Source organism: Triturus cristatus, chromosome 2_1 (genome assembly GCF_964204655.1).
Source record: "Triturus cristatus chromosome 2_1, aTriCri1.1, whole genome shotgun sequence".
Taxonomy (NCBI): domain Eukaryota; kingdom Metazoa; phylum Chordata; class Amphibia; order Caudata; family Salamandridae; genus Triturus; species Triturus cristatus.
Genome location: NC_140581.1, coordinates 1,092,997,291 through 1,093,574,006, shown reverse-complemented (window position 1 = coordinate 1,093,574,006; position 576,716 = coordinate 1,092,997,291). Strand labels below are relative to the sequence as shown.

The following is a 576,716-nucleotide window of genomic DNA, read 5'->3' as shown; positions in this document are numbered from 1 at the left end:
AATCTTTGAAAAGCGACTGTAGAAAGAAAAGAGCATGAATTATCCCAGGGGCAAATTGGAGTTGTTTCTAAAGTTATGAACAGAGTTGTGCCTGTTTGTGAGTAGCTGGTGAAGAGGGCCTGACTACCTTATTGAGAAATCAGTCGCGACCCGAAGGGCTGGTCCAACAGGTCAGTGTCTGGGGTGTTTTTTTGTGTCTGTTTGTGAGCCCGCTTTATTGCCTGCTGGGCCGGTTTTATTGCTGATCTTCCTGAAATGACCGCAAAGATTGCCTGCAGCAAGCACAAATGCATGCAGTCACCCACGCCATGCAAAGCCCCCATACAGTGTGGGGCTTATTTACAAGCCCCATGGCACCACCGGTGCCTCACTTTTTATATAGGAAAAAATGACCTACCTGGGGCACAAGAGGCTTGTAAATAAGCCCCTGTGTCTTTACAAGTAAGCTATAAAGTGCCCTGATTTGCATAGGATGGCCAGGCCACCTATTTAGCAATCTGATTTGCGAATGTAAGCCGCACTTATGTTGGTGCCCGGGGCCTGTTTCCGTCCCAGCCCGAGCCTGCTGGCCAGGGAGTGTTGAGGCGTTTCTGTCATCTATCACTCTGAAATGAGGGGAGGCCTAGAAAATCACAATGCACTGTGCTCTGAGGACACAGGAGACATAGCAATTATACAGTTCGGACAGGCCAGCTGCTCAGAGGGCAGCAGCCTTTCAAAAAGGAAGGTACAGCTAAGTTTTGTCAGATGGCCTACCAAAATATCTCATCATATCCAAACTATTCTGCAAATAAGATATTTTCGTAAATATTCGGACAACCACAATATTGTGAAGGTTAGTATAGATTTACTAGACTTAACAGCACATCTATGTATTTTGATGATATATTTTTGAGGTAGACAGATGAGAATAATATCTCTATACTAACAATAATACACATTTGTAAAGCGCGAACAATCATCCGTAAGGGTCTCTAGGCGCCGTTGGAAAGATTAAGAAAATTACTGCCGGGAGTCACATGGTGCCGGGCTAATCTGCCGCCGGGGATCGAACCGTGATCCCCAGATTCCGGAGGAAGTCCCCCCGGCCGCGGCGCCACTCCTCTATATCGTTACCTTTAAAATATTGCGCAAGTGGATATGTTGGCTATGATATTTTTGTAGTACAATATTTTTGTCTCAGCCTGACATACAACCGTTTTGGGGGTTCAGAGTGCATAAATCATTCGATGTAGCCGAAGGAATGAGCGAGACATGCAAGATCGTCCAGAGTATTTGGAATACAAGGAGTATATTAATTGTATAGTTCGGGTATTCCTAAAGTGCGGGTGGCACCAAACAATTCACTAATGAAGTATAGAAGTAAGGAAATAAAATAAAGTCTAAAACTGCTATTCAGAAATTCAGGTGCTTTTTGTGCAGTTTTTTATAGCGCGAACCCGACAGGAAGGTATCAGAGCGCTTTACATGAGCACCGGTTGCGTTACAGAAGGACACTTGTATTTTTTAGGCACGGGGAGATTAAGTGATTTCTCCAGAATCACAGGATGCCTCCACCAGACTCTAACCAGGTCCATTGGTCCAAGTACTTCCGGGTGAAGGACCCAATGGTAATGTGGTTCGTGTACTTTGTGCTCCATGTGCCTGGGTCACACCACATCTCTCTAATAAGCAGCGCAGTGCAGAAAATAGTGGTCCTGTAGGAGGAGTAAGGCAAGGATAGGTTGAAGCGAAGGAGGCCTTGGAAGCCCCAATTTTAGAAGGTGAGCTGGAGAGTTAGCAGGTCACCCGTCCACAAAATAATGGTTTGCCCGAGCAGCAGGCTACGTCAGGTCTGCCTGATCACGCTGCAGGGAACTGCTGTGATGTCAGTCAGGTTGTGGCAGAGCTGATGCTACCGCTCTGCTGCCCTTGTTTCTGAGGATGCTGCTTTGCCCGCAGAAGAACTCGGTACCTTTTTACCATTATGTGAACACTATGCATTGAATAATAGCTTAGAGCCTTCCGGTGGTGGTTCAGACAGTAGGACTGGTTCACAAACTGCACTTTGTCATACATTTTGTAGTACTACAAAACATACTATTACTGCAATTCACAAACTACGTCAGTGTTTTATGCCTCTGCATCACCTATACTTATGTGTGCAGAGTTTTCCTCTCCAACTGCATATTTAGGTATAAGTTTAGTAGTAAATATTGGTGGGACCTGAAAGGAGTGGGTTTAAGAAGAGGCAGATTTACTACTATAGGGGATGGGATTGGGGGGATTAAGAGGGCTCTAGAGAGGGCAAGGGAGGGGTTAGGGAGGTGCGTCACTTACCCACACATGAGTAAGCCAACTGCATAACTCTGGGGGTGGAGACATGTACCTTACCCTTTAGTTGTAAGTTTACACTGAGAGTTTGAGAACACTGAATGCAGTGAAGTTACTCCAAAGCGTAAACTTACATAAAAGTATAAGTTACCTTTGTTAATCAGGCTCAAAGTTGGGATTTTACTTTTTGCCATCACATCAACATACCTTGCTTTATTGTTCTCATCATTGTTTATTTTATAAATTCTGCACAAAGTTTTTTTAACCCCAAATATCCACCCTCTACCTTTGCTGTTTACAAATGTTATAATGTTCCTGCTAGTGTACTGACCTATTTGTATAGTCCTGTCTATCCCCATTTAATGTGTATATTCTTTTATAATCATGCTACCATCTCTGTTGTAGCACACTCTTAAAACTGCAAGGCTTTGGTCCAGGCTACCAAAACAAATATCAAAAATAAAAACATTTATATCTGTGGTGTCTTGGTTGTTGCAAGCAGGTATCACAAAGCTGATTTCTCTGCAAGGTAGGCAGATGTAGCATTTTTCCCCAGCAGGACACAACCTGCAAGCTAAGGTCTTATTGGTGGAAGTGTCTTGGTCTGTACAAAAGAAGAATGATGACAGCCACCCATGGTCATGAAGAGGTAAGGCAAGGGCAACAGTGTGTTAAGTGGACTTCGGCTAAAGGCCCACGGGGCATTTAGGATACTCAAGAGCCAATGATGAGCTGGGGGGGGGGGGGGGTGGAGGGGTTTCATCCTTCAGGCACTCAGAAGGACCATAATGTGAGGAATGCTAAAAAGGGGAGAGGATGTAGCCATATGGCGAGAACGGTCGACCTCGAAGCTGGGGAACCGGGTTTGAGTCTCGGCAATGATGATTAACATCCTGCAATTCTGGGCAAATCACTTAATCTGCCCGTACCTAACATACATGTATGTGTCCTTCTGTAACAAAACTGGTGCTCATGTAAAGCGCTCTGATACCTGATGTCTCGGGTCTAGTTCGCGCTAGATAAAACTCTAAAAAAAAAACTTTAAAAAGACACAAATGCTTTGCATACACCTTTTAATCTTATCAGAAAAAGTCTGGAATTCGACATTACTAGAACTATCAAAATCAATTGGCTCCCCTACTAGAAAATCCGAATTAATAAGATCCCCAGTAGACATGAGAATTCATCAATTCCCCACTAGACCATCAGAATTAATCAGCTTTCCCGCTAGACAACCAGAATTAATAATCTCCCCATTGGGTAACTCCAGGCCGCTGTGTAGATGCTGCAGCTCAAATGAGACTTTTCCAACACTCCGGACCATAACATTTGCAATTGCACAGCCAGATAAATAAAATGACCTAAGGAAACGTCAAGGCTATGCACACCAGCCAGATGACTGGCAGCGCTGATTGTGTTGAAGGCCAGTGTCAGTAGCTTGCTTGTTATGAGACTCCTTAAGCCCAGACCCATTAATTATTCAAAACTTCTGAAACCTTAATTTTCTGTTCACATTACAGGTGCTTCCATACATTCCTCAGTTTTTCATGTTGTAGGGGGGCTGCAAGGGGAGAGGAAGCAGGGGACTGCAGTGATCTCTAGAGTCATCGATAGACTCTGTATTAACTTTTCAGTGTCCGTTGGCGTAGGAAGGATGCCCTGGGTTTATCACAAACTAGAAAAATGTGCCTCACATACTGCAGGTTTGGTGGTAAAAGAAATCCATAAATGGTGTACCGTGGGCCCATTACCTCAATGGAGCTCTTAGCATTGAATCTTCTGCAGCAATGATAGTGAATCCCCTGGCAGTGAGTGCCAAGTATCCGGTGTGTTCTACTCTCTCATTGGTGGATGACAGCGACTTCTGTTTAGGACTTCTTTGAGGCGCCCTAGGCCTATTTCTGTGGAGATGTGTGACTTGGAAGTGCAGGAAGGGCTGGAGCCAGATCACTGGATTGAGGATGGGCAAGTTAAGCTGCTCAGAGCACTATGGACATGAATGTTGATGGGCCAGTTTTTTGTGACAATGGCAAAAATAGTTTTAAAGTGACCTTTTTTAACTCAGTGTCTGTTATAGTCTTTCCAATTCTCAAACAGGATACCTATGGTCAATGAAGTGTGAGATGTTTCGATGTCCAACGTAACTGATGGCATGGAGTATTGGTTACCAAGGTTGAACTACATGGATGTCTTCACCTTCTGAGAGGTGACTGGTATCAAGCGGATCCATCCTCCCTCAGTATCAGTGCACTGAATGTCTGTGCAAGTCATGGCTCTAATTCACCGTCATCCCATATGCAATTTATTTTCAGATCCCTCCTGTTAGTAATAATGCTGAGTCTAACACAAGTTTGAGAAAAAAGATTCATTGGTTCAGATCTTCAGCCGGTAGACATTTACAGAATAGAGACCTTTGTGTTATTCATATTTTTGAGGAGTGTGAATGGTAAATGTCTTTATTCCATTGTGTTTTGACCATGAGGATTTTCACCTTCTGGGGGTGTCTCCTGAGGATTCCCTTCATTTTCCCCTTTTTGGCATATACTGTAGAGCCCCAGATTCGCACTGGCTATCAAACTGCAAATGTTGTGCACCTCAGAGAGCATCCATTGATTTAGCCATAATTTAGTCTATAAGGGATGACTCCTTTGGCCCCTGTGTCTAGGAACTGGCAGGTGCCAGCAGTTACAGAATTTTGAGAAACAGTAGCTGCACCCAGGATTGACAGGGTTTGACCTTCCCTTTCAAATGAAGTCTAATGGTTTAGGGAAAATGGTACCCATTAATTTATATATTTGTTTTAATAAATGGGAATATTTGGGTACATTATGTGTGCTTATCTTCCCCTCTACAGGAGGCCCCTGGAGATTGTACCTGGTTGATCGCACACAGGCATGGGTTACCCCTGTGCATCCCGGAGGAGAGCAAGGAGTGTCCTTCCAAGACCCCCTGTTAGGATGGAAACCCTGCCCCAACCTGATTGGTTAGGTTTTTGAATGGAGATATTCAATGCGCTGCCACTGATGGGATGCCGGACAACCGCCAAGGGCTGAACATATACAGTGGTTCTCCACTTGAGTTCGAGGAAGCATGCCGACATCAAGATGACCTGCAGAAATCCTGCTGTGGTGCATAGGACTGAGTGCTGGTGGTCACCTCATTTACTACGATTGAGCATGAAAATCCTTCCGAAGATTGTCTGGTCTGTCCTTTCACTGCTGAATGACTTGCCTTTGGTGAAGCCACCAGAGCAGAGACATGAATATATTGTCGTTGAGGCCTCTCCTCACCAAAGACCAGAAGGGAGCTGCATCAAGGATGTACATCTCGCACACTCACATCACTTAGGACTATGTCCTTTTGCTCACAATGGGGTGTTGAACTAGGGAGGGGGAGGGAGGGGGAGGAAGGGAGGGAGACCTCGGTTTGGGGCCAGCGGGGGGGTCAGGGTGGGACGGTTAAAAAAAGGGGAAACAGGGACCACGGGTATAATTTGTATTGACTGTGTGAAAATAATGCAGGATAGGTGGCAGAGTGTTTCTATTTTTTTTAGAGCTAGAGCAGATGGCAGCTAGAAAGCTAAGAATAGGTACACTAAATGTGAGAGGTTTGAATGCTTTAAATAAAAGGCAACGTGTTGCCCGGGAATTGCAGTGGCTTAACGGTGATATTATCGCATTGCAAGAGACACATCTTGCATGGTCTAAGCGAAAGTACTTAAACGAGCTTGGCTATAGAGTGCTGGTGTGCACTAAGCAGTCGATTACGTCGCGGGGGGTTGCTATATTGGCTAAGAGAAATCTAATTGAAGGCGGACGAGTTTTAGAGGATAATGCTGGAAGGTGGGCAATCACTGAATGTAAAGTAGGAACTTTCAAATGTACTGTTTGCTCCGTCTATGGATCTAATTTTGATGAGGCAGCAGTCTTGGAATATTTGAATGTTGAATTAGCAACCTGGGCCGCCCCTGTTATTCTTTGTGGTGATTTGAATATTAATCTCCACTCTGGTACATTTGGCAGTGATTAATATAGGTATGTAGGTAGGAAACCAAAGGTTTACAGGGCGTTAAGCTCATTGGTGAAAGCACATGGGCTAACTGATGCTTGGGCTTATCTTAGAACGACTGAGCCCGGTTATACTTTTTACTCGGCTCCTCACCAAAAATTATTTCGCCTAGATTATTTTTTAGTTACACATAATCTACTTTACGATGCACAAATACAGGTCTATCCTCGAGCAACGTCTGATCATGGGCCAGTTGTGCTGTCCATCCGGGCTTTATTTCCACCCTGCAAACCCCGGGACTTTTCTTTTGACCGCAAGCTGCTGTTGGATGTCAAATTTCAAGAACATATGAGTGAGTGGATTTGTGAGTTTTTTAATTTAAATAGGGGAAGTGCAGGAGTTGGGATAGTCTGGGATACGTTTAAAGCAGCCTTCAGGGGGGAGGTGTTCAGCTATGGTTTGTATGTTCAAAAACAGATGCGAAAAATGCTAGAGGATCTTTATCAGGATCTAGGTATGGCTGAAGAGCTTCTGACACAAGACATTGCACATAATAGGGATACTTATAACACATCAGCCGCGGTGACGCGATGTAAGGCCAAGGTTAACAACTATTGGAGTAAGGAAGCAGCAAAGACTTTTGAGGTTAAGAGACAGGTGTTGTATGAATACGGGGAAGCAAGTGGGAGGTGTCTAGCCCAGAGAATGAGGAACAGGGAAACTGCTCAACGAATTAAAAGTATGAAAAATGAGGCTAGGCACTATGAAGAAACCGAGAGTCGCATCTTAGAAGTCTTTAGAAGTTTCTATGCTAGTCTATATACAGCAGAAGAATATGATAGTAATAGAGCTTTATCCTTTCTCGGGCAAAACCTTGGGCCGAAATTGGAACCAAGGACTGGCAGATATATTGGAGACCCCCATAGAGATGATTGAATTAAAAGCGGCTCTTAAAGCATTGCCTGTGGGCAAGGCTTCGGGTCCTGATAAACTTCCGCTTGAAGTATATAAAAAATGTTTCCAAGTTTTAAAACAAGATATGTTAGCTACATTCCGAAAGGCTCAGCAAGGGGAGTATCCTATAACATGGGGGGAAGCGAGTATAGCAGTGTTTAGGAAAAAGGAAAAACCGGCGGACTTACCAGGCTCATATCGACCTATTTCATTATTAAACACAGACGGGAAACTATATTCTAAGATCTTAGCTACCAGATTATCAGAAGTGATCACTCCTCTGGTTTCTATTTATCAGCACGGGTTTATCCCAAAGCGTGGTACAACCGATCATGTTAATCGGGTGATTACTTTAATTGATCATGCAAATGTGTCGGGGGACCCACTGAGTCTTATATTACTGGACGCAGAGAAGGCCTTCGATCAAGTATCGTGGGCCTTCTTATGGGACCTGCTGAAATTACAGGGATTTGGGTCAAATTTTATTAAATCAATACAGGTGCTTTATCAACAACCTAGTGCACGGATTAATGTAATGGGTCTTCAATCCGCTGCGGTATTAATACAATGAGGGACTAGGAAGGGATGTCCATGCTCTCCACTACTGTTCGCTCTGTATATAGATCCCTTTTTAAGAATGATTGAGCTGAGCAGTAGGGTACCTCCAGTTAGGATACAATCACAGCAGTACCGGGTATTGGCGTATGCTGATGATGTTGTAGTGCTCTCACCAAGACCGTCTATGGCTATGAATGAAATTGAAAAGCTTGCAAAGAAATATGGATTGGTATCGGGATACAAATTAAATACAGCCAAGACTCAAATACTGTGTATAAATATTAAGTCTTATGCTGACCCACGAGTCTTAGATGAGGTTACTTATTTGGGAGTACAGATTTGTGCTAGGGCTTCGACTACGGTTGAGGCTAATTGGCAGAAGTTGATGCATGGGGTTCGTAAACAGTTGGACCAGCTTGAATGTTTACATTTGACACTTGTCGGCAGATGTAACATCTTGAAAATGATGGAATTGCCTAAGGTGTTGTATCTTTATAGATGTTTACCATTAGAGATTACTTCTGTATCTATCTCACAACTGCAAGCAATATGTATGAGATTTATGTGGTCTCAGGGGAAAGAGCGACGGGCTAAGAAATATATGATGCTGCCTAGAGCAGTGGGTGGCTGGGCAGTCCCTGATTTTCTTTTGTATTATTATGTGTGTATGTTGCAGCGAATGAATGTTTTATTAATCGGTCAGGGACCAGTGGCGCCAGCACTACAACCTTCTATATACTCTTTGCTTCTAGGGACTGACGCTAAGAACTGTCTTTTTATTAACATAGACTGGAACTACTACAAACGCACTAGGTTTAAGGTGATAGCTGCCGCATATAAGGTTTGGAAAGTAATAAGGAAGCTATATAATATTCAAAATGTGTCTTTCTATTCCCCTTTAACTGCACCGGTACTGCATCCCAATATATGTTGGGATTATGTCATAGTTAACTGGCGTTTAAGAGGTTTAACAAATGTGGGGGATGTATATACACCAGACGGGTTAAAATCTTTCTCCCAATTGAAGAAACAATATCTGTTACCCACTGCACATTTTTTTAAGTATCTACAGCTGCGTGAGTATCTTGCTAAATTGAAAACTGTGATTGTGTCTAATCCTCTTATTGAGGCAAATGAAAAGTGTTCCCGTATAGGAGTATTATATAATATAATTATCGAGACAATGCCTAACAACTTGGAAACTCATCGTATGAGGTGGGCAGAAAGACTGGGGTGCTCTGAAATACCGTTGGAACTATCGATTGAACTGGCCTGCCGTCTATTTATGTCGGCTAATCTTAAGGCACAACATTATAAGACTCTGTTCTATCTTTATCGCACGCCTGATAAAATCGCAAAGTGGGGAGGAGATCCTAATGGAAAGTGCTTTAGGTGTAATACTTTACATGCTGATGTGGCACATATCTTTGCCACCTGTGCTAAACTATCAGAATAGCTCAGACATATAAATAGGTTTTTGTCTGAGATTCTAGGTGTCACTATACAAGTGTCAATTAGTGAGATCTTACTGGGTATAGATGTAGGTGGTGTACGTACAGACCCTGGTAAGGAAGTCAGGTACCTGATATTTATGGCAGCAGCAGTGTTAAGGATTTGTATTGCCTCAGTGTGGTTACAAACTGATGCCCCCCCATTTGAGATGTGGAGAACTCGTTTCTTGTTTACGTATAATATTGAATATAACCTATATAGTGTTAAGGGGAGGCGGAAAATGGCTTTGGGGCAGCTAATTTGGGGTGCTGTATGTACATATATGGACAAGTAGGATGGTTATGAGTTATTTGGTGTCCTTTATTAATTATCTGTGTTCTTTTCTCTGTAATGGATGATATAATGGAACTACTTCCTTTTCTTTTGTGTATCAGATGTATCAGCCGTCTTACAACTGTAATCTGCCGAATATTACTGTAATTCAATTTAACTGATTCAAACCTGCATTGTATAACCAATGGAATGGTGGGTTATGTTCCTATTTTGTACCCGTGATCTCTATTTAATAAAGAAATTAAAAAAAAAAAAAGGATGTACATCTCCCACTGCTACCCATCGGTAAGTGGTGAATGTGTTTGGCAGGCACACTCTCTTCTTGCACTTGTTTTTATTCCTTTGCACTCCTAACCATACCTTTTGTGAGCAGTTTCCACAATCTCGTTGGCCACTGCACTAGATGTATTGAAAAGGCCCAGAGGGGGTCATGAGATGTCCCAGTGTGTGCCCTGTTCTCCTGTGCCAAGATATCACATTGTTTCAGTGGGTCAGCCCACAGTCTGGCCCCTAGCATCAATGAGATTGATCCCCCCTCAGATGCAACTGATGACCCCAAAAACATAGATCACAAAATTCTCCATTCCTAGAGTGTTCCTGCTCCTAACGCTAAACTGGGAGGTATGTTTGTGAGCCTGTTACGTGGTGACCACGTTTTCGTGGGAGGATTGGGAGTCTGCCTTCAGAGCGAGGTGTTGTGATGAGCACTATATTTTTGGAGTTTGTTGAATCTTCCAACTTCTTTCACAGTAACCTCATTACGTCACACGCGTGTTCCTCTCTGGAGGGTTCCAGTGTACATGAACATTTAGTAAATGCAAACAACTAAGACTGCATAGAACCAGATGACATAATTTACCTCTATATCATAATTTCATTGTGCATTTGACGTGTGTAATTTTTATTTTATGACTTTTGTTTTCACTATACATATATTAATCTATTTGGATATGTGATGTGTCTTCACAAAAGTTCACACTCCTGGCTGGATGTTCATATCTGTACTGTAATGTTGATTGATAGATTTCTTGAGCTGCATCCCAACTTAGCCTTAAATACCCTCCTTTAAGCTAAGTCTTGACCACTCACCCACAGATACCCAGAAAGTCAAGGGTACATGGAGGTCAGCATTCAATTGCAGACAGTGGTCTCATTGTCCTGATTATTGGATAGTACCAGCAAGCTAACCTTTGATAATACTTGGCTGCAAGGTTCTGATGAAAGGTGTGACAAAGAATATAAATTGTTACCTATGTATAGTTATCAACAAGAAACACAGACTCAATTTGACGGAGCGACACAGAGCTTAATGGGAGCTGATGGGTTCAGGTGGAGCCCACCGGCACTCAGTTTTGGGGACAAGCGCTTACTTTTCCTCAAAAGAGCTTTATCCAAAGACAAAGAGAGAAAGGCACAAAAGTGGGAAAGAAGGAGGAAGAGAAAGACAGAAAAACAGTGGCAAAGGGAGAAGCAGAGATGAAAATCAACCTGCAATAGTAGGATAAAGGGCCCAGGAGTGTCAGGTGGTGGAAGAAAGAGGCTTGAGGTGGAATCAAGACTAAACAGCTTTGATATTTAGCACACTGACATTTAGTAACACCTGCAGCAAATCTATGAACAAAACTGTGGGCCCGGAAAGGTGTTCTTTTACAAATTTGAGCACTGGACAGATATGATTCCCAGGACTTAAGTTTTTCCTTTCTGAAAGAATGATTTAGTCAGGAGTTTGATGACAGACATGGCAAATGTTTTGTTTTCATGGACGTCGATTCACCAAAATGCCAGAGATGTTGTGACATCATACACACCTTGACCTATAATGGCATTACAGCGTTGACCATTTTCCCTGCCCCTAGCCTCCAACATCCTCCTATTTGCTACTGACGAGCTAGGAGATGGAGAGCTTTGTTTACTCTCTGTTCCTAATGTTGCAGTCATGACCATGTAAGCAAGGGGGTAAGAAGGGAAGTGCCAAAGGGCTAGCCATGGGTAGAAGTCACTATCCTTGCCTATCTCCAATTGATGTCCATGATAGCATTTGACAAACTTTGTGGTACACACGACATCTTTCATACCTTGCAGTTCCCTCATTATAGCAGTGCTTAATTTGAGCCAGTGGTTGCGGGTCTGCTCCCCCAGCACTCATTTTTGGGGACGGGCACTTTTTTTTCACTCATCAGACTTTAGCACAGAGCAAGAGAGAGAAAAACACAAATGGAGGAAAGAAAAAGAAAGATGAAAAACAGTGACAAGGAAAGAAAGCAAGGACCAAAAACAACTTGAAAGAGTGAGATAAAGGGAGAGAGAGTGTCTGTTAGTGGAGGAAAGAAGCATGCGCTGAAATCAAGTCTACGAAGCCTTGGTATTCGGCGACACTGACATTCGGTAGCCTCGGCTGCGAACTTGGGCAGTACTTTGGGCAGCTGCACATATTCCTTCACATATTAAGCACTGCATCACATGAACCAGAAACAAACGTATGCTCTACCAACTCTTCTGCAGCCATCACCCTCCATACCATATTAAATAGCTGCCATTTTGAGATGCCATGTTGGCTGTTTAAAGGTGAAGCAGTATCAAAATGGCCTCAAATGTGTCTGTGGTTTTCCCTTTCTTGACAGTTCTTACATTGCAAACCATTATTTCAAGGTACTGGGCATGGTCAAAAACACTGTCTCACTTAGGAATCGTAACCATTGGTTTTATTAAAATAAATATATAAATACATACTTGTTAAAATATTATAATCTTGCAACACATATTATGAAATTATTTTACAAACATTCCTCGACGAAGTATTTTTTCAACCAGTGCATTAAATAAATATTTTCTATAATACATATATAATAAATAATTTAAATAAAAATGCTGAAATGCTAATGACCATATTCAAACAAAACAACATCGAAAACTCTAGCACATAAATTAAAAGAGTCACTTTTGTTTAAATAGCCCCTTCTAGAGGTAGACCCCGAACTCTCACATTGAGAGGGAAGTGGGGGCGCTGCCCGCATCCGGGCAGAACAGGGCCTTTGAGTCTCTGGCACTTTTCCCTTTTCACAGCATGTCTTCACGTGGACACTTCTGTTCTTGATGTCCCTTTGACCACTGGCCAGCAGGGTCTAGAAAGGGTCTCCCATGTCCCAGACAATCCTAGTGGGGGCGTCAAGGGTCAGGATTTCCGACTCCTCCCTGTGTACACGATAAACAGAGTCCTGGAGTCCGCCTGAACACACGCCTTCAAGGAACCACAGAATGCTTTGCAGAGACGTAAAAACGCAGACGTACAGTCATTTAAACTCATCTTTCAATTGAAAGCATGAATAAATAGCATTTGAAGTGTCAGTGTAGGCGCTATAAAGAGCTGGCTTCTTTTTCAAAATGGGTTCCTGGAGACAGAGCAGAATTGTCGAGCCTCCCTTCACTGGCGGCCTTTACGATTCTTCTTTTTGGGAACTGCAAAAAATTAAAGGGTGCTTGCGTTAAAAAGTGTGTAAATACAACAGAAGCTCACCACGATATTTCAACACACTCCACTCAAAAAATATGTGTTTATTTGTGTGTGAACGGACTTGCTTCTGACTAATAGTCAGCGGGCACTCCGAAAGCACGTGTATGTACAGCTGATTGGTAGATTTGATAGACACCTTGGGGCAGATTTCCAAGACCCTTGCGCCACTTTTGCGACACTTTTAACATGGCAAAAGTGACGCAAAAGTGGCGCAAGGGGCTTGTAAACACCCCCCCTTGTTCCTGATGCCAGTTGGGCTCTGGCAGAATGCTGCTGGATTGCCACAAACGGCGCTGAAATTGGTCACTGAGCACAGTGGCATAATATTCTGTCATTCAGTTACATCGACCTCTTTGTGTGCTCTGTTTCAGTATAAACACGGTGCTCACACACAATCACACACTAGTAGAGCAAAAAATGATCTCAAAGCCTGGGTGATAAATGTAATTGAAGCAGACAGCAGTGGAAGGGAGTCTCCCGGATTTAAAAAAAACACACATGGAAATCTCACTTTAAATTAATGCCTTTAGTACTTTCAACATATTAGGAATTCTAAAGCATGCTGGGAGGTTTGACTAATGCGAGTAGAGGCCAGCCAGCCACAGCTATGTATCAATTACACTAGAGATCGCTCAGATTGCAACTACTTCCGGTTCAGAATCTATGCAGCATTGCACTCATTGGTTTATACTACCTGCGTAATGCAAAGGGATAGGGGAATAGATGGGATTCAGAACAACCTAGGTGATCTTTTCTTAATGCACTTTGACGCAATGTGCCCTTGCATTCAATAAAGCATGGAACAGCAGAATAAAGCGCCAAGTTCTTGCTCATCTTAAACTTCATAGCTACAGATGTTTTTGCTTCTTTCTCCAATATTTAGCCCACATTATTTATAGGGAAAAATCATTGCCTTTGGGCTGGTACAGAATGGCATCTTTGGCAACTGGCAGTTCAGCACACTAGCATCGGTGGCATAAGGAAAACTGAGGGGGGGCCTCCAAACTACATGCAGGGTGCCCACCTATGCTGCACACATAGTCCAGAGCTCTCAGGTCAGGGTCCTGCCAATGCTGGAGGGGCCCCTGGAGCTCACCCCCCTCCCCTGCATCACAGGGGGTGCGAGGCTTTTGGTACACCACTGACTACCATCTGGTGACCAGGCAGATACTGCAGACATTCACTGCCCCCTTCGTGAGTGAGGAGCCACTGGAGATAACCTGGATGGCTAGGCAGTCATTGAGTTATTCATTGTCCTCTGGAGGAAGTCACTGGAGGCCCTCTGGAGGAGGTCAGTGGAGACATGCAGCACTGCCCTCTGGGTGAGTAGGTAGTCACTGGAGTCCCTCACTCCTTCTGAAGGGAGTCACTGGAGCCCCTTACTGCCCTCTGGAGGAGGTCAGTGGAGACATGCACTGCCCTCTGGATGAGTAGGCAGTCACTGGAGTCCCTCACTCCTTCTGAAGGGAGTCACTGGATTCCCTCACTCCTTCTGAAGGGAGTCACTGGAGCCCCTTACTGCCCTCTGGAGGAGGTCAGTGGAGACATGCGCTGCCCTGTGGATGAGTAGGCAGTCACTGGAGTCCCTTGTTACTTTCTAGAGGGAGTCACTTGAGCCCCTCACTGCCCTCTGGTTGTCTAAGGAGTCACTGGATCCCCTCACTGCCCTCTGGTTGTCTAAGGAGTCACTGGATCCCCTCACTGCCCTCTGGTTGTCTAAGGAGTCACTGGATCCCCTCACTGCCCTCTGGTTGTCTAAGGAGTCACTGGATCCCCTCACGGCCCTCTGGTTGTCAAAGGAGTCACTAGATCCCCTCACTGCCCTCTGGTTGTCTAAGGAGTCACTGGATCTCCTCAGTGCCCTCTGGTTGTCTAAGGAGTCACTGGATTCCCTCACTGCCCTCTGGTTGTCAAAGGAGTCACTGGATTCCCTCACTGCCCTCTGGTTGTCTAAGGAGTCACTGGAAACCCTCCCTGTCCTCTAGAGGACCAGGGACACACCTGAGACCCTGGCTGTTCTCTGGTGGACCAGAAGGTCAGTGGAGACCCTCGATGGAAAACATTCTGCCTCTGGAAAGGTAGAACACCTCAAAGTTCTATGAGCAATTCTTGAAAATATAGAAATCATTGCAGCTTACCTCTCCAGGATCCTCCTGATGATCTTCTCCACCCACTTAGACGCGGGATCCAAACACACAACCTGCCCAGACTTCATCGTGGCACTGCGGGGGAGAAAGAAGAGGAAACTATAAGCCGCGTTTCAGAGTCATGAACTTCAGTTGTTTGAATGCTCATCCGTAAGAGTTATAGAGGCTGCAAATCTATTAGAGTATTTTACAAATTGATGTTATATTTGAATTGATGGACTGTTAGTTTCTGCTCTGTAAATGCTCACTATTGACTCAATGTACAGACAATGTCTACAGGTGTACGTGTGACTTAGACCTGAAAAAAGGTTCAATTTATGCATAATGTATGCATACCCCACAGAGACCTTTGTATGTGACATAGGTAACCCAAGACGTGGGACACACCCGTTCCATGAGTGCAATGCTATGAATGTTTAAATTGTGATAAGATATGTGCGGATGTTCTCATGAAAGACTGCGGGGCTCATGCATTCTTCATATGAGTTTCATGTGCATGCTTTGTGAGCGGGCGGAATTCAGCAAATATTAATAAACTTTAAGGGAAAGCTCTACATTTGCAACTAGTGAACGAGTCAACGACTAACAAGCTTGCAAATCCGATTAGGTGAATCTCAAAGCATGCAGGGCATCTCTACCTTGTCTACTGAATTTAGCCAATCAAGTGCCAGAACCTCTTATAGTATCAGCCATCCCTGCCCAGGACCTTTTGTGAGTTACACAATGTGGCCAGATCGAGGCCCAATCTGTCTTTCCATCGCCTGTCCTCTGTCTCCTTAAAAGTTTATATCATGGATAAGCCAAACGGAATGCAGCTCAAGACGCTGGGCCCCCTCCATCATCACATCTGCAAACTAGGCACACAATGCATGCCTTGTGCATGGCGGAGTAAACAGTATTTAATTAGAATACGTGTTTTGTCTTTCCTCTAATCTTTTTAAATCCCAACTCTAATGTTCCTTTACCACTGCCAGGCGCTGCTATCTACCTTTGTCACTGTTGTTCTAGCTTTCGTTCCCTCTGCTGCTCTTGGTCAAAGTCTGATGATGTAAAATAAAGTACCGGTCCCCAAAAATGAGTTCCAGTGCCCAGTACCTGCACCCGCGTGCACAAATTAAGCACTGTCCAAATGACTGGATGAGCAGGGATTTATTTGCGTGTCTCTAGTCCAGACCACCAGTGCACTTTCCTTATGGAAGATGCAGTAGAGGAAAATGTAGTGCCTCACATTAACCTGAGATCTACTGTTCCAACTTTTGTCCCCCTTCCACCCTGAAAATTGAGGATAGCAAGTCTGATTTGTAGAAAAAAACCGAATACATTAATTTAATGGGCAGAATGGCATTAGTGAAGAGAAAAACACCCCAGCGGAAAGTGGGCACTTTCACATAGCGCTATTTATCTCATTTACACAAGAGCACAAGCAGTGTCTGAGGTACTCACATGACTTCTAGGTTCTGGCAATGAGCCCCGCTCTGGATGAGCTCCACGGTCTGAATGTGCTTGGGGTGGATAATCCTGGACTCCGTCTTTATGCACTGACAGCGCAGCTCCGTTCCCATTCTTGCCAATGACATACCTGGAAGAACAAGGCAGACTTCCATGAGTCAACAAAGGAGGCTGTTTTGGGAAGCGCACAACAGATTTCTAGGCCCACACTACAAAGTAAACGGTGAAACTACAAATCCCAGCATGCTTGCTGGATGAATCAAAGGCTGTGAATGGCCGAGTACACGGGGCCTGCTAAAAAATGTGCACTTTGTTGTAGATCTTAAAAAATTTCAAGAAACTGTCCGCTTCTCTCATAGGATGAACACAAAACGAGATAACTTTTTTTTAATTAAACAGTTTATAACAAACGAAGTACCCACTATACTCAAAACGATGTTTTACGTGCAGGTGAAAACTAACACTACACATAAAATAGCTGGGAGCATTTTCTCTGATTTATTGGCCTTTACTATACATATTCACAAATCTACCTAACCGTTAAAAAATATTTATTTCAGGAAACAAATATATTTCGGGTCTCACCTTCAGTCACGGCAATGGAGAGCAGACAAATGGCTAAAACAGCGAGCACGCACTTTCCTTCCATTTCAGTGGTTATGCGAGTATTTCTTCTTGGCTGCTAAGATTTTCTTTTCTCAGCCTTCCTAGAGTTAGCTTTTAGGGCTCCGAGGAGTTCTGTTGTCTCAGCTCTCGGAGTGGCCCCTTTATACTGCAGGCAGCAGGGCGCGCCGCCACATTATGCTGGCATTACGCAACAGGAATTTCCAGACTTTCCTCGCAGAGGCAGACCCATGTCACTCATCCGGCTCACGCGCTTCAAGGGCTGCGCATCCTGTCTCGAGGGCACGACGCCAATATGTTCCTCGCTGCTGGGCATTTCTCCCCAAGAATGTTCAGCCCTTTTAGGTCGAAGCCTACCTGCAGCAGCTGTCTGGTTTGCTAAACACATTTTGGGGGCATTTTGAAAGCTTCCTTGGGAAAAAGCACTCCTCTCATTGCTGAACATTGGCTTCGTAGTTTGTAACTCACATTTGTAGCTTTCTATTTTCTGGCTTTATTTGTTTTTGGCTGACCAGCTTGAGTTCTCAGTCCATGGAGCATCATTTGTTTACTGTATTCTTCCGAGGCCTCTTTTTCTGTAAACAGGCCTTTAAATCTTGTTCTTATCCTATCAAATTTGCTGTGCATTTAATGATAAAGGCCAAATGTCAGGTTCTGTCTTCCAAGGGAGCTTCATATTTACTTTTCTTTCTCTGACTTCAAGGTGAAAAAAAGATGCTCCTATCTTTCTGTAAACAAAAGCCTTTTTTCTAGCACAAAACAAAAGTGAACTGTGCTGATATTTCAGAATATATCAGATTTATGATAGTATAATTTAAGTTTATTATTTTGTATTGTGAAAATAAATATTTGAATATGATCAAAACTCATCAATATAGTAAGCAATGACATTTCCACACGTTATTTCATGTGCTCAGTAAAACTGTATGTCTGTGCAAATATACTGGTCATGTCAACTAAAAATGTGTTGTTTGTAATGGCAGTGCCCTATCACCCTATGCATTATCCACATTATGCCACTCCACTCTACACTACTCCACTCTACAACACTCGGCTCCACTCCATGCCCCTCCTCTATGCCACCCCACTCAACTCTATCACATACCATTCCATTCTACAAGTTTTCATGTCACTCCACTCCATGCTACTCCACTCTATGCCCCTCCACTCTAAGGCACCCTATGACACACCACACCACTCCACTCTGCACCACTCCACTCTATCTCTCTCTACTCTGCGCCCCTCCACTCTAATCCCCGCCACCCCACACCACTTACTCCACTTCACTGCACTCCAATCTACACAATTTCAACTCAAATCTACATCACTCCAAATCAATGTATCCCACCCCAATCTACTCCACTCCACTCCAATTTACCACAATCTATTCCAGTCTACCCCAATCCACACCAATCTACCTCACTCCACTTCACTGCAATCTACCCCAGTCTTCCCCCTTCCACTCCAATCTACTACACTTCAGTCAAGTCTACCACACTCCTCTCCAATCTACCCACTTCACTCTATCCCACTCCACTCTACCCGATCTACCCCACTCCATTCTACTTTACTCCATTCCAATCTACTCCACTCCACCCCATTTCACTCCATCCCACTTCGTTTCAATCTACCCAACTCCACTCAATCTACCACAGTCTATCCACCTCCACTACAATTTACCCCACTACACTCTACCCCAATCTACCCCACTCCATTCCAGTCTATACTACTCCACTCCAGTCTTCTCCACTCCACTCCAGTCCACTCAAGCTACCACAATCTACCTCACTCCATTTCAATCCATGCAACTCCACTCCAGTCTATCCCAATGCACCCAACTCCACCTCAGTGTGACACAATACACTCCAATCTACCTCCACACCCCTCCAGTCTACCCCACTACACTTCAATCTACCCCTCTCTACCTCACTCCACTCCAATCTACTCGACACCACCCAAATCTACCCCAATCTACCCCACTCCAAACTACCCCACTCCAATCTAATCTATCCCACTCCACTCCAATCTACCCCACTCCACCCCACTCCAGTCTACCCCAATCTACACCACTCCAGTCTACCACAATCTACCCCAAACCAGTCTACAACAATCTGCTCCACTCCACTGCAATTTACCCAACTCCACTCCAATCTACCCCAATCTACTCCACTCTACCCAATCTATCCCACTCACTCTACCCCAATCTACCCCACTGCACTCCACTCTCTCACTATCTAGCCCATTCCACACCATTATACCTAACACCAATCTACCCACTCCACTCCAATCTAACTCATTCCACCCCAATCCAACCCACTCAAATGTACCACAGTCCACCTCAACCTACCCCACTCTACCCCACCCCACTCCAATCTACCCCGATCAACCCCATGCCACTCCAATTTACCACGCTCTACTCCACTCCACTCTACCCAAATTTGCACTTCTTCACTCTAACCCAATCTACCCCCTCCTCTCCACTCTACAACAATCTATCCCACTCCAAGCTACCTCACTTCACTCCAATCTGCCCCAATCTACCCCACTCCACTCCAATCTACCCCACTCCACTACAATTTACCACAGTCTATTCCAGTCTACCCAAATCCACTCCAATCGACCTGAATTCACTTCACTGCAATGCACCCCAGTGTTCCTCCTTCCACTCCAATCTACCACACTTCACTCACATCTACCCCAGTCTACCACACTCTTCTCAAATCTACCCACTTCACTCTATTCCATTCCACTCTACACCAACCTACCCCACTCCTTTCTACTTCACTCCATTCTAATCCACTCCACTCCACCCACTTCACTTCAATCTACCCAACTCCCCTCAATCTACCCGAGTCTACCCCACTCCACTACAATTTACCCCACTCCACTCTACCCCAATCTACCCCACTCCATTCCAGTCTATACTACTCCACTTCAGTCTACCCCACTCCACTCTAGTCCTTGCAATCTACCACAATCTACCCCACTCCACTTCAATCTACCCACCTCCACTACAATATACCCCAATGCACCGAACTCAACTTCAGTCCAACACACTACACTCCAAGCTACCCCCACGCCACTCCAGTCTACCTCACTACACTTCAATCTACCCCACTCTACCTCACTCCACTCCAATCTACTCAACACCACCCCAATCTACTCCACTCCAAACTTCCCCACTCCAATCTAATCTACCCCACTCCACTCCAATCTCCACTCCAATCTACCTCACTCCACTCCACTTCTGTCTACCCCAGTCTGCACCACGTCAGTCTACCACAATCTACCCCAATCCAGTATATCACAATCGACTCCACCCCACTGCAATTTACCCAACTCCACTCAAATCTACCCCAATCTACTTCACGCTACCCCAGTCTACCCCACTCTACTCTACCCCAATCTACCCTACTCCACTCCGCTCCCTCACTATCTAGTCCATTCCACTCCAATCTACCTAGCTCGAATATTTCCCAATATACCCACTCCACTCCAATCTAACCCAGTCCACCCTAATCTACCTAAATACACCCCACTTCTATCTACCTGGGTCAACCCATGACACTTCAATCTACCACACTCCACTCCACTGTACCACATTCTGCACTACTCCACTCTAACCCAATCTACCCCCTCCACTCCACTCTACACCAATCTATCCAACTCTAAGCTACCTGACTTCACTCCAATCTGCCCCAATCTACCCCACCCCACCACAATATACCCCAGCCCACCCCAATCTACATCAATCCACACCAATCCACCCACCCCACTCCAATCTACCCCTCTGCACTCCAGCACACTCCAGCCCACCCCGTCCAAATCTACCCCATGCCACTCCTATCTTTCCCAGTCTACACTACCACACCCTACCCTAATCTACTCAAATCCACCTCAATCTACCCCACTCAACTCAATCTAACCCACTCTACCCACTCCACTCCAATCTTCCCCACTCCACTATACTTCAATCTGCCCCACTCTCTTACAATCTACTCCACTCAGCTCCAATCTACCCCATTCTCTTCCAATCAGCTCTAGTCTATCCCACACCAATCTACCCACTCTATTCTATCTCATTCCACTACAACCTACCCCACTCTACTCCATCTACCCCAATCCAACCCACTCCACTCTAATCTACCCCCACTCCACTCAAATGTACCCAAATGTACCCCATGCCACTCCTATCTTCCCCAGTCTATACTACCACACCCTCTCCTAACCTACCTCGCTCGACTCCACTCCACTCCACCCCAATCTCATCTACCCCACTCTGCTCAATCTACGCCACTCTATCCACTCCCTCCAATCTACGCCACTCAGCTCCAATCTACCCCAATATCTTCCAATCCTTTCCAATCTATCCCACGGCAATCTACCCCATGCTAATCGATCTCATTCTACTCCACCATACCACACTCTATTCCAGTCTACCCCAATCCATCCCATTCAAATCTACCCAACCCCGCACTCCACCCCAATCTACTCCATTCCATTCTAATCTACCCTCTCCATTCTACCACAATCTACCCCACTCCACTCCACCACAGTCTGCCCACTCCACTCTAATTTACCCCACTCCAATCCCCAAATCTACCCTACTCCATTCCAATGTACTCCACTCCACTCTACCATAATATTCCCCACTCCACTCTACCCCAATCTACCCTACTCCAATCTACCCCACTCCTCGACCATCTATCCCGATCTACATCAATCCACACCAACCACCCCACTCCATCCCACTCCAATCTACCCACCATACCCCACTCCAATCTACAACACTTTAATTTACCCCAATCTACCCACTTTACTCCAATCTACCCTAATCTAGTCCAATATAATCTACCCGCTCTACTCCACCACAATCAATCCAGTTCTACTCCAATCTGCCCCACTCAACTTCAGTCTACTACAATCCAATCTACCCCACTCCACTCCACTCCAATCTACAACATTCCACTCAATCTAACCCACTCTCTCCACTCCAATCTACCCCACTCCAATCTACCCCAATCTATTCCATTTCACTTCAATGCAACCTACTCTTCCCCAAACCAATCTACCCCACTCCACTCTACTCTAATCGAACCCACTCCTCTTCAATCTATCCAAGCCACCCTATTCTACCTCACTCCACTCCAATCTACCCAACTCTACTCCAGTCTACTCCACCTGCCTCAATCTACCCCACTCCAATCTAATCTCCCCCACTCCACTCCGATTTACCCCTTTGCACCCCAATATACAGTTTCACTCCAATCTACCCCACTCCAATCTATCACAATCTACCCTACTCTTAATCTACCACAATTTGCCCCACTCCACTCCAATCTTTTGCACCCCACTCCACTCTTACTCTATTTCACTCCACTTCAGACTACCCCACTCCACTTGAACCTACCCCCACTGCACACCACTCCAGTTTACCCCACTCCAATCTACCACAATCGATCCCACTCCAGTCTATCTCAATCTACCCCATTCCACTCCACCAAAATCTACTCCACTTCACTCCAATCTGTTGCACTCCATTTGCCCACGTTACCCCATTTCACTCCAATTAACCCCACTTCATTCCACTCTACCCAAATGTACCCAACTTGTCTCCACTCTACCCCATCTACCACACTCCACTCCAATCTACCACAGTCTGATCCACTGCACTCCAATCTACCCAACTCAACTCCAATATAACCCAATCGACCCCAATCTAACCAATCCACTCCACTCTAGTCTACCCCACCCCACTGACCCCACTCCACTCTAACACACCCCACTTCAATTTACCCTATTCCAGTATACCCCACTGAATCTATCACAATTGGCCCAACTCCACTCAAATCTACTCCACTCCAATCTGTACCACTCCACCCCAATAAACCCCAATCCACCACACTTTACCTCACCCGCTCCAATCTGCCCCACTCCAATGTATCCCACTCCAATCTTCCCCAATCTACCCTACTCCACTCCACTCAGTCCCAATCCATCTCACTTCACTCCACTAAAATCTACCCCAATCTACCACACTCAATTCCAATTGACTCCACTCCAATTCCCAACTCTAATTTACCCTCACTCCAATTCACTCTACTCCAATCCTCCCCACTCCATTCCATTCTACCCCAATCTACCTCGCTCCAATCTACACCAATCTACCACACTCCATCCGACTACAATCTACCCCACCCTACCCAATACAATCTATCCCAATTTACCCTACTCCACTTCAAAATACCACACTCCACTCAAATCTAACCCAATCTACCCTCTTCACTCAAATCTACCCCACACCACTCCACACTACCCCAATCTACCCCACTCCACTCTACCCTGATCAACCCCACTCCACTCCAATCTAACCATTCGACTCCAATCTACCCAATCCAACTCCCTCCAATCTACCCACCCCACTCAATGTTGCAAGCCACCCACCTGAAACTCCAGGTGGTTCTGATTGGGCGAGACAGTTGCATAATCCTTCTGAGGACTAACTGCAGCCAGCAGTGATAATAGACACACTGTGTCAGTAGTAGTCCCCAGAGGTAAGGGGGTTGCAAAGAGAGAGAGAGAACCCATACTGGCTGTTCAAGACCATGGTCTGCCCCACCAGACTGTGTCACTTGATTCTGGGTGGTCAGTTCTTTTGGGTTGGGACATTACTAGGTCAACTTGCAAGAGTAGCTCAACACCACTACCTGTAATTAATGAGCAGACACAAACTGTTACCAATTAGTACACTGAATCTGCATTGACCTATGGTACACGTTACGAATGCCATGTACTATACATATTATATATGTTCATACCAACAATTTAGCCATCCCTGGTCGAGAGTTCCTTAAGTTCAACATATTGCACCATATGTTGTATCATAACTGTAATAAAAATCACAGTTGATTTGTCCTTTCTCTATTGTCCTGAATTGCTAAACTTTGTTACAGTACTACATTCTCAATGACAGGGATCGTACATGAGACACACTTGGCTCAATACTCGAGTTTGCGCAGTAATTGCATGAAGAACGTCTTTCCGTGCTTTTACTGCAAGCACAATCGTCTCCTAGTGTAGCCTGTGTATTTCACATCCCTATAACTGTCCTTGCAGTCTCATCCCAGAAAATATGCAAAAGCTCTGTTACCTGATTTCGTCTGTTGTCTCAGTTACGAGAGATTTGACATGGGGCTGTATTACAGACAAGGTGCATTTTTATTGTTTGCGCCAGGCGCATCTTTTAAAAGGTCTGTCAGAGGCAAACAATGAAAATAGGCCCACTTGTGATGAATGCCCTGCCCCAGGGCAGCTGCGAACGTACGCTGACGCCAGGGCACCGCATTCATTGAAGAATACGGAGCTGCTGCTTTACAGTGAATATATGACGTTACTTCGCATGCGTTTAGTACGCATGCCATTACTACGCGGTCGTTAGTACGACCGCGTTTTTAGTTCGCATTCCTTTCCTACGCAATTCGGAACAACGAATTACAGTAGGGGGTGCTGGATGTTGGAATAGTATAATTTACTATTCCAACTCCAGTCTATGCGGACACTAGGGAAGGTGTTGGATTTTAAATCCAACACCTTCCACTCCCTAACGCAAGTCGCTGTTCCAACTTGCGTAGTAAAGGTTTTCTAAGTAACAACGCGTGCGTGCTAACGTCCACGTAGTAATGGCATGCGAAGTAACGCCTGCTAAGTAAACGCCGTTTACCCTTTACGACTATATCAGTCACTCTGTGTTTTCACTGTGCAGGCAGTAAACCGCCTGCACTCTTAAACGGGATCAGAGATCTCCTTGCAGGCGAGTGCAGTCACTGACTGCACCCTCCTGCAAGGGTATGTCTGGGGGGTCCATGGGACCCCCTTTACCCCACCAGAAGGCTGTTCTTAGGGGGGTGCACTCACAGTGTGCCGCCTTCTAGGTGGCGCACTGTGAGTGTGTCCCTGAGAGCTTATTTGCCTCTGTGCCCGCGTTTGTAATACTGCAGGGGTGCATAGGCAAAGTGAATGCTTCATTTGCATGAGGCACGCCCCCATGCAAATGAAGGAACTCCCCCTGAAGATAGGGCTGGCGATTGATGTGCGCTAGCACTATCAATATCACAGAAGGGGCTGCATTAGCGTCTGCGTCCCCTGCTGTTATATAAAAAGTGCCCTGGGAGGGCGCAAAGCAGTAGCACATGCACTTTGCGCCCCTGGGGCACTTCCTGAAATACGGGCCCAGATGCGCTCGTCCGTCCTGACTTTTTAGGTCTCGCCTGACCCAGCGCATGCGCTGGTCTGGCGAGACTTATTGAGAGGGCTCCAAAAAGTGCTACCAGGCAGCCTAGAGCTACAGTGCATGTGCGCGGGCGCGCGCACCGCGCTTGACCGCTTTAATGTTTGATCGCGATCACTTTCGCGGCCGCACGGCCACTTGGCATAGCCAATAGTTCTCGCTTTTGGGACCTTATAAGTATTTAGTTATGCAACTGTTGCATGGCTAAACACTTATAAGGTCTCAAAGGCGAGACCTATTGGCTATGCCAATGCTTGTTGTCTTTTGTTCTCTCTTTGCAGGAAGTTGCTTAACTCTGGAATGCTGAAGGAACAGGAAGTACAGGGGCATGGATGTCGACGCAGCGGAGAAGCCAACGACTGGATGAGCTGAGCCGGGATGCTGGAGTGGCAGGTAACTGCTGACATCAACGAGGCTAAACAAGAAGTCTACGTGAAGGGCAGTTTATTATATCCACTGACCACACAGGTGCAACTTGCTACGTGGAACATGATAATGACTTTTCTAATTATATCTGCCCGTGCACATGGGTGAAGTTGCAGTTTGCATGCGTCACATGTGCATGCATTGGGAAGCTGTCTTGAGTCGCTGATACATACTTAGTGAATCCTCATAGCCAAGCGGCAGTTGACACATGTCTTCTTGTGCATAACTTGTGAATAACTGTTTGCCACCAGTTAACATATCTCAAAGTGTACAGTTTGTATTTCATTTCTAGTTTTGCCCAAGGGCCATCAATGTCACTAGGGAATAAAGTATATGCATGGAACATAAAAAGTAACTACCACTGCCACCAGGGATGCAAGATATGTTACTCATAGTGGAGGGGTGCTATCAAGGACTCAGCTCCACACCACTCCAAGCTAATGCACCCCACTCCAATCTACACCACTTTACCCCAATCTACCCCAATATACCCCACTCCACCCCAATCTACCCCACCCCATTCCAATCTGCCCCAGTCCAATCTATACCACTCCAATCTACCCCTATCTACTCTATTCCACTCCACTCCACTCTATCTCACTTCACTCCACTAAAATCTACCCCACTCAATTCCAATCGACCCCACTCCAATTCCCCGATCGACCCCACTTTAATTTACCCTCACTCCAATCCACTCTACTCTACCCCAATCTACCCCACTCCAATCTACCCCACTCCACTAGTCTACAATCTACCCCACCATACCCCAATTAAATCCATCACAAACTACCACACTCCCCTCCAATCTACCATACTCCACTCAAATCTAACCCAATCTGCCCACCTCCACTCCAATCTACCCCACACCACTCCACACTACCAGAATCTACCCCACTCCACTCTACCCTGATCTACTCCACTCCAATCCAATCTAAACCATTCCACTCCAATCTACCTCAGCCCACTCAATGTTGCAAGCCACTCACCTAAAGCTCCAGGTGGTTCCGATTGGGCGAAGACAGTTCCAAAATCCTTCTAAGGACTAACTGCAGATAGCAGTGATAATATACATACTGTGTCAACAGTAGTCCCCAAAGGGAAGGGGGTTGCAAAGAGGGAGAGAAACAATATTGGCTGTTCAAAACCCTGGTCTGTGCCACCAGAGTGCGCCACTGGATTCTGGGTGGTCAGTTCTTTAGGGTTGCCAGAGTAGCTCGACACCAATACCTGTAATAAATGAGCAGACAAATGTTACTAATTAGTACACTGAATCTGCATTGACATATGGTACACGTTACGTATGCTACTGACTGGCATGTGCGATACACATTATATATGTTCATACCAACAATTTAGCCATCAATGGTCGAGAGTTCTTTCAGTTCAACATATTGCAGCATATGTTGTATCATAACTGTAATAAAAATCACAGTTGCTTTGTCCTTTCTCTATTGTCCTGAATTGCCAAACTGTTTGTTAAAGTATTACGTTCTCAATGACAGGGATCGTACATGAGTCACAACCACACTTGGCTCAATACTCAAGTTTGTGCAGTAATTGCATGAAGAATGTCTTTCCGTGCTTTTGCCGAAAGCACAATTGTCTCCCTACGTATTTCCCATCCTGATAAGTGTACTTGCCGTGTTATCCCAGAAAATATGCAAAAACGCTGTTACCTGATTTTTGGAAAACGAGGCCTGCACAAATAACATGACTACATTTGTCCTTCACTGGGAACCTAACACCCCATAGTAGTACGTGACTCTCAGAGGGTAGCGTTCCAGAGCAGTCTGAGGCTTACTCAAGGGAGGTGGTGTGGGCTAGTAATCGCCATTTACCAGTAAGCAGAAATAACACTCATTAATTGATTGTCCAGTCTGTACTTTGCTTTATAAAAGGAAGAGTACATTTATTAAACACACACACTACTACTAATACTATGCAACAATTTACAAATGTACATAAGCTGTTGGAATTACTTTGTGACATTGCATAACTTTTCCACCCCTCCTGCAAGGGGTGGTTCTAGTACTACCACTCCCATGTATGTATATCATCTTGCCCCCTAATGCAGTGGGTTGACCATACCTGGAGCGAGGGCCCTTCCCATTGGCACCATACCAGTGGCGGCCCACCCCATTATCTCAACAAGTCAGGGGTGTAACACAGGCCCACGTAGCCCCCACGGTGTGGGGGGCCGCAGGGCCGGCTTTAGGGCGGTGCGACCTGTGCGACCGCACCGGGCGCTGACTTTAGGTGGGGGCGTCGTGTTTGCAAGTTAATAATAGTTTTAAAAGCACCTTCTGCCAGCGTTCTGGCCTCCAGCAGTTTTCAGCCATCAATAAAATGTCAAGATAACTCCCGTGATTAATTTTCTTTCTACAGAAAGATCGGAGGTTTGTCTAGTGGAAGCTTTGAGGATAGCGCAGATGGTTAATATGCCTACTGCAAAGGACCTGTAACAGCAGATCACAAACGAACCTGTACCAGCAGATCACAAAGTGCATATAATTTAAATAGATCAGTAGGTCATTGCTTTTGTCTGAGAGATCCTTTTATTACTTGCAGTTAATAAGTTAACATCCTAGCATAGAAAAGTGAGCTATTAACTGTCATCAAAAAGCGGCATGCAACCTGCAAGGTATAGATGAGAGCGTTATGATTTCCCCCGTCTTTCATTATTCTAATGTTGGAAAAAGGATTAATTTGGATATAAATCAATTCTGATTATTAAAAAGAACCCCCAACCAATGTTCCCTCTAATTCTTTTCCTCTGTGTGCGGCAGTGGAGGGTCTCTGTCACTAAACGTTTACTTAAAAAATTTAAAAGATGGTGCATTTGCACACATACAGCGCCACATTAAAGGTCTTAAGGCGGGTTTGCAAATTGGATAAACACGCCATGACATGAATTGGTTACACAGACATGTACACTTCAGGTTTAGAAAAGCACAAGATGCCAACGGTGGTACCATCATATATCTTAGAGTTTCTGGCTGCTCAAAAAGGTGTAATTTCTAACATTTATATGTCTCCCTTATCTTCATTGCTTGATTTTTGCTCACGAGACGGTGTCACTCATAGTTGTTGAATGTCACTCAAAATTGCACAGAATTTATGAAAATGTCACATATAGCAATCTGAAACCTTGGCAGCTATGTATGTTTTTGCTGCTATATCAAAGATGAGTGCACTGTTGCCTCGCTGCAATGGGTGCTCGCGGCGGCTGCTTCAAAAGCAGAAAGGATTTGCGTTGACCTGGTACCCAGTCCTGCCAAGTATCACGCATCACGCGTAACACTAACGCATTTCAGTGTGGTGTTCCGCATCCACGCACTGAAATGGTTTGTCACGCATTTTTAATGCCATTGAAACTGGCTACCGCGCTGGTGCTAGCGCGCCGGCTCTGCTGCTCCAGACTTGCCGCCAGCAGCTCTGGCAGTGTGGCTCATAAACAGAGCCTGCTACAGCTCTACTCACGCCCTGTCTCAGTGCCCGGTGCCCCGTGTGCCACCAGTTCGCTCCCGACTGGGACTCGTGCCCGGCAGCCTTTCATTTCGGTCCTGACCGGGACTCCCAGGCAGAAAGGGCCACATCGGCATAGTATCGGTGGTGACAGCTGATCCCGCCCACCCGCAGCGAATCTCGGGTGACACAGGCCAGAGCACCGCTAGGTTCCCCGGTGCAGGACAGAGTTTGCAGCTGTAAAGCTACTCCTAACCCCATAACTGCACAGCGAGGAAGCCTGTGCCCTGGAGGGTAAAAGGGGTTGTGTCTGGACCGGCCACTATGAGAGAATCTATAGCTAACTTGGCGCTGGACAGGTGGGATGCCCGGAGCTTCAGTGAAGCCTACACTGGCCTCAAGTTTGTCAGCGCACGAAGGGTAGAGCTGAGACCATGGCGATTTGCCCCCTGAGATGAGGTTGCAGCTATCTCTTTCGTTGATGTTCTGCCACCAGTGCTTTCTGATCTTGAGGTGGCAGGTCAGGTCAGTGTTTTTTCTGTTTGTGAGCTTATCGAGCTAGGGCTGGACTGGACTGAGGATTTTTCTGAAGAAAATAAAACCCCTGCAGTAAGCTTAAATGGACGGAATCTGACATGCAAAACACGTACATAGCTATGAGGACACCATGAAACCGTGTTTGCTGTGGTGTAAGTCCTGATCTCCTACTGTTGCACTGACTTGCTATGCTATATAAAATTGCTTTTGGTGTAACAGTCACGTTGCTCAAATGGGTGTAGTTTCTGATATTTATGTATTCCGCGTTTTCATTGCTTGCAAAGAAAGTGTCACTCATAGTCGTTGAAATGTCACTCATAATTCCACTAAAATTATAAAAATGTCATACATAGCGATCTGAAACCTTGGCAGCTATGGTTACCTGAACCTTAAACTTGCCTCCTTTTTCAATCAATCAATCAATCAATCAAGAAATTTGTATAGCGCGCTACTCACCCGGAGGGTCTCAAGGCGCTTGGGGGAAGGGGGGAAGGGGGTCCGCTACTGCTCGAACAGCCAGGTCTTGAGTTGCTTCCTGAAGGAGAGGTGGTCTTGGGTCAGACGGAGGTGGATGGGAGGGAGTTCCAAATCTTGGCTGCCAGGTAGGAGAAGGATCTTCCTCCCGCGGTGGCTCTTCGAATGCGTGGAACGGCGGCGAGGGCGTGGCTGGTCGAATGTAGCTGGCGGGTGGGAGTGTAGAAGGTCAGGCGGTCGTTGAGGTACCTGGGGCCCAGGTCGTGGAGGGCCTTGTGTGCGTGGGTGAGGAGTCGGAACGTGATTCTATTGCTGACGGGGAGCCAGTGCAGGTCTCTCAGGTGTCCGGAAATGTGGCTGTGTCGGGGGATGTCCAGGATGAGTCATGCGGAGGCGTTCTGGATGCGCTGGAGTCTTTTCTGTAGTTTGGCTGTGGTTCCGGTGTAGAGGGTGTTTCTGTAGTCCAGTCAGCTGATGACAAGTGCCTGGGTGACCGTCTTCCTGGTTTCGGTGGGAATCCATCGGAAGATCTTTCGGAGCATGTGTAGGATGTTGAAACATGACGATGAGACGCCATTGACTTGTCTGGTCATCGAGAGGGAGGAGTCCAGGATGAAGCCCAGGTTGTGTGCGTGGTCCGTTGGTTTGGGTGCACTGCCCAGGGCAGGGGGCCCCCAGGAGTCGTCCCAGGCAGAGGGTGATGGTCCAAGGATGAGGACTTCCGTCTTGTCTGAATTCAGTTTCAGGCAGCTGTTCATCATCTACTCGGCTACTTCTTTCATCCCTTCGTGTAGGTTGGTTCTGGCGGTGGCGGGGTCGTTGGTGAGGGAGAGGATCAGCTGGGTGTCGTCGGCGTAGGAGATGATGTTGAGGTTGTGTTGGCGTGCGATGGCCGCGAGGGGGCTCATGTAGATGTTGAAGAGAGTGGGGCTGAGTGATGATCCTTGTGGTACGCCGCAGATGACTTCGGTGGCCTCGGATCTGAACGGGGGGAGGTGGACTCTCTGGGTTCTTCCGGCGAGGAACGAGATGATCCACTCCAGTGCCTTCTCTTGGATTCCAATGTTGCTGAGGCGCTGCACTAGGGTGCGGTGGCAGACAGTATTGAACGCTGCGGAGATGTCCAGGAGGATGAGGGCCGCTGTTTCCCCGTTGTCGAGCAGGGCTCGGATGTCGTCAGTGGCTGCGATGAGGGCGGTCTCGGTGCTGTGGTTGGTTTGGAAACCGGACTGCGAGTGCTCGAGGGATCCGTTCGTCTCGAGGAAGGCAGCAAGCTGTCTGTTGACGGTCTTCTCGATAACTTTGGCAGGAAAAGGGAGGAGCGAGATGGGGCGGTAGTTCTTGAGGTCGGTCTGGTCCGCTGGTTTCTTCAGGAGGGCGCTGAGTTCGGCATGCTTCCAGCTCTCCGGGAAGGTGGCGGTGTTGAAGGAGCAGTTGATGATGTCCCGGAGTTGGGGTGCGATGACGGAGTCTGCCTTGTTGAAGACGTGGTGGGGGCATGGGTCGGTTGGTGATCCAGAGTGGATGGTGTTCATCGTGCAGATGGTGTCTTCGGTGCTGACCCGGGTCCAGGCACGGAGGGTGGTAGTGGGGGGCGTCGGTACGGTGGTTGGGTGCGTGGTCTGTGCGCCGAAGCTGTTGTGTATGTCGGTGATCTTGCTGTGGAAGCACGAGGCGAGTGAGTCGCAGAGGTCTTGCGAGGGAGTGATGTCGTTGTTTCCGGCGCTGGGGTTGGAGAGCTCTTTGACGATGCTGAAGAGTTCCTTGCTGTTGTGGGCGTTGTTGTCTAGTCGTTCCTTGAATGCTGTCTTCTTGGTGGTGTGGATCAGCTGGTGGTGTTTGCAGGTGGCGTGCTTGAGGGCGGTCATGTTGTCTGTAGTCGGGTCTTTGTGCCAGGCTTTCTCGAGGGTACGGCAGTTCTTCTTGGAGTTCTTGAGATCATCGTTGAACCAAGAGGCTATCTTACTGCCGGGCTTGCTGGGATGGTTTTTCAGTGGTGCGAGGTTGTCTGCGCAGTTGGCGATCCACTGTGTGAGGTTGTTGGCTGCTTGGTTGGGACCCGTTGTGCTCGGGGGAGGGTTCTGGCTCAGGGATGTGGTGAGCTGGTCGGTGGTGATCTTGTTCTAGCTCCTGCGGGGAACCTGTTGCGGGTGGTGGTGGGTTGTGGATCAGCTGAAGTGGACGCAGTTGTGGTCTGTCCAGTGTAGTCCGGTTGAGTGGCTGAAGGAGATGTGCTTGCTGGAGGAGAAGATGGGGTCGAGCGTGTGGCCGGCGTGGTGGGTGGGGGTGTTCACCAGTTGCTTGAGTCCGAGGTTGGCGAGGTTCTCCAGTAGGGCGGCAGTGTTGCTGTCATTGTTGTTCTCCAGGTGGAAGTTGAGGTCCCCTAGGAGGATGTAGTCAGCGGAGGAGAGGGCGTGTGGGCTGATGAAGTCTGCAATGTCTTCGTTGAATTGTGTGCAAGGTCCTGGGGGTCTGTAGATGAGGGTGCCTCTGAGTGTGGTCTTGGGGTCGGTGTGTATCTGGAAGTGCAGATGATCGGCGGCTGTGAGGGTGTCGTTGGAGTTGGTCGAGATGCGGATGGTGTTCTTGTGGACGATGGCGCTGCCTCCTCCAGTCTGGTTGACGCGGTCCCTCCGGGTGATCTTGTATCCGTCCGGGAGGGCGATGGCGATGTCGGGCGCTGAGGAGGCGTTCATCCATGTTTCCGTGAGGAAGGCGACGTCTGGGGATGTGGTGTCGAGCAGGTTCCAGAGTTCCACGGCGTGTCTGTGGACGGAGCGGGTGTTGAGCAGGATGCACTTCAGGTGGTTGCTGCTGGTGCTTGGCTTGGCGGGTGCGGTGCGGGTCCGGATGCAGGAGAACTTGCAGGAGTGGCAGGTGAAGGGTCCGTGGGTGCGTCTTGGGGTGGCTCGGTAGCAGCCGGGGATCCGGCCTGTGTTGAGTGCGATGAGGGTGGCGGCATCGTAGGTCTTGCGGGTGGGCTGGCATCTGCGGGGGCCAGGGGGTCTGGCGCTGGGCGCGGTCCAGGCGCGGACGGGCGCAGACGGGCTTGCCTTTGGCGTGCCTTCGGCGCACCGTCGGCGCACCGGCTGCGCGTGAACGCTGCGCGTACCCGTGCACTCCGCCATAAATGGCGAAGTGGGAGGGAGGAGCAGCTGGGAGGCGGGAGCGGGGCGGCGAATGGGAAGGGACACAGAGAGAGAAGGGGGTGGGGCCGCAGGGGAGCAGCGGCGGGGAGCAGCGGCGGGGAGCGGGGAGAGGGCGGGAAACGCGGCAGGGGCTGGGCACAACAACAACAACAAGTGGGGAAAAACACACGATAAACAGAGGCAAAATACAAAATGCAAACGCTACAGAGGAAAAATGCAAAATGCAACATTCAAGGACCAGGAGCAGAGCTGCGGGCAGCGGCGGCACTCGGGGGATCGGGGGCAGCCTGGGCTCACTCACGGGGAGTGTGCGTGGTGCGTGGGGTGATCAGCCCAGAGGGTCAAGGGTCACTGCTCACCACCGCGTGCACTCCGCCATAAATGGCAAAGTGGGAGGGAGGAGCAGCTGGGAGGCAGGAGCGGGGCGGCGAATTGGAAGGGACACAGAGAGAGAAGGGGCGGGGCCGCAGGGGAGCAGCGGCGGGAGAGGGCGGGAAACGCGGCAGGGGCTGGGCACAACAACAACAACAAGTGGGGAAAAACACATGATAAACAGAGGCAAAATACAAAATGCAAACGCTACAGAGGAAAAATGCAAAATACAACAGTCAAGGACCAGGAGCAGAGCTGCGGGCAGCGGCAGCACTCGGCGGGATCGGGGGCAGCCTGGGCTCACTCACGGGGAGTGTGCGTGGTGCGTGGGGTGACCGGCCCAGAGGGTCAAGGGTCACTGCTCACCACCGCGTGCACTCCGCCATAAATGGCCAAGTGGGAGGGAGGAGCAGCTGGGAGGCGGGAGCGGGGCGGCGAATGGGAAGGGACACAGAGAGAGAAGGGGGCGGGGCCGCAGGGGAGCAGCGGCGGGGAGCGGGGAGAGGGCGGGAAACGCGGCAGGGGCTGGGCACAACAACAACAACAAGTGGGGAAAAACACACGATAAACAGAGGCAAAATACAAAATGCAAACGCTACAGAGGAAAAATGCAAAATACAACAGTGAAGGACCAGGAGCACAGCTGCGGGCAGCGGCGGCACTCGGCAGGATCGGGGGCAGCCTGGGCTCACTCATGGGGAGTGTGTGTGGTGCATGGGGTGACCGGCCCAGAGGGTCAAGGGTCACTGCTCACCACCGCGTGCACTCCGCCATAAATGGTCAAGGCGGAGGGAGGAGCAGCTGGGAGGCGGGAGCGGGGCGGCGAATGGGAAGGGACACAGAGAGAGAAGGGGGCGGGGCCGCAGGGGAGCAGTGGCGGGGAGCGGGGAGAGGGCGGGAAACGCGGCAGGGGCTGGGCACAACAACAACAAGTGGGGAAAAACACACGATAAACAGAGGCAAAATACAAAATGCAAACGCTACAGCGGAAAAATGCAAAATACAACAGTCAAGGACCAGGAGCACAGCTGCGGGCAGCGGCGGCACTCGGTGGGATCGGGTGCAGCCTGGGCTCACTCACGGGGAGTGTGCGTGGTGCGTGGGGTGACCGGCCCAGAGGGTCAAGGGTCACTGCTCACCACCGCGTGCACTCCGCCATAAATGGCCAAGTGGGAGGGCGGAGCAGCTGGGAGGCGGGAGCGGGGCGGCGAATGGGAAGGGACACAGAGAGAGAAGGGGGCGGGGCCGCAGGGGAGCAGCGGCGGGGAGCGGGGAGAGGGCGGGAAACGCGGCAGGGGCTGGGCACAACAACAACAACAAGTGGGGGAAAACACATGATAAACAGAGGCAAAATACAAAATACAAACGCTACAGAGGAAAAATGCAAAATACAACAGTCAAGGACCAGGAGCACAGCTGCGGGCAGCGGCGGCACTCGGCGGGATCGGGGGCAGCCTGGGCTCACTCACGGGGAGTGTGCGTGGTGCGTGGGGTGACTGGCCCAGAGGGTCAAGGGTCACTGCTCACCACCACGTGCACTCCGCCATAAATGGCCAAGTGGGAGGGAGGAGCAGCTGAGGGGCGGGAGCGGGGCGGCGAATGGGAAGGGACACAGAGAGAGAAGGGGGCGGGGCCGCAGGGGAGCAGCAGCGGGGAGCGGGGAGAGGGCGGGAAACGCGGCAAGGGCTGGGCACAACAACAACAACAAGTGGGGAAAAACACACGATAAACAGAGGCAAAATACAAAATGCAAACGCTACAGAGGAAAAATGCAAAATACAACAGTCAAGGACCAGGAGCACAGCTGCGGGCAGCGGCGGCACTCGGCGGGATCGGGGGCAGCCTGGGCTCACTCACGGGGAGTGTGTGTGGTGCGTGGGGTGACCGGCCCAGAGGGTCAAGGGTCACTGCTCACCACCGCGTGCACTCCGCCATAAATGGCCAAGTGGGAGGGAGGAGCAGCTGGGAGGTGGGAGCGGGGCTGCGAATGGGAAGTGACACAGAGAGAGAAGGGGGCGGGGCCACAGGGGAGCAGCGGCGGGAGCGGGGAGAGGGCGGGATACGCGGCAGGGGCGTGTGCGTGGTGCGTGGGGTGAAAACGTGGGGTGGAACATAGCGCTTTACTCAAAAGAGTACAGCAAGTTTAAAAACACAGCATGTACTTTAAATTTATTTTGAAAGTACACTCTGTGTTTTTAAACTTGCTGTACTCATTTGTTAGAAAAACGCGGTGCGGGGCATATTGTGCACTTTAGTTTAAATATTCAGGTTAATCACAGCCCCTCACGAGCTGTGATTAACATGAATACTTAGAGAAAGGCACACACAACGTGCCCCACACCGCGCTTTACTTACAAGAGTACCGCAAGTTTAAAAACACAGCATGTACACGCTGTGTTTTTAAACTTGCGGTACTCTTGTAAGTAAAGAGCGGTGCGGGCACATTGTGTGCCTTTGTCTAAGTATTCATGTTAATCACAGCCCCTCACGAGCTGTGATTAACATGAATACTTAAACTAAAGCGCACACTATGCTCCGCACCACGCTTTCCTAACAGCCCCAAGCCAGACAGCCAGCCTTACCTGCACTTCGGAGTCCAAACGCCGCATCCAGGTAGTTTTTCGCGCCGCTCGCTTTTTTAAAGCGGCGGCGCGAACCCTCTCCGGATGTCCGGTGTGTGCGCCCGCTCCAGACGGCAGTGCACGCTAGCAGGAAGAGAGGTTCGTGCGCGCGCGCACCTTAAAGGGAACAGTGTCCCCAACTATGGTGTTATGTTTTAAATTCTGAGTTTTTGCTTCTCCAGACCAAGCGCTATTAAACTATACTGTCTACCAGTGTGGATGACATGCGACTCCTACACCTTATAGTCCTCTGCTTTATGTAACATTTCCTATACACTGATTTGCACACCTATGATTGATTGTCTCTGTGTTTTGTGTGTGTGATGTAATGTGTTCTGACACCCTACACTGGTATGAGTGGCGCTATACAACTAATTTAATGCATCTGAGCGATGTGGTTATGGAGACTTGAGGGGCACTGTTAAAGGGTGGTAGTGAGGGAATGCATGGCAGAGGTGGTCACGAGGGGGCGTCAACAACCACTATCGCACAGGGCGCCACCAGCGCTAAAGCCGGCCCTGGGGGTCCGTGAGCTGCAGGGGGCGCCCTCAGCACGATACTCAGGCCAAAGAGCTCGGATTAGATCCGGAGTGGGGGCCCCTCCCTGTATGTGGCAGGGGGCCCCCTCAACTTTCGTTACGCCACTGCAACAAGCATTTACAACAGGAACACCTGCCCTAGTGACACATAACCCTGACTGAGCATCTCATACTTGTAGGCGAGTGGGATCTGCTTCTTATAGTTACCCCCACTTTTTTCTGATGTTTCACTGTTTTTCGACTTTAGTTGTCAAGAACGGCAAAACGTGTTCCTGCACGGTTTCCCCTGGTTCTGATCGCAAAAGAAAACTTTTCAATTACCCTTGGAGTCGGCTGTTTCACTTCCCTTCCTTCAGACGTTCCCAAAAGAAGACTAGTCTGTTAAAAACTATTACCAACAGGGCGCCCGTTCTCAGGGCGGTCTGTGGGTTAGCGGTCTAGTGTTTGACAGGCAGTTGTTTGAACGTGCGCGCGTTCCCTGACCGCGGCGCACTTCAACTGTAGAAATTTGTGAGGAGGCTGTGTCGTTCGAGTCTCTCACAGAACTTCCAGAAAGTATTCGTTGGGGGTTGAGAAAGTTATTCTTCGCTGCCCAACAGATTCCGGAGGTGGAGTTAGTAGTCTTCTATCTCATCTCGTGTCACAAGAACTTTCCTGTTATTTCCAGTGAGTGGAAATTCTCCAGAGTCTCTACCAGCGGTGTCTTGTGGAAGGTCTTTCAAGGCAGGAACTATTTCAGAGAAAAGGTCAACAGTCATTCCTCGGTGAGTGACCTAATGCATAAATGCGCTGGTATAAAAGCAGTGTAGCGTATTGAAGCATAAAACAACTTGAGACTGTCAGGCTGCTAATATTCCCTTACAACGTTCCTGGTTGTAGAACAAGAAGCAGTCCCCATAGACTTCCTTAATCATTGTTTGGGGTTCCTGACAGAAATTTCAAGAGAGTACAATTCAGGCTACAGGCTTCTAGTTTCCTTGAGGAACTTTCTTCTGCAGTTCTGATAACAAGAAAAGAATCTACTTCATCTCGTTGTATGTTAAATATATATATATATATATTGCTTACCACCAACTGCCGCAGCAGTAATCATCAAGTGTAGCAGCAACCATCAAGCGCAGCAGTAACCAACAAGCGCAGCAGCACCATCAAGCGCAGCAGCAATCATCAAGCATAGTAGCGCTTGCTTAGCGCGGAGCACAGAAAAAGCAACTAAAAGAGAGAGGCAAATCCACAGTAGAAATCAGGTAAAGGTCAGGGCGTAGGGAGTGGGCAGGGAGTAGTGAGGGCCTTTAAGGGGACTTCCACTAATTCTCTGTTAACTTCATTCACAGATGCCAGAGTAACCATACTAGTCCAGGAGAAGCAGGCATCACAGTGGAGTCTCTCTATTATCCCATTCCCCTTTCCCCCTTCTTGCTGGAAGTGAATTTTATTCGCTGTAGCGAGGCAGGGGAGCTGGGAAATTATCATCAATTGAGTCCAGGTCTTCAGTCCAGCTGTTCCCGTGGTGGAAGGGAATTTCAGGTGCGTGGTACCTTCTTTCGCTTGTCTTGACAGATTGAAGTGCCATTCAACTAAATCCCACCTGAGCAGTATGGCTGAGGGTCTGGATGTTAAGACATTGGCAGCAGTGCTAGAAAGAATTCAGGAACAGTTAAATGTCACCATGGAGGCAAATAAGACTCTCAGTGAGGAGGTCAGGAAGTCTAGTCAGGAAGCGAATTTCCTTAGGCAGAGGGTGGAAGAATTGGTTTCCGGAGATAGTGCTGAGTTTAAGGCCCCAAAATCTTTCCATTTCTCGCCCACGTCATCTACGTCTGAACTGACCACTCAGGTTATCCATGCCATGTCTCCCACTATACCTTTGGCAGCCCCAGAAAGATTTACAGGTGACCCCCATAAGGCGCAAATTTTCCTCACACAATGCTCTTTGCATTTCCTTTGCAAGCCTATCGTTTTTAAAGAGGACCAATCCAAGGTGGCCTTTGTACTGTCTTACCTGAGCGGAGATGCGGCAGCCTGGTCTATGCCGCTTGTGAGTTGCAATGACTCAATTCTGTATAACTTTGAGGAATTCAAGGAAGAATTTCTTCGCATCTTTGATCGGCGCACAGTGTCACAAACGACAGACAATGAACTTTTGGATCTCAGACAAGGGAGTCGGGAGTTAGTAGCCTATATTGCCCAGTTAAATAAACTAATAGTGGAAACCAAGTGGCCAAGGGAAAAGAGGGCGGCCATTTTTTATCGAGGACTGAAAGATGAAATAAAAGATGGGTTGGCACAAATCCCTAGGAGACCCACAGATGTGTCAGAATTAATGGACCTTGTACTTCAGATTGATTCGAGGCAAAATGAGAGGCGGAGTGAGCGTCGCAAGGAGGTACGGCCTTTCCTTCCGCGTTTCGACAGAGCCAGGTCTGATCCGGTTAAGTCATCTGAGACAACTTCGGGGGAAGAACCAATGCAAATTGGGTCAATTAGAGGCCCATTAACTAAGGAGGAAAGGGAGAGGCGACGTAATGGAAAATTGTGTATGTATTGTGGAACTGCCGGGCATTTTGTCAAGGAATGTCCACGAAAGCCTAAGATTAGCACAGTGCCAAAAGACAAGCCCCACCAGTAGGAGGAGTTGCTCTGGTGGGCGCAGAAGAGAAGTCAACTCCAGATCCACAAATGCTTGCTAATACCCTTCAGTCCGCGGCCCCTCATTTGATTATCCCCTGTGGGATTAAATTTGGAATAAAAGCTATGGAGAACATTTCTGTTATGATTGATTCTGGGGCAACAGGGAATTTCTGCGACATAAAATTTGCCAAATCCCTAGGAATCCAGTTTGTCCGCAAAATCAAGCCGGAACCGGTGCGGGCTGTTGACGGAACAAATCTCTCTTCTGGCCCCATCACTTGGGATACTGAAGAAATCATCTTGGAAGGTCCAGGGAGCCATAGGAGCATTTTAAAGTTTGCTTTGATTGATGCCCCTCAGTTTCAGCTGATTTTGGGTTTGCCCTGGCTCACGGAACACAACCCAAGGATTGACTGGGCAAGAAGATCGGTGGAAATGAGCTCGGATTATTGCAAGGAACATTGCTTTCAAGGAGAGGAAACCCATCTCCAGCCCTCCCAAGCAACGTTATTGGCGGAGCCGTCTTTGGTGGTCTGTGCTTTGGAGGTTCCAGCGATTCCAAGCGAATATCTGGATTTGAGAGATGTTTTTGATGAACAGGAGGCCAATAAATTGCCCCCACATAGGGAGTATGATTGTACCATAGAATTGGAACCAGGGGCACTCTTGCCGTGCAGTAGAATCTATGCCCTCTCTGAAGCTGAGAATGTACATCTGAAGGAGTATCTGGATCGATATCTAGCTAATGGATTCATCCGACCCTCTCAGTCTCCGGCATCTTCTCCTTTATTTTTCATTCCTAAGAAGGATGGGAAGCTTCGCACATGCATAGATTATCGTGCTTTGAACCAGGTGACAAAGAAGAACCGATACCCGCTACCACTGATTTCGGAACTTTTAGATCAGGTGAAGGATGCTTGCATCTATACTAAGTTGGACCTTCGCGGAGCCTACCATTTGGTTAGAATGGCTGAGGGGCATGAGTGGAAGACAGCTTTCCGGACGCGATTCGGCCTCTTTGAGTACCAGGTAATGCCATTCGGCCTGTGCAATGCCCCAGCTGCCTTTCAGCATTTGGTAAATGATATCCTTCGAGAATTCCTTGACCGCTTTGCAGTGGTATATATTGATGACATCCTTGTTTTCTCTGCTAATATGGAAGAACATGTACAACATGTGCGCGCCATTTTGAAGAAGTTGCTAGATCATCAGCTTTTTGTCAAGTTGGAAAAATGCGTTTTTCACACCACAGAGGTTGAATTTCTGGGATTCATTTTGTCTCCTGAAGGAGTGGCCATGGACGATTCCAAGGTAAAAGCAATAAGAGACTGGCCCCCTCCACAAAATGTCAAGGAAATACAAAGATTCATTGGATTTGCTAATTTCTACAGGCGATTCATTTCAAATTTTTCGGAGAAAGTTCGTCCAATCACTCTTCTTTTGAGGAAAAAAGAACCTTTTGTGTGGGGACCAGTGACTGAGGAAGCCTTTCAGTCTTTAAAAAGGGCCTTCATTTCCGCTCCAATTCTGCAGCATCCAAACATAGAGGAACCATTCTATGTGGAGGCGGATGCTTCTGATCAGGCGATTGGAGGAATTTTGTCGCAGAGACATCGAGAGACTGGCCAACTTCATCCCGTTGCTTACAGGTCACGGAAGTTAACAGCGGCTGAAGTCAATTATTCCATTGCAGACAAGGAACTTTTGGCAGTGAAAGATGCTTTTCAGGACTGGCGACATTACTTATTAGGGGCCAAGCATGAAGTAACAGTCTATACAGACCATAGAAATCTGCAGTTCCTGAAGTCTGCGCGAACACTCTCGCCACGACAATTGCGATGGTCATTGTTTTTCGCAGATTACAACTTTGTTTTGACATACAAACCAGGAGCAGACAATGGAAAGGCGGATGCCTTGTCCCGGCTAAATTCAAGTGAGCAAAGAGAAACTTCCCGAGAAGTTCACATAATTCCTGAGGAAAAGATAATTGGGGCAATACTTTACTCAGAATTGGAAGAGAAGATCAGAGATTCAATGTCGCAAGAAGATCTGGCAAAATGGTTGAAAGAGGACCCAGAGAGAGAAAGCAGAGATGGGAAACCCTATCATCACGGAGTATTGTTCGTTCCACAGGCTGATCTACAAGAAAGAGTCATACAGCATTGTCATGATGATCCTTTGGCCGGCCACAAAGGGGTCACGAAGACCATTGAATTGATCAAACGAGACTTTTGGTGGCCCGGTCTGGAAGCTCAGGTGAGACAGTATGTGGCATCTTGTGCTAGTTGTGTCAAGGGGAAGGCCGTAAGACAAGCCCCACAAGGGTTACTTCAACCTTTGCCCATAGCACCAGCTCCTTGGCACACCATCTCAATGGATTTTATTGTGGATCTTCCTTCTAGTCAGGGGTTGTCCGTTATATGGGTGGTGGTAGATCATTTCACCAAGATGGCTCATTTTGTTCCATTGAAATCCCTCCCAACTTCAACTCAGCTTTCCACTCTGTTTACTCAACACATAGTCAAGGCACATGGGATTCCAAAGGTGGTCATATCCGATAGGGGTCCTCAATTCATTTCACGATTCTGGAGAGCCTTCCTAGGCAAATTAGGGGTGGACTCTCGTTTGTCCACCAGTTTTCACCCACAGACTGATGGGCAAACGGAGAGAGTAAATCAAGAACTGGAGCAATATTTGCGCTTGTACTTGATGGATCAGGAGGGAGATTGGCCAGAGTTAATTTGGGCAGCTGAATTTGCATATAATAACGCAGTTCACTCTTCTACCGGATTTTCCCCGTTCTTTTTGAATTCAGGTCGACACCCCAATACCTTAGTGAATAGGTCTGAAAGTCTAGTACCAGCTGTGGAAGAGAAGGTGCGTAAATTACAAGAGACTTATAAGGTAGCAACTCAGAACTTGATTAAGGCAAAGGCAACACAGAAGGTGCAGGCAGACAAGAAAAGAAGGAAGAATCCCGTTTTTGAGCCAGGGGACAAGGTTTGGCTATCCACTCGATACATGCGCCTCAAGGGGAATCGTAAATTCCAGCCTAGATTTGTAGGTCCATATGAGGTAGAAAGGATGATGAACTCAGTTACAGTGAAACTCAAGCTTCCCATTAGTCTAAAGATTCACCCAGTGTTCCATGTATCGTTAGTAAAGAAAAACCCCGTGGGTATGAGAATGGGTTTGCCTCCAGCTCCAGTTCACAGACAGGCTGGAGAAGAATTTGAAGTCAAGAGGATTCTAGACTCAAAACTGAAGAAAGGAGAAGTTTTCTATTTAATTGACTGGAAAGGGTTTGGTCCGGAGGATCGTTCTTGGGAGCCCAGTTCAAATATCCATGCCCCCAGATTGGTTCGTGAGTTTCATAGGACATATCCCAATAAACCAAAGGAGAGCGGAGGGGAGTTCTTGGTGGGGGGTACTGTCAAGAACGGCAAAACGTGTTCCTGCACGGTTTCCCCTGGTTCTGATCGCAAAAGAAAACTTTTCAATTACCCTTGGAGTCGGCTGTTTCACTTCCCTTCCTTCAGACGTTCCCAAAAGAAGACTAGTCTGTTAAAAACTATTACCAACAGGGCGCCCGTTCTCAGGGCGGTCTGTGGGTTAGCGGTCTAGTGTTTGACAGGCAGTTGTTTGAACGTGCGCGCGTTCCCTGACCGCGGCGCACTTCAACTGTAGAAATTTGTGAGGAGGCTGTGTCGTTCGAGTCTCTCACAGAACTTCCAGAAAGTATTCGTTGGGGGTTGAGAAAGTTATTCTTCGCTGCCCAACAGATTCCGGAGGTGGAGTTAGTAGTCTTCTATCTCATCTCGTGTCACAAGAACTTTCCTGTTATTTCCAGTGAGTGGAAATTCTCCAGAGTCTCTACCAGCGGTGTCTTGTGGAAGGTCTTTCAAGGCAGGAACTATTTCAGAGAAAAGGTCAACAGTCATTCCTCGGTGAGTGACCTAATGCATAAATGCGCTGGTATAAAAGCAGTGTAGCGTATTGAAGCATAAAACAACTTGAGACTGTCAGGCTGCTAATATTCCCTTACAACGTTCCTGGTTGTAGAACAAGAAGCAGTCCCCATAGACTTCCTTAATCATTGTTTGGGGTTCCTGACAGAAATTTCAAGAGAGTACAATTCAGGCTACAGGCTTCTAGTTTCCTTGAGGAACTTTCTTCTGCAGTTCTGATAACAAGAAAAGAATCTACTTCATCTCGTTGTATGTTAAATATATATATATATATTGCTTACCACCAACTGCCGCAGCAGTAATCATCAAGTGTAGCAGCAACCATCAAGCGCAGCAGTAACCAACAAGCGCAGCAGCACCATCAAGCGCAGCAGCAATCATCAAGCATAGTAGCGCTTGCTTAGCGCGGAGCACAGAAAAAGCAACTAAAAGAGAGAGGCAAATCCACAGTAGAAATCAGGTAAAGGTCAGGGCGTAGGGAGTGGGCAGGGAGTAGTGAGGGCCTTTAAGGGGACTTCCACTAATTCTCTGTTAACTTCATTCACAGATGCCAGAGTAACCATACTAGTCCAGGAGAAGCAGGCATCACAGTGGAGTCTCTCTATTATCCCATTCCCCTTTCCCCCTTCTTGCTGGAAGTGAATTTTATTCGCTGTAGCGAGGCAGGGGAGCTGGGAAATTATCATCAATTGAGTCCAGGTCTTCAGTCCAGCTGTTCCCGTGGTGGAAGGGAATTTCAGGTGCGTGGTACCTTCTTTCGCTTGTCTTGACATTAGTCTGGCTAGGGCCCTGCTAACCAGGACCCCAGCCTAGCTGCTTCCTCCCTAAGTTGATTACCAGTACTTTAGGTACACTCCAGATTGGATTCTGGGTTACCCTTATAAGTCCCTAATATATGGTATACTATGTACCCAGGGCATAGGTACCCCAGAGGCCTACAAGGGGCTGCAGCATGTATTATGCCACCCCTGGGAAGCCTTCCAAAATGACACCACAGGACTGCTACTGCAGCCTGGGTAAGGTGGTGCATACACCCCTTACTGAGATATAGCTTCACTATATCTCCCCATATCACTGCAGATATAAACCTATCAGTCACCCCTATGGCAGGCCTTACTAATCCTGAAGGCAGGGTGCTGGGTTTTATGTGAGAGGGTGCCCATGCATGAGCAGAGCCCCTCTGCAGCTTTCGGAACCTTTATTCCGGGGTTGTTTGTGATGCAGCCAAGCCCTATACTCTTAAGTGCATTATAACTAAGGCTCCCGGTTTTCCTTTTAAACAGATTTTTGCATATAAATACAGACAGAAAGATATTTTCCCCTTGTCTGTATTTATAAATATAAACGGAAAAATGCTAGTAAATATGGTAACTGAGAGGTATTTTGTAGCTACAATAACGTAACATGTTTGCATTTGTGAATTGGTCAGCCAGATTTCAGGTGTTTTGGACGCTAGCTTTTTGGATACAAAAAAAAAAGAAACACTTTTGCTGGAAATGTCATCTTTGACATTTTTCTCTTGCAAAGTGCAGCCTCGGGACGGAGAAAAAAACAGTTCAAAGCATGTAAAAATATATAGATCAAGGTACAGCGGACGCAAAGTGGCCAGACTGGGTGTATTCACACTCAAACACATTAGCACCTCTTTACAGAGTTTGCCAGTTAAGCGCTACTTTTGTTTTCTTATCATTCTTTGAACAGCATTGAAGTGCACCATTCCTGGAGGTGCCATAACAAAGGCAGACAGTAAGGGGCCATCAGGCCTCCGTTTGTTGTAGTATCTGGTTGGGCCATTGGGGTGGGGAGGAGATGCACACCTAAAAGCAATGGAGGGAAAACAAATGCACACAGCTTATCACTTTTTCAGGCACTTAAAAGAGGCATGCTCTTCAGTCTCTGTATAAAAGAGATAGGTATACACTGTAGGAATGTTAGATGTGCTGGTGTGCACCAGTATTTACATAAATAATAATTTAAATACCTTTATTTTGCTTTATTTCTTTTATAGTGTTATAGCGCTACTTATCCCAATGCAGGGTGTCAGAGCGCTTTATATCACAGCTACCCATTCTACATTGACAATAAATCAAATGTGTGTACATCAATGTGGAGGATGTGTTAATTAAGACAGTGGGGGTTACAAGGTGTAGGAGCCACATGTCGTTCATAGCTCACTGTGCTATATTAGAAGGATTACAATTTATGAACTGCATGGAACAAAAGGACCTCTTTGTTCAAAGCAATAACCCATTTACCCATCTACATAAATCTATCTAAACCTATAACAGCCAAGTGCCCATTGTCTATTTAAATACATGTGAAAACATACTAGCTGCAGCATCTTTTTTTGCCTGTGACAAAATTAAATGTGGATAAATACAGATAAAATGACAAAAAAATAAATGTGGATAAATACAGACGGAAATGTTAAAAAAATAAATACCATAAAACCGGAAGCCCTAATTATAACATCGCGGTAAATGCTAACTTTGGGATGGCTGCACGGAAACATGTCGTGTTTGGTGTCAAACACCTTAGAATCATACCCCTACTGGTGTGGGAGTATGATCCCACCCTTCAAGAGGGAGAGACATGACTGTACCAGTATACCTGGTACCAGCTAACAGAGCCCTGGCATCACAAAATGGATGCTACCAGCCACAGACACAAGTCTGCCCTCCTGCTGCTGGATGAAACTCCGGCAGGGGAGGCCTGGACAATAGGTTTCCTGTCACAGGGAGGTGTCACCACCTCCCAGATAGGCTTTAGTGTATTAGCACTGAGTGGATGCACTCCATGAGTGCTTGGAAGTTCAGCACTGGGGGCACATTTGGTGTCCCTGTGCATAGCCCAATTCAAACAGGTTGCAGGGGCTACCAGCCCCTGCTCTGGCGCGAAACTGAACAAAAGAAATGGGTGTAGCCACCCCTCTTTCCTGACCCTCCAATAGGCGGGTCCCCAGAGTATGTCCAACCCCTTCCTTGGGTATAAGAAATGCACCCCTGGCTACAGGACTTTAGATTACACTTGGACGAAACTCTGATACTGAATCCTGGAACTTCGACGATCTACAATGAACTAGATGACTGAAGAATCTCCCTTGGAGTAAAGGAGTTACTCCCCTGCTTGGCAGGCACCAAAGACGCATCTGTCCGGTTTGCATCTCCGAAGCTCCCGCCGGACTCCGAAGAATTTTGCAACACAGGAGGTGGGTTTTTGTGGTCTCTGAGGTCGATCTGTGCACTCAGCAATTCTGAGGCCTGTATCCCTCGTGGAAGACCGTGCAACCCGAACCCCTGGACACAGCAGAAGCATCAGCTTTCCAACGCCTCCTACAGCTGAGCTTTGGGTTACTTGTAGCCCTGAACCGAGCAGCATTTGCACTGAAGATTGTCCGCCTACAATCCATGAGTGTTCCGTGAGCTGGCCCTTTGTGTTTTCTCTTGAGGTCCCTTCGCAATCCCTGGTCTGTCAACTGGTGGGTCCCTGTGAAGGTAACTTTAACTTTAATTAGGCTTACCTGGTTGCTCCAGACATTCCCTGACTCTCCATTGCTTGGGGAGTCCCCAGGACCTTGCTGGTCCGCACCAAAGCATCTTTTCTATTCCTGCGTGGGTTGCTGTTGCCAAGGCTTGTTGGGTCCAATCCGGGCACCGACACTGCAGCACTCGACATCCTTTGTGGGACAGCTCGAATCCAGCTCCTGGTTGTCTTCGATGCCTCCTGGTCCTCGTGGCTGCAGAGTCAAGCTTCGCACCTGAAACACCTGACATCGGTGGACTTTTGTCTATTGTGCCCCTGGTCACAGGCAAGTGACCCAGACTCTGTCCCCTCTGCTTTCAGGTTCTTCTGATCTTTGATCCAAGCTTGGATCACACTGGACACTTCTCTCCTTCCCGGCAGCAGCACTCTGCAGCTAATCGTCATTGAAATCAACAACGATTCTCGACACCATTTGACACCTATGCACCCGGCTTCCCTGCGTGAGGTAATTTGAGTACTCCAGTGCTCCCTGGGTGCTGGCCCTAGAACCCCCTAAGTCTAAAGGGGTTTGCTCAAAGTCCACTCCTAAGCATCCTTAACTTCTAAAATTACACCCGCAACTTTCCGATAGAATAGTACGGGCTTGCGGCTGTGTTCTCACACTGCACACGTCCTCTGTGGGTCTCCTGTGTCACTACCTTGGGTGGTTCCTTGGTGCTCTAGGCACTGTGTCTAGTCAAGTCGTGGTTCTTATACTGCTTTCTTCATATATATGGTTTGGTCCACCCCTAGGGCCTATTGTATATTGTGCTATGAACTGTTGCTTTTAAACGGTATTATTGTGTGCCTTGCTCACTAATCTCTTAAAGGGATTAGTAGAGAGTGTTTAGAAAGAAATTTATATATTTTATATATATACCTTGTGTGGTTCTCCTTTCATTTAGTTATTCAAGAGGATATAATCTGGTAAACAAAGCTGCTTTACACTCCTTCAAGACTTAGCCTGAAGGCTGCTCTCCATAGCTACCACTAGGATAGCTTTCAATAAAGGTTGTCTTTAAACCTATCATCAATAAGGGTTGTTTGGACTGGTGCAAGGTGCCCACTATAACTAGCAGACAGCATATGCCATGCCAACTTCTCACAATACTGACCATACATTATACACCTCTACATCTTAGTGGCTAACTGTCTGGGTTGTTCTTCACCTAACGCAGCAGCAAGAATACATGTTTAGGTATCACTTAAAAGGACAGTACTTATCATAGCTGATAACAGTTATAAGGCATTGCAAATAAAGCCCCTAAAAGGCATATCCATTACTATCACAGGGTTAAGCATGTACAGCCAGACACCCTAGCAGAGCTGTCCAGCAACGTCACCCCACTTTGCTTATGCTTTCACATTACTCAAGTGACTTCCAGTCCCTCAAAAGAAATAACCTTAGGTACATTCACCTCTCGTGCAATTGCACCTCTTCACCTCCAGGAGATGCCCTTCTCCAGACATTCCCAGTTCAGCCAATCACACCTTCGTGCAGTCCTAAACACACTCCAAGCCCAAGAACAAAAGTTCCAGCCACAAGTTACTGTTGGAGCATGGCTGAGCCCTTCAGGGGTTGTTTCTTGCAAGTCCCCTTAGAGACTTAGGGAGGGATTTTCCTCACTTCGTGCTGGGGGAGTCTGCATGCTCCTGCAGCTCCCCCTGCACCTTTGTTAGCATTTGGCAGTGACCCCATCCTCCTGGGGCCACCACTCGCCACCAACAAGCGGGTTTCACCAGCCCCGCTAGGCATTATGGAGCGCTCTCTCTCTGGCCCATGCATATTAGAGTAGCGGGGGAGAGCCACGCTGCGATCCTGAGTGGCCTCACGCCGCTGCCCGATCTCCTTGGGGGCCCCGACCCACCAGGGCCAATTATCGCCAGGTGAGCTTGTAGCAGCTCGGGGGGCCAACCCCGGCTGCTCCTGTCACTTCTCCTTTTCTTGGGGGCTCGGTCCCACCCGGGCACCCTGCATTTCAGGCACATTGGTGAGGAATGCAGTTCGGGGAGCCCACCCCCGGCTGCTCCGGCTGGATCCCCACCCGGCCCTCACCCTCCTGTGCGGACATGGCAGCCAGTGCTTCTATTCTGGTCTGCCCACTCCTGCAGGCACTCCCTCCTCCTTCCTCTGGCCACTGGGGAGTGCGGCAGCACTCCCCCTACCTTGCTGTCTACATCGGGCACCCGGAGTTGGGATCCAGGGAATCTTCGTGGGGAGCACGACAGCGCTCCCCGGCTTGGCTTCTCTGCTTCGGGGCCTTGAGTTGAGATCCCGGGCCCCAGGGAATCCTTCATGGGGAGCATGACGGCGCTCCCCAACATCCTTCTTCATGGGGGCGCGACGGTGCTCCCCGACTTCTGTGGGACCCGAAGTTGGGGGTCCCGGGCCCCTCTCACCATTCCCAGGGGGGCACGACGGTGCTCCCTTACCTCCGTTTTTGCCGGGGGCCAGGGTGGGCTCCTGGCATCCCTCTTGGGCATTTTCACGGGGACAACAATGGCACTCCCAACTTTACTTCTTCTGGGGGCAGCCCCCGGGATCTGACCCACCCTGGGGGGCCATCTAAGACCGGTGGCGTAGCCCCACGTGCTTCGTCGTTGGTCACCTCAGAGGTCAAAGGTTGCCTACCTTCTGGGGGGCATATCACAGACCCCAGGTGGCCGATTCCCACCATTTTGGCCTCTTCTTGCTCCTGATGGCCAGCCCAAGCCATCTGGAGCACTTTCTGCCACCCCCTGGCCTCCAAGAGGGTGGACTCAGCAGGGAGCTGTCTTCACTGGCTCCCTGTACCAGCCTTTCACCTAGCTCTCCTCCTGGGCCTCTCTTCTTCTTGTGCAGAGACCCAGGCTTCTCCTCACTGGTCCTGGACTCCCCCACAGGCGCAATCCAGGGTTCTGGGACAGTCAGGGGGTTCCTCCTTCCAACTGCCCATGGCGCCAGGCTCCAGCACCAGTCTTCCTCCGCAGACCACACTCCAGAGAGAGCTCCTCTTCCTGTGCAAGACCTTTTAAAAGAATTTGGAGGGGGCTGGCATGAAGCCTCTTCTGCCCTATTACATCTCTGCCCTTGCTCCCTCCTTTCTGCACAGGCCTCTGGGATAGTTCAAAATGGCTTCATCCAGGGGTCTCATGCCACATGGTCTCTGAAAAGCCCCCTTTCTTCCTTTTCTGTCTTCATGGTCCCAAGCAAACCCGGTACCTGGCACCGAGTGACAGCTGCTGATGGATTAACTGGCAGCTCCACCCCCCTCTCTCCTTCCTGGAGAGGAGACCTTCACCCTTGAATGCTTGCAATGAAGGGCTAGGCCTCTGATGCTACACCTTGGGGGGGGGGAAGGTCATTAATCCAGCCTAGCAGGGTCACACCCAGCCAGGCTCCGTTTATGAGCTTAGTCAGAGGAATATGACATTTCTGGATAACCCATAAGCAGTACAGATATCGCTTTGGAATCAGCAGAATACTTCTTTTTACACAACTTACAGTGTACTTTGGTGCGTGTCTCGAATCTATAGGCCCTAGGGAAGTTAAACTACCCCATGTGGTCCCCATCTTCATATGAGAGTATTGGAGTGTTCCTATAGTGAAAACAGTAAAGCACACTGACTTTCCCTCACATGTGTCTCCCCTCATTATAAAGCCTATTCCATGTCACCATCCAACTCTGCATAATTCCTGCCACACCATTCCATCTGTACCTGCTCCAGGGCTGCGCACGACAGGAATCTCCCACGCACAGCCCTTACATGGGTGCACACATGTGTGCACGCATGTCTACATGTAACTAGTCCGGTGCCCCTTACCCCGGATGCAGCACAGCGTCCTTCTCTTACAAGGGAGACACCAGTAAAATCCACATGCAGTCTCTTTCATCATGAGTTCACTGTGAGTGAGTCCCAGTTTATGAGACTCTCCCACAGAAAAAGCTCGAAAATTATGTATTCAAAAAACAAAAAATCCGGTCTGCTCAGATGGTCAGAACCACCTTCTAACACTGATTTTGTCTGTTGTCTCTGTTACGAGAGACTTGACACAGGGCTGCATTGCAGACAAGTTGCCTTTTCATTGCTTGCGACGGGTGCATCTTTTAAAAGGTGCACCCGAGGCAAACAATGAAAATATGCCCTATTGTAATAAATACGCTGCCCCCAGGGCAGCCGTGATCTCTACAGACACTCTGGGTTTTCCCTGTGCAGGCAGCAACCCGCCTGCACTTTTAAAGGGGATCAGAAAACCCTTTGCAGGCGGGTGGAGTCACTGCCTGCACCCGCTTGCAAGGGGATGTCTGGGGGCCCCCACCAGAGGGCTGTTCTCAGGGGGGCGCACTTACAATGTGCCACCTTGTAGGTGGTGCTCTGTGAGCGTGCCCCCTGAGAGCTTCTTTGTCTCTGTGCCCGCGTCTGTAATACTGCGCGGGTGCTGATGCACAGAGATTCCTTCATTTGCATGGGGCATGCCCCCATGCAACTGAGGGAACTCCCCCTGAAGATAGCGCTGGCGATTTATGTGTGCCAGCGCTACCATTATTGCAGACGGGGCTGCACATGGGTCTGCGGACGCTTCTGTAATACCAAAGTGCCCCAAGGGAGAGCAAAATGGGCGCACACGCCCGTTGTGCCCCTGGGGCACTTCATGTAATACGGCCCCTGATGCGCTATTCCGGCCTTACTTTTTGTCTTTTGTTCTCTCTTGGCAGGAAGTTGCTGAACTCTGGAATGCTGAAGGCACAGTAAGTACTGCGGCCTGGATGTCGACGCGGCAGGGAAGCTGACGACTGGATGAGCTGAGCCAGGCTGCTGGAGTGGCAGGTAACTGCTGGCATCAATGAGGTTAATAGGGGAGTCTACGTGTAGGGCGGTTTAAATATTCCCTGACCGCACAGGTGCAACTTCCCATCTTGTGCCTGATAATGGATTTTCTAATTATATCCACCTGTGCACATAGGTTAAGCTGCAGTTTGCAAGCGTTTGCATGTGCATGCATTGGGAAACTGTCTTGAGTTGCCGATACATACTAAGTGAATCCTCATAGCCAAGCAGCGGTTAACACGCGTCTTCTTGTGTGACTTGTGAACAACAGTTTGCCAACCAGTTAACATGTCTCAAAATGTACCGTTTGTATTTCATTTCTAGTTTTGCCCAAGGGCCATCACTGTCACCAGGGAATAAGGTATATGCATGGAACATAACAAGTAACTACCACTGCCACAAGGGATGCAAGATATGTTACTCATAGGGGAGGGGGGCCTTCAATGAATCAGCTCTACACCACTCTAATCTAATGCACCCCATTCCAATCCACCCCAATCTGCCCCACTCCACTCCAATCTATTCCACTCCACTCTAATCTACCCCAATCTACCCCATTCCACCCCGATCTACCCCAATCCACAGACTTCACTGCACTCTACCACACTCCAATCTATCCCACTCCAATCTACCCCACTCCTCTCCAATCTCCCTCACTTCACTCAAATCTACCCCGCTCCAATCCCCCAATAAACCCCACTCCAATCCAATTTATCCCACTCTAATCGACTCTACCCAATCTTCCCCACTCCACTTTACCCCAATCTACATATTGCAATTTACCCTGGTATACCGCACTTCACTCCAGTCTACCCAACTCCACCACAATATACCCCAATGTACCTTACTTCAACCTAACCTACCTCTATTTACATCAAACCACACCACCCCACTCCAATGTACGCCACCATAACCCACTCCAATCTGCCCCACTTTACCCCACCCCACTCCAATATACCCTAATCTACTCCTCTACAATCTACACCAATCTACCTCACTCCACCACAATCTACCCCACTCCACTCCAAACTACTACACTCCAATCCACCCAATCTAATGAACGCCACTTCAATATATCCCCACTTCACTCCACACTACCCAAATCTATCCTACTTCACTCAACCTGATCTACCCCATTCTGTTCCATTCCAATCTACCCCAATTTACCCCATTTCACTCAAATCTACCCCACTCCAACATACTCCACTTCCATCTAATCCAATCTTCCGCAATCTTCTCCACTCCACTCTAATCTACACAAATCTACCCTACACCATACCAATCTACCAAAATCCAACCCACCCCACTCAACCCTACTCCGCCCTACTCTTACCCACCCGACTCCAATTTCACCCATTCCAATCTACACAACTCCAACCTATCCCAATCTAGCCAATTCCATTTATAGCTACTCCACTTCACTCAAATCCACCCCAATCTACCCCACTCCATTTCACTCCAATCTACCCGCTCCACTCCACTCCAATCTACCAACTCCACCCCAATCTACCCAGTCCAATCTACCACTCCATTCTACTCCTTGCCCCACTCCAATCTCCCCCACTCCAATCTACCCTACCCCAGTTAACTCCATCCCACTCCAATCTACCCTAGGCAACTCCAGTCTACCCCCTCTACTCCACTTCAATCTACCCCACTCTGCTCCATTACAATCTACTGGAATCTACCGCATTCCAGTCTACCCCACTCCACTCTACCCCAATTGACCCTACTCCAATCTACTCCAATCCATCCCACTCCACCCCAACCAACACCCCTAACTTTTAGTCATGCTGAATAACGGGCACATGTTTGTACAACATGGCAAAAGCACATTGCCAAAGCCAATAGCTCTCACATAGGCAAGGCCTATTGGCTTTGCCAATGCTTGTTTTGGCTATTAGGGATAGTTTGTTCTTAGACCTTCTTTACAAACAAGACAAGGATTCTAAGGGTTGTGGAATCCCTAGAGAGGACCAAGAAAATAGCCAAAATAATGCTAAATTATGGGGTTTTGGAGAGAAAATGGATCAAAGTGCTGCACAAGAAAATGTCAGTTTTTTTCTCTAAAATGGCATCAAAAAACAGTTTTTTACCGCAATTTTCACACTTTTCTAAGAAGTAGACCATTTTTTTCTCATTTTTGTACTTTCAACCTTCTTCAAGCTTGTGATGGAAACAGGTGTGAAACTCATGAGTGATGCCAGAAAGCTATACATTTCTGGAATGTAGGCACAATCCTAAATGAATCTAGGGGCCATTTGTTCAGATTCCTCCAAAGAAACAAACTGTTGCAATGAAAAAAAAATGAAAATGGGTAGGAATAAACCAGCCATTTGAGATGTTTTCCTCTGAAACTTCTTACCACAATAGCCGATTCACAAAAGCAATATACCATTACGTCCACTAGACCCTTCAAGTCACAGGAATGGGTAGGATTTGTAGGCTCTTCAAGAACCCAAGGTACCCAGAGCCAACAACTAAGATGCACCTTACAATGGTTTTTCAATTTTTAACGACTACACAGCAATTCAGATTGTAAAATATACAGTGTGAGCAATGGTAAAGGAAACGAACACCAGATGCTGAGCTTAGGAATAGGACTTGTTTGTACATCTTTCAATTTGTGGCCACCCTCACTAGCATGTGACTCCGAGGGCATTCTGTAAAATGTCTTCTTTCCTACACACTGGCTTACACTTGGAAGGCACAAATGCAGAGAAATCCAATTGATGATAGCAAATGCTGTACTGTTTTGTGTTTCCACATGTCTCCTAATACTTCACTTATGTGGCAGGACCAAGCAGCTGTGACACAATACACCCCAACATGTGACCTGAATACATCATATTTCACACAGAAGAATCAATGTTTTTTTACAACATTGATAGCTGCAGATTTTGGGCCTTAACTCCGAAACCATCATGGAAACCTAGTACCCATGACAGGGAAAGGGCCAAAGAGCAACATAGACCCATTACATTTTTCCACTGAAAACCAAACTTTTTTGCAGTTTGTGTAGCTGTGGATTTTGGGCCCTAGCTCAGCCGGCGCATAGGGAACCTATCCAACCTGCACATTTTCACTTGAGGACTCCCATTGCTTTGACACATTCCTGTTGTAGGGACTAGGCCCAGCCACACAACTGGGGTCGCGTTTTCATCGGGACAAGTGGGACAACGGTGGGTGGTGATTCCTGATCCTTACGTCACAGAAATGCAAGAAACATGTGTGATTTTAGGCAATGTTTCAGTTTTCAGGGCATTGTGGGTAAGAAAACAACGCGGGATCCACATAAGGCACACCACTCTGGACCCCCCGAGTATCTAGCTGTCTGTGTTTGGTACATTTCCCTAGGCGGCGGCCAAGCTTGCGCCTAATTACCACAGCTGCCCCTATTGTCAATGTCATTGCATTTTGAGCCTTTTTTCTGTAACAAGTGCTGGGCTCACCCACACCAGGTAACATATTTATCAAGAGTGGTAAGAAAGTGCTGGTGGCAGTAAATTATAGGCTTCCTGCAGATTCCACAACTTTCCCTCACAGAAATGTAAGTTATATGTATGCTTTTAGCCAATGTTAGACATTAGCAAGAGCTTCTACATAAGAAAACATTATAGGATCCATGCGAGACTGACCACTCTTGTGTCCCATAGTGTCTAGTTTACAAATATGCATGGGGCTGGTAGGTTTTCCATACAGACAGCGTACGCAGTAAAGAGTCAGAAAAGACAAACATTATTGCAGACTCATCCACTACTCATGTACACTTTCATACTTTCTGATATGGAACAAGCGTGAGAGAAAAGTTCAAATTTTAAATTTTATTAACAAATGATTTCCGGAAATGAATTTGCAGAAATTGCTGTTAATAAGATAACTGTAATTCCAGAATACTGAACCTACAACCACAGCTCGTGAGCTCTAAAGCAGTGTCAAGCCACTAACCGCTTTACAGGCCATTCACACACCTTTCATGAGTCGCACACAGAAAGCTATTCACATTGCCAGCTGTAAGACCAACACATTACATCACACACATCAACAAACCGAGTCATTCAACGGCCCATCACTTTCATATGCCCAGAGGACTGACACACCATTCACACTGCCAATCACCTAGACATTAGCCAACTTAGATAAAATACCATCAGCAAGTCACAACACACATACTACCTATCAGCTGCCAAAACACCCACACATCGCCAGCCAACCACCGCTACGCACCTGTGATCCTGCATCAGGAGTGCACTTCTGAAAGACACCGGGGCAAAGGAGAAACTGTTCCCTTTCCCCTTGTGTCTCTCTGCCCAGCTAATGCCCTTCCTAAGCACAGTTCTCGTTAAAAAGCAGCCATCTCCCGATCCATGCTACAAGCAAATGGCTTCCAGGCCATCCCCAGTTCTTGTTAATGACATTGACGTGCTGTGAGTGCGCTGACATCATCAGATCATCCGGGTAATAGTAGTGGGTGGCGGGGACACACGCAGAGGTAGCAACAGCGTTTCCCTCACGGATGGATGCCTACACGTGCTGGAGCCATCCTCAACACTTGAGTGCCGGTGCCATGAACAGCTCCAACACATCCATAGCAACCAACGGGTCAAGGAAAAAAATCCAATCTAATACACTATGTTTGGTTATTTAATTTAAATACTGATTTTAAATTGTATTTCCTTTATTATTTATCCTCCCACCACAGTGTGTTTTAACTAAAGAAAATGAGGTCATGAAGGAGAAATCCTGCAGCTCAGTCTGTTGGGGTGAAGAAACCCATTGCACAATGCAGAGTAAGCAGGTCATAGCAAGTCATGAGTAGACCTGCAGCGAGAGGGGCGTATGGCATCAGGCCGCGTTAACACGTTTCTACTGGTGTTAACACGTTTCTGCTGGTTTACCTCAGTTGTAAAGAGCATGATATGCCTGTAAATACATAATGCAGACTTACTAAGGGTGCATGCAAACATAGCCAATAGTGAGCAAGCAGAGAACAGTGTTTTGCTGAAAATTGTCTTTAACAAGGACACTAATGCATGTGACAGAACGAATAAAATGATACAAATATTAGGACTTATCTTTTAGCATTTTAATAACAGATACATTATTAACCAGATAAATTGTAAAAAATGGAATTGGCTTCAGAAGAAAAAAGAACTGACTCTATCCTGCGACAGACAAGCAACATTGACCTTTTCCCACTGACCTATCCAGTAAAGACATTCTTATGCCTGATTAAATGAGGGTGTCAGAGGCGATTCTATACATATCCCACATATATTAAAGAGCATATGTTAGATATAGTATGGAACTGCAACACCAACATTAATAATCTCATGGTTGGCCCATGTTTATGATCTGACCAATACATGATTACATTTGATCTTCCTGTATGATCCAGTAAACACTTAGGTTACTCAGGTTAGAAAACATAATTGAATTGGCAACAACGTTATCTTGCATCCCTAATTGATATGTTAAAAGATTCTAAGTCAGAATTAACTTACCCAGTCGAGGCCCCTGATTACAAATTCTCAGACTGACTCTTTGATGGCGTAACACACATGCACAACTTCAAAGATGTAGAACTACTAATCACATTAAAACAACTCCCTGGTTTTTCCCTGACTTAAAAGTAGCTAAGCTTCTCTTACACAGATTTGTACGCCTCTGGGATAAAGATTACAAAGAAGCGTATACCAGGAAATTTAAAACAGGAATGATAGAATATAAAAGGATATTGCATAACAATATTGCTAGCTACTGTGTAACTCAAGGCTACAAAGAAACAGAAGGAAAGTGTTAAAAAAATGAATGAATTATCTCTATCATCATCATTTTTTGATGCTGTTTCTCATAACATCCTGTTCGGCTTCAAGATTGTGAGATTGAGTGTGGAATCCTATGGCGTTCATATCATATTACTCTATTCTTTTATGCCCATGACACTCAATTAGTGTTTTCCCTCTCCCTAGGAACATGGAGGCACTGAAGCATGCCTGAGGTCTTGGCTCCTGGCAATCTCCAATTGGATGGGGATTTATTGTCTACAGCTCAATGGAGAAAAAATTGAAGTGTTGAGTTGTGGGCAATAAGTCTACACTCTGGTTGCTGGCATGGTGGCCAGGTGAACTTGGCCCTTTTCCCTGCCTAAGCCTGCTGTAAAAGACCTTGGGATTTGGCTCAATAATGAAATAATGAGGTAAGGAGGGACCTCCAGATTAAAAAAGTTGGACATATATTGTTTTGGTCTACTCCACAGTCTGAAAAACATCTTATGTGCCTTACCCGACCATACGCAAAAGACCATAGTCCAGGCAACTATCATCTCTCACCGGACTATGGCAACATGCTTCATATGGGGGTCTTGCAGTCCTCCCTTAAATGACTGTAGACAACACAAAATGCCTCAGCACAGCTTCTACTTCACATACCTAAATATCATTCAGTGTCTGTTCACTTGCCCCGGCTCCACTGGCTTCCTGTCAAAACAAGCATTTAAAATGCAACAGGTCTCGCATTTGTGAGAGTTGGAGCTATTGGCATTGTAAATGACAATGTCTTTTACCCACATGCTTTTGTTTGGAGTGGAGTGGATGTATGTGGTGTGAAGTTGAATTGTGTGTGCTGAATTGGAATTGTTAGTGGTGGAATTGTGTGGGGTGTAATTGTTTGGTGTGTTTTTTATATGTGTAGTAGAATTATACAGCATGGTGAATAGATAGGGGTGAGAACTGAACAGAATAGATAGAAAGGTAGATAGAGAGGGATGTGTAGTTTGTGCACAAAGTGGTAAAGGAACTGCAGTCAGAGGAGCAGAAAGAGTATGTGAGAAAGATAGAAAGAAGGGGAGAGCAGGAAAAAGATGCATAAAGATGTACACAGATGACACCCAAGAAGAGGATGAGAGCGTGGGTTTGAGGGTCGGACATCTTGAAAAGGTATGAGAAAGAAACTGGGCTTGAAGACCTGAAGTGAACCACATGAGAGGTGGAAAGAGTGTGTGAGAGAGCGAGAGAGAAGTGTTAGAGAATATGAGAGTGTGAGGGATCAATGGGAGGGGCACCGGTGGGTGAAGGAGAGAGGTGGACCAGTGCACAGCATGATGATGTATAGGAAGGCAGCATGTGTGAGCAGGCAGTATAGAGAGGAGACAGGGAGATGACAGGGTTGGCAGAAGTGTGATGTGGAATTGTATGGTATGGAATTGTGTTTGGTAGTATGAAGTTGTGTAGTGATAATATGTGGCATGGTGTGCTGTCGAATTATGTGGATAGGATTAAATGGTTTTAACTGTACTGGAATTATGTAGAGTGTGGCTGTGTGTTATGGAGTTAAATATGTGGAATGGTGTTGTGGAGTTGCATGTTGTGGAGTTGAATTATGTGGTGCGCTGTTAAGTTTAGTGGTTTGATGTGGAAATCTGTGGTGCAGTTTGGAGGTATATGTGTTTTGTGCAATTGCGTTGTGTTGTTGAATTATGTGGTTTGGTGTGGAATTATGTGTTGTGTATTGGAACTGTGAGGAGTTGAACTGTGTGGTGTTGAGTGAAATTATGCTGATTGGCTGGCTCTGTAGTGCCTTGACACCAACAACTGACATAGTACGAACTACTAAACGAAAAGTTGGAAATTTGCTTTCTCTCAAATCGTAACATAATATAGAAGGTAGGCCTGGAATAAATATGCCAGTGGGAAATCAAATTACATTAATGGAAATAATGTATGTTGTTGACAGGAAAATTTGGTATTACGCAACTGGCATTTTGTGCACCAGGCTTTAATTACTATAATTTATATAAGTAAATTCTGGCAACTTGTAACACAGCCTATTGCAACAGCATTCATAAATAAGAAGGCCAAAAAGCACCTCGAGACAAATACCATATCCTCAGAAGTATTTTGACAGAACTCTGTTCAAGAATGTACACGGCTTGAACCTCCCAAACTAATAGCAACAGCAGATATGTAACTACAGTGCAAAGATATAAGGAGACGTGTAAGCTGTCAGCACAGAAGATGGTGGTCCATGTTCACAGCACAAGATGCTGCTATCGATTATAAATGTGTCCTGTAAATGTGTTGTTATGAAAAACAACTTGCTGTAGCACTCACATTCGGCCCCACACATGAAATACCAGCAAGGCCTTGAAGCTAGCCTCTGAATCCGTAATGTCAAATGTAATTAACAAGCGAGGGTAGCATCTGTCTAAGGCGCAGCCATGGTGCACTCTCTAGAACTATAGGGATCAGAATTCGGAAGAGGTTAAATGTGAATACATTAGAAAATAACTAGGGGGCATATTATCAAGCCAGGCGATAAAATTATCGCCGCTTTAGCGGCAGAAAACTGCCGCTAAAACGGCGATAATGGGCTTGATAATATGCTCTATGGAATTCCAATTGAAACTCAGGTTAGACGTCCTTCACATCTAACATGGGCTTCAATAGGAATTCCATAGAGCATATTATCAAGCCCATTATCGCCGTTTTAGCGGCAGTTTTCTGCCGCTAGAGCGGCAATCATTTTATCGCCTGTCTTGATAATATGCCCCAAAGTTTTTATGTAAACTGTGATGAAAAAGTTTTGTTTTGGATTCTAGCATTGTCTCACGCAAAAAACATGGCACAGTGTATCCGTACGTACATTGTTAAACTTAAAGGGAAATAATGGTAAAACTAGAGAATAGGAAGGGCATACACACGTGTTTAACATATTCAAAAGCCACATAGAACGAAATATTCTCAATTGAACACATTTTAGAAGTGTTTTTCTTAACCCATGATGCAGTTGAACATTTTATCAGAAAGAAAAAAAAAAGCAATAAAGCTGAGGATTACATCTGCGTCAACTAGCATTAGAAAAAGCTATGCTTCTAAGGGCTTCCATTCTTCTTTTAATGATATCCTGCATTCCAGGCAAAGCAAACGTCAGAACCTGAGCAGGCAACACTGCAATGTCAAGCATAGCGCTTCAGTTGGGAGCGTTTCTAAAAAGCAGATTATTTAAAAAAATAACTGACCTCTACCTAACGCATGGTGATGCCAAAATAAAAATAATACATGTGTGTGGAGACCCACCAAAAGCTATGCAATTGATACTGCCAGAATTTTCCTACAGCTTATTGTTATACGTACGCATTTATATTTGTGGAAATGAAAACCTTTCCTCAGTCACATCAAACTTGTGGAGAATGAGTGTGACAAGCCCCTGCTTGACAGATGCGGCTGCTAATAAAAGGCTTGTTCAAGGGGCATTGTAGCTGTTATTTCCTAACCACAACACACATAGGGGCATATTATCAAGGACGGCGTTAAAATTATCGCAAATTTAGCGGCAGGAAAGCGGCGATAATGGGCTTGATAAAATGCCACCGAGAATTCCAATAGAAACCCATGTTCTGGTATGAACCTGGGCTTCTATTGGAATTCTCTGCGGCATATTATCAAGCCAATTATCGCCGCATTAGCGGCAGGAAACTGCCGCTAAAGCGGCGATAATTTTAACGCCGTCCTTGATAATATGCCCCGTAATTTGCAACAGCGGAGCTTACAGAGTGACTTAGTCAGTCCTATTTCTTTAGCCATTCTGCTGGGGTATTTCAAGTCGCATTCTCAAGCACAGCAAATTGGACTGCTGAATAAAGGGAGCGTGCAAAGTAGCACCACGGAGCAGTTTTCACAATTTTGTTAAATTACCTGCCACTCAGAAAAGCGTGCCAACACTAAAGATACCGGTATGCATTTGTTTGTCTTTTTCTATGTTGTAAAAATTACTGGGAGGGATCATGTTGCCTATACATTTTTAAAATGGATAACCTGCTCCACCCTTACCACTAAAATAAATAAAATCAAGCAAGGCGATCTTGGAGCGGTGGCGCGTTTTAGATTAAACAAAACACAACCTCTGCTGGGAAGTGCTTGTCCTGAGCACAGTAAATAAAAGTAGATAAAACACAGCAATCGTGTCCTTGTGTAACGTAACTAGTGAACATGTAAAGCGCTCCAATACCTTTGTGTCGAGTACGCGCTATATAAAACTACAAAAAAAAAAAAAGACTTGTGTAGTGGGAGACACGTTAACAGTGAAAACAAAATGCAGTGACTGCAGAAGCTTAAATGTTAATCAAATATAAAAATGAGAAGAAGCGGGAGCCTTTGTAGCCCAATATATGCACTGAAACGCCAATACATTTTAATAACAAGCATTGGCATAGCCAATAGGTTTCGCCTTTGGGACCTTATTAGTGGTTAGCCAGAGGTTTTGGCTTTGCCTTTGTTTTTAAGCTATGTTGTGGAGCAGTGTGGCTGCTGTGTAGCATGTTAAAAAATTATAATAAAGAAGACTGGCAACATTATTTTGTAGGCCTTTTGCATGCACTTAAGTATGCTTAATAGTTCCCACATTGAAATTGTTGTTACTTGGCGGGTGTACATCCTGAAAGCCACTGCAACCTTAAAAGGAATCCTACTTATTGAAGTGTATCCGGCTGTTTTACAGCAACATGGCTTTCTCCTTGGTGTGCTCTTGAACGTACCATAGGGGTTTATAATTAGAGTATAACGATGCTTGAAACATATGACTGCAAGAATTTTCAGGAAGGGAAAAAAAACACAAGACTACGGGCATATTTACAAGGGCTTTATCTCCACTTTTTTTAAGCTCCTTCCCGTGGTTGAGAGAAAGCTGTGTCCGTCGCTCCTGCACGTGTGGAAGTTGTGGCGAGTTTCTTGTCAGCACTGCCGCTCAATGGGGCTGACAGCTGTGCACCCAGCGGGGTGTGTCACTAATAAACTCTGGAGCCTGGGTGGAAGAATGCAGTGCTTGTGAAGAGGCCAGTACTGCCTTAAAGTGTCGCTTCTGTCCCATTGATGTATAGCAGCCCTTCTGACAAGCGTTGTTACAGGGAGATTTAAAATACGGTAGCTCTGCTGAGAACCGCCACTGCCGCTCATCATAGTGTAGCAGCTCTTCTGAAAAGTGCTGCTATTGTCGGATTAGAAAGTGCGGTCATCCTCATGAGAAATGCAGGTACTGCCCCATAAAATGATAACGGGGCTACCGAAATGTACTGGTGTTCTCGCATTAAAATAGAGCCGCCTTGCTTACAGACGTTTCTCCCAGTAAAAGTATGTTAGCTCTACTGAAAAGTGCTGGTACTCTCCCAATAACGTTTAGAAAAGTGCTGCTTTTGTCACATAAAAAAGTAAAGCCACTTTCAGGCACATTAAATGTGTCTCAGTCCTTTCAAGAAGTATTATTATTGCCACATTCTGAGTACTGCAGCCCAGCTGAGAAGCATGGGTGCTTTATGATTAGTATAGCCGTCCTGTGAAGTGTTTGTACTATCACCTCAAAAGTAAAGAGGAGAGGTGTGGTGCAGCACCCAGGGCAGCTGACTTCGGAGCTCACAGTTCGATCCCCAGCTCCGGCGGCAGCTCAGCTCAGCACCATGTGACTCTGGGCAAAAGCTCACTTGATTTCCACACCGGGCCCCAGCGCCTTGAGACCTGTAAGGGTGAGTAGTTTGCGCTTTACAAAAACTGATTTATGTATTTATTATTTATTTATTTAAAGCCACCCTGCTAAGTAGGGCTGGTACTGTCATATTATTTAGAAGCACTTGAACGTGAAAAATCCTTTTAAAAGTATGCCAGCTCTGCTGGGAAATTCTATTGTAAACCCCCCCAAAAAAGCCATGCTGAGAAGTGCACGTGCTGTCTCCATGAATGGCTTCCACAATATGCACACCTGATTAAAAGTGCGAGCACTTTACCATGCACGTATTTGTGGACTGATAAGAAGTGCTGGTTGCATCATTCATGCACTGATACCCTGTTGAGACGTAGGAGTGTTCCCCAGCTCCTAAGTGGCTCTGTTTAGATGTGCCACCATTGTCCACTAAATGCTATTACCACATCTTAAGTTTAGTGGCCCTGTTCCGAAGTGCCGGAACTGGCTCATTAATGTCAAAGAACGCTATTAAGTGCACGCACTAAGCGCCCTCCAGGGACTGCAAATTCAATGTGTTGCTTTCAATGAAATGTCTACCTCCCCCTCCATACTCCTTAAAATACGAAGATCAGAAAATTTCCTTTTCTAATTTGTGTTTCCTCTAAATACACTTCATAGGTCCTGCCTACAGGAAAGGAAAAGCTGGAAACCATGTAGCAGGAATGTTGACAACAATTTAAAAAAAAAGAGTTCTGCCAACCAGTTGTTCAACAATGAAAGCATAAGGAAACTGTACTTGACCAGTGCTCATCTGTCTTCGAACGGAAGTGATGCATGGGCTGCCAAACGAGTTAGGAGGCAGCAAAAAAGAACAACACTGGTGTGAATGTAAGGTGAGCTGCATGCAGGACCAAAGTGAATAATGACTACAGCAGGTATTGCAGACAACGCATGCACGCTGCCTAGGCTCGACCTAAAAATGATTAAGCTCAAGGCATTATGCATTGTTTACATGGCCTTCTCAGACTCTGGGCCTAAGTTAATCAGAGGTCTCCTTCAATCTTACGAGCCGTCCGTTGTTCTGTGACCAGCAAAGTGCAATCTAGCAGTACAACCTAAGTTCAGGAGAGCCAGAGCTGGAGGATCCTTGTTTAGTTATCTGGCCTCCAAACTCTGGAACTCCCTTCCACTTCAGCTTTGACTAAATCCTAGCAAAGCTTTGTTCAGGAAAAATCTCAAAACATGGCCCTTTTATGTCAGCCATACTGGGTTAATCTGTACTGTATTAGCTCTGGTTGGGTAGCTATGCACTTTATAAGAAAACTAAGCAAAACTTCCAACCAAGATATTTTAACTATAGAATCGTCCCAAGATTTTTGTGATATCCTTAATATTTTCTTTATAGATAAAATTGAGTTAATAAAATCAAGCGTTACAAAAAGAGCCTTAGATTTTCAAATTGCAAAAGAAGATACTAATCCTTACCACCTTCACTCTTCTAAATATGAAGATGAAAGTGGTCTTCAAAAGCTAATGAAAAGAATGAAATCAGAGTCACCAACCGAGCCATACCCCTTGAGTATAATGAGAAACACAGCTGAGATTATTGAAGCCCTGCTTATGAACTTACTCAACAAATCCTTAATGCAAGGATTCATCCCTGAAACCTTTAAAAAGGCCAGTTATCCCACTGTTGATGAAACAATAAGATGACTTTAGGGTGCTATAAAACCTATTGTCACATTTCCCTGTTGCCTTGTTCTGCAATACTCTTCGGGGCACATGTAACACAGGAGATTTGCAGTTTTGTTCCCCTCATAGCACTGCATCAGTGATCTTGGCAGCAGTCCACTGGATTTATCGGCTGCCTTCGAAACATTGAACATAAAATCTTTAGTCAGCCAGTTGAGGGCAGCTCATTTCAGGAACCTAGCTTTGAATTGCCTGGAATATTTTCTGAAAGACAAGGCCTACGCAATTTAATTGGCACCCTATACTGCAGCCCCTATCTCCATAACTTGAGGAGTCCCTCAAGGATCATCCTTATCCCCACATCTGTTTAACATATACATCAGCACGCTCAGTGCCTAATTTGTAAAAGATTGAGTACTCCTGCACACAGTTCTGCTTGGCGGTGCTACTGCTAGTAAAGATCGATGTGCCTGAAAATCGATGCATGGATGTGCTGCATAGTGTTAAATTCACCTTAGGACTCTTTGATCCACTACCAGACACTCCCTGCTCCTTTATCTGACTCTTGCAGGTTCCTGCTTTCTTTTTTTGTGCACCCATTTCCGTCTCTCTCTTCCTTCTTCTTTCCCATTTGTGTTTTTCTCTCTCTCGCTTGGGATCAATATCTGAAGAGGAGAAATAAGTGCCAGTCTCCAATAATAAGTGTCATTGGCCCCACTGGTAACCACCAGCTCAAATTAAACACTGAGCACCCTAATAAAAATCCTGATTTCAAGGAGATGCAGAGTGTACAACTGTGCAGATGACAGTCAGCTCCTCCTTTGCCTATGTAACAAATTGGCAATGCTGCAGGAATACTCAAATATCCTGATGTACATCTGGGATTGGATAAAGAACAACGAATTAAAACTAAATCCAGAAAAAACAGAGACTGTGACACTAAACAACGGGATAGATCTCAGAGATAGCAGCTGTTGGCCCTCTGACATGGGAGACCTGCCTCTGCGAAAGACATCACCAAATAACCTCGGGATAATGCTTGATGGTGGGCTCATTCTGTCAACCCAGACTGGAGCGGTGGTCTCAAAATGTATCTTCCTCTTGAAAATAATCAGAAAATGTTCTTCTCTTCTTTCTACTGAGGCCTTGAAAACAGTCATTATGGCCTCTATTATATCAAGGTTACAATGCTCCAGCTCAGTTTATACTGCTCAACCAAAAAATGTTGTTTACATGCTCCAAGTAGTACTAAATGAAGCTGCACACCTCTGTTGTAGATTCCCAAGGGACATGCAGCACCCTTATTAAAATTGCTGCATTGGCTTCCCATTAAGGAAATAATACAATTTAAGATATGCTGTATCACCTTGAAGCCACTGAAGAACTGGTACCTCAGTTCATATCAAACATGATTAGAATATACATCCCCACCCCACTCAACTCTCATCAAAGGCCAAATGTTTAGAGACTCCTAGATTTTGGAAGAAACTAATGGACGGCCCAGGCACCAACCCTTTGGAATTGTCTTCCTGATCACCTCTGTTTAGCAAGTGCGTTTAAAGCTTTTAGGAAAACTCTTAAAACATGGTCATTCCAACAGGCTTACGGTGTTAGGCCTGCCTTTTTTTATTCTACCTTGATAATTCCTCAGTTACTTAGCACCAAGAAACCTTTCTGTGAACATGTGCTTTATCGATTATTCTCATTTACCAGGCCTAAGCATGAAAATCCTTCTGAAGATGGTCTGGTCTGTCCTCCCACTGCTGAATGACTTGCCTTTGTTGAAGCCTCCAGAGCAGCGATAGGAATATTTTGCCCATGAATCCTCTCTTCACCAAAGACCAGAAGAGAGCAGCATCAAGGATGCACATCGACCACTGCTGCCCTTGAGTGGTGAAACTGCTTGGCAAGCACACTGTCTTCTTCCAGCATTTTGTATTGCTTTTGTAGTCCTAATCCTAACTTTTAGGGGCAGTTTCCAGCATCTGATTGGCCACTGCACCAGCTGTATTGAGATGGACCTGAGGAGGACCTGAGATGTCCCACTGTGTGCCCTTTGCTTGTGAACATAAAGGTAAGCATATGCTTTTGTGTAAGTTTACTACTGTGTTGGTATTCACAAACTACCAGTTTAATTTTACTAAAAGCAACTTTACGACTGCGAAGAGCCCACAGTTGGGGCTGAGAACTCATAAATAAAAGAGGGCCTATCTTTTTATGTGTTGAGTTCTCCGCCCTGACTGGTGAGTCCCCGCAGTTGTTAAATTATTATTAATAGAATTAAACTAGTAGTTTGTGAATACCAAATAAAGAGTAAACTTACACAAAAGGTAAGTTTACCTTTGTGAGTCAGGCCCTTAGTGTATGCACGTTGCTTGTGAGCCTACAAACCCTTTGTTTCAGTGGGTCACCCCGCAGTCTGGCCCCCTTCATCAATGAGGTTGGTCTCCTCTCAGAATGCAACTGATGACCCACGGTATGGAGCTGGTGAACCAAAAACCCAGATCACAAAATGCCTCCATTCCTAGAGTGATCCAGCTCCTAACGCTAAGCCAGGAGATAAGCGGATTTTCCCTGTCTCTATTTTAAACCACAATTTGAGCGTCTGTTACGTGGTGACCACATTTTGGTGGGAGGATTGGGAGTCTAACCTGGGCTTCTATTGGAATTCTATAATGCATATTAGCAAGCCCATTATCAGCGTTTTAGAGGCAGTTTTTTCCTGCTGCTAAAACTGCGATAATTTTATCGCCGGTCTTGCTAATATGCCCCTTAGTGTCCTGATTAGTGGATAGCAGCAGCAGCAGGCTCGCTTTCAATATTACTTAAAAAAAGGTTTGACATAGAATAAAATTGATACCTATGATCAGTTATTGATAAGAGGCACAGACTCAATTTGACGGAGGGACACTGAGATTAGTGTGAGCTGATGGGTTCAGGTGGACCTCACCCGCACTGATTTTACGGACCTGCACTTATTTTTCCTCAAAAGATATTGATCAAAAGAAAAAGAGAGAAACACACATAAGCAGGAAACAAGGATGAAGAAAAAGAGAGAAAAATTGCAGCAATGAGAGAACGCAGGGTTGAAAAAGAACCTGCAAAATAAAGATAAAGGGCCCAGGAGTGTCAGTTGCTGGAAGAAAGAGACATGAGGTGGAATCAAGACTATGCAGCCTTGATATTTGTCACACAGACCTTTGGTAACGCTGCAGGGCTCTGAACAAAACTTTGGGCCTGGGCACTTATCCTTTTTAGGTCGAGCCTAGCGCAGCGCACATGCGCTGCACTATGGGAGGCTTCATGTAATCACTCTAAACTTGTGTGTGGATCTAACTCCCCTCACGCATTTGTTTGGCTGTGTCACTTTAAAATGGGAGGCAGCAAATGGCTAAAGGCAGGCACATGTCCCACCTCTTTTACAAATGCTCACTCCCACAGCCTTTTGCTTGCAGGAGCGAGCAGCAGCGGGCACGGTGGCAGCTGCATTCCTTAAATTCCTTGCAGCGTGCACCACTTGCAGGATCGTTTTTAATGGCAGTGATCACCACTAGGTGGGGGAATAACATCAGAGCTCCTACTGTCACGCACATAGTCACAGAGGCAGACAGGGGAGAAACATCATCTCCCAGCCCCAGCTAGGCCCATAGGCAGGTTACCATCTACAGGGTGTGGGTTAACATGTCAGTGCGCTCTCCTCTTGTCAGAGTATTAAATTCCAGGCTGCGCACTAGCCCAGAAGGCTTTGACTTGATTTCTTTGCTCTGGTACTTGCAGCCACGGGTTTCTGAAGGCTACGTAGGATTAAAAACACCAGCAGGTGAATAAACTAATTTGAACTGGACGAGTTACTCGGGCACGGAATCGGGAAACACAAGAGCCCAGTAAAATCCCCAAATATACCATTTTATGAATCGTCCCAAGTGTCGAAATGATGGGTCTTCTATTTACAAGACGAATAAGTAAATGATCCGTGGTAGGAGTGAGATATGCCTCTAATCTTCTGATTGCTTTTTGGAAACTGAAGGTGTCAATGAATGCTAATTTGCCTCTGTAACAAAGGAAAATAAAGTTTTTTCAAAAGCACTGTTTCATACATTGCGATCAGTACTCACAGTTAGCCTTCATTGAAGCATTCACAATTTAGCAGATACAGGGATAACTGAGAAACAGGAAAATAAAGTAGTCTGCTCAGGATCACACAGTTCTCAGACCTCGCATGTGCTGGTGCCATAGCTGATGCACTAACCACTGGTTCAGATCTCTTTCACCGAATGCAAAAGCTCACAGTCTTGATAGGCTTTGTCTACACCCATTATAGCCTTGCGGTGGCATCAATGGTACAGGGGTGCTGGTGGTACAGGTGGGGCTCACCGGGGTTCCCGCTTTGAGGTGCCCGTCTGCCAACCTCCGACATGCTGCCTGCATTGGAAACCCTGCAGGAGTCCAGTTGGAGAAGTTGTAGGATTGGGGAGGTTTCCTGTCGTTGAGGACAGGCACAGGGAGGTGGGTCTCATGAGATAGACGTCCCCACTTCCTGATGGTAAATATACTCCAAGACCGAGCAGCAGGGGGAGGGCAAGGGGGAGCCATGATTTGATCAAAGAAACGAAGAGGAGGATGCCCTTAGCAGCCCTCAGCAGCGGCGCTTTACCCAAAGCACACATTTCAGCGCTGACATTAACTAACGTGTGTGGATTAAAACCGAATGCTTTGTACTGTTGCCCTCAGTTATTTCTGCCCTGCGTGCCGGATTTCACTGACAGGGACCTTGTGTTGCCTAAAGCCCGGTATACCTAGAGTCATAAAAGAGCGGGGGTGGTACGATGATAAATCGTATATTAGTGTTCTGAAATTGATGCTCGACTCTGAGCCACACCGGATTTGGTTGCACATTTGTAAAAATAAATTATGTTTATCTTCTGGCTTGGAATCGAGTATTCTCAATACCTGATCACCAGGTGTACACATATGAAGTGTCCATCGCACGAAGTGCACGAACACGGATGTAAGCTCAGTCTTTTAACCCATCTGTGCTTCAATCAGTCAAGTGGAACTGGTGATCTCAGTGCGCTGATGCAGCATTATTTCATAATTATGGTCTATTATTATTTTTATTGTTATTTTTATAAATCCTATTTTTTTATAATCCTCCCTATTACAGCTTCATAGTGTGGGGTATTTCCGAATGACAGAGTGTGTATGCATAAGTAAAGATCATTTAACCAAGAACACCAAGGGGAACAAAAAATTATTTGATTATCTATTCTAAAGAAATAATTGAAACTCTCTGGAGAAATTAAACCTCTCTAAGCTAACTACTGCGCTTACTCGAAAGAAAGAGATCTTGAACCCAAGGGGAGCACGTTTACAAGCTCAATTTATATGGCAAAGTATAATGAATGCAGTACCTATGTGTCGTGACAGGTAGTTTGAAGAGTAACGCAGAAAACGTGCTACATAGCGCTTTGAGCCGCTAGAGCTTTAGGAAGCCATGCAACCCCAGCGCTGGTACATGTCGCATGCAGAGTGTTGAATATTATGCTGAGCAACAGTGTCACGCGACAGACACCACTTATCCTTTCTGGAAACACTTGCATTGTGCTTGCCTTTAAAAACAAGCATTTGCAATGCAATAGGTCTCGCATTTGCGAGAGTTTAAGTAAGATATTGGCTTTGTAAATGGCAATGCCTTTTATGTATGTCTTAAAAATCAATACATAAATAAAAGGCATTGTCATTTACAATGCCAATAGCGCAAACTCTCATAAATGCGAGACCTATTGCATTGCAAATACTTGTTTCAAATTAAGGGATGTGTTTCCCATGTCTTAAGTTTTGCATTTCTGAAAGAATAATGCATTTGGGAGTTTGATGGCAGATATTGTTAATGTTCGTTTTCATGGACATCGATTCACCAGAATATCATCGATGTTGTGACATCATACACACCTTGACATATATATATATATATATATATATATATATATATATATATATATATATATATATATATCTGTTTTTTGCAGAGTTTTATATAGCGCGAACTTGACCCAAATCCAATCAGGAATACCTGATTGGATTCGGGTCAAGTTCGCGCTATATAAAACTGCAAAAAAAAAAATCTGAGATGTAATGTTGGCTGTTCACAGGCCTGAAATAGTACCGAAATTCTCTTAAATTTTTGTGGGGTTTTCCCCATCTTGACACTTCATACTTGAATTATAATCAATTGTCTCGCAGTAATGAGCGTCACCAAGAACACTGTCGCTTGAGTATTGTACCCATTGGTTTTATTACAATAAATTAATAAATACATATTTTTACATATATATTATTCGTTTCACAAATAATATAAAGTTTTTTTACAAACAGTTCTCCTTCCTTACAAAATTCCTCCTTCCTCATACTTTTTTAAACCAGTGCATTAAATAAATATTTGTCAACATATATTTATAATAAATTAATTTAAATACAAATGCTGAAATGGTAGACCATATTCAACCAAAACATCGAAAATTCTAGCACATAAATTAAAAGAGTCACTTTTGTTTAAATAGCCCCTTCAAGAGGTAGACCCCGAACTCTCATAATGAGAGGAAAGTGGGGGCGCTGCCCGCATCCGGGCAGAACAGGGCCTTTGAGTCTCTGGCACTTTTCCCTTTTCACAGCATGTCTTCACGTGGACACTTCTGTTCTTGATGTCCCTTTGACCACTGGCCAGCAGGGTCTAGAAAGGGTCTCCCATGTCCCAGCCAATCCTAGTGGGAGCCCCAAGGGTCAGGATTTCTGACTCCTCCCTATGTACACGATAAACAGAGTCCTGGAGTCCGCCTGAACACAGGCCTTCAAGGAACCACAGAATGCTTTACAGAGATGTAAAAACGCAGACGTACAGTCATTTAAACTCATCTTTCAATTGAAAGCATGAATAAATAGCATTTGAAGTGTCAGTGTAGGCGCTATAAAGAGCTGGCTTCTTTCTCAGAATGGGTTCCTGGAGACAGAGCAGAATTGTCGAGCCTCCCTTCACTGGCGGCCTTTACGATTCTTCTTTTTGGGAACTGCAAAAAATGAAAGGGTGCTTGCGTTAAAAAGTGTGTAAATACAACAGAAGCTCACCACGATATTTCAACACACTCCACTCAAAAAATATGTGTTTACATTTGTCTGTGAAAGGACTTGCTTCCGGCTAGTTGTCTGAGGGCACCACAGCAGCATTCAGCCTATGTACGTACTACTGATTGGTAGACTCGATAGACGCCCTGCTACAGATGCCAAACACTGAGGCTGAAATTCTCAAGGCTGAGCCATCACTGTTACTTTGACAGAATGCTGCTGAATTACCACAAATGTAGCGCAATTTCATTGGCACAAAAGATATATTGGGGCTTATTTACAACCCCTTTGTGCCACCTGTACGTCACTTTTCCCATGTTCAAAATGACGCTAAAGTGGCGCAAGCGGCTTGTAAGTAAGCCCCATTGTTTCCAAAAGGTTACACTTCTGTCCAGACTCTAGAATCTCAAGGGGCCAGTGCAAATTACTGCAGAAACAAAGATTTAGAGCAATGTGAAAGAAAAATGAATGGGGCGTAAATTGGTCACTCAGCACAATATCATAATAGGCAGTGATTAAATTACGTCGAGCTGTGCTCAGTTTTAATACACAGAGCTCGCCCACAAACAGGCTGGCAGGACCAAAAACGATCCAGGGCGAGAGACCGGATCGTAAAACATGTGACCCTCCTCGATTTTCAGAAAAGCAACTGGAAATCTGATTTTGAACTAATGGCTTTATTACTTTCAACATATTTTGAAGCCTAAAGCATGCTGAGAGCAGGGGCGCAGCCATCAGTAGTGCAGCAGCAGGTGCAGTGACACCTGTTCCCAGGAGTGAGGAGCAAACTGAACACGAATTATAGACTATAAAACAAGGTGATGGGAGCCCAGTTTCCTTGTTTGCTCTGTGGCCCAGTTAACACTTGTGACGCCACTGGCTGGAAAGTTTGACTAAGTGCATGTAGAGGTCAGGCCAGCCACAGTTGTGTATCAATTACGTGGAGATAGCTCAAATTGAAAATACTTCCGGTTCAAAATCCATCCACCATTACAGTCAATGGGTGTTAAAAGTGGCACACTGTAGAGGGTGGATGATATAGGGGGATGCAGAACCACCCGGGAGATATTCTGTTAATGCACGTTCATGAAACTGGGTCTTTGCATTCTATAAAGTTTGGCACATCTGGATGAAACGCCCAGTTGTTGCTCACCTTAAACTTAATTGTTAAGTGTTATTTTATTTGTTTCCCTGTCTTATAGCCCTCATGGTCTGTGAAGGAAAATCATGGCCTACATGCCGGTACATATTGGCTTCAGAGTTTAGAGTGGTTGAAACATCCAGACCATGGGACTCCATTTTCCTCTAATAAGTCACCACTGGCATCTGACACAACTGGTGGTGCACCACACTGCCTTTTAGTGACAAGGTAATTAGTGGAGAAGCTCACTGCCCTCTGGATGACTAATGGAACCACTGGAGACACTTATGGCCTTCTCGATTAGTAGATAGTCACTACCTCTTGGAGTAAGTCGCTAGAGTCCCTTCCTACCCTATGATTGACTTACAAGTCCCTGTAGACACTCTGTCCTCTTGCTGATTAGAGAGTAAGTGCCTGTAAAGTCTGAGTAAGCTCGGACGACCAGGGACTCAATGGAGACCTAACAGTTCTCAGATGGACCAGGAGGTCGATGGAAAACTTACTGACTCTGGAAGACTAGAACGCATCAAACGTTCTACATGCAATTCATGAAAATAGAAAAAGCATTCTATCTTACCTTTTGAGCATCATCTTGATGATCTTCTCCACCCACTTAGCCGCGGGATCCAAACACACGACCTGCCCAGACTTCAGCATGGCACTGCGCAGAAGAAAGAAGAGGAAACGCGTTATAGGTCTTGTTTCATTGGGCCGTGTACGACTTCACTTATTTAATTATCGTCAGCGAGAGTGATATCCATACTGAATATAAAGTACTGACCTCTATTATAGAGTACAGATCACATTACATTACGATATAACTAAATGGACAGGCTTGGTGGTTTCTGCTCAGTAAATGCTCATCATTGACCCACTTTATCAATTTTTAGGTCTCGCCTGACCCAGCGCATGCGCTGGTCTGACGAGACTTATTGAGAGGGCTCCAAAAAGTGCTACCAGGCCAGCCTAGAGCTACAGTGCAAGTGCGCGGGCGCGCGCGCCGCGCTTTACCGCAATTACTTTCACTTTCGCGGCCGCACGGCCGCTTTGATGTTTGATCGTGATCCCGATCGCGATCACTTTAACTTTCACGGCCGCAAGGCCGCTTTGCATAGCCAATAGGCCTCGCTTTTGGGACCTTATAAGTATTTAGTTATGCAACTGTTGCATGGCTAAACACTTATAAGGTCCCAAAGGCGAGACCTATTGGCTATGCCAATGCTTGTTATTTACAGATGCATAATCTGTGCAGGATTCACAAGGGCCTAGATGTGTGACAGACACTACATACCCATGGCTTAAGACGCATATGTTTTCAAAAACAGACACTGTGGTCAGAATGCTGTGAAATTGTACTTTGTCAGAAGTTTTATTGAATATTCTCAGGGAAGAGTCCAGGGCTCAGGCAACTTTTATTTGGATTTTATTTGTGTGATTTGTGAGAGGGTAGATAGAATTCAGCAAATATCACAAAACTTTAAAGGAAAGATCTGTATTTTTGACAAGGGAGCAACCAACGACTAAATCGCTCACCACTCCCATTAGCTGAATTCCAAGCATGCACTACAACTTGCTTTGTAACAAACTACTTCTATCTGCTGAATTGAGCTAATCACGTGCCTGAAGGGCTTATCATTAGCTGCCATCCCTTCCCAAGACCTGGGGGCTTCTTTGAGTTACACAATGTGATCAGATCGAGGCCCAATCTGTCCTTCCATCGCCTGTCCTCTGTCTCCTCAAAAGCTTACATCCTAGACAAGCCAAATGGAATGCATCTCCAGACAGCGAGCCCCTCCCCCATCACACCTGCAAACCAGGCACACAATGCACGCCTTGTGCATGGCAGAGTAAGCATTATTTAATTTGTATGCATGTGTTTTATCTTTCTCCTTATCTTATCAGTCCCAACTCTCATTTTCCTTCAACACTGCTTATCACTTTGCTAAAGCCTTGGAGCTCTCATGCTCAGGCCTGTGTCAATTTAACTCTGTTTATGGCCCTTGGCCTTCAGGTTCAGCCTTGTTTTGGAGGGCAAAAGGTGTGTTTGCTGCTCAGCGGTATATTACAGCAATAAACCTATTAACAATACAGCAATAAACTTTAACCGAGTGCACAAATTAAGCGCTGTCCCAATAACTGTATGAACAGGGAGGTGCCTGTACTTTCGAACAGGGCACAAGTCCTAAACAAGCATTGGCATAGCCAATAGGTCTCGCCTTTGGGACCTTATAAATGTTTAGCTATGCAACAGTTGCATAACTAAATACTTATAAGGTCCCAAAAGCGAGACCTATTGGCTATGCAAAGCGGCGGTGCGGCCGCGAAAGTGAGAGTAATCGCGGTAAAGCACGGCGCGCGCGCACATGCACTGTAGCTCTAGGCTGGCCTGGTAGCACTTTTTGGAGCCCTCTCAATAAGTCTCGCCAGACCAGCGCATGCGCTGGGTCAGGCAAGACATAAAAACAGAAGTGGGGGACTAACCTAGTTAATCAGAATGCAAGTGGCATCACGACGCGTAACATCGTGGCGCGTGACATCACAGCACGTGACATCACAGCACGTGATATCACAGGAAGTGGCATCAGATCTTAAGCCCTTGCATATATGTTTAACATGTCTATCACATGAGTACAGTGGAGCATATTTCGAGTATACACGGAAACTCCCCCGATTTAGGCAGAAGATTCACACTTTTGTAAGCTACACATAAAACAGTGTTGCCTTTTGTCAGTGTAAACTTCCTTTACCCATAGTGCTTTAAAAGAAAAAATAGGGGTACTTAAATTATTTCAACACCTCCTCAGGGGTAGCAAGCACTATATAAATTACATTTATTTTGTGTAAATACAAGGAAAGACCAACACATCTGACATTCTTACAGTGCATATCTTGTGAACAGGGACTGATCTAAGTGAAAAGCTGCCTCTCTTAAGCATGTGTGAAGTGCTAACAAGGGGTGAGCCTTTGTTTCCCCTCCGCTGCATTTGCATCTAGGTGTGAGGCTCCAGCCAGGAGACTCCAACAAAAGGAGGCCGGATGACCCCTCAGATTCGGCCTTTGTTATGGGCCCGGCAGGAGTCTGAACTAAGAAAGCCCCGTCCCGCACCGCTTGCAGATGGGAAGCAGAGAATGTGCAGAGGCTGCTGAAAGTGTCCCGGTGTTTGGAAATTACACCGGGACGAATGCAGCACATTAGTAGAGCAGATCTTGTGCACAACTACTATCCCTCGAGCTACGAGGGATTGCAAGCAGTGCACGCGGGCAAGGAGAGAAGGGCTCGTGGTGACAGCAGGTGGCATGATTCAGAGTTCAGTGACTGACCTCCAACTTCTTGGGGAAATGGTAAAAGTGGGTGGGAGTCCATCTGTGCACTTTCCTTATGGGTGGTGCAGTAGAGGAAACTGTAGGGCCTCACATTACCCCCGGATTTACTTTAGGCCTTATGTCCCCCCCCCCCTCCCCCTCCCCCCAGAAAACAAAACAGAGGATGAAACGTCTAATTCGCAAAAGCTTGGGAAAAGCAGGAACAAAAAAATATAATAAAGGCCAAAATGCACCCGCGGTCGGTAGTAGGAGTACCTGCAGGGCGGTGACGTGGGGAGGGGCAGGGTGGGGGGTAGTAAACTATGGATTACGTAGGTTTACATGCAAGTTAACATATAAATTAATAAAACGAATTTCGTTGCGTGCACTGCATCCCCAAATGCGATGCAGTGCACGCAACGAAATTCGTTTTATTAATTTATATGTTAATTTACCTGTAAAACTCCATAATCCATAGTTTACTACCCCCCACCCTGGCATTAGTGAGGGGAAAAACACCCCAGCAGGAGGTGGGCACTTTCACATAGCGCTATTTATCTCATTTACACAAGAGCACAAGCAGTGTCTGAGGTACTCACATGACTTCTAGATTCTTGCAGTGGGCCCCTCTCTGGATGAGCTCCACGTTCTGAATGTGCTTGGGGTGGATGAAATTAGACTCCGTCTTTATGCACTGACAGCGCAGCTCCGTTCCCATTCTGGCCAATGACATGCCTGGAAGAAAATGGCGGGATTCCATGAGTTAACAGAAAACGCGATTCATGAAGCGCACGTCAGATTGAGATTTCTAGGCCTGTACTACAGAGTAAACAGTGAAACTACAAGTCCCAGCATGCTTACTGGGTGAATGAAAGTCTATGAATGGGAGAAGCTCACCCTCGTGATATGAGACTTGCTGACAAATATGCTCTTAATTGTATATCTTTAAAAATTGCAAGACTGTCCGCTTCTCTTATGGGATGTGACCTAAATTAGACTAATTTCTGAAAATGCACCTTTTTTTTATTACAGTCCAAATACCCCTTGAAATAAATGTTACTATACTTAAAAAAAAAGTTTTACATGCAAGGCAATATAAAACATAACATATAAAAATAAAATGACTTTCGCGGTATTACCCGTTTTCTTATCATTTACTATACATATTCAGAAAACGACCTAAAAGGTATGAACATTTTATTTCAGGAAAAAAAATATGTTACTGGTCTCACCTTCAGTGACAGATACAGAGAGCAGACAAATGGCCACAGCAGCGAGCACGCACTTTCCTTCCATTACAGTGGTTATGCGAGTGTTTCTTCTTGGCTGCTAAGACTCTTTTCTCAGCCTTCCTAGAGTTAGCTTTCAGGCCTCAGAGGAGTTCTGTTGTCTCCGTTCTCAGAGTGGCCCCTTTATACTGCAGGCAGCAGGGCGCGCAGCCACATTGTGCTGGAATTACGCAACCGGAATTTCCAGACTTTCCTCGCAGAGGCAGACCCGTGTGGCGCATCTGGCTCACGCGCTTCAAAGGCTGCGCATCCTGTGTCGAGGGCACAAAGCCAGGAGCTACTTTTCCTTATAATACTTAAAAATAAAAAAACATGGACACATGCCTCTTAAGAAAAATTAAATCCTATCTAAATCACTATGTTTGTTTATTCAATCTAATTAGCGATTATATATCGCGATGCCTTTATTATCTACCACTCTGTTTTCAATGAAGGAAGCAAGGAGGTCGTAGAAGGGGAAACCCCGCCATGAGTCAGCCCTTGAAAAACCTTCATTGCTCTGAGCTGAGGAAGCAGCTCACCGCGAGGCATGAGTGGACCCGCTGAAAGGAGGTCACGCACAGGTCGCCTTCACACGTTTTTGCTGTTTTATCTCACTTGTATAAAGAGCATGACATGTCTGTTAAACCCTTAGGGGCAGATTTATGACGTCTGGCGCATCTCTGCTAATCAGCAGAGATGCGCCAGAAGAGTTGCGACGCATCTGCCCACCCGTGCGCCACCGTTGATGCGCCGCATTTACAATGCGGCACACCGTGGCACTCGGATGGGCAGATGCGTGACGCATCTCCTGTCGGAAAGGCGGCGCATTGCTGGAGTTGCGTCGCAAGCGCGACGCAGCTCCAGCAAGGCTCGGGGGCCCTATCATTACAATGCTGCGTCAATCCTTACGCCTGCTTCAATCAGGCGCAGGGTTTTGACGCAGCATGGGCTCAAAAGTGACTGAGTGAAATCTTGTAGATTTCACTCAGCCACTTTTAGGAGGCGTTCCTGCGACGGAACGCCCCCCCCCTGCACAGGTACGCCTACTGCTGGCGCAGGGCTTTACAACGTGATGCATCTCCCAGATGCGTCACGTTGTAAACGCCCCGCAGTATGGCGCAGGATTTGCGCCGCCGCTGCGTTACAAAAGTGACGCAACTGCGGCGTAAATGAGGCACAAGGGGCTCATAAATCTGCCCCTTAGGGCATATTTACCAGGCACTAGCCCTGCCGAAGCGTCACCTTTTGTGACGCTCTGGCGGCGCAAATCACAAAATCAAATCTTTGAGGCCACGCAAAGCCACTATGGGTGGCTTGGAATCGCCTCATAGACATGGATTAAGGCAAGAAGGCACAAATCACTGCGTTGCCTTCAGTGGTCGAAGTGGGGGGAAAAAAGTAGGGGAACTGTGGGCGGAGAATCAGAGGGCGGGAATAACCCAAGTATTGGATCAGTGGGCGGAGCAGGAGGTGAGGCCAGAATGCGCAAACATCCCAATTTTTAGTATTTGTTTGGCAATTTACTGCCCAGTTTAATCAACCAATGGATACACATGATTATTTAAGGTTATAATGAGTTATTGACATTAAAACACATTCACAAAGTGGGATATGCTTCTAATCACAGAATGTCCCAAATACGAGAAAATGTGGAAGCACAAGCCATTTGTCTCCGAGCCATGGAGTTTGTCATCAGCACTTCTCCCTTTTTCCACAACAGCAGTTCAAACATGAATGGCAAAATATCCTAGTTTGCAAATGTTTTCTATATAATTATGGCTCTGCCATATTTGCCTCCTATTGCAAGATCTGCTGCATGATCTGACCATTTAAACTAATAAATTGTTTATAGCTCAAACGCATCCAACGTTAATAAAAAAATTTGACTTGTTTTGCTGCGGAGTAGATGGCTTATTGCAAAGGTTGACTGATCACCTTTCTCACTGTTGCATTTGTATGTTACACTGGTACTAATAAGGCAACATCTTTCCTGAGACTGTTAGCATGTGTACTCATGTCAAAATAATGAAATATCAGAAAATATACTGCATTACTCTGCAGCCTTTTTTTTAATGCATAATTTAGTCAACACTGCGGCATAATTCCAGTGGCCCCACAGCAAGCAGCACATGTTAAAAGTGCTTGTGAATGAAGCAGAGAGGCTGTGACGTTTGTGAACTTAATTTGGTGTGCGTGCAAATTCTGCTTTGCCAATCCCTGGTGAGTTGCCGCTACTACTTCTGAAACAAGGCCAATGGAGCTACCTATGGGTGAGGCAGACTGGCCTCAAGGGCAGGTCCGGCCTTAGCACTGGAGGTGTCCTGTGCATTAATGTTTGTTATTGCCCCCCAATGACCACCTCTGCCATGGATTTCCTCACTACCACCCTTTAACAGGGCCCCTCAAGTCTCCATAACCACGCTCTCTCTGATGCATTTAATTTGATTTACAGCGCCGCTCATACCAGTGTAGGGTGTCAGATCACTTTACATCCCACACATTACTCAGAGACAATCAATATGTGTGTAAACCACTGTATAGAAATTGTTACATAAGACTAAGGACTACAAGGTGTAGGAGTCACATGACAACCATACTAGTAGGCCGTATAGGTTAATAGTGATTGGTCTGGAGAAACACAAACTCAGAATTTAAAACGTACAACCGTGGTTGGGGGTTCTCTTTAATAATCAGAATTGATTTCTGTCCAAAAGAACACTTTTTGCAACATTAGGATAACCAAAGATTGGGGGAAAAACACAATGCTCTAATTTATATCTTGCAGTTTGTATGCAGCTCTTAGATGACAGCTAATAGCGCACTGTTCTATGTTAGGATTTTAACTTATAAACTGCAAGCAACAAAAGGATTTCTCTGACAAAAGCAGTAGCCCACTGACCTATTTACATTATGTGCACTTTGTGATCTGCATGGTACATGTTCTTTGCAGCAGGCACATTAACCCTATGTGCTACCTTTCCATGAGTCAAAACTTCCACTAGAAAAAAACTCTGATCTCTCTCTAGGAAGAACATTAAACACCAGAGTCATCATGACATTTTTATTGTTGCCGAAAAATGCTGGAGGCCAGGAAGGAGGCAGCAAACGCTTTTAAAACCTTAATATACTTGCAAACATAATGCCTCCACCCAAAGTCAGCGCCCGGTCACACCGGTTGCACTGCCCTAGAGCTCGCCCTTCTCAAGGGTCCTGTGACCTCAGTGACAGAGTCACTGTTGTTCTTGGCTGTGCTGCTTCATAGGCCTGCCCGAAAGACTGGAGGTGAACTTCAGTATGGATTGTGGTGGACAAACCTTGAAGGTTAACCCAGACTTGCCAGTGCTACGGTCCACCTGCTGGTGCTAAGACACCAGCGCTTCTAAGGTCTTGCGAAAACTTCTAAGGTCCAGCATGGTATTGTGCTCTCTCAGGAGAGTCGTCTGGTGGACTGGTTATTAAGGCTGAACTTGGTTCCCCAGTTCCAAATTCAGCAGCTCTGGCCATAGTGCCACATCCTCTCCCCCACTGAACACCATACTGCCCCACTGAGAAAAACTCACACTGCCTTCAACTACAACCCAATTGCTGCCGGCTATAAACACCTGGATGAGGTTAAGTTTAAATGATGCAATAAACAAGAGCAATATGCGGCCTACAAAAAAAAGTAACAACATCCTGGAAAAAGCAAACACTCATAGGGAATGCAAAATTTAGCAAACCATGTGAAATGTAAGCAGGAAAAACATGGTTACCTTAACGCTTTTACACGCACTATTCAGAAATCAGTGAGTGCTTTTGCTTGAAAACTTAAGGACATGACTACAAGGCCTTGAATGGACCCATTTCAATGTCCATTGCTGATATTCTTACAAAACGTTAGCAGTATGGTAAAAAGACCACATCCCAGTACACATTTTGTTTTCCAATCCACACTTTGCAGTACATCAAGGATTGGTGCACTAGTTGCAAGCCCAGGGAAAACAAAGACAAGAAAACAAAAATAGCACTTTACTGGCAAACTCTGAAAAGTGGCGCTAATGTGTTTGGGTGTGAATAAAATCAATCTGGCCAGTTTGCTACCATCTGTCTTACTTTATTTAGTTATGTTTCAGATTTTTAACCTTTTATTCCAGATGCTGCACTTTGGAATTAAAATATGACATTTCCAGCAAAAATGATTTTCTTTTTTGGATCCATTTCACAGGGGAGCAAATAAAAGAAAGGAAAGAGAGTGAGACCCCATCTTGAAGTCACGGTTTTCAGTAAGAGAAGAACTGCTAGACAGAAAGAGAGGGAAGAATGAAAGAGTGGGGGGGGGGCAGCTGAAGCGGCAGAGCAGAAGTGGACACTGTATTTTTCTTCTCTGAGCAAGAAGGAAAAGACAGAGGCCTGTTACTTCTCTGCTGCCCGTCCTCGAATACCAGGAAATGCCGAGGTTTATTTAAAGGCGATGGTGATTTCTTGCGTCCTGGGACGCATTTTCAAAATAAAAAAATAGGGGAACGGAATCCTTGGAATTGAAGAAGTAGGGGCACGCAGTGCCCTTCCGATCCCGCCTACTTCGACCACTGGTTGCCTTACTCTGCGTTCCCTAGGCGTTGATGTGGGTTTTCCCACACCACACCCATGGATTTTGATTCTTAACCAGATTTACGAGAGCATGTAAACCTGGGGAAGTGCCAAAACCTTACACCTCCTGAGGCGAGGCATAACGAGGAGAAATAACGTTATTTCTCCCTGTTTCTTCCTCTTTCTATGAAAGAGGGAAACGCCTCTTAGGATTGTTTCTGTGCAGGAAGGTGGCCTTGAGGCACAAAAACAATCCATCAGACAACACAGGCACCCTTGCTCCATTGGCGCGAGGCTGCTGAAACTGTGCTAGCGCAGGGGGAAATGACTGGTATGCACTGTATTTCATAAATACAGGGCATTCCTGCCCTTTCACATTGGCGAAGGACAGCGCGGCAAGGTGACTTCGGCCATGACCTCATAATGCTGTGTCTGATGGCTGAGTGGACCAATGCGTCCATTGCAGGGGCCTGTGTTTGACCTGATGGTTACTGCTTCAAATCTGGGTTGGTCTATTCAGTTTTTCATCCTTCTGAGGCCGATAAAATGAGTACAGTTGGGTAACAATAAACAGCTGTTATTCAGCACCTAGATACCCTTGGGCGAGTGTGCGCTTTACAAATGCATGTTATGTTATAAACGAGGGCCTTAATGCGTACATATGAAGGATGCATGCAAATATATCAGCCACTGGTAAGCAAGCACAGACGACACTGGTTCGTTCGTAATTGCCCCTGACAAAGACACCAATGCATGTGCCAGGACTAATAAAAATATTATTCATATTTTGACTTGTCTCTTAGCATTTTATTACAAATATTAATAACCAGATTAAAGGTTTTGATTTAACCAGATTCAAATGAAAGGAGGGCTGAAAGTTAACCATGTGACATTCAAACAACACTGGCCTTTACCCACTGAACTATAAAAACAAGCATTGGCATAGCCAACAGATCTCGCCTTTGGGACCTTATAAGTGTTTAGCCACGCAACAGTTGCATAACTAAATACTTATAAGGTCCCAAAAGCGAGACCTATTGGCTATGCAAAGCGGCCCTGCGGCCGCGAAAGTGAAAGTGATCGGGATCGCGATCACGATCACACATCAAAGCGGCCGCGCAGCTGCGAAAGTGAAAGTAATCGCAGTAAAGCGCGGCGCAAGCGCCCGGGCACGTGCACTGTAGCTCTAGGCTGGCCTGGTAGCACTTTTTGGAGCCCTCTCAATAAGTCTCGCCAGACCAGCGCATGCGCTGGTTCAGGCGAGACCTAAAAAAACAATCTTATGACCAGTGTGGGGATGGTGGTGGAGGGGTGATGGAGAAGAATATACATACCATAATCTTGATTGTGTCTTGGTGGTTTCCAAGGTCAGAGAATTCACAGTGTTGCAGGCCACGTCTGTTGTGTTTTTTGACGCCGCAGACTGAAGACCCAGGAAATAACTATAAATGTATGAACCTGCAAAGAAGAACACTCATTAGGTCGAGGGACCGTCCGGTCTGCCGAAGGCAGAACCGGAAGTCCGGAGCTCTTATGATGCTTAGAGTGGCTATTTAGCCCGCCTCTCTTTTTGGCTCTCCTCCATTGGCTTGCTTCCTAAACGGAGGCCAGCCATTGGAGGAGAGAGCCATCCCTACAAATAGGCTCAGTCTTTTTCAGATTCGGGGGCGTGTTCCGTGCTTTTCTTTCCACTTTTTAGCCACGCCCTTTTTAGGTCTCGGCTCGAAGGCTGCGCTTGCGCAGTCTCGCTCCGAGATTTAACGTTTTGGAGAAGAGGGGTTTGAACCCGCCCCTCTTCTCTCCTCTTCTCATTTGGCTGGCCTCTTAAATGCTGGCCAGCCATTGGAGAAGAGTCTTTGTCTCGCAAAACAAGCCCCGTCCTTTTCGGATTCGGGGGCGTGTTTTTTCGCTACTTTTCGTTGGGCGTGTTTTTCTCTTCTCCAGCCAATGGCAAGAGGAGAGAAAAGAAAAACACGCCCCCAAATCCGAAACCACCGCTGCGTTTCTCCGAGGCATTTCTGCTTCGCCTCGGAGAAAGGCGGCGGTGTTCATGGCTCTCGCTGCCCTATCCTGGCAACCTGGAGCTTGTGGTAAGTTGTGCTCCGATGTTTATGTTTCCAATTCAGGTCACAAACCATAACACGTTTAAATCCAGGTTTCTCCACTTGACACCAACCGTGTGATCTTGCGCAAACCACTTTAACTCCCGGTGGAAAGTTCTGGATTCCCCGGGAACGGTCTAAGCTCCAATATTAAGCCTTATCTTGGAAGACTGCATCCTCCTGCACTGGAGCCGCACTGTTGGGGTCCCCCGTACCCCAGGATGTCCTCGGTGCTGGCAGAGCTGCAGAAAGGAGGTCCAAGGGTCCGTCCCTGCCGCGCCGCTCCTTATGCGCCCTTGGCTCCTCTGTGCACTGCACCCTCAGCTGCAGCAGGTGGAGAACGAAGGATCCGCGGAAGAGTGGGCGCGGTGCCCTGGCACCCCCGGGTCCGCACGGGTCCAGCTGGGAGTGCGAGGTGAGTGTGTGGGGTGCCACAGGTGCACTCTTCTTCCCCTGCAGTTAGCCTTGCGGAGCTCTCAGCTATGGCACAGTACCGGTGCTTGACACGGATCCTCCCCCCTACCTTTAAGTACAGTGCATCCGCCCTATCCAATTACAGCGCCATTTCCACCCCCCGCGGCCCCTCCCGGCCCCTTGTGCGCTCTATTGTTTGCTAACAAGCTTCTGATGCAATTTAAGAGCCGCCAGACTCTGCCAGGCCGGGAGGATGTGTCTTATTTATGAGGCGCTGCGGTGGCAAACCTTCAAGTCTTGGCACCTCCCACAGTGCCCTCGTGTGATGGGCAAGGCGCTATAGGTCACCCCTCTAAAGGCAGCTCAGTGTGTTGGGACCCTAGTGCAAAGAGTACCGTTAAACCCAGGCTGTCATGATTGGGCAGATATAGGCCGCAATCCTTACGAGGTCGATATATTTACAGCCATATGTGAAACTCAACCCTTTATCCTTCGGAGATCTATATAATCAGGGCCACTTGAATTATGCGACTCTGCAGCCGCAGCGTTTTCCACATAATTATAGATTTGCCCCATTTGCCACTTGATCCATCCACTGCTGTATCTGCAGATTTTAACCAAACAATGCGTCTAGCTGAATCGCATCAAACGTTACTAAATATGTGGCGACCCCTGTTTCCGCACAATAGAATGCCACCTGCAAAGGTTGACTGGTTATCCATCCTTCAGTTGTTTATGACCGTATTTGGTTGTTAAACTGGTACCAATGAGGTCAAATCTTTGCCCAGAAAATGTTAGCAAGTATAAAAAAAACACAAAATAATGAAGCAATACTATAAAAAAGTGCCTCATTATACTGCATAGTTGCCTTTTTTGCCTCCTAGTTTGGTCCTCCCTTTCTGCGTCATTCGAGTGGCCTAAGAGATAATAAATATCATAATTCAAATTAGGCATGTCATCTTTCCGAGGTCGATAAAAATAGTCCTGCAGGTGACACAGCCTTTAATCCTTCTGAGGCTGCTAATGTGAAGGACATTCTACTCACTCCCTTCACTGTTCAACAGCAATCTAGATGATACCATGAAAGGGGCAGGGGAGGGGGAAATAAATGCTCTATAATTGTATTATCTTAGCTTTTATTTGTCTCGAGGATTGTATTTACAATGTTAGCATACACTATACATTGGCTCTTTTCTCTCCGGCAGATCTAGCATCTTTGAGCTTACCCCTTTACTGCACCTCCTTTCAGCACTGAAGTTGGCAGACATAGTGATTGTGGTGCGGCTGTGGTGGGAAGGGAACGTTTGGGAGTACTTGTGAGGGGGGAGATTAAAGTTAACAACCTCTGACTGTTCGGGGCAACGCGTTCTGCTTACATGATGAGTGTGAGCTCAGATGCATGATGGGTCGTGTAGTTTCCTTGGTCCTTGCGAGGGTAGTTAATCCTACCCAGATTGTATTTTTGTTACAGGTTCGGATTTATTATTCTCCTGTAAGAATGAGTTAAAAGTAGGGCTACAAGTCTTAGAAGGCACAGCGAAAAACATGAACTCGGCGAGCTGCTCACGCATGGATCAGGGCACACGAGAACTTAAACAAATTCGCCTTCAAAGTCTCCTAAGTGGTCGAGGTCAAGAGGCAGGTCAGTGGGTCCTATAATTCAAACAGAGGACGTAGACTTAGGGCTAGAGCAGCCGACTTTGGAGCTGACGCACAGGGTTCGAGTGTCGGCCTTGGTTCAGCATCCTGTGATATCTTAATCTTCCCGTGTTTATAAAAAATGAATGTGTCTTGTGTAAGGTAACTGGTGGTCATTTAAAGCGCTCCAATACCTTCGGGTAGAGGTTTCGCTATATCAACCTGCAAAAAAATAAACAATGGATTTAGGAAGAGAAGGGGGCCGCAGAGGTGGGTGTTCATAGCTCTCTGACTTCACAGACTGTGAGCGCTTTGTGAATATACACATCGTTAGTTTAAACAAGCACGCGCCTCGCGCTACAAGTGGGAGGGGTGGGGGGGGAGTGCAAGAGCACACAAAGCGTTTCCCTTGCAGGAGCATTTGAGAGTGATTAAGCTATTGACATTGTAAATAACAATGCCGTTTCTTTAAATCTTTTAAAAACAACAACATAAACAAAAATAATGTCATGAGCAATGCCAATAGCTCTAACTTTAACAATGCCGAGACCATTGCATTGTAAATGCTTGTTTTTTATTAGCTTTGGAGAGTCCAAAAATAAGTTCAGACTAATATCATGAGGTATAAGCAGCACCTCTTTAAACATGACTTTGTCAGTCAAACACTAAACACAATCATCTTGAGAAATGGCAGCGGATAGAATAACATTGGCAACTTTACACCTCCACCTTTAAAGTCTTAATATACGGTCACTCTGAAAATAAGTCAAGAAAATAGACTTGGGCAGTGTTTTAACTTGGCTCTTACCGAGTCTGTGCACTTTTTAGGTTTCACTTATAATATGCTTACTCCATTCATGGCAGATATATTATATTGTAATTATTCCATATATGCCCCATATTTCGATTCATCCTCATTCGCCCATTCACTTCTTTGGCTCAGAAACTTTCTTTTACTGACTTGAGACATTATCATTCATATTTGGGTCAGTCCACAGGAGTACTTTATTCTCACCTTCTTCCCATTGGCTGTTTAGGTGTATCGTCTCATCTCTACTGGAATGCATGATGGTGGACTATTTTACATCTGAAAAGTATACTATGTCATCATACATGTAATTATTTCTATCATTGATGCATTGCACAAAAAAGCAGTACTTTTCTAAATTGTTTTCCTCTTTAGCAGGCTTTATTTTATTATTTCAAGCAGCATTCAAGCGTCAAAATCAAACTTCTTTCATTTGCCAATGCTTATTAAATTTGAAGGAAGTGCCAGCATTATTCATTGAAGGTTAGCGCACCAGCACTATTCAGCAGCAATGCAATACTTTTAATGGGACATCAGTGGCACTCCTCATTAACAAAACAAACAAAGACGTTTCTACCTGTAAATTGGAACACAATCATCTAATTGCACTTATACTTAATTGCAGCTTGTATAAACAGAAGCTGCTCCAGGAGAATTTAATGTCTCAATGCGAGTTAATGAGCACATGATCGTTGGCTAAATATTGTTACAAGCCCCCTGTTTGGTCCTGCACTGCTCAGGCGTGCGGGTTCCAGCTGGCCTGCCCCCACTCCATTTATATTCGCCATAGGGTTAGTAGGTACCCTCAGGCATCGCTGCCTTTAATCAAAAGCGCGTGCGCCCTTAATCATCACATGTCATTATCCCTTGCAGATTCATTTCAGATCATTTGTAGACCGAAATTGACTTTTCACATTCTCATTTCTACCAAACGTGGATGTGCTTCTCTTTTAAGCCATATTCACCAATGAGCGAGCTCCCACCCGTGCTACCTTGATTACTGGAGCCTTTCTCACACCTTAATGTAACCAGGATGTTAGGATTTGTCTTCTACAACCCTTTGAACAACTGCTTCCTTGATCCAATGTCGCTCATATCTTGAAGGACAGCTTGTTGACCCCCTCACTCCTCCCTGGTGATCAGCTGGGCTGGGCCAGCTCTTGGCATATATGCTCTGGAGGTTTCTTTCACATGAGTGTATTGACCACACTTTTAATGTGGATTTTCCTGGTCAGTCATGTCCCCTATCTTGGACCCCAACGGTTCTATATGCATGTTACAAGTACATGTATGTTCCCTCCAGTTCCAGTTTCTAAGACGCAAACATATGTGTGTCTACCGTCAACATGTTCTCTGTCAGATCCGCCATCAATGGGCTGGATATTCGATTCCTAAGTATAAAAGGCCACCGACTTTATATGGCTAAGTTACTCCATTTTTACAGTTCAGGCGAGTAGGCCCGATTCTGTCCTCAAAGCCTTTCCCTGCTCTCTGCCTCTGACAGCTTCAGCTTGAGCTCGCATCTGTGACCATGAACTCTGTCTCATTCTCTGCGCGGCCCACGAAGCCTGACATCAGCCTATTCTCTGCCAAGAGCTGTATTTCACCTTCGAATTATCTGCTTCCCCCTCAGTCGATGCATTCCTGCCTAGTAGCTTAAGTAAACATTCCTCCAGTTACCAAGCAAAAGGCCAGGCTTCTCTGTCTTCCTGCAAGTAATTCATAGCCCTGTTGCTATGGAAAGTTTTCTGCCCCTCGCATCTCATATAGACACTAAGACGCTTGTACACGCACATAGTCAGTATAGAATAGATTCTGTCCGAGAGTCTCTTCCTTGTGGATAACATAGTTCTCTAAACATAGGATATTAGATATGATTTGGGATTAGGTTGACTTGACCCCAGACTTCTCGTCTCCACATGTAGAGCTAAATGTCAAGTCCCCTTCACCCCCTAGTTACACGTCAATTACACGTCATGCTGCTGCGCGCGCATCTATGCCAAGTATTATCTTATAGATCCACCTATGTCTGATAATCCTAACCAATCATGTTTCTTTTATTCCTTATTACGCCTAGTTTCGATTATGTCACTGTTACGTCATTTTTCTTATCAAATGTTACGCCTTCTACATTCGTTTCATTGTAATGTACTTATTATAAAAATACATGTCTGTTAATAAATTATTGTACTTCACTTCCTGAACCCTCGTGGTGACGGAACCTGAAGGCCGCCACTCGAGTCGGCCATTTTTGAATGGAATAAAGCCCATTAGAGAACCTCTTATACCACGGATTCTGCCTCTTGTTATTTTGAGCTATTTTACTTTATTTTAAGACTCCGTACGAAATTCAGTCAGGTAATATTTATTTTATTTACCACATAATGGCGCCCGAACAGGGACACTTTCTCATCTCACGCGCCGGCGGTGCGTTGCAGGCCCGGTCTCCTGCCACAGCTGGACGGACCATAAACGCGTACCAGCAGGATTTCCTGTAAGCTCCCTCCGGTCAAGCGGGGGCGACTGAGGCTGCGATCAACCCAGACGAGGCGGTGAGAAGTGCGAAGTATCCCGACCAGAGCCTAGCTGAGAGAGCAAGATCCGAGGTATACAGAGGCCCACCAGGTTTTCCGAAATCCCGATGTGCAGAGGGTCCGATGTCCACAGTCGTCGAGTCCTGTCCATTCTCTGAGGCCTTCCGTTTCAAGGAGCTACTCGGTGAGTACCATCGCCGGGGAGGCGTGTTGACGTGCACATAGGTTGTGCCGGTCAAGACGGATTTGGGTACACAAATCCGGTCTGCACTGTTTAGCAGTGTATATGTACTGTTTAGCAGTATATCAAGTATTCCGAAGTATTCAGTTATTGTCAAGAATTCAGCGTGGTGATTAGTTAAGCAGACTGTCATCATTGTCGACCATTATTAAATGTTTAATGTTTAATGTTTAAAGTATTCAGAAAATGTCTTGCATATTGTGGTATGAATGACTGTTCATTGTTCACTGTTCATTATTGTGTTTCTCGTATTAAGTAAGTTCAAGAGTAAGTATCAGATCAGTTGTTAATATGCCGCTCTTCTCGAAGTTAAGACAGATTACCACCAGAAAAGGGGTGCTTGAAGAAGCAGTTCCTATTCCTCCTAGAGACACTCCAGGACATTTCATGTACCATAAACATGGCTTAGATGCCATATTGTTTCTTGATCTATGGGTAGATTATACCAAGGGATTACCAGAAAGTCAAAGGTGGCCCGCAGCGGGAACCTGGGATGCAGAGTGCATCATGAAAGTGGAGGAAGAGTTATGGAAAAGAAAGGTCAGACAGTCACAGAAAGACGCTATCGAGTTATGGCGTAAAGAATCTCATAGACGAACAGAAAAAGCACGTAGACAAGAAGAGAGGAGTAAAGAAAGTTCAAATAAAGTTCAAGAAAATCTATTAATTGAGGAAGGGATCCGAGTGAAATCAGAACAAGTCAATAGACAAAGTAATGCTCTTATGAATGGTATGTATCCCCTTCTAGCCGAAGGACTACCTAAGGCTGCTCCAGAGATGCCAAAAGACTTGCCACCCCCATTATTTCCAATTAAGGTACATCCAAAAGGGCATCCCAGAACCGCAGAAGACGTTTTCCTTTCCTCATATCTAGATGATGCAGCCCCCGAGTATGCTAACGCCACACCACATAGACCGTCTGGCGGAGGGGTTCAACGTCAGGATCAGGTATCTGTCCCCGTGCAACAGCAAGTCCCGACACAAACGTCGGCAAGCACATCTATTTCCGCATCTGTCTCCGCAGTCGACTCTACAGGGGTAACAACACCCATAGTTGCTGTGTCACGTTCAACGAACCCATTCACACCCGACGCCCCAGATGGGGCCACGGGAGGTGCTAGCAGTACTTTTACACCACCTAGAATAAATAAACTTGTCTTTCAAGAGTCAGCACATTCACGTACACCTAAGTTCGTAAGTGAACGTACGCTTAAGGAACTCCTTGTAAATTGTAGATATGACCCAGTGGTTGGTAAAGAGGACGAAATGGTCCTGGCATCATTACGTATTAGGCGAGCCGCAGAGTATTTAGCAAGGTTACCAGGGATGATTACGCATCTGGATAACATATATCATTTTGTTCAAACAGGACGAGATCCAGGATGTATTAACAGAGCTATGGAATTCCAGAAAGTAGAGATACAGGGGGAACTGTTACGTTTCCTCATAAACTGTGTGATCAGAAATCAAGATCGTCCGGGGGTAGACATGAACGTAATGCTTACTCTTACAAGATGGAGTCAGAATATATCAGAAGGGAGACACGATAAGCAAAATTGTATAATAGCCATGTGCCGAAAAATCCGTAAAGAAATAGAACGTATTCATGAAGAGAGATTGGGAACAGACGAGTTTGAGCAAGATGAAGTGTCCGAATCAGAGAATTCCGCAAGACAGTCAGAAACCATAGCCTATGTAGGCAGAGGAAGATCCTGTGAAAATACTAGATGTTTTTCTGATCCCATACATTCTGTATGTCCAAATAATAGCAGAACGTATCCAACGCCTGTAATAAATCTGAAGTCTCCTGAACATTCGTTTCAAGCCGCAGATAAAATACTACGAGAACGAAGGGGTTACCACCTCCTCGATTCCATGGATGAGCAAGAATTAGCCAGATCAGCCGTTCACTGGATCGTTAGTCCTGAAAAATATGGTGATGAGACCGTAGCACACACGTTTCTCAATCTCAGTACAGATGAACAACGTTTAGCTGGAATCTATATGATTCAGCAACTCCTCATATTATATAAGAGCCAACATGCTGATCCTGGTCCTTTACCTGATATATTAACGGAACTACTCACGAACAGATGGAGAGGTTCTAGTAACAAGTTAATTAAAGAGATATTAGTGTCACGTAAACAGTATGTCCTTTTTGTAAGTCCGGATTCTCTCTCGCTGCCCCACAAAGAAAGAACGCCGTACTATATAGATAGACAAAATCCTTTACGAGAAGTGCACCCAATAAAAGGCGAAGACAATGAGTTTCACCGTGTATTTGTTTACACACCTATATCAAAAATGGAATTATTAGAAATGAAGAAAGTAGTACCTAGCCATGATAAAGACCCAGCGGGTTTCCACCGAGAAATTAAAGACATGTTACTGATGGGAGAGTACACCTTTCCTGATATTATGACGATATTAAAGGTGCTTTTGCCTGCTGGCATTTATGAAAAACTGAAAGAAAAAGAGTGGGAAGTGGGAGACCAAAAGATAGACTGGACAGCATTAGCAGAGGAAGAAAGGACCCGAGCTGCAGGTTCAGGGCTCGGGGATAAAGTTAAATTGTTACCAGGTTTACTAGTACAGGTACTGCCACGTTTATTAACTACAAAAAAGGAAGATTGGGGTGCAATCACAGCCTGCAAACAAAAGCAAGATGAAGACACAAGCGATTATTATGCTCGATTTGAAAAATGTTTTGGTATAAATAGTGGTATAAAAGCAAGTAGTGACTCATATCCACATTTATTTGTGACAAAATTAGTGGAAAATGCATTACCTCCAGTAAAGAATAGAATATTGAAATTCGAGAGTACCTGGCAAAGTAACACTCCGTCGCAAATGCTACAAATGTTACAGTATCATCACAATAGAATTAGGGATGAACAAGAACACGAACATAGACGCATGAAGGATACAAAAATGAAAATGCTAGTTTCTCAGACAGTACCAGCAGATGGTCACAAAAAGGGTGTGACACATTCTGGTGATTCTGCAGTTCCTGTAAAAGGAACCTGCAATTACTGTAAACAACTGGGCCATCATGTACACGATTGTCCAGTCCTGAAACGTAATATAGCTACAGGCATTACAAAGGAGAGACCACGATTAGTTAGACAAGATCAGAATGAACAAGGAGCTATGCAGCATGGACAGTCCATGCCAGCCTCACAGCAACCCATACAGTTTGTGCCAGCTGCACCACCGTTGCCTGCTACTGCCACACAAACCGCAACACGACAACTGTATCAGACTGCACAGTATGAATACCCTGAATACCAGCGTTACGCATGAACCAGCCTAGAGAGGGAAGTTGACTTACCACTTATCGAGATTCCTGTAGATCAAGAAGGACCTTATGTACATAGTGAATTATTAGGTCAAGATAGAAAATTCTTACTCGATACAGGGGCAAGTCGAACAACTATAAAACGTAGCGAAGTTCCAGGGGCACCCCTCTCAGGCTCTCAAAATGTTTCCCTTGGTTTTTCAGGAAAACCTATTGTTAATGAAGTATCAAAGCCTCTACCACTTACAATAGGACCTTTGACACGAACTACAGATTTATTGCTTACTAAATCATGCCCAGAAAATTTGTTAGGAATTAAAACTCTGAAAGCACTAGGAGCCATAATATGTTGTTCTCCGGAAGGAGTAAGGTTGTTTTTACGTGATTTTAAAGGTCACTATGTGTCTAGAGACATGGATCCCCGACTACAGACTTTACCAGTACATCTATGGGCACAAGGCCCTACGGATGTTGGCTGCATGAACATTACACCCTATCGAGTCACACTGAAAGCAGGAGTGGTACTACCACGAATGCGACAATACAAGTTACCGCATGATGCTGTAGTGGCTTTGCTGAAAATCATTGATGAGCTGATTGCCCAGGGAGTAGTTGTAGAAACAGACTCCAATGTATGTAATTCACCGATAATTCCGATTCTTAAACGAACTGATCCTACTGCTCCACCAGTGTACCGATTGGTTATTGATTTGCGTGAACTAAACAAGTGTATTGTACCACAATTCCCTGTGGTCCCTGATATATCATCATTATTGACAGCAATTGATTCCGAAGCAACATTTTTTACTGTAATTGATCTCAAGAATGCCTTTTTCAGCGTCCCAATAGATCCGGAAAGCCAATACTTGTTCGGATTCAGTTTAAATGGGCGCAGCTTTAAATTCTCACGCGCTCCTCAAGGATTTACAGAAAGTCCCAGCATCTACAGCCAAGCACTGAAACGAGAACTTGACAGTATCCACATGCCAGTCAATACAGCACTGCTTCAATATGTCGATGATCTGCTGATCACCGCGAGAAGCGAGCCAGAATGTGAAAAAGCTTCTCTGACAGTTTTACATTTCCTAGCCGACAAGGGGCACAAGGTGTCCCCTTCTAAGCTGCAATTCTGTGTTCAGCGAGTTATTTATCTTGGTCACTCGCTGTCCAAGGAGGGAAGGCAGCTTACACCAGATCGCATCCAGTTAATTGCTAATATGTCAATACCCCAGACACAAAAGGAGGTGCGGGCTTTTATAGGCCTCACTTCATATTGTAGGCAGTGGATCCCTCAGTACGCATTTCTAGCAAAACCACTCATTCAGTTAACCACACAGGAGGCAGCCACATCGACTGTTCTCCCTTGGACTCAGGAACATACACAAGCTTTTGAAAGCCTAAAGGAAGCTTTATGTCAAGCACCTGTTTTAGCAACACCATGTTATAGCAAACATTTTACACTCTTTGTTACAGAACGCGAAGGTACTGCCTTATCAGTACTCACTCAGGATCAAGCAGGATCACGCAAGCCATGTGCTTATTTTTCCAGTACACTAGATCCCGTAGCTCAGGCTTTGCCTGCATGCCTGAAATCAGTGGCAGCGACAGCTTTAGCAATCAGACAAAGCGATGCCATAGTTTTAGGACACCCATTGACAGTACAAGTACCACATGCAGTAGAGGTTCTTGTGAACCGAACACAAACACAACACTTGACCATAGCAAGACTTACTGGTTATGAACTGACATTGTTTCAACCACACATAGAGATCCGACGGTGTAATACATTGAATCCTGCTACACTATTACCTGTAATTGGAACAGACCCACTAGCTCATGATTGTGTTGAAATCATTGAAATAAAGACGAAACCTAGACAAGACTTGACAGACGTTCCATTGTTAGATCCAGACCTGACGTTGTATGTAGACGGATCGTGCATGAGAACAAATACAGGAGATTTAGTGGCCGCGTATGCAGTCACAACAGACACTGAAGTTATTGAGACAGATTGTATAGATACTTTGTCAGCCCAAGCAGCAGAACTTATTGCTCTAACACAAGCCTGTATTCAAGCCACAAATAAGAAAGTTAATGTATACACTGACTCACGTTATGCATTCGGAGTTGTACACGACTTCGGCGTACTATGGCGAGAGAGAGGTTATTTAACTTCCCATGGTGCCCACATTCAGCACGGACCCCTCATTCATGCCTTGTTAGACGCAATACATCTACCCACTGCTATATCAATTATGAAATGTAAAGCACACACGAAGGTTACTGATACCATTTCTCAAGGCAATGACTTAGCTGACAGAACAGCTAAACAGACTGCTCAGAATCGCACATTAGACATGACAAAGCCAATAGTTCAGACACCAACACAGTGTATGACAATTAAGGATCCCGCACTTGACGTAATTGACATACAGACACATGCCACAGCAGAAGAAATAAAGAAGTGGACTGAACTAGGAGGGATCCAGACAGATCAAGGATGGATGACGAAGGAGAAATCTGTATGGTTTCTCCCTGATTCCATGGTTCAAGCCATTATAGCTACAGTTCACAGTCCAGCACATTTAGGAGAGAAGGCTATGCTAGACAGCATTCAGCACATTTGGTTCAACAAACATTTACGAGCAGCAGCTAAACAAAAAGTTCGTACCTGTATGATATGTTGTCAGTTTAATCCAGGAAAGAGTGTTCCCGTAGAGCAGGGTGGATTTCAGCCTCCTGACCATCCTTTTGAAGTCCTCCAGATGGATTATATTCAGATGGAACGTTGTCGAGGATTCAAATATGTCCTCGTAGTTGTCTGCGCTCTCTCCCGTTGGACAGAGGCGTATCCCGTATCAGATTACACTGCCCCGACTACTGCCAAGCAGCTAGTTCGAGAATTCTTCCCACGGTACGGTTTACCACGTGTTGTATATTCAGACAACGGCCAGCCTTTCTCATCCGAATTAATGAAACATGTCTCACTTTTGTTGGGATATCAGTGGAAATTCCACTGTGTCCGACACCCCGAGGCAGCAGGTCTCGTGGAACGACATAATCAACTTTTAAAAATCAGATTGTCTAAAATATGTCAGGAAAAAGGTGTGGACTGGATAGTAGCCTTACCAGTTGCACTATTCTACATGAGAATGGTAGCACACTCTCGAACAGGGCTATCCCCGTATGAGGTGATCTTTGGTAGACCACCGAATATGTGGGGGACGCCTATACCCCGTAAAATAACTGATGTTGACTGTAATATGCTGACAGATTACCTGGCTTCCTTGATGTCTGCACTACAATCTTCTCGTTCACAGGTGGTCGCAGCTTTTCCTGACAACACTGAGGTGAAACCCCATGACGTGGTCCCCGGGGACTTTGTCCTGGTTCGGAATTTTGATAGGAAAAGCCAATTGGATCCTAGGTGGAAGTTGCCTAAGCAGGTCCTGCTGACGACCAGAACAGCTGTGAAGATCGAAGGACGGAAAGGATGGGTGCATTCCACCCATATAAAAAAATTTCATGGACTACCTTCAGATATAGACACTGTGCCCTGCACTCCCTCACAGACTGATTCAAAACTTCCTTTTGTTGAACAAAATGACTCTCAGTGCTATAAACAGAAACTCAGGTCCAGATCTAAACTGTCGGACGATTTGATTGTTTAAGTCCTCTCCAAGGTGAAGCGGTTGAATCTGTCCCGACATGTATCCCTTAGGTCTGAATGATGTAGAGTCCAGAATCATAATGAAACGACATGCTTATTGTAAATTACTGCGTAACCACTGTATTGTGACTTTATTAATTTTGTTTTCCTTGAGTTTTTTAATAGTTATTGCAAGTATATTGTTGCATATGTATTATCCTGTTTCTAAACGTGTTCTCAATATAACTGATGAACATTCTTTTAGTGACCTACCGCCACATGAGTTGTCCTATAGACTTGCGCTGCGCAATAACACATTCATTAGTATGTTACATCATTCCCATCAGACTAGTAATGCCACCAATTGTTGGGTGTGTGGCCGACTCCCTCCCTATCAGAATAACAAAGGAGTTCTGCCTTTCTTTCCACATCCATTTACACGCAATGGCTCCTGTGGAGCATGGTTTAGTTTATTAAATTCCATAGACCCAGACACAGCAGTTTATCAACAACATTGGATATGGGGAAATCTGAATCTAGTTTTATTCAAAGTCTGTCACCCTAATAAGGAGGGTCACCCCAGTAGAACAGGAACTGATTTAGAAAATGAAGTGTATAAATTAGGTAATTTTACGCCTAATCTTATGATTTTGAATGTCAAATCCGAAGTTGAACTAATTCTGCCCACTATGTCAGTATTTCCAGTTAAGGGTGAATTATGTGTGAGAAAAGTTGGTTCCATACATATGGGCCATAGCCAATGCGTTACTACAGTAGAATATAGTGATCAAGGCAAATCTTCATTTAGAGCTTCTCGCCATTCTTACTTTATATGTGGTCAGACGGCATATATGCGTCTGCCTCTAGATTGGGATGGTACCTGTTACATAGCATTCCTTCTGCCACCTGTTTTCCTAGCTCCTCCTGATTATTATCGAAATGTTCATTTAGTACACAATAGAGAGCGAAGAGATCTCCCAGTCGTCGATTATACTGAGACGGCATGGGACAAGTATGTAGATTTCAATAAAGGTATCTTTCCCTATATAGGTACAATATCAAATAGTAAGCTGATACGCAGACTCACCAAGACTCTTGAAGCCGTAGTAAACGAGACTATAGCCGCCCTAGGCAATCTGACAGAGGAACAATCAGTGATGAGAATTGTTGTTCTCCAGAATCGTCTTGTCCTTGACGTCATCCTGGCCGATAGGGGCGGAGCTTGCAGGGTCATCGGATCCAGCTGCTGCATTTTCATACCAGAAAATTCGCCATCTGTATATAAAGCTATAACACGCCTTCATAAGATTGTAAGCCAGATACACGAGAATCCAGGCACTTGGACGTGGTCCGGGTGGTTTTGGAGTGTGATATCAGCCTGGGGATGGAGAGTTCTATCCTTCCTAGGTATTGGCCTTCTTATGCTCTTCAGTTGTTGTCTATGCCTGCAATGTGGACCAGCGATTTGTGGTCTGTGTGCCACATCGTGTATTCCACATCAAGGTTTTCGCTCAAGATCCCGGAAGAAGAAGGAAGAAGAAATGATGCTCCATGAGCAAATCGATGGAATGATGAAGATTGATGTCTCGTGAAGGGCAAGAAGGGGACAAGGAGGGAATGTGGAAATGTGGATTTTCCTGGTCAGTCATGTCCCCTATCTTGGACCCCAACGGTTCTATATGCATGTTACAAGTACATGTATGTTCCCTCCAGTTCCAGTTTCTAAGACGCAAACATATGTGTGTCTACCGTCAACATGTTCTCTGTCAGATCCGCCATCAATGGGCTGGATATTCGATTCCTAAGTATAAAAGGCCACCGACTTTATATGGCTAAGTTACTCCATTTTTACAGTTCAGGCGAGTAGGCCCGATTCTGTCCTCAAAGCCTTTCCCTGCTCTCTGCCTCTGACAGCTTCAGCTTGAGCTCGCATCTGTGACCATGAACTCTGTCTCATTCTCTGCGCGGCCCACGAAGCCTGACATCAGCCTATTCTCTGCCAAGAGCTGTATTTCACCTTCGAATTATCTGCTTCCCCCTCAGTCGATGCATTCCTGCCTAGTAGCTTAAGTAAACATTCCTCCAGTTACCAAGCAAAAGGCCAGGCTTCTCTGTCTTCCTGCAAGTAATTCATAGCCCTGTTGCTATGGAAAGTTTTCTGCCCCTCGCATCTCATATAGACACTAAGACGCTTGTACACGCACATAGTCAGTATAGAATAGATTCTGTCCGAGAGTCTCTTCCTTGTGGATAACATAGTTCTCTAAACATAGGATATTAGATATGATTTGGGATTAGGTTGACTTGACCCCAGACTTCTCGTCTCCACATGTAGAGCTAAATGTCAAGTCCCCTTCACCCCCTAGTTACACGTCAATTACACGTCATGCTGCTGCGCGCGCATCTATGCCAAGTATTATCTTATAGATCCACCTATGTCTGATAATCCTAACCAATCATGTTTCTTTTATTCCTTATTACGCCTAGTTTCGATTATGTCACTGTTACGTCATTTTTCTTATCAAATGTTACGCCTTCTACATTCGTTTCATTGTAATGTACTTATTATAAAAATACATGTCTGTTAATAAATTATTGTACTTCACTTCCTGAACCCTCGTGGTGACGGAACCTGAAGGCCGCCACTCGAGTCGGCCATTTTTGAATGGAATAAAGCCCATTAGAGAACCTCTTATACCACGGATTCTGCCTCTTGTTATTTTGAGCTATTTTACTTTATTTTAAGACTCCGTACGAAATTCAGTCAGGTAATATTTATTTTATTTACCACAAGGTGACTACTTCATTGAAGTTATACGAGGGTTGTCTAATATAACCTTCTCTCCTTTTTTCCTCTCTTCCAGTTGCCTTGCATTCCCTTCAGGTTCCTCAAAACATGAACCACATATTTATTTGTATTGATTTAAGTTTATTTGTTGCTAGGGGTAACTCCTATCTTGTTCCTTATCAGGCAGCAATCAACTTCCTTGTGTGCCCTTGTCCTGATGATGACCTCAAGTTATGAAGGTCGAAACGTGGTGGACTCATAATAGCCTAATTGGGATTGCTAATGATATCATGATTTTTCACTGCTTCTATTATAAAGTAAATGTTCATGCATAACAGTCTTGTCAAATGTCCCCAAAAACGCTGCTTTACATTTTTAAGTGTTTCACTTGCCCTGTTTAAACACTTTTTCATGAGCGACCCTTGACCCTGCATTCAGGCAGGTCGCTCTCCCCACACCGCACAGCTCCACCAGTGCCTCTGTGTGCCCCCGCTGCCTGTCTCCGCCACTACTGCAGGTTCGAGGCCCCTCTGCCTCAGTGGTCTGGTAGGCCGGTACTGCTCATTTTTGTCATCTGCCTTTGTTACTTTGCCTGTGTCATTTTTTTCATCTGCCTTTGCTTACTTGCAGTGTAAACCTTATTTCCTGCGTTTTCCCCTTTTCACTGTGCCCCCCTGCCTGTCTTTTGCCTTCTGTACCCCTTGCTTCGCCTGTTTTCCCCGCCGCTGCGTCCCCTGTGTCCCCGGCGGCCCCACCCCCCTGCTTGGCCATTCGCCGCTCCCGCCTCCCAGCTGCACCTCCCTCCCACCTACCCTCAAATGGTGGCCGCTGTGCGGCCGCGCCGAAGGCACGCCTACGGCAAGCCTGTCTGTGCCCATCCGCGCCTGGACTGCCCCCAACGCCAGAACCCCTGGCCCCCGCGAACGCCACGACACCCAACGCCGCTACGATGCCAGCATCCTCCACACACTCAACATCGGACGATCACACACCTGCTTCGTGGCCGCCCCGAAACGCACACAAGGCCCCTTCTCCTGCCGAAACTGCAGCTTCACCAGCATCCGATCCACCAATCCACCCACCGTGAAAGAACGCAACCACCTCAGATGCATTCTTCTCAACACCCGCTCCGCCCGCAAATACGCTCTTGAACTCTGGGACCTACTCGACTCAACCTCCCCAGATGTCGCCTTATTGACGGAGACCTGGCTGAACCCCTCCTCGGCACCCGACATCGCCATAGCCATCCCGGACGGCTACAAGATCACCCGCAGGGACCTCACCAACAGAGTAGGAGGAGGAATTGCCATTGTCCACAGGAACACTCTCAGAGTATCGACCAACACCGACGACACCCTCAGCACCGCCGAACACCTGCACTTCCAGATCCACACCGATCCCAACACCACCCTCAGAGGAATCCTCGTCTACAGACCCCCCAGAGCCCGACGACAGTTCAGCGACTCCATCACCAACTTCGTCAGTACACACGCCCTCGCCTCCACAGACTACATCCTTCTCAGGGACCTGAACTTCCACCTCGAGAACAACAACAACCTCAACTCCACCACCCTGATCGACAACCTCGCCAACCTCGGACTCAGACAACTCATCACAACACCCACCCACTCTGCTGGCCACACGCTTGACCCCATCTTCTCTGCAAGCTCCCACGTCTCCTTCAATCACACCACCGAACTCCACTGGACCGACCATCGCTGCATCCACTTCACCTTCCGGAAACCCACCACGCACCGCCACACCCAACATATCCCCTGCCGCTGCTGGAGCAAAGTCACAGAAGAACAGCTAACCACCACCCTCGCCCAGAGCCCACCCACCGACCCCACCGACCCCGACACCGCCGCCCGCAACCTCAGACAATGGATCGACGACTGCACCAACACCCTCGCCCGATCAAGAAACCCTCCAACAGACACACCAGCAAGAAAGCCAGTTGGTTCACTGATGACCTCCAGGCCTCCAAGCAAACCTGCCGAAAGCTAGAGAAGAAATGGCACCCTGAACAGACACCGGACTGCTACGCAGCCCACAAGAACGCCACCCGCACACACCATCACCTCATCAGATCCACCAAAAGGGCCTCCTTCAAAGACCGCCTAGACAACAACGCACAAAACAGCAAAGAGCTCTTCAACATCGTGAAGGAACTCTCCAACCCCAGCTCCAAATCCAACGACATCCCACCTTCGCAAGACCTGTGCGACTCCCTTGCCACCTTCTTCCATCGCAAGATCGCAGATATCCATGACAGCTTCAACGTCTCGACCACCTCGACAACCAATGAGACCTTCGTCCCCACGGCCACCATCCGCACCAATCCCCTGCTCTACTGAACCAACATAAACGACAACGACACCATCGCAATCATGAACACCATCCACTCCGGAACTCCGTCAGACCCATGCCCACACCACATCTTCAACAAAGCCAGCACCATCATCGCACCCCATCTCCGGAAAGCCATCAACATCTCCTTCGAGACAGCAACCTTCCCGGAGAGCTGGAAGCACGCCGAGATCAACGCCTTACTCAAAAAACCCAAGGCGGACCCCAAGGACCTCAAGAACTTCCGGCCCATCTCCCTGCTCCCGTTCCCGGCGAAGGTCATCGAGAAGACTGTCAACAGACAACTGACCCGCTACCTCGGGGAGAACATCATCCTGGACCCATCCCAGTCCGGGTTCCGCAGCAACCACAGCACCGAAACTGCCCTCATCCCTGCCACTGATGACATCAGGGCCCTGCTGGACAATGGAGAAACCGCGGCCCTCATCCTCCTGGACCTGTCAGCCGCCTTCGACACTGTCTGCCACCACACCCTACGCACATGCCTCCACAACGCTGGGATCCGAGACAAGGCTCTGGACTGGACCACCTCCTTCCTCTCTGGCAGGACCCAGAGCATACTGAAGAACCAGAACCTTTTGGACCTGGCGGCGCAGGGTACGCCTTAATCTCCTGGGTTCTCCTGCTTAGCTACACAGAGACACGGGGACACTCTGTCGGCGTAAAAGATCAGATTTATTAGCTGCAGCTAGTACAGTTGTCCCAGAAGTACAGGAGGTAGGTTCTCAGGAGACTGCCACTTCACTCCATGGCGCACAATCTTATATACCACATATGTAAAATATACATGAACTAAATACACACCCAGAACATATAGAAAAGAGCCAATAAGAAAAGTTGGAAAACAGGACAGCACCAATAGGAAAGGTTTGAAAACAAAGTATCAGATGACTCGAAGAAACCTCTCCTCCAACTGTGTTTGTCACCCCTCCCTCAAATTAATTCATTAACAGATCCACAACTAACTTGCAGGTGGCGAGATACGTTTGTGTGTGTTGGAGGACAGTTGTGAAACGAGAGAATGCTAGCAGAGGACAGCGAAGGCCAGACGATAAGATAAAGTCAGAGGAGAATAGTGTGAACCAACAGATAGTTGAGACGGAGATTAGAAAAACCAGACAGGGATTAGTGTACTCGGCCAATCCTAACACCAGTTTTGCAAATAGAGGCAGAAGACTTATTTTGACATGTAGCTGCAAAAAAAGCAGAAAAAGACTTCGATCGTCGTGCTGCCTGAGTGAGGGCAACACAAGATGGCGGCGGAGCACAAAATGGCGGGTCGATACGATCACAATCGAAAATCGAAGTTCCTCAGTACGCCTCCCCCTTTCTGCTCCGAAGCCACCGAGATCATCTGCGGCGTACCCCAGGGCTCATTTCTCAGCCCAACATTGTTCAACATCTACATGGCACCGCTCGCCCACGTCGCCCGACTGCACAACCTCAACATCATCTCCTACGCTGACGACACCCAGCTGATCCTCCCCCTCACCAAGGACCCCCCTCACTGCCAAAACCAACCTCCACGAAGGAATGAATGTCATCGCCGAGTGGATGAAGAACAGCCGACTGAAGTTAAACTCGGACAAGATGGAAGTCCTCATCCTCGGCTCCACCTGCACGGCCTGGGACAACTCCTGGTGGCCGACCGCACTGGGAACAGCTCCACACCCACTGACCACGCACGCAACCTGAGGTTTATCCTCGACTCTACTCTCACCATCACAAAGCAGGTCAACGCCGTCTCGTCCTCCTGCTTCAACACCCTCCGCATGCTCCGCATGATCTACAGGTGGATCCCCACAGAAACACCCAAGCCCTCGTCAGCAGCAGGTTGGACTACGGAAACGCCCTCTACGCAGGAGCCTCAGCCAAACTCCTGAAACGACTTCAACGCATTCAAAACGCCTCTGCATGCCTGATCCTCGACATCCCTCGCCACAACCACATCACACCCCACCTGAGAGACCTGCACTGGCTCCCCGTCTAGAAGAGGATCACCCTCAAGCTCCTCACCCACGCACACAAGGCACTCCACAACACCGGTCCAGCATTCCTCAACAGTGGACGCAGCTTCTACACCCCCAACCACCAGCCCCGCTCTGCTGACCTCGCCACAGTGCCCTGCATCCGAAGAGCGACCTCCAGCGCCAGATCGTTCTTCCACCTCGCCGCTAAGACCTGAAACACCCTTCCCATCCTCCCACCTCAGACCCAGGACCTGCTAACCTTCAGAAGACACCTCAAGACCTGGCTATTCGAGCTATAGCAGCATCCCCCCCCCCCCCAGCGCCTTGGACCCCCCACGGGTGAGTAGTGCGCTTTACAAATGTTCTGATTGATGATTGATTGATGTGTTCACCTTGCACTTAGTACACAACTAAAAAACCATGATTGGTGCTGCTTTATAAACCTCTGAAAAAAATATTTATACCTCTTTCTTTGTTAATATAATTATGTTGAAACCAAAATTTGGGGCATTGTGATTTAGTGTAATCAATTTAGGTTTTCAATTGTATCCCCTCTTTGACTCCCATTGAGACATTATTGTATGATTCTGTACCCACCCAGGTCTCAACTGGGGTTACATGACTCTCCTGTGGCTTTTAATAAAGATTAATTTCACCCATCATTTACAGAGCCATAAAAGTTGTTAAAAAGCCACCAGTAGATTGGCTACCTTCTTTAGAGATTTGTGTTCGGCCTGAAGGTCACAGGTTTGAATCCTGGAACCGTGATGGAATTATATCAGGCTCAATTTAATGTATGAATTAATAATATATCTCAGTGATGCTGTGCATCGCTTTAGATGAATAGCAGTTTGTGCTTTCCCTCTCTGCGACCTGCAGAGAGGTTCTCAGTGCTAATATTATACACTTTTCACTTTTATCTACTCGAGAAGGATGGAACTACGAATTATCCCTGTCTGGCTTTGAACCCAAAAGATGTAGGTGCATCGGTTTTATTCGTACCCAATTTAATGTCCAAATCAAAATTAGTTTATTTCGGGCCATAAGACCCATAAAATCAATACAGTATTTCGTATTACAATAAAATAGATCCAAGCAATTTCAAACAAAATTTCACATCCTTTTAAAAAGTGCATAAATTAATTCAGAAAGTGCAATGTCTTAGAGCTGTTCTCAACCATCAAAAATAATAACGCTGATTTGCACCCTTGCCCTATACCACATCTCATTCAATGACATTCATTAAAAAAAAAAAAAAACCTCTGTACAAAAAATGCAGAACAGTTTAATGCAGTGATCACCAAGGCAGATTGTTCAATGTGTATGTTTTGACAAATCTTTGAGAGATATTTATATACCTTCGCCTCAAGCAGGGCTGTCAAGTTTCCCAGATTTTTGTGAGTAATTCATCCAGCCCAGATTGTTTCTTTGTATTCTGGGATTTATAGTTCTGTTATACATTTAGAAAATGAGGGCCCAGGGTTCAAGAAACTGGGCTAGATGAGCTCCCAGAGTTGCCACCTAATCAGTATTTTATTTGATAGTCATTATTTTTATGTGAAAGCCATTAAACGAAACTGTAAAAATTGTAAACATCTGGTATTTTTCCTCTTTGAAAAATACACTTAAAACAGCACATACAAGATGAGACTGCTTCAATTTTTTTAGAACTAATGTAACTATTCCTTAACGAATAAGCAGAACACATAGATGCACACTTTTATGGTGCATAAAATAAAGAGGATATTGCATGAATCCTTTTTAAAGTACAAGATTCTTGCCTTTTAGTAATCACAAACCTTAAACAAATGGGCAATATTATTACCTTTGTGAAGAGTCGGTTCCTTATGAGCTGTATGCATGAACCTGGAAACGTGAAAAGTCTGCTGACTGCCCACGTCAACATTAAAGGCCCGATTACGATGTCAGGCGGAAAGCCTCCGACCAGCAGTCGGAGGCTTTCTGCCCGACATCTTAGGTTTCATTCCGACCACCATATTAGGATGACAGTGGTCAGAATGAAACCAGCGTGGGGGATTCTGACACAGTTCCGATGAGCTCAAAAAGCCCGTAGGAGTGTTGGAAGCCAGCATAATCCCCTAATGACGGCCGAGCCAGGCCTGTCTCCGCCATCAGGATTATTAGGCACTTTCCAACTGCCATTTCATGTTGGCCTTTCCGACATGAAAAGTCTATTCGATAGTGTCTTTGAGGCCCCCTATCAGGGCCCCCTTTCCCCCTGGTGCTCCGCAATGTGGCCTGGGGGGCATATATGGTGCTCCCCTAAACATCCCTGCACCATGTGACAAGCACCGCGTAATGTTTAATTTCTCCTAGTTTTTGCTGTTTTCTTGTGTGCTGCATTGTGCAGCACACATAGAAACAGCAAAACGCCATTGATTGTTTATGTGAAGGAAGGTGTCCCTTCCTGCACATAAACAATCATTTAAAAAAGAAAAAACGAGTTGCAACTTCTATGTGCTCTGCACAAAGCAGCACACAAAGAAGTTACGTATTGCCATTTCAGATTGTTTATGTGCAGGAAGGGACACCTTCCTGTACATAAACAATCCTTCCCCTCAACGCAAGCACCCTTGCACTATGGTGCAAGGGTACCTGCGTTGGCGCTACGCAGCTGTAATTAGCGCCAGTGCAGGGGAAAATGCAGGGCTGCACCATATTGTTGTAAATATGGTGCAGCCCTGCATTTCAGAAGTGGCAGAACGCAGCGTTAAGCCAACGAGGCTAACACCGCGCTCCGCCACTTCACTTGTAAATATACCCATAAGTGTTACCCCCTACCAAGGCCATTATCTTCTAAACTGCAGTTTGACAAGTAAGGTTAGGGACACACGATGTATGGGTTTTGTTGTCTTGCAATTGTGGACGATGATGTACTTGACTGTTATGCTTAATGATATGCTTATTCAGTCTTCATGTTACATCTGAAGAAAATTACTGCGCTTGGCTTGGAGTGGGTTTTGTGAGCCTGACTCTCCCGGTGGCTTTAAGTTTGTCCATAACCCACCAAATCTAAACACTAACCACATTTTTATGTTTTTTGATGACATTTGCATTCTGATACACACACTGCATTTTAAACAATGAATCATATACCTAAAGCCAGAAACAAGCATCCTGGGACCGGTTTAGGTAACAGCATGTTTGCTTTGTTCACCCTAAGTTGGCAGGGTATGCCCAGACGTGGGTCCCTTGCTCACTTTGCCTCTGGATTCAAGCTAGCCTGGCTGATGAGGGCTGTTAGCCCGAAACTGGTCCCAGGATGCTTGGTTCCGGTCCATGGAAGACATGGCTTGGCAGTTCGGGCTGGACTTTTCCCATGAGGCACAGGGTCAAGACTGATTTGCATATAGCTGTGTCTGAACTGGGGTGGTGAAGTGAGCTAAAGAACGATGATGGATTCAACCCAGATCTGTGACTGGGGGTGAGTGTCTGAAAAGTTTCAGCTCTCCGTTCATCATCACCTTGTGGTTGCTTTGTTCACCCTAAGTTGGCAGGGTATGCCCAGACGTGGGTCCCTTGCTCACTTTGCCACTTGATTCAAGCTAGCAAGGCTGATGAGGGCTGTTAGCCCGAAACTGGTCCCAGGATGCTTGTTTCCGGTCTAGAGAAGACATGGCTTGTTAGTTGGGGCTGGACTGTTCCCGTGACGCACAGGGTCAAGACTGATTTGCATATAGCTGTGTCGCTCTGAACTAGGGTGGTGAAGTGAGCTAAAGAACGATGATGGATTCAACCCAGATTTTTTACTGGGGGTGAGTGTCTGAAAAGTTTCAGCACTCCGTCAATCATCTCCTTGTGTATGCTTTGTTTGCCCTAAGTTGGCTGGGTATGCCCAGATGTGGGTCCCTTGCTCACTTTGCCAATGGATTCAAGCCAACCTGGCTGATGAGGGCTGTTAGCCCGCAACCGGTCCCAGATGCTTGTTTCCGGTCCAGGGATGACATGGCTTGGCAGTTCGGGCTGGACTGTTCCCATGAGGCACAGGGTCAAGACTGATTTGCATATAGCTGTGTCTGAACTGGGGTGGCGAAGTGAGCTAAAGAACGATGATGGATTCAACCCAGATCTGTGAGTGGGGGTGAGTGTCTGAAAAGTTTCAGCACTCCGTCCATCATCTCCTTGTATATGCTTTGTTTGCCCTAAGTTGGCTGGGTATGCCCAGATGTGGGTCCCTTGCTCACTTTGCCAATGGATTCAAGCCAACCTGGCTGATGAGGGCTGTTAGCCCGCAACCGGTCCCAGATGCTTGTTTCCGGTCCAGGGATGACATGGCTTGGCAGTTCGGGCTGGACTGTTCCCATGAGGCACAGGGTCAAGACTGATTTGCATATAGCTGTGTCTGAACTGGGGTGGAGAAGTGAGCTAAAGAACGATGATGGATTCAACCCAGATCTGTGAGTGGGGGTGAGTGTCTGAAAAGTTTCAGCACCCCGTCCATCATCTCCTTGTGTTTGAAATGTCTCTGTAGACACAAGTTTGTAATTTGACATTCAGGTCACATGCACCATTTGAACACGCCTAAACAGCTGATTTACAGAATGGCATGTTGATTTAATAGGAGCAATTTTTGCTAAAGGCAATACGTCATGAAAGCGAGACTTGTTTGCTTTGCCTGTGCTTGGTAGTGGACAAGGTCTCGTGGTGGTGTGGTATTGGTAGCAGTATTGGAATTCTTGTGGTGGTATTGGTAGTATTAATTGTGGTGGTGGTGGGAATGGTGTAGTACTGGAGGTTATATTGGTGACAATGGTAATGGTAATGTTGGTGTTGGCATTGATTGTGGTGTTAGTGATGGTGCTATAAGTGGTAATGTTATTGGTGAGAGATGTATTGCTGATATTACTATTAGTGGTTCTGTTGGTGGTTGTAGTGGTGTTGGTCATGATATTGGTGCTGGTAGTATTGATGATTGTGAAACTGTTGGTGTATTGGCTTTGGTGTTGGTGGTAACTGCATGTTGTCAGTGGGTGTATTGTTATTGGGGGTGTTGGTGGTATTGATGGCAATGGTACTGGTCTTATGTTTGGTGGTATTGATGTTGTTATTGGTGATGTAACTTCTGATGGTATTGCTGTCATTGGCATTAGTTAGATGGTACTGATAGTTGTGGAATTAATTATGTGGTATTGTTAGTGGATGGTGGTGATAGTGGTGATATGGTTTTGGTGATGTGTGATACTGGTGGTGGTGTGAAATTGGCAGTGTTATTGATAGTGGTGCTGTTAACATAGGAGGTGTCATTGGCGTTGGTGGTGTTGTATTGGTGCTGGCGTTTATAACATGGTGTGGTTTTGTATTGGTGATGGTAGCAGTAGATTGGTATTTTAGTGATGATATTGGTGATATTGGATTGTTGGTAGTGTTGTATCAGTGATGGTATTGGTGGTAGTAGTATTGGTGGTGGTGACATTAGTGATGTTGGTGGTAATGGTGGTGTGGTAATGATATCTGTGGCATTGGTTGTGATGATTTGGTGCTTTTGGTAATATTGATGAGGGGGATTTGTGGTGGTGGCATTAGTGCTGTTATTGGTCTTAGTAGTGTGGTATTGAAGGTCGTTTTGCTATTGCAATTAAGGTATTTGTGATATTGTAATTGATAGTGGTGGTGGTATATGGTGAACTTTTTATGGAAAATATAAAATATGGTTCCATGTCTGTTATGCTGCTACTGTATAGTGAATCAGCAGTCTCTGTTTTGACCCCAAAGGTGTTTTCGCCACAGAGGCAGGAGCTGCTTTGATAAAATAAGCCTTCGAGACCCTAAGGAACTCTAGATATGTGAGCACACTATATTCTAAATTGAATTTTCCACATTGGATGTTGACCAGTTTTCATAGATTGCATACTTTTAGAGGACTCAAAAATGCCAATGTAGTGTTATAGTTTTCAGTCGATTTGAACTTTGTTTTAACCTGTGTTTCTCTAACAGGAAAACTATTTGTCAGTGGAGAATTCCATTCCACTAGACTTGCATGAAATATTGGAGTTTTCCATATTGTTTACCACTAATGAAATACTGCGGTCTTTTCCAGTAGTAAACATATTCATGTTTGCATTGTGAGAATAGTCATGAAAAAGGCTGTGAATACTTGCAAAAAATGTTGGATGCTCCAAGCTTTTGACGGAGATATAGCTCCCCCAGGCCCCCTGCTTGTGTCCCTGCACATAAACCTTCAGCTGTGGAAAAAACATCAGACATTTTCCTTATTTATATGTAATGAGCACCCAGAAGAAACAGCTAAACCGAATTCTGTGGCTCAGAATTTACACAATTTCTGACCACAAATTAAACTTTTTTATGCTCTCAAGTCAGAATTATGTACATAAAAAAGTTGTGTTACTTATTTTGTGTTGTTTCGGTGTTTGGGGTCTTTTCCATTGAATACTTTTTAGGTCAAGTCTGTCTGTGCATGTGCTAGCGCGTGCGATTTCGCTTGCATAATTTCGTGTTCAAATGGGCTTGGAACCCGCCCATTGCGTACCATTCGTTGGCATCATTGTCCTCTTCTTTGCTGCTTGCTAATTGGACAGCGCATGCCTAGCGTCCTTTCCTTTCCTTTCTGTGGCCATTGACCAAGCAGAGATTAATTTAGTTTGATTAGTGTCCCTCCGCGCTCCATCCACTGCTCGCGCTGTGGTTCAGGTGCTATTTCTTCTCCCCCTCCTACTCTTTTCATGCAGCTGTGTGCTTAAGGCAGCAAGACCGAGCACGCCCGCGACTTTGCCCTCAGCAGGACAGATATCACCTTTGGCTCACACATCCTTGATGACTACGAGGCGCTGTAAATAAACATCACTTTGCACTAGGGAAGTGTAAAGGGAAGCCTCATCAACCCGAATGCTAATGTCTGTTTACATTGTCCCTGACATGTGTGGGAGGCTTCCTGGTAGAAATTTCTTGAGCTCAGTTGGAAATCGTGGCTCTTGCAGGACGAACTTATTTTTTATTTGGTTATTGAATGATGTTTCTTAGGGAATTTCAGTTATGAACGCTTAACAGGGATCTGGCTTAGGTCGATTTCTGAAATCTTTGGTCGGATCTCCTATCCACTAATGCAGAAAAATTAATAAGTATTTTAATGTAGCCAGAAGAAAGGCTTTTTACTGATTTGTAAAACGAAACCTTGCGCTTTGTTTTCTAGTTTTAAGCCATCCATTGTTGAGGGAGTTACACATCCGTTTTAACATGGCGTCATCCCCAGCTGAACTAAAAACATGATAGCTTTATTTATCCTTCCTTTAAGGGCATTTTTATAAGGTTTTGCGTCGCCCCTGCGGCACGCAAGGGGTCACAAGGGTGGCGCAAAACCTAAGTGAGATTTATCAAGCCACTCAAGGCTCCCTGCCACGCAAGGGTCCCTTGCGTGGCCCTGCATAGTTTGATAAACCAGGAGCAATGCAAGGTTGCCCTGGGTTACTCTGAGGCAGGGAGGCATTCCATGGGTGGAGCAAGGGTGTTCCCATGCATCCACCCATGAATTTATGTGCACTCCCAGATTTATCATTAGTACTAAACCTGGGAATGCGTCAAGATGCAAAATCTCCCTAGGTGAGGAGTAATGAGGAGTTATATCTTTATTTCTCCTCGTTTTTTCCCTCTTTCTTTCTGCAGCACACATAGAGAGAGGAAAATGTCTCTCAGGAATGCTTTTGTGCAGGAAGGTGTACCTTCCTGCAGAAATAAAATCCTGACTACAACGCAGACACCCTTGCACCATGACGCAAGGGTGCCTGGTTTGGTGCTAGGCAGCCAAAAGTGTGTCAGCACTAGGAAAGGACATGAATACACCACCCGCGGTCGGTAGTAGGAGTAACTGCAGGGCGGTGACGTGGGGAGGGGGAGGGGCAGGGTGGGGGGTAGTAACCTATGGATTACAGAGGTTTACAGGTAAGTTTACATATAAATTAATAAAACGAATTTCGTTGCGTGCACTGCATCGCATTTGTGGATGCAGTACACGCAACGAAATTTGTTTTATTAATTCATATGTAAACTTACCTGTAAACCTCCGTAATCCATAGTTTACTACCCCCCACCCTGCCCCTCCCCCTCCCCACGTCACTGCCCTGCAGTTACTCCTACTACCGACCGCGGCTGGAATACACCATATAATGGTAAATAAGGTGCATTCCTTCGCTTTCCCAAGGTGGCTTGCTGCACTGAGCTGTGTGAAAGACTCATAAATATCCCCCTTAGACTTTTTATGGGCTTGTTTGACTAAGCTACAAAATTGTTTTATTTGAAAGCATTTGTGGTTTTATAGTCCTTAAAGCTACTCGTAAGCATTTCAGCTTTCACATTTTTTTGTAAATGCTTCCTGCGGTTCCTTGTTCATTGCAGCACCCCACGGCTCCCTACCATTTTGTTCATTCCCTCATTTGCTCTCAACATCTTATGTCCTCGTCCCACAAATCCCTGCTCTTTTCCCTCCCTCACTTGCTATCACCCACACTGCCTGTGCTATGTGTTACTCCTCTCCCCAATCATTCAGTGCATTGATAAGTATACCAAATTCATGTATTTAATGTGGAAAGTACAGATTGGCCGGCGCCTCTGTTAACACCTGAATTGTCTATAGATGTCTGCTTCTAACATGCTCTTGCTTTATGTATATGACTGTTTACATCTAAAAACAACTAATACCCAAATATTACTGTTCTAGGTTAGCTTGACCTTTTGAAAGCACCGATTTTTTTTATACTAGCTGAGTGCCCCTATAATTTTCGCATCTTTTCTTGCTATTACCACTGTTCGTGTTTATTGTCTATCATAAAGCTCTTCATTGATTGTTATTTTGCTTGTGAAGTCACATTTTTGGCCATGGTTACCTTAAAAAAGCAAACTAACTTTTTTCCTATATATTAGCAAATTAATATCCATCTTCTTTCTTTTTGCTGATGCTGAACAGCATTAGCTATAGCTAAAAGCATTTGCAAAGCCAAAAGGGTTACACTGGCAAAGCCAAAAGGCAATAACCATTGGCTTAGCCAGTGCTTGTTTGGTTTGTGCAGAGGGTTTTGAATGGCACTCACACATTGACCATGATCACTGGAGGTATTTCAGTCTCAGAGAGAGAAAGTATCAGGACTCTTTGTTTGCCACCACTAGTCTACCAATGGAGAACTGGACTACGCATTGGTTAGACATTTGGGGCATTGGGCGCCTGTAAATTTGATACAATGGGACCACAAACTCATAGCTGATAGTTGTTCTTACTACTATTGACTGGCGTTTTCAGGTGCTGAATAGAATATGTTTATGGAAGACAGAGACAGTAGCGAATTCCACCGACTAGAACTGGGAGTCTCTCCAAGGCTTATAACATTGAAGCTGATGCTGCCTTATTGTGCTATAATAGGTAGAAAAGTCTTATCCAAGGGGTGGTCTCTTTAAGGTCTGAATTTTGACCTATTGATAACATTATTGTTACTATTAATATATGTAGAGTGAGTTCTGCCTCTTGAAACCATTGGCTTTCTTTGGCCAGCCTTTTTCGGCCATTGTCTTGAGACCTGGTCAATCCATTTGGCTTAGTCAAATGAAGCAATCATCTCTGACCTAAGGCTATTGGGTGATTGAGTGGCTTTTTCCACCTCCACTCGAGTGTTTGCATTGAGCTTTGTATAACAACTTCCAGGCACATTATTTCCACCATTGTTCACTGACGCTGCTTGGAATTCAATCATGTTGCAAGAGTCTGTATAGCACCAAAAATTCTCCATCTGTGCAGACACTGCACGCTGTACAAAATTGTACCTTTTGCTTAAAAACACAGCAGACTCTGAAAAACGATGTGGCTGGAACACCATCAACTGGTTGTAGTGAAGCTACCCATCCAACTCACCAAATCCTTTAATAGGAAACAACGTGGCTGGAACACCAGATGTGGCTGTAGTGCAACTACTCCACCAACTCACAGTAATCCATTATGTGGCAAACGTTGTGGCTGGAACACCAGATGCAGCTGTAGCTTAGCTACTCCTCCAGCTCACTGTAGTTCTATAGGTGACTATTTTAGAACTAAAGCCTCTCTGTCCACTTCTGTTGGCTCCTGATTGTGTCTCGCTTTAATTTGCTAACGTTCCATAGGTTAGCAAGTTAAAAGCTGAGCCTATTTTCTTTGTCACTGCTTATTTTTGAATTTGTTATGTTTTAGAAACTGATGGACATCTTTAATTGATTAAAGGCAGGCATGTTACTATGGCTTGCTTTTAATAGTGTGTGGTGGTAATGTGTAAGTGGAGACAATTTTCACTTTAAATAATTCGACCAATTCAAGTTCAGGAAAACCACCATGAAAACGTGTTTAACAAAGTCATTGAAATGTTTCAAAACATTGTACATTTTATGTACACCACTTTACAAGTGCGATTTCACAATGGCTCTTCATTGTCAATAAACATGTTTGTGTGCATTTATTCTGCCAAGAGAACATCTTTTGTTTCAGTTTAATGTTAGCGGAGGGATTATTGTTGGAAGGTGTGTCTGCCCTATAATACTGTGGCACCGCCTGCAGGATGTCAAACATCACTTTGTACCTCATAAACCTCCACCTTCCAAACATATGCCAAGCCATTGTGTGGGTGAGCACAGCATAGAATTAAAATGAGTCAGTGTGGGTGGGGTTTTGCCCAAATAATACGTACCTTATCAATATGATATTTTAATAGAGTGGTAAACTCCAAGATACTGGGGCAAATGGTTACAGCTCTTACACCATCCACACAATGGCAAGCAAAACTCTTTGTGTTTACCACAATGTTAAGTTCAGAAGGTTCTTTCTCATGCAGATCACATCACACAAAAGAAGTGGGAAATGCCAACAGAAGCATAAATTATGTGTCTGCTTTACAGAGGGATGGTTAATGACAGCATTGTTCGAACTTGGGCTACATAGCCAAGACCATGTGTGGCGCAACCATGGTATCGGTTCTAAAAATAGCAATGGCGACAACCTACAAGTACCCGTTCAAGTACATGTACCTCAGCACAGGAAGCACTATGCAATATTGGGATCAGCATCCGATTCACGTGCATATCTTTTTCTATACCTAGTTACACACAGTTGGTACCATACTTGGGCGGGGCAGATTTCATAAGAAAATTGAGCATGAGCTTTGATCAGTGCAAGTCAAGCATGTGTCAAGCAAAGCAAGTAATGAAAGGATCAGTCATGTAATGTTATTGAATACACATTAAACATATTGGTGCATAAACAAGAATAAAAAGACAAAATATGCATTTAGGATAACATCTGGTCAAAAGTGCTGCTTACGTTTTTTTGCATTGCAAATATGGGGAAAGCGAATGTTCTTTCCATGATAAAATGGATCATAGAGTTGTGATTTTTTTAGAGGTCCTCAGGGTTGCATAGTAAAAAGTATTAAACCCTTAAGTTCAATATAAAAAAATTATAAATAGTCTAGGTTAACTTCTGGGAAAGAATCAAGCCTTCAATCTAAACTCCATGCATGGTGAAAAAGGGTCACAATTTACAATTCCCTGCATCCATAGTACAACCTATACGAATATACTACTACAAAAACAATCAGACAAACCTTACCCCTGACTCCTAGGCAGCCTACTACCTGGGTTGTAGACGAATCAACATAATAAACCTATCACAATACCTATTCTGAAGCCTCTCTGTTGATCGTGAGATGCATTCTGTAGAATTTTAAAGACTCATCAAAACCTACTTAACCCTACGTATAATTGTCTCGGTCTCAACGCTTGATTCATATACGAAAACAAGCCCTGTAATATTTTATTTTTATTTATTTTAATTGAAAGTTTTATATAGTGCTAGCTAGACCCGAAGGTATTAGAGTGCTTTACAACAGTAAATGTTCACATCAGAGATAACAAGTCTATACAGAGCATCTGAGTCAGAGTGCTTTACAACAGTAAATGTTCACAAGATAGATAACAAGTATAGTAGACATTTATTATAGCGCTAGGTAGGTACATGAGTGTTTCACAGGAGTCACAATTGAACAACATAGCATCAATTGGCCACAAAGTCACACAAGTACAACACAAGGACGCATCAAGAAATGGCATCGGAGACAGAATCGGAGACTGAAAGAGTCATGTGTCCGTCCTGAAGGAACCAGTCAAAGAGGGAAATGTAGAACAGCTTGTGTGCGTGTTGAAGTACTTGTTGATAAATTATGTCACTCCACCAGCCCTCGCGTATGTTCCATACTTGAGTTCTTGAAGTACCACTGAGTCACTAAGGATTACAGAGACATATATTTCCCAAGATGTGGCCCTTCAGCTGCATTGATTGCTCCGCATCATCTGAAATCTCAAGCGAAAACCCAAGACTTGTTAATTCCCTAAATGAGCATGAGCGCCATCTTGTTGCTGATGTATATATAAATGTAGGCATTTCTAGTCTTTATAAATTAAAATACTATCTGTCCTGTCCCTCTGTCCCTTCATGCATGTCATTTTGGGGTAAGCAAGGAAAAGAGCTGCTACTCCTAGCCTGTCACTACCAGATGCGTGGAGCACCTATGTGTCTCCAAAGTAGATCGAGAAGATTATGAGATAACTGATTCCCTGCTGTAGTCAAGGTCACCCCCATCAACAAATTCCCCACCAACCCAATCAGCAACCTGCACTGCTCAGCAGCAACATGGCGCCATCCTGATAATCTTTGTATGGAACAGGCAAGGCAATGTGATCAAACCAAAGCAGAGACACCTGAAACCCTGTGTCAATATTAACATGTTCCATCACTGTGCCATCCTTCTATCGCTACACCGCGATGTGCTTTAAATCATTGCTATGGAACTACAATGAACTACACTCAAAAAACACAGAACGTTATCATTTGCTGCTTCTGATTGAAGAATGTATTTCAGGGGGCGCCTGGTTAGCTCTTGGTGACATTAGGCTGACATGAGGAACCATCGCAGGGGGATGTGGACTCAAGGCATGCAGACTTTAAATGCAGGTGATGGTGACAAGAGGCATGCAAGAACCAGCCTCAACTAGCTGATCCAAATGGAAACTAGTGAGCACAGTGTCGGCTGGTGTGAGTGTTGGCAAGAAAGATGGGCAGCTAGCCTGCAGCCAAGGTGTGTGTGTCTAATTTCTAAAGACAATGGTCCCTAGACATTCCCTCGCGCTGCTCGCCGCCGGGACCGCAGATTACTGACAGGAGCCGAGAACCCCTCAGTACTCTCCCATTTCAAAACCACGACAGCGGCTCCATTTGGATCACCGCTCTGCACTGAACTGGGATAATGAATTCCCCGCCAGCGATCTCGGCAGCCATTCGGACTGTACTCGCAATTCTATGGCAATTGCCAATTGCGCGATTAACCTGGCCTGAACCCCTTGAAGTATCGCAAATTAACTCGAACTCATCATTTCCGCCTTGTGCACTTTCAACACTAACGAGAGAACGATCTGCGCTCTTTATCTGAGCTCAAATTAGCAATAACTGCTATCTGTACACTGGCATGACAACTTAAAATGTCCTGATGATGATCCCGCCATCCATTAAAGGGATCGAAACGCCGTTGACGTAATATACACCATATGCATATACTATACTGTGATGTTAAATATGTAATGGTGTTTTCACTTATTAGGCCTGGTTTATTCTTAAACTTTTAGGCAGCCACGTCCCCCCTTGCCTGAACCCTACCCTAAATATTGTTTGTGTATCTTTGTCAGAAGGACGCAGGTTGTGTCCCATTTGGATTTATTTCTTACTTAGTGTCATCCATTTATTGTATATTAAAAATCTGTCTGGCTGGACAAAGAATATAGTACGGATTGAGTCTATATTTATTAGCAAGTATCTGATTGTCTAGGGACCAATGTCTTTAGAAATTACAAACATACGCAAGATCCCTGACCAATTGCATACTGGGGTCCCTTGTGTTTTTTCAACAAGGTGTATGTGTCAGCATCAGCAGTCAGCTCAGCAGCAAACGTTCACGCTGCTTCTTGCCCCTTGTGATACCCTTGATCACCAAACTAAGCAGCTCAAGGAACATACCACTGCATGCCCACTAAATGCGGAGACAGCTAAAATGTTGAATACTGACATCCTTCTCTTTTACTCTGCTGAAAATCTGAATTTCAAAGAGCCCATGGTATACTTAATTCCCCAATGGGAGGTTTTAAGGTGACACTTTTTTTACAAGATGGTAACTAACATAACTTTATTGGCAGGAGTTATTTAATTTGTAGTTTTGTGAGCCATTTATTCAATCTTGGACAGTGTCCAAACTCTGAGGTGAAAAATCACTTTATACCCATCCACAGTACATGAAATAGGGCGGTCATATTCTTATAAACAAAGTCACAACGACCTCACAGCAACTCCAAACACGTGACAACATTGTTCCTGTTTCTCAGTTTGAGAGTGAAGTGATGACTTGACGAATATCTCCTTTATTGATGCACATGACTGGGATGAAAGCACAAGGCAAATGATGACGTTGCTGTTGACACACTGTGTAGCATTGCTCTTTTTCTGTAAACAAACCACTACTTCCCCAACCCTCAGAAAAAAACATAATGGATCAAAGATACTACTGAACAAGAAGATGTGCAAGTGTAAAAAAAAAAATTCTGTGTCGGACAAATGATGGGCTTTCAAATGCCATGTGCTTGTGCACTAACCTCACACTCAAAGGGCTGCAGCTATGGCACCATCACATACTTGCATTCATTAAAGAGAACAGAGCAAAATTCCAATGGAAAATAAGCATACAATGCTCACACAGCAGACAAAGAATGTGACAGTCATGTCTCACATCAGTCTCTCTGCTGGTGGCAGTCATTTGTTAACAAAAGGCAGTCTGGGAACTACAGATGTTAGTGGCAGAATGTGGGGTTTAACGTACTTGGCATAGTAGCTCTGTGCTACACTACTTCTCAGTTCAACATTTGAGCCAAATCCAGCATGTATGCCTGTGCGTGAGGATGGTAACACGTGCTCCCTGGGGGTGGTCTACATGGTTTGGGAACAGGTTACTCCTCAACAGAGGGCCTGACTCAGGTGGAGATGAGTGTCTATCAACGTTGACCTGTTTCATCATGGGTCACTTCCATATCCTTGACCAGGCCAAGAGAAGACTAACAGTTGATGACGCCTGAAATACTATTGAAGGAGACCTGCCCTTTTACCTGCACTTCACAATTTGTGAGGCTGTCTACTTGTCCTCCATCTTTAAAGTGTACTCTGTCGTGGCTGGAATCCCATACTTTCCTTAGTTCGTGGAATGTGTCTCTGTGTGTTGCATGTTGTGGTGTACATGAGGGGTTAGGCTAACCATACGAGGACCTCCAATGTATGTGTTGCCACAAGAGAGATGACTGCCTTGTCAGAGAACTTAGGCCTTGAGGTATCTGTCTTCGTTGTTCCCTTTCTACTCTGACCAATTCGCTTCTTCCTCTATTCTCCTGAGCAGGCCATGGTGGGCATACTGTTGTGTGACTAGTTTCAATGAAAGAACTCTTTAATGAACTATAGAAGTACTCTTGGTGCTAGCCTCATTGACTTGGGCCAGTTCAGACAAGTCTGCAGTGGCAACACCCATGGTTATCTCTGGTAGAGGAGAAATGAGCTCCGGCAAACAGTCCTTGTCTGGCTTTCCAACTGTCTGAAAGAGGATGCACATTTCTTGGTGGCATTAAGGAATGTATGCTATAACCGCAAAATCAGAGAAACTGGGAATATGATGGGATTTTCTTTTACTGAAGTGAATCACTCTTGAACATATATTTCACCTGATGTTATTTGGATCCCACTACCTCCATCAATTACAAGTCGCAAGGTTGCCTGACACTGGCCCATTGGCCTTCCTTTGAGAAAATAAGATGTCCTAGCTAGTCAGGTATTCAAGGTTATTTTTTGAGTTTCATATAGCCGAACTCGACCCGAAGGTATCAGAGCGTTTTACATGAGCACCAGCTACATTACAGAAGGACACATTCATTTTGTTAGGCACGGGGAGATTAAGTGATTTGCTCGAAATCACAGGGGGCCTTATTTATGAGGCCTTGCGTCACTTTTACGCCGCCGGTGCATCACTTTCTGTGACGCACCAGCAGTGTAAAAAAAATGTGCCATGTTGCGTCATATTTACAAAGTGACGCATCTAGGTAGATGCATCACTTTGTAAACCCCTGCGTCACATTATACCTGCGTCAGGTGTAATGTATGGGGGGGGCATTCCGATGCAAGAAAGTGTCGTAGAAGTGACGCAGTGAAATCTATGAGATTTCACTACGCCACTTCTAGGACGCAAATGCGTCAATATCTTACGCCTGCCTCATGGCAGGCATAAGACTGACACAGGCACATTTAACATGGGACTTGTCCATGTGTAATGACCTATTGCTGGAGTTGCGTCACTTTTGTAACATACTCCAGCAATGCGTCATTTTTGTGTCTACAGATAAGTCGGAAATACTGACGTATCTGTGACTCCTTGCGTCATACTGTAAATATGACGCATCATTGGTGTCGCAAGGAGGGCGCAATGAAAAGTGACGCATCGCTGTTTTCACGCAGCGATGCGTCACTTTTCATAAATGAGGCCCAGGATGTTGAGCGTCCCTGTCGAGACTCCAGCCCGGTTCCCCAGTTTCAAGGTCAGCCGCTCTAGCCGATGTGCACCACTAGTTTACCAAAAAGGGGAAAACAACGGACCATCCCCTAGGCTTCCTCGAGTATGAGGTACCTCCAGCTCATCAAATCATGTAAAGCCCATGTCCGAAATATGAGATATACGTGGCATTTGAATTTTCCGTTCTGTGTACGAAAAGAGCTACATTCAACTCTGAGCAGGGAGACAGGTGATTGATGTGCTGCCCCGGTAAGCCCAAAGTGTGGGGAATCATTGAGTGAGGTTGCTTTGACGGCCTCGCACAGTCTGAATTGTCATACTTGTAGCAGTGTGATGGTTAGTAGTTGTGTTCGTACAGTGGTAATGTGTGGTGCAAACTGCGGTGGCCTACGGGCGAGGACCCATCACTTATTTCTTTTGCAAATTAAGCACTGGGCATCACCTGTATCTAACTTTTTTACCCTACATCACCCCAGGGCGCAAAGTAAGCTTTGACTGATCACCTTCACTAGCTCTGAGAATGAAAGGTTAAAGAAGGGATTGGGGTGTTTTCAGAGGGGAGGCAGAAGTATCTGGTTCATGAGTAAGGCTTCCTGTTTTCCGTTTTTACGGATTTTTACAGATAAATACAGACAGAAAACAATGTGTTTTCTGTCTGTATTTATTTTTAAAAGTGGATCAATACAAAAAATGTTGCATCTTTTAAGTGACTTTACGTGCTGTCTTTCATGAACTATAGGCCAGCAGCTGAGCAGATGAACAGCATGGTTAATTAAAAAACAGTATGACATTTCTTTAAATAATATGTATAGAGGAATGAGTGGACCTGCACACCAATTTTATACAAGTTATTCAAAAGTGTACGAAAAAGGTAGTAAAAGCTAACTGATGATTTTTTGCGTGCATTCACGTTGGGGATGTGAGCCTATATCCCTACTTAATATGAAATAGTTTAAAGAGGTTTAAGGAAAACCCAAACCTACGTGAAGCACAGCAAGGACAAAGTAGTCTCAACTAATATAACTCCAATACTCCTAATTTAATCAATGCTGTTACAATGTCGCTCATGTGCATAAAAACTCAAAACGTTTGACACAGTAAACATTAAATGTTTATACCACGATGTGAAACATTTTTTTACACAATAACTGTATTGGTTAAACTGAAACATAGGCACATGAAAATGTTCTTCATCACATTATTCATTTAGCAGTTGTTTGTCTATGCCTTAATAAGGATCAAAACTCATAAAAAAGGCAATCGCAATGCATTTCGGGTTTTTCCAAAACCCTTCGTCAGGGGATGTATAAATCACATTAATCATTTGAATGCGTGTAGTCGTTTCCAAAGAATTATCTTCCAGAGCTACAACAACAAGAAACCTTATGAATATCCATAGCGAAATACATAAATGTAAATTTACAAAACTTGCCTATAGGATTTGCACTCGAGGAGAAACCAAGAAGCCCGGTTAAAAAACAGCAGTGCTCTGGATTGTATAATAGTAACCCAAATGTGCTCAAAGTATAGCTCAACAGCGTGAGTCTCAAAAGTTGGAAAACATTGCAAAGTTTGTGACAAATGAGATTGTGTTAATCTCAATATACCAAAAATCATCTCCATTCCGTAGAGCATAAAGAAAAATCAAAAGAAAGCCATGAACCACAAGGAGACGTGTAGGTGTGTTCCACTAATTAGCATACACCGAATTAAAGTGCTTTATAAGCTGTGCGATACGTGCTATTGAGTGCCCATACATAATACTAAATGTCTGCTCACCAACGAATGAATAAAGCTGGACTCTGCTTTAGTATTTAATCTGAAAATAGATGCAAAGGTCAACACTCGGGAGTCATCGAGTATATCGAAGGAATCACTACTAGTAGTTAAAACTAGTGCCTAAGCATCAGCTTACCGAGTACAATTTGCCAAATGTTAAAGTGGAGCCTACTCCGCACTCGTAGCCAAGGGACACCTCTCTAGTCTGAAAGTATATAAAAAATGTATCCCGGGCTCAAAATCGTAAAGTGTAAACGAAGATAAAATTACACGTTAGGAAATAGCGTCCCCGCGTCTCACCTGGATTGTGAAACGCCCAAATCCTCAGTAAGAAAACCCGGCTACAACCGCATACGTGAAATTGTGTGCATTCAAACGGTGGGCAGTGGCTTCTTTATACTGGACCGAGTCAGAAACGGAAAACAGACTCATGGGGTATAATAGAATAGGCTTTGTCTACCCAAATGTCAGTGTTGAAAAAAGGCTACCATTTGCGCTTTGTGGTAAAAATAAAAATGAAAAAAAGGAGATGGGAAAGTGTATGTTACCCCAAAATTAGGGTGAAGACAGAGTAAAGATAACAAGAAGAAAAGTGCAAACCTAACGAACGAGTGCAAATCCTGTACAGTCTCAATAAAGAATGATAGTTGAAAAAAAAGTGCCACAGTCAGAATCATGTCTACACAAAACATAACAGTTCATAGTGGTCATTAAGGCCCCCGGGGATCACAGTTCCCAGGAATTTGATCCAATGTGTCTCCCTACATGCTAGAACTGTGTTCACATCAGTACCTGTAGTTATATGAATACGTTCTAAAATGGTAAATCGCAATTGAGGGATTGTGTGTGTCACTTGAACCCAATGTGTGACTAGAGAAGAATTCATGTTTTTATTGCGAATTCTGCTTTTGTGTTCAATTATCCTTGTTTTAATTTTTCGACTCGTTCTTCCTACATATACGAGTCCACAGGGACATTTGATGGCATAGATTACCCCTTCTGTGTTGCAATCAGATGTGTGATGAAGTGTAATCTTTTGACCTGTGCGAGGATGTGTGAAAATGTTGCCAGAAATTACATTGCCACATTGCCCACAGTTCTAACATTTTTTCATGCCTGTATGGTGCACACTTTTGATATTGATCCTTGTTTTGAGAAGCTCCCGTAGGTTTCTTGAACAAGTATGCGCAAATATGGGTGGTTCATGGAATACTCCAGCGAAGTCTGCCTCCAGTTCAATTATGTCCCAACGCTTCCTGATAATGGATTTGATAAGGGTTGCTTGAGCTGAATACTTGAGTACAAACACTTCACGTTTAGCTGGATTCTTAGTGGTGGTTGAGAACAGGTCCTCCCGTTTTTTTAAAGCAACTTTCTGCTCAGCTTCCATGAGTATGTCATCTGGGTAACCCCTATCTCTGTATTTTTTCAGTTGGTTCTTTATATCCATTTCACAATGTAGGGTGTCCGAAGTTATTCTTTTGATTCTTGTCAATTGTGATACAGGCAAATGTTTTTTCAGGGAGTGTGGGTGTGCACTCTTAAAATGTAGGGTGTTGTTAACATCCGTAGTCTTCCGGTCCTTATTAAGGCATAGACAAACAATTGCTAAATGAATAATGTGATGAAGAACATTTTCATGTGCCTATGTTTCAGTTTAACCAATACAGTTATTGTGTAAAAATTTTTTTCACATCGTGGTATAAACATTTAATGTTTACTGTGTCGAACGTTTTGAGTTTTTATGCACATGAGCGACATTGTAACAGCATTGATTAAATTAGGAGTATTGGAGTCTATATTAGTTGAGACTACTTTGTCCTTGCGGTGCTTCACGTAGGTTTGGGTTTTCCTTAAACCTCTTTAAACTATTTCTTTATATAAGACATTTATGGTATAGTATATACCAATGGATGTATTGTTATGTAATATTTGGCAGCTTATATAGCTAAAACACGACAGACATCAAAGTAAGAGGTGCAAGTCTATCAGTTGAATAGATATGGAAATGTACAGTTTAACAACTTAGGTGCCGATTCCGATCCTGGAAAAATTTTCCCCGTACGAATCGTATCCGGATTTTTTTCCGTCCGAATCGTACAAGTACCGTACAAACTGGCAAGTACGATCGCATGGGAGAAAATACATACGAATCGCATTGGGAAAATTCCCCCACACGTCCTCGGGTCGGAAAAAGTGTCCGACACGTCCCCGGACGATTTTACGTACGAATCGGAAAACTGAAGTCCGAGCGCGCAAGTATGATCCATCCCGTCCGTCCGATTGTACAACCGTATGGAAAAAATACCGCACGGAGCGAACTTCAATAGCAACCATGGAGACATGTGCCCGCATACGCGCCGTCCCCCCAGCCCCCCCGCGGATGTACGCGCCGTACCCCCAGCCCCCCCGCGGAAGTATGCGCCGTCCCCCCAGCCCCCCCCGCGGATGTACGCACTGTCCCCCCACCCCGTATGTACGGTGCGTACCCCCACCCCACCCCATATGTATGGTGCGTACCCCCACCCCCGTATGTACGGTGCGTACCCCCACCCCACCCCGTATGTACGGTGCGTACCCCCACCCCGTATGTACGGTGCGTACCCCCACCCCTGTATGTACGGTGCGTACCCCCACCCCACCCCATATGTACAGTGCGTACCCCCACCCCCGTATGTACGGTGCGTACCCCCACCCCGCCCGTATGTACGGTGCGTACCCCCACCCCACCCCGTATGTACGGTGCGTACCCCCACCCCCGTATGTACGGTGCGTACCCCCACCCCACCCCGTATGTACGGTGCATACCCCCACCCCACCTCGTATGTACGGTGCGTACCCCCACCCCCGTATGTACGGTGCATACCCCCACCCCACCCCGTATGTACGGTGCGTACCCCCACCCCCGTATGTACGGTGCGTACCCCCACCCCGTATGTACGGTGCATACCCCCACCCCCTTATGTACGGTGCATACCCCCACCCCACCCCATATGTACGGTGCGTACCCCCACCCCCGTATGTACGGTGCGTACCCCCACCCCACCGCGTATGTACGGTGCATACCCCCACCCCCGTAGGTACGGTGCGTACCCCCAGCGCTACGTACCTGTCCCCCAATTCCGCTCGCATCGCGGCGTACTTCGCTTTCCCGGCACTTTTTGGGTGCCGTAAAAATATTGCCGTCCGGACTGCTGTCGGTTCGAATCGTACTTCCTGGTTCGTGAAACGCAGCCTGAATGCGTCCCGACGTCACGTCGGCGCTGTTCCGGATCACATTGGTATGTATTTTTTCGTCGGTCGGTGTTTTTTACGATTCGTACGGAAATGGTGTTTCCGTGCGAATCGTACTTGTATGTTTGTAATCTTTTTTTCCCGGGTACGAGTCGGACGGAGAAAACGCTCTGACCGACGGTTCGTACCCGGTTTTTCCAGGATCGGAATCGGCACCTTAATTTATACGCAAAACACAAAATAAATATGGATAAATACAGATAAAATAGGCAAAAAATAAATATGGACAAATACAGACGGAAATGGCAGAAAAATAAATACCATAAAACCGGGAGCCCTATTCATGAGGTACCAGGGACACCTGGCAATACTTGTTTCAAGGCTTGAACTCTTGCCCCTGAGTTTACTTACCCTAGAGATCTGTTCTTAAACAACCCACAGTTAAATTGGTACCTTAACAGCAGTTGAAGTGGGCACTAATTTTGGAGTTTCACTCCATATGAAAAAATGCTTAAAATTTATCAGAGGCAGACCTGTCAACTTCTGAAAGTTTTTCATTGTGTGAAGAAGGGGTGGGGCTTTGGAGCGTCTGGAGCTGGGGCACTTTAACTCACTGCTTGTTCCCTCGAACACCAAAAAACCCCAAAGTTTTTTAGACTCCCGGTATTGGCTGCGCAAAGCCTCCAAACAATTTGTTGGAAACCTGCTGACTGCAGGAGTTTCCATTTAATTGTGTGCATGCAACACTGGTTTATAATGCTCTGCAGAGACAAGCGCTGCATGGCTGATGGTGCATGATGCACGATATCAGGGCTTTAAGCTGGCCGGGTCCTGCCGGTGGTCAGTCCCGGCAGTTTTAAAAAGTAGGTGCTGAGACGGCTCCCTATCGGGTTCTCCATTTTTGCCATCCCCCTAAGTGAAAAAAAAATAATCGTACCTCTGCAGTAGTAACACCCTCCACTGCCATTGATGTGACTTTAAAGAGGCTTGTTATAGGTATTTCAAAGTCTCATCATTTCGGAACTGAAGCATTTTCAATATTCTATACAATGAAGCCATAGTTGTTGCTTATTTGCCCTATGCAACTAACAGCCATTGATAAAGCCAATAGTCCTTGCTGGTAGTAGGTGGATTGTTACTTGTATCATATATCTGGATTCAATGACAGAATCAGCAAAATACCAGCAGAAGCAGCAAAATACCAGTGGGACGGTGCACTATGTTAAGCACTATCTTAATCACAGGTTTTTTGCTTATGTGGTTTTAAGCTATGTCCTTAATTACACAGGCCACGCCCCTTTGAGAGTCCCCCCAGTTTTTTCGTCCCACCTAAAGCCCTGCACTTTATCAGGGGCATTGTGAGCCCTCACCCCCACATTTATCAGCTACAGCAGATTCTTTATGGGCCTCTTTTATCTGCAGCTTGGCTGATAATAGCTCATAATTAGCTCTGCAAGGAAGGACCGAAAGATGGGCTGATAGAAAAGGCAAAGAAGGATAGACAAGAGGGTGAATTCCACACGTGGGTGGATGGATGAGTGGGTGAAAGAATGGTTAGATGAAAGGATGGATGGATAGAAAGATGAATACATAGGTGAAAGGATAAATTGGTAGATGGACGAATGAGGGGTGAAAGAATGGGTGGGTAAAAGGATGGATGGTTCTGTGTGGATAATAGAATTCATGGGTGAGTGTGTGTGTGGGTGGGTGAATGCATGTATAGATGAGTGGGTAGAAGGATGGGTGGGTGAAAGGATGGCTTGATGGGTGAAAGGATGGATGGTGAAAGGATTGATGAATGAATATGTAAAACAATGGGTAGATGAGTGGGTCAGAGGATGGGTGTGTGAAAGGATGGATGTGTGGAATGACTGATAAATGAAAGGGTAAAAGGCTGGGTGAATGAGTGGGTTAGATAATTGGTGAAAGTATGGGTAGATGGGTCAATGAAAAGATGGCAAAGTAAATAGAAATCTGACAAAACAGTAGATGTATTTTAGATGGATGGATAGGTGGATGGAAGGGTGGATGAAAGAAAGTAAATGCAAATCTGAGAGGATGGGTGAATGGGCAGGTTAGTGGGTAGGTGTGTGTGAAAGAAAGTCAGAGTAAATGGAAATCTGAGGATGAATTGATAGCTGAATCAATCAGTCAATCAAATGGTATTTCTATAGCACAATATGTCACCTGTGAGGGTATCTAGATGCTGGATGGATGGTGGGTGAAAGCATGACAGAGTAAATGAAAATCTGAGAGAATGGATGGATGGATCAGTGGGTAAAAGAATAGCAGATTAAATGAAAATTTGAAACAGTGGATAGATTTTCGAATGATAGGATGGCAGAGTAAAAGTAAATCTGAGAGGATGGATGGATGGGTTGGTGAAAGGTTGGAAGAGTACATGGAAATATGAGAAGAAGGATGTATGACATAATCAATCGAAATCTGAGATGATGACTGATGGGTGGATGAATGGATGGGCAAAAGAACAACCGATGGATGAAAGGTTGATGAATCGGTAAGTCAATGGATGGATGGAATGGTCAATGGATGCATGGTATGATGAAAGACTGAATGACGGTTGAAAGAATAAACAGATAACAGAATGTAAAGGTCAAATGGTGCATAACAGTGTGTGAACAGTAGGATTAACGCATGAATGGACAGATGCTTGGATGGAAGAGACCAGGAGCTCTTCCAGGGAGTTTTGGGCTTTGCTTGCTTGGTGCGATCAGAGCATTGGTTCAAAGTGGTGGACATTTTGATTTTATGGCATCTCCCTTGTTTTGTGTTATTGCTTTTAATTGTTCTATTCTTGCTTCTTGTGGCTGCGGTACATTTACATACACATTTGGTTTTATGCCTTTGTGATATCTTTGTATGTTTTGTGGAAAAGTGATTTGTTTTCACTTACACGTAATGCAAAGAGCATGCTTTGCTGACTTGACATTTAATGCATTTTTGTATCTTACCATCTTTTTTTATCACCTGTGAAAGTGAACATTGCAAAAGTTAAATTTATAATTCTAGGTTTGTTTGGTAAACTTTTCTTGCTTAAAAAGACTTATCGACCAAGAATATTTTTGGTAGGCAACTTGCAGATAAATTGTGACAGGCACTTTTTTCAATAACTGCACACATTATAGAGGGAATGTTTCTTGTTTAAATAGGAAATATGCAGTGCTTAATTTACGCAGGTGGCTGGTGGTCGTGAGCACTGGTACTCATTTTTGGGGTCAGGGATTATTTTTCTTTATCACCTTGTCCATCTTCCTCGCCCCAGTCATTACAAGTGAGCTTGTCTCCTGTTGACAGAAGCTCTAATGAAACAATACTATACATTCTAGTTTCCCATCCCTCCAAGATGTTGTCCTTCCTGCTCCTCATTATTGATATAAGTAAGAAGTCATCACCCATCACTTCCAGTATTCCATTATCTTCTGTTTGAGTTGTACCTCTGATGATCAGGCAAGTGTAGAATTGTAATATGATACTGAATGTAAGGCCTGCTGTAGTTTGGAGCAGATTAATTAATAACCGGCTGGTGCAGGGATCACCACTTCGCCACGGGTTCTTATCAAGTAAGGAGGAATTGACACTGGAGCGAAGTCAAACCATGTATAGTTTATTCAATCATTCATGAATGGGTCTCCATCCGACAAGTACCATCAAGATACCCAAGGATAGAGCACCCTGAACGATGGTTACATGGGTTTATATAGGAAAAATCACAAACTAGGAATGCCCAGAGGTAAATAGAGCTTTGGGAAGAACACACAAATTAGACAATAGGTAAGAATCAACAACCTTGGTACCTTGTGTAACTGTCGCGTCTTGAGGCTGCACAACAAGATAGGCTTATCTGAACAAACTTTATCTAAGGCTTTACCATTGTTTAAAACACACAAAACCCACAGTGCAGACATCAGCTGTTCTTCTGTGCTGACTTTGCATGTTTACGCAGCCTACAATGTCTCAACTTTAGATTTGTGACCTAATGTTTATGCAGATGTGATGTCAAGGATAGAGTCATGCTGAAAACAGGTCAAAGGTGAGCAAGGATGAAGCACAGCTGAATTAGAAAACGAGAGATTCAGATTTTAAGGTTTCACAGTCCTTCCTTTTCAGCTGTGCTGAATCTATTCTACAGGATATATGTATTAATCGTGTACATTAATATTCATAAGGTCATGGATTTCAGTAAGCATAATCATTTCTCTATTTGATTCATGAACATTGACTGGGGAAGGTTTAATACTATTACAAATGGCTATACAGGCTGTACATATTGTGGGGGCACATTGAATGCAGCAACAGCAAGTGAAAAAGATGGCCCCTATGATTGCTATTCCCATTAACAATTTCCAACCCCAAGTGGAGATAAGTCCCCGTAACCAGTCAGACCAGGACCATGTTCCTTGGTCTTGATGTATTTCTGCAGCTATTTTATGAAGTTTTGAAATAGCATTATAGACAGAAGGGGCGTGGTCAGATATGAACACACAGCAACTACTACGGATGATACGGCATGCTCCACCATGAACGGCGAGCACTACATCAAGCACCATTCTATTTTGAAGAGTTACAATTCTTGGAGTTCCTCTGTAATATTTCCTAGGGCAATTGATGTCTGGTTAGTTACTGCTTCTACTACTCGGGTCTTTCTACTGTCTAGGGCTGCACCAAAAAAAAAAGAGTCCCAAATTAAAATCTACACATTGCTGCAAGGCTGTATCGGTCTGATCTACTTCATCACTATTTATGGTCGGTTTGAACCTATTTAAAGAGATGTCATTAAATAATTTTAGGTCTTTGTGATAAGAGGCAGGTGCTAAAAACACAAGGGGAAGTAGGAAAGACATGAAACAGATGCCAGACCAACCAATTGGCAAATGATAGTATCCCTTGTTTCCACAGATAAAGTAAGTATTGTGTGAGGACAAAAAGCTACTGTTATATTTTCCCGTAATGTTTAGTACTGTTGAACAGTCACTTTTTCCAACAGGAATACGGCCAATACTGCTCACACAAAGTTCTGCTCGGGCTCTGGTTACAGCGATAACAGGAGGCCCATTGCCCTTGGTCGTTCGGGTATTGGGGAAAACATAGTCAGTGGAGGAATTCCCTTTGCGATATTCCTCCATTTCCCATACAGTTCCTTTGGCTTGGGGATCTCCTTCTTCATTGGGGTAACAAACCTTGTTGAGTTTTGCATTGAGACCTCCCACACCAGCATAAACTTTGTAACTTATTTCAGAGGCCCACAATAGGGCAAACCAGGCTCTGCAGGAGCCGTTATGCGAGAATGGCAAGGGGATAAAAGGCGTTCCTCCCTTCTTCTGATGAGCTGGCATCATTCCGCACACCCAGCAGTTGGTAGTGTTCATAGCATTGTGGGTATGATGCAACATCTGTATGAAAGTGTTGTTAAGGTAGGTCATACGGTGTTTTAGTTCATGGTAGGGAAGAGCATAGTACACATGTTCTGTGGGGACAAGAGTAGTAGCGAGAAATAAGGTTCAGGCTGGAATCATTTTCTCCATTGTCCAAAAAACTGCTGCCAAGATTATCAAGAGTATAATCAAAATCACCATACACAGAGGCTTGTCTTTGTTTTGCAACTGCAACTTGGATCCCAATTTCTTCATTTCTCCTACTCAGTATCGATTTAACCACAGGTTGGAGCGAGATCCGGGCAACACTGAACACGTATCACAATCCCCTCTGGACCTAGTTTATCCGATTCTGTGATCCCACCGTGTCGCAGCCGAACCGTTCCACTAATTGAAATCGGCCCTCCGGTATCTCTATCTGCTCCTTCCCTTCCTTGGTCGTCAATCGTACTTTGATGCCGACTGCACAGTTTGATCTGGGAACACGGTGTCTTAGTTCAGAGGAGCAACGCTTTTCTGAGTCAGCAAGATGTCCTTTAGATCACTTCTGCCTTCTGGCTGGAGAACAGTTGCTGCAATTCGTTTGCAGTGGGATCCATGTATCCAGTGACATCTGTTTGTGACACGGACAGCAGTTCGGGTTGCCAGTAACACTTGCTCGATGTTCTTCCAACGAGGTTCCAGATTCTTAGAACGCTGGAAGTTCTTTACGACAACAAATTCTCTGGGATGGAGACCATGAGCCAGACCCTCTGATTTGTCTGGAATAGCTTCAAGCACCTGCTGATGAATCAGAAACAATTTTTCAGTCAAGTTTCCAAGATAATCACTCAAAACAGAGTACTGTTTTTCTTTAATCTTGGGGGTCCCCATACATTCATAGATCTACCAAAAACGATCTCATAGGGAGGAAGTCCAATCTTACTGTGTGGGATGGAACAGATAGTAAGGCAAGTGGCAGGGCATCTGGCCAACTAAGGCCCGTTGTTGCCTGAATCTTTGCTAGCTTAAGTTTCAATGTGGCATTGTACCTTTCTACCAAACCCGCTGCCTGAAAATAATTAGCAGCATGAAACTTCTGTTTTACCCCCAAACCCTTCATCAGTTATTCGATTATCTGGCCAGTGAAGTGGGGACCATTATCGCTCCACAGGACTCTACAAACCCCAAAACGGGGGAAAAACTCTTTTAATATAACTTTACCTGTTTTCAAGGCTGTGTTGTCTTTGGATCTTTGGTGGGATAGGCTTCCACCCACTTACTGAAGGAACAAACCACAACTAGTACGTATTTAAAATTGTTGCAGATTTCTAGTTGAATATAATCCATTTGGAGTGCTTCAAAGGGAAACCGAGGTAGAGAAAATCCACCAGTAGGGGTTGATAATCCCTCCCCAGTATTGTGCTGTAAGCAGATCATACAATTTCTAACCAAATGCTCAGTCATTTTCCCGATGAGTGGACTATCCCAGACTGGATTCAATTGGGAAATGATGTTTTTGGCACTAACGTGAGCAGGCCCATGAGCCATAGTCCCAAAAGGCAATATATAGGCATAGGACAATTTCCATTTTAACAAGTCTTTTGATCTCCAACATCCTTCATCATCTAATTCTCCTTTCTTTTGCCATTCTGCCCTTTCCTGTTCAGTGGCTGACTGCTGTATGTCCTTAATCTCTGTATACATGTTTTCCCAACTTTCAGCTTGGGTTCGTAACACATACATCTTACTTGCGAGTGTACTTCGTCAACAAAAGCATTTCCTTGTCCCACCCTGTCTGTAACTTTCTTGTGGGCACTACATTTGATAATGGCTACACTCTAAGGCAATGTAAAAGCAGTAAGAAGACTATTCACTAATTCACCATGTTGTATTTTAGAGCCATGGGAGGTTAGGAATCCCCGTTCCTTCCAGAGCTTGCCAAAATTGTGTGCCACACCAAATGCATACTGACAGTCTGTATAAATATTCACTCTTAATCCATCACTAAGTTCACAAGCCCTCAAAAGCGCAATGAGTTCAGCTGCTTGGGCAGATTTTTGTGGGATACGGGCTGTCTCTACCACAGTCTGTAGGGTGGTAATGGCATAGGATGCAGAAGTCGCGCCATCAGACAGTCGTAAACAAGAGCCATCTACCCATAGTTCTCCCTCAGGGTCTAACAAATGTGTGTTCTTTAGATCTATTCTTCCCTTAGTCTGTTCTTCTGTTAGGAAAATGCAATCATGCAAGTCATGCGCCTGTTTAGCTGCCAAAGGTAGCAATTTATCTGGGTTCAATGTTAAACATCTCTTGAGTGTGATGTGAGGTGCCAAAAGTGTAGGTTCGTAGCCTGTAAGTCTAGCACTACCCAAATGCTGTGTTTTAGTCTGATTCAAGAGTGCATCTAACGAATGGGGTACCATAACCATAAGCTTGTTGCTCAACACTATCCCCTCGAATTGGTGTATAGAAATCGCTGTGGTAGCAACCGCTCTGAGACAACCTGGGAGTGCTCTGGGTCTAATACAGCTGAAAAATAAGCACAGGGACGATGCTTATTACCATATGGTTGTGCCAAAACTGATAATGCACATCCTTCTCTCTCGTGTACATATAGTATGAAAGGTTTTGCATAATCTGGAGTGCCTAACACTGGAGCAGAACAAAGGGATGCACGGAGCTGCTGATATGATTCCTGACTTTCAGATGTCCTTGGTAGAGGAGAGGGAGTGTCTTTGGTAACAAGGGACAAAAGAGGTTTGATAATAAGGGAGAAGTTTGGAATCCACTCTCTACAGTAGGAAGTAATACCAATAAGTGCCCTGACTTCTTTTTGGGTACTTGGAATAGGAATTTTTAGAATTGTTTGAATCCTGTCCTTAGTCAGAGAGCAGCCTTCCTTAGACAAGAGGTGACCTAAATAAGTGACCTCAGATTGACAATATTGTAGCTTATTCTTAGAGACCTTATGTCCCTTGACAGCAAGATGATGCAATAGAGAGAGAGTGGCTTCTTTACAATGCTCAACTGTATCTGCAGATAGCAGAGTGTCATCGACATATTGCACAAGGGTAACTCCTGGTGGCAAAAGAAGTTCATCCAACTGTTGCTTAAGTGCCTGACTGTAAATGCTAGGGCTTTCTGTATAGCCTTGTGGAGCCCTACAAAATCTGAACGAGCGGCCCCGTAATGGAAATCGAAAAAGATATCGTCTCTCTTGATGTATAGGGATAGAGAAGAAGGCATTCTTAAGGGCAATGACAGAGAATACAGTAGCTGTAGATGGAATTAATGTCAACAAAGTCGTAATATCTGAGACAACAGGATATTGAGGGATAACTATTTTATTGACTTCTCTCAAGTCAATCACAAATCTGTAAATTTTATCCCCTGTTCCATTGCCCCGTTTTAGAATGGGGAGAATGGAACTATTGCATACATTAGAGGAAACTTCCTTAACAACTCCTGTACGTATCATGTCATTAATTATAGAAATTAATGCATCCTCGCCTTCTTTCGCTATTTTATATGGCGGGACCCTTGGTAAAGAAGCATCCTCCTGAACCTGTATATGTACTGGGGAAATGTCCTTTCTTCCCACATCTGTGTCAGCAGTAGCCCAAACACATGAAGGGTAGAATCAATGTCCGCACATAAAGAAAAATTATATTGTTTAGGTAATGCCTTTTTCCCAAAAATGACACGTACTCCAGATGGGGAACAATGTATAGTATCATGGAACTATTTCAAAAGATCAAGTCCCATCAAATTACCTGGAGCATGTGGGGGAAGTAAAAAGGGGGCTGTAGTGATGAAATTCTTCTTTCGCTATTTTATATGGCGGGACCCTTGGTAAAGAAGCATCCTCCTGAACCTGTATATGTACTGGGGAAATGTCCTTTCTTCCCACATCTGTGTCAGCAGTAGCCCAAACACATGAAGGGTAGAATCAATGTCCGCACATAAAGAAAAATTATATTGTTTAGGTAATGCCTTTTTCCCAAAAATGACACGTACTCCAGATGGGGAACAATGTATAGTCTCATGGAAATATTTCAAAAGATCAAGTCCCATCAAATTACCTGGAGCATGTGTGTTGTAAATTGAAACAGCAATATGATTAAGCATTTACTAAAGACATTAATCCTTTTGCTTTAGATCATGTTTTCTCCGTTATGTTGACCGAAGTTTGGACTCCATTTTGTATTATCATGCTGCCACGTGTTCGCCACGAGGCGAGTCCGACCTCTGTGTTAGTTGCTCTGTAATCTGCCTAGTAACAGTTTATAAATAGCTCTCTTGTCCATCTGGCGCATGCCCAGACTTGACCACATCTGTTATAATTAGCCTTGCTTGACCATGTGTTTCGCGGGCTCAAGGAGTGTGTTGGCTCCGCCCATGTATTGATTCAGTATCGAGAATGACCATAAATGGTAATGTTCTTCGGCCTCATGTTGTATCCACCCACTTATGAGCCCCTCTGTTGTGTATAAAAGGGGACTGTGTACGAATGTTCTTTGTGCTACTCCATGCAATACTGAAGGGTGTTGTGTGGATTGTAGGACCACCCTTAAGGGTTAATAAATGCTGTTTTTGTACTTTGCAGTTTCCGTGCCAACTTCCTTATAGATTCCGTTACAGGAGAGCGAACCCTTGTGCCTTGCGGGCCTAGCTGGGGCCTGTATTCATCAATTGGCGCCCGTCACGTGGGGCTCATCGGCGACTCGGATGCTCGAAGGACTGGTCGCGACGAAGGTGAGGAGTTTGGCCGGGGACGTGATCACTGCCAGCGGCGTCTTAGCCCTGGCATCCCGAGGTTTTTCTTCCTTCCCTTCCGAGCTGACCGTCTGGGTGGCGCCGGTCATCGACTGAGACCTCTTCTGTCGGTCCTGCCGTGAGAGCCGTTTGGGCGATTGTGGAGCTTGGCAGTTGGAACCTGGACTCTTGATTGGTAAGAACCGTTGTACGGTACTTGCTCCGAGTTTTTGAAGCCTGGGTTGGCTATTTGAGTTTGATTGATGATGACTAGTCATAATTTGGATTTGTCTTTGTGAAAATATATGCGTTGCAACACATATAGGCAGGTAATGTGGAGAGATTTCTCCAGAGTTGTGTAACTTTGAACGGCGCGACGATTAAGCGCCATTTTTTATAATATTGCATATTTTGCATTATTTCTGAGCATGCCTGCTTTCAGCGCACTCTGTAAGTGGTGCTGCTGCTTTGGACACCGGTTGAACCTCGAGGAATCTGCTCCAGCTCCCCCAGAGGGGACGCCTAATAGGGATATGTATGTGAAGCATGGTCTTTCTTCCATAATGTACAGCACAGTATGGAGGAAATACACGAAGAAGGATCCTGAGTTGCGATGGCCTTCGTATGGATCGTTTGATATACGTAAGATTGAGTATGTGGAACAGTGTATGTGTAAGCGACGTGCTCGTCAGGATATGTTTGAATGTGTGCGATTATGGGTGAAGGAAGTGCGTGAGCGAGAGAAACGTGAGAAAGCGCTGTTTGATAAAGAGCAACGGAAGAATGATCATGTGCGAGCGCAGGAAGCGAAGCGTCGGGAGGACAGAGAGCAGACGGACAGACAAGAGAAAGAGCGTAGGCTACAAGTTTCGGGTCAATATGCTGTTCGCCAGCCACTTTATCCTGTCCTTAATAATCCTGATGATGATTTTTATTTACTAGATCGCTCTCCGCCCCCTTATGTTGGCGCATCCGCTCCGCGGCCGCAAGATTCTGGCCCGGCTTCGGGTAAGGTAGACACACGGTCCATGTTATCGGCCGAGCATATGGCTGAGCTTCGGAAACTTTCCCTCCGTGCACTTAAGGGCAAGATGTCTAAGGAGGAGTTGTTCCATACTTGGGGGTCGTGGCAAGATAGAGAGAGGGTGTATTTTCTGTCTCATTTCGCGGATGAAGTAATTGCTGCTTTCCGAAAATATTCTAGTGTCCTTGAGCCTGACGAAGTGTCTTCGGATGCCGGAGCATTACGTAATGGTGTTTTTTCTCCCCCTAAGGCTCCTGAGGCGGCTCGGCGGCTGTTCGCTTTGCGGGACGAGGTGCTGGCCCTTAGAGAGAAAGCACGCCAACAAACGGAGGAGGAGAAACAGTCGGATTCGTTTGCAGCAGGGGGCCACCCATCCACCTTCCAGTCAGATAAGGATGACGTAGTGCATGCTAAACCAATGCGAGAGGCGGCGCCTTTGTATGTTCCTCCTAAAGGAGCGGGGACTAGCTCGGACATTAACTCCGCCGATGCTAGGGGATATTTTGTGTATAATTGGGTTTATACTCCATGGCATAGGGCCGATGTGATGGCGTTAAAGAATGCATTGCCTGACCCCCGCAAGAATCCAGCGGCCTTCTATGAAGAAGTCGAGGGGGCCTTGAATTCTTGCATTATGACCTTAGCGGATATAGACCTGTTCTTTGGTCTTATTCTACCACCGGACACGTGGCGGTCTGTCCGAAAGGTAGATGATGTGGTTGCCTTCAAGGCCCGGTGGTCTGAGCTTGAGGATGAAGACAGGGAGAGGAAGCCCGCACAGAAACCACCCCAGAATATTTTAGATCTCCCTGCTGCTATTGTGGCTAAGTTGAAAACAATTATTCCCCCTAAAAAGATTGACTGGAATATGTTAGCTGCATGTAAACAGAAAGTTGACGAGTCAGTTGCAGATTTCTTCACGCGCTTTGAGGAAACGTTTCATGATTTTAGTGGCCAGTCGCTTACTGACGACACGGGCCGCCACCTTTTCGCGGACAAATATGTGGCTAATCTGCTACCGGCAATTGCGGCCCGTTTAAAAGCGAGCGAGAGTTCCTGGTCCTCCGCGACGCCGACGGCCCTTCTGACTATCGCTCAGTATTATGAGCGTCAGGAGCACGAGGCGAAGGGCCAGGAGGAAAAGAAATCGAAAGATCTTAAGACTAAGGTAATGTTGGCACAAGTATATGGCCCGCCCCGACGGGGTAATAATAGAGGAAGGGGAGGATCTTATGGTCCCCCTTCGGGCCGATCTGATTTGAATAGGAACCAGTGTGCGTATTGTAAGCAATTGGGCCATTGGGCCAGGGATTGCCCAGTGTTGCGTGCTTCGCGTCAGGGGCATACTCCGGGTGGCCCGAGAGGTAGAGGGGGTTCCTCGAACTTTCGAGGGAATTCTAACGATCATGCTCGTTTCGATACCGCTGGGCAGCACCGAGATAGCTCAAATGTTTTCGATCGCCAGCATCAGTATCATGTATCGGAGATTGATCGATCAGGATATCATGATTCTCAGCATGCATAGGAATGCGTTGGATGGGGGTCTGAATCAGTTGAGGTGCCGGTCGATCAGACGGGTCCTTATGTATCGGCTGAGGTTTTAGGTTCTACTGATCAGTTCCTAGTAGATACAGGAGCGACACGTAGTGCATTGTCTAGGTACTTGGTTCCGGGGGCTCCCCCATCCGGCTCAGTGGTTACATCGGTAGGGTTTGACGGTACACTCTCCCGAAGCCCTCTTTCACAGCCCCTTACATTTAAGGTTGATTCTTTTTCTGCGCCCTGTCCGTTTCTGCTTGCTCCGTATACACCGGATAACATTATGGGCCTTGATATGTTAAAGCACTTTAGGGCTACGATCCGCTGCTCCCCTGAGGGTGTGAGGGTGATCTTAAATGACAACTACCCCCGGTCAGGGCGGATGTGTACGATATCAGAGGATGCGTTGTTGGCTACCCTCCCTCGTGCTTTATGGGCGACTTCGGACACAGATGTGGGACAAATGGTGATTCCTCCGGTCCACATTAGTGTCCAGGAGGGGGCGGTGTTACCACGCCTCCCGCAGTATCGTATTTCCCAGGAGGGCGAGGAGGCTCTCATACAGATTGTGCAAGATTTGATTGCAGTGGGAGTAGTGGAAGAAGTTCCCTATAATATCTGTAACAGTCCGATTCTCCCTATTCTGAAAAAGGACACGGATGCAAAGGTCTATCGGTTCATAATTGATTTGAGGGAGGTAAACAAGATCGTGATACCTCAGTACCCGGTGGTTTCCGATATCACGACGTTGCTTACCTTGGTCCCGCCTACGGCGACCATGTTTTCAGTGATTGATTTGAAGAATGCCTTCTTTTCCATTCCCATTCACCCTGATAGCCGATTTCTTTTTGGGTTCACATTAAACAATAGATCTTATCGTTTTTGTAGAATTCCCCAAGGCTATACAGAAAGCCCTAGTATTTATAGTCAGGCTTTGAAGCGACAGTTGGATTCCTTTGTTTTACTCGAGGGGGTCGCCCTCATTCAATATGTCGATGACATCTTGTTGGCGGCTGACACCCTGGAGTTGTGTGAGAAAAGCACGTTATCCTTACTTTCCTTTTTAGCATCCCACAATCATAAGGTATCTAGGAAGAAATTGCAATTCTGTAGACCAAAGGTGACTTATTTGGGTCACCTTTTGTCTAAGGAGGGACGTGCACTCACACCAGATCGTATCAAAATAATTTTGGACACACCGAGACCATCCACGCAGAAGGATGTGCGTGCATTTTTGGGCCTTGTTTCTTTTTGTAGACAGTGGATATTGGGGTTTTCACACATAGCTAAGCCATTACTAGCGCTTTTGACAAAAGACACGCCTATCCCAATCCCTTGGTCAGATGAGTGTGATGCTGCTTTTCAGCAACTGCGACAGGCCCTTTGTTCAGCACCAGTGTTAGGGACCCCTGATTATGCAAAACCCTTTTCACTGTATGTGCATGAGAAAGACGGATGTGCATTATCAGTTTTAGTGCAGATGCATGGCGATAAGCAACGCCCTTGTGCATACTTTTCGGCTGTGCTTGATCCTGTCGCCCGAGCATTACCAGGGTGTTTTCGCTTGGTAGCGGCGACAGCTGTGTCAATACGCCAAAGTGAAGGAATTGTGTTGTCCCATAAATTGTTGGTGTTAGTTCCCCATGCTGTGGATGCCCTGCTTAATCAAACAAAGACGCAGCATTTGACCAGTGCCCGCTTAACGGGATATGAGTTGACGCTTTTGGCTCCTCATATTACGTTGAAAAGGTGCGTAACGTTAAACCCGGCCACATTGTTGCCATACCCCGAGACCCAGCCTGAGGCGCAGAAAGCGCATGATTGTATTCTTGTGACTGAGGAACAAACAAAGGGTCGTATTGATCTCCAGGATACGCCCTTTCTAGATGTAGATGGAGAACTGTGGGTGGATGGATCCTGTCTGAAGCTACCAGATGGTACGACTTCAGCAGCGTATGCAATTACCACGTTACAAACGATAGTGGAGACAGCACGCATACCACAGAAGTCGGCTCAAGCAGCGGAACTAATAGCATTAACACGAGCATGTGAGCTTAGTACAGGATTGTGTGTGAATGTTTACACAGATAGCCGCTATGCCTTCGGAGTAGCGCACGACTTCGGCCTACTCTGGAAGGAGAGAGGGTTTCTAACGTCACATGGAGTACAGATAATGCATGGAGAGTTAGTTCACAATCTTTTAACCGCATTGACATACCCAAAGAAAATTGCCATTGTTAAGTGTAGCGCCCATAGGAAAGTGGTTGATAAAGTTGGAGAAGGGAATGCGTTAGCGGATCGAGTAGCACGGGAGACTGCGATGCAGCCCGGTACTACTGCCATGTATGTAGTAAAGTCACAGGTGGAGAGATGGCGTGATGCGAAGGAGGAAGTGCGAGAAATGCAAAGGACCGCTTCTGACAAAGAGCGGGAACAATGGGCTAGCGAAGGAGAACTGGATGACGAGGGTTGCTGGAGAAATAAGCAGATGGATAGATGGAAATTACCCACGGCCTTTGTACAACCTATGGTTCAGATGGCACATGGGCTAGCACATGTTGGAGCTTCCGCAATTGTGAAATTGCTTACCCAAGTCTGGGAGCATCCAGAGATTGCTAGCACAGCAAAGAGGGTGGTGCAGACCTGTATGATCTGTCTGAAGTATAACCCAGGAAAGGGTACTCGAACCCCAGCAGGAGGATTTGCGACGCCCACTGCACCCTTTGAGGTTCTGCAGATGGATTACATCCAGCTTGAGCGCTGTAACAATTTGAAGTATGTTCTAGTAGTGGTCTGCGCTTTCAGCAAGTGGGTTGAAGCGTACCCTACGAAAGACAATACTGCAATGACTACTGCGAAGCTGCTGCTGAAAGAGTTCTTCCCTCGATATGGCGTCTGTAGACTTCTGTGGAGTGATAATGGCCCTCACTTTGTAGCGGATGTTATAAAGTATGTCTTGAAGGGCCTGGGCATCACTCAGAAGTTCCACGCCGTGTTCCACCCTCAGTCTGCAGGATTAGTCGAGAAGTATAATGGTACACTGAAGCTTAAGATAGCCAAAATCCAAGCTTCAACGTCTTTGACTTGGCCAGACGCCCTGCCATTGGCGTTATTGTCAATTAGATCAGTGCCACACTCTCGAACCGGCCTTACGCCGTACGAGATTGTTTTTGGACGCCCAATGAATATTTGGGGTCCACCAAGACCTAAGGCTGTGTATGATGTACCTTGTGTAATGATGAGCGATTATCTGGCACAGTTAACGGATAACTTGGTTTCTATTCATCAACAGGTCCGAGAGGCGCTCCCTGATCGGTCTACCGGTGAAGGACATGGTCTCCGGCCTGGTGACCATGTGATGGTGAAAGTCTTCGACAGAACGAACAGTTTGGAGCCCAGATGGGTGGGCCCTGAGCAAGTCCTCCTTGCAACGAGGACGGCTGTGCGAGTCTCGAACAGGAAGAATTGGATCCATTCCTTGCACTGTCGAAAGATACCGCCCGGATTGGTGGAGTCTGCCGTGCTGACCGATCAACGAGAAATCCTGGCAGCAGAGACAGGCCGTGCTGCGGAGCCGGGTGACACTGAGGAGCTCTTTCCGGACCACGCGACTTCTGGAGGAAGGCGATATCATCTTCGACCGAGGAAGTGAGGTTTCCAGTACCGGGACATACTGTCAGAACGGCCCTTGGGTTAGTGAAACGGAGAGCCGATGAGGCAAGGGGGGGGGATCAGCCCTGCATTAGTGTAGTGACACCCGTCTTGGCCCGCTGGTGAAGAAATCAACCGCTGCCCAAGGGGAAGAGTTCTGACAGACTTTTTAGTTTCAGGAAGATATCAGGGTATTGTTTCTTTTGACATGGAGAAGAAGAAAATCCTTTGTGCGTTGGGGTTCGTGCTAACAGTAGCTATTGTTGGGATAACCACATGGTTTGTGGAGGAGGTAACTCCTGCTCTGGGAACACTTGTGTTGACAACTCCGATGCCTGAGGAGCACTACTTTTATACATTACCGTATCAAGAGTTGAAGCATCGCCAATCTTACTTGAACAACACTTTCATCCAGATGCTGCATCATACCCACGTTGCTACGAATGCTACAAACTGTTGGATATGTGGGATGATGCCGGCCCATCAGAAGAAAGGAGGTACGCCATTCATACCACTTCCTTTCTCTCATAATGGCTCTTGTAGAGCATGGTACACTTTGCTTTTTGCCACTCGGAAACCGACAGTGGGACGATTGCTTTTCAGACTTAATAGAGAATGCCATCAAGACAAGAATGGGTATCCACAAGCGAATGGGACAATTTGGGAATGGGAAGAGTACCGACCGGACAATGAATCCATTCCCTATATCTTCACGAACACCAGAGACACTGTGGGGAAGGACAAATTCGTGATCCAAGTGGCACAAGCTCAAGCGGACTTGTGTGTCCAGAGTGTGGGTTTCATCCCTGTTGGTGTCAGTGATTGCCTTACTGTTCTAAACATTGATGGGTTGAACAACAGTACCTTCCTAGCGTCCCATAATACCTATTTTGTGTGCGGAAATAAAGGTTATTACCGTTTGCCGGCTGGGTGGTCTGGGGTATGTTATGTATCATTCCTATTACCTCCTGTATTCCTAGCACCCGCATCATATCATAAGGATTTGAAATTGTTGAATAATGTGACTGTAAATAGGTATAAACGTACTTTATCGATTGATGATGTGGATCAAACTGATACCAGCTTGCAACAGTATATTGATTTTAACTTAGGACTGTTTTTCTTTGTTGGAGCCGCTTTGAATAGTAGGAAGATCCGAAGATTAACAAGAGTGGTAGAAGCTGTGACAAATCAGACTGCTGCTGCTCTTGGGAATCTTACGGAAGAGTTACAAATAACTAGGATTGTTGCATTGCAGAATCGTATGGTATTAGATGTAATGTTAGCTGATCGAGGTGGAGCTTGTAAAATTATTGGAAGTAGCTGCTGTGTGTTCATCCCTGATCATACGCCATCCGTTTATAATGCCATTAACAAGCTGCATAAAATAGCAGCTGAACTCCACACAGAAAACGGCACTTGGTCCTTTTCTGGATGGTTTTGGGCATTGGTTACTGCCTGGGGATGGAAGGTCTTAACTGGTCTCTGTATTATTATAGCAATTCTGTTCTTTCTCTGTATGTGTGTTCAATGTGGACCATTGTTCTGTTCCGTATGCATTTCATTCTGTATCCCAGATAAGAAAGCTATTGCCGATGTTGCTCATCAGAAGCGTCTAGCCAAAGAGGTTAAAGGAATGATGATAATTGACATATATGATGATTTTTGGAAACCGGATGTCTTCAGTAAATGCTGAAAGGGTCGTCTGTTGTAAATTGAAACAGCAATATGATTAAGCATTTACTAAAGACATTAATCCTTTTGCTTTAGATCATATTTTCTCCGTTATGTTGACCGAAGTTTGGGCTCCATTTTGTATTATCATGCTGCCACGTGATCGCCACGAGGCGAGTCCGACCTCTGTGTTAGTTGCTCTGTAATCTGCCTAGTAACAGTTTATAAATAGCTCTCTTGTCCATCTGGCGCATGCCCAGACTTGACCACATCTGTTATAATTAGCCTTGCTTGACCATGTGTTTCGCGGGCTCAAGGAGTGTGTTGGCTCCGCCCATGTATTGATTCAGTATCGAGAATGACCATAAATGGTAATGTTCTTCGGCCTCATGTTGTATCCACCCACTTATGAGCCCCTCTGTTGTGTATAAAAGGGGACTGTGTACGAATGTTCTTTGTGCTACTCCATGCAATACTGAAGGGTGTTGTGTGGATTGTAGGACCACCCTTAAGGGTTAATAAATGCTGTTTTTGTACTTTGCAGTTTCCGTGCCAACTTCCTTATAGATTCCGTTACAGGAGAGCGAACCCTTGTGCCTTGTGGGCCTAGCTGGGGCCTGTATTCATCATGTGGGGGAAGTAAAAAGGGGGCTGTAGTGATGAAATTCTCAACCTGCAAGGGTAGTCTTTGGGACAAGGGCCTAGGAGTTGGTGTTCCATCAAACCCTATCGATGTGTTCACTTGGTCAGACAAGGGTGTCCCAGGGACCAGTTTCTGAGATATCACACTACGTGTTGCCCCTGTATCCACAAAAAAATTCTGATCCTGCCCAAGTATGGTGGCTGTTATATAGGGCCCTGACTAGTCTTCAGGAATCTCAATTGGTCCTCCTTGTCCTACACTGTCCTAGGCAAATTGTGTTCCCATAGTTTCTTCTGATTCCCAATCTTCCATAGAATATTGATTATTTCTTTGATCAAAATAATTTCCTGACCTATTCCTCTCTGGGGCTTGAACCTGCTGTGGTTGCTCTCGGGGAGCTAAAGTCCCTTGACTCATGTTCACCTGTCCCCTTCCTCTTCCACCAGCAGCTAAACTGGACATTCAGAACGCCAATGTCCCTTCTCCTTGGAATAAGCACATTGATCTAGCCCTAGTGGAGTTTGTCTACGCGGTGTCCCTACTGGAAGTGGTTGTCTATAATTCTGACCATAATTCTGGCTACGGCCCCTACCTTGAGGTCCATAGGCTTTATCCATCATTACCTTAGTTTTCAATTCTTCTAATTTTCCTTCTTTTCGTTCTCGTTCAGTGGTCACCTGATTCTGATAATACTGAGCCATATCTAATATAGCTTTCGGGGTTACTGAAGCCCATGTGCTCTCTGAATTCTTTAAGCGAACAGATATTTCTGGGAGTAAATTCCCTACGAATCGGTCTACAAATAAATGTGCACCTGTAGGTATAGATGTATCTTGTCCACTAAAATCATGGAACACTTCCTCAAAGTGAGTAAAGAAATCAGGGATGGCCTCTCCCTGTTTTTGTTTACAAGCAGTAAGGAGTGCCCAATCTATTTTTCTGGCTGGGACTATCGTTTTTATGTAAGTAAGTATGTTACCAGGAATATCCAGTATAAGCTGACTAGGTTTCTGACCATGTTTCCTATCTCTATCAGCTGCTAAGATGGCAGTCCAGTCTCCTCCCAAATCAACAGCATGATCCTGTTTCCGGGTAAGTCGCCAATATCAGGTGGTAGGATCATACCAAAAAACATATCAATATCTGCTAAGGTCATGATACAAGAATCAATGGCTGCCTGTACATGTTCATAAAATCCCCTAGGATTTTTCCGTATGTCAGGTAAAGAGGCTTTTAAAGTAAGCACATCAGCCCTTTTCCAGGGCGTACATATCCAATTGTACATAAAATATGCTCTAGCGATAGCAATATTTGGGTCATCATCATCTGCATTCCCTCTTCCAGGGATAAGCTGTGGCGCGGCTTCCCTCATAGGTGTTGTTCGGGGAGAGGAAGAGAGCTCATTACGGTATCCAATTATCGTTGCCATTGCAGTGTTAATTCTATTTACAGAAAAGGCCCCTATCTGACACTGTCTATTAATTGCTCTAACATCATCTGGGCCATTTCGCCCTGTAGTCATCTCCCATTGAACCATAAGTTGATGAGAAAGCTTATTTATAAGACAAAGAAGCTCGCCTTCAGAAAAATCCTGAATCTGATCTATCATTTCTTCTACTTCCATTTCTAGATCACTTAACCAATTTAAGAGCATCAACCTTATCGCATCCTGACGAAACTGAGGTACAGTAGAGTGAAGAACTCGAGGGGTCAGGACATATGCAGGAAGTACAGAATCATTAGTCATTTTAAATGCAGTGGCCTGAGGTGGAGGCGTGGAGACTTGGGGTGAGGGTGCAGTGGCCTGGGTTGGAGGGGGTAAGGAATGTACCGGTACTGGTTGGAAAATAGGGAGTTGGACAACCGCGGGCAAAGGAGGTAGAACCTGGGGTACAAGGGGAACACCATTTAGTGTCCAGGGGGAAGAGGTGTTAAAGGTACATATGGGGTGGGGGTCGTTCTATCAACAACCCATCAATATCTGAATCCACATCTTCTTGGTGGACCTGAACTGCTACAGTTGGTCTAACTATATTTTCCTTAGATGTTAATAATCTATGCTCCCTATCTATACATTCCTTTTTCTCCTGAACTTCCTTATCCTTCAATTCCTTATACTTTTGATACTCTGTCTTCCTTTCCTGTTTCCTTTTTACCTTCTCTGCCTTGAGCTGCCGCTCCTTCATCTCTTTCCTCCACATACGCAAACTGTCAAACATAGCTGGCCTAACTTTCTTTAAAAACAATTGTTTCTCTAGATACTCAAGTTTGTGAGGGTCCCTAGTTCCCTCTAATGGCCATCTCAGCTGGGGATCCTCTTCCGTATATGTGTTCCACAATGTATTATACATGATGGGACAAATACCATATTTAGCGTGCCTTCTGGTGGCACCGGCTGACTTGCTTCCAAAATGCTCTGCCTATCACAGCAGCAACGACAAAACTTCCAAAGGGTACTAAACACAATCATGTTATATAAGATAAAAAAACTTATAAACAGAGAGAAATGAAAAATATTCTCACATTTACCTGAAAGAAAAAATGTTAGTCAAAACAAATAGCAAGTCTCAAAACAAAACTTAGATCTCAAAATACTAATCAGAACCTAGGTTTCAAAATTCAAAACAGAGTCCGAACGGATTATCAAATTCCGAACAGATTACCAATCAAATACCAAGTCAAGACGAATACCAAGACAAGCAAAGATCAAATATATCCAAACCACATGAACAAATGAACCGGTTCAATACAGATTTACCTTATGCGTAGTCTTCGCCTCCCACCTGTCGATCCTCCCTGATCCAAAGAAAATCAGCGACCGAAGGCCCCAGTCAAGGTTATCAGCCGCCAGGAAGATCAGAGTTGTAGAGCTGAAAAATCACCTTGGACCACGAGCAACACTAATCTCATCAGGTGGTGCGCCCTTCAGCGAAGTTCGTCTTACTGACCTGATCTCCTCCCCTGGTCCGACTGCAAGCCCTTGATGGGGTCCCACTTTGGGCGTCAATTTGTAGAGCAGATTAATTAATAACCTGCTGGTGCAGGGATCACCACTTTGCCACAGGTTCTTATCAAGTAAGGAGGAACCGACAGTGGAGCGAAGTCAAACCATGGATAGTTTATTCAATCATTCATGAATGGGTCTCCATCCAACAAGTACCATCAAGATACCCAAGGATAGAGCACCCTGAACGATGGTTACATGGGTTTATATAGGGAAAATCACAGACTAGGAATGCCCAGAGGTAAATAGAGCTTTGGGAAGAACACACAAATGAGACAATCGGTAAGAATCAACAACTTTAGTGCCTTGTGTAACTGTCACGTCTTGAGGCTGCACAACAAGATAGGCTTATCTGAACAAACTTTATCTAAGGCTTTACTATTGTTTAAGTGAGTATGGATGAAGCACAGCTGAATTAGAAAACGAGAGATTCAGATTTTAAGGTTTCACAGTAGCGCACTATGTGAAGAGGCTTACTTTAGCAGACCCACAGCAATCCTTCTTTTGAAATTATGGCTTGGAGACAGCATTACCACTGAGTTGCGCTGCAAGAGCAAAATCGTGGGCAGGTTCTACTTGAGCTTAAAATGCGGTAAGTGCCTTACCTGTTGGCACCTCTTTCTTAATTTTAGTGGCAGAGAATTCCACAGTTTTGGGGACAGATAAGAAAATGATCTGCCACCCCATCTGTATCTGTGAACACGTGACACCCTCAAGAGACCTACATCAGAAGATCTTAAACTCCTATTGGGAACATTAGCTGATAGAAGAGCACTTATCAGTGGAGGTTCCCTATGATACACACTCCTGTGAACCATGCAGAGTGGCTTAAATGTTATCTTTTCCTCCACTGGAAGCCAGCGCAGAGAGCTCAAGGCACTTTTCACAGAGGAATGCTTAGGCCCCTTGTAGATAGTTGTTGCAGCAGCATTTCGTGCCACCTGAAGTCTTTTAATAGCTGACTTTGGGAACCCATATGAGAGTTGCCATAATCCAGGTGGGAAAGATTAAGCGGCTGGACCACAATTCTCCTCAATTGTGAGGAAAGTAGATCTAAGATATTGCCATGATATGAGCAAGGTTTGTGGTTGCTGGGAGACAGGGGGTGTGAACGTGTTCACGTCGCTCACGTCTCCTAGCAACCATAAGAAGCGGGAAGTCTGCTTCTTTTGGCATTGTGAATGCTGATTTTGCTCATTGAGTCAGAGAGAGCAGCAGAACAGGCTATGGGATATGAGTGATCCTCCAGACATTCCCTCAATGGCAGACATCAGAAGATTATTACAATGGCAGTTGAGATGGCCTTTAAGGAAAGGAAAAGACTAATTTCTTCTAGGAGACCTTGTGGGGAGGTGATTTCAGAGCCATAAGATGGAGATGAGGAGGAGGTCAGAGGTAGACTGGTGCAAGGCCCAGAGTTAAAAGCAGTTTTGCAACACATTAGAGAGAACATTGCCTGTCTTAACACTGCACAATTTGAGGAAAAGGAGGACTTTTTTGATCACTATCAGAAAAAGAACCAGAGAATATACCATTACACCCTTCAATCAGGAGAGTTTTTGGAGTCGGAGTGGAAAACAATTGACAAGTCATCTTTTCCTAGGTTTCTGGTTCGAAGGTACTCAATTCAGGAATTTGCAGATGAACTTCCTACAATGGTATAGGTGGATTCACTTATGGTGGGTTTGCCCTCCCAGAGTATTATTATTTTGGAGGAAGCAAGTCCATCTGATCCTGTGGACAAGACAGTGGACAAAGTTGCAAAATGCACCTATGCGGGCGCTAAGTTTTCTATTAGAACTGCATCATACTCCTCATATAATAGTCAGTCTTTGTCAAGAGACTTACAACGTTTTCACTGATCTTATCGTCCAAGGAGCAGACTTAATGGGAATTTAAGCTCTCATGGAGCAGCAAGTGCAAACTTTGTTGGGCATTCCTTGAAGTCGCAGCATCCACAGCAGGGTCAGCCATTTGCTGCAAGGTGTCAGTTATGGCTTAGATCATGGAAAACAGATGCTTCACAAAAGTCTTGATTGATGAAAATCTCGTTCTCGGGTTCAAAACTGTTGACTCACAGCTTGAGGAAATTGTGAAGAGATCGTGGAGGATAGGACATTGCTGACTCCATTGAGACCTCCGCAAGCAAAATGTTTTGGTTCCAAGAGAGCATTTGGTTAATTGGCTCAAGGAAAATTTAATCAGACCTTTTGAAGGAAGGGACGGGCCAGGGAGTCCCTCCCTCAGACAAAGCCCAGCTGCAACTTCCAGGAACCTTACCTCCAATTCAACAGAAACCAGTCTTGTGGGAAGGCAGTCATGTCCAGTAGGAGGACGGATTTCATTCTGACAATATTCGATCAATGGATCCTGGACATTGTGGGAAGAGGGTTTAGAATAGAGTTAATTTCTCTACCTCCAGAATTGGGTTGTGTAACTCCAGGTCCTACAAATTCTCAGAAGCCCCAACCTTTAAAACAAAGGACTTAGAAGGTCTTGGAAAAGAAGGCAATTGAGCCAGTGACAGTTTAGCAACAATGCAACGGGATCTACTCAATTCTATTTTTGGTCCAGAAACCATCAGTAGAAAATAGACTGGCCCTAGATTTGAAACCAGTGAACTGGTACATTCCCTATACGAAGTTCAAGATGACAACACTGCTAGGGATTCGCCCTTCATCAGGCTGGGGGACTTTTTGGCGTCTTTGGATCTGCTAGACGCATATTTTCATATGCAGATCGATCCCAGCTCACAGAAGTTCTTTGGCTGTGTACATGATCCTAAATAGCAGTTATAAGTACCTTTCGTTGGACTTTTTTCCTCTCTGAGGTTATTCACTAAGGTGTTGCCTCCTCCTGTGGGATTGTTACACTCTAAAGGAATCCAAGTATTTACTTATTTTGATGATTAGTTGATCTCTTCTTCTTCTTTTTCTAAGGTGAAAGCACATGTTCAAGAAGTATGCTGGGTTGTACAGGAGCACAGATTTTTGTTAAACACAAGGACTTGTGCTTCATCAGTGCACATTTCAGAGCAGAGGTGGGGAGAGTGCTACTTCCTGAGGACAGAAAGATCAAGATCCGACCAGATATTGTGTCTTTGGTGAAAACGTCTTTGGTCCCAATCAGACAAAGATTGAGAGTGCAGGGCCTCATGGCATCATCGCTGGTGGATCTCCATTGGGCCCGCCTCCGTATGTATCTGCTGATAAATTCAGTGTTGAGCCACTGGAATCTGACTTCTCAGCATTCCGAGTAGACGGTTCCAGGGAATTGTCAGGTACAGAAGGACCTGGATTGGTCAATGATGGAAGACAATCTGAATAGGGGTCAGCTTTTTATGGTTCGGCTAACAAAGTTTGTGGATGCAACATCATACACCAGCAAGCTGGACTGGGGGACACTTTGGAGTTAGCAACAGCTCAGGGCAAGTAATCTCATTTTCAGGCATAGAATTATTTAAATTGGAGGGATCGGACGGGAGAACATCTAGTCCTGTTAGAATTTTCCCTGTAGTTGATCCACCAACATGTTGAGATCAGGACAGTCAGCAGGGTGGTGATAGGGTATGTCAACCTACAGTGTGGGTGCAGATCGCAGAGCCTCAGCTCTCTGGCCAGGGATGTCCAATCTGAGTTCTTTAGCCACAATTTACCTTCCAGAGAGGGATAAATGGGCAGCAGACAGGCTGAGCAGAGTGTTTACTTTGATGAGTGCTTTTTCATTAACAAAGTACCTCCTCTTTCTGTTGCAGGAGAGATTTGGCTATCTGAAAGTGGATCTGTTTTCCACCAGGGAGGACATGCTCCTTCCATGTTTCTCTCAATCATAACTTGTCCAGAGGCATGGAGGGTAGATGCATTGTCTTTCAAATGATGATGATGAGATCTCCTGTAAGCTTTCCCCCCTGATCCCAATGATCCCCAGGATGCTGCACAAGATCAGGAAGGACAAGACTTTGTGTGACTGGTAATTCCAGGATGTGACAGGCAGTGGTGGCTGGCATCAACAGAGATGGGGCGGGCAGGCACAAGTGCAAAAAAATAACAAAATAAAAATAAAATGAAAACACTTACAGAGACGCACCGGACATCTTCCTCTTCTTTCTACATCTGCAACCCAGCAAACCAGGAGATTATCTTGACCAATCCTGGCACTGCTTTCATACCATGAGAGCACCGCCCTGATTGGAGGGAGCAACCTCACTCGGCACTCCACAGCACTCTGGAGCCCTGCACTTGCTCTAACCCAGTTGTCTTAAGACAGCTGGGTTAAAGATGTTTAAAGTGCCCATGTGTCACTGACAGTCGCAAGACCGTTGGCCAAAAAGATATGCGCACTTGACAGCCACCCTCCTCTCTGTGCTGTCATTCAGCAGTAGCCGCACCACATCCTGATGCTCCATTCAGGACAGGGGATGAAAAATAAAACGGTAATGAATTACCATTTTATTTTTCATCTCGGGGGCTTTGGGAGTAATTTAAGTGGAACACCACTCCTCTGCTTCACTGGAGGAGCCACCCCTGGAGAAATGTGTTCTTGGTATCCCTTGGTGTTACAGCTTGGGGTAGGTCCTCAATTGCCAATCCCATGGGATCCATATACATTTGTGCGTCCACCCCTTCCATTGAACGTGCTGATGGGCTCTCATCTTTAGGTATGGCTCTGAACCTAATAGAGCAGTGTTGTTCATCTGAGGTGGTTGAGGTGATTAAGCATTCTGAAGGCATACTCGTGTCATTGGCAATCTATCTCCAAATGGTGTGTGTCAAAAGGTTGGCAACCTGCGGTAGTAGATTTGATGAGGGTGTTGAATTGCCTTCAGGATGGTTATACAGTGTCTACGTTGAAGGTTCAATGGGCAGCAGTGAGGGCATTCACAAGGTCTCATTGGGAGGAAGTGGAAACTTTGGTAGGCAGATTGGGTGAATCCTTTTCTTTGGAATACCCTATGATGCTTTGTCCATCCCGGCCTGGGTTTTACCTTTAGTTTTACAGACTCTTCACCATTCTCCCTTCAAGCCCTTGGACTCAGTGGAACTCAAGTTTCTGACTTTCAAGGTTCTTTTTTGGTAGCTGTGTCATCGCCTAGAAGTGTGGGGAAACTAGATCTTTGTTGAATCTGAACCTTTTTTAAAAGATTTTTTCGGAAAAATTTGTTTTGAGCTTGGATCTAAGATATGGGCCCAAAGAGTTGAAAAGAGTGTAAACTATTTGGAAAAAATTGAGAAGTTTAAGAAAGTGGATAACTTCTTTGTGAATTTTGGGCCATTGGAGAATGGCTTGAAGCCTTATACCACTACTTTAAGTAGGTAGGTTAAGCAGGCTATTCTTTTGTCATATGAGGCTCAAGGGAGATAATTTGTCTGTAATGTGCAAAGCAGGTCAAAATGTGATGTGTCATCTTCATGGGTGTCTTTTAAGGGGCATCCGTGGAGGACATTTGCAATGCAGCCACTCCGGTGGGCCTGCACACTTTCTTGAATAATTTTCGTCTTCAGTGGGCAGTACTGCATCTTCTCATTTTGATTTATGAGTACTGAATGCAGAAGTGGATGTGTAGTATGAGCAGTTACCATATGAAATGTTACAGCAGTTATGGCTTTTGGCATTAAACTAGATGTATATCAGGCACTGTGATCTGAAACAGTGCAGTGAATAAACGTATTGAATCCAATATCCACTTTGGTGTCAGCTCACTAGTAATGACAAGGGCGATGAAGGTGTGCGAGGAGGTAACAACCCTGTAACTTACCGGTTATCTTCATTACTCTGAGTCCAAGTCTTCCTCACCATAGTCGGGCTTTCCCGTCCCTGCCAGCCCATTTTAGGCAGCTCCAATTTGTTATAGCTTGGTATCATCCAAAGCGGTGGGTGTCGACTTCCTACTTGTATCGATAATGAGGCGCAGGAAGGACGCCATCTTGGAGGGATGTTAAACTAGAACATTTTGTATTTTTTCTTTAGAGCTTCTGTCAGCAGGAGACAAACTCACTAGTAATGGCTGTGGCAAGGAAGAGTTGGACTCGGAAACACGAAGACTACCATTAAGTAACCAGAGCATTATCAAACTTTGAGCCAGAACAGGAAAGGGAGAAAAAGGGAGGAAGAAATATCATATACAAGAGAAAGATAAGAAAATCGTAACAGAGAGAGCAGAGATGAAAAAAGAAATGGCAAGACTACAATAAAGAGAGAGAAAGCTAAACATTGTTGAGGAAAAAGACATCAGATGGAATCACGACAGGGCAGTCCTGGCACACGGCAAAGCTGGAATTCGGTAGCGTCAATGACAAGTGCCTAAGAAAAAATGTTGAGCTCCTCCACTTATATTTTCACAAATTACAAACTTGAAAGTTCACTCTTCTGCAAATTATATTTGACTCCACCCACGGTAGTTGTTGACCTAGAGTGTTTTCAAGCGGCCTAGAGACTCCATGCAAAGCCTTTAACCGCAGATCCAAATATTAGCTGAAGAATGAGAGCATGGGATACAATGGTACACACGGCACAGAGACATACTTTAACAGAGCACATCACGCATCTCAATAATATGTGTGTAGTGCATGATCCCTCTTGAATCAGCCAAGATAAACGATGCTTTCTGCAACCAAGCTTCGCCTTGAGGGGGACATCCATCATGCTTTTGTGCAGGTTTCTCCTGAGATGGCTTCGCAAACAATATCTCAAGTTAAACACATTCTCCAGCCAAGATAGTCATGTGGAAACTCCAGCTTCCTCAAGGCAATTTGGCTCACCAAATATTCGTTAGCAATAATGCTGTTGTTTATGTTCAAAATTTCCCACTGTCCATATAAAACATCTATATGTTTTTTTCGCTTTGCATAACACTCTTTTAACATAATGGAAAAACTGAAATAAGATTTCAGAAAAGCAAAAGCACTTTCATTTTTTTTTTCAAAGCCAAACGAAAGAATTCACATGTGAAGGGTTTTATGTTGCATCGAAATACAAAACTAAGGAGCATATTTACAAGGAAATGGCGGAGCGCGACGCTGCAGCAAATTTCGCAGCGCTGCGCTCCACCATTTCCAAAACACAGGAAAGCGCCGTGTTTACAACAAGAAGGTGCACCCCTGTGTTTTCACTGGCGCTCAAAATAGCTGCCTAGCACCCTTGCGTCATAGTGCTTGGGTGCCTGATTGGAAAGAAATTATTGTTTATGTGAAGGAAGGTGTCACTTCCTGCACATAAACAATCAATATTGGTGATTTGTTACTTCTATGTGTGCTGCAGAGCACACATAGAAGTAGCAAATAGTCATTATTTAATGATTGTTTATGTGCAGGAAGGGGCTCCTTCCTGCACATAAACAATAGTTACTAGCATTTTGTGCTTTCCATGTGTGCTACAGAATACAATACAATGTAACTTTGTTACACAAGGTAGCAGCAAGAAAGACTGGGCTAACATTATTCTGCTTGAGCTTTGTTGTTTAGGGATTCACAAAAATATTGTTTCTTCTTCCTTTTGCTTTATCAGTTTTGTGGTCTTTTAGTTTAAAGATACAGGGTTTAGAAGCATGTTTTATGTCTTATTTAATTATTTTCAGGAAATATCAAAATCACATTTGACATTCAGGCTACTTTTGATTATTTTACTGATAGGTAAAATGGCTGGTTTCATAACAATATTTCCCAATATGTACCATCACATTTACCCACAGACAGAGAATGGGTAAAACCCTTTACTGTATCATTGCCTTTTTCTAGTGAGTCAGTATTGATAGTAGGTGAATTGCCAAACACCCCAGGCTTTAAACATTCAATGCAAGGTGTAGTGACAGGTATATAGGAAATGAGTGCTGTCACCAAGCATCTGGCATAGTGGTGTTAACATGACACCAGACTTTTGGAAAACATGGAACGCAGTGTCACTTGGAATGCTGATGCAAAAAGTTCTTACCAAGTTCAACAAAGATTTGAATGATATTGTTTGTATTTGCAGTGATTCAACTACTTATATGAAAAGATTTTGTGATGACCGGTCAAAATCGATACCTGAGCGAAGTGCTTCCGCGTAAGAGATCCTTGCCAACTGCTAGATGGTATGCTGAAAGTCTCTATACAATCTTAAGAGTTGATGAAGAATGCTATTGACTTTGTAGTTAATTCTGGTACACTGTTTTGTTATGCAAAAATGCAAATATTTCTCATTTTGTGCTTTTGTGGCAGCAAACAGAGAGTCATTTAGCGGGTGGTTCTCAGTCCTAGAGGCCGTGCATACTATATTATCCATGTGGTGACCTTTTTACAGAATGTTTGCTTAGCAGTGATGCTAATGGCAAGACATGTGAGGCTCTTCGGTTGCATATTGATAGTGATGTGAAAAAAGTACACTCTTCTGCATTCTTAGATTTTTACAGGAAAACATGACTGCTGTAGTGGACATACTCATAGAACTAGAGTCTGAAAACACCCTTGTCTACCAAGTGTTCAATGTATTTGGTGTAGATGTGAAACATCTCCTTGAGAGTAGGCTGGGCGATACTTTCAGTGACTTTGGCACTGCAACATGTCCCATATTAGATTGCTTGCCACTTGGTAAGCAAATAAATGTTGAGGAGCAATTCAGGAAATGTTACTTTGCAATGCATGAGAAATAGCTTGCTATGATACACAGAAATATCACTTCACCAACCACGGCATTTGAAGTCAGTGAAGCCTCACTGTGGTACTCTGCACAAGTTGTAGATTCCATCCATTATGGGGAATTTTCTCCCGACTTTGAAAAGTACTGCTTAATTTTTGACCGCTTCAATAACTTTGAGTACATATGCCCCCAGTTCAAAGCATATGTTGCACAACCTGTCCCAGAGATTTGCAATCTTCAGTTGCACCAGTACTGGCATGGATACCTATGTCAGTGGCCAGAGTTTGCAAATGGTGTATTGGCTGTTTTGGTGTTGCACGTCTCAAGTTCCAATGCTGAGAGGGCCTTTTCACAGATAAAAGTTTACATAGGAAGGAAAGTGCGAGCACGTATGACCAAAGATGCCACACGTATGAAATCGGAAGAGAGAAGACACTTGTAAACTCTGAATGGAACTCAGAAGCTGAATATTAAGCATGAAAATGCCCCCGTCTCTCTTCTGCTACTAGCGCGAGCCTTTGATACACATTCAAAAGCTGAACATTTAGCATGAAAATGTCCCCGTCTCTCTGCTGCTACTAAGCACGAGCCCTTGAAATACTTCCAAGCAAATATACACCGTGTGAAGCGATTACATCCGTTCCAACGCTTGATTCTGGAACTACGTGTATTATACAGAGAATAGAACTTCAGTGAACTAGTGATCTTGAAGAAAGTCACACGACAAGCACATTGAACAGTGCAGCTCATCGGGTTATTGAATGCCAAATAACTTACCTCTCTTTTTAGAAGGAGACCGACCAAATCCTGGTCCTGAAGAGAACCCCTAAATGAAAATAGAGTTCAGAAACGCGTCGATCACCACACAGAGCTAGCCGCAACCACTACAATCCCACTGAATGATACAGAGTGTAAACAAGGCATTTAGCCTGTTGCAATCTTATTGTCGGCTAGCTAGCTCTAGCAGGTTGCAGTGATCTAAATTGGAAATAAGTCTGCACTGCTAGTGTCTCTTTACTTAGTTAAGGACTGGTCATTCATGTTGCTAATGAATTTTTGCCATGGATTTTTGTTATGTATTTGTTATTTGTTAATTGTTAATTCTATCGTATTTATGATTCGATGGAATGTCGAATTATAATTTATGTCTTTTCCTTGTGACATGATTTAATGTCTTTTATTAACATAATATAACTAACATTGAAAGTAAAAGGTGAAATAAATACACCAAACCTGCTTTATGTGCTAAAAGGGATTATTTAAAGACACTTCGCAAAATAATACGTCCACACATTTCTTTGTTATTAGTTTATTGGTGGCCCAGTTTGGACGTGAATATAGGCCAAACCCCCCATTGTCAGATAATTCTGGGCAATGCGGCTGCTCCAACAGGTGGTCGGAAAATGACCGCCTGTCGGAACCGTTTCCGCCCGCCATGGCAATCTGGCCGGCACAAAACCACAATAAGATGGCGGAGGGCCCGCCACCGACAGGCTGTCAGTGGCGGGCCTACCACTATCATAATCAACCCACTGTTTCTGTTGTTTTTATTGGCGTAAAATTGAGAAACTACAGATAACCACTGTTTTTTTAAGGTATTGAAATCACTGGAAAACACTGAAAAAAACACCAGAATTTACCACAAGTAGAAACTGAAAACAGGAATGCCTAGCAATAATCCAGCCTCTGAAACTGGTAAAATGCTCAATTACGCAGATGGCAAAGATCAGCCTTTCTCAAAACATAGCCTTCCTTGTATCAAAAAGTCTCTATACTAAAAAAACCTTTGGCTTGAATGACTTTGAAAAGGGACTAATAAGTGGGCAGAAGCATCTTTAAAGATGAATGATCTCTTATTATGTGTGTCCCAAAATGAATACCTTGTATGTAGCTCAGTGGACCAATGCATCCACTCCAAGCATCTGTGTTTAACCTCATAATCACAGGTTCGAACTTTAACGGCTTCCCTCAACCAGTCATCCTTTCGAGGGTGATAAAATTAGTACATTTCTCTTGGGTAACAATAAAACATCTCCTGTTTCAGTGAGAAGAGACTGAAAACCTGGGTAAACGTGTGCTTTACAAATACACGTTATGTTGCTTTCAGTTTCTCCTTAGTTGAGATGGAGGGAATTTCAATCATCCAAGCTCCAACTCTCCTCCAACACTGACCAGCTACTTCACAATAGCTCAGCTACTTCACGATTCAGTGCCAAATAAATCTGAGTTTCATCCACATAGGAAGGGCATGGCAGTCAGAAAGAGAAGATCATATTAAAAAGGAAGCAATGTATTTATTGAAAAGGCATAAGGAGATGGAAGACATGCATGGGACCCAGCAATATATGAAAGAATCTAAGGTAGTGGGGCTTTTACCTTTGGCCATCGGGGAGGCAGAGGATATTACATTCGCCAGTCTAAAGGACAGAGGACTTCTATAATTAGAGGTCATCGCTGAACTAGCAGTGGTCTCTGTGGGGGCAATTCACAGAACTAATCTGAGACAAAATCCTAAACTTACTACTTTTGGTATTCACAGAAGGCATTTAGTAGTAGTAAAGTTAGTAGTCCTAACTTTACTACAACTAACTTGAGACAAAATCCTAAATTTACTACTTTTGGTATTCAGAGAAGAAATTTTGTAGTATTAAAGTTAGGACTACTAACTTTACTACTACTAAATGACTTCTGTAAATACCAAAAGTAGTAAGTTTAGGATTTTGGCTCAGATTAGCTCTGTGAATCTGCCCCTGTGTGTTTACAGGAGCTGCCGCACCGCTCCTCCTTTGTAGGCACAGAAAATGTGGTGCATCGGCCGTCATCTTTTAGGCACTTGGACATCAAACTTTAAAAAAAAAAGAAAAATTACAAAACTCAAAGTTTGTTTTAATACAACAAATAAATAATGACCTTGACACCGTAGGAGTTTTCTCCCAATGTGCATGGGGATCATTATTTTTTTCTATTTGTGACTACCAGATTTTCCCTTCCACCAATCTTCTAAATCAATTCCTAAATCTTCCCAGACCCTATCAGCTGACTTCTTCCAGAAGGTCGATAGTGAACTGCATAAACTGTGGAATGGGGCAGTTCAAGGATTGTTCTCTGTAAGCTCCTAAGAGGGTTGTACAAGGTCCCTGATGTATGCAAGTACTACTGGGCAACCCAGTTAATAACAATCAATGACTGTGTGTTTGCCGACAGGGACGAACCAGCATACCGGGTGGACAGAGAGGCCATGGGTAGTGGCTTCTACCCACCACTTTTGTACAAGAAGGTAAGAGAGGGAGCACTGCAAACTTACACTCAGGCGGTGGGAAAGACATGGTGAGAGGCCACTAAATTCTTGGGATGGGAGACTGACAGACATGACTGCGCTATGGGACAGTGACCTCCTCCTATAAGTTGGGAACCTGATGGGATTTTCCAAATGGGGGTTGCAAGGTATTGACTACTTAGAGGTGTATGGTGAGGGCAGGCTCTGATAACCTTTCAGGACCTACTAACTGAATATGAAATGGTGGAATCAGCGTGGTTTAGATTCTTACAATTGGGGACAAGCACTGAGGCAACATATACTAAAAGGAGAACAGCTGCCAGAGTCGGCACCATTAGAAGAGCAACTATTGCTAGATCCCATGGCGTACAAAGCAACCTCCCTGACATAGAGGAAATTAATGAGCAATTCACCTAACCCTCTCAAGGCTCCAAGGGAAGCATGGGAGGGGGATATTGTACATGTCAAAGACGATGACTGGGTGGAGGCTATTCAGAATCCCAGTTGTTATACGAGCCCGTTTTTGCTTAATTGAGGATAATTCACAGATCGTACTTCTCTAGATCACTCTTATATTAACTAGGGAGATGAGACACAGCCCTATACACTTGGGGATGTGGCATGTTGGGTTCCTTTTTCCATATGTTTTGGGATTGCCGGAAAGGCAACACTACTGGAAGGGGTGAAACAAGTTATGGTCCTGGTCACGAGCCTCATGGCGCTGCTAGATCCTCGGTGGTATCACCTAAATGTAACGGGTGAGGACGGCTGGCCCAAATACCAAAAGATTATGTCCTGCACTTGCTGATGTGGTCACTAAATGAAACATTGCATGGGCCTTGGGAGCGAGTCGGCCCCCATGTGTGGCGGACTGGGAATCCGATTTCAACTGGTGCCAACAGGCGGAGCTGGTGGTGTATCAGAGTCAGGGCTGCCCAAAGAAATGGGAGAAGGTCTGGGAACAATGGTGTGCCTACAGGGGACATTGAGTGGTTTCCATAACTGGGCAAGTGATACTCTGTGGGATGGGCTCCGAACATGTATTGGACATTACCATAATGTATTGCTTATACAACTGTATGCTGTAAATTTCCATCTGATCTCACCAAAGACCGTAAAAGTGCTGTATCTTTTTCTCTGTATTGCCCGCAATACAATAGATCGATCAACCATGTGGTTATATACTGAGCACTTTTGACAATAAAGATTACAAAAAAAAAATCTTCCCAGACACAAATACAAGAACCTAATTAATATAAAATGAAAACCAGAGCAGGGTTGGAATCCCCAATGTAGTGACATCCGATAGGCAGTACAGGAAGACACCGTGTGGTTGTGTTTTTGACATTTGGAGAAATTATTAAGTTTTAAATCTTGTGATACAGAAACATCATCCAAAAATATCCTTACTACAAAAATGTACAGAATATCGCTCTCAAGAATATCATTTTGTTTGGTAAGAAATATAATTTTCCAAAATATTGTTGCTTTTAATATTGTTTTCATTAATATAGTTGTCGAAAATATCATTTTTAAAAATTATTTTGGTATGTTTTTGTTAATATATTAATTTTAGGTAATAATATTGATAGTATAATTGTTATTTATTTTTAAAAAGATAGTTTGTAATTTTAAATGTGTTAATATTTTTTTTAAATGTAATTAGTCATTTAAAGATTAGTAACAGGGTTTTGGCTTCTTAGGGGAATAGGGTGGGAAAGAAATTAATTAAGATTCATTTGAAATTTTCTGGTAATTATTTTTATTGTAAATTAATTATTTAATTGATTATTAATTATTTTAATTGTTTAATTGCTGCGTTATAGCTGTTTATTTTATTTACAATGTATATTTTAATTTCATTACTATTAATAGTATGTTATTTTTTAGTATCAGGTTAATGTGCTTGTAGGGAAATTGCGTGGGAATTAATTATATTATGGCAATTATTTGTTTTATTGTACTTGGGTCATTCATTGGAATATTAATTAATTTAATTGTTTAATTGTTCATTGTATTGTTTAATTAATTTTGCTAATTGTAATGTATATGTATATATTTTAATTATATTATTAATAATAGCTTGTTACATGATAGTACTGGGTTGTTGGGTTTGAGCGGGAATAGAGTGGGAAGTTAATTAAATTAAACCTTATTTAAAATTAACATTCAGTTTTTTATGTTAATTAAATATCTAATTGAATATTAATTATTGAGATTACAAATGTTTTATTTTTTATATTTTTGAAGCGTTTCATTCTTATGTGCATTTTAATATAGTTGTTATGTAGTTTTGTATTTCTTGTTTATGGGATATAGGGCTGGAACATGTTAAAGTTGATTACATGATACTTGATATGTTTAATTTTAATGCTGTATTTTCTTTGTTAATTATTGTGTAGCTTTTTATTGATTAAATATTTCACTTGTGTTTTTGGAATTTTGCAATATTATAATTGCTTTGTAAGTCAATGTGATTGAAGTAATTTTATTGTTTTGTTTTTTACATTTCTAATTTCTATTTTACTTTCATATTTTTCCTAATGAATACAGCATTACTTCTTTTCTATGTCCTGTAATTTATTAGGTTTTAATATGCATTAAAATTAATTTAATAAATGATTTGAACTTTTATTGTTAATGTAATTCTTCCAAAGTCCAATGATTTCTCTACCGCTGCTTAGACTGGAGTGTGAATAGTAACTCTAACCCCTCCAAAGTCCAATGCTTTCTATACTGCTGCTTAAACTGGAGTGGGAATAGTTCATGTAATCCATCCAAAGTCCATTACTTTCCGTATTGTTGTTTAGACTGAAGTGGGAATAGTGAATATAACCCATCAGAAGTTCAAATCTTTTGCTACTGTTGATTCGACAAGAGTTGCAATAGTAAATTTAACCTCTCCGAAGTCCAACCCTTTCAGTACTATTGCTTAGACTGAAGTGGAAATAATAAATCTAACGCCTCTGAGGTCCAACCCTTTTCCTACTATTGCTTAGGCTTGAGTGGGAATACTAAATTTGATCCCTTCAAAGTCCACTGCTTTCCCTACTGTTGCTGAGATTTAAATATTTAAATATTTATTATAGTGAGATTTATTGTTATTATTGTTTTAAAATATTTTGTGTTTAGAACATTTTATATGATTTGTAAAAACATTTTGTTTACTAGATTTCTCCAGTTAGCAAATGTTTTACTTATAGTGATTTAATTTTTTTAATTTGTAATAATATTTTTGAAAATCTGTAAAATTACTAAACTATTCTTGATATGTATAAATTGTTTTTGTTTCAAAATGTAGTGTAGAGTATAATAAATAAAATGTATTTATTTTTTCTTAAAAATATTTCAATATTTTGGTTGGTAGTATATATGTTTGTTAATTTTTAATAATTTTACTGTTATTATTTAACATTTTAAAGACACAAACTTTGTTCATAGTTTACATTTTTAAAATATTATATATATATATTAAATATGCTTAAAAATGTATACACATATAATTTAATTAATATTATATTACATTTAAAGAATAAACTGTTTTAAATGGATTCATTTAAAGTCTATATGTATTTAAAAAACATTGGCCCTAATTATAATGTCAGACAGAAAGCCACCTCGTCAGATGCTTTCCACCAGACATCATGGGTTTCCATTTGCCCACCTATAACAATACTGGCGGTCAGAGGAACACACACAGGGGAATTCAGCTCTGCAGTGCTGCTACGCAGAGTTCCACGGAGTTGGAAAAAAACTCTGTGGAACTCCGCTCCTCTCCACCCTCCCTAATTTAATTATATATAAAAAAGGCACTTACCTGCTGGGGCGTCTCCAGGCTGCCCCCTTCTCGCCATCACCTCTCTCTCCTCACCCTCTCGTCCATGGAAACCCCCACATTGTGCGTCATGCGCACACGCATGCACGTACAACATAGGGGTTTCCATGGATGAGGATGGTGAGGACAGAGAGGAGAGAGAGACGATGGCGAGGAGAAGGCAGCCCAGAGACGCCCCAGCAGGTAAGTGCCTTTTTATATATATATATATATATAATTAAATTAAGGAGGGTGTCCGCCACGAAGTCAGAGTTTTGCCTGAACTCTGCATTCTCAACGGAACACGGAGTAAGCAAAACTCCGTAAACTCCGCTGGCGGAGCGGAGTTCTCCGCCCGGGTTAATAGTAATCCCAAAATGGCAGTGGACCCAGCCTCTGCTCTGCCATCGGGATTACGAAGTTGCTTTCCGCCTGCCCTTTCATGGCAGTACGCCCCCTTGAAAAGGCAGGTGGAAAGTGACATTGGGGGTCCCTAGCAAGGACCCTTTCCGCCCTGGCCCTCCGCTATGGGACCTGGGGATCACCTATGGGACCCCCCTAAACATCCCTGCACCATGTGGCAGGCACCTCATGGTGACTGCCACACGGTGCAGAGATGTTTAAAAACATCAATTTTTCTGTAGCAGCTTGTGCCGCAGCCCTTTTCTGGCTGCCTCACAAGCTGCAATAGAAACATTTATGTTTTCGACCGACCATAGGGCGGTTGCATCCTAATGCTGTGGGTGGAACCGCCGACTTATAGTCGGGAAGTTCCATTCTGCTATGGTGTCGATCAGACGCTCGTCCAACCGGCATCGTAATCAGGCTCATTATTGTTATCTGTTTTGGTCGATATTCTTCTAAATTATATTTTTGACACAATATTTTTGTCATTTACATTAGAAATATAGAACGACAATATTTTAGTTAATGACTTTTTTGACACATTATTTCTGCCCCTCAATATTTATGATCACGCTATTCTGTCAGTGCTCCATATTTTGGATTTCCACTGCAATCTTAACTAAGGTGTGCCTTAATATCTTCCGCCAACCTTAAGTATAGGTTCCTGAATTACGTCGTCATGAGCAGTGGAGAAGTCGAATGGCTGTGTGGGGACAAGATATCCAATGCAGCCAGATGGGTAACAAGAAGAAAAGACAACAAAGTTGCTGTTGCATGGCTTTTAAGAAGTGTGTGCTGATTATAATAGAGGACAAGGAAAGATGTCCTAGATACTGGCTGCGACCTGGATCCTTTGGTGCACCTGTGGCATGGCCAAACAAATACCTGACAACTTTATTCGGCATCAGTGACTAGTAGGAGCTTTCAGGGGTGCAGCAATCCTCAGAGAGTTTGTTGCCCACCAAAGGCTCATGCATGAGCCATATACAACTTTCTGTTTCCTCAGGGTCCCAAATCATTACCAAATATAAACTAAATATATATTCAGCATCCTACCATCCTCTAGCAACCTCCTACTTCCCCTCTTCACCTGCCATTTGATTTCTTCAAATCATTGAACATTTAAAAAAACAAAACCTGACATTATAACACCTTCTGCACATCCTCAGCAACTCTCAATTTCAAATTATTCAACTTTTCTTGTGCCCTGAGACAATCATCCACTGAACTTCCTTCTAACTCTTCCCCAAGAGCAGGAGTTGTGCTGGCCTTAACTCTGTCTCATTTACTGCAGAGCAGAACAGACATTGTCTCACACAGATCACTTCACACCTGCAAGAGACAGGGAAGAAGTCGTATAGCACTGGTATAGCATCACCTACCATATCCCTACCTCTCTCAGACTGGTAAAGACCCAAGTATGCCGGGACAGGTAGGTGAAACAGCGTTTGCGATCTGCTATGCCACCACCTCATTGGATAGTTGAAGACCAAGAATAGGTGGTGGGTCAGCACCTACCATCCAAGTCTTAGGAGAGCTTCACAAGGAGTGGGAAACAAGGCAACCAGTTGCTTCCCTCTTCTGAAGTCACAGCAGTGAAAAACACATTTTGTTATTCACTGTTGGGGTGTCAACACAGTGAATAGCAGCGTATCAAATATCTCGTTCACGACTGGGGATGTCTATGGAAACCACACACAATATACACAGTTCTTTTTCAGCTTAATAGAAATGCTTTGTAGTCGTGATGAGACATCATTCTTCCATACCATATCACATCCTGGTGGCTAAATTGTTGTAGTCTTGTAGTGCTCTTCAGCAATTTAAATTATTAAAGGAACTACTTTAGAAGTATACTTCCCACTAAACTTGCACCTTTACAATTCATTCCCCCCTGTCTCACATTCAGGGGCTTATTCACAAGAACCGGCGATATCTATCGCAAACGCCAGTTGGCGGCAGTTTTTTTATCGCCGCCTAACCCTGAAAACTATCGCCATGTTAGCGGCGTATTAACAAGCCGTCGCTACATGGCGACAGTATCAGGGAACGGCGGAGGAAACTGCTGCTAACATCAGCTCGAAGGCGATAGGAAATCCGGCGTTAGCTGGCGAAAACTACCGATAGGCCCATTAGCAGCAAAAAAACTCATGTTAGTCAGCACAACGTGAGTTTTTTTTTGCCTCTAATGCAAACAATAGCCTATCAGTCAACATCCAATAGAAGATAAGCATAAAAACCAAAAAAATGCAGAATGGAGCAGCCTGGGCCAAGTGCAGCACACATCAACAACCCCTGCAAACCACACAACATCTAGAATGAGAGCCAGGATATCTCGCTGGACCTGCGTCTGAATGCCTCGCTGGACCCGTGCCTGGAGCCTGGATGCCTCGCTGGACCTGCGTCTGGAGCCTGGATGCCTCGCTGGACCTGCGTCTGGAGCTTGGATGCCTCACTGGACCTGCGTCTGGAGCCTGGAGTGGGATGCGGAGGAGCTGTTGAGTCGTTGAGCCCTGGCGGGAGACATTGAGGCGCGACAATCGCCCATACCTGGTGGTGAAGTCTGACAGGTTGCATGGAGACACATTGCTGACCTGTGTGAGAAGACTGCCTTGCGCACCTTGGAGCTGTTAATAGTAGAGGCGCTCATGCACCCCAACGTAGGGAGGTCTGCATTGCATACTACAATCCACCACTACACCGAGGTGCATGGAGGGGATTAACAACGGTGGGTGCCGCCTCTCTGCATCACAGGCCGGATGATGTTGGGCTGGCCAGACGCTGTGGAGGGCGAGGCCCGAGCTGCGCCGAACTTGTGTGGAGGGAGCACTGCAACTTCACGCCTAAGGGGGCCCTGCTGCATCAACTGTATCGGGAGGTTCACCAGCGGACTTGGTGGTGACTGCTGTACCCAGGCTTGTGAAATCCCACTTGGCTGAGGCTCCTGCTGGCTGAGTCACAGATTTGGGGAGAGCTCTGTGGATTGCGCCACAGTGTCAATGTCCAAGTAAGGAGAAGGTGGGACGCGTAGCACAGGACGCCTGGGGGTCAAGTTGCCCAGGCCTAGCACACGTAGATGACGCACCCCAGTGGCGGCTCATCCGCTATGGCATTACAGCCTGCATGGAGAACATGCCCACCCCTCCAGCTCCTGGCTGCATGCCTTGTCCCGTTGCTAATTACCAATCCCACTGCTGCATCGCAGCGTTGTGATTGGCTTAGGGGAGGGAGCCTGGCTGCCTACTTCCTGTTCCTGGAAGCAGACACAGGAGAGCAGGAGCAACGAAGACACGGGACCCGGCTTCGAGGTAAGACTTCCCTTACTAAAATATTTACAACAACCGCTCACACACACATTCCCGTGTCCACGCCCCATCTAGGGGCCGATTCCGATCCGGGTCGGAAAGCACTCTGACCGAGCCGGATCCGGAGTCTTTTCCGACCGAGCCGGAGGCCTGCAGTCCGACCCATACAGTACGATGCGGCCGTATGCTGCCGGACTCGGTTCGGTCGGACTTCCATAGAAGTCAATGGGAGCCGGTCGTACGACGTGTACATGGGCTCCCATTGGCTGAATGGGTACGTTGCGGACAAGTGCACCCCATACAGTGGGTACGCGTCGGTGCCATCCGCACCGTACATGCCTGTGTTGGGGAGACCCATAGGTCTCCCCCTGTGTCCGAGTCGTAGGGCTGCAGGTGTCAGGTCTGACGCGGACCCCCCAGGTCAACCACCCGGATGTTTTGCGAGACGGACACTCCAGCTCGCACAGGCTGTCCGACGCGTGCATCGTACTGGCTCGGTTGTAAATCGCATCCATTGCACGCCACGGTTAGCTTCCGACCGAGATGTACGGAGCGGTTCGGACCCGAAGATGACTCGGTCAGTGAATCTCACGTAGCTCGCATCGTACTTGCTTGCTCGTACAGCTGTACATTCGGCCGGAAAACACGCGTACGTCTCGTAGTTTTTCTGGCTGGATCGCGTTCGGTGCCCTTCCGACCCAGATCGGAATCGACTCCTTTGTGCTCTTTCCAGCGTTTACCACCTCACAGCTGTCCAACCCCTCCCCAGCTCTTCTCAACGGCGGCCGCTGTGCGCCCATGCACAGCGGGTATACCACTCGTGTGCCAAAGGCACATACGTGGTTGCGATGCATACCATAACATCGCTTTCCATTCCAATGCATACTAATACTAGGCACATTGCAACAGTAGAGTAGGTGTTGCATAGCAGAGACATTAATATCACTATTCCCACTTCAGTGAGTGCAACCCAAAACTAACCTTTACACCCCAAACCCAACCGTGAACCCTGGAATTCCTTTTTGAGCCCCCATAACACACCCAAAAATCAAATTTGACCCAAATGCACACCCCAATTTCCATATTTTACCCCAAAACACACCCAAATTTTCATATTTTACACCCGAAAGCCATAACCACCAAATTACCCCATTACTGACCTCACAACGCATTGTAATCAAATGCAATGTAAAGGCACCTGCATTGTCAAGTTGCGTTGTTAATGATGTACTGCCTACGTTGTAATGGTCGTCTCCTATGCCAAAGGCAACCCGTAGGCTACGCCGTTTGCATCCGTCTGCCCCTGGACCGCGCTCAGCACCAAGGAGCCTCCCTCTTGGACACTCCGTTGCTACGACGCCAGCACCCTCATTGCCATCAACCCTGGACGCCACCTCGCCTGCCAGGACCAACCTCTGCTCGGGACCGAAGATCGCCATCGCTATCACTGACGGCTGCAGTATCACCCACAAGGAGCACCCCGGCCATCAAGGAGGAGGCATTGCCATCACCTACAGAAGCACACTCCGCCTGACCACACACTCTAATGACCCAAGGGTGACCATGGACCACTTTTTTTATTGGAGAGAAACACTCCTTTATAATCTGATTAGATTCTTTAGTTCTATTCTCTTTTTTAACTTAGCGTGTCGCAGTGGTAGACAAACTGTCCTGTTATGCCTTTATTCTACTCAATTGTGTTCAAGTACTGCTACTTGACCTCTGCGCACTGTTTCTAGCGTGCTTTTGCTAGTGTGTATTCTCTGTACATTCAATTTCAAAACTCGCTTTATCAATTTTAACACTCTTATTTATGTTCAGTTCAAACACATTTTTTTTTTATAAACAAACCATTGCTCTACAACATAAAATTTAATCTGTTATAATCACAGAAATCCAATTCTTAATATATACAAATGTGTGACAGAAATTTCAATTTATGTTTGAGACATATTCTTGCTCGTGCCCAATGCATTTCGGGCCCTTCTGGCCCTTCTTCGGGGGCTGTATCTATAAATAACATAAACGTTGATTTGTTACAATTTCATTCAATGTGTAGGAAAAAATTATACACAGTGATTTCTAGTTAACGTTACGTTGTGCATCACTTTGGAGGTAACAAAAACTAATCAAATGAACATGTGATTGTGAATAAAAAGAAATGAAAAAAGTGCAAGGAAAAACAATGAAAATACAAGAAATCCCGACTTCTTAATGAGAAAATGACAACAAAAAAACTCAATCTCCTGTGTCTGTCACACTTAGTTTAGAAACCATCACTGTACACCTTAGACCATACGTGTAAAATGCAAAGTACCTTAGTCCTGCGTAGAGTATATGGAATACTAAAACGTGAAACAGAAAAAGACACTCTGAAATCGAATTTACGACCTTAACCCAAACTCTCATGGTATATTAAACCGTTCTCTACCACTTGAATACTAACCTGTCTCTATCTGCAAGTCGCTGGAGTGCACGTGAATGTAGAGACCAATGAGAGCCGAAACCCTAAAATTACATCACAAATCACCTCAATTACTCACTCGGATACAATACAGCTCTTACTGATACTACCAATAAACCATGAAGATGCTACGAGGCTCACCTCTCCGCGACTTTCCCGGGATCTTTTACGTGTACGCCATCTCCTTCCCAAGCCTTTGATAATTCTTCCTGCAACTGACGCGCCAGATATACGAACGCGAACACAAATCACGTGCCTACTAGTCAAGCACAACAACGGACTAACCTCCACTCTGCAATGCTGCAATGTAGCTTCCATGGGCTCTATCTTTAAAGAATAATGCTGTATCTGATGGACTACGCAGTCAACACCCAATACCTACTATGAACCATTGTCTAACCCTATCATATATCGTCGCATTCTGCCAAATGAAAACATACTAAAGTCTCGTGAAACCATGCTTAAGAAATGTGCTATAGAAAACGAAACAAAACTTTATAGAAAAAAAGATTATAGAAAAAAGTGTAAGTATGTTGTGCGAATTCACATAAACTATATGAAATGCACTGCATCATTTCAATAAATACCCATATTTAAAGCAGTGTACCAGTGGCTCACATCCATGTGTACTGAACAGTTGTATGATTCCTGATTACCTTCATAAAAAAACAACCCAAATCTACTTTCTCATCAATACCTCTGGGGTCCTGCGTATCTAATCTCCTGATCCAAAATATTTCCCTCTGAAGCAATGATCTAGTGAGATCTTTGCCGGGTGTCGTTTGAAATATTTCAATGACTTGAAATTTGATTTGGGCGATGGTATGATGATTTTTCATCAAGTGGACTGCTAAACTGCTGTTGATGTTGGAATTCCGAATGGTACTTTTATGTTCAGAAATTAGCGTCTTAATTTTGCGTTCTGTCTTACCAATATATAAGAGTCCGCACTGACACTTTATACTGTAGATTAAGTTCTTAGAATTGCAATCTGCGTTATGTCTGAGTTTAATTGATTCTCCTGTTGAAGAGTGTTGTAAAAAGTTCCCACAGATCACGTTGTTACAATGTACGCAATTCTGGCACCTCCTGGTGCCTTTAAACTCTTCAGTGATGACTTCTGGAGGTTGGGTCAGCATTTCTTTAAGGTTTCTAGACCTTTTGTAAGCCTGTAAAGGTTTGTTTTTGAACATGTCCTTAAAATCTTTTTCATTTTGTAGGATCTCCCATCTATTGTTAACAATCCTTCACAGCGTTTTTGAACAGGTGGAATATGTAGACACAAACACTTGTCTGGACACCCTTGATTTGGGTTTTGTTTTGAGAAGATTATCACGTGTTTTACTTTCTGTTTTTTTCATGGCTTGGTCAATGATGTTAATTGGATATCCTTTGGAAATGTACCTCTTTCTCAGAAATTTGAAATTCTTCTGCAGTGAATTGTCATCTGAACAAATTCTCTTTGTGCTCAGAAATTGGGAATATGGAAGATTTTGAATAAGGCTTTGAGGGTGGAAACTGTTGAATTGTAATGCATTGTTCTTGTCCGTTGTTTTATGAAATACTTCTGTGTGAATAACATTTCCTTTCTTTGTCAGAAGAACATCTAGAAATGATAGAGGTTACTTGTGGTGCTGGTGAACTGTATATGATCTTTATACGTGTTTAATTGCATGATTTTTTCAACCACTTTTTCCATGCTGTTATTCCACAAAATAAAAATATCATCAAGATAACAGCAGTACATCAACAAATTATCTGTACAATCTCTATCACTGTAAATGTGTTCTTCCTCATATTTAGCTATATAGGTATTTGCATATGCTGGGGCCCCAGCAAAACCCAAAGATATTCCAGTGAGTTGAAAATAATATTCTTCTTCCCATTGAAAATAACTGTGATGGAGGGAAAAGTTCAGCAATTCCAACACAAATACTTTATCTGCTCCTATTTCTTGCTGTTTTAATAGTGCCCACTCTACTGCTTCCATACCACCAGAATGTGGGATGGAAGTGTACAAGGATCTCACATCCAAGGTGCATAAAATAGTGTCTTCATTAGGCCTCAAGGTTTGAATCTGCTGAAGAAAATACGTGGTGTCTTTCACATATGAATCCCAATTTTGGACAAAAGATTGTAAAAAGTAATCTATATACTGCCCAATGGTTCGAATATAGTACCACAGCCTGTAACAATAGGTCTCAATGGTGGATTTTGGGAAGCATATAGAGTCTAGGTCTCCTAGGATTGCTTTCTGTCAAATATGATCGTGTCACTGAAGTTATCCATCGCATTCCTCAGGATAATTTCTAGAGTCACAATCAATTGCTTGGTTGGATCTTGGTCAAGTAAAAGATACATTTTGGAATCGGAAATGTGTTCTTTAACCTTCTGTACGTAAAATGTATTGTCCATGATCACAATGGCCCCTCCCTTGTCTGCTTTCTGTATCACCTATCTGAGATTTTCAATGAGGGACTTCAAAGTGGCTCTATCATGTTTGGTAAAATTGGTGCCTTTTGACCGCTTAGTGCTCATCTTCTGAAGGTCGTTCTTAACTAAATTTTTTAGACTTTATGTGATATGGGGGCTTGAAATGTAGACTTGGGTTTAAATTCGCTGAATTCAGGTTCCGGTCGATTCTACTGATGTTACTGTGGAAAAAAATTATTTCAAGCATAAGATCCTCATAAATTTAAATAAAGCTACTTCATTTTCCAAAGCGTTCGATTGGTATGCAGGAACATATCCTAATACTTTATTGAGAAGATTAGTTTGATGAGATGTAAGCTCTATTGACGAGATGTTGACAATTAAGTTAGTCTCTGGCTCCTCAAGTTTTGTCAAATTTTTTCTTTTGCTTTTCCTTGTTTTCCTGCGGGTATCCCCAGCGGTTGGCTGGTATCCACCACCTGGGCTAAAAAAAGACTTAGATATAGATGAATGTACTGTTGGTTCATCTGGGGTTTCACCCGGTTTTTCAATCTGTGGAGGTGCTCTGTTAATATTAGTATCTCCTTCTGTAACCACACTCTCCTCTGAGGACGTGTTGGTATTTTTCTTGAAAGATTTTCTTCTTTGGGCATAAACATCCGCCCAGGTGTACATCTCATTTAATTTGTGCTCCAAAGTGTCTCTTTTATATTTACGGAGCTTCCCTTCCTGTAATTCTTTAGAATAGATGTCAAGCTTTTCATTAGTATCATCCAAATTTTTTTCCAGTCTTCAGCGTCCATTCTAGTTTCCTAATCTGTTTTAATAACTGCGATCTCCTCTGTGATTTCTTGAATTACCGTTGCCAATTCTTCAATTAACAATAAGGTCAGATCAAGTGAGCACTTGTTTAAAACTGCATACCAACGCTCCATAAGATCCTTTTAAGATGGAACCTGAATAACATTGGCTTTATTGATAGTCGCAATCCACGCGGAATCCTTTTAGCATGATGGTATTGGACCAATGTTGATGCATGAAGACGCTGATTCAACTGTCTTCTGGTGAGAAATTCCATCTGTTTTAGTTGTTGTTGAATTGTGCTTCCCTGCACATTGAAAGTTTTCATCATCTTGTATTAGTGAATACATTTCTGATGCTTGTTCAACCGTATAGGCCAATGTGGTTGCCCGGTTTTCTGTAAGGTTTGAAATTGCATCGAGTGACATGTTGGGTGCTTCCTTTAGGGGGACAGAAACTGAATACACTTTTTTTATTGGAGAGGAGCACTCCTTTATAATCTGATTAGACTGTTTATTTATATTCTCTTTTTTAACTTAACGTGCCGCAGTGGTAGACACACTGTCCTGTTATGCCTTTATTCTACTCAATTGTGTTCAAGTGCTGCTACTTGACCTCTGCGCACTGTTTCCAGCGTACTTTTGCTAGCATGTATTCTCTGCACTTTCAATTTCAAAACTCGCGTTATCAAATTTAACACTCTTATTTATGCTCAATTCAAACAAAAAAAGTTTTCATTTTTTTATTTTTTTTATTTTTTTATCAAGAAACCATTGCTCTACAACATAAAGGGGCCGATTCCGATCCTGTATTTTTTTTTCCCGTCCGACTCGTATCGGTACATTTTTCCATACAAGTCGTACAAGTCCCGTCCGACCCGTGAAGTACGATTCGTACGGGAAAAATACAACTTTTCCCGATCCGATTTGTACGGATCGGCCCGATCCTTACAAATCGTATCGGGAAAAGTTGGACCGGACGGACCCGGACATTTTCCCGTACAAATTGTAAAAATGCAGTCCAACCGTACTAGTACGATCCGGACCGGCTTTCCGATTTACGATATGTACGGAAAACGTCCCGTACACGGGGAATGCCATTACCCGCTACGAAGCGAACTTTGTACAACTCGTATCCCGGGAAAAGTTGTTCCCGGGGTGCGAGTTGTACAGGCATACACCCCCGTGCATTGTGTATGTACGGTGCGTACCACAACATCGCGTACCCCAACATCGCATACCCCAACATCGCATACCCCAACATCGCATACCCCAACATCGCGTACCCCAACATCACATACCCCAACATCGCATACCCCAACATCGCGTACCCCAACATCACATACCCCAACATCGCGTACCCCCACATCGCGTATGTACAGTGCGTACATACGCGATGTTGGGGTATGCGATGTTGGGTACGCGATGTTGGGGTACGCGATGTTGGGGGTACGCACAGTACATACGTGGTGTTGGGGTATGCACCGTACATACACAACGCACGGGGGTGTATGCCTGTACGACTCATACCTCTGGGGACTCTGCTTTTACAGCTGTTTTTGGCTCCCGTAAGAATAGAGCCGTATGGAGTGCCGTAGGGACGAATCGTACTTGCTGGGCTGGAAACCGCTGCTTAAATACATACAGACGTCGCGTGCAAGCTGTTCCGGATCAGAATCGTCGGTTTATTTTAGCTGTATGGTCTTTTGTACGATGTGTATGGAAAGAGACTTTCTGTACGAATCGTACTTCCTAGGTTGTAAGAAAAGTTTACCGGGTACGAGTTGTACGGGAAAAATGCTCCATACAACGATTTGTACAGCCTTTTTCCAGGATTGGAATCGGCCTCAAAATGTAATCTGTCATAATCACAGAAATCCAATTCTTAATATATACAATGTGTGACAGAAATTCCAATTTATGTTTGAGACAGAGGGCCCGATTCACAGAACTAACTTAAGACAAAATCCTAAACTTACTACCATTTTGGTGTTCACAGAAGGCACTTACTCATTTTGGTATTCACAGAAGGCACTTACTCATTTCGGTATTCACAGAAGCTAACTTTAGGACTCCTAAATGCCTTCTGTGAATACCGAAAGTCTTAAAATTAGGATTTTTCTCAGTTTAGGAGTCCTAAAGTTAGGACTCCTAACTTTACTGCTACTAAACTGAGAAAAAATCTCATTTTAAGTGATGGTTTCTAAACTAAGTGTGACAGACACAGGAGATGGTGGTTTTTTGTTGTCATTTTCTCATTTAGAAGTCGGGATTTCTCGTATTTTCATTGTTTTTGCTTGCACTTTTTTCTTTTTTTTATTCACAATCACACATTTGATCAGTTTCTGTTACCTCCAGAGTGATGCACAATGTCATGTTGACTAGAAACCTCTGTGTATAATTTTTTCCCTACACATTGAATGAAATTGTAACAAATCAACCTTTATGTTATTTATAGATACAGCCCCCGAAGAAGGGCCAGAGGGACTGAAATGCATTGGGCACGAGCAAGAATATGTCTCAAACATAAATTGAAATTTCTGTCACACATTTGTATATATTAAGAATTGGATTTCTGTGATTATAACAGATTACATTTTATGTTGTAGAGCAATGGTTTGTTGATAAAAAAAAAATTGTTTGAACTGAGCATAAATAAGAGTGTTAAAATTGATAAAGCGAGTTTTGAAATTGAATGTACAGAGAATACACACTAGCAAAAGCACGCTAGAAACAGTGTACAGAGGTCAAGTAGCAGTACTTGAACATAATTGACCATGGACCACCTTAACTCCCAGATCCGGACCAAGCCCACGCACATCATCTGCGGCACCCTTATTTGCAGGCCCCTCGGGCCATGGCCCCCATTCTCCAATACCATTGTAGACCTCATTGCACCCCAGGGTCTCCCATCCACCGACGACATCCGACTCGGTGAACTCAAGTTCCATCTGGACAACCCCAGTGACCAGTACACCACCCCCTCCTGGGGAAGATCCCTACATCAGACGCAAGCAGCTAGTCACCTCAACAAGCCACATTGCAGGACACATGGTCGAGAACATCACCTCCACCAGTATGGAACTTCAACTACAGCCACAACACCGGACTCTCCTGCACCGACCGTCATTGGTAACATCGCGTCTTAACCTTGCCCAACGGACGCCACCGCCATCATCACACCCCCTCGCAGCTGGATCAAGGCCACCGAAGAACATCTCGTCGACTCCCTCCGCACCAACACTCCACCATTGCTTCTAAACGATGACACTGCAGCGCGCAACCACCACTGATGGATCTCCAACAGCGCCGACATTTGGGCCCTCCTCATGAACAGCACTGCATCAGTACCTTCCGACTGCCTGATGGCAGGCGTGAGGGTGACACAGTGCCACAGGGATAGGCTGGCCCCATGCATTGATGGAGTTGCGTCATGGTAGTGACACGACTGCAGCAATGCGTGACTTTAGCACAGACAGATACATCAGGATTTCTGACGTATCTTTCATTACTTGCGTCATGGAGCGCTGTCCAGTGAATACAGTGCATCCATGCTGTCGCAAGAAGGGCGTAGTGAGTAGTGTTGCAACGCTGTCTTGTCACAGTGCTGCAACACTTTTCGTGACTGGGGCCCAAGAATGCGCACTATCTTATTGATGGTGTGCATTCCTGCACTGTAGTTTTGTCGTAGGGCAGCGCTGCAACATTGCTTGCAGCGCTGTCCAGCACCAAAACCTGCTGAGAAGAGGCCCCAAGTGTTATCCCCATTTTTAAGACCAGCTATTTTCTGGTCTTAAGTAACTGGCTCTAACTGCAATTAGATACAGTTTTTTTGGTCTTCAGATCTTCAAAGATCCCCTTGTGAATATGGACTGGTGGGGTTTGCGGCTGTTTATGCACGGGAACGCCTTTTCTGCATATACTTATCGCTAACGGATGTAGCGATCTTTAAAACTGATGTTTTCGCCTCAAAACTGTCGCTAACGGCTGTTAGCGACAGCTTGGTAATAGGGCGATAAAATTATCGCAGCATTAGCGGCAGAAAAGTGCAGCTAACGCGGTGATAACTCCTTGTGAATATGCCCCTCAGTCTCTTACATCCTTGTGGAAATGCGGCAATTCTCTGACACCCTGCCACACTAGCTTCACGGCACATCAATTGCTGAAGAGTACTATGTGAAGAAATAGCAGGTATCATGGCTTTTCAGTTCCTATCTATGCGCCACATCTCCATAAGATAACAACATCAGCAACACCACCTATAGCATCTCTGGCTCCCTAGTGAGGATATCAAGCCATCTGTCACAGGTCTGGATGCAGGTACACTACACTCTCTTCACCTTCTGCATTCCCACAAGTATTTTTCTCATCAGGTCTTTCATCACCCAGTGAAGAACCTCTAACTCTCTATTTCTCTGCACCCAACATACTGAGGAAGGCATACCACATCCTGCTTCATAAACCTCATACTCCTTGACACTATTGTAAAAAATGTAAGGGGGATATTTAAGATTTGGTAAGTGAGGTGTCCAACTGCTGGGGTGCAGGATGCACCACATATGTTGCCCCAACCTCAGTCAAACCACCAAAAATAGAAGTGTGATGTTTTATCCCTCAAAACTGCTTACATATAGTGGGGTCACTTTCAGCAAACTATTACAATGCCAAACAGCAGCTCACCATGCCAACCTAGCAAGACAGACAGGGCTGCATTTGTTTTTGTTTTTCAAGTGTCTCTCAAAATAGGCCCTAGCACCATTCATCAGCCAAAACACAACCAGAGGAGTGCAAATTAAGCTTCCAGCATGTTGGTGGAATAAAGTTGCACAGCCCTCAGCTAGTATGGTTTTGGGAATTTGGGTGTATGGAATGCTACATTTTGTGCAAATTGTTTGTGCACAGTGGTACTGAAGAGAATAAAGAAGGTGCCTATGTACCCCACACAGGGGAAATAAGCGATATATAAATGCTGCAATACAATACAACTGTAATCTCAACGTATATATATTCTGCTGCTTCACCATTTTCAGCATTTTTTATTGAAACAAGTGGATTCAGGTTTCTTCATTATTCTGTTTTCAGGTTGAAGACCAAAGACGAAACTATTTTCAAATTTGCAAAAGCTCCCATGGAGATATGAACGTTTGTGAAAACTTTGCAACTTTTAACACCCTTATAAACACTGTACTGATATTCCATTAAAAGGAAGCATACAGCATAAGAAGGCTAAGCCAAATACCCTGACCTTGAAAACATGGTCACTAAAGGATATTTTTCAATTTCCAAGGGACAATACATTTATGCTAAACCCAGGACTGTCCATGAACAACCAGCGATGGTGGTAACCTCTTTCTAGACATTACCAAGTAATCAAAAATACTGACAAACGTGCAGCATCTTGGCCATTCACACATAGATAGGGAGTGCATCACCACTGTCAAACTTTTAACTACTTCAAAGCTCTGGAAACTGTAGGAGGTTTTGACCTGATCCTTAAAACGAAATCATCCAAATCTATCAAGGACCCTTGCTTATCTGCAGGACTCACATCACTCTTATTTCTATCAGTAGAAATAGCCTACACTATAACAAGTCCATTCTCACTGGCATCATTCCTGGCTCCATGAAACATCCCACCATTACTTCCCCCTTGAAAAGAAAACATCTGCCAGTTCCAACATATTGTCATGGAGTGACCTATTTCACACCTCCCATTTTTCAACAAAATCATGGAAAGGGAGTTGATGAGCAACTTCAAGAGTTTTGTGGAACTAAATCACCTTTTCATCGAACACCAATCTGGCTTCCATCTGGGAATGGGAGGTGAAACCACTTGGCCAAGATGAAGGAAGAGTTCCTTCTAGCTTTGGACGAGGACAACAAAGGCTTTTGACTGCTGAAAAGATTCAAATAGAAGGCAGGTCCAACCATTTCTGCCCTGCACTGAGTCCACCAATTTCTTACCAACCATATTGAAAAGGAGAGGACCAGAGCAGTTGATCTGTCCACACACCCAGGGTCTTGCATCATCCCTCAATGATCGTCCCTCTAATTTCTTCTCAATATATCGACAAACAGCCCAGATCCTTTGAATAGCATCAAGTGTATTTTCAATGTATGTTGATGACACACAAAGGGCCTAATTTTGAGTTTAGCGGACTGATTACTCGGTCACAATCATGGATATAATGCATTTGTAATAGGGTGGATGGGATATCCATCACGTTTCTGATGAAGTAATTGGTCCGATCAACTTTAAATCAGGCCCAAAGTCTTTGCTTGGACAACTGTCCAGAGAATCCTATTAACATCTCTTCGTGCTTGGGCCATGTGCTCACTGTTTGAATGAGAGCTTCCTGTGCATGAACAGTGCAAAGTTTGAGATAGATTCTAGCACTTGGAAACAATTAGCCCAAACGATTAGACTTTGACTGGCTCTCGGGCTTTGGCATTACTCTGCCCACCTCACAGAAGATAATCTGTGAATTTGCTGTGACACAGTTATCACTTTTGCTCCTCAAGTTAGTGCCCTGGCACCACTCGCTTCTGAAAAAAAAAGTATTTTACCTACTCAAAGACTGCAGAGTTGAGCTGATAAGAGCCCGCCTCCGAGCATGACTCAACTACTATGATATCACATGCTCCTGTCTTCCAAAACCTATTTGTCAGATTCCAAACCCTTCAGAAACAAGTATCCAAATTGTCTGATCCTTTGTGAGTGGTACATACCAAGCTGGCCTTTAAAGCACAGCATTTGCTTACAGTAGGTGCCAGAATTAAAGCTGAGGTCTTGTGCATCTTGTATAAAACTTCCGGGGCAAAGGTGCTGTATATATTTCAAACTGGCACCCCACTGTACCCCAACCAGAGTCCTTCACTAAATGTCAACCCATCTGACTAAATATCAATAGTTCAGAAGGATGAAACACACAGGCAGATCACTGGGCTTGCAATGACGAAGGCACCGGAATGTCATCTATTTGCATTTGAGATCTGAAGCTGACCACATCAGGCCCTGGAATCAGCTGGCCATTAACTGATGTCAACATAGAAAAGGGGTGTCAAGTAAAGTATTTAAACACAGTTCACGTGCCCTCTCCAAAAGGGCTACCATCTCCCCTGCTATCAGGAAGCTGGTATTTCCTTCCGTCAAGCCCTCTGAAGTAGCCAAAAGCGACACCAGGTGCTTTATAAAACTCTATAATAAATGCATAAATAATTCTGTTCCATTGACACTGTGTCTCTGTTTCAGGAATGTAATGGTGGCAGAAGGCGGCTTTACACAGGATCAACCTTAGGTGGAATACATTGCACTGATGCTTTCAAAGACGTCTATTTTATGAAACAATGAAGAACTTGTACTAAATGAGCATTTGTATTTGACACAAGCTCTGACCATGCGCTCATCGTTTCTATTAAGTGTGTAGGAGGCATTTGGTTCCTGCTTTGTTTGGCTTAACTGTGTGTTTTAGTTGGTGACAACATTTCTAAAATCAAAACAATGGTTAATAAAAATAAGTTCCATATATTTACATGAATGCCAGAAGAGCAGTACCTGGGATTAGGGCCTCATTACGAGTTTTGCGGTTCCCCTGCCGGGCCACCACTGCCGCGCCGACAGAAGGACCGACAAGCCCTTAGTGCGGCTGCCTGCTGGATTATGAGTGTAATCCATAGTGGGTAGGGCTGCGGCGGGATCACAGTGGTGGGCTGTTAGGCTCACAGGAGAGCTTAACATGCAGCCTGCTGCTGTGACAGCGCCTGCAGCACATTCCTCCATGGTGTAGCATGCATGCCACACTGTGAAGGAACGGGGGTGCAATTACAGGGGACTCTGTTAGGGCCACCTTTGTTACCTCTCCACCACCCTTTTCATGGCGGGATCACCGCCATGAAAAGGGCAGTGTAAAGGCACCGCCAACATATTCAGGCCGGTTGCAGACTGCCGGCCCAGCGGGATCCTTGTCGGTGGTCTTGTGGCTGTCCGACTGCCACACTCAGAATACTACGGGCGGGCCCCCAGTGTGGCAGTGGTCGGACCGCCATACCCGTAATAAGGACCTTAGTCTCCTATACTTAGAAATATTGTGGGAAGGAATGGAAGCTCCCATGTAGTCAGCAAATGATGGCAGGGCCAATAGGTTTGAAGGTCCAACCTCAAACCCATTCAATATATCAACTATCAAGGAGTAACCTATGCCACGGAAAAATATTGTCATTGTTAACTAATATGTGGGTCGAATTCCCCCTGAAAAATGATTTCATTTTCCTCACCTGACACATAACCACTTCATGGAAAAAACATCCCACAGCCTGAGAATGGACTACAGTGGCATTTCGTTGTTATTGTCTGCAAATTGTATACAGTACAAATAGAGTTTTTTTTAAATACAGGTAGAAATAATCAGTGTTGTAAGTCCAGATGTAATCTCCACATTTGTTTTATTCTGAAACTGATTACTGAGAGAAATTACTTTGACATTGTCGAATTGTATTGTGCTTCCGATGCCTTTTGCTCAATAACATTGACAAGAGTACAGAGCCAATAGTATAAAGTGCATAGTCAATAGCCATATCAATAATCGGCACTTCCATTGAGTAATTATTACCTAACACTCTTGAATTCCGAATATTGCTTGGTTAATTTGAAGTTTACACTCAGCAATTAAAGATGCACAGATTTCCTCCATTCTTTCATTGAGAAATAACAAAACACATAGGCCCTAATTACGATGTTGGTCGGACGAGCGTCCAACCGACATCATAGTGGAAACGGGACTGCCCGACAAGGAGTCTGCGGTCCTGCTTCCATTATTACGATTTTGGAGAGGGTATCTATATTTGAGTATCTTGGGGTCATTGTAACCGAAAAAATGGACTGGGGGGCCCAAATGAATAAACTAGCTTGAAGTTAGCACAGAACGCAGTAGGGTTGATCAAGCTATTTAGGAACTCTTCTTACAAACCTATTTTTTTTTTAAAATATTTTTATTGGGTTTATCAACAAAACATAAAACAAACACCACTCGTTTAGTGCAAGGCATGGCATACAGGGGTTACAAGGTACCGGAGCAATGACAGTACAGGCGTCACAGAGAGAAATAAACAGCCCAATGACAACACACCATCGCTCCCTTCCCCGCCCATCTCCAGCAGTGGAGCCATTAATCCTGGTCACTGAGATCCGAGTCCGCTGCATCCGGTGGGGGCTCACAGATATTTCCCCTGTATACATTCCATCCACCCCAGACCTGGGACCATTTCTTGGGGCACCCTCTATGGACATACACAGTTTTTTCGGTCACCATTACAAGGTCCATATCTCGGATCCACTGCGTCAGGGTAGGCCCCAGCCCCGATCCCCATTTCTGGGCTATATTACGCTTTGCAAGCATGAGTCCCAAAGTCACCCAAAGCTGGGTCACCTTCTTGTGGTCCGTCTGTTCCCAGACATTAAGGAGGCACAGCCGAGGTTCCGGCAGCGTGGGAATTTTTGTTACCTGGGAGAGAATACGCAACACCCCTTTCCAATACGTCGCCACGACAGGGCACTCCCAGAGGGTATGCAAGAAGGTCCCCTCGTGGCCACAGTTCCTGAGACACAGCGGGGACTCCACCCGGTGGAGTCTGAATAGGAGGGTGCGGGTGTAGTATGTGCGGTGCAAAATTTTGAGTTGGACCAGTCTGAGCTTGGAAGATATGCCCACCTCCCTGGGGGATGAGAGCGCGGAATTCCAGTCCGTCTCATCAAATTCTCCAAGTTCTGCCTCCCACTTCCCCTTGAGGGCGGAAAAAGGGTCGGGCGGTTATTTAGTATCTTCCGGTACGTTAGGGACGTCGCCCTCTGGAGCAGATGCTCCATGAGGAGCCGGTCCTCCAAGGGCGATGACTCAGGGAGCCGAGTCCCACGTGGTATCGCCGCCTGAAGAGCGTGTTGAACTTGTAAATATCGGAAGTGCTCGGTGTCCGCCAGGTCGTAGTCCGCTTGCAGTTGGGCAAAAGTGATCACCTCTCCCTTGCGCCAGAGGTCTCCCACCCTGGAGATACCAATAAGATCCCACTGGTGGAACCCCTTGGTAGTGCGAAGTACCCCGAGCTGCCTGGTGTCCCAAAGCGGCGTTGCCTGGGTAATCTTTCCAGCCCATCCCATCGCCCGCTGCGCCGCGTGCCATATCCGGAGGGTATGGGCTGCGGGCCCCGCCGGAACGCGACCCCTTTTTGGGTTGTAAAGGGCTCCCATAACCCCTCCGGGGCCAAGTAGTTGTCGGTCCATACGGTATGCGGGGTCATCCCCCGGCACATGGAGCCACTGGTTAATAACCATGAGGTGAGACGCCCAGTAATAGGTCTTCATGTCGGGGAGGGCTATACCTCCATCATACCAGCCACTGGTAAGCTTATGGAGGGCGAAGCGAGGCGACTTGTCCTCCCAGAGGAGACGAGTGATCTCAGCGTTAATCGCCGTGAAGTAGGAGGGTGCAATGGGGAAGGGGGTATTTTGCAGCGCATAGAGGAATCTCGGGAGGGCGAGCATCTTAAAGAGCGAAGCCCGCCCAAGCAATGTCAGCGGCAATGTGCGCCAGTGTTTAACGTCGGTGCGAAGCCGTTGGAGGGGCCTCATTAGATTTTCCGCGACAAATTTGTCCCGGTCGGCCGTGACATACATGCCAAGATATTTGAACCCGTCGTTAGCTAGTAGAATGTTACAGCCTGACGGAAGCCGCGGTGGGGAGCCTCGGAGCATATATAAGATGGATTTCTCCCAGTTTATATCGTATCCGGACCTACTACCATATGATTCACATATGTTGAGGAGACAGGCGATAGAGCGCGCCGGCGAGGCGAGATAGAGGAGCACATCGTCCGCATAGAGGGATATGCGATCCTCCCAGTCCAACGTCCACCTAAGGCCACGGATCATCGGATCCTGTCGCACCCACACCGCCAATGGCTCGAGAGCCATAGCAAATAGGAGCGGGGAGAGGGGGCAACCCTGCCTAGTCCCTCGACCCAGCGGAAAGGCGTCAGAGACGCGGCCATTGACCACCACCTGTGCAAGTGGCTTAGTGTAAAGCAGCTGGATCCACGCGCAAATCCTGGGGCCGAGCCCCATATGGCGGAGGACGGCAAAGAGGAAAGGCCACTCCACTCTGTCAAACACCATCCGCGCATCTAACGACAGTATGGCCGCATCTTCCTCGATCGAGGAGCGGCCGGCAATGATGCCATGGAGACGCCGCAGATTCAAAGCGGTGTTCCGGTGGGGCATAAATCCCGACTGGTCCGGGTGTATTAGGGTCGAAAGGTAGGGCTGCAGCCACGTTGCTATCACCTTGGCCAGGATCTTCGCCTCGGCATTAAGCAGCGAGATCGGGCGATAAGAGGAGCACTCGTGGGACGGCTTGTTGGGTTTAGGGATCACCACTATTGTAGCCATCCTCTGATCACGGGGGAGCATCCCCGTCGATAGACCGTCCTCATACATGGCTAATAGGTGAGGGACCACAAGAGCGGAATTTTGCTTGTAGTATTCGATTGGGATTCCGTTGGGCCCCATTGCCTTACCACTGCGGAGGGCCAGAATCGCCAGCGTGATCTCCTCCGCCGTCAGATCAGCCTCCAGGGCCTCAGCCCCCGAAGCGGCCAGCCGAGGCATTGCGATGTCCCTGAGGAAGAGCTCATTGTCTGCCACGGTGGCCGAGGCCTCCGGGGTATAGATGCGTTGATAATGGGCCGCGAAGGCCCCGGCTATGCTCTGGGGCTCCGAGGTAAAGTCTCCTTCGCCCAGGCGAATCCGCGCCACCCACCGCGACGCACGGTCCCCCTTCTCCAGCCAGGCCAGGAGTTTGCCAGCCTTATCACCGAGTTCATAGATGGTGTGCTGGGTGGCTACTTGTCGAGCTCGGGCCCCCTCCCAAAGATGGGACCTATATTCTTGCTGCGCCATATGAAGGGTGTGCGCCGAATCTCCGTCCCCCCGCAGTGTATGGGATGCTTCCGCCTCCACTATCGCCCGTTCCAGCTCCAGTACAGCGAGCCGCTGGGTCTTAGTGTGGTCCGTAATGATGGAGATGGCCTGGCCACGAAGGACGGTTTTAAAGGCCTCCCAGAGGGTTGCTGCGCTCTCGACCGACTCAGCATTCTCGGTAAAATAGTTCTCGGTCGCCTTTTTGAGGGTCTTAGCAATTTTAGGGATTTTAAGATATCCGGGGCGGATCGGGAACAATGTGCGCCTTCCTGGGTCCCCGGACGCAAACGTGATGACCACCGGCGAGTGATCCGAGATGCCCCTGGGTAGGTGCGACACCTCCGTCACCCCTTTGTACCCGGCCGGTGAGGTGAAGATGTAGTCGATACGGGAGAGGGTGTGGTGTACCCCGGAGAGGAAGGTGTATTGTCTCTCATCAGGCCAGTATGCCCTCCATGTGTCTACTAAGCCAAGCGCGGTAGCAAAGTCTGCGAGCGTGGAGGCGTCGGCCCCAAGAGTCCTGTGTGCAGACCTGTCCAGTGCAGGGTCCATGGCTGCATTGAAGTCTCCGCCCATGATGAGCTCCCCAGGCGGGAGCGCCAAAAGGAATTCGCCCAGTGCCCTGAGGGAGGCTTGGTGTAGCGTCGGGGGGATGTAGACAGAAACCAGATTATAAACCCTCCCCTCCCATTGACAAGTGAGTGCCGCGAAGCGGCCATATTCGTCCCTACGGGAATCAAGAAGAATCAGGGGGACACGCTTGTTCACCAGTATGCCCACCCCCCGGGACCCTGTCGTAAACTCTGAATGTGTTGCCATCTTAAACCCCCACCTATCCAGGGCTTTGGTGGACGTACCCACTAGGTGTGTTTCTTGCAAGAGCGCCACCCCGGGCCCCTTGCGCTTGAGATATTGAAGCACTAGCCCCCTCTTAATCTTGTCTCCCAGGCCGTTAACGTTCCAGGAGAGGACCGCAAAGGAAGGAGAACGCTGCTGAGCAGGGGCGTCTGGCAGTGAGTCAGAGGCCGCTCGAGGCAAGCTATGTGACGTCGTCTCCAGGGGAGGGTGTGCTAATCGCGTCCTGCCCTGTGCCACCCCTGTGCACCTGTACCTGCCCAATCTGCCGTATGTACCCCTGAGTGGTTGGTGAACCTAAAACAAAACAAAAATCAACATTTAAACGAACTCCCCATCCCCCCACCCCCCTCCCTGCCTCCCTGCCCAGCGGATTTACAACTACCCGCCACCCCAACACAGCAGAGTGCTTAGTTCCCATAAACTTGGTACGTGCGTACGGGGGAAAGCCGCTCAGCACACAGCCGCCACTCCCCATATCGTAAGTTTGTCCCCTTAAGCAGCAGACTGTCAGATGAGAGAAAAGGAAAAAGGGGGATCCGGGGTCATCCGCTCCTTGTAGGTTCAAGGCCCCAGGGGCCGACAGCCACTGCAAGGTCCCAGGTCGCCAAGCGTCCAATAGTTCGGTCACATCACAGCACCATGCCTCAGGGCACTTCGTCACCCGCGCCTGAGTCCTCAACGTTCAGGGTTTGGCTAGAGTCAGGAAGGCCGCCCAGGGCGCGCTCTCCCCTGCCCCTCGCTCTTGCTGGACGCCACCCCTCGAGCCATTCCGAGGCCTCCGCCGGCGACGTGAAGAACCATGTGCGCCCCTCCGCCTCCACTCGCAGCTTTGCAGGGTACAACATTGAATATTTTAGCTCTCGAGAGCGGAGGTCTGCCTTAACTGCCATGAAGTCCTTACGTTGCCGCACTACTGTAGCGGTGTAGTCCGGATAGAGGGTGACCTTAGCGTTGTCCACCCGCAGTGGTGGGGCGGCACGCGCCGCCTGGAGGATCGCATCCCGGTCTCGGAAGTTGAAAATGCGGGCCAGGATCGGGCGCGGGGGGGCCCCAGGCTTAGGCCTCCCACCCGGCACCCGGTGCGCCCTCTCGACCGAGAAGAACTTGGAGAGCCCGCGGGGCTGCAGCTGTTCGGTGATCAGTTTTTCAACAAAGAGGTCTAAGGCAGGGCCGCGTTCACTCTCAGGCACACCCACGACCCGCACGTTGTTGCGCCGAGACCGGCCCTCCTGGTCGTCCAGCTTGGCCAGCAGCTGCTTTTGCACCAGTTCAAGGGCTTGTATGCGCTTGTGGTGGTCTGCCGTGCCCCGCGTGAGGGTCTCCGTGGTGGCCTCGACCTCAGTCAGTCTGGAGTTGATTTTGGCGACATCCGCCCGGAGGAGCGCAACATCTGTGGAGATAGTGCCGATTGAGGCCTGCATCTGTGTCAGCGTGGCCATGACGTCCGCCAGCGTGTACTCCGCAGGCCCGTCCGGGGGGGACCGTTTCTGATCCTGACAGAACGCGTACTTTTCAAGCTTCGCCTGTGCCCCACTGCGGTGGCCCTTCCCCCCCATGGTGCCAGGCCGTCTCCGCGATCACTCCCGGCCGGTGCAGGCACAGGGCTACCGCAGGAGCGACCGACCCACGTGCAGGGCAGGCCCAAGGGCGGCGCCGCCCGACCACGAGTGCCGCAGCGGGCCGAGATATCTCCAGGTCGCCCCCACGGCGCGGCCGCCGATATCCGAGGCGCCCCAGCGCCGGCAAGCCGCAGGCAAAGCGACGGTCACCACAGCAAAAGGTCAGAGTATGGCCGCAGGCACTGGGGCGATGCACCGTATCCCAGGACTACACGTGCTGGCCGGCAGTCTGCGTGAGGGCACCACCCGGGTCAGGCGCTCACAGTCCCCTCAGAAGGCCGCAGTCCAGAGCGGCAGGGCGCCGCCAGCCCCGCGTAGGTCAATCCCAAAGTCCGATCTCCACTAACCTCCCTGTAGCCGGCGAGTCCACCCCTGCTCCTCCTCAATGCTGGTTGCCTCGAGGCGCGGGCCGCTGCCCAGGTCCCTCTAGGCACGGAGATGGACGGGCGGCTGTACCAGGGTTGTCACTCAAGGAGGCGCCGCAGGTGGCTCAGCTCACACGATCGATCCGCGGGGCCAGATCGTTCCGCGGGGCCAGATCAGCACCCCGTCTTCGCCCCGGCGCGAGTCCGCCGAGGGCCCTCGAGTCCTGCCACAGGTCGCTCCGGGGACCGGCCCGTCCCAACAGAGCCCGGCCGCACGCAAGGCGACGCAGCCACGCCCCCTGTCTACCAGGCCCCGGGGATGCGAGGCCCAGCAACGCGCCAGAGGCCTCGCCTCACAGCTCCGGAACGGGGGGGCCACCAAGAGTCGAAAGGCCAGATCTGGGACGTCGAGGCCCCCGGACCCAAAAGCAGTCGTCCAAAGATGATTTTTGCCTGAGGGGGTGTCGGATAAATACAGGATAGTAGGCCGGTGCGGAGGAGCTCCGGGCTCAGGCGGCCATGTTCGTCGCGAGCCAAGCTCCCCTTACAAACCTATTTGACCAAAAGTGGAAATGTATAAAATGCAAACTAGGGGTTCTGCAATGTACAGGGCTGAACTTTGGGGGTACACTTCTCTAAGAAACACTATTAAGTCTGAGAACTCTTTTGTCAGGCAGCTATTTGGTCTCCCCCTCAGCTCTCCCCTCACACAGCTTCGCCTGGATCTGGGGATAAGGCCAAGTGCTGACGAAATTGCTCTTAGACCCCTAATCATCTGGCGCCGACTATGGGTAACCCCGGAATTGGCTGTGTATAGGGATGAGCTAAAGTAAATCTTGGCCCTGCATAGTGCTGGGAAGCTACCATGGCCAGCACATGTTTGGGACTCATTTCTGAACATGGCCAGAAAGGAACTGGTTCAGAGCTACGGGTGGGACAAATTTGCCCGTATACAGGGGTGTTCAGAAACAGGTCCATTAAAGTTGTATTTTAGAGAACAAAAGATTAGTACAGCCTAGAGTCTGCCGTGGATGAGATACAACCCGCATTACCGAGGAAATTGTATATTCAATTTAGGCACGGGGTTCTCCCGCTGTGCGCTTTCTCCAACAAATGGGCAGATACACTCTCTCTAGGCTGTCCGGCCTGTAACGATGCAGAGGAATCAGAGTTGCATGTTTTCTTCTTCTGCCCTGGCTATAGAGAATCTAGACGCTGCTGGTTGACCCAACTATGTAGAAACTTGGGGACCAATCACTGTGTAGAGGCATTAAGGCTGCTGAAATAGAATACTTCATCCACAATTGTATTTGCAGTGTCACACTTCCTACTTTCCATGTGGTGTGTGCGCAGGTCACTTTTGAAAATTATTGTATAGGGTAAAGCTGACTAAATTTATTAACTGGGCTGGTTCCATTTTTAAACTACTTTTTTTACGTTTGATTTTATAGAGTGCTTTTTTAGTATTTTATTATTACGAAATGTATCAGCTCTAGCTCTGCCGAATAACTGCATAGTTTTTATTAATCTGGTACTTTGTATGTGCTGCTCTGCATTTTGTCCATATGTTGGGGTATGGGTTAACAGTGAAAATGTATAATTCTAACCTCGGACTCTGGGGCTTCGATTTCATGCGTCAGAGAAAGTTTTTATTTATTGTTAGTTTACTGCACTTGCACTTTTATGGTCTATTGACCGCAATAAAGTATTTTGAATTGAATTGAATTATTATGATGCAACCGCCTTCATAGCGGTTGGGATGTTTATTTTTTCTATTGCGGCTTGTGCAGCGTGCTGCAGCACAAGCCGCAATCGAAAAAATACACTTTTAAACCATCCATTCACCGTGTGGCAGGCACCAAGCTGCCTCATACTCCATGCTCCTCTTTATCTCTGCACAACAGGCTCCCAGAGCTCCAGCCAGCAACTTCCCTCTACAAAATCCTGGCACTGCTCTCATGCTGCTAAGGCTGCATGAAAGAAGCACCAGGATTGGCTGGAGTGTGCTGGTTCAGCGCTCCTTGAAGCACTGGGGGCCTGTGCATTCTCTCCACCAGCTGTTTAAGACAGCTCGGGTTGGAGTGTTTAATGTACGCATGTGAGGGTGGCCATCGCAAGACAGCCCGCCAAAGTGACATGCGCACATTAAACTGAAAGGCAATCTATTCTTCCTGCTTCTGCCTCACCCTCAGACTTGGCTGCTACAAGCACGGAAATATAAAATGGTGATTTACCTTTTTTTTTTTAAGTTTCCTGCTCTCCAGCAGAGGGGAACGCTCCTGCGCTCTCATGGAGGCACCGCCTCCGATGAACCCTTGCAGCTCTGGACAGACTCTAAACAGGAATTACATAATCTGATGGAAGGTGTTAAGGTGTGGTTATAAAAGCTATGACGCAATGCGTGTAGTTGGCGGTTTGATGCTGAGGAATAAAGACATATGTACGGCATATTTCATTTGCATGCTACTGAGCGGGGGAGGACGCTACAGCTGTTTCTCTTCGTCTTCTTACTCTCGGTTAGCACAAAAGTAATATTTGACAGTGGGCGCCATTTTGGAGTTCACTCCTTGAGATGCACTTTCATCTCTTCATGTGTAAGATGCGCATAGTTTTTCAGTTACTGCACCAGTTCCTATGGAATGTCCAATTATCTTTGAGCAGTTGAATTATGGCAACATGAAGAGAATGGACTATTACTGGTAGCCAGTTGGTGAACTCGAGACAAGAAATTACTTTTCATGTTGATTCAGCAAAATGTTTGTGGTCCTTGCATACCCACAGTGATACAGTTCGACCGTAATTAAAAACCCCTGACCGCTCAGCAAAAACAAAACAAAAAAAAAACGATGCCAGTATTGCATTAAATTCAGATGTAGCCACGTGTGGGAGGGATAGACAGGAAGTGTAACTTTGCGGTGGAAATAATCATCGGAGAACCGTGAGATTTGTAACACACGAGGAACCAAAGCAGACAACACAAATATATTGTGTCATTTCTGATAATAGAGGCGCCTACCTTTCCTTTGAAGCAGGATTTTCTCTTGTTTATTAATAACCTTTTTAAATTCGATGGGGAAATACCCTGGTGAGCCCTCGAACAATGGAATATTTAAAAGTATATTTCCAGCTCGGGGAAGTTACGTGATCTGACACTGTAAACCAAATAAACTCACATGTGGAGTTGACGTGACCTTAAGGGTATGCCCTAGACAGAAACAAGGAAATGCCGCCAAGTTATGGACATAAGCCAATGACACTTGAAAAGAGCATATTTTTCCTTTCTAAAGGTTCATAGTGGCCATAATGCTCCTGACCACTTACAAACATAATTTAAACAATTACTTCTCTTCTCCTGCTTTAGATTAAACGTTTTCAAAACATTTTTTTTCCTTCAAGACGGGGAAAAACAACATTGGTTGTGGAATTTATGAAGGAAATTTGTGAAATGGTTACAACAGTGATCCAAAGTTCGATAGTGATTTTTTAATGTGCTGTTTGTGATATGTTATAAGCAGGGCTAGCTCAAGTGTGGTGGCAGGGATGAGGCAAGAAAAGGTCAATTCTGCGGCATAATGCAGCACAGCGTGTCAGTTTTGTACCCATGTTAACATTCTCTGGACAAAGGGTTCACTTCATTAGTACCAGTTTTACACCCACATACTGCAATAGCAACTGAGAAGTGATCAGTTCCCCTTTGTGAAGAGCGTTCCACTGCACAGCAACACGTGTCACTGCGTTTATAGTAACTTTTGATCTGTTGCAGTTGATGGATTTTGAGGCACTTGAGACAAATCCATAATTATGCAGAAAATATAAAGGATGCAGAATTGAATAATTTCTTAATTCTAATGGCCCTGGTTGTAAGAGGCTACTACACCGCCAAGAGGATTCCTGATCCACCTTCACCTTAGGATCTGGTCTAGTGAAAGAGACCTAAACACTCTATGTAAATTGTATCTGCCCTATGTTCCACTCGAATCTGAGTTCTACTGGCTTCTACAGAGATGTAATACGCTGATGTGGAAAATAGGGCATTCAGCACTACCAACATTTCCAAACTAAAACATTAACTAATCATACATTTATTGCAATTTGTGTAATTTTAGCAGCTAATGTGCCCTATCAGCTCTTCATCCTGTCTTAAATTCACCTCAGACAAGTTTTATCAATGTATGGGCTTACAATACATGAGATTTGTATAACATTTTTCAATCTCCAGGATGATTTACATTATATCTCGTTCGTATCTTTTCTCATTGTTAAACATTGAAAACAGCAGAGAGAGTTATATGCAGGTTACCGCCTACAAAAACATTATTTTATTAAACCAGTGTATCACATCCACCCACAACCAACATCGCAATCTCTTGCACAAACAGATCATTTGAAAGCTGATGGTGTAACAACGGTGCAAACGAATCTCCACAACAAAAATTGACATCTTAGTCTCTAAGGACGCAATAATAAAACCACATACAGCCATTTATGAGTAATACAAGAAGTCTGGTTAATAGTGTTGTCTAATCAAATGTAGAAAATTGTTAAGGCATCGCAGAGGAACAACTATTCGTCCCATCCTCGTCAAGATCTAAAAATAAACTTGTATTTCTACTGGCTTATGATAGTCGAGGGTCAAGGAAAAATGTCTTAAAAAAAGACAGCAAAAGGGCAGAAATTAGATGGCAAAATAGGTTGTTGAGGGGGGGCAAAAGTCTTGGAAAGGACCTAGGGGTCTATTAGGATGGTGGGCGGACCTGAGTCTGCCCACAATCCTCGCGGTGTTGGGACCGGCTACCAGACGTGCGGCGGTTCCGCACAGGTAATTAGGATGAAACCTCCACCCTGGCGGTCGCATTCCGCATTTTTGACATTGCGGCGGGTACTGCTGTAAGCAGCACCCGCCGTAAAGCCAAAGTGCCATGGTGTGCATTTCCATGCACAACGTGGCAGGCACCGCGCGGTGCCTGCCACCTTGTGCATGGAAATGGAGGGGGGTACCATGGGTACCCCCCAAATGCACCCCCACCACCCACGCCCTATGGGCCCGCAACAGGCCCCCAAAGCACATCCCCACCAGCCTTTCCATGGCGGCATCACCGCCATTGAAAGGCCTTCCACCGGACTCATCATAATATGGATGGCGGTGCCTGCTTGGCACCGCCACCATATTGTGGCCCAAGTCCACCCGGCCAGCAATCGGAATGATTGCCGACCGGAGGCAAAGCGGCGGACGCACTTGTATATTATAATGCCGGGGGGTAAATCAGGTTACGATGGTGGGCAGATCGCCACCGCAGGGCCGGCAGTGGTGATCCGCCAGCCATCGTAATCAGCCCCCTAGTCAGTATTCAACAGAGGATAATCTTCAAGGGGTAAGCCAACCTAGGATGTATTTAGCTCGAAGTAAAGAACTCCTAAGCATTGATAGGGTACTTTTTTTTTTTTTAAGTCTTGCTCTGGGACGTTAGAGTGCAATGCGATGAGAGAAAACAATGCATTGACTGAAAAAAGAAAGTGGAAACGTGACACTTAGAACATAAAAGGGAATAGAAGATACATTCCATACGAAGGTACAAGGTATGTTCAAGAAAGAGCAGTAGTGAATCCAACGTCACTTATATTGAGGGGTCACGGATAAAGAAGTAGACAATATTAGGGAATACATATTTATTAATAGCTGCATCGATACACCTGAGTTGTTGTGGGAAGGAAGGAACAGAATAGCGTGCAGAAGTGGTTAAAGTCTAATCGTAAGAGAGAGGAGAAGATGGGAGAGACAATGTTTGGTAAAGATTTAGTATGAGACATTATAGATGAGATGTAGCGAATGAGCAGTAGTTGTAAATAGTTGATTTACCTCTATATATTTACCTATGTGATATATTGATAGTTAATATTCTGGATGCTATATTTTGAAGAAAGGTATTGTTTGTCGATATTTCGACATACGACCACTCAGGCATCGGACCCTTTGATTTCAGTGTAGTCTTAGAACCTCTTGAAATTAACTGAATGGACCTTATGTAATAGAAACAGACACTGATTTGAGAAAACCAGTGGCAAAGACCAGATAAGAAAAGTGGACCAGTAGACTCATTCAGCAATGATTCCTACTTGTTAATTAGTAAATGTAAGGAAATGAGTTCTTCCCATCAAATTCAGCAGACTTTTTTGCTTCTTGACCACCTGGTATGCAACCTTTTTAACATGGGTGAGCCTCCCAACCTGTAACTCACTCACGGCAAACACATGGTAAATCGACTGGGTGAGTTTACCGCCAGTGTCCGCCTTTTAAGGCAAGGCCGCTCTGACGCAGTAAGGGTAAGGGGCAGTCAGCAGGTTGCACTTGAACACATGTGCACACAGGTGTGCACATGTGTAAGGTATGCATGTGGGAGACTCCTGTCATGCGCAGGCCAGTAGCTGCACACAGGTAGCCCGGCGCAGAGGGACTCTGCAGGACTGGATATTGACCAGGGGTAGGCATCATAATGTTAGTGTTCACTCATAGGGAAAGTCAGTGTGGTTTACTGTCTTGTCTGCAGTGACACACCATCATACACTTATGAAAAGGGCTGCTTTAGAATGCAGCTTTGCCTCCCCTTTGGCCGACAGAGACTAAAGACATATTGAATTAGGTTGTAACCTGCATTGGAAAATCAATTCTGCAAGTTCCAAAAAGATATCTGCACATCTTATGGGTCATCCAGGAATGTCATATTTCTCTGGCTCAGCTCAGGATCAGAGTCCAGTCCTTTTTTCACCTTGCTATGCTTAGGTAATTGCCTTTCTCTCCGGAGGCAGAAACAATGGCTTCCCCACACAAAGAGAGCATTAAACAGTGCTTCACTCAACTCCTGAGGAGGAAAGGGATGGGGTAAAATGCTCTGCATCAATCAACTCGCTGTCACACTATGCCAGGGATATGCCTGCCCAAGCTGACTAAATAAGAGAGGGAGCCAAGCCTTCTGGAACCAACACAGAAGGGGGCACCCTTTGAAGATTTGCTTGGAAAAGCCCTAGCAGTGATGTCAGTGAGGGGCGGAGCTGAGGCCCCCCAGAGCAGAGGTAGCAAGCGACTCCTGGGTGACTCCATTTTAAAATATCCCAGCAGGCTGTGAAGAAAGTTTGGGACATGGGCGATGATGTGGCACACAAGGATAGGCCAGCGGTACCTCACTACTGGAACCTCCCACCCCCACTTAAAAGTTCTTCACAGGGGGGAAAGCTCTCTCTTGGTTGTGACTTTCTACTGGACACTAGACCTGGAGAGGGCAGCCATCGACAATTGGAAGGTAGAACCACCTAATGGCCATCTTGACTAAGGACTCTGATTTCAGTTTACCCCAGGACCAGTGGGGCTCTCCCCAGGACCACTGATGCTGGTCCCCCTACACCCCCTGAGAACTAGTTGGGGGGAAAGACTGGGCTTCAGCGCCAAGGAGGAGAGATACCCTGAGGAAACCAAGGACAAAGGTTGGCACAGGGAGCCAGTGAAATCAGTTACTTGCAAAGTTTGTCACCATTGAAGCCATAAGACCTAAGGAAAGTGCTCCAGGTGGCTAGGGTTTTCCAACAGGAGCAAAACGAGGCAAAGGTCTCACAAAATGGCCCAACGTGTTGTGTTTACTTATTTCTGAAAAATGTGGTTGCTGACTGTTTGAGTCGTTTACCTTTGCCTTGTACAGATGACTCCGTAGGAGAAATCGAATCTTTTTGTGTTGCTAAAATTCTGGATGACATTTCTTGTATTTCGCAACATGAATGGTTATCAGCACAAGCTGGAGACACTACTTTGTGCCAGATTGGGAAGTATATTGTTGAGGGCTGGCCCATAAAGAAAGACTTACCCCACAGTTTACGTACTTTCTGGGAATTGAGGCACGAGTTGTCATTGGAAGATGGTCTTATCCTCAGAAATGGCAGAGTCATACCCCCTACTTCCCTTCGATCCAAATTGCTCGATATCTGTCATGAGGGGCATCTTGGTATTGGGAAGACTAAGAGTAGGGTTAAAACCTCTTACTGGTGGCCGGGGTTGGACCTGGAAATAGAAAGGAGAGTGAGAAACTGTCTGGCTTGTGAAAACTCTGATAAGTCACAGCATACCTTGAAACCACCCCTTCAACCACTGTCCAATCCTTGTATGCCATGGACGAGACTGGGAGTTGACATTTTTGGGCCTATTTGGGAAAATGGTGAGCAGGTTTATCTCATTGTCTTAGTGGATCATTTTTCTAAATGGCCAGAAGTGGAAATTGTACAATCTGCTGATGCTAAAGCCATCATCAAGTTCTTAAAGAGTGTGTTCATGAGGGAAGGGTTGCCCAAGTGTATTGCAACCGACAATGGCCCACAGTTCGTTTCTGACAGCTTTAAGCGGTTTGTCAATGACAATGGCATTTCTCACAAGACTACCTCCCTGTACCACGCTGCTGGTAATGGTGCAGTGGAGAGGTTTAACCATGTTGTGAAGGGGATTGTGCAATTGGCCAATCATAATGATCTCTCGTGGAGGAAGGAATTGACTCACAACTTGTAAGCTTTCCGTGTGACACCCTGCGAGTCTACTGGCTCTAGTCCTTTTGTGTTATTAGGAGGCAGGACACCTATCACCAAAGACTGCATTGGGTGGTCATTCCCTAAGAATGTTGATTGGTCTGTGGAATCGGTTAATAACAAAATTACACGTACACAGCAAAGGAGTAAAGACCATTATGATTCTAAGCATGCATGCAAACATGTCAATATTCATGTAGGACAGTGGGTTAGAGTCAAGAGTAGTGGTTTTATCAAAAAAGGATTTAGCCGCTATTCGCAACCCCTTATGGTCAAGAAAATCTTTTGCAATTCTGCACGTTTGAGTGATGGGAAGGTGTGGCATTTGTCGTCCCTGTCATTGTGCCGGGGAGATGGTACCTTGCCCCCACAGTACTCTGATCCAGGGTTGCACCTCTTCTAGATATGATTGGATTCTTGACGACGACATCCACCAGGGATATTCCCATGTAGGTAGCGAGGTTCCACCTTTAAACGATCCTGGGGAGGGCACCAGTGGTTGTTCTGTCTTGAGGGAGAATTCCACCAGTCTTAGTGACTCTAGTGTTGTTTTCAATGATCAACCTATTCCTGAGAGTTCCGCTGGGGAGACCATTGTTCGCACGTCATTTGATTCCACTACTCGTAGTGCTGACGATACTCCCCAAGTTGGAATTCCTGATACGCCACAAGATGGTTTTCCTCCTCATGAGCTTGACGTTGGTGTTTCCAATGTTAAAGAGTCCACCATGAGTAGACACGGGAGAGAGATAATTCCTCCTAAAAAGTTACAAGATTTTGTATGTGATTAATTACATATTGTTGCACCTTTTGCTTTTGATATTCCTGTAACCTTATTTTCCCTATAGTTCTTACACTACTTTGTGGTTCCACTTATCCTGTTTTAATTTTATTCTGTAAACGAGGAGATGTGTTGTGTTTACTTATTTCTGTCCTCGCGACTTGCCTCGCGCTGCCTTCTGCCTCGAGCCTTCGCCCAAGGTTCCATGACGTTTCCCCGTTCTATTCTGGAACCTTGGGCGAGGGTGACGGTTGGAAGGACAGTTGACAGTTTGCCAGTGAGATTGTCAGACGCCTCTTGGTGTCAGGGCTTTACCGGATTAAACTTCATTATTATAACCTTACCTGGTTCCGGATTTCATCCTTACACAACGGTGCCCAAGATATCAACAGAAGAAGGATTTTGACCTTTGACCACCAGTGTGATACGGAACACATGAAGCTCTGCTGCCTGGCTGTGTTTAAGCCCCCAGGATGGGCCAGGGCCCAGCGGTCTCTGCAAGAAGAATTACCCTTTTCACGCCAGACAGGGGCATGTGTGGTGCCTCCTCCCCAGCATCCAAAGGGCAGAGGGACCCCATGCCCCAGGTCGGTGTATTTATTGGGGGCCCTGGAACCCTACCTCCAGGCCTCCAATGGTGGCAAATATGAGGAAGCACCATTGCGATTCCGCCGAATCAGGAGACAGAAGGGAGGGGCTAGAACCCCATCCCTGGGCCCTGAGAGTAGAAGGAAATAGGGGGAGCACCACCAGTTTCCCCCAGATGTGGCTTGCCCAATCGCTCCCCATGCCTGTGTCTGGACGGAGCGGGAGTCAGGCCACCATGTGCCACACCACCCTGCCCGCAGGAGAGGTCAGGGCAGAAGAAACCTGGCAGCTCCTTCCACAGCACAAAGGTGTGCTGCACATGTGGGAGCTGGCGGGGGCAACCACCGTTGGGCTCCCTGGGTCACCCAATATCCTGGGAATGCGGCGCGTGCCCCGGTGGGACCGGGCAACCCCAAAGATAAGAAAAGGCCACATGGCACGTGGCTGCGCCGCAAAGATAAAAAAACAAAACAGCAAACACCGGAGGTGGCTCTTCCCAAGGCAGCAGGAGAGCCACTCATCAAGTATGCATGTGGTCGCAAGTAGAGTCCCATAATGACCTGAGAAATCCATTTCTCCCTCTATGGTGGCCCCAGAATTACTGGTAAGAAATTACTTGAACAAATTCAAAAGACAGTTGATGACTTTCAAAGTATAGAACAAAACAAGAAATCAGTGAAAGTTCGTAAAGATATCAGAACATACAACATTGAACGCACCTACCCATACCTCCAGAAAGACTTTTACACAAACAGGGCATACTCTAATCCACAAAACAGCAGACCCTGGGGACGCTACAACAGACGCCAAAATCTAGTGGGCTTTTCCGATACATCTGCAGAATCCTCAGACAACTCAGACCCAGGTGAGGGCACCAGTGGAACAAATTGCCCTCCTGGGCCTTCCCACCCTGGTCCCAATAGCAATTTTTTAGGCCGAGGCCACAACGAACCACCAAAACGTGGCCGTGTCAAACAACACCAAAGATGGTACAATCCTCCAGGCGAACGCCAAACCCGCCAAAAATTCTACCAATGGTAAATGAGGTTAATTCACAATGCATACCCATTTTCAATTTGTCCCAGCATGTACTCACTGACCCTGAGGTTTCCTTATTGAGCAAAGGGTTGTCCTTTGTCCCCACGACTCATCCGAATTTCCTAGAATTGCACACTGAATTACTCAGATTTTTTAGACGACTGCGTCTACACACCTTCTTTCTTCTAAATCCTTCCACACCACCCACTGGCAACACTCCCTTCAGGCCTCCCTCCACCTTCTCCCCTTCCACTAGTATGGTACCGAGTGAAATCCCCACCTTTGAGAAATTGGTTCTAAGAGATCTATCCACTTTGGAATCTAAAAAACGTTTTATCCCTTATAACATTACTCTTCCCGAGAAAAACGCAATCTCCTCGCTGAAATTGAACCAATCACTTATCATCAAATCAGCAGATAAGGGCGGTGGTATCGTGCTGCAAGAGAAGGATGCATATACAGCTGAAATTCTGAGACAGTTATCAAACACTGATCACTATTGCAGACTGCTCACTAATCCTACTAAGGAATTACAGACCTTAATTCTCCAACTTACTACTGAAGCTAAAGCACAGGGCTTCCTCAGTCCCAAGGAATTTATTTTCCTTAATGTTAAGGCTCCGCGTACCCCAGTCATCTACACTCTCCCAAAAGTGCACAAAAACCAGAGTAACCCACCCGGACGCCCCATAGTTTCGGGTTGCGGTTCTATTCTCGAACCACTTGGCCAATATATAGACCATTTCATTAAGGACTTTGTCCCCCTCACTGAGTGCTATATCAGAGACAGCATGTCCATGATTAACCTTATTGAACACCACCCGTTTGATCCTGACAATGATCTCCTATGCACCATGGATGTAGAATCCCTCTACACCAATATTCCACAAATCCCAGCACTCCTTGTAATTCAACAGGTTCTAGACTCCAGACCACGCCCTCACTGTGTCCCCACATTGTTCATTATCCAGTTATTAGAACTTTGTCTAACTCGCAATTTCTTTTCTTTTGAGAATGAATTTTATCAACAAGTGAAGGGTACATCGATGGGGGCTGTTTTCGCGCCGAATCTGGCCATTCTGTATATGGATCACTTGGAAATGTCTTCCATCCTTTCCCCCACAAACCCTTTCCTCTCTGGTATCACCCTCTGGCGTCGATACATAGACGATATTTTTCTAATTTGGCATCACAATGAAGCAACACTCTGTCAGTTCAATCATTGGTTGAACAATAACTGCTCAGGCCTCAATTTTACCAATACACATGACAGATCACACATTCCTTTCCTGGACCTTACCATATATCATTGTAATGGTGAATTACTCACTAAACTTTACAGGAAAAGTACGGAGAGAAACACCTTACTACGCTATGAGAGTCATCACCCCAGAGCCTTAAGAGACTCACTACCATACTCGCAGTTTCTGCGCATTAGACGCAACTGCTACTCCAAGGAAGATTTTTTCCTTGAGGCCACTACCCTTAGCAACAAACTCAGAGACCGAGGGTATCCCAAGAGACTTGTAAGCAATGCGAAAAAACGAGCATGGTATTGCCCTAGGGAAGTCCTTCTTTCCCCTAAAAACAAAAGCAACACGGACCGCATAGTCTGTGTCACCACCTTTTCCCCCGCCTCCAATCGAATCAGAAAATCCATCCTGCAACACTGGCCAGTGCTAAATGTGGGCAACCTTTCCATAGAGCGACCCCTGTTTGCCTTCCGAAAGAGCCGCAATCTCAAGGATCACTTGGTAAGGGCCACCCTGCCAACCACTCGTCCCTTGACTACCTTGGATGAACACTGGGGGCTCACGCCCCTCATTGGTCATGCTAAATGTGGAAATTGTAATGTGTGTAGCATGACTATTGAAGGAAAAACTTTTCTATTTAATAATGTACTTATCACCTTGACTTCATTTTCTAATTGCAATACCAGTAATGTCATTTATCTGATCTCCTGTCCCTGTAACAAAGTTTATATTGGCCAAACTACCCAAAAGATCAAACTACGCATTGGCCAACACAGGAGCAGACTGCGCTGTAAAACTCCCAATGCTCCCCTTGTTGAACATTTTTCTGAAATGGGACACACCGAGGATGACATTAAGTGGACAATCATCAAGAGCGTCAAACTACCCCCAAGGGGCGGTGACATCGCCAAGATTCTAAATAAAGAAGAGCTGAGAATGATCATTCGTTTGAACAGCATCAAGGATGGTTACAATCGGAATGAGGACTGGACTAATCTCATTTGAACAACAAACTTTGATCCCATATTCTCTCTCAGACTGTTTCCTGAGATAATTCAATCGGAAACGCCGGTTGCTATGACAAATGTCACATGATGCCTCCCACCACACAATACTTAACTCGAACTTAACGGAAATGTGATTGCTTCGTTGTTACACTCCTCACAGTTCTTGATGCTCGCACTTTATTTTTTCCTTATGTTCTGTTTCACTGCTTTCCTTGGGTTCAGCCAAGTAATTATGATGTATTGCTGATGAGCCTTGGCTCGCTTTATAATTAATTGTATTTTCGTCTTATTTGTATAAATTGTCTTTTCGTAGTAATTATGTACCCTCAAACTGTCCGCTTCTGGTCAATCTTTCCTCTATTTTTACTATCCTCTTCCATCATGGCGGCGTAATCTCACGCTCTAGTGCTCCACACGAACGCGTTGCATGTATATCTTCGCGCTTTTTTGGCCCTCCCCGTCACTCGTTCATTGTCAACTGAGGACGCCACTTGATTACGGTAAGCACCTGAACCTCCACCCCGTATTGGTTTTCTCACTTTGGATCCCTTGAGTTAACTGTAACCTTCCCTTCTAGTGTATCTCCACGGATTCCTCTTACCCGCAATTCTATTATGATTGCGTGTCTACCCTGGATTCGCAGATTGTTCACTTTGACCACGGACCGGAGCTAGAAATCCCCTTTGCCCGTCTACATAATTTAACAGGTACCTGTTCTGTCCGCATCCCGTCACCTTGGCACTACCCTCTCACTCGCCCCCCTGCCTCAATTGCCTCCCTTCCTTCCCCAGCAATTGTTGCGGTCTTAGCCGCACACGCCAGCATCTCCAGACCTCTTGGCACCTCCAGACGTGATTTTTATTCCGGCACATGACCACGCCGACAGTCCCTGGTAAGCGCACACTTCGAGACCGGTTATTTATATTCATTGCGGCCACACACTCTACGCCTCGCCACGTCACGGCCTTACGTTCTAACTAGATTACTCCTCCACCGGCGCTAAACTAATGCCTGCCAATTCTTGGATACCAGATCGTCCCATCTAGTTCACTAGCTCACTCGTTTGCATTCTAGCAACTGCATGAAGTCACATGTGGCATGTGCACTGAACACTATTACGGATATTTATCCCGCGCTGCCTTATTCTGGTTTAAAATTTCTTAATTTTCTTGCTTTTCTCCCTTCTTTTCTTCATTATTTTCCTCAGGCAATTTCTCTAAACACCAGGCTTGTTTATTGTCTCGTCCTGATGATGATCCTTGTATCCGTGTAATAGGATCGAAACGTCGTCGACCCCATTCTAGACAGCATGCACATTAGTCTATTATGGAAAAAAGTGCACTGTTTGTAGAAAAAAAGCTTATAACATTGGATTTCGTAATTAAGCTTCGCTTGCCTTGCCTGTAATGTTTGTCTGCTTTGTATTTGTTTTCTTCCCCCAACGGATACAGGACTGTGTCCCACCTTTGTTTTGCTGTTCATTATTGTTATCTTTTTCATTGAAGAATTAAATTGGATGTCCGGCTGGACATTCCTAAATATAGTTCCGATTCTGTGCTATATTCATCCCCCTCATTCCTTAAATTGAGGACCACTGTTTGCTTAAAATTAACAATTACCCAAGGTCCTCAACTACCTATTGGGTTCCCTTGTTCTGTATAAATACCAGAATTACTGGGTCACTGTCAAACAAGTTAAAGAGTGCCGTGGGAGCTGCAGGAGTAGCACAGCCTCCCCCATAAGGATTTAATAAGTTCCCACTCTAAGTTTGGTGGGACTAGGAAATGATGACCATCCCATGTTTTCTCTGGAATTTAAGCACTCCCTAGATTGGAGCATGTGTTTTCAACTAGGAGTGCAGTGGCCTCTATGAGTGAAGTCTCTGGCTACAAGTACTTTGGCCTAAAAGTGCTTAAAACACTACATGTCCTACAAAGCCCTCTAGGGGCAAAGTCTATGGCTGCAATTATGTAGCCTTAAGTTTGTTAAAGAAATGTACATATTTTACAACACTGTTATGTTTATAAATGTGTTTTCAATTTTGCAAGTATATAAAAAGCACACAGACTCATGAGAAATGCATATATAGATTGGGTGAAATGCTTTATTGAAGGAATGATATTGACAATAGTTGCTGATCAAAAGGTACATGCTTTATTATCCTTTTTAAATGCGTTATTGAAAGAATTATATTGACAGTGATTATTGGTCAAAAGGTATATGCGTTATTAACAGTATTAAGTGCATTTTATCCTAAAATGATGCTATTCTGATATGTGGTTTATTGGTCTGGACCCCATAAGGTGGCCACAGGTGATTACACAATGTTATCACCAAGTATTTTTTCAGCAACCTTATGTATATTAGTAAATTATAATATTGAGTAGTGTGTGAGTAGAACATGTATTTTCCTTTTTCAAAAGAACAAGCACAGAGTGGACAATCATGAGTGTTATTATTGTTTGCCAGCGAATGGTGATTACAATCCTGCATCACCTCCCTTGAGCACGCCTTGGACTGCTCTGCTTCACCACCCTGAAAGTCAAATGCTAGAATGGGGTGTTTTGTTCCCAATGGAGTAAAAATGTGGGCCAATTTCTTGTGCAGGCCACACAATTAATGGCCCGTTTTCTTACAGTAAACAAAAAAACAAAATCATGCAATTGTAAATTGTGAGTGGGTAATCCAAAGAGAAAGGGGGAACATCAAAACATCTTAGATAGTATGTGTCAGATTTCCATAATAGAGTAAATGTCTGTGAGCATATGTAGAAATAGAAATGGCTTAGCTTGAGATGGAAAGGAAGAGTGGATATATTTTCCAAGCTACTTAGAGCAATGGCCAAGAGGGGACCTCACTTAAATTCTGATAGTCATCAGCATTTATTTTCACCATAGATATGTACCTATCTTTGTGTATTGCTTTGTGTAAACATGTAGAATAAATATGTTGTTAAAAAACAAAGCATTGTTGGTCTCCATGTACTTGCTTCCATTGTGCATCTATGTACCTCCATGTGCTTGGATCTGTGTGCCTGTTACTTTTCCCCTGAAAAAGCATATACAATGCACTACACTATTTCTTATCCTGTACCTCTATCCATATCTTTAATCTACATATACTTACCTCCTTTATGCATCTATATAATTTCAATGTACTTATGGATCTATATATTTATCACTTTCTTCGAATTTGGCATTTCCAATGCACTACCCTATTTCTCAGCCTATACTTCTCTCAATATATCCTCTACATCCACTCTCTCATTTATCCTAAACCCCATACCACTACTATGATCCCCAAAATAACTCTTGCTAGACTCTCTCCTACTCTACCCCTCCTTGAATCTTCTGACACCTCTTTTACTATACCGATCCCCCAAAACAAACCTTTCTAAATTCTAAATATAAAAAAAAGCATTCCTTCACTCTTCTATCCCTCCACTACTCTTTTCAATCAAAATAACAGACTAACATGTTCACTTCTCAAATTCCATATTCCACTATCCTAATTCACCACTAATACTTTATGGGTTCCAGAGTAGAGTGCTACTCGCCAATAAAGCGTTTCAACACCCCATCAGGGTTACATGCGCTATATAAATGCAAACCTTTTTCCCTTTTCTACCCCTCCCCAAGCCTTCCCAATCCAAATAACTGACTAACATATCCACCCCTCAAATTAATTTCATGTTTCACCATCATACTAATTCAACACTAATCCTTATGGGTTCCAGAGTAGTGTGATACTCGCCAAAAAAGTGCTTCAAAATCCCATCAGGGGTAGCAAGCGCTATATAAATACAAACCTCTTTCCCTCTCCTATCCCGCCACCTGCCCTTCTCTATCCAAATAACTGAATAGCATATCTACCACTCAAATTACTTCATATTTCACTATACTTATTTTCAACTCTACTCGTTTATGGGTTCCGGAGCAGCGTGCTACTCGCCAGAAAAGCGCTTCAAAACCCATCAGCGGTAACAGGTGCTATATGAATGCAAACCTTTCTTCCCCTTCTATCCCTCCGCTATCCTTCTCACTCCAAATAACTGACTAATATCCACCACTAAAATTACTTTTATATTTCACCATACTTATTCACAACTAATCCTTTATGGGTTTCTGGAGTAGCGGGCTTCAACACCCATCAGGGGTAACAAGCGCTATATAAATACAAACCTTTTTCCCTCTTCTATCCTTCCGAATCCAAATAACTGACTAACCTATCCACCACTTAAAATGTACTTGCATGTTTCACTATACTAATTCAACACTAATCCTTTATGGGTGCCGGAGTAGCTGCTACTCGCCGAGATAGCGCTTCGACGCCTCGTCAGTGGTAGTAAGCGCTATACAAATGCAATTACAATTACAATTTTGAAAAAAGTCATTTTAATAGAGTTAAAAATTGTAAATTTCTGCTTTAATTGACATTGGTTTGCTCCAACTAACCCCATTCTGGACACCAAAGTAACCTTGCCCCAACATTGCCTAAATTCATTGCATGACAACCTGTGCATCTGCCATTAACTCTGCTGATCAGTTCTTTAGATCTGGTTGATTTAGAAAGAGAATTCCTTTAAGTTGATCGCTATCTAATCGTATGTGTTTGGTCTACAGAAGCAGATTTGGCATTGGGTTTTCTATGGGGAATGACCGTTGGTTCCCTCATTGGAACTGCCTAATATGTTATCGAAATTCAACAGAAAATGATCCAGGTTCCAGCCTGTTGTCAAAACTAGAGGTGGGCAAACCAACAAATTAACAGGGAGAGCTCAACCAGAGCCGAGCCAATGGACGACTCTGTCTCTAAGAGCGTGTGTATGGGACGAGCCTTGAAAATATTTGGCACCTTAGTACATCAGATTATTTGAGAAGTATTTATTGAAGTGAACGTTTTAAACATGAACTAAGAATCATTCCTGTCCTGATGGCAATGCTGTTAGTAAACTAAGAGACAAATCAGAGGTTATGTGTACCTAATATGTGGCTTAGATTCTTATTATAGATGAAGCAACATTGTGGTCTATTAAAGAAAACTCAAGAAAAGTGCACATTTAAACTCGCATATTTGAAGGTACTCCCATATGTGATACTGAAGAAAAAGGTGGATCAGTGAATTAAATTATTTGCCTAGGGTCATACAGTTCTGTCAAGCAGGAAAGCTTGGATAGATCCAAGATTTTTCAGATTAACACTGCTATTAAGCCACGTGATATGTATCTCTTTCTGATATCAAAAGTTGGTACTTCGTCCTTAATTCTTGGAGGAAGAGATTAGAGCTTGGGTGACAGGCAAAAAGTGCATTTTATTTTTGGTGCAAGCCTTGCTGAAGTGCATAAGAGCGCCTCACAACAAACACAGACCACTTTACAAGGTGATTTCCTGGGATTCACAGATTGCTGGGCTGAGGCCGGATTCAAACTTGGTTCATGTTAAAAAGTCAGTATATGTAACCTCTAAGTCACATTGCCTCCCATGAATGATTGGCTCATTTTGGACTTGAGGTTCCAAGAGGACCTCAAGCTGCCCCAGAACCAGGCATCTGGCTAGAGCCTGGCTAGCGATTTTAGTGGCTCGCCCACCTCTACTCAAGACCTGCATAATAGTGCAGCACATATCAGTCATTTACATTTTCAGTATTTCTAGCAACAGTATTTCTAGCAAAGAACATGGGTGCAGTGGTGGGAGCCATATTTTGCCGCAGTCTCGGTATTCTTCTGCTCGGGGTCCCTGCACACTGTGCAGGCTCCTAGACGCCAATCAAGACGCTGCTTTCACGAGAGCAGTGCCATGATTGGCCTGAGCGGGCTTATTTACCGCTCACTCACATTCTAGGAGCCTGTGTGTCTACTCCACCGAGCTGCACAACACAGCTCGGGTGGAGAGAGCTCAAAGTGCGCATGACGGTTTGGACGGCCTTAGACAGCCGGCCAAACCGTCATGCACACTTTACAGTGTGCATTACTCCTTCCCCTGCACTCCTCATAGCCCCACCTCGCCCACACTTGGCTGCCTGCAGCAGAAAGAAAAATACAATAATAAAATGGTTTTATTATAATTTTATTTTTCCCGTTTCTGTCTGCTGCCTGACACTCAGCGGGGTGGGGGGACGCTCCTTCGCCACGGTGGAGGAGCCGCCGCTGCAGTGTAGATAACACTGAAAAAAACAAAGTATCTCTGATATTTGGTAAGGGGTTTTTGTGAACATTCTTATTTTTATTATCTAAGGCAGATGTGAAATCAATCTCAGTGTCTGAACGAAATACGAGGGCAGAGGAAAGGGGAGGACAATGCCAGTATTCTTTACAGTTGTAATAATACTGCTTAGCTCCTATCTCTTTTTCATATTCTTATGGTGCACCGTTCCCGCTTTTAACTGAAATTACCAGGAAAGCTCAGCCTCTCAATTATTCTGGTCCATACTGTCCAATCATCTGCAAGCTACCAATCATAGAACTCAACCCAAAGACAACCTTACCTTCCGGCATCTATTATATAAGACACCTGCTCCTTTGTAAGCAAGCTCTGTGTACCCTGCCTGACATTAAGATGGCCACCCTTGGACTGCACTAAGCAGGAAGAGTGAGGTCTGCTGTTCCTTGTTCAAGAGCTCGCTAAGCCATGTCACAAGTCCTTGATCATTCACAGCATTCCTAGGCCATCTTGCTCACCAGGGACCTAGGAGAAAATTGGGGAGGCTTCTCAATGCAGACCATCTTCTAGGAAACGTGGTACCCATAGGGAGGTGCAGTAGAGATGCCTTAAAACACAGTCAGAAAAGGATTTGAGAAGGCCGGAAGAGGAAATTACAGGATACGCTCTGGGATTAAAAAAAAAAAATACATGTTTAAAACAGTGAGCTGCACTGGCGTTTAAGAACATCCTATGGAATGACTACAACTAAGAAGAGGGATGTTGAGATAATGAAAATCTGTGCTAAATTTCAATCTACTGCAAATGAAATCTGTAAACGTAGAAGAGGTATTTGTGCATTGCATGCTTGCATTCGTATGATGTCATCAACTCCTTTACAAATTGGTTCTCAACCAAACTACACCATCTATGCCATTATGTTTGGGAGTCTCCTGCAACAACGTTTGCCTCACATAAGCTATGCACATTGTGAGACCACTGTGTCACTACGTAAACACCTTAAATAAATGGGTGAAGAGAAGGCACCTGAGGACCAATTACAAGCTACCACAGTATATGGGGGGTGTAATAATGAATGACCAGTAGTCACTGGACTGAAACTGCCCTTTTCACAATATGTTCTCTTTAACTCTTCCTTTCTGAGTTACCTATGTCTCTGCTATCAGTAACTCCACAGTGCAGGCTAAGTCCTGATTGAAAGTTGCTTGATACTGGCAGGGAGCAAACTCTGCACAAATATTTACCATTACTGCATAGCCACACCCAAACTACCATGCACTTATGAGATAAACTCCCTGCAATAGGGAAACACTGTGTGAACAAGGAATTATTGTGTGCCATTCACTTTTCGAGGGGTTTAATTCACATATTTACCACCTGCTGTAAGCAGATGGTAAATGGGAGCCAGAATTCTGGGTGAGGCAGAATTGGAGGAAGGTGTATGGGAAAGGTAGAAAAGGGATTAGTTATGGCGGTGTAGGCAGGGAATATCGAAAGCCAAATATCGACGGGTCACAATATAATGACCATAATATCATGGGACAAATGATCAACACATAAGTTTCAATATATTTTCTATAACTAACTGCACATATATATACTGTGGTGATAATATATATATATCTATAAAGAACATAGATGTGGAGTTAAGAATAGTAAATCCTTACCTCCCTCTGTGCACTTCCCTGTTTAGTACTTTGTCCCTTAATATTTTGGTTACAATACTGTGACCCGTCGATATTTGGAATTCAATATTCCCTACTACAATCATTCCGGTTGGGAATCAGCACTGAATGCTGACCCCTTTCTAGAGAAAAAGGTCAGGGAGGCTTGATTGCTGCTGTTGGGTTTATTGGCTGGAAAGATCGAGTGTGGTGTTCCTGCAACAGAGAAAAAGCATTTGCAAAGCCCATAGGTCTCGCCTATACAAGAGATATTGGCTTTGACAATGTGGCTTTGCCATGTTGTACACCAGTGTGGTTGCTATTCAGCATGGTTAAACGTTAGTGGCGTGGAGTGCCCTAGAGAGGAATGGGGGGAGTATAGTACAGTAGACTAGATTTGTTGGAGCAGAGTGTCGTAGAGTTGAGTAGAGTTCAGTGGTTCAGTGGCAGAGAGTGTCCTAGAGTGTCCAGTGTCGTAGAGTAGAGTACTATAGCATGGAGTGAAGTGAGGTGGAAGAGGCTGGAGTGGGGTGGAATAGGCTGGAGGGGGTGAAGTGGATTGAGATAGTGGGGAGGATTGGATTGGAGCAGGTTGAAGTTTATTGGACTGGGGTAGAGTGGGTCTGATTGAGTGGAGTGGAGTGGATTGGATTGAGTGGAGTGAGGTGGATTGGAGTGGGTGGATTGAGTGAGGTGGATTAGTTTGGGGTGGATTGGAATGGTGTGGATTAGATTGGTTCGGGGTGGGGTGGAATAGAGTGGGGTGGGGTAGATTGGATTAGAGTACGGTGGTTTGGAGTGTGGCATATTAGAGTGGAGTGGAGGGGTGGATTGGACTGGGCTGGACGGGGTGGATTGGAGTAGGATGGATTGGATTGTAATGGGGTGGATTGGATTGAATTGGATTAGAGTGGGGTGGATTGAAGTGTGGTGGGCTGAATGGACTATATTGAGTGAGGTGGACTGACCTGCGGTGGGTGGATTGGATTGGGGTAGAGTGTGGTGGATTGGAGAAGAGTGGATTGGACTGCAGTGGAGTGAGGTGGATTGGAGTGGGGTGGACTGGAAGGGGTGAATTAGATTGGAGTGGGATGGATTAGAGTGCAATAGATTAGATTGCAGAAGGGTGGATTGGAGTGAGGTGGATTGGTATGAGGTGGATTGAAATGGGGTAGGGTGGGTTAGATTTGTCTGAATTGGGGTGGTTTGGATTGGTGTGGGGTGGGGTGGATTGGAGTGAGTATATTGGAGTGGGGTGGACTGGATTGAGGTGAGGTGGATTGAAGTGGAGTGGGCAGATTGTTTTGGGTTGGAATGGGGCTGATTGTTTGGGATTGTAGTGGGCAGATAGTTTTGGATTGGAGCAGATTGGTATGCAGCAGATTGGAGTGGGGCACACTGTTTTGGATTGGAGTGGGTGGATTAGTTTGGAGTGGGGTGGATTGGGGAAGGAGTGGGGTGAATTGCATTGGGGTGAGGTGGGTTGGAATAGAGTGGGGTAGATTGGATTTGCCTGGATTGGGTAAATTGGATTGGTGTGGGGTGGATTGGAATGGGGTGGGGTGGAATGTGGTGAATTGGAGTGGCATAGATTGTGGTGGACTGTAGTTGGGAGAATTGGGATGGAGTGGGTGGATTGGAATGGAGTGCGGCAGATTGTAGTGGGGAAGATGAGAGTAGGGAAGATTAGAGTGGGGCGGTTTGGAGTGGGGCAGATTGTTTTGAATTGGAGTGGGGAAGATGGAGTGGGAAGGATTGGAGTGGGGCAGATTGTTTTGGATTGTAGTGAGGCAGGTTGGAGTGGGCAGATTGGAGTGGACAGATTGTTTTGGATTGGAGTGGGGAAGATTGGAGTGAGGCAGATTAGAGGGGGGCAGTCTGTTTTGGATTGGAATGAGGTGGACTGGAGAAGATTGGAGTGAGGCAGATTGGAGTGGGGCATATTGTTTTGGATCAGAGTCAGCAGATTAGAGTGGGATGGTTTGGAGTGGGGCTGATTGTTTTGGATTGGAGTGGGGCACATTGGAGTGGGGCAGATTAGAGTGGGACAGATAGGAATGAGGCAGATTGTTTTGGAGTGTAGTGAGGCAGATTTAGTGGGGCCAATTATTTTGGATTATAATGGAGCAGATTGGAGTGGGGCAGATTAGAGTGGGGCAGATAGGAGCGGGGCAGATTGTTTTGGATTGTAGTGAGGCAGATTTAGTGAGGCAAATTGTTTTGGATTGAATGGGGCAGATTGTTTTGGTTTGGGGTGGGACAGAGTGGAGTGGATCAGATTGTTTCAGATTGGAGTGCAGCAGATTAGAGTGAAGCAAGTTAGGCAGACTATTTTAGATTGGATTGGGGCAGATTGAAGTGGAGCAAAATGTTTTAGATTGGATTGGGGCAGATTTTTTTATTGGAGTGAGGCAGATTATTCTGGATTTGAGTGGGGTGGGTTGGGAGGGTTGGAGTGTGGTGGATTGGATTGGATGAGTAGTTTGGATTGGAGTGGGGTGGATATGTGTGGATCCAAATGGAGCGGATCATAATGGGGTGGAGTGGGGTGTACTACACGATTATGTGTTAAATCATCATTTCAGAAATTACAGATGAGCAAGAAACAATGTCGCTTTGCAATAAAATAATCTTCATCTTTTGAGAACAGTAACCATGAGCAAAAGCAAAAGAAAGCATGAGTTCAAAGTGTGAAAAGAAGACTTGACAAAATAAAAGAAAGTTAATTATAGATAATAAATGTTTGCAGTTTTGTTTGTCCTGCATTTTCTTTCGCAGGGCACTAAAAGTTAAACAGAACAAAATAGTACCTCAATCATGATGGGAACAGCGGACGTGCACTGATTAAGTTGAATCCATCAGTGCTTGGTTCCTGCTCCACAGAGATGCACAGAAATGATGTTAGGCCTGCCTAGACAAATTATGAGGCTGTAAAGAAGAGTGCCACGCAAGCCAACAACTAGTAAGCAACGGCTGGCTCCAAATCCTTTTTGTAAACAGTCTCTTGCAAGCGAGATGCATGCTGTAACGCATGGTCTCGCAGAATCGACCAGGAGATAGCACTCCACCTGACTTGTAGTCAGGCCTTCAGTGATGTGTGATTTCAAGATGCAGATGGAAACAGGCAATTTATGATCGTGCCACAGGGGGATGTTGGTGAGTTACACTAAGGGACTATAGGAATTTGTGTTGCGGCAGCATTGAAAGTGAAAAAGCAGGATCAGCGCACACCTTGTCCACTGCAAGCTAAAACTAACTAGGAATAATTTTAAGCAAAAGACTGCGTGCAACCTAGAACAGGGCAGCCAGCCAAGTAAGATACAAATACTGCTGGTGGGAAAACCACCAGTATACTGGGTGCACAGCGGTTACAAGTATGTATAATTCACAATTTTAACACAAAAGGCATCAGATAATAATCTCTGAATGAAATAAAGCAAATGTATCAATCTGATATCAAAAAATAATCAGTTGTTGTACACGAGATGAGAAGAAAAAATGACAACCATATTTATAAATATTGCGAAATAAATTGCATTCATTGATATTTACACAGAAAAATCTAAATTCAAAAGAATTTGTATGTCATTATACAATGAGCATCATGGAAAGTGAACCATACACAAGCGGGTTTAATGTAACTTTACTACACACACAAACTAATGTCCTGAACGTTCATCATCGCCCCACTTTAGAATACGATTGTCTGGCTGTAGACCTTTCATATTGCACTTCTGTGTTCATCTTTGAAGGCCCCCATACTAAGCATTAAGGATATGTTTGCACCCGCAGTCCATGCTTCTGTTGGTGTAGCCCATGAACACGGGACACTGGCGGTCATCACCAGAGTACATGACACATTTGAAGGGATGAACCAATAAAACAGCAGGTCCATTGATAAGGCAGCTGCCAGTTCATTCGTGCTGATAGTGCAGAAAGTTACAGTCGAAGACCGAACCAAGCACAGAAGCTCTGAGATGTTTCAGGTTCCACTGTGCTATGTGCAGGCTCATGTTGATACGGCCAGTCCATGGGTTGCTTTCAACTTCGGGTGCAAGTTATTCGACCTACAAGAGAACAAAATGAGATGGTAAACCATCACATGGCCTCTGTACAATGCTTAGTTTGAGCCGGTAGTTGCAGGTGGGGCCCATCTCCACTCATTTTTGGGGAATACCATGTATTCTCCTCATAAGGCTTTCATCCAGAGCAAGAGAGAGGGAAAAACAAAAAAGGTTGGAAAGAAAAATAAAGAGGAAGATGGAAAAACAGTGACAAAGGGAAAAGCAGAGATTGAAAAGAACCTGAAAGAGTGAGATAAGGGGACAGAGAGTGGCTGGTGGTGGCTTAAAGAGGCATGAGGTGGAATCAAGACTCTCTGCCTTGGTATTTGGCACCCCAACCTTCAAAAGCTCCAGCCAGAGTCTTTTGAGCAACACTGGGGGCACTAGCCCAGCCCTTTTTCTTTCACAAATTAAGCACTACCTCTGTCGATTGCTCATACGGCAGAACAAAGTGATTCTGTGGATAATGTTTCTCATTGGTGGAAGGAGTATCAAAGACAAGTGGATGAGTAGCGTGACTGTTGCCATGGAGACAATACTGAGCAATGCGAAAACACCCTACTTTATTCAGCACCACCTGCTTGTTGCTTCTAAGAGCTTCCTGAAAGTAGTTCATGATGGTTTGATGAACCTGTTAGTTAAAAAGTCTCACAGTAGACTGTTGAGAGCATTTATTGTGAGCATTTCATCTAAAACCCACATACCCTAGTATATAGTCAAATTACTCCTCAGTACCTTTACTGAGTACCTCCACTTACGTAGGCTATTATACACTCATCTCGTTGGTGCAGTCGAGAGGTCACTTCTCTCCTCCAATGTCCTGTAGCACCAGGGGTTTAGCCTCAGCAATAAGATGCTTTCTTTGGGTGAACATTGCACCTTTTAATCTCCTCAATAAGAATTGTCATAACCAGCAGAATACAAAAGTCTAGGATTCATGACACATGGAAGGGACTGTAGGGATCCACTTTTCCTTTCCTCCCCACATGTTTTGTTACTCAGTATTTATTAACGGAGCATGCTATTAATAATAACAACCAGTAAATGGGTAGAAAAGCACTACATATGAATAAATAATTATCACTGCACACTTTTAAAGCATTGATTTCATGAATATGTTTCTCCATAGGGTCTATTCTCACTTCAATCCTTAGGAGCTCAAACCCCTTTTATGGACTGACTCACGCAGATTAATTGTTTGTTCTGCTTTAAATACATGTATGATTGAATGTCAACAGAAGCCATTCATATGGGGGTGACATTGTTTAGTTTGCATGCGATACATCACATGCCATTACAATGCGGTTGTTACAACGACCGCGTTGTTACATCGCACACGATTACATCGCAAGTCATTACAACGACTTGCTGTAGAGGGCAGAAGGTGTTGGATTTACAATCCAACACCTTCCCTGCAGTTGCACAAACTGGAGTGGGAATAGTAAATCATACTATTCCTAAGTCCAGCACGCCCCCTACAGCAAGTCATTGTAATGACTTGCGATGTAATTGTATGCGATGTAACAACGCATCGTTCTAACGACCGCGTTGCAGTGGCATGCGATGTATCGCATGCGAACTAATGTCATATATTCTTCATATGGTTCTGACACATCAACACCCCCACACTTCTATAATAGCTAATGCTCACAGAAGTAGTCCTTTCTCACTGTCGACAAAGCATCAGCCAAGCTTTACTTTATCTAGAGCGTTCAAATAGTGACTATTAACTTTTAATGTACGAAAATATTTAAAAATAATGGAAAACACCTCATTCCTCTGCAACTACCGTAGGGTAGTCTGAAACAGTATGGCAAAATGTTATTATTTACTGATTGCTTTGAAACAAATATGTTCCAAAAACACTTCATCGTTTAACTAACAGTGAAAATTCTATACACACAGCCAAATTATGCAACTATCCCAGCCTATCTGGTTATATTCCTGTCTCAATAGGAAATTAAAGATTGTGGACTATATTTTATAAGCATCTGATTTCCTACCTTTGCAAGATCCTCTCGAGAATCTTTTTCACCCAGGGAGCGTTGGGATCAACACATACTTCCAGACCCGATTTTAGGACGAGTCTGTGAATACAAATGTATGGATGAAGTATAGGTCTCTTTACTGTAACCATTCACACGTTCCATAGTGTTGCTCTGCTTGCATGCAATTCAAACACATGCATGGACATGCAGGTCCCCGTCGTCCATTTCTCTCAGTTTGGGTGTACAGCACAATCATTTAGTAAGCATCTCTCTATCATGATTTCAGAGCCCCTTGAAACCTCACAGCAAAACCCGTGAAAGTTTTTAATTTTTTATTTGAAGTACAACATTGAATATGTGAGTAAAATCAGGCTAAAAGAATTACAACTGTAGAATGATGCATGACTTTGGTATTTTAGTCATGCTGGCACATCCTATGTTCCTGTTTTCTTTGTCTAGCAAGGAGCATGATTCATTTCCTTGGATACGCACTTGATTTCCTCACTGTAACTTCCAAAATCATTTCTGCAGACTTGTGGTAAATCACGCACTGCATATTGCAAATTAGTTGAAACAATATCCCTCTATCCTAACTTTTCAATTTTTTGGATTTCTTTTTAAATATTGTTTTATGTGTGTTAGTCCAACAGGTTAATCTGAATAAATGAAAACCTCAACTCCATTGAATTGTTAAGCAAAATTCAGAAGGTAGACACAAATGGGGTAAATCTACTAAAATGTGACGCTACACAGCTGTCAAAGTTGTTGGGCTGTGCTGTGTTGCGTCAAAAGGAGAGTGAAAAACAGCACCATATCTATTGAGATATGGTGTTTTCTTTATCTCACCCAGATAACGTGCACTTGCCATGCACCAACACACACACCCTTGCTCCATAGTGCAAGGGCGTGTGTGTTTTGCCAGGCTCAGGTTTTGTACTGGAGGGGTACTCTTCGAGTACAAAAATTATGCTTTAATGCTTTTCCCTCTTTGCATGTGTGCTCTACAGTGCAGCATACAAGCTAAGTGCAAAAAGTAAGGAGAAATGGAAATATGTATCCTCTGTTACTCCTGTCTCGAGGAGGTATACACTTTTTTTGCAAATCCCTCTCTACAGGTGTTAGAAGATAGTGATTTGCGGCAAAACCCATTGGTGGCTGCATGGGAAAGCCCATGGAACTCCCATGGAACATCCCTTTGGCACAAAGTAGCACAAAGGTTTACTTTGACCAACTTTCCAGTGCAACTCCTGGTTTGCATTGAAAAGCAGATACCAGCAAAACACTTTGCACGGATTTGCATTGCAACAGCAATGAAAACCTGGCACAAAGTGTTGGTTATTTGGTCCTGGTGACCACACAGCTAAACCTGGAGCTGAGCTCGGGGTGGGAGGACGCTGTATTTAGAAATGTCTTATTGGTTTAAAGGCACCTGCTACAGAAATCCTTCTGTGTCCAGAGGTTTTCAGGCAACAATAAAAAATGTCAAGATAACTCTGGTGAGTAATGTTCCTGGAATTTTGTCTAGTATTGTATGCTAGCCCAGTGTGTTACTGCTTTTTTTTATATAGATCCTTTTGTTACTTGCAGTTCATAAGTTACAATTGTTATATATCAATAAAGTGATCTATGAACTGTCATCAAAAAGCTGCCTGCAAACTGTATGGAATAGGTTAGAACGCTATGTTTTTATCCCAATCTTTCGTTATCCTAAAGTTGCTAAAACGAGTTAGTTTGGGTAGAAATACATTTTTATTAGTTAAGCCATCCCGAACCACTGTGGTACATTTTAAATCCTGAGTCTGACCATCTCCAGAAAAAAAACACTCTAAAAATATATTGCCTACTATTGTGGATGACATGATTCCTACACCTTGTAATCCTCATTGTCCTGTGTGACATTTTAGATGCATAATGTGTGTGTGATGTAAACTGCTCTGACACCCTATACTGTTATGAGTAGCGCTATAAAACAAATAAAATGCCTGTGAGAGAGAGTCTGTGGAGCTATGAGGGACACTGTTGGAGGTTGTAGTGAGGGACTCTGTAGAGAAGGTCATTGTGGGGGACGCCAAAAAAGACTGTCGCACCGGGTGCCACTAGTGCTGAAGCCGGCCCTGAGCTGGGCCAACGTGTCTGGTAACATAGAGCAATCATTTAGCCCTCAAAGATAAGACAATGGGTAGAAGAGAGTAACCCTGGACGGAGTTTGTGGAGTTTTACTACGCAGAACTCTGCGAAGTGCAAAAAACACTCCGCAGCACTACGTGGAGCTCCGCATGAGTATGATAGAAAAATGCCGTTCGCGTTGATTGCACAGTGCCGGATACTTGTCTGCACTGTGCAATCATCGCGAACGGCACCATGCACAGCACAGCACAAGTGGTCCCTGCTTTCCTTTTCTGCCGCTCGAGTAGATTTTTACTCAAGCGGCAGCTTTCTCAACGCGAACGGGTTGTTTCTCAATGAGAGCAGTCGCGAGCCTACGTGACCACTTGCAATGAGAAACCTGAACCCCCCGCTTTGAGAAATCTTGCCAGGAGGTTGATTTTTCACGCTCGTGCTTGCCAACTTCATGTTGGCGATCGAAACGAGGACAAATCTCGCTGGGAGGTTGATTTTCCTCGCTTGCGGTTGCCAACTTGATGATTTTCGGAACTCTGTGAGCTCCGCGTAACGCGGAAAACTCCGCAAACTCCGCGAGCGGAGCAGAGTTCACCACCCAGGGTTAGAACAGAGTCAGGATCTTTGTGGGTACCAACCTGATGTTGGCTAATGATCATAGAATACTAGAAAATTTCCACCTGCTCTGTGAGTTCCTTTACCTACTCATGGTGAGAGCATATTACCGGCTATGCTTCTCTGGAACTACCAGTGCGGAGAACTCCACTTTTTATCCAGCTTCCGCCATCTCTTCCTGCCTAGGTGTGTCTGCCTATCTCCTAGTTCCTTTCTTTACATTACATCATATATGATAACTGACAATCTACTTGAGACTGGCAGTTAAGCACCTAAAACAGTTGATTTGTATATTTGCTGACTTTAAAAACAATGCAAAAACGAATTTCTTTTGCAATGCATTCACTTTAAATAATTCCTTGATTGTGAAAGATTAATTTGGTCACTTAAGGGGCATATTACATGAACGTTTCTGTATGTGACAGTAAAGGCTTTAGAGGTATTTTCTCTTTTCCAGATATAGGGGAGAAAACGCGTGGTGTAATTTGTATTGGGAGCCTTGGTATACGTTTTACTTTTGCTATGAGACTCTGTGGTGATTTGACAGTATTCATTCTACTGCTATGCATTCTCCGTGTCTCAGCCTGTAGCTTGTGATTACTGTCTGTGAAAACATAGAGCGATCACTGTTTTAACACCAGTCCCAATAATGTGAGATATTGCAGTCATCTTTTTAGACAGTTTTATTTTAGCATTCCTTGCTGTCCTAAAGTTTGTGTTATATGGCACAATGCAATCTTTGGCAATGATAGTTAGTTACATAATGTTTATAAAGCAGTTTGTGTTAAACATACTTTAAATTTCATTATGTGTCATTTCAAGATGCAGTTTGACTTTTTAACGTTAAATTTAGAGTTTTACATTATGTTAAATGACATATTCATTGTGTGAAACGTTGTTGAAAGTACAAAACTTCTGCATTTCCGGAGAATCTTGCTGTGTTTTTGATAACTTTTACATGGTAAATTGTGAAACTTTTTTTTTTGTTTTCATTTTTTTCTCTTGCAATCTTTCATATGGTGGATTTTTGTGTTTACCTCATCAAAACTGGCATGTTCTGGTAAACACTGCCCATTTTTCCCCTGATAAATATTGACCGGTTAGACCTGTCAAGAATTATCAGAAAACGCAAAATTCCATTTTTTAAGAGCACCATTAAGTGAAAACCCTTGTATTCAAATTGAAAACAAAACCTTTACTTTTGCCCACTAGCTGTTGGAGTGGGGATATATCTAAATGCTTCTATTACCAGTTGCGGCCAGTGCAGGTAAGAGCGGTGAGGCGGGGGTGGAGCGAGGGGGGAGTCGACAGAAGAGGGAAAACAAAAGAAAAAAAAAAGAAAAACACTTACCTTGCGCTCGCCGCATCAAGGGAAGTGATTTTCCTTTTTTTTATTTTTTATTTTCCCTCATCTTCGTCTGTCGACTCCCCACCACGCTCCACCGTTCTTACCTGCACCAGCCGCGACTGGTAATAGAAGCATTTAAATATATCCCCACTCCAACAGCTAGTGGGCAAAAACAAGATGTTCACTCCATGTATGACTTTACACACAAGAAACCATTATGCCTCTAGATGAAGAGGCAATTTGCAATGTAAACCGCAACTCCCTCTTTCATTGAGGCACTCTACTCAGATGTGAAATGCCAGAATTTTCGTGTGTTCTGGGAAGAGTGTAACCAGACACGCTATCACTGTCCCTGTCTGTGAGTAATACAGACCATATGTGCTAGAAATGTCCCACTAAGTGTATTTTTGCATTTTCCGCAGGAGGTGATTTGCAGATTTTTCTGCAAAGTCTCCAAATGTCCAAAATGGTCTGTTATGAAAGCAATTAATTCCATGCCCTTGATAGATTCTGAAATTTGTAGGGGTGTATCATATTCACCGTTAGTCAGCACCCGCATATTAATCAATGTATGTTTAGAAGTGTCATAGAAATGTATTGATGTAATCGTTTAACTTAGAGGTGATTAGAAATGTAATAATGCTGTTGTGAGGATCAATGTTGCAAGTTATTGTGAATGTATTCAACAAAACAAATAATCATTAGTTCCGTATAATGCAATGTATTAGGCTAAACGTGTGCCATGTTAAAGTTTACGCCTAGGTTGCTTATTCACGTACTTGAAAATAGTGAACTAATGCTTAGAGTGAGGTTTAATAGAGTGTTTAATGTGTAAAGGCCTGATCACATAGAGGCTAAAGAGAAGGCTTGTTCATTCCTTATGTTAGCTAATGTTGTAGGCCGAAAATGATTCCCTTGCAAAAGGCTTTGGGTTGCAGGGAAATGTAAAATCTTAAAGATGTGAAATGGCCTTTTTTGTTCCCATGTTTCTGTTGCAGGTGCAAGGACATTTAGCTCGTTAGCGAGAATAGATCTTTGCTTTAGGAGTTAGGATGCTGTGAGAAGCCAACAGGGGAGTGCATTGGAATGCAAGATAGATACTTTTGCTGCGCAAGGTGCCTGGGACCCAAGGTCAAGCTAACCGTCGTTGGATGCAAGACAACTTTGTGGAAAACTACAGAGAGAAGACCTGGCTGAAGAGGTGTGCCGAAGGGCGTGTTCTATGATTCTGGGGTTGTATTAGGGACAGTGCCCCGTGGGTTGAGCAGATGAGGTTTAGACAGGAAGCTAGAAGGAGCATCTTAGAACGAGCTCTGACTAAGTGAATGTACTTCTTAAAGGAGTCCTCACTTCTGACACCTTTCCCTTGATTCTCTTGCCTGAGATGGGAATGCTAAGTAGGGATGTCACCTTAGAGGTAGAGTAGGGACAGACTAACGCTTTTCTTTTTGACTAATGATTCCCAATTTAGACATTGGCCTTACAATCGCCTTTCTGATGATTTTAGAATCTGTAATTCTTTTCGTTCTGAGTCGGATGAGAATCTTATGTAGGCTTGCATTTGTATTAGTGCCCATTTACCTTTTACACCTTGTTTTGAGGTGCTTGTATGTGCAGTTATTTTTGGTTGTAATAAAATCTTACAAATTTTAGATTCGGAGTCAGTGGTCCTTCCCAAATGAAGTCCAATTGTGGTAGATATATTTTGATAATTGTGTTCATCCCCTCTATGCTATCTGGCAAATAAAAAGATCCTGGCGACCTGTGAGGTTTCTTGGAGATAATCAGGTAGGCAAGAATTCGGCCTTATCACCCTCAATCGGCAAACAGTATACCATTAAATGTGCAGGTAACAGAAGACTGTTTATTGCATCTGCCCAAATATAGATACATTTTTTATTTACATAATACTCAGAATGTTCTGAAAAGAAGTACACGTGTTTTGCAAAAGTACATAAAAGAAACTGTCCACGTGTTAAATACACTGGATTTCTGAACAGCAGTAGCCTTTGGTACTTTTTGAAAAATCCTTTACAAGCCTTGGCCTATATAAACAATGTGCATAAAACTGCAGTAAATCAAACAAAAGCAAAATACCATTTTTTGTGATGTTTTGGCAGCAACGTTAAATGGTGCAAATGTTATTTGTGCCTAAAGGTAAGCGTTTTGCCTTTCTGTCTGCACAGACAGAGTCTTGTACATCTTGTTGACTTGAGACTCCTTCTGTAGGATTTCACTAATCCAGAGCACAGTAATTTTTAGGCCGAGCGTGGTTTGCAAAGACATCTTGTGGCAATCTGAAAGCTTCCCTGTGAATGCATTCCACCCATTGCTTTCCATTGGCTTTGTGGCTTGTAACTCACATTTGCTTGCTTCCTATTTTCTGTCATTGTTTGTTTTGAGCTGTCCAGCATGTTTTTGTCCCTCCAGTGGCTCATAGCCTGTTCACCATTGCTCCTTGTATTCTTCCCCACATGTTCCCTTTCTGTAAACTGGCCTTTAGATTTTCTTCTTATCTTGTCCTATTTGCTGTGCTTTTAAAGACAGAGGTCAAATGTCAGACCCTGTCTTCTGAGGGAGCTTGGTGTTTACTTTTCTTTCTATGACTTCAAAGTGAGAGGATTTATGTGACAATCCTGCTGTGCACCCATGTGAGTTGAAAGGATGTAGGATGTTATTTTTTGTAGCACACAGCAAAAAATTAGAAACAAATATTTTAATACGATTAAAACAAACCAACACACTTGGTGATACCATTTCCACACATTATCATTTGTGTGCTGTACAGTTTTGTCAGTAAACCTGTATGTCTGAGTTACTGTAATAGTCATTTGAATTGAAATTGTATTGCCTGTAATGGCAGTGCACTACCACACCATGCATACTTCACTCTGCGCTAGTCAACTCTAGACAAGTTCACTCTATGAAACTCTACTCCACTCTACTCCACTTTACGCCAGTCCACTCTACAATACTTTGCTTCACAACACACTTTGGTATTCCACAGACCTTTACGCTATACCACTCCACTACATTCTACGGCACTCCACACCACTCTATGCCACTCCACTCCACTCTACGACACTCTACTCACTCTCTACTATACTCTACGCCACTCTACTCTACTCTACACCAAACTACTCCACTCTACACATCTCCACTCCTCTCTACACCACTCGGCTCCACTCTACACCACTCCACTCTACGCCACTCCACTCCATACCACTTCACTCTATGATACTGCACCATACAACACTCTACTCCACTTCAATCTACAACACTCTACAACACACTACTTCACTCTAAGCCACTCCACTCTACCCCATTCCACTCTACTCCACTTTGTGGCACTGTTGGCCACTCTACTCCATTCTAAGCCACTCCACTCTACGACACTCCACTTCACTCCATTCCAAGATACTCCACTCTATGACACTCTGCTCCACTCAATGTCAATTTACGCTGCTCCAATCTACAACACTGTATGCCACTTCACTCTAGGCCAATCCACTCTAGGCTACTCCACTCTATGACACTCCAATTTACAACATTCCACCCTGTTACACTCTATGGCACTCTACGCCATTCCACAACACTTCAGTCTGACACTCCATGACACTCCACTCTGTGACACTCTTAGACACTCCATGCTATGTCATTTTACGCCCCTACACTCTACATCACTCCGCACTATGGCACTCTACTCCATGCTATGACACTCCTCTCTGACACTTTACTCCACTCTGCACTACGCCACGCCATTCTACAGCACTCCACTCCACTCCACACTATAGCACTCCACTCTACTCCACTCTATGACTCTTTACTCCACTCTATGCTATGCCACTTTACGCCCCTTCACTCTACATCACCAATCTATGGCATTCCACTCCACTCATTCTACTCCACTTGATGCCACTCCACTCAACACCACTCTACCCACTCTGTGTCACTCTACGCCACTCCACTCCTCTACGACACTCAATTCCACTCTACTCCATTCTAATCCACGCCCCTCCACTCTACAACCTTCCACTCTACATCCTCCACTCTACACCTCTTTACTCTACTGTACTACACTACGACATTACACTCCGCTCCACTCAAAGCCACTTCAATCTACGCCACTCTATGACACTCTAGGCACCTGTATACCACTTGACTCAATCCCACTATACTCCATTCTATTACACTCTACTCTCCGGCACTCTACTCCACAATACTCCACACTATGATACTTTATGACACTCTATGCCACTCTACACCACTCCAATCTATGACACTATGCCAATTTACTCCACTCTATTCAACTCCACCCTATGCCACTCCACTCTATGACACTTATCTCCACTCCACTCTGTGACATTCCGCTCCACTCTACAGCACTCCACTGTACTGCACTCTACAACACTTTCTTCTACTCTATGGCACTTTACTCCACTCTATGCTGTGCCACTATAGACCCTTCTATTATACATCACTCCACTCTATAACACCCTACCCCTCTTCACTCTACGCCCCTCTATTCCACTTTATGCCACAAAACGTTACTCCCCTCCACTCTATGACACTCCACTTTGCAGTACTTCACTCCACTCTACTCCACTCCATTCTATGCCCCTCCACTGTGTGCCTGTCCACTGTACAACCCCCCACTTAATGACCCTCCACTCTACGACCCTCCACAACACTTTGTGACACTCCACTCTAGTTCATAGTACACCACTCTTCACCACTCTATGCTGCTCCACTCTACGCCACGCCACTCTACACCACTCCACACCAATCCATGACACTCTATGACACTCAACTCAACTCTACGTCACTCCACTTCACTATACGTCACTCCACTTTACGCCAGTCTACTTCACTCTACACCACTTCACTCTAAGCCACTCTATACAACTCCAGTCTTCTCCGCTCAATGCAACTCCACTCTTCCCCACTCTACTCCACTCTACAACACTTTACTCCACTCTATGACACTTTAGACATCTCGATGGTAAGCAATCCGCATTCCTCCACTCTACACTCCTCTACTGCACAACAGTCCACTCCACTCTACCACACTCTACTCCACTTCACTCTATGCCCCTCTACTCTACTCTATGCACCTCCACTCTATGCCCCTCCACTCTACGCCACTCCATGTTATGCCACTCTACTCTAAACCATTTTATGCCACTCTACACCACTCCACCTCACCTCACTCCACTCTAGTCCTCTACACTCCACTCTAATCCATAGCACCACACTCTATTCCACTCAATGACTCTCCATTCTATGACACTCCACTCTACGAAACTCCCTAACATGCCAGTTCAGGACACTCCACTCTATGACACTCCACTCTACGAAACTCCACTCTCTGACACACTACTCTATCACACTCCACTCTACAACACTCTATGCCACTCTCCATCACACCACAACACTCCACTCCAAGACAGTCCATTCTATGTCACTCTACACCACTTCACTCTCCTCTATGCCACAAACCTTTAGCCATTATGAACAGCAGCTACAGTGGTGTACAACACGGCTAAAACACAGTGGCAAAATAGGCGAGACCTATTGACTTTGTCAATGTTTGTCTGTTCTAAGCACATGTTCATCAGGTTTGGCCCATGCAAAGAGTGACGATGACCGTTTTGGTGTCATATTACTGGACACAAACAGTGCTTTCCCCAGTGCAGGTGCATACTCAAGAGTTGGCATGAGGCCATGCCATGCAACTGAGAGCACACCCCCATAGTATCTCATGGATGTAGGACTTGCACCAGTGCATTACATACTATAGAGGGGGCACGCAAGCGTGTGCAGGCCTTTCTGTTATACCAAAGTCAACTAGTGTAAGCACATCTTGCGCCCTAGAGGCACTTTGTGTATGCCTGGCTCAGCATGTTAAAAAAAAGCAAGCCATATGTAATATGTAGGTGCAGATTATACTGACGTGTGTCAATTGTGAATATCTTGTGAATGGTCGAGTCAGATTCACATATAGGTTTGTAAAAGCATGACCCTCAAGCTGCTGCTTACATCACTTCCTGTTGCGCGCAGTGCGTCCCACTCTGGATGACCTCCACTGTTCTTATTTGTCGAGGATCAATGAAGCCGGACTCGGTCTTGACACACTGGCAGCGCAGCCTCTCTGCCGCTATGGAAGCATCGATGTGGACCTCCTCTTCCGGCTCTAAAATGGACCATACATGGTTACAGCAACACTGCTCATGAGAACATTGTCTGCCACTCAGTTTCTACTTCACAAGACAAAATGCCTCTCAACGAGGAAGACTGGTAATATCCTAAAGAATACGTCCCCTTAGTGCTCCACTAGAACATGCCCTCTGTGTTTAAAAAAAAAGCCCTGCTCAGAATTTAGTTTTAAAAAGCTGATATGAATTTTCTGCTTTTCTGTACTTTATATACTAAGAAATGTTTGTTCGTGGAGTTTTGTTGTCATGCCATAACGAGTACTTTGAGAAGAGCTAAACAGAAGGGCAAGCTGAACGTTAAATTATTACATTTACAGATTCAGCCCTTGAGAATAGGCATTTGTTGCTTGTTAATGCCCTTATTTGAAGTAAACTGATAGGCCAGCGGCTCCCAAACATTCCTTTACATGTTCTGGTACCATTGTTGCTTTTATTGGCAGTCTGGTTAATCGACCATTAAAAATGTGTATTTTCAACCTTTTGTTGCGAAGTGCTAGTCAGTGCCTTTTCACCTTGATCTGTCAGAATTCGCCTTGTGGTACTCACCAAAGTCTGTTTTAATTGCTCCACATTTAAAGCTGATGCGTACTGTACCTTATCATTAACCTCTAGAAATTAACCAATGTGCAGAGAAATAGAAAACACGCCTCCCTATAGTCAGGGCCACTGGAATTATGCGGCAGGGGAGGGCCAAATTATGCGGATTATGAAGCACATTTTTTGATTATATTACTCTTGTTAGCACTATCTGGGCATTATTTGCATCCCAAATATAGCAAGAAGCTAGAGAAAGGCGACCAGTCAACCTTTCCACAGGGCCTTCCCATATGCAGCTACATGTTTCGCTGCGTTTTTACTAACTTTTGAACCACTTGAGCTAGAAATAATTTTTGGGGGTTAAAATCTGCAGATTATGCAGCAGCGGGTGGATTATACAGCAAATGCAGAAAATCTGTAATTATGCGGAAATTGCTTTGGACGCACAATCACATAATTCCAGTGGCCCAGCCTATTTTTGCTAATAACCTTGGGCATTGAACAGATAAAGAAACCTGGAAAATATTCGAAGACATGTTTTTATAAGACTCCTATCCCTTACTACCTACGCATAAGCGCAATGACATGAAACAAGCAAAGAGCACAGCTTGGTCCTCCCACACGGCCTCTACATTACCCACATATGTCATGTGGCAAACACATTCATTCAGCCATGACGCTCCCACGAGGCAGTGTGCAGCCCATACACAGAAAAGATTGAGGGCCTTATCATCTATATAAATGCAGATGCTATACAATAGGCATCCACTATGGACTGAAAAATAATTTAGGAAAAATGCATCTTACTTGCAACCTCATCTCGACCTTCAATCAACACAACAGCCAGAACCCCAATGATCAGTCTGGCCAGCATGCCTGCCTGAGTGCTTCCTCTCTGCTCCTGCACCGGTGGAGATTGCAAAGTCTGCCTCGTGTGTTTGCCTGACTGGCAAGATGCGTCTATTTATACTGAAACCAGGTCATGTTTTGTTGGCATGGAAGGATTAACCAACAGACTTTACCCTGTTACCTGGCTGCATGAAATTGTGCTGCCTCGGGTAGTGAGTCAGCTGAACACCTAGTAATTGACAGGATGGGCGTGGCCCAGCTGACAATAGCACGCATTCGTGTAGGAAGCAAATAGCATTCTGCATGAATCAACGGTTTAGATTGGTTGGTAGAAGCAGCTGGATGTGGTTTAGCAAATGTGATGTCCTCTATCAGGATCAGGAAGTTAACATGTTTGCTTCTCTCAGGGGTGGGGTATCCGTGAGGGCTGCCCTGTGCGTGCTTCAACGCCTCACCAGGGTCATAAGCAGAGGCGCAACTAGAGCCAAACTTCGGTGGCGCCTCAGAAAAAATTTCGGGGGTGGGGGGGGCTGAATCCTTAAGCAATAGGCAGAGTGGAGCTGATTTCGGGGGAGGTGTCGGGGGGCTGAATCTTTAAGCAATAGGCAGATTGGAGCTGCAGGGGCTATTAGAAGGGGTGAAACAACAGCAAGGCCTCATTAACATGCAAATGGTCTTTTAAAGACCTGTGAAGTGTTCGGGTGCGGCTGTGTGGGTGCCCGGAAAGCTGTCTCATCAGGGCCGGACTGGGAACCGAAACCGGCCCTGGCAAAGTGCTCTGGACGACGGGGGGGCTGAAGCCCTTTGAGTCCAATGGGTGTTGCGCGCCTGGTCATAAGCACTATATAGATAGATGCAAATCTAATGCATGAGATTGTGGGTTTGGTCATCAATCCGTGTTGTGGGAAGCTAAAAGGATGTCCTGCATTGTAGGTAGTAGATTATCATCTCACTGTCACCGCACTGTTTGCAGTGCACGCGCTCCAACCTTGCACCCTATGTGAATGCTCATGTTTATTAACTGCGGTCTTGAGACCAAGTGTGGGGATTGTGGGCCTGCACTGAGCAGAAATACTATATGTTTTCAAAAGACTGTCATTGTTGCAATCTCCGCTGACCAAGCACAGGATCAGAAGAGATGTGTTCCACCATTCTAGACATGCCCTGCAGCAGCATCTTTGTAAAGATTTGCCACAAAAATCACCTTCTGAGTTCGTCTCTCTCCACCCCGTTAGGGCTTATTTACTATTTCCCTGTTGTCTGAAGGATTCTATAACACGTGCTGCTTTTAGTTTAGTTTTCTAAATTTACAGTTCAAATGAGCATGTTGGAGCGGTTACGTTCTTTAGCATTGACAAGGGATGCGGTGTGTCGCTGTATTACTAGAACCATCACCAATTGAAATACGGCCGTTTAATGACTATTTATCTGTTTCCTTATTTATTTATTTTAATTGTTTTGTATATCATCAAATACGTTGGCCTTCAGCTTCCTCAAAGTGCTTTGTGGTCTCTTGGGCACTAACCTTAGCACATCAAGCTTACATCCCTTCTTTGATCTTTATTTCGCATTACTCTTGGGATTTGGGAAGCCACTGAGACGCTTATCACAGAGACGTAGAGCGTAAGTCAGAGCAGGGCACGGCGTGCAGCAGCAGCGAGCCAGGCTGTTTGTACGCGAACTGGTGAGCTGGGTATCGATGGGGGCATGTCCCGGGCCACATATTTCAACAGCCAGCAAGCCAGCTGCCCCCACTCCCCTCTCCAGTGAGGGATCGCTGATCTACTGGCTGCCCCCCGCTCCCAGCCATAGATCCCGGAGAGCTGTCTGCCAGAGGGAATTGTTTTAAGTTGTGGGGCCGCCCATGAAAACGTCAAGACTACTAGAGTGTGCCAAGCGCCATCTTATAACCGCCAAGTACCAAGTGGCCACAGAAGCACCACAGCGCACTTGTGCCCCTCCACATTTAGGAGAGTATTCAATTTACAGCAGAGCTCCTCTCCAGCACAAATCCGCCTAGAATTTGGCCTCATTAAACAGGATCTATCCAGAAGAGCGTCAGCTGTAAAAAATTGGTACAAAATCAGCCTTTCACCTAATTGCCTAAATCAAGCCTTATGGTCAACACTTCAACACAATCAGTCATCGGAACACTATAAGTACCTGTATACTTCCATCAAACAATTAGATCTCATGGAACTATGGGCATCAGGTGCAACGTATATGATATATTCAGAAGAGCAACAGATAGAACTACAAAAATGATCTCCATGGTAGTGGACAAAAACAAGTTCAGCACTCGCTCACATGCATGGATGGTAATAAAGCATTACACCGACCTGCCTGCTGCCCTATACATGCCTACTCATTTCCCACTACATATAAAACACAGATTTCTCTCTTTATGTAAGGGAAACATGCCAGCATTAGAGACCACGCCATCATGGAAATACACTGGTCCGATACTATGCAGACATTGTAATGATAAGAAAGAAGATCTTATACATCTGATCCAGGGGCGGCTCCTCAGCTATGGCGGAGGAGCGTCGCCCCACTGCTTTTAAACAGTGGGAAGCAGAAACATAAAATGATAATTACTTGGCGTTATTATCATTTTATGCTGTTTCCTGCTGCTTTGCGGGCGGGGGAGTGGGCGGGCTGCTTTGTTCTTGGTGCAGGGGAGGAGTGGTTTGCCTACTCCTAAGTGTACAATGACTGTTTGGTAGGCCCTCTCGGGCCGCCCAAATCAGTCATGCGCACTTTCCCCTTCACCATGCAGGCTGCATTACACCCTGCATGGAGAACATGCCCAACCCTACAGCCCCTGGCTGAGCGCCGTGCCATGGATTGCAGCGTTGTGATTGGCTTAGGGGAGGGAGCCTGGCTGCCCGTCTCCTCTTCCTGTGAGAGATGTAGGCAGGAGAGCAGGAGCAGAGAAGATGTGAGGCCCGGCCTCAAGGTAAGTTTCTTTCTTTTTGTTGTTGTAATTGAGATCCCTAAAGCGACCAAGACCCATGACCCCCCTCGCCAGCGCCGTCTCCTGTGAGCCATGCCGGCTGCCACTGATCTGATCTGTATTTGACCAGGACTGCAAAGTTTTAGACGAAAATACTTAAAACGTTGTTTTAATGAAACAAAATATATGTACATGCAGGGAAGCCATAATAGCATGTTTCAATCCCTGAGATCCTCAGCTAAACTGTAAACTCTTAAAGTTTTTAGACATAGCCTGCCATGATCAGCCCAAGTACTCCTCTCTGGCTGACGGAAACTTGCAACAGACCATCCAAACAGGCCATTGATCTTTGACCTTCCATTGTCCTTAGTCGGAAATTGTCAAAGAACCGAAAAACAAACCCTAATGATGGTTGTCTACCTTCAAATTTAAGCTGTTGTTTTATTGTTGGGATTTACATTTCACTCATAAATGCTTCTTCACTTGCACTCCCCACATTCCAATCCGCTGGAGCAGGCGTGTATTTTTTATGTATTTTATTAGCACTATTGAGTGCATAGTGAAATATCAAGGAGACGATTGCACAACGGGAAGAATGTATCCTTTAGCTCTATTTTAGAAGAAGTTTAGTAAATATCATGTGCATTTGTAAACATTTTTATGGTTTCAATTAACTAAAACAATAAAGACTTGCCTTGTGATAGAATCAACAACACACTGGGTTATTCTACACAGCTGAGCGAGTTACACTGCAACGGGTGAGAGTGCAGCCGATGGGAGAAATGTCTTGATTCTTGATGTTGGGTCTGGCTGTGCTGGCAGGTTGGTCGTTTATTTGCTCTTGTCATCTATTATGTAATTCATAGCTGTGTTCACTTCCATATGCTTGAAGGTGGGTATAGATTAATGTATGTGGAATGGAGCTAAAGGGTTTGGTGTTGGGGACTAATTGCAAATTTCTCTCTGATATTCTCCTGTTTTTCCTTGCAAGAATATTATTATGTCCTCACTGTGCTGTTGGGTTGAGCAGGGAATATTTCTTGGAGATTCTGGGCTCCTCAGATGAAATGCATTTTTTTGCAATATTTCCCAAGATTGGTTGGCTATGTCATTGATGCAATTGGTCAGTATTCCTTGTTAAATTTTACATTTCCTGTGTATTTTGTAACATATCTTAATAAAATCGCTTTTATTGGCACTTCAGAGACTTGCACATTGAACTGTGAGGTGCGTTATACATTTGATGCTTTGCTCCCTTCTTCTTAGAGAAGTGACATTGTCAAGTACCCTGTAATTCTTATATTTCCTCTGTTTTTTTCAATCTACGGGTGTAGTTTGTAGTGTTTTTTAGGTAAGAAAGCCTTGATGGTTTCCTTTAAAAAGCTGCATAAACCAAACACGGCCAGGCCAATATTTGTTGCTTGGTTGATGGTGATATATTGTCACAAAGACCATATTTGACCTTGAACAGCAGTGTTTCATTAGGAAATGTATTGCTACATGATTTACTTCACATTGTGTTGCAAATGTGCATAGTTTGTTCTGCAGTGTGGGTTCATGTGTTGGAAAACTTCATTTTTTGACTGAGAGCCACATCTGCCATGCTTTCTAGTAGGGTTTGTTTTAAGGGATTCCATCATACATGGGTTTTTTTAGTTTTAAATAGCGCGAACTAGAACCGGAGGTATCAGAGGGCTTTACATGAGCACCAGTTGCGTTACAGATGGACACATTCATTTTTGTTAGGCACAGGGAGATTAAGGGATTGGCCCAGAATCACAGGAGGCTGAGCGTCCCTGCCAGGGCTAGTAGCCGGTTCCCCACCTTCGAGGTCTACGACCCTGGCCGTTAAGCCACATCCTCTCCCCATTAAGTTCTCCTATTGTCTGATGTTTAAGTTGACAGTGCACTGAATGACCATGCCCTCCAATGTAGTGTACATGGCTACGTGGATCTCAGTGCACCTGATTTTTTAGCACACGCCACAACTACTCTGCCTCCTCTCACATGGTTTCTGTTTCATATGACTTTAACCTTGGAAGGAGTAACTGGTCACAAACAGTTAATCCCTGTGAAGGAAGTTCTTGTCAAACTTATGACATGGCATACTAAGGGTATGATGTAAAGTTTGGTGCACAGGATTCTGAGTTGAAAATGCTACAGATTGACCTGCCCACTGAACCCTCGGTCCGCCTGCCTCATTCAGAGACAGGCGAACCATAAGTGTTCCATTGATGGAGCCCCCATTGCATCCATTGACTGAGTACTTCCTCCGATGGCCCAACGGAGAACAGGCTGTTGGAGGAGGGACATTACACCATCCACCCTATTTAGTGTGCCCAGCATAATGCTTTTTTTTAAACACCAAGAAAAGCCTGCTGTGAGAAACAAGAACAAACAACAATGACCTCCATGCCCTGGGAGAAAACTCCCAGGATGTGGGAAGTGATTTGTTTTTTGTCTTTCTAGAGCAAGGGAATTTGTTTCTGAAAAATGAAAAAATTACAACAGTGTAGTGGATAGTCATCCAAACCGGTGGTTCGCTTCAATGTACATAGGGCCGATATTGTCAAATCCTCCTCAGCAACATTGCTGCATGTCTACTTAGCACACAAGGAATTAAATACATCAGACAACACTTAGTTCAGGTTTATTTCATAAATTAAATTCGCCAACGTGGTTGGTTAACTTACGTGCGATTCAAGGGCAGGCAGCGATGAGTAACCTAAGCTGTCCACCCGCCTGATGAGCCAAGCGGCATCGTGGTCCAACCTATTCGGTGCATCCATTTTATTTGTGAAGTTTTTCTCCCTTAAATACCGTGGATCGCCAGTCCAGGATTATTACTCACAACGTTTTAGGGGCGGAGAGTCAACCAGACCAGCCCTTGGTTGCTCATGCTTGCAACCACCCGAAGTACTAATTGGGCGCCGGCACTTACATCCAAGGGTCCTGCTGTAAAGACTCCTGGGGTTTGCCATTGACCCTGTAACTCTGCCTGCAACCCTTATAAACAATTAACAAGCTATGCACAGGAAGCAAGACTCTGCCGCTGGCACGCTGGGTATGTATGGCATAGGGTGGGTGACAGCGTTTCCAACAGGAAGCAAAGAGGCCTGCACCTGGGTGGGACAGGGACAAATATCTGGCCTCAGCCCCCCCCCGCTCCAAGTGCTGGAAATGACATGGGTTAGCGCTGGAAAAAAGGGGCTCCCATGGGGGTGGTCTCAACGAATAGAGCAAGGGTACAGGTGACAGCACTAAGGGGGTTGCTCTCGTAAGAGGGCACACAGCGTACACCGCGGGCAGCCGCAAAGATGACCAATGGGGCAAGTTGCTGGACGGCATATCATCAAAATGATGGAAGTAAAGTCCTCGCCGTCCCGATGGACACTACACAATCCACCAAACACTAAATCAAGCCCTGCGTCAGGAAGCATACAATTCTGTATTCCAATAAATTAGAGTTTTTGTATTCTGCTTAAAGTGATTATTTATGAAGAATGTTTAATGTTGGTTGATTACATACACTAATGTAATCTGATGCTGTGCATTGCTTTAAAGGTAAAGGGATTTTAAAACAGAGTTTTAAAAAGTATCAATTGTGGTTTTAAGAATTCTAAATTACAGCAAGTAGCAGTACTACGAAAACTAGCAACAAGCTGTTTTAATTTAAAATGCTTCATGTCCATGAACAGGTGCAATAACTGCTATTCACGACGTGTGTCACCCCAAATAACCCTAGATACCACAACACAGATGGTGAAGTTTAAATGACCCTGTGGTGAGAACAACCTATTTAGTAAGAGGAAGTCCCGTATACACATGCTGCTACTATAATTAGAGTCACAAGGGACTGAAACGTGAGATTAGGCGGTGTCCTTAACAGTAAAGAGGTTGATGTAGTGAAAGAGGAAGTATTGGCAGCAGGTGGTGTGGCAATAACAGATCACAGAAACACAATAATCCGCAAACTCATATTACTTATTAACTGAAACTGAAAAACGTTAGATGTAAGGGCGTGCAACACTGAATAGCCGGCTGTTTATCACATTTCAATTTTTCTGGGTCATCCTGTGTGGTTGCCAGGTCGATGGTGCACTCAAAGTGTACCTCCAATCATAGACAAACAGGATAGCCCTTCTTTTCCAAGCCACAGATGGGCTGATGGTCGGTGTCAGTAGTTTGTATTCTGGGGTACCACATGCCTCTTTTGCAATAGTTGTGCTTTGAGCAGAGACTAAATACTATCTCTGTCAAAAACCTATTTAAATCCACAAAAAACGAGTTCTCCTCTCTACCAGTTGTATCATTTTTGTCAGCTCCTAGTTATATGGTGTATGTACAATATCACCGGTATCATCAATCAATACATTTAACCCTATTCACTATTATTTATGCCGGGCATGTTCCATTCTCAGCTCTCCTTGCCCTCACCCCTACCCTTTTCTCATTTCCTCTTTTACCCTCACTCCCATCTTAGCTTCCTTCCCCTTTTTCCTATTTCAAATTCATACCATCATCCTCTATTTTTCCCTCTTTCCCTCTCTCTTCTCTGCCCAACTCTTTGCTCGCACTTCCCTTCCACTTTCTCACTCTATCCTCAGCTCTCACTCCCCTCCTAAATTTCTTTCCCTCATCAGCAGGCCTCTATTAAGTTGGAATAAGGGAGCATGAGTTTTGTGTCTTTGTTGAAGCACAGCTCAAGTGAGATATGTCCCTCTCTTCTGCCTCTCTCCCAGCACACCTTCCTCGCCCTCTTCTCTACTTTCCACAAAGTCCTCTCTTCAACTCTCCAACTCTCTGTTCTTTCTCCCCCTCTTCCCTCTTTTTCTCTTTCGCCTCTGCTCACACTCACGTCCAATCCTTCCTCCCTTCCGCCCCCTCTCTTCGACCTCTCTCACTGTCCTCCTTCCTAGCCCACTCACTCTTCCACTGTTTTCTATTCAATTGTTACGCTATTCCCGTTTCTTCCCCTCTTTTTCCATGTCTTTCCCTTCCTCCCCATACTGGTCTCTCACTTTTGTTCTGTTCTAACTCACCTCCTTCACTCTCCACCCTCTACTACCCGCTCACTTGTATCCATTTCTACTTCTCTCTAGTCCTCTTTTGCATTCCCTTCTCCTCCCCATTTTTACCACTCCAGCTCCTCCTTCTTCGCCAGACTGCGCAACAGATACATTTTGCAGGCCCGTCTGTTCCTTTGATTCATTGATATACACCATAAAGTGCAACCAGCTTGTGAGTTTTCCAGAGCATCAGGGGACTGCCAGGGCTTCACATTCATCACCTCATTGGATAACGTCAAGCCTACTGAGACTGACCAGTTCATTTAGCAGTTACATGCACGAGGACTGACCGAAAATGTCAAGTCCATCGCTGGGCCAATAGCCCGCGGGATCAGTTCAATGCTCAAGGACCTCACCTCAAGGCACCAATGACTCTGCTTGCTAATAAAGCTGGGATTATCAGATAGTGAGGGAAGGGACTAGGGGAAGGGTCCGCGGGGAAGGAGACCTGTAACAACAAAGATAGTGAGTTAGCTGGCCCCAGACCTAGGACTCACCTCCCACCTCAATTGGTACATGGTTATTAACCTGAGTTTTGACCTATTACAGCATCCACTCTCTCAGGGTTACACTATCTTGTGCATTACATAGTACAACAACAAAGAAATATATGGGTGCAGACTATGCTCAGCCAGTGAATTTAGACTGTATGCTTGATTACTGATACAGAAAGGCAACGTGTACACATCAGATGAACAAGCCAAGCATGTGCAAAGGAATCATCAGCAACAGAGACATTTTAAGGCATGGGCAAAGTGGTCTGTGGACCGGGGCCCCAAACTTTTGGGGCGGGGGGGGGGGGGGGACTGATAGAACCAGCTGTGTTCTGCAGAGAATTTTTCCCTGGTGACCTTGGATTATTTTTAGACCGATTGTTTCAAATACAGTTTTCTTTTAATTTGTTTTTAATGTGGGCGATGTGTGAGTCTATTACATACATTTTGCAGAGAAATTTTGTGTCTATGTTACATGCAACAAGCATAAAATCTTTCTTTTAGATCAAAACGGGACCTCACATATGAGAAATGGGAGGGGTCACACAGATTATTTGTGGTAATGTTAGTAAGTTGCTGCTGTGTTACAATATTGAAAACACGTCACTATCCCCAAATATTATATGTAAACACATTTAGAATTTGCATGAGTGTGCCTGTGCACTCTCAGTGTCCTGGCCAGAGAGGATTTGAAAGAGCTGAAATTGGATCATAAATTCAAAGGTGTTCCCAACAGGGGCCCCAAAATACGTTTGTCCCAGGGCCCCCAAAATCCTTAAGATGTCCCTATCAGCAATGTGACATTTTAGCATTTGAAGAATCGACTGTAAGCCTCAAAGATTTACTTAACTCTGCTTCATTACATCATTGTAACAGCAATCATTTCTTGAAACCAGTGATATGAATCATTTATTGACACCAGCATTATGGTTTTCAGTTCACCACAACTTAACAAATCAGAAGGCTTTCCAGTCTACAATTTCCAGTGTATCAACAACTTAATGCCAAAGATTTTCGTAGTCTACGATTGTTGTGCCATTTTGCCGGCTGTAGATGCACTCTACCTACCACTGAACTATTAATGTAAAGCTGTGGCATCACATACTTTCCTACCAGTACGTCAGTGAGCACCCACAAATCCTGTCTGCTCTCCTGGACAAATGAAAACTGCTTCAGCAACATCCGGCGAAGAAAACTCTTTCCAGTACTTCTTCTGGGAGACCTGAAAATACTGAGCAACATGCTCATGGGTGGTTCTTCACTCAGCCTCTGGGATTTGCAGCTGCTTTAATGTCTGCCATAGCAACACCACACATTCCCAGCTCCTAGGGGTGCAAATTGTTTCTTACCACTGCATTTCCAGCCTAAATGTTGCCCAATACCAATATACAGACCCCAAGACTCCCCAAGTGGCAGCTTGACAGCCCAGGGAATTTAATCTCATTACATGAGCTGACCTCTTCCATTGGGTAAGTGCTGATGGCGATGCATACCTTTGATTCATGGCAGAACACATTTACTGTTATCTCTCTGCAAAGGTCACCCCTTACTAGGACCTTTTATGGTTCCAAAAAGGGTCTGCTTAACTTTGGTAGACCATATGGGATATGTCTCTCTTCCCTAGGACTGAGTACTGAACTGTAAAACCCCTGGCTTCGGGCAAGTCGATAGAAATGAAGCTCATGTCCCCGTCATAGATTCTGAATTTTCTTTTTCAAGGCCAAGGCAGAGCATATAGGGCTGAATAGACTACCCACTCTACTGAAGAAGGATCCATGCCCTATTGTTCCACCCCAATCCCTAGAGATCGGAGTGTATCAATCTAGAAGAGTGCTCACTGGGTAAGACGCTGTGGGTAAATGCAGTTGTCGGTAAGGCCCTGACTTCATGAAGGACTCAGGAACAGCTATACCTCACTTGAGCGGTGCTTGAAAAGGGACACAGAACTCATGCTCCTTTATACAAACTTATAGAGGTCTGCTGCTGTGACCTATTGGGCAAGAAAGACTGCTTTGGTATACACCAGCCACAAAGGCCAGCCTTGGTGGATCATACGTATGCATTCCTTAGGGGATAGGCCCTTATCTGGGCAAAGTTCCCTAGAGATAGCAGACTCTGCCTCAGAGATATTTCTCAGTTGATCCCCAGCCCCTGAGATGATGACTTTGCACAACATTGCGACTATCTGGTCTGTATCTGGGTCACACATTCCCTTCTTCCACTTGTTGACCCCTTGTCGGGTGCTAGAGTCCACAACATAAGCCTTTCTTCATTCTTTCATTGAGGCTTGCGGGGATGTCTGCCAACAACATCAGTGGCTCCCTGGCTGAACCTGTCTAAGAATTCCTCTTTAGGTTGCTCCTCTCACGGGATGTGGTGATGGGGCAAGATCTGAAAAACATTGTTAGATCTAGAAATGCATTTTTAAAGTTAACTCAGATAATGAACATCTCTAAGAGAGGCACTGACAACATTGTTTAGGTTAGCAGCCAACACACAGGTTAACAATTGCGTGAATCCACCTGGGCGTCCATCATCAGAACAGTAAGTCACTTTAGTACTCTTAATGACACCCTCAAAGTTCCTTCTCAAATTGAAAATAAAAAAAACTAACTATAAGAATTTTCGTCAACATGTGATGAATCTTTGAAAGGAGACTCTCCCAGCGCCCATATTGGGCATATCTTCTGATGCAGACCATCCGGCGAGAGGATGTAGCCTTATGGCTAGAGGGTCGACCTCAAATCTTTGGAACCGGGTTCGAGTCTCGGCAATGACGCTCAACATCCTGTGATTCTGGTCAAATCACTTAATCTCCCCATGCCTAACAAAAATGAATGTGTCCTCATGTAACGCAACTGGTGCTATGTAAAGCGCTCTGATACCTTCGGGCCAAGTTCGCGCTATATAAAACTCCGTAAAAAAATAAAAAATCATGCCTGTTTTATTTTTGAAAGAAACAGCCCACTATGAAACCCAGTCCTGCAGAAAAAGAAATGTGGAACATATAATAATATTTTCCAAAGGGTGAATAGTCTACAACAAATCCATAATGCTAGCAGTGTCATTAATTTGACTCTTCGTAGACGTTAGCGCTTGCATTGGTAATATCATTTCTGTACTTCTAAGGGCATCCAAACATGTTTTTGCTGCTTCCTGACCTGTAACCTCTGACTTTTAAGGTTCTTGAGAACCCGGGGGCAGATTTATGACGACTGGCGCATCCCTGCATATCAGCAGGGATGCGCCAGTTATTATGCGCCACAGCTGCGCCACCATGGATGCGCTGCATTTATAATGCGGCGCACCATGGGGCAAAAACGGCACAGATGCGTGACGCATCTGTGCCGAAAAGTGGCGCATTGCTGGAGTTGCGTCGCAAGCGCGACGCAGCTCCAGCAATCATCTGGGGGGCCCTATCTGTACAATGCTGCGTCAATCCTTACGCCTGCTTCAAGCAGGCGCAGGGTTTTGACGCAGCATGGGCCTAAAAGTGACTGAGTGAAATCTTGTAGATTTCACTCAGCCACTTTTAGGAGGCGTTCCTGCGCCGGAACGCCCCCACCTGCCCTGGAACGCCTACATGTGGCGCAGGGCTTTACAACGTGACGCATCTGGGAGATGCGTCACGTTTGTAAATACCCCGCACCATGGCACAGGATTTGCGCCGCTGCTGCGTCACAAAAGTGACGCAACGGCGGCGTAAATGAGGCGCAAGTGCAACATAAATCTGCCCCCTGGTGTTTAACTTTTTCTTCTTGGTTCATCTCCATTTCCAGGGGGGCGATCTTATCTGCAGAAAATGTAAAGATTACCGGCCTCATTTAGAGATGTAGGATAACAGTGCAGCTCTCAAACATCAGTGGACACCCCACTCACCTACACTTGGTCCTCCACTCATTAAGAGGTAGAGGAACTGGTTTGTTTCCAACAACACAGCCAACATAAACCGCATCTCTTTGTCCCATCTGTCAAACAGAGTGAAGTCATAGGGGGCACCCTTTTTAAGGTAGCCCCCATTTTTTGTTATCAGTTAGTGTCATGTGGACCATATCAGTCCCAGACCTCAAAATGTGAACATGTCCTCCATGCTCTGAGTGAACATTTTTAGGCAACGATTACTGGGGGAAGAGGTGAAACTCCGTTCTCTGAGTAAAGAGACATTTTCGTAGGGATTGGAATTCTGAATAATGCAGTAACTACTTCTCTCATAAACTCACAAATTCCACTGCCCCGTTTTAGGAGGTCTAATTTTTGGAGTTTATGGAGGAACATGATGTGCAGCAAGTTCTGATAGCTGTAGCATTTTATGCAGTAAACATAATGACACGTGTAATTGTCATTTTTAAGAAAACTCAGAACATGACGTATTTATTACACCCAGTGATTAAGGTAATGGCATTTACTGAGTGTCCTAGAAAGTCTACCTTTCACAGACGTCCTTGTAAATATTCCTTAATGCATCCGGGAAATGTATTCTTTATTTTTACTGACCTGCCCCATCACCATAGTATGACGGGTTGGCTGTCCATGTTTTCTCTGTTGAATCTCCTCCCTGCCATGTTAGTGGAAGGTATGTTGGCAGAATGACCTTTGCCAAACGTGTGAAAACTAAGCAGGGGGAACAGAAGCAGCTGCTAAGTCCTTTATGAAGATTCACATAATATGATGATATTTTGAGGTGGGTCCCCTGTCCTCTATACAGCAAAACCTCAATTTGCTTCTCAAAAATGAGCAGTAAGTCTTTGCTATATGATTGCTTTCATCTCCCAAGAACACCCCAGCGCTTAGAATAAGGTGATTTAATCGCACAAAAACCATTATTAAAAAATGTATCACAAAGCGAGGGACAATAAATAGCCAACAGATATCAACCCCCCCCCCAAACCAAGGAGACAGGGTCACTAAAACAGAAACAACAGAAAAGTTGCCCTAGATATCGATGGAATTGCAAGATATAATTCAATCCACAATAACACTTTTAGATATGAAGCTGAGCTCAATGTAAAAAACTAACATGAATACCACATATATAGATATTATGTTTTATTACATTTATATATGTTTTGTTTATATACATATAATTAATTAAAAACACGTATGCTAAATGCAGTAAAACATAACCACAGAAAAATTGAAAACAGCTAAATTCATCAGTGTTTAAAAAATAATCACATTTCCCATAATACATCATTGTACAATTAGGAACCACTTTTTCAAGTAAAATTGTTCAGGAAGATTGTGAAATCTAAATCGCCCGTGTGTTTCAGAGGGATGGTCTTATACTAGCCAATTTCTTCAAGAAATGTAATTTTTTTTGTCTTCCTTTTCTTATATATTCGCATTTAATAACTATCAAAATAGTTGTTTAATTATTTTTCTAGCTGTTTCGATTCCAGAGATACAGAATTAGTGTTTTAATCTGTACTCCGTTTTTTTATCGAGAGCAGCGTGGCCTGCCACAGTGAAAATAGCTTTTGGGTGCTAGTCACTGTAAGGACTTTAACATACATTTCTACACGTCATACTTTTAAATACCATTCATCCTGCCTTGTTGGCTACTAGGCCGACGTAGGGGTGATTTATTAATATTAAAAGCAGAGGTGTTTGCTTGCCAAAAGGATTTATTTTGACAGGTCGAATTTCAGTTTTTACACTGCTACAGTCAGACTACAATAGTAAACCTGAAGTAAGCCTGAAGCCATGCTTGCACTACTAATGAACTGGTTGGCACAACAGATCGTGCATTCCACTAGTGGCATTAACCTCTTCAGTGCCCCGCCCTTTCCCCGCCCTGTGCCGGGCGTTGAATTAGCGGGCGGGGTTCATGACGAGATAGTCTCGTCATGGGCACAGCGCAACCGTGCTCCATGACGAGACTATCTCGTCATGGGCACTGAAGGGGTTAAACTTCCAGGCCCTGGGTACGTTTTGCACCATATACTAGGGACTTATAGTCAAGTGAAATATACCAATTAGAAGTATACCAATTCAACCTGGTTTTAAGGGAGAGCACAGGCACTTTGCTACTGGTCACTAAGGGTAAAGTGCACAGAGTTTTATAGCCAGCAGCAATAGGGTTAAGCACAAAAGTAAAAAATCCAGGGAGACTTTACAGAAAAGGCAGATTTCCTAAAATTACATTTTTCATTTAGATGAAAACTGAGTGGTAGAACTATTTAAAAAAACACATAGAATCAAAAAAAGTATCTATAGCACCTTTACACCTGAACATTTGCACAGAACCAGGTGAGTCTTGAGTGCTGCACTACAAGAAAAGCTTACAGCACTGAGTCTAGATAAAAGTTCACATTGAGCGCATTAGTCCCATACCCATTTTCAAGTGTGAAACTGTGATGTGTTAGAGAAGCACATGTACTGAGTCCCTAACTAGTTTTAGTGAATTGACGTCAATGGCAATGACAATCATAAACCAATTGCAAAAACGAGTTTTACTGAATGAAAACTAGCACCGGTTACAGGAATAGCTGAGCAGGTGCCAACCTTTGTTAGTGGAAAATGTTTACAATTTTATATAACTTCATGCTTTCTTGAAGCCACACATACCTTAAGATTAGGGCTCCCGGTTGTATGGTATTTCTTGTTTTGACATTTCCATCTGTGTTTATCCATATTTATTTTTTGCCCATTTTATCTGTATTTATCCATATTTGTTTTATGTTTTGTTTATAAATGATGTTGTACAAATGAACATTTCCATATTTAATTAACTGCTAGAGACGCACTCATTCTTTGATGTCTGTCGTGATTTAGCTAGCTAAACTGGCAAATATTACGTAACAATACATCCGCTAAATAGTAGCATTATACCACAAATGTATATTGACATACGCCATTATTTATGGTTTAAATCTTCTTATTGAAGCAGGTGTCAATTGTTGTATACCAGCAAAAAGGAGCTATGAGGTCAATCGGGCCTCGCAGGGCCCCAGTGCAATGTAATGACACACGAAATTACAAAGAAAAAAATCTATGGAAATAAGAGTAGCAACACAGCCCCCCAACCCTAGCCCAGAAATAGAAAGAGAGGAGGAAGAAAGAAACAGGATAGCGCTCGTCTACCTCTTCCACCACCACCCCATCCCTGCATGTTTAAATGAGAGCAGCACCCTAGCTCGAGCGGCTAACCTCTGAGGTGAGAGTGTTCAGTGTCATCAAGCATAGAATGTGCAGGTATCTTGGGCATGTCAGTTCCCCAAAGTCCTGTGCTAAAAGAGCCAGAAATGGCTGCCATAATTCACTAAACCCGGAGCCTTTGCCTGCTATGGTGGGCGAGATCTTTTCCATGCCTAGTATGTGCCACAGTCGATGAAGCCGGGTTGTTTTCCAATGTGTGAGGATGTTTTGTGTGGCCGTGCCCAACGTGAGTGCGATCTGCTTTCCTCGCCTGGATTTCAACAGGTAGGTGAGCGAGTTAGGGACCCCTAGAAGCACATACTCCGGGAGCGGAGGAGCTCTGTGTCTAGGTACTGGTCGATTTCGTCAAGGACTTGAGTCCAACAGGGAGTTAGGAGTTCACAATCCCATAACAGAGGGACAAGTGTACCCACCTTCCCACATCCTCTCCAGCAATCTGGGCTATGCGTACAATCAAAATGGCGCAGACCCTCGGGGGTATAATACCAATAATATGCTAGTTTAGTATAGGTTTCAGTGAGACCGGTGTGAGTCTCGGAGTGTCGTGCCCTGTAGCAGAACCCTTCCCATTCCTTACTGGTGAGGTCACGGCCCAGGTTCTTTTCCCATCGGGCCCGACCTGCGTGGAAAGTATGAGTGTAATGAGACAAAAGCATTCTGTACAGGTCTGAGATTAACTTCTTGTCTAAGGAACGCGTTATCAGCCATCGTTTATATTGGGTGAAATGTCTATGAGCCTGCGATCTATTGTCAGGGTGGGAGGCCCAGTGCCGCAACTGCAGGTAGTGCATACGTTCGGATTCAGGTAGGCCATAGTCAGTGCGCAGCTGTGTGAAGGGCACAACCCCATTCGCATCATAGAGAGTACCAAGCGCGCGGCAATTAGTGGTTCTCCAGAGGGGGAAGAAGGGCTTTCCCATCCTCGGTCTAAAGTCAGAGTGGCCGAAAAGAGAAGTAAGTTGGGAAGGGAAAGTCGTCATTCCGTGTCGTCTGTTCGTCTGGTCCCAGACCAACATGGTGGAACGGGTCACATAGGAGGCATAGCGATTGGGGGGACGTTGGGGCTTCCGAAGAAAGTGGATCTTCATCAGAAAGGGGTGCCCGCTACTGCACGGTCCTGGAAGAGCCAGTGTTTCTCTGACTCAGCCCGACTTCACTCCACTAGGTGCCGTAACTGTGCAGCTTTATAATAAAGCGCGTGATTAGGAATCCCCAGACTACTTTCGTTTGGAGGGAGAAAGCTGACCAGCCGCTTCATCCTTGGTCTGCAACCCTTCCAGATGAATTGAGAGTGTTCTGATTGCACCCACTGGAGCCAACCGGTGGGAGGCTGGAGAGGGAGTGTTTGAAAGAAATAGAAGAGTTTAGGAAGAGTCGTCCTTTTGACTATGGCGATGTGTCCCAGCCAAGAGATGGGGTTAGTGTTTCCAGCGCCGTAGGTCAGCGCGGATGTGAGATTGCAGAATGTTGTAATTGACCGACCTTGTCGCTTGAAGCGCGGGGGCGAGTCTGATACCCAGATAAGGGACTGTGTCAGTAGACCACTGAATGGAATAACGCGCCTGCAGTTCTGCCAGCGTCTGAGGTGGTAAAGAAAGATTTAAAGCCGTGGACTTCGTAATGTTAACTTTGAACCCAGACGCCTTCCCAAAGGAGTCCAGCTCCTCCAGAAGGGTGCCCAGGGCCATATGCCATTATTTAAAGAAATTTCATCTTGTTTTTTAAATTTCCCATGCAGTCCTTCTGCTCAGGTGTTGGGCTACAATTCATGAAAGACAGCATGGAGAGTCACTTTAAAGAAGCCCAATTTTTTGCATTTATCCACCCTTAAAAATTAATCCAAAAAAGACATTGTTTTCTGTCTGTATTTATCTGTAAAGATCCGTAAATATGGAATACAGGGAGCCATGCTTAAGATACATCCCAAGGTAAGCCCCGGTGGACAGGATGGTAACTGCCCTCAGAGCCCAGGGAGTTTGGGAGTGAGGAAAGATATGTGTAGTAATGCAGTAGGCCACGTGCCCGCCACATCATGACATCTCACGGGGCATGTGGAGAATCCCTTTTCTCTGCGCCACAAAGGAAAAGGATGTAGGCGTGGTGGCTCTATCAGAATTGAAGGTAGAGCACATGCTACAGCTGTTCTGGGTGGTGCCCACCCAACTCGAGAGATGGAGGCATGTAGTGAGATGCCACGCAGCTAGGTCTCAGCGGCCCCTATAGCCCTAGTCTTGGCATGTAAGTATACCCCAGGAAGGAAAAGGAGGAAGGGAGGACTGAGGGCCAAAGGGGTCTTTTGAGACCAGTGGGACACAAAAAGGGAAAAGCCTATGGAAGATTGCGGGAGGCACATGATGACTTCACATTTCGGGTGCAAGAGAGGACTTGCATGATGGATTAGCCTAACAAAAAGGTGCCACAGCAGTTCCCAAGGGAAGAGTCAGGAGTGCAGGTAAGCCAGGCTTGGGAGGTACTACCTTTATAGCAAGAGGACTCTTTGGGCAGGGGCCACAAGAGCACATGGTGGCAGAGGCACGGACCTGGGTGTCGGACGGAAAGAAAATGGAGGCGGCACGTAGAGGAAAGGACAGAAGGTGTCAGAGGGCAACAAACAGGCGGTGGCAGAGCAAATGAGGAGTAGGAACGTGTGCATCGACGAGCAGCCCTGCTCCGGGGGACTTGGATGAGGTGACCAGAGGGGAGGAGCAGCAGGGTGGGGGCAGACAGAGATCCAAGCCCAGCTGCAGCCCACAGAGAGGTGGAGTGGAGGAGCAAGTTGTGAGAATGGGGCAGACCCCCACAAAAGCGGCCCCAATCCAGGATCACAGTCCAAGGGGCAGGTGACACAGTGCACCCACCTCTAGCTTATTTGTGACCTACGATGGATATCAACCTGGGTCTGGTCAGTGGCCGAGTGAAAGATTGAACATTGACACAAGAGAACAAAGGAACGGAGCAGAAGAATGGAGGGGGAAGGGTACAAGAGAGAAGAGGTGTGTGATGAGGACAGAGGCGTCTCTGTAGCAGAGGAGCACAGGGCTGCTCCAAGACCAACTGTGGTAAGGGTCGGTATCAATAAACAAGGACAAAGGGCCCGGAGCAGCACAAGGGGGCGGCGAAACTGGGTGATGGGGAGGAAGAGCTGATGAGCACAAATAGTGATGTGATGGAATATGACATTGTAGGGACAAGGAGGAGAGGCAGGAGCAAAGGGAAAGAGGCAGGAGAAATGTGAGAGGCCAGCGCCAATACAGAGGGAATAGAGTTGGGAGTGCAAGGACGAAGGGGGTTGGGGTGGAGTTATAAGTCTAGTGTAGAGGGTGCTGGGAGCAAAGAAACATCGTTGGACAGAAATAAGAAGATAAGCTCCAGTAGAAGGAGCAGGAGAGTGAGTAGGGGGATCATATGGACAGAGGTATAGGGCAACAGAGCAGAAAGGATATAAGTAAGAGTGAGGAAGGCAATCATATAACAGACGGTGAGGGTGTTGAAATGTTTCGTATGCAGGGGGCATGGTGTGAGATGTGGGAAATATGGATGTTGCAGCGTCATAGGATGGTGGACAGTGGGTCCTAGGCAGAGAGCACAAAGGGAACATGGATGAAAATGGACGTGTGGGAGTTGGTTGGAGGTGGGGTGCAACAAGGTGACATCGGTAAGACAGCAGACAGACGTCAAAAAAAGGAGGAAGATGAACTCAAGATGGTGAACGGGTGATTATAAACCAGTGTAAAAGAGTCAGTGGCTGGAAAGATTGATGCTCCTTGGTGTAGCAGATCCACTCGTAGATCACCTACTTACGAGCACAAAAAGATACTATGGAAGCATGACTAAGTAGGCCTATTTAATTGCTACATAGAGAATCCAGGTCTAAATAAGTATCAAAGGCTGAAGAGCAGGAGAAGCATCATAGAGTCCCCATGAATATTGATTGTAAATGTTGAGTGGCGGCACTCAACATTTACGCATGCGTACTTTGTGAAATGCCACCTGAGAGTAGTTTAGCACTGTGGAGGTACATTGACATTTTTAGGATGGGTTGCATAAGTTTTGGCGACCTGGTTTGGATTAAATATGATGAAGAGTTCAGGACCTCAACAATGTAATTAGAGGAGCTAGATAACAAGTTATGGCTCACATGCATGACGCCTACCATCCCCATACATTCTTCTCATGAAAGCAGGGACCAACCGGTACACGCTGGAATTTTACCAAGCCCATGCCACAGGTACACCTGTAAATTCAGGTATGACTGCTCCAAGTGCAGAAGGAGGCACCCACCAGTGCAGTGCTGGAAATATATGGGGAGATGAAGTAGGGGAGACAGCACAGGGTTGGTGGGGAAAGGCAACAACACTGGTTAAGCCAAAAGATATGCATCTTGGTTATTGGGGTATCTGAATTGGGAAGCGTCTAGACTGTAAGGGGGGATTTAAACAGGGTTTTCGAATCCCATCCAAGGATCAGCACTTAGGATAAGGTGACAATAGCCTTGGGTCGTGAAAGATGGCCCGGAATGTGCCATGCATGAAGCTGTTGAAGAAGGTAGAAGGAGGCAGGAGGGCAGGCCCTTTTGACGGGCCAGCCATGATGAACTTTATTGTGCCCCCATTAGAAGTGGTGCCATAAAAGCAAAAGGAGAATCCCAGCTCCTACTCTACCTATTGTGTCTTGAAGGCAGTTCCATGGATGATTATATTGATCAGGTGGATTACTCATGGAGGTATGTGAGTACTGACATGGCCATAGACCTAGTGACAGGGATGGGTATGGAAGACATCCAGTCAGTTATTTGACTATTACCAGTCCACCCTGCTGATTTTCAATTGCAAGGAATACAGTTTGAAGGACTAAACAATATAGATAAGGTGATTTCCATTGGGTGTTCAGTGCCCTGTGTCATATTCAAGATGTTTAGCTCATTCCTAGAATGGGTAGGTCGACCAGTGGCAGAGATGGACCAGGTGTTGCATTATGTACAGTCGCGGCCGGTGTAAGTAAGCGCAGTGGGGCAGCGGGACAATGGCTGGGTGGGGAGATTGGAGGTAAGTTGACAGACAATGGTTTTATTTATTTATTTATTTTATTTTCCCTATTCCGTAGTATTTCGACTTCTCTCCGCCCTACCACGCTTACCTTCACCAGCTTTGCCTGATTACTTGGATGATTTCTTGATGATTGGGAGGGTGGAGAAAACAGGTGACTGTGGATGAAGAATGAGAGCACTTGAGGTGGCTGCTTGGGTATTTGGTATCCTCTTGGATCCGGTAACAATTGGAGGAGCCGAGCATGTGCAGTACTTTTTTTTGGTATAGCGCTAGACTCGGTGGAGATGGTGTCTAGATTGCCAACAGGTAAGCAGACGACATTAAGGAGATTGGTGGAGACTTTGCAGAGCATAGAAAAGTGTGAAGTGCAACTCATACAGCAGGTTTTGGGACATCTCAATTTTGTGTGAAAAGTAGTGGGCCCTGAACCAACAATTGCCTTTTGCCATTAAGGGCGTGACAAAATCGCACCAAAGAGTATGGATCACACAGAGAGTGAGGCATGACTAGCATCTGTCGATGACTTTTTTGAATACTATAATGGTGTTTCCATGTGGCTTTAGAGTGACCCAATGGCATGTACAGTTGATTCTTGTCTTAGATGAGGCAGGAGAGGGAAGATTAGGAGTGTTTTGTAAAGAACACTGTTGTGCCGACAAACGGCACAGGAACAGAAGTGGAAATGACATGACATGGCATTTATGATATTGTTTCTGCTAGTGGTGACCATGTGACTGTGGGGTATGGAGCTGCAACATAAGAAGGTACATTTGTGAGTGACAATCAGGTAGTGATAGATGTGATCACCAGGATGAAGATGAGAGACAAATATGTGTAGTGGTTGTTGCGAAAACAGGTACTGATGGGGCTGGAGTTAAACATAGTTTTTATCCTTGGCACATTGCTGGTTTGAATAACAGGGTGGTTAACACATTATCTCTGTTGCTATGGCAGAGGTTCTATGGTTTGGCCCCCTGAAGCAGATGGGAGAGGGATGCAGGTGCCTTGAGATCTCTGTATATTTGGGCTGTGAAACCCATGCAGAAAACTCATTCACAGTGTCTATGATGAGAACTTACACATTTGTCTGGAAAGAATTCTTGCAGTCCAGTGAAGAGACAGAATCACTCAGCCAAGTTGATGACAGACAGGACTGTGGATATGGTGAATTTCCTCTTTGAACACATTTGAAAAGGTCTGGTATCAGTTACCACAGGAGGGAAATGGTGGGGAATGTGTTTGATGGGAAATGTTTTTTGGGATTATGACCCGGTTGGAGATGAGTTGGGTATAAGGATACTGGAAGGTTGAGCAAGAGAAAAGGGGAATGTGTCCAAATTGAGCAAGCCAGTGACAAGTGTGCTGAAGTTACTGAGGGAACAGGTGATATTTCCATGCACACCCACCTAAGAGATGGAGCTAATCATAGTTGTCTTTGTGACATTATTATTTGTGGCATTCAGGTTATCGAAACTGGTAAGCACCAGGGAAAGGGATAGTATAGCTAGGGCCGACATTGACTAGCACATAGGAAAGATGTGTTTGCACATAGCCAGGAGTATGACAGACCAGAAAGGGAAGGGCAAGTTGTATGGTTGGGGATGTCAGGAGATCAGTCAGTTTGCTGGGTAATGTGGTTGGACTGTTTTTGCCGCTAAGGGCCTGTATTTACATGAAGATGGAACAAGTATCACAGGGAAATAGGGGCTTGGAGTGATGGGTTAATGCCTACGACAGACAAGGTTTGTGGACAGGGAGCATGGAATGCATGTGTTCAGGATAGGGGCGGCCACAGAAAGTTATCCATTGGGCATGGATGAATGCATATTGAAAACTGAGAGATGATGAAAGAGTGATTGAATGTTGGATTATCTGAGGTAGGATGGCATGGAGGCAAGAAAGGAGGTAACAGCTGTTTTGATTCTCAAGCAAAGACAATGAAAATGGGTAAAGAAGATTTGGATTTTCATCGATTTGCTTGTGAGGTGTGCTGGGGAACAAACGAGGAAGCACAGTGTGGTCAAGAGCTGAGTTTGAACTGGGACAGGATGGTGCTCTGACGGGTTCAGCTTAGGGGAGATGAGGTGGGGGCAGTAGATGTCCACCTTGTGGGAACTGAGAGAGAAGTAACCAAGGCTGACCATGATAGTGATACATTTGAGAAAGAATTACCAGGCCCAGGGCAGGGAGTTAAAATTGATCAAGATAATGAAGAAGGATCTAGGGTTTATGAAGGAAAGGTGGAAGGGGGTGTTGTGCTGGATGGTCAAGTGGGGAGCCCTGTGAGAGGATTCCCGAGCAAGATGTGAGGCTGTGCACTGGACTAGCCATTGCCCATGTGCTGTGTCAGCTCTGTGACCCCCACATGCCAGGAGAGCTGTGGACTGCGCAGATATCGAAGCAACATGCAGGCCTGGACGAACCCGTGCCGCTGAGCTGTGGTGACCCTGTATGCCAGAGGGGGCCACCAGTAAAGTTATCACTGCTGAATCACTGATGCCTGTGACCATCTCAATGTGGGCATTTGCACCAAGAATGTCGATGCTGTGTTTTCAAAGTACAGCGGCAAACCTGCATGCCAGGAAGGGCTGCCAGTACAAATGTGCCGAAGGATTTGGGTCATTACCCCAAGGAGAGACTGAGGCTACATCCCATGTGCTGGGCCGGCACTGTGAGGGAGGTGCACCTGACAGACTGGAGGGCTGCTGAAGATGCCATGGATGATGTCTAACCCCCACTGGGATCCAGTCGGGAGTGAACAAAGGATTCCCCAATCCCCCCAGCCGCTGGGTAAAGCCAGCTTCCTACATCTTCGCATGCCAGGAGCAGCTCAGACATCTGAGGAAGATTCCGGCAGTGCCGCTCGGGAGAGAGAGCCTGCGCCGCGGGGTGCTGCCACTTGAGCTGCGAGCAGCCTGACTTTTCTGAACTAAAGGCACCCGTTGCTCCGCTGAACTCCTCCATGTTGTAATTGTGTATAAGATGTGAACTGAAACAGTTGGAATGGAATGAAATGTTTTTTATGTAGCGCATGGCTGCCTGGAAGCATCCCAGCGCTGTAGTGATTACTATAGTTGGCCAGGACATCTAAGGAAACAGCCACGTCTTTAGTTGTTTCCGGAATGCTAAGTGTTTGGGTTCCCTACGCATATGCAGCAGCAGGCTGTTCCATAGTTTTGAGGCATTATATGAGAAACGTCGGCCGCCACTTTTGGCCTTCTTAATCCTAGGTACCAATGTTATATACAACTCATCAGAGCGAAGGCTTTGATTGGCCTTGTAGGGGTGAATCATGGCTTTAATAATAGGAGGTCCATTCCCTCCTAGAGCCTTAGGGGCTACGCAAAGGGCTTTAAAATGTATTCTCTCCTACACCGGTAACCAGTGGAGGGCGCGTAGTGCCGGCTTTGCCGAGCAGCGATTGTGGGTTCCCATAAGCAGTCTTGCGGCGGTGTTTTGTACAATCTGCAATTTGTGGTGACTGCATTTGGGGCACCCAAGTAAAGGGTGTTACCATAGTCTAACCTGGAGAAGATAACCTCTTGGACCAGCGTTTTCTTTGCTTGATCCAGTAGGAGGGGAAGCACTTTGCGGATCATTCTTAGCATGCCATAACATGAAGCAGCGGTCTTCCTGGCTTGGACTTTACATGTAAGATCTTGGTCCAACCAAACACCCAGGCTTTTTATCTCAGTTTTAGGGCTAGGTGCAGGGCCTATACACACTGGCCACATGGTGTTATATTTGAAATGTAACTGGTTGCCAAGCAACAGGAGCTCCGTATTATCACCATTAAGTTTTAAATGGGACAGGATCATCCACTTGGTAACTTCCTACAGACAGGCATGGAGATCGGAGGATATATGGTCGGCCTGGGTTAAAGACACAACTAACTGAGTGTCATCAGCATATGTTACTAAATGAATCCCAATGGGGGAAACAATATACTCCAGTGGACATTAAAATGGGTCGGGCTCAAAGATGAGCCCTGTGGGACTACACACCTAAGGGGGATAGGTTTAGAGGAAATGTCACCTTCAAAAAACTGGAAGCACCAATCCCTCAAAAAGGATTGGAGCCATGATAACGCCTTGCCGGACACTCCTAAGCTCCTAAGATGGTGAGCCAGGATACAGTGATTCACCGTATCGAAGGCCGCACTTAGGTCGAGGAGTATGATGGCCGACGTACCTCCAGTGTCAAGGATTTTTCTCGCTTCTTCCACCACTGCTAATAAGGAGGTCTCAGTGCCTTGGTGCGAGCGGAAACCAGTTTGTGAGGGGTAAAGCAGGTTATTAGACTCAAGAAAAGTGGAAAGTGTGTGGTTAACATGCTTTTCTGCAATTTTGCTGATTACCGGAAGTAGCGAGATAGGACGATAGTTGCCCAAATCTGCAAGGTCCAGGTTGGGTTTCTTTCACCATTTTCCATTCCGTGGCGGCTATGCCTAATGCAAGGGAGGTGTTAATAAGGCTGGTCATGATGGGGGCAACTATGGGCACTACCAATTTTAAAATGTTAGGTGGTGCAGGGTCCAGTGGTGACTCCGATTTGACAGAGGTTAAGGTGTCTAAGAATGACTCCTGAGTCATCGGGATATAGGTCTCCAGATGGTGTATATTTCCAGGCTGGCTTGCGGCCGTCGGTTCAGGTGTATCAACATCTCTTTGTGGGAGCTGCGTGAGAATATTATGTACTTTGACAGCAAAGTATTTCGCGAGTTCGTTGCAGCGGTATCCTGAAGGATCGGGTGCCACTGTTGGGTCAGGGACTTTGAGAAGCTTTTTGGCTATAAGAAAAGTCTCTCTGGCAGAAATGGCTGCAGAGGAAATCCCTTCCTGATAGTAGGTGGCCTGGGCTTGTTTTAGTTCAGCCTTGCAGGTTCCGATGGCTGCCCTATATTCCTGTTTCTTAATGTGTGAGAAATCTTTCCTCCATGTCCTCTCCACGTTTTTTGCATTGTTGTTTTAAAACGCACAGCTTAGGAGAAAACCATGCAGATTTGTTAGCAACTGTTTTCTTCTGGATTGATTTCTTAGGGAGCACTGTGTTCAGTGACTCCTCGATCCAGTGTGTGAAATTTTGATAATCCGTGACTGGGTTTCATGCCATGTTTGGTTTGAAGTTTTCCAGTTCCTGGATCCACCCTTCAACAGAAAGTTTAGGCCATGGACGGATTAAAATTCGTGTGGACTGGGTGTGCACAACCGGGTTCAATGGGTCCCATACAAATGGAATTAAAAACTGATCTGACCATGGCAAGGGGCTGGGGCCTTCCCCTGTTAGTTCTGCCAAATTTGAGAAAACTGGGTCAAGAAGGTGACCTTTAATATGGGTTGCTTGGGAGACCTTCTGGTGGATTTGGCATGCCATCAGGTCATGCGTTAGTTCGATCGCCGTGAATGCCAAAGGGTCATCAAAGTGAAGGTTAAAGTCTCCAAGGAGAGTGAAATTCGCCAAGGAGCTAGCCTGGAGAAGCTAGTTGGGCCCCAGGAAATTTGCTGCTGACATTGCTGTTGCGCCATAGACAGTTTTGACTCAAATCCTGAAGAGTCAAAGAGAATTGAGCCCTGAAGGGGAATTGTGCGGTTGCTTCTGAATGTCATATACCTTTGCACGTGTAGAATTAGCAATAAAATACTTATTTTGCTTACATAAAAGCACATATTTGACTGGACAATAATTTATTGTTCATACTGTGTGACGTTTGAGTTATAATTTGTACTCACTAACCTGTATCTACATCTTCCCATGAGGGAGCCTTGACTGTTCAACCACAGCTACCACTGAGAGTCAAGTGCAGAAGGGGCACTTGGCCCAGTTGAGCTGGATCCATAGTAGGTTGGGCTCTGGGACATCAGGAGTAAAAGGCCTCCACCACCACAGTTGGTCCCACAAGCCCCAGTGTGCCCTGTGACCCCCTGAAAGGGGTTCTGGCAGTTATATAGGCATAATAGCATGTGCAGTTCTGCTGATGGAGGCAAATGTGGCCCATCTTGCTTCCCAATAAAGCAGTTATTTTGCACATTCTTAGAATGGATTGGCATAGTGATTTCCATTTCAAGGTGGGCCCCAAAGGATCGGGCAGGAACCACCCTCTAAGCCAATGTTCTTCAATCTGTGGGTCGCGCCCCCCCAGGGGGGCGCGCACTCCACCCTGAAATCTTACCTTTGTTTGTCTTTTCCTGTCCCGCGTCGCAAGTCTTCCCTCAATTCAAATGGAAATTTTTGTTGGGCAGAACTCCAGTAACAGAGGGCTGGAGGGGGGCGGGAGGGAATTAGATGGGGCTCATGCTTTGTCCTGTTAAGAGCGAACAGTTCTTTTTAATCGTCCCAGGAGGGGGGTTAATTCGTAGCGCTGAAATGCTTCAGATGCAGTGGAAGGTGAAAGTCTCCTCTGATAAAATCGAAAGCAAACAGACAGTCCTTTTCCTTTGGTTTGATTTCATAGAGCAGAGGAGACTCCTAGCCTTCCACCGCAGCTGAAATGACTGTTACTTTCTTTCAGTTTTAGGAGACATCCTGCCTCCCACTGCACCTGAAGCATTTCAGCTCTATTAATTTAACCCTGTCCTGGGAGGGTTAGCTCTTAGCAGAAAGGAGACAAAGTTTCTTTTACAATTACACAGGCAGGCACACAATGCCCCACAGGGCTAAAGGGCTTCAAGGTGCCAAAAGAAAAATGCCAGCCAGCCATGTGTTGTTTAAACAGCCTGCAAATTACTTGTCTTGACATTAAATATGCTTATAAATAAAGAAGTATTTATTTCTTTGTACTGTTACGTTTCTGTCTTTCTTCCCTTTTATTATCAGTCATGGATCATTCAAGCAGCCCTAGAACATAATGAAAAGTGCTTTCTATTCATATGTGCTGTTCGAAGTATGCACAGACAAGTGCTGACAATACAGCTTTAGGTGACTGCTTATTTTTATACCACCTGGGACATCAAAATAATGAGCTGGCAACCCTAATTATAAAACTGGAAGTTTTTTGCAAGATCAGCACATTTATTTCCTCCACCCTGAACCCTGGTTAATGCCATAATAGCAATAGTTTAACATATCTGAAACCCTACACTGCTGTCAATAACCTGCTGAGTTACTTCAAGTGTCTGGGAATGCACCATCCATTCAGACAACTCGCTCCTCATTTTCACCCTTCACTTTCTTGCTCACCCTGCACTCACAGCGATCACAATACACTCACACTGATTACCATGCACTCACACCATTCACTCACTTACCCTGCCCTCACAGTGACCACACTGCACGTATGCCACTCGCCCTGAACTCACACCAATCTCCCTTCACTTACCCTGCAGTCACATGAGCACACCGCTCACTCCGCACTCACAGTGATCACTCTGCACTCACTTGCGCTCTTCACCCTGTACCTCACCCTGCAGTCACACGAGCACACTACTCAACCTGCACTCATATGACACTTCACTCACCTGTCCCCCTCACTGCTCAATCTGGAATCTCACTCAAATAAGCCCATCATTACCCATACATTCATTCGTCCCACTCTGCACTTACATCCGCACCCAAATTCATATGGTCATCTCACTCACCCTGCAGTCACTCCTCTTACCCTACTTACCCTGGCTCACCGTGCACTCACATGGGTAGTCCTGCCACCCACACAGCGCAGAGGGTTAATGTGCCTGCTACAAAGAATGTGTACAATGCAGATCAAAGAACTGAGTGTGAGTAAACTGTGGTAAATAAAATAAATATTACCTGACTGAATTTCGTACGGAGTCTTAAAATAAAGTAAAATAGCTCAAAATAACAAGAGGCAGAATCCGTGGTATAAGAGGTTTTCTAATGGGCTTTATTCCATTCAAAATGGCCGACTCGAGTGGCGGCCTTCAGGTTCCGTCACCACGAAGGTTCAGGAAGTGAAGTACAATATTTTGTTGATAGACATACATTTTTATAATAAGTGCATTACAATGAAATGAATGTAGAAGGCGTAACATTTGATAAGAAAAGTGACGTAACAGTGACATAATCGAAACTAGGCGTAATAAGGAATAAAAGAAACATGATTGGCTTGCATTATCAGACATAGGTGGATCTATAAGATAATACTTGGCATAGATGCGCGCGCGGCAGCATGACGTGTAATTGACGTGTAACTAGGGGGTGAAGGGGACTTGACATTTAGCTCTACATGTGGAGACGAGAAGTCTGGGGTCAAGTCAACCTAATCCCAAATCATATCTAATATCCTATGTTTAAAGAACTATGTTATCCACAAGGAAGGACTCTCGGACAGAATCTATTCTATACTGACTATGTGCGTGTACAAGCGTCTAAGTGTCTATATGAGATGCGAGGGGCAGAAAACTTTCCATGGCCGCAGGGCTATGAATCACTTGCATGAAGACAGAGAAGCCTGGCCTTTTGCTTGGTAACTGGAGGAATGTTTACTTAAATCACTGGACAGGAATGCATCGGCTGGAGAGCAAAATAGATAATTCGAAGGTGAAATACAACTTCTTGGCAGACAGGCGAAAACTGGCCGAGGCAGGCACCGTTAGCTGCACAGGGAGTAGGACAAAGTTCATGGATACAGATGCGAGCTCAAACTGAAGCTGTCAGAGACAGAGAGCAGGGAAAGGCTTTGAGGACAGAATCGGGCCTACTCGCCTGAACTGTAAAAATGGAGTAACTTAGCCTTATAAAGTCGGTGGCCTTTTATACTTAGGAATCGAATATCCAGCCCATTGATGGCGGATCTGACAGAGAACATGTTGACGGTAGACACACATATGTTTGCGTCTTAGAAACTGGAACTGGAGGGAACATACATGTACTTGTAACATGCATATAGAACCGTTGGGGTCCAAGATAGGGGACATAACTGACCAGGAAAATCCACATTTCCACATTCCCTCCTTGTCCCCTTCTTGCCCTTCACGAGACATCAATCTTCATCATTCCATCGATTTGCTCATGGAGCATCATTTCTTCTTCCTTCTTCTTCCGGGATCTTGAGCGAAAACCTTGATGTGGAATACACGATGTGGCACACAGACCACAAATCGCTGGTCCACATTGCAGGCATAAACAACAACTGAAGAGCATAAGAAGGCCAATACCTAGGAAGGATAGAACTCTCCATCCCCAGGCTGATATCACACTCCAAAACCACCCGGACCACGTCCAAGTGCCTGGATTCTCGTGTATCTGGCTTACAATCTTATGAAGGCGTGTTATAGCTTTATATACAGATGGCGAATTTTCTGGTATGAAAATGCAGCAGCTGGATCCGATGACCCTGCAAGCTCCGCCCCTATCAGCCAGGATGACGTCAAGGACAAGACGATTCTGGAGAACAACAATTCTCATCACTGATTGTTCCTCTGTCAGATTGCCTAGGGCGGCTATAGTCTCGTTTACTACGGCTTCAAGAGTCTTGGTGAGTCTGCGTATCAGCTTACTATTTGATATTGTACTTATATAGGGAAAGATACCTTTATTGAAATCTACATACTTGTCCCATGCCGTCTCAGTATAATCGACAACTGGGAGATCTCTTCGCTCTCTATTGTGTACTAAATGAACATTTCGATAATAATCAGGAGGAGCTAGGAAAACAGGTGGCAGAAGGAATGCGATGTAACAGGTACCATCCCAATCTAGAGGCAGACGCATATATGCCGTCTGACCACATATAAAGTAAGAATGGCGAGAAGCTCTAAATGAAGATTTGCCTTGATCACTATATTCTACTGTAGTAACACATTGGCTATGGCCCATATGTATGGAACCAACTTTTCTTACACATAATTCACCCTTGACTGGAAATACTGACATAGTGGGCAGAATTAGTTCAACTTCGGATTTGACATTCAAAATCATAAGATTAGGCGTAAAATTACCTAATTTATACACTTCATTTTCTAAATCAGTTCCTGTTATACTGGGGTGACCCTCCTTATTAGGGTGACAGACTTTGAATAAAACTAGATTCAGATTTCCCCATATCCAATGTTGTTGATAAACTGCTGTGTCTGGGTCTATGGAATTTAATAAACTAAACCATGCTCCACAGGAGCCATTGTGTGTGAATGGATGTGGAAAGAATGGCAGAACTCCTTTGTTATTCTGATAGGGAGGAAGTCTGCCACACACCCAACAATTGGTCGCATTACTAGTCTGATGGGAATTATATAACATACTAATGAATGTGTTATTACGCAGCGCAAGTCTATAGGACAACTCATGTGGCGGTAGGTCACTAAAAGAATGTTCATCAGTTATATTGAAAACACGTTTAGAAACAGGATAATACATATGCAACAATATACTTGCAGCAACTATTAAAAAACTCAAGAAAAACAAAATTAATAAAGTCACAATACAGTGGTTACGCAGTAATTTACAATAAGCATGTCGTTTCATTATGATTCTGGACTCTACGTGATTCAGACCTAAGGGGTACATGTCGGGACAGATTCAACCGCTTCACCTTGGAGAGGACTTAAACAATCAAATCGTCCGACAGTTTAGATCTGGACCTGAGTTTCTGTTTATAGCACTGAGAGTCATTTTGTTCAACAAAAGGAAGTTTTGAATCAGTCTGTGAGGGAGTGCAGGGCACAGTGTCTATATCTGAAGGTAGTCCATGAAATTTTTTGATATGGGTGGAATGCACCCATCCTTTCCGTCCTTCGATCTTCACAGCTGTTCTGGTCGTCAGCAGGACCTGCTTAGGCAACTTCCACCTAGGATCCAATTGGCTTTTCCTATCAAAATTCCGAACCAGGACAAAGTCCCCGGGGACCACGTCATGGGGTTTCACCTCAGTGTTGTCAGGAAAAGCTGCGACCACCTGTGAACGAGAAGATTGTAGTGCAGACATCAAGGAAGCCAGGTAATCTGTCAGCATATTACAGTCAACATCAGTTATTTTACGGGGTATAGGCGTCCCCCACATATTCGGTGGTCTACCAAAGATCACCTCATACGGGGATAGCCCTGTTCTAGAGTGCGCTACCATTCTCATGTAAAAGAGTGCAACTGGTAATGCTACTATCCAGTCGACACCTTTCTCTCTACATATTTTGGACAGTCTGATTTTCAGTGTCTGGTTATGTCTTTCTACGAGACCTGCTGCCTCGGGGTGTCGGACACAGTGGAATTTCCACTGATATCCCAACAAGAGTGATACATGTTTCATTAATTCGGATGAGAAAGGCTGGCCGTTATCTGAATATACAACACGTGGTAAACCGTACCGTGGGAAGAATTCTCGAACTAGCTGCTTGGCAGTAGTCGGGGCAGTGTAATCTGATACGGGATACGCCTCTGTCCAACGGGAGAGAGCGCAGACAACTACGAGAACATATTTGAATCCTCGACAACGTTCCATCTGAATATAATCCATCTGGAGGACTTCAAAAGGATGGTCAGGAGGCTGAAATCCACCCTGCTCTACGGGAACACTCTTTCCTGGATTAAACTGACAACATATCATACAGGTACGAACTTTTTGTTTAGCTGCTGCTCGTAAATGTTTGTTGAACCAAATGTGCTGAATGCTGTCTAGCATAGCCTTCTCTCCTAAATGTGCTGGACTGTGAACTGTAGCTATAATGGCTTGAACCATGGAATCAGGGAGAAACCATACAGATTTCTCCTTCGTCATCCATCCTTGATCTGTCTGGATCCCTCCTAGTTCAGTCCACTTCTTTATTTCTTCTGCTGTGGCATGTGTCTGTATGTCAATTACGTCAAGTGCGGGATCCTTAATTGTCATACACTGTGTTGGTGTCTGAACTATTGGCTTTGTCATGTCTAATGTGCGATTCTGAGCAGTCTGTTTAGCTGTTCTGTCAGCTAAGTCATTGCCTTGAGAAATGGTATCAGTAACCTTCGTGTGTGCTTTACATTTCATAATCGATATAGCAGTGGGTAGATGTATTGCGTCTAACAAGGCATGAATGAGGGGTCCGTGCTGAATGTGGGCACCATGGGAAGTTAAATAACCTCTCTCTCGCCACAGCACGCCGAAGTCGTGTACAACTCCGAATGCATAACGTGAATCAGTGTATACATTAACTTTCTTATTTGTGGCTTGAATACAGGCTTTTGTTAGAGCAATAAGTTCTGCTGCTTGGGCTGACAGAGTATCTATACAATTTGTCTCAATAACTTCAGTGTCTGTTGTGACTGCATACGCGGCCACTAAATCTCCTGTACTTGTTCTCATGCATGATCCGTCTACATACAACGTCAGGTCTGGATCTAACAATGGAACGTCTGTCAAATCTTGTCTAGGTTTCGTCTTTATTTCAATGATTTCAACACAATCATGAGCTAGTGGGTCTGTTCCAATTACAGGTAATAGTGTAGCAGGATTCAATGTATTACACCGTCGGATCTCTATGTGTGGTTGAAACAATGTCAGTTCATAACCGGTAAGTCTTGCTATGGTCAAGTGTTGCGTTTGTGTTCGGTTCACAAGAACCTCTACTGCATGTGGTACTTGTACTGTCAATGGGTGTCCTAATACTATGGCATCGCTTTGTCTGATTGCTAAAGCTGTCGCTGCCACTGATTTCAGGCATGCAGGCAAAGCCTGAGCTACGGGATCTAATGTACTGGAAAAATAAGCACATGGCTTGCGTGATCCTGCTTGATCCTGAGTGAGTACTGACAAGGCAGTACCTTCGCGTTCTGTAACAAAGAGTGTAAAAGGTTTGCTATAACATGGTGTTGCTAAAACAGGTGCTTGACATAAAGCTTCCTTTAGGCTTTCAAAAGCTTGTGTATGTTCCTGAGTCCAAGGGAGAACAGTCGATGTGGCTGCCTCCTGTGTGGTTAACTGAATGAGTGGTTTTGCTAGAAATGCGTACTGAGGGATCCACTGTCTACAATATGAAGTGAGGCCTATAAAAGCCCGCACCTCCTTCTGTGTCTGGGGTATTGACATATTAGCAATTAACTGGATGCGATCTGGTGTAAGCTGCCTTCCCTCCTTGGACAGCGAGTGACCAAGATAAATAACTCGCTGAACACAGAATTGCAGCTTAGAAGGGGACACCTTGTGCCCCTTGTCGGCTAGGAAATGTAAAACTGTCAGAGAAGCTTTTTCACATTCTGGCTCGCTTCTCGCGGTGATCAGCAGATCATCGACATATTGAAGCAGTGCTGTATTGACTGGCATGTGGATACTGTCAAGTTCTCGTTTCAGTGCTTGGCTGTAGATGCTGGGGCTTTCTGTGAATCCTTGGGGAGCGCGTGAGAATTTAAAGCTGCGCCCATTTAAACTGAATCCGAACAAGTATTGGCTTTCCGGATCTATTGGGACGCTGAAAAAGGCATTCTTGAGATCAATTACAGTAAAAAATGTTGCTTCGGAATCAATTGCTGTCAACAATGATGATATATCAGGGACCACAGGGAATTGTGGTACAATACACTTGTTTAGTTCACGCAAATCAATAACCAATCGGTACACTGGTGGAGCAGTAGGATCAGTTCGTTTAAGAATCGGAATTATCGGTGAATTACATACATTGGAGTCTGTTTCTACAACTACTCCCTGGGCAATTAGCTCATCAATGATTTTCAGCAAAGCCACTACAGCATCATGCGGTAACTTGTATTGTCGCATTCGTGGTAGTACCACTCCTGCTTTCAATGTAACTCGATAGGGTGTAATGTTCATGCAGCCAACATCCGTAGGGCCTTGTGCCCATAGATGTACTTGTAAAGTCTGTAGTCGGGGATCCATGTCTCTAGACACATAGTGACCTTTAAAATCACGTAAAAACAACCTTACTCCTTCCGGAGAACAACATATTATGGCTCCTAGTGCTTTCAGAGTTTTAATTCCTAACAAATTTTCTGGGCATGATTTAGTAAGCAATAAATCTGTAGTTCGTGTCAAAGGTCCTATCGTAAGTGGTAGAGGCTTTGATACTTCATTAACAATAGGTTTTCCTGAAAAACCAAGGGAAACATTTTGAGAGCCTGAGAGGGGTGCCCCTGGAACTTCACTACGTTTTATAGTTGTTCGACTTGCCCCTGTATCGAGTAAGAATTTTCTATCTTGACCTAATAATTCACTATGTACATAAGGTCCTTCTTGATCTACCGGAATCTCGATAAGCGGTAAGTCAACTTCCCTCTCTCACTAATGAGTAGTGCTATAAAAAAATGAAATGTTTGCCAGAAAGGTGCTATAGAGAGATGAGGTGCATTGTTAGTGAGTGGTAGTGAGGGAATTCATGGAGAAGGAGGAAATGGAGGAGGGGCACCAAAACAGACTGTTGCACTGTGTGCGATAAGTGCTAGAGCCAGCCTTGGCTGGCAGTCTTAGCCTCCACCTGAAGTTCGGGTCTAGTTGCGCCCCTGTACACATTTATGGGTATGTCGTGCCCCATCAAGGTTTTTGTCCTAAATTACAAAAGGATACATTTACATGCACTGCAATCCAGCCTTTCAGGGGCCCCCTTGATAGAGGCAACTTTGTTTTGCCCTGATGGCCTGGAATAATTCCTAAACAGATTCTTGTAAATATCGTTTTGTTTCATTTCTGTTTAATGTGATTGATATGAGAGAGTCTATTACTATTTGCAGAGAAATGTTTTGTTTCTTGTAACAACCATAAAAAAAGTTTAGATCAAAATGGGTCCTCGTCTATGAGATATTGGAAGATATCACAGATATTCGCTGTAAAATTAGTGGGCTGCTGCTTTGTTACAACAGTGAAACCACACATCACTATCTGAATATTAGATGTAAATACTTTTAGAATTTACAGTCACTGTTTTGGCTGAAAATGTCTGCAGAATATTCAGCTTTGAGAGAAACTGCTATCAAAACTCTCTTGCATTTCAGCACGTCCTATTTATGTGAGATTGGGTTCTCAGCACTTGCGGTATTAAAGAGTAAGTACCGTTCAAGACTGGATGTGAAGCACAACCTGAGGAGGGCAGTAGCAAAAATCCATCCACAGATCGTCTCTGTGGCAAAAAGCAGGCACACCGTCACATTTATGTTGGTGGTGTTATTAATAATCTATGTCATGTGTAAAACAAAGCATCCTAGTAAAAACAATTTGCGCACATTTTATCTTGGAAAATTGTGTTTTGAGCTGTGTAATAAGCCTCTGTCATTTCACCACACCCACTCACAAACCTGCAGTGTCCTAAACACACTTATTGTGTTGAACATTATTTGCCGTATATGGCCCATGATACGCGTGTGGCGGCCAATTGTGTAGTGTCCCAGGTTCCTGAAATTTATGTTAGGCGGTGGGGGGGCCCAACATCTAAAAATATTCAGCAGGGGGGGCTCAACCGACAAAAGTTTGAAGACCTCTGCTCTAAGCCATGGAAGTTTGGGAGCGAGGAAAGCGGTGCGTAGTGATGTGGGCGACAGCATGACCGCCTCATCGCGTTCAGGGCATGCTGGGAATCACTTTTCCCTGCACCTCAAAGGGAAACCCCACCACCCACCCTAGTGCAAGGCAAAAGTGAGCTAGTTTGGGCAGCAGTAAGAGTGGAGGGGTGATTGTTGCAGAGGAACAGAGGTATGAAGGAACAAACAAATGGAGGGAGGGATTAACAAAGGGACAGGGGAAGTATGGGATGAAACATAGAGCAAGGAATCAAGGAGGTGGGCTAGGTCCAGGAGCGGTCATGCCATTCAATCAAGAGAACAGTGGATAGACGGATATGAGAAAGAAGTTAAACGTTTGTGAGATTGTTGATGTTTAAAGGAAAATAGGAGGGGTATGTTGGAGTGGAAAGGGTTTAGGGGCGGTGGGAAGTGTTAGGAAGTAAATGTTAGTTGATTGTATAGGGCATTATGCATCCGCCAAAGGAGATAAGTGTTGTCTGGTTTGCTAACCAATCTGCTCATTCATTGAACAGAGTGATGCAGTGATTTCCCTCCCAATTTATTCCAAAGGACTGTTGACCTATACATGTGTCCTATATAAGTTCTGCTGCGGCCTTTCTGCAATTTGAAGTACAATGTTGCACACACGTGGCAACTGCTGAACCTTTCCCCATATGGCTGGTCACAGACAGCCACTCCCAATGAAGTGCAGTAAAAAGTGGCACTTTGCACCAACACAGGCATTAAAGCCTTGCATTTCCCCGAAGCCTTCTGCCAAGTAACAGTGTAGTAATTTCCACAGAGAGCAAAAGCGAAGATGATTCACCTTGCAACACGTGCACCAGTTCTTGGTGGAGATCCAAAGTGTGTAATGTTAAAAGCAACCGCCAACATGAAACTGACCTCAGTTCCCTCCAAATAATGAGGCTGCACTGCAAATGCATTGGAATGAAAGCAAAGAGCCATATGCGTTTCTTATGAAGTGAAATTCTTTTTTAATGTCAAGTTTAAAAAATGTAAACAAGTTTCATACATTTCAGAAAATATTACAATAAGGAATTTGAATTATTAACCAGAAAAAAGGGAGCATGGCAAATTAATATAGATAAACAAGTCTTAAGTTAAATAAATAATAATAATTATGATAAAATATATATGTACTGGATAAAAAGAAAAATGCTGTTGGGCCACCAATAAATAACTGCTTTATTGTTACTGCTGGATGTCTAACTCAAAATGCGCCATTCTTTAAAAGCAAACTAGCCCAAGAATTCAATTTTACTGGCTTTTGTTCCTAGTTTTACTGTGTTCTTTACCCCCATATTATTTTCACAGGACAATAAAGTTAATCTGAATTTACTCATACCAGAGCTTTCCTTTTCTTCAGTGTGGACTGCCCAGACTTTTGCATGCCTAGTAAAAAACTTCGACTTTGAGATTTTCCTCTTCTGGAGAGCCATACAGCCCTAAGTGGAAAGGTATGACAATATTCCAGGCATACCAGCCTTACTCAAAATCATATCCCTTTAAATGCTACAGATATATTTGTGGATACAGCCTTATGTTAACAATCACATCATAAAACTAACATTAATTTTGCCAGCGAAAATGTGTGGTACTTTTGCAAGAAAAAACAAGACAAGAGGCCCTTTCCATCTATGCACCCAGGATCTGGAACAACATCCCTTTACTCATCAGGACCGTCCCAACGCTGCACGAATTTAGGAAAGAATGAAGACTCATCTCTTTAAAGAACACTATATCACAATGAATTAACTGTCCACAATTCAGCTTCCTCTTCTATTACTCGCTGACCTCCCTTTCATGTATAGTGCTCCCCTGCTTTTGGCTAGGTTTGCCCTATAGAAATACGATATACATACATACATACATGTAAACATACATACATACATAAATAAATACATACATACATACAATATTGTAAATTAGATAACACAAAAAATACACATTCCCTATTCTCCTAAAACAACTGCCAGAATGTGGAGTTTCAGCAAAGTCTCTTGGCACAACAATGGGTATATTCAGGGTCTTCTTTAAATTCCTTTATGGCTTTTCTTCATTTATGGACACATCCCTAAAAGGAAAAACAGTGGATAGTAAAAGCAATCAGCAAAAAAACCTCAATGAAAAATCACCCATGAGCAATCAGTCAAAATGCAAATGTAAGTGGTTATTCCAAAGAACATCAATTGGTATTAAACATTATATAACGCTTCTTATCCAGAGAGTGTAAGTGCAATCCACTAAAGTCGTTATGCCTGTTTGATGAGTTTTCATATCACCTATACAAGAGCTATTGGCTTTGGCAATGTGTTTTTGCCATGTTGTACACCAGTGTTCAGCATTGCTAAAAGTTAGTGGCGTGGAGTGTCATAGAGTGGAGTAGGGGGAGTGGTGTGTCATTGAGTTGAGTAGAGGGGAGTAGAGGTTAATGGATCAGTTGTAGTGTCACAGAGTGCAGTGTCATAGATGCAGTGTCATAGAGTGGAGTGACGTGAAGTAAAGTGGTTTGGAATATGGTGGAGAGGGTTGGAGTGGATTGAAGTAGTGGGGTGGATTGGACTGGAATAGATTGGGGTGGATTGGGATAGAGTGGGTTTCATTGAGTGATGTGGGGTGGATTGGATTGGGTTGACTGGATGGAGTGGATTGAATTGGGTGGGTGGATTGAAATGGGGTGAGGTAGATCGGATCAGGGTGTATTGAAGTGGGTGGATTAGGTTGGTTTGGGAGGGTGGGGGTGGATTGGGGTGGGGTTGATTCAATTAGAGAAGGGTGGTTTGGAGTGGGGTGAATTAGAGTGGAGTCAAGGGGGTTTGATTGGACTGGACTGGAGGAGGGTGGATTGGAGTGGGATGGGAATTAGATTGGAGTGGAGTGGGGTGGTTTGAATTGGAAGGGGTGAGGTGGATTGGACTGGAGTGAAGTGGTGTGGATTGGATTAGATTGGAGTGGGAGGATTGGGGTGCGGTGGGCTGGATGGATTGGATTGAGTAGGTGAGTAGGCAGAACTGGGGTGGGGTGGATTGGGGTAGAGTGGGATGGATTGCAAGAGAGTGAGGTGGATTAGATTGGAGTGGAGTGAATTGAAATGGGGTAGGGTAGTGTGGACTAGATTGGCTGGGGTGTGGCAGGGTGGGGAGAGTTGGAGTGTGGTGGATTGGATTTGAGGTGGATTGGAGTGTGGTGGATTGAACTGGAGTAGGGTGGACTGGAGTGGGGTGGAATGGATTGGGGTGGAATGGAATGAGGTCAATTGGAGTGAGATGGATTGGATTTGTCAGGGGTTGGGTGGATTGGATTAAAGTAGATTGGATTGACTGGGGTGGATTGGATTGGATTGGGGTGGATTGGACTTGGGTGGATTGGACTGGGGTGGGGTAAACTGGATTGTGATGGGTGGATTGGATTGAGGGTGTTTGGATTGGGTGGGATGGATTGAAATGGGGTGGATTGGGCTGAGATGGATTGGGCTGGGGTGGATTGGAGTGGGGTGGGTGGATTGGAGTGTGAGAGATTGGATTTGACTAGATTGGGGTGGATTGGATTGAGTTAGGTGGATTGGATTGGGGTGAGGTGAGGTGGATTGGATTGGAGTGTGCGGATTAGAGTGTGGCAGATTGTTTGGATTGGAATGGGTCGGATTGAAGTGGCTCCGATTGCTTTCGATTGGAGTGGGGCACTATGTTTTGGATTGGAGTGGGGAAGATTATTCTGAATTGGAGTGGGGCTGATTGGAGTGGGGTACATTGTTTTGGATTGGAGTGGGGCAGGTTGGAGTGGGGAACATTGTTTTGGATTGGAGTAGGACAGATTGTTTGGACTGGACTCAGGCAGATTAGAATGGGGCAGACTGTTTTGGATTGGAGTGGAGCAGCTTCTTTTGAATTTGAAAAGGTCAGATATTTTAGGATTGGAATGAGGTGATTGTTTTAGATTGAGTGGGGCAGATTGTTTTAGGTTGGAGTGAGGCAGTTTGGTGTGAGACAGATTGGAGTGGGGAAGATTGTTGTGGATTGGAGTGGCATGGATTGGCTTCGAGTGAGGAGGATTGTTTTTTAGTGCTGTGGATTAGGGAGGGAGTATGGTGGATTGAATTGAGGTGAGAGGGATTGGATTGGTTTGGGGAACATTGGATTGGGCTGGATTTGTTTGGACTGGATTGGTGTGGGGTGGATTGGAGTGGATTGGAGTGGAGTGAATTGGGATGAATGGGTGGATTGGGTTAAGGTGGACTGGAGTGGGGCGGATTGGAGTGGGATGGATTGAAGTGGGACAGAGTGGAGTGGGGCAGAATCTCTTGGATTGGAGTGGGGCAGATTGGCGTGTGGCGGATTGTTTTGGACTGTAGTAGGGAAAATTGGCGTGAGATGGATTGGAGTGGGGCAGATTGTTTTCGATTGTCATTGGGGAGACTGGAGTCAGCAGATTATTTTTGATTGGAGTGGGGCTGATTAGAGCACTGCAGGCTATTTTGGATTGAGTCGGACAGACTGGAGTGAGGCAGATTGGTTTGGGGCAGATTGAAGTGGGTGGATTGTTTTGGATTAGAGTGGGGCAGATTGGAGTGGGTGGGTTAGTGTGGGGCACATTTTTTGGATTGTAGTGGGGAGGAATGGAATGTGGCAGATTGCTTGGGTTTGGAGTGGGGCAGATTGTTTTGGACTGAGAGGGGCAGATTGTTTTAGTTTGGAGTGGGGCTGATTGTTTTGGATTGAGTGAGGCAGACTGTTCTGGATAAGAGTGAAGTCTCTTTTATGGTGCTGGGTCATGGGTGAGAGTGCCTAAGAAGGATTAGCAACCTTAATCATTAATATTTACAAGCACCAACTACAGTCGATAATGCTACTAACACAATAATTAGTCAGTAATATGCGATTTTCCCTTCTCTCGTTTTTCCCCGAATCAGTTATATTTTGTGGGAGAGCTCGAGTTTAGGGCCTGTGCCAGTAGTTAATTAATGTCACGCAAAGCATTATAATTTATTGCCCTGTTCTAAGCAATCAAATGGTTTATAGTTATTTTCACCATCTCCCTCTTTAATTACTTATCTTAATAGCTGTCTTTCTAAGTGACTCCTAATACATGTCTTATTCAACACACTTCAAGACTGACAGGGACCACACACACACACACACACACACACACTCTCTCTGCCTGAAGCAAGTCGTTGTAACGATTTGCGTGGTAAAGGAACGCGTGGTAACATTGCAGTCGGGTTACTGACTGCGGTGTAAAGGCAAGCGTGGTAAATGCATGCAGAGTTCCCTCACGCAACCCTCACACATGTTATCATCTATTACCTTTTTGAAATCCAGTCCATGATCTTCTTCACCCATGGGGCTTGGGGGTCCACACATACTTTCTGTCCTGAATGTAGAACCATGCTGCAAATGAAGAGATTAAAAAGTCAAAAATCTGTCTGGAGCGCGTACTGGCAGCAACCTGTAACCCCTGTGCCAAAGCAGAGACAGTGCCTTAGTCACCTTCAGTGTTACACGTGCATTATTTTTACTGGATAGTTTAACATTGTTTTTCATGTTGCACAATCCAGAGTTCAAGTGATAACATAACGGATTGTGTTCTTTGTTCTATACAGTACTATACTGGTGCCAGTGCACTTCTAATAAAATAATAAGGGGCAGATTTACGATCCCTGGCGCATCCCTGCAAATCAGCAGGGAAGCGCCAGGGAAGATGCGTCACGCAAGTTTGCCCATGCGCCATTGCAGATGCGCCGCATTTACAATGCGCTGCATCATGGCGCAAAGACAAGCAGATGCGTGACGCATCTGCTGGCGTAAGGTTGGCACAGTGCTGAAGTTGTGTCGCAAGCGTGACGCAACTCCTGCACTGTTCCAACCTGCTCTCTCCCTAACATGGTGCGTCACGCCTTACGCCTGCTTGAAGCAGGCGTAAGGATTTGACGCACCAGCGTCGGAAAAGTGACTGCGTGAAATCTCGTAGATTTCACTGCGTCACTTTTCCGAGGCTTTTTCGACGTAACGCCCACCCTACATACATTAAACCTGACGCAGGTTTAATGTGGCGCATGGCTTTACAACGTGACGCATCTCCTAAGATGCGTCACGTTGTAAATCTGTCACAGCATGGCGCTAGCTTTGCGCCGCCGCTGCGTCACAAAAGTGACGCAACGGCGGCGCAAAAGTGGCGCACAGGGCTTGTAAATCTGCCCCTCAGTATACATCACTGCCGAGTGAGCAGGAGGCGGCGACACAGATTCCTTTTCTGAGTGAGCTGCAAGCTATTACGTCATTCCCCATACGTTTGCATCGTTCGATCCCTGGGTAGCCAAACTGACTGGAGCAGCAAGCGTGCAAGTGTGAACTCGTCGTGCAGAAGAATGCCGCCAACGACAGCAAATGCGTGTCTTTTTTCAAGGAGCTTTGCTCGGCAACCAATTAGATAGTCACTGAAGCTAAAATGCAGGCGAATATTTCTCTAATGACAAGTGAGAAGGCATACTCTTCAGCTGTTTGATGACGCTGTTTATTCCGAAAGTAAACTACCTGCTTGCTAATTTGATTTTTTTTCCTAGGATGTCATTATATTTTCCTGTTTCCAAATGTTATGTGAAATGACTGCAGCATCATACATTGGATTGTGATTGTATCACATGCAAACTAGCAACTACTGGCAAAGCCAAACGATCTTATTTTGCCATTATTGAGCGTGCGACGTGATTGCCTTCGCAAATGCTTGACGGCAATTGTTAAAAGTTTTGAAAACAATACATTAAAACATTATTTTGTGTAATTTCAAGTTGACTGCTGTGTCGCATGGTGCAACGTGCATCGCATACTCCTGCAATTGCGTGACGTGACCTTGCACTGCACGTGCTTCGCTCAACACAACGGCCATCTTGAAAGTACAGAAAACAATGGGGCAGATTTACAAGCCACTTGCGCCACTTTTGCGTCACTTTTCCTATGTTAAAAGTGACGCAAAAGTGGCGCAAGGGGCTTGTAAATCTGCCCCAATGTTTTCATTGCTTTAGTTTTAACATGCTGGCGCAGTTTTTTGTGACATGTGTAATATAATCAAATTTCATTGTGGTCACAACCGATTAATCTTTGATTAGGCGATTTCCCTTTCTGAGTAGGAATAACTTTCCTGTTCTTTTCTCTTTTTCCCAATTTTTGTTTTAAATTTTCTGTTGTGTATGAATATTGATTATTATTGTTGGTGTTTTGCTACATTATGTGTTATTGAATCATATATAGAAGTTTTATTGATCTTTTATCTTTTATGTTTTTTTTAAAAATTTTGAACAATTGTTTTTTAACGTATGTGTACAACTTCTTACATTCTGTGAGACATATGTGATTAACTTGAATAAACTTGTGATCAAATAGTTTGTTTGCTTCGTTGATGCCGAATCTCACCCTGCTAATTTAAGATTTGTGTGTTTGAATGATTGGTGACATATACAGATCCAAGGGAGGTCTTTCTTTTTTGACTACAGTTGAAATGCCTCCAGCAATGTTAAAGCCAATAACAGCTACTGACATGGAGAGGGGCAGCACTGGATATTACAGACATTACAAGACATTACCAAGGCATCTATCCAATGCTAAGCGGGTCAAGGAAGAGCATTGTGTGGGTGGATGAGCAATGAAGAGCGCCAACCGGCGCTTGGTGCACAACGGAGGTGCATTGGGAGGGTTGGTGGATGCGGAAAAATTAGGTGAGTCGCGGGAGCGATGAAAAGAGTGCGAGGAAGTAGGTTTTAGGTTTTCAGAGAAGAAAACGTGCACATATTTTCCTAACCCAGTTGTTCTTTGACATTGCAAAAAGTCAAGAAGACTAGTCAGGTTAACATAGGACTACGCAGTTTGTTAATCTTCTCTTAGTCAAAGGGAATGCACCGGCCTCTGCTGGTGTGCTATGTTAGTCAGTCATATTCAACTGCCTAGCAATTAGTACAGCTGTTCAACAACTGCCTAGAAATTAGTGCAGCTCAAACACTGGTCTTTAGGAGCTTTTGGTGAGCAATTTCTAAGAAATGGCAGTGCTGCACATCAAGGCGTATATTTACAAGCGGAAATCGCCACTAGAACGTCACTTTTAGCGACATTCTGGTGGAGCTATGTCCTTCTCCATATTTACAGTGCGGCATTAAGCCACTTCTTGTGGCTTAACGCCACCTTGTAAATACTGCCTCGTTACACGCATCACTTTGCGTGAAAGAGGCGTTCAATGGGTGTTGCTGCAGGCGTTTCAACACAATACCCATTGCCTTTTGACGCATCCTGCAGCACATATAGAGCAAAACACCATTGATGATTGTTTTAGTGCAGAAAGGGACACATAAACATTTGTCCCCTGCAATGCAGGCCCCCTTGCACTATGGTGCAAAGGTGCCTGAATTGTTGCTAGGCAGCTCATTTTAGCCCCAGCGCTAGGAAAAACACAGGGGTGTGCCGTATTTTTGTAAATATGCACATCCCTGCGTTTCGGAAATGTCAGAGCTTAGCGCTGCCAAATTTGGGGCAGTACTGCGCTCCGACATTTCCTTCTAAATATGACCCCCAGGTATTTATCAGAGGGCTCTGTGACTGCGTGAACAGCACTCAATAAAGCTTGCCCACATACCAGGCACAAGAAAGAGCAAAAAGACAAACCTTTTCCTAGACTACAGTGGGAACCAAATGAATTCCATACCTGACGGGCCGCCACTGGAACACATTGAGTGGCCTCATATGCACATTCATTTCATTTTCCAGTGTACAGCTGCTGCCTTGCAGAGCGCTGCTCAGCATGAAATGGTTAATTTGGTGGAGAATCCTTAATTCCTTTTGTACATGTTGTGTGCCCAGTCTGGGATGGGTTGGAGATCAAATGTGGCACATTTGGAACCTTGGCTCCAGTTCCAGCAGCAAACACACGTTCAGTGGGGTATCACGAGATGTATAGGTAAGAATGTGTGCGTTGGAGGAGTGTCAGGAATAGCTGAGTAATAACGCTAATACCGATTAATATAGCACACAGAGCAAAGTGAATGTTTTGAGCAGTCAATAAGAAGCAATTAATGCTATCCATTCCATATGATCAACCTTAGAAGATAGTACATTGAGTTCAAACCTGCAAGGATTCACAGTTATACCTTTAGGTTGCATGCAGGTGTTTGGAGTAAACGCAGAAGTCAGTGAGCTATGTTACCTAATTGTACCTCCTAACCTGCATAGGATGTAGCAAAAATACTAACCAACTGAGCTTGCTGGCATAAAATAGAAATCTGTGACCTGCATTTTACGTTTAATTTTCTGCAAGACACACATAAACCCTAATAGTTGCAGTAAAGGTTATTGATTCAGCTTTACAATAAAGCCATACAATAATATAAACACAAAATATCAAGTATGAACAAACCCCTGATATGTGTAATCATTGTACAGTTCAAGCCACAAACGGTACAAAGGACTGAAAGGGAAAGGAAAAGACATTCCTGTCCACATAAGCCCTTTTTACCAGCGTGCCTCCTTTCTTTGGTTTCAGGAAATCACAGTGTTATCTGCTTAGCTTAAGATGGCTTAGAGGACAAACAGTAAAGCTGCATGACTTTCTGCGCTAGCATAGCTACGTCCTCCGTGCTTAACTACAGCACAACCTATAGCTACGCTCTTATAGGGGAACAGTGAATCAGGTCATAAGTACCATACCAGCCAACTTGAAGAACAATCTCACTGTGTGAGGAGGGAGCGGGGCCTTGAAGGGGGCGAGCGTCATGCCGAGAAGTTCCTACGAGTGTTACAGCAAACAAATGAGGAACCTACGAGGCGCTTTTGAACCCCACCCACCTCCTAATCCCCCTCCTTCCATAAAAACAAACAAGCATTGGCATAGCCAATAGGTCTCGCCTTTTGGGACCTTATAAGTGTTTAGCCATGCAACAGTTGCATAACTAAATACTTATAAGGTCCCAAAAGCGAGACCTATTGGCTATGCCAAGCGGCCGCAAACGTGATCGCAATCAAACATCAAAGCGGCCGTGGGGCCGCAAAAGTGAAAGTAATCGAGGTCAAGCGTGGCGCGCGCGCACATGCACTGTAGCTCTAGGCTGGCCTGGTAGCACAGTTTGGAGCCCTCTCAATAAGTCTCGCCAGACCAGCGCATGCGCTGGGTCAGGCGAGACCTAAAAAGCTTGCTGAGGCTGGTGTTGATGTCCTGGGGTGTTTTCACACCCCTTAATGGACATCAGCAGTTCAAAGCCTCAGAAAATACCAGCTATTTACAGTGGTTTTCAGCTCGTTTTCACTGCTACCAAGTGATATCGCCTCCTCACCGGGAGACCGTGTGATGGGAGCCGATATTGTGTGTCACACGGTGGCATCATCTGAGTTGGTAGGTATGACGTACGTTAAAACAAAGATGCAACTCCTGTGCAAGAGGGAGTTAGACAAGGAAAGTCCTGTCTAGCTGCAGGCGCGCAATGCCCATTGGGCTCAAAGGGCTTCAGCGCCCCCCCCTTTGTTTGTTAACCCGGCTGAGACAGCTTCCTGGGCTGGAGTCCGTCTTATTGCAGTTGCACCTGAGTACTTCTCAGGTCTTTAAAAGACCATTTACGTGTTAATGAGGCTTTGTTGGGAGGCTTTGCTGTTTTTCACCCCTTCATCTCCACTCTGCCTATTGCTGGAAGAATTAGCCCCCCCCCGTTAATTTTTAGTAGCCCCCCCCGAAATTTGGCCCCAGTTGCGCCTCTGTCTAGCCGCAATTAAAATGTTGATGCGATTTTTAAAGGCTTCGTGAGTCTAAAAAGTGGTGCAGCAGCTGAGCAACAGGCAGGTAGGGAAGTCATGAATAATCAATGATCATGCCAGCTGAGACTTAGACAAAAAAACAAAAACAAAAAGTAGAACCTTAAAAGCTTGTATCAGGAGGAACCTCAAAAAGTGTAACCATGCGAGAGCAGAATTAGTTGGGAGGGATATATATGCCCATGCAACATGCAAAATATAGTGCAGGATGTGATTACCAGCATAGGCACCTAAAGGATATTGGCCTTGGAGGCATGTGTGTGCAAAGACCTCAAAAAACCCCCTCTTAGTTATTTAATGACCGGAATCTATAACTAGCGATTAGGCACAAATAGCTTACCAGTATTATGTTTTATAACATAGATCTGCAGCAGGTGCCTTAGCCGCCTGATCTATCTTAAAAAGCAGTCTATTTGTGAACACTTAAGCTAGATAGACTATCTTTACTTGCTCCTTTTTTCCATGTTGCCAATTAATGTACAAGGGCCCAATTTACTATATTTTGGCATAGGGTGGGCGTTGCAAGCCCTATGTCAAAGGAAAACAAAGAAAAGGCCAGGAATTTGTGGTATCTCTGAGAAACAGTGCATTCCTGTCCTCTTCCATAGTGCTGGTGCACAAATGGCTGACATGGGCCAATGAAGGCACCCTTGCACCATGGTGCTAGGGTATGTGCATCAAAATCAGGTTGTTTTTGTGGGGGAAGGGACACCTTCCCTCACAAAAACAAGCCTTACGTGTAGGCTTTTAGAAATTTCCAGTTTACAGCATGTTGTAAATCTGGGAATGTGTGGAATGCAATGGGTGTTACGTGGGAACATAGCACTCATGATACGCCTCCCCATCGCAGTGTGAGGCAATGCAGCGACCTGCGCTACATCACCTCACACCATATCTAGGAGGCCATAAAAAGCCATGCAGGGTGGATTCAAGTGGCCTTGTAGATATGGGTAAGCCCAGTGTGCTGCTGGAGCGTCATAAAAAAGTGACTTTCCTTCAGCACACTGGGCTTGTAAATAAATAAGCCCGAGTTTGTGAAAAACAGCAACGCATATTCTGACTGTCAGTGAACATCCCTTATGTTTCCACGCCTCCTGCCTCCACTTTCTTTCTGCCACCCCCCTTAATGTGTGAGTTACCAGAATAAATGTTCTTCCTTTTTCAGCAGTGGCCTGAAGGGGTTATGAGCAGCACTTGCCATTTCTGAAATGGCGTCATGCAACCACAGTTGAGTTTATGACCTGCACTGTAATAAAACAAACTTTTAGTAAGCTCTCTTGAGTGTGTAAACCACTTTTAAATGGAGCACAAAGCGCGCTCCAGAGACAGAGTCTCACATAAGCCAGCAGTGGCCACAGTGGCAGCCCGCCCAGACTCACGCGGAGCCCCTGCCAAGAACAGTCATGGAACGCAACAGAAGAATGTTATTCTTAAATTTATTTCAAGCTCATTTGAAAAAAAAAAACACGAATTTAGGAAAAAATGCTCACATGACTTCGACATTTTGGCAGTGGGAGCCGTTGGGAGTGATCTCCACTTTCCCAATTAGCTTGGGACTGATGTAGCCAGACTCAGACTTGACGCACTGACAGCGGAGCTCCGTCGGTGACCTCTGCAGTGACGCACCTGTAAATACAAACACAAAATAAACACGAGCCTTGAGCAAATGGCATCTCTCGGGCAGGCGGTTGATTCATTCCTGGTGAGTTCTGAATTAGTAATCATGTATAAGAACGGTTCAACAGCGTGTCAGTCCTTTCTCGGAATTTGGTGGGTACAAAGAGCTCTTTTCCCGCATGTGCTGGCAAAATTACGCCGTGATTATTAGGGAAACTGCCAGCATTTCAACATTTTACACAATGATGCCATTTCACCTCTAGAGGTGGTGAGCGAACATGGCTCGAACCTTAGAGCCCCTGCACGAGCCAAGCCCTGCACTATTTACTATGTAATTCATACAACCAACATCACATAAAGTATGATAATATGTCTTTAAAATTAAAAAAAAGTCTCTTTCTTTAAGGTATGGTCGCTTTGACATTAATAGGGCACATTATAGCACTGCTCTTAGAGGAACTTATTACAAGTAATAATTTTGTATAACCAGTAGTCTGCCCACATATTTTAAATGCTTTCATACACGAAAATTAAGAAAAAAGTGTTCGGGTGAAATGAAATATTTGCCTAAGATCACACAATTGAAGCAGGTTTTTTCTGGTTTCACTTTGTACAAATCAGCATGTAAACTTGTATTCATTTGTCTTTCCTGATATTAAGGCTGTCTTTTTATCTCTTAGAGTTTTTAAATATAATGCGAACTGGAAGGCCTAGCGCTTTACATGAACACCAGTTACATCACAAGGTCTCATGCATGATGCATTATTTATAGGCGTGGGGTGATTAAGTGGTTTGCCGTGAATCACAGGATGGTGATTCCACGCTAAGACTTGAACCTGTCTCCACAGTTAGTAGCTCTGTTGATAACCCACATGAGGGTGGGAGGTAGGCAGGAGGCACATGAAAGTTTGGCTCGTTATGGGCTTTAGGTTCCAAAAGGATCTCAAGCTGAGACAGAGCCAGACTGCAGGCTTAAAGCTGGTTTGAGCTTTCAGGAGCTCGCCCACCTTTGTACACCACACAGTATAATGGGGGTCACCTGAGTAAAAAATAAGCAAACGGACAGAACTTGTGCAGGTCTTGCTTGTGGGACTCCTGGTTTTTTTTTGCGCCATTTTTTGTGCAAAGCACTTCCTCAAGTGCATTAAGGATGCACGGACTCACTTCACACTAAAAGAATAGCACAACATTCCCAATTTGCCTTTCATGTTTGCGTGCACAAGTTTTCTGAAATTTCACATAATTATGCAAAATTAGGCGAATTCCGCACACCCCTAAAAGTGGTACGAGAATTAGTAGGCGTGCTAAACTGGTCCAACTAGTTATGCCCTTACCCCAGTCATGTAAGTCAAAAAGGTGCACACGGGAACCCTAAAATGAAATTACTCACAAATATACTCATGCCATATTATAACCATCCATAAACTTTTCCTATCAAGAATTGAAGTAGCCAAGGTAAAGTACCATTGGATTCCATATCAGTTTTGTTGAACATAAGTTTACGGAGACACTCAGTTGATGTGCATTCATGCCTAGGGATCAAAATGTCATCTTGTAACACAGTTGAGGAAGATCTGCTGAGACCTGTTTCGCCTCCTTGGGCACTGCACACCTCGAGCTTTCTCAAGGCTGGAAATATATGAATGTGGGGCTTTTAATTAGGGCTGATAGGCAATTAGAGATCATATTAAATAAAATCAAAATCAAATGTATAAGGGTATATACAAGTGATTGGGTGGCACTGCAACATAATGATACAGCACTCACTATTTCAGTGTGAAAAGGTAGGTGTATTTAACATTTAAGGACAATCTGGAAAGCAACACAAAAGGAGTAGCCACTTATGTTATAAATAGGAAGCTTGAAAAGTGTGATGGGATATTTAGGTTTTAATAGTGTTTTTCTTATGCAGTCTTTGCAATATCAGTCTGTTGCTTTAACGTGTTGTTACACGCTTCCCAGAGGTTCTCTTCCCTTCTTTAGATTTTTTTTCAGGGTTTGTGGTTTCAATTGGCAGAAAAATCAGAATTTTAAGCTTCTTGGAATTTCTCTGCTTTTAGGTATTCAGCCAGTTCAGAAACAGACAATAACTAACAGCGGGCAAAGTTTTCAACGCCTTAGAAATGAATAAAGAGGAAACAAATACATCAGCATTTTCCTCACCGAAAACACCCTTTCAAGCACTAGAAAAGGGAACCAAGTAGGAAAAATCAATATGGTGGGAAGCAGGGCCGGCTTTAGTGCTGGTGGCGCCCTGTGTGACAATGTCTGTTGGCGCCACCCCAATGACCACCTCTGCCACGGAATCTCTCACCACCGCTCTTTAACAGTGCCCCTCAAGTCTCCAGAACCACTGTCTCTTGGATTAATTTAGTTTTATAGCACCACTCATACCAGAGTAGGGTGTCAGAGCACTTTACATCGTGCACACATTTAACAGTGACAATCATAGGTGTGCAAATCAGTGTATAGGAAATGTTACATCAGACAGGACAAAAAGGTGTAGTGTAGGAGTAACATGTTATCGATACAGGTACGCAATATAGCTTAAGAGTCCTTATTCTGGAAAAGCACAAATTCTGAATTTAAAATGTAACATCGTTGTTAGGGGTTCTCTTTAATAACAAGAATTGTTTTCCACCCAAATGAACCATTTTGGCAAGGTTAGGATAATGAAAGACTGGGCAAAAAAACATATAGCTCTAACATCAATCAATCAATCAATCAGGGAATTGTAAGCGCTCTACTCACCCGCGAGGGTCTCAAGGCGCTGAGGGGGGGGGGGGTCTGTAGATCTGTTTAGCCGAAGAGCCAGGTCTTGAGGGTCTTCCTGAAGGTGTTCAGGGAGGGAACGCATCTGATGTCTGCCGGTAGCTCGTGCCAGGTCTTGGCTGTAATGTGAGAGAAGGATCTTCCGCCTGCTCTGGCTCTGTGGATGCTCGGGGTTTCGGCCAGTGCGAGGTTGGAAGATCGGAGGTTTCTTTTGGGTACGTGGAAGTTGATTCTGTCGTTGATGTATTTGGGTCCGTTGTTGTGTAGGCATTTGTAGGCATGAGTGAGGATTTTGAAAGTGACTCTTTTCTCCACAGGGAGCCAGTGGAGACTTCGTAGGTGTTGGCTGATGTGTTCGTATCGGTGGATGCCGAGGACGAGTCTGGCGGCGGTGTTCTGTATTGTCTGGACTTTGTGGAGTAGGAACTTGTTGATGCCGGCGTAGAGTGTGTTTCCATAGTCCAGTCTGCTGGTGATGAGTGCGTGGGTGACTGTCTTCCTTGGCTCAGGGAGATCCACTTGAAGGTCTTGCGGGAGATGCGGAGGGTGTTGAAGCAGCTGGAGGTGACGGCGTTGACCTGTCGGTTCATGGTGAGTGATGAGTCGAGTACGATGCTGAGGTTCTTGGCGTGGTCTGAGGGGATAGGTGGGCTTCCGAGGGCAGTCGGCCACCAGTTGCTGTCCCATGCAGAAGGGGTGGTACAGAGGACGAGGACTTCTGTCTTCTCGGCGTTGAGCTTCAGGCAGCTGTTGGTCATCCAGACTGCGACGTCTTCCATTCCTTTCTGGAAGTTGAGTTTGGCAGTGGTGGGGTCTTTGGTGAGGGAGAGGATGAGCTGGGTGTCATCGGCGTAGGATACGATGTTGAGGCCATGTTGTCGGACGATGGCTGCGAGGGGGACCATGTAGATGTTGAAGAGGGTGGGCCTCAGGGATGAACCCTGTGGGACTCCGCAGGTGATTTGCATGGGGTCGGAGAGGAAGGGTGGGAGTCTGATCCTTTGGCTTCTTCCGGTGAGGAATGATCGGATCCAGTCCAGGGCTGTTCCTTGTATGCCTGCGTCATGTAGTCTGGCGACTAGTGTGCGGTTGGAGACGGTGTCGAAGGCCGCTGATAGGCCGAGTAAGATGAGGGCTGTGGAGTGGCCTTGGTCCAGGAGGGTGCGGATGTCGTCTGTGGCGGCAAGTAGGGCGGTCTCTGTGCTGTGGTTGCTTCGGAATCCGGATTGGGATGGGTCGAGGACGACGTTCTCTTCATTGAATCGTGTCAGTTTCCTATTGATTGTTTTCTCTGCAACTTTGGCTGCGAAGGGGAGGAGCGAGATGGGCAGATAGTTCTTGAGGTCGGTGGGGTCAGCTGTGGGTTTCTTGAGCAGGGGTCTGACTTCTGCGCGCTTCCAGTCATCTGGGAAGGTGCCTGTTTTGAAGGTAGTGTTGATGGTGCATTGTAGTTCGGGTGCGATGGCAGCCGCGGCTCTGTGGTAGATGTGAGGGGGCAGGGGTCGGTGGGGGCCCCCCGAGTGGATGCTTTTCATGGTCGAGGCGGTGTCTTCGGCCGTGATCGATGTCCATTTGTAGATGGTGGGTTGGCTGGTGTTTCCGGGGAGCAGGGGGCCGTCTGTGGCACCTGGTGGATGGTCAATGAAGTTGTCATAGAGTTTTTTGATCTTGAGGTGGAAATAAGTTCCTAGCTTGTCGCAGAGGTCTTGGGATGGGGGTGATGCCTGTGGCTTCGCTGCGTGGGTTGGTGAATTCTTGAATGACACTGAAAAGTTCCTTGGAGTTGGTGGAGTTTGTCAGGATTTTGTTGTGGATGATGTTCCTCTTGGTGGCTCTGATCTGGATGTGGTAGTCCGTCATGGCGTCCTTGTAGGTGGTGTGGTTTTCGGTTGTCTTTGTGGCTCTCCAGTTCTTCTCCAGGTGTCTGCAGGTGTGTCTGGCTTCTTGGAGAGCGGTGGTGAACCAGGCGGCTTTCCTGGGGCATTGTCTGTTGGGGTTGTGTAGCGGGGCGAGCTCGTCTGCGCAATTGGAGATCCAGGTGTGGAGTTCTCTGGCTGCGTCGTTTGCATCGGGTGCCCAGGTGTGGTTGTCTCGGGTAAGGGTGGAGTTAAGTTGCTAATCGGTAACCTTGCTCCAGGTCCTTCGTGGTCGGCATGGGGCTGTTTTGGTTGCCTTGGCTTTGTTGATGGCAAAGTGTACGCAGTGGTGGTCGGTCATGGCGGCTACATTGTGTGGCTGAATTGGACGCTGTTTCCTGCCGCGAAGATGGGGTCGAGGGTGTGTCCTGGTCTGTGGGTCGGTGTGTTGACGAGTTGTTTAAGTCCTATGCTGGCGAGGTTGTCACGAAGGATAGTGGAGTTGGGGTCGCTGGGGGTTGTCGAGGTGGAAGTTCAGGCCTCCAATGAGTATGTAGTTTGTTGAGGCGATGGCGTGGCGTGCGATGAAGTCGGTGATGGTGGTGGCAAAGGGTGTTCGGGGGCCGGGGTTCTGTAGACAATGGTTCCACGGAGTGTGGGTTTGGGGGTGGTCTGGATCTGGAAGTGCAGGTGTTCGGCTGAGGAGAAGGTTTCGCTGGAGGTGGTGAGGCAGAGGGTGCTCTTGTGGGCAATGGCGTGGCCCCCTCCTGGGTGGTTGGGGCGGTCGTTCCTCTGGATCTTGTATCCGTCTGGGATGGCGGTGCTGTTGTCAGGGGCGGAGGATGCGTTGGTCCAGGTCTCTGTAAAGAAGGCGATGTCGGGCGAGAGAGAGTCGAGTAGGTTCCAGATTTCCAAGGCATGTGTGTGTATGGAGCATACATTGAGAAGGATGCATTTTAGGGTGTTGTCGGTGCTGGTGTCACCGGTGTTAGAGGCTGGGGTGGCGGTGAGGGTCTGGCGGCAGTGAAGGCAGGAGAACTGACCATGGGTCATGTTCGGCGAGGCCTGTTGGCATTCTCTAAGTCTTCCAGGGTTGAGTGCGAGGAGGGTGGTGGTGTTGTAGCGGTGGGTAGTGGGAGGTCCAGGGTTCCCGGCGCAGGCCCCGGTAGGGTCGCGGACAGGCGCAGACAGGCTTGCCTTTGGCGCTCCTTCGGCACGCCAGCGGCGTGCCCGCTGCGCGCAGGCTGCCATTAAGTAGGAGAGGTTGGAGGGAGGAAAAGCTGGGAGGCGGGAGTGGGGGAATTCCGGGGGGCGGGGGAAATCCCGGGGGGGAATTCCGGGGGGAAGGGGCCGCAGGGGCGGCAGTGGTGAAAGGTGAAAGGAACAGGCAGGCACGAGAAAGTAAAACAGGGGTGGAATTAGAGCAAGACACAGATGGGCACAATAACAGGGGCACAACAGGGAAAAATTAAGAAAAAAACATCATAACAATACTTGCAGTTTACACACAGCTGTTTGATGACAGTTAATAGCTCAGGGCCAAATTCACAGAACTAATCAGAGACAAAATCCTAAACTTACTACTTTTGGTATTCACAAAAGGCCCTTACTACTTTTGGTTAAACTTACTACTTTTGGTTAAACTTACTACTTTTGGTATTCACAGAAGGCATTTAGTAGTAGAAAGTTGGTTTACTACTACTTAAATGCCTTTTGTGAATACTAACAGTAGTACGTTTAACTAAATGTAGTAAGTTTAACCAAAAGTAGCATGTGCATTCTGTGAATACCAAAAGTAGTAAGATTAGGATTCCGTCTCAAATTAGTTCTGTGAATCGGGCCCTTAATGTTCTATATTACGATTTTGACTTACACACTACAACTAACAAAAGGAGCTCTCTTACAGAAGCAGTAACACACTGACCTAATTACATTACATGCACTTTGTTATCTGCATGGTACACTTTCTAAGCAGTAGGCATTTTAACCCTCTGCGCTACCTTGGATGAGTCAAAACTTCCACTAGACAAACCTCTGGTCTCTTTCCAGGAACATGATAAATCACTGGAGTTATCTTGACGTTTTAATTGATGCCTACAAAAATTGCTGGAGGCCAGGAATGCGCCAGCAGGTTGGTGCTTTTAAAATGATAATATTACTTGTAAAAATGATGCCCCACCCCAAGTCAGCGCCCGGTGCGGCGGCACCGATAGCACCGCCCTAGAGCCTGCCCTGGTGGAAAGTAACAAATCTAAGAAGTACCCAACAAGTTTACAACCTCACATGGGTGCAGATTTATGATTTGGAGGTATTTAAGAATTGGAAGCGCTCACAAAGTTTTCCCGGAAAAGGCTATAAAACTGTGACTTCCACAATGTTCTTGGAGCACCTTTGGAAATGTTTATGAAATAACCGGGCTATACAAAGTGCTTTCTGCATGCGCAATTGTGTACAAGATAAATTGCTCATGAAGAAATGACATTGCCAGTAGCTGGTGCTCCTCAGTCCTCTTCCTTCTTCCTGTCTCTGACAGCAGCAGGAAGCGTCAGGAAGCACCCAGGCTCCCCTAAGCCAATCACAACGCTGCAATGCAGAGTTGAGATTGGTCTCAGCACTGTGGTTCGGTGCTCCGATGGCGACTGGGAGGCTTTGCATGTTTGTCATCAAGCTGTGTAATGCAGCCTGGTGGGGAACATGCAAAGTGTGCAGGACTGTTTGGCCGTCCCAATAGTGCCGACCAAGCAGTAATGTGCAAGTAATGTGTGCAAACCACTACTCCCCTGCTCTGGCCAGCTCCGTCCCACCCCGAGAGCCACTGACTTCAATAGGAAAATTAAAATGATAATAACGATACGTTATTAGAATTTTCTTTTTTCTTTTGAGCATTGGGGCGATGCTCCTCTGCCTTAGCGGAGGAGCCGCCACTGGACATTAAATTTGTACAATACAACTTTTTTCCCTACTGGAGAAGTACTTTTCCATGTGAAGAAACTGCTTTCCCTATACCCTCATACATGTTAGGGGTTTCATAGCCATTCACACCCAGGGAGAGATGTATTCCTGCTTATGACAGTATTAAATCTCTAACCACCTCCATGGTGGGACTAGATCTCAAGTTTGTGCGTGTCTCTAACCTTTCCAGGAGATGGAGTAGGATAAACTCATGCATAATATGACACTGTATATAATGAGAAGAAGTAAATCCATTCATGAGTGTAAGATCACATTTTGTGAGTTCATGTCACTCAATTGAGCACTACTTATCTGTTTGCTCCAAGATACAGCAAACCAAAAAAATTAGGGTACATCACCTTTAAAGGGAACACAGTCCCTCACAATTGTTAGTGGCCTTCAAACAAAGCTAGATAGGTAACTTATCATGAAGTGGATGTTTTAGGCTTATGCACTTAGAAGAAAAATATTTTAACACATAGTTAAAAAGTATGGAGGTACTTAAGATGCTTACCTTCAGACAGAGATCCACAGAGCAGCCAAATGGCCAGCACAGCAGCAAAATGTCCGCCTTGCATGATAGCTGAAAGTCCCCTTCAGAGATCACCTCTGTTCGTTTGGAGCTTGGTGCTTCCTATGATTTCTGTCTGCACCACTGTCAAAGGAACACATTTATACTCCATGTCATCTGTCTCCTGACATCATTCGATGCAACATATTGCAGAAAATTCCCGGGGCTAGAATTGCAAGATATTGCATGTCATACTTATTGAGTCATGTGGTTTTGAGTAAACCACACCAGTTAGTTTAAGTGGCTAATGCATTGTCTGACTTTAAATAAAATGTGCGTGACATGTTTCAGAGCCTTCCCGGCTCCGCACCTGGTTTACTAACTAAGCACCCACTTCCTTGTTTCAGTTGAAAGGCTTGGTCACTTCGAATTGTCTAGAATCAAGCGTGACTGCATCCAGTCAGGATAAGCCACTAACAGTTAAGGCATGCATTATGTTAACTTTGTGTGGAGCAGATTTTCTTTGGCAACTCTGTGAGACTATTTTCATGACTCATGCAGTGCTGCACCAAAGGAAATCTGTTGATTTCAATATAACATACTTTTTAGCCCCAAACAGCTATACTCAGACATACCGCAGAGGGTCTGCCTCAAGAGAAGGCTTTCTCTTGAGGTCAGAGATTTCTACTGTAAAGCCAAGCTGTGAAGTGCTGCTGGGGCCATATTAATTAGGTGCATTGAAGGCGCAACAGGTTTTTGTGCCTGCTTTTGTGCGCCCCCCCCCCCGCCACTCTGGAATGACAGAAAGGGCTGCAGATCTTGTACGGCCCCTTCTGTATACAGCTGGTGCACATGTAGCGCCACCCTTTCTCACGAGGTGTTCCCTCATTTGCATGGGTCAGTGGCCCCATGCAAATGGGGCAATATCTTAACCTCTGTGCCTGCGCCATATTATGGACACAAACGCAAAGGCAAAGTAGCTGTCAGGCAACGCACTGACAGTGCGTCACAAAACGTTTGCGCAGTCAGTGCACCCCCTGATGGCAGCCTTCTGGAGCGGATCAAGTGGGTCTTGTTGACCCCTCTGACTTCCCCTTACAGGCCGGTACAGTCACTCACGGCATCTGCCTGCAATAGGATCTCTCTCCCCTCTTAATAGCGCAGTCGGATGCCCTGATATACCCCGTTAGATCTTGCAGTGGAAGAGTTATTACCTTGGTGCTGGGAGCGGCCAAGAAGACTCTCTTAACCCGCTGGGCACTGACTCAACCCCGACCCAACTGGATTAGCTACATAAAATATGGTAGCTTGTGGGTATGGAGAAGCCTACACCTAGCGTTACACACACTACCACACTTCGACAAAACATGGGGCTCTACCATAAAATTCTTAACAACAGTATTTGTTGAACTAACCTGTCCCACATACCTATGGGTATTTCACCTCACTCAGGCACTACAAATGGCAGAGTAACTTAAACCTGAGGCATCTATGGCACAGCAGCTAGTCTACTGCAACTTTCTACTGGTCACTTTAATTTCTGGCTTTCAAGGGCTTTTCTTCTCAATCTTTTATATCTATCGGTCTTTTCCTTCAGTTTTTCACACTCACAATAGTTGTTATTCCTCACCGGCCTAAGGATGTAGCTGGCGGCTGTTGTTCATACATTATAAAATCAATAAAAAGATTTGAATCAAAGTGTAGGTGGGTTGCCACCAGCACAGTGAAACACAGAGAGTCTTTGAAGCGGCCACTCTGTATGTCACGTGAATGCGCTGCCGTCACGGCAGCACAAGTTCGCGGATGCCGGGCACCCATTCAACCTAATAGGTCGCACTTTCCCTGTTTGGGCTTGGCGCACCTGTTTGAAGGTGTGCCGTGGTGCAAACAGGGAAAGTGCACCCTATATGTAATAGGGCCCCGGTGGCGCTACGGGAATTTGCACTCACTTTCTGAACCTCCAGGGCACTTTGGTATTACAGAAGGGGCCACAAATGCTTCTGCGGCCTCTTCAGTAATACAGATAGCACTGGCGCATATATAGCACCAGCGCTATCATCAGAGGGCGTACCCTAATTTGCATGGGGGCATGGCCCTACGTGCAAATGAGGGAATCATTTTACCTCTGCAACTGTGCTGTATTACCAACGTGGGCACAGAGGCAAACATGTTCACCCATGAGCAAGGTGTTGAGAACATTGAAAAGCATTGGGAGTTTCTTTCATCCATATGCTGGAGCTGTACATGATGCAATAAAACCTTTTAATTGCATATTGCTGTGGGTGCGCTCTTTTGTCTCTGCTGTATTCCGGTTTGAGAGGAGTGTTGAAATATGAACGGGGATTCTTGCCCTATCTCACAATAATGCCACCAGGACTCAAAGGGCAACGATGCCCTGGGGAGTTTTTAATATAATTTTTAATATAACATGTTGATAATTACTTTTAATGTGCTGAACCTTAACGGAGACAAAAATCTTATCTCATAATTGATTGTGCTAATCCTTTGACAAACCAAATCGCCTTGCCTTATATACTAAAGTGGTGAACTTTTTACGAATCCTATATCATTGTTGTAATGACTACTTAACATAATCAACGACCTGTTGCATGACACGCAATCTGGGTTCCGTGCAAATTTCAGCACGGAGTCGGCTCTTCTCGAGGTCACGGATGCCATCAGGGAAGTACTCGACTCTGGAGGAAGGGCCATGTTGGTAATGTTAGATCTGTCGGCGGCCTTCGACACCGTCCCTCATGATCGCCTCCTTGTAAGACTCTGGGAGAGCGGCATTCGGGGAACGGTGTGGAATTGGCTTAAATCTTTTCTGGCCGGCCGCCGGCAAACGATCTGGGCGCCCCCTTTCTCCGCTGATATGGCTCCACTAGAGGTAGGGGTACCGCAGGGTTCCATTCTCAGCCCCATGCTATTTAACATCTTTATGGCCCCTCTGGCGGTAGTCGCGGAGTCTTTTGGCGCCCAGATCGTATCTTACGCCGATGACACCCAGCTCCTGTTTACTTGTGATAGGGGCGGGTCATTCGACGGCGTACAGATCAGGGATTGCCTTGGTGCGGTTTTTGAGTGGTTCAGGTGTAATGGATTAAAGTGCAATTCCGATAAGTCGGAGCTGCTCTTTTTTGGTTGCACCTGTGAACCAGACTGGAAAGCTTGGTGGCCACAAGATCTGTTTCCACCTGACAACGTGTCTCTCAAGGCTAAAAATTTGGGAGTGATTGTGGACAGTGAATTGTCCTTTGGGCCACATGTTTCGTGCCTCTCAGGTAAATGCTTTGGCATTTTACGGATGCTGAGGAAGTTTCTTCCTCTAGTGTCTTTCCAGCATAGGAAGATTATTGTTCAGGCCTTGATCGGATCTCGACTGGACTACGCAAACGCCCTTTTCTTGGGTCTACCAAAATATCTTTTGACCCGTTTGCAAGTGGTCCAGAACTCGGCAGCCCGTGCTATTTACGGGCTCCCGAGAAGAGCAGGTGCCACGGCTTTACTGAATTCTTTACATTGGCTAAAAGAATTCTTTTTAAGTGCCTGACTTTTTCCTTCATAGCTTTACAAGGATCTGGCCCTAAGTACATAAGGAAACGTCTCTCCCGATATGTACCCAGCAGGTCTTTGAGATCATCTTGTCTATCCAAAATGACAGTCCCGGTTATCAGGCGTGCAAGGATGGGAGGTCGATCGTTCCGCTACCTAGCCCCGAAGGAGTGGAATGATCTACCACTTTCTCTCAGACAGGCTCCCAGTCTCCTTGCTTTTAGAAAAGAGCTTAAAACGTGGCTTTTTACTAAATAAACTTTTTACTAAATAAACTTGATCCTTCTCTTCTGTCTGCTTTTTTAGTTGTTATGTCTTGTTTTGCCTGCCGATATTCTTCATCAAAGCGCCGGGATGCTCCTCGGAGTAGCCGAGCGCTATAGGAGAAATAAATTAACATTAACATTAACATTAACAGTTGCTACATTAAAACTAATGCCCCTTTATATTATACCATTCTAGATGGTATAGTAGAGGGAAATAGATTTTTGGGAAAATAACCCATTAAAAGTGAAATGTGATCTTATCACCAACAATATTTTTTATCTACCTCGTGTATATATTCCTCTATTAATGTGTTCAATTTAGTAGTGTGTGTATAATAAATATACATCTCTGTTTTCAAACAAAAACAACAAACTACAAACATTAATTTGTTTTTACATTGCATGCCCACAAATGTACAATACTTACCCACAGCACCTTCGCTAAGTACACCTTACAATGCTCTCCTTCACTGCCCTATAAAAGTCAAGTACTACAATGGGGGTGCTTGGATCCCTATAAGGAAAAATTGCAAAAATATTACTATTGCAGACCTCACAACCTGCACAACTAGTAACTCAGTTTCTTACTTTTATAACCAACATCTCTGTTAGCTTTGTCAATATTTGTAAAACATGTTACAACAGCATGGCCTGTGAATGGATGTTGATTCACCAAAACTTTAGGGGTAGCAGAAGTGACATCACACACTCTTGACCTCAATACCATCACAGGAAGTGACATCATCATGACCTTTGACCTTGACAAGGAAGTCAAGCCACATGACCGTTAGGGTGCTTGTATGATATGGCAGGGGAACCTAACCTTATTCCTTTCTCTTTTCATTATAATAAAAAAGTATGTGTTTGAAGAGAATATAGTGCTACAGAACACTGAACATTACCGGGAGCCAAAATTAATTAAACCACACACAAAGAGCCATCGTTTAATAGTTCCTGCTAGTGTATATCACAATGCTACATGTATTAATACATCCTAGAGAGAATCGAAGTTCACCTGTATGAATTAATTAACAATTGTTATAGAATATGTTATACTCTTTTACCCCCCAGCTTTGTTATCAACAACAAAGATAGAAAAGATCAAAGAAGTGGAGGCATAGCAATCATCCACAAAAACAATATTTCAGAGACGGAAATAGACTCCTTCAACTACAACACCTTTGAGTGCCTAACCGCCAACATCAACCCTAGCAGCAATAAAACACTTATCTGCCACCATATTTACCACCCCCAGGCAACACCACCACAATCAAATCACTGAACACCAGTCCGACCTGATTGCCCACTGCTCTCTCCTAGATATGAACAACCTTATTCTGGGCGGCCTCAATCTGCACTGGAATGAAGAAAACAATCTGCTAATCCAGAACCTGAAGGAGCTGCTTCACAGCAATAACCTTACCCAACACTGCTTAGAGGAAACCCACAACAAAGGAGCAATCCTAGACGCCATTAACGCCCAGCACAACACTGTCACGATAGACCGCATCCTGCCCGTGGACTGGTCCGACCACCACTTAATCCTTTTCCACCTCACTCAGCCAATCACACATAAACACCCAACCAAGACCCTTCAAAATGGACTAGAAACTTCACCCAGTATAACATGACTGACCTAGAGGGAAGGGTTAACTCTCTCCTCACTGCCTCCATGGATGATCTATCCACAACGGAACTCACTGCCCACTACAACACAAACAGGACATCCATTCTAGATCAATTAGCCCCCTTAAATCTAAAACAAAACAGGAACATCCCATCCAGATCTTGGTTCAACACGGACATTAACAACGAAAGAAGACAACTAAGAGCTACAGAAAGACTATGGAGGAGCAACCCCTTCTCAAGCCTACTCGAAGAACTCAAAGCAGCCCGAAGGAAATAAAAAAAACACATCAGCAGTGAAAATCTACCTTCTTCTGCGCCACCCTGGACAACACAAAAAACAGGCCCAACGAACTGTTCAAAATCATCAGACAACAAACCTCCAAACCTTCGGAATCCTCCCTACAGGCCTCCAAAGACTTGTGTGAAAACTTCGCCAACTTCTTCGAAGAAAAAATACCAAGATTGAGCTCTCACTGGACATCAACGTCAACCCCGTTTGCAAAAACCTGCCTCCAGTGACAGTAGATAGCTCGCCCAAGCACCCCACAAAAACCTGGAAGTCCTTCAACCCCATCCCGGAAACCGAGATCCTCAAACTGATCTCCACCTCCAAACCAGCCTCCCACGTCCTTGACCCGATTCCCACCGAACTGACCAAAAAACTGAGACTCTCCATAGCCCCGTTCTGGTGCACGATCATTAACAGCTCCTTGAGATCCGGCATCATATCTGAATGCCTCAAAGTTGGCCAAGTCACACCACTACTAAAAAAAACAGGCCTTGACTCCAAGGAACTGAATAACTTCAGACCCGTTTCCAATCTTCCCCTCCTATCCAAAATCCTTGAAAAATGCGTCCTCCATCAACTGACTCAGCACATGGATAACATCAACCTTCTTGACCCCCACCAATCAGGTTTCAGAAAAGGCTACAGCACCGAGACCGCGATCCTTAACATCACAGATGACATCCACAAATCCCTTGATGCCGACCAATGCTACCTCCGCATTCTCCTAGACCTATCGGTAGCCTTTGGCACGGTTGATCACCAACTTCTCATCAAGGCTTTACAAGAAAGGGTAGGAGCGGATGAGGTGGTCCTACACTGGTTTTCCTCCTTCTTACACAGCCGCTCACAAAGGATAAAAAAAAAAAACTTTACCTCTGACCTACACCCCGTCAACAGGGGCGTTCTCCAAGCTTCAGTGCTCTCACCTCAACTGTTCAACATATACATGGAACCCCTCACCACCCTACTCAAAAATGCTAACATTCCTTTCCACCTCTATGCAGATGACACCTAAATCTATCTAGAAACCTCCTCCATTGATGACATTCACAGACTAAATGTAATTCGGAAAGAAATCCAACTTTGGCTGTCGCTTAACCACTTAAAACTCAACTAAGACAAAACCGAAATACTCCTCATCTCCAACAAAGAGGAGAACCCTCATATTTCAGAATGTCTAAAAGCTTTGGATGCTCTTAACGGCAATCACACTCTGACCCACTCCATTAAATCATTAGGAATTACCCTAGACTCAAAACTCGACATGGCCAAACACATCAAGAGCTCCGCAAAGAGTGCCTTCGTCAACCTGAAGTTACTTAACAAAATAAAACCATTCATCCTAACCAACGACCTCAAACAAGCCACCCAATCACTGGTACTGTCCAGACTCGACTTTGGGAATGCCACCCTCACTGGTACAACAAAATCTCACCTAGCTCCCCTCAAAACTACTCTCAACGCAGCAGCTAGAATGGTCACTGGAATCAGGAAATACGACCACATCTCACCAGCACTCAGAGAACTAAAATGGCTCCCAATCGAACTGCGTGCCAGGTACAGAACTGCCTGCCTCACACACAAAGCCCTGCACACAGGAAAACTTGAGTATGTAGCGCCAAACTCAAGAGGGCTGGTCAGACAAGGGACCTCAGGAGTTCCAGCACCCTACTACTCATCCCTATTAAAACACACAAACAGAAAACTGCCGCACGGTCCTTCGCTGGAAACGCGCCCAAAATCTGGACCGCCATTCCCAGTCGGTATCAGGACTATCTCGTCCTTCACAAAATTTAAAAAACAACTTAAAGTCCTTTTCCTCAACCACTCCCTCCCGAATGGATAGCCGCCATCAAAACGCCATTTCCTGCTCGTCGTCTTTTCCATACATTGTAGCTCAAAGACTTACCTCCTCCCTGCTATTCGACCCCCAACTGCTCCCCCCCTCCCTTAATTGGGTCAACCCCAAGACAACGTGCACTCTATGAGGTTATCATAGGACTCACGTACTACCTCAATGCTGCTCAGCACACTTGGACTGCCGAACCTATATGTAGAATAAAGCTTATTGTATGAATCTCGCTCAAAAACTGTTGTGAAGCGCTCCAATACCCTCGGGTCAGGCTAGCGCTATATAAAACTCCTTAATAAATAAAAAAATATATATATATTCTTTTTTGTCAACACATTTTACTTCCTGATCATTTTCAAGGCAGTACCACTTGCACAACTCACAGAGGTGAAGGTTTTTTTTCACACACATCAATTTTCATGTATTAACAATAATGAAACAAAGCAGCAACTGGTTAAAATATGTGTTAGCTTTTTAGTAATTTTTGTAAAAATTAGCAGAATGTGCATTGCATTGCTGAAATTATTTATTTTACAAAACCTATGGTTAGTGTGAAGAGGTGGGTAGTGGGGGTTGCGGTGGGCGTTTCACCGCATCACCCATTCATTTTGACGCTGCCAACTATGTACAAGGGTGGCGTACATAGGAGGCAGCGCCAAAATTAAAACCTGGTCTTAAGATGGCGAAATGAGGAGAAATGCATTATTTCTCCTCGTTTTTGCTTTTTCCATGTTTGTTGCCTTGTGCAGCACACATGGAAGAAGAAAAGTGCCATTGTTTGTTTATGTACAGGAAGGTGTCCCTTCCTGTGCATCAACAAAACTTAAAAAACATACTATTTTGTCACTTTCATGTGTGCTGCATGAAGCAGCACAAATGAAAGTGACAGAATGGCATTTCTAGGATTGTTTCTGTGCAGGAAGGGCCATCTTCCTACACATAAACAATCCTCCCCTGCACTCCGAAACCCTTGCACACTGGTGTCAGAGTGCCTGCGTTGGCACTAAGTTGCTAAACTTAGCACCATCGCAGGGGGAAACACAAGGCTGCACCACATATTTGTAAATATGGTGCAGCCTGCATTTCAGAAGTGTAGGAGAGAGGTGTTGAGCCAAGAAGGCTAACGCCTCTCTCCTCCACTTCCTTGTACATATCCCCCTCAATCTTATTCATTCTCACTAATTCACCTTTACTTCCAGTAAATCTCTGATTCAGTAACTCTCACTCACTCTAACTCACTTAATGACTTTCCGTTTCACTCGTTCTCACTCACTACCAGCCACTCACTCTCTTTCACTTTAACACACGCACATGCTCACACATACACATGCTCCATCTCACACAAATGTACCCTCACACACACACACACACACACACACACGCACACTAAAAGATGATAATTCCCCTATTTTCCCAAATCTCTGCTCTTTTTTCAATCCTGTTTTCCTTCCTCTCACTCCCTCTATATCTCTGTCTGAGTTTGCTCACACCATTCTCTCTTACCGCTACTTCCTAGTCTCCTACTTTGAACTTCCTCTCTCACCTCTCTCTCGCCTATCACTTTTCTGAGATGTATCTTTTTCACAAATCCACCCTCTCTACTGTTCCTCTGATTCTTTCTCTCTTAAATGCGTTTTTCTCATTTTTCCACCTTTCGCATCTTGCACCTGGGTTTCCCTCTCTGCCTCAGTAGTCTCTTTTTTGCCTGTTGCTGTTATTTCCCACCTGTTTGTCTAGTTTGTCCTCTTTCTTTTTTCTAGTCTCACTACTGCCCCTCACCATACGGCGCTTTCACTTAATGTCGGCCATGCCCCTTTCTTTAGACATGGCTCGTCTAAAGAAAGGTACGTGGCCGCTATTAAAATGAAACCGCGGCATGGGTCACTTTTACAATAAAAAAAGCATTTGTTTGTCAACTTGACAAACAGATTCTTTCTTTTGTAAAAGCACCCCATACCGCGCTTTCACGTTAATGGTGCCTGCGCCCCTTTCTTTAGAGGAAAAGAAAAGGGCTTGTACGCCATTAACGTGAAAGCGCGGCATGGGGCACTTTCCCACAAATAGCATTTGCAATGCAATAGGTCTCGCATTTGTGAGAGTTTAAGCTATTGGCACTGTCATTTACAATGCCAATAGCTCAAACTCGGATAAATGTGAATCCTATTGCATTGCAAAAACTTGTTATTTTCGGTTTGCGAACACTCCTTCAAAACTGCTGCAAAGGTAGCTCATAACAAGGCATGGTGGGAACATTTTGTTTCAGGGCATTGTCAGTTTCACTGCTGAGTTTATACCTTCTAGCCAAACATTGCACTTTGCTGCAGGATAAGAAAGTTAAAAAAACGCTCACAGTAGCACCCTTTAACTTTAATTTCTGACACTGCTTTAACAACCACTTTTGCCAGCTGTCACAGTACCTGTGCCAGGAGTTGCAAAGAGTAATCCAGATGTGACCTCAGGTGACCTTTTAATGCTGTCCATGGGCATATGGTGAAACATTGCTAAAAAACATGATGAAAGCCAATAGATGTCATATAGGCAAAACTTATTAGTTTTGCCAATGCTTGTTTCATTAATTCCAGTGGGTACATTTCAGTGTTGTGTCTGCTTCTGAAAATCAGTGGTTATCCATGTTTTTACTTTTCAGCAAAACAGAAAAGTGCCAGAGACCTATTTTACCAGTGTTTACAAAGCATGTTTGTTTTATAGCTGTAACTTTCCCTGCTCTTCTCTGTATGTATGAGTGGCATTTCCCACACCTTGTCCCTGTCTTTCAGAGGTAGTATATATAGTACACTAAGGGCCATATTCTCACGGCGCTATCTCTGAGTTAACGGCACCTTAGCGCAGCCAAACTTGCGACAAATTCATCACCCCATTCACAAGCTGGTGCCAACAGCCCATAGCACCAGTTAACCGCAGGGGGCACTGGATTATAACGGATATAAAAATACGAAATGAGTGGGTGACTTTGGTGGGATACTATGGCCCAAACATAGATGATGAGTCATCTCTTAGAACGATATATAATCACTTACTTGATACTAATTTCCCCATTATTATAGGTGGAGATTTTAATATTCTTTTGAACCCCTCTCTTGACATGTCCAAGGGGGGGAGAATGATACCTACAAAAATGGACTCCCTGATCAAAGTCCTTATGGGTGACCTAAATCTTGTAGATATTTGGAGAGTTAAAAAATAAGACTATAACTGGCCCCCAAAATTTTACTTTTCATAAAGAAAAACATAAATATTGATCCAGCGCGGGACCGGAGAAAAAGGAACGATAGAGGCAAATTTCAACGTATCCCTTCCTGCGTCGCAGACCCGTCGTCACACTAGCTCATTCACACACGCATTCATTGGTGGGGCCCATAACACCATAGATTCATGATCCTAAGCATCAAGGCACTCCACCACTTGGTCAATGGACCAATTAGTTGATTGGTTGATGGTGATTTAGAACAGGCTAAAACACATTTAAGACTTCAGAATCCTCTACTCTTTTCATTGACAAACCACAAACTCGTTATTTCAGTTAATCATATTTGTTTATCTAAATATTATTTGCAACTAATTTCAACATTTATAATCAAACAAAGTTTAGAATTTTAGTCAATTAATACAAATCGCAGGACATTTTATATTTACATATTCTTGCTATCTGGATTTTTCTCTAATTCATTTGGCACTGCATAACCAAATTTGGCAGTTAAATTGTCCAAATAAAGCAGGCCAACACTCAAAGTCCAAAAAGTTCTTTGCTCAGCACGATACAGACCCAAAGATCTCAAAAGGAACCGAAATCGTGCAAGCATATATCATGGCCTGTGGGTCAATATAGATTGGGGGTCATCGAGTAAGAAGGCAGCATCTGCATCAATCGATCTCCATTTCATCAGCAGCAGCAACCCTCCCTATTCTACTGCTCTTTTATAATAAATTTCGGGATAACATGAAAAAAAAATTTTAGGCTAAGAAAGGCAGTGATTGGATGATTGGCGAACGTCCGATTTTCATTCTATGAGGTTCTCATGGATTTTGCTGGTTCATTTCCTTGTTCAGTGTTGCCTTTATGCAACAATGTTGAAAGTTTACTTGTATGTCCCAATTGTTCATTTAGACCAGTTTTTACTGACTGAAGTTTGGCAGTCCACCAAGTTCCTATCCTTGACCAAGAACACGGTGGATCAAGGGTCGTCAGGAAGTTCACGGAGCCATCCGAGTCTGCGCAGTAGGCATCGCGCTCACGAGACGGTGGCCACTTCTGATTTCGGATGCCATTTTTAGGTAGGCCCAAATGTCAACTTAAGCGAAACAAACACAAAAGAATAATTAATACAAAGAAATGAAGATTCTAATGTTAAACCCTCACTAAACCCTTTATGTATTAGTATTTTCCTGGCATATAGCGACATTTAATATTCACCTTTAGGATCCAAATAGGAACACAAACGTCACATAAGCAACATAAATCATGTGATATCCTATTACCACATGTACTACTATTAATATGCGTACATATTTTAGTTATTAGAATTATTTTGCCATGCAAATAGCAATTAGTCCAACGTGTAATTGGTGTATGCAAATGGTTGGTTTAGTTAAACACTTCAAACCGTTAATAAATTATAATCAGTAGGTTATATAGTTAGTATTTTCATGCAAAAATAGAGGAGGTATACAAAATTTTGTTCTACCCTCTCCATCAATATCATTCCAGAATAGACTACTTCCTGATAGATTCCAGGTTGATAGAACAGGTCAGCGTAGTTTCCCACATCCCAGAACATCTATCAGATCACTCAGCGGTTCAGATATATCTAAACTTTTCTAGCCAATCAGAAACAAAAAGATGGACGTTTGATAAAGCTATCCTTAAAGATGAGTCAGTGGTTGAACAGTTAAAAACGGACACTTTGTTTTTCTTTGAAGTAAACGATCGGTCTGCCCCTTTGGCGATAATATGGGATGCCTATAAGGCTTTTATTAGAGGCAGAATTATTGGCATCTCAGCTAAAATCAATAAGGAAAATAAATAAAGATTTAAGCTATTGGAAGCCGAAATTCTCAGAGCCTTGCTTAACCAAACAACCAATCGGAGTAGTGTAGAACAGAGGGAGGAAAGTCCCGAGCTACTAGCTAAGTGACAAGATATGGCAGACTATCTTGACAGTATTACTAGAAGAAGATGGGAAGTTAGCAAACTTGCTAATTATGAATATGGAGAAGGCAGAAGGAAGCTCCTGGCCTGGAAATCCCAAGTCAACCTAACTAGAAATGTGATTAAAGAGATCTGCAATATAGAAACAGGGGAGATATTTTCAGATAGGGCTAAGATGGAAAACATGTCTGAACTATTTTTTAAAGATCTGTACACTGAAGACCTAGTAGTCACTGACTACCAAATTAAAAATTATCTCGATAAAGCATCCTTACAGCCGTTACCTGAAGACCGGGCTCAACATCTTAATAGGAAGCTCTCACTATCTGAAATCAGAACTGCAATAAAAAATTTGAAGAGAGGCAGTGCTGTAGGTCCAGATGCTATCCCTAACAAGTTTTATATTGCCCTTAACGAGACGCTTGCCCCGGTCATGGAGAAACTATTTGATAGCAATTTTTCAACTATTTCCCCAATTCCTAGTTCCTGGAATGAGGCAGCCTTTACCCTGATCCTGAAACCCAATAAAGATTTAAAAAAATGTAAGTCTTACAGACCCATCTCCCTGCTTAATTGTGACTATAAAATCTTTGTGCAAATTATAGCAGGTAGATTGAATAATATAATGGGAAAATTAATCCACCCAGATCAAAAGGGGTTTATCAGAGGGCGCCAACTGCAAGACTTAACTCATGAGCTGATAGGAGATATCGATATCGCTTCAGCCAATAATTTGCCACTTACGATTTTTGCATTTGACGCAGCCAAAGCTTTTGACCGGGTGAACTGGACCTGCTTACGTCATTTAGTTCAAGCGTTTGGCCTAGGAGAAAATATCTCAAGAACTATTAGGAACATCTATAAAACTCCCACAGCTAGGATTATAGTTAATGGAAACCTAACCAATTCAGTTACTTCAGAGCGAGGCACTAGGCAGGGTTGTCCTCTCTCCCCTCTCCTTTTTGATTTGTACATAGAACCACTGGCACAAATTATCAGGTCCAGTGAGTTCTTTGCTCCTTTTGAATATAGGGGATGGTCAAAAAAGTTAGCCCTGTATGCCGACAACCTGAAGATTTTTACAAAAGATTCACCAGCGATTTTGCCAAAATTGGAACAACTCCTGACAGATTTCGGGAAGATATCGGGTTATCAAATTAACTCACAAAAAACGAGATTATGTCATGGAATTGGCATTCTAGTTCGCCTTTAGTACACCATCAAATAAGATACTTAGGTATTCAAATCACTCAGAACATCAACAAATTGGCCCAGGTTAAACTAGAGGTTAAAAGGAAGGAGAACATGAGATCCCTTCTTCGTGATTCCACCTATTTTACGCCTTCGCTCTTAGCTATGTCTAACAGTGTACCGCAGGGGGGTGATGGGTTTCTTTTTCAATTTGGACACCCTAAATACTTTAAAAAAATTCAATTGAAGGTGATACGGTCGGCCTGCGAATTATGATTCCAGATGAGGAAGCTGCTTAAAATTCCATATTTCTGTGCTAGTGCTCCCATATGGAACTCTCCAGGCACTCCAGAATGCCTAAATTACACTTTATCAGCCCCTTTATGCGAAAATGGATATCATAAATGGGGCCAACTAATGCGAGATAAAAAATAACTTTTGCCATGGGATGAGTTTAAATCTCAAACAAATCAAAGGTTATCCAGATTCAAATTTTATCAACTCACCCGCTGGGCTACAAATCAGGGCAAAAATGGAGTTATAAATGAGGAACTGGAGAGCAGGTTTTTAGTCCTGTGTCACCAAAGCAAAGAAGTGGCGAAATGGTACTGGATTTTGATTAAAGGAGATCTGCCACCGATGCCTATGGAGGAGCCCTGGAGAAGAGAACTGCCTTCCAGTGACATTTCATCTTTCTGGCAAGTATCTATATGCACTTTGTGGAAGGTTTTTAAGGCTGCATCATTGAGGAGAAATCATCTGTTCACACTCCACAGAGCTTATTGGACCCCGAAGAGGCTTTCCAAGCTGGGAGGCGGAGAGAAGTTCTGTGTGAAGTGCAATCTGAGAAGCGCAGATGATGTGCATATGTTCATGCAGTGTGCTCAGATCCAGGGCTTCTGGAGGCAAGTTGGTAAGACTATATCAGATGTAATGGGCCAAGAAATTCAGGTAAGGTTGCAATTAATTATTTTTGGAATTTTACCTGAAGACAGTACTAGTACCAAACTGTCAAATCTCCAAGTTTCACTATTGTTTGTTTTAATTCTTCTGGCAAGAAGAGAAATCTGTCTTAATTGGATTTCACCTAATTCTCCAAAGTTTTTAGATTGGGTTTCCTCTGTTAAAAGAATCCACAAGTTAGATATGGGTTGTAAGGCAAAGAAAAGAACTAGATTTGGGGGCTTTGGGATAACTGGGCTAACAATTTGGGTCGTGCGACTTCCTAGTATGCACAAAAGTCCAATGATTATGAAACAAGTGAGTTTCTGGGAAAATGGTTTACGTATAAACTATGGGCTCGATACTATCCTCGGTAATTTCCCAAATGTCATGCGGTTGGGGCCCTAAAAACCCTTGAGGTGGAAAGAGATCTACAGGGTTACGTATCCCCTCTGTCGGGCTCAGGAGGGTGTCATGGTACTGCTTTATGACCACTCACTCTATTTCTTTAATGAGGACATAAAAAAAAAATTAGCACCACTTAACCTGCGATTGCAGCCGCAGAAAACATCGCCACAGATGACCCCCGCAACTATCGCTAATGAGATACAGAGTAGGCGTACCCGTGCAAAAAGCCGCAACCACACCACTCCGCAACATTCTCAACGGCCAGCCAGAACGGCGATACAACCACAAAACATGCGATAAGGCGCGTTAGCAGCAGGAAATTAACACCTGCTCTGACCTGGTGTAATGTCGGACGGCAGTTGGCACCACAAAAGGGAGCCCAGCCCACAGCCACACCTGAAGAACAACAGATGCCATGGAGCTACTCATCATGCAGCTCGGAGCACCAACAGGCCCACAGCACCCACCGCCACCACCCCCAGGCCCGCCACCACCTCCCGGACCCCATCCTCACCACCGTAGAGGCAGCGCAGACGCAGACCGCGGACCGTCCGAAAACGCACCAGCCTCACAGACATGACACCAGAGTATGTCATGGCCCACTACAGGATCAAAAGGACAACCATCCTCCGCATCCTGAACATCATTGCCCACAGGCTGACGGCACCAACACAGCAGATAACCAACATCCCACCTCACACAAAGCTGCTGGCTGTGGTGCACCTGTTGGTCTCTGGTACCTTCCAACCAACAACCACTAGAGTCGGAGGGGTCTCACAGCCAGCCCTATCAAAGTTCCACAAACCTGTCCTGGATGCCCTCATCAGCTTGGTACCCCAGTACCTATACTTCCCCCTCACTGCCCAGGAACAGCTGGAGACCAAGCAAGGCTTCTACGCCATAGCTGCATTACCACATGTGTTGGGGGCAATTGACTGCACACATGTCCTACTTGGGCCCTCTGCCGACACAGCACACAACTACCGCAACAGAAAGCACATGCATTCCATCAATGTGCAGGCAATGTCGTCGCCAACTACCCAGACAGTGTGCATGATTCCTACATCTTCCGACAGTCCATCATCAACCGGCGCTTCCAGGATGGCACCTACGGTAATGCCCTGCTTGTTGGTAAGTACCAAATGAACACACCACACACCTCAACTCCACAATCGTGCAACTCACAACTCTGGGAATGCACACGTTACAAGCTCACATGCAACATGCCAAACAACATGCCCACCTACCAGACATGACAGCACAACTTACTGTGGTAACCTGGGCTAGCCATGTACATGAGCCATCAACGGCATGGCACCTCAGCCACACAATAGCAGATTGTGGGGAGAGGTGCGAACAAGTTATGTGCGAAGGAGGCAAGTGACCCATTAATAAGCACGTACACAATGCCAAGTGTGGCGTGGATGTGATGGCCTGACTTCAGTATGCAGACCACACACATATCCATGTCGACACACACTGCTGGTGTATGGAGTGTAGTGGACAGTGGACGCAACCATGTCACCCCAGCCAGTGGGGAAGATCCCGGAAATGTAGCTTGTTACATCCCCCCGTAAGCGTGAGCGGAGTGGGCTGGCCCAGCATACGACTGTACTGGGTAGGGGTGTGGCTCCTACACACGTGTATCGGGGTGTGGTTCAGTGTGGGCCTTGAAAAGGATGTGGCTGATGCGTGTGTCTCTGTTATAGTGTCTGCGCCACCCGTCACGCAATGGACAATGTTGCATGTCCCCGGTGTGTGTGGTCGGCCGAAGGGGTACATGGGTAAGGGCATGCCCGCTCGGGGTCAGGAATCAGACATGCCAACTGTTGTGTGTGTCGCTATTAGCGCAGCATGAGCCAAAGATGTACCCTCAATGGCTTGTCGAGTTCAGCCAGGCAGGTGCTCTACATCTGTGTCAGCACTGTCCTTGAAATGGGCCTACACACACGTGACAGGCCACATACTGCGCAGCATCATGACTGTGTCGTACTCTGGCTTGTAGACATGCGCAGACAGGCATGTCAATGGGGTGCCTTAGGGGTGCATGTGATGTAATCGCGCTGCGCACACTAGTGAATGTGCTCGGGGGGAGGTGCAGCAGTGAGACTACGTAGTACACAGTGATGCGGCTCATTTGCAACACGCAGTACATGTCATACAGGAATCACTAAGTCACACATATCACACACCAATGAACCAGTGAGCCTGCCAACAGCATGCAGTATGTAGTTGTGACTTATGTCTCTCTGCACAGGTGATCAAGGATATGCACTCTGTGCTTGGATGACGACACCCCTCCGAGCCCCGAACACACAGCCCCAGAGGCAGTACAATTTGGCCCACCAACGCACCAGGGGCATCGTGGAACGCACATTTAGTGTGTTGAAGTCATGTTTCAGGTGCCTGGACGTCACAGGTGGTAAGCTCCTGTACAGCCCAGACCTCATGTGCAAGATGATCGTTGCATGTTGTGTGTTACACAACATATGTGTACGCAGCAAAGCCCCATGGATACGAGTGCCAGATGCACCGGACGATGAAGATGAGGCAGGTGGACCACACCCCACTGCAGACGCAGCAGGAATAGCCTGTAGGGCCTACATCATTGATAGTTTCTTCTCTGGTTGACGTCACATTGTGTGGGTCTTTCGCAGTAATGGCAGAGTACGTTGACTGCCACAGGCACTGCACGTGCTAATTAAAGCATTGCAATACACATTCCCTGCATGCATGTCACTCATCTGTACAGGCACTTCACTCAGGCAAGTGTGGGTGCGACATGTTGTGCTGTCAATTGAGGGATTTGTTGATGGATGGTGGGTGTGTCACCTCTGTGCAGTGGGGCTGTTTATGATGTCACGTATACTAACTGCCAGTTCTGTGTGTCGCCATTGTTAGGGTATCCCACTCTTCGGAGTTTCACATGTATCCCATGTCATTCCATTTTGGCTGGCATTTTATTGGCCTACAGGTGACAACAGGGATTTGTTTGTGCTCTGATATGTGCCAGATGTGATTGGCCAGATTATACGCACAAGCGGCACCAGTTGTGTCCTCTGCTCAGTTGTGAAAGTGTTGCACTTTGTACCACATTGTCGTCAATGTTGATGTGCTGTGATTGCTATGTGTGTATGCTGCATTGTGGGAGAGTCGCCCCTACAGCTCAGATTTAGCGGCCCCTTATCCCTTTGAGGCGGTGTGCCTTTGACTTGTGTGCTTTTACGGTGCTGAGATGTTGGCGACTTGGGTCATTTGTGCTCTTGGACGGTTTTTCTACTCTTGTGCATTGTTTGTCTGCAGATGTGTTGTTGACGTTAGGGGTTGTATGTGCACGTGGATGTGTCGGAGTGTGACCTGCTCCTTTGAGGATGTGATTCACACTGGGCCACCTCAGTGTCGTGTCGTGCACCATGTCATGTATTTTGACTGCAGCCATGCTATTGGTCATGCACTGTCACTTGCATTGTCAGTGTGGCTCACAGAGCAGCTGCTTTGCTGGATTCAGCACATGTGCATGGGTAGGTTGTGAGATTGGTGATAGGGAGGGGTGCCCCTTTGTGCACATAGTGGACGGGGGCCTACTTGATGTTTCTATGTGTGCTGCAGTGTGCCAAGGGTATCAGGGACATGTGCCACAATCATTGTGGGTGTTTAGTGTGCTACACATAATTGTGCATGTGTGCCATTGTGCCCATCTCCACCCGTCCCCCCAGTCCCTGGTCGTTACTCACCCTGTTGCTGTTGGGTCAGCTCATATCGAGCTGTGTCCGGACCCCCAACTCCTGCCACTGTCTCCACACTGATGACTGTGGCCACCATTTCCTTCAGCTTATCCTGCTCCTCCTGTGGTGCAGGACTCCCACCTCCAGTCGCCGTTTCTGCCTTCCGGTTGGTAGCGAGTTTCTGCTTGGTTTGGCTATTCACATTATGCCAGCGCCACTTGACCTCCTCCATTGACCTCCTCAACACTCCGAGATGCATTCCGCCATATTTCCGTTTGTGTTGCCAATGACACAGTGGAGGTGACGAACAGTTGTTTGTAGTGTTCTATCACCTCTGTGACAATGATCTGGTTTTCCTGCGGACTGAACCCCGTCTTCCCCTTCCTCTTCTCCTTGCCCTTCCCCGACCACGAGGTTTCTGGCTGGTCCTCCGTGGGGCTTGTGGGGTTCGAGTTGTCCTCTGCACTCTGTCCGGGTGCATCCATGGTGCTACGCAGTTTCTTTCGGTTTTGGTGTATTTTTTTGTTTCTTTTATAGTGCATTTTCACGCATGACGGGTGGGAATTGCAGCCCTGTTGCTGGTTATTGCAGATTTTTGTATCGCGATTTGGGGCATCGCAACTTTCTTTGAGTTCGTGTTTTGCATTTTTTCGGCGTCACGTTAATTTTAACACAGTCATTTGGCGCATTATCGTGAGACTATTGCATGGTGTCGAAGGGTTGAGAATACCACATTAACACGTGTTATTTTCCCACGATACACTGCAATGTGCAAAGTTGCGTTAAGCTAATTTTGCGATAATTACACACGTTCTTAAGAATATCTCCCTATGTGTGGTAAAGAAATGGTTACGCTTGAGCGAGATAGGTTTCAAGAGAACACATTTTCAATTACAGATATTTAATTAAGAGGAAAAGCATTCAGAAAAAATTGTGAAATCTGTGAAATAAAATACATTAATTAAAAATGTGCACTATTCTGCCTAATGCATTGGGCTGCAATGGATGTATGAAGTAAATATAAACCTTTGCTAATAATTTATAAAGTCTGTAAGACAAAACAGAAGTAATTTCATTAGGAACTGATCCACCCAATGCAGTCATACGCACTGTATTTGAGAATGTAAAAAAATGCGATGAATAAATAATGAAGTCTGTGAGAGCACACAGAATTAATTTCAAGTCTTTAATTAAGGATAAAAGCATATCTGTCAATTAATGAAATCTGTGAGTTAAAGTACATTAAGTTTCATTTGTACTTAAGCCATTGAATACAATGTGATGCAATAGAGGTGTTAAATAAATAAAACAACTGTTAATCTCGTGCCGGGACACTCTGCTGAGTATCTGTGCGCGGTACAAATGGATTTAACATAACATAACATAACAATAATTAATAAACTCTGTAAGACCAAATACATGCAATGTAATTAGGGAATGATCTAACCAATGCAGTCCCATGTTCTGTATTTCAGAATGTAAAAGCCTATGGGAAAAAATAATGAAGTCTGCGAGAGCCCAGAGAATTCATTTCAAGTCCTAAATTAAGGAGAAAGGCATTTATGACAAATGATCCAATTTGCGTGATAAAATATACTAGCTTTAAATTGGAATTAAGCATCCAAATCCACACAGTTTTAATTACAAGCATTCAATCAAAGAGAAAAGCATTCACAGCAAATCATGGAATCTGTGAGCTAAAATACTTTACTTTTAAATCTGAACTAATACGCCAAATGCAGTGAGAGGCAATGGAAGTCTGAAAAAAATAAAAATGTGTAAATCATTAAGAAACTCCATAAGAAAAAACACAGGAGCTGATTTGGATGGTGGTCGGACTTAGATCCGCCTGACACCCTATCAGAAATCCTGACCGCCCGACAAGCTGTCGGCGGTCCCAACATATGCATTATGATGCGACCGCCACCACGGCGGTTGCAATGCCTATACTTTGCATTGCGGCGGGTGCTGCTGGCTGCAGCACCCACCACAAGCCAAAATAGGGACACCTGACATATCCCTACACTACGTGGCAGCAGTCACGGCCAGCATGACTCATAGGTGGGGGGCAGGGGGGGTCGCGTGGGTAGGGGGGTTGCACGGGGAAGGGGGGTTAATTTAATTAAAAATTAAACTTACCATCTCCTACGGTCACACGTCGCATCACGTCTCCTCTCTCCTCTCCATACAGGAAGCAGGCAGCCTCCCTCCCTTCCCCTAGGCTAATCACAACGCTGCAATGGCAGCGTTGTGATTGGCTAGGATGCAGCCACACAGGCGTCTATGGGGAGGCAATTTTCTCGATGTAGGCTGCATGCAGCCTACATAAAGAAAATGCAGTGTGCTTGACTGGTTTGGTCGGCCCTGGGGCCGACCAAACAGTCAGCATCCACAATAGTGGTCTAGCCACTCCTCCCCTGCCTGGAGCAGGACGAAACCAACCAAACCCTGCCTTCTGCTTTCTCGCAGTGTGAGAAGCAGAAACATATCATGGTATTTAAAATACCATTTTATGTTTTTGCTTCTGGCAGTGCAAGAAAATAGTGGGGGCATGCTCCTCCGCCCACGTGGATGAGCTACCCCTGCGTGGCAGGCACCATGTGGTGCCTACCACATGGTGCAGGGATATGTAGGGGGCACCATAGGCACTCCTAGTGCCCATATCGTATGGCCAGGGGTAATGGGGGCCCGCTAGGGGCCCTAAAATCCCTTTCCACCTACCTTTAATGGCATGTTAACCGCCATGAAAAGGCGGGCAGAAAGGGATATTGTAATCCTATGGCGGTGCCTGGGAGGCATCGCCACCATGGTAGGGTATACAAACTCCTCCGCCGCACCAGCGGGCTCAAGGAGCGCGTTGGATATGTGACCGACCAATAACCATCCACCCGCCATTTAAATATGGCAGGCAGATAAGATGGTTCAGATGATGGTGGGACTTCCGGGCTGTCGGTGGTGATCTCACTGTCATCATAATCGGCCCCACAGTTACTTTCATAAGGACTCTATCCTATCCACTCACTACAGTCACAAGTGCTGTATTTCATACTGTAAAAGAGTGCGTGCCAAAAGTTAATGAAGCTTGTGAAAGCAACAGAATTAATTTCAATTCCTTAATTAATGAGAATGGCATTTGTGACTAATGATCCAATACTAGCTTTTACTTGGAATTAAGCCTCCAAGTGCAATGAAAAACAATGCATTGTACGCGTTGTATTGCCAAATGCTAAAGTTTGTGGTGAAAAAAAAAATAAACTCCATACTTAATTAGAAAATAAACAAATGCACCAATCAGTCACAAAAGGTGTATTTAAAATTAAGAAACGTGACAAGAGTAGACATTGTACAGTGATATTACTTATGATGGGCACTTTTTTAGGAAACATTTTGATTCCATCATAAATCACCTAATAGTTGTGATTACAGGTTTAGACCTGATGACGTCTAGCAAACTCTTACAGGAACTGATCCAAGAATAGCACCTCGCACATACTTTGCAAGTCTACAGAATGTGCTTTCCACATCAATGCGAAAGTGCAGAAAGCAAGCATTTCTGAAACAGTCTTACAGGCTGGTTTCTGTGAAGAGATCTTATCATCATCAGTAAAAGTTGCTGAAGTCACCACAGTGAATAGGCCTTAAACACTGCGGGGCATATGTACAAGCCCCTATCGCCACAGGAACGTCACTTTTTGTGACGTTCCTGTGGCAACAGGGGCCTTGCCTCATGTAAAAGGCAGCGTTAAGCCACTTAACGTGGCTTAACGCTGCCTTGTACATAACGCACCCTTTCACGCTATGTTTAGCGTGAAAGGGGCGTGGAATGGGTGTTGTGGAGGGCGTTCCACCGCAACACCCATTGTATTTGACACTGCCCCCTATGTACAAGGGTGGCGTACATAGGAGGCTGCGCCAAAATTAGGATTAGGAAACCCTGGTCTTAAATTGGCAAAACAAGGAGAAATGCATTGTTTCTCCTCCTTTTTAAAAGCAAAATGCCATGGTTTGTTATGTACAGGAAGTTGTCCCTTCCTGTACATAAATAAACCTTTTTAAAAAATACCATTTTGTAACTTTCATGTGTGCTCCATGAAGCAGTAAGTCAAAATCAAATAAATCAGAAGTGGGGTGTCACACTTGGTTAATCCAAATAATGTAAATAAAGTTTTATTCAAGGTTATTCAATTTGGGTGCATGTGGGTATCTCTCTCTGACCTCAGGGCAACTAAATAGTTTTGGAAAGCGCTGTGTAGACCCTACACAGCGTCCCCACGTTGCACTCCTAGGGGTTGACAACCCTTGTTGTGAAGTTCTAGAGTTCTTCAATACATCCAAACAATCTTTTCAAAAACGTTAAAGTGAAAATCTTCTTTTTATTTTTAATTTAATATATCACGATGTTGCTTCTCACATGTAAATATATGAAATCGTGTTGTTGACTTCAAAACCATTTCATGGTGAAAACCTTTTCGTAAATGGTATTTCCATAATCCCTATGCGGTTCGACCCGAAAGGCAAAGGGATTATGGAAATACCAAGTGCGAAAAAGTTTTCACCATGAAATTGTTTTGAAATCAATAACATGATTACATATATTCACATGTGAGACACAACATTGTGATATATATAAAAAGAAAAAGAAAAAGAAGATTTTCACTTTAACGTCTTTGAAAAATTGTTTGGCTGTATTGAAGAACTCTAGAACTTCACAACAAGGGTTGTCAACCCCTAGGAGTGCAACGTGGGGACGCTGTGTAGGGTCTACACAGCGCTTTTCAAAACTCCATGAAGCTGCACACATGAAAGTTACAAAATGGCATTTTAGGATTGTTTATGTGCAGGAATGGACACCTTCCTACACATAACCAATCATCTCCTGCACGCAGGCACCCTTGCACTCTGGTGCAAGGGTGCCTGCGTTGGCGCTAAGTTGTTAAACTTAGCGCCATTGTAGGGAGAAACGCAAGACTGCACCACATTCTTGTAAATATGTTGCAGTCTTGCGTTTCCGAAGTGGCGGAGGTTGTCGTTAAGCCCAGGAGGCTAACGACACGCTCTGCCACTTCATTTTATATATCCCCTGAATTTCTTAAGATTACCAGATGTCAGGGTGATGCTGCGACTCAAATGTGGTTTTCTACTTTAAAATGTATCAGCTCTGTCTGTAATTTCATATCCTGGTATAGTAATTATCAATCCTCAAAAATTTACACTGAATGCATATAAGTGATGAGAGAAGAGTGTGTGAAAAATAAGGAAACTTATAAGAAAAGTTACATAAATTGTACAAAGGAATTGGGGTGTTGAATTTAATCAGATGCAGTGCTTCTGTTAAATGACTAAAACATTTGCTAATAATTTATAAATCCCATTAAACAAAACACATGCAATTTCGTCCAGTCACGTGCACTACATTTCAAAATATAAAAGTGTGCCTGAAAAAACAATTTGAAGTCCGTGAAAGAACACAGAATTAATTACAAGCATTTGATTATTGAGAAAAGTGTTCATAACAAATTATGAAAACTGTGAAATAAAATACATAAATTTTAAATATGAAGTCTTCTGCCGAATGCATTGAGATGCATTCGATTTCTCAAATAAACAAAGCATCTGCTAATACCGTATAAACTCCCTAAGGCAAAACACAAGTACTATTGTTAGGAACTGATTTTCCCAATGCAGTCCCAAATGCTGTGGTGAAAAATGTAAAAATGTGAGTGGAAATAATAAATGGTCCATATTCAATTAAACACAATGGATGTGTTCAGAAAAAGCTTAAATATATGAAATAAATGCAACTTTTCATATTAATTTATAAACTCAGTAAGCCAAAAAACACAAGTGGTTTAGTTAGGAACTGATATGGCCAACGCAATCGCATGCACTGTATTTGAGAATGTAAAAGCATGTGGGACAAAAATAATGAAGTCCGTGAGAGCATATATAATTAATTTCAAGTATTTAATCAAAAATAAAAGAGTTTCTGCTATATAAAAAAAATTGTCAGATAAAATACATTATTTAAAATTGGAAATCAGCCACGCAATGAGACACAATGTATTGTGTACAGTGTATTTCAGAATGTAAAAGCGTGTTTGGGAAAACTAATTAAATCAGTGAGAGAACACAGAATTAATTACAAGCATTTATTCAAGGAGAAAAGCACGCATAACAAATGTTTGAATATTGTGAGAGTGGGAAGAAAAACATAATGAAGTCTATATGCAATGAAACACTAATGTTTTCGGATAAAAGGCACAACTACAAAAACAAACATGCATTCACCAAACGAGCTTGATTAAAAAGAAAAAAGTAGCTCGAGCAAAAAAAAAGTGGATAAAACTACAAAAGGAGGGAGCACTTGGTCCAGGCTTCACAGAATAGGTAAACAAATTAAAAGAATCCAGAAACTGACATGAAATGACATGTTAAAACTAATAAAAAAGAAAGGAAATCAGAGTGACAAGCAGGCCAACAATGGTAAATAATGGGCGAGCTGTAAGGCACTTTTAAGAATTGTTTTTATTTTTGTAGTTTCAAGAGATTTTGCAAGCACAGTGAAAGCACGGTGTGAGCGAAATCTAAAATTAAGCTCTGAAATTAGGAAAAAATAGTAAATCCAGTTCACCTACTGGGGACTCTAGAGATTAACAAACTCCTATAGTGAGGTAAGGTCACTGAAGACAAGGTAGCACCTCATGAGGACCAAGCTAATCATCCTGTGCTATCAGCATGTGCAGTATTTCATTTTGCTGTGAGATTAAAGTACTTTGGGTATGATTACGACTTTGACGGTGCAGGAGATGGCGGCATGCCACCCCCCGCTCCCCCACCACCCATCTCAACTGCTGGCCACCTGCCAGATTACCAGTTTCCTCGCTGTCTGGCGGGCAGTCCTTTGGTGTTCCCATGGCCAGCTGCGGCCACTGCAGGTAAGAGAGGTGGGGCAGTGGGGCCAGGTGAGGGGGGAATTTGAGAGACGAACACGGGGGGAAATTAAATAAATAATACATTTTCCCTTGTGCTCGTCTCTCGAAATCCCCCCTCACCTGGCCCCACCGCACTCACCTGCAGCGGCCGTTGCCCATGGCTCTGCCTTTGAAAAAGTCACCTTAATGGGAATGCCAAAGAAAGTTCCTGCATGCCGTGGACTGTTGAGTCTATGCAGTGCAGTAACTGGATGTGCATGCAGACATGGGGGCACATCATGTGCCCCCCTACCTGCATCCCCATGGCTTGAGGCACCAGTGGGCTCTATTGGGTCCCCCTAGTTTCCTCACTGCAAGCAGTTTCATGGCGTAAACGCCACCATTAGACCACTGGCAGTGAGAAAACCCATAATATGCTTGGTTAGGACGCAGCTGCACTATCAAGCATATTGTGGCCTCACACTGCGCCTCCCCAAAGGATCACAGAGTCCTGACGGTTGCAGGGCTGCCATGGAGGTTCAACTGAAATAGTGGCAATTCGGCGGTCGGACCACAGGTGCGGCGTTACTTGACTGCCACCGCACCTCTACCATGGGTTTGACGGTCCAATGGACCATTGAACTAGTAATCAGGCCTTTTGTTTTAAACCAAACGAGAATTTCAGAGCTGAGAAATACAGTACTCTGACTGATGCTTGACTGATGGTTTCTGAGCTCCTGCCTCCTTCCATACCTCTTTCAGAATCCTGTGATTGCTCTCCCATTCCACCCTAAGAGCCATGTGCAGAAAGGTGGACTCGGCCCATTTGGCAAATCAAAATTAGCCCCTGTCTGACCTGTGCCCCAATTCCCCAACCCTTCAAATGGGATCTGCCCATCCTTTTTAGGGTTGTCATCCATTCCACTACTGGAACACCCGGTCTACATCTTTGAATTATTAATTAACTTTCTAGTTTCAGCTTGCATAGAGCTCTGCTGCCCTGGAGCCCAGTGTTTACTTTGAAATGCTGGTAATTAGTGAACATACTATCTGTTGCAGACAGACACCTGTTTGGCTGTGAATGTTGTGAAGTGCCGACAATGATAACTTGGCGGGCATTTTTTAATTCCCTCTGTAAATGAAATAATGCAAATATCAAAATGCAGAAACCCAAGTACTCTTACTGCTGTCTGCAGCACCGAGCACCATATCTGCTGCTTCTAAGACCCCTGTGAGCTTGTGTGCCCTCCTGTTTTAGCATAAGTCCCCACCATGCCAAAGGCAAGGTACACATGTTAGAGTATGTTGCCTGCACCACCCTGCTCATGGCCCAAGAAGCCCGAATCGGGTGGTAGTCTGCTCAAATTACTGCATGCACTCCTGTGACTGGAGAGCAATGGGCAGGCACATCTGGCTGCTTCTCCTTCCCCCTTTCTCCATCCAGTATTACATTTTCAAAAGAGCCTGTGCCCTACAATTGACCAAGAAGCAAAAGGCGGCCGGGGGGCATGAGTCTGGGTATTTACCTGGATAGCAGAGGTGCCTCCGAACCCTCTACCAGTCAGCTGTGGCAGCTACCCTGGAATGTTGCTAGTTAGCATAATTTACGTTTCCAGAACCAAAAGTTACACCTTGCACAGGCCACCAATCAGCCTCAGTGGAGCATCCATTCAAATTAGAAGCTTGTGATTTACTTTTCGTCGAGTTTATCAGTTGTCAATCATTGACCAAAGTGAATCACAATAATCCTGGAGAAAAATCACAATTTAGCAGGTACCTTCTACCTCTGTGTCTCGTGTTTCTGGACAAAGTGCATGCAAAAGGTCCCCAAAAGGAATAAATGTTAATAACACTCAACTGATGACTTGATTCACTTCGTGCTGAAGGATTGCATCACTCAGGGGAAGACTCAAGAGAGATACAGATGGGATAGGCATTGGCCAGTCAACACAGGGGCTGAAGGAGGTCGAAAAGCAGAACCAGAGCAATCAATAGCACTTTCTGTACAGCCACGGCAGGCATGCCACAGGCTTGAAAAGGCACTCTCAGCTGTAGCGTACAGCTGCTGCCAATACACACTGTCTCTTGCTTCTTTGCAGAGAAGACGTCTAATTTGACCCAAGTTACCAATGCAAAATATTGCAGTGGCAAATGCAAAATTTCTTGGGCTCATTGAAAGTCTTTACAGAGGAGATGTGGCATAAGGGCAAGATCTGTCCACTTTGCAACTAGGGAACCAGGTTTGAGTCTCAGTGCCGGCTCAACATCCTGCTGTTCTAGACGAATAACTTAGGGGCACATGCATCAACCTAAATACCGATCGCAAACGGGCTGATTTGCAGCATCGGCCCCTTTGCGATCGGTATTTAGGCAATTGGGATGCATCAACCCAAAACCGATTCTCAATATAGGTAATCGCAAATTTTGCGATTACCTAAATTGCAAATGCTTTTAGGGAATCGCAAATTGCAATTCCCTATTTGGGATGCATCATAGCCTTTCCTAAATGTGACTTCGCATTTATGAAATGCTAATTACCATCAACTGCAAGTTGATGGTAATTTGCAAAAACTTTGAAAAATGCACAAAAGTGCATTTTTCAAAGTGCCATGTGGCGCACACAAATGCCCTTAGGGCATATATGTGCGCCACATGAGCATACATGCCAAATTTGGGGGTGCATCAGGGTGGCCTTTAAGGCCCCCTTGCACCCTTAAAATTGCATTTGCAATTTGCGAGTTCCTATTTGGTACTCGCAAATTGCGAATGGCTTCCCATTCATTCCTATGGGCCTCTAGGCCCATAGGAATGAATGGGAAGGCATTCCCTAATTGCGATTCGCAATTTGTGATTCGCAATTAAGGAATTTTAAGGAATCGCAATTTTTTTGGCGAATCCTTCATGAATTGCATTTTGCGATTTCTAAATAGCAAATCGTTAAAATTCGCTATTTAGAAATCGCAAAATGTGGGCTTGATGCATGTGACCCTTAATCTCTTAAAACATATGAATGTGACTATGTGTTGTGTAACGTTATTTGGTGCTCATGTAAGTGCCCCAGTGCCCACGGGCCGAATTTGCACTCTATAAAGCTGCAAAAAAAAGTGGACAAGCAACACGAAAAAGCAAGAACACAAATCCTGCTCTCTACCTGCTTTTCTCCGAATCGATATTTGCGGAATAGGAACTAAATAACCCCTTTCTACAATAGTGATAGCGTTTACCAATTAGCAATTCACAAAAAAATCGCTATTTGGTAAAGGCTATTAGAATAGCAATTTCCTAATTGTGATTTTTTGTTAATCGCAATTAGAGAATCGATATTCCTAATGTATGAAACTCATTTGAGGTTCATTAACATTTTGTAGTAGGTCGCAAATAGACCTACGTCATGAATATTAATGAGGTAGGTCGCAATTTGTGACCCACTATGATTCACTGCCATTACAGCGATGGTGGCTGCTGGGGTCAGCAGACACCCATGTCTATGATTGCTTTTAAATAAATCTTTTGTTTTAAACACAGACCATTTTCCTTAAAAGAAAATGGGATGCGTTTAAAAAAAAAACGTTGAAGTTTAATTTTTTGAGTAGGCAGTCGTGCCTTGGACCACTGCCTGCTCTTGAAAAATATTTATTCAACCATTGTCAAACGGGAAGGGGTCCCCATTTGCAAATGGGTTACCACCAACTTTGAGTTGACGATAAAGTGCGAATATTTTGCGACCACATTTTGGTAGCAAAACATTTGTTCATACCAATGTGAATTGGTCTTTGGAAGGAATGCCCCAAACACGCCCCTTCCAAATACTGAATCGCAAACCCAAATTGTGATTCGGTAACAGGTTACCAAATCATAATTTAGCCTTAATACATCAGAAAAGGCATTTTTGCATTTGCAAACGGCCCGATTCACTGAATCGGGCCATTTGCGAATACAAAAATGTTTCGTACATCTAGCCCTTTGTTCATTGGGAAATAGCACATGTGCAATTAGCACATGGGCAAACACCAGCCGACTTAGAATCCCATTTTGAACACAAACAGGAGTTTGTATCACAAATGTAATTAGCACTGTAGTTGTAATCAAGGCCTTTTGTCTCACTATGGCCAATTTTTGTTCTTTAGCAAAGATTTCCACAGAGAGAATTTCAGTAACCCCTTTGCCTTTTTATTTCAAATCCTTGCATAGATGCGACTTTCCATCCAAAGGAAATATAATTCATTTTCTTCCTTGGGAGGATTGTAAAAAGACTCCCGAGTGCATGAGTAGGTGGGTCTGCATTTTGTACGCTATGCGATATCTCTCTTGCTCCAGTTGATGAATTTCTGATAGTGTCAGTGACCATCTTTACCAAACAGTAAAAAGGCTAAACTATGCCCAGTGTAATGTACTTAAAATATGATGGTTCCATGTAGCTTTTGGGTTATATGCTCTTGCCTTTCTCCTTGAGATAGCACCACAGATTTCCTTTGTGATCACTGAAATTTTCAGCAGTAAACTTATTAAGCAGGTGCTGCTTTCTCTGGAGCCATAGAGCACTCAATCTGGATTCAGTTTCATGTGCCACATGATGCAAATTTCCTCCCACAAGACTATTTCCTCTTGACTTAATCAACCCTGTAGTCCTTTCGTACTAGCTTTATATCAGATGCAAACTGTAAGAAGTTGGGTTATTGTTTGAGGGGGGTGAACACCTACTCAAGCAGCAACACAATTCCTGTCAGGGTGGAGCCACAAGCAAATCCCAAATTAACATGTGCTCAACTCTCCTGTAGTTTGGCACAAAAGCAGTCAGGCTTAACTTTTAGGCAATGTGTAAAATATTTGTGCAGCACTTCAAGCCGCAATAAAGTGAAAACACAACAAATGAAAAATACCACACCAATATAGAAACAAATGGAGTAAATTTGAATATATAATATAAGAGCAAAACGACAAAAAGAAGAACCGGAGACATCCAATTTTAAATATTTAAGTTAAAATAGCTCCAAATAGTACAATGTGCAAACTGTGAATTTCTGGTGGCACGAGACCAGTGTAAAGTCAAAAGTGCAGGCCAACCATGATGGAGTTCTGGCCAGCAACAGGCACCCAGCTAAGCCTGCTGAACAAGAATACCTTAAATCCTGGTTGTGAGGAGTTGCAGAGTACTGCGTTGAGGATGCATTATGCAGCCAAGGTGATGAGAGTTCCTGGTCGGAGATGCATCACACAGTGTCCAATCTGAGGAGCTGGCAGGCTGCGAGGTGAGGTGTAGCATCCTCGTTGAGGAGTTTGTCGAAGAGGGGGCTTACAATGTGAAGTTGTGCGTTCAAGAGGCGTGGTACACCAACTCGTTCTGATGAAGCTGCAGGGCTTGCGATGTGGAGATCAGCGTCATCGTCAACGTTACTATCGATGAGACGCTTCCTATGCAAGGCCTGCGTCAAGGATGCATAATGCAGGGGGGATCCGATGAGGCTGTGAGGGCGATGCAAAGCCCTTGAGTTGGGAAAGTCCATTCAGCAGAGGCGATGCATCAGTTCTGCTTGGGATTGCGTCACACATGAAGAGGAGATGCATTGTTTCTGCTGGATCCACTGCTGGCCTAGCAGAGCGCCTTCAGACCCTCTACCAAGGGTCCTGGACTGGGGTGGTACCACTTGGCAGGGTAGGACTCACAGATGGCAGATTCCAGGTTCTGGGTTCAAGGTTGAGGAAAACCTGTTTTGTCCCTGAGGCGTCTGATCAGGAGGCCAGCTATTTAGACTTTGGAGTCACTCTTGGGGCAGCAGGGCGGCAGTCCTTCAGAACAGCAGTCCAGCAGAGTGGCAGTCCTTTCAGCAGCACAGCAGTCCTTCATCCTGGCAGAGTCCAAATGTCCAGAAGTCTAGTGAAAAGGTGTCTTAGGTCCAATATTTATACCTGGTGTTCACTTTGAAGTAGGAGACGTTTCCAGAAGGTTGAACCAGGGAAGACTATTTCCACAGCAGCCAATGTCATCTGAATGACGTGATGGCATTCATAAAGTCTAAAACAAAAGCATGTGATTCATGCAACTAATATCTTATTTTGTCACATTTACCTAAATACATATATCAAATGCAGTTTTGTCTCACAATGCAGGAACCTCATATTTGAGATAGGGCATGCGTAGCTTTATAAAGCTCACATGTCCCATTTTTCTTAGGTCGAGCGTGAGCCAGTGCGTAAGCGCTGCTCTGCAAAGAGCTGTGGTAGTTCAGTACGGAGAGAAGCTTTGCCCACTTCCATGCTGTAGGAGAGTAGGATCAGCTTCACATGTTTAGCTCCACTTTTTGCTGGTGTTTCACTGTTTTCTGACTTTAGTCTGGCTGGGTCCCTGCTATTCAGGGCCCCAGCCTAGCTGCTTCCTCTCTAAATTGATTGCATGTACTTTAGGTACACTCCAGATTGGATTCTGGGGTACCCTTGTGAGTCCCTAGTATATGGTACACTATGTACCCAGGGCATAGGTACCCCAGAGGCCGACCAGGAGCTGAAGCATGTATTGTGGCAGCCCTGGAAAGCCCTCCAAAATGACACCGCAGGTCTGCTACTGCAGCCTGGGTAAGGTGGTGCATGCCCCCCTTACTGAGGTATAGGTTTACTATACCTCACCTATCACTGCACATAGTAACCTGTGGAAATGTGGATTTTCCTGGTCAGTTATGTCCCCTATCTTGGACCCCAACGGTTCTATATACATGTTACAAGCACATGTATGTTCCCTCCAGTTCCAGTTTCTAAGACGCAAACATATGTGTGTCTACCGTCAACATGTTCTCTGTCAGATCCGCCATCAATGGGCTGGATAGTCGATTCCTAAGCATGACAGGCCACCGACTTTATATGGCTAAGTTACTCCATTTTTACAGTTCAGGCGAGTAGGCCCGATTCTGTCCTCAAAGCCTTTCCCTGCTCTCTGTCTCTGACAGCTTCAGCTTGAGCTCGCATCTGTATCCATGAACTTTGTCCTACTCCCTGTGCAGCTAACGGTGCCTGCCTCGGCTAGTTTTCGCCTGTCTGCCAAGAAGCTGTATTTCACCTTCGAATTATCTATTTTGCTCTTCAGCCGATGCATTCCTGTCTAGTGATTTAGGTAAACATTTCCTTTAGCTCACAAGCAAAGGACTCAGCCTTTCCGTCCTCCTGCAAGTGATTCATAGCCCTGCTGCCATGGAAAGTTTTCTGCCCCTCACATATTATATAGACACTTAGACGCTTGTACACGCACACACAGTTAGTATAGAATAGATTCTGTCCGAGAGTCCTTCCTTGTGGATAACATAGTTCTCTAAACATAGGATGTTAGATATGATTTGGGATTAGGTTGACTTGACCCCTCAGACTTTTCGTCTCCATATGTAGAGTTAATGTCAAGTCCCCTTCACCCCCTAGTTGCACGTCAATTACACGTCATACTGCTGCGCGCGCATCTATGCCAAGTATTATCTTATAGATCCACCTATGTCTGATAATCCTAACCAATTATGTTTCTTTTATTCCTTATTACGCCTAGTTTCGATTATGTCACTGTCACGTCATTTTTCTTATCAAATGTTACGCCTTCTACATTCGTTTCATTGTAATGCACTTATTATAAAAATGTATGTCTATCAACAAAATATTGTACTTCACTTCCTGAACCCTCGTGGTGACGGAACCTGAAGGCCGCGACTCGAGTCGGCCATTTTGAATGGAATAAAGCCCATTTAGAAACCTCTTATACCACGGATTCTGCCTCTTGTTATTTTGAGCTATTTACTTTATTTTAAGATTCCGTATGAAATTCAGTCCGGTATTTTATTTACCACATAATGGCGCCCGAATAGGGACACTTTCTCATCTCACGCGCCGGCGGTGCGTTGCAGGCCCGGTCTCCTGCCACAGCTGGACGGACCATAAACGCGTACCAGCAGGATTTCCTGTAAGCTCCCTCCGGTCAAGCGGGGGCGACTGAGGCTGCGATCAACCCAGACGAGGCGGTGAGAAGTGCGAAGTATCCCGACCAGAGCCTAGCTGAGAGAGCAAGATCCGAGGTATACAGAGGCCCACCAGGTTTTCCGAAATCCGGATGTCCAGAGGGTCCGCTGTCCGCAGTTATCGAGTCCTGTCCATTCTCTGAGGCCTTCCGTTTCAAGGAGCTACTCGGTGAGTACCATCGCCGGGGAGGCGTGTTGACGCGCACATAGGTTGTGCCGGTCAAAACGGATTTGGGTACACAAATCCGGTCTGCACTGTTTAGCAGTGTATATGTACTGTTTAGCAGTATATCAAGTATTCCGAAGTATTCAGTTATTGTCAAGAATTCAGCGTGGTGATTAGTTAGGCAGACTGTCATCATTGTCGACCATTATTAAATGTTTAATGTTTAATGTTTAAAGTATTCAGAAAATGTCTTGCATATTGTGGTATGAATGACTGTTCATTGTTCACTGTTCATTATTGTGTTTCTCGTATTAAGTAAGTTCAAGAGTAAGTATCAGGTCAGTTGTCAATATGCCGCTCTTCTCGAAGTTAAGACAGATTACTACCAGAAAAGGGGTGCTTGAAGAAACAGTTCCTATTCCTCCTAGAGACACTCCAGGACATTTCATGTACCATAAGCATGGCTTAGATGCCATATTGTTTCTTGATCTATGGGTAGATTATACCAAGGGATTACCGGAAAGTCAAAGGTGGCCCGCAGCGGGAACCTGGGATGCAGAGTGCATCATGAAAGTGGAGGAAGAGTTATGGAAAAGAAAGGTCAGACAGTCACAGAAAGACGCTGTCGAGTTATGGCGTAAAGAATCTCATAGACGAACAGAAAAAGCACGTAGACAAGAAGAGAGGAGTAAAGAAAGTTCAAATAAAGTTCAAGAAAATCTATTAATTGAGGAAGGTATCCGAGTGAAATCAGAACAAGTAAATAGACAAAGAAATGCTCTTATGAATGGTATGTATCCCCTACTAGCCGAAGGATTACCTAAGGCTGCTCCAGAGATACCAAAAGACTTGCCACCCCCATTATTTCCAATTAAGGTACATCCAAAGGGGCTTCCCAGAACCGCAGAAGATGTTTTTCTTTCCTCATATCTAGATGACGCAGCTCCCGAGTATGCTAACGCCGCACCACATAGACCATCTGGCAGAGGGGTTCAACGTCAGGATCAGGTATCTGTCCCCGTGCAACAGCAAGTTCCGACACAAGCGTCGGCAAGCACATCCGTTTCCGCATCTGTCTCCGCAGTCGACTCTACAGAGGTATCGACACCCATAGTTGCGGTGTCACGTTCGACGAACCCTTTCACACCCGACGCCCCAGATGGGGCCACGGGAGGTGCTAGCAGTACTTTTACACCACCTAGAATAAATAAACTTGTCTTTCAAGAGTCAACACATTCACGTACACCAAAATTCGTAAATGAACGTACGCTTAAGGAACTCCTTGTAAATTGTAGATATGACCCAGTGGTTGGTAAAGAGGACGAAATGGTCCTGGCATCATTACGTATCAGACGAGCCGCAGAGTATTTAGCAAGGTTACCAGGAATGACTACGCATCTGGATAACATATATCATTTTGTTCAAACAGGACGAGATCCAGGATGTATTAACAGAGCTATGGAAGTCCAGAAAGTAGAGATACAGGGGGAACTGTTACGTTTCCTCATAAACTGTGTGATCAGAAATCAAGATCGTCCGGGGGTAGACCCGAATGTAATGCTTACTCTTACAAGATGGAGTCAGAATATATCAGAAGGGAGACACGATAAGCAAAATTGTATAATAGCCATGTGCCGAAAAATCCGTAAAGAAATAGAGCGTATTCATGAAGAAAGATTGGGAACAGACGAGTTTGAGCAAGATGAAGTGTCCGAATCAGGGAACTCTGCAAGACAGTCAGAGACCATAGCCTATGTAGGCAGAGGAAGATCCTGTGAAAATACTAGATGTTTTTCTGATCCAATACACTCTGTATACCCAAATAATAGCAGAACGTATCCGACGCCTGTAATAAATCTGAAATCTCCTGAACATTCGTTTCAAGCCGCAGATAAAATACTACGAGAACGAAGGGGTTATCACCTCCTCGATTCCATAGATGAGCAAGAATTAGCCAGATCAGCCGTTCACTGGATTGTTAGTCCTGAAAAATACGGTGATGAGACCGTAGCACACACGTTTCTCAACCTCAGTACAGATGAACAACGTTTAGCTGGAATCTATATGATTCAGCAACTCCTTATATTATATAAGAGCCAACATGCTGACCCTGGTCCTTTACCTGATATATTAACGGAACTACTCACGTACAGATGGAGAGGTTCTAGTAACAAGCTAATTAAAGAGATATTAGTGTCACGTAAGCAGTACGTCCTTTTTGTAAATCCATACGGGGGCAAGTCGAACAACTATAAAACGAAGTGAGGTTCCAGGGGCACCCCTCTCAGGCTCTCAAAATGTTTCCCTTGGTTTTTCGGGAAAACCTATTGTTAATGAAGTATCACAGCCTCTACCACTTACGATAGGACCTTTGACACGAACTACAGATTTATTGCTTACTAAATCATGCCCAGAAAATCTGTTAGGAATTAAAACTCTGAAAGCACTAGGAGCCATAATATGTTGTTCTCCGGAAGGAGTAAGGTTGTTTTTGCGTGATTTTAAAGGTCACTATGTGTCTAGAGACATGGATCCCCGACTACAGACTTTACCAGTACATCTATGGGCACAAGGCCCTACGGATGTTGGCTGCATGAACATTACACCCTATCGAGTTACATTGAAAGCAGGAGTGGTACTACCACGAATGCGACAATACAAGTTACCGCATGATGCTGTAGTGGCTTTGCTGAAAATCATTGATGAGCTAATTGCCCAGGGAGTAGTTGTAGAAACAGACTCCAATGTATGTAATTCACCGATAATTCCGATTCTTAAACGAACTGATCCTACTGCCCCACCAGTGTACCGATTGGTTATTGATTTGCGTGAACTAAACAAGTGTATTGTACCACAATTCCCTGTGGTCCCTGATATATCATCATTGTTGACAGCAATTGATTCCGAAGCAACATTTTTTACTGTAATTGATCTCAAGAATGCCTTTTTCAGCGTCCCAATAGATCCGGAAAGCCAATACTTGTTCGGATTCAGTTTAAATGGACGCAGCTTTAAATTCTCACGCGCTCCCCAAGGATTCACAGAAAGCCCCAGCATCTACAGCCAAGCACTGAAACGAGAACTTGACAGTATCCACATGCCAGTCAATACAGCACTGCTTCAATATGTCGATGATCTGCTGATCACCGCGAGAAGCGAGCCAGAATGTGAAAAAGCTTCTCTGACGGTTTTACATTTCCTAGCCGACAAGGGGCACAAGGTGTCCCCTTCTAAGCTGCAATTCTGTGTTCAGCGAGTTATTTATCTTGGTCACTCGCTGTCCAAGGAGGGAAGGCAGCTTACACCAGATCGCATCCAGTTAATTGCTAATATGTCAATACCCCAGACACAGAAGGAGGTGCGAGCTTTCATAGGCCTCACTTCATATTGTAGGCAGTGGATCCCTCAGTACGCATTTCTAGCAAAACCACTCATTCAGTTAACCACACAGGAGGCAGCCACATCGACTGTTCTCCCTTGGACTCAGGAACATACACAAGCTTTTGAAAGCCTAAAGGAAGCTTTATGTCAAGCACCTGTTTTAGCAACACCATGTTATAGCAAACATTTTACACTCTTTGTTACAGAACGCGAAGGTACTGCCTTGTCAGTACTCACTCAGGATCAAGCAGGATCACGCAAGCCATGTGCCTATTTTTCCAGTACATTAGATCCCGTAGCTCAGGCTTTGCCTGCATGCCTGAAGTCAGTGGCAGCGACAGCTTTAGCAATCAGACAAAGCGATGCCATAGTATTAGGACACCCACTGACAGTACAAGTACCACATGCAGTAGAGATTCTTGTGAACCGAACACAAACACAACACTTGACCATAGCAAGACTTACCGGTTATGAACTGACATTGTTTCAACCACACATAGAGATCCGACGGTGTAATACATTGAATCCTGCTACACTATTACCTGTAATTGGAACAGACCCACTAGCTCATGATTGTGTTGAAATCATTGAAATAAAGACGAAACCTAGACAAGACTTGACAGACGTTCCATTGTTAGATCCAGACCTGACGTTGTATGTAGACGGATCGTGCATGAGAACAAGTACAGGAGATTTAGTGGCCGCGTATGCAGTCACAACAGACACTGAAATTATTGAGACACATTGTATAGACACTCTGTCAGCCCAAGCAGCAGAACTTATTGCTCTAACGCAAGCCTGTATTCAAGCCACAAATAAGAAAGTTAATGTATACACTGACTCACGTTATGCATTCGGAGTTGTACACGACTTCGGCGTGCTATGGCGAGAGAGAGGTTATTTAACGTCCCATGGTGCCCACATTCAGCACGGACCCCTCATTCATGCCTTGTTAGACGCAATACATTTACCCACTGCTATATCGATTATGAAATGTAAAGCACACACGAAGGTTACTGATACCATTTCTCAAGGAAATGATTTAGCTGACAGAACAGCTAAACAGACTGCTCAGAATCGCACATTAGACATGACAAAGCCAATAGTTCAGACACCAACACAGTGTATGACAATTAAGGATCCCGCACTTGACGTAATTGACATACAGACACATGCCACAGCAGAAGAAATAAAGAAGTGGACGGAACTAGGAGGGATCCAGACAGATCAAGGATGGATGACGAAGGAGAAATCTGTATGGTTTCTCCCTGATTCCATGGTTCAAGCCATTATAGCTACAGTTCACAGCCCAGCACATTTGGGAGAGAAGGCTATGCTAGACAGCATTCAGCACATTTGGTTCAACAAACATTTACGAGCAGCAGCTAAACAAAAGGTTCGTACCTGTATGATATGTTGTCAGTTTAATCCAGGAAAGAGTGTTCCCGTAGAGCAGGGTGGATTTCAGCCTCCTGACCATCCTTTTGAAGTCCTCCAGATGGATTATATTCAGATGGAACGTTGTCGAGGATTCAAATATGTTCTCGTAGTTGTCTGCGCTCTCTCCCGTTGGACAGAGGCGTATCCCGTATCAGATTACACTGCCCCGACTACTGCCAAGCAGCTAGTTCGAGAATTCTTCCCACGGTACGGTTTACCACGTGTTGTATATTCAGATAACGGCCAGCCTTTCTCATCCGAATTAATGAAACATGTCTCACTTTTGTTGGGATATCAGTGGAAATTCCACTGTGTCCGACACCCCGAGGCAGCAGGTCTCGTGGAACGACATAATCAACTTTTAAAAATCAGACTGTCTAAAATATGTCAGGAAAAGGGTGTGGACTGGATAGTAGCCTTACCAGTTGCGCTATTTTACATGAGGATGGTAGCACACTCTCGAACAGGGCTATCCCCTTATGAAGTGATCTTTGGTAGACCACCGAATATGTGGGGGACGCCTATACCCCGTAAAATAACTGATGTTGACTGTAATATGCTGACAGATTACCTGGCTTCCTTGATGTCTGCACTACAATCTTGTCGTTCACAGGTAATCGCAGCTTTTCCCGACAACACCGAGGTGAAACCTCATGATGTAATTCCTGGCGATTATGTCCTCGTCAGGAATTTTGATCGGAAAACCCAACTGGAGCCAAGGTGGAGACTTCCTAAGTTGGTCCTGCTGACGACCAGAACAGCTGTGAAGATCGAAGGAAGGAAAGGCTGGGTGCATACCAGCCATATCAAAAAATTTCATGGACTTCCTCCTGACACAGACAGTACTTCCCGTGTGTCTTCCCCCATTGACTCAAAGCTACCTTTGGCTGAGGCCAGTAGCACCGAACTCTATAAACAGAAACTCAGGTCCAGATCTAAACTGTCGGACGATTTGATTGTTTAAGTCCTCTCCAAGGTGAAGCGGTTGAATCTGTCCCGACATGTATCCCTTAGGTCTGAATCATGTAGAGTCCAGAATCATAATGAAACGACATGCTTATTGTAAATTACTGCGTAGCCACTGTATTGTGACTTTATTAATTTTGTTTTCCTTGAGTTTTTTAATAGTTACTGCAAGTATATTGTTGCATATGTATTATCCTGTTTCTAAACGTGTTTTCAATATAACTGATGAACATTCTTTTAGTGACCTACCCCCACATGAGTTGTCCTATAGACTTGCGCTGCGTAATAACACATTCATTAGTATGTTACATCATTCCCATCAGACTAGTAATGCCACCAATTGTTGGGTGTGTGGCCGACTTCCTCCCTATCAGAATAACAAAGGAGTTCTGCCTTTCTTTCCACATCCGTTCACACACAATGGCTCCTGTGGAGCATGGTTTAGTTTATTAAATTCCATAGACCCAGACACAGCAGTTTATCAACAACATTGGATATGGGGAAATCTGAATCTAGTTTTATTCAAAGTCTGTCACCCTAATAAGGAGGGTCACCCCAGTAGAACAGGAACTGATTTAGAAAATGAAGTGTATAAATTAGGTAATTTTACGCCTAATCTTATGATTTTGAATGTCAAATCCGAAGTTGAACTAATTCTGCCCACTATGTCAGTATTTCCAGTAAAGGGTGAATTATGTGTAAGAAAAGTTGGTTCCATACATATGGGCCATAGCCAATGTGTTACTACAGTAGAATATAGTGATCAAGGGAAATCTTCATTTAGAGCTTCTCGCCATTCTTACTTTATATGTGGTCAGACGGCATATATGCTTCTGCCTCTAGATTGGGATGGTACCTGTTACATCGCATTCCTTTTGCCACCTGTTTTTCTAGCTCCTCCTGATTATTATCGACATGTTCATTTAGTACACAAAAGAGAGCGGAGAGATCTCCCAGTTGTCGATTATACTGAGACGGCATGGGACAAGTATGTAGATTTCAATAAAGGTATCTTTCCCTATATAGGTACAATATCAAATAGTAAGATGATACGCAGACTCACCAAGACTCTTGAAGCCGTAGTAAACGAGACTATAGCCGCCCTAGGCAATCTGACAGAGGAACAATCAGTGATGAGAATTGTTGTTCTCCAGAATCGTCTTGTCCTTGACGTCATCCTGGCCGATAGGGGCGGAGCTTGCAGGGTCATCGGATCCAGCTGCTGCATATTCATACCAGAAAATTCGCCATCTGTATATAAAGCCATAACACGCCTTCATAAGATTGTAAGCCAGATACACGAGAATCCAGGCACTTGGACGTGGTCCGGGTGGTTTTGGAGTGTGATAGCAGCCTGGGGATGGAGAGTTCTATCCTTCCTAGGTATTGGCCTTCTTATGCTCTTCAGTTGTTGTTTATGCCTGCAATGTGGACCAGCGATTTGTGGTCTGTGTGCCACATCATGCATTCCATATCACAGTTCTCGTTCAAAATGCCGGAAGAAGAAGGAAGAAGAAATGATGCTCCATGAGCAAATCGATGGAATGATGAAGATTGATATTTCTTGAAGGGCAAGTAGGGGACAAGGAGGGAATGTGGAAATGTGGATTTTCCTGGTCAGTTATGTCCCCTATCTTGGACCCCAACGGTTCTATATACATGTTACAAGCACATGTATGTTCCCTCCAGTTCCAGTTTCTAAGACGCAAACATATGTGTGTCTACCGTCAACATGTTCTCTGTCAGATCCGCCATCAATGGGCTGGATAGTCGATTCCTAAGCATGACAGGCCACCGACTTTATATGGCTAAGTTACTCCATTTTTACAGTTCAGGCGAGTAGGCCCGATTCTGTCCTCAAAGCCTTTCCCTGCTCTCTGTCTCTGACAGCTTCAGCTTGAGCTCGCATCTGTATCCATGAACTTTGTCCTACTCCCTGTGCAGCTAACGGTGCCTGCCTCGGCTAGTTTTCGCCTGTCTGCCAAGAAGCTGTATTTCACCTTCGAATTATCTATTTTGCTCTTCAGCCGATGCATTCCTGTCTAGTGATTTAGGTAAACATTTCCTTTAGCTCACAAGCAAAGGACTCAGCCTTTCCGTCCTCCTGCAAGTGATTCATAGCCCTGCTGCCATGGAAAGTTTTCTGCCCCTCACATATTATATAGACACTTAGACGCTTGTACACGCACACACAGTTAGTATAGAATAGATTCTGTCCGAGAGTCCTTCCTTGTGGATAACATAGTTCTCTAAACATAGGATGTTAGATATGATTTGGGATTAGGTTGACTTGACCCCTCAGACTTTTCGTCTCCATATGTAGAGTTAATGTCAAGTCCCCTTCACCCCCTAGTTGCACGTCAATTACACGTCATACTGCTGCGCGCGCATCTATGCCAAGTATTATCTTATAGATCCACCTATGTCTGATAATCCTAACCAATTATGTTTCTTTTATTCCTTATTACGCCTAGTTTCGATTATGTCACTGTCACGTCATTTTTCTTATCAAATGTTACGCCTTCTACATTCGTTTCATTGTAATGCACTTATTATAAAAATGTATGTCTATCAACAAAATATTGTACTTCACTTCCTGAACCCTCGTGGTGACGGAACCTGAAGGCCGCGACTCGAGTCGGCCATTTTGAATGGAATAAAGCCCATTTAGAAACCTCTTATACCACGGATTCTGCCTCTTGTTATTTTGAGCTATTTACTTTATTTTAAGATTCCGTATGAAATTCAGTCCGGTATTTTATTTACCACAAACCTATCAGTCACCCCTATGGCAGGCCTTATCAATCCTGAAGGTAGGGTGCTTGGTTATATGTGAGAGGGCGCCCAGGCATGAGCTGAGACCTTCTGCAGCCTTCAGAATCTCTTCTCTGGGGTTGTCAGTGGTGCAGTCTGACCATATACTCTTAATTGCATTATATCTTAAACGGTTAATGCTAACTTTGGACTGGCTGCATGGAATCATGGCGTGTTTGGTGTCAAACACTTTGGAATCATACCGCCACATCAGTTCTTGATGTGATAATATGATCCCACCCTTCTAGAGGGAGAGACATGGCAGTACTGGTATACCCGGTAGAAACTTAACAGAGCCCTGGCATCACAAAATGGATGCTGCAGCCACAGACACGAGTCTGGCCTCCTGCTGCTGACCGAAACTCCAGCAGGGGAGGCCTGGACAATAGGTTTCCTGTCACAGTGAGGTGTAACCACCTCCCAGACAGGCGTCTGTGTATTGAGGCATGGTGGGAGCACTCTAAGAGTGCTTTGAAGTCCTGCACTGGGGGCACATTTGGTGTCCCTGTGCATAGTCCAGCTCAAACCAATTCAGGGGCTTCCAGCACCTGCTCTGGCACAAAACTGGACAAAGGAAATGGGTGTAGCCACCCCTCTTTCCAAACCCTCCTATAGGTGGGTCCCCAGAGCTAGGCCAACCCCTTCCTTAGGTATAAGTAAGGAACCTCTGTAACCAGAACTTAAGATATCCCTGGACGAAATGCTGATGCTGTATCCTGGAACTTCTATGCTCTACTAAAGACTAGAGGACTGAATAAATCTCCCTTGGGGTCAAGTAGTGACTCCCCTGCTTGGCAGGCGCCAACAAAGCATTTTGCCGGTCTGCATTTCCGATGCTTCCTCTGGACTCCAAAGTATTTGCAGCCCAGTAAGAGGATTTCCAGACATCTCAGAGGCTGACCCGAGTCCCCAGCAAAGCTGAGACATGCAGCCCTCGTGAGTAGCGTTTAACCGGAACTCCTGGTCACCATGCCCTTTTGCAAGTGCATTGACTTCTCAACGTCTCTTGAAGTCGTCCTTGGGGTTACTTGTAGCCCCTAACTCGAGCAGAGAATCCACTGAAGATTGTCGGCCTAGTCACCCCGAGTAACCCGTGGGCCGCCATTTTGTGTTTCCTCTCGAGGCTCCTTTGCGATCCCTGGTGGATCACTGTGAAGGCAACTTTGATTTTTCTTGGGCTTCCCTGGTTGCTACAGATGTGCCCTGACTCCTAACCAAGTGGTGAGTCCCTCAGACCTTGCTGGTCTGCACCGAAGCATCTTTCTCGTTTCTACGTGGGTTGCTGTTGCCAAGGCTTGTTGTGTCCAATCTGGGCACCAATGCTGCAACACTTGACATCCTTTGTGGGATAGCTCGAATCCAGCTCCTGGTTGTCCTCAATGCCTCCTGGTCCTCGTGGCTGAAGAGTCAAGTTTCACCTTCTTCACCTGAAATCACCCGACTTTGGTGGGCATTCGCCTATCATCCTCCTGGTCACTGGCAAGTGACCCAGACTCTGTCCCCTCTGGTTTCTGGTTCTCCTTGACTTTGATCAAGGCTTGGATCTCTGCAGACACTTCGCATCTTCCCGGCAGCAGCACTTCTTTGCCAGCTCCCATTGAAATCGACGACGCGACCCGACACCATTTGACACCTATGCACCCGGCTTCCCTGGGTGAGGTAACACGAGTACTCCGGTGCTCCCATGGGTGTTGACCCTAGAAGTTCTTAAGTCCCAAAGGGTTTGGTCCTGACTCATTTCTAAGTGTCCCTAATCTTTAAAAATCTAACCACGACTTTCCCCATAGAAGCTAACTGGAGCTCGCGGCTGTGTTCTCACACTACACACGGCCCCCGTGGGTCCTCTGTGTCACTACCTTGGGTGATTCCTTGGGGTCCCAGCGATTCTACAGGCTCTAGGCCTTGTGTCTAGTTAAGTTGTGGTTCTTATACCACTATTTTAGTATATGGTTGGCTCGCCCCTAGGGCCTGACTTGTATTTGTGCTTATTACTGTGATATTTGAAGTGTAACTTATGTGTTTTGATCTCTAGCCTCATAAAGAGACTAGGAGGGTGTGTTTAGAAATAAATACATATATTTTATATATATACCTGGTGTGGTTGTCTTTCATTTAGCCATTCAGGAGATTATAGACTGGTAAAACAAGCTGCTTTACTTTCCTTCAAGACTTAGCCTGAAGGCTGCTCTCCATAGCTACCACTAGGATATCTTTCAATAAAGGTTGTCTTTCACCTATCATCAATAAGGGGTTGTTTGGACTGGTACAGGGTGCTCACTATAATTAGTGGACAGCATATACCAGGCCAACTTCTCACACATGCCCTTATTTGTCATTGACTTGTGTGTTTGTCCTTTGCAAATGCTGTCTTATGATTCATTATGAGGCTTATTAGTCCCTCCTTAGTACAGCCATGTCGTCATTTGTATCCTCCCATGGCTACTGGCCCCTTTACTTGGTTGTTACACGGGGCTTGTACTATTTTGTTCATTAGGTTTCTCCATTAGGCGGACAATGTGCTTTGCTTACTTTTAGCGATCACGCCTGCTTTCACTTTTGAAACAGCCTGGATACTGCTGCAGCAGGGACGGCAGAATGCTATTGGTGGACCACTTCCTCTCCTCGGCCGAGCTGGAATGGAGTTGGTTGGCTGCTTAGGAGAAGCTGTCGCTTTGTCCAGTGGGCAGCCTGGCCACCTGATCCTGGGAGCTGCTGGTGATTGTCCGGGTGATTCGGCTGCTCTGGAAGTCCAAGGGTGCGCTGCAGGGCCCAGGGAGCAGCTGGAGCCAAAGTCTGTCGCAGGAGACGGACCAGGTATATGTGCAGTGTGTAGAGGGGCACCTGTAGCGTCAATCAGATTTTCAAACAACATGGGGGGATGTGGGGTCTAGAATCACGCAACACAACATGATTTGGTGCCCTCTACCCCCCTCTCATTGTCGTGCCTTCTCCTCTTCTCCCCCCCCCGCTGGCCCACCCTCCTGTTGTCTGTGCCTTCTCCACTCGCCCTCCCTCCCTCCCTTCTTACAGAAGTCCGTGCCTTCTCCCCCACCCTCCCTCCCGTTGTCCGTGATGCCAAGTTGCCAACGATTTGAAATGCAATAGGTCTCGCGTAAATTAGAGACCTTTCACATTGCAAATGCTTGTCTTCTTTGAATACATCACATTGAATCTGCATATTTTCCCATAAGTCTTGCCGTCGGAGCCGCAGACAGTCCCTTGAGATTTGCACATGCACTAGTGCTCGGGGACTTCTGATTAATTGTCATCCATGTGCAGCCGCACTCCAGGTGCTCGCCACACTTGCCGTAGAAGGGGTTGGCAATGTCCAGGTTACAGATCTGCCCTTCCACATTGCCACACTGCGGGAAGCAGCCACACTCGTCTAACACCGCCCCAGCCAGGCACTCAGTGGGCGTGGGGCAGAGTTCCCGTGCTTATTCTCCACAGTTGTCCCCTGCCCGCAGTAACCTTAGCCAGCCTGTATGGTGGAAGGCGGGGATGCTCTGAGAGCAGTGTAGGGCGATTGCCATCATTAGAAGTACCATCTGTCGCGTCGCTTGCCCTGCAATGATCACCACCATGCAGTAAGTGTGAATATTCTTTATTCTTATTTGGTTAGGCAGCTAGCATGCTGCGTGTCCGCTCCCCGTCCTCACTTCCTGTAGACTGCCCCTGGCCTCCCCCTGACCGGAACTGTTGTCCGGTGACCTGCCCTGGGCCTTGCCCTCTCCCAGGTCCTAATGTCCACTCCTTAGGACACTACATCTCCCCCCTTTGTCACAAAGACGTGACGACAGTAGCACTAGTTAGTAATCAGAAATAGGACAGTTGGTGAGGTATAGTCCGTCGCAAGATATGGTTATATGGATGGATGTGACAAATGAGATGCTACCCAGAGCGGCATCTCACATTTCTTCTATTAGTCTCTTTGGTCTCATGATGTCTCTTCTCGGCCTCGTCACAGGTCCTTGGCCTTCCTTTGGCCTAGTTCCTTCTGCAGCACCTGTTCCTTGGCACTCCCGGTTTGTGGTCTCTTCGATGCCTGTCACTTGCTCTTCGTCCTTTTCTTCTTTTAGACCTTTGAAATGTGAGATGTTTCTTGTTATTCGTTGGTGGTCTGATTCTGCTGTGATCATTGTTCCTTTTACTTTTGTTATCGTCAACGGGTCTTAGGCGAATAGACTGTCCCATTTGCGTTGTTGTCTCTGTCGTACTACTACAGTGTCTCCTTCATGCAGACGTGCTCTGGTGGCGTGTCGTCTGCTATCAGCATATTCTTTCATTTTTCTCTTTGCCGCCTCATCTTTTGTTGCCACACTCTCGTGCCCTGACACTGTCGGTCTTTCTACCTGCGGCAGCCTCGTTCGGCTTGTCCTTCCTAGTACCAGCTCCGCCGGACATTTCCCTGTAGACCCATGGGTCTCTCAGTATTTGGCATAGTGCTTGACCCAGGGAAATCTGTGACAGCTTCGCCCTCTGGACTGCCTTCTTGATGTTTCCCATGAATCTTTCGACCATGCCATTTGCTTGCGGCCATAATGGTGTTATCTTTCTGGGCTGTATTCCAAGGTAGGCCATGAACCTTCGGAATTCCTCTCCTGAGAACGGAGGACCATTATCAGTTTTCAGTGTTTCTGGCGAGCCCCATGCTGCGAATATGTCGTCCAGAACAGGTAGGGTTGCTGCTGCTGACATCGAGGAGACTTGTCTCACAATCGGGAATCTGGAGTATTCATCTATTATGACCAGTAGGTAAGTTCCCGCGTCTAGAGGTCCAAAGAAATCTGCAGCCATTGTTGTCCATACAGCCCGTGGCAGTTCCGACATGTGCAGTGGTTCCTGTCTTGCTGGCGGACCTGTTGTTTGACAAAGGTGACAGGCCGCGATCGTATCTTCGACTAGACGATCTAAACCGGGGAACCACACTTTTTCTCTCAGCAGCTTCTTTGTAGCCACAATGCCCCTGTGTGACTCGTGTGCAATGCTAACCACTTGGCGCCATAGTGAGCTTGGAATGACTATCCTGGTGCCCCGCATTACTATTCCACTATTTGTCTCTGATAGCTCCCCGCTTATCTTCTGTAAAGCCATCATCACCTCCTTGTTTACTCCTCCCTTCCATGTGCAGTTGTTGTTGTTGACATGTCTCCATCTTTGTTGCCTCATCGTTTCTCTGGCCGCTCGTAGAGTGTCATCTTCTTCAGTTTCTCTCTCTAAGTATTCTTCTGCCATTGAGGCCTTTTTTTCTGCTTGCGGTAGTGGATGTCGTGACATGTAGTCTGCTGGATTGTGTTCTTTCCCTTGTTTGTGGACAATTTTGAAATCGTAATCCATTAATCTGATGCCCCAGCGCTCAATGCGGGGCGGCATCTTTGCCGCTGGGTTGCCGTAGATTGATACTAGTGCTTGGTGGTCTGTGATGATGGTGAACGGCTTCCCGTACACAAACATGTGGTAATGCTCGCATGCCCATACCACTGCTAAGCTTTCTTTCTCCGGCTGTGAGTATGCCTGTCAGGCTTTTGCTGGCGTATGAAACAATCTTCCTTGGTGACTCCTTTCCTGGCAAGTGTTGTGCTAGTATCGCTCCTAGCCCCACTGGGATGGCATCGACCATCAGCTCGGTGCAGAGCAGAGGGTCGAAGTATGCGAGGTGCTCCACAGTCATCACTGCCTTCCGTATTTCTTTGAACGCTTCATTGCATTGTTGAGACCAGACAAACTTCTGGCCTTGTTTTGTTAGTTCTCTCAACGGTGTGCTCACCGTAGCAAAGTCTTGTATGTATCTGGCACAGTAGCTTGCCAGGCCTAGGATTGATCTTATTTCTGCCACTTCTGACGGTGGCTTGGTGTTCTTCAGCGTCTCCACTTTGCTGGGATCAGGCCTCATCCCCTTTTTCGAGAATATGTGCCCGAAGAATATCAGTTCTGTTCTCCCTAGCTCGCACTTTTCTCCATTCAGTATTAGCCCGTCCTGCTCCAGCTGTTTGCACACTTGCCGTAGGGCGCCATCATGTTCTTCATCCGATTTCCCAAATACTAGGATGTCGTCACTGTAGTTGAAACTGTTGTTCACTGGTCGTATCACCTGTCTTATTGTCTCCTGAAATATTTCAGCGGCTGACGAGATACCAAAACTGAGCCTTTTGTATCTGAATAGTCCTAGGTGTGTGGAGAACATCGTTATGTACCTTGACTGGGGGTACAGTTCTAGTTGGTGATATCCTTTGCACAGATCTAGCTTTGAGAATCGGCACGCCCCTGTCAGACGGCTGATCATGTCGTTCAGATGAGGTCCCGGATGACGTTCCCTCGAGATTGCGGTATTCGGTACTCTCATGTCCACACAGATCCGTATTTTGGACGTGTTCTTCTTCGGGACCGCCACAATCGGTGACACCCATGGTGTCAGGCCGTCTGCAGGCTCAATTATGTCTTGCTGCAGTAGGTTGTTTATTTCTTCTTCCACTTGCGGTTGTAGATGAATATGCACTCTCCTGTGATGCTGTGCCACGGGTCTCACAGCTTCATTTATATGTAGGGTGATCTGTTTGTCTTTTAGTTTCCCCAGACCTTTCAGTATTCCTTGATACTCTTGCAGTATGTTGCCTTTTTCTGCCATGTGATAGGTTATAGCCAACAGCCCCATGACTTGTGCTGTGACGTTGCTCAGCAGGCAGGGTGCTGGGATGTCCCCTTTCAACACGTGTATCTCTTCTTGGCATGTCATGTCCTGATATGTCAGAGTTTCAGTGAATTTGCCCATGTTTTCGACTGGTGTCTTTGATCCCCACGTGAACACGTCTACTGTTGATGGCGATAGTGTTGGCTTTACTCTCATCTTCATGTATTCTGACATGCACATTATGTTGCATGTTGCGCCGCTGTCTAGCACGAACTTTGCTCTGTGGCGCCCGACGTCGATGTCTACTGTGGCAGTCTTTTTGATTTGCTGCTTCTCCACCAGCTGGACGTGTTCTTGCTGTCTTCCTTCTTTGGGTGTGTCGGACACGAGGTATAGCCGTGCTTCCCTCCCGCTGTCATTCCGTCCGACTCTTCAGACGAGCCTCTCTCCGCCGTCTCCATGTGTCGGGCATGTCTTGTGCTCGTCATCCTTGGTCTGGCTGTTCGTCCCCTCTCATTCCTGAATTGCCGGCTCATGCAGGCGCTTGCGAAATGGTTGTCCCTGTTGCATTTTCTGCATTTCTGGCCCATTGCTGGGCAGGTGCCAATGTGTGGAAATTCAAGGCCGCACCTGTAGCATGTGACGGATGGTTTCCTGGGATGTTGTTGCTCCCTTTTATCATTCTTTTTAAAGTTTTCCGTGATCCGATGCGCCATAGCCATTCCTTTTTCTTTGCCTATTTGTATCTGCTTGGCATGTTCCGTGGCCCGTGCTTCTGTGCGGGCCATCGTCAGTATTTTCTCAAGTGTTGTTGGTTCTTTTAGAATGCGTGCCCTGAACTCTACTGACAGACACCCTTCAATGAGACGCGTCCGTATTGCTTCTTCATTGTTGAACTTTTCGAACTCGCAATATGTCACCAACTTCCGCAATCTTGTCGCAAAATCATCCATACTCCATGCCGTATTGAACGTGTACCTTTCAAAATCGATGTTGCGCTGGGGGTCGAACTTCTCCATGATGCACGCTTTCGCGCCTTTGTATTCCGTCGTCTTTTCACTCGGGAATGTCATTATTAAGTCTTCTATCTCGTCCCCCGCAAGGTTAACCAGCAGATCCAGCTGTTTGGTTTCTGCGACGTCCGTTGCGCGCATGTAGCGTTCCAGTTGTCGTAACCATCTCTCCCATCTGATGCCTGCTTGTGGTTTAGATATGTTAAATGGCAGTGGCCTGCGGAACACAGCTTGTGTGCTCCTTGTGTCTTTGTCACTCATTTTCTTTGTTCTTGGTGAATTTATTTGTTGGCTTATTTGTTCTTCCTCTTGCTATTTGCTTTCTTTAGCACATTTTCTGCTTTTTTTCTCCTTTTTTTGTCGTTTTAGGCTTTATTTTCTTTTTTGCCTGACTTAAAAATGGCCTCCCGGCCTTCCTGTGCTGTGATTGGCCCAATTTGCCTGACTGCAAGATGGCCGCCACACTCTCGCACGATTTCGCGCTGTCTGGGACTTTGCCTGACTCTCTAAAATGGCCGCCGTCTATCTTGGATGCTGATTGGGTCTTTTTGCCTTGATTGGGTCTTTTTGTCTGACCCCAAAATGGCCACCTCTCGCAAGAGTTTGTTGAAACTCACCCGCGGGAGAGCCTTTATTTCCTTTTCTCGGCTGCTTCGTCAGTTTTACGCTGTGCTTACTTGTGTCAGAACCTCCTAAGCAGTTGGATCTTAGGAACTACCTTGGTCTTCCGCCAGTGAGTGGACACCACAAATGTGGGAACTGTAAAGCATGTGATCTATGCCAGGAGGGCACGACGTTTACATATAACAACAGAACATACAAGCTTCCGCACTTACCAACTGCAACAGCTCCCAGGTCATATATGCCATTCTTTGTCCCTGTGGTCTGATATATGTCGGACAAACGATCCAGAAAGTAAAAGCTAGAATCCTACAACACATGAGCAGGATTAGATGCAGAGTACAGGGTGCACCAATGGTTGACCACTTTGTTACACACAACCACTCTCCGGACAGCATAAAATGGTGGGCCTTAGAAAAGATCAGTCCAAATGCAAGGGGAGGGTCGATTTCAGTGGACTTCAATTACAAGGAATGCAGATGGATTCATTCGCTCTGCTCGGTACAGACCGGGCTGAACGAGATGGAGGAGACTGCAAAACAAATGGGGCAACTGTAACCACATAGCCAACATTGACTATGTGCATTTAGAATGAACCACACTATATTGTGCACAATAATTCTCATGTCACCTAAATGTACATACAATCCTTGTATTTACTTCTGCAATTTTAATACTTCGTATGCTTTTCATTCATACGGAAACTTGTGAATATATGATGCATGAAGAAATGTACATAAATGAAAGAATGTATATGCATTAGTACCTATTATTAGCTGAGAGTGGGATAATGGGTATCCTCCACCTATTGCATGACACTAACTATGACTTTGACTCTCTCGCCATGGCTAATGAGCTCCCTCGCATTAAGCCTCCACCGAGCTAATTTCTCTCGGTTGCCCAGCAACCGCACTTTCCTATGACAGAGCGGAGCACTAAGCTCCTGTCACAATTGCGCCATGTACACATAGAGTAGCTAGCGTATCACCTAGGCGCGAACATTTTCACGTACATGTAAATTGACATAGTTGCCTAGTAACGGCACTCACGTATGACGCAATCACGCCAGAACGTGTAACCTAGCAATGAGCCCCCAACACGTATGCGCTACGTACACGCGCTGGAACAAACATATCACCGAGCGGCTCGCTACCACATTCACGGATACGATCACCGGAGACAGGACGCAAGCCTGAGTCCCGCTGCAATTTATTTGTAACTTGGAATCCAATTAAGGTGAGCGGAACGAGTAGTGAGGTTGTCCCTTTGGCCTTTGTATACGAATGACACGGTGGGGACTAATACATTCCCTGTCAACACTTTGCAGAAAATTGACTATCATTCCTAGAGGAAACAGGACGACCGCCTGCGTTCCTCCATCTGTCTTCCCTGATACCAGACGGAAGTTCCACAACACGACTGCAATCCATCATTGGGTGAGACCTCATTACCTTCGAATTAGCTTCTACCTCAGCAAATTTAGCCATTCATGGGTGAAGTTTAATCCGATTCCACCTTCTCTCTCCCCCCCCCCCTTCTCATAGAATTAATACGCCAAAGGAGATCATTGCTCCTGGATGAACATTCACTCAAACGAAGAGTTCTTTTACACGTCCCATTAACGACTGTGGGTCTGTTTAGGTGAGTTTTTACCTTAACATGCCGGATTAACTTTCCCGCCCTTTTACACACTCCTGACCATACGATTTGCTATCCCACAGGCTGTCACCCCTTCTCCTTGTCCTGATGAAGACCCGCATTGACTAGACAGTAGTGCGCTTCAAGGGTTGAAACGTCGACATACACCCCGGACCAGTAGAAAGATTCTGCATAAAGACCCATTCACTCAACCTGCAGTTCTATTCATTTATCTGTTCTCTGGCCTTCAAAAAACTTCACGATCACTTTGTATTTATCCTGCACCATCACCACATCACTGAGCACCATGTTCACTTTGTCACGAAATTTTCTACTTGTTTTTCGTGTCTTGACAGCCATTTAATTCAATCTGGGTACTTATGAATGACGTAATTTATAAAACCTTGAATGCCCTTTATGGTCTCTTTGTGTGTATTATTTGTGTTCTGATTGCTCTTTCTTGTAAATAACCCAGAGAGTGTTTCAACAGTGTAAAGAAATTATTCATACCCGACAGAACCAATTGTTATCTTTATATACTTGTGTCAGCAGCGCCGGGGTGGGCTCCCGCACCGATGTTTTTCTCTGCTGGGCACTTCGGACCAGGGTGGGCTCCTGGTTCCGAGATGATTTCCGCGACCAGGTGGGCTCCGACAGTCGCCGCGACGCGTGGATTTGGATCCCGCCTCGTCGCCAGTTGTCGCGTCGCTTGACCTGCAATGATCACCACCACGCAGTAAGTGTGAACATTCTATATTCTTATTTGGTTAGGCAGCTAGCATGCTGGGTGTCCGCTCCCCGTCCTCACTTCCTGTAGACTGCCCCTGGCCTCCCCCTGATCGGAACTGGTGTCCGGTGACCTGCCCTGGGCCTTGCCCTCTCCCAGGTCCTAATGTCCACTCATCAGGACACTACACCACCAGAGGCTTCATCTCGAGGAGGCAACAAGCAGAAATCCAATAGCCGTGTAGGGAAGATTACAGGACATAAGGGCATCACACGTCTGTTTTTATTTCTGTGAAAATAAGTTACTTTATATTTGGGCTATAAATCAGCGAGTTCTCATCTAAAAATAAAATTAAGACATGACTTTTGAGTGAAAAATCTTTCATGCCGACAGCTGAGCTGGCACTCAGGGAAACGCTATTTGCTCAGAGTGAACCAACTTGGCAAGCAGTTCTATTAAACAGAATTTGTCAAGTAGCAGTGCGGGAGGGGGGGGTTATATATACACGATGTAAAAGGGCGTCTGATTTATTAATGTCTAGGAATGCCCCAAAAATTACTCCCTCTATTTTGCATTCTATATAATACTGCTTTTAGGAGGTGCGGTTAAGTGGTGAGCTTGAGCCACTGTGAATGATAAAAGGGGCTGGACACATATTGCAAGCAAATGATTCCCTTCAACTTCGAGCAAACAAAGGGAATGCAGATTCCTTCCTGTGATTCTGATACAGTAGATGGTTCTCTATTTGAGTTAATTCATTAGTTATTAAATGCTGCGCTCTGAGTGTTACTTGACGGATGCCAGCAGTTAGTTATGCCTTTGCTTTGACTATCTCTCATTGCCACTCTGAGTGATGCGATTGTTATGTTCAGGCCTCCACATGGGGGCTGGGTAGGACTGCCTTGCTTTGTACATTTTAAAATGGCTGCTGCATCTGCCTTTGTCAGGTGTCGCGCTCCTAGCAAGCACGGACTGACCTTTCTGCCACTCTGACATTTCACAATTAGGCTACAAGTTAGGGGGCTTCTTTAAGTATCTGATGGGGTGCCATGATGCAACCGTGCCCCCTTCTCCCATTCTTGTAACCGCTTCCCATCGTATGATGCTGGTATGAAAATTTTGGCCATGGATGATGTCGTTTTCAGTCCAGACCTGGCTCCAGAGGAATGTACCGGGAATGTTGATGAATGGAGGGAAAGGCTTATTACATGTGGTAATTAATTACAGAGCATGGTCGTTCTAGAAACTCATTGTGGGCTGCAAACAATGCCAGAGTCCATGTGGGTGTTTCCCCTATTTCAAATTGGCCTATTCAAGGCAGCATTTCATTAGATTCCAATCCAAGATAGCCCAAACTGAAAACAACCTTCTCCAGTTTGTATGACATCACTGCTCCGATGAATAGACATTCCTCCAGGGTGGAGTTGTCTGACAACGTGTTGCATTCCCACAGAACTTAGGATACAAAACCAAACAGCCAGATTGTGCCTCCAGGTATAGGTCACGTCGAGCCAACCTTCCAAACGCTCCACTAGATTTCAAAGGAATGTGTTGTAATCTCCATTGTTTCACATAATGGTATAGCCCATTCCCTCCTCCCTGCTGGCCCTGTTGGTACGGCTGGGCAGTGAGAGCTCAAGTTAGAATGTTGACATACGAAGGTTCTTATTACGTTGGAGAGCGGATGACTGGAATAAACGGAGTCACACTTACCTCGTGTGTGGACTGTACTTTATTTATAACACTGGCGACTGAATTTTAATATGCTCTATAATATGCACCAAGCTCATAAAGGGTAAATGACCTGGATACCTCCAAAAACTGATTTGAGGCCATGCACCAGCCAGGAACCTGTGGTTTACTGCATCACATCTAATAAAACAAGGCTTCTTCAGAAGTCTTAACCACGGTGGATATCCTTGACAGTCCACAGGCTTAGTCTCTGCAACACCCTTAGCCCTCATCAACACTGAAATATAACTAGTGCCAACATTGGCAACACACACCATCCATACAAACACATAGCATGCATGCTACATAAATAAATAAACAACACAACTTTTGTTTGGGCAAATATTGCTGCAGGTTTATTCCATACAACGGTATGCAATATGGTGGGTTATCTTACGGGCGATCCAAGGGCAGGCAGCCATCTGGGCCGCCTGCCCACCTGATGAGCCAAGCTGCACTGGGGCGGACCCCATCTGTGCTGCCCCTTCTGGTGATCCTCTTCCCGAATCACGTGACACAATTGGTCCCTTATTACTCACGCCCCTTTCAGGGTGGAGCGTAGCAAGGCAAGCCCCCAGTTGTTCAGGTCCACAACCGCCCGAAGGACTAACGGGGCGCCGACACGGTTTTCCAGGAACCTCCCATTAGGCTCCTGGGATTTGGCTCTGGCACCCCTATTGTGCCGCGCAGAGGTACCCTTCTGTACCCATTTGCTTCCAGATAGCCCTGTAACTCCGCCACAGTCGTTAGCCTGGATCCGCTAGTGTCTGATGAAACCAAAGGCCCTTATGGCCTGTTAACTTGTGCCAAGAACTATTCACCCTCATGCGGGAAAATTCCACTGCATCACATGACTCAGCCCGTGCCAACTCTGGGCGGGATGATTTCAGACACCATGGCTCACATTGCCCCATCTATTTGCTGATCTCACCTAGCTGCCGTCCTTCTAGCACCGTGTGTGCCTGAACACCTGTGTGCCCCATCTATGGGACAGCAACCCACTTGCTAGGTGACCGCTCCCACAGCCCGCCTGCCTACTTTGACTATTATGGCGAGAAGGATTATACTTAACCTTTGCACAGTATGTGACAATGAGCAAGGGTGCCCTCCTGCCCTTGCCATGTATTCCTTATTCCTTATGGGCATTTCGCCCTCTCAGCTCCCTCTGTGGTGGAAACCCCTAGGCATACCAGCTGAGAGAATCTGTCTGATTTAAACAGTGCACACTGTCTACAATATGGTGCCTAGCATTAAGGATTTACTAAGTCCTTCTTTACCCCCATCCTAGAATACTCCCAGATAGGGGGAGCGAGGGTGGGGGGGGGGGGGGTTTCACACTGCCCACCCTCTGCAGCCCTAGCGGTGGAAAATTACCTGCTCAGTTAAATTTTCATTTTTGTTGAATACTGGAAGTGCCAAATGTTCTTTTTACATAGTAGCCTTTTGTGCTTGACACGTTGTTCCCCCATTTCTTGTGACAGCAGCACACTATGTTGGCTTACAGCATCCCCACCCAGCGAGGCTAATATAGCTAACCGGGCGGGGCATTTGAGCTTAACTGCAGGAACATGTCACCTACCCTTGGTTCTGGGGTGCCCTTACTTCGCCCTGTTGATCAGACGATTGCACAAACCCCATTGATTGCTAAACCCTGGTGAACACCTTAAGGGAGTCAAATCTGGTTTGAAACAATATATGTCTTGTGCCCACTATTGGAGACAACTCACCCTTTCGCGGAGTGACAACTACACAGGTGCCTACACAAGCCACCCAACATACACGTTGGCCCTGGCTACCTTGTGTTCTGGTGCCAGATTTGGAAAGAGCTTTGCCTTCACTTGCTGCCCCCTGGGAAACACACAATGCCCGTGCTCTGGCCGCAACACGGCGATGCCGTAGTGTAGCATCGAACCCCTGGTCAAATAAGAAGGCCAAATCCAACTACTTAAAACAACACCTTGGCCATGGGTAGAGTCTAGCTCTCCCCAAACGTCTGCTAGTGTAACCCACGATCACGCCTCCTTTACAGTTGAATTTAGTAATTCATGGCACTGACCCACAAGGGCCTAAAACTGGGCTGTGTAAAAGCAGCCCAGAGGGACCTTAAACAATCAGCTTGGTGTGGATGGGTGAAAACATTACCTGGCTGAAGTGCAATCCTTTGATAATCACTCCTGACAAGATGTGCCAATGCAGGTAGAAGAAAGAGTTATCCAGCCTGCCTTACTTCCTGTCCCAGTTATCTGAAGTGTCATAATCCCAGAATCCCAGTTTAATGTTTAGCTGCAGTACACATTCAGTGGCTCCGCTAGGAGATACCACAAACCGCATTGGTCATGAGAACCTAAAGAAGCACCCAATTTCCACCTGGGCGTACCTCTAAATGAGACTGGCTCCACACAGCTGTAAGGCCCAATGCCCGTCCCCTCTTGGCGACCTCCCGCCATGGAATATTGACATTAAGCAAGGGAGTCCTCGTGTACTTGCCATTTATTAGGTCTCGGCTAGCGATGGCTGCGCTTGCGCAGTCTCGCTCGCGAGAGATAATGACTTGGGAGAAGAGGGGCTTGAACCCGCCCCTCTTCTACCCTTTTCTCCATTGGCTGGCCTAGTAAATGCTGGCCAGCCATTGGAGAAGAGGTCCCGTCACTCCAATCATGCCCCGTCCTTTTCGGATCGGGGGGCGTGTTTTTTGCGAAAAGTCTCAGGGAGGAGACAACAGCAAAACACGCCCCCGAATCCGAAAAGGACGCTGCGTTTCTCCGAGGCAGTTCTTCTCTGCCTCGGAGAAAGGCGGTGGTGTCCCGGCGTTGCTCCCTCACCTGATCTCCTTGTTTAACACGTGAATTCACAATTTACAGTAGTTGCTTTGCTGAAATGGAATGTGCAGTCCTCTGTCTATGGCACCAACTCTGTTTGCCAGGCCCCGCACCCTGCACTGGAGTCTTGATCGCACGTAGCTCTGCGGCAGATTCAGCGTTAGCGAAGCTCGGGCTGGTTGAGCGTCTTCTCTCCATCCGAGCCAGGAACAGGTGGGAGTCGAGGCTAAAGCGAGAGCGGCACATCGAGAATAGACAGGTGAGATACGCCCTCTCTCTCCCGTAACAAACTGTACTCCATTTTGCCATCTCATTCCGCCTCCCTGTATTCTACCAGCATCTTCCACGACCGATCGCTGTACCCCAACCTACTGCTCCCTGCGCTGCACCCCGGCATCTCTCATATCACTTGCATCTCCCTGTATCACCTCCCCATACACATGCTGCTTCCAAGCGCTATATACCTACAATACAAAACATATACAACCTCGATACCACATCTCGTATCACATGCACCTTCGCATGTGGGGAACCGTGCGCCCTTCCACCAATTGTAGGGGATGGGGAGGCTAACCGCTGTACCTGCAGGTGTAAACCTATGGGCGAAGTCTCCCCGCATTGCTTCCGGCTCCTGCCGGGTGAGAACCCAAGGCATGCCTCCAATTCCCAAGCTGACTACCGCAGTGGGCCCTGCCCATGAGAGATTATCTATATATGAGGCAAAAGGACATGTGACCTTCAAACTTGTTAGAGGCGGACTTAAATGACACCAAATTATCCCCCAGGAAGCCACATTTATAGCGAAAATACACAAGTAGGTGATGAAAGCCCTAGTGGAATCGGTGGATTGTCAGTTCCCGCAAGCCACTACTAGTCTGTTTGTGGTCAGCTTGACAAAGAATGATGTGCCCACTACTTTGCACCCACGCCCGAAGCTGGCACAAAGACGTGGTGGCAAACTCCCAAGTAAGCAAAGGCTCCAGATAGTCTCAGGAGCTGGCTGCGGTGAGTGCTCACCCCCCCCCCCCCACCCCTCCCCCTTCCCCTTAGGCAGGGCTGCTGAGCCCGGCCATTGCCTTGGTTGCAGTCCGTCTGGGGGGGGGCGTAAGTCAGCTCCCGGGGCACATGGAGTAGCGGCCCCTGCCGGGGCCGTGGGCAGTGCAATCGGGATCCCCTCCACGGTTCGGTTTTCAGCGGAGTCGGGTCCGGACTCCGGCGATATTGCGCGGGTTGGGGAGGGCAAGGATCCCACCCCCCTCTCCGCTGGCACTGCCACGGGCATTGCCCGGTCATGTGGGCTTGGAGGGGGAGCTGGAGGTGCCGCGAGGCGCCCCCTCTCCTGGGACTGCAACTATCCACAGGCCTCGGAGAGGAGGGGGAGGGGTAGAGGCCCCCTCCCCAGCTTGCTAATCCCTGGGGCCTGGGGTGGCAGCGGGACTTTAGTTTGTCGCCCCCCGTGTTGCTCCTTACCCGCAGACTATGCCCAATTTACAGCCTCCTGATCTGGTCTCCCAAACGAAAAGGAGCGTAGGTCCCAGGTTTCGGGTGCACAGTGCTCCTGCCCTGCACCTCGGGATGTCCACATGTTGCACGGCTCGGGAATGGTTGGATGCGGGTTTTTCTTGGGGGAGGCCTCATGTGCTTCTCTTCAGTTGGAAGTGAAGCTTACACTGTTGGGACCGCAGGACTTTAAAATTAATTGTTCTGTTCCAATTTTCAACAAGCATTTACAATGCAATGGTCTCGGCATTGGTAAAGTTAGAGCTATTGGCATTGCTCATGACATTATTTTTGTTTATGTTTTTGTTTTTAAAACATTTAAAGAAACAGCATTGTCATGAGCAATGCCAATAGCTCTAACTTTAACAATGCCGAGACCGTTGCATTGTAAATGCTTGTCTCTCCTTTCTTACAGGAATTTTTGTTTTCTGGTTTAATCTGAGGTGTTCGCCCCCAGACATCCCAGGCTGCGTCTTGCTGGCTATGTGTGCAGCTGCTGACATTAAAGAGGGAATATCCCAGTTGTAACTTGCAATAAAACACCTCTTGCCATGGACATATCTCTAAAGGGAATGGCCCTACACAGCCATAAGACCAGGGATACACATTCGTTAAACCACTTTCATGCACCCTGAAAGGGAATGCCAAATGTACTTATAATTGTACGCAATACTTTGCCCCAGCAACTCTTGACACAATGTGCCAGTGCAGTTAGAAGACAAGGGATGTCCGTCCTACCTTACTATCACTTTTACAGTTCGGTGTGTATAGTGCTTGTTGGACCATAACCTCATTGTGTCTTTGTGAAAAACCGGTGTGTTACCCACACACTGCTACTTATGTACCCCTAACGGCCCTTACATAGATTGGAGGAATGCTGAAAGCTCCCTGAGGACTTTAGACTTACTGCTCCAACCCAGTTTGCCCTCAACTTTGGGTCAACCTCAGTAGTAACCATGCCCTTCATATTACGTCTACCCCAGCGTTGACTATCAACCTAATCGGGACACATGTCACAGAAGATGCCCCTTCCAATCTCAGGTTCTACCCCTAGCAGAATAACCCAGGGGCCAGACCCGTCTGCGGGAACCAGGGGGGAACAATATGTGCAAATTCCTGAACTTCTTGCACCGCAGCACGCTTGTTCGATGACACTTGCCGCAAACTGCCTGCTGCCCTGGCTAGAGAACGTGTGAATATGGCTTAACTAAAGCGACTTGTAACCTGCCCTTTGTTTACAGGGGGCACATTTTACCCGCCTCGACGATGACCAGCCATAGCGCAGGGAAGTGCTGAATCTGCGGTGCCCAGACAATGTGTAATAGGACACTGAACCCTCTGGCTCCCCACATTGCGTGCCCGACCCTCCGCGCTCTGGGGACTTCAATGTCAGCACTTACTCCACCACGCACGTGAGAAATTACACTAGTTAGCACCGTGCAAACTTGCAATCTTGCAAAACAAGTATGTAGCATGTAACGAGTAATGCATATTGTGCTCCCCAACAAAGTGCAATAATAATACAATTGACTCCGTGTACTATGCAATCCTGTAGAACAGTACCTACATATAAACCGCTACAACACGTTGTGCACGATGACAATGTTCAAACTTAATACAATTGACACCGTGCCTATTTGCAAACGTGTAAATAAGTCAAATTGGAGAACATGGGAAATGCATGCTGAAAGTATTGCATGAACATTCAGCTCATTGAGATACCTTGAAGACAATGGCAGAATTTGAACCCTTGTCTTGTGGGAGCGTGTGCCACCAGAGGCACAAGAATTACCATTGAGCTTGCGTGAAACAGTGCGCAAACACGGTCCCAAAATCATCAGCCTATGAGACCTGCAAGAACAATCATTATCCCCTTTGTACGTTAACACACCAACTGACTTGATTTGAATACCAGTTGGGATGTGTGTATAACATTAATAACTACTTGACTTTAAGCCATTCCGAATGAGGTTGGCTTCATGCTTAATGGAGACTTGTCTTCCCTGTAGAACAACTCGTGATGCTCCTTTGTTGGCAATAATAGCTTGGGAACAGTGTAGCAATGCCCTCAAGTTGTCTGAATGCGTAAATAGCTGACCCGCTGGTGGGCTCTGTGCTTTCTGTGAAAACATTTAAACAGATTCAACATAAACCTTGAGCCTCAAGCACTGCAAAAGCATCGAGACAGCCGTAGAAAGTATTGTCTAGCTGGTAATGTGTAACTACATCATTGTCTAATACCGACCCGCAACGTGATCGAACCTGCAACATTATTGTGTGCTTACCGTGAAACAGATTCAGTGGCATAGCAAGAAACACATTGTCAATACACTTGAGCTCGACCGCACCCACCCCCCAGGACTACACACCTGGCCTGGGAGGTTGAGAGTCAGCAGCCCTGGCCATGAACCATTGCCCATCTACAATATTACCTTATAGAGGCCCGCTCGCGGACCAGGGCCTGGGCACTCAATTTAGGAGTAGCAGAACGAGGGAGAGTCGGCTTAGCCCGGACTTGAACCCAGTGACCTCCAGATTATGCGCATATCGTTGCCTGCAATCCGTACCGCAGGCCCCGACTGGCGCTAACGGCATCGCCACCCCTGCTCCTGATTTCCAGCTCCATGGTCACCAGCCCTGGCCATGCACCCTTGCCCCTCTACAAATCTACCTTCTAATTGCCTCAGGGCGATACCTGGGTTGTGAGAGGGAGAGTGGGGGGGAGATTGAGTGAGCAAGCGAGAAAACTCAAAGTGAACCTGCCCTACCAGCCGTATTTGGTATCCCAACTAAAATCTCACAAGCGCTTGCATTACCAAGGCCCCTCCTCACTTCAAGCACCAAATGGCGCTAACAATGACAATTTGAACTAAAAGCTCCTGGTGCACAGTGGTACTCTAATAAAGTGAGTACACATGTTCGCCGTGGCTCACTGCAGTGGTTTAATTCACAGGCTCAACCTTGGACCCAGGCTTTGTAAATTCGGACTCAAAGCCCAGAACAGGGGGCTCGGGGACGCTGAGTGCACGCAATCCAAACTGTGCCCTAATTGCCATCTGTGATGACAGAGCCATGATTACAAAAGCTGCTTCAGGGGCGGAGAGTGGCGGGCAGAGCATCTCAAGTGGATGAGGGTGGGCTGCGCCTGTCTGTGTGGCAAACCCGGGGCACAACAAACCGATCCCATTACTGGCGCAGCGCCTGCCACAGAAGCCTTGGTGCTTTCCTGGCATCGGAAGGATGAAGGCGAAGTTAATCGAGTGGGGGTTTGTGCCGCTCACCTGTGAACTACATGCAACTCTCCCTAACATAGCTCAACTTTCTTCATCTCCCTCACACACTGACCCCAGTGCAGAGAGGGCAAGAGAAACGGAACCTCAGCTTCGCCATATGTTGCATTTTAGTACAAAACCCACTTATCTTTGTTTAACCAAAATAAAGTATGTTTTGCTCAATGGATTGAAATGCAAAGCAGGAAAAGTCACTTTTATCAGCAGCACCACGCCTCTTAATATTATAATGGATGGTAGTAGGAGTGGAAATGTCTCCGGTGTGTAACTATATAGTGTTATTATTGGTCGGTACAAGTCCATTCAATGTATAGTGCTTTGAAGACCAACCGTGCTTGCAGTCAAACTTGTAACCCCAGACCGACAGATTGCCACTGCAAGAACATTAACCCGCTGAACTATCTAGCTGGAAAATCCCAAAGTACGCTTTATGCAGATCTATCCAGGGTACGTTAAGCGACTGACCCATCTTGCTGTGATTTGGATGGGTAAAGCCGATCTCATGCACACTTATCTGAAGCAGGTGCATTAACCTGCTGAGCAATCCTACAGGGATGGGTACAGGTGACATGTACGAGTCGCTGCACACTGACCACTACAGCTCTCAGCCTAGCTGCCTGAAACCTGGTGCAAGTTATAGACATATCTACGCAGCAGGCGCTCAACCGAGTGAACGTCCAGCATGTGGAATCTGACCCCACACACAGTCTGAAAACTCAGAAACAAGTTGAATCATCTGACCTTTGGAGATTATGCATCCAGTATCACTATTAAAAGGTCTAAATTCTAGGCCCGTCCCGAGCGAGCCCAGGATTCCAGCACAGGTAGGCTGCCTCCATCCTGTCCCCAAGCCCTCCCAGCTCTCAGTGTCTGGCACCGGAAGATAAGTGATTTGCTCAGAATCACCGGGGTTGAACGAACGCAGGGCTCAAAGGTCAGGCACGATCATGGGTGCCTGCCTCCCCTCTCAGCTCTGACCTTCGCTAACGGTGGCTCCTATATCCCGCCAGGTACGCCGCCTCGCCAGGGGAATTGCCTATGTATACGTGGTCTGTCGATTTCTGGTACCACCAGGAACTGGAAAATTTGGAGGGCCAACCACCCAAGTGTTCGGTTCAGAGAGAACGTTTAAATGGGACAGTTCCTGGGTGAGGCTGTGATCAACCTGTAACCCAGGAAGAACTGCTGGTGACGAACGCTCTATGTATTGAGCTCTGGAGATCATAAATGCCCTTATGTGAGGGTCGAACTCAGGACCTGTAGTGTGAAACTGGCGCTCTGCCTACTATTAACAGGCTAACGACACATGGTGCCCCAAACCCAGCGCCCATCAACCAGCTCAGTGCCGCGGTGCCGCGCATCGACACATGACCCGCAAGCGGGTAACGTGCGGTGCCACCACAGCGGGCTGACCCTATCTGCTGGAGCCAAGCCTGCAGCGCACGCCAATAGGCCGCGTCACCCCCTGCTGCCCAGGAACCGCCGCCAGGCGCTGTAGGCAGCCCCCCACCCAGGCAGGTACAGCACGGTCCGTGACCAGGCCTGCGGCTCGCCCCGGGCCAGACCAGGAAATCGTTGTGCCCTGCAGCACCGCCCGGCACCCCACATGTGGGCACGCGCCCGGACCCAGCCGACCACTGCAATTGTGGCTGGTGGAAGGAAATTATACATTAGCCCATATGGAGTCGATCCGTGACCTGCAGGCCACCTCAAGGGTGTACTGACATCTCTAGACGAACTCGCTCAAGGGAGAACTAATCCATTCGATACTATGTGCTTTACTTGTACCTCATTGCTTGGGGAGGCGTTGGACGGCGATGCCACTCACCGCCCGCTCGAGCTGCACGCTGGTGCCTGGGCTATGTCCAGCTTGTGTGACTCGCTGCCAGCCGCCCCCCCCCCCCCCCCCCCCGGTACCATGTTCCCATATGGAGGGGGTGGAGTGCTGGTCCCACAGCAGAGCTAGTGCCGAGTGGGGCTACCCCTCCCCACAAAACCCTCAGAGGGATCCCACTCGCCTCCTTGAGCCAGGCCTGCCTCGACGGATGAGAGCCCCGCATGGACTCACTAGCGGTCGGGCCCGGTACTCCCCTAGCTGCCCCAATGTAACCTGACCCTGCTGCCAGGGCCCACCTGGCGTGGGAGCAGAGGGAGGGGGGGAGGCCTTGCTGGAGAAGTAAGGTGAGATGAGCTAACGCTCCTCTGCCTGTGGCTCGCCATGCAGGCCTACGCGGATGCTGTTCAGGATGTGGACCCCCATACTGCCCTGCGCCCTATCCCACTCCCTCGCTGCAACCCCCACAGGTACCGAATAAGCGGAGCTCCCGCGGGGGCTGGACCGGTAACTTGTAACTGGGACGGGGTCCCACATGGGCAATGGCACGCGTGGTGGGACCCCAAAAATGGAGGGTATGATGACTAACCTCGCAATCCTTCCTCGATCAACTTCAGCACGAGTCCCCAGCACGGCCCACACAACGGCGTGTCCAGCGCAAAAGAGGACACCCGAATGGCGGGGGAAGGCCTCTATACCTTCCCCCAATCCTCGGTGCGCCGCAAGTGACGTGCCTAGCGCGCCACAGGTTAGGATGGTGGGACTCCTCCCTGAGTCCCCGCAATAGAGATGGGGGTAGGTTGGTGCCCAGATGGCACTAGAGGGCTGCCCTCTTGAGTGGCCCCCTGTGTGGGCCACTGGCAGCCGCATACTTTCAACTTATGAAGATCCTGCACACCAATTTTTTACGAGTAGTGTTCAACAAGAACCAACTGCAGCAAGTGAAGTCATCGAACAATGCCATTCCTAGGACTTTCCTTACATCTGGCTGAACTCTAACCACCTTAACCAAGTTTATTTGTTTCTTCCTTTGATTCTTCAATCCAAGGCATCTAACGTGTGTAGATTAGGGTCTGTGACCCTATTAGACTTGCATTAAATAAAAGAAACATCTTCCTCTGAGATAATGTGCCTTACCTACTCGGCAATGTGTCAGAACTGCCTGTTAATGAGGACCACTTCCAACCGTACTTACGCAGACCTTTCATGAGTCTTCTTTTAAGTTCCTCCAAGTTAATAAGATCATGTTGTAGGAGAGTAGGATCTGCACTTGTGTTGCCCCCACTTGTTTTCTGATGTATACACTGGTTTCTGGCTATAGTCTGGCTGGGTCCCTGCTAATCAGGGCCCCAGTCTAACTGATCTCTCTAAACAACTTGGTGTGCATATTAGATGCAATAGTGATTGGATACTGTGGTACCTTATGAGCCCCTAGTATATGGTACCTTAGGTACCTAGGGCATTGGTACTTCACAGGCCTACCAGGGGCTGCAGCATGTATTATGCCACCCCTGGGAAGCATTCACAATCTGACACCACAGGCCTGCTACTGCAGCCTGTGTGAGGTATTGTTAGCACTCCTCACTGAGGTATAGGTTCCTATATCTCACCATACACACACATATAAACCTATCAGTCACCCCTATGGTAGGCTCTATCAATCCCAAGGGCAGGGTGCTTGGTTTACTATGTGAGGGGGTGCTTCTGCCTGAGCAGGACCCCTCTGCAGCTGGCAGAGTCTATTCTCTACTGCTGTTTGTGGATGCGGTTAAACCATATACTCTTAAGTGCATTATAACCTCGCGGTAAATGCTAACTTTGGAATGACTGCATCAAAACATGTTGTGTTTGGTGTCAAACAACTTGGAATCCTACCCCCACACCAGTAACTGGTGTGGGAGTAGGATCCCACCCTTCTAGAGGGGACGACATGTACCCACTGTACTACACGGTAGAAATCATCTAGAGCCCTGGCATCACAAAATGGATGCCACCAGCACAGACACCGGGCTGCCCTCCTGCTGCTGACCGAAACTCGCAGTGGAGGGAGCCCAACAAAGGGTTTCCTGTCACAGGGAGGTGTCACCACCTCCCAGACAGGATTTAGTGTATTGGAGCTGGGTGGGTGCACTCTTAGAGTGCTTTGAAGTCCTGCACTGGGGGAGCAGTAGGCTCCTCTGTGCATATGTCAGCTCAAACCGGTTCAGGGGCTACCTGCCCCTGCTCTGGCGCGAAACTGGACAAAGGGAAGTGGGTGTAACCACCCACTACCCTGACCCTCCTAGAGGAGTGGTCATAGAGCTAGTCCCTCCCATCTTTTTACTATAAGATACCAAAGCTTGCCAATGCAACTTAGATTACACCTGGACGACGCTCTACTAAGAAGAATCCTGGCCCTTCGACGTTCCACTATCTCTGGAAGACTGAAGAATCTCCCTTGGAGTCAAGGAGTGACTCCCCTGCTTGGCAGGCACCAAAACTCTCTACAACGGTTACAAACTTTACCGCTCCCGCCGGAGCCCGAAGTCCCTGCATCCCCTGAAGTGGATTTCCTGACCTCTCGACGGCCATTTTGAGTCCCCACAAGTGACGAGGAACAGCAATACCAGGGAACGTAGCACTGATTTCGAGTGCAAGCCCTAATCTATGTCCAACGAAGTTGTGCTTTAGACCACTTGTTGTCCAAGTCCCTAGCAGGTCTAGCACCGAAATTCAGTGGCCTACCTCGTCCCGAGTGACCGTGGGCTGTTGTTAAACTTTTCCTGCAAAGGCGTCTTTGCGGTTGCTTGCCCGTTGGCTAGTAACTCACCTGAAGACTTCCACATCAACTTCAAGGGCTCGGCTGGTTGCTCTGGGCCTGCCCTCACTTACCCTTGCTGGGTAAGTCCATCAGACCTTGCTGGTCTGCACCATTGCCAATCTTCACTCCACACGAGACTTGTGGCTGCCAAGGCTTGTTGGCTCCAATCCGGGTACCGACACCGTCAACAGCTGCAGATGTTGTGGGAACTCCCGAATCCAGCTGCTGGTCATTGTCGAACCTTCCTGGACCTCGTGAACGAAGAGACAAAATACCATCATCGACCTGAAGAGACGTGACAGCTGTGGTCATCCATCTTGCTGGCCACCGGTCACTGGCAAGTGACTCTGAACTCTGTCTCCTCAATGTCTAGGTCTTCTGCAACTCCAATCCATCTTCGGATTCGAACGGACACCTCTCCAGTCGTCACAAGCAGCAAGTCTCCAGTGATCTCCATTGGAAACAGCATCGCGACCCGACACCAAAGGACACCTATGCACCCGGCTTCCCTGGGTGAGGTAACTCGTGCACTCCGGTGCCCAAGTGTGTGTTGGCTCTCGAAATACTTACCCTGTAAGTTGCTTGCCTGTTGACTTTTGCGAAGTGCCCTAAAACTGTAATTTACAAACCGCAACATTTGTCCTTGAAACGTATTGAAAACCCGCGTGTGTGTTTAGACACTGCACGCGTCTCCTGTGGGCTGGCTACTTACCTGCTAACACTGCAGAAGTGAAGCCCCAGCGATTCCTAAGGCCCTAGGCCTCTTCATTTTGCAAGTCGAGTTTGTTACACCATTTTTTTAGTATATGGTCTGGTACGCCCCTAGGGCTACAGCCATATTTGTGCTTAATTTATTGAGAACTGTTGATCTTTTGAATGTTTACCTGGCTCTAATCTCATAAAGAGATTAGTAGAGTAAATTTAGAAATAAATACATATATATTTGATATATATACCTGTGTGGTGTCTTTTCATTTGGTAATTCAAGAGATTATAAGGTAAAACAAGCTGCTTTACATTCCTCAGAGACTTAGCATGAAGGCCTGATCTCCACAGCTACCACTAGGATAGCTTTCTTTAAAGGTTGTCTTAAACCTATCTACCACAAGAGTCGAATTGGACTGGTGCAAGGTGGCCACTATAACTAGTGACCAGCATATGCCAGGCCAACTTCTCACACATGTCATCTAGGCAGCCAAGCACTTAAAGGAGATCCATGTCTCTGTCTCTCTCTGCTCCATAAGCCTCTGGAGGTTGGCACTGGCTTTATGATGCCTCTGGGGGACTATTCTGAATTCATAAAACCCTGACCGAGTAGTAGGGTAACTGAACAAAGTCTACTCACTTTCTGCTTCACCCATGAAGATCTGCTAGCACCCATTCCCAGGAAGCAGCATGGACAACCAGTGGGCTGTCAATGGCATAATCTACTTACTGCTTTCAATTACTGGTCTGGAAGAGCTTGGTTCTGATGTGTCTGGATTTAGATGTGCATACACACTTCTTATCTTTAACAAGACACTTCTTTTGGTGAGTTGTGGGGACGTCAGGATTCAGGATGATCCCATAGGCTTTTATCTCTTCCTGATGTCTTCTCACATCTTCAGTGTTTGCAAGACGCCTTGAACTTGTAATTTTGGAGTCATCACCCTTCAGGTGAATTTGATATTCTACCCACTTGGCCTCATAGAGAGCTTGGAGCACTCACAGATATTTCATGTGCATGTTAGTTTTGTTCCAATAACCCTTTCAACAAAATATCAGGTTTATATTTCTGTTTTGGCAAAATCAGACTTTATAACTGTCATAATACGTACCCCAAGAGAAGCCCATTAAAAAAAAAAACAGACATTGGCACACCTATTCCACCCAGCTTGAGCCACTCTTCTGCTGATCTCTTTGCTTTCTCTCATCTAGGAACTTAGGGGCCATATTATCAAGAAGGGCGTTAAAATTATCGCTTCTTTAGCGGTAGGAAACTGCAGCTAAAGCGGCGATAATGGGCTTCTTAATATGCCTTTGTGAATTCCCATAGAAGCCCATGTTCACACCAGAACATGGGCTTCTATGCGAATTCACAAGGGCATATTATCAAGCCCATTATCGTCGCTTTAGCGGCAGTTTCCTGCCGCTAAAGCGGCGATAATTTTAACGCCATTCTTGATAATATGGCCCTTAGTGATTCTTGCAAGTTCAAACATGTCACAAAAACTATTGTCTTCGAAAGTTTTAAGGGGCATATTATCAAGAAACGGCGTTACAATTATCGCCGCTTTAGCGGCAGAAAACTGCCGCTAAAAGCGGCGATAATGGGCTTGATAATATGCCCTTGAGAATTCCCATAGAAGCCCATGTTCTGGTGCCAACATGGGCTTCTATTGGAATTCTCTGCGGCATATTATCAAGCCCATTATCGCCGCTTTCTGACGCTAAAGCGGCGATAATTTTAACGCCGTGCTTGATAATATGCCCCATAATTACTAGTCAAGGATGATGGAATTAGATGAACATCTATTGTATTCAATAGTATACATACCAAATTTGAATATGGACTAACTGGAAGATTCTAAAGGAAAATTGAGGAGATATTTTAATCTATGAAATTCAGAATCAGAAGAAATGGATTTGTAACAGCATAAAAATCAGCATGTCTTTTTTTTTAGTCACTACAGCGAGACCAAGGCCTGAACTCAGCCCCATCTGTACACCTCATCTATCCCTTTGTTTGCATTGCCTGGGCTCCTTTTGACTGAGGGTAACTCTAGTGCTGCCGCGGTGCTGAGAGGGACTGCGCTGAAGAGTTATTTGGTCTGGCATCACAGAGGTAGGTGTGCACTGTACCAGAGGAGCCTGTGACAACAGTGGATAACCCCCCTTGCTCCTAACATCCAATGCCCAGCAGATTCAAGAGCCCTTACGCAGCTGCAGGGATAGGTGGACAGCTTGTAGATCATTCCACATAGTAGCGGCCATGTTCTAGGTTGCCATGATTGAAGGACTGAAGCAGTGCGGGTCCAACTCTGCAGCACCTTCTGGCACACATTTGGTAGTTCTTATTTTATTTGGTTTTATTCCCTTCTCTCTGAGATTTCCTCACACGTTAACTTCCATTAAGACCTCCTGTATCTGGTCCCTTCCCATTCCCCCCCCATCACCCTATGAAGTCTGCTCTCACATCTAGAAAGAGGCCTTTGATCTAAAACAATAGTAGACAGTAGTAGCCATTTCTTGTCTTAGACAACTCGTAATGGATGAGCAGAAACGTTGCCTTTCTTACTCTCCAAAGAGCTATGGCCTTGGTCATTGTGGGCACATTTTCTGGACACATCAGACTACCCCATATTACTTTAAGGCTGGTCGCAATTTCCCAGGCTAGCCTTACTAATATTTTTATTGGGACTTTGTCCCATCCTGATAACTCTTACAATTGCAACTATATAGCCTGCAGTCTGCCTCTATCGGCTATAGAAGATAGAAGTATGCTGAGCCCTGCCAGACAGGAAAAATCAAGCTACCCTTAATGTTTTAAGGCTGGTCTCTATGTCTCGGGCTAGCCTTGCTGATTTCTGAACACTTGACCCTATTCTGCTGAATCTGTCCATTATGAAAATACGACTGCCTTTATCAGCATTGTAAAATAAAAGTATGCCGAGCCCTGCCAGACTGAAACAAGCATTTGCAATGCAACAGGTCTCGCATTTACATGAGTTTAAGCTATTGGCATTGTACATGACAATGTGTTTTATTTATGTTTCAAAAACCAAAAGATAAATAAAAAGCATTGTCATTAACAATGCCAATAGCTGAAACTTGCGTAAATGCGAGACCTGTTGCATTGCAAATGCTTGTTTTACTCTGGCACTTTGTATTGTTAAATCCACATGGTACCTATGCACATACCTACCTCTCTCATGGCAGACACAGATCATAGGCAGTGTGAACCAGACGTCCCAGCTATTCTGATATTGTAACACACTCAAAAGATTCATGGTTAATTCATGTGCAGTGTACACTTAGATGTTTCCGCCATTAAAGTGCCAGAATCATGAATATATTTCTGTCTGCCATCCTGTGGGATTGTGAAAGGGAAATTGCTTTGAGCAAGTCAAGACATTCCTTTAGCAAAGATGATGATTCTCTATGTAGATCTCTGACAAGGATCTATCTTGGAGTGGGAAGCACCTTGTGCTACAGTTGCACCTGTTAATCTAGTCAACCACTATTAAAAGTGGCATGTGTGGATTTCAACCTTGCATCGACTAGGGAAATGGGGTACATATCAATGTCACTCTTTGTGGCAGTGACTATTGTAATAATGACCACATGTATTGTTATGTACCTGAAGAAGTACATATATGCACTCCGGAGTCTTCTTACTCTTTTACCATTCCTTCTCGGGGACATGCAAGAAGGTAGAGGGAATGACAAGAAAAGAGGTGAAGATGGACATGAGTTTCAGCCTTGTGGTGAGAACTGGAGGGCACCACGACCACTGAGGAGGTGGGGATGAGAACTCAAGGGAGGGTGTGCCTGCCCAAAGAGTGACAAGGTATCAATCAAAGTTACTCTCAGCAAAGACACAAGAGGGGGCAGGAGTTTATTTGGACACCACATACCAGGAGTCTGGAGTTGGGGCTTCTCCAGGCAAGAAAGAACAAGCAACCAAGGATTTCCAGGAATGGAGGCACAAAAAAGGCGATGAATGGTGTGGTTGAAAATAGTTTAACCACTGGCAATCGCTTTGGGTAGCATTCCAACTAACAATTGTTTTGCCCACTGTACTACCTCAAATTAGACCCAGGAAAATGAAAATCAGCATTGGTCTTCCTTCAATAGGAACAGTCAAGCCAAGCCGAAACAGCTAAACCAGGTCCTCTCTGAACCAAACACAAGCAACCCAAGACTGATTTGAGCCCAGTTGGGCATTTTCAGTCAGGTGCAGTTTGGTTTTAGTGGCACAGTGCGCGCAGGATCCATCTCTGGGCTTATCCTTCGCCTCTTAGTGCATTGCATCAAAAACACAAAAGGTAATGGGAAGAATGTTTAAAAATTGTCTTACCACTGGCAATCGCTTGGGGTAACATTACAACCCATAGTTCTTCTGATGACTATACCACTGCCACCACAGATGAGACCCAGTCAAATGCAAAACAGCCTTGGTCCTGCAGCAACAGGAACAGCCCAGCCCGAACTGACAAGTCAGGTCCTCTCTGAACAAGAACGAAAGCAAACTAAGACTGGTTTCGGCCAAGTTAGGCAGTTCAGTTGGAAAACCACAATGAGTGATTCGAAGAGCACCCTGAGAGCGTGGCAGTGCCTAAACTCTTTGCAAGCATTCCTCCCATTACATTTTTCTGTGTTGACCGTACATCATTAGGGCCTGAAACTGCTCCTTCCACCAGTGACGAGACCCCACTACACCAGCGCCAGCTTCTGCACCTGCCTCTTACAGCTTGTACCAGCAGAAACCGTTCCCAGGGTGCTTGTTTCCGGTCCAGGGAAGACATGGCTTGGCAGTTCGGGCTGGACTGTTCCCATGAGGCACAGGGTCAGACTGATTTGCATATGGCCATGTCTGAACTGGGGTGGTGGAGTGAGCTAAAGAATGATGATGGATTAAACCCAGATCAGTTGACTGGGGGTGAGTGTTTGATTTGCTCAAACGCTCCGTCTATCATCCCCTTTGGTATCGCTCAGTCCACAACAGCAGGCAAAGGAAACAATCAGGCCGGATACCACTGAGCCCTCTTGTTTTACCCCACTCCATCCTTCAGTACATCACCATGGCTGCTTTCCAGGATGTCATGAGGCAGCTGTAGGCTGGATAGCACACAGTTTGTCAGGGCTGTACGAGAATCACAGGCAGTCCAGCACTGTGAGAACAGCTGCCTTCTGTCTTCCTGGACTGCTGCTGTAACTCTCTGTTGCCATACCCATCTCTTCCCTACTGTTGTCTTTGTTAGCCTACAATTGTATTCCCCCTCTGCTCCCCGAACTACCCCAGTGTGTGGCACTGCTTAGGCGGTTTCAGGTTCTGCACCACAGCCAGCATGGGTTGCGCCAGAGAATGAGCACCAAATGGTCTAACTCACTGACCCTTAAGTTGGCCAGGAACATTTCTGTCAACCTTGGACATCAGTTCAGGAACAACATCTATGTGTGTGTTTGCATTTTGCTTAATTCTCTTTTTTTTAAAAAACTTTCCTTTGAAGTTTATTTATTACTTTAGAACATTAAGGGCCCGATTCACAGAACTAACTTAAGACAAAATCCTAAACTTACTACCATTTTGGTATTCACAGAAGGCACTTACTCATTTTGGTATTCACAGAAGGCACTTACTCATTTCGGTATTCACAGAAGTTAGGAGTCCTAACTTTAGGACTCCTAAATGCCTTCTGTGAATACCGAAAGTCTTAAAATTAGGATTTTTCTCAGTTTAGTAGTAGTATGGTTAGGACTCCTAACTTTAGGACTCCTAAATGCCTTCTGTGAATACCGAAAGTCTTAAAATTAGGATTTTTCTCAATTTAGTAGTCCTAAGTTTAGGACTCCTAACTTTAGGACTCCTAAATGCCTTCTGTGAATACCAAAAGCCTTAAAATTAGGATTTTTCTCAGTTTAGGAGTCCTAAGGTTAGGACTCCTAACTTTACAACTACTAAACTGAGAAAAATCCTAATTTTAAGGCTTTCGGTATTCACAGAAGGCATTTAGGAGTCCTAAAGTTAGGACTCCTAACTTCTGTGAATACCGAAATGAGTAAGTGCCTTCTGTGAATACCAAAATGAGTAAGTGCCTTCTGTGAATACCAAAATGGTAGTAAGTTTAGGATTTTGTCTTAAGTTAGTTCTGTGAATCGGGCCCTAAAACATTTGTTGGGACTGTTTTCTTGCATATTTTCCTAGTTTTCATACATTTTCCATAATTGGATGAGGAAAATACACTTTTCCCCTGTCATTTGCTCTGTTTAGAGTTGCAGGTATGCCTGTGAATGAATGTGTTTGAAACATTGTCAAGATTCTCCAACACATTCCATGAATTTACTCACAGGGACCAGGAACATATGGGAGGACGCACAGGTGGAAGGTAGATGTAAGTAGCATTTATTCAAATTAGTTTACCCATTTAGTTAGCCATATATATTTTGGGATGGAATGAGTGAACACAAAAGTATGGATATCTTGTGTGATGAGGTGGTGTCTGGAGGGTGAAATGTTCATGGAGATGGCGATTGATGTTTTCGCCCACTGCAGGAGGGCCGAAGAATCCTCTGCATCTCCAGTTAAACAATTCTGAGCCCACATTGTTTGATGACCGGGCTGTGCTCTAAAAGAAGGCAGGTTGGTGTGGAGAGCAGGTGGGTTGTGGGGGGTGTGGTACTTATGGGTGACTATTGATTACCAGTTGCTTGAAGCACCTACTTAGACCTGCACTTAAGACTGGGCCCTGTCGGAGAGTGCCTGCATGAAGAGTATGACAATTGGATGGCGTATTTCATCCTCGTCCCTCCATACTCAGAGATGTACCCAGTGCAGCTTTGCATTGTTCTGTAGACTTTTTTCTATGCTCCCAAAGACCCAGTGTGTCACTCTCACAAACTTGAAGAGTCTTCCAGGTGGGTAGAACTGTTGCACATGGTGCTCCAATTTCATTGATGTCCCTGCACGTGAAAAACTTATTTTAAAGAATTGATCCTTCAAGAGGACAGAATTGGACGATGTCGACCCATTTAAATGTGTGGCCATCGTAGAGAGCTAGTGGCTCCTCATAGAATGTTGGCCGCTGGAAGGATGGGGGGGGAGCATTGATCAATGGTGTAAAAGTCAGCACCATCTGTGGGTTCCCTGGGTGGAGAAGATAAAGAGAAGACCGGTGGAACAACAGAGGTGGATGAGGCTGAGGGGTATGTGGAGGGGAGTTATACTACATAGCCAGGATGAGAAGAGATAGAGGGGTTAATTGCTGTGTGCTGGATGCCTTCTGATATGGTGCGATGGGTGGGTTGTAGTGTTAGCACCAGGGGTCACTGCATCACTAGTTGTTGAGAGAGAGAAATGACGTTTTGAAATATCACTTCATAAATAGTACGAGAGAATGGAAAGATGTTACTTCTAATCAGTGAATAAACATCCACAGAATTGTGTCCTGGGTGACAGCTTCTGGCATAATGTTGTATGTTAAAGGCAGACAATAATGTGACTTGAAACACATTAAGTGCTTTGATAAAGGACTTACGAGTCTATGATTGGCTGAAATGGGCACATGGGCAGATTGAGTGAGTGAACGGAGACATACACATAGGTTTATCAATTAAGTAGCTGAATTGAAGGATATATCTTTTGATATATGAATATAGACATCAAACCTATAACTGCATCTGATACACCTTTTTGTGAGAAATGCTAAAAATGAAATCCTTTTTATGGTATAGAATCACATTTTGATTTCATTACAAGACCGGAGGCTACCATTATGCATATTTCTTTTAATGCAGTCTCCAAGCCGCATACATCATAAAGCAAAAGTTCCAGAACGTTAACAATAATAAAAGGCATGAGCCCATAACAATCTGCCTCTTTTAAATGCGGCTCCAAGCAGATAAGTCCTTTACATTCTCTCTCTCGCTATTTCCATTTAGTTGATAATGTTTAATACTGTTTAATACTACTGACATTTTTTCTTTCTCTAAAAATGTGATTGTGTCTTTTCTAAACGTGATTGTATTTTCTTACTGCCCTTATATTGTATGCTATCTACTCCTCGCTTACACTCATCTCTCTCTTTTCGGGCCATAATTCCCCTATCTCTCTATCCTCTTCCCTCAACCGACCTCCAATTTACGGAGATCGGCTAATAACCAATTCCCCTTAATTTTTTCCTACCTTTTAGCCTCTTACAAAAAAAAATAAAAAAATCTGCGCTTTTACCCTCATTTCCTGGGGGAGAGCCTCGCTCCAACGGTGGCTCCCCCCCTCGTTTCTCACCCGCTTTTGCGCATCTCCTTCCTAATGCAATCTGAGGAAATCCTCCGTTAAGCGGCGATCGTTGACGCCATTCCTCAACACGGACAATGCCGTTTAGAGGAATGCACCTTAGCAACACACGCGTTGCGTAGCCGCTCCGCTAAGGTGCATTCCTCCTCTACTCTCTATCGAGTGCGTTAACCCGATCCTGCTTCTGTCATTCGAGCCCTCGCAGATTGGAGAAACCCTTCAACTGACGCCCCGCTTTATTAGCTCAGTTCTCTCCACTCGTTTTGGGATTTTCAGCACCATCCCTACACGGAGATTACTTAAAAATATTAATAGTCACCTCATATGACTACAACCCTCATCATATAAACATAGCATGAGATCTTTTACCCATTAATTACCCAAATTTAAAATAAAAAATAATAAGAATAAATAGAATAATAAGAATAAATAATAAAAAATATATATAATATAAAAAATTAATAAAAAAAAAAAAAGGGGTTTTAACAGTATCAAATACTCCTGGTCATCTACATAATGTCTGACGTTGAATCTGACGAAGGTAACTCCTCCATACCTATCATGGACAACGACAGAATCAAAAGCATGATCCACAAAGAAATGAGATCTTGTATGTTTCAAACCCTTTCTAAAGCCATAACCTCTAAAAGATCTCATGAATACGATACTACTGAGATCGATCTAACCCTACCTACCGAAGATCTCTGTGAGATAAGGGGGAAAAGAATTAAGAAGAATAAAAATATTGATCATGCAACCCCCAAGAGCACTATGGAAGGTCTCAGCACCTCTACCTTTACGGGAGGTCACCGCACCTCAAACTCAATGGGTGTCCTTAGCGGCACAAATCTTAAAGGTGTCCTCAGCGGCACAAACTATCAGGGTGTCCCTCGCGGCACAAATTATCGAAGTGCTCAAAAAAATGATCTCCAATTTGGAGATGAGGAATTTCAGGATAACCATAACGACTCCTCTGACTCCCCAGATGAATATATCCTGGACCTCGACGAAGATGACCAAGAGTTTAATTCACAACCATTTGATGAAGAAACACCTTCTACTTCTAACGACAATATTATTGACCCTCTTGGCGCAGAAATGTTCTCGCCCCTCAATTTAAAACACCCTAGGAGTTCTGAATGGTTTCCCCAAGAACATGTCAGTAAATTCAGTGGTGGCCCATTGAACTGGGGCCGGCCCCTTTCCCGGTCACTGAACTTAGGAATCTTGGAGTATGGATGGATCCCGCTCTAAGTTACGTGGGCCATTCGAAGAAAATCGCGGCCGGTTGTTTTGGCATCCTGCGGTCGCTGAGGCCCATTCTTAAGTTCTTTGACCGTGGTACCAGGCAGCTGATAGTCCAGGCCACGGTATTATCTCGCCTGGACTATGCCAGCTCGCTTTTGGTAGGGGCCAATATGGCGGAGACTACCCGCCTTCAACGAGTGCAGAACGCTGCAGCTAGAGCCATCGTAGGCCTACCCCGAAGGAGCTCTGTTTCAGGCGTTTTGAGATCCTTGCACTGGCTCCCCATCAAATCACGCATCCAGTTCAAGGTGTTGTGTCTGGCGTTTAAGATCTTGAGGGGAGTTGGTCCGCCAATTCTTGCTGACCTCCTGTCGTGAAATGTTCCTTCCCGCGTTTTGAGATCGGGAAGCCATGCGCTTGCGCTGGTCCCCCGTTACAGGTTGTGTCGGGCGGGTGGTCGCTCTTTTAGGGTGAGGGCGGCCGAACTCTGGAATTCCCTCCCAGTAGACTTGCGGCTTCGGACTGACCTCTTGGCCTTTCGCAAGGCGTTGAAAACGTTTCTTTTTAATTAGCTCTTTTTTGGTGTTGTGTTTTCTGCTTTCTGTTGCACTTTGCCTGCCATGCGCCAGGACGCCCCTTAGCTGGGGCAGCTGTGCGCAATACAAAAGTGCATAACATAACATAACATAACATTCATTAAGAAATGGCTAAGATTCCCTTTAGAAAGAAATACCCGTAATTTATTGAGAGCTGAATGCTCAAGACCTGCTATAAATGACAAAACCTGCCAAACTCCAAATTTGGACCCTGAACTTATCAAATATCTATTCAAACTCGGAAGGGACCCAAGGAAAGGGATGGAGAGATCCCTAAAGGGATGCCAAGACCGGGTCCTCGATATCCTGGGCCCACTAGCTAGGATTATCGATACAGCAGAAGACAGCCACATTAATGGGACCCCCCTTAACACTGAGTTAATTAGAGGCTTAAGCCAGAGAGCCTTGATTCTATTGGGTAACGCCAATGCCAGCCTTAACTCAGAAAGGAGAAGAGTAGTCCTTAATAAGATCTCTCCTAAACTAAGCGACCTAGCTGATAAGGAACCCTCCCTCAACCCTAGAGGGCTTCTTTTTGGTGAAGACCTTATCAAGACTCTAGGCAAATACTTGTCTACCTTCACTGCCTTAGACAAGGCCCATCAAAACATGAAAAGGGTCTTTAACACCAACAACCTTTTTGGAAGGGCCGGAAGAAGGGGCCTTCCTTCCGGCCGGTTCAACCAAAGGCCCTACCCTAGATCCAGAGGATATGGAGGAAGAGGGTGCCAACCCTCCAACATCCCTCAGTTCTTTCCACAAAGAGGAAGAGGATTTCGATCCAGAAGCTTTAGATCACGCGGTCCCTCCAACGACAGCACCCCTCAAAGTAAGTACAATTTTTTACTCTTCCCCTTCCGCTCCCCTTTCAACAAAAGTGGGAGGGAGACTCAGATTCTTCCTTCAGAATTGGAAATTAATAACCCAAGACCCATGGGTCTTAAATACTGTGAAGGGGTTTATGATAGACTTTACACAAATTCCTTCTCAAACTTATTTCCCGAGAGATATCCCTCTCACCGTAGATCAGGAAAAAATAATAGAAGAGCAGATTTCCTCAATGCTTCAGAAAGGTGCCATCAGAGAAGTACCCTTAGAAACGTTATGATTCATAAGCACACTCTTTCTCGTCAAGAAAAAAGACAAGGGTTGGAGACCTGTCACAAACTTAAGGGAACTCAACAAATACCTTGTCTACAGACATTTCAAAATGGAAGGAATTCACCTTCTCAGGGATCTACTACTAGAGGGAGATTGGTTAGTCAAATTAGATCTAAAAGACGCTTACTTTACCATCCCTATGGCCAGGTGTCATCAACCCTTCCTACAATTCCTGTGGAAAAACCATCTCTTTCAATTCCAAGCTCTCCCCTTCGGTCTCTCTTCAGCACCATGGTGCTTCACCAAAGTGATGAGATCAGTCGCCTCTTCACTAAGGGAAAAGGGTATTCGGATGATCATTTACCTCGACGATATTCTTATTCTTTCACAAGACCACTCTCAAATCATTCAGGACCTGAAGACTGTAATAAAGCTACTAGAAAACCTGGGTTTCATTATAAACAAAGAAAAGTCTATACTCTCCTCCTCAAGATCCTTTACGGTAGACACCACGAAATGTCTCCTTCTACTTCCTCAGAAGAAAATATTAAAAATCAAGAAAGAGATAAGACATGTTCTGAATCAACAGTTCTTATCCTTAAGAGAATTAGCCAGGTTACTCGGTCTCCTCTCCTCTTCTATCCAAGCTATCTTTCCGGGCCCACTAAACTATCGTGCTCTTCAGAGAATAAAGTCCAAAGCCCTTCGTTCGGGTCTTTGGTACGGAGATCGCGTCTCCCTGGATCAAGAGGCGATATTAGAACTAAATTGGTGGTTAGAAAACCTGGATGCTTGGAATGGGAAAGCAATTTTTGGCTCAACTCCGGAATTTGTCTTAGAATCCGATGCAAGTCTCCATGGCTGGAATTGACCGCGGGACTCTATGCCTTAATGAGCTTCAAACATTCCCTTCAAGGGAGATCTGTCATTCTAAAGATGGACAATATGTCCGCAGTTGCATATATAAATCGCCTAGGCGGAACAAAGTCTGTAGATCTTTCAAACCTAGCCAAGAAACTTTGGATGTTTTGTCTAGAACACAAGATATCACTAAGAGCCGAATACCTCCCAGGGAAGACAAACAGCTCGGCGGATTGGAACTCAAGGTTCCTCCTGGACCACACCGATTGGAAACTCAACCCCTCTGTCTTCAACTCCCTCAACAATACCTGGGGCCCCCTGGGATAAGCTCTCTTTGCAAGCAGACTAACTTTCCAACTAAAGAACTACTACAGCTGGATGCCAGACCCGGGTGCTCTAGCAGTAAATGCCTTTCTTCAACCCTGGAAAGGAACCAACGGTTATGCCTTCCCTCCTTTCTCAATGATTCAGAGAGTACTCCAGAAAATCAGACACGAACGCTGCTCCATCGTCCTAATTACTCCCTTCTGGCCCTCCCAGGCCTGGTTTCCCACAACTCTGGAACTTGCCTATGACCTTCCCATCCTAATTCCTTCCCTCGGGGACCTCCTTACAGACGTAGACGGTCGAATTTATCCCCTGGTTCATTCCGGGAATCTGAACCATATTGCCTGGAGAGTGTCAGGAGATCCAACCATCTCACAGGACTTTCGTCAACAGCTTCTACTCTCCTTGGAGAATCCTGGGCCCCCGGTACTCACTACTGGTATCATAACATCTGGAAATTATGGGTTCGTTGGTGTCTGGAAAGGAACCTGGATTCCGTGGAAGCACCTATTGTTGACATAGTTAACTTCCTCGTGGAACAATTTGAAAGAGGGCTTAGTTATAGATCTATCAATTGTTATAGATCTGCTATCTCCGCTGGACACGCTCTCGTTAATGGTAAAACCGTTGGTAAAAATACCATCATTTGTAGAGTTCTCAAAAGTATTAGACTTAGGAGACCTCCTAAACATAGATATCAATCTCTATGGGATGTGAATTTGATCCTCAATCTTTTCTCCAACTGGCCTGATAATACTCTCTTGAATAACAAGAATCTTTCTATTAAACTCGCAACCCTACTTTGCCTAGTTTCCTGCTGTAGGGTCTCGGATGTTAATGCTCTTGAAATCTCCAATAGATCCTACAACATGTTTGGAGTCAATTTTGATATATTTAGAAGAACCAAGACGATGTCTGACTCTATTTTTTATCCGCGCTTTGACTCGTGCCCAAAACTTTGTGTCGTAGATTGTTTGAAAGAGTACAACCGCAGAATGAACCCTTTTCGCCCCCCTGACGTAAATCAGCTTCTTATCTCCTTCATTAAACCTCACAAAGCTATCTCCTCTGCTTCTATCGCTAGATGGGTTAAAATTACTATGAGCTTAGCAAGTATAGATCTAAATTTATTCAAACCCCATTCCATCCGAGGTGCCATGGCCAGTAAGTCCTTCTGGTCCGGAGGTAAGTTGGACGATATTCTCAAAGCCGCCGACTGGTCCAATGCTAGTACCTTCGCTCACCATTATTGCAAACCAATTTCTCATATGTCTGACGTAGTCTTACAAAGCTACCAACATGCATAATGGTAGCCTCCGGTCTTGTAATGAAATTGCGATTCTCCTATTACCATGACTAGAGAATCTGGATTTCATTAAAGACACGGAGGCTAACATTATCCCCCCCTCCGCTTCCCTTTGATTCTTTTAACATTAAATATATATTTTAAGTTCAAACATTTCTGATATTTTACAATCAAATGTATTATGAATTTTATTGATGACTGTCCTTTGTTTTGCCTATGCCTAACCAAATTGTTTATTTCCTCACTTCATCCTTCTTTATTCCAGAATTACTTGCATCTCTCTCTTTCTTACAGATAATCTTTCTTAATCTTCAAGTTAATGACACTCGGATGTTCATCTCTACTGATCCACTACTTTCACTGATGATTATCGAAGTTATCTCCTCCTTTCCTGGAACTTATCCTGCTCTACACTCCATTTAAAAGAGGCAGATTGTTATGGGCTCATGCCTTTTATTATTGTTAACGTTCTGGAAATTTTGCTTTATGATGTATGCGGCTTGGAGACTGCATTAAAAGAAATATGCATAATGGTACCCTCCGTGTCTTTAATGAAATCCAGATTCTCTAGTCATGGTAATAGGAGAATCGCAATTATCCTCACACTTTTTCAGTGCAAAATATGCATAGCCAATTCCCAATTGATAAGAAGATAGCCTTAGTGGGTTAAGCCATCCAACTGATGCTTGAGGCCAGTCCACTGTTTGCATATTTATTGAGGCAGCAGTGGTACCTGGCGCAGGGGCTGACAATACTGGACAGGTAAAATTCAAAATTGATATGGTATGGATGAGCATGTTTGAGGCATATTCACTTACAATATAAGTATGTTGAAAAGTACATTGTACTAGCATACACATGTAAGATGCATTATTGTTAGTGTTAAGCTATGACAATCAAAGATATACACTTCTGAAAAGTGGGGCTGTGACATTGATAGCAATGCGCCATACCTGACTGGGTGGTAAGGAGGTGTTGAGATGCTAGGTTTGGTTGTCATCCTGCCACAAGAGGGGCCACTCCTGCTCCAGCCCAGCTGTCACAATTAAGGCGCTGGGGGTCAGATGCACAAAGATTTTTTAGATTGCAAACGGCCCGATTCGCAGAATCAGGTCGTTTTTGACAGCAAAAAAGCACTTTTTTAATGTACAAAGGCCCAATTTTTGATTCGGTAACCTACCACGAATTGCAAATTGGGTTTGCGATTCGGTATTAGGAAGGGACCTGTTTAGCGAGTTCCTTCATGATACCAGATCGCAATGGTATGTGTAAATGTTTTGCAGCCAAAATGCGGTTGCAAAACATTCAGATTTTACCACCTACTTCAAGTAGGTGGTGAACCATTCAGAAAGGGGAAAGATTGGAAAAACATTTTTGAAGAGCAAGCAGTGGTCCTACTAACCAATGTCTATTCTTAATAAATTGACTTTTCTCTTTTCTCTTTGAAGCGCATCCTGTTTTCCTTTAAGGAAAACGGGCTGTATTAAAAAATGCTTTATTGAAAAGCAATCACATGCATAATGGTCTGCTGACCTCTGCCGGCCACCATCCCTGTGAATTTTGCGATTCCCAATGGGTCGCAATCCAAGACCTACCTCATAAATATTAATCTTGCAGATCTATTTGCGACCTACTGGGAATCACAAAATGTGTTAAACACACATTTGTACATGGGTGTTTGCGATTACCAAATAGAGAATTGCAATAAATTGCTATTTGGTAATTGCAAACACTATCCTAAGTATATCTGGTCCCTAGATTTGGGAAAGTTCTAACGTGCAAAGGTTACAAGATTATTTTTTAATTCTAATAGATAGGGTTGGCTGGGAGAGAAAACTGTGTGGGATGTGTGTTTATCTGTAAGGAGGCAGATGTGTTCTGTTTCAAGACAGTGTGACATGAGCAGGGAGATATAATGACGTTGAAAGGCAGAGATGTTTTAATCTTACCTGGCCTGACATTGGGATTTGCTGGAACAGAAAGGCCATATATGAGGTAAGCATGGGTAGCATGGAGGATACGTTCATCAAGATGGAGGCAAGAGCTGGGTTTGCCATCATTATTAGACTTTGCCATCTGTTTGCTGGAAAACCTCTCCTTTCCCTGCCCCTTCTAATTCTCCCATTAATTTTCTAGATCCCCATTGGGATACACATCCACCCCAATACATTCATAGATTCTGCTAACTTCTGCAACATGGCTGCCTTCTCGGCTCCAATGAGGGTGTGCAGGTGCAGACCATGTAGTTCACTGCAGGGATTCATTAGTAAGGTAATTACATATTCTGTCTCCTCCTCAGTGAGGTTCCTTTTCCATTTGAGTGGTGTGAGAGGCATACTGGAGTCAGAATCTGGCATGTCTTCCACAAAGTCACTCAGTACAAGGGGAAGAGGGCAGAGCCTAGAGTGTTGGCTATATTTTGGGGCTTTCAGGTTTAATATTTGATAGGTGTGTGGTTTTCCTCATATGATGGCTGTTTCTCTACTCTCCTCCATTCCTAGTTTTACATAGCTGAAGTGAAAATCTTCAATTATGCTGCTTAGAACCATGTTTATAGGTGAATGCCCAAAATATGCCAACAACATTACTAAAGTTATAACTTTACAGTCATAATTTCAGTTACACTTGAATTGTCCCGATCCACTACTGGGCAGAAAAATCCACCCAAATTTCATAATTCCACCAAGGCAGAGATTTTTGCCAAAGCATAAACGGAATCTATGTGTATGGAGATGTTAGCATGTAGATGCAAGGTTCAATCTAGAGAAGAGAGTGGGAAGGAGGCAGATGCTCATAAAATGGAAATTAGAACATCAACTAGCAACAAATATTCTGATTGCCAGTGGCAAATATTTTTGCTGGATGCTGAGAAATGGTTTATATTTAGGCATATGGTGATTGATTTGGGGCTAATTATAAGTAAAGGCATTGTGTACTCAAATGAAGCATTGCCCCTTGATGCATGCTGAAGTGACTATGTTTTGTATACTTTAAATAAAATCAAAAGGTCTTGGCTAACACAGACCAAAACTGCCAGTTGATCTGGTGTTGGGTGTCAGCCTCTTGCCTTTGAGAAAGAAAAATGGGAAGAAACAAGGAATGAAAGAAAAATTTAAGGAAGGAAAAGGAAGGAATGAAGGATGGTAGGAATGAAGAAGGGCAGGCAAAAAGTAATGAACAAAGGAAGGCAAAAAGGAAGGTAGATTGACAAAAGAGGAAAGCAAAAAGGAAGGAAAGGTGAAATGCAAGGAAGGAGGGAAGGCAAAAAGGAAGGAAGGAAGGCACAAAAGGAAGGAAGGCAAAAAAGAAAGGAAGGCAAAAAAGAAAGACAGGAGACAAGAAAGAAAGAAAGAAAGAAATAATGCACAAAAGAAAGAAAGGAAGGAAGGAAGGAAGAAAAGAAAGACTAAAAAGAAAGAAAGAAAAAGACAAAGAGGAGGAAAGAAAGAAGGAAGGAATAAAATGCAAAAAAAGAAAGAAGGAAAGGAGGCAAAAAGAAAAGAAAAAAGAAGGAAAGAAGGCATAAGGAAAGAAAGAAGGAAGGAAAATGGAAAGAAGGCAAAAGAAGAAGGAAAGAAGTAAGAAAAGAAATAAAACATAAAAGGTACAAAGGAAGGAAAGAAAGAAAGAAAGAAAGAAAGAAAGAAAGAAAGAAAGAAAGAAAGAAAGAAAGAAAGAAAGAAAGAAAGAAAGAAAGTAAGAAAGAAAGAAAGACAGAAGTCAAAATCTAAGAAAGAAGGAAAGAAACATGGAAAGAAGGCAATAAAAAGGAAAGAAGGAATGCAACAAGGAAATAAGACAGAAACAAAGAAAACAAAAATGGAAGCAAAGAAGGAGAGAAAGAAGGCACACAAAAAGAAGGAAATAATGAAAGAAGGTTAAAAAGAAAGACGGCAAAAATTAAAGAAAAGAAACAAGGAGGGAAGGCAAAAAAGAATGAAATAAAGAAGCAGAAAAAGCACACAAAAAAGAAAGTAAGAAAGAACGAGAGAAAGAAAGAAAGTAAGAAAGAAAGAAAGAAAGAAAGAAAGAAAGAAAGAAAGAAGAAAAGTAGGAATGAAGGAAAGAAATAAGGAAAGAGGGCAAGAAAGAAAGAGGGAAATAAAGAAGGAAAGATAGTAAAAGAAAGGAAGAATGGAGGAAAGAAAGAAGAAAAGAAAGGAAGGAAAGCTAAAAGGAAAGAAGAGAAAAAGAAAATAAGGAAGAAAAAGAAAGAAACAAAGAAGAAAAAAGAAAGAAAGAAAGAAAGAACGAAAGATAGAAAAAAGAAAGAAAGAAAGACAGAAAGAAAGTTGGCTCACAGTATAAAATACTGAATACTAAAACTCGAATAACACCCCATCCACGTTTAAATAAAAGTGGTACAAGAGTGCTGCAAATTAAATACAATGAAGTATGGTTTTCTTACTGGGCAAAGTTTAGAAAAGAACCCTTATTGAAACAGAGTCCAGGAACAGAATATGCTATGCAGTGAAACAGCAGCAGTCAAATAAACAAAGGCCACTGCCAAAGTAAGTTACAACACCTTTGGCAGGAAACAGGAACCAGTAAAAATGGAAGTTGCCTTGTGCTCACACAAAAAGATGGTAGAAAGCATCCTGCTATTACAAAGGCAACACTAAAATAACAATAAAGTCAAAACAAAAACACTGGCACTGAAGGGAACTTCCTTGTGTGTGGGTGTGCTCACTGTGAAAATAGCAAAATGCAGTCACTCAAAGTGAAATTAACCAGTGTCCTAAGTAGGCTGAGCCATTTTACCATGCTGCATGCTGTAGTGGGAGGAAGCACAATGTGAATGAAAGAGAGCTGACTGAAAGTCCCTTTAAGTAAGAGATTATGCATATTATTTTAGTGAAATTAAAATGTCTTGGCTAACGCCAGACCTAGATACAAAGGCAGATCCCTGGGATCCAACGGCTCAAAATGCTACAACTCTTTCAAGCCCTCCCTGAAAGGAGAGCATTATTTCCTCTAATGAGAAAACCTTTAAAATGAACTCATTAAGAGGTGTTTGGTTAAGACTTATCTTAAGTGATTCAGCAGTGATTCCATGTTTTGGACGGGCCAACGCCAGTGTGTCATACTACATAAGGGTGAAGTCCTGCATTCAATTGAACTGCGCTGGTTCACTGGAGAACCAAGAACCTATTTTTTTGTGGTTGAGGTGAATAAGGTTCATACATTTAATTTCTCCATGTTAATGCTTGAAATGCAGAGAGTTCATGTCAGAAACAGTGGGGAGAGATTGCACTTCTCTGTTTTCGTCTTATGTGGTCTAAAGTTCATGCTTTAACTTGGAACTTTAGTCATCTCAAACACAAAAAACAGGTCATCAGCTCTGCACAGCTCTTCATGATACGGGCACTGTGCCTGGAGTGAAAAGGGTTGACTGGGTAGCCATTTTTGGATCCCCTGTGATGGACTAATTGTGGGGGCCTTTCCAGTAATAATTTTGCATGTACTCATTATGACTAGACCTGGCCGAAGTTTGCGGAGAAGTAACCAAAAAACTCTGCCGTGCTACGCAGAGCTCTGCATGCGGCAGAGTGCGTTTGGTCATGCAGTTCGGGTATATATTCAGCACCAGGTATTTGTCCCATGCTGTAAAATGAGCGTGAAGTGCAACATGCACAGAGCTAGAGGGTGCTGCTTATTTTCATGCAGCTCAAGTAGATTTTCTACCCGAGCGGCAGCTTTAGTAATGCAAACAGAAGGTTTCTCAATGTGAGTGGTCGCGACAATCCTCAACCACCCACGTTGACAAATCTGACTGCCCTCGTTGAGAAATCTCTCCAGGAGGCGAATTTTCTTAGTTTGTGCTCGCCAACCTGATGCTGGCGAGCGTGTGAATCGCGGAGCGCACAGTGCAGAAAACTCTGCAAACTCCATGAACGGAGTGGAGTTCACCGACCAGGCCTAATTATGACTTTGTGCCCTCCCAACTACCTTGTTGTAAAGATTGGTTACGACTGTTTAGAAGGAAATGTAGGTGAGCCTTCAGGAGTTCTCTTGTTGCAAGGGGGAGCACATGTGAGAATCTCTCCCGCTCTGATGCGCTTATCTCTGCCTGCACCAAGTATAGAATTAGGCATTCTGCACGCATCACCTTACAGCAGCTGTGTTTCAGATGCAGCGCGCTAGCGTCTTCCTTTTAGTGTGCGTCTCTCTGTTACTATGAAGAGTAAGGCGTGTGCTGACTCCTACACACATCTTCCAGCTTGTGTCGCTATGCGAGGAGGCATGCACACATGGCTTCTGTCCCTTTAGGCACCTCTCCCTGCTGAGTGCCCTTGGATTTGCCGGTCAAGTGCTGCCTGCTTTCCCAATTATTCTTCTGATAAGAGTTGGTGGCATGCTGTGAGCCTTTCTTGTTTTCTTGTGCCCTCTAGCTGCTTCGGTGCTCATGACGAGCCCAGCTCGTCATGAGGCACAGTGGAGCTGTGCTCATGACGAGCTGGGCTCGTCATAACGGTCGCGGCCCCCCCACGTGTCATTGATTCCCCGCTGGGCTCGTCACGAGCACAGCGCCACCGCCGCCGCCCCCGCCCCCGAAGGGGAATTAATTGTTGATCTATGGTCAGCTATAAGGTCCTCAATTACCCTATTTAGGGCCAGCTTTCTATCAATTGTCATTATGGAGCACAGAAAACACTCCTCAAAGTGGAACCATTGTACAAGATATCAAGAAGATGTTGACCATGGTAAAAATCTTAGGCAGAATATTTCTACCTGTATCTGTTTGCATCTTGTACACCAGTCTGGGGGGGAAAAGAGTTGATTGTCATTCTCCTTCTTCCTCAAGCTCTTTATTTAACATTTCATCTCCTTCTTACACTTCTTCTTGGACATCCCCTGAATATGATGAGGAGGAGGTCAGGGTTTCGGAAACAGTCCATAAAAATAAATTCATTCAAAAGACTGAACTCTCTTCTTTTTTCCGATTCTTGAGTTATAATCTTAACATTCCCAAGGAAGATGATGTGCTGAGCACTAGCTCTAGGTTATATACAACATGTGTAATCACATCCTCCTACATTTTAGCAATAAATAGAGAAGTTATGGATTTTCTGGTAATGGAATGGAAGAATACAGAAAAGACTGACTTCCAAAAATATTTGCCAAAATTATATCTTATTGCAAAGGGGGACATGGAGATTCCTTCCGGAATTAAGATTGATCCAGTGTTTGCTAATTTGGCAGGGCATTACGTAGTCATTGTAGAGGATGTTCCTGTTGCTGATTTTGTGTACCGGAAAGTGGAAGCTTCTTTGAAGAAGGGTCATTATGATCTTAAATTTGCTTTGAGAGCAGCTATATATGCCTCATAGTCATTTGTTAAAGATTTTCAGACAATTACTTCTGCCATTCATCAGAGGATTGAGTGTTCTGATTTGTTCTTTATTTAGTCTGGAAATTCAGGCTTAGTTCCATTCAGATATTTCCTGTGCTACCTGGAGAGCATTCGCGTCTTCAGTACCTTCAAGTGTAGCTGCTAGGCCCCAGATATATCTGAGAGGCTAGAAGACAGGAGGTGCTCAGAAGTTAGGGTTTTTGTTCATGCCTTTCTTGGGTAGCAAATATTTGAAAATGAGTTGGAGGACTGGTTTAAGAAAGCCTTTAGGAATCAGAAGCATGCCCGGTCCCAGACAACCAGAAAGGGAGAGGATTCTATTCCAGTGTCATCCTTGTCAAAAAGCCTTTAGGAAAGTTTAGATTAATCAGCAACCTCAGGAAACTGAATTTTTTACTCTAGAAAGCCCAGCTCAAATGGAAACGCTACAGAAAATACTTCCTATTGGGTCTCTGGGAGAATGGTCGGCATCTGTAGTATTGAGGGATGCTTATCTACACATCTTGATTTATCCTCCCCATCAGAGATTCCTCAGATTCTGTTTGGGGCTCCGTCCCTGGCCATTCAGGGTGCTGCAGTTTGGCCTGACGTCTTCTCTGAGAGTGTTCACGAAGGTCATGGCATCCATTGTGGCCAATCTACACAGCAAAGGTATCCTGATCAACCCTTATCTGGATGACTGGTTTATCCATTCACCCTCACAGATGACTCTTCAGTATCAGGCAAACCCAGTTTGCAAAACTTTGGAGGAATATGGTCTTCTGGCAAACCTAGAGGAGTCGCATCTTATATCAACCCAGGACCTGGAAGTCATTGTAGCTTGGCTTCAAACCACTCTGGGGTTGGCCACTTTGCCACAAGAAACAGCACAGAGGATGCAGGAGCTTGTACTTTCTCTGGGGCAACAATCACAAATGTTGGCAAGGGAGTGGCTGTGTGTCCAGGGTCATGTGGTAAGATTATTGTCTATTAGAGATTTCTTCAGTTTCTCCTGATGCAGGTAGTCATAATTTCTTTCTATATTTGCTCTTTTCAAAGGCACCATGTGTCTTTGTTGTCTTCTGGGCTCACCTGCATCTAGGACCTCTGGTTTTTCAGCTTCTGCCACATTTAACTCCAGCTCTTCACAACCATGAGCAATTGGTACCGGTGACGTACAATATTTGGGTATAAATGCATAACTGGCTGGATCCCAGTCACTTGTATGGGGGAGTTCCATTAGTTTTGCCACCCCCATGTGTCCTGACCACAGATTCGAGCAGGTTGGGGAGCCACTTTGGGCCATCAGTCAATTCAGGGAATGTGCCTACCGGAGGAACAATTACACTCCTCAAATTGGAAAGAGATGAAGGCAGTCTTTCATTAACTTCTTTATTTTCACATGTTTTGCTACACCGGGCTGTTGCAGTGAGAACAAACAACATGGTCACAAAATGTTACCTGAATAGACAGTCGAGCATGGGCTCTCAATCTAAGGAAAAAAGTGTCAAGGAGGAAAGAATAGAACAAAATTTCTTGACAAAGGACACCTTTAATTATCCTTTCATATGTGTATAGATTCACATTTCATTTTCTTTGTTTTTTGCTGAGCATATATAAAAAACATATATTTACAAAACAACACCTCTGTACATATGACGAAACTAAGCTACTGTCCTAAAAAATTATTTCCGATTATGGATCCACCTTTCAATAATGTGGACTACCCAGAGGGCATATACATTGCATAAGGAAGTCAATATCTCCACAAATTCAAAGGCAATGCAAAGCTGTTAAATCCCCACAAATTCCAATTATTTATGGTCCCTCTGTACAATCAAACTGTCGACGCGGTCGCGTTTCAGCCAATTAATTCCTTTTGGCCTCTTCAGGACAAGAAAAACAGCAGCAATCTACATAAAAAGAAACATACTACAGTAACATATAAATTCAATGAACACCTCTATACTCGCCAGTATATATACAGGTCCTTATCCCCAATCATGATGAGCAGACCAAAAAGTCCCACCACAAGAAGCGAGGAACACCGAATAAAGTGAAGAAAAAATCCACAAATAAATTCATGCCTAAATCTTTCTAAATATATATATGTGTACATCTCAAGACACTCCTTATTTAAAAGAAAATAATCCTTCCGATCCTTCTACCATCCATTATCAGAGATATACATTAAGAAGAATACAGTTACTCTCCAAGGAATCTATCGCGAGCATAACTGGGAACCTATCCCCAAATGATTATAATACTCCACTAACCTTAGGCTGATTTCTCCACTCAGCTTACCAAGCGTGAGTACAACGTACTCGCAAGGAGAGGGGCGCTGGGGGTCCAACCCCTATGCCAGCTCTATAATAAAATATTATATTTCAAAAACGACTATACACCACTGCATAAGTACAAGGATAGAATTACCACCTAGGGCTACATTCATCGTACCTTTTTAGAAAATCAATTGGGCCCCTTATTCGTGTTCAAAGGTTGAGGAAATTCATCCGCTGTGGTTACACGCTGGTTCGTAACAAGACAAACAAAAGACAAAAACGGAGATACACTATCATTCCAAAGATACTGCAGAGTCTAAGTGTATTTAACTCAATTACGTCTACTCGTCTTCTTATCTTACCTTACTTCTTTCCCCCTTTCCTGGTGTCTACTCCGCATCTGTCGGTGCTCGCTCTCTTGCTGCGCTAGTAAGTTCAGCGGAAAGCTATCGGAACCTTATTTCCTGGTGCGGAAAGAAATGAGGGACTAAAAACCTCCACAGATAAAGAGGTAAAGAATCGGCCATATTGGAATGGGGCAGTTACAAAGGCCAACTGTTTTATCAGCTCCTCTCTCACTTGGTTGTGTGTATCTAATACTTGTTGTATAGTAATCGACAAAATCTAGAGAAAATAGATTAACTTGAAGCAAATAATATAGTGAATAAAATAGAGAAACTAATATTGAAAATAGAGTAAATCAGAAAAAGTACCAACAAATAATATAGTGAATAAAGTAGAGAAAATAATATACGACGTAGAGTAAATCAGAAAAAGTACCACCAAAATTATACGCAGTGTATGAAGCGACAGAGGAGGGGAACCCGTAAACATAAAGGCTCACAATCTAACAACACATATTAATATACACATATATACATAGTGTCTGTACATCTAGGGTATTTTCCTAACCAAATCTAATGCCTTTGCTATCCCTGAGCATAAGTGCTTAACCCTCATATGAGGCTCTTACTGTATCAAAGCCCAAATTTCGTCCTTATCATTTAAGCCGTCAATTGCTGTGTGGTATTTCTCAATCAACCGTGCCTCCTGGCGATTCAGAGTATTTTGCAAAATAGCTTTATTCAAAGGGCGCATAACTGCCAAGACGGACCACCTGAGTTCATCCTCATCATGCCCAAGTTCCAAAAAGTGCTGAACCAATGGAGCACCAGGGGTTTTACACCGAATCCGTGATTTGTGTTGTTGAATACGGAGTTTTACCGCTTGAGTTGTTTGGCCAATATATGTTTTTTTACATGGACATTCAATCGAATAAATCACATTTTTTGAATTACAATTCGAAAAACCCAGTTGGACATGTTTTTTATCGCCAATAATTGTGAACTTAGAATCATTTGTTTGGGGACAAACCACACAACTCTGACATCTAAAGTGTCCCTGCACTGGTGGCAGTCCCAACATGGTTCTAACATCATTTTTTGGCGCTGTTGGTCTAGAAGCCTTAACCAAGTACTCTCTCAAGTTTTTTCCTTTTTGGAAGGCAAACAGCGGTGTCGCCAACCCCAAGTGGTCGACCATCCGCCAATTTCTTTGGATGATCTGCCTCACTTTGTTTGCTTTGGGATTATATGCAAGCACACAAGTAAGTTGGTCATTCTTTTCCTTGCTTCTTGGTGTTAGTAGGGTTTCCCGAGGTGTAAACCATGCTCGTTTAAGAGCATTCCTTACTATTTTCTTCGGGTACCCTCTGTTACATAGTTTAGTCCGCAAGATGGCCGCGTTGTCAAAATAATCGCTTTGGTTGGAACAGTTCCGACGGATTCTAAGGAATTGCCCATATGGCAAATTATCCTTAAGATGTCGTGGATGCCCTGAGCTGTATGCTAAGAGTGTGTTTCTGTCCGTGGGTTTTGTAAATAGGCTCACTTCTAGAGACCCTTCGCTATTTTTGACCCAAACATCAAGGAAATTGATTTTGATGTTGCTTGCGTTTTTAGTAAATTTCAAGTCTTGTGTACGAGTATTGAGCCAATTATGGAAGGCTTCTAGGTCTTCTTTGTTTCCATTCCATATCAGAAAGATGTCGTCAATGAATCTGACCCATCTCGCAATATGTGCAAAGAATGGGCCAGTCTCATTGAAGATAAAAAGAGTCTCAAATTGGTCCATGACCAAATTGGCTATCTCCCCGGGGCGAAGCTACAGCCCATGGCTACACCTTTTACTTGGAGGAACAGGTCATCTTTGAAATTGAAAAAGTTATTTTTTAAACATATTTTAGCCAAGGAAATCAAAAAGTCGGTTGGAACCTGATGTGGTCTGGGTCTCCTATCTAATACCAACGTCATAATCAAAAGTGCCTCATCTTGGGGAATATTTGTGTAGAGGCTTTCGATGTCGAAAGTTACCAAAAAATGTTGGTTACTATCGAACATCGATCCCTCAACCTTGGAAATGAAGTCCATGGTATCCCGTATGTATGCTTTCGTGTCCGGGATGAACGGTTTCAAGAAGCAATCGACATATTTGGTCAAAGGCTCGAGAATAGAACCGCAGGCTGAGATAATCGGCCTCCCTGGTGGTTTGGTGGCATCTTTATGGATCTTGGGCAGGACGTACAAAGTGGGAACTTTCTGTGTAGTAATATTCAAAAATTCAAATTCTTTTTTACAAAGGTAACCACTTTCAAGGGCTCTGTTAGTCAAGTGCAATATTTCGGCTTTCAAGCGAGCTGTAGGGTTACATGCAAGGGGTCGATAGTGTAGCTGATTACTAAGTTGCCTAATAATGTCCTCATCATATTTGTCTGCATCCCATAGCACAATTCCTCCGCCCTTATCGGCGGGTTTCACTACCACCAGTGGGTTACTGGCTAAGTTTTGAAGTGCCTTTTGTTCATCTCTCGAAAAGTTGGATTTATAGAAAGTCCTTTTTGAATGCAGATTGTCTACCTCCCTCAGTATTTGGTTTTCAAACAGAAGAATTTGGTCTGGCATTGCTGCACTTTCTGGGCAAAAAATCGATTTATTCTTTAGCCCACTAATATTATTATCAGGAGTTTCATTGTATTCTGAAAAAAAGACTCTCAGTCTAACCTTCCTTAGAAATTGTAGAACCTCTTTTTTGGTATCTATTGGGTTCTGTATAGCATGTGGAACAAATGACATCCCTTTGTTTAGCACTTGAGTTTCGGTTACAGTTAACTGATGTTTTGACAAATTATAGATTGGTATTACCTCATACGGTATCAAGGACAAGGCAGATACCTGTGGATCTATCTCTGATATGCTCGTTGTCTGGTGCGGAAATAATTTTGTTCTTGAATCTGTTGAGGAACAGGAGGTTGCCATACTTGATGGCCTCGCCAATTGCCTCTGAATCCTCTTCCCCTGCCTCTGCCTAAAAAAGGAGGAGGAGCACGTGGGTATTGATAGTATTGAGGATATGGTGGATAGTAGGGACCTGCCCCCTGATCTGAATCAGAAGAAGAGTCCGAAAAGGTGATAAATTTAGATCGTGATCGTGTTCTATATTGAAGATTCAATGTACTCGGGTTATTATTTTTATAAAAGTCTTCCTTTAGATACGGGTAGACTGTCAGATTGTCAAACCCCTTGATGTCCCTAGTAACTTTGAAGTTTTGGCACTGATAGTTTGATTTTTAAAGTCAATAAGTGTTTTTTCTATTGAATCTAACAGTGCTTTTGCATCCTGGATAGTGCTGTCACCGTTAATTTCTTCTTCTAACTTTCGAGTTTCTTTCAACTCTTCTTCACTTATTCTTAATGCTGTATGGATGGATAAGACTAACCAATCTCTAGAACACTTAGTTCCTACTCCACTAAAATCCAACAAATAGATTTTATCGTTAACAAATATGATGGGGATGTTCTTTACCTGCAAACCTACTGGAATGGTATTCGATTTCAGATACTCAAGGAGGACTTGTGCATGGAGTTGTGTCCTCGTATTTTTCTTTCTGAGTTGTACTAACCTCTCTCCTTTGTCTGTAATAATATTAGTGGAGTCACTTATCTACACTCCCAATAGAGAGGGAGTCTCAATCAATTTATTGATCTCGTTTTCCGAGTAACTAACCATATGTGGAAGTGCCATGCCCGAGATGAATCCTTATGGGCACCCTACTAATGTACAATCACTAACACAAATACAAAACGAAACATTTACACTGCTCATTCATTAAGTCTATTTTTACAAGAGATGTATTAATTATATTTGTACAACAACCCTCACACTTGAATAAGTGTAAATACAAAATTCTGATAACTGGGGGTATACCCATCAATTACCCTCCCATTACCTGGGTAGGGAAAACACAATCTAAGGAAAAAAGTGGTAAGGAGGAAAGAATAGAACTATATTTTTTGACAAAGGACACCTTTAATTATCCTTTCATATGTGTATAGATTCACATTTCATTTTCTTTGTTTTTTGCTGAGCATATATAAAAAGCATATATTTACAAAACAACACCTCTGTACATATGACGAAACTAAGCTACTGTCCTAAAAAATAATTTCCGATTATGGATCCACCTTTCAATAATGTGGACTACCCAGAGGGCATATACATTGCATAAGGAAATCAATATCTCCACAAATTCAAAGGCAATGCAAAGCTGTTAAATCCCCACAAATTCCAATTATTTATGGTCCCTCTGTACAACCAAACTGTCGACGCGGTCGCGTTTCAGCCAATTAATTCCTTTTGGCCTCTCCAGGACAAGAAAAACAGCAGCAATCTACATAAAAAGAAACATACTACAGTAACATATAAATTCAATGAACACCTCTATACTCGCCAGTATATATACAGGTCCTTATCCCCAATCATGATGAGCAGACCAAAAAGTCCCACCACAAGAAGAGAGGAACACCGAATAAAGTGAAGAAAAAATCCACAAATAAATTCATGCCTAAATCTTTCTAAATATATATATGTGTACATCTCAAGACACTCCTTATATAAAAGAAAATAATCCTTCCGATCCTTCTACCATCCATTATCACATATATACATTAAGAAGAATACAGTTACTCTCCAAGGAATCTATCGCGAGCATAACTGGGAACCTATCCCCAAATGATTATAATACTCCACTAACCTTAGGCTGATTTCTCCACTCAGCTTACCAAGCGTGAGTACAACGTACTCGCAAGGAGAGGGGCGCTGGGGGTCCAACCCCTATGCCATCTCTATAACAAAATAATATATTTCAAAAATGACTATACACCACTGCATAAGTACAAGGATAGAATTACCACCTAGGGCTACATTCATCGTACCTTTTTAGAAAATCAATTGGGCCCCTTATTCGTGTTCAAAGGTTGAGGAAATTCATCCGCCGTGGTTACACGCTGGTTCGTAACAAGATAAACAAAAGACAAAAACGGAGATACACTATCAATCCAAAGATACTGCAGAGTCCAAGTGTATTTAACTCAATTACGTCTACTCGTCTTCTTCTCTTACCTTACTTCTTTCCCCCTTCCCTGGTGTCTACTCCGCATCTGTCGGTGCTCGCTCTCTTGCTGCGCTAGTAAGTTCAGCGGAAAGCTATCGGAACCTTATTTCCTGGTGCGGAAAGTAATGAGGGACTAAAAACCTCCACAGATAAAGAGGTAAAGAATCGGCCATATTGGAATGGGGCAGTTACAAAGGCCAACTGTTTTATCAGCTCCTCTCTCACTTGGTTGTGTGTATCTAATACTTGTTGTATAGTAATCGACAAAATCTAGAGAAAATAGATTAACTTGAAGCAAATAATATAGTGAATAAAATAGAGAAACTAATATTCAAAATAGAGTAAATCAGAAAAAGTACCACCAAATAATATAGTGAATAAAGTAGAGAAAATAATATTCGACGTAGAGTAAATCAGAAAAAGTACCACCAAAATTATACGCAGTGTATGAAGCGACAGAGGAGGGGAACCCGTAAACATAAAGGCTCACAATCTAACAACACATATTAATATACACATATATACATAGTGTCTGTACATCTAGGGTATTTTCCTAACCAAATCTAATGCCTTTGCTATCCCTGAGCATAAGTGCTTAACCCTCATATGAGGCTCCTACTGTATCAAAGCCCAAATTTCGTCCTTATCATTTAAGCCGTCAATTGCTGTGCGGTATTTCTCAATCAACCGTGCCTCCTGGCGATTCAGAGTATTTTGCAAAATAACTTTATTCAAAGGGCGCATAACTGCCAAGACGGACCACCTGAGTTCATCCTCATCATGCCCAAGTTCCAAAAAGTGCTGAACCAATGGAGCAGCAGGGGTTTTACACCAAATCCGTGATTTGTGTTGTTGAATACGGAGTTTTACCGCTTGAGTTGTTTGGCCAATATATGTTTTTTTACATGGACATTCAATTGAATACATCACATTTTTTGAATTACAATTCGAAAAACCCAGTTGGACATGTTTTTTATCGCCAATAATTGTGGACTTGTGAATCTTTTGTTTGGGGACAAACCACACAACTCTGACATCTAAAGTGTCCCTGCACTGGTGGCAGTCCCAACATGGTTCTAACATCATTTTTTGGCGCTGTTGGTCTAGAAGCCTTAACCAAGTACTCTCTCAAGTTTTTTCCTTTTTGGAAGGCAAACAGCGGTGTCGCCAACCCCAAGTGGTCGACCATCCGCCAATTTCTTTGGATGATCTGCCTCACTTTGTTTGCTTTGGGATTATATGTAAGCACACAGGTAAGTTGGTCATTCTTTTCCTTGCTTCTTGGTGTTAGTAGGGTTTCCCGAGGTGTAAACCATGCTCGTTTAAGAGCATTCCTTACTATTTTCTTCGGGTACCCTCTGTTACATAGTTTAGTCCGCAAGATGGCCGCGTTGTCAAAATAATCGCTTTGGTTGGAACAGTTCCGACGGATTCTAAGGAATTGCCCATATGGCAAATTATCCTTAAGATGTCGTGGATGCCCTGAGCTGTATGCTAAGAGTGTGTTTCTGTCTGTGGGTTTTGTAAATAGGCTCACTTCTAGAGACCCTTCGTTATTTTTGACCCAAACATCAAGGAAATTGATTTTGATGTTGCTTGCGTTTTTAGTAAATTTCAAGTCTTGTGTACGAGTATTGAGCCAATTATGGAAGGCTTCTAGGTCTTCTTTGTTTCCATTCCATATCAGAAAGATGTCGTCAATGAATCTGACCCATCTCGCAATATGTGCAAAGAATGGGCCAGTCTCATTGAAGATAAAAAGAGTCTCAAATTGGTCCATGACCAAATTGGCTATCTCCCCGGGGCGAAGCTACAGCCCATGGCTACACCTTTTACTTGGAGGAACAGGTCATCTTTGAAATTGAAAAAGTTATTTTTTAAACATATTTTAGCCAAGGAAATCAAAAAGTCGGTTGGAACCTGATGTGGTCTGGGTCTCCTATCTAATACCAACGTCATAATCAAAAGTGCCTCATCTTGGGGAATATTTGTGTAGAGGCTTTCGATGTCGAAAGTTACCAAAAAATGTTGGTTACTATCGAACATCGATCCCTCAACCTTGGAAATGAAGTCCATGGTATCCCGTATGTATGCTTTCGTGTCCGGGATGAACGGTTTCAAGAAGCAATCGACATATTTGGTCAAAGGCTCGAGAATAGAACCGCAGGCTGAGATAATCGGCCTCCCTGGTGGTTTGGTGGCATCTTTATGGATCTTGGGCAGGACGTACAAAGTGGGAACTTTCTGTGTAGTAATATTCAAAAATTCAAATTCTTTTTTACAAAGGTAACCACTTTCAAGGGCTCTGTTAGTCAAGTGCAATATTTCGGCTTTCAAGCGAGCTGTAGGGTTACATGCAAGGGGTCGATAGTGTAGCTGATTACTAAGTTGCCTAATAATGTCCTCATCATATTTGTCTGCATCCCATAGCACAATTCCTCCGCCCTTATCGGCGGGTTTCACTACCACCAGTGGGTTACTGGCTAAGTTTTGAAGTGCCTTTTGTTCATCTCTCGAAAAGTTGGATTTATAGAAAGTCCTTTTTGAATGCAGATTGTCTACCTCCCTCAGTATTTGGTTTTCAAACAGAAGAATTTGGTCTGGCATTGCTGCACTTTCTGGGCAAAAAATCGATTTATTCTTTAGCCCACTAATATTATTATCAGGAGTTTCATTGTATTCTGAAAAAAAGACTCTCAGTCTAACCTTCCTTAGAAATTGTAGAACCTCTTTTTTGGTATCTATTGGGTTCTGTATAGCATGTGGAACAAATGACATCCCTTTGTTTAGCACTTGAGTTTCGGTTACAGTTAACTGATGTTTTGACAAATTATAGATTGGTATTACCTCATACGGTATCAAGGACAAGGCAGATACCTGTGGATCTATCTCTGATATGCTCGTTGTCTGGTGCGGAAATAATTTTGTTCTTGAATCTGTTGAGGAACAGGAGGTTGCCATACTTGATGGCCTCGCCAATTGCCTCTGAATCCTCTTCCCCTGCCTCTGCCTAAAAAAGGAGGAGGAGCACGTGGGTATTGATAGTATTGAGGATATGGTGGATAGTAGGGACCTGCCCCCTGATCTGAATCAGAAGAAGAGTCCGAAAAGGTGATAAATTTAGATCGTGATCGTGTTCTATATTGAAGATTCAATGTACTCGGGTTATTATTTTTATGAAAGTCTTCCTTTAGATACGGGTAGACTGTCAGATTGTCAAACCCCTTGATGTCCCTAGTAACTTTTGAAGTTTTGGCACTGATAGTTTGATTTTTAAAGTCAATAAGTGTTTTTTCTATTGAATCTAACAGTGCTTTTGCATCCTGGATAGTGCTGTCACCGTTAATTTCTTCTTCTAACTTTCAAATTTCTTTCAACTCTTCTTCACTTATTCTTAATGCTGTATGGATGGATAAGACTAACCAATCTCTAGAACACTTAGTTCCTACTCCACTAAAATCCAACAAATAGATTTTATCGTTAACAAATATGATGGGGATGTTCTTTACCTGCAAACCTACTGGAATGGTATTCGATTTCAGATACTCAAGGAGGACTTGTGCATGGAGTTGTGTCCTCGTATTTTTCTTTCTGAGTTGTACTAACCTCTCTCCTTTGTCTGTAATAATATTAGTGGAGTCACTTATCTACACTCCCAATAGAGAGGGAGTCTCAATCAATTTATTGATCTCGTCTTCCGAGTAACTAACCATATGTGGAAGTGCCATGCCCGAGATGAATCCTTATGGGCACCCTACTAATGTACAATCACTAACACAAATACAAAACGAAACATATACACTGCTCATTCATTAAGTCTATTTTTACAAGAGATGTATTAATTATATTTGTACCACAACCCTCACACTTGAATAAGTGTAAATACAAAATTCTGATAACTGGGGGTATACCCATCAATTACCCTCCCATTACCTGGGTAGGGAAAACACAATCTAAGGAAAAAAGTGGTAAGGAGGAAAGAATAGAACTATATTTTTTGACAAAGGACACCTTTAATTATCCTTTCATATGTGTATAGATTCACATTTCATTTTCTTTGTTTTTTGCTGAGCATATATAAAAAACATATATTTACAAAACAACACCTCTGTACATATGACGAAACTAAGCTACTGTCCTAAAAAATAATTTCCGATTATGGATCCACCTTTCAATAATGTGGACTACCCAGAGGGCATATACATTGCATAAGGAAATCAATATCTCCACAAATTCAAAGGCAATGCAAAGCTGTTAAATCCCCACAAATTCCAATTATTTATGGTCCCTCTGTACAACCAAACTGTCGACGCGGTCGCGTTTCAGCCAATTAATTCCTTTTGGCCTCTCCAGGACAAGAAAAACAGCAGCAATCTACATAAAAAGAAACATACTACAGTAACATATAAATTCAATGAACACCTCTATACTCGCCAGTATATATACAGGTCCTTATCCCCAATCATGATGAGCAGACCAAAAAGTCCCACCACAAGAAGAGAGGAACACCGAATAAAGTGAAGAAAAAATCCACAAATAAATTCATGCCTAAATCTTTCTAAATATATATATGTGTACATCTCAAGACACTCCTTATATAAAAGAAAATAATCCTTCCGATCCTTCTACCATCCATTATCACATATATACATTAAGAAGAATACAGAACAAGGAATCAAAGATGACCTGTTCCTCCAAGTAAAAGGTGTAGTCATGGGTTGTAGCTTCGCCCCGGAGATAGCCAATTTGGTCATGGACCAATTTGAGACTCTTTTTATCTTCAATGAGACTGGCCCATTCTTTGCACATATTGCGAGATGGGTCAGATTCATTGACAACATCTTTCTGATATGGAATGGAAACAAAGAAGACCTAGAAGCCTTCCATAATTGGCTCAATACTCGTACACAAGACTTGAAATTTACTAAAAACGCAAGCAACATCAAAATCAATTTCCTTGATGTTTGGGTCAAAAATAACGAAGGGTCTCTAGAAGTGAGCCTATTTAAAAAACAAAGAAAATGAAATGTGAATCTATACACATATGAAAGGATAATTAAAGGTGTCCTTTGTCAAAAAATATTGTTCTATTCTTTCCTCCTTACCACTTTTTTCCTTAGATTGTGTTTTCCTTACCCAGGTAATGGGAGGGTAATTGATGGGTATACCCCCAGTTATCAGAATATTGAGCATGGGCTCTCAGCACCTTGCAGATCTAGCTTTCCAAATAATGATCTGAGTGGAGGATCATCAAGTGTCTCTTACAGCAACCTACATTCGGGGGAAGTACAATAGCTTGGTGGAGAGGTTGAGGAGGGTGCTCCCTTCATCCCATGACTTTTGTCTAGAGCCACATATCTTCGAGCAAATATGTCAAAGGTTTGGTATGCCTCAGCTCAACCTTTTTGCCACTGCAGAGAATACGCTTCTTCTAAATTTTCTCCTCAGGTTTCAGGAACCAGGTTGCTGGAGGATAGATGTGATGACTTGTCCTTGGCCTCAGGTTTTATTGTATGCCTTCTTGCCCTTTCCCTTGATACCCAAACTACTACCAGGTTGAGGGAAGAGAGAGTATCCCTTATTATGGCGCCCCCTTTTGGCCAAGGATCGGATGGTTCCCTGTACTGAGACTACTATTGACAGCTCCGGAATGAGTCATCAAATTCCCCCTCATTCTCCTCCCCTCCCCCTAGATACTTACGAGAGGATGCAGCTGATGCCATGGCTATTTAAGGAAGGGGTTTGAAGAATTTGGAATTCTCTTAACCTGTGGTCCATTCACTTCAACAATCTAGAAGATCATCTACCAGAAAGTCATGTAGTCATCATTGGTCAACTTTCGATAAGTGGTGCAATGATAGATCTTTAGAAACCACCAATTGTGAATCCAAATGGGTTCTCCAATTCTTACAGGAGGAGTTTGACAAAGGTCTGGCAGTTGCTACTTTGAAGGTGCAGCTGGAAGCAGTAAGGACAATTTGCGCTCCATGGGGTATTTCTGAAATTGAATCTTTAAGTGCAAGATTATTAAAGGGATTTCCACTGATAAAACCAAAGATGAAACCTACTACTTTGTCTTGGGATATTCCTTAAGCTATTCAGGTGTTAAAATTACCTCCATTTGAACCATTGGAAGAGGTGGCTTTGAAACTTGTGTCTGAAGGTCTGTTGTTTGGTGACCATCACATCAGCCCAGAGACTTGGTCGAGTTGGGTTCATTGAAAATTAAACCCATTACTTAAAGATTGTTCCTGACAGGTTAGTTGTTAAATTGGGATCAGGTTTCTATCCTAAAGTTAATACTTTCATTCATCAGGAACAGTAGATAACGTTGCCTTCTGTTTTTTGCAGCGCCATCCAATGCTAAAGAAGAAACTTTACATATATTGGATGTGTTGAGAGCTGTGAAGATTTATTTATCCAGATCATGAGCTTACAGACAATGTGACAACCATTTTGTGAACTTTGGTGTTTTACGTCTTGGAGAACAAAATATCTACCTAAACATTGAGGAAATTGACACATTCGCTCATTTCTATGATCTAGGCATCCCAGTGGATAACCTTACTTGGCAGAATACAGGGCAGGTCTACTCGTAGTATGTCAACATGCTTGGAGGAGGATGGGTGGGGCTTCCCGTTTGAGAAAAAAAAAAAATATATATATATATATATATATATATATTACCTACTGGCGGTCGCCAGTAGGTAGTTATAGTTAGGACCCTGTTTCCATAGGAAAACCGCAACATTCTATTTTGAATAACTTTGGCGCCGGTCGATGAATCCTCGCGAATTTCTCAAAATAGGTGGGGCGCTACGCTCCGCTCCTACCCTGAAAGTCTCGGGGGGATCCGTCAAGCGGGGGCTGAGATAAAAGGGGGGTCCCAAAACGCGTTTTCCCCATGCATTTTTCCATAGGACCTTTAGAACGAGCTACAGCCCGAACGGCTGAACAGAATTACTCGAAATTTGGCAGAGAGGTAGTCCCTAGGTCAAGGAAGTGCCTTTTGTAGGTTTGGTGTAAATCTGTTCAGTAGATTCTGAGAAAATAGCCTTTAAATCAATATATATATCTGAGCCCGCTTACGGTACGCTTACCGTACGCTTACCGTAAGCGTACGGTGGCGTGCGCGAGCGCGATTCTGATTGGCTCTTAGATCTTAGTAAACATTCGAATCGGCCGAAACCAGGAAGCGGCGGCCGCCACTTTGTGTATTTCACTCAGAAAAAAAAGAGTGAAAACAAGAAAAGGGGGCAATGAGGAGAGTTACAGACCCCCTTACATTTGTGAGGGGGTCAAAGAAGGACTGTAAAGTACAAAGAAAACATTTATTGATTTTAAAAAAAATCACGGGGTACGCGTACGGTAAGCTTACGGTAAGCGTACGGTAGAAAAAAAAAAAAAATGAAAATCAGATTTAAGTGTTTAGATATTAGGGGGCTCTAAAAAGAGTGTTTATGAAATGATTTTTTAGTGGTACCTACAAGTAAGTACCGATGCAGAGTCTAAGGTTCAAGAGGAAGACTCTGTTCCCTTCATCGTGGAAGTGCACACCATCTCCTCTATAAATGTCTTGCATGTCATAACGCAAGTTGTTGTGGTAAATGGAACCCATACCATAGTCACGGAGGAAAGCAGAAACAGATTTGTTGACGTGCTTTCTTGCTTTGTCATCGCACCGCGTGCCCACCGTGCGTGCACGGCACTAACTGCGTAAAGTGGGCGCGCGGTGCGCGAAGCGCACCGCGTGCTCACTGTGCGCGCACGGTGCGCAAAGCGCACCGTGCGCGCACGGAACGAACTGCGTTAAGTGGGCGCGCACGCCACGAATGGCGTAAAGTAACTTAGCATTTAAAAAACCGTACAAATTCACTGAAAAAACCATAGGTTTCACACACGTTATAGTTAGGAATTAGCATTTAAAAAACCTTGCAAATTCACTGAAAAAACCATAGGTTTCACACATGTTATAGTTAGCGGAAATTTTACTGATAAAAAACCAATGAAATTCCCCCGTTATAGTTAGTGCAGGCAACTATAACTCACGCGACCGCAATCTTCTGCTGATGAGATATGTGTCTTTATGAAAAAAAAATATTTGTAATATATGTATAGCTAAAAATGTATGGAAGAAGACATGGGCAAATAAGTGTCTAAATACAGTATTAGCATCAGCAGAGGATTGCGGTCGCGTGAGTTATAGTTGCCTGCACTAACTATAACGGGGGAATTTCATTGGTTTTTTATCAGTAAAATTTCCGCTAACTATAACATGTGTGAAACCTATGGTTTTTTCAGTGATATATATATATATATATATATATATATATATATATATATATATATATATATATATATATATATATATACACACACAACTGCCACTTGGAGTGCACCATCTACTTTTGTTTCCCATTATACATTGGATGTTGGGAATATTGAATCTATGAATTCTGGTTCCAGGGTGTTGGTGGCTTCCACGCTCTGAACGGTTGTATCTCCTAAATGTGCATTAAAGCTTTTTTTCTGGTTTGCATTAATTGGGAATTCTCCTTAATTATCAGGGAATCAAGTTGTGTTGATTGCTCTGGTATATCCTCATATAGTAAGTACTGGTATGAGAAAATGAGTTGAGAAGGTGATGATTCAATAACTTATGAGTAATCTTCATTACTCTTAATACCCCTTTTCTTGTACCAATATTTACCACCCTCCCTCCCATTCCCCTTCACAACCTGAATTCCCTTCAATTGCTTGGGAATGTACAGGAAGTGTGGTGGGCGCCATCCCCCTTTATAACCATATTGATTGGAGGGGCATGGAGGAAAGATAGAGAGCGTTTTATTTGATGCTTTTAATTGGCTCTAGCTAGGTCACTTAGTGCCTGGGAGAGACTAGACACCTCATATAGTAAGTATTGATACAAGAAAAAGGATATATGGAGTAATGAAGATTACCCGTAACTGATTGAATCATTATAGAGGCAAATGTAGAAGGAAAATATATCTGACATTCATGTAAGCCATGATGCATAAGATTTTACCAAATTGTTTATAAAGATAAATCTCATTGAACGGTACCTTGAATTCGCTCCGCTCCCCTCTTCCTGTCTCAGGGCCAGAAGCATCAATATTGGAAATAACGATTACCTAACTGCGATTTTCTGCGAATCACAGTTCTGTAATTGCTATTCCTAATTTAGTGATTCCTAGTGGGTTGAAAATCGATCTACCTCATGAATATTAATGAGGTAGATCGCAATTTGCGACCTATTTGTAATGGCTAAAATCACAGAGATGGTGGCCTGTTGGGGTTAGCAGACCACCATGTCTGTTATTTATATTAAATCAAGCAATCATTTTTTTTTTAAACCAGCCTGTTTTCCTTTAAGAAAAAACTGACTGTGTTTAAAAAAGAAAAGGTTTCTTTTCATTTTTTAAGAGCAGGCAGTGGTTCATGGGACCACTACCTGCTCTGAAAAAACGTTTTCACTTCCATTCCCATTTGCGAATGGCTTACCACCTACTTCAAGTAGGTGGTAAAATGCAAATGTTTGAGACCGCACTTCGGTCGCAAAACATTCTTACATACCACTGCGATTCAGTGTTAGGAGCAGCCTTAAACACGCCCCTTCCTAACACCGAATTCGTATGTATTCGCAATTCCAAATTGCAATTTGGTAACATGTTACAGAATTGCAAATTGGAATTCATACATACCAAAATGCATTTTACTGGTTGCAAAAGGCCATATTCTGCGAATTGGACCATTAGCCACTGGTAAAATGCACAATAAATATGGCCCTTAGACTGCACCAAGTGACTTCTATTTCTTTCATCTTTAAACTGCGAAAGTAAAGAATTTACATTTCTTCAGGCAAGACGTTTTCTCTAATGTGACATTCAAAGTTTTCCTTCCTAAACAGTGTCTGTTGGATACAAATATTGCAATAAAATGACACCTCAAATTTTTGATGTTTGGAAAACATGTGAAATATTTTTGTTCTTAAGCTTTAACATGTTAGGGGCCCATCTCATGCCTCCAGCTCTTATACCTGCGCAATCAAAATTATATGTCATTTTGTGAGAAAGGTTTAACCCTCACTCCCTTGGAAAAACACCCAAACTCCACCCTCCGGCACAGTGACTCAATTAAGTAAAATCTGCAGTGTAAACATGCACGTTTCTCTCATATGATTGCTAATCAAACATCACTTCCTTCGTGGTTATCAGTCATGTCTTTGGGATTTGCGGTCAGAAGTTAGATTTCACAACCTTTAATGAAAGATTATTCGTTTATGTATAGCAAATGGCCTAAGAAAACATAATGAACATTTAGGTTGTGCACAAATTGCCTTGCATTCGAGATGCCCCAATAGGAAAAGGCATTGAGCAGTGCTTTAGTATGATCTTCGGTATGTGTAGGAGAGCCCCAAAAACAGGCCTCTTCTAGGTATGATTTCACAGGAGCCAGAATTATGTTAGGCGGAGTTTACAGAACCTGGTAATTTAATGGGGTGATCAGGCCTGCACCACTGCAATTTTCCCCGGATACCCATAGACAGGTCAAAAATGCCCAGAAAATACTGGAACAAGTGAATTTTGATGAAGAAGTCATAAAAATCTTCATATGTTGCACTATTTTGAGGGGCTTAATTTATCTAACTCTGTGGGCCCGATTCACAGAACTAATTTAAGACAAAATCCTAAACTTACTACCATTTTGGTATTCACAGAAGGCACTTACTCATTTTGGTATTCACAGAAGGCACTTACTCATTTCGGTATTCACACAGGTTAGGAGTCCTAACTTTAGGACTCCCAAATGCCTTCTGTGAATACCGAAAGTCTTAAAGTTAGGATCTTTCTCAAGATGAAGGCAGCAGGACACCCACCCAAGCCTGGCAAAGTGTATTGCTGGTATTCCTGAGCTTTGGGGTTTGAATCAGTCAGTAAGGTGTGGGCGGATGGAGAGAGGGCTGTTTTCATTTTGCGGCAGTGACCTTTAAGCAGAGACATGCTGAATATCTCTTCCAGGGTCTGCAATTTGGATTGATGGAGGGTGTGAGGAGGTGGATATGACCATCTTGCTGTGCAGAAGGAAATATTCCAGATAGGGCCTTAAACACCATCTGAAAAGTTCCTTCTAGAATGTTCCAGAACCTTCATTAACCTTCCAGAAAGTTCCAGAAATATGCTTTAGTTTCCAGTACAAGAAGGAGGAATTTTCTGTTGACAACTTCCTGTTGCTGAATATAAAAAGCTTCATAAATGGTCCTTGTGCCACAATGCAGTCAAAGTGCTGTGCTCACCAGTTTCCTCGCCACGTTCCTATGTTCCACTGGAAATCGTGCTCACCAGTTTTCAGTTTTCTTAGGTCCATCCTGCACTACCACCCTTTCTACCACCAGCGGGGACTGAATTCCTTGTGTATAAACTCCATCTGCCTACTTCAGTGCTTTTTATTTTTTTGCTCTGTGTTTTATTCTCCCTTTTAGGATTCCTTCTCACGGGCACTGTGCTCTTCAACATTCCATATGGTGCAGAGCAAAAGTGGCTGCAAAAGGGTGTTGCCCATATCTTAGACAGACCAAACTATGTTGAAGGTTGAAGAACACTCCACAGTGCCCATACCTTGACAGAGAAGGAGAGAGCATATGGACTACGCCAGCACCCAACGCCCTTCGCTTACTGTCAACATTCAATAAAACTCAAAGGATCACCAGCCCCGGTTTGGAAGGGGGGCTTTCCTTTGGGTCTGTCCTGCTGGTACCTGCAGCAGCGCCTGCGGGCCAGTCAATGTCTACCCCAAGATCCTAGACAATATCAGAGGGGGGTGGGGCCAGCCTTGCACTACATCTCACTGCTGTGATGCTCAGATAACTCCTGCACCCTTGAACTTGTGTTCTCGAGACACTGGGAATTTGTTAGATTATGGAAAATCTATGGTGGGGGTTGTTTCGGTGACTGAGATGAACGACTGGCTAATGAAAAGGAAGTCTGTGTATGCTATTCACAGGGAGCCAGCCTCTGTGAGATTATTCTAAGCCTGCACGGTTTTGTCTGTTTTCTGTCATGCCTGTTGTAGGACCCTGTGCCCACGGGCATATCCCTTTGTATGGAATGTCATTTTTGTATATCAAAGTACTTCTGTTTTATGTATGATAAGTACTGGCTTGGACATTCCTCACTACTTGCTGTTTGATGACTGCTGAGTTCTGAGCTTCTACCCCCCCCCCACCTCCACTACCTCTCTGGGAAACCTTGGGCTGCTTACCCCTATAGCCTCTGGGTCAAGCGCCTGAAAAGGCATATTAGGTGTTCACTTTGCAGTGCTACAGTGGATCAGGCTCTGGGACAACTGTGGTGAGAGAGCTCAACCACCGCAGCTATGACCCAGTAACACATGCTTGCCTGTGCCCCCTAAAGGGTCCTGACAGCAGAGAAATGCACTGGAGAAGTATGTAGCACTAGCAGGGGTTGCATCTCTCAGTAGTGCAAGAGGTGCAAGTGACACTGGGGCCAAGGGTGGAGAGAGGCCCTGTGAACCCTATTTGCAGCTGCATTTGTCTAATAAACTGTGGCGTAGGCAGCATTTTCCTTACTTGGAAGAGGGCCCAGTGACCCTTGCACACCACTGAATATCAAACCACTGTAAAATCTCAAGGCAAGGTTTTTAATCAAAGCCACAGCATGAGTCTGGCAAATGCTAATTTAAATCTGGGTCTTTTTATGAAGGCGCCCATAACAAAACAGAGAAGAAATAAAATGCCTGGTAATCAAGCAGCTAGACGACTTTTCTCCTCAAAAACATTATCTCTGGTATTACTACGAGGTTTCTATCTCTGTCTCAGCTTTCTTTATCACATCCTTTTCTTCCTCACCTCTCTGTCAATATACCTCTCTCAACTTCATCTCTTGCGACCTCTCTCTCATGTGCCCCTCTCAATCACTCTATAGCTATCACTCTTGAGCCCCTCTCGCTACCTTCTTTCTCTCTCTCTCCTCTACCTTCTCCCTCTCTCTTACCGCCCTGAACATTTTCCATCTGGTCTACTGGTATCTGTGTTACATCTACTTTAGTTCTCACACAAACTCATCTCGATTTTATCACTTTCCCTCCCATCTCTATTTAATTTGTTTCTCTCTACTTCACATCCCCATCACCTTTCTCTACCCCACAGCTCTTTCTTAAACCCGGACCTCTCATTTGACCTCAACATTAGTTCATCACCTCGCATCTCTACTTCCCCTTTCAACATTTGTTCCCTTTCCTTCATATCTTAACTATTTCTGGTTCCCTCAAGCTATCTGCCCGTACATTGTTTTTTCTATCATCAACTTCTCTCTCTCTCTCTCTCTCTCTCTCTCTCTCTCTCTCTCCCCCCCTCTCTCTCCCCCTCTCTCTCTCTCTCTCTCTCTCTCTCTCTTACTCACTCTTTTTCTCTAACAAGCACATATCTGTCACTGGACTGCCTCCATTTCAATTCACCCCCTCCACCTCAACTATCCCTCTCAACCTCTTTCTTTATTGATCTCTCTAAGTCACCATCTCTTCCCTTTTACTATCACACAACTCTCTGCCACTGCATAAACCTCACCTCTCTTTCTCTGTTTCACTTATGCCTCTCGGCTTCCTCTTTTCCTTCTACACCACATTCGTCTTTCTACACTTTATCCCTCTCTCTATCTTTCTCTCTTCCCAACTACTCTCTTTACCTGATCTGTTTTCTATACCTCTTCTCATTTTATTCTTTATCTATCTTGCATTTATGTTTTTTGCCTCAGGTCTCGATGTCTACGTCTACCCCTTGCCACCTTCATCTCTCTCTCTAATCCATCTTATTTCTACATTATCTTTGTCACTACCTCACCTCTTGGAGTACTGTACTTCTCTGCTTCTCTCTGCATTTCATTCTCCTACCTGTAGGTCTCTCTAATGCCTGGCGAAAAGCATACGACCCAGGCGCCCAGTTAGAATATCACTCTATATTTGCAGTCTATAAAAAGGCAATTCTAACAAGGAAAGCAGAATTCTTTGAAGCTAAGATTTCAGCTGCTGACAATACACAAACAGAGACCTTTCGGTTTCTAAAAGGGCTGAGACAAGATAAGGATCTGGTTATCATCCAGATAGACAGCTCCCCAGCCGCCCACACAAGAATCCAAAACATTCTAAAATTTACTGTCAACTGGATGACGGCCAACTCCCTCAAAATTAACTCCGATAAGACCGAGGTACTGGCCATCACTACAGACTCCAACCCCTGCAGTGACCTCTTTTGGCCACAAGAGCTGGGCATAAATCCGGAGCCGGCCCTGGCCGTAAAGAGCTTGAGGCATCAAAATTGATGCCAAGCTTTCCATGACCCAGCAGATGTCGGCAGTAGTGGGAACGAACATGTGTTGGCATGCTGAGACAGCTGTGGAAACTTGCCCCCTTCTCAACTTCGCCACACTCAGAATGGCTGTATCAGCCATGATACTGTCACGACTTGACTATGGGAACTCCCTGTATATCGGCCTCCCTGGAAAACTGCTGGCCAGATTACAGGTCATAATGAAAGGCGCCTCCGGACTAATTTTCAGAGCGCCTAGGAGGGCCCACACCACCCCCCTCCCCACATCAGCTGCACTGGCTCCCGGTCAGGCAGAGAACCAAGTTTAAGGGCCTCTGCATCGCACATAAAGCCATCTATGGCCAAGCCCCTATGTACATCAAAGATCGTCTAGTCAGCTATACTCCTAGCAGGGTGCTACGGTCCTCGGAGGCCAGCCTGCTTGCCTGCCGCCCCCGCTTTAACGTGTCCTCTAAAGGAGGAAGAGCCTTCTCAACCTCCATTCCCCAACTTTGGAACAAGCTGCCGGAGAATGGGCATAAGGAACACGCCCTTCTCCCGTTCAGGAAGAAGTTAAAAACAGTTCTTTTTTCGGAAGCCTGGGGCACAATCTAATAAATTAACATCTCCTCATGTGCTAGGGTAGGGCTCTCTCTCATAGCACTTAGAGACCTGAAGGTAATAACGCGCTCTACAAATATGAATTACAACTACAATTACAATGCACTATAAACCCATAGCTATGTGTGTACCATTCATCCTCTACCTACTTCGTACTCTTTCTGTATATCCTGATCTAGCCTTCTGTCTGCCTCACCTTCCTCTATTTAGTTTATTTCCCTCACTACTTCACATATCCTTCTACATCTTCTTTATTTCTCCTTCTTCTTCGTGTCTCTCGGTATACTGTTCTTTTCAATTTGTAAAGAGATTAGGCATCTTACATGCTCCTGCCTTTAACAGCAAAGCTATTTTAGGGTGTAACATGTATACAGGTACATTGCCTGGAAACCAAGTCTGTCATTTAAGTATACAAAGTACTTGTAAATACATGTCACATGTCATCTGCGAAAATGCTCGTAGGTGATTTTAATTTGCATCACTTAGGAACAAAACAGTACGAAAGAATTTACCTAACTTGAGCCGAAAGACTTTATAATAATTTCTTACTAGATTATGAACTTAATTCAGCTGAGTATCTACAAAAGAGCTCAGACCCAAACAACCAAGGGAGACCCACATTTAAGAACTGCTCCACAATTGATTATATTTTCCTATGCAATCAGCTTGCTAGCAAAATTGAAAAGTTTGAAATTAAAACAGACGACACAAGTGATCATGCATTACTTCAAGTAGAACTTAATGTCACTACCAAAGAACGACAAAAAATCATAACGGTTTCCCAATCAACAGGCTCCGAAGAACATGCCCTGGTAAGAAGATTAAAATGGAATATTAACCAGGTGACGGCTCTAAAACATTGGAAAGAACTTACAGAGGATAAACCTGGTGTTGCGCCTAATAGGGAAAATTGGTCAGAGTGGACAAATGACCTGAAAGCATGCTTGAAGACAGCTGAGCACAACTCTAAGGAGATGATCATTACACAATCCACGGACAATAATAAAAAATTGATTGATATAACTCGTAACTTAAAAAGGGCAAAAAGAGCATATAAGAACGCTGGCTCGAAAAATACATGGGACAAGTACAATGAATTGCATAAAGAACAGAAACAACTGCTCTGGACAATCAAGCAAAATACGCTTGAAGAAGAGTGGAGTAAAATCCACGAATTAATAAAACCTCACAAACAACGACAACTCTGGCACTATATAGTAGAATTGGATAACAATAAAGTAGTCCGAAGTAATGCCGTACATGCCTACGCATGGGTGAGACATGTGGATGCAATATACGTGGATAAGGAAGATTTCACTAAATGTGGAAGCTCCATGGTGTACATAGAGAGCATAAATAACGACGTGGAACCCACAAACCCCATAAATCTAGCTATGCTCAAGGACCAGGACGTAAGAGCTGTTGAAAAAGTGATCAAAAAGATAAGGAAAGTTGGGGCACCAGGACCTAACGGCCTGCCGGCTGCGATGTTCAGGGAAGATCCAACTTATTGCGGGAGAGTCTTAGCCTCCTTATTCACCGAATGCCGATTACAGGGCAAGGTGCCAGACTCGTGGCGCGGGTCAATCTTACAACCCATATTTAAGAAGGGCGATAATACAGAACCGAAGAATTACAGATTAATAGCCCTTCTGGACATTGAGGGGAAAGCCTATGCAAATACCCTGCTAACAGAATTAACCAGATGGGTTGAAGAAAACAAATTTCTCCCCTTCAATCAAACAGGGTTCCGCAAAGGCTGCTCGACAATTGACAACATCACAGCAATATCATATCTAGGTCACCAAGCCAATAGCAGGGATAATAAACCAGTTTATGCCTGTTTTATAGACTACTCAGCAGTGTTTGACGGAGTGCCACGTTGAAAGCTTTGGTCCAAATTGCGCAACTGGCAAATTCCATCTGGCCTCCTCATGCCATTATTTTGCTATATAGCAATACCTGGATCAGAGTCAAACTGGTAAATAATATTACAACAAAGAGGTGTTTTACAAACCGGGGCTTAAAACAGGGATGCGTACTTGCCCCAACACTTTTTAACTTATATACAGCGGACTTAGGCAAGTCGATCCAAAATGCTAACCTAGCAGTTCCAAAAATAGGTGCGAACAAAATTCAAATTTTACAATATGCGGATGACTTAGTGGTGATGGACCACACGAAAACAGGCTTACAAAGGGGCCTCAACGCTCTAAATGATTACAACCTGAAAAATGAATTAATGATAAACCTGGAAAAGACCAACGTTTTGATCTTTGGGAACTGAATTAAAAAAACATTCCTAAAATGGCATGTGGGAAAAGAGACAATAACTGTCTCAAAGTTTTATAATTACCTTGGGTGCTGGCTGAGCGACACAGGAAAAGCTACTATGCACTTACATAAAATGAAATCTAAGGTGGAGTCCACAATATATGCTCTGTGCAAGTTACAAGAGAAAATGCAGAGCCCCACCACCATCCCAATTAGAAAGGTGCTACAATCAAAAATAAGGGCAGTCGCGAGATACGCCCAGCAGGCTTTCCCCGGAAAAATGACCACAATGATGGACAAAGCGCAGTGTCGGGCGTACAAACGCATCTTCAAACTACCGAAATACACCAGCAATAGCGGGATTCGCCTGGAATTCGGCTTGGTGCACCAGAGCAAAGAATGCTTAGGTACGCATGCAAAATACTACTATACAGTACTTAAGGCACCGAACGGGAGCTTGAAGAGCAGGCTGAAACCCATTTATGATGGTTTACCCAATCCATGGCAGGCTTATCTGCAGGAAGCAGTAGGATTTTTGGCCTTGGCAACACAAAACTGGAGCCAGGAAGGCATAACCTACCCGATTATTAAAATGGCAATAAACAAACAATGTTATCGACTGTCAAGAGAAATCGACTTATTAAATCTTGAAAAAGGAAGAGGTCAATCTGGGGTGATAACAATTTACAAGGACCACAAATCCCAGCCTTATCTTGATCAAGCACTGGGGAGAAAGGCCCTAAAAACATCCAATTGGCAAGACTTGTACCTCTCCCAATAAAAGAACTAAATCCGGCTGGAAAACCTTGGAAAATAAAATGTGCTGCAGAATATGTAACGTCAAAACAGAATCATTGTCACATCTGATGTGCTGCTGTACGGGGTTCTCACAATCCCGTTGGAAGTTACTAAAGCCAATATGGCTACGAAAAGGTGTCCGAACAACAAAAGAAGCAGTTACAGCCATATTTTCTTGTACAGTAACAACGGATCTGGCCAGAATCGGGAGATATATGCAGGACGTTCGCTCCAGAGTTGACAAAGACAATGGACTCGGATAATTGTAGAAAAATAGTCTCGAGGTGCACAAAAAAGGTTTATACTATGGTGATAATGTCTTTTTTTATTTAACTAATTTTTCACTTTTATATAATGCCCATATTGTTTTATGCTTTATGGAAAGAAAAAAGCCATAATTGTTATTGAATCGCCTTCTTTCTTACCTTGCTATATTGCAAATGGTTTTAAGTAACTGTGCAATAAATACATTTTTGATTTTTTTTTTACATGTCACATGACGAAGAATTATGAATCAATTTGAAGAGTTCTTAAATCAACAGACTTTGGACAGCAAAGCTATAATTTTGGTTACGCATTTCCCACAACCAACAGGAGGAGTAAGCTGAGCAGCAGAGTTGTTCTAAAGCATGGCCAAAATGGGCAATTGCCCAGGGCCCAAATCTTCTAGCCCCTTACCAACCTATGTGCATAAAAAGATTGCTTTTGAATTCCACCACTGGACATGTCAAGCCTGCCCAACCTTAACCATCACCTTCTCAGGCAGTTGATGGCAATTAACTGAAAGAAATAATACTCTTGTCTCGCTCTCTCTACCCCCTCACTGCTTCTACTAAACCTCTCTTATTACCTCTCTTTCCAGCCATCTCTCTACCTTACTCTGCATCTCTGCATACCAACCCTCTCTCTCTCAACTCACTCCTCACCTATCTCTACCTCACCTCTCTCTCAATACATCTCTTTACCTCATCTTTCTCTATCGTTCTCCCATTACCTCAACTTTCTCAGCATCTCTGTGCCTACATCTACATTTATACCTCTCTCTCTGCCACAAATCTCTCTATACCTCATCTCTCTCTGTACCTCACTGCTCTATTTGACTCTCACTTCTTTGTATCATTCTTCCCACTACTTTACATATCACAAACTCACCTTTTTCTTTACTTCACCTCACTACCTCTCTCTCCATCTTGCTATAGTGTTCTTCTCTCTCCCTCTCTCTCATCTCCATCTTTGCCTCACCTGTCTCTGCCTTACATCTCTCTCTGCCTTATTTTTCTCTCTACCTCACCATTTCGTCAATCTCCTCACATCTTTCTGTCTACCTAGCCTCTCAAAATACCTCAACATTTGCTCACTACTTCCACCTCCCGACCTCACTCCTTTCTCTCTCTCTCTTTCTACCTCTGTTTCCTCTTCTTCCCGTGCTATATTCCACCTTTCTGCTTACCTCTTTTTCTCTATCTCTACATACTTTCTTTCTTTCTTTTTCTCTCTTTTTCATTTCTCACGGTGTCTTCATATCAAACTTCAACTTAACTATGTACCTCAACTCTCTATCTCTCTACTGCTCTCTTTGCCCATCTGTCTGCCTTACCTTTCTCTCTACCTTTCTGTCTGCCACTAAACTTTCTCTCTGCCTCACCCTCTTTCACTGTCTTATTTTTCTCTGCCCCTGTTCTAAGTTCTGAGGAACAGGGCCATACCCTACTTACTCAAATTAGTCACCTGTCCCAGCTGTCAATCAGGAGGTGAACTCAACCAGGGATCCCCATTTAACTACACATTTAATCAGTCCTGAGAATGGTCTCATGCACACAGAAGAAGGAAAGACGGAAACATCAATAGTGATTCCACTACTATTCTTGAAATAAAAAATGCAGGAACAAATTCAGCATCTCAGTGGTATACTATGTGAGCTAATCCCTGATCTGATAAAATGAGATTGATCACACATTTGTCAAACAGTGTTCTAAGAAAGTGCTCTGTACTACAAAAGCACTGGATAGATGTGTGTCTTTTGCTTGTTTGGTACCCCTTGTCAATGATTCAACGGCAATATGTTATTATAAAATGCACACATTGAATGAAATGTCATCGCACCTGCAAGGCTGTCTCTTTTTGGGTTTTGTTCTGTCTTTAAAGTATTGTATTTTACTGCAATTGTATTTATATAGTGCTTACTTCCACTGATGAGGCGTCAAAACTCTTTTTGGTGAGTAGCTCGCTACTCCAGAACCCAAAAAGGATTAGTGGTGGATTAGTATAGGGAAATTTGAATTAATTTGAGTGGTGAACATGTATGTCTGTCAGTAGGATTGAAAAGGATAATGGAGGGATAGAAGAGGGAAGAGTCTAGAAAGTGTTTATTTGGAGATCATATTAGTAGGTGTAGGTTTGGGATGAGTAAAGGAGAGAGGGTGGAGGAAAAAGTCTTTAGAAATGGATTAGAGAGGTCCTAGTACTGAAATGAGGTCTCAGATGAGTCTAAGGAGGGATACGTGAGATCTAGTAGTAAAATGAGGTTTGGGGTGATACAAGGAGGGACAGAGGAGGGTAAAGGAAAGGGTTACTTTGGAGATCATAGTAGTAGAATGAGGATTAGAATGGGTAACAGAGTGGAGGTAGATGATATATTGAGAGAGGTATAGGGTGAAACATAGGGTAGCACATTGGAGAGATGCAAATTTGTGTGAGTTTTTTTTAACAGTAGAAGTAAAGTAATAAATATATAGATGCATAAGTACATGGGAGGTATACATGCATAAGGAAGGTAATATATCAATATTGAAGTTGTATTTAATAAACTCAGACTTTCATGTGTTGCTGTACTTTAACTAATGTATTTGTGTATTTTTCTTTTAAATAAGTCAATATTCAAGCAATTATAGATAAATAGTAATGATCAAATGTATATTGTGATGGATAGATAAATGGAGAACCATAAGTATCTAATCAAATAACTTATTGTTGTTGTTGTTGTAGTACTTTATTCGACATTGACAAGAATGTCATAAAAGTTCAACACAGTGTATATAAAAGACAGTTTAAAACAAACCATACTACAGCAAACGACTTCAATTCACATAAAGTTAAAAAAGATAAAAAAGACTCATATATACTCAAATTATATTCACAAGACCTCTAACATTAATATTGTGAGCAGAAAAGGTTGCAAATTCAAATAGGTGGATGGTATTCTTATAAATGATGCACCTTAAACAACCTACGTCTTAACCTCCAGGCCCAACCCAGGTACTTGGCAGTCCCACAGATTACACTTGGGACAGATGTATCGTATGTCAAAATGCGCAATGCTACCCTTGCAGACCTTATACCCAGATTTTTACAAACGGGTTGGAGCCACCTTAGTCTGGGTTGCCTGTATGCCTGGCAGGCAAACATAAAGTGGCCAATGGACTCTGTGGGCGAAGCGCAACCAGGGCAACCGGTTGGGTGCGTGTTTACCTTGTTCCAGCTAGATTGGAAATCATAAAGAGGGAGGGTGCCATACCGGAGCTTAAGGTATAATACTCTGTCATGCGGTGATTCAATAAAATCCAAAAAAAGCTCCAGTTTAGGAGCTGGTTTCATATCTTGAAAACGCACAGTGAGGACACCATCCTGACTTCTTAAGTTTTCGGCCACAACACAATTCCAGTAGAATTTTTTTAACATAGGTTTGGGGGGTGGAACCTGGGTCACCCAGGCTTCTTCCAAACCAATCTTCTGCAGTTGTTTTTTCAGGTTTATTACCCAGGAGGATCTTGTGATCTGCGCCCAAGTTTAATAGCTCATCTAGGGCTGAGGCGTAGTGGTGGAGTTGGGGGGACCTTCTGATCCTCGACCAGAATAAAATGGGGCGCAGCCTAGCCATGTCGCTGATGTTATGTCTGCCAAAGTCACTACGAAGTGGGGCTAGTGGGGTGGACAGGGGGAGAGAGGCTAGGTCTCTAAAGAACTTGTTCTCAGATCTAATTAACTCTATCAAGTTTTCAAAACCCCACAGTTCCGCCCCATAGAGGGCTGATGACAATGCCTTCCCCTCATAAACCTTAATGGCCGCCGCTATTGGCCTACTGTGCGAGAGCCTCTGATGTTTTGATATTGCCCCTGTAGCTCTTTTATGGGCAAGGAGCATTTTAGAGAGATGGGGGCCCATTTGAGCTTGTAATTGACCCTCACTCCAAGGTAATCAAAAGCGTCCACTAACTCAAGTGTGGTGCCGTTGAGGTGGATGTTATTCCTGAAATTTTTTGAGGGAGAGAGCGCCATCAACTTGGTTTTTGATGTATTTATTTTCAGCCCCCCTGGTGTCACAAAACTGGGAAAAACGGGACAGCAGTGTTTGCAAGCCCATAGGGCTTTTCGAAATCAAGAAAGTATCATCAGCAAAGAGCAGGGTAGATATTTTTTCCCCGCACAGGGTTGGAGCGTCGACCCTGTTGCCTCTCAGATGGTCTGCCACACCGTTTATATAGAGAGAGAACAGGGTCGGGGCCAAAACGCATCCATAACTTATATGAAAACTATGTAGTGATCTATATACATTATAAGCATAGAATAATAAAACCATAAGTAACATGTACAGTTGTTAAACAGACCTGAAGAATATCTATATATTTAGAAACATAATTATTATACATATTTATACAAAGAAATACACATAACTAGATACATATACATGACCAAATGAAATGCTTATATACACAGGGATATGCTGTACATTTGTGTTTGAGTATGATAGTTATGTTGGGACGAGCCAACTCTTGCGTAGTCTTCTGACGATAAGATAGCTATCCGTGGATGTTATGTTTGGGGGTAATGAATTCCATAGTTTGGCTGCTTGAACAGAGAAGGATGTACCTCCTATATTTTTTTCTTGTATGGTGGGAAGGTGTCAATCTGGAGCGAAGTTTCCTTTGTTGAGTGTATTTGGTGATTTTATTCCTGAAGAAAATCAGCCCTGTTCCATGTATTGCTTTGTGGGTGACACAAAGCAGTCTGAAAGTGGATCTTCTGGCAATCAGTAACCAAGGTAGGGCTATCAAGGCGGGGGAGATGTGGTCCTCTGGCTTTACATGTAGGAGTAGTCTGGCAGCAGAGTTCTGAATCCATTGTAGTCTTTTCACAGTTGATAAAGATGATCCATGGTAGAGGACATTGGTGTAGTCAAGTTTAGACGGTACAAGAGAGGTAGAAGCCTGGGCCTTGCGTGGAAATCCCAGGTGGGGGAAGATGTGTCGCAGAGTTATCATAGTAATGAAGCTTGATCTTGCTAATTTGTCCACTTGGGCATTCATTGTTAGCTTGGAGTTCATGGCAATTCCAAGGTTTCGAACTTCCTTAGATACTTTAGGAAATGTTCCCAGAACGTCAGGCCAGGTGGCGAGTTTGTCATAATTTTTCCTAACGTAACATTGGATTATTTGCATTTTGGAAGCATTCAATTTGAGATGGCTCCATGTCATCCACTGATCAACGGATCTCAGGCAACTGCAAATCTGTGAGTTTCCAATGTCTTTGGGGCTTTCCAGTGTAAGGAGTATTTGTGTGTCATCTGCATAGTTATAGCATGTGAGGTGAAATTCATTGATCAGTGCCGGTAATGACTACGGGCGCGATTCACAGAATTAACTTAAGACAAAATCCTAAACGTACTACTTTTGGTATTCACAGAATGCACTTACTACTTTTGGTATTCATAGAATGGATTTACGACTACTAACTTTACGTCCGCACTCGGGCCGGAAATTCCGGCCCGGAGGCGGAGCTTCTGGCCCGGAGGCGGAGCTTCCGGGCCGGAGGTGGGGCTTCCGGGCCGGAGGCAGAGCTTCCGGGCCGGAGGCAGAGCTTCCGGCCCAGAGGTGGGGATTCCGGCCAGTGGCGGAGATTTAGCCATGGCCAAAATCTCCACCTCTTGGCCGTAAGCTCCGCCTCCGGCCCGGAAGCCCCGACTCCGGGCCGGAGTTTCCGGCCCGAGTGCGGACGTAAAGTTAGTAGTCGTAAATCCATTCTGTGAATACCAAAAGTAGTAAGTGCATTCTGTGAATACCAAAAGTAGTAAGTGCATTCTGTGAATACCAAAATGGTACTAAGTTTAGGATTTTGTCTTAAGTTTGTTCTGTGAATCGGGCCCTACATGTAGATGCTGAAAAGCATGGGCGAAATGATAGATCCTTGACTGACCCGTGCTTTTGAGAAGTACGGTTTGGATAAGAAAAGGGGATAATGGATCACATTTGTTCTGTTTTGAAGGTAGGATTTGATCCATTCAAGAGCAGTCTTTGTATTAGAGTGTCATGGCCAACTGTGTCAAAGGCATCTGAGAGGTCCAAGAAAACTATAAACTCATTTGTTTGATATGTTCCAGTCGATTGAGTCAAATTGACATCTTGAGTAGACCCTTATGTATTATAACTAACAGTAAACATACTCTGTAAATGATCCCCATGTTGGTCATTTACTACAGTATATACTCATACCCTAGCCCACATTCAACTCATACCTTTTTGTGAGATACCCCATATGTGATGGGTTTACCCATATGTGGGTTCCATGTATAGTTCTGCCAGGGGGTGCCAGCTCCACCTTCCTCCTGATTGGAGGGGGAAGATGTGCAGCTGCTGAGGACTGAAAGTATCACATTTAATGAAGATCAACATATATACAGACCTGTGTGGACCATGTTGTGGGGCATCTAGAGTATGAATCTTTTGTCCAAGTTCTTAAAGCTAAGAACAAGTTTGAAGCACTGCTAAACCTATGGTAGCCAAGCCTAGAGGCCTACTTTTGTACATGAAGCCCACAGCCATCCCAAAAAAACCAGAAACACAATCCAGCACCTAGAACATCTCTGTCCATCCACCTTATCAGACAACAGGAACTAAAATCTATGGATGCTAGGAGTCATCAGCACCAAGAACAAACATCTACCAATGTTCATGCGTTGAATGATAACTCTTACCGGTGCCCACATTCCCCCATGCCCACATGTTCATGTTTTTGTACACCATTTGACTACCCTCTTTTACAGAGGGCCAGCATGGCCTGCATGCTGCCTAGATCAAGAGGCACAAAGAAGGTCCTGGTTTGCTGCAGTTTGTCCACATTTAAGGGGCCAACAAGCACTCACTCTACACCTGGTGGTAAGCAGATCTTTCCTCCTCGCTGATTTCGAACACTGAAATCTGAGAAACTTAATTTCAATTGTGTTAACTTAGTATTTCATTGCTCCAGAGTATTCCTTTTGATGTTTTGCCCGCTCTTTGGTGTACATAGTTAGTAGACTAGCAAGCATTAACGTTTTTGTGAACATAGTTACAAAATATCTATGTTTTAGCAAGAATATTGTGATCCTCACTTTTACCACACAAGGTCAGCGATCAGTTAGTGTGTTAGAAATATAGATTTGCAAACATGATATATCATGTTTAATTATCTATATGTTCAAAAATGTGAACTGTATAGTGATGCAGTCATCTCTATAGGGTAAACATTTGGAATTTACAATCATTGAGTAATCACAAACAGTGTCTTGTGTATGCTGTTCGGATGCCTTGTTTTGACACTATACTTATATGTTATTTTTTTTGTGTGTAAATGGATTGTGTGTTTTTTACTGTTTGATCATGGTTTAATGTTTATGTAAATATACATTTTATGTGCTATTCTTAGCGTGCTCTCTGTTAACGGAAATTCATAACTCTACTTGGATATTAACATCATTATTGCAGCTGTACTGTACCCCAGCAAAGCCTCACACCATCTCCTAGGTGTTGGCTGCTAGTCCACAGCTGCCCGGAGAGTCAAGGAGGCTTGACAGGAAACATTCTCATCACACAACAAATAAGCTGTGGGATTAGTTAGTAGACTTGGATGAAATTCAAATTACCCCAGCATATTTGGCGTAATTTTGGAAATTTCACGTTGCACTTGTCATGCAAAATTACCAAATTTAAAGCATTACACCAATTTGCATGATTACGCCTCTGTCCGTTACATCCGTAAAAACTGAACAACTAGACCGCAGGCAACTATTGTTCGTAGAACTTGTGGTTTTGTATATTTTTTACAGTTAAAATGCATCCTTGCAGCAAAAATTGATATGAGGACGCATTTCTCCCTAAAATATAGCACTCAATGACAGATTTGTATTTCGAGTAATTTTCCCGAACTTTTCTATTTTTTCCTCACCTGCAGTGCTATCACCCAATGTTGTTGCAGCTAGATATTTTTTAGGCACTCACTCACATTGGTCAAATATTTTCATTAATTCAAGAAAGAACATCAGGGCCTGGGTGTAGGACTGACTTTAAGCAAAACTTACAGGAGTCAAGCTATCAATAACAACTTTTTTAACCAGTACTTCATACTATTCTTCAGTCGTTTCAATGTGATATAAATAATACGATTACCAGTACCAAGTTAAGCAGTACTCAAATTGTCAACCTCAGAAATATGTCAGGCTGAGTTGGTCGGTAAACCTAATACATGAAGCAGCCAGAAGAACAGTGAAACTAATGAAACAACAAGTGGAAGAATGAATAAATCGATTTTCAAAACAAGAAACCTAACATATAAACAAATTAACTAAATGAAGTTCCAAGGTAACAATTGATGTAACAAAGAAAAGACACATTTAGAACTAAAGAAGCAAAGTTCTCATAAAACCAAGCAATGAATGAAGTGAGCACAGGAGAAAGTGAATGAAAGAATTGGTAAACAAATGGCCAAAGATATAAAAGAGAGCAAATGAAAGGTTTATATTTCAACTTGCAATTTTTTTTCTGTTGCTTTTGTCCTGAAATGTTCACAACTGATCAAGACACATTACCATGAATGCCCTTACCACGCAAGTCATTACCACTCATATGCTTTTACCATGCAGGCTTTTACAAAAAAATGTAAGTATGTTGCAGGTAAGTAAAGCCACTTTATATATATATATATATATATATATATATATATATATATATATATATATATATATATATATATATATATATATATATATATATATATATATTCACTGAAAAAACCATAGGTTTCACACATGTTATAGTTAGCTGGACATTTCACTCGTAAAAAACCATTGAAATTCCCCCGTTATAGTTAGTGCAGGCAACTATAACTCACGCGACCGCAATCCTCTGCTGATGACATATGTGTCTTTATGAAAAAAAAATATTTGCAATATATGTATAGCTAAAATTTAATGGAAGAAGACATGGGCAAATAAGTGTCTAAATACAGTATTAGCATCAGCAGAGGATTGCGGTCGCGTGAGTTATAGTTGCCTGCACTAACTATAACGGGGGAATTTCAATGGTTTTTTACGAGTGAAATGTCCAGCTAACTATAACATGAGTGAAACCTATGGTTTTTTCAGTGAATTTGCAAGGTTTTTTAAATGCTAATTCCTAACTATAACGTGTGGGAAACCTATGGTTTTTTCAGTGAATATATATATATATATATATATATATATATATATATATATATATATTCACTGAAAAAACCATAGGTTTCAGACATGTTATAGTTAGCTGAAATTTTACTGATAAAAAAACAATGAAATTCCCCCGTTATAGTTAGTGCAGGCAACTATAACTCACGCGACCGCAATCCTCTGCTGATGCTAATACTGTATTTAGACACTTATTTGCCCATGTCTTCTTCCATAAATTTTTAGCTATACATATATTACAAATATTTTTTTTTCATAAAGACACATATGTCATCAGCAGAAGATTGCGGTCGCGTGAGTTATAGTTGCCTGCACTAACTATAACGGGGGAATTTCATTGGTTTTTTATCAGTAAAATTTCCGCTAACTATAACATGTCTGAAACCTATGGTTTTTTCAGTGAATTTGCAAGGTTTTTTAAATGCTAATTCCTAACTATAACGTGTGTGAAACCTATGGTTTTTTCAGTTAATTTGTACGTTTTTTTAAATGCTAAGTTACTTTACGCCATTCGTGGCGTGCGTGCCCACTTAACGCAGTTCGTTCCGTGCGCGCACGGTGAGCACGCGGTGCGCTTCGCGCATCGCGCGCCCACTTTACGCAGTTAGTGCCGTACACGCAAGGTGGGCACGCAGTGCGCTACGCGCACCGCATGCCCACGTTACGCACCGTGCGCACATGGAGGACATATTATGCGCTTCCTTGTGATAGGTAATCTGTTAAATTTAATTTGTAAGTGATGACAATAATATGCCATGCACAGAGAGTGTTTTTTTTTTTTATTAAAATTTTTAGCGTAAGCGCACCGTACGCGTACGGTAAGCGTAATCGGCGAAATTTTCAAAAAATAAAAATTTACCGTTTTTGGCCTTGGGGGATCTTTGAGGACTCAACTAACATGGCTATGTGCATGGGCGCTGTCTAAACAGCCCCTTTATATGTTTTTTGCCTTTGTTTACAGCCCCCCCCCAGAGTGCGAGAGAGAAAATGGCGGCCGCCGCTTCCTGGTTTCGACCGATTCGAATGTTTACTTAGATGTAACAGCCAATCAGAATCGCGCTCGCGCACGCCACCGTACGCGTACGGTAAGCTTACGGTAAGCGTACCGTAAGCTGGCTCAGATATATATATTGATTTAAAGGCTATTTTCTCAGAATCTACTGAACAGATTTACACATATATATATATTCACTGAAAAAACCAGAGGTTTCACACATGTTATAGTTAGCGGAAATTTTACTGATAAAAAACCAATGAAATTCCCCCGTTATAGTTAGTGCAGGAAACTATAACTCACGCGACCGCAATCCTCTGCTGATGCTAATACTGTATTTAGACACTTATTTGCCCATGTCTTCTTCCATAAATTTTTAGCTATACATATATTACAAATATTATTTTTTCATAAAGACACATATGTCATCAGCAGAAGATTGCGGTCGCGTGAGTTATAGTTTCCTGCACTAACTATAACGGGGGAATTTCATTGGTTTTTTATCAGTAAAATTTCCGCTAACTATAACATGTGTGAAACCTATGGTTTTTTCAGTGAAATTGCAAGGTTTTTTAAATGCTAATTTCTAACTATAACGTGTGTGAAACCTATGGTTTTTTCAGTGAATTTGTACGGTTTTTTAAATGCTAAGTTACTTTACGCCATTCGAGGCGTGCGCGCCCACTTAACGCAGTTCGTTCCGTGCACGGTTTTTATCAACTTTAATAAGCCCGGTACATTTGGTGGCCTTCGGCCACCAAAAGCACAGGGGGTGGGGTCAATGTGGATAGTGTTTTTTTTATTTCGATTTTATAATTTCATGTTGCCAAAATTTAGTTTTTTTTACCTATTAATAAGCCCTGTACATTTGGTGGCCTACGGCCACCAAAAGCACAGGGGGGGGGTAAGTGTGGATAGTGTTTTTTTTTTTTTTTTTTTTTTACCGTACGCTTACGGTAAGCGTACGGTAAGCGTACTCGGCGAAATTGCCGAAAAAAAAATAAAACCGTTTTTGCTCTTGGGGGATGTTTGGGGACTCCCTCAACATGACTATGTGGGAGGGAGTTGTCAAAACAGCCCCGTAACATGTTTTTGGCCATCTTGTTTGATAAACAACACTCAGTGCGAGAGACAAAATGGCGGCCGCCGCTTCCTGGTTTCGGCCGATTCGAATGTTTACTAAGATCTAAGAGCCAATCAGAATCGCGCTCGCGCACGCCACCGTACGCTTACGGTAAGCGTACGGTAAGCGTACCGTAAGTGTACCGTAAGCGGGCTCAAATATATATTGATTTAAAGGCTATTTTCTCAGAATCTACTGAACAGATTTACACCAAACCTACAAAAGGCACTTCCTTGACCTAGGGACTACCTCTCTGCCAAATTTCTAGTAATTCTGTTCAGCCGTTCGGGCTGTAGCTCGTTCTAAAGGTCCTATGGAAAAATGCATGGGAAAAACGCGTTTTGGGACCCCCCTTTTATCTCAGCCCCCGCTTGACGAATCCCCCCGAGACTTTCAGGGTAGGAGCGGAGCGTAGCGCCCCACCTATTTTGAGAAATTCGCGAGGATTCATCGACCGGCGCCAAAGTTATTCAAAATAGAATGTTGAGGTTTTCCTATGGAAAAGGGGTCCTAACTATACGACCGCCAGTAGGTAATATATATATATATATATATATATATATATACACATATATATATATCAAAGCTCAAAGTACCCAAACGTACAAGGAGCACTCGGGCCTCAGCTGCACACAAGGAGCCTTGATAGGTAAGCACGCCTCCAACACAGTAATTCCTTTCACTGTTCAAACTGCCCTGGATGCCTGACGCGTTTCGAAGTGTCCCCACTTCTCTTCAGAGGCTTTGGCAGTTTGGAAAAAGCGCTTAGGGCACCACCCCCTTAATGCATAGATGCACGCCCTGGATGGGCTTATGAGACTTGTAGTGCCTCACGTTGCGCAAATGTTCAGCTGGCAACCTTTCAAGCCCACAGATGGGCCTCGCTGTGCGTGATTCGTGCAAAATCCTTACGCTGCTGCCCCACGATATCGGCCCATAATATAGGACCGCATGGCCCCCGGTTCTCTCAGGGTGGTGCTCCTCCTGCGGCAGGGTCACCGCGTAAATATCAAAGCTCAAAGTACCCAAACGTACAAGGAGCACTCGGGCCTCAGCTGCACACAAGGAGCCTTGATAGGTAAGCACGCCTCCAACACAATAATTCCTTTCACTGTTCAAACTGCCCTGGATGCCTGACGCGTTTCGAAGTGTCCCCACTTCTCTTCAGAGGCTTTGGCAGTTTGGAAAAAGCGCTTAGGGCACCACCCCCTTAAATGCATAGATGCACGCCCTGGATGGGCTTATGGGACTTGTAGTGCCTCACGTTGCGCAAATGTTCAGCTGGCAACCTTTCAAGCCCACAGATGGGCCTCGCTGTGCGTGATTCGTGCAAAATCCTTACGCTGCTGCCCCACGATATCGGCCCATAATATAGGACCGCATGGCCCCCGGTTCTCTCAGGGTGGTGCTCCTCCCGCGGCAGGGTCACCGCGTAAATATCAAAGCTCAAAGTACCCAAACGTACAAGGAGCACTCGGGCCTCAGCTGCACACAAGGAGCCTTGATAGGTAAGCACGCCTCCAACACAATAATTCCTTTCACTGTTCAAACTGACCTGGATGCCTGACGCGTTTCGAAGTGTCCCCACTTCTCTTCAGAGGCTTTGGCAGTTTGGAAAAAGCGCTTAGGGCACCACCCCCTTAATGCATAGATGCACGCCCTGGATGGGCTTATGAGACTTGTAGTGCCTCACGTTGCGCAAATGTTCAGCTGGCAACCTTTCAAGCCCACAGATGGGCCTCGCTGTGCGTGATTCGTGCAAAATCCTTACGCTGCTGCCCTACGATATCGGCCCATAATATAGGACCGCATGGCCCCCGGTTCTCTCAGGGTGGTGCTCCTCCCGCGGCAGGGTCACCGCGTAAATATCAAAGCTCAAAGTACCCAAACGTACAAGGAGCACTCGGGCCTCAGCTGCACACAAGGAGCCTTGATAGGTAAGCACGCCTCCAACACAATAATTCCTTTCACTGTTCAAACTGCCCTGGATGCCTGACGCGTTTCGAAGTGTCCCCACTTCTCTTCAGAGGCTTTGGCAGTTTGGAAAAAGCGCTTAGGGCACCACCCCCTTAAATGCATAGATGCACGCCCTGGATGGGCTTATGGGACTTGTAGTGCCTCACGTTGCGCAAATGTTCAGCTGGCAACCTTTCAAGCCCACAGATGGGCCTCGCTGTGCGTGATTCGTGCAAAATCCTTACGCTGCTGCCCCACGATATCGGCCCATAATATAGGACCGCATGGCCCCCGGTTCTCTCAGGGTGGTGCTCCTCCCGCGGCAGGGTCACAGCGTAAATATCAAAGCTCAAAGTACCCAAACGTACAAGGAGCACTCGGGCCTCAGCTGCACACAAGGAGCCTTGATAGGTAAGCACGCCTCCAACACAATAATTCCTTTCACTGTTCAAACTGCCCTGGATGCCTGACGCGTTTCGAAGTGTCCCCACTTCTCTTCAGAGGCTTTGGCAGTTTGGAAAAAGCGCTTAGGGCACCACCCCCTTAATGCATAGATGCACGCCCTGGATGGGCTTATGAGACTTGTAGTGCCTCACGTTGCGCAAATGTTCAGCTGGCAACCTTTCAAGCCCACAGATGGGCCTCGCTGTGCGTGATTCGTGCAAAATCCTTACGCTGCTGCCCCACGATATCGGCCCATAATATAGGACCGCATGGCCCCCGGTTCTCTCAGGGTGGTGCTCCTCCCGCGGCAGGGTCACCGCGTAAATATCAAAGCTCAAAGTACCCAAACGTACAAGGAGCACTCGGGCCTCAGCTGCACACAAGGAGCCTTGATAGGTAAGCACGCCTCCAACACAATAATTCCTTTCACTGTTCAAACTGCCCTGGATGCCTGACGCGTTTCGAAGTGTCCCCACTTCTCTTCAGAGGCTTTGGCAGTTTGGAAAAAGCGCTTAGGGCACCACCCCCTTAAATGCATAGATGCACGCCCTGGATGGGCTTATGGGACTTGTAGTGCCTCACGTTGCGTAAATGTTCAGCTGGCAACCTTTCAAGCCCACAGATGGGCCTCGCTGTGCGTGATTCGTGCAAAATCCTTACGCTGCTGCCCCACGATATCGGCCCATAATATAGGACCGCATGGCCCCCGGTTCTCTCAGGGTGGTGCTCCTCCCGCGGCAGGGTCACCGCGTAAATATCAAAGCTCAAAGTACCCAAACGTACAAGGAGCACTCGGGCCTCAGCTGCACACAAGGAGCCTTGATAGGTAAGCACGCCTCCAACACAATAATTCCTTTCACTGTTCAAACTGCCCTGGATGCCTGACGCGTTTCGAAGTGTCCCCACTTCTCTTCAGAGGCTTTGGCAGTTTGGAAAAAGCGCTTAGGGCACCACCCCCTTAAATGCATAGATGCACGCCCTGGATGGGCTTATGGGACTTGTAGTGCCTCACGTTGCGCAAATGTTCAGCTGGCAACCTTTCAAGCCCACAGATGGGCCTCGCTGTGCGTGATTCGTGCAAAATCCTTACGCTGCTGCCCCACGATATCGGCCCATAATATAGGACCGCATGGCCCCCGGTTCTCTCAGGGTGGTGCTCCTCCCGCGGCAGGGTCACCGTGTAAATATCAAAGCTCAAAGTACCCAAACGTACAAGGAGCACTCGGGCCTCAGCTGCACACAAGGAGCCTTGATAGGTAAGCACGCCTCCAACACAATAATTCCTTTCACTGTTCAAACTGCCCTGGATGCCTGACGCGTTTCGAAGTGTCCCCACTTCTCTTCAGAGGCTTTGGCAGTTTGGAAAAAGCGCTTAGGGCACCACCCCCTTAAATGCATAGATGCACGCCCTGGATGGGCTTATGGGACTTGTAGTGCCTCACGTTGCGCAAATGTTCAGCTGGCAACCTTTCAAGCCCACAGATGGGCCTCGCTGTGCGTGATTCGTGCAAAATCCTTACGCTGCTGCCCCACGATATCGGCCCATAATATAGGACCGCATGGCCCCCGGTTCTCTCAGGGTGGTGCTCCTCCCGCGGCAGGGTCACCGCGTAAATATCAAAGCTCAAAGTACCCAAACGTACAAGGAGCACTCGGGCCTCAGCTGCACACAAGGAGCCTTGATAGGTAAGCACGCCTCCAACACAATAATTCCTTTCACTGTTCAAACTGCCCTGGATGCCTGACGCGTTTCGGGCTTAGGGCACCACCGCGGGAGGAGCACCACCCTGAGAGAACCGGGGGCCATGCGGTCTTTATAATGGCCCGATATCGTGGGGCAGCAGCGTATGGATTTTGCACGAATCACGCACAGCGAGGCCCATCTGTGGGCTTGAAAGGTTGCCAGCTGAACATTTGCGCAACGTGAGGCACTACAAGTCCCACAAGCCCATCCAGGGCGTGCATCTATGCAATTAAGGGGGTGGTGCCCTAAGCGCTTTTTCCAAACTGCCAAAGCCTCTGAAGAGAAGTGGGGACACTTCGAAACGCGTCAGGCATCCAGGGCAGGTTTGAACAGTGAAAGGAATTGTTGTGTTGGAGGCGTGCTTACCTATCAAGGCTCCTTGTGTGCAGCTGAGGCCCGAGTGCTCCTTGTACGTTTGGGTACTTTGAGCTTTGATATATATATATATATATATATATATATATATATATATATATATATATATCCTTTTCTTCCAGCACGGCTCCAATAAAAGAGAACCAAGGGATGGACACAGACCCGAAGTAAGTGCTTGCAGTGTTTATTATCCAAATGTCGTCGATACGATATATATATATATATATAGTTATAGTTAGGACCGATTATAGGAAAATCGTAACATTCTTTTCCCAATAACTTTGGCGTTGGTTGAGGAATCTTCGCGAAATTTTCAAAACTCGTGGGGCGGTCCAGTCAGCTCCTATCTTAAAAGATTCGGGGTGATTCAGCAAGTGGGGGCCAAGAAAAAAGGGGGGTCCCAAAACGTGTTTTCTCCATGTTAATTCCCATAGGAAACTTTAGACACGGCTACAGCCCGAACTGCTTAACGGAATTACACCAAATTTGGCGAAAAGGTAGCCCTTGGTTCAGAAAGATCCCTTTTTGTTAAATGGTGTAAATCTGTTCAGTAGTTAATGAGAAATTAGAAAAAGAAAAAGTTTCAATATCTGGGCAGAGCCTAACGACACATCTCATCGTGAGATCTGATTGGCTGTCAGCACTTCATCCTGGAATTGCTGGCAGCCAACTTGGGACCAATATACATGATAGTACCCCATTGAAATGCATTGTAGTGAATCGAAGATTTAGAGGGTTACCAAAAGGTGAACTATAAAGGGTGATAATAGACATTAGTTACATTAGAATTAATTTGTTGATGCTATCATACTAATTTCAGGAATTGTGGTGTGTTCTAAGGTGATTTAACCCTGTGAAAAACCTTCTGCTGGGATAGCCTGAATCATGTTTGAGAGACAACTGAAGCTAAAATGAGAGCATATTTTCTGTAAATTCACATTATCTTTCTCAGTCATGTGAGAATGAAGTCTGTCATTCTCAGTAAATCATGTACATCCAACAAGGGCAGAGACTGTCAGTTGATTCCTTTCTGTTCGACTGCAGCTTCCCAGAGTGTTCTAAAGAACAACTAGAGCGCTAACAGTCTTACTTATGACAAAAGTATGGCACACCTGAAGTCATCTTGATTGGAATAAACTGGTAACACTTAAAACATTTAATTTAAAAAGGATACGAAATGATGGCGTTTATTTTGTCATAGAAATTATGGTTAGCGCTGTAGAAAGAAACATTATGACATGTTTTAAGTGTGATCTCAAATATCTTCCTGTTATATTTCAACAGGAGCAGCCTGTCAGTTGATGCCTTTGTGTTCTACTGCAGCTTCCCATAGTGTTCTAAAGAACAACTAGAGCACTAACAGTCTTACTTATGACAAAAGTAAGGCACACCTGAAGTCATCTTGATTGGAATAAACTGGTAAGATTTAAAACATTTAATTTAAAAAGGAACAAAATGATGGGGTTCATTTTGTCATAGATATTATGGTTAGTGCTGTATAAAGAAAAATTAGGACATGTTTCAAGTGTGATCTCAAATATCTTCCTGTTATATTTCAACAGGAGCAGCCTGTCAGTTGATGCCTTTGTTTTCTACTGCAGCTTCCCAGAGTGTTCTAAAGAACAACTAGAGCGCTAACAGTCTTACTTATGACAGTTTTTTAGTTTTTCTGCAGTTTTATATAGTGCAGATAGGTCAGGTATTGGAGTGTTACATCTTACTTGGACCCCTTATTGCGTATTTTGCACGAAGTACATGAGATTGATCTTGCGAAACATTGAACTTTACAATTCTGTTAACCTGAAGTTGCTCTGAACCGGGCTTTGTAACACCCGTTTTTACCTACTGGTTTTAATTCATTCTCACTGTATTGTATTAGGAAAGAAGATTTACTGTTTTTATGTACACTTTTATGATCTATGTTTCTAAATCAGATCGAATAAAGTTTAATGAATTCTATGGCAGGACAGAGGCGAGGATTATGCATATCTTTCCTCACTTTATTTGCCTTGCAGTTCAAAGAAAACGTAACACAACAATCATTAAACAAAAGACTACACAACCCATGAACCATTAGGGGGTAGTCTCCAAGGCAACTATAGTCCAATCATATTACTATCCATCGTATATAATATCGTGACGTCCCTTCCGCTTCCTCTTTCTTCACTGCTCGTCAGTTAAGCGCATTCCTTACATTCTTGCCTTAATCTGACGTTGTTGCTGTTTGTACAGCGGTTTCTTGTGCACATTATTAGCATTATTGCCTTGGTATTGCTTCATATTCCCTGTGCAGCAGGCTCTTGCCCGAGAGCGTTGTCCTCCTCGCAGTTTCTCCCGCTGTGCTCTCTGCGTGTGGTGAGATCCTTTTGGGAAAAAGGGGGTGGTGATGGACAGAGTTTCTGAATGATGCATAATACTCTTACCAAGTCAAGAGATCATGGTTTTAATCCATCACCGTTTTTTAGCTCACTGCACCATCCCAGCTCAGAACCTGGCTACATGCAAATTAGTCTGTACCTGTCCCAGTGCATGATGGGAACAGGGCAAACCAAACTACCAAGCCAATTCTTATACTGGGAAGGAAACAAGCTTCCGGGGACCGGTTTCTGGCATCACAGCCTTCGTCGGCCCGGCTTGCCTGAATCCTGATGGTGCAAAGAGCAAGGGACTCACGTCTGAGCATACCCTCCCACACTGAGTGTGGATAAAATCGATTTGGGAAAAAGGGGGTGGTGATGGACAGAGTTTCTGAATGATGCATAATACTCTTACCAAGTCAAGAGATCATGGTTTTAATCCATCACCGTTTTTTAGCTCACTGCACCATCCCAGCTCAGAACCTGGCTACATGCAAATTAGTCTGTACCTGTCCCAGTGCATGATGGGAACAGGGCAAACCAAACTACCAAGCCATTTCTTATACTGGGAAGGAAACAAGCTTCCGGGGACCGGTTTCTGGCATCACAGCCTTCGTCGGCCCGGCTTGCCTGAATCCTGATGGTGCAAAGAGCAAGGGACTCACGTCTGAGCATACCCTCCCACACTGAGTGTGGATAAAATCGATTTGGGAAAAAGGGGGTGGTGATGGACAGAGTTTCTGAATGATGCATAATACTCTTACCAAGTCAAGAGATCATGGTTTTAATCCATCACCGTTTTTTAGCTCACTGCACCATCCCAGCTCAGAACCTGGCTACATGCAAATTAGTCTGTACCTGTCCCAGTGCATGATGGGAACAGGGCAAACCAAACTACCAAGCCAATTCTTATACTGGGAAGGAAACAAGCTTCCGGGGACCGGTTTCTGGCATCACAGCCTTCGTCGGCCCGGCTAGCCTGAATCCTGATGGTGCAAAGAGCAAGGGACTCACGTCTGAGCATACCCTCCCACACTGAGTGTGGATAAAATCGATTTGGGAAAAAGGGGGTGGTGATGGACAGAGTTTCTGAATGATGCATAATACTCTTACCAAGTCAAGAGATCATGGTTTTAATCCATCACCGTTTTTTAGCTCACTGCACCATCCCAGCTCAGAACCTGGCTACATGCAAATTAGTCTGTACCTGTCCCAGTGCATGATGGGAACAGGGCAAACCAAACTACCAAGCCAATTCTTATACTGGGAAGGAAACAAGCTTCCGGGGACCGGTTTCTGGCATCACAGCCTTCGTCGGCCCGGCTTGCCTGAATCCTGATGGTGCAAAGAGCAAGGGACTCACGTCTGAGCATACCCTCCCACACTGAGTGTGGATAAAATCGATTTGGGAAAAAGGGGGTGGTGATGGACAGAGTTTCTGAATGATGCATAATACTCTTACCAAGTCAAGAGATCATGGTTTTAATCCATCACCGTTTTTTAGCTCACTGCACCATCCCAGCTCAGAACCTGGCTACATGCAAATTAGTCTGTACCTGTCCCAGTGCATGATGGGAACAGGGCAAACCAAACTACCAAGCCAATTCTTATACTGGGAAGGAAACAAGCTTCGTATCGAGAGCGCTAGCCGACCCGGACGATCGTGAAGCCGAAAACTATAGACGAAGAGTGACTCTGAGAAAGAAGGCATCAGGCGTCCCCGATTTATAGAAGAATCATAAGGAGTAGAACCGGTTTTGTGCGGGCCGTTGTTTTTGCATTACAAGAAAAGAATTCTTTAAACACTAAAGTACTGGGGCATCGATGGATACAACAGGACGACGGCTACATATTTATTAACGAATAACTGGAAATGAAAAAAATTTCGGGATAGAATTAAAGGTTCTTGAAACTCGACTACTTTATTAAACAACTAGACGCTCTGACAAGAATTTCTTTTAAACAAGTATTCCCTGGGCATTATCGTTGGTGAATACAACTGTGGTCCTGATGAAGATGGCACTTATGCCATCGAAACGCGTCGACCATTGAGCTGATACCACCACTCTGCGTTTGCAGTAGACTTGTTAATCACAGGAGGCTTGGTGTATCTAGTACCTCCAGAGTTCAATTAACGATAATAACAAGTTAAACCTATGCCTTTTTTGATATTTTTTATGAGGTCTATATGTTTGAGTGTGGAATGATGTGGACTGTTTGTAGGTATGACTGTTGAATGAGATAGATCGTGTGTGATCTATATTAGGCTGTTCCAGGGATTACTGTCAATTATTAATTAATTTAATGTACATTCACTGTAATGCATTGAATCAGTGAAATTTAAGATTGTGAAATTGATTTTCGTGGAAAGTAAAAGAAGTATATTGATTGTTTTGGATAAGAAAAACACAAAATGATAAATGATAAAAAATAAAAAATAAATTACAAAAATATTTCTTTGTGACTGGAATGACTATTGTGTAGGCCTTTCTGTTTCCCTTTCACAATTGAACTGTTTTTCAATAATAGAGGTCAAGAGGGAGCTTTCTTTGTTATGATTGTTTTGCTTTCCCCTTCTCCCTGACCTTAAACAAAATTTCAAGGGGGTCCCATATTTGTTGCATCACAAGTCTACTGTCACCTTTACACAGAGTTACTCTTGAATACAAATATTTATAACATGTTCCTCTTTACAGCTATGGTGCATTAGGAGGACAAGTGTTTTCTAAATATTTACACCCATAAGCTGCACCCAAACGTTACAAAATTAAGTAGAAAAGTGATATTTCTGTGTTTTTTGTGTTAGCAACGTTAACGTTGTCAGTGAGAAATGCACCTAACTATATTGTTACTTTGATCATTATTTTTTCAGTGAATATATATATATATATATATATATATATATATATATATATATATATATATATATATATATATATATATATATATATATATTCACTGAAAAAACCATAGGTTTCACACATGTTATAGTTAGCTGGAAATTTTACTGATAAAAAACCAATGAAATTCCCCCGTTATAGTTACTGTAGGCAACTATAACTCACGCAACCGTAATCCTCTGCTGATGCTAATACTGTATTTAGACACTTATTTGCCCATGTTTTCTTCCATTAAATTTTAGCTATACATATATTACAAATATTTTTTTTTCATAAAGACACATATGTCATCAGCAGAGGATTACGGTCGCGTGAGTTATAGTTGCCTACAGTAACTATAACGGGGGAATTTCATTGGTTTTTTATCAGTAAAATTTCCAGCTAACTATAACATGTGTGAAACCTATGGTTTTTTCAGTGAATTTGTACGGTTTTTTAAATGCTAAGTTACTTTACGCCATTTGTGGCATGCGCGCCCACTTAACGCAGTTCGTTCCATGCGCGCACGGTGCGCTTCGCGCACCGTGCGCGCACAGTGAGCACGCGGTGCGCTTCGCGCACCGCGTGCCCACATTACGCTAGATGGGCCATGAACGCACGATGCGCTTCGCGCACCGTGCGCACAAAGTGAGCACGCGGTGCGCTTCGCGCACCGCGTGCCCACATTACGCTAGATGGGCCATGAACGCACGATGCGCTTCGCGCACCGTGCGCACATGGAGGACATATGATGAGCAAACTCTTAAATCTGCTTTTCATTTATTTTTTTTTATTTTTTTTACCGTACGCTTACCGTAAGCTTACGGTACGCGTACCCCGTGATTTTTTTTAAAATCAATAAATGTTTTTTTTGTACTTTTCTGTCCTTCTTTGACCCCCTTACAAATGTTAGGGGGTCTGTAACTCTCCTCATTGCCCCCTTTCCTTGTTTTCTCTGTTTTTTTTCTGAGTGAAACACACAAAATGGCGGCCGCCGCTTCCTGGTTTCGGCCGATTCGAATGTTTACTAAGATCTAAGAGCCAATCAGAATCGCGCTCGCGCACGCCATGTTTCTTCCGTACGCTTACCGTAAGCTTACCGTACGCGTACCCCGTGATTTTTTTTAAAAATCAATAAATGTTTGTTTTGTACTTTACAGTCCTTCTTTGACCCCCTCACAAATGTAAGGGGGTCTGTAACTCTCCTCATTGCCCCCTTTTCTTGTTTTCACTCTTTTTTTTTCAGAGTGAAACACAGAAAATGGCGGCCGCCGCTTCCTGGTTTCGGCCGATTCGAATGTTTACTAAGATCTAAGAGCCAATCAGAATCGCGCTCGCGCACGCCACCGTACGCTTACCGTAAGCGTACGGTAAGCGTACCGTAAGCGGGCTCAGATATATATATTGATTTAAAGGCTATTTTCTCAGAATCTACTGAACAGATTTACACCAAATCTACAAAAGGCACTTCCTTGACCTAGGGACTACCTCTCTGCCAAATTTTGAGTAATTCTGTTCAGCCGTTCGGGCTGTAGCTCGTTCTAAAGGTCCTATGGAAAAATGCATGGGAAAAACGCGTTTTGGGACCCCCCTTTTATCTCAGCCCCCGCTTGACGGATCCCCCCGAGACTTTCAGGGTAGGAGCGGAGCGTAGCGCCCCACCTATTTTGAGAAATTCGCGAGGATTCGTCGACCGGCGCCAAAGTTATTCAAAATAGAATGTTGAGGTTTTCCTATGGAAACGTGGTCCTAACTATAACTACCTACTGGCGACCGCCAGTAGGTAATATATATATATATATATATATATATATATATATATCACTTTTTTGATATTTTTGCTGCTAATTCGTGAAATTTGTGAATTTGTGTCTCCCATGCTTGTTTATACTAAAGCCCCCAGGTGGGCCAGGTCCCGGGGGCATGTGCACTTATTTTAAAATTCAAGGAGGGGTGTACCCTCTTAGGGCATTTATCTAGCACAGGACCACCATCTCCCCAAGGCTTATGTTTCTATGACGGGGGCCGTGCGGAAGCCCCGGACCTCAGGGACCACCACATCCCTGGGGCTTTGAAATAGGAAATTGTGCCGGGCCGTGCAGAACCCCGAGCCCCGGGGACCACCACCTTCACAGGGCTATGTAGAAAGAAATATGGGGCCATGTATGGCCCCGGGGCCCACCACCTCCCTGTGGCCAGCCCACAAACGACAAAGAAGGGGGCCATGCGACCTCCCTCCTGCAGCCATATATGGCCCTGGGGACTGCCACCACCCAGGGCCGGCTCCTGCTATGCCCCGGGGTGCCCAATTGGTGGGAGCTTTGACAGCTCCCATCAAGTCAGAGCAAACACAAACTCCGCTCTCAGCAAGCGAGAGCTATGAAACCACTCCTGCTTGTTGATAGCAGAGTTTTCATCGGTTTTTCTTGCCTGCTGTCATGCAGGAAGGGAAATAGACAAAAGGATTGCACTCACACACAGGGAGCTGCATGTTTAGCAGCTCCCTCTGTGTAAGGGTAATGCCAGCTCCCGCAGGAGGTGGGGAGCAGGCAGGGGCCGCAGGGGCATTCAGGCTCCCCCTGCGGCCCCCAATGGGGGTGACTGGGTGCCCTGGGTAGGCTCTAGGGCACCCTGCATTTGAAGGCTGGGCCCCAGGGGATGGGGTCCCTGGGGCCAAAATCAGCCCTGGGAGGGGGGCTGCATGCCCCACCTCCCCATTGAATTAGGTTTGGGCCCCTGTGGATGGGATCCCCAGAGCTGAAATCGGCCTTGTGAGGGGGGCTGCATAGCCCCCTTCCCCATTCAGTTATGGTTGGGCCTCGGAGTGTGAGTGGGTGTGTGAATGGCTGTATGGGTGAGTTAGTGGATGTGTGAGTGGTTGCATAGGTGTGTGAGTGGGTGTGTGAGTGGGTGTTTGACTGGCTGTATGGGTAAGTGAGTAGCTGTTTGAGTGTGTGTATAGGTAAGTAAATGCTTCTTCACACCTGTTTGTCCTTCCCACACCACAAAGATCAACAGGGGAGCCTGATCTTTTACATACAAAACTTCTGAAACCAGGAATTTGCTACCAAAGGATGTTCAGGAGTCTCATGTGCTGGTTATTGTCTCAGAAACACTGTCTCTTATTTACTGTGTGTATTTCAGTATTTCTCCGCTGTAGGATGCCCAGAGGTTTAGTTGCATGCTTTATAAAACCCCAAGCATTTTTTTAAATGACCTGGCACCGCTGAAAAATTCTGTCATTGAGAAGCATGAGAAATGGATATTTTTTAAAAAATTATTGGAAACGTGACACAAAAACAAAAAGAAAAAAAACATGCCTCTACCTAAAGATTGTTCCCATATTCTTGTGATAAAAAATTAAATTAAAAAACACTTTCCATAATTGTAATTCAGTTGGAATAAAAATTATGCTTTTGTATTGTTTTACGTAAGTCAGCATTCACTGCGCCATTTTGTGTGTAGGCGCCATTTTATGTTTAGATTGAAACTAATTTTGCTATTTCTGAGAAATAGCCTTCTCTAGGTTATGTTTCTTCAGAGTTAATTAATGAATGCACTGTTCATATTAACGCATACCTTTCCTTCAGACGTAGGCCTTCTCCCACTTGTCTAGTGGCGGGGACAGGCAGAGCAAACTTGAAAGATAGATAATGTGTGCCCAGCCCCGGAATCAAAACTTACTCCTTTGTATTTAACTGTCCAGCTGCTTCCCTCTGGAAATTTCCATGGTGGGCGTGTTTTCATTCTGAGATGTACATAATGTTTCATTCTGCTTGCTGATGTCAGAATCTCTCTGCAGCACTCTTAGCGACTGGGCAGACAGGGCTCCACTCTGAGCGAACTCTGAGTGAGCTATAATTGGTTTGTATTCTCTACTGTCTGACCGACACTTCATTTGTATGGAAGGCTGAGAGGTGATCGTGAGTGACCCGAGTGACCCTAATCGGGCCACTTCCTTCAACTTCTACGTCAGTTCACCGGGGGACATCATAGCAGGAATGATCTTAGGACAGGGGTATAAATAATTTCTAGGTTTGCTGCATATTACAGGAAAATATTATTCTTATTGGTGCAAAGAAATGCCTTTATTTGCTTTCACTTACTATAAACTAAATACCTACTTTAAGCACACAAGGATGAAATAAAAGAATGACGGCTAAATAATGCTAAGAAAAACATTGGCAAAGTAAATTATTGTCCCTGCAGTTGTGGAATAGAAGTGCAATTCTTTTTGAGCACTTATGAGCAGGATAAATGCTGAAAAGAATGTTGCAAGAGAGTCAATGGCTAATGGCTTGGCCCATCACCCCTTGCTATACGCTGTGATGGGCAGACCCAAAATATGAATGATAGCTGAACAGATCAACGAATGAGGAGGGCTGACCCAAACCCTCTCTTTGTACGTATCTATGCAGTTGTATTTTGTTTGTGATTTTTTTTTGTTACATGAGGCTACAAAACAGCTAAAGCTGTCTCTAGGTCGAACCTGGAAATAATAAAAGACAGGAAAATAGGATTTGATATATTTATTCTTGACGCCTTGGTGGAGACCAACAGAGTTGAGGAATCAGCCTGCACTGTTGCTGCACTTTTTATATATTTATTTCCATACAAATGAGCAATGTGAGTCAGCAGTGATGAATTTGTAAAAGAATCAATTCCAAAGCCGATACATTGCCTCAGAAGCCTGTTGCCGAATATGAGGTGTGCCAAATACAATGGCTGACTAATTTTGATTCCCTCTCATGCCTCTTGCAACCTCCTCCTTATACTCTTTGACCCTTTATCTTTCACTTCCAGGTTGCTTTTCATTCCTTCTTTCTCCCTTTTTCACGGCTTTTTCTATTTTCAATTTATCCTTTCACCTTTTTCTGTCTTCCTTTCGTTTGCCAAAGTCTGCTGATAAAATTTATGTTCCAGTCCCCAAAAACTAGCTTTGGTGGGCCCCATCTACATCCACCATCTTAAATTAAGTAATGCAAACCAGTCCCAGACCTGGTTCGGAAATCGTTCAAATAATTTCAAAGGAAATACTATGGGTCTGATTCACAAAGGTAAACTTACACTTTTGTGTAAATGTATGATTGTTTCATATTCACTGAGGTATTTTACTAGTATTCTCTTTACGACTGTGGAGTCTCCATATGGTAAAAAGATAAGCAGTCATAAAGCTACTACTCGTAGAATATGTTTGTCAATAGCAACCAATTGTATACTTACACAAAAGTGTAGCTACATTTGTAAAACAGGCCCTATGTCTTCACTAAATTTGGGATGTGTAAAGGACCTGGGAACAGGCACAAATATGTACATTTTGATGAATATTGCTTTAGTTTTGACAAAACCAAATGTGGATTTGGCACCGAATGCATGTTACGTGCTCACTAGTTGGAGAGCGGGAGAAGCTATACAACATCACCATGGCAGGACTGGCCGACCGGGCATCGGGCGTTTCCCCAGGAGGATAAAAGGGTGAGGGACGGTTTTGCAGCGGTGGTGGAGGGTTTGTAACTGGGGGCCGGTTTTGCAGCGGCTGCAATATTGGTCCCCAGTAACAAAAGCAGCAGTGCTTCACACTTGTGCACACCCCCCCCCCCCCCCCCCCCCCACACCGGAGCTGTACCAACAAACCTGCCTGGGCTGCTTTGAGTAGGAGGCATAAAAGAAGTTCGGCTTTTCATCAACAAACAAGTTCCCCGGGGTTCTCTTCATGTACTGCCAAGAGCCACTCTCCTTAACTATTCACAAAGGTGGGCTCTGCATTAGTCAAAGGTTCGAAAGTTAATCTGAGAATTTCCAGAAGAAAACTCTGATTTGCAACACATTTCTATGACAAATTCGAAGAGATATCATTTGGCGGGATTGCTGTGCTTGGATGTTGTGAAAAGCTGTGTGACCTCAGTGCTCCTGTCCAAGAATATTTCAACATTCCGGCAACAGCGCGCGATGCCATCCCCTCCCTTCCGTCTCATTCACGCAGTCCTGAGGCTTTAGTCAGTTTCTCACGTGTACCGCAGCCCTTCTCACACTCTTGCAGTGAAATTCCAGCCTGTCTATGTATAACAATGTGGTCCTTTGAGGTGGGGATCCGAATGCTGGGCTGCTGAGTTTTTCGAGATTGTGAAATATGAAATGAGGCAAACGAAAGAATGAATGCAAATTCTAATCCACCCGCCTGAAGACGTCATACAATTTATTTATTCATACTCTGCCAGGGAATAAGTAATGGATTAATGAAGGTCTCTAAAAAGGTTAATCATTCATTACAAAATAGGAGATTCACATGCAATAGTTTTTGCTTGGGTTGATACAAGTGGGCCTTGGTTTGTGGTCTCCTTGCAGAAAAGTTGCATCATGGGAAAGAGTCTGGGTCTCTCACGGTGTTATGGTGTCATGGTCCTGTACCACATTTGCAGGCCCACATCAGAGTAGGTGGATCTGAGGCGGCAACAGAGATAGCTGTGACAGTCAGTGTTTGCCTAGAGACCGGCTCCCTCTTTGTGACTCTGGACCAAGATACCAAAATCCACGTAAACCGTGTCGTCACACTTTGCACTGTTTGATAGCAAAAGTACAGAAAAAAGTTCCTATCAGGCCGCACAGTGGCTTCACTAGGGTTGGTGTCACCCGGTGCGGGTAACTCATGGTGTCACCCCCTCACGACTTACCGCATGGATCTCCTCCGCCCCGAGTCCGCCAGTGGACACAGTTGGCAAATAACGGGACTATACAGAATCCTTAGTAACGTTTGTAAATGTAGGTCCTATATTTACAAAACGTGCCTGTTAACAACAGTGTGATAATGATTCATTAATCAGGTTGTAAAGTGGGCTACCTGCTAGTCAACAGTTTATTGGAATTTATAATATCATAGGTATGGTACTTTTTACTGGTGTGGTGTTCCCACTATCCAGCAACACGATATATCAGTGGTCGAAGTGGGGGAAAAAAAGTAGGGGAACTGTGGGCGTAGAAACAGAGGGCGGGAATAACCCAAGGATTGGATCAGTGGGCAGAGCCAGAGGCGTGGCCAGAATGCGTAAACTTTTATTCCCGATGCTGCATTTTGGAATTAAATGTCAGAAAAATACGACATTGATTTCCAGCAAAAGTGATTTTCTTTTTTGGATCCATTTCACAGGGAAGCAAATAAAAGAAAGGAGAGGAGACAGTGCGCACTGCGCACAGGCACCTCCTCCTCCTAAAAGGTTAGGTTGCTCTGCGCACACCGGCCCTGGTGGTGTCACCCCATGTGAGGGTGTCACCCGGTGCGGTCCGCACCCCCCGCACCCCCATAGTGACGCCGCTGAGGCCTCAATATGGAAACTGGTGCCTTTGTAATACTTGATGACAGTAACTGCATTTTGTGTAATGGTGATTTATACTCTGAGGACAGACATGGGAGTGAAAGATAAGGTTTTAGAATGGTTTACCTCTTTACTGAGTGACAATTATTGACAAAGGAAATGTTACTAAATGTATATGATGGCACTAACAATACAGATGTAATGTAATGTATGCAATGTAAGGTGCACATATATAGCGCAACTGTCACCCAAAGGGTATCCTGGCGCTTAGATTACCAGTCAACAAGTATCAAAGCTAAGATAAACGAAAGTCTAGTCTCTGGGGAATAATCTGGTTTTCAGTTCCTTCCTGAAGCGTGACAGTGAGCTCCGGAGGTAGTGCATTCCAGAGTCTGGAAGCAGTGAAGCTGTAAGATCTGCCCTATTAACATGGGGAACACAGACCAGATATGCAGAGGAGGAGCGCAGGGATCTAACAGGAGAGTACCATACAAACTTCCTTTGTAGTACTTTAGGCCCAGTGTTGTGTACTGCCCTGTAGACAACACAAAGTGCCTTGAATTGAACTCTTTGTACAACAGGCAACCAATGTAAGCCTTTTCGGGCCAATGTTGGGAGTACATGCCACCATTAGCAAATATGCAGTTAACACAAAACAATTTTTTTCTATAAGTTGGTAGAGCCATATCTGACCCGCTTCACGTGCAGCATGTACATTACTGTAGCGTACGCAAGATATTATGCAATTCGTTTTACATCACAGCATCCTTGTACTCAAAAAGAAAGCCAGGCTCAAGTGATAAACTGGATTGTAGAACAGAATAGACTTTTGCTCAATGCTTAATGTCCAGGTTCAGAGCTTGCATTGGACCATGGGATCATCAGTGGAGGTAATGCTGAAGAGCTGAAGAAGTTGTCGTGTAGAAACCATTTTGAAACCCAAAAACAATGGACTTGTGCATGTTGTAGGGGGAATTTAGTTCCTTATTTACGGGACATTACTTAAAAATTGGCAAGAGATGGGTCTTTATTTCTTAATACTTGAAGATTTCAGAAGCATGGACTAATTTCTGAATCCAACAGTCTATCATAAAGGTATCCATCATATAAATTCATCATCTAAGAGAGCACATGCCTAAAATAGATACAACCTGGCATGTTTATAAACATTTTAATGCTCAATCCACAGAACCTTGTATTCCCATCATGAGGGGATGTGGCAGGGCAGCTTGGGCTGAACTTTTTCTATTTGAGTGGCCACATTTGATCAGCGTATCAGTAGTCCCTGCCTGGGGAGGCATAACGAGACAGAAATGATGGACTGGAATACAGCCAGAGTAACTACCAGGGGCCAGAATTTAGTTAAGCATTTCACTCATCATTTTATTATTTTTGAAATATGAAAAACTGCCAGAAGCAAACACCATCCTATTCTGCCACTACTACAAAAATGCAAGTTAGTGTGATCCACCCTGGCTCAATGACCTACAACTTGAAACGTTTTTTTCCCCTATAGTTGGCACAAGTTTCATCTCAAGCTTCATGTAAGACCTGTAACTATCGCTAACCAAGTTTTAACAATTTCTGAAGCACACGCAAATAGAATACATGTAATAAAAGTAAACACAAATACATTTTTTTCTTGGACTTCTCCTATTCTTTAATCGTTCAGAATCCTTCCACTCCCTTACACCAACGCGTTTCGTCGCATGTGGGTAGTACACCCTACGACTTCCTCAGGGCTTTCAAAGTAGTATCCCACAATTCATCTCCTATTTTATCCTCAAATTCCGAGAAAGTATGCGTTTAAAAATATTTATCCACATTTAATATCCGCAAGTGTAATTAATATTTAGCATCGGAATTCATTCCAAACGATCGCTCCAAATTATAGATATTTGGCAGCCGACATATCAGCCCAAATAGTCCACAAGTTTATTCTTATCTGATGTCATAATCAGTTTAAATCAATCGCCGAGTTTCAACATAGATATATTGCTTCTGGTTCAACAGAGTGTATCTCCTCACTCATCTCTGCCGGATACTATCGCTAATCAAGCATTGAAGACTGGGAATTATTTTTAGCATTCACTATAGAAAATGAATGCTTTTTTGCAACCTTCATATTTTTGTAGGATGTTAAACACAGGAGATTTCAAGGATTGCTGCTGGTAGCACAGTTCTCATTGGTCTCCCTCCATTATCTCAAACTCCACTGAAGACAATGCACTTGAGCAATGCAAACTTCAATATCAAATACATTTGCACACAAAACAACAGTTCTGGGAAACTTGCTTGGACTGCCACATGAAACAGCAATGAACTTCAATGCTCAAAGTCCTGCAGGTGAAGGCACCCACCTACTCTTCTTCACCTCTCAGTAGGTACTGAAGGTCACAGAGGTACAAACTCCACATGCCTTAAAATCTTAAAATTGAAAAACAGGCATCTGTTTGCATTTAGAAAAGCATTTGTAGGTTTCTAGCACTGGGATTGGCTCTGGGTAGTGTGCACTATGTAAAAGTGATAATGATGCTTGATGTAGTCCTTCCTAGAGTCATAATGGTGAAACAGAAATTTCTGTCACTTTACCAGAGAACTACTATTGTATTGCAATGCCTGCACACACACGGTTAGATAGACTCTAAGGGTCAGATGTACAATGCATTTTTATGGCTTCAAACACTCCAATTCAGAGTTTGAAACTAGCCACAGAAATGCTTTTTCTAATGCACGGATACCGTTGTAGGAGTCAGCAAAGTTTTACTGACCCCTTAAATGGGATTGCAACCCCTTTATGTTTTGGTGTTTGGAAGGAGTATGTTGTAGGCCATAAACCTTGCCAAAAAATGCAGAAACCTTACTGACTCCTGAGTTGGGGTGGTAACCCATTCAGAAAAAGAAATCCCTACCACTTCTCAAGCAAACTTTTTTTTAAAAGTAAACTATTTTTTAAATGCAACCCTGTTTCATTTAAGGATACCGGCCTGGATTTAAAAACACGATCACTGACATGGTGGTCTGCTCATCATTCAGGCCACGATCCCTGTGATAGCCACCAATCGGAGTGATTCCTTATTTTGTAAACCGACCTATTCGCACAAATATCGGTTCGCAAAATATTTTACTGGTCGCAAAACTCAATAAGCAAATTGCAACCACGTTTTGCAGCCACAATTTTAGTACATTTGGCTCTGAATTTCAATATCGTAACTCGGCTTCTTCTATATTTTCCTTCTGGTTTAAGCAAGTTCTGCTGCAGAAGCTACTTTTGTTTCATCCGCTTTGCTCATCTCTTTCCTTGTGTCTTTCACCTTCTCTGTACTCTGTACATGCTGCCCTGGCAACTTCTTTTTTTTTACTGTTTTCTGTAAAGCCCATTGGCCCACTTGCAGTATAAGGAACATTATACAAGTTTTTACAATAAACAAATAAAGCGAATGTAAGAGAGTAGGATCTGCACTTATGTTGCCCTCACTTTTTTTCTTATTTTAACACTGGTTTCTGGCTATAGTCTGGCTGGGTCCCTGCTAATCAGGGCCCCAGTCCCTCTGTTCTCTCTAAACAACTTGGAGTGCATATTAGAGGCACTAGTGATTGGATACTGTGGTACCTTATGAGCCCCTAGTGTATGGTACCTTAGGTACCAAGGGCATAGGTACTTCACAGGTCTACCAGGGACTGAAGCAGGTATTATGCCACCCCTGGGAAGCAGACTAAATCTGACACCTCAGGCCTGCTACTGCAACCTGGGCGAGGTAGTGTTAGCACTCCTCACTGAGGTATAGGTTCCTATATCTCACCATGCACACACATATAAACCGATCAATCACCCCTAAGGCAGGCCCTATCAATCCTGAGGGCAGGGTGCTTGGTTTACAATGTGAGGGGGTGCCTCTGCCTGAGCAGGGCCCCTCTTCAGCTGGCAGAGTCTATTCTCTGTGGCTGTTTGTGGATGCGGTTAAACCATATACTTTTAAGTGCATTATAACCTACCGGTAAATGCTAACTTTGGAATGACTGCATCAAAACATGTCGTGTTTGGTGTCAAACAACTTGGAATCATACCCCCACACCAGTAACTGGTGTAGGAGTATGATCCCACCCTTCTAGAGGGGATGACATGCACCCACTGTGGAAACACGGTAGAAATCTGAAAGAGCACTGGCATCACAAAATGGATTCCACCAGCACAGACACTGGGCTGCCCTCCTGCTGCTGACTGAAACTCGCAGTGGAGGAGGCCCAACAATAGGCATCCTGTCACAGGGAGGTGTCACCACCTTCCAGACAGGGTTTAGTGTATTGGGGCTGGGTGGGTGCACTCTTAGAGTGCTTTGAAGTCCTGCACTGGGGGAGCAGAAGACTCCTCTGTGCATATGCCAGCTCAAACCGGTTCAGGGGCTACCTGTCCCTGCTGTGGCACGAAACTGGAAAAAGGGAAGTGGGTGTAATCACCCCCTACCCTGACCCTCCCAGAGGAGTGGTCATAAAGCTAGTCCCTCCCTTTCTTTTAGTATAAGATAGGGAACCCTTGCCATTGCAAACTAGATATCCCTGGATGACGCTTTACAAGAAGAATCCTGGCCCTTCGATGTTCCACTACCTTTGGAAGACTGAAGAATCTCCCTTGGAGTCAAGGAGTGACTCCCCTGTTTGGCAGGCACCAAAAACTTGAATCAATGGTTGCAAACTTTCCCGCTCCTGCTGGATCCCGAAGTCCCTGCAGCCCTAGAAATAAATGTCCTGATTTCTTCATGGCCATTGTGAGTCCCCAGCAGAGCTGAGGCGAGTGGACCCCACAAGTGATGAGGTACAGCAATACCCGGGTATCCTGCACTATTGTCAAGTGCAACCCCTTCACGACGTTCTATGAACTTGTGCATTGGACCACGTATGGTCCAAGCCTCCAGCAGGATTTTCCTGGAAAATCAGAGGCCTACCTCATCCCGAGTGACCGTGGGCTCCTGTGAAGTGAATTCTCATGAGGCATCTTTGCGATCCCTTGCCTGTTGGCTTGTGGGTCCCCTGAAGACTTTCTCATCAAACCAAAGGGCTCCCCTGGTTGCTCCAGTTCTGCCCTCACTTACCCTTGCTGGGTGAGTCCCTCAGACCTTGCTGGTCTGCACCACTGACTTTCTTCAATTTCCACAAGACTTGCTGTTGCAAAGGCTTGTTGGATTCAATCCGGTTGCCGGCACCTCAGTAAGCTGTAGACTTTGTGGGATACTCCGAATCCAGCTCCTGGTCATCCTCGACACCTCCTGGACCTCGTGGCTGAAGAGTCAAAACACCCTTGATCACCTGAAATCACCCAACTTCCATGGGCATCCATCTTCCTGGCCCCGGATCACTGGCAGGTGACTGTGAACACTGTCCCTTCTGCTTTCAGGTATTCTTCATCTTGAATCCAGCCTTGGATTCCACCGGACACTTCTTCAGTCTTCACAAGCTGCAAAACTTCTTTGGCTTCCATAGAAAACGACGACGCGACCCAACACCAAAAGACACCTATGCACCCGGCTTCCCTGGGTGAGGTAACTCGTGCACGCCGGTGCTCCTGTGGGTGTTGGCCCTCAAACTACTTACCTCGTAAGTGCCTTGCTTGTAGACTCTCTAGAAGTACCCTTAAACTTTAAACATCCAACCGCGACTTGCTCCATTGAAATCAATAGGGAACCCGCGGCTGTGTTCTCACACTGCACGCGTCTCCCGTGGGTCCTTTACTTACCTGCCTTGGGTGGATTAGTGAAGCCAGAGCGAATCTACAGGCCCTAGGCCTTGTCCCCTTGCAGGTCGACTTTCCTAAACCTCTTTTTTAGTATATGGTCTGGTATGCCCCTAGGGCCCCAGCCATATTTGTGCTTAACTTATTGTGAAACGTTGATATTTGCATATGTTCCTGACTTTTAATCTCAGAAAGAGATTAGTAGAGTGTGTCTAGTAATAAATACATATATATTTGATATATATACCTGTGTGGTGTCCTTTCATTTGGTAATTCAAGAGATTATAAGGTAAAACAAGCTGCTTTACATTCCTCTGAGACTTAGCCTGAAGGCTGCTCTCCACAGCTACCACTAGGATAGCTTTCTTTAAAAGGTTGTCTTAAACCTATCTACCATAAGAGTCGAATTGGGCTGGTGCAAGGTGGCCACTATAACTAGTGACCAGCATATGCCAGGCCAACTTCTCACAGCGAACATGTCCAGATGATCCTTTTGCAAAATGGTGAAAGAGAGCAGTTAATACTTTTCTTTAATCACCTACTTTTCTCAGAGCTCCTGACATAACATTAACTCATATAAACAAGTACAAATATGTGGAATGAAGCACATTTAGAAAACTGGTGCTAAGAAAGTGATACATCTGAGCATAATGGTAATATAAAAATATGAAGGCTGCATCACTGAAAATTTGTACTCTAAAATGTAATCAGCCATGCAAAAATTGGAAAGCTACATTTAACTATGTTTAACAGAAATGCTCTAGTTATGTTTTTTTAGTTCTCAGCTACATACAGCTGTCTGTTGGAAAAACATTTTGGGCCCGATTCACAAAGGTAAACTTTGAGGTTTAGTGTAAACTTACAGCAAAAGTCTAAGTTTACGACTTTGGGAATTCACAAAGGGCATTTAAGAGTAGTATCTTTATGTCCGCACTCTGGGTGGAGATCTGGCCTGAGTGCGAACAGAAAAATACTACTTGTAACATAAGTCATATTCTTGAATTCCACGAGCCTCATTATTTCAAAAATAAGCCTGAAGACCCCAGTCTTTTCTAGAAAATGTGGAAGCACGTTTTGCTTGTCTTTAAGTTCCTAACCTAAGCATAAGATTACATATGTCTTTAAGGGGGTTCAGCAAGCCCACTTGATATGGATGAGGACCACATAAACATGTTCTGAATATCACAGCTCAGTTCAGTGTCAACTGATTATAATAGATGATCTGGTCGTGAATGCAAAACCTGTGACTTTCTTACATTCTCCTGAACCCCTCCCCCTGATGCCACGCCACGAGGGGAGGAATGAAGGATGTACTTCTGCTCGCTGACTGCGATGAGCACCGACTCTACCTAAAGCTCTAGACCTGTCCATTCAACCCCTCTCTGCTGTTATGTTCCCTGGGTTTTGCCCCTTGGTTCATAGTCTTCAGTTAGCCTTTAACACCCTTAACAACAGTGGCACTTCTTCACTCTACCCGGTCCACTTGTGGAGACTGGTGGATTTGAGTGTATGGCAGGGCGGCCAGGCGGCGTGTGGTGATAGCTGGTGCTGAGCCACATTTGGTTACAAGGGGCAGCACCCATGGCCGGCTGGAGTGATCCTTCTGCGGGGAGGGCCCTGGAACTCTAGAAGGGCTTTAGCTGCCTTTCCATCGTTCCATTAGGCTATTTTTACCACCCCAGATTTTTTGGAAGACAGGAGGCAAGGCGTGGTCCCACTTTCTTCCTGCGAGTAACAGGAAGGAGAGTCTACGCAATTTCAATGCTTAATAGATTCTACCAACTTACTGACAAGTTTGAATGCCATTCTGATGAATTTGTTGCCAACCCTGGTCAAACAAATGTTAACATTCCAACATACACATTTTTTGAACCTCTATCATCGTTGGCTATGCAAGATTGACAGTGGCATCACATGGCACCCACTGGTGCTCGACCCCTTATAGAAATGAGGGCCAAAGGAGATGACCCAGACCCGCCCTCCCCAGTGGTCCCAATTTGTAAATCAACAAAGGGGGGTGTAATCTTCAATCTGTGTTTCACTCCGCGGAAAACCTAGTGATTGGTGTATCTGCCCAACCCCCGGTGACCAAAAAGGTGCTTTGGACCTTCCTGCAATGACTTCCTGGCCTTCAGTGGAGTTGCTAATGGACTTTCCCCACACTGACACTGCTAACATTCTTACTGGACTAATTAATAATATTTCGTGGAACATTGCAGGTATCAAATCCAACCTGGTAGTACCAGATAAGATGGAATATATAGAAGGCTTTGATATTTGCATGTTTCAAGCAACATGAGCCACTGAACCCTTCCATAAAATAGGTTACACCAAATATTATGTCAATGCCGTATCCTCTGCTCATGACAGGGCTTCTGTGAGTCTAGTGATTTGGATAAAAATACACTTAAACGTACATATTGTGACTCTAGATATTACCTCACAAGATGTTTTGCGTTGAAAAAATTGTTTTCCCGAAGGGAGTCGTGTGTTTTTGCACAATGTGTACCACAGACCTAGAAGCAGGAATACCGAATTACCAACCATATCCATCTTGCAACAGTCTGTTCGCATAACAGATTTTAATGATCATATTGTTATAGGGGGAAACATTAACATAAATTCTGAACCCATCTATGGCTACAACAAGATCCTTAGAAGAGGAAGAGGAGAGTTGGGGCATACCATCCCTTAATTCTAAGCAACTAGCTCAGGCACATTTTATTATTTATAAACTTGTGTTAAGACTTAGTTCTCTTTTATGGCAGATTTTCGTTTAAAATGTTGCAAAGCCTAAACGCTAATCTCGAGACAAACATAGGTGTCCTAATATCGCATGGCAGGCACTTTTCAAGTATGATGAACTCATTTCAACACTTCGGCCACGTTTTCAAAAGCCTAATTTCGCCTTTTATTTTAACATGATGAAATTCAGTTCGTGTGAGAATGCTCCGTAATCGTGACAGTTCTCAATAATTATTGCCTCTAAATAATTTACAGCACATCCCTTAACCTTGACGCCAGGTCAACTGAACGCAGCTGCAGCCTTCCTTCACCTTCACGGGTGAACGTGCACGTGGTAGGCACGCAGAGCCTGTCATAAAGTAAAGGCTGCCGTCCCCAGCCTCATTATTGCAAACGATCGAGAGCTGGAGAGACCTGCAAATACCAGATTGAGGTAAAATAAACCCCTAGCTCACATGTAGAAGCGCTTTGCTTCTCAAGTGCTCAACATTCCATAATGACTAAATGCACACCTCCCTTATTTCATCCGACTGGCTTAAAACGACTTTCTACGGCTGTGAGGAATATTCCACTTCCCCAATGATTCTTGACAAATTTGAGGTATGTCTTCATTTTAATAGAAGGACCTTCACCTCATAAATTATTGTTTTTGCCTTCTTTAACTGCATCTTTTGGAGTGTTTAAAGCATTATTATCACTCATTAGGCTACCGCCTGATCCATGAGGACCTCTACTTGACTAAGACACCCTACGCTCTAGCAGATATTCGTGCAAATCTGCTTTTGGGTAAGCGCCACTACCGCTAAATAGAACATTCATTAATTGGTTGCTCTTATAACACACACCCTAAATTAGCTTTTCATTCAACCCATAGGCTCTATACCTACCCCCACTGTCCTGAGGAAGACCCGCCGCGACGCTTACTAATATTTGCACTTTACACGGGGTCGAAACGTCGACGCTTACTATATGTCTGCACAACGCTTCTGATCAAAGATTAATTAACAAAGGATCGCGAAGTATATGTGAAAAAAACATAAGGACAAAACCATAAAATTGTACCCTTCCCCTTTGACTACACTTTTATTTTTGCCGTATACGGAGTATACTCTCTTTATTATTTATCATTACATGTCACTCCTTTATCACAAGTCACTTATATTCTGTTTTCTCATTTGCATTTATGTATCACTACAGCCCAGAATATTTGTTAATTCCTTAAAAATACCAATTGAAATTCCACTTCGGTGTGTGTTATCTCCCTTTTTTTCTGACTCATGGATATGTGTTACATGTAATGTATATATGCTTTGAACACTCTAAAGAAATTAGAAATTTCCCGACAGAACCATTGTATCTATATAATACGTATACCCAGGTTCTGAGGGACACCGGGTCAACCCATTATTTTCTCTAAGTAAAAAAAACTAATATAAAACAAGTTCCTTTTCTCATAAGAGTGATCACTCCGCGTGTATAGGAGGAATATGACGACGATACAACTAGTTCAGCCCATTTTTTACCAAGTTTTTCTGCTTTCGGAGGAAGTAAATGTGTCTCCTGAAGTAATGCTATGTCTATATGATACCTATCTAGGTATGTAAAGACCTGCCTTATTTTCCTGGGGTTGTTAAGACCTCTCACATTCCAAGATATAAATTTCAAAGGTGTAGCTTTACCTATAGTGTGTATTTATATAACTGTAAATGTACCGGGTATAGTACACTGCATCGTTGTATCCTGCAGTGTTCAGTGCATCTGCTCGTGCTGTAACCAAGAACATTCCATATACACATATGTATGGATGCAAAACCAACATGTATATAATTACCGTTATTTCCCAATTCCATTTTTGCCCTCCCCCCCACCCACTTCGCTATCCTAATCATATAGAAGACAGTCCCAATTAACCAATAACAATTTACCCGCTTCCAAAGTATTCCCTATCAGGGAAGGAAAGGTTGTGGTGTACACAGAGGAGGCGTAAACTGCCAGTCGTAAACCCCAATGACTAGCATATGGGGGATCGAGTCTACATCACATAGCAGTCGATGAATATATTGTGTCGATCACAACCTAATAGTGTAAGTAAGTTACCTGTGTGGCATAAGTAATGACAATTGACATAGGTATCAAAGGCAACCCTGGCATTTAACTATACAGTATTACCATTAGGAATATATTTCGTACTAGATATTTATCATTAGTATGCTAGACTTATCTGAGTCCCCAGACATCATCTGCGAGAGTTCTTAGTTCATTCTCTCATAATGTGGCACATGGTGCAGGAAGGGTGTATCTCATTCCACATCTGAAGTATTATCCTGCTCGACTTGCGTCCCTCTCGGAGACTTATGTCTAGTTGATTGTGGGTGCTTGAGCTGTAAATACTTAAGAACTTTCTGTGGCTCAATAATGATTTTACTTTTCCCATCATCTGTGATTCTTAAGCGAGCTGGGTATATCATAGCATAGGTGATATTGTTCTCACGCAATTTCTTTTTAAAGTCCAGGAATTTCTTCCGTGCTTCTTGAACCTGTGAGGTAAAATCCAGGTAGATGGAGATAGTCATTCCTTCATGATGCAATGTTCCCAGCTCTCGAGCTATATGGAGCGCCGCATCTCTGTCTCTGTAGTTCAGTATTTTGGCGATTATAGGACGTGGTCTCCCCCCAGATGGTGGAGGTGGTGCCAGAGACCTGTGCGCTCTCTCAACAATGAATATTTCAGAGGAAGTTTCTCTGCCAAGGAGAGCAGTCAAGAGAGTCTCAATGTAGCGCTCCATGTTTCCTGTCTGTGTTGATTCCACCACTCCAATGAGGCGTAGATTGTTTCGGCGCGATAGTGCTTCTAAATCTTCTGTCTTCGCTATCATGGCTAGCACGGCCTTGTCTGTTTTTGTTTGTTTTAATTCTAATTGGTTTTGAGCATCTTCTGTGTCTGATGTAAGGCGTTCCGCCATGTAAATACGCTCCGTGTGTTTATCTAATCTTTTGGACATACGGTTGACCCGATATGTCAAGGAGTCTATCTTGCCATTGATTTTTGATAGTATTGACTGAATCGTGTTGAACATGGATTGGAAGTCTACTGTTGCATCAGGGCTGGTTGCGATTGTATTTGCCTGATTATTTGGGAGGCCATCAGTGCCGTGCTCGGTTGTTTTTATTAGGGTCTCCAAATTGTGATTTGGGTTGATTTTTGCCTGGCTTTCCCATGATTGTGAAGAGTAGGATGTATCGTGACTTGTCCAGTTTTTGGCACTTCACAGTGGTCCAATCGATTTGCTTACAGCTGTAAGTTTAGTATACCAGTAACTGTGTCCCTTGGCAGCAACTACAGATCAGTTACATAGCGTTGGAGTGTGAGGCAGCTATATCTGGAGGCCGTTTTCATGTCAGGTTATCAAGGAGTATAGGTATGGATCAGAGTGTCTTGATAGCATGGTAGAGTACTCGTCTCGTTTTTCCGGGTTATAATGCAGGCAAATTACGCTGTGTAGTAGCATGCGGTAATGGGAGACTACAGTACCAGCAAGTACAGCAGTTCAATTTGCCTCTTTAAGCCCGCCAGTGCTCATGAGCTTTACTATATAGGACATGGGGCGTATTGTACTGTGGAGCGCGAATTCAGTATGAATCACTTGAGAGCCTTATAGTAATTCACTGCAGGTGGTGCTCCTCTTATACATTAGTTAAGCGTTTTCTTCAGAGTTCAATATATATATGTGGTGTTAATTCTGCGTAATAGGTCCGCCAGCACATTACCTCTTGTTGCAGCACACCTCTTGGTCTTCTTTGGTACACCGCAGGCCTCACCTCCCTTTTTTGCACTAAGTTTGATGCTGGTCTTGAGTGTTAGTAGGCTTGATATGGGCTACTGTGGCATCTGGAGTTACGCTATGCAGCTCCGCCATCAGGGAACAGCTATGCCGTGGCAACATTATAGACGCTCACTGTTACACCTGTTGGGGCCCTCCAAACACAGCTGAAAGCAAAGGTATGTGATTATGGTGTCCGTGCCGTACAGGGCTTTTACTAGTTCCTCCGAGATGTCACACTCCTGTCTTCGCGGCGTTGTGGCCGTACCACAGGCCCTTCAAGCAGTATGTCACTCGTGCTGTGGCCCTATTCGCCGATCACCCTGTTCACACCTGGCATAGGCCTCAACCTCGTCACACGGGTTACAGCACTTCTTCCTACTGTTAGGGGTCAGATATTGCTCACTATGGTGTCGGGACCCATGTCACGTAGTGCAGTGGCGAAGGAGCAGCTCTGCACTAATACATTTCGGAGCCTGCACTTTCGTGCTTTCCCGAGTCTGTCAAGCTCACCGTGCATCAACAGTATTCAATTAGGATGTCAGAGCTATTTGGGGCTTTTTGTATCGTCCCTGCTCACCTTCCGGGCAGATCATCAGGAGTCAGGCAAGTAGGGATTCCCCAGAGCTCATTGATAGCAGGTCCGCTAGTTACTGTTTCGGCCTGCATGCCTCTGGTTCAGTGACTGCGTCCGGGGGCTTGCGTAGTGGTTTTGCCCAGGCGTGCGCGTCCTCGATGATCAGGTCACGCCCTGGTCGATAGTTCAGCGGGGCTTTTCACTGCTGTCCAAGTGAAGTACGATGGTGGAAAGTCATTCACTCAGAGGACGTCTCTTTCGGTCGCACAGGTGGCCATTTTTATGAGAAAGAATTAGGTTATAAGCGAAGGATTATTGTAGGTTTGGGACTCAATCAGTGGAGCTCGCCTACAGCGCGGCCATCTCCAGGCGTGGCTAGCTCTTCCCCCCAGATTTTTATATAGAACTTAGGGAGGAAATTGACCACTATCCCTAACATGCTAAACTAGTGTGCCATGGCCTTAAAATCCCTTCCACTTCAGTACCTCCAGCGATACCTCCATGTTTGACAAATAACCACAGGTCTGTTAAATGGTCTCTTGTATTAAGAACCCCACAGAAGTATATAATGCCTTTTTAGAGGCCCTATCAAAAGATGATACCCTTAGCCTCTGACCAGTTTTCTATCAAAGACATACACACCAAATTGGCTGTTTCCTTGAAATTTATTTTGACTAAACCCCCTTCAAAGAAAGCATTAGCTGAGACACATAAGGTTGAACGCAATCTATGGTACACAACGGCTTTCTGTGATGCCAAAAAAGCATTAATGTTTGCATTAAAAAAATAATAATTTGCAAGTGGTACGTGCCTTAAGGGGCTTATACTAGAAGACAACTAGATAACCAGAGCTGCATGAGAGGAAGCTTGCTGGAGGGATTTGGTAATGGTTGCTTAAATGGGGGACAATTCCTTGTTTTGGAAAATAATTATCAGTGGGAGTAGGACTGCATCTCCAGAGGTAGATTGCCATTTGAACCCAGAGACTTGGGTGGATCACTTTTCCCGCTTATATGAACAGCTCCGATAGACTCCCATGTACTATTCTTTACGCTCTCCAACCGTGTTCCAATAGACCCTTATTGTTCACTTGAGGACACTAAGCCTGCCATCACCTCAATTAAGCATGGCGAGGTCCCAGGCCCAGATAAAATCCCTGGTGACTTGTTTCACCATTATATCTCTGTATGGGCCCCAACATCAATAGCTGCAGGAGCCCCAATAACGGACACATGGAAAGAGTTGGAAATTATCCCCATTAAAGTGGGAATCGGGGAATCCCAGCGAACTTTAGGCCTATTGGCCTCTTAGATGCCCTCCAGAAAGTGTATACTAGACAACTGTTAAGTAAAAGTAACAACTGGATTGAGGGTATCGAAATCTTGACCTCATAACAAGCAGAGTTTAGACCAAAAGTTGGTACTATAGATCAAGTCTTAAGGCTGCAGATTATTCTCTGGAAATATACTAGACGCAGAGAGGGACATATTTTTATTGCATTCGTCGACCTCAGAGCCGCCGTTGACTTGGTCCCCAGGGAGTTGATTTGGGCTTCCACAAAGAAACTTTGGGTCTCAGATGTCCTCCTTGCCCAGATAATTAGCCTCAACCAGAACAATTATGCCCAAGTTCACTGGGAACCTGGAGGGTAACTGACCAATAGAATCCTGATAGGCAAGGGAGTGAGGCAAGGGTGTATCTTGGGGCAAAGGTGCGTCCTAGCCCCTACTCTCTTTTCCCTATACGTCAACAATGTAGTGGAGGCTCTTTTGCAAGGGAACACAGATGCACCTAAACTGGATGGGGTCAGGGTGCCCACGCTCTTATTCACTTTTTGCTCAGTTAAGGGCCTCTAGATTAATATCTCAAAAACTAAATGTATAAGAGTCAGACCTCGCAAAACATTTAAGCATGCTTTTTTCCTGGTTAATGAAAAACTAGGACGTGTCTTCAGATTTGAGTACTTGGCCATAATGCTTGATAGCAAATTATCATGTTCTCCACACATTGAGAAGAGAAGGGTTGGGATCCAACATCAAGCCTCAGCAATTTATAGGAAGTTTCAGGGAACAGCTTTGAGAGCCTTACTCCCGGCACTTGAATTGTACAAACTAAAGGCGCAATCTGCTGCCTTGCATGGGGCTGAAATTTGGGGATAGGGCAACTTTGATTTACTTGCCTTAACCCCTTCCATGCTGCGCAAATTCCGCCGCTGTGCTGACGGAATCTTGCGCGGGCGTGGTCATGACGGAACGGTTCCGTCATGAGCACAGCTCAACCGTGGCTCATGACGGAACCGTTCCGTCATGAGCACCGAAGGGGTTAAGCGACATCAAGTTTGTTCGCCCATTACTCCATTTCTCCATGAGCACTGCTTTATTACCAATGTTTTATAATGTCAACCTAAAAAGAGTGGGAGAGATAGATAGATTAAGGCCCCTCCTATATTGGATGAGGCTTTGAACCACTGAGGACCTGAGGCCCTGAGGAATTGTTAGCCCTTGACAAAGGCCTCACTTTCCTGTGGTTCAAACATGTCCAACATTGGTTTGAAAGATTGGACCTTGGACCCTTCTGGTCAGAACCTGCCTTGCTGGTGGCTACTTCTAAGCTTCAGCTAAAAATACACTACTGTGAGTACTTTCAAACCAGACTCTCTTGCTGTTCCACCTTTGGGAGGCTGACAAACCAATTATTGCTTACTAAGGATCATCCCTCTTTTGAAACCTTTCTTGATCTACCACTCCAACAATTGGCAAAATCTCTATACCTCAAATGTTGCTATGATACATTTGAATTGGGGTCATTCACGGCATTATGTAGCCCTGACAGGAGCCCTGTCCATTTGTTTCTATGTTCTACGTGATCTCTGACAGAAAATGAAACTATTCTTCACATGCTATTTTTCTGTCCAACATATACATACCCTAGAGGGAAATGGATAAATCCATTGTGCAACTATTATGGCATTTGGAGGTATTTGGAGAAATTTTGAATCTAGAAGGGCGGCATATCCATTTATACTGTTTTTGCTGTGGGCAAGTTCTGATTCATGCTCGGGCATATAAGGAAAGCTAATGATCTTAAACGTTTGACCAGGAGAGATTGGTTCCGTGACACTGGTTGCTATTTTCCTCATGTATGTGTTTTTACATCTTGCTGTGTTACGGAAATTGTTTCTATTCTTTTTAAAGTGAGTTTATGATGCAATGGATAAGGCTTGAAGGTTTTTTATCTGACCATAATAATTCTGAAAAAGTGTATATTAATGATTGTTTTATTTACGGTAAGTTTTATGGAATCAGTGTTCAAAAATAATCTTTGCCTACCTATCTTGACTATGCATTGCCATCTTGAAACACTTGCTGCCCTAAATAGACATGACAGAAGCAGTGCAAGACAAATAAACTGCGATTTATAGGGTTCTGAATTAAGGATCACAAATGCCTTCTTGATGGTAGATTAAGTCAACAGCAACAAATGATTTTAGGGAGATTTAGTGTGGTGTAGTAGTGCTCCAGCGTTGGGGCCCCTCTGAACCCTTGCCCTGGTGTCACTACACTTACCGCTGCATTAATATTACCTACACTCCTGATTTAGTTTTGATAAACCGTTTTGAATTTGAACTTTGACCTCAACAGCTTGAGTTATGATAGTAAATCTGATGAGCTGACGTAATGACAAGATAATGGGTTAAGTCGAATTTAGGTGTAAAAACAACAGCTTAGGGCCAGATTACGAGACTGGCGGTTCGAGGACCGCTAGACTCATAGTGACGCGGTGGTGGTGATTCAGGCACCGGCGGTCTGACTGCCCCATTAGACTTGGCCACCAGGGGCGTAACAAAGGCCCCCGTAGCCCCTGCAGTGCGAGGGAGCCCCCGAGCTCCAGGGGCCCCCTAAGCGCACTCACTGTACACTGTACACTGTACACGCACACTCACAGACGTGGCGCGGCCCGTGGCTTGAGCCTGCTGCTCCAGCAAGCTTGGGGCTTGCAGCAGTCTGCTGACAGCCTCGCCCAACTGCTTGCTACAATGTGTCATTATTGAGCTTTTCAATCCCCGCGGCGCAGCCTCTGACTATCAACCTGATGTCATTGCTGGGGACGTCATATCCTGCTGTTGGAGCGCGGCAAGCGCGGGGAGTTTGTTTTGCGAGCCTAAGGGCGGCTGGTTGCCTGGCTAGTGTGAGGCAGTGCTGCGAAGAAGCGCTGCAAATAATCAAGGCGCAGGCCACGGCGCTCTCAGCGCTGCCTGCTGCAGCTTGCACCAGCCCGGGCCGCTGGGGTGCTCCGTCTTGTGCTGATACTGTGGACCTGCTGCGCTGTTGAAGGTAAGATGCTGCCATACTGTGCATAGTATGGGGGGAGTACTGCAAACATGTCCGGGGATCTTCAAACATAAAACCGAGGCACATCTGTAAAATGGTGTGTGAAGACAGAGCTGGAGATTGGGCAGAGTCTGCGTTACTGTAGAAGACAGGGACATGAGAGAAGATTAACCCAGTGCGGGTCTCTTTTTTCGTGGTCTTTGTTCTTTAGCTTTAAAAAAAAGCTGACTTCACTCTGTCAAAACAGGGAGGATCTCTTCTGATCCTCGCCAGCCCAGTCAGAATTAAATCGAAGGATCCAGGGCCTAAAATATGAAGCAGATTTCATTCATCGGTGAAAACATATTTATTGTTATTTATAAGAAACGTCGGTGGAGATGTAAGCTTTTTTTGTGTGCAGATTAATATAGCGTGAACTTGAAGCTATTGGAGCGCTTTACATGAGCACCAGTTACGTTACACAAGGACACATTCATCTTTTTTTGGTAGGCACGGGAAGAGAAAGTGATTTGCCCAGAATCCCAGGATGTGGACGGGACCCCGAGGCTCGAACCTTGGTTTCGTGCACCAGAGTCGACAGTCTAGCCGTGAGACCATATCCTCTCCCCAAGCTTCAAATAAAAGAAGATATTTTGCTATGGGTGCCAAATAAGTCACGTTTGCTACTTGCGAATTGTAGCGTTGGCCTGAATGTGCTGAATTCCATCACATGTTACGTTTTCAACAAGAAATGGGCACACAGTGTTCAGAATCACCTTGTGAAAATGTGGGTTAAATGCTCCTGACGGTGGTAAAGTGAGGAAATTCTGTGCATGCGTCTCAACGGGGCTTAGCTTGCAATAAATAAAAAAAATTAAGCGCTGGGGCCCAACGTATTTCCGAGGAGCCCACCACAAGTGCTGCTGAGTACCAAGGTTACAAGGTCTTGCCTCCACCTCATGGGTTCGACGCCCTATGCATGTTTCATTTCATGCAAGCTTCTCCGTGTGTCACTGTTTAGGTCTCGCGAGCCAAAGGCTCGAAGAGACATTTTATATCTGGGCTTTGAAAGTGCTGCCGTGGCCTAAAGCTACAGTGCATGTGCGCGGGCGCGCGCGCCGCGCTTACTTTCACTTTCGCGGCCGCTTTGATCGCGATCGCGATCACTTTCAATTTCGCGCAGACCCAGCCTCCTCTGCCGGCACACCCACAACTGGCAACATTACTAGCGCTTGTTTTGTAATGTCACGCTTCCAGTAAAATGCATCAGTCCGATGAAGGATTTGTTAAACAGGGCGTCTGCAATAGAGCTCTTCAATTGAAGACGTGAAAAACTCCAAGCTCCCACCTACCATAACACATACAGGCACTGTGAGTGCAGCTCGGCCCCGATTCTAGGGCTTAATGACCACCACTGTTTGCCCGCGCCACAGACGAGGTGTATACTGGAGTCTGGGAGCGGACACTGCAGGCCTGCGCCAAGCTTCGCCTTCTGACATCTCTTGTGTGTGAGCTTGTCGTTCCCAACTCGGACTCCGCTTTCAAGCTGCGGATCTTGATGTGCTTGGCTGCTGGTAGGAGCGGGTCTGCTCAGGATGGTGACAGCATGATGTATAATGTACACCGTAGTTGCAGCAGCACATGCTGCTTCAGCCGAGAACTGTTCCTTTAGATGGATGCCTCGGTGTTTGTGGAGATGTTGTTGATTGCTCCGTGTGAAGATGCGCAGCAGTCGGGACAGCTCCTCGGGGTCTAGTGCGTTGTTGACAGCCAGTCCATCTTGCATCAAGCCGTGCTCTTACACGAATATTTCTTAATGTAGACTTTAGGGTACCACGAGAGGTAAGCCTGTAGTCAAAGGTAAGCCTGTAGTTAAATGTTGGACTGAAACAAAATATTCGGCCGGGCACCAAAATGAAAGTGGCCCCCATTTGCAAATCAGGCCACTTTTGAACTTGTAAAAATACACGCTGTATGGGTATTTTGTACGGTGTGGGAGACTCCGTGTTTGCTGCAAGCATGTTTGTAGTAACAGGTAAATCGGCATTACAAACCCAGCCCACTTGACTATAAAATAGGCACACAACTAGCTAAAAAAATAAATTCGGCCCACGTCCGGATCTGTCGGCGCAGCCCTTCAGGGGCTGCGTGCTTGCCCTTTAGGCCAGTCCGTTCATGATGTAGGGTGCTGCTGTAGAGTGGAGCTAAAACTTACACTTGAGCCTTGAATCTTTGGTAAAAAGTCTTTGGTTTGAGACATAGTGTATCACTTTTTAGAGAACAGCACGGAGAGCTACACCTTTCTCGATTCCCGCCGAAATAGCCTCTTGCTAGCCCTGGACTTACTGTGGCACTAGATTCAAGTGAGCCTGGCTGATGAGGGGTGAAATCCCGAAACCGGTCCAAAGATGCTCGTTTCTGGTCCAGGGAGGACCTGGCTTGGCAGTTCGGGCTAGACTGTACCCATGAGGAGCAGGGTCATGACTGATTTGCATATGACTGGATCTAAACTGGGGTGTCATGGTGATCAAAAGAATGATGAATTTAACCCAGATCTCTTGACCAGGGGTGAATGTTTGATTTGTTCTCCATTCCGTCCATTTGTGTGTCTTTTGCTTTCTTGCTAGCAGCAACCCCATATGCGGGCACCAAGACGGTTGCCACAGCTACTTGAAAGTACAATCCGACTGAGTATTAGTCTTGCCGGGAGTTAGTCATTCCTGTCGTTCCTACTGTAGGCCTTTTACCCTAGCTAACGGTGAGAAGCGGGGTGGGGCCAGGCCCCCATTGCCAGTGAGTGCATGTTCCCCTTCACCTAACCTGCTACGTACGGTACCTTATAGTTGCCCGATTTGACCATGTTCTACTGTGCAGTGAACTGTGTGGTAGATTGGTCAGCTTGCATTGAGCATTCTCCAGATAGAGCTGTGCTGTCTGTAAACATAGGGCTTGCTGGCCAAGTAATGAAGTGTCATTGTTTCACAAGTAAAACCAATTTCATCAGCTTTCTCAGCTGAGCACTGCTTTTTTTTCTTCCTTCTGCAAGTAACTTGTAGGCTCTGTCTAAGGTGTCTTGCTAGGTGACAGTTGACCATGATCTCCACTGCGTCTTCTGGGTCGGATCATGTTTATTTGAGCAGGTTTTGAGCAGTTTTACTTCACATTTGTGTACAAAAGTTGTGGTCCTACCATGTGGTGTTTTGTAGATACCAGTAATAACATACTTACGTCCGCATTTACGTTTCGATTATCTGTGTGGGGTGTCGAGCACGATGCTTTGGAAATATAATTTGCATCAACGCAATTTAAATCTGCGCCCTTTGGCTACTTCCTTAGTCGAAAGGTAGACGTTAGGGTGATAATAAATGGTTCCTTGAGTTGGAGTCTTATCCTTCAAGTCCTGCTGTCCATATGAAATGGCCAAATGTGGATGTTCTCTAAAAAAAAAAAAAAAAAAAATTAAGGCCCTTTTGCCTTAGGGTGTCTTCAGATCTAATGATTAATGAGAATGATTTGTCTATCAAGTTCCTTATTGTTGCAGCATTTTACTTTTGGTCGGCCTGTTTCCCCAATCCGTAATGACTTGGATAGGCTTTATGAACTTGTATCTAGATATGTCAAAAAATGTTTTGCTGTCTGTGTGCTGTAGTTGGTGAGATCTTTTATTTAAGTGGCAAGGTGGGTAGAAGGAGAAAATACTTTTTTTCAAGATGACACTGAAGTCTTCCTCTTACACATCCACTTACGGACGAGACGAATAGTTTGAGACATTTTCCGCATCACCAAGCAGCTCCTATTCCAAAATGTTTTATGTAGGGAAGGCTTCTTGTGCAGGAAGTGGCATAAGAAAAGAATCCTTCGTGTATGTAAGGAGCAGCTAAGCACGTATACGCTGCATCATCTTTGGCAGGGACTCCTGCTGGCCCGCTCCTCCGTCCCAGAATCTCTGACCTATATCCTTTGGGCAGCTTTCTGCTCTTCAGTGCCTCTTCAGTTGCCACCTGCTGACTTCAGAGTCCGGCTCTGCAGGTGCTGGCCACGGTTGTAGCCCAGCGCTAACCCTTTGCTGGACCTTCCAGGCTAGCATTCACGTTATTAATACGCCTATTTATTCCAGACCGAAGACTCCATGTGTAGCAGTAAAGCACCACTAGTAAGGGCAATGCAAGAAAAGTGACCCATCTTGAATTCTGGCATTCCTTTACAACACTACCTGATGGCATTCAAACCTGGCCCCAGACTAGCATAGCAACCCTTTGCAGTCTGAAGAGCAGTATACTGTCTGTAGTGTTTGTAGTTTGTATTTCTTAAAGGATAAGGATTTTGTAGATTAAAAAGCAGGACATTTTACTTCAAATTGAGTTTTTTTAAAAACCTTTTTTTTTTTAGATTTTACATGATGTTTTGAAAAGGTTTTTTTAAAGGATAATTCACTACGGAAAGCCCTTACTGATGTGGTAATTGAAGCCAACCATGGTTTCTCTAAAGGGGCAGCACCTTCCAACCAAGCCTTCTGGTGTCTGGGCACCCAGTAAAATCTATGTGCAGGCAGGCTCTGACGAAACGATTTCAATCGTAAAGGGTAGGTTCTGTACTAATGAGCTATCTGTATGCACTGCCTTTTCCAGGGAAGCTTTCTTCCCTAAGAAGTATTATGGAACTCTCAACGCCAATGAGAGACTTCAAACCCATTACAGCTAGCGGCATAGAGCATCATTGAGTCTTAAAGCAAGATATGGTTGGGCAGGAGTGGCATAAAGTAAGAAGCTATATTGCAGGTCTCTAAAATCTGTGATCCTCACTCTAGTACACAGTGTTGTGCGTTAACCTAAAAATATTAAACTCTAAGTATCAATATGTGCAAAATGAAATCAGTATAAGCACGATTTGGGAATGTCATGGTTTAATTTGTGAACATTACAATTTCTGTAGGATTTCATGCTACTCTACATGGAGCTGGTGAGCCCAAGTCATCCTTTGCACCCTTCTATATACAAAGCTTGTCCATAATGCTTCTCCACACGCCAGATGTTGCACATTTTTCAGTCATCCATCCCAAACACACCCTCTTCACGGTACCTAGTGCCTTTAGATTTTTGTGCAAAGCTATGCCGCTGCCCATTGTTAAGCAAGACTGCAAAGCTGGCTTAACCACTCCACTACAGTGGGCAGATACCTATGGAGTCTACATTAGACCACTTCTGCATGTGTTGCCAAGTAATGCTTTGCGCTGCATGCATCAAGAAGCACTCTGACTCCATGGATGCTGCATACTAATGAACGCAGGCTTTTTTGCCATCCTTTATCGGGGGATGAAAATTAAACCATACGTCTCATCTAATACCTACTAGTGTAGCAGTTTTATTTGTACTTTGTGCTGACAGTCAATCAAAGTTAATTTTTGGAGGCATAGAGACACATGGCTGGATTTTTAGGTCTCGCCTGGCGATAGCAGCGCATGCGCTGCCCTCGCCATGCGAGTACCTTTTTGCAATCAATTCTCCCAAAGGCATACATGCGTCGGCATGGACAAAGATGGCTGCTCTCGCCATTTGTCCAAAGCAAATCGCAAGCGCGTGTCTGTATGGACTGTGGACAGTCCGTCGCCATCTTGTTGTCATAACGAAAATGCCGCTTCGCGTATGCAGCTTGCTGTGGACAGTTCGCCACCATCTTGCAAAGCTTTCATTGTTATGGCAACAAAAATGCCGCTTCCTGTATGCAGTATGTGCAACATAGTGCCGACAACTTGCCAACTGACCACTCTTTACCCACTTGGTCACAAGATTAGCAGTTTACCTCTTTAAAGCAAAAAAAGAGCCAACCACTCTAGAGACTTTTACCACGATATGTGGGCACTCGGTAAGAATACCCAAACACAGTCTCTCTTCCCCCTTTGCTTGCAGTTTAAGATTAGTCCAAACCATGTTTCCACATGTGATTCTTCGTAGAATGAGACCTGGATTGTGGGGGCATTGAGTTAATCGCCACTTAGTGGAATGTGAAGATTAAAATGGTGTATTTTCCCCTTCCAATGAGGAGGGACGTTGTCTGCGGAGCTGGGTGGGACAGGCTCCTGCCCAGCTGCGGGCCTTTGTTTACAGCAGGAGGGTGCACAGGCCTCCGGAGGGCCCTGGCACACACCTGAGCTGGTTAATGTGTAACCCACCCACTCGAGGTGCACACTGCTCACCCAGGCGTAGACCTATCACGAGGATGGCCCTGTTCCAGCTAGCTGTGACGCCAAGGTCCAGTGCGTCATGTGCCAGCGCTTCAACCAGTTTCATCATGTTGCTTTCAGTGCATTCTGGTTATTGTAGTTTAGCTTTTTCCTCTATGTGAACGCAGGATATTTAGAATAAAGAGCCCGAGGAACTACTGGGGGATGTTATGGTGCGAGGCCTCAGATGTCTGATCTGTAGGCCAGCAGTGTAATCCCAGCATGCCCATGCGGTGGAGAATGAATCCTATGTCGATCAGCTATAGACTTGGACCGGCCCAGCGTATTTACAAGCCTTAGAAAGCATTGGAGTACAGAGGACGAGCCAGAGGGTCTGACCGGCCTGGCTCCCATGAGAGGTCCCTTTCTCTGTAAACAGTATGGCGGTGGCGCAACAAGGGTACCAACTCTCCTAGCCTAAAATGGGACCTATAACATCCTGGTTGGGCAGGAAAAAACTTTCTTGATTGAATGCAGTGAGGTCTCGCATCCCTAGGCACCAGTGCTGCTGCACCTGCTGCATTGGTGATAGCTGTGTCCCTAGAGTTTAGAGTGGACTGAGACACATCAACTGTGCCTTTATGCGACTGACTCTTTCTCAGCCCTACCGTCCTACAGATTTCCAGAAAGGCCTTATCTTAATAACATCAGTGCTTGGGGTAAACTTAAACATATAAGAGGCGGTTTGAATGCATTGGCATTGCCAATAGGTGTAGCCTTTGGGACCTTTATAAGTGTTTAGCCATGCAACAGTTGATGTTGCACCAAGGATATTGTGCTGGATAACCAAACACTTATAAGGTCCTAATGGCGAGACCTATTGGCCATGCCAATGCTTGTTTTTTATCTTATGCTTCCTCGGTTTCTCCCTTTTCTGCCTTTCTCTCTTTGTTGCTTTGGATTAAACTCTGATGTTAAAAAAACTGGCTCCCAAAATAAGTGATGGTGCCACGCCTGTAACCGCTGGTACAAATTAAGGACCGGTTGTCAGGAAATGCACAATCAATCCTTTGTGTGACGGGCCGCCATTGTTTTGTATTCTCTTGAAGTCACACGGCTAGATGCCAACATAATGACCTCCTCCTGTGTGTTTGCTGGCTTAACTTGGGTCTGTCCGGGTCGAGGAAAAGGAAGCATAGTGAATTAAGATAATTCCCTGGGGTTACACCATTTGGTCAAGCAGGAAATCCGGAAGCGATCCCAGGTTTTCTGGTTGTGCAATGGAGTGACTAGATGGGCATCCTTTTCTCCCGTTTTACATCACATGTTAGCTTTGTCTCGACATTTTTGAGGAGCTAAATCAAAACATTATGTTACGTAAAACACGTATTCCATAATAAATCAAATAGAAACAAGATTTTCAAGAAAATGGTAACTAAGGCAAGTAGTGGAGGAACAGAAACCACATAAAAAGTTTGGATTGAGATTCAAAGCGGCCCTCAAGCTGACCCAAAGCCAGATCTCTGTCTCGAGGCTTGAGAGGCCCATTTCCTTTTACAGTTGTCTTTAAAGTGCACTGCACTTTGCTGCTACTTCTGAGTGCTTCATACAAGGTGGTGCAGAAGACGGGACTCGGGGGAGGAGGGAGTATAATAGAGTTTGGATGGGAAGGGAGCGACCCAAAGATCAAGGCAAATAGGAAACACAAACAATGGAGAGGCTGGTACCACGCAAGTAACATATTTGTAACTAACTGCTGTGATGCTTTGCCGACACCACGTTCGCAATGGCACTTACTGCAGTAGGCACTTTGCTGAAACACAGTGATGGCAATTATGGTGTCTGGGCGCTTTGGTGCCACCGAAGGGTGGAGAGGGTAAAGTATTAGCCTTCGTGGGGTGCAGATGCAGCAATTAAGGCAAACTACCAGAGGGGCTCACAGTTCCACAATTTACCACAAAGGCAACCTGCATTATCGGCGATGTTTCAGCAACAGTCTCCTGCCTCAGTCACTTTCAGCAGCTGCACTTCCTCTATGTCTTGCACAGTGAGGGGTGTGGCCCTAAAATTACCAAGGAGCGCCCCACAACCCCAGAGAATGCCTGCCTCCAGCACTCACAGCAACCTTCCCTGTTTTGTTAAGTGTCAGGGTTCTTGCAGGAGGAGCACTCACACCAACCTGCAGCATGAGTACTTGACTGTGCTTGCAAGAGTGGGCACAAGGGCGCTGCTCCAGGCACTTACACAACTTGCAGCACAAGATGCCCAACCAGTCTTCGCAGCACACTTCATCGGAAAGGTTTGGGCAACCTGCCCTTGCAGCGGTGGCACTTAGAGCAGTTTTCACCGCTGCATTTACAGTACTTGTGTCAGCCGAGCACCTGTTGCATCAGGTGCCTCTTATGGTGCGTGGGCAGCTGCCCTCTTACACTGTGTAGAGCCCCCACACCCTACCCAACACAACCCTTCAGAGGTCCTACATATGCACCATGGGAGCGTGCAAGCTGGATAACCTTGTAAAACAACACGTGTGGTGCGCGCTGAGTGAAACAATCGAAAGATACCGCGGTTACACTGTAACGTTCGCGGCCACGGCAGTCCCAACAAGCATATTGCAAGTTTCCTCTCTGCAACGGTTTTCATGGCAGTTCCACTGCCATGAAAACTGTGGCGGATAGGAAACAAGGGGGCCCTACAGGGATTCCTGGTGCCTCACACCATGTGGATGCACACAGGGGGGCACAACATGTGCCCCCTTGTGTGCTTGCACACAAGTTTCTGCACAGCATGGACTTGACACTTTGTGCCGTGTAGGAACTGTTCATGGCATTCCCATTGTGGTGCCCATTTTTAGAGGCACCGCCGTGGGAACGCCAAAAACCAGCCTGCAGTGTTTTTAATCTAAAGATATAGTAAATTCTCAATTATCAATTTTCAACTACACGTTTTGCAATGAGTATTTTTCAAATTAAAAGTTTCGAACTACTGACCTTGTTTCAATTTTAAGACCAGGCTTGCATTTCGGGACTGCCTCTCTGCCAGTCATGAAATGTGTAGGTTTAAGTGGCTCAGGTTTAGACAGAAGGGCAAGAATGAATTGTCCATATAAAGCGCTATGTTTTTAAACACCGCAAAATTAGTGGCTCGGTCAAAGATGATGTGAAACAGAAACTGCAAAGGTGGTAACATAATTGTCTAACTTTGGGTGAGAAAAATGGGTTGTAAGCAAATAAATCATGCTGGTTGAAGTAGAGAACGATGTGTCTAGTAAATAAATAGGTGTGTTTATTTTTATACTTTTCATGCTGAGTTTCCACTCAGTCAGGCCCCAAAGTAATACACATAAAGCTCAGACTATATTAATACCCATTATGAGGAGCGATGATGAACGAGAATGTAAACGAAATCCACCCTGCACCTGTCAGTCAAACTCCCCAAAAACGATATTCAGATATACACACTACTGCTCCACCCACCATAGTAATGCCCCGATTACTTACCGGTAATCTTCATTACGCCGAGTCCTAGTCTTCCTCGCCACAGTATTCACATATGAGCCTCCGGCTCCACACAGAACTCCAAGTAAAATTAAAAGAGCAGCGCTCTAGTCTCCCCTCCCTCCTCCAATATGGCCCCCAGTGTCTTCAGCCAATCCCATAAAGGGATACATAGCAATCAACACGACCTGATAAACAAAGCCGCAGACATGAAGCCACCACCAGGGCTGGGAGGGAAGGGAAACTATACTGTGGCGAGGAAGACTAGGACTCGGAGTAATGAAGATTACCGGTAAGTAATCGGGGCATTACCTCCTTGTCCAGTCTTCCTCGCCACAGTATTCACATATGAGCCGATACCAAAGCAACCAGCTTCATGTAAGGAAAAAGACCACACCAAAGTGCAGTGAAAAACAAAATTTAATACACAGAGTTACAGCAATCAAGACAACCTCTCAAGGCATCCCCGCAGTCAGAACAGAAGATGCAAATGAAACAGAACCCCCACCCCCAACCTGGAGGCGGTAATGGGACATGAATGTATGAGGCGAAGACCAAGTAGCAGCCCGGCAAACATCCTCCATGGACACCCCTTGAAGGAGGCCCAAGACACAGCAACAGAGCGGGTGGAACGCCCCTGAACAGGAAGGGAGGGAACATCAGAAACCGAAGCATATGCCAACAAAATGGCCTCCTTAATCCAGCGACTGATCGTCGACAGGGAGGGTTTCAGGCCCTGACGCGACAAACCATAATCGACAAACAAGTTGTCCACTTTGCAAAAGGAAGACGTGCGTGACAAATATATCAATAAAGCACGGCGAACATCTAAGAGGTGCAACAGGGATTCCTCATCCGAGTAAGGATCAGGACAAAGACAAGGAAGCACCACCTCAGAAGACCTGTGAAAATAAGAATCCACTTTCGGAATGAACGTAGGATGAGGGCGCAACACAACCCTGTCCGACAAAACCAACAAAAAAGGAGCAGAACGAAGGAAGGCACCCAACTCACCCATACGTCTGGCAGAAGCAATCGCCACAAGAAACACCACCTTGAGTGTTAAAAACTTCAACCCCACCGATTCCAAAGGCTCGAAGGGAGCCAACTGCAAGGAGCGCAAAACCAAAGGCAGGTCCCAAGGTGGAGGACATATAATAGGACGGGGGCGTTGGAAAGATAGAGACTTAAAAAGTCTAGCAACCAATGGAGAAATAGAAATTAAAGGGAGGACATGGAACGCCTGAATCGCAGCCCACTGAGCCCGAAGAGTCGAAATGGCCAAGCCCAGCACAAAACCATCATTCAAAAAATCCAAAACGCGAGCCGGATCCAAAGAAGCCATCGACAGATCGCGACTCAGACACCAAGAAACAAAATTATCCCAGTGTTTCGCATAGGATTTAAGAGTAGAAGGTCTCCTGGATTGCTGAATGACCCCAGCCACAGCCAATGAACAGCCAGTTCGCATCAACGAATCCCTTTCAAGAGCCAGGCCCGCAGACCCAGGGAACGGAACACAGGCAGAGGAAGAAGAGGACCCAACAGAGGATAAGGACTGAAAGGCAAAGCCCACCCCGGAGACACAGCTAATTCCAACATCAGGGGATACCAAGGTCGACGCATCCAACCCGGAGCAATGAGAAGCACATAGGATCCCTCCCTCTTGATCTTCTGCAATACTGCCGGAATCAGGGGAACAGGGGGAAAGGCATACAAGAGACCCGTCGGCCAAGGGAACGACAGGGCATCCACCCTCCATGCATCCCGGCAAGGCATAATTGTGCAAAAGCAACGGATCTTGAAATTGTCCTGGGAAGCAAAGAGGTCGACAATCGGACAACCAAACATCCGCCGCAACCTCCTGAACATCACATGTGTCAGGGACAAAGATCCCATGGAGGGAAACACCCGGCTCAGACAATCCGCCACAGTGTTCTCCGTGCCAGGAAGATAAATGGCAGATAGGGACTCCAGATGCAACTCCGCCCAACAACAAATCCGACGGCTGAGGCAACTGAGGGATTGAACCTTGCACCCTCCTTGATGGTTTATATACGACATCACAACCTGATTGTCCGTTCGGACCTGCACATGGTGACCCTGAACCAGATCCGAGAAATCCAACAAACCCAGAAGTACGGCTTTCAGCTCCTAGTAGTTGGAGGAATATGACAACACCGACTGAGGCCAAACCCCCTGAGTCGTCGAATCCCTCAGAGTAGCACCCCACCCCAGCAGGCTGACATCGGTAGTGACCACGCGGGTGGGAACAATCAGAAAGGGGCGGCCCCTGGACAGATGACCCTCGTCCAACCACCAACCCAGGACCACCCGAACTTCTGCCGACATAGGAACCAAAACAGTCATATCTAGGGAACAGGGGTCCCAATGCGACAAAACGTGTGACACCACCGGGTACATGTGGAGTCGAGCCCACGGCACCGTCAACAATGACGCCGACATCAGACCCTGAACCCTCAGCCATAGGCTCACAGGATGAGAATGCCCCACCAACAGGGCACGAACAGCAGATACCAGGGACAGAATCCTGGGAGGAGGTAGGAACACCATACCCAGCTGAGTCCTGAACAGAGCCCCAATGAAAGTCAATTCCTGTGCAGGAACCAGGGAGGACTTCGGTACATTCACTAGGAACCCATGATGCTCCAGGACATGGCACACCCTCTGGACATGCAACTCCGCCTTAGGAAGAGAAGAAGCAGAAATTAAAATGTCGTCCAGATAAGGAAAAACACTAATGCCCTCCCCATGCAAAAGGCCAATAAGAGGAGCCAGAACCTTAGTAAAGACCCTGGGAGCAGAGCAGAGTCCAAAGGGCATTACCTGGAATTGGTAATGCCGACCCATCACGCAAAACCGGAGAAATTTCTGAGAGTCTGGATGAACAGGTATATGGAGATAAGCATCCCTCAAGTCTATCGATGCAAGGAAGTCGCCCTGAGATATCAGAGGAAGGATCAACTGAAGGGAAACCATCTTGAACTTCTGGTGAGGGATGTAAGTATTCACCCACTTCAGGTCCATCACAGGCCGAAGATCCCCAGTGCGCTTTGACACCAGGAATAGGATGGAATACACACCCAACCCCAATTGATCGATGGGAACAGGAATCACCGCACCCTTGACCACCAGGGATTCGATGCCTTCCAAAAGCGCCAATCTCCGTACAGGATCTCTGGGATAAGGAGTGGCCCTGAAACAGTCTGGGGGAGTCTGGATAAATCCAATACGCAAGCCCTCTGAAACCACCTGCAGCACCCATTTGTCCGAAACAGTCAGTCTCCAAGACTCCAGGAAGAAACTGAGGCGACCCCCAACCGGACCCATACCAGGAGCGATCCAGTCACGACTTTGGTGCAGGAGTGGAGGAGGAAGAACCGGAGAACCGGGTTTTCCCAAAGGAAGGAGCACCCCAGCCACGCCCCCTCCCACGAAAGGGCGGACCAGCCCTACCCCTCCGAGAAGGCCCAAAAGCCCTCTGGGAACCAAAGGAACGGAAGTGACCCGCCCTCTCAGGAGCCAGGAGTTTACGGTCCTCCGCCGTTTTCTTAACCATGTCATCCAGAGGCGACCCAAAAAGTTTAACCCCTGAAAAAGGAATCTTCATCAGTAGATTCTTCTGCGCAGCATCAGCCTTCCATGAACGAAGCCACAACTGGCGTCTCGCAGCCACCGAAGACCCAGCCGCGGAAGCCGCCGCTCCCATAGAGTCAAAGGATACATCCGAAAGCAACCGAACTTGTTGCTCCATCATAGCCAGGGTAGAAGAAACATCCTCCGCTTGGTCCAACAGTTCAGACAGAGACTGAAAATCCTTAAGCAAGGACTGTATAGTGTAAGAAGCATAGGCAGCCGCCCTGATAGAGAAATTTGCAGCCGCAAAAGTGCGCTTCACCGCACCATCCACTTTACGGTCAACCGGGTCAGCAGGAGAAGAATCCTCAGACACTACAGTTCCATGAGACGCCATGCTGGCCAACAAGGAATCAACCTTCACTGAGGAAGGAAATTTCACATCAAAGTCCAGTAGCGGGTACCTTTTATTCAAAAAGCGTGGAAAGGAACCCTTGTCTACATCTTTCCATTCATTCTCCAGGACCCTCAAAACTGAAGAGTGTAGAGGCAAAGAATCAGGTTCAGGACGCTGGTATTGCGCAAATAGATCGTCTTCCAGAGGAACAACAGAGGCAGGAAACACCAAGTTCTCTCTAATGTGACCCAGCACCTCCTTCAGGTCGGCACCCTGCACAAAACGACCTCTGACATCAACCTCCTCCTCGATGTCAGAATCAGCAGCCGCAGCGCCATCAACCTTAGCCCGCTTCGCAGGAGGAACAGGCATCTGACCTTGCATAGCAGCAGCCACAGCAGAATTGATCATCTGCTGCAATACGTCCATAGATGGGATTTGAACACCAGAACCAGAAGCCACAGGAGCAGAATCAGGCACAGAGCCACTCTCCATCATAGTTATACACCAGTGAACGCATGAAGTGAAACACAGGCAGGTAAGAAGACAACACACCTGGCATAAAAAGGCCCCGGGGTTGCTAGGCAACCTAACAAGCCAATACATGCATCAGACAAATTTACATAAATATCGTAGGAAACAGCCGCGCGCATGCCCATAGACAGACGATGTAACACAGAGACTGTCGTGTGAGGAAGGAGACAGATCGAACATCGCCCTACCACTGTAAGTAACGTGCACCGAACCTGCAGCTCAAGAAATGTAAACGGGAATCACCCACCCCCACAGCAAACACACGCGGCCCCGTCATGAGGGAAAAACGCTACCGGGAGCCTCCGGCCCCCAGATCAAACGCATCCGGCCGCGCTACGTCCGCTTAGCAGGACGCGCGGCCGGTAAAGTAAATAAACCACCGTCAGGAGGTGATCCAGAGTCACAGCATGACTCACCACAAACGAACGCCACTGAAAGTCCGCTGAAGCAGGACCAGAGGCGCGAAGGCAGTAGCAGGAGGTAAACAAACATTTAATCAAACTACCGAATCAACATTGAAAAAGTATACTACTACCCCCAAACTAGATACCCCAGGGCATAACGGGTCTGCTGAAGCAGGAACCCAGCCCCACTCACCTGATCAACAGGCAACACAGCAGTCGGAGAAGTGCAGAAAAAAAGAACAGGTCGTGTTGATTGCTATGTATCCCTTTATGGGATTGGCTGAAGACACTGGGGGCCATATTGGAGGAGGGAGGGGAGACTAGAGCGCTGCTCTTTTAATTTTACTTGGAGTTCTGTGTGGAGCCGGAGGCTCATATGTGAATACTGTGGCGAGGAAGACTGGACGAGGAGGTAATGCTCTGTTTGAAATTCTCCTTTCCAGTGTCGCCATTTTGTCTTTTGAACCAGTGACTTTCGAACCTACTAGACCACAAATAAACATTCTTCTCTTTTTGACACACATTAATAACCACCTTCAATACAATAATGTTTTTGTCTAAAATGCAGTTGAAAAATGTATGACCGGGTCACCGTCACCATTACTGCACGCGTTTATTACATGAAATGTACAAATAGGGTTTTTTCCAGCTTCTTCTTCCGTAAACTCTTCTTATCATGCGAGCAACACCAGTCCGAATGACCTCATCCAACAGGGCCTAGAATCAATTGCCCAATGCTTTCTTAACATGATTTCAGCATAAAACTGAGAAACTGGTGCTCGGGTGGGATATTGAGAAACTTATTGCAGAAAGTGTTTTGATATTAGGAAATCAAGAACCAACAACAAAATAATTCATATATAGATATATATATAGATATATATGATCATTTTCATCAACAAAGGCCTGTATCTAGCGGCCTTCTTGATGGCTATGTAACAATGAGCTTTAGGTTCTAATTACAGCTTCCACACTTGATCAAACTGTGTGATCCTGGGCAAATGCAGTGGCAGATCCTCCGCCATGGCGGAGGAGCATCACCCCACTTCTTTTAAGCAGTGCACTGCAAAGTAAAGGAGACATAAAATTCGAATAACTTTTAGTTGTTATCTGCCCATAGGGCTCTCGACCCGAGACCCCCTCGGGGATCCCAGGCTAGGGCGATAATAACCCGTTTACTAAATGACAGTGACTGGGACACTGTGCTGCGCAAGGCCAGAGATCAGCAAGAAACAATATACCAGGGAAACGCTGTCTCATTCTAACCAGATTTTACCCTGGCTGTACAGGCTGCCAGAAGGGAGTTTGAGCTCGTTAAAAGGATGCTCCAGAAATAGGACAATAAATACTCTCTGCTGTACCCAGCAAAATTACACATTTTCCATTGGGGTAAAAATTCGTTTTTCACAGATCCCAAGTTAGCCACCAAATTTGACCAGGACCTTCAGCCAGTCAAGCTGCCTTCACGATCGGAGAAGAACACAGAGGAGGGGGACCCTCTCAGTGAAAACGACTAAATGACGGCACTATGCTGGACTAATGATCAATATTCTTAGGGTTGGCATGGTTGGGCGTCCTCTCTCATCTTAGCTTCATATAGGACTAACCCTTTCAGGATACCCTGTATAGATTTTCTTTGTCTGCCTTGTTGACAGCGGGGACTCCCCTGCTGAGCTAACCACGTCCAGCTACCCAGCTTCCACCAGGTGGGATATGCCGGGCCCCTAGTGGTTCCCCTCAGGGATGAGTCCTACTCTGGTTCTGTCGGTTGGCCCCTTGTGGCCGCATTGGGGAGGAGAATTGCCTTTCAGCCAAGTTGGCTGTCTCTCTGGCCTCTTTCTGTCACACGCTGTTAGACGCTGAGTCTGAAACGTACCCACTGAAAATGTGACTACTTTGAAGGCAATAACGTGGTATGTTGACGACCGGTATGACAACAGGAAAGTGAGGCTGGTCACTGCATATCTTATCCATCATGGGGTAGATATATGTTTCTTGCAATAATTGCATTTGACGGGGGCTAACTGTGCGCCCCTGTGAGTGGGATGGATGGGTGAGAAATACGTTGCAAGCCACTCCAATTACGCGAGAGAGACTGTGATTATCCTCAGGAAGGGGCTACCCTGGCGCACGCGCACTGAGCTATGTGATACGCAAGTGAGATATGTAATATTAGCAAGTTTGCTGGGGGGGCACCTAATTAGTTTCCTTTCAGTATATGGGCCCAATGTGGATGACTCAGAACTCTTCGGGGAGGAGTGGCGACTGGTAGAGATGCTTGGTCCGGGAGCCATCTTGTGGGGAGGGGTTTTTATTGTAATATTTGGACCAGACAGAGACAGATCGGGGACTCCCTGCACCCCCACCCACTTGCAGTGGCTCAGCTGCAGACTATCATGACAGACTACAGCTTGACAGATATATGGCGCCACAGTAAAATGCACAAAGAATAAGGCTTGTGCGTACCTCCGGCTGGCCCTACCTGGTCCAGAATAGATATCTTGCTGACCTCGAAGGATGCATTGACATGGGTCCCCAAGATTACTCACCTAGCACATACCCTATCTGATCACTCTTCGGTACAGCTAGAGCTCGCTCTGCCGGGCGTTCCTAGTTGAGTATTTAGCTGGAGACTCCCACCAGGGGCTCTGCGAGACCAAGTATTTTGAGATGCTATTCGATCAGCAATAGAAGAATACTTTGCACTGAACGAGGGCACGGTGGAATCCCCCTCCACATTCTGGAAAGCATTTAAGTCGGTGACTACAGGTGAGTGTATTGGTAAACAGGCGGGAGTACTGCTCTCACTGCGAAGGAACCTTATGCGCCTTGAGGGAGAAATACGGAAGCTCGAAAATGCATACTTCAACACCAATAAGACTGAGATTCTTGGGGACATAAGAGGTAAAATTGTCGCTTTTGAGGAGGCAGCCCTAAGGGAAACACTTTACCTAGGGAAAGAGGCATGCTCTAGACTGTATGGTGAGGGAGATCGTGCTGGCAAAACACTTGCTGGTCTCCTTAATAAGCCATGGGCCACCTACTACATTAGCAAGCATGCACAACAGATAATGAGACGGTGATCGGCCATGAGGCTGTCCAGGCAGAAAGGCTGTCCTTTTACTCATCACTCTATGCGGCGTGGCAATCTGACATCCACCCTGACCTGACTCCCTTTCTTTGATCCCATCCATCTGCTATGGCTAAAGGACTGCCACCGCAGTTATCTGGATGCGCCGTTTGCGGAGGTGGAGGTGAATGGAGTGATCCACGCCGGGATTGGACGGTTTGACGGTCACTTTTTACAAAGAATTTGCTCCACTGCTGGCACCAAACCTCATCAATATATATGAGGAATCGTTGGAGCAGAGTACACTTCCTCCATCTCTCAGGGAAGCACTTATCATCACGATTCTTAAACCAGATAAGGATCCACTGTTGTGCGATTCTTACAGACCATTAACAATGATTGACCTGGACAATAGAATTCTCACCAAACTGATTAAAGCAAGATTACTCCCTCTGTTATCCGTTTTCCTGCACACCGACCAGTGCGGCTTTGTCCCCGGGAGGGGTACATCTCACAACCTACGCACCTTTTTCATGACTATGCAGCAAATAGACCCCTACCTCCCAGCAGCTGCGATCTTTTTGGATGCCACCAAGGCCTTTGATACCTTGGAATGGCCATACCTTTTTGCACGTTTACACACTTGGGAAGATTTTTTCCCAGATCGGGCATTTATACTGCCTGATACGGAGCTTCTGGGGGAAAGCACTGGCCTATTCGATAGAATGACGTATTATCAGCTCCGTGCGGTGCTGTGTCATCACTTTGCTTCGTTCCTGATAGCGCACCCAATGTACCAGGTCCTGGAAGGCTTCCTAGGCAAACCGTCACCACATAAACTCATTACCTGGATTTTTACAGGCATGCAGTGCACGCCGCCAATCAGCGTCCCCCCCGGCACAACGTCGGTGGGAGGAAATGCTGGAATCTCCCATAGAGGTGGATAAATGGTTATATTGCTGCACGCAGGCTAGGGAGTTGTCCCCTAATTACAGGTTGAAGCTGATCCATTTTAGGTTTATACACAGACTATATTGGACCCCTGCATTGTTGCACAAAGCATGGTTGAGTGAGGATGCATGCTGTGTGAGGTGCCAGGCTCAGAATGCGGCGTTTTTGCATCTGGCCTGGTCCTGCCCGGAAATTGCACAGTATTGGGGAAATATATTTGATGTGCTGGAGACGATGCTGGAGTACAAAATTGAGCGCTCCACCCTGACAGCGCTGCTTGGTTATGTGCGTGCAGTGCCAGCGTCAGGAAACTAGCAGCTATGCTTTTATTGCTGAGCAAATGGTGAATTGTGATGTGTTGGGGCTGTCACAGAAGCCCGCGCGCCTCTGATTGACACAAGGACATGGCGTTCTGCCATGGCCAGTTGTCTGAATGCTGGAAGCTGATGCCTGCACAGGCTCATCTGAGGGATATTTGGGAGCCGCTGCAAAGCTATCTTCAACAGGACCAGAGTGGGCTCCCCTTGTCTACCTAGGGGGGCGGTGCAATGAGAATGGAACTACTTGCGCATAGGCTGTGCGTGAACATGCAGCCTACAAACAAGTCTTTTCAGAAGGCCAGAGATTTCCCCTACTCCTCCTTCCCCCCCTGACCCCTTCCTCTTTTCATCTCTGTTTTTCCCCCGGATTTCGTGGGGGGGATCACAACTGTAATGGAAATAGGGACACTAGAGTTGACCTCGTTGATGAGCGATTGAAATCTAGTATTAAGGATCAACAACATTTTTGACCGATTTTATGCACTCAAACAACTGTCCTAATGTAAGTGTTTTTGCAAGTGTCGCACTGTATTATTGTTGGTACTCAATAAAAGAAATGTATTTAAAAAAAAAAAAAAAATTGTTATCATTTTATGTTTCCTGCTGCTTAGCAGGCGGGAGGGTAGACGGGGATACTCTGCTTTCGGAGAAGGGCAGGGGAGGATTGGTTTGCCCACTCCTAAGTGTGCGCAATGACTGTTTGGTCGGCCCTCTGCGCACTTTCCCCGTTCTCTATGCAGGCTGCATTACAGCTTGTTTGGCAAACAAGTCCAGCCCCCCATTTCCTGGTTGATCGTCGAACCAGGACTCTCAAAACCAATCACAACGCTGCACTGCAGTGTTGTGATTGGTCAGGGGAGCCTTTTCTGTGCTTCCTGTGCCCCAGTCTGACGAGGAGAACAGGAGCAGAGATGCAGGACTGGTGAGGCAAGTGTTTCTTTTATTCTCATTTTTATTTTTTTTACCATTTCACCCATCGCGACTCCCCCCACTCATTAGCACCAGCCCCGCCACCCCCGAACCATGCCGCCCGTCACTGAGCAAATGACTTTAACTCCTGGTGACTTCCTTTACCTGTAACACATTAAAGCACTAAGACTCAGGAAAACTGAATGAAAAGAGTGCTGAACTAAATACAGTGGCTAAAGAAAAGATTATGTATGCAGCCCTTGTTCACCTCCACCTTGCAGGAAACAATAGCTGAATTTACATCTGTATTTGACAATGCAAAGCAGAAAGGTAAAACATTATTATGGGGCACAGAAAGACAATAAACAGGTCAAAATTGGTATGCCATAATGTCATTAATTACTTTGCCTCCAATGAGCAATTCAAGGTGAACAGATTTGCTCTGTTCGAGCAAGGCATAGAATAACATCAGAAGCTCATGGTGATTTAAACCCCTGAATTAGTGCTAATGGGATTGAGATCAGAATGAGCACCCATTTTGGAATTTGCTTCTATTTGAAGCTAAGTGTAAATTGCACTTGCTTTGCCCGGGCAATTTAACAGCAGCCTATAACTGGTGGTAACTACCATGCAGAATAGTGTGCAAATGGTAGTTATGGGTGAAAAACGGCGTGCTCAGGTTATTCCTTGTTATTCTCCACTCAGGTCATAAGAAAGTTCAAAAATAGAACTGATATCCAGCGCAAACGCCTTTAGCACCTGTGTTTACCTTATTGACCCAAATAGCACAATAATTGGCAAAATGATGCTAAACAATCAAATGTTATAAATTTGGCTCAGTGGATCGAGTAAATAGCCAACTAACAAAGTGCCTGAAAAATTAAAAGGAAACACCACTTGCACAATACTGGCTACCATAGTAAAGGACACCCATAAACACACTCCCTGAATGGATCATCCAACAGCGTACAGCACCCGTGATGTATATTGGTGCACAAACACGACTCTAACAGTACTAAATAAAGTGCAATCAGTTATTTAACAAAAAGTGATATTGAGTAACTATCTACAGTGGTACAAATACTTTTGCTACAAGCACCCCTTGGCAGCAGACCACAGTCATGAGCACCTTCAACCAAAGCAAAGGAATAAGATGCCCGGCATGCATCGTTTTCCAACCAAAGATTACAGTTATTCACAGCTTTATCACAGAGAATGAATCACGTGTCTTGGTATTCCAGAGTCTCTATATATCTGTCACGGAGACCCTCATTCACACTAACAAAGGGCGCGGTATATGTTGATTCTCATCTCTTCCAGTTAGGCGAATAGTATCATCATCGGGTCTTTACCCCCTGAGTGCTCAGTTCTCCAGGTAATCTGCTATCCTCCACCAGGAGGGAGACTTTCTGGTTTATGCCAGTTGTGAATGTTAAGTAGATAGTTCAAAAAATAAAAGTTACAATTAACTCCGTTCTTACTGGCACATGCATCAAGCTAGGATTTTGTGAGTCCTTGATTGCGAATATTAAGGATTCGCAATTAAGGACTCACAAAATACTATGCAAGTAGGAATCGCTATAATAATAGCGATTCCTACACATTCCTTATTTGCGACTCACAAATAAGGAATAGCTTCCCATTCATTCCTATGGGCCTACAGGCCCATAGGAGTGAATGGGAAATTGCAAGCGCAATTTGCGAGCGTCAATAGGTACTCGCAAATTGTGCATGCAATTTCAGGGTGCAAGGGTGTCAAAAGGACACCCTGTTGCACCCCTGGAATTGACCTGTGCACATATGTTGCGCACACACATGCCCTAAGGGCATGTGTGTGCGCAACATGAAACTTTGTAAAATGCACAAAAGTGCTTTTTTCAAAGGTTTTGCAAATTACCATGAAGTTCAACTTGATGGTAATTTGCGCAGCCTATTAGCGAAATCCCGATTTATTTTACTTTAATGCATTACATTTAAGGAATCTCTATTTGGGATTCCTTAAATGCAATCGCAATTTAAGTAATCGCAATTTAGAGATTACTTAAATTGCGATTTTTGCATTTGGGATGATGCATCCCAAATGCAAAAATACCGGTCGCAAAGGGGCAGATTCTGAGAATTTGCTTGTTTGCGACCGTTTATTTGTATGATGCATGGGGCCCTTAGAGTTTTATTGGTCAGGAAAGGGATAACATTAAAAAAAAGGTAAAAATTGGTGCTTTGGTGGATGTGTAAGGGATCCACAGCATCTAGCGGTTGGTCGTGGTAGGTTAAAATGTTTCGGCCCTAGGTTGCCCTTGTGGGCCGTGGGGCCTTCATCAGGACTTGTGTGAGAGTGACTTGTTTTTGAATCGCTCAGCGTGTGTAAGTAGATTTACCTACCACTCTTTGTCAGTAAGCTCCATCACTCAATCTCTGATGTTGTGTTATAGGTGCAGACTTTTCCTATGGCTTATGAAGGAGACCAGTGTTTCTCCTTCGGGGCTTAGAGGGAAAAGAGCACAATCCTCTGTTGAGCTCCTTGCTTGCAGGTGCTGCTGCCGTCCTCTGTGCCTGGCTTCCTTTATTGATAGAGTCGTGATCAAAGGGAATGAATCACGTGTCTCGGTATTCGAGAGTCTCTATATATCTGCCAGAGGCCCAGAGGACGGCAGTAGCACCTGCACGCAGGAGGCTCAACAGAGGGTTGTGATCTTTTACCTCTAAGCCCCGAAGTAGAAACACTGGTCTCCTTCATAAGCAATGAACAGAAGTTAGCACCAATATCACTAGCGCCAATATGTGATACCAGTCCTAGCCATCCTAATTGAATAGGCAATATGGCAAAATCAGGGCAACTCTGCTAGTTCTTACTGTGTGGGGAAGTCATTCTCTTGCATCAGTGCTCGATGGTTTAACAATAAGAAGTCAAGCTAGAAAGCTATTCAATGGATCCCTGAATCAATCCCTAGATCTCTCTAATATGTTGCACATTTTGTTGCACTATGTTAAGATGCACTCCAAGTTCTTTAAGGCCTTTTCCTAAGTAAATATTAATGAGACATATCCTCTCCCATCACTTGCAGTATATATATGGTTTGTAGATGAAGACTCCTCCTAGGACAGTGTTTCTATATTGAACCTTTAAGGGGGTTCTGCAACTCCAGTTATGCCTTATGGGATAACTTCACAGCTAACAGAAAGACAAGTTCATCAATTCCTCCAATGGGCAATGGGAGAGGTGTGACTGGGACTTGAAACCTCTTCCAGGTCAGGATCTACTCCCCATGTCATCGAACTGGTGTTAGAGTGCTTACGTTGACAGAAAAAGTAGATGGTTTCCAGAAGAACTTGTCTACATTGATTAATTAGGCTTGTCACCCTGGTCATTGCATACATTCATTCTGGGTTCGGCATTATGAACAACATCAGGTAAATGACGATGTTGTCTCTACAATTAAAACAATGCCTAGAAATTTTAATGTACATTTGTTTTTTTTTTCTGATTGCATCAATGCGTGTGAGAATGTGTCTGTAAATTTTAGGCCATACTGGGCTGGACATTTGAGGCTGTGTTTTCGTAGATGATATTTGTGCCTGTGCATCGAAAGTTTCAAAAGATAGCTTGATGGTGCAGTTAGATATATGGGTTCCTTCATATAGGGATACTATGTATGTATGGTTTCTATATGGTAGGAAAATGCCCAAATAATAAACTGGGTCCAGCACAGAGGAATGATTTTTGTAAGATCCAAAGTGAAAATACTAGCTTTGGACTCCTGTCATTTTATGACGAATATGAACCAATGAGTGATATTGAATATTAGCAAATTCTACTGCCCTAGGCCACTATCTTAGTTGTGGTGGTTGTATTTGATTCTAAGTGTTTGAGTAAGATTTCAGATAGAACCAAAGCTCCATCATCCTCCTGTTTTATGAAGGCATATACCATTGTCACTATTTGGTCATGCAACACATGAGCGCAGGAGATGACAAGACCCATGCTTCCTATGTAGCATTCTTGCAAGGTGTAAGAGTCTGGTTGATCCTCTTCATTAGTCCCCTTTCCAAGTATACAAAATCAAGGGCATGAGTAAACCTTGTAGGCTAGGGTGAATGACTCTTTCCCAGATTTTTTAAATGCCTCCAGACCGTAAAAGAGCGGTTAAAGAGAACCACATTCTGCAGCAGATATGCATGGTGTTGTGAACCACTGTTTCCTTTTCAGGAAAGACCTTGCACGGTGAGCTTCAGAAAAGGCAAAAAACAGTACATGAAGCATTGCCATATGCCATTGTTTCCATGTCACCAGCGTCAGCAGATGCAGCAGCAACAGCAGTCAAACCGCTTGACGGAAGCCATTCAAATACACATATGCATGCAATTTATCTGTGATGACCCTAGCAATAGTTGCACACTGATGCTTACCCTGCATGCCACTTGAGGGGGTGGATGGCCTGAAGTGAAGTCTTCTGAAGTCTTTATCCCAATGTGCAGCAATCTGTAGCTTACCCACTGCTTCACACGTCTACTGTAAAGTGTATAGTATGTAATGCTGACATCTTTAGTGTACTTTAAACTGACTGTGAAATTAAAGAAAGCTACAGTGGAGACATGTGACTTGCTACCCACCATATCAGAAAACGGCATTTCATAAATTCATGGACTCATTCTCCTTCCACCAAAGACTAGGGAAGGTCAAGCAACAACACTTTAATACAATTCTCATTGTACAAATACGCCTTCTAATGGGTTCAGAAGTTGCTTAGTATCCTTGTTGAAAAGAGCAGTTACAATTACTTTTTTGTTTGTGATACCATAATGAATGTCTGAAAGTTACATGGCTTTAGCGATGGGGGGGATCAAACTACCAAAAGAGAGCAGGGATGGTATCTACATCAGTGGTATTGTGGCATAGTGAGCTCCCCTCGACTCTAGCAGCTTAAGCTGGGGGTACCACTTGCCCGGTGTGATGGTAAAATGGGATTTAGAGCATCTTGGAGCAATAAAACTCTGTGACCAAAATTATCCAGTAACCAGATATTGACAGTTGAAACATGCCCAAAACCCTAACACTCTTTCATTTTTTGGAATTGACAGAATTGATTCTAAACAGAGATGAGGGGATAGAGAGAATAAATTGCAAAAGCTGGAATCTGAATATTTAATCCGTCTCCACACAATGCCCCTGAAGGATGGAATGTGGATGTGGAGCTGTTTGTTCACATTAAGTAGTAACATGTACTGATTATATTTTGGTATTTATTTTTCCTAAACTATCCAATCTTTATGTAATGGATTGATATTGTACATCAAAATTGTTTTTCTAGTATGAGTCTGCAGTTTTTAGTTAAAAATATGAAGGGCATGGAGTTGCGATAAAGGAATCACTGCAGAAAAGATTTGTTAACCAAGTAGTTTTTTTTTGTATGCAATTGGATCTGTCGTTTTGATTCCTTTAGTACATGAGTCTTTACTCCCTACGTCCCTTTCTTGTTGTGTTTTGTGAGTGGGTAAAAAAGTAGATACTTATCATGCAGGGAGGTTATATTTCCTATAATAAATGTTAAGAAGATGTGTCACTTATCTTTGCGTATCATGATTAGCGTTAAAAGTTTCTTACTACGTTTAATGAAAGACTTTGATGGGATCTGAAGAAGTTGTGTTATGAATTTGTGCATACTGCATATGGCATTCAAATATTTCTAGTTACATTTGAATAAAACTTATCCCACAGAGCCCATTATCAATGTATTTGCACAATATTTCGTTTTCATTATAGATATTGTCAAACTGACAGCAATTCTATAAATTATTTTCTGATTACACTGAAACCAAGTGGATAATTACATGGTTTATGTATAACCATTATACAGATTTAATGACATTACAATCTTATTACAGTCAGTGCATTAGATTAATTTAATGCTCAAACTGAGTAGATTTATTTACAGGACGAATTGTATTTTCAATGTAAAAAATGTATCCCATGTATATAATGTGAAAATGTTTTACTTATTGTTTTTATACACAACACTGACGATGAATACATTTCTTGTCACTTTGTGTTTTTGACTTCTGGACAATAACTGTGATCTGTTTTCTAGGTTCATTGTTTGTTGCAAGTTTTTAAGGGTGGTTGAACACTTTCCACTGTTGGCTTTGACAAAGACCTTGTGGTTGAAACGTGTTGCTGTCATTTATTACATCTTAAAAAAACTCTTGTGGAGTGCTAGGGTTGTGTCTAGACCTTTTTTCTGACATGGTGTTGCCAACTTAGATGCTTTGGGCCTATGCCACTGCTGATCAGTGTCAAAGTGCAAGTGTTCCCTGTATAAAGTGTAATGGTAATTGGTTGTTCATGATTGGTATGTTTGCCTTACTAGTAAGATCCCTAGTAAAGTGCACTATGTGTGCCAGGGCTGGTAATGCAAATGCTACTAGTGGGCCTGCAGCACTAAGTGTGCCACCCACACAAGAAGCCCTAAAAACTGCCATGTTGTTCTGACAAGTGCACCCACTCGACTGACCTTACCCTTTCCTTTCTATGTACAGCAGACACCCCTATGGTAGGTCCAGGGTACACCCTGGGCAGGTTGCAGTGCATGTGAAAGGTAGGACGTGTACTAAGGTGTGCATCATGTCCTGACAGTGAAATGATCTCCATTTCGTTTTTCACAGTTGAAAGGCCATCTTGCCCATAGGACAGAATGGGGAGGCTGTGTAATATGTTTTCCAGCCTATCTTCCCAAAGGCTTAAGATGGAGAAGTGAAGCTTAGTATGCCTGAACTCACCATGTAATAACACATCTTTTTATGAAGGTGGTTTTTGCATTGTGTGTTTAGAAGCCACTCTTTTAGAAGTGCCTGAGTTTTTGTGCTCTAACATTTCTGTGTCTCTCTGCCTGGTTGTGGATTGACTGTCTGGATTTGAAAGCAATAGGATCTGGGGAAAGTGTTGACCCAGGGGAGGAGGTGAGACAGCAACAGGCTGACCTGCATCTGGAGTGTAGGGGAGGAGAAGCCCCTAGAGGTAATAGGCCTGGGTTGCTGCCATAAAGCAATTGTCCAATCTCCTGATGAGTGATTGAGAATCCAGACCCCCACTAATCAAAGGAAGAAAGGTGTCACTGGCAGGGAGGCACCCAGAACTGGTTTGAACAGGGGTCAGTGCCCCCCTGAACACAAAGACTTCAAAGCCATTGAGGGGTATAACTATGAGAGCTGAAGCCCCTGAACTTTGGAGAATGGCTTGATCAGGTTTGAAGAAGACTGGAGCTACTTCATGGTCAAGAGGAACCTTTGCCAAGGAAGAAACAACTGAATAGACAGAAGGGTAGGACTGACCCTTGCTGTGTGTTCTGGGGCACGCCTGCAGTTTGTTTTAACCAAGGAAAGGCTAAAGGGACTTTGCTGTGTGCTGTGTCCCCCTGCTTGAAAGGACTTTGCTGGCTCCCTGTTGCGGAAACTCAGGAACACAACATTTTCCAGGAGAGTTTCAGCGATGCTGTGTGCATGTGCTTGTTGCAGCCTGACCCCTTTGTGAGGATTGTCCAGTTATCGTGTGCACCGGAATCCAAGTCAGTGTCATCGACGCTGTGTGCGTGTGCTTTGTGCAGCGTGAGACCTTCGTGAGGATTGCCTTGTTATCGTGCACACCCAGAATCCAAGTGAGTCTCAGTGACGGTGTGTGCGTGTGCTTTGTGCTGCCTGAGAACTTCGTGAGGATTGCCTTGTTATCATACATCCGGAGGCCAAGTGAGTCTCATTGACGCTGTGTGCGTGTGCTTTGTGCGGCGTGAGACCTTCGTGAGGATTGCCTTGTTAACGTGAACCCGGAGTTAAAGTAAGTCTCAACTACGCTGTGTGCGTGATCTTCGTGCAGCCTGAGATCATCATGTGCAGTGCCCGGAGATAGTGCACCCGAAGCGTAAGGGAGTCTCCGCGACGCTGTGTGCATGTGCCCTGTGGCAGCCTGAGATATTCGTAGCTGTAGCGGCCCGGACCGGCAGCCCCAGAGGAGCTGAGCCGCCGGCCCGAGCCCACTGTTGCCAATTCCCCAAAGATTGCATCGGAGGCCCACGTCATTGGACGAGGAGAGGAGAGTGAGTTCACGCCCCCCAGGTAACGTGTGTTGACTCCTGGGGCGGAGTGCGGGCTCATAGGGAGATGCTCTCGGCCTCTCTCTCATTACAGCAGCACGAGCCTCTGCTTCGGCCTGTATCGCGGCCCGTATTGCCAAGGGAGTGGCAGTCCCGGGGCTGGAGTGCGAAGCTGCACTTTTTGGTCATACAATACCCGTGTTGGGGGCAACTACTGACAGAGGCTGACTTCGAGTCAGAAGGAGTGGCGGACAGACCGCTGAAGGCACCGTGATCGGTGCCGGAGTGTATTACGCATTATCTGATTTCTGATAACGGAGTACATGATTGTCGTATTAAACATTGCATCATTTCTGCATACCGGAGTACCTGATTAGGGTATTACGCATTACATTATTCCTGCATAATGAACTACCTGATTAGTGTATGACGCATAACATTATTTCTGCATAACGAACTACCTGATTAGCGTATTACGCCTTGCATTATTACTGCATACTGAACTATCTGATTAGTGTATTACGCATTGCCTTATTTATGCATAACGACGTACCTGGTGGTTGTATTACTCATTGCATTATTCTTACATTTGCAAAGTGCCTGATTGTTGCATTACGGATTGCATTATTCTTACATTTGCAAAGTACCTGATTGTTGCGTTACGCATTGCATTATCGTTACATTGCAAAGGTGCCTGATTCTAGCATTACGAACTGCATAACATGGTATTAGGATTACAGTAGAATGTTTAGAAACACTCATTAATATCGTCAGAACTGACAAGGGCTGGCTGGCCTAATAACCATCGGGTTAAAACAGATAGGAAATCGAAGTATGGCGTCAGTCATTCAGTTCATCTGGGAATTTATCGAATAGCACTGACTCTGTTACCAATGAATGAATGGGCCACAGATATTTGACCCGCTTTGTGTAAATAGATCTAACACCCGAGTCTTAATAGGATAGATCACGTCTGGTACATGATCCGGTTCTCAGGTGAGAATCGGCGCAATGAGTAATTTTATCATTCCAATATGGCGCTTATATTTTAGTGCCGATCATATGACCTGAAAGCCAAGCAGGTTTCCGCTGTTTTGACCCGCCGCATTTAAATAAGGCTGTTGCTTCCGTGTGTTGAACTAGAATGAGACAACGCTCGTCGTGTACCAGACGCAGTAAGAACACTGGGAGATATACACTAGGAACTGGATTCTTTTCCGAACAGCCGTATTTAAATATGGATGTTTCTTCCGCGTTTTGAACGGGAACGAGATAAGGCTCGTTTTCTGGCAGACGCCGTTAGCACATTGGGAGGTATACACTGCAGAGTGGGTTCTTAGCCTGAGTTACCAGTTTCATTAGATTGAATCTAAGAATAGTGACGGCAATGGGACAAGGATAAAATGAGTTGATGGGGATTGAATTCGCTTTGAGCAATACAGTGGGATGGCAATTGAGGCCACTGTGGGTTTTTATCGACATCGATAGCCAGATGATAAGAATAACATTCTAGCATGAGCAGATTAGTATGCTGAAAGGTCATCGTTGAAATATCAAACAGGATCTGGGTTTGGATATTGATGACAATGGGTCACAATCAGTTTCATGTATATTTACACATAAAGAATTGTTGTACGAAAAAATTGTTCTACATGAAGTCGCTAATGCCTGTTTGTCTTTGCAGAACAAGGACAACAGAAGGGTCCTCTTTTATGAAACAAGGCTACTAATAACATATAGTCCCTGTGTGACGAGGTGGTTAGCTGGTACGAGGGGCCTTGGCTACTACTAGGTAAATATGCATTTTGGGTGTGAAGATACATAGGATGAATGCAGTAAGAAGAATTCTGTACTGGCTGGATGTGCTTTTAATGAACCTTCTTTTTGTTTAAACAGTCACTGTTTGTTCACAATAAGGTTCCAAAAAAGGTGGACAAAGTCCTCGTGCCCTGAAGAAATTGCTACTACAATTTACAGGCAATGAAACATGTCGGCCCATCATTACATGGTCTGCAAACATGCAGTATGTCTTTATTTTTAATAAACCCACGAGTTGAGAATAAAAGTGGCTCCCTGGTGACTGTGTGGCTTATCTCAATTTTAATTACACGTGGTTGATTTGTCTTATTATTATACACATGTTCACTATTTTCACTGGTTTTCTGGACACCAACAATATTAATTTTTGCGAGGTAGTGAGCAATGATGAGAAACGTGGGCATAACTGGTGATAATTAACCAGCAAGCTCCTCTGGTGGTGCCCACGTGAGGTGCTACCTCGTTTTTTCACAATTTTTTCCACACTGGTGCACATTTGTGTGTTATATATACCTGTTAAAGTGTAGGATATTTTGTTTGAACACAGTGACTGTTGACTCATAGGTTGGTTCTTTTAAACAATAAGATACAGGGCGAGTATGAGTAGGGACAATACCTATAAAATATGAAGGGTTGCTGTTGAGGAAGAAAATAAACTTCCACTCCCACTCATGAAGTTAATAGAATTTTTGCCCGAGCAGATTAGGTCTATTTGTTGTTGCTTATGGCCTAACAACCAGCCAGTAGGAATATTACACATACTCATTCATATGTTGGATATATATCGTGTGGTCTTATCGTATATCTTTTTATATAAAATGTATACTCGTTTTTATAAAACTCGCGTGGAGTCTACTTGTGGTGTCATCATTGGGTTGCTGTGAGCATTATTGCAAATACTTTACACATTTACCTTGAAGATAAGCCTGGCTGCGCGTGCCAAGCTACCAAGGGGGTGAGCGGGGCCTATCTCAGAAGGTGACCTTGCTTACCCTGACCTTGAAACGCAGGTCCCTATTTTGCCTAAGGTACCTACCTCAGCCAACCAGGGATCCCGGGTCTAACAATATATATACTTGTGTGTGTGTATATGTATATATATGTGAGTGTGTGTGGGGTATTCCCTTACCTTATATATACTTACCTTAAAAGCATTGCGTTGTAATAGATGCTAAAGGCATGCATTTTAAATGCATTGTAAATGCATGTCCGCTAATGTCACACTGCCATTTCTGCCTCTTCGGTGTCGAAAAACCACCTCACTTCTCTATGTTTCTCCCCAACTGAGCTTGTGAGTTTCCTCCCCTACAGCCAATGCATATGAAGTTACAAAGAGTACTCGTAAATAAAATGTTCCACAGAAGTAGGGCCGGTCTTCTACTCCTAAACTACTTCTAATGCCATGTAAATCACATACTATAATTATGAATATTTTAGCTTAGACTTTAGTATGACACACAATCCACACCTCTCTTTGATCAGCACAGCAAGTTGACAATAAAAAATATAAATTGGAGCATTTCCTTAAAAACTGAATCAAATCATATTTTAAAATACATAAAATGTACTATAAATTCCATACAGTATATCGACTGATGACAAAATATAGATGCAAAAGTAAACATTGATTTTGTGAGGTGACTGGTGTTGTAGATTCACCAGTGATCCATGCCTAGCTTTCGTTTGTGTGTGTAAAAAAATCAGTGAATCAAAACAAGAGTTTTTAGTTATGGACAATACGCATATCTGGATGAAGCTTTCGTTCTACTTCATGTGAGATGTATAGGGCTGACTTGCTCTAAATAGGTTAATAACCTTCATTAATTATTGCTGGTGCTTAAAGGAACTATCCGGTAAATGACGTTGCAATTTGACTCTAAACTCAAGCAGATGTCACCAAACAAAGGAGCATTTTAAAATGATTATTGTTGGTGACTTCTATGAATGTAGGACTGGGAAAAACAGTTTGGTTTCTGGGGGGTGTCCCTGGAAGGCCCCTTTAAGAACTTAGCATCACCTTACAATCTCTTGGGGTGAGTTCCTCCCATGCAAATGCCATCTAAAACTGTCATACCAGACACAGTTTTCAATGCGAACAAACAGACATAATTTCTGAATAGTGTGATTTTCCGACTTTAACAAATTAATTCCCCATTTCTCCTAATTGTCATTCTGAAATTATCCTCAATTACTAGATTATAATTTTAGGAGCGATTTGCAGACTACAAATGCATTCCTTTCGTCTTTGACACACTAACCACAGTCACCCTGATGCTGTTTCCTCTGACTGAGCTAAGATCCTGCTTGCTTTGTGTCTCATGCTTTATCACAGACCATGGGGAGGTCAACATCACCATGATATCACACATTCATGACATTCATGGAAACCCCTTGGTGTCTAAATCATGCTTTTGCCCATCAGATAGCCTCGAAACCTGTTGTAACCAGCCAACCATAATACCGTCAAAATGCAGTCAGTGTATGTCACAGAGATCAGCACTAATTGACCAGAGGTTTCTGACATTTTTGAGGTTACAAAAAATGTTTCCTTTCAAAAGAGGATGTGATAGCTGAGCAGGATATTGTGAAACACATCACAAAAACCCTTTTTCATTGCAAGGCGACACAGTTACTGCAGGCGGGAATAAACAATCAACATAAACATTTCCCTTATTCTTTATAATGACTTAAACCCGAGTGCACCTCCACTGGGCATGGAAAGGCACCCCGAGCTTACACCAGTGCACAACACCCACCCAATAATCAGACTCAGGTGCCATTTGGGTCTATGTGGAAATGACCACCCCCTACTTGAATAAACCACTCACTGTTTCCTTTGGTTTATATTTTGGGTTGTCTTTATTGAGAAACTTTAGAAATCCCCAAAACATGTAAGTATGTAGGCATTCTCTACTCTTCAGTATACTGCATATCCGTATTTATTCTGTATACGTATATATCCCTGGCCTCATTTACAACAAAATTACGCAGCGCTGCAAACCATTCTGGTATGCAGAGCGGCGTCATTTTTAAAGGCACCTTCCTGCACAAAAACAGTCATTGATGGTGTTTTCCTCTTTCTATGTGTGCACCTAGAAAGAGGGAAAAGCGAGGAGAAACAAAAGTATTTCTCCTCATTGTGCTTCCCTATGCCTCCCCTGGGGAGGCGTAGGATTCCGACGCGTTCCCAGGTTTACGAAATGTTGTAAATCTGGGAATACGGCAGATTCCGTGGGTGTTGTGTAGGATCACCCACAGCAACACCCATGGCATGCCGCTTTCAAGCAAAGTGATCCTTGAAAAGGGGAAGTGTTTACAAGGCCATGAAAAGCCTTCCTAGGTGGCTTTGCAAGGCCTTGTAAATATGGGCCAACACACTGGGCAGCGTGTGCATAAAAAAAAGTGACTCACTGGCAGCACAAGGGGCTTGTAAGTAAGCCCCCCCCCCATTTCTTGCCATTGTCTAAAAAACATCAGATGTACATATCTGAGTGTTGCCAATGATGAATCATGTCACAAAATGTGGGTGAGGTGTCCTTATCCAATAAGACTGGCATATCTAGATGTATCATTGCATAAACTGCAAGCCCAAGTGGGGTCTTAATACCATCTCTTGACGGCTGATGGTTATACTAAATTACCATCACTTTCCTTAGCTACTGGCCCCCTCCACCTTGCTTTTGCTATATTAATGCTAACATCTTTGCTTGGATGAGCCTTGTTACTTCATGTTCTTGCTTTTACTTGCAAAATATAATAAGGCTTTGCATACTCTCTCCTTTTCAAGAACTACTGACATAGTTCTTGACCTGATCTAGTCAGGCGAGTATTTGGACCATAATGTATAATGAAACTAGTGCAGATTTGAATTTCTCTCCTCTTCTGCTTCCCCTATTACAGAACAGCTTCTGTTTGTCTGAGACCAGAACACTGACGTCCAAAGATCCTGGTTGCCCACAACTACTAACCATCCATCTTAGAGGAGTTCACCATGAGGCAGTAAAGAGATTGCAAGGCACCGAAGACATTCTAGTCCTCAAACCAAACTACATATGACTTCCAGTCCTCATCTAGTCAGGCGAGCATTTGGACAATATTGTATAATGAAACTAGTGTAGAAACCTGTTGGACCGCAGAGTTAGGGGTTCTGAACTATTTGGAGGAACCTACCACGGAAACCAGTACCACAAGTGAGTTTTCAACAAATAATGTGGAATTTTGTTCACTATGTTTTGAATATGTATCAACGTATAGTTCCATGAAAATATGTGAAACATGTTCAGATGTACCGCATAGAATTCATCAAGAAGTACAGTAAAATTCCATACATGAAAGTTTGACTGCAAAGAATTCATCTGCATATAAAACTTAAAGAATTTACAAGAAGTGTTGCACGTTTCATTCCAAGCACAGTAGAAATCCAAGCAAAAACAGAAATCCCCCCAAGAATGTAAACAAATTAAGAACAGCCTACCTCACAGGTAAAGACAAAAAAAGGAACAAAGATCTGGTACAGTATACTACATATATTGTATTGTATTGTAATTGCATTTATATAGCGCTTACTACCCCTGACGAGGCGTCAAATCGCTTTTTTGGTGAGTAGCAAGCTACTCCGGGACCCATAGAGGTTTAGTGTTGAATTAGTATAGTGAAACATGCAAGTGAATTTTAAGTGGTGGATAGGTTAGTCAGTTATTTGGATTCGGAAGGTTTGTATTTATATAGGACTTGTTACCCCTGATGGGGTGTTGGAGCATGCTACTCTGGAAACCCATAAAGGATTAGTGCTGAATTAGTGTGGTGAAATATGAAAGTAATTTGAGTGGTGGATATTATTCAGTTATTTGGAGTGAGAAGGGTAGCGGAGGGATAAAAGGGAAGAAAGGTTTGCATTCATGTAGCACCTGTTACCCCTGATGGGTGTTGAAGTGCTTTTCTGGCGAGTAGGATGCTACTCCGGAACCCATAAAGGATTAGCGTTGAAAATTAGTGTAGTGAAGTATGAAGTAATTTGAGTGGTGGCTATGTTATTCAGTTATTTGGATAGAGAAGGGTAGGTTGCTGGATAGAAGAGGGAAAGAGGTTTGTATTTATATAGCGCTTGCTACCCCTTGATGGGGTTGTGAAGCGCTTTATTGGCAAGCAGCACGCTACTCTGGAACCCATTAGGATTACTGTTGAATTAGTATGGCGAAACATGAAAGTAATTTGAGTGGTGGATATGTTAGTCATTTATTTGGATTGAGAAGGGTTGGGGAGGGGTAGAAAAGGGAAAAAGTTTTGTGTTTATATGGCACTGGTAACCCTGATGGTGTGTTGAAACACTTCATTGGCGAGTAACAGGCTACTCTGGAGCCCATAAAGGATTAGTGGTGAATTAGTATAGTGGAATATGGAAATTGAGAAGTGAACATGTTAGTCTGTTATAGTGTTATTTTGATTGAAAAGGATAGTGGAGAGACAGAACCTGGATTGAAAACTGTGGGTCTATTCACGAACTGCATTTTGTAGTGTATACAGTAGTACTAAGAAGTTAAAAAACTATTTTATCATAAAATAATATTTTTTATATTTACATATAATTACTTTCAATGTCAGGGTGTTGCAATACTAGTGATTGCTCATGCACGTTGCTGGACTTATTTCATGTCTGAGGTGGAGTTCATTTACTACTGTTTTGGATTCTTTTTGCCAGTGGTAAATTTACACTCATAGATTTGGCTCGACACCCTGTTTTAGGGAGTGGATACATGTAGATCTACACTTAGCCAAATGTACTAAATGTATTACAAAGTGTCAGTGTAGGAAAGTGTCTCTATTGGATAAGGTTCACCCCCACGTTTTGCCTGGAAAATGCTGTAATTTCGACTGGAAGTGCACATGGTCCCTGCCATCCAGGTCACCTGTGCCAGATGCTTGTTTCCTAACTGTACCTATTGTTTATCGATTGGCATGATATCAGTACTCCTCATAAGTCCCTAGTAAATGGTACTCCTGGTACCTAGGTCATTGGTACTGAAGAGGGACCCCCCAGGGTGGCAGCGCAAATTGTGCCACCCTAGGGTCTCCTCACCAAGTCCATGCACACTGTCATTGCAGACTGCATGCCTTGGTGCAGACAAAAGCAAAGAGTCAACATGGCACACACCCCTGTGTGCCATGCCAACAGACACTGCATGGGATATAGGTAAGACACCCCACTGGAAGGCCTTAAAGCCCTAACGCAGGGTACACTATTTCTCTTGTGAGGACATGTCTGCATGAGCAAATATGCCCCTGCAATATCCCTGTCAATTCTTGGATAATGTAGGAGAGCCATAGAGAGTCCATGGGCGAGACACTCATCATTATGAGTTCTCCAGCTCCATGATGGCTTTACTGTACTATGGAATGTTTGGTACCAAACAACTCCTCCTAATAAACCTGCACTGATTCTAGTGTCATATTTATTAATAATTGCACACAGAGGACCCCTTAGAGGGGTCCCCTGAAACCTACTAACCCTTAGTGTGTTCACCGACTAGTCTAAGCTAGCCTGTCACTACCAGACAGAGTTCTGACCTCATTATATGAGCACCAGTGCGCTCAGAGGTCGAGACCAAAGACTGTCCTGGGTGGAGGTGTTCACAGCTTCCCCTTGTCAGGAAGTGCCATCTGTGGCGGGAAGCTTCAAAGGACTTGCCACCTTTGAAACGCGATCCCAGCCTCTCCTGATAGAGGGAGTAGGCCTCTTCTCCTGTCCTCACCCCCGTTTGACGGGAAGACAGGTGGGAAAACTTAGAAAGAATAGGAGGTGTGCCCCCTCTGCCAAGTCCACCACACAGGCACTGGAGGCGAGGTGAAGCACATTGTTCAGTGTCGACCATTTTGAAGATGGTAGGACGTTTCCAATCAGGGCTAGGGCTAAGTCCCCCTGTCACAGGAGGTGGACATAATAGAGGGTGTAGACACCCCAGGTAAGGGGCCCTCTGACCACCACCAGTCACTCCCTTGCAAACGCCCCTAAATGTAGTAATTAGGTGGCATCCCTAGACACTGAACTTAGATTCCACGGACACAAGAAGAAGACATGTGAAGAAATACTATTGAATGAGAACTGCAGACCTTGTGGTGGATTTTGGGTGGAAACTCCTGCCTGCCACCATAGAACTCAACAATTGCCATCCACCAGCTCGTCTCATCGCTGTGTAACCTCCATAAACCCCGGAGGGTTAATACCACTTCGCAATTTGCCAAAGAACTCCATCGAGATAGAGGTACTATCTCCCTGCAGCCACAGCACTTCAAAAACAGCAAAGTCCGGTCCAGCATCGTCCAACTCCCTAGCCCGAATGACGCCTCTGAGTGCCACCCAAAGGTATGCCTGCTCTGGAGGTTCAGCTCAGCTTCAGCACCAAGTCTTGAGGACCTACTGGAGCTACTGCTGCAGATCGGCGCATATAAAATCTCCCTGCTTCCACGGACAGAGTAAACCTACAGTCACACGCACATACACACATCATACGCTAGGGCCCATCACACTGAAATTCATACTATTACTCTATCCACACAGAATATAGGAGAGAAACCTAAACCAATCTGCATCTAAACGAGGTCAATGCGACCATAAAGACATTGTCCTGAGTCATGATTTTAAACATAGGAAATACATCTGTAACTCAATAAATGACAAAGAAATGACCACCCGACACCGGAATTCAAACAAATGATTGTTTATCTAAATTAGTTCAAAATGAAAGTCAATCAATTGCAAAATCATTATTCTCATAGTTACCTATTCTAGCTTAATGGGTCAGGACAGGTCTCTCAGTAAAGTCTCTCAGATCACCGTCCTCACAAACAGCATCGATCCTCACGAACATAGGTTCAGGAAGAAGTGGCCAAAATCGGAATATGCTAAGCCAAGACCCTCTCTAGTCTAGAAATATTTATACTGAAAATTAGCATACTAAAGTTACAAACAATCTTTTTAACGTCCGTTGTCCGTTGAGCAGAGCGAGCAGGAAAGGATGTTGCAACATTTAGAAAAACCTCCGCTCAGGAAAAATCACAAAAATAAAAAACATGGAAGAAGGAAGCTCGAGTTTGCAAATGATACAGTTATTAATGCTTTTCCTCAGCACCATAGCAGAGCCACCGCAGAGTTATCATCATTCATTGTGGCTTTATTCTTCTCCAAGGACAATTGGAATCATGCCCAGAGCTGCTGTCCTCACGGAAACTTTTTAAATCAGACAGAGGCTGTGGTCAGGTGACTTTCAACCATGTTCAGCAAGGCCTCTCGTCAAAATTCAATCACTCGAGCGCAGGCTGTAAATAGCAGCCATCTTTGTTTAGGCCAAAACGGACCATCTTAATTAAAAGAAACACAAAACAACGTTACCACATCATAATGATTATTCAGTGTTATTTCCCACTAATACCCTTATGTGTATGTAATTACCTAGCTGTTTGCAACATAAAGAAGCATTAGCACACGTTATTTTAAAAAGCGCAAACCCAAAACAAATAGCACTTTGCGATATTCATTTAATAAAATTGCACTTTATTATTAAGCAACATATATGCATTCCCACGTGTAGTCTCTCCCATTAGTAATGTTGATTAATTTAGACATTTAAACAAAACTAAAAATTAGTAATTACAGATTAGTAATTTTAATCATAACATATAAACAAAACTGGAGCTTAAAACTCGATAAATTTTCAACAGAAAACTCTGCTCCAGCAATCCCCCCTTTGGTGATATTATCACCACAAAAACCAACCCAAAAAAAAAAAAAAATTAGTCTAAATTTTAGTCCCAATTTAGGAGAAATTGAAAATGTCTTTTATGACACAACATTAAACACCAGACTCTCTCTCATCATCTCTCTTCGTCTCCAAATAAACATTCTCCCTCATTTCTTCTAATTCTATTTCTTGTGGGTCTCTTTTTGACCTCTTTTGTTTCTTTGTAATATTTTGCCCAATTTTCCTCTTCTTCCCTCCCCTGTTTTTACAACACAAACACAACAATCTTAGTATCAATAAAGCAACAATCACACATGTCAATGGAAATAATATTTTACCAATAAAGGTACTACCTATTTTAGTAATAAAACTCTTAACAGCAACTATCTTATTAGCTACTTTAGTCCAGATACTTTCAGCTTCCAGTGGTACTAATTCTTCATGCAAATCAGTAATATTTTTGATATAGACTTTTAGATCTTTGCTTTCATCAGGAATGTAAGTGCAACAATGTTGAACTTTCAGCATTCCGCAGACTCCACCCTCCTTGGCCAATAGAATATCAAGGGCAAGTCGATTTTGCATAGACATGGCACGTACGGCAATCATCTCCGTATTTACCAAAAGAAACCCTCCAGCGGTACTTGTCGATAAGCGATCCACCACTGTTGACAGTTTCCGAATCCCATATGCATTTAAAGAAATTCCCACTGCTGGAATCAAAGCTCCAAAAATATCACCCACAATTTCCTACCAAGTTTCTCTCTTAAAACGTGTTAGTAGATTAATGTGTTCTACATCTTCTATCCTATCTATATGGAAATTTTTTGGAAAGACCAGGCCCACATAGCATGTGCCATACCAATGGTCAGGCAACTTGTAATAAGCCTTGTTCCCACAAACATAATACACTCCTGGGAAAACCGGATCTTCTCCACCTTTAAAACCCCATCCTGTTGCAATGAAGTATGTATCATGACACTCACTAGTCCCAACAAAATAAGTATCATATTGGGATTTCCTTCTGGTAATGCATAGTTTACCCTTCTGTGGTGCATCTAAAGCTAAAGTTGGACTAGCCCCATTCTTCAACTCCTTTCCCATCTCAATATCCCAAATCGTCTCACTCACTTTATATTTCCCTGCTTTCTCATGCATGCTCATTCTTCTTTCCTCCACCATGTTTAGGAAAGCCTTCTCCTCTTCTTTCAAACTACAAGTTAAATTGTTTCTAAAAATGTAATCTAATGTTAATTCTTCTTTCTCAATAAAAATCTCACCAAAAATGTTAGCTTCTTTAGCTGGATTCAGCTTTTTATCCATAGGCAATTGCCCAAAAATGTTATCTTTGTTAGACATCTCATAATCTATTTTTACTAACAAATAAAAAACACAACTTAACACACTACATGAAATCCCATACGTAGCTTGTAAATGGTGATAAGTAACACCTTTTGAAACGGATGCAGGTAACTGCATACAGACGTAGCAGTCCCTAACTTCCATTGTCTTTACGTATTCGTACAACTTTGAAAAAACATTGCTAGAAAAATCATTAATTGACCTATCTTTATGTATGTAAATGTTACTAATTCTAGTTGGAACTACTTTTTGTGCACTCTTCTCTACATTAGTCACATTTTCAGGATGTATTCCAAAGGTATCTATTGTAACCCTAAAGGTAACTAATAAAGCTAATACACCCCATAATAGCATTAATAATCCAGTACAGCAGCAGCACATTCTACACCATCTTTTCAAGAAGGCACATCTACTTTGATTATTTTCTGTGTTAGCCATTTTACTACTTTGGCAGTGTCTTTTGACTTAGCCTCTTCTACTCCACTACTGAGTTTTGGAACTCTAGATTATCTCACACAGTTAATTTCAGATTTTTCTCTTTCACTTTTCTCCAAGTGACTCCTTTAGTTCACTCAGTTTGGATTTTCATCACTTTTCACTTCTTCTTCAGCAACATCAAATTGTATCAGATCTTCAACAACATCCTGTGCATCCGACTCTTCTCCAATGTCAGTCAGGATAACTTTTAGGATTCCAACAGATTTCTCCTCAACCACTTTTCTCAAGATCCCCTCCGGATTGACTTGACTTTCTGCCTCTTCTTCTTCTCCTTCAGGCAATGCCACATAAGTCCATTCCGGTGACCTGTACTTTTGGTTGGGTTTTCTGATTCTTTTGATCTCCTCTGGTTCTTTTGATTTCTTTTGTTCTTCTTCCTTCGCTTGATTTTGACTTGACACTTCGTTCACTTGTTCAGCTTTTGATGAATTCACTCGTGTCAGTCGATACCTCAGCCTCTTTATCCTGTTAGGCCAAAGATCTCCTCTTACACTTCTTTTTGGTCTCACTTCTTTGTTACTTCTCTCTCCGATCCAAGTTCTCTTTCTCAGAACTCGACCCTCTGATTTCTCATTCTCACTCTCATCCGATTCTGTCTCATTTGCCTCTTGCTCTTCAACAGTTTTCTTTCGCTCCACAGTCTTTTCCACCACCGATTGAGATTTCCCTAATTCTGTCCCTCCTCGGGTCTCCGACACGCAATCTTCTTGCTGTCTACTTGTCCCTTCACCTAGCTTATCAGAAGTGTTCCCTACACCTCCTCGGGGGTCTTCCGCAATCTGTCCCTCTCTATCTTCTACTGACCCTGCTTCTTCAGGCGTAATCTCAAGTGGATTTTCAACTTCTTCATTTGATTCAGGAGTAGTCTCCGTGGAATTGCTCCTTTCAGCTCTTTCTTCACCACTGCTCGTTGGAACTTCAGGCACTCTTACAGAATCCGATCTCTCTTCTGAGACTCTCAATGTTTCTCTTGAAGCCTCTCTTGGAAAGAAAAAAGAATCTCCTGACTCTCTTTCTCCTTCACCCCTTTCAGGATTCTTTCCTCTTCTCACTGGTTCAGTGTCTGGATCATCACTGGAATCTGATTCTTCAAAATACTCCTTACCAGTCCCATCCTTTGGATTTGAAACTCTCAGAGTATGACTTGCATGAACCCAGTTTTTCACACCAGCACACTTTACTGCAGTTGTCGTAGTCAGAATGACTTGTCTTGGCCTTCCCCACCTTGGAACCAAGCAATTTCTTCTTCTGTGCACCTTAATCCTCACCCAGTCCCCTGGACTTAGATCATGGGCTTGCTTCTTCTCAAGTGTGGTAGCGTCTCCTCCAACCTGGTGAAACACAGAATGAGCTGCGTCAGCCAGGCCTTTACAGTAATCCAAAATCATGTCATCAGTTATTGTCATCAACTTGTTGACAGGCACAAATGCATGTCTCATCGCACGTCCCATTAATATTTTGTGCGGACTCAAACCTGTGGTTCTATCTGGAGTAGACCTAATAGTCATAAGCACTAGAGGCAAGACATCAGGCCATTTCATTCCAGTGGCTAAACACATCTTACCAATTCGGTTTTTGATTGTGCCGTTCATCTGTTCAACGACTCCAGAAGCCTCTGGTCTGTATGCACAATGTAGCTTCTGCTGTATGCTCAATGCTTCACAAATTAAACCCATGAGCTCATTGTAGAAGTGTCCACCTCTGTCAGACTCAATTGTCACTGGGAACCCGTACCTAGGAATCAACTCCCTTAACAGTAACTTTGCAACTGTTATTCCATCATTCCTCCTAGTCGGATAGGCCTCCACCCATCTTGAGAACAAACAGACTACCACTAGAACATACCTCAATCTGTTCACTTGGGGCATTTCAATGAAATCTATTTGCATTCTAGTAAAAGGACCTCCTTCTCTGCCTATTGTTCCTAGACTCACCACTGTTTTCTTTCCAGTATTGAACTGCTGACAAATCAAACATCTTTGACAGATGCTCTCTGCAATTAGCCTAAACTTTGCATTGTACCAGGTTTGCTTGAATGACCTAATCATCGCATCCCTCCCCAGATGTCCCTGGCCATGATACATTCTTGCCATTGTCGACAGCATGGAATTAGGCATGACTGGTCTACCATCTCTATAGATCCAAACATGATCTGTTTCTCTTGGGGCACAACCTGCCTTGATCCAATCTCTCATTTCCTCATCTCCTGCCTCATCCTGCAACTGTTTCACTTCATCCCACGTTTCTAGGACATTAGTAAACATCACAGAACAAAAAGACATTTCCCTTTCTCGTGCCCTATTGATCGAATGATTGTTCTTTGCACAATACTGTGCTATGTCATTTGCGAAGCGATTACCAAGAGTAACAAAATCATCTCCTTGTCCATGAGCAGCACATTTTACAACTGCTAACTCTTTAGGCAGCTGTATCGCCTCAAGCAACTTCCCAATCACTTCAGCATTCTTTATTGGAGTCCCACTCGACGTCAAGAAACCTCTCTGTAGCCAAAGTTGGCCAAAATCATGAACGACTCCAAATCCGTACTGACTATCAGTCATCACAGTCACTCTCAGATTTTTCCCAATTTTGCAAGCTTTCGTCAAAGCAACCAATTCAGCCACTTGAGCAGATCTTACTCCTTTCAAAGACGAAGCTTCCATAACTTCTGAAACCTTGCACACTGCATATGCTGCACTCAACACACCATCATCAGTTCTCAGACATGATCCATCTACAAACAGCAAATGATCACTCTCAGGCAGTGGTAAATCTCTTATGTCTGGTCTAGGTTTTGTGCAGTAGTCAAGCACATCCAAACAATCATGATCAACATCATCTCCCACATTTACATTGTCAGCATCAGGCAACAGTGTTGCTGGATTCACATTCACACATCTCTCAAGAGTCACATTTGATGCTCCCAGAATGATTTTCTCATATTTAGTCAACCGACTATGTGACATATATTGAGTCCTGCTTCTTGTCAAAAGAATTGCCACATCATGAGGTACAAATACCCTTACAGGATATCCCATTATTATACCCTCACTCTGTTCCAAACTTCTGCATGTAGCAGCTACTGCTTTCAGACAACCTGGCAAACCCACAGCTACGGGGTCAAGTGTCAATGAGAAGTACGCAATCGGCCTTCTCAGTTGTCCATGTTTCTGAATTAACACTGAAAGTGCACATCCATTTCTCTCACTGCAGTACAACTCAAACTCTTTCTCATAGTCTGGCATTCCCAAAGCAGGGGCTTCACACATTCTGCTCTTTAACTCCTCAAATGCAGCCATTTGTTCTGCGTCCAATTCCAATGGGTCTCTCACCTCACTTTTAGTCAATTTAATCAGTGGTTTTGCTATCAGGGAGAAATTACTTATCCACTGACGACAATAACCCACCATCCCCAGAAACATCCTCACTTCTCTCTGGGTCATCGGGGCTCTCATTCCTCTGATAATTTTGATCCTGTCATCGGTCACCTTTCTCAGACCTTTTTCAATATTGTGTCCAAGATAATGCACCTCTTTCTTGCAAAACTGCAATTTGGCTGGAGATACCTTTAACCCTCCATCTGCCAGATGATTCAGTAAAGCTATGGTATCTACTTCACAAGCTTCACGTGTCTTCGATGTCACCAATAGGTCATCGATGTATTGCACTAGCACTGAGCTTTCAGGCATGATCAAACTCTCCAAAGAGTTTTTTCAATAACTGATTGAATATCGATGGACTGTCTGTATACCCCTGTGGGATACGACACCATGCTAAAATACGCTGTCCAAACCGAAATGCAAAAATCGGCTGGCTGTCATGATGCAATGGAATTGAAAAGAAAGCATGACACAAATCAATCACTGTGTACCACTCAGCATCATGAGGAATCTGATACAAAATCACTGAAGGATTTGGCACAATGGGACAACATGCCACCACAATGTTGTTAACCTTTCTCAAATCTTGCACAATCCTGAACTTTCCATTAGGTTTCTTCAGCCCCATTATCGGTGAATTACACGGGCTACTCAGTAATTCTCTCAAAACACCCTGCTGAATCATTTTGTCAATTATAGGTGTTATTCCCTCAATTATTTCTGGTGTCAATCTATACTGAGGAATATTAGGATAAACAATCCCCTCTTTCACTGAAATCTTCACTGGATCAACATTGTTCATCAACCCCACATCTTCTCCAGTAAAATCCCAAACTGCTGTTTTTACTGTGTCTCAACTCCTGTGGCAAATCCTCTGGATTAAACACAGCATATGTACCAACAATCTCACTCTCTCTATTGTCTAGAGTCATTCGGTACAAAACATCCTCATCTGGTGTTTCAAAAGCTATTCCATCTGGAGTACAGAAAATTGTACAATTCATCTTGCACAATAGGTCCCTACCTAACAAGTTCACTGGAGTAGTGTCACAGACTACGAACCTGTGCATGTCTGAAAATTTCCCTATTCTTACCCTCACTGGTTCAGTAAGACGAGTCTTAATCTGTGTATTGGCTACACCAACCACTTGGATTGCTTCGTCCGAGAGAGGAAGATTTCTAACATCTGCTGACCTGACAGTTGATCTTGTCGCTCCTGTGTCTACCAAGAAAGTAACACTCTCCCCATTTATTTTCCCATCTACGAAGGGTCCTGCCTGGTCTATTTCTAGAGTTGCACCAAGTATGCACTCTTCCTCCTCTCTTCGGCACCGAATAGTCCCCTTCAGACTCACTCCCCTCATTCTTTAACCAGTACTGCTGTACCGGGTTTGAACATCTCGGTTTGTTTACCTGCTCATCATTGTAGAATCCTGAGTCCTGGTTATACTTTTGGGACCCTCTATTCTGCGGCAAGGGCGGTTTCGGCTCTTGGCTCTGCTGTCTGACAACCTTCTGCTGTTGCTGCTGTTGATTACACCCCTCATTCTGCACCTGTTGATTCAAGGGTTTATTTTCATTACTCACTAATGGTGGATTGGTACACTCGGATCTCCAATGCCCCAATTGTCCACAGTTGTGACAAGGGAACTTTTTTTTAGCCTCCTCTAAATTCCCCTTTCCCTTTTCTGGATATCTGGGTCTATTTCCTAGATTATTTGCCTGTTCCATCATCTGTGCTTCTTGTCTTTCAGCAACCTTCACCTGTGCCCACATTGCTTTCTCTTTCAGCTTTCTTTGTTTTGCTTCAATTTCATCACTGAAGTACTTTGCATGTCTCAAGATTTCATCAATCTTTTTACTCTGCCAATCAACCGTATGCTCTCGTATTCTTTCACTGATTTCAGGTCTCAAGCCATATACAAATCTGTATACAAAATGACTCAAATCCTTGTCACCCAGGTGTTCATCTCCACTGAACTGTTTAAACGCCAGTATCAGCCTTTCATAAAAAGCATGAACTGATTATTTTGCTTCCTGATGTGTTCGATCTATCTTAACCCAGTCTGTCTCTTTCGGGGGTACTTTATTTTTCAGGAACACAATAACCTGATCGTACTTCTTCATAACCTCTGGATCTGGTGCTCCTGTTTTCGGATCTCTTGGATACTCCTTAGCAGGCCAATCTACAACTATTTTACACTCTGCCCACAAGTCTGCTGGAACAATTATATCAAACAGACTATTCAGGTCAATCCACAGCACTTTTGACAATTTCACAAACCTGTCTACTTGCCTATACCACTCGACGGGCTTTTCTCTCAGTCGAGGGAAATCATTCGTAAATGACAAAATATCCTGTCTAGTCCATGGGACATGTACATATCCTCCTCCAGGAATCTCTCTCATAGGATAAGCATCCACTGTTTTTTCCTTTTCTCTCATGGGAAAAGCTGAGTAAGTCCTGTCCACTGAATCTTCCCTTTTCTTGTACCACCTATCCTTCCATTTTTCTACGTCACCCCATTTTCGCAATAAGGCAATCATTTCCTTAATCTGCCCTGTTCTGCCAACACCATTCAGATTCTCAATATCTTTGTCAGTGAAATCCATCCTGTAAGACTTCTGCAAAGTTTTTACCTTATCCATGTCAACTCCTTGCTCACTCGCTATTGCCTTTAACCTGTCATGTGTACTTTTAGCCCTCCAGGTGATACTCTTGCACATAAATAACAACTCTCCATCATGATGGTTTTTCAGTATATCTGTAGGAATTGTTCCTGCAATAAGCTCCTCCAATTCTATGCGCAACCTGGCTACATCAATCGCCTGTGAATCTTTATCCTTCCTCTGAAGAACTTTCAACCAATCATTCAAATCTTCAGCTGTTATTTCAGTAGACTTTTTCACTGCACTCACTTGTTCTGTCATCCTCTGTGGTTCCAAAATCGATCCTCCCAAACAACCAGTATTCAATCCTGAATTAGGCTGCACATCTAATCCTTCACTACATGTGTCATGTCTCGACTGTCTCAAATTATTTTCACCAGTCCTCATTCTTGATTCCTCCAAAGTGCAAGAACCAACCAAACCATTTCCAACATAAGGAACTGTCAAACCATTTTCTCCCATTCTTTGTTTATCAAAAATAGGCACAACCGGACCTATCGTTACAGGCACTGTAACAGCTTCTAAATTTTTCGTCAGCTCTCTTATTCTCTCAGTCAGCTCAGATGTCGTTCTAGCTAATTCTCTTGTTTTTTCATCACCGACTCGATTCTCTTTCTCTCGCTCTCTCTCTCTTTCCCTTTCCGTGAAAGAGCTACCACTTTTCAGATCAGGTGTCACAACCTCAGTTTTAACAATTCGCAAAGTATCTCTTATTGGAGTAGCAACTGGCGTGCTCTCTTCTGGTTCTGGTCTATATGGAGGCGGTCTCTTGTAAATCATGTCATCCAAGACCTCATCCTCATAATCATTAGCCCCATACCTTCTCACTTCTGCATCAGGCATCTTTTCTGCACCTTTCCTCCCTTCTGTCTCATCAACTGTCCTCATAGGATATAATCCCTCTGACATACTAGCATCTCGCCATCTCCTCATTCGATCATGATGAGTTTCACGATCATATTTCCTCCCAAAAAGGTACCTATAATTACCTCCACTCCTCTGCTTTTCTCGCTCATGCACCTCATCTTCCCATTCCACCAACGCCTCGAACTGTGTCGGCCTTGGTCTAGGCTCTAGACACATCATTTTTTCCCGTAAATTTCTCAACACGGCCAAATTAAATGAACCATGTTCCGGGAACGCTAAGACACCATCGTCCTTAGTATACTTAGCCCAGTTATCCAACCATATACAGGTATGATACCCATATTTCGCAACCATGAAGGATGCAGGAGTTCTAGTCGGAGGTAGCAATTCACCTTTTCTAGTTATTATGTTTTTATCCTTGTCAAACCACCTCTTAATTTTACCGAACAAGGATTTCTTTTTCTTTTCCTCCGGTTGGTAATACATTTTAACGTTTACCAATATTCTCTAGTCCCTTCCGCAACTGTACGATCTTTTGTCCAATAACAGCGCGACTCACACCAACGCACCAATCCTGGAGCATCTACGTCACTCTGTACTCCTTCCAATCCCTGCGCAGCTCACACTAATGCACCAATCCCAGCGCGAGCACTGTTCAGATCCACTACCCAATCACAGCACGGTCTGTATGACGTCAGCAGTCGCTGCAGTCGCTTCTACTCTGTCTCCTGTCACTCGTCTACCCCTCCTTTACAAAGCCTTCTCAATAGACTTCGTTTCAGATCGATTCACAAAATCTATTAGTTACAACATATAAACATCTCCATTGTCTGCTTCGCTAACCACAGAATAGTAAAGAAAATTCTTTCTCACAAGAATCCCGCTTTTCTCTAGAACAGCCATACCTCTGCTCTACCACGGAACTATCACTTTTGTTGACACAGTAGCACATCCCTCTACTCTGCCCTTCTAACATGCATCTATTAACTGTTTCCTCTAGGACTGCTCCAAAGAGTCTCACAATCAACTAAATGCTCATACATTCACGCACTTTTATACCAGAAAATGTAGCACAATCACACAGAATCCTGCCTTTCCCGAGAACAGCGAACAATCTGTCCCACTACAGAATTATAACACGCGTTAACCAAGCAGCGCTTACCTCTGCTCAGTCCTTCAGACAAGCTCAGAGAATATCTATTACTTCTCCAGCAGTAAGCTTTAACGGCAAACCTTACGGATCCCTGGGACTTCAGACCAGAGTTTCACAGATAACCTTCACTACCATACGCACTCCTTTTATACTGAAAATATGTCCCTAATAGTAACACACAACAATGTCACTGATTCCGAACCCAGACAATGTGACGCGCAACTTCAATTGTCACACGTTTTTTCTGCATACCTACAGGTAATTCCAACAATCCCGTTTTTCCCGAGAGCAGCACTCACTTCCGTCTGCCCTACTACAGAACCGTCACCAGCTCCCAAGTTCCAGAAGCACTACATAAAACTCAACACAACGACTTTAACATATAGTATTAGTACATATACTATACCAACATAAATCAATAAATCAATGAATCAAAAGCCAATGTACAAACAATCTTATCAGATCAAGACAATAATCTAACCATCATACTGCTACCAGAAAACTGCTGCAGATCGGCGCATATAAAATCTCCCTGCTTCCACGGACAGAGTAAACCTACAGTCACACGCACATACACACATCATACGCTAGGGCCCATCACACTGAAATTCATACTATTACTCTATCCACACAGAATATAGGAGAGAAACCTAAACCAATCTGCATCTAAACGAGGTCAATGCGACCATAAAGACATTGTCCTGAGTCATGATTTTAAACATAGGAAATACATCTGTAACTCAATAAATGACAAAGAAATGACCACCCGACACCGGAATTCAAACAAATGATTGTTTATCTAAATTAGTTCAAAATGAAAGTCAATCAATTGCAAAATCATTATTCTCATAGTTACCTATTCTAGCTTAATGGGTCAGGACAGGTCTCTCAGTAAAGTCTCTCAGATCACCGTCCTCACGAACAGCATCTGTCCTCACGAACATAGGTTCAGGAAGAAGTGGCCAAAATCGGAAAATGCTAAGCCAAGACCCTCTCTAGTCTAGAAATATTTATACTGAAAATTAGCATACTAAAGTTACAAACAATCTTTTTATCGTCCGTTGTCCGTTGAGCAGAGCGAGCAGGAAAGGATGTTGCAACATTTAGAAAAACCTCCGCTCAGGAAAAATAACAAAAATAAAAAACACGGAAGAAGGAAGCTCGAGTTTGCAAATTATACAGTTATTAATGCTTTTCCTCAGCAACATAGCAGAGCCACCGCAGAGTTATCATCATTCATTGTGGCTTTATTCTTCTCCAAGGATAATTGGAATCATGCCCAGAGCTGCTGTCCTCACGGAAACTTTTTCAATCAGACAGAGGTTGTGGTCAGGTGACTTTCAACCATGTTCAGCAAGGCCTCTCGTCAAAATTCAATCACTCGAGCGCAGGCTGTAAATAGCAGCCATCTTTGTTTAGGCTAAAACGGACCATCTTAATTAAAAGAAACACAAAACAACGTTACCACATCATAATGATTATTCAGTGTTATTTCCCACTAATACCCTTATGTGTATGTAATTACCTAGTTGTTTGCAACATAAAGAAGCATTAGCACACGTTATTTTAAAAAGCGCAAACCCAAAACAAATAGCACTTTGCGATATTCATTTAATAAAATTGCACTTTATTACTAAGCAACATATATGCATTCCCACGTGTAGTCTCTCCCATTAGTAATGTTGATTAATTTAGACATTTAAACAAAACTAAAAATTAGTAATTACAGATTAGTAATTTTAATCATAACATATAAACAAAACTGGAGCTTAAAACTCGATAAATTTTCAACAGAAAACTCTGCTCCAGCACTGCAAGGCACCAATACCCGGGCTACTGAACCCCTTGCTGCAAAAACACACAAAGCTGGGTCCAGGCAAACTCCTACTTTACAGCGAGACAGAACCTGATGAGGGACTTCAGGACACCAGTGACCCACCTCAGCAGTGGCCCAGCAGCTCCAGAAACGTCACTCTTTGCGCTTGTTTGGCCAGCTGCACATCTTCACTGCACCCAGCCTGCCCTGCCTTGGCATCTTTAAACCAGCTGTGCTTCCGAGGCCCCTGAGCCCTTGCAACTCTACTCATCCTTGAGAGCCTTCGGTCTTGCCTGCAAGACCCCCTTTTGATTTGCCTTTTCAGGTGGCCCCTTTTCTTCGTAGAGCACCAGCTACAGAGACCCATTTTGCTTTGTTTCCCGAGCAATCTGGGAAGCTCCCAAGAACTTGAGCTTGGTGCTTTGGACCTTGGACCTGGACCTTTTGATTCACAAAATGGTAACCACATGATAACTGCATTGCATTCATTTTTCTACTTGCTTTTTTTCTCCTTTAGAAATTGTATTGTGCGTAATTGCGCACAACTGTAAACATTACATTTTACTGTAATTTATCATATTGCAAAACGTATTTACTGTGTGCTGAAGTTCTTGGTCTAAATATTTATATAAAAAATAGTATTTTTCTTATTTGTCTCGATTTCATTCCTTGAGTGTGTGAAATCATTGATTGTCTTGGTGTGTACAACAAAATGCTAAGCACTGCCCTCGGATAAATAAGCCTAACTGCTCGCCCACACTACCACAAAAATAGAGCTCTAGCATTATCTACTTTTGCCTCTGTAAACCAGTATGGGTCTCTTCGACCTCTCTGCACCGTGTATCCTATTGTGGTACACTATATAGGGAGGTGGGTCTCCTACAGTAGGAGTAAATTTACACATGTAGATTTACTCACATATAAATGTAGCTTTGTGAATAGGCCCATAGTCTTTAATGAAGAATAACGGATTCCTTTGAAAAAGTTAAAGAGCTAAAATTGCTGTACTGATAGATGCTTTTGGCTAGTGAATCACCAGCACTGGAAACTTCTTCCCAATATGAAGGAAACGATTGGAAGTTCAACTCATTGAAGACTCCTGCTAACGTCCAAAGCAGTATCTACCTTAACACCATTCTGGAGCTGGGTTTAGTTTAGTTTTTGCATTTTAGATAGAGCATTTCTTACCCGGAAGTGTCAAAGAGCTTCATTTAGAACATAATCACATTACATAAGTGTAAACTTTTGCACAAGTATTCCACCGGAAATAACAGCTTAAAAATCCAAAGTCACAAGCTGCAAACAAGTTAAATCTTAAACAGCTTTTAGAAAAATGAAGGTTAGAAAGATGAGTCAAATAAACATGGCTCGGGCCTACCAGTCATTAGCAAAGAACCTTCAGAGTCACATGGAAGATACCGTCCAGGGGCTTTTGTTGAGAAGGTGGAGGGTACACTCGGTTTTAAACCCAGATTGGAACGGTGGTAGAGGGATCCATTATGTTTTATACTTTAAAAGCCACTCCAACGTAAGTTCCTGACTCTGATGTCCATGCAAGCAGGGAGCCTGCATTGGGTGGTTGTCAGTGGACAGTGCCATGGGAATTTGATAAATCCCAGAGGATCAAGACCCTAAGGTAACCAACATCAGTGTTTATCAAAAGAGCAACCAAGCAGATCCAGTGCGGAGGGTCGGCAACAGATGTGAAATAGTTAACAACAAGATACGACTAATAATTTGCTACCACTGTTAGCGTACTATGCTTTATAAAATGTTTGGATAGCACAGAACGTTGGAAATAGGTCTAAAATTAGTAGGGTCCTTATAAATACAGGACATCTTATTCAGGACTGGCCTATATTCAAGATGGCAACATTTTCAGCAACTAAGCAGTGTAGCAGAAATTTACTGCTGAATGCATGGCTAATCACGAGTTCAGAATATATGTTGAACCGCTTACAGACCCTACTTCTCCACACTAACTTCCTTACATTGTTAATTTCCTTTGCTAAAATATATTTAGTCGTCTTTGATTCAATTGCTCTTTATTATGGAATCATTAAACAAACAAAGCATTCTTAGCTTTAGTTCCTACTTCATCATGAGTGATTATCCACTCAGTCAGTCAGTCAGTCAAATCACTTTATTTTATATTTGTTCAAAAAGATCATAAAAGTTCAAATGTACAAATGAAAAACATTCATCATTATACAAATATACTATTAAAATGTCCTATTTAAAAAAACTTTATTTAAAAACAATTAAAACTTGTAATTCATGCCAGGTTATTATGTCTTTAAAGAAAGACATAAAAAAAAGACGCAACACAGTAACAAACAAAGTGATCAGACAACAGCTGTAAAAAGTACTTCCCTGGCCAACATTGTCTAAAATTGAATTTATGAATGATTGACATTATGATTCTTTTACGATGCTCCGAATAAAATTTACAGAAAAAGAAAATATGCAGATTAGATTGCATCGACACACCATCACATGGGAAAGGAGGAAGCTCTTGTACAGAACAAAATTCCTGCTGGACAGGCCAACATGCAGGGGATAAGATTTAAACGAAACCTAATTAGTATAAATCTATGGCGTTGGCTTGTCACGGACAGTTAAGTATGACGTTATCTCTTCGTTGATAATTGGTCCCTCTAAAAAGGATTGTACCATATATTTTGGGCTGTTAATTTTATATCTTTCTTTTGCCTTTAAATTTAGAAATTGGGATTTAATCTCCTTTTTAGTGATGTTTAGACATTTTCTTGGCGTTTCAAAGATGTGCGCTCGACCTAAACAGTTTAGACCGTTTTTAACGTACATGATCCAAGGGATCCTGTGTACCTGTTCCAGAGAAAGGCAGTTGTGAAAAGGATCGAAGTTTCAACTAATCATCAAGAAATGTAGTTGTTATAAATATCGTAGGTTTATTGAAGAGATGAGTGTTGAGTTATGCAGAGACCCCAGCCAGTAGTCGATCAACCGCTCGTATAGTTCAAGTGGCGCTTGGCAACATATCACCTCCCTCCATACCAACAGGAACATAAAAAAAAACAACAACAATAATAGAAAATAAACAAGACATACAGGATGCATGAAACAATGTAAATTTCAGAGTTGAGAGAAAATGAGAACAAAAGAACTGTTACATTAATCTTGAAAACGAATGGGAACCCGCTTTAAACGAAGCGGTCTCGAACTAATTCCTGGAGCAATAGAATCATGTAGACTTGCCTGCGAAGTGGAGCTCACTCCGCGATTTGTGATGGAAGTATGACACTTGGCAACCCTATCTAAATTCCAAATTCTGTGATCAATAGTTTTGATGGCATTCCTGAACACTTTTACTACCCTTGTGGGTTGACTGTATTTTGACACGCCAGAATTCCTCTTAGGTAACCTGATCTTGACCCAATCACCAACCTCAACACACGTCTTCTTCACAGCCTTCCTTAAATCATAATTAACTTTCCTTTTTTCCATATGAATTCTTTCTTTTTCTTTCCAGCCATCCATGCAATTCACATCATGATCCACAGACAACCTTCTATCTGAAACCCAAGAGGGGGACACCTCCATATGGGCCATACACCCTTTGAATACCCTAAACGGAGACTTTCCAGTCGAGGAATGAGGGGTGAAGCGATACTCTCATCTTCTTCCTCACAGCATCCTCCCAACAAACACCACAGGATCTAGCTTGCTGTATGGTTTCTTTAAGCACCTTAATAAATCTTTCAACGACCCCATTACTTTGTGGGTGATAAAGAGCCTACTTTTTATGCTTGATTCCCCTCATTGATAAGAAATCCTCAAACAATCGAGAAGTAAACTGAACCCCATTGTCAGACAAGACCGACAGAGGAAAACCCTCCCTCTCAAAAAGTTCATCTAAGAATTCAATAACAACAGAAGATTCTACAGAATTCACTATCTTTATTTCCGGCCACCGTGAACACATGTCCAAGCATACAATGACATAACGATCCTGCGATCTAAACTTCACTGGCCCCAAGATATCTAGAGAAATATCAGACCAGGAGAAGCAGCTTGCTCCCTAATAACCATAGGTTGCGTTCTACACTTGATTGACTTGTCACAATAGGAACAGTCAGAACATTCATGCACAAGCCTTTCTATAAAAATGTCCATGGCAGGCCACCAGTATGCTTCTCGGACTCATTCCTTAGTCTTGGCTATGCCCATGGGTAGAGGCATGGGCGCTAGCAACCAATTTCTCCCTGAGTGTAGAAGGTGGAACGAGTTTACTCCCGCGCATCAGCAGATTGTCCACAACAGTCAATTCATCTTTTACATCCCAAAACCCTTTCAAACTCTCATCACAAACACCTTTTCTGCACCAACCATTATTCACCATATCAATGACCTTTTGAAAAGATTGATCACTAGAGAGATTTTCTTTCAAGACATCTTCCGAGATCACACCTTCGCTGATCACACCAACATTTACTACCTCGTCCAAAACCTCACCAGCAAAATATTCCTTGTCTTCACCTACATCATCAAAATCTCCAGTTAGTCTCGAAAGACCGTCAGCCAAAACATTGCAGGAAACGGGAAAATACAAAACTTCAGATTCAAACTCTTGAAGCGTAACCACCCATTTTCGAATGCGGTGTGAAACAAAATCTATCCCTTTCCTTGAAAAGACTTCTTTAAGTGGTTTGTGATCAGAAAAAACTTTAAACTTTTTTCCCCATAAAAATGTCTTCAATTTCCGCACCGCCCAGAAAACAGCTAAGGCTTCTTTCTCTATGACGGAATAGTTAAATTTCGCACCCCTCAACGGCCGAGAAATGAACAAAATCGTCCTTTCAACATTTTCTACCTTCTGCAGCAAGACAGCACCCAAACCAGTCAAACTTGTGTCAGCCATAAGTATCGAGGGCTTAGACGGATCAAAACTACTGAGACATGGGGCATTATTGAGGTGACCCTTAATTTCAATAAATTCCTTCTCGCAATTTTGTGACCACTCAAACTCACACCCTTTTTTAAGCATAGACCTCATGGATAAGGTCTTTTCTGCAAAATTCGGTATAAATTTGTGATAGAACTCTGACATGCCAAGAAATTTAATGAGCTCATCCTTATTGGAAGGTGTGTGTAAATTAATGATAGAATTAACAAGATTTTTCTTCGGTTTGATCCCTTCAGCCGATACCAAGTGTCCAAGGTACTCAATCTCCTTAACATTGAATTTACATTTGTCAGGACGCAAGGTTAGACCAGCATTTTGTAACTTATTTAGGACAGACCTCAATCTTGAATCATGTTCCTCAGTATTTGTACCATAAATGAGCAGATCATCTTGATACACCTTTACACCCTTCACCTTTCCAAGAATGCCCTCCATCACCCTCTGAAAGACTGAGGCAGCTGAAATCAACCCGAAAGGGCATTCTAAGAAACATAAATGTGCCAAATGGTGTAGTAAAGGTAGTATACTCTTGACAAGAAGGATGTAGCTTAATCTGGTGGAACGCAGAGGTTAAATCAAGAGAAGAAAAGTGTTTCGCTCCCTCAAGAGAGCAGAGCATCTCTGAGATATTCGGCAGGAGATAATGGTCGACTACCACTGCTCTATTAACCTCCCTCAAGTCCACACATAGTCGAACCTCCCCATTAGCCTTACGAGCCATAACCACAGGAGAGACCCACTCAGATGCCTCAACCTCTTGAATAATACCTTTCGCAAGAAGCTTGTCAAGTTCCTTCCTCATACTATCCTTTACTAAGAGAGGAACATTCCTCACTCTAGCAACCTTGGGAGTAACACCTTCCTTAAGTTTTATCAGGTGAACGTAGTTCTTAAAGCAACCAAGTTCATTAGCAAAGACACTTGGAAACTCTTTGATTAGATCATTGACATAGACATTTTCAACACTGACAACCGGTAAATCCTTTAGACAGACTTGAGGATTTTCATTTGGATCGAGAAACACATGGAGATCTCTTTGGTGAAGACAGCTAATCAGGGAGTCACCTTTCATTGACACATACATTTTTCCCGATATCACTCTCCCTTTGAAGTTTATGTCACCCCAAAAATAACCAAGTAAGTCTATAGTGACACCCCCATAACCTTTTGGTTTTATGTCTGTTTTTTTAAGAGCTACCTTATTTTTCAGGAATTTTCATAGAAAACCTTAGGGATAACAGTAATCTTTGCTCCAGAATCAAACAACATCTTAACAACAGCATTGTTAACTAGAACATCTTCATAAGGACCACCTAGTTTGTCTTCATCAACTTGACAAACAACAACTTCCTCAGGATCATCATCATAAATGTCAATTTCTTTTACATAATTTGTTGCCATACCAGATCTACAACATCTGGAGACATGACCTTTTCTTCCACATGTTTTGCATATAGATTTCCAACCAGGACATTTTTTTAAATCAGCCATATGACCAGTGTCACCACCACAATAACACTTTCCTTGACATTGTTTGCCCTTCCAATTTTGACTAGGAAGTGTTGACCTCTGAGGATAAGAAGAACTTTTACTGGGAAGGTTGAAATGTTTCTGCTCTGAAAGGTTTTTAGATTTAAGAGCTTCATCTTCGACCGTTTTCACTTCTGAATTGTCTTTCTTATCCGAAGGAGAATCTTTCTTAATAATGTCAACACACGTTTTTGAGTGTTCATGGCTCTTAGCAATGGTAATGACTTCTTGTAAAGGAGGATCATCCTTTTTCCAAAGGGCATCCCTAGTTTTTTCCTGAACACAACCTAGCATGAACTGATCTCTCAGATGTTCTTCTAAAGTTGCTCCAAAGTTGCATGTTGAAGCCAATTTGAGCAAAATTGTAATATACTGTTCTTATCTTTGGTAAGTAGTGTAAATCAAGTTTTTTTATGCAAATTTTTAACTCATTAAGGGAAGATGACACACTGTCACTTAATTCAGGTAGGTGTTCAAACACCTCTTGCCCCTCTGCCCCCAAACAGTGCATGAGTAGAGAGGTTTTCCTCTCAGCACTGAGAGAGGTGTCACATACACGAGCTTAGTGAGCAAAGACCTTCTTCCACTTTTGCCAAAGTAGGGGTGGTTCACCTGGGGAAGCAAGGAAGAATGGAGGAGCAGTAACATTTTTCATTTTGTACTAAAAGAAAAAAAAATTAACAAATAATTTGAAAAATTATAATGTAAATATGGAGTATGTAGTAGATGTGGGAGACAGCATAAATACAAAGCAGAACAGATATACTAAGCACAAACGTTTGTGTGTGTCAGCGTATGATGTGACACAGGGATTATAAATTCAATTGGAAAGTGTTTCAGCTTAACTTGTACAAAAATCCGTAGAATCTGTCAGCTTATAATAGCTGTGTGTGTCAGCGTAGTTGCGTGATGGCACACGTATTGAAAGAACATCAAGCTGTGTGTGTCAGCGTAGTTGCGTGATGGCACACGTATTGAAGAAATATCAAGCTGTGTGTGTCAGCGCAAGGGGAGTGACCCACAATCTGAAATACTGTATTGCTGTGCGCGTAAGCGCACGACTTCAACTAATCATTAATATAATATCAGCTGTGCATGTCAGCGTAAAAATGCAGAAAGACACGCAGTGAATCGTAGGGCCAACAAGTTTAAATCGTATTCAACCCAACCTAAGATGGCCGCCACGTAGTGACGTGATGATGTCACTCTCAGGGACGACACTTTCCGGGACGAGTTTGTGTGCAAACAGAGCAGCCACACCTCCGTCTTCCAAAACAGACAGTCAAGCGGCACAGGAAGCCACGCACGCAGCTCCAGATCGTCGAAAACAAACCCTAAAATAACATACCACACCACAGGTTAATCTGGGCAAATCGCCGACGCCTCACTGGAGAGCGAAGCAGTCCTCACCAACAGTCTGTCGGAAAAGCCCAGCAACTCCTGAACTCAGCGGCCAACGAAGATCACACCGGGACATTCAGAAGTCTCTTCGACATGATTCAATCAAGAGTCTGTTGGGGTCTCTGCCAGCACGTGAGTAGATCGTCGCCAATGTGAAAAGGATCGAAGTTTCAACAAATCATCAAGAAATGTAGGTGTTATAAATATCGTAGGTTTATTGAAGAGATGAGTGTTGAGTTATGCAGAGACCCCAGTGGGTAGTCAATCAACCGCTCGTATAGTTCAAGTGGCGCTTGGCAACATATCAAAGTTCTAGAATAGGAGCTGCAAGCTCCACAGGCACAGGACACCACAGCAGTCTTCAATAAATTGAAGTGTAAGGTTAACAGATCCCTTCTCCAGATAGAGTGCCATAAAAGAATTGGGGCCAGGATAATCTGATCCAAAATATATGGGACATTCAGTTAACAATGGCAATAACATTTGAACAACTTTTGGGGAGACCTACCAGTTTTTCCCAGGAGGTGTCTTCAAAAACTTAGAGAACTGTAGGGTTAGAAGATCCCCAAACAACCGCCCCATAGGTGGCTACTGAGATGGATTTTGCCAAGTATGGTTTTTTAACACCATCCTAAAGTTTCGACTTTAACTTTTTAATAAAGGAGCGTAAAGCAATGATACTTTTTTGTAGCATTAGGCCCCTATAAGTCATCATATGGGACCATATTATCATTTATTATCCTATATTTTCTAAGTTATCAACCAGATCCTGTTGTTTCACTAGCAAAGGTATGTTCAATTTGCACCAAGCTACTTGCCAGGCGTGGTACTTGGGCACACTCTTGGATGTAAATAATTCTTGATGTCTCCTTGCACTCACATGCAGGGCAATGAGTTGGCTGTTTTGTAACAGGGGACATCTAGTTGTGATGTTTAGGAGCACCGGATATTCTATCAAATTATTACTATTGTAAATACTTTATTCAGACAGAAAGAAGTTTAGAAAGGCAGCAGCAACACATAGGGCATAAATCAGGTTATCACTGAACTAATCTAATTTGACCTAAGCATATAAACATTGACATATATTTCATCCTTAGCAAAAGCCATTGCTATGTCCAACAGCCAATAAAAGGTACAAATGTTCAAGCATCATCATGACATGTCAGCAATAATCATAATAGCACGTGAAACCACCAAAGAAAGTTTAAAGTTGTATAACATTCCTGTATGTCTGGGAATGGCCTAAACGATCAAAAACCCAAAAACTGAAGGCAGGAACATTGTCACAAAACCACATTATGTTACAAGGAGAACTAGAAACCATGTGGGAAATTCAACAAACACCCATTCTAAAAGTCTCCATTTGAACATAGGAAGTATGGTGCAATATTTCCTAAAAAGGCAAAACTGACCATGTCTCTAAGAATAAGTGATGCCACTTACTTTGATTGACTCTCTGGTGATATTATTAATTTACATTTAATTATACAAAAGAAGCAGTCAGTCAATTACTTTTATTCGATTAATAAAAATCAAAAAAAGACATAACAAACAGATAGTCACATGAAATACGGAACAAAAATTCATCAATTACACTGATAATTATAAATAATATTATCAATATTAAAAAAATTAAATTAGCATATATCATGGGTTCAGTTCAAAGTTAAAAAAAATAATAAATATGATAAATTGATATATTTACAGTATAAAAGAATCTAATAGAGTAAAAATTAACTCCAAAAAGAAAACCCCCCATCCCTTCAGACCAAGTCAGATCATAATGGAGCTTGTCCGTACATTAACACGCTTCTTGTTTATACGGACAGCCGCAACTAAAAAACTTGCTACATGAAATGCAATACTAATGCTGGGTAAAAGTTGCAAGAACAGGAGCGCTGGCCTCACTTGTAAAAAACCAGCCTCCTTCAGAATAGGTAACAAGTATTTTTTCCTAATCTGTGCATAGTGTTCACAGAACATAATAAAATGTAGCGTGTCTTGGGTGGAAAAGTTATCACAATAACATGGGGTTGCATTTTCTGGAGTAGCCCATGTGGGATAAAAAGCAAGCAAAAAATGTATCAGATTAAAACAAAATTTGATTAGAAGAGATCGATGAAATGGTCTGGTTACAAAGGCCAAATAGGGTTCAAGACTAGAGACAGTTATGAGCATATAGTTCCTTCTGACTAATGGCTTTTTTAATTCTAAGTCCTCCCTCTCTACCCTGAATAGGGTTACTCAAACAACAATGAAAGCTTGTGATACATTTGGCAAAAGAGGGCAGGAATTGTGTGTTGTCAGGGGTGGCTCGTCCTCAAGCGCGGAGGAGCGTCGCCCTACCTGCGTGGAGTGCAGAAGGCACACACAAATAAGTAAAATGGCACGTCAATGGCATTTTACTTAGACACACGGTGTGAGTGCAGGAGGTGGGTCTGAATCCTGCGATTGCAGGATTACAGCTGCTCCTGCAGTGTGCCAATCATGTTGGCTGACTGGTTTGCTATGGCCAGCCCATCATATTCAGTGCACACTCAGCAATCCCATAGCTGTGAAACAGGTGGGGGATTGCTGGCACAGGCCCCCAGCCTCAAAATGAGCACTGGGTTAGCCTTCTCCCGCCAATCCTGGAGCTGCTCTCATGCTGAGAGCAGCTTCAGGATTGGTTGTTGGTGTACCCCTGAGCAGGATTTCTTTCCTTTTCCTGCTCAAGGATGGCGATATGGGGTGAGAAGTGCCGCACCAGGGGAGCAGTACATATAATGAGTTTGGGGCCATTCGGCCCTAAAATATATCTAAGTTGTAGCCGCCACTCTGTGTTGTGCAAGAATTCCGTAACCGTTTGCTTTAATCCTAAAGCTCAGAGTTGAAAAGATGTACTGGATGCAATTAAAACATTAAAATGCCGGAGTGACTTTGGCGTTTATGGAAACCAAATAAAAATTAATCTTTGAAAGTTCCCTGAGGCACATGCAAACAAGTATTGGCAACACAATAGGTCAGCGCTAGCTGGAGCCTTTTGGCTTTGCAAATGCTTGTTTCGCTATGGTTTATGTAAAACTTAATTGTTGGGAAGATACTGATCCCTCAGCTATAAAAAATGATTGGCTAAAAGCGAAAATGTCACCTTGGTCTCAAAAAGCACACATTGCTGTAATATTTCCTTGATCTGATTATCTATATCTGGTTATACTCCTTCTGAAAGAGCACTATGCCAACACTCACAACGAAGTTAGCTAATAATGAAAGAGCAGTATGCAGTGGTGGGTGGAAGAAAAATATGAATGACACTTCAGCAGGTCAATGCGTGAAAAGGGCTGACTGAAGGCTAAGTAAGTATATTATGTATATAATGTTAGTAAAATCAAAGGTCTTGGCTAAAACTAAGGACCACTCATAATTAAACAGAAGCAAAGTTTAATGCAGTCCACCAGCAAGTATCTCAGTATATGTAAAAACAACCTCAAACTGAATAATTATTGGTATGGTTAATATGTTCATATCTCTGACTCTTCTGTCGTTAAATGCCCACAGGTTCATTAAACTTAATCAAACGTTGTTCCTGCTTAATGTGTGTATAGATCTTAATTTCACTTTGATGATTAGGGGATTGTATCATCAAGAACTCACCTAAGCACACTCTATTTCCATGATTTACACACCTCTGGAGATTGTGTTGTAAATCAACTGGAGAAGAACATGTTATGTTCGGGATCACTGTAAAGAAGAGCACAAAGGTAAGTACAATGTAACAGTTTATTCTACTCACAAATGGTGCTGAATCCCACTAATTACTACAATGGACCCTTCAGCCCAATGTTCCTACAACAACTTGTACTGGAAAAGCATGTGCTTAAAGATACCTTGGAAGGAAAGGAATAAAAGAGGAAATGATGGAACACAAGACGTGAATAAATAATTATGTAACATATATACATCTCCTGAGAATATTACGTTAGCTTCATTTTTCATAAACTAATTGAATCTATTACACAATACTTTAATTTTTGAAGGTAGTCCAGCATTTCAAGAAACGAGACCACGCTTATATACAATGTGCATCACATTTCCTAATCTGGTCACTACTGACTGAACACTTCTGAGCACACCATTACCAATCTCATTCATCCAAACCAACTCAGAAACATCATGTGCTGATCCGCAAGTTTCTGCATACTGCTTTGAGCTAAGATACTCACTCTGTGTTCAACCTTTAGTTAGAGCAACATTGCATTGCATGATGTGACAATTACAGCACATGGACTATTCTACCTGTGACCATTTTCGAACTGTAGCACAAACACTTACTACTCAAAGGATTACCATACTTTTCTCCACTAGTTTTGAGCTTGAACATTTTACCCTCACAATGTCATCCACCGAAACCTTCATACTCTTAACAGAATGCCTTTTGTCATAACAATTCTTATTCAATTTTTGATTACCAGATACTGCTCAAATTGAGTCTTCTGTTTCGTACAATGTGGTGTGGTGAGATACACAGACAGCTTTTACCTTAATACCTTTTGTAAGTGATGCATAGCTTCTCTATGTATACTAAATGTTTTTTTCCACTAGTGTATTGGTCCTTTCAACTTAACCATTACTTTGTTGGCCATACAAGCAATCATTGGCATGCTCAATCCCACTGATGAACCTATTGAAAAAAATCAATAACTTTTTAAGATTTGGGGTTTGTTACAAACTTCATCCCAATGCAGTACTCTGTAATCACAATTGTAAAATGAATATTACTAGGTGATGTGTACATGGGACCAATAAAACAATACAAATGTTTTGCCAATGGTCATTCAAGTAACTCTTTCAAGGTCATGGAACATTTTCAGTGCTTTAGGAGCAGATTTACACACACCACACTGTCTCACAAATGATTCCACATCTAGAGACACCAATATGCCATGCTAAATCTCTTTTTAGTGTCTTTGATACCATTGATATTGAATATACCCATGTAACTTGAAGGCCATCTTGGCAATTCGTGGGGATACCTTCCAAGAAACCACATTTTCTAAGAAGCCCACCAAAACCTAGGGTCTTCGCGAATTGAAATAAGTCTTCCCTGAAGGAAATATTTAAATTTCTTGACTGCCAGCTCATAACCCACCAACTCATGTTCATTCTCAGAGTACTTTAACTCTGATCCTTCACGCTTACATGATACAAAAGCTATTGGGAGATCCTCAGTGTCAATTTGACTTGTGTTAACTGTTACTGCAGACATCAGGAATTTATCTGAATATTTTAGAAATTATGTAGCTTGAAGTTTACATTTTGCTTTATTCATACTAAATTTGTACACAGAATCCCACTTAAAGTCCACACCCTTTATAACTGGTTTTCCAATGGTTTCTAAATTCTCTGCATAGTTTTTGATAAATTGAGTTAGTACAATTTTCACAATCCAAGAAAAGTTGCCAGTTTTTCCCTTTTACTCCAAGCCAGTCATTTGGAAATAGGTGATACCAGTAAAGGTTTGTAGTGCACACCTTTTCGACTAATAACATATCCCAAGTACTCCATGCTTGGCCTCATGAATTTACATTTCGCCTTCTGTAATATGAAGCCACTGTTCTTCCAGCATTGTTCTGTAAATTATTATGTCACCTTGGATAGCTTCTCTGCCTTTCATTCCATTCAAAAACTTGTTCCTTAACCTTTTAAATAATGCTGAAACTTAAGTCAAGTCAAAGGGCAAGCTACGAAACTGATATGTCCCTTCTCAGGTGAAGATAGCAGTATAGTTCCTGGAATACTTGTGCAAATCAATCTGTTGGCAAGCTGAACTGAAATCCAGTTTTGTGAATATTGTGGCAGTGCTCAGACTAATTATCATTTTGTGGATTAGTGGTAGCTGTAGAAAGTCAACTACAACATGGCGATTTAATTTGCCCCAAAACTATGTATACCCTGCATAATGTTTTTTCTGACAATCACAGCTAGCAGCACCTACTGAGATGCATTGTTTGGCTCAACAATGCCTGCCTGGCACCATTCTTCCAAACCATCTTAACATCCCTCCCAGAAGACAAAGAAATATTGCATACTTTTTGCTTCACTGGTTGAAACGCTTCTTTATGAAAATCTGCTCTTCAAATCATTTTAAACATCCAAGTTCTTGCTTGGAAACATCTTTTAATCCTCCATTCTAATCGGCAGCTTATCTTCATGGGTGTGAAGCACGTATAGTGCATTACGATGGATGCCCTAAGGTAGCTTAAACTCGCTCCCTCGCCATGCACTGTTAATTACCCCACATATTAGTTTACCCATGATATCGTTTATAACATCATTGATAATATCATTGCAACATCTGCAGTGAAATTGTTGATGAGAAAACTGTTCATGGCAGGGGTGCAAGTTATAGTTACCTTAGAGCAGGAGTTTTAGGGCCAGATGTAGGTAAAACCCAATTTGCGAGTTCTTAATAGCGATTTTTACCGAATCGCTATTAAGAACTCACAAAGTCCGATGTAGATAAAAAATCGCTAAAAGATAGCAAATCGGTAATAATCGCTAAAAAAATACTGATTTCGCATTTCCGAATCGGTATTACCGATTTCGCATTACCGAATCGGTATTAGTGAATCCGCTATTTAAAAAAATCGCTAATTAGTGAATCAGCCAATTCGGTGCATCCTGATGACCCCACAACCAGGAAGTGGCCTGACACATACTGTTACACTGAGCCTGAAGCTGTGGGAGAGCAGGGAGCAGAACCAAAAACATTGGAGTTGCCCTTTTGCATTTATTAAGTGTAATTCCCAAATGGGAAGAGAGAAGCAGTTCATGTTTGGTGTCACTGGAATCACAATTTAAAATCCTAAATGATGATGAAGTCAGGTTTTAAATTGCAATTCTGAAAAATTCCATTGGTAGTTTGCATTTTCTTGCCTTAGCCGTTTAGTGCCTGTAGCCTGTCTCTGGTCACATGACTGGGTGTAGCTGACAATTGAGCTTTGTGTATTCCACCTAGACAGCCTCACACAGGAGGTGCCTGGATGGGCCATTACTGACAGGATGAGAGGAAGGAGCTGGGCACAGCCCAACTTAAACCTGAATAGGATGTGTCCTGCCACCACACAAAGGGCTGTATAGCCCCTGTAATAAGTCTGAAGCCAGAGCAGGGAAGGCAGAATGCCTGGGGACTTCAACGGGACACCTCTAGATGCTTCTCCCCAGTTCAAAGGTACAACTGTGTATAAATACTGGACCTCATACATCAACTCTTCAGTACACTTCTGGGCCTGTGGATACTCTGCCAGGAAGAAGGACTGCTGTGCTATTACAAAGACAGCAAGGAGCTGTTGGGGAGCCGTTTTTTTCTCTGAGGTTCAGAACAGGAGGCCAGCAGACTATCTCTTTGAGTCACTCTGAGGTCCTGGGTTTAAGTTGAAGTTGCAGGTCCAGTTCTTCTTCCCATTGCAGCAGGTCATCACAACAGGGCTGCAGTTCCTTTATAGCAGCAGTTCAGAGGAGTGGTGGTCATTGCAGCAGCACAGTAGTCCTTCATGCTGGCAAAGTACCAACAGATCCAAAAGTGTACTGGAAAGTTGATGTCTGAGGTCCTTCTTTTATACAGAGCTGTGCTATCTAAGTGGGGAGAAGCTTCTATCATAAGCAGGGCAGCAGAGAGGGAAACAGCCCTTACAACAAGGCTGTTTCCCCGCTAGATGTTACATCACATGCGATACAACGCATGCGATGTAATAACACGTAGCCATTACTATGCATGCCATTACATTGCATGCGCTTTTACAATGCATGCGATGTAATAGCGATCCACATCGTTGTGAGGAAACTGAGGCTCTTCTGTTTCCTCACAACAACGTGCACCGTGCAGGACGTGAAGCAGGAACCAGGAGGAGAGAGAGGTAAGGTGGATTGGGGGTTACTTTTTTAGGGTTTAGGGTAGTGTTTGGGTAGTGTTGTGGTGTTTGTGTAGGGTAGTGTTTTAGGATTTAGGGTAGTGTTGGGGGGTCGTGCAGGGTAGTGTTTGAGTGTAGGGACCGGAGTGGGGGAAGGGGGAGGGTCGTGCAGGGGGTAGTGTTTTAGGGTTTAGGGTAGTGTTGTGGTTTTTGTGTAAAGGGATAGTATTTTTAGATTTAGGGTAATGTTGGGGGATCATGCAGGGTAGTGTTTGAGTGTAAGGACCGAACTGGGGGAAGGGGAGGGTCATGCTGGGGTTAGTGTTTTAGGGTTTAGGGTAGTGTTGTGGTGTTTGTGTAGTGTAGGGTAGTGTTTTAGGGTTTAGGGTAGTGTCGGGGGGTCATGCAGGGTAGTGTTTGAGTGTAGGGACCAGACTGGGCGAAGAGGGGGGTTGTGCTGGGGTTAGTGTTTTAGGGTTTAGGGTAGTGTTGTGTTTGTGTAGTGTAGGGTAGTGTTTTAGGATTTAGGGTAGTGTTGGGGGGTCGTGCAGGTTAGTGTGTGAGTGTAGGGACCGGACTGGGGGAAGGGGGAGGGTCGTGCTGGGGGTAGTGTTGTAGGGTTTAGGGTAGTGTTGGGGTATTTGTGTAGTGTTTTAGGGTTTAGGGTAGTGCCGGGGGATCGTGCAGGGTAGTGTTTGAGTGTAGGGACCGGACTGGGAGTCGGGGAAGGGTGGTGCTGGAGGTAGTGTATTGGGGTTTAGGGTAGTGTTGTGGTATTTGTGTAGTGTAGGGTAGTGTTTTAGGGTTTAGGGTAGTGTTAGGGGGTCGTGCAGGGTAGTATTAGGACTGGGGGTCGAGGGAGTGTTGTGCAGGGATACTAAATTAGGGTTTAGGGTAGGGCAGTGTAGCGCCACTTACTTTTCATACTTTTACCATGAGTATACCTTTGCCACGCAGGCCTTTGCATTGTAATGGCATGCGTGGTAAAGGAATATGCATGGCAAAAGTATGCGATGTTGTTGTAATGACGTGTAGTAATAACCACGTTGTAATGGCATGCGTTGTATTACTATGCGTTGTAATGAGTCATATTCCAGCAGAGCAACTCTGTACTCATTCTTGCAGTAGGGCCACAATCCTTCTTCTGATTCTACTACAGAGACAAAAGTGATCTGAATAGTGTGTTTGAGTGTCCCCTTTTTATACCCGGTGCCCACTTTCCAGTAGGAGAAGCTTCCAGAGTTTTCCTATAGAGAGTTGTCTGCAATTTCCTGCCTCTCTGCCCTGTCCCAATGTGTCTGGGGACACAATAGGTTGGTGTGAAGTCTTTTGAGTGTGGGCTGAGCAAGTGCTTTGAAATGCAAGTGTGGTAGGTGACCGTTCCGCCCCTATCAAGTCAGAGATGGCCCATCCTGCCAACACCCAGACCCTCCCTTGTGACACTGTCTAGGAGGAATACACAAAAGCTAACTGCCAACTACATCTAGTCATGTGCCCCAGAAATGGGCTGCTGGCACCAAATGCTTAGGCCAAAAAAATATCAACTTTCTAAAAGTGGCAATTTCAGAATTGTGACCTAAAATTTGACCTTACCATTAAGGAGGCATTACGGTATAATTCCTTTGAAACCAAACATGACTTTCCCACCTGCTCCCAATAAAATGGTATTACTTATTGAATGTAATAAGTTAACCCAATATTATCCTATGAGAGAGGTAGGCCCTGCAATGGTGACATGTAAAACTTACAAGTACATATCCAACTTTTTAAGCACCATGCACCCTGCCCTATGGGCTATTTAGGGCCTATCCTAGGGGTGACTTCTAAGTATTAAAACTAAAGGTTTAGGCCTGGCAAATTGTTTATTTTACCAAGTTTAAAAAGCAGTTTAAAACTGCACACACAGGCTGCAATGGCAGGCCTGAGACACGTTTGAAAGGGTTACTTAAGTGGGTGGCACAATCACTGCTGCAGACCCACTAGTAGCATTTAATTTACAGGCTCTGGCCACATTTTGTGCCACTTTACTAGGGACTTATAAGTAAATTAAATATGCCAAGTGGGTGTATGCCAATTCTACCATGTTTTAGGGAAAGAGCACAAGCACTTTAGCACTGGTTCACAGTGGTAAAGTGTGTAGAGTCCTAAGGACAGCAAAATGAAAGTCTGCAAAAACAAGAGGTCTGAAGGCAAAAAGTTAGGGGAAAACTACACCATTGATGCCAGTTCTAACCATTTCTGAGTTCAGAATATTAGGTCAGCAGAGTAACACACCATCTGTATCATCTCAGTATAGACTGGCTTGCCTTAGATGCAACCACTGTGCACTGCTCTGGCACGAATGCATGTTACTGTGTCAAATGAACACTATGTTACATCACAAAGGTCTGGCTTGGTAGACCTCTAACCATCTCTAACTAAATTTTAAAGTATGATACTTCACCAGAAGAAGTGCACGACCGACATGGGGTCAAGGTAGTCAAAAAGACTCCTTAACACACAGAATATATGCAGTTAACACACTGTAAATGACAAGAAAATTAGCAATAGAATGGTAAGTAATCTATTCATTAATTAAACAAATTAAGGAATCATAAATAGGGGTAGGCGGAATTTGCGAAAGCGACTTTCGCAAATTATCTCGAAAATGTTAAAAATCTCCGCAAACACGCAGAAATATCACAAAGATGCGGAAGTTTTTTTCCCGCCCGTTCGCGGTATTTTCTGCGTGGTCGCGGCTCGCCAACTTACCCATGCGGTTGCTCGCGGGTGCGGCCATCTTGTTTTCACTCTTCTCGCAGTGCATGATCGCGAGAAGAAAGACGTGATCGCGCGACGCATGACGTTACTGCGGGCGCGAACTGTCGCGAGACAGCGCAAATGGCTACCACCAATCCAACATCTCGTGGAGAACGCGACCGGATCGGGAAAACTTGTCGGCGAACGCGGGGATTCAGGTAAGGCAATCACGCGCGTGCGAGAATGTATTATTTTACAGCGCGAGCAAGAAACAAATTATCGCTAAGCTGCGGAATGCGGAAATGTTGACATTTTCGCGCTCTCCGCGGAACGCGAAAATGTCAAATTATCGCAATTTCTGCGAGCGGAACGGAAATTTATCCCAGGCCTAATCATAAACTAGGACTGTGAAGAATTAATCTCAACCATTCTCAAAATTCTTAACAAGGCTTATCAGTTTGTTGTTGTGCCGGATATTTGAAGAACATGGGCCCAAAGAAAAATATTGTAATGAAATATGCGAAATTGAAAGTCAAACTTTAAGATTTCACATGTTTGTCTCTCCTTTGAAATTTACTGATCTGTATTCATGTTTTGTGTTTTTGTAATAGAAATGTTAACTCTCTCTTCCTATGATTGTATATTTCACTCTCTTTACTGTTTTTCTGTGTTATTTAGTATTAAACAATAAGCAATGCTTTGTGTTTTTAATTGTTTTATGTATTGTATGTTGATTTATATTTCCATTTTAAACTATATAACTATGATAACAATAAATGACAAATAGATTTAATGACCAAGTCTTTCATCACAATGTTTATTGCACATGAAGGCTTGGGAGAGGCTGTAATAGGTGTCTGCCATCATCCTGATAACCTAGGGTAGTACGCAGGAGGATACAGCGCCCCCCCATAACCTAGTTGCGGCTAGCTGAGGGCTGAACCAATTGTTTAATCAAGCTGTTGCTCCTATTATGGACCAGGTAGTTTGTCCTTCCCCCAAGTGAGGGAGTTTGTTCTAATTTATATGTTACCTTGGAGTTTGTTTTAAAGTTGGATTTCGGCAGTAACATGCACAAGAAAAACAGTTTAACACACACCAGGGAGGGATAGTCTGGAGGACCATTGCGCAAAGCCAATACAGGGGGCTTGTCACCATCATAAACTTGTAGAGGGACAATCCATGGAGTTACAGGGTTATACATTGACCAAAGGGCTGGGCAAGTATAAAATATTAACTTGGAATGTCTGTAGTTTGAACAAAGTTCGAAAGTGGCATCATGTCCTGACCGACCTGCGCAGAAGAGGAGTGGATATAGCTCTGCTCCACTTACGTACTTGGCTCCGGCTGAAACCTTCGCCTTCAAAAGGGAGTGGAGGGAACATCGTTATTGAGTCACTTACCCAGCCTTTGCCAGGTGTACACTAAGTTGGATGAGGCTTGGGATACTTTTTCAACACACAACACAAACAGTAGACCAAGAAGGAACTACATCCAAATATTGGGAATGCTGGATGGAGCAGAAATAATGCTAGCAAGTATCTATGCATCTAATGTGGGAGAAGTAGAGATCTATGATGTACTCACAACTTGTCTAGCTAAATTTGCAGGCTCTATCACATTGATGGGGGTGAATTTATTGGAATTAAGGATATACTTCATGATAGATCATACCCACTATTGGCAACAGTGTAGCCCACCCAGGTAATGAAAGCCTTTACAGCTTGGGGTGAACACTGGGAAATATCACAAGCCTGGCGTACCACACAACTGACCTTGGCTGAACACTAGTTCTTTTTCCCCATGTATGACTTACATGTCGGACTGGATACAATGTAGTGTTGTGGCATTCCCTCAGATATTGCACACTGAACATTTGGATAGTGCATACTCGGACTACAACCCTCTCATGTTGCATTTGATGTGGCGCCACTCTAAGTTGCCCACCCCCATGTGGAGGCTACAACCAGCACCTGCAGATGACCCCAGCTTTATGACTACAATTGTCAATGAAATATAACACTATATTGACGATAATGAGGACACATCAGATGTTGAAACCAAAGAATGGGAAGCATTTGAAGGAGTGCTAAGGGGCTTGTGCGTTAGGACAACATGCGGAATTAGGAAATCCTTGGACACTAAATTATGCACTTCAAAAAATAAAACACAATCACTAGACCATCAGGTCACAATGACTGAACCTGGCACGCAACAAAGGGGTAAGTTGCGAGAGCAACATGCAGTCCTTACTCATCAACTGGAATGCCATGGCTATAAAACATACATGGTATCCAAACATGAAGAGGGTGGCACTATGGATAGTCTCCTGGCTTGGATTAAATTCCGAGAGAAGAGATGTGCTCCCATTACTTACGTTGTGGACAAACGAGGGCAGGTCCAAAATTTGCAAATAAAATAAATGCAATGTTTCATAATTGTTACACCAGGTTAAATTTGAGGCCTGAAGCATACAACCCAGAAGTGAGGGAGGACTACTTAGACACTACTGACCACCCCGAATTCACCCCAGAGCTAAAGACAGATATTGATGAGCTCTTAACACAGCAGGAAATACAGGCAGCAATAAAACATCTGACCACAAGGAAATGCCCAGAGTCGGATAGACTATGGGCTGAGCTGCAAAAAATTTGTATAAATAAACTAGCTCCCAAACTACAGACCCTATATGACAAAAGATATGTATCTGGGAAATTACCTAACACAAAGGGAAAGGTGAGAGAGTCAAGGCAAGACGCTGGAACAGCAGGAGCATATAAACTCCTATAGGGATTGAACATGATAATAAGATTATCAGTAAAATAATAACCACATGCCTCCTGGGGTCCTTACAGAACTGGTGTACCCTTACTACTGTGGATTTGTATAAAGAAGGAGCTAGTGCCCCAATGTCCACCAACTGTTGTGTATTCTGGAATTAATATCCAAATTGCTCTGTGGTCCTCAATCGGTGATGCTATCAGTAGACTGGCAGATGGCATTTGACACTAATCGTTGGTATTCACAAAGGTAAGTTACTACTAGTAATTTTACTACTACTACTATGGCATTGTACTAATGGCTGCATGTGAATTAGCACCAGAAGTAGGCACCACTCCCCACCCCACCACAATAGTATGCATGATCTACGCATAAATAAAACACACCACACAATTTTTGTTTGGGTAAAAACTGCTGCAGATTTATTACATACACTGTTATGTAAAATGGTGGGTTATCTTACGGGCGACCCAAGGGCAGGAAACCATCTGGGCCGCCTGCCCGCCTGATGAGCCAAGCAGCACTAGGGCGAATCCCATCTGTGCTGCCCCTTTGGTGATCCTCTTCCCGGATCACGGTCCCTTATTACTCACGCCCCTTTCAGGGCGGAGCGTAGCAAGGCAAGCCCCCAGTTGTTCAGGCCCACAACCGCCCGAAGGACTAACGGGGCGCCGACACGGTTTTCCAGGAACCTACCATGAGGCTCCTGGGCTCTGGCACCCCCTATGGTGCCGCGCAGAGGTACCCTTCGGTACCTATTTACTTCCAGATCGCCCTGTAACTCCGCCACACCTCTGGAGGCGGCCACCGTCGCCGCCAGAGCCCCCCAGCGAAACAGCTTTAGTCTTGCCCACTAACTCTCCTGGCTAGAGCCTCCTGCAAATCTAGATGAAAGAGAACATCCCTACTGGTTATCGATGCCCCATCTATATCCCAATAGCCCTAGACGTTAGCTTGGATCAGCTAGTGTCTGATGAAACAAAAACGCCCTTTATGCCTGTGAAGTTGTGCCAAGCACTATTCACCTCATGCCACAAAGTTCCACTGCGTCTCATGACTTAGCTCCGTCCCACTCTGGGCGGGACAGTTTCAGACACCCTGGCACATGATACCCCACCTATTTGCTGATCACACTGGCAACCGCCCCTCTAGCAACGTGTGTGACTGGACACATGTGTCTCCCATCTCTGGGACAGCAGCTCACATGTTAGAAGACCGTTCCACCCCCGCTTGCCAGCTTAGGCTATACGGGCGAGGGGGATTATGCTTAACCCTGGAACGGTCCCTTTACTTGCTAAATCCATGAGCACAGGAATATCCATAACAGGCGTATGAGACAATGAGCACGGCTGCCCTCCAGCACTTGCCCTGCATCCCTTATTCTTTATGGGAATTTCGAACACTCAGCTCCCTCTGGTGAAGCCCCCAAGGCATACCCGCTTAGAAAATCTGTCTGATTCGATACAGGGCATACTGTCTGTAATCCAGTGCCTAACACTTGATGTGGGAGATGCCACACACTGCCTAGGTCATGGGAACCTTAAGGAGCACACGATTTTCACCCGGGCGTACCACTAACTGGGACTGGCTCCACCCAGCTGTAACGCTTCTACTGGTCTCAGGGTGACCCTTAAACAATCCGCGTGGTGTGCTGCCACAAACCGTATTGGTAATAAGAACCTTAAGAAGCACACAATTACCACCTGGGCGTACCCCTCAATGAGACCGGCTCCACACAGATGTAGGCCAGAGAGACACAATATTCAACCTATTTGCTGGATTCTGCCACTTGGTACCCTACTGGTTGCAGCTCTGTGTTTATGTGAAGCGTGCGTGCCCCCGGGGCATGAAGTCGCTGATAACCGGGTATGTTACCCACTCGCTGATGTATCGCTAACTGCCCTTATTTGGATAGAAGGAAAGCTGGATGATTCCTAAGGAAAGAGGCACATGCGGAGACAAAATGACTATTCTTAGCAAAACAGAGCCTGTCCGTATCTTTTGCCTATATAGGGACAAAAGATGAACCATGATATTATCACTGACCAAGTCTGTAATGTCCTCTTCGCTACCTCTGGCATATTTCTCATAATTCGCCATATATGACTGACACCGCACTCTCAGCCTGTGCTTTGTGTGATCTTGGCCCACTTTGGCATGACCAGAGCCCCGTGAAGTATACTTGGGTTCTAGGCCGATAATGCACAAGTGTTAGGTGAGGAAGATGAAACCATACTTGCCGAGCCCCAGCCAGAACCGACAATAATTTTACCATTTGTCATCAGTAGCACATTCATCAATAGGACATTGAGAAGGGCCACATGCATAACTCCTGGTGGCCAAAGGACCTTGCTGGCCAAGCGGCGAAATCTTTGCTCAAGGCAATAATACGAAACAGACTTCTAATGGCGCACGCCACCCAGGCGCCAAACAGGACACCGAGGTTTACACCGAACATCCCAACTCCAAAGAAAAAGCACCACAAACCCAAACCCCTGCGCAAGTCACTCACCGAGGCACCGCTGAACAGTCCACCCCTGAACAACGCCTTCAATAAATAGCAAGCTCAACCGCAAATGGAACCATTACACTAAGCAACACCACCAATCAATGGAAATCAACCGTACCCCCCTGTAAAACAGGTAAAATGTGTGTGAAACCCAGCCATGGCCAGACGAAACCATAGACGTAGTTTATCTGGGGCATTGTAGAGACCTAAACAATACCAGACAACCTGTCCCTTCCATCTGAAACTCGATAATCATTAACAGAATGCCTGGTGACTTAAAAGAGGCATATCACTGTAACAGCTCTCCGCGGTGCAAAGGCTCTTGCTATAAGAGGGAACCTCAAATAAGGTGCTTTCTTTACCTGCCTTTCCATAATCTGAGGTCATGCGACCTTGGTTGGTGGCATGCTATACCTGAAACTAACGGAAAATGAAAACTCTGGAACTGCAGCCATGAAAGCTAAATAAATGAATTCGCCCCACCCCGGGCACTCTGTCCAATTACTGCCAAGGAAGGCGCACCGCAACGCCAACTGAAGGCAGAGTTAGACTTCATTCAGAGAAATGTGTTTGTTTCATGCAACATCCATAAAACCTTTTTTTTTTTAACAAAACAGGACCTCACATTTGAAAAATAGGAGGGTGTCAAAGAAATTATTTGCAGTAATATTAGTGTGCTGCTGGTGTGCACTGTCAGTGTCCAGGCCGCAGGGGGCATGGATCATCAATTCAGAGCTGTGCTGAACACGGGCCCCCAAAATATGTTTGGCCCAGGGCACCCAACATCCTTAAGATGTCCCTGGACGCACCGCAATGCCAACTGAAGGCAGCATAACAAGTTCTGAACTAGAGCTGTTCCCGGTGACGCCTACATAGACGCCCAATATTGCGCGAAACTAGAATCCGCATACGCTTGCACTACCTTACCGCAAGGCAGTGCAACAGACAACCTGACACTAGTGCCACTATATGCCTTGACTCACGTCAGGCGGCCACTTCCTTTGCACCATACCTTGCTCCTGCTGTGCTGCCCATCCTATTATCACCACAACTACTAACCCTGACACCCGTGCAAGCGTGACAAGTCCGCCTATTCCAAGGCCCTCAAAGCTATAAGAATGGCTTGGGCAGCAGGCAATAGTGATTTTAATGTAAATTGAATTAAACAATGCCTGTTGCAGTCATCTCTAAAATAGACAGACAACGCCAACTCGTGGCAGGCTGTCACAAGCACCGGTGTGACAGTTAAGTGAAGTGCACAGGTGCAAATTTATTTTATTCTTCTCAGTGTGATAGCAAAACTAACCAACGGTCGCTGGACTGTCCACATTCAAAGCTGTTCCAAACGGGGGCCCCCGAATAAGTTTCTGCTTAGGGCAGCTGCTAATACTACCACATGTGTTGTCATGCATAAGTATGCCCTCCTGACCTCAAACCTTCAAAATGCCATGTTAAATGTGCTAGAGCCGCCCCACGCATCCTGAAGAAGGCTGTGAATTGCCAACAGAGAAAAGGAATTAACGAATCAATGTGTGCCCAGGCAACCTCAAGCACGTCTTCTCTTCCCCACCCGACCATCAATAATACTGAGTTTCAAGCAGAGAAGAGAGATCCACAGACTGGCCTTACAATGACTAAATATGACATCTTAACTGAGCAAGTGAGCGCTGACAAGATTTACAGTTCGATCCGACAGCAGAGGGGTGGCCAGTCTTGACCTCCAACCTTCAAAATGCCTTGTTAAAAGCACAAGGGCCCCCAACGCATTCTGACGAAGGCTGTGCATTGCCAGAGAGGAGGTATTAATCAATCAATGTGCGCCCAGGCAACATCAGGCGCGTCTTTGCTTCGCCAGCCGACCATCAACATATGCTGCGATACGATAACTATACATCAAAAGCCTCTCGGTGGCAATGATGCAATCCGCAACAGGGGGAAGAGATGAACTTCTGTTCTACGTTGTCCACTCACCAAAACATAATGCCACCCGGCGATCGCGTGTCCAGCGGGTAACACCAGGGACCCGTAGTCTTAAAGGCAGTCGGGTGCGCCGCAAGCTTCGGTGGGGGGGGAACCCGAAGCAAGCACCCTGCCCTCCGGGCTCCCGGCCTGGTGGCGTATATGTCCGAAAGGACCCACGATGCTGACGATTGAACCTGGGGCCCAACCCATGCAAAGGATGTGCCCTACCACTGAGCTACATCCCCACGCACTTCATGAATTGCCGATGCCTAACTGCTGCTGTGACCATAGAGCCACCATGTGAACATCAACAATTTGCGACAGTGATTTGCCACAGTGAATCACATGGAAAATACCAGCAATTAAAATCTTATTATTCTATATTACTATGCAGGTTGAGGCAAAGCACTGCTCTAACAGTCCCTTGCTCATTGCACCATCAGGATTCAGGCAAGCCGGGCCGGCGAAGGCTGTGATGCCAGAAACCGGTCCCCGGAAGCTTGTTTCCTTCCCAGTATAAGAATTGGCTTGGTAGTTTGGTTTGCCCTGTTCCCATCATGCACTGGGACAGGTACAGACTAATTTGCATGTAGCCAGGTTCTGAGCTGGGATGGTGCAGTGAGCTAAAAAACGGTGATGGATTAAAACCATGATCTCTTGACTTGGTAAGAGTATTCTGCATCATTCAGAAACTCTGTCCATCACCACCCCCTTTTTCCCAAATCGTTTTTATCCACACTCAGTGTGGGAGGGTATGCTCAGACGTGAGTCCCTTGCTCATTGCACCATCAGGATTCAGGCAAGCCGGGCCGATGAAGGCTGTGATGCCAGAAACCGGTCCCCGGAAGCTTGTTTCCTTCCCAGTATAAGAATTGGCTTGGTAGTTTGGTTTGACCTGTTCCCATCATGCACTGGGACAGGTACAGACTAATTTGCATGTAGCCAGGTTCTGAGCTGGGATGGTGCAGTGAGCTAAAAAACGTTGATGGATTAAAACCATGATCTCTTGACTTGGTAAGAGTATTCTGCATCATTCAGAAACTCTGTCCATCACCACCCCCTTTTTCCCAAATCGTTTTTATCCACACTCAGTGTGGGAGGGTATGCTCAGACGTGAGTCCCTTGCTCATTGCACCATCAGGATTCAGGCAAGCCGGGCCGACGAAGGCTGTGATGCCAGAAACCGGTCCCCGGAAGCTTGTTTCCTTCCCAGTATAAGAATTGGCTTGGTAGTTTGGTTTGCCCTGTTCCCATCATGCACTGGGACAGGTACAGACTAATTTGCATGTAGCCAGGTTCTGAGCTGGGATGGTGCAGTGAGCTAAAAAACGGTGATGGATTAAAACCATGATCTCTTGACTTGGTAAGAGTATTCTGCCTCATTCAGAAACTCTGTCCATCACCACCCCCTTTTTCGCAAATCGTTTTTATCCACACTCAGTGTGGGAGGGTATGCTCAGACGTGAGTCCCTTGCTCATTGCACCATCAGGATTCAGGCAAGCGGGGCCGACGAAGGCTGTGATGCCAGAAACCGGTCCCCGGAAGCTTGTTTCCTTCCCAGTATAAGAATTGGCTTGGTAGTTTGGTTTGCCCTGTTCCCATCATGCACTGGGACAGGTACAGACTAATTTGCATGTAGCCAGGTTCTGAGCTGGGATGGTGCAGTGAGCTAAAAAACGGTAATGGATTAAAACCATGATCTCTTGACTTGGTAAGAGTATTCTGCATCATTCAGAATCTCTGTCCATCACCACCCCCTTTTTCCCAAATCGTTTTTATCCACACTCAGTGTGGGAGGGTATGCTCAGAGGTGAGTCTCTTGCTCATTGCACCATCAGGATTCAGGCAATCCGGGCCGACGAAGGCTGTTATGCCAGAAACCGGTCCCCGGAAGCTTGTTTCCTTCCCAGTATAAGAATTGGCTTGGTAGTTTGGTTTGCCCTGTTCCCATCATGCACTGGGACAGGTACAGACTAATTTGCATGTAGCCAGGTTCTGAGCTGGGATGGTGCAGTGAGCTAAAAAACGGTGATGGATTAAAACCATGATCTCTTGACTTGGTAAGAGTATTCTGCATCATTCAGAAACTCTGTCCATCACCACCCCTTTTTTCCCAAATCGTTTTTATCCACACTCAGTGTGGGAGGGTATGCTCAGACGTGAGTCCCTTGCTCATTGCACCATCAGGATTCAGGCAAACAGGGCCGACGAAGGCTGTGATGCCAGAAACCGGTCCCCGGAAGCTTGTTTCCTTCCCAGTATAAGAATTGGCTTGGTAGTTTGGTTTGCCCTGTTCCCATCATGCACTGGGACAGGTACAGACTAATTTGCATGTAGCCAGGTTCTGAGCTGGGATGGTGCAGTGAGCTAAAAAACGTTGATGGATTAAAACCATGATCTCTTGACTTGGTAAGAGTATTCTGCCTCATTCAGAAACTCTGTCCATCACCACCCCCTTTTTCCCTAACAGTCATATCAACCTTTGATGCAAGTAGCAGAATGAGATGTTTAGCTCAGCCAACCTGTATAAAATGTCTGCACTCATCATCTCACACCTTCCAGGATCGCATACCAAGCCACAGTTGCGCGGATCCCGAATACACTTCATAAGAACCCACTTGCGGCCCGGCCCCTGTGTGCATACCCATGTCGGGTGCGACATAGTGTGACAATAGATCATTACGCTGCCGCTGTCTTACCGGGCTGCTGAGGCGGGGCCCCAATGTGGCCAACGCAGAAGGAAGGAGTGATCGCCACATCAAAAGCTGCATGACACGTGCCTGCAACATAAAGGGGCCTTTTAACAACCACCCCCACCCCCGTCGCGCAGCACCAGCGGTACATGTGGACACCACAACCCTCAATCTCCACTCGGGGTCCGTGGCGACCAACGATTGCCCCAGCTGGCGCAGCCATGTCTGCTGCGGGATCACGCTGCCAATCCAAACAGCAACAGGCCCCAGGCCCCAAACGCGCCCCTAACACTGTGCTGAGGCATCAACGAGCAGCTCGCCAGCAGGCCTTGAAACCACCAGTTCATACCACCTTCGCTTCAAAAGCCACCCGATGGAACTCCCATTGAAGAAAAGGCACTACGGAAAGTTTCCCCCCCTCAGAGAACCAGCTACACACAACACGTAACACGCTTTTGTAACTTGCACACATGTCGCTTTTTCCTTTTGTAACGTATCATTTGCTATCTTTTGTATTTTGTTTGCTCTTGATACTTGCACAATTGTCACTATTGCCTCATGTAACATAACGTTTGCTTTTGTAACATGCTCACTTGTAATTTTCTCCTCATGTATCAGTACTGTTCCTATTGTGGAGCGCTCTGACACCTTCGGGCAAAGTCCGCGCTATATAAAAACGCATAAAATAAATAAATAAATAAATAAATAAATTGCTGCCCCCCCATCCTCTGCCTGGATGGGAGCCGCTACTGCTGCGGCGGACCTGGGGAAGGGAAATGCCACGATAGCAGCGCTGCCGCCGCTGAAACCACCGTCCATGAAAATGCGTGCACGCGCATGCCGCCGCGTATACACGGACCCGCGGGGCTGCCTCAATCAGCGAGCGAAACCCACCGCTAAGGCGCTGACGCCCATACACTCTTGGGAGCCCCTGACAACAAACCGGCACCCGAAGCCACCGCTGAGGCGCTGACGCACGCAGTCCTGGGAGCCCCTGAAAACAGTGCTGCACCCGAAGCCACAGGTGAGGCACAGAAGCACGAGCAGATATGCGAGCCTCAATTTAGACAAAGCACCCCCGCTGCAGAAAACCAATTACCTTCAGTGCATACCGCTAGTGCTGGCTGCCAGCAGGCGTATGCGGACCCGTTGAGCGGAGAACAGCCCGACGATGGACAGGGCGGTAGCGCTCCCCTCCGAGGGGGGGGAGAGGTGGGGAGGGTGGGCTGCAGCGGCCTCCTCGTGCCTAAGGCCCACCTACCCCAATCCTTACACCCATCGAGGGCCTGATGACTTGGCACAGGACATGGCAGACCCGGTCGGACGCCTGCCGCGACACCGGGGACCTACCATGCATGATGCGCGCACCCAGCCACCTGCTCACGACACAGTGACCTGCGATGCATCGTGGTGTTTCCGATGCCCTTCCCCCACATGCGCCCTGCATCACGGGGTGTCTGGGGCAAGACCGCTGGGGACAAAAGTCCACTGCACTGCGGCTAAAAGGAGGTTGTTTTCGAGTAATGGAAGTTATTTAAAATTACAAGTTCTGGCCAGGGATCGAACCCACACCGTCAGCCTAACATGACTGCAGGCCAACGCGGAGACCTAATTTCCCCAACAACTAAAATCATGCGCACTACCCGAAACCATGAACCTGTGGACATCAAGGGGTGCAGGGCAGGGGCTTAACGCCACCGGACCCTAATACTCTGCGCTCACCTCCTAATAGCGATTCGCACAGCCCGGGACTCAGCCTCTCCACCCCCCATGTCCACCATACAGACGGCGTGTCCAGGGCGCAAAAGAGGAAGGCCAGTGGGTGAGGGAGGCCTATATACCCCCCCACGTTCCTCGCGCCCCTCGGTGATCCTCTTCCCGGATCACGGTCCCTTATTACTCATGCACCTTCCAGGGCGAAGCGTAGCAAGGCAAGCCCCCGGTTGTTCAGGCCCACAACCACCCGAAGGACTAACGGGGCGCCAACACGGTTTTCCAGGAACCTCCCATGAAGCTCCTGGGCTCTGGCACCCCCTAGGGTGCCGCGCAGAAGTACCCTTCGTTACCCATTTGCTTCCAAATCGCCCTGTAACTCCGCCTGCAACAAAAAAGAATCACATTACAACATTCTATGCCTCCCCTGCTGCCTCCACGCGGGGTAAGCGGTAGGGTGGGAGACGGTGTGTCCAGGGCACAAAAGAGGAAGGCCAGTGGGAGGGGGAGGCCTATATACCCCCCATTCCTCACGCCCCGGAAATGACACGCCCTGCGCGCCACAGCACCATGGCTGCCAGAGTATGGGGACTCCTCCCAGAGGGGTCCCCACACCGAGAAGAGGGGGGGGGGACTGGTGCCTTGCTGGCAATAGAGGCCCGCCCTCCTTAGGGCACCCTGCGGGCGCTTCGGGCAGCCGCATTGCTTGAGGGTAGGGGTATTGCAGAGAGTCTTGGACAATCTGCAACTGAATTTACCCAACATTGCTGTTGGATCTGCATATGTGGCAAAAATACTGGATGGTTGAAAGCACAGAATGGCATCTATCCATTCATCTATCTATCTATCTATCTATCTATCTATCTATCTATCTATCTATCTATCTATCTATCTATCTATCTATCTATCTATCTATCTATCTATCTATCTATCTATCTATCTATCTATCTATCTATCTATCTATCTATCTATCTATCTATCTATCTATCTATCTATCCATCTATCCGCCCCCTTCACTCTTCCATGCATTTGCTGTGGGTCAGCAATTGCGGTCTTATTGCCCCCCTCTGCTCCTACGGCCACCACTACTGATACCTGATACCTTTGGGTCAAGTTTGAGCTATATAAAACTCAGGGGTAAAAATGTGGTATCTTCCATAACCCCTGTACCTTTATCATCCTCTCAGCATGGAATGTTCCAGGTATCATGGACAGTTGGAATGTTTTGTCAGTTGAGCCTGTGAGGTGACCTTAGAGGTTGCGTGCTGATTCCTTAATAAAGACAATTCTACTTTAAGATATATATCCGTCTTTCTTCGTAACACCCTCTATTTCTGTTTTGAATGTGACTTCATAGACTCCGTCCGTCCTTGTCAAGATAACCTGGGATCCCTTCTTTGTGCCCCCTTGGTATCTCATTCTTTAGCACAATGTATGGAGCTGGTCAACGTCATGGTGATTATACGCATTGATAAAAATTAAGGATGTCCTTAACGGAGCAAATCACATTTTTATCATTTAGCTATGCCGCGAACCCCTGTTGCGTCCCAACAGCTCAGTCAGCATACAGTAATCATATTGACACGTCAGCGCGTATTTTTATTTTTTAGCATTAGAGAAGTTACAAATAAATATCCTTTGAAACGTGGATGTGATGCTGGAGCAGGAAATTGAGAAATACGTAGTCTAAAACTTGCTTTTCATTGTCATTTGACAGTATGAGGCAAGAATTAAACGAAACTTATCTTTTTTCATATTCTTGATAATTTAAACCTCGTTCTCACTGCCTTTCAACGGGAGTAAGGGTCCCTGATTTACAATATGTGTGATGTTACAAAGCACAACAAATCAGGGGCCATATTATCCAAGAGGAGGTGACCATCTCCACCTAATAACACAAAAATAAAGTGAGCTCTTGGAATTGGCGGGCCTTCATAAAATAGGTAAATAACGAATTAAAAAACACACCTTAGGAGGAGGGGGATGGAAGTTGGTTTGGGAGCATCGAGGAGGTGGGTCGACAGAGAGAAGTCAAAAAGAGGCACAGGCAAAGCAAGCAACAGGGCAGCACTAAACAGATCCCATTTATTTTATAACTCACTTTATTGGTTTTTGTAGAGAAAAAACAATACAATGAAACACAATGGAAAATGGGATTGGGTTCTTGGTTGTGGGGGGTGTGAGCCCTTCTCAAGCTACAATCCTTGTTAATGTGAATTCCAAACGTAACCTCTCATTAAATTAACTTGTACTTAACCCTCACACAACAATTTCGAAAAATAGAGTAAAATGTCATGTATCATTTGACCCCCAAATGACGAAAATCCATCTAGGAGAACCAGATATATGCAATTTTAGATGTTTAATTAAAGTAGTAGTTAAATGCACAAGATCCCAACTGCAGTTATCTGGTCGGTGTGGACTGGGTCCAGGTCACAAAATCAGGCTGACCATGAAGTTCAGTCCACTGTTAAAAGTACCTTGTGTCCTGTTTGATCAAGAAGCAAAGTCCTTGCATAGGCCAGCATGGGCTGGGCATCGAGGAGCCATCGACAGGAGTTGTGATGCGAGGTCCTGCAGCAAGATGCATCATGCTGAGTCACGGTCCATGAAGCTGTTGGCAGGAGCTTGCGATGGCGACTCCGGCACCCAGATGTGCTGCGCTGCGTCGAGATCAATGAGATTTGTGACGACTTGTGTCAAGATGCACCGGTGCTGCACTGAAGTGCCATAAGCGGAGCCTGTTGTTGGTGTTGAGGTATGTCGTGCTAGATCGGTGTTTGTGAAGCCTCTGATCAGAAGCTGTGATGTGCGGTCCAGCGCTGAGGTGCGATGCGTCAAGCTTGGCTGGTTGTCGTGTTGGGATGTGTCACGCTGGGTTGGGTTGGTGCTTGCGAGGTCGCCGTACTGGAACTGCAGTATGTTGTCCTGCATCCAGATGCAGCAGGTGGTATCAGCACAGAGGAACCTGTTGTGTCCCAGAAGCTCAGGATAGGAGGCCAGCTAACTAGCCCTCGAAGACACTTTGGTTGCCCTGGATTCAAGTTGGTGGGTTTGGTCCTCCTTCCTTTAGGGAGTAGGGCAGCAGAGAAGTCTCTCTGGCAGCAGAGCAGATGTGCAGTCCTTCTTGTAGCAGAGCAGCAGGATAGCAGAGCAGTCCTTCTTCTGAGTCTCCAACAGGTACAGAAGTGATCTGAATAATGGTCTGAGGATCATCTTTTATACCTGGTGCGCACTTTGTAGTTGGAGAAGCTTCTAGATCCCCCTGGAAAGGCTTCCGGAATTTCCTGCCTCCTTGTCCCCATCTATCTGGGGGCACAGTAGGCTATTGTGAAGTCCTGTGTGTATGAGCTGAGCCAGTGCCTTTGAAGTGCAATGTGTGGGTAACAGCTCCGCCTCCAATCAAGTCAGAGATGGACCATCCTGCCAACACCCAGACCCTGCTGTATGATTCTGTCTCGGAGGAATATACAATGGCCAACCGCCAACTATCCCTAGTCATGTGACCCAGAACCAGGCTGCAGGACCCAAATGGTTAGGATAAGAAATTGCAGGCTTTCTAAATGTGGCATTTTCAGAATTGTAACTTAAACTCAAAATTTTCCATTAAAGCAGGATTTAAATTAAAATTCCTTTGACACCAAATTCAATGTTCCTTCCTTCTCCCAATCAAAAGTCCTCACTTATTAAATGTAATAAGGTAACCCTATGTTATCCTATGTTATGTTATGTTATGTTATCTGGGGTTTTGTTAAGCGCTCAGCTACTCAGGCAGAGTGTCCCGGCGCTATCGGACCCATAACCATAGAGCTCCAGCAGGGAAGAAAAGACTTATTGGCCGAACAGCCATGTTTTGAGCTTCTTTCTGAAGGCCATTCAGCTCTCACTCTTTCTTAAGGACAGTGGGAGGGCATTCCAGGCCCGGGGCGCAAGATATTTAAAAGACCGCCCCCCGACTCGGGCACGCCTAATTGCCGGGACCGTGGTGAGAGACAGTGACGCTGAACGCAGGGCTCTGGCAGGCAGATGAAAACTTATCCTCTTCCTCAAATAGAGGGGACCAGTGCCATACAGGGCCTTAAATGCCATAGTGAGCGCCTTGAATTCAATGAGCCTCTGAATTGGCAGCCAGTGAAGAGACTCCAACAGTCCCGTAGCATGGGAGCGATGGCCGAGGCCTAAGATTGCCCGAGCTGCCGAGTTCTGCACTACCTGTAGGCGTGAGAGAAGGAACTTCGGAAGACCCAGATAAAGGATATTGGCATAGTCCAGCCTAGATCCTATCATGGCCTGCACCGTAATTTTCCTATGGGCAATGGATAGGAAAGGAATACATTTTCTTAACATTTTTAGAATCCCAAAGCATTGACCGGCCAGGCTCTTAATCTGTGGTTTAAAAGTAAGACAATTGTCCATCTTAACACCAAGATTTTTAGCCACCAAGGCCACAGCGGAAGGGGGAAACATATCCGCCGGCCACCAGGACATCCAACAGGGATCAGGAGGACAACCGAAAAAAGAACCTCGGATTTATCCGAGTTACATTTAAGCTGGTTGCATTGGAACCAGGTAAAAACCGCACCCAAACAGCTTTTAATGCGATCTCCGTTGAAGTCCATATCTTTTCCACATGTGAAAAGAAGCTGGGTGTCATCAGCATATGAGACAATCTGGGCGCCGAAAGACTCAACCAGCGCCGCCAAAGGGGACATATAGATGTTAAAGAGAGTCGGACTTAATATTGACCCTTGAGGAACTCCCACTTCCAGAGGCGGCACTGCCGCCGAGTACGGAGGAGCCCAGACTGTCTGTTGGCGGTTGGCCAGGAAGGACTTAAACCATCTGAACACCGTTCCTCCAAAACCAATCGCCGCAAGTCTCGCCAATAGGCGATCGTGTGGAACGGTGTCAAACGCCGCCGAGAGATCAAGCAGCACCAGCAGTGCCTTCCCCCCGGAGTCCTGAACTTCCTTAATGGCCTCAACCACCTCCAACAGAGCCGTTTCCGTGCTCATATTCGCGCGGAAACCGGATTGGGTATAGTGCAAGACACCGTGGGACTCAACAACAACTCAGCATGTACATGCTTTTCTGCCACTTTAGCCAGGGCAAGGAGCAAAGAGATGGGTCGGTAGTTAGCATGAATGGCAGGGTCCAGGGAAGGCTTTTTCAGAAGAGGAATGACCATCGCCTGCTTCCAGGCAGGCGGCACTATCCCTGTTTCCAATTAGCAGTTTAAAATTGGGTTAACCATAGGGTTAATAGCATGAGCCACTTTAGCTAGAAATTTAGCGGGGCAGGGGTCCAGAGGAGAGCCGGATCTCATTTTAGAGAGAAATTCCAGTGAGACTAGAGGCTCAATAGGTGGAAAACTCGTCAAACTGGGCCGTCCCGGGTCAGACACAACCGACTGGGTTTCAGGACAGGACGTTCCCCCCAGCGCACAAGATGGAAAAGTTGCCTGAATGGTTTTGATTTTATTGGAAAAAAGCTGGCTAGTTGCAAAACCCAAGGTTCCGAAAAAGAGCACTTAGGAGTGATGGAGGCGGGTGATGTGAATTCTTTCACAATCGAGAAGATTTCTTTGCTGGTGTTGGCGGCCTCCTCAATCCTTTGAGCAAAGTAGGCTTTTTTGGCCAGATAGATTTCCTTATGATAGGCCTTGGTGCAACACCTATAGGCCTCCCTCAAAGGATCCAGATAGTTTGCTCGCCATGCTCTTTCGGCCTTCTTACAGAGCCTTCTGCTGGTATTAAGCACAGGCGTGAACCATGGGGCAGACGCTCGCATAGATTTCTTATAAGACCGCCTAGGCGGGGCCAAATCCTCCAAACACTGCACGAGCCATGCTTGAAAGCGGGCTAGGTCCTCTTCTAAATCACCCGTAAGCGAGCAGGGGTGAGTCAGCCGATACTGATCAATCATTTCCGGTGTTACTCGATGGAAAGCACGTGACAACCGGGGTTGACACCCGTTACCTCTAATAGTCACAGTGGTTTTGGACTGGATATTAAAAGTCACCAGTAGGTGGTCGGACCATAACACAGGAAGGGGGGGCGCAACTGTAATAGAAGAGGTAGAGAAAATCTGATGGAAGAAGTAGGCCTTACAATATGGAAGAAGTAGGCCTTACAATAATGAACTACGAATCTGAAAGTTTTTCTCTACCAGGACATGTAAAATTTGAAAGTACATGCCAAACTTTTTAAAGACAATGCACCCTGCCCTATGGGCTGTTTAGGGTCTACCGAAGGGATGACCTATGTGTATTAAAAAGGAAGGTTTAGGCCTGCTAAAAGGCTTTATTTGGCCAATTAAAATGACAGTTCAAAACTGCATACTCAGACTGCTATGTGAGGCCTTCGCCATATTTAAAAGGCTACTTAAGTGAATGCCACAATTAGTACGGCAGGTTCACTAGTAGAATTTAATTTACAGGCCCTGGGTACCTGTAGTACCACTGTACTAGGGATGTATAAGTACATTAAATGTGCAAATTTGGTATAAACCAATTCTACCATGTTTAAAGGAGGAAGCACAAGCACATTACCATGTGTTAGCCGTGGCAAAGTGCACAGAGTCCTAAAAGCAAACAAACAGGTTCAGAAAACAGTAAGGTTTGGGTGTGATGCAGCCGCCAAGCCCAACAGAAAGGGTCAAACACTTATGTGCCATGTTGTGGCTTAATGTCATCTAAAGTATCAGTACAAACAGGAGTAGCTGTTGGTAGCATACACTTCTATCCACAAGTATTATGCCTTAAAGTTGATCAGACTTTAATCCAAAGCCCTGGAGCCCTGAGTCCCAGGAGCCTAGAGTTTATTATATTTTTTGCAAGCCTTGCACATTATAACCAGTTTCTCCATTACTACGCATTGTTCCATCCCTCTGGCCCATTCTTTAATAAAGGATTAGGTGCTAGTTCACTCTTTGCAATGAGGTAGCCTATAACTATGAGTATGCAGGAGGTGCTTGTCTCTGCTAAGGTGTCCATAATTCCCAGCCAGGCTACCTTAGGGTCTAGGTCCAGGTGGCTCCCCACCATTTGACTCATGGCCCCGCTGACAGCCCACCAGTATAAGAGAAACAGTGAGCAGTACCATACTATGTGAAAGACTGAGCCCGGTGAGAGATTACATCAGGGGCATTCTGGGCCTTTGGTACAACCCATGTGGCACAGTCTAGAGGGGGAGTAATAGAATTTATGAAAATATTTAAAATGTATGAGTCAAAAGCTCATAGCTGTTATTAATTGTCTAGATGTCATCCTAGCCTCAGCCCACTCATCATCTTTGAGAGTGCCCAGGACTGCCTCACATTTGGCCCTGAGTTTCACTAGAGGATCTGCTGTCTTTTTGTACAAGGGATTTGTAGAGAAAGGAGATCCTGCCCTTCCCAAATGTCCAATATCAGTTGGCATGCTAGGTGGTTGTGTTTGGGAAGTGTTAGACCTGGCATCCTTGGCATTGTTCCCCCTGTTTTTTTTGCCTCTACCTCCTGTATTTTTGGACTGTGTGCTGGATTTCGCTATTGCTGGTTTAGGTACTCTGGGCACTTTTCCACTGCTGATCAGTGTCAAAGTGCAAGTGCTCCCATTGTGATTATGAATGGTTATCCATGATTGGCATATTTGTTTGACTGGCGAGCCCCTAGTAACGTGCACTGTGTGTGCCCAGGGCCTGTAAATCAAATGCTATTTGTGGGCCTTCTGCACTGGTTTTGCCACCCACATGAGTAGCCCTGTAAATGTGTCTCAGACATGCCACTGCAGTATCTGAGCTCACAGTTTTGTACTGCCATGTCAAACTGGCATGTTCACCCACTTGCCAGGCCCTAACCTTCCCTTTTCTTACATGTAAGGCACCCCTCAGATAAGCCCAAGGTCCCCCAGGGGCAGGGTGAAGTGTATGTGAAAGGTGAGACATTTGCTGTGTGTTTTGAATGTCCTGATAGTGAGATACTGTGCATTTCGTTTTAAACTATTGAAAAGGGTGTCTGTACCATAGGTGAACATGGGAGATGCCTTGTAACACCTTAAAAGTGCAACTTTCCATTGGGACAAAATAGAGATTTGGAGTTTAGGCTCTCTGAATTCAGTATTTAATAACACACCTTTTAGTGAAGGTGTTTTTTAAATTGTGTGTTTTAAAATGCCACTTAGAGAAAGTGATAGCAACAAGGAGACTTGCCCTAGGCAGCTGGACTTGGCCGTATTAAACTAAGAGCAAGACGTGTCCTAGCCATCACTTTTCAAATGCTGCTACATTAATTTAACAGACTATGAACCAACAATTCAATTGCTATTGGCTTGAGGAATTTATTTGCTGCTCATTTCCATGTACTTTACTCCACATTTGAATGATGGGTCAGAGAAGTTAGATACGTTTCAATCTAGAGCAAATTACACTTATTTATGCCACAGCTCAAACACACTTCATGGTGAAGTAGTGTGATGTAAAAAACATTACGTGAACAAGTGATACAAAACCACAAATTATACAAACATTATGTCACCAGTCTTAATTCACAAACAAAGCAGCTACTTGGATATCCTTTAAGATCAACATTGTATAACTAAGTTAAGTAGCTGCTATCATGGAGAACAAAACAATCAAATCCAGTACTAAGACAATTCAAAAAGCATTTCCAATGTAATCAAATACAACAGTCCCCGTGTTGTGTAATGCCGGTGCGTTTTGATTCCCAAGGTGGCTTATGAGATTCTCTTCAGGGCGTGGACTGGTATATCTGATCGATTTGAGTGAGCAATTTGCGTATTGCAGGTGAAAAGATGCAAGTTAAAATGTAAGTATCAGGACTTGCGCCAATCGGTCGATACTTCTATTGGAACTAGAACTGAGGCACCACTAGAAGACTCCCTTAGCTGAATACAAAGAGACACAATGCAGTCTGTTTTTTAGTGAACTTTAAAGCAATCTGGGCCACCGCTGACAAAACAAGCTGCTGAACTGCCACAAACAAAATATACGAACTCGCCGGCATGGCAAAAATCGCCCCATGAAAGCTCAACTAAGCTTCCATTTACCGCCAACAAGCATAACTGCTCCATTGGAAGAAGTATCGCCGAAATGTGGAGTAAAGTACATAGAAATAAGCAGCAAATAAATGCCTCAAGCCAATATCAATTGAATTGTTGGTTCATAGTCTGTTAAATTAATGTAGCAGCATTTGAAAAGTGACGGCTAGGACACTTCTTGCTCTTACTTTTAGAAAGTGGGCATTTTCTTGTTTAACTATCCTGTGTGCCTCGGCGTGTTTGTGTAATAGCTGTCTGGTTTTGGAGTGACAGGAGCTGGGCATGTGCATCCACTCTAGAAAGTCACAAGTGGGTTTGAGTTCTGTCTTGCCTTTCCTGGGTAACTCATAGCCAGGCTGAATAGACATTTCTGCATTTAGAGTGGTGGAAGGAGTTTTCACTAGCACCTGAATAGTCTGTGTCTGCTCTGCAAAATGCTGTCTCCACCTCTTGTAGTGAAGCGAGACCAGGGAGGACAGAACTGGCTTTTACTGACCTCAGAGACCCTTGAAACAAGGGCTACAAAGAGAAAATGGGTTATAAATATTAAAACTAAAAACCCAGAACTTCAGATTGCTTCTGAAATCAAGAGGAACCTCTGCCAAGGAAGAAGAGCTGAAGAGCTGTGAGGAGAAATCTACTCATTTGCTGTGTGTTGCTTTGCTAGGTTGGACTGCGGGTGCTGCTTCTGCCAAGGAGAGGTCAAAGACTGGAACTTTGCTGCGAGTCTGCTTGCGAAGAATCTCTAAGGGAGTGTGTGTGCTTGCCTCCTGTTCTAAGGTGTCAGGGGCACAAAGACTTCATCACCAGCTTCCCTAAACTCCACTACTGGGAGTTCTGACCTGCCAACTGGTGCCTGTTCCAGTTCTGGGCCTCTGGAGGCTATTCCTGTTGCTAGGAGCTGAACAAGCTTGAAGAAACCAAGAAAATGAATGCATTGCCCTTCCAGTACTTGTATTTCCATAAACAACCGCAATGGAGCGCACACCGTTAGCTTCTCCTCCGGGTCGCCCCATGGGAAGCTGGTGCATGAAGTTCTTAAGTGGCTCACCCCAGTGGGTGCAAGTAAGTACTTGTTGATAATCTCTAGACCCGATACATGTCCCGGGTTTTAAAATATCGCCCGAGACATGGCTCGGGTTTCGGGATAATTTCCCTCCTCAGTAGAGAAATAGTTAGGGGTGGAAGAGAGGGCCGCCAAGCAACCGTCAAGGGCGTCAGTGCCCACACAGGCACGCAGGTGCGTCGTCCAGGAGCTCGTCAGCTCAAAGCTCGAGGGAGCCATTTTTATAAACAACCGCAATGGAGCGCACACCGCTAGCTCCTCCTCCGGGTCGCCCCATGGGAAGCTGGTGCATGAAGTTCTTAAGTGGCTCACCCCAGTGGGTGCAAGTAAGTACTTGTTGATAATCTCTAGACCCGATACATGTCCCGGGTTTTAAAATATCGCCCGAGACATGGCTCGGGTTTCGGGATAACTTCCCTCCTCAGTAGAGAAATAGTTAGGGGTGGAAGAGAGGGCCGCCAAGCAACCGTCAAGGGCGTCAGTGCCCACACAGGCACGCAGGTGCGTCGTCCAGGAGCTCGTCAGCTCAAAGCTCGAGGGAGCCATTTTTATAAACAACCGCAATGGAGCGCACACCGCTAGCTCCTCCTCCGGGTAGCCCCATGGGAAGCTGGTGCATGAAGTTCTTAAGTGGCTCACCCCAGTGGGTGCAAGTAAGTACTTGTTGATAATCTCTAGACCCGATACATGTCCCGGGTTTTAAATTATCGCCCGAGACATGGCTCGGGTTTCGGGATAACTTCCCTCCTCAGTAGAGAAATAGTTAGGGGTGGAAGAGAGGGCCGCCAAGCAACCGTCAAGGGCGTCAGTGCCCACACAGGCACGCAGGTGCGTCGTCCAGGAGCTCGTCAGCTCAAAGCTCGAGGGAGCCATTTTTATAAACAACCGCAATGGAGCGCACACCGCTAGCTCCTCCTCCGGGTTGCCCCATGGGAAGCTGGTGCATGAAGTTCTTAAGTGGCTCACCCCAGTGGGTGCAAGTAAGTACTTGTTGATAATCTCTAGACCCGATACATGTCCCGGGTTTTAAAATATCGCCCGAGACATGGCTCGGGTTTCGGGATAACTTCCCTCCTCAGTAGAGAAATAGTTAGGGGTGGAAGAGAGGGCCGCCAAGCAACCGTCAAGGGCCTCTGTGCCCACACGGGCACGCATTTCCAACCTGCACTGCCTTGCAGGAAGACTTTTCACGCACCCATGCGGCCAAAGAATTGGCACAGCACCTGTCAGTGGCTGAAAAATCTGGTGCACGCTGAGTCCAGTCCACTGACCTCTGAAGTCTGAGATCACTGCAACAACTCTGATGCAGGCCCTGCTGTGCAGCTGAAAGAATCAATGCATTGTGAGATCATGGATAAAAAAATCGGCACAGCGCCTGTTTTGCCGCCTCCGTATCGACCAACAGCACATCCAGATTTCCACGCATCACACATGTGCAGCAAGTTTTCCAACGCATCACCAGTAGACCATAACCGTCTTGGAATCAACTCATCACTTGCCCTTATAGTCCAGATTTGACGCATCACTTCTCCTGGGTGCAGCAGAACTAATGCATGAAGCAAGACACTGAGAGGCTTCTTCAGTGGGCCACGTGGCTACTGTGTCACTGTGTCCATGCCTTATTCTCCCAAATCTCCCCAGGGAGAGAGGGCACTATCCTCTCCTAGTCTCCTACGCCCAGGGCCCTGCATCTAGTGATTAGGGGACGCTCTCTTTAGAAGCTAGAATACGGAAATCAATATCTGCATTATGGGTAGTCTCGCCGTCCAGCGAACATGAAAGTCAGAACTGATTACCAGCATGTTGCATGCACCCTCAATGCCATGTCAGCACTTGGCTTTGGAAATGTCTGAGTTTTTTCATTGAAATTCTTCCGCGTCTACCGGTGACCCGCATGTTTAATCATTATGACCGTATTGTGTTAAGGCCTCCCACTTGCCCCTTCACCGCACTCCCTCCCCATACACTCCCAGCCATTCCACTTCTTGACATAAGTCATTCAAAAAGATTATGTAAGCAACCAATGGTTCACTACTGCCATTATGTGGGGGGTTTCCACCTAAAGAAACCATGCATACTTTATGTATCACAACAAATGCTAACCTCTAAGAAAAGAAAGTCCACATTTGGACCACAGACCAAGATCAATCTATCTTGGTCCGTGGTCTTTCAGAAGAATCCTATCTCCCTGGAGCAATCCCTTTTCTTGTGTTATTTGTCAGGTTGATCATCCTCCACATTCACTGGTCTGGGAGAGGCAACATGGTGACAGTAATTTTAGCCAGTGCTTATTTAGTAAACACTTCATAATTTGTGTGAGTAAATTGCATTCCTCCACAGCAAATGGTACATTCCAGAAGGGGCAAACTTAACAATCTAAACCTAACTGAAGGACCGTTTTTTAAATAGCATGTTAGAAATAGTTTGATGTGTTGTAAAGTGCTTGATAACTGTTGCAAATAGTATGCAATCAAAGTATTTATAAATGATATTCATAAATGTCTATAAATGATATGATAATACGAGATGTGCAAAGTCCAAATACTTTGAACTTGCCCTCACAAGTGTCTCAAATGTGACTTCAAAGGTGATCGCATGCACCTTCCTTTCTCTACTTGACACTTTTACAAAAATCATAGAATGATGTCTGAAGTCTCAACAAAATGCTCCTTATATGTCTTATGCTGAAGGGCAATGCATTTGCATGGCCAACGTCACAGTGATTAGACATATTTAAGTAGTTTGTGTAAATACTTCAGTGTGTATCAAGCAACAAGAACAGCTGAAATGCAGTGATCATGTTCCACAGCAGTCAGCACTGATTGCCGGATGTATGTCGTTACAACGCACACTTTTACAACGCATGCACTTACAACGCATTTTTTACAACGCAACATCCACTACAATGCATTCCATTACATAGCATGACACTACAACGCATTTTTAAAAACTACCTTTACAACGCATTCCATTACATCGCATACTACCTTTACAACGCATACCATTACAACGCATAATATTAAATTGCATTTAAGGTAAGTATTGGATAGTATAGGGGTAAAAATTACTATTCTAACTCCAGGGGGTGCAACAGTAGGGTAAGTGTAGGATAGTATAGGGGTAAAAATTACTATTCTAACTCCAGGGGGTGCAACAGTAGGGTAAGTGTTGGATAGTATAGGGGTAAAAATTGCTATTCTAACTCCAGGGGGTGCAACAGTAGGGTAAGTGTTGGATAGTATAGGGGTAAAAATTACTATTCTAACTCCAGGGGGTGCAACAGTAGGGAAAGTGTTGGATAGTATAGGGGTAGAAATTACTATTCTAACTCCAGGGGGTGCAACAGTAGGGTAAGTGTTGGATAGTATAGGGTAAAAATTACTATTCTAACTCCAGGGGGTGCAACAGTAGGGTAAGTGTTGGATAGTATAGGGGTAAAAATTACTATTCTAACTCCAGGGGGTGCAACAGTAGGGTAAGTGTTGGATAGTATAGGGGTAAAAATTACTATTCTAACTCCAGGGGGTGCAACAGTAGGGTAAGTGTTGGATAGTGTAGTGTAATATTATGCGTTGTAATGGTATGTGTTGTAAAGGTAGTATGCGATGTAATGGAATGCGTTGTAAAGGTAGTTTTTAAAAATGCGTTGTAGTGTCATGCTATGTAATGGAATGCGTTGTAGTGGATGTTGCGTTGTAAAACATGTGTTGTAAGTGTAGTGCGTTGTAAAAGTTGCGTTGTAAAGGTTGTTCCCCCTGATTGCCACATTCAGGAAGTATTGTGGTGACCAAAAGGCTTTCTTTGAAAAGAGGATATGATGCTCAAGCATGGTGTTGTGCAACATAGCTGTCAAATAAATCGTTTATATTTCAGGCGACAATAATACAACATTAAACATTAATTCCTATCCAAATGTGCCATAATGAAGAGTTTTCCTGTTATTTGCCTGAAATATATTTGTTGACTTTATGGCCATGTATATTCCTAAGTCTGAAATGGCACAAAACAAAGGGTGTGCAATAAACATTTCAGGGGCTATAGTACCCAAGTGGACTATCTTCCTGAGTGAGTGATAGTTGTGAGCTCTGACCCATGTGCTGTGGTTTATACACCGTTCCGCTGTCTCCAAGGCTAGTATAAAATCTGAACTCTCATTAGACAGATTGTCTAGTCTTACTAATTCATTTTGTATCCAACAATAGCCTGCTTGTTCATACAATTCACTGGTACCATGCAATCTTCATCGGAGAGTATTGATAGCGGTAGTCCCTCAGTCCAGTGCATTGAAAAATAGGAAAAACTCTAGTTCCTTTTCAGGTAATAACAAGTATGTCATGCCTCAGGCCTTAGTATCCAATCATTAGTAAGTATTTTCAAGACAACCTCTGGCTGGTGTTTCCACACTATTACACCTTGCAGTGGAACTCCACCAGGTGGAGGACAGATCTTGACCTGCTCCCATGCCTAGCTCGCAAGCTAGAAACTTCCGAGTCATTATAAATAGCAAACGGGACAAGTCATTTCAAATTAACCCAGTTGCATCATTATGTTTTCACACCCTAAAGATGCACAAGTAGATCTTCAAGGGGCTAGCAAACAACACCAGGAAAACTCTTACCCAAGCCCTCATCAGCAGCAGACTGAACTACAGGAACACCCGACGCACAGGAAGGAACAAATTATAAAAAGAGTATCCAGGATGCAGCAGTCAGACTAGTCCTCAATCTCCCATGCTGGGCCCACATCACACTTCATCTAAGGGAACTCCATTGGCTCCCAATACACAAGCGTGCACACTTCAAATTCCTCAACCACACATACTTAACTACGAAAGCACTGCCTACTTGAACAACTGCATACAATTCCTCCACCACTTCAGGCACCTCTGTTCTGCCAGACTCTAACTAGCACATACCTCACGCATACACAAAAGCAGATCAGGAGGTCATGCCTTCTCATACATTGCTCCTAAAACAATGAATGACCTTCCACAGCACATCAAAGTCTCATCCTCCCTTCTTGATTTTTGCAAGAATCTGAAGACCAGACTCTTTGAGTACGCCCTCCGAGGTCAGTCCCACACACCTGCTACAGCTCCAGGATATCCTTAAAGGTGATTGCATATTATTAAAATACATGTAGCACAACAATCATTTACTGGCATAGCCAAACCAGAAAAACCCCATAGAAGTGTGAACATTTAAGGAATGAGTACTATTACAATGTTTGCTGAAGGTCTACACTTATGATGCTTCCCAATACAATTTTGATTTAATGGGCAAATTGTGAAATCTTCAATGATGTTGAGATTTCAGTATAGGACTGAAAATGGTGATTAACCATGGTGCATTTGAATGTGTATGAATAACAATTTATATACTGACTTTGAGATAGTTTTATGATTAACATGACACTGATCGGTGATAATTTGACAGAAGTATATTATGAATGTATTGATAATTGTACTCAGTATATATTAAAAGCCAATTGAAGGCTCTGGATGACACACATCGCCATTTGTACTTTCTTGCACTATGGAGGAATAAATATTAAAATGAAATAAAATAAATCTGCGGTACCAGTGCTGGTTGTGCTGCCTGCTCTTCGCATGATGTGTGATGTCACTGACCATTTCATGAATGAAGTAATATATGAGGTCATAAGTAGTGCATTGCTATAACTCCTGAATTTCACTTGTTTTGTGCAAGTGAAATCTGAAATACAACAGGACCTACCCCGTACACAAATTTATAAAAATTCTTATGTAGTGTACAGGTACTCAATGTCTGTAGTGCCTGCCTTACTCTCATTCACTGGTCTATTTACCGTATGTGTGTACAAAAGTTGTTGCCCACTGGTCCCAAGTACTATCACTTGGTAGTGGCAACAACCCCGTAAAATTTAGTGTTGAAGTGTTTCCCTGTCCAGTGGTGCTGTAAAAACCTGCTGGTGCTCAGATCAAGTTCAAAGAAGGTGAAAGAGATAAAAAGGGTAAAAAGGGTGTGATAGGACGACAGCGCCTCACGGAAGCAGCACCAACGAGGTATGTGTAGACAGGTACTCGCCTACTACCTCCTGTTGTCATCATCGGTCGCTGCCGCCCAAACAGAAACAGTAAAGGTGGAAAAGAAATTTATAATGTGCGTCACTAAAACCCTCGTGATAGTCCTAATGACTAATGTCTACAGGGCAACCTATGTGTTGAAATGGTGTAAACTAATCTACAAAAACAGGAAATGTCGACCCAAATTTGGTGAGTTGAGCCTGATCAGGACTCAAGTCACTCAGAAATAAAACCGAGCAGCACTACACTGGCTATACGGTGCTTTATTCTCAGCTGTGTCGCTGCTCATTAAAAACCGACATGTTTCGTTGCCATATTTACTTTACCGGCAACTTCATCAGGGTTGGGGTCGACTGGTCTCTCTGCAACGCTAGTGTGTGCCAGCGATCACTTTCAGTCAGCACCTGGGGAAAACACAATAAGAACACATACACTCAGTATCTCACCCACCAGGTCACACCTGGTCTTGCCGAGCGAATGCTCATCATCCAAAATAATGGTTTCACGATTGGCAGGGATATTTACCCTCAAAATGCTGTGTGGCAGCATACCTGCACCTCCATTATGTAAGTGACTGGGGTATTTTGCACCAACCCTTTGGCTGTTTCAATCAGAACTGCGGGACTTCGTTTCTGAAAAGTGCACACATCAAAGAAATACATGTATCATGATCGGTGGAATAGCATGCTTTAAGAATTGGTATCAGAACTGTTTAGGCTCCTCTTTATGAATGTCATGTCAGAGTTATTTAGCTGTATCCAGGTATTGCCATGATAACTCGATTAAAATTCGACATTCACCATTAAATGCCTTGACACTGGAGTATGTTTCCTAAGCGGTTACTCCTAATTGCCAACTTGCGCTGTCTAGCTTATTTGACATGATTGCCTGCTTTTAAAAAAACCCTGTAGGCATACTATTACGCGGACAGTACAACGTGTGCTTGTTAAGCCTGTGTAAACATCCTGCCGTGCCCCCTGCTCGTGGAGAACGCGTCCTGCCCTCGTTATCCAGCATGGAAAAGAGCGCGCCGCCTTGCTTAGCCCGGGAAACCGGGTCTTACCTCGTCAGTCTGAGAATCGGTGCTGGCCTCACTCTCGATCACTGGGAGGTGGCCCGCTTCCTGCTTAAATATAAAAATCGGGCGGGAGCCGCGCTTGCACGTTGGGTGGTTAAAGGTACTGCGCATGTGCAAAAGAGTTCTTGAAGAGGTGTGCGGCCATCTTGGTTAAACCGCTACTACCGAGTGCACTGTGGTGGTTGTATGCCTGATTCCTTAACATATTAGTGTCAGCTCTTAGCTCAACGGGCAGAATGCGATGTACCAACCTCCTCCCTGCTTAAGTGGTGATCAATGTAAGCGGTCGGTATATTTATGCATCTAGCCCAATCTGTTCATAACTACTCTTCGCCGGACTGTTTAAAAGGGCGGTAATGATAGTGGTGAAATCCTACATTTTAAACAGGCCCCCGTCCGAGTGTATATAAGTGTAAGTATGTGTATGCCTGACCCTACTAAGTTCTTAGACAGTGATACTAGGTTGATTACTACACCTAGAGATCTATAACCACAGGATACAGTTATTTTTATATTTATATATTTACAGTGGTCAGGTTATACTACCACCTTATTCCACTCAATAAGGTCATTGAGACCCTGTTGGTCTACCTTCTCCTGGTAAATCCAACGGGCCTCTTTGGTCGAAAGCCTGGCTTCCATGTTGTAGGGATCGCCCATAACACGTTCAAGGACTACCCATTTGACATCTCTGGGGTTATGCCCAATTGTCAAGAAGTGTTGTACCAGCTTGGTGGTCAATTTGCCTGCCCTGATGGTGCTGAGGTGTTCCTGTATTCTGATTTTCACCTTTCGGGTGGTAAGACCAATGTAGTGCATGCCACAAGGGCATGTTAGCCTGTAGATGACATTTTGGGTGTTGCAATTGCTAAATGCATTCAGATACCAGATCTTCCCATTACTCAAAGAGACATTCTTGGTAACGGTAGTGAGCTCACACACTGAGCACCCACCACATTGGTAATGCCCTGGTGGAATGCTGGTGTCCGTGGGCTTCGGCTGGGGTCGCGAGTGCACCAACCGGTCACGCAAACTAGTGGACCGCTTAAAGGCGAATCGCGGGTGTGGCATCGTCATGGATGGAGTATTTAGTAAAGGCCAATGTTTTCTAATGACTTGTCTGATTTTGGTAGACAAGGGGCCAAACGTAGTGACCACCGGGATGCAATCGCTCTTGGTTTTCGGCGTTCTTTCTAAAAGAGCAGCTCTCGGAGTGTTCATGGCTCGTTTACGTGCTTGTTTGATAATCTTCGTGGGATATGCTCTCTCCTCCAACTTGTTGGATAGGACTTGGGCTTGTGTAATGAATTCCTCTGTGGAAGAGCAGTTCCTGCGGTAACGCAAGAACTGTCCCACAGGTAAGTTGTCTCTTAGAGCTCTGGGGTGATACGACCTGTAATGCAACAGGGAGTTCTTGTCGGTTGGTTTATGATGAACGTTGGTGACCAACTTGTAGTTTTCAGCCCTGATGTCCAAATCCAAGTATGTGGCTGTGGTGTCACTGATGGTCCAGGTGAGTTTCAGACAATCATCCAAATTATTAAGCCATACAAGGAAATCCAACCAAGAGCGATTGCATCCCGGTGGTCACTACGTTTGGCCCCTTGTCTACCAAAATCAGACAAGTCATTAGAAAACATTGGCCTTTACTAAATACTCCATCCATGACGATGCCACACCCGCGATTCGCCTTTAAGCGGTCCACTAGTTTGCGTGACCGGTTGGTGCACTCGCGACCCCAGCCGAAGCCCACGGACACCAGCATTCCACCAGGGCATTACCAATGTGGTGGGTGCTCAGTGTGTGAGCTCACTACCGTTACCAAGAATGTCTCTTTGAGTAATGGGAAGATCTGGTATCTGAATGCATTTAGCAATTGCAACACCCAAAATGTCATCTACAGGCTAACATGCCCTTGTGGCATGCACTACATTGGTCTTACCACCCGAAAGGTGAAAATCAGAATACAGGAACACCTCAGCACCATCAGGGCAGGCAAATTGACCACCAAGCTGGTACAACACTTCTTGACAATTGGGCATAACCCCAGAGATGTCAAATGGGTAGTCCTTGAACGTGTTATGGGCGATCCCTACAACATGGAAGCCAGGCTTTCGACCAAAGAGGCCCGTTGGATTTACCAGGAGAAGGTAGACCAACAGGGTCTCAATGACCTTATTGAGTGGAATAAGGTGGTAGTATAACCTGACCACTGTAAATATATAAATATAAAAATAACTGTATCCTGTGGTTATAGATCTCTAGGTGTAGTAATCAACCTAGTATCACTGTCTAAGAACTTAGTAGGGTCAGGCATACACATACTTACACTTATATACACTCGGACGGGGGCCTGTTTAAAATGTAGGATTTCACCACTATCATTACCGCCCTTTTAAACAGTCCGGCGAAGAGTAGTTATGAACAGATTGGGCTAGATGCATAAATATACCGACCGCTTACATTGATCACCACTTAAGCAGGGAGGAGGTTGGTACATCGCATTCTGCCCGTTGAGCTAAGAGCTGACACTAATATGTTAAGGAATCAGGCATACAACCACCACAGTGCACTCGGTAGTAGCGGTTTAACCAAGATGGCCGCACACCTCTTCAAGAACTCTTTTGCACATGCGCAGTACCTTTAACCACCCAACGTGCAAGCGCGGCTCCCGCCCGATTTTTATATTTAAGCAGGAAGCGGGCCACCTCCCAGTGATCGAGAGTGAGGCCAGCACCGATTCTCAGACTGACGAGGTAAGACCCGGTTTCCCGGGCTAAGCAAGGCGGCGCGCTCTTTTCCATGCTGGATAACGAGGGCAGGACGCGTTCTCCACGAGCAGGGGGCACGGCAGGATGTTTACACAGGCTTAACAAGCACACGTTGTACTGTCCGCGTAATAGTATGCCTACAGGGTTTTTTTAAAAGCAGGCAATCATGTCAAATAAGCTAGACAGCGCAAGTTGGCAATTAGGAGTAACCGCTTAGGAAACATACTCCAGTGTCAAGGCATTTAATGGTGAATGTCGAATTTTAATCGAGTTATCATGGCAATACCTGGATACAGCTAAATAACTCTGACATGACATTCATAAAGAGGAGCCTAAACAGTTCTGATACCAATTCTTAAAGCATGCTATTCCACCGATCATGATACATGTATTTCTTTGATGTGTGCACTTTTCAGAAACGAAGTCCCGCAGTTCTGATTGAAACAGCCAAAGGGTTGGTGCAAAATACCCCAGTCACTTACATAATGGAGGTGCAGGTATGCTGCCACACAGCATTTTGAGGGTAAATATCCCTGCCAATCGTGAAACCATTATTTTGGATGATGAGCATTCGCTCGGCAAGACCAGGTGTGACCTGGTGGGTGAGATACTGAGTGTATGTGTTCTTATTGTGTTTTCCCCAGGTGCTGACTGAAAGTGATCGCTGGCACACACTAGCGTTGCAGAGAGACCAGTCGACCCCAACCCTGATGAAGTTGCCGGTAAAGTAAATATGGCAACGAAACATGTCGGTTTTTAATGAGCAGCGACACAGCTGAGAATAAAGCACCGTATAGCCAGTGTAGTGCTGCTCGGTTTTATTTCTGAGTGACTTGAGTCCTGATCAGGCTCAACTCACCAAATTTGGGTCGACATTTCCTGTTTTTGTAGATTAGTTTACACCATTTCAACACATAGGTTGCCCTGTAGACATTAGTCATTAGGACTATCACGAGGGTTTTAGTGACGCACATTATAAATTTCTTTTCCACCTTTACTGTTTCTGTTTGGGCGGCAGCGACCGATGATGACAACAGGAGGTAGTAGGCGAGTACCTGTCTACACATACCTCGTTGGTGCTGCTTCCGTGAGGCGCTGTCGTCCTATCACACCCTTTTTACCCTTTTTATCTCTTTCACCTTCTTTGAACTTGATCTGAGCACCAGCAGGTTTTTACAGCACCACTGGACAGGGAAACACTTCAACACTAAATTTTACGGGGTTGTTGCCACTACCAAGTGATAGTACTTGGGACCAGTGGGCAACAACTTTTGTACACACATACGGTAAATAGACCAGTGAATGAGAGTAAGGCAGGCACTACAGACATTGAGTACCTGTACACTACATAAGAATTTTTATAAATTTGTGTACGGGGTAGGTCCTGTTGTATTTCATGATTTTGAGAGGGGGGCTACCTACCCTTTAACCCCCTAGGCTCCCTTGTTTTGAGAGATATAAGAACGGCAGCTTAGCCGTGAGAGCAATTTTAAAGTTCACATTTTAAGTACACATATTAGTTTATCTCCCACATTTCGTGGGGACACTCACTTGGTATCTCACATTTCTGGTCAGTTCTGTCACCCAGTACAGTAGAGCTGAGGTGAGGTCCGCCTTTTGCTGTACCACCCCCCGTAGACAGTTCCGGTTTACATCATGGACCGCTGTTGTTTGGCCTTCACAGACGACCATATTGCCTCTATCTTGTCAGGTCCTTCACTCCTCCCCAATGCACCCTTGAGTGGCGTAGGTTCAGCTAGGGAAGAATGGGAAAAACTGTCCAACATTAAAAAACGACAAATCAGGATAGCCCTACATGGCGCCCTCATGACAGAATACCTCAGAGCAGGGGCAGCACCAGCCAGTCTACTAGTCCGCATCGAGCCTAGGATTTTCCTGGAGGACAAGCGGTTCCGAGTAGACTGGAGCTATATAGCCAACAAGTGTACCCGCGACTGGTTGGTATTAATTATAAATACCGCCAAAAGGCTGAGCGAGGAGCTCCTCAAGGAAATCTTAGATCTGGAAACAGCTCTTAAAGCCGATACCACCATAAAAGATCTTAAGGAGCAATTTACAATCATCCAGAATGATGTGGCGGAATATCAGATCTATATGGTGAACCAAAAGATCAAGGGACTCAAAAGGAACCTTGAAAGGTTCAGCCACGAGTGGGCATTCCCGTATGTCGAGGACAGCCATTACCAGCAACCGCCAGAACCACCAACCTACACACGAGGGCTTAGGGGGGGAGGCAGACGCCAAGGTAGACGCACGTTCAATAACTGGACGTTCGACAACACGAGCAGTGAGGATGATGATCCCATTGAGCAACCCTCCACCTCAGGTTCCATTCCAGGCGCCAATCAAAGAGTGAGGTTTAACACCACCGATAGGTCTAATGAAGATCTAGGGGTCCTATTGAGGAATTTTTTAGAACAGTGCCCCCCGGACCAGAGAGGTACCAGCCACAGGGGCAGAGGCAGAGGCAGAGGCCGTCACAACAACAGCGTACAGTGGCAGAACTCCTCACCCAGGATCACACGCAGCAGAGGCAGAACACCGCTCTGATAACAAAAAAGGAAAACAACATTGTGGTCAATCTGTCATCATACGTACTAACTATTGATGAACAGAGGGTTTTAAACAAGGGTTTGGGATATGTCCCAACACCTAAGCATGACAGTTTCAAATTGAGGAGTGAACTTCATGGCGTGATGAGGAAAATAAAACTCACAAAATTCTTTGAGGGAAAGGAAGCAGAAGCTCCATCGGTCTTCTCCACTAATCTCAGACGCCCTTCTCGATTCTGTCCCCCTATGCACTCTATTGGCCCTGAGGTTATGGTTTTCGAACAAAAGGTGATACAGGACATCACCGTCCTCGAGGAACAGCAACATAGCTACAACCGCAGCAATATGACACATGCTGACTGGTTAGCTGTACAATCTCTGCAGCAGAACGACACCATCACTATCAAACCTGCAGATAAGGGTGGGGCAGTGGTAGTGCTCAACACAACTGATTATGAAGCTGAGGTGTCCAGGCTTTTGGGTGCTCGCCAAAATTACCAACCATTGATGAGGGATCCCACCAAGACCCTCCAAGCGACTATCCACACTATGGTCGCAGAGGCCAAAGAAAAGAAATGGCTGACGGCTAAGGAGGCTGATTTTCTTATCAATGATAAGCCACGGGTCCCGGCTTTCTACATTGTCCCGAAGATTCATAAAGCACAAAGGCCCCCTCCTGGGCGGCCTATAGTCTCGGGTATTCAATCTACACTGGAACCATTGTCCCAATATGCTGATTTTTTCCTGAGGGAATGCGTGATTACGCAGCCCTCTTACGTCCAGGACACCACCGACGTATTGAGGATCCTCCAAGACATCGATTATGATCCGCAGCATCAGTTTTTGGTGACAATCGATATAGAATCATTATACACGAGTATTCCCCAGGCAGCCACGCTGGTGGCGGCAGCTCGGGCCCTGGAATCGTGTGAATGGTTCTATGATGTCCCACAATCATTCGTGCTCCAATGTGTTGAATTGGCCCTCACAAGGAACTTCTTTGCTTATAAAAACCAGCTATATTTGCAAGTGTCCGGGACATCTATGGGAGCCACATTTGCTCCCAGTCTAGCGTGCATCTATGTGGGGCAATTTGAAGCTGGATACGTCCTACATCATGAGAACCCCTTCCAGAGGAATATTGTCCTCTGGAAGCGATACATAGACGACGTTCTATGTATATGGACGGGCCCGAGGACTGACTTGGAAGATTTCCTTGTATGGCTTAATAATTTGGATGATTGTCTGAAATTCACCTGGACCATCAGTGACACCACAGCCACATACTTGGATTTGGACATCAGGGCTGAAAACTACAAGTTGGTCACCAACGTTCATCATAAACCAACCGACAAGAACTCCCTGTTGCATTACAGGTCGTATCACCCCAGAGCTCTAAGAGACAACTTACCTGTGGGACAGTTCTTGCGTTACCGCAGGAACTGCTCTTCCACAGAGGAATTCATTACACAAGCCCAAGTCCTATCCAACAAGTTGGAGGAGAGAGCATATCCCACGAAGATTATCAAACAAGCACGTAAACGAGCCATGAACACTCCGAGAGCTGCTCTTTTAGAAAGAACGCCGAAAACCAAGAGCGATTGCATCCCGGTGGTCACTACGTTTGGCCCCTTGTCTACCAAAATCAGACAAGTCATTAGAAAACATTGGCCTTTACTAAATACTCCATCCATGACGATGCCACACCCGCGATTCGCCTTTAAGCGGTCCACTAGTTTGCGTGACCGGTTGGTGCACTCGCGACCCCAGCCGAAGCCCACGGACACCAGCATTCCACCAGGGCATTACCAATGTGGTGGGTGCTCAGTGTGTGAGCTCACTACCGTTACCAAGAATGTCTCTTTGAGTAATGGGAAGATCTGGTATCTGAATGCATTTAGCAATTGCAACACCCAAAATGTCATCTACAGGCTAACATGCCCTTGTGGCATGCACTACATTGGTCTTACCACCCGAAAGGTGAAAATCAGAATACAGGAACACCTCAGCACCATCAGGGCAGGCAAATTGACCACCAAGCTGGTACAACACTTCTTGACAATTGGGCATAACCCCAGAGATGTCAAATGGGTAGTCCTTGAACGTGTTATGGGCGATCCCTACAACATGGAAGCCAGGCTTTCGACCAAAGAGGCCCGTTGGATTTACCAGGAGAAGGTAGACCAACAGGGTCTCAATGACCTTATTGAGTGGAATAAGGTGGTAGTATAACCTGACCACTGTAAATATATAAATATAAAAATAACTGTATCCTGTGGTTATAGATCTCTAGGTGTAGTAATCAACCTAGTATCACTGTCTAAGAACTTAGTAGGGTCAGGCATACACATACTTACACTTATATACACTCGGACGGGGGCCTGTTTAAAATGTAGGATTTCACCACTATCATTACCGCCCTTTTAAACAGTCCGGCGAAGAGTAGTTATGAACAGATTGGGCTAGATGCATAAATATACCGACCGCTTACATTGATCACCACTTAAGCAGGGAGGAGGTTGGTACATCGCATTCTGCCCGTTGAGCTAAGAGCTGACACTAATATGTTAAGGAATCAGGCATACAACCACCACAGTGCACTCGGTAGTAGCGGTTTAACCAAGATGGCCGCACACCTCTTCAAGAACTCTTTTGCACATGCGCAGTACCTTTAACCACCCAACGTGCAAGCGCGGCTCCCGCCCGATTTTTATATTTAAGCAGGAAGCGGGCCACCTCCCAGTGATCGAGAGTGAGGCCAGCACCGATTCTCAGACTGACGAGGTAAGACCCGGTTTCCCGGGCTAAGCAAGGCGGCGCGCTCTTTTCCATGCTGGATAACGAGGGCAGGACGCGTTCTCCACGAGCAGGGGGCACGGCAGGATGTTTACACAGGCTTAACAAGCACACGTTGTACTGTCCGCGTAATAGTATGCCTACAGGGTTTTTTTAAAAGCAGGCAATCATGTCAAATAAGCTAGACAGCGCAAGTTGGCAATTAGGAGTAACCGCTTAGGAAACATACTCCAGTGTCAAGGCATTTAATGGTGAATGTCGAATTTTAATCGAGTTATCATGGCAATACCTGGATACAGCTAAATAACTCTGACATGACATTCATAAAGAGGAGCCTAAACAGTTCTGATACCAATTCTTAAAGCATGCTATTCCACCGATCATGATACATGTATTTCTTTGATGTGTGCACTTTTCAGAAACGAAGTCCCGCAGTTCTGATTGAAACAGCCAAAGGGTTGGTGCAAAATACCCCAGTCACTTACATAATGGAGGTGCAGGTATGCTGCCACACAGCATTTTGAGGGTAAATATCCCTGCCAATCGTGAAACCATTATTTTGGATGATGAGCATTCGCTCGGCAAGACCAGGTGTGACCTGGTGGGTGAGATACTGAGTGTATGTGTTCTTATTGTGTTTTCCCCAGGTGCTGACTGAAAGTGATCGCTGGCACACACTAGCGTTGCAGAGAGACCAGTCGACCCCAACCCTGATGAAGTTGCCGGTAAAGTAAATATGGCAACGAAACATGTCGGTTTTTAATGAGCAGCGACACAGCTGAGAATAAAGCACCGTATAGCCAGTGTAGTGCTGCTCGGTTTTATTTCTGAGTGACTTGAGTCCTGATCAGGCTCAACTCACCAAATTTGGGTCGACATTTCCTGTTTTTGTAGATTAGTTTACACCATTTCAACACATAGGTTGCCCTGTAGACATTAGTCATTAGGACTATCACGAGGGTTTTAGTGACGCACATTATAAATTTCTTTTCCACCTTTACTGTTTCTGTTTGGGCGGCAGCGACCGATGATGACAACAGGAGGTAGTAGGCGAGTACCTGTCTACACATACCTCGTTGGTGCTGCTTCCGTGAGGCGCTGTCGTCCTATCACACCCTTTTTACCCTTTTTATCTCTTTCACCTTCTTTGAACTTGATCTGAGCACCAGCAGGTTTTTACAGCACCACTGGACAGGGAAACACTTCAACACTAAATTTTACGGGGTTGTTGCCACTACCAAGTGATAGTACTTGGGACCAGTGGGCAACAACTTTTGTACACACATACGGTAAATAGACCAGTGAATGAGAGTAAGGCAGGCACTACAGACATTGAGTACCTGTACACTACATAAGAATTTTTATAAATTTGTGTACGGGGTAGGTCCTGTTGTATTTCATGATTTTGAGAGGGGGGCTACCTACCCTTTAACCCCCTAGGCTCCCTTGTTTTGAGAGACAAGTGAAATCTGAGCCAAACAATAATGTCCCTGTAACCTTTTTTCTGTGAATTTCTAAGGTTTTGTAAATGTTATTTACTAAGTATAACATCCATATAACCTTTAGTTTTACTTTTTTCACTTAATTTGTAAAGTGTTTTTAATTCTAGTTCTTAACTTTAATGTTCCTGTAAACTTTGGTTTTTTAAGTGAATTTCTATGGTTTTTAAAACATATTTTTTTAACTATAACTCCCCCATAACCTTTGATTTTTTTTCTGTGAATTTTGACGTCTTTTAAAAATAACAGAATTGTATCCTGTTGCCCTTGAGATTGGTGTGTGAGTGGGTGTATAGGTCAGTGAATGGATGTGTGAGTGGCTGTCTGGGTCTGTGAGCACATGAGTGTTTTGATGATGTGTGAGTGGGTGTGTGAGTGGCTGTATGGGTCGGTGAGTGGCTGTATGGTTCTGTGAGTAGGTGTGTGAGTACCTGTATGGGTCTGTGAGTAGATATGAGACCAGCTGTATGGGTCTGTGAGTAGGGTCTTAGTGGGTGTGTGCGTGTGTCTGTGAGTGGGTGAGTGTGTGGGTGTGTGAGTACCTGTGTCAATCAATCAATCAGGGGTTTGTTGAAGTGCGACTACTCACCCGTAAGGGTCTCAAGGCACTAGGGGTGGGGGTGCAGGTTCCATTCCCTCAAGGAGGGGGTCTGTCGAAGAGCCAGGTTTTGAGGTTTCTTGCGAAGATGGGGAGCGATGTCTGTCTGAGGTGGCGCGGAAGGGCGTTCCATGCTTTGACCGCGAGGAAGGAGGACGGGCCTCCAGATCTGGTCTTTCTGGTGAGGGGGACCATGGCATAGGAGAGCTGGGCTGATCATAGGGTCCTTTGGGGTGCATGGAATTTGAGTTGGCTGTTCAGGTATGCTGGTCCGGTACCGTGGAGGGCCTTGTGTGCGTAGGTGAGTATCTTAAAAGTGATTCTCACCTCAAAGTAGAGCCAGTGGAGTGTGCGCAGGTGCTGGGAGATGTGGCAGTGTTTTGGCAGATTGAGTACTAGTCTTGCGGCAGTGTTCTGGATGTTCTGTAGCTTGCGGTTGAGGTTTTTGTTTATTCCGGCGTAGAGTTCGTTGCCGTAGTCGAGTCTGATGGTGACCAGGGCGTGAATCACGGTCTTTCGGTGTTCAACGGGGATCCATTTGAAGGTCTTACGGAGGAGGCAGAGGGTGTGGAAGCAGGAAGACGAGACAGAGTTGATTTGGCGGTCCATTTTGAGCTCAGAGTCCAGGATGATTCCGAGGTTGCGTGCATTACCCATGGGGGTTGGTGGGTTTCCAAGGGCGGGGGGCCACCAGGTGTCGCTCCAGGCGTCGGGGTTTGGGCCCATGATGAGTACTTCTGTTTTGTTGGTGTTTAGTTGTAGGCAGCTGTTTTTCATCCATTTGGCGATGGCTTCCATGCCTTCTCGAAGGTTGTGTCTGTCGGTGTTGGGCTCGTTGGATAGGGATAGGATGAGTTGGGTGTCGTCTGCACATGACACGATGTTGAGTCCGTAGGTTCTGACGATGGGGGCGAGTGAAGCCATGTAGACATTGAAAAGCGTCAGGCTGAGGGAGGAGCCCTGGGAGACTCTGCAGGTGGTAATTGTAGGGGCCGAGAGGAAAGGGGGGAGTCTGACCCGCTGCGTCCTGCTGGAGAGGAAGGAGTGGATGCAGTCAAGTTCCTTGTCCTAGATTCCTGCGTCGTAGAGTCTGCGTATTAGGGTGCGGTGGAAGACTGAGTCGAATGCCCCTGAGAGGTCGAGGAGGATGAGGGCTACTGTCTCTCCTTTGTCCAGTAGGGTGCGGATGTCATCTGTTGCAGTGAGGAGGGCGGTATCCGTGCTCAGTTTTTTTCTGAAGCCGGACAGGGAGGAGTCGAGGATGTTGTCTTCTTCAATGAATGTGGCGAGTTGGCTGTTGATGGCTTTCTCAATGACTTTCGCTGGGAATGGGAGCATGGACATGGGTCTGTAGTTTTTGAGGTTGATGGGGTCCACCGAGTGTTTCTTCAGGAGGGGGTTGACCTTGGTGTGTTTCCAGTCGTCGGGGAACGAGGCGGTCACCAAGGGAGCGGTTGATGGTGTGGCGGAGCATGGGTGCGATGGTGTCGGTGGCTCTGGAGAAGATGTGGTGGGGCAGGGGTCCATGGGGCCCCTGAGGGGATTGACTTCATTGTCTTCAGTGTGTCTTCAGTGGTGAGGGCTGTCCAGTGGTCAATCGCTGGTTTCCGGGCGTCGGGGGTGGTTGGTGAGGGTTCAGTGTGCTGGTTGTCTTCGTCGAAGTTGTCGTAGATGCTCTTGATTTTGTGGTGGAAAAAGGTGCTCAGTTTGTCGCAGAGGTCTTGTGAGGGAGGGATGTCGGTCGACTCGCTAGTGGGTTGGTCGAACTCCTTGATGATGCTGAGGAGTTCCTTGCTGTTGTGCACGTGGGTGGAGATTCTGTCTTCAATCGCTTTCTTCCTTGTATCTCTGATGAGTTAATGGTGAGCGTCGGTGGCGGCTCTGAAGTTGTTGTGGGCTTCTGTGGATTTTGTACTCCTCCAGGCCTTTTCGAGGTGGTGGCAAGTGTGTCTGGACTCTCGAAGTTCGGTGGTAAACCATCTGGATTTCTTGGCGCGGGTATTGTTGTTTTACTTAAGGGGTGGGCTAGGCTGTTGGCGCTGTCCGAAATCCATCTATGCAGGGTTCGGGCTGCGGTGTTGGGGTCGTCGTTTTCAGGGATGGTAGGGGTGGAATTGTTGAGTGAGGAGGTGAGCTGGTCGTCGGTGATTTTGGTCGTTTCTTCGTGGGAGCAGGTGCTGGTGTCTGTGGATGGTGGGTGTTCTGAAGGTGAAGTGGAAGCAGCAATGGTCGGTCCATGGGAGTTCGGTGGTGTGGCTGAAGGTGATGGAGTTTCCTGTAGTGAAGAGGGGGTTGAGGGGTGTCCTGCTGAGTGCATGGGTTCAGTCATGATCTGGCGTAGTCCAATGTTGTGAAGGTTGTCCAGGAGTGATGTGGTGTTGGGGTCCAGTTTGTTGTCGAGGTGGAAGTTGAGGTCTCCCAGCAGGGTGTAGTTGGTGGATGCGATGGCCTGAGGGGAGATGATGTCCGTGATGGAGGTGGCAAAAGGTCCACGGGGTCCAGGGGGTTTGTAGATGAGGGTTCCACGGAGGGTGGTGGGCCAGAATCTTGAAGTGAAGGTGTTCCATCAGTTCTGTGGGCTCGTCGGGGAGTGTGCTCAGGCTGAGGCTGGATTTGTGGACAATGGCAATTCCTCCTCCCGGGTGGGTGGGGTGGTCCTTCCTGGAGATCTTGTATCCTTGGGGGATGGCAATGGCTATGTCTGGTCCCTAGGTGTTGTTGGTCCAGGTTCGGTGAAGAACGCCACGTCCGGGGTGTTGCTGTCGAGGAGGTCCCAGATTTTGGTGGTGTGTTTGTGGAGGGAACGGACGTTGAGGAGGATGCATTGCAGGGTCTTTGGTTCGGTTGTGTTCTTGCGGGCGGGTTGCGCTGGGTCCGTGTTCTTGGCGGTGTTGCAGGAGTGCAGGCAGCGGTGACAGCTGAAGGGTCCGTGGGTGTCGGCTGGTGATGCTAGCTTGCGGTTGTTGTTGCGGCCTGGGTTGAGTGCGTGAGGTGCCGCTGGGTCATAGCGTTGGAGGGGCAGAGGTCCAGGGCTCCTGGCACAGGTCACGGTCGGGTCGCAGACGGGCTTGCCTTTTGCGTGCCCTTTGTCCGCCAGCGGCGCACCAGCGCAGCTGCCGTCATTAAGTAGGGGTCAGTGAGGGCTGGACAGCTGGGAGGCGGGAGCGGGGAGGGCAGCTGGATTGGGCCGGTCGTGCTGGGGGAATATAAGGGATAAAGGAAATAAAGGAAAGGGGGAAAATAAGCAGCAATAATGCACAAAAGAGCAGAGATGCAGAAAAGTGGAGAAAGGTGAAAAATAGAAGTGGGCAGAAAAACGAGTGAAAACCAGTGGAAGAGCAGTGCGAGAGGAAGGAGACAGAGGTCCACTGGACCACCAGGGATGAGGCAGAGGGAAACCTGTGGGTGGAGGAGGGCCTCGATCATTTACACACGAGAGTGCAAGTGCAGGGGCAGGCCTTACATAATGGTGGAGCTGCGTGTGAGGGGAGCAATTTTACTGACAATGAGTCAGTGGTCTTGCTTGCCTGTCCCCGCAGCGGCCGCCATTAAGTAGGGGTCGGGGAGGGCTGGACAGCTGGGAGGCGGGAGCGGGGAGGAGAGCTGGATTGGGCCGGTTGCGCTGGGGGGGAGGGGCCACAGGGGCAGCAGGGAAATAAGGGATAAAGGAAAAAAAGGAAAGGGGGTACAATAAGCAGAAGTAAGGCACAAAAGAGTCAAGATGAAGAAAAGGGCATAAAGGTGAAAAATAGAAGAGGGCAGAGAAACGAGTGAAAGAGCAGAGCGAGAGGAAAGAGACAGAGGTCCACTGGACCACCAGGGATGAGGCGCAGGGAAACCTGCGGGTGGAGGAGGGCCTTAATCACCAACACACGAGAGTGAAAGTGCCGGGGCAGGCCTTACTTAATGGTGGAGCTGCGAGGGAGGTGGAGCAATTTCACTGACAATGAGTCAGTGGTCTTGCTACTGTGTGAGTCTGTGAGTGGGTTTGTGAGTGGGTCTATGAGTACCTTTGTGAGCTTGTGTGTGAATGAGTGCATGTGTGAGTCTGTGAGTGACTTTGTGGGTTGTGAGTGTCTGTGTGAGTATGTGAGTGCCTGTGTGGGTCTATGTGTGTGTGTGTAAGTGCCTGTGTGGGTTTGTGGGTTTGTGATTGGATGTGTGAGTGCCTGTGTATGTCTATGAGTGGGTGTGTGAGTGGTGCTATGGGTTTTGCGCATTTGCGTACTATAGATCAACAATGAACTCACCTTCATTAAGGACTGCATAACATTTTTCAACGTAGAATACGAGAGGAAACACACTTGCTTTGTCTTTGCCTAGCCCAAGAAGTTAGGATCATTTGTCCTTTACAGAAGTGGAGCTTCAACTGGGACACCAGCTATGTTTATATTTGTAAGTGCTTCCTGTTGAGGTTTAATTTCTGTGAAATGAGCATCAGAGTCAGAATGGAACCTCACCTGTCCGTTTATCCAACAAGAGTTCACAGTTTTGTACAAAATATCTATCTAACTGAAGTACTTTCTAATGGTTAATTAGTTAGTGCTACCTCATTGGGTAAATTTCTAGTGTTTATTCTACACTACAGCTGCATAACAAACCACGAGGAAATGTCTCCAGTGACCTGGTGTACGTTTTGGCAATGTGATTATTCCACATGGGTCTTTATACAGAAATCTGTGATAATATGAATCCCTCTATAGGGGGACATGGCCAAGATGGTGGCGGGAGCAGATGCTTCTTAAGCTAGCTCAGCAACTGGCCCACCAAACATCCTACTTCTAGCCCTTGTAAACCTGCTGAAACACTTGTGAATGGCAGAGAGTTGTCCCCTGAGGGTGCTGTACCACCCTGCTCGACTGAGTTGCCCAGATTGGGCCCCTAGATATCACCAGCAGCGTGGAACGAGGAAGGCGCGCACATAGCGGCACTGCCCTGGTGGTCTACTACATGGCATGCGGGCTCGAGGAGACTCCTGGCTAATGTTGTGTGTGGCTGGACCGGAGCGGGGTGTGGCCACCACCCGTCCCTACCGGGGACCTGATTGGGCATGAGGTGACGTCCGGGAGACAGAGCCGAACATTCCCCAGTGACCGAGGGTGACTGGCGCTGACTCTCTGCTCGGCTGGCCGGGGCAGGCCCAATGGCTGCGGCGCTTCACTGGGCCACATCTGGTAAGCCCTTCCTCTCCCTCCCGAGGCCTGGGTTCTCCACCCCGCCGCACAACTCATCGCACACCACCATTGCAAGTTTATGTGCAATGGAGCATGTTGGACATTGTACTTAGCTGGCTCCCTTCCAGTTGTGTTACTGTCCTGGGCCCGGAGACACCGAGCGCTAGCCTTGAAAATACCCCGATGAGGTGCAAACCCTGTACTTCTGATTGTCCTGATACATGCTTAGCACCTTTAAGCTCCACAAGAGGAAGCTCCTGGGAAGGGGCACAACCCTGTGGACCACTGGAAGGTTGTATGCCCCACGTGCTGTGAGGCATGTAACAGTAAACGGTCCAAAATTGCCTAACGAGCACCTGCGCATGCACACTGTGCTACTCTGAACCTGTGCTCCACCAGTATTCCTGCCCGTCACAGAGCAAGACCGCTGCGATCCAACACGCATGTACTGGTGCATTCAGGTGCTCTCCCTTCTTGGGCAGCAGCATACATCATCAGGCAAAGGTTGGCCACTGACTCGGACAGGCCGAAACGAATGTGGAACTTAGGACTCACATAATTACCCAGTTTGGGATGCTAGCAGCAACCCAGCAACTCTGCACGAGTCAAAAACTCACTAGGGCTGCCTATGAGCACCTTAATAAGTAAATAGAGGACGCCTTATTGGGGGGTTGGTGACACCGACTTTAGGGCACAGACACACAACGCCCTTCCTCAACTCCCAAAATGGGTAAACCCAGAGTGGACAAACAACAATCGCAAGCAAGTGACGCAATGATCCAGTCATCCTCCTCCAAGGGCACTGGGCAGTCAATAGCAGCACAGTCGACACACCAGGTGGACCACTCTCATTGGTTTGACGAACTCATGGCAGCAGTCAAAGACATTAAATCTACTTTGGGTCTCGAAATAGACACACTGTGTGTCGAAATGGGATTCCTACGTGAAGACTACAACAAATTCAAAAATAGGGTTGAGGATTCTGAGTCGGCGATTGCATCTTTAAGACCCACAGTGACCTCAGCAGCACCTCATATTAAATCATTCCAGGAAGAGGTGGAATATCTGAAAAAACGCGTGGATGATCAAGATGGCAGATCCTGCAGGAACAATGTGTGCGTAGTCGGCCTACCGGACACGTCAAAGGTCTGGAACTGTACCTTGAAACCTGGTTCTCTGAAGATATCCTTAAGGGCAAGCACTTCAAATTCTTTTCAGTTGAGCATGCACATAGGGTACTGGGGGGCCCTCCTCAGCCGGGCAACCCCCTAGGCAGGTGATTGCTTGCCTATTCAACTACCATGACAGGGACCACATCCTGCAGGTGACACGAGTCCGCAGTCCATGGCCAATCGAGAACACCACGGTACACATTTACCTGGACTACATGATTTCGGTGCAGCGACGAAGGTCGTCAATTATGGAAGTCAAAAGGTTCCTTCTGGACCACGAAGTAAAATATGCGCTGCAATACCCAGCCACTCTACGAATACAACACAAAGGCAGTAGCGTCTTCTGACAAACTCCAGGAGAAGCCTGGAATTGGATAGAGCAGAATGGCCTGGTACATGCCCCGAAGGCATCTGCAGTAGAACCTTGCCAACAGTGGAGAAATGCAGCACAATGTGGGCGACGAGGCAAGGGGCAAGGGCAGTGCCCCAGGAAAGCCCCAGCAGGAAAGGAGATAGAACAAGCCCTCAAATACGTGGAGAAGTATTGTTTTCCTGTCTCCCCCTTGCAGTCCAAATCTGAGGTTGACAGCACTCCAGAACAGGCATATCATCTTACAGACTCGCGACACACGGCAATACTAGGCGGAGGCCCTCCAGTGATGCCACAAACCTCTGAACTACTAGGGTGACCGTCTACAATTATTTGTAGTACATGTGTTACAATTGGGAGACTCACCTCCACAACCTGCATAAGTAAAGTACACTTGCCACGACGAACACTTATGAACACTATGGCTCAGGCGAGCAAGCAGCATTATGGCAGCCATGGCGAACATGATTGAAAAGAAGTAGAATTACTACGCCCACACACGATAAGTGACTGATACAGACTCATTTTGGCATTTTTTTATTGCTTCCCTTTGCCGTCACCTCTCTCTCTGTCATTCTGCTTATTGTTTCTCTCTCTCTTTCTCTATTGTTCGTTCTGGGGCTTTTGTTCTGACCTTACGGACCTTGCCTGTGACTCTGTCCCCTGGAACCCGCAGCGCTCTCGCCCTCAGCTTGTTCCCGTCTCCCGCCGCCGCTCTACCATCAACTGCGGCCGCGGAGTGGAGACGGGGACCATATATCCCAGCAACCCTAGCGGCAGGTGAGCCGCCCACGCCGTTTTCGCGCCAGGAGGCGCACAAAAGATCGCCTCAACCCCTGCGATGCGGGACCGCGCGCGGGCTAAGCCTGGGCAAAGGGCGGGCCCTCTGAGGCCCTCAGAGGTCAGCAGTTTTCGGGCGGGCCATCCCTCTAAGCTGCCAATTAAGGTGAGGCCAGTGACATGTCAAGTATGGGGAAACGCACTGCTCATTCAACCAAAAAGTCATCTGTGGTCCACTCTGCTATGCCGCTATCCTTAGAAAGTATGCTGGACAATGCTTTTAATATGGTTGCAAACGAAATAGCGAACACTGAGAGGAGAATGTCCTTGGAGCATTTACGTGTACTTCCAGAGCCCCAGGAAATAAACCCAGATTATACCTTACCGCTGTCCCCCATGGTCATAGTTGCCAAACCTAACTCGGCTAACTTATTATCTACTCCTCCAGGGGGAAATCGTGGTACAATTATTATTGACTCACAGTCTGACCCCATTGCGTATGCCCCCATCCCTTCTCTGTCCCCGAATAACAAAATTGTAGGGGAAAAAAGAAAAAGAGGTTCTTTGAAACCATCAGCCAACAAAAGGAAACAACCTACACGCAACAAGAGCCAACCAACACCGCAGAGTATGTGGACTAGAGGGAAGCAAAAAATGCCAGGGGGTAGTAGCGTTATGACTGAATCATTGCAACTCGTTGAAGGGCTCTTGGACACTGTCCCCCCCAAAAATGGACACAATTGCGTATGCACACAGACTGATCCCATAATTGAAAGCGCTACCTTAAAAAGGTCAAAAGAGAATTTTATGGAACCTATTGTGGACACTATTTTTAAACAGATGGAAAGTCAAATGATCAAACAGTTTAATAATATTTTTAAAAGATTAGATCGATTAGAAACTTTGATAAAAAATGAAGATGCTAAAAGGAAAGGGGTGATTAGCCTTGATTTAATGAGGGGAGATCGCCTTTTGAAAGAGTTGGAAGTTGCTAATAAGGGCATTTTGGGTGGAGGATCCAACACCATAAGTAGCACAGTCACACCCAACATTGTATCAAAAGGTGTTAATGGAGGGAGTAATTATACTGTTATGACTCCCCAGCACACCCCGGTTGGAGTAACGGAATCAGTTTGTCCCACTAGCATGGCCTCTAATACGCTAAAGGATGGTCCTACTTTGCCCTCTATAAGGCCGGAGGCGCCTACCAATATCGGGTCAGACAAGGGTCAAACTATTGCTACTAGGCCGATTAAACACCTGGGGCCCGCCCTCCATCTGCCTCCCGATGCCTGCCCTTATGTTATAATCTTGGCAGGCGTACCACAGCTAAGGGATGGACAGAGAGAGTCATGGGTTCAGTTAAACAACAAGTGTTTAGACTGGCTATCTAAACACAAAGGGGTAGGTCCTAATATTTCGAGAGAAATGTTGTCCGTCCGACGGGTGAACTGGGTTGGGCCATCATCTAAGAATATAGCAGGAGATTGCATTGTTATTAACTTCAGAAACCCTCCACAGTTAAATTCATCCTTGGCAGTATTAATACTTGTCTCTCCCCTCCTACTGTCATAACTTCTTTGCCACTGGGCTATTTTTACAGACCCCACTACAGATCACCCAGGCCTGCCCTACCACCTCTTCCACTGTATAATAGGTTTAGCGCATTGTCTGAGCTGGGTACCCTGGATTGACCATCCGCTACTACTCCAGATTTAGTAACCAGGAACTATATTAACACACCTGGCCCGGCGGGGGAGTTGCCTACCTACCACACTATAAAGACCTTCAGTGGCACTAAAGTGCCCACATTGTCATCCCACCCCAAAGCCATTAGCCATTCCATCACCACGCCAACATCTAATAATAATTTGACAATTCTAAGTTGGAATACAGCAGGTCTCAATGCGAAAGTAAAAATTAGGGACTGGGTGGACTGGGTTTCTAACTTTGAAATCCTAATGTTTCAAGAAACTTGGTGTACTAGCCCTCTACTTTTTGAGGGATACAGCTGTTTTAACCAAATTGTACCGATCCCGGTTATGGGCAGACCCAGTGGGGGACTATCCATCTGGGTCAAAATCAGGGCAGACGTTAAAATAGAACTGTTGGAAACAAATAATATGAGTTTTCAGGCTTTGCTTTACATCAGTAGAATGAGACTATGTTTAATTAATTTTTATAACAATGATTTTACAACACATCCTAATATGAATTTTATAAAATTGTTTGATTTTATTGATGAAATCACAGACAATCAAAAGCATGGCAAACTCGATGGCATATGTTTAGGAGGAGATTTTAATGCACATATCCACCGTAAAATCCCTCCTTGCAAAAGAGGTGAAGAATTGTCTAACCACCTAGCCACACGGGATCTAGTTAATGTTATGGAAAAGGCAAATATTGCAGCAAATAAATGTCCTGTGGCCACCTATGTCGGGCGTGGGAGCGCATCTACAATTGATTATGTTTTCATAACCTCCCCGCTCGTGGATCTTTTATTAGAGGCCACAGTTGTTAGCACTATATATAGTGACCATCATCCGATTTTATCTTGTTTTAAACTCATTAAAAAAACGACGAACCGGAGAGAAATCGGGGCTAAAAACGTAGCTGTGTCGACAGACAAACTTAGGGTGGTCTGGAAGGGGATTGATAATAAGGGGGTGTTAGCCCGTATTATAAAATCTCAGCCTTTACTAGTATCCACCTGCCTATCCTCTGATAGCCTCGGACATGCTATTGTGGAAGCATTCACAGGGCTGTATAAGACTATAAAAAAGGAGATATCTAAACCAGCCCTAATCAACATCAATAAAAATCCAAGATGGTTTGACAACCTATGCTCCAAAGCAAACAGGGAACTAAGGGCTGCCCTTACAGCTGATCCACCAGATCAGTTACTGGTGAGGACTCTGAGGTCAAGATACAAGCGCACCTTAAAATCAAGATCTGAAGAGCTTCTAAAAACCCACTGGGAATCCCTTGTACGTACAGCAGCAACGAAGGATGTTGCTGGGTTTTGGAGCGAGGTCAAGAACCTGAGAACGATTGGATCTAATATCACCCCTATAAATTGTGGCATATTAGGGGATGTGTGGGTGGAGCATTTTTCAAATATGTATAGGGCACCGACCCCTCTTATGGTAAATCTTCAGCCTCTTAAGTCACCGAACATTTCCATAATGGAGGTGGAGGATGCCATTTCACAAAGTGCAGGGAACAAAGCTCCTGGCCCTGATAGACTATCCATTGATCTAATCAAATCAGAGCCTGACTTTTGGTCACCCCTACTGTGCAATGTTTTTAATAATCTATCTAATACCTCACTGCCTGATTCTTGGTCTAACAGCATCATTGTACCAATTTTTAAAAAAGGTAATAGACTTGACCCTGGCAGTTATCGCCCAATATCGTTAATCAATAACACTTTGAAGATTTTGGGCAGGGTCATTTTTAATAAAATCATTAACTGGGCTGAAGAAAATACGATTTTACACCCATGCCAGCTAGGCTTCAGAAGCAACGTAGGGACTGTGGAGCAATGTCTAAACCTAAATTTAGTATTAGCTAAATACACCATAGCTAAAAAATCTCCACTCTATTTAGGTTTTATGGATTTAAGTTCGGCATTTGATTTTGTTAACCGCTCCCGTTTATGGACAGTTCTGCTGAGTTACGGCTTAGATGAACCTTTGGTCCACTTTTTGGCCCACCTACACAGTGATTTAAAAGCCCGCGTGCGAATAAACAATGATGGTGAGGTCTCGGGCTCGATTTTAATCGGCAGGGGGGTAAGACAAGGCTGTGTCCTGGCCCCCCTGCTTTTTATCATATATACATGAATTAAGCACATCTTTGGGTAAACTAACTACTGATGTCCCGCTCATCAATGGCAATCCCCTTCCCGCACTTCTTTATGCGGACGATGCGGTTCTCATGGGCCGCACACCCAACGCACTGCGCACTTTAATCTCAGGTTTTGTCTCTTATATGGCTGATCTTGGCTTATGCACAAATTTTAAAAAATCCTATATAATGTCCCGCGGCCCAAAGAAACATAAAATTCACCATATCATGTCAGGGAACAATGTTTTAAATAGCACTTGCACTTTCCCCTATTTAGGCCTGTTGTTTTCTGACTTTGGAACCTGGCAACCTCATGTTGCCAGAGGGAGGAACAAACTGGGTAAAGCCATTAATTCTATAATCACCCTTCGTCAACCAAAACATGCTGAGGTCATTCTGCCACTCTTACAAATTTATAAGACCCAGTGCATACCTACAGGAACTTATGGTGCGGAGGTGTGGGGATATTCGAATTGTACTAATATCCAGATGGAAGAGAACAAATTCTGCAGGAAGGCTCGGGGGGGGGGGGTCATTTCGGCCCCTTCCTGCGTGTGCCACAGAGAATTGAATCTCCCCTATATAGAGGACTTTATAAAATCAAGACCCGCTCTGTTCTGGTTGAAAATATGGCGGAACCCTGCTGCCTCTTTGACCCGTGATATTATCTCAGACTGCCTAAAAAGCGAGCGGGCCAATCATATTCCTTGGCTCAGGGCAGTAGAGAAGAGTTTAGAAAGCGCGGAAATGGCACTTATTCTCAGCACCCCAAACAATAGATCGCTCGCATATGAATACAGTAAAAAGGGCTTTATATGACCTGTACCGAGCAAATAGAGAAAATATCGAGTTTGTAAAGCCAGCTATCCTCAGGTACATCCCCATTCAGGAACCATGTGGTAGGTCCCACAATATGCCCCACGGTTACCTGCGTAAGAAACTGGGGAGATGGAACAGGAGCTTGCTGTTTCGGTTCAGGGACGGAAGTGTGGTAAATTTACTCTGTTTTCCCTTAGGCTATATTAACAACTTGGGAAATTTAAGTTGTCCCTGTAACCTAGGTGGTAAACAAAGTTTGTTACATTTTACACTGTTTTGTGGTTTTTATGTAAAATATACCAAACACTTCCTAATTCCCTACTTTAGAGCTAGTGCTTTGATGGATTTTAACTCAGCTTTTAGAGATTTATTGATGTTAAGCTCAGACGATGTAATCTATAGAGTTAGTCGTTTTCTCCAAACTGCTGTCCGTTCCCGCGCCTCAATGAACATGGCCTGATAGGTTGCATTATTTCTTTGCATTATTTGCACATTGCATTTTTGCACAATGGTTGTTCCTTTGCACATGCTATGGCTAAAAATGTCTGTTCTTATTGTTTTACTTGGATGATTATCGTGACTTATATATATTTTTATGGATGTAACTTTTAGAGCTATATGTCTTTTACCTTCTGCTGTTTGATGTTGAGCAATAATGAACATGGTTTGTCAAGCCTGAATTACCTCTGTATTATTTGCACATTGCATATTTGCACCAATGCCCGTCCCATCGTATATACCATAGCCACCAAATGCAGTTTTTACTGTCTATAGGGACGATTGTTGTGATTTAAATGTACTTTTATGGATGTTTTTTTAAATATATCTGAATAAAGATCATTTGAATTGAATTGAATATTGTTCGTTCAAGTTCATTATGTTTGCATGTCAATGCAAATGCCCTTTTTCCCATTGTCAAACTGGCCTGGGTTGGGGAGTTCAGTTAATTGACTGTTCACCAGGCCCTGTCCATACTGTACAACCAGATATTTCACATATAAGGCGTGATGCTATCAACACAATAATCAGGAACATGACGCCCGTGGAGAGGTTGAGCAAACATTACAGCCCGCGCAAACACAGTCCCACCCTCTCCTGTAACCCGAACCCAAATAAATAGATGTAGGGAATAGCTTCCTATAACTGACTTGGAATGTGCTGGGCTTAGCTGGATGTGTCAAATGCCATAAAGTATATCAATACCTGCGCAGTCACAAAGTCTCAATGGCACTTTTACAAGAGACCCATCTCACTCAGCAGACACTCAAATAATTGCGTAAATGCTGGAGGGGCAAAGTGAATGGGAAAACGTACTCTGGCTATGCCAGGGGTGCCTTGATATGGGTGGCTCCTGGATCTCCACTGCAGATGCTACATACACGTGTCGATACCCAAGGTAGCTATGCGATTTTAGAGGGTCTCCTAAATGGTTACCCGATAACATTGGTTTCTCTACACCCACCCAGATCGAGGCAACCTACGTTCCTACAAACACTGACCCCGTCATTATTTTGAGACCCAATGGCACCAACGTACTGGGGGGGACTTCAATTGCGTTCCCGACCTCGAATTGGACTGCTCACTTCCACCACTCCCAGGGGCACAGGCTATTGCACTCACACAACACATGAAGGCCTGGGCCACCCATATGCAGTTATGCAATGCCTAGTGAGGTACATACCCCACAGAACGGACATACTGTCACTACTCAAACATCCACGATTTGTACATGGGAATCGATGCAATATATTGTTTCGAAGCCGCTATGTCTAAAATATCCCACGCCGAGTACTTAGCTCGTATGCTGTCAGATCACAGCCACCTATAATTGCAGCTAACCTGGGTAACACATAAAAGCAGTTTACCAACTTGGCGTCTTCCCCTGGAGGCACTCAAGGACCTGACCCTTCATACCTCCATATTACAATCCATTACATCGTACTTTCAGACTAATGCAGGTACTGCTACACATGCCAGCATAGAGTGGGATGCATTCAAAGTGGTTCTGCGGTGGCAGGTCATCAAAACAGTATATGGGTCTCGCATGATGCTCACTAAAGACCTACAGGAGCTGAAAGAAGAAATACAGCACTGCAAACGTATCTCCCCACTGACCCACACATAATACCTGCACTAGCCATAGCTGGATTAACGCATAAGGAAACACTGGACAAACTTTGTGCTTTAGACTATAAGCAATTCCTAGCCAGACGCCAAGGGCGACAAAGCTGGTAAGACACTAGCATGGCTGCTAAAAAACTACTCCTCACGGCCTCCCATTGCGGCTATCCACGCCCAAGGCGGCCAACTGGTTAACACGCAGGAGCAGATTAATGACTCCTTCTACAAATGTTTACACCTCACTGTACAAAGCCCCTGCCCCTTGAGATCAACAGGTAATGCAACAGTTTCTAGAGCAAGCAGCCCTCCCACAGATAACAAAAGTCCAATACGCAGCGCTGGAGGCCCCTATTGCTGAGTTCGAAATCTCTGAAACTAATAAACAATTGGCAAGAGGAAAAGCTCCTGGGACAGACGGATGGGCCTTGGAGTTTTACACAACATACACCATGCAGTTAGCCCCCGCTAACATACCATTTACAGGGAATCATTTGAACATGGCACACTACCACCCTCTCTCCAGAAGGCGACACTGGTGGCAAAACCAAAACCGGGCAGGGATCCACTTCATATGAGCTTGCATCGCCCATTATCCTTACTGAACTCAGACTATAAAATCTTGGGCAAGATATTGGCCAACAGGTTAATAGACTCTGTCCAACTACTGGTACATACGGATAAAAACGAGTTAAATTTCAGGAAGAAATACAGATCTAAATTCACGCCGGTTACTTAAACTGTTGGAATGGACACAATCAGCAGGGGAGCAACACTGGATCGCTGCTCGAGATATAGAAAAAGCATTCAGTACCTTAGGTTGGGAATACCTGTTGGCAGTGTAGCATGGACCCAAAGTCCCTAAAATGGGTAAAGATTACATACTAATCCACAAGCTAGGGTGAAAATAGGACGTATCATCTAACTCCCCCTTCGAGATAAAGCAGGGAACCAGACAGGCCCATTATCACCAATCATATTTGCCCTGGCCATGAAGCCACTGGCATGTGTGCTCCGCAGTCATGTCCTGGACTGGGGAATACAGGTGTACACACAATTGCACATAGTTTCCCTTTATGCGGATGATGCGTTGATTTATTTTTGAAACCAAAGTAAGGCCTTACAGGGCCTTACGGAGCTACTGGACGCTCATGCCCGGCTTTCTGGTTTGAAAATGAACTGGTCCAAATTGGTTCTGTTCCCAATGACACCTATGCCCATGGTGCAGAGGCGGCATTTGCCCAATGCCTCACTCACCTGGGCTTACAACTCCTTCAAATATTATGGGGTTCAGATCTACCTCTCCCTGGCAGATCTCATAGATGACATTAGGGCAAAGGGATTGCCGGCATACGATCTGCACTCTCATTGCGGACTATTTTACCATCACACCCAATGGGTTGAATTGCTATTTCCAAGATGCTTTTACTCCCCAGACTCCTATACTTTTTCACAGTTGTCCCCTACAGACTCCCACAGAAAATATTCCAGGACTTAAGGTCGTTACTCATGTCCCTGGTCTGGGATGGCTTCAGGGCCAGGGTGGCACTTCCGAAACAATGTCTCTCTCTGTCGGAGGGTGGCTTAGGGGCGTCTAACTACAAACACTATTATGCAGCGGCACAACTCCAATGGCCCATACGCTGGTTGGCGAGAAGTAATCTAGCCGAATTAGACCCCTGGGCGATGACGCTTCAGCAGCCAGCTATGCTGGAATGGCTGTCTGGCTCCAAAACAACACTACAGAAGAAACAGGGCAACCTCCTGATGACTACAGCTCGTAATACTTGGATGAAATACGTATTGTCTAGATACAAGTCACCACTGTATGTGCCAGACCTCCCCTCGAGGTGATCTCTGTCCCTTACACTTGCCTCAATCGTCCATAATTGCTCTATGTGACGCTGATACAACAAGCACTTCAAGTATGGGGGAACACACGCGCCGAACCCACCACATCTGCTACATTACAGACACTATTGACGCATAGCATGGATAGAAAGGTAATCACAGTCCTTTACAACTACCTCAGACCAGATGTGATGCCCCGATTTGCGCCACTACGTGAATTTTGGGAAAAAGCACTATCAACTAAAATGACCAACAAACAATGGACACAATGCATAGGGGTTCACAAGATAATATCCATGAATGCTAGGCTGAAATTATCTCCATCACACATATTTAACTCCGCACAAACTGCCACGCATGTATCCAACATCCATTGATATCTGGCCCAGATGTCAAAACACAGATGACACATTCCCACTGAGGGTCTGGTCATCCCCTAAACTCTTGGAGGGAGTATCTGAAATATTAACAACAGCAACGGTACCCACAGTCGTAGCCCAGGGAATACACTTTCTACTCTGCATCACAAAACCCAATCCACATCGTAAGAATTTCAACAAAGTTTTGGATTTAGCACTGGTCCTAGCCAAACTCAGACTAGCTATGGCCTGGAAGTTGCCTGTGGGTCCTAGTACTCACGCATGGCTTTTAGATCTTCGTTGAGCACTAGTAGCTGAACATGAGACTCGGTTATCTAATGTTGCACACCTGCCCTCAGTGACGCACCCTGTAGACTGGCAAGGTTATTTAACTGTCATTGAATCCAAATTAGACGGGGCAAACACAGTCTTGTAGTAGACCAGAAGCAACATTGTGATGTTTGCACTGTGTACTCAAAGAGGATATAAACATACACAAGCGTCATGCGACGCACAGCCGTACGCTCAGCTGCCTCCTCCTCCTTACCCCTCCCCAGATCCCTTTCAGTCATAGAGCGACATCACACCCACAGCATGCTCATGCACAGTTGGGATGGGTAACAATACAACGACACCTGCCCCAGTGGGTTTGGTACACTAGGAACCATATATCATGTCGTGTCCGGCTACCTACCCCTTCTCACTCTTACAATTCATATATGCATGCATACCCGACTGTACCCAATCTTAGCTCACAACAAAGGCATCCACCAAACATGTATGGTAGACAATGGACAGGAGTCTTTGTTGAAGTGGATAATGTTTATTACAATAAATATGTACAACAAATAAGCTCACAAAACCCAGGAATGACACTGGCACAGATTAATGATACTGCTCCATGACTAATGTTTCCATCATAACCTGATGCCCCCACCGAATGGGTATTTGTATTGGCGATTGTATGTAACAAATATCTATACTGCTTCAAGCTCAGTGTAGATTAGTTTAAAATTAATAAATTTTATTTAAAAAAAAAAAAACACATGAATCCTTCTATAGAGAAGACTACAAGACTACAAAGAGGTAAATCTCCACCAAACAAGGATCCTTCCTCTCAGTTGAATGAAGTAACTGCTTCTTTGCTTGTTGGAGATGTCCTCATATTCCTTGGCATCAAGAATGTGTCACCAAAACCGGTGAGAAACATGCTTCGGGGGTCTTTTGTAAAGCTGTCCATGTTCCTGATAAAAGGCGGGAAGACCTTTGCATACTACTAAAGTGGACGGCGCAGGGTCAAAGGGGCAGACCTTCCACGTGATTTGTACATTGCTATACTCATAGTAATTTAAAGGGTGAACTATGGACTCTGAACTCACCAGGACAGGACAAGAAACCCACTCCTCCATTCATGGGAGAGGGAACCATATGGTCCCTCTTCCCGGAACGATTTCGGGCCTGGGGACCCCATCCCCTGGGGCATAACCTCTCGCTCCTAGGTGCCCTGGAGCCCACCCAGGGCACCCAGTGTACTAAGTTGGTGACCACAGGGGGAGCTTCAATGACCCCACATACCCTGCCTGTTCCCCACTCCAGTGGGAGCCGGCATTATCCCCATACTTAGGGAGCAGTCAAAAATTCTGCTCCCTGCATGTGGGAACCATTCTGTCATCTGTTTCTCTGCCTGCTTGACAGCAGGAAGTGAAACAGATGAACACCCGATCCCAGCAAGCGGGAGCAGTTTTCCTTCTCCCACCCACAGGGAGTGGAGTTACTGTTTGCTCTTGATTGGTGGGGGCTGTCAAAGCTCCTGTCAAGCGAGAGCAAACTTCTATCTCCCGAGAGTGGGCACCTCGGAAGATAGCAGGAGCCCGCCCTGGGTGGCGGCATTCCCCAGGGCCATTAATGGCTTCAGGGGGGAAACGTGGCCCCCTCCTTTCTCTTTTAAGGGCCTGCCACAGGAGGTGTTGGTGTCTGGGGCTGAGAATGGACCAGGAGTGGGGCCTCGTTGCCCCACTCCTTCTAAAATTGTAACAAAGTCTCAGGGAGGTGGTAGTCCCCGGGGCTGTAAATGGCCGGGAGGTGGGCTGCATGGCCCCCGTCCCCCTTTTAATTTCATTTAAGCCCCGGGGAGGTGGTTGTCCCAGGACCCTTTAAGGGTACAAGGAGGGGGGTCCATGCGGCCCCCCTCCATATTTCTATCAATGCCCTGGGGAGGTGGTGGCCCCAAGGACTCAAAAGAGCCTGAGGAGGGGAGCTGCATATTACATATGCCATACCCCTGGGACTGGACCCCCCCATAAAATGTTTAAACAAGTGCGCTCTCAAGTTTTTTTCTTTTCTTCCTTTTGTTTTTGCCGCAAATTCACATATATTCATGATTTTGCTACAATATTTTTTTTTACAAAAAATGGTTTTTGGCACTGGCATGCTCTTTGGGAAACCCTATCATCAGGACTATGGGGTCCGAGTATGCATACCCTGCCCCCTTTTCTTTATTTGCATGTTTTGGTTTGGGACTTTGCTGAGGCCAAGTCTCAAGATTCCTGCCAACACTTACTTGTTGAAGTGTTGGCAGCCAATCAGATCTCAGCACGAGATCGGGAATAAATTGCTAAGTATTCGTGACCCTAGATATACAAATTTGGATTTTCTTTAATATCTCAAATACTACTGAATTAATTTACACCACATCACAAAAGGTTGCTTTCTGGACCAAGATCTAGCTTTCTGCCAAATTTGGTGTGATTCCATTTAGTGGTTTGGGCTGTAGTCATGTCTAAAATCACCATGGGAAATGCACATTGTTGACCCTCCTGTTTTCTCTGCCCCAGCTTGATGAATCACTCTGAAACTTTCCATGCACAATAAGACTAACAAGCATACTTTTTGGGGGAAATTTGGGGAAGATTCATTAACCGGTGCCAAAGATCTAGGCCAGCCCAAAAATGATTTTCATATGGAAACTAGGTCCTTACTTGTACTACCTACTGGCACCTGCCAGAAGGTAACTTATATGTATGTATATATAGGAAATGAAATACTACAAAACACAATACAAACCCATAGGATAAGGAGGTTTATTTTACCAGGAAAGACAAGGAGGACTGGTACATTGAAATCTAAGGACAAGATTACTTAGAGAGAGTGATGATTTAAAGATCTTTACTAGATCCTTGTAATGTGAATGAAATATATTGAGTGATGCTTATTTAAACTCATTACAACATACATTTAAAAAAAATTAATTAATACACTTAGATACAAGGCTGACAGGGACCCTTAATGGATTCCTTCATGTTCAGAAGTATATATGGCGAACAAGACACAATTGGATATATTAGCGTTTTACTACAGTTGCTACTGTATGTACAAAGAGAACAGCCTCACAGGTTTGCATAATAAAACAGAGGAAGGATCGTTCCAGGCAATGGGCTGGTCATTTGGCATTTGTTTGCAGTGTGCCCAGTCTATCTCCTTCATAAACAATTTCAAAGCCACAGTGGACACAAAAAGAAAGATTTAAAGAAAATTATTGAATCAATGATGAGTACAAGTACCCTTTCCTTTCTTTCAGTGTGGCTTTATCAAGTTCAGCTCAGTCTCAAATAAAATTAGGTCATTTTATGTTGCTTCTCTGTAAAAATGAACTTTATTCAATTATTTTAAAGCCTTCTCATTATAGTCTGCATAAACTACAACAACGACCCCTCCACCACCTTTATGTACACTTTGATCTCTTTACCATTATCCTTCAGTAGAGATTTCAGAGCTTTTGTTATATATATTAAATCAAAACGGACAGTTACAACAGTAAACAAGCATTTGCAATGCAATAGGTCTCGCATTTGCTAGAGTTTGAGCTATTGCCATTGTAGATTACAATGCTTTTTATTTATGTGTGGGTTTTGAAAACAAATAAATAAAAGGCATTGACATTACAATGCCAAAAGCTTAGACTCTGGCAAATGCGAGACCTATTGCATTGCAAATGCTTGTTTGAGAATATCTTTGCCCTATTCAGCTGCATAGCCTTGTCGCCTGTGTGCGCCCCTGGGTGGCAGTCTCGTTTAATGGTGGTGTTGGTTAGTTTTAGGGTCTACACCTTTGTCTGGCCATCTTCGCTCCTTCCTCACTCAGTCACATTAAAATACCTTTTCTTGGAATAGCAGTTCCTTAAAGTTATTATTTTTGACATATAATAATGTATTAAAGTTAAACGTACTGATGCATTGATACACTTAAAGGTCATGAGTTACTATGGAATTTAAATAAGACAGCTAAATGTTTTTGGCATCTGAAAAATAGTACATGAAATGTGGACATTGGCGTTTAACATAAATCAATCTTGTGCTATATGCTGCTATCAGAAATGCATACACGCAACTCAGAAGGATTCTAATCCAGCAGTAATTGATTCTCGTCTCCATTGAACGTCATAAAGATTTTCCTGATCTGCTCAAAATAATTAACCCATCCATAATGTTTTCCAAACTTGCAAAATTCAAGTAATTATTGATTTTTTTTTATATATAGCACATTAGGACCATGTCACTGATCTTTATATATTTACATTTAGATGTCCTGTGTTTTAGTCAAGGGCTTTATATTGCAGGTTGGTTTGTTTTTAAGACCTCCAAATATAGGCAAACAGAAGATGCAAAGCACAGCGAGACAGAGTGACCTTCTCAAGATCATATAGTTTGATCTCATGAGAGTGCCAGGATTACAACCAGATATTCAGAGCCCACAGTGCTCTACCCCTAAAAACAACCATGGGCAAGGCTAATAGATCTCCCATTCAAGACGTATTGGCTTTGCAAATATTTTTTTGCGATGCTGTACAGCATCATTAAAGAGTAAACAAACTACACTTTTTTGTAGTAATATTTGCGAGCTTTACCGGACCGCTTAAGATCGCTACTCCCAGCCAATCACAGGACAGGAAGCCCGTCCACCAATCTAGAGTAATTAGGCTTTTCCAATTCCGGCCAACTGATTTAGGTACCAAATCGTGGACTGTCCAGGAAACTTCTGTACAGATGGCGTCTCTACCTACTGTGTCTTAAGCCTGTGGGTGGAGATTTTCAGGGAAGCATTTTGTCAGGCTGTAAGCTCTCGGGTTGTGTCTCTCCTGCAGATATGGAAGAGTCCATGGACGAGTCGGGTGTAGAGATGCCACAGACGTCGATCCCTAATATCCGACTACCCTACACCCACAGGCATCATCCATACAAAAAGGTCATTAGCGGAAAAAGGAAGGGATTTAACGAGACTGCAGAAGTTTGCTTGGAGCACATTCAGGAGGCCCTTTTCCAAAACCAGTGGCAGCGAGCAGCAGAGCTCATGAAGGGCTTCGTCCAGTCCCTGGAGAGCTCCTCCACCACCAGATTAATTGCGGCTAAGGAGCTGATTTGGAGACTAAGAACTGGAATTTTGCTCCATCATCCACAAAGCAAGCTAGAAGATATCAACGTGTTTGCGGACAGAATGAAGAGCTTAGGAATCAATAATTATTTGAAAGGTGTGCTTAGAGCACGTTTTTCATCTCCTGTGTCATGGGTTAACAGAGGATGCATATCTCACCCTTACTGCAGCACAGAGCTGGAGGCATGGCGATAGGTCACAAGATAAAACCATGAAACTTATCCAGGCCTACCGGGCATTGTTAGTCTATCAGAAATGGTCACAAAAGCGGTGTGTCACATTGGAGAATGAGTTGGATTACTTACCTGAATCAGACTATGCACAGGAGATGGCCAGTTACTTCCAGCAGGCGACAGTAGCCCTCCGTGAGATCATCCAGGTCCCAGGGGTGTGGGATGTCTTCGTCCAGAGTTATGCTGATCTTCTAGAGTTTCATGGTGACCAAGAGGCAGCTGGAAATCTGCTGACCGATTATGCTTATGACAGCAAGTACCCAGCCAACCCCCAATGCTCATGTCTACTTGTATGCTTTCGGAACGGCGAGTCAAAGGAGTCTTTGATCAAAGTACTGTAGATTCTACATCAGCTTGTTCCTTCTCATGAACTGATGTTGGAGTTGAGTGCACTGCTTCAGGAATCTGATCTGACGGAGCACCACGAGCTCGCGCTGTGGGTCATTTTCGAGGTACTGGATTATTCGGCATGGAGGGAGCATGTGAAAACCTTGGCCTGTTTAGCAAAACAGATGAAAGCTGCAGTTCAAGGAGAGCATCTTGAATGGCTACATCAAGAATGGGATTCGAGGAAGGACTGGTGGCCGGCCTATCACTTCAGTCACTTCCAGGCTAAAAAGGATTGGCAACAAAATGAAAGGCTAGCAATGAAGAAGGCATTTGTGGCAAACATCTTATTGGGAAAAGGTTGCAAGTACTTCAGCTTTTTTGTTTCCAAAAGCAGCAGATCGCACCGAAAAAAGATGAAGAGACTGAAGAAGTTTGTTAAGAAGCACGGTCTGAAAGGCATGGGATGATGACCTCCGTCCTGTGTGCACGAACACATTCCAGCTTATGGGTGTCTTTCAAGTGCATGTTAAATGTGGAAATACTTTAACATAATTTTTATTACGCTTGACATTGCATCTGTACCGCTGGTTCCATACAGTGAAAACCTCTCATTTCCGCCTTTCGTGTGAGGTTTGTGGTTTGTTCTCCGGTTTCTAGGCTCCTTGTGGGCCCATCTCTGGCTAATGGTTATCCCAGGCGAGGGATATAGCTTTTTATTAAGGCTTGAAGTCGTCAAATTTAACTGCCTCAGAATACTGTATCCTCCTGGCTTTGAGGTCAGCGCTCCAAGAAAAATCTGAAGACGATGCGGCCCAGCAACTGAAAAGTGCAATTCAGAAAGTATAGCTATGGAGTTGAAAGGCATTTGAACTTCTGAATAGGTGCATTAAACCATACAATGGCAAAAAAAAAAAAAAGTAAACAAAATTAAAAGGCACTATGGTGCATTTGCCTCCCGCATTTTGTTAGCGTGCACAACATCCATGTGCGCATTTACAAAATGATGCAGCCACTATTTGTTTTCTTTTTATCTGTAAATAAAAAATAAAAAGTAGCGTATACTTTTTTTTTGTACTTATTTTTGTGACACTGATGTGTGGACGAAATACCGAGGGTGCAGAGGGAGCACCACAAAGAATCACAAGAATACGGAGGGTGGGGTGGGGACGCAACTAGGATGGCGTGGGTGGTGGAAGCAATACACAGGACGGAGTAAAACCTAACAAGCGTGAAAGATGTAAGAGGAATGCCAGCAGGGGGAAAGAAATGTTCTGTGAAATGTGAGACAAAGAGCCTGGAAGTGTAGGATGGTGGAAGAAAGAGACAGCCTCGGTATCCATCAACCCAGCATTCAACAGCGCCAGCAGTGTCTGCCTAAGAAAGCTTTGCCACCTGCAATTATTTATTTTTTTAATCACATTAATGTGTGTGGGGTGGGGGGGTTTATTACCATTGTTGCACATGCATTTAAGACACAATTTGAAAGAACGGGAAAGGGGGCCACCTTCCCTCAACAATTTTACTAGGTAGCATGATCCATTCAGCAGATCTGCTTGTATGGGTCATGGCATGCTGTGGTCTAATGTGCAATAGCGAAGAACACACATATATATATATATATATATATATATATATATATATATATATATATATTACCTACTGGCGGTCGCCAGTAGGTAGTTATAGTTAGGACCACGTTTCCATAGGAAAACCTCAACATTCTATTTTGAATAACTTTGGCGCCGGTCGACGAATCCTCGCGAATTTCTCAAAATAGGTGGGGCGCTACGCTCCGCTCCTACCCTGAAAGTCTCGGGGGGATTCGTCAAGCGGGGGCTGAGATAAAAGGGGGGTCCCAAAACGCGTTTTTCCCATGTATTTTTCCATAGGACCTTTAGAACGAGCTACAGCCCGAACGGCTGAACAGAATTACTAGAAATTTGGCAGAGAGGTAGTCCCTAGGTCAAGGAAGTGCCTTTTGTAGGTTTGGTGTAAATCTGTTCAGTAGATTCTGAGAAAATAGCCTTTAAATCAATATATATATCTGAGCCCGCTTACGGTACGCTTACCGTACGCTTACCGTACGCTTACCGTAAGCTTACGGTGGCGTGCGCGAGCGCGATTCTGATTGGCTCTTAGATCTTAGTAAACATTCGAATCGGCCGAAACCAGGAAGCGGCGTCCGCCATTTTGTCTCTCGCACTGAGTGTTGTTTATCAAACATGATGGCCAAAAACATGTTACGGGGCTGTTTTGACAACTCCCTCCAACATAGTCATGTTGAGGGAGTCCCCAAACATCCCCCAAGAGCAAAAACGGTTTTATTTTTTTTTCGGCAATTTCGCGGGGTACGCTTACCGTACGCTTACCGTATGCTTACCGTAAGCTTACCGTACGCTTACGGTAAAAAAATAAAAATAAAAAAAACACTATCCACACTTACCCCACCCCCTGTGCTTTTGGTGGCCGCAGGCCACCAAATGTGCAGGGCTTATTAATAGAGAAAAAAAACGTAATTTTGGCAACATGAAATTATAAAATCGAAATAAAAAAAACACTATCCACATTGACCTCACCCCCTGTGCTTTTGGTGGC

At 44.8% G+C, this 576,716-nt stretch overlaps 4 protein-coding genes, 1 long non-coding RNA gene and 1 pseudogene across 8 annotated transcripts; 2 read left to right on the top strand and 4 right to left on the bottom strand.

Moving 5' to 3' along the window:
• Positions 1-12,328: 12,328 nt before the first annotated feature.
• Positions 12,329-17,473, bottom strand: LOC146866416 (interleukin-8-like). Its single transcript, XM_085636482.1, has 4 exons — positions 17,311-17,473; positions 16,720-16,855; positions 15,268-15,351; positions 12,329-13,074 (listed from the first exon to the last, which is right to left on the bottom strand). The coding sequence occupies exons 1-4, from the start codon at positions 17,372-17,374 to the stop codon at positions 13,053-13,055; spliced, it is 306 nt and encodes a 101-aa protein (XP_085492608.1). The 5' UTR covers positions 17,375-17,473; the 3' UTR covers positions 12,329-13,052.
• A 54,090-nt stretch (positions 17,474-71,563) lies between these two features.
• Positions 71,564-78,240, bottom strand: LOC146866415 (interleukin-8-like). Its single transcript, XM_085636481.1, has 4 exons — positions 78,088-78,240; positions 77,455-77,590; positions 74,130-74,213; positions 71,564-72,356 (listed from the first exon to the last, which is right to left on the bottom strand). Exons 1-4 carry the CDS (start codon positions 78,149-78,151, stop codon positions 72,335-72,337), a joined length of 306 nt encoding a protein of 101 aa, XP_085492607.1. The 5' UTR covers positions 78,152-78,240; the 3' UTR covers positions 71,564-72,334.
• Positions 78,241-212,233: 133,993 nt separating this feature from the next.
• On the bottom strand, positions 212,234-226,726 carry LOC146866414 (permeability factor 2-like). Its single transcript, XM_085636480.1, has 4 exons — positions 226,478-226,726; positions 224,958-225,111; positions 214,850-214,933; positions 212,234-212,849 (listed from the first exon to the last, which is right to left on the bottom strand). The coding sequence occupies exons 1-4, from the start codon at positions 226,542-226,544 to the stop codon at positions 212,792-212,794; spliced, it is 363 nt and encodes a 120-aa protein (XP_085492606.1). The 5' UTR covers positions 226,545-226,726; the 3' UTR covers positions 212,234-212,791.
• Positions 226,727-230,223: 3,497 nt separating this feature from the next.
• LOC146866412 (uncharacterized) lies at positions 230,224-477,886 on the top strand. 4 transcript variants are annotated; one of them, XR_014976801.1, is made up of 5 exons: positions 230,243-230,297; positions 336,257-336,440; positions 415,327-415,461; positions 473,374-473,481; positions 477,408-477,886. It is a non-coding gene; the product is annotated as an uncharacterized LOC146866412 (long non-coding RNA). The 4 variants fall into 4 exon arrangements; XR_014976800.1 differs by lacking the exon at positions 230,243-230,297 and adding an exon at positions 328,340-328,618; XR_014976802.1 differs by lacking the exon at positions 336,257-336,440 and having other exon boundaries at positions 230,224-230,297.
• Positions 263,794-283,236, bottom strand: LOC146866413 (interleukin-8-like). The gene is made up of 4 exons (XM_085640855.1): positions 283,121-283,236; positions 274,900-275,035; positions 267,935-268,018; positions 263,794-264,705 (listed from the first exon to the last, which is right to left on the bottom strand). Exons 1-4 carry the CDS (start codon positions 283,182-283,184, stop codon positions 264,675-264,677), a joined length of 315 nt encoding a protein of 104 aa, XP_085496981.1. The 5' UTR covers positions 283,185-283,236; the 3' UTR covers positions 263,794-264,674.
• Positions 477,887-573,251: 95,365 nt separating the features above from the next.
• LOC146866411 (TATA box-binding protein-associated factor RNA polymerase I subunit A pseudogene) lies at positions 573,252-574,588 on the top strand (annotated as a pseudogene).
• The last annotated feature ends 2,128 nt before the right edge of the window (positions 574,589-576,716 follow it).

Excerpts from the sequence above, each read along its gene's own strand:
- LOC146866416 (XM_085636482.1), bottom strand. The coding sequence starts at position 17,374 with ATGGAAGGAAAGTGCGTGCTCGCTGTTTTAGCCATTTGTCTGCTCTCC. Across the intron at positions 15,352-16,719 it reads TGCCAGAACCTAGAAGTCAT|TGCCACGATGAAGTCTGGGC; the intron begins GTGAGTACCTCA and ends TCTCCCCCGCAG. Across the intron at positions 13,075-15,267 it reads ATCAGGAGGATCCTGGAGAG|TTCCCAAAAAGAAGAATCGT; the intron begins GTAAGCTGCAAT and ends AATTTTTTGCAG.
- LOC146866415 (XM_085636481.1), bottom strand. The coding sequence starts at position 78,151 with ATGGAAGGAAAGTGCGTGCTCGCTGCTGTGGCCATTTGTCTGCTCTCT. Across the intron at positions 77,591-78,087 it reads CTCTGTATCTGTCACTGAAG|GCATGTCATTGGCCAGAATG; the intron begins GTGAGACCAGTA and ends ATTTTCTTCCAG. Across the intron at positions 72,357-74,129 it reads ATCAAGATGATGCTCAAAAG|TTCCCAAAAAGAAGAATCGT; the intron begins GTAAGATAGAAT and ends CATTTTTTGCAG.
- LOC146866414 (XM_085636480.1), bottom strand. The coding sequence starts at position 226,544 with ATGCTGGCCAGACTGATCATTGGGGTTCTGGCTGTTGTGTTGATTGAA. Across the intron at positions 225,112-226,477 it reads AGGTCGAGATGAGGTTGCAA|AGCCGGAAGAGGAGGTCCAC; the intron begins GTAAGATGCATT and ends GGTCCATTTTAG. Across the intron at positions 212,850-214,849 it reads CTCGAGAGGATCTTGCAAAG|GTCGAATAACTTGCACCCGA; the intron begins GTAGGAAATCAG and ends GTTCTCTTGTAG.
- LOC146866413 (XM_085640855.1), bottom strand. The coding sequence starts at position 283,184 with ATGCAAGGCGGACATTTTGCTGCTGTGCTGGCCATTTGGCTGCTCTGT. Across the intron at positions 268,019-274,899 it reads TGCCAAAATGTCGAAGTCAT|CATGGTTCTACATTCAGGAC; the intron begins GTGAGCATTTTT and ends CTTCATTTGCAG. Across the intron at positions 264,706-267,934 it reads ATGGACTGGATTTCAAAAAG|GGATGTGTCCATAAATGAAG; the intron begins GTAATAGATGAT and ends TTTTCCTTTTAG.